Source organism: Biomphalaria glabrata, chromosome 1, assembly GCF_947242115.1.
Source record: "Biomphalaria glabrata chromosome 1, xgBioGlab47.1, whole genome shotgun sequence".
Classification (NCBI taxonomy): Eukaryota; Metazoa; Mollusca; class Gastropoda; family Planorbidae; genus Biomphalaria; species Biomphalaria glabrata.
In genome coordinates this window covers 39,098,278-39,582,893 of record NC_074711.1, presented here as the reverse complement: position 1 = coordinate 39,582,893, position 484,616 = coordinate 39,098,278, and the positions used below count along the sequence as shown (strand labels likewise).

The window sequence follows — 484,616 nt, the reverse complement described above, 5'->3', positions numbered from 1 at the left end:
AATTAATTACCAGTAGTAAATTGACTAATTTTTTTATTAATGTCTTGTCTATGCCAATGAAGAAGTGCGAAGTTTCAACTTAATCTGAGAATGGGTGTGGAAGAAATAACGTGTGCAACCTTTTTACCAGACAGTCAGAGTTGATAATAAAATCATAATAATAGTAATTCAGAACCTTTACAAACAGGCCTTTAATGCGGTGTACTTTAATAATAACATAGAGGACTGGTTTAAAACCAAACTTGGAGTGAGACAAGACTGTCTACTTTCTTTTCAATATCTTCCTTGAAAGGATAATGGAAGATGCTCTCGAAGGTTACGAAGGTACTGTAAGCAGTGGTGTAGCTAGGGTATTTGATGCCCTCTGCGGCAGTTCCTTATGATGCCCTGCAAAAAAAAGTCTTAAAACAGCGAAAATAAAGTGTAGTCATTATTTAAGCATTGCTATTTCGTAAAGAATCGATGTTACAAAAAGATAATACAAGTGAATCTCACGTGCTTTCTTGCCGGCAAATTATCCACTAGGTCTTATTCAATAGATGAAATTGCCAAATAAATGACTCGTAAATTTGTCATCGTTGATTGTATTTCTTCATTAAATTAAGTTTGAAAAAAATTCGCTTGCACGTAGCCACGTTTAACTCAACACTAAAATATATATATATATGTATGTATATATATATATATATATATATATATATATATATACGAATCAAGATGGCAATATTCGGGGAATACATTTTTTATATAAAGCTCTTAAGCTAAACAGATTCTTGTTTTAGAAGTTCGGAGACTTCTGGAGAACTTGCCCTCGGCGTTCCAGTACCACCTCATCGTGGTCGCCGGGTGAACACTCCGCTCTTTTGGAGTGGCCAAGGGTACTGGTTGCTTGCCGCTGATGAATGAGCAGCCGGCAAGTGTAAAAGGAAATCAAAGGGGTTATGTCCAGCCCCCCCCCCCTGTGGGACCCCGGGGCAACGGTTAGTAAGAGACCCACGGGTTTTCCGAAAAGCGGATAGCGCTGGACACCAACTCGAGGGTTGGTCGGGTTCTCCTGGGACTCGGCTGATTCGCGGGTCTCTCTTTGGGCAAAGACTGGACTGACTGGCGCGGCCTTAGCGGGCTGCGTCGGGCGGACAGGTTGGCGTCCACGAGCTAGGCTCTATCTAGCCCGTCCCCTGTGAGGTAGTAGAGGAACGCGCTTCCCAATAAGCAGTTTCGATACTGGGGATATCGAGAAATCCTTACACAACCACTCCTCCTGTAAGCGAGCTCTTGCCATACGGAGGTGGTGACCAGTGGTGCGGACTTCCCGCACCCTAGAATTCCGGACCCTCTTGCAGGCCCTGTGTACACTACTTTCTAATCTGCAATAACTAAGGCCGCCAACGGCCTTCGACTTCTATGCAAACATGAATAATACACATCAAACCAGAAAACCCGGGTACGAGCAGACCCGAACAGGCTCCGTCGCGCGGGTAGTGGGCGGCAGGCCCGACAACGAAAAATCCTCTACTACTCGCCCCGTGGTTCCGATCCGGCGGAACCTGTCGAACCACGACAAATTAGCGAAGGTTCCCCTTCCCAGGACAAAGCCCTCTTCCCAGGCTACACTGCATTCGTTCTTCCCTCGGAAGAACGGTAGCCAAGGTGTGCCTAGCCAATCACACCAACCTGGTGATCATGTCCCGCACCAGGCCCAACCAACTATTACCACCAAAAAGGCCCAACCGACTACGACCAACGAAGCGAGGACCATCGGTCCTCCAAATCACCAACCATTACAACGGTCTGTCGCTACCAGTCCTAAAACCTTAGGGAGCGATAGACTTAGCCAGATAAAAGTACTTCAGCTCAATATATGTGGCTTAATACCTAAGATATTAGAGCTCACAAAACTCCTCCACGAGGGGGCAATAGACATCGCGCTCTTGCAGGAGACTCTGGTAGGCAAGAAACGAATTAGCCACATCAGTGGCTATACGGCTTATAAATGTAAATGCGATGAGTGCCGTGGAATTATCACATATGTAAGAAACAGCATGACAGTTTCACAAAATCCTGGCCCTCAAAGCGGGCGTACCGACGCCATCTCGCTTGATATATTCAAAGCTGGTAGAAAACTCACGGTCATTAATTGTTACAATCCGCCAAAACACGAACTTGCCATTAACCTCGGCAATAAGAATATTCTCACTAAAACTCTATTAGCTGGGGACCTAAATGCCAAGTCTCCTGCATGGGGCTATGACGCAACCGACTCCTCGGGCCAAAAAGTCCAAGAAATCATCAACACTACGAACTTATTCTGCCTACAGAATAAACATAGCCCGCCAACCCTCCTACACACTGGCAACGGGTCTCGACATTTAACTCTTATCTCCGCAGACCTAGAGGGGAAAAACACAATTAATGTGATTGAGGATGTTGGAAGCGATCATAGACCCATAGAAATTACTATTATCCTCTCAGAGGCCAGGGGTGTAGCCACTAAACGGCCCAAAAAATGGAGCTACACTAAGGCTGACTGGCCAGCGTACGGGGCGGCTGTCGACTCCGCCCTGTCGTGTATCGCGGTGGAGGAAGGGACAGTCGACACTAAATACGGCGAAATCACTGCAGCGATTTTGGGTGCGGCTAGGAAGTATATCCCGCGGACCTATCCCGGCATACGGCATATACCCGCCTGGTCCCGAGAATTAGATCGAATAGTCAGGGCCAGGGAGCGGGCGAGGCGCAGAGCACAAAAAAAGGGGACTCCCGTATGCCGCAGGGAATTCAACGCATTATGCCGGAAGGCCAGCGAGGTGGCCCAACGTGTACGGGCGGACCACTGGAGGGATGCCTGTGCCGAGCTGGATCTTCGGGATACTTCCAAAGCCTGACGTCTTCTTAGCAATCTTGAGGCCAAAGATTTGGCGCGTACAGCCACCCCATTATTGTCACCCAGTGGGGATCGAGTGGCAAAAGATAAAAAAATGACCGACTTGCTTAATAAATATTTCGCTTCGATAAGCAAGTCCGAAAAGAAGTCAGCCACGTCTATAGCCCTCAACAAGGAGCGTAAAAGACTCGAGAGGGAGTCGGATGGGTCAACGCGCCCTTCTGCCGTGCTGAGCTGGACAGAGCGATAGCTAAGTGCAAAAACAGAAAGGCTCCGGGGACAGATAAGGTTACTCCTGAGATGGTAAAACACCTCGGGGGTATTGCGAAAGACAAGCTCCTAGAGTTTGCGAATCGGACCTGGGTAGAGTCCAGACTACCCAGGGCCTGGCGCTGTGCTACCATTGTTACAATACTAAAAAAGGGCAAAGACGCGACTAACGTGGAGTCCTACAGACCCATATCCCTGACATCCACTATCGGCAAGATAGTAGAACGGATGGTCAGCGAGCGACTCGTGTGGAGCTTTGAGAGTGCCGGTATCCTAGCTCTAGAGCAGGCTGGCTTTAGGGCAGGATTGAGCCCGATCGACCAGGTCACAGTTTTCATGCAGGAGGTGGCCGATGGGTTCCAGAGGTCCGAGAGCACATATGCAGTTTTATTGACCTAATGCAGGCTTATGACCGGGTGTGGAAGCAAGGCCTTTATCTTAAGCTTAGAGCCATGGGCGTACGCGGGCGGACCTACAACTGGATAAAACAGTTCCTAACGGAGAGGAAAATACGAACACAGTTCTAGTACTCTCTAAGTGGGGAAAACACCCCAATAAAAGGGTTACCCCAGGGATCCGCCCTCTCATGTATCCTTTTCATGGCCTATCTTAATGATTTGCCCAGCTCACGCCGGTGTCGCAAACTGCTATATGCTGACGACATTGTCCTCTGGTCAACCGGGAAGAAAGCTGACCAACTACAGGCAGCATTACAAGCCGACCTCCATACCATCTCCTCGTATTGTTCAAAATGGAAGATTCAGATAAACGTTGCCAAAACGACCTGGAGCCTGTTCAGCCTGGGAATCGACATTCTTGGGGCCCCATTCGAGCTCCAACTCGGTGGGCTGCGACTCCAACGTGAAAACACGCCAAAATATCTAGGAGTCACCCTAGATAGGAAGCTCTCAATGTACTTGCACATCCAGGATGTTGAACGAAAGGCCTCGGAGAAGTTAGGGTTACTCTGAAAGCTAGCCAGAACCAAGTGGGGCGCCTAAACTGACACGCTCCGCACACTGTACACAGGGGCTGTCAGATCCAAAATGGAGTACAGCCTGCCCGTGCAGGTGTACGCAAGCAAGACGGCTCTCGAATCACTCGACCGTGTAAAGGCCCAGGCTCTCAGATTCATTTGCGGCACCTATAGAACGAGCCCAACTTCCGCTGCAGAAATTATGTCCAACAAGGCTCCTCTCAGCCTGAGGAGAGAGCGCGCCGTGCTAACGGCCCTGGAACGCTATAAAAGGGGCGAACCAGGGCTCCCGACCCATACATTAGTCACTCAGTGGAGAGTAAAAAACAGGATAAAACGGACATCATGTATGCACTGCGCGTCAAATCTGAGTGCACAAGCTGGCCTCTCCACTGACCGGGTCCCAATCCGATGGATAAGCACGTGCCCTCCCTGGAGGAGAAAGCCCATCCCTCCCATAAACTTCACTATACACCGGTTGGAGGGGGCCACAAAAAGACACACACACCCGGATTTACTAAGGAAGATGGCATTGGACACACTAAAGACCTACCCGGCCGATGCCATTTACTGTTACACAGACGGGTCGGTCATGAAGGACCCCGTAAGAGCTGGGTATGGGGCCTATATCTTTTACCTGGTGATTTTTTCTCAGACAGCATAGATAGAAGGGTTTCAGTCTTTTGACGTGTCTGGGGGGAAATGTTCCAAGACTCTGGTGCATAGAAAATGATGGAAGGACTACAGCACTGTACATTTTCAGTTTTGTAGATGTGCCTCCTGGCCATATTTGCCACCTCGGCACTGGCACGTGCAACACGGAAGTCATCATCTAGGTTGGTAGGCCTATTTACTGGGTATCTAGGAGTTGGTTTTCCGTGCTGCCTTTAGGCGCTCAGTAAACACAACTCTGCCCGAGTCGGGTGTCGAACCTCGAGCCCCCTTCTAGGTAGCCAAGCCAAGCCAAGTTCAAGCGCACTTGGCCTCTCGACCACGCCAAGTGATGTTACTTCATTGTTCAATGCACTGGTTATGGACAAGTTTATAATGGTGTACATTTGTAATTACTAATTAGTAATGGTCCAATCTCTTTTTTTGGACCAGTTGGGAGATGGGTTCTCTGGAAGAAGGTATTTCAAACGCTCAGCAAATACAACCCTGCTAGAGTCGGGATTTGAACTCAAGCCCACTTGTGAGGTGGCCAAGCTGTAACCAAGCGGTTTTAGCCTCTCAACTACACATCACTTGCTTGGAGGGAACTTGAAGTTTTTCTGTGAATAGGCAACAATAATGACAGCAAGGCTCAAGATTTATATAAGCAAGAGGGAAAAATGTGGAAAAGATTATCCGTAGAGAATCTTGGACATCATGCGTTTTCTCTTAAAGCAGTATCTGGCAATCCGTGGGCATCGCGAACGAGTTGAAGGAGAATATCCTGGAGTGAAATACTGTCCAAGTAAGATCCATTCGTGACACCCTTTTTCTTTTACATTAGGTCAGGTCTAGGTCTCGTGCTAACCAGAATTTTAACAGTAGCCAGATGGTAACGCTACTGAGTGGGTCTATCTGTGCACCTCGCAGTCTGTGACAAAGGACTAGAGTCGCCTAAGCACCTCTAAACTAAGCTAACTAATGTAGCTAGAAGAAACCAAGAAACTAACTTTAATTGAGAACAAATACACACACACACACACAAAAACGATATTTAATTTACAAAGCTAAAATAAGTCAATAATGAAATAGGCCTATATGTACACTGACCACTGAGCCCTAACAACTAATCAAACCCTAATATATCTATACTACTACAAACACTAACAAATTAACCAAACAATTTACAGTAACTTACACTAGTCTAAACCTACACCATTAACATTCCAACCATAAACTAGTCTAGATCTACAAAAGTAGTAAATATAAATATACATAAAAATAGTTGTGGGAGTGCCAGCGCACACTTCGCATTGATTCTCTGAGTGTTGTAGTGGCGTAGCAAGGTACCCGTGGGCCCGGATTCAAGAATATGTTGATGACCCCCCCACCCCCCCGCCCATATGACAAATACTTTGTGTAACAAAGAAATTGAGCACCTTGTATGTATCGGTACATTGACTAAAAGACATTCCAATGCAAGTTCATGAACACAGCTGACAGAATCAATTAAGACCATGCTAAAGTATTGTTTATCACAGTGAACAGGCATAATGCGCTATACGCTCGTAATGAAAAACCATCATTGCCTTGCAGTGACGGACTGACTATATGGGCAACTGGGCAAATGTCCGATGGGCTGGTACCCAAATGGGCCGGCGAGGCTGCCGCGTGGGCCACTTTAAATGTGAGTACGTCTCGTAGACGTGATTGGCCTTGCCTTACCTTTTCTAAAAGATATCTACAGACTTGACTGTGTAATATTTGCCACATCTTATCCCTTTGATAGCTACACTTCCTATTTAATTTTTGTTTTGTTTGACATGCTTTGGTTGTTCCTTTAAAATAGTCCGAACATCCCCCAGGACGGCTGGGGGAGGGGCGGCGGGCAGAATTCGAGCCCAGGACTATCAAGACGACACCCCATATCGCATAACACACGAATAGGCAGCCATCAAGTGTTATGTTGTACTCTTTTAGTTATATCAAAATAATGGAATCACCTAATTCAGATTACGATTGTACTGTAAGGTACTGTAGATTTTTTTTTCTTTACAAATTGAGATTTCCTATAGCCCCGAAGTCTATTTACATATAGGAATACAACACGCTACTAAAACCCACGTTTGAATACATGCGTTCAGTTTTACGTATATCATATGCAATCAAGTTCTGGGCCGAAATGTTTAGTGATGCCCGGTCCGACACTCAGTCCCCCCCCCCTCTGTTACCTTGGCATCGTAAGTGATTGAAAGAAAGTTGGTGATATTTGCTCAGTCAATCCTGTAGACTTCTGGTTCTCACAAATATGAAAACCTACAAATGACTTGCTGATTGTAATTTCTTTGGGTAGTTCGTCATCGGAGTTTACAAAACATTTTCAGAAAATAATGCAAATGTAATAATTTTAATTCTCTTTGAGTGCTGTCAACCATGATAGAGAAAAATGGCGCAAATTGGATCTCCTTTAGTATTTTTGCTAAATTGCATTGCCCGACAGATCTGCTTTGAGTCTGTGGGTCTAGATAATGGGTTGTGTTGTTTTTTTCTCACTAACTTATGTACTGCTAAGAAATTGTCGTTGTTATTCGTGTCACCTAAACGATAATCTTCGCTATGGCCACTAACTGAAAGGTTGTTACATGCTAACATTTACTATGCGATGAATTACTTGCAGTCAGTAATTGTCAATTTCTTCAATGTGCTCCTCGTTCTGTCTTTCATGTTCTCTGTACGTTTTGGAAAGCTTGTTGCCTATCTTTTTATTTTACGATTCGGTTGGAAAACAACATTGGTGCTGTGTCAGGTATAAGCCCGAGACCATCGAAACTATCCCACGACTCTCCAGTAGGGCCTACACATACCAGACGACAAGACAGCCATTGAATTGAAAGACACTATTCCATGATAAATGTAAGTATCGCTCTCTTTAAAAAAAAATTGCTATAAACCTCCTCCCAAATTCAGTCACGATAAGTAGCTAAAGCGTCAACATTTTTAACTATTTAATTTTAAATCTAAATCTAGATTTCTGACAAAAGAAAAATGAAAAAAAATGCTTACTTCACAAAAAAAAAGTAGAAAAAAACAAAGGTAATATTATCAATAGTTTTATTAACATAGAAGGGAGAAAAAAACTAAAGAAAGAATTGGAGTATGGGACCCAAATGTCACCACCAACGTAACGTCACCACGTTACAATAAACCTGATGAAAGCAGTTCTTTACAATGGTGTAAACACATGTTGATGTTTTGAAGTTAAGGTCGTTCATGATATTTTAAGTAAACTTTTTCAATTTTTTAACCATCATTTTTTTTACTAAATTGCAGTTGTTTTTCTCCCTTTGTCGTATCCTCCAAGGGCTCTTGTAAGTGGTCACAACTGATCATTAGTCATGGGCCCAGGAGTAATGACATCCCTACGCGCCATTTAGTGTCGTATTTAGACTTGAAAAGGCCTTAAGCTATTTGAGATATGGGGCCCCATATAAGTCCTGATATTGTATGTACCTACTAAATATTTCTTGGAGGTCCTATTGCATAGAGGTAAATCCGGCCCTGGCCCCATGGTTGATACATCATTGGGTTTGGGCCCCTAAATGTTCGGGAAACCCGGGTTCATTGAACCCCTTCGCGCCATGGATGTTACGCCACTATGTTGAATAGACATGTGTGAGTGCAATATCAAATGCCTACTAAAAGGTTTCTTCACGAAATGCATCTTTGTAGCATGGCAGTGAACATAATGCCGTACAGTGTTGGACCCAACACACAGTCCTGCTTCACACCACTTTAGACAGGAAAGGCTTTAGAATATTCGCCGTTGAATGGACATTTGTTAGCTTGCCTTCAAGGAATTGACGCACCGTTGGTATGAATGGAAAAGGGCAGCAAAATTAATACATGATCTGCCAAAGACGGTTAGTTGTCCTCTGCATAGGTTTTTCGATTGCAACACTGTAAAAAATAAATAATAATAATTATTATTTATTCTGTTTATTAAACGCTGATATGTAGGCCTATATCCACTTACAGTGAGAATGCCGCCACCATAATGCTCATGAGAAACAGCGTAGCGGTTAGAACAAAGCTAAGCAATCCTTTTTTCCTTACCAACTCAGTATTTTGAAGCCCACTTGGTCCCCGAAAGGGGAAAAGACGCTATTAATTTTGTGTGGAATGTCTGTCCCGTTTAGATCTCGTAAACTAGAAAAGATAGTGAAAATCCGACATCATAATATTTTAGAACATTCAAAGTTCTGATGCAACGGCTACTTTTTTTCTTTTCTAAAAGCGAAAAATCTTTTTTTTTTTTAATCAGTTATGCAAACAGTTTTTTCATAAAAAATACACCACTTGTACAACTATTCACTATTAATAGTAACAAATACGGGAGGCTCTTTAGTAGGGGAGTTGACTATTTACCATATTTTTAACACATTTAAGCAAATGGTTTTTAGATTTTTTTGTCAATTTTTTTTTTTACTTTTGTATTGCTAAGTTAAATAAGTTCTGTCATACTAACTACTACATTTACACACTTTTTTAAAGAGAAAAAAATCTATTTAGTATGCATATAATTTAAAACAAGAATTAATAAGTAGTTTTTCATATTATCGCGTGAACTGCAGCGCTGCTGTACGACCATGGAGTGGAAATGGTTTGTTTTTTTCCTTGAGGATTTGAATAAGAGATTGACCCTTTACAAAACAATTAGATCAATTAGATATTCATTATAAGACATCAGTTAGGCCAGGTTCACATTTAACTTCACATTCACCTTCACCGATCCTTTAGTCTGTTGGACCGCTGGGGCACCACACAAGATCTGTCAACCTTCTTTCTCCATTCTTCTCTATCATTTGTCTTTGATAGAATTTCATTCTGATGTTCTTTCTGAAAATATTGAAACCTGCGTTTTAATCTGCATGGGTGGACCACTTCGGGGGCCGATTTTGAGTTTATGTTTCCACACAAACAAGTCTTTGTAACCTTGTTAAAAATATCATCATCTTAAAATTAAATTAGGCTTGCCTGTTTTTTTTTTTTTTTTTTTTATTGAGCACAGCTCAGCGGTAATAAATGTTTGAAGCCACTTATGTTGTTGGGCGTAGGCATAATCCTTCTTATGCATTGTTGTAAGCTTCTGTTCTTATATAGGAATTGTTTTATTCCCTGACCTACTAAAATTACGTAATAAGTACTTAATGTCAAGTTATCTATAGGAGGTTTTCACGATAAAATTAACAATGTCAAGGACGCTAAATTGAACTTCCTTTTTGCCAACTAAATAAAAAGAACTGAGCTATAATGATAACAATATCTCGATGCGGGGCACTTTTTTTTTTAGTTTTAAGCCAAAGGACGAAAGACCAATGTTTCCTCCATATTGAAATTATTTTGTGCTACAAACGGATGCAGCGTAGAATATTTGATTTCAACTTTGCTTTAAAAAAATGCTCAAAAATTTTCATATATACCTTTAAAAAAAAACACATAGTTTATCAGCACTTGCTTTATTTATACATCGGATACATCAAAAAGCTAGCTATTTATAGTTTTTCCGCCATGTATGAAAGTTATTATTTAGGCATACAAATCATACACATTAATATAAACTAAATTTCAAATTTAAACAGTTTAATGATTATATCAATAAAAACAAGGTTACAAAGACAGTTTGTGTGGAAACACAAACTCAAAATCGGCCTCCGAAGTGGTCCACCCAGGCAGGTTTCAATATTTTCAGAAAGAACATCCAAATGAAATTATATCAAAGACAAATGAGAGATGAGAATGGAGAAAGAAGGTTGACAGATCTTGTGTAGTGCCCCAACAGTCCAGCAGATCAAAGGATAGGTGCAAGTGAATGTAAAGTTAGATGTGAACCTGGCCTAACTAGTTCCCCTTTCAGACCTTGTGGTCTATAGGGCAGATGATGTAAAGTTCATCTGTTTTTGTGGCCTACGGTTAACGAGGGTGTCATGTAGCCAGCACAACGACCAACCGCCTTTACTTTTCCCCAACTAATGTCATTAGATTTTTCGCTTTCAGAAAAAAAAAGTAGCCGTTGCATCAGAACTTTGAATGGTCTAAAATATTGTGATGTCGGATTTTCAATATCTTTTCTAGTTTACGAGATCTAAACGGGACGGACGGACGGACAGACATTTCACACAAAACTAATAGCGTCTTTTCCCCTTTCGGGGGCCGCTAAAAATGCGCGTCATAATTATCAACGAGTCTGCCTCTAGCAAGATTCGTAGCGTACAATGTGAATGTGAAGTTGTTACGTGCGCAGCGTAGTGTGAATGTGGAATGGTGCGAATGCGTGTAAAGCAGTGATGCCCAACCTTATTCGGTCTGCGGGCCATTTTAATTTTCGGCATTCGTGTTGCGGGCCATAACACCAAAAAGAAAAAAATATATACAATAAGCTATTTTTAATAGTTTTATTTGTGGACCTACTTACATAAATTAATGTGATGCATGAAGTTTATCCAAAACCATCTTCTGAATATCTGGCTGCATAGATGAAAAACCAAGTCGGAGCACTGAATCTAGATGTTCATCCGTGAGGCGATTACGTAACATGGTTTCCGCCCGTTTCATCATTGAAAACTTTTGAAAACATTGTGATCATCCTTAACGCTTGTTTTCGAAGATTTGGAAACGCTTCTGCAGGTAACATGGAGTAGAAGTCAACAGTCTGCATCACTTGAAATTCGTCAAGCATGGATGTCTGGCTTTGTAAGTCAATGAGTTCCAGTTGCAAAACTGTCGGAGCACTTGACACATCGGCAGCAAAACGGATTTTCAAAAAGACGGATTTCATTTTTTAAATTCTGAAAATCCACAAATGTTTCACTGAAATTATTCACCAAGAGCCTCAGAAGTTGAATCATTCTTTCTTTAGGCTAAGACATATTTAGCTGCTTATCATTTTGTAGAGTGGTACAGGTTGGAAGGTGGACAAGATGCACCCTTTCCGCCTGTTGAATGAAGAGTTGCAATTTTGTTTGGAAGCACATATGTCTGCATACACATGCGAAATCAATTTGTCTTCCCTTGTAGTTTGGTGTTGAGTTCATTTAGATGTGTGCCAAATCCCACAACCATGAGGGGTCGTTCAGTTGTGGCACTTGTTTTGATTTATCGGTCACAAATATTTCAATTTCGTGTCTCAAATCTTTAAAACGTTTTAATACCTTTCCTCTGCTTAACCAGCCCCCCCCCCCGGCACTTTACTGGTAAATAGAACGTCTTCATATTCAAACTCTATTTCTGTCAGAAAATCTTTGAAAATTCTGTGATTCAAAGCTCTTGTGATTCAACGTTCTGTGATTCAACGCTTTTGTGATTTGATGAAATTTACAGTGTGAGCACAATCATCATCACATGGTCCAGATTCAAAACCTTTCCACAGAGATTTTGTTGGTGAATGATGAGGTGAAGCCGCAGGGGTTCAATTCCATTTGACTCAACAACTTTTTTAATATCACTCCAACTAATTTATTCCAAGGAAGAGCAAGGTCCTCTATGATGGTTGACACTTCTTTGAACAGGTCTTCTCCAGTTGTAGTCCTATGCATGCTCCTCATAGCTGCTAACTCTTCTGTTATATAAAAATTGCTGTTTGTACTGCGAATAAATACCAAGAGTTGCGCGGTACCTATCAGTTATGTCAGTGGACTCGTCAGCAGCAATAGAAAACATTTCGAATTCTGCTGCTCTGTCTTTTAATTGTGAATGAAGATTTACCCCCATATCTTCCACTCGCCTTGCAATTGTCATGCGAGAAAGGCTGACAGCTTCGACTGTATTCTTCTTTTCAGGACACATTTCTTCTATCACTGCTAGCAAGCACTTTTTTTACACATTTGCCATCGGAAAAAGGCTTCATTGCTCTACTTAAGATGTGAGCAACTCTGTACCTGTACTCTGGACCTTATCGCAGACTCATATTCTTGTCTCTTTTTGTTAAATATTCTTGTCAATCCCCCAATCTCTAGACGTAACTTGGCAATCTTGTCTTCGCGGCTCAAACCAAGAATGCCACCATATGTGTTTATGTGTTTGGCTTCATAATGCCTTTTAATGTTATGTTCTTTAAAAACAGCCACACTTTCTTTACAAATCAAACATGTTGGCTTACTATCATATTCCACAAAAAAAGTAAAGATCAGTCCACTTTTCGTTTCTTAGGCTCTCCCATTTCATTAAATCACAAACATTAATCAATACGGTACCAATCGCTTTGACATCAAAACCCAAAACGATGCATCAATGATGCTCTGTGTTCACACACAAGGTGTCAAGGACACGGCTAGCTCAAAACAGTAGCGGAATTTTCCAAGAATTAAAAATAGCTGTCTAGTTTTATCGCCATTGAAAAAAAAACAATACTTGTATTCTAACAATAAAAAAAAAAATTACTATGAATATTAAAATACCAAACATAAAGATGGAGTTCATCAAAGAATGAGTGAGAATCCTAACTGAAAGAGAATATTTTTTCAACATTCTAATTTTTTAAATTAAAAAAAAAAAAAAACTTTTTTTTTTTTTTTACATTTTTTTCTTTTCTTTATTTATTTTTACATTTCGTTCCAATGCTTTGGCGGGCCGGATATAAGCACGTCGCGGGCCGGATCTGCCCCGCGGGCCGTAGTTTGGGCATCGCTGGTGTAAAGGATGAAGGAGATATGAAAATGTGATGTAAACGAGGTTGATGTTGAAATCATAGACTTATATAGTTGAAATATTATTATTCATTATACAAAGATTAAATTCTCTTAATCTGCTATTTATGTTTCTGTTTGGCGTTAAGAGTCTCATCTGCTCCTAACACTGGTATAATAAGGATATAAATGGTACTTCTACTAGCGTAGTGTAGGCCTACATTTGTAATTGTTCTTTTGCCTGAAGGCCTGATAGCTACTAATACTAATCAAGAATTAGAATATATTTAATATTATACTAGTCTTCAAATGGGTTATTCGCCATCTTTTCCATGTAGATATTTATATCAAAAAGTGTGAAAGATCAGGCTAAACACCGATTCTGTTGTTGAATACTATTGTAGCCTAATTGTTGTGTTTCATGTTCGTTGCTTTGATAAAATGTGCCCACAGTGTCAAATCTCTTGTTGAAGTTATAAAAAAAAGAAAAAAAATTGGTGTTGACACATTTTTTTCCATACGGTAGCCTAGTAGCTGTTGTAGGCCCTACTTATTTTTCCTGCGACGCAGGAATTCTGAGGAATCCTGCGTTATTCTTCTGCCGAACTGTATATAGTCATAATTTTGTCAATAGCCTCCACGGTGTAGTGTACGAAATTTAAGAAGTAAGAAATTTTTTATATTTTATTAAGGGATCACAAATTTGCTTGTGCCAAATTCTAGTTTGGCAGAAATGTTATCTACACTAGCTGACTTTCAATTCTTGGTGCCTTTTTAGTGAGGTGGGGTCTTCATCCCTACTGTTGGTGGACAACTTCCATGACTACAACTCTCCTTGGAGGTCATAATAAAAGACTTCTAATTCACATCTGTGAAGTTGGAATTCCCTAGACAGGAGTGCATCATAAAAAAGGGGGAGACTACTCTTAGCATACAAGTAAACTTTGATTTCGCTCTTAAGATGTTCTTTTACTGAGATCTAGATCTAGATCGAGATCTAGAATCGGCCTTAGGTCTATAATTTAGTATAATTTTCTAATTTAGATCTATAGTATTATCTTATTATCTAGATTTTAAATTTAGATGTAAATCTATGATTATAATAATACTATACTATAATAGACAGGATAATCCATGCCATACCATATAACAATATATCATAATATTATAATTATATATCATGATATAAAATATAAATTATTATATTTTTATATCAATGAAATGAACTATCATCTTATCCATGTCATGATAATCATAATCATAATGTTACTCACTGTAAATGTATCATCATGATATGAAATAATGAACGGATTATCATTGATTATGATTGATAATCATGATTATATTATCATAAGATTCATATTCATATGTCTATTAGTATTAAGACTAGATTAGATCTAGATCTAGGTCTAGATTCTATCTAAGTCTAAGTATTATAATCTATTACTATTATGTCAAGTCAATGAAATTCATGATTCAGATGATATTCACATCATATTCATAATCATATCATAGTCATAGACTCTATTTTAGAGTCTCAGTCTAGTGACTCTAGTATAATATGATAATGATGTACTAGTAATAGAGACAATAGAGTCATAGTCATAGATAGACTCTTGAACTAGAATAAATACAATATATTGAATATATTCAATATTTTTTTTTTTTAAATAAACATTTGTGATTTGACTCATTTGTAAAAAATATTTGTTAACAATTTATTTCAAGTTTCATCTAGACTCTACTATGATCTACAAGAAGTCTAGATGTGTAACAAATAATGAATCTAGATTGCTCTAGAACTAGACTCTAGACTCTACTGGTCTCTACTAGTAACTAGTGTCTAGGTTTCAATTTCTTGACCAGCACTGGCAGCAGATAATCAGAAAATAGATCTATTTTTTTTTCTATATACTATAGGTCTAGATCTAGTCAATCTAGTCTAGATTATTCTAGATAGATCTAGAATCAACTTTAATGATACTACTGTCAGTACTGTCGTTAATATTGGGCATTTGCATTGTCATAGCCATAGGCCGCATAGGACATGATAGGGCAGTATGAGTTTTGTAGAATAAACCTCCAATAGGTGCAGTCATGGCTAGACTAAATCTAGTTACGTAGACTCTAGATCTAGAGTCTAGGTCTAGATCTGTTTCTTGTCAAAACATTGATGTTAGTCAATTTAGTGTCGTTAGTGAAAGTTGGTCGTTATTTAAACATTTGCTATTTTGTTAAGACAGCTAATGAGACGAATCTAGGTTATATAGTATTATAGTCTAATTAGTCTAATATAGTCAATATGAATATAGATTTTAGATCTAGATCTATATAGGCTAGATCTAGTTCTATAAGACTAAGTGAATTAACTTTGTGTGTCCAGTCATGGATTAATCATGAATGAATATGGAATAATTGAAATGAGTCGATCAATATGTAGACTCGATAGAGTACATCATTATAGTATGATTATAGTCTTGTCATTGACTAGCCCTCTAACTCTATTAATCTATTATATCTAGCAGTGAGAATACAGAATAATGTTTAGTTTAAATAGTTTGATAAATCATTCATATTTCACTATAATCTAGATCTATTTTTTTACATCTATAGGCTACTCAACTCAGTAAAGTAACTAAAAAATAATCTAGTGAATAGGCCTACGTATCTTAGTGAGGACATTAATAGTCATAATCTAGGATTTAATTATAATACTGTTATGACTTTGCCATGCGCACCGCCATCCAAGATAGTGCAGAAAGAAGGTGCGCACTATCAGTGACCAGACAAGTCGGATGTTGACATAAGAGACTAACGATTTCCGCCCAAGTCTAGAGCCAATATGGAGATGTTGTACTCAAGGCAGATGTCCTTTGTGTTTGTCATGTCTCCGTGTAAATAAACGTCAATGTCCTCGTTGAGTTGCCTCACTTAAGTTATTACAATTGGTTGTCAGAAGTGAGATTATAGGCAACTCAACGAGAAGAGGTAGGATTTACAATGGCAGCTTTGAAACGATTAGACCAACTCTCAGTTAGATAGCTTAGGAAGGAACTTCGTAACCGATATGAGATAATTGGTGGTACCAAGGAGGTGCTTACAACTTGTCTCCGGCAAGCCTTGATAGATGAAGACGAAGATCCAGATACCTACTTATTTGAAATTGAACCGGAGATTTATGAGCTTATTGGCAAGATAAATGAAGCAATGTGTGAACAAATTAACAGTATGGGGAACAAGGTAGATAAAATGTCTCAGCTGAAAGAAGGAGTTAACTCGTTTGTAAAGGAGCAGTTGCCTGTAGACTCGTTGGTTAAGAAGTTGCGTGGTCAAGACTGTGGTTGCACAAACAGTGGTGACGGAGACGCTGGGGATTTGAGCGCCGTCTGTGTCTGTGTTGTGGGCAAGTCTTGTGGTTGTGACTTTCAAGACGAGAAACGTGATGGCGATTGCTGTGATGATCTCAACGGGATGTACCGAGTCGAACGGAAAGAGACAAATGAAGTATTTGTTCCTGTTGTACCTGTTACCAGTACCTTAACTGAAGTCTGTTATGTGCCTGAAGCGTTTGTTCCTGTTGTACCTGTTACCAGTACCTCAATGAGCCGGACAGATCAAGACAACGTTGGGTCTGCTTTCAAGCCTGTTGCTATGGACCTTAAAGACCTCTGCCTATCTGTCGGTGCTCACGAGGGAAATTCGAAGCTTGACAACTGCATCCAGAAGTTTAGCATGAACTGTACGTGCGGCGCTTCACACATAGAATTTAGATGCCAAGAAAACCACCAACAGCGCATATGTACTTCTACCATCATCATCGACATTGGCATAGATGAATGTCAATCAAATCACTCTAAATCTGAGCTGTCAAGAGAAAGACATTTTTCACTTGAACCTGAAGAGACCTATCTTCTGGACGTAAGACTGTTGTCTGAGGATGACTTCGGTGCATTGGACTTTGCTTGCAACGTGGCTGCAAGCGAACCTGAAGCTCCCTTGAGAGGCGTCTGTCGGGAAGGTCTGCTGAGACAGCGTGTCCGATCAACGGCTGTGCTGAAGAAAACAGTGCTCGACCCTATCTCTTTGAGTGGCAAACGGCCATGTCATTATCGCAACAACAGCCTGGTCAACTGGAGAAAGAGAAAGCGGCACTGGAAGAAAACAATGCGGATGGCCTCGTGGGGAACACGCTCCCTGCCGCCTGTGGCTCCCACTGATCGACCTCCACCTGAACTTTCAAACCTCAGCTGCAGTGTTTCTTTTCGGGACGAAAAGTGCTAAGACTGGGGCAATGTTATGACTTTGCCATGCGCACCGCCATCCAAGATAGTGCAGAAAGAAGGTGCGCACTATCAGTGACCAGACAAGTCGGATGTTGACATAAGAGACTAACGATTTCTGCCCAAGTCTAGAGCCAATATGGAGATGTTGTACTCAAGGCAGATGTCCTTTGTGTTTGTCATGTCTCCGTGTAAATAAACGTCAATGTCCTCGTTGAGTTGCCTCACTTAAGTTATTACAATACATTTACTATATCTCTAGTTAATAGTCTCAATTTTGTCAATATTCAATAATATTATGAAAAATAGATGACTGCCTGTTCATGTGGTAGATCTGTCATTCTATGCACTTTGTATCATAATGGTAATGGTGCCAAGTTTTAACTTGCACTCCATCATGGGCATATGATGAAAAGACCACACTAGAATTAGCAATTTGTGGTGAATACATTAGCAGATGGCTAGATAAATTGCTTACCTTTTGAAAGCTGTGCTGGATAGTGCACCGATCCCATATGAGGGGTAACTAACTGTATGCCACAGAAAATCTTTTTTGGCAGGCTTGAAGAAAGGCATCATAAAAGAGGTGCTCCCTATAAAAGCTTTAAAGACCAGCTCTGGTACCAGCTTGCCTCAACTGGTGTAGAGGAGAATATGTAGCTCTCTCTGGAAACAGCCTTCTAATGAGACAGCTGGAGATCTTTTACAAAGGTAGCAGGATACACATTTGAGATCAAAGGGAAAGCTACTGCCAAAGAAAGGAGGAGTTAAAGAGAACTAAAAAATCAGCAACTGACAGACAACGGTTTTGTCTGCACTTGATGTTGCAAAATATGTAGGTCACAGCTAGGACTGCATCTCCATGTGAAATATTGCACATCTTCTTTTATAGTTTTTATAGTTTTATAGTTGATTCATTACATAGTGGGGACACATACATGTTACAAAGAAATAAGCACATCAAAGTAGTAGTATTGTTTTATTGTATTATAGCATTTTACAAAAAGATGGTTCACAAAATATTTCTTTCTAAAAACTCAACTTACTTTAATTACTTCTTCACTTTACTAAATGTTACTTAATAAGCCTATACAAAATAAAGATCTTTATTATATTTTTTTCTCAGTTTTTTTTTTTTTTTATGGTGAATATAATTTCAAAACATACATGAATCCTATGGATAAGGTAGACAAATCGGAAGATGATTTCTTTAACATCATCTGTGGAGATCTTGGACTAGGAGAGTCCACAAGAAGTTCAAATGTTTTAAAATTTGACAGAAAGTGTTACTGCGTTAATAATTCACATCAAAATGCTTGTCATTTTAACAAGGTGCAAAGTGTTTTTATTTCATCACCAACTTGTGCATCTAGTAACCCTTTAACTGATTGTTCTTGTGCCTTACCTGGAAATTATGCAACAAAAGGAAACTTGGAAGCAATGAATTCTGAGAGTAATAGTGATTTGGAACATTTCCCAACATTCGCAGATGTGCCATATGGTACTTCAATGAGACAACAAAAGAAGCTTTATGAAAAACAAGTAAATAACCTAAGAAAATTATTGACTATAAACCAGGCAGATGGATTTAAGACATCAGCAAACAATAATACAGGTAATCTTCCTTTTTTTTTTTTTTAATTTATAAGATTTAATTTTTTACTGTAGATATATTTTCTATTAAGTAAAGCAAATTGTAAAGTCTTTGTATTATGTATGTTATGGTAAGACTAGAAGTTTTCTTGCTTACTTATTTAGTATAAATTCACATTAAATTGATTTTTTTAGCATTGTAGATACATCTAGTTGCCTTCTCAGTACTGAATTTCAGTTTTATTGGTTAATGGCATTCTGCTAAAATTTTCTTAACAAAGTAGTGGTGACCCCTTGTGTATTATAGTAATGTGCATTTCATTTTTAAAATGTTTAAAAAAATGTTTGATATACTGCTAAATATCCAAGAACCTAATCCTATTTTAAGCTAATATTTTCTAGCAGAGCAAACTATAAACCATTCAGTTGACACTAGATTAAAAACTAGCCTAAAATACCTAGGTAGAAGGCAGGGCAAATTAAATATTTCAAAATATTTTTTTTTCCATTCCTATTTATTGCACATTTTATGACATTTGTTGTTTTTTGTTCAAAGCATCAAAGAAAGACATTGAAGAGCAGCTGTTGGTAGCACTTCAGGTAAATACTTTTATATCCATTTATTCCACACTTATGAACTGGAGTATTTCTCATCCATCGTTTCTCTTTTGTCTCAACATATTTAATATTTACATCTTTTTTTTTTTTTTTCATTTACTAGTGATACTGATTTATAAATTCTGTTTTAACTGCACTGAAAGTATTAAGTTTTTGTTCTAAAGTACCGGTACAATAGTTGGTAGCTTGGGAAAACTAGGTAACCAAAAAATATAGAAGCTTCTTTAGCAATCAGTGTCATAATGACATTATTGATACATACATATTGAATTAGACTTCATAATATATCTCTGTGTTTACTTATTATGAATCATGATTAAAAGACCTTGCCATCTATTGGACAGATTATATTAAGCTCATCTGTTTCTTTGGCTGACTGTAAATGAGGGTGTAATTTGGCCAGCTCAATAACAATCGCTTTTACTTTTGCAGTGTATGTCAGGTGCCCATTAAATTTGGGGGAACTAAGGGGCATCATAAAAATACAGAAGTTTGAAATTTCAGTCTCTACTGGGGTTTGAGTTTGAGACCCCTCAGCACTTTACCACTTAGCCACCATGCTTCCACTGGGAATACAAAATCTACATTTTGTTTATGAGGGCATGAAAAAATGTCCATCATCTATTAACTTTAATTTGTTGTGTTTGTTGCAATTTTCTCATCTATAACTCTACATGAACGTGATTTTATGTTGTTGTTTTTTTCTTAGTCTTACTAGCTATAGTCTCCATTTTAAATGATGAATTTTACACCTTGCTTTTAAATATCTCAGTGGTAGTACTCATCTTTTATTGATTAACAATATTAACCAGCATTACTATAATATAATAAAAAAAAAACATATCATTATTCAATGTCCAAAGCAGATGGCAGCTGTTGTTCATTGTATTCAGGAACTACAGTCAACTCACACATACACACTCTGACCCACACTCACAGCCTAAACATTGGTTTATCTTTTCTATGGCCAAATATCATTTAATTAATTTTTTCACTGAAAACAACTGTCTGACCTTCCTGGATAGTTTATAGCTCAATTTTTTGGTAAATTTGTTTATTTTGGTGATTTCTTTTTTATTGAATTAACAGTTTTCAATTAGAAAGATTTTTAAAGTGTTAACTATTTGTTGATTTTAATGAAACATATTAACATAGGAAAACTGTAAAACAAATAATTAGAAAATACTGCTTGTTAAATATTTTTTAGTATTTGTTGGTCCATTAATGATACGGTATTATTGAATAAACACTGCTTATATTGGTCAGTGCTAATAATTACTTAATTTTTTTAAAATCAATTTTGACTTCATGTTACAGTTTCCTATTATATAGGCCTATTGATTTTTCTTACATTATTATAATGTGTTTATCCTTTATAACCCTTTTTTTTTTTTTTTGGAACTAACCCCCAAGACAGAACTGAACTTTTTAATGACAATGTTTACAAGAGTTACTTAAAGTGTAAGCACAATGTGAAATCAGTGAACAAAAATGAAAAAATCAAAAAGATAAGAATAATTTGATTCTCTTTCCATGCTACCTTATCAATGTATGAGAAAGAACATATTGCCAGAAACCTTGTTTCAACAGTTTTAAAATTCATTTTTTTTGTTTTAATGTTGCCTAGTAAGTATATACTTTATTTTGTTGCAAAGGTAAACCATTTATCCCTCAAATTGTGTGTGTGTGTATGTGTGAGATATTTTTAGATCTTTGAATTAAACAACATTCAACAGTGTGTGTGTATCAGCAGTTTGTCATTATGGACTTGTAAAGATTCTGTGTTGTTGAGATGAGCACAATGGCACAGATGTGTTTGGTTTCACACTCAGGATAATCTGTACTCAGGTCTATTGACTTGGTAAGCTGTTACACAGCTAACGTTGGCAGCTGATATGTCAAGCTTTTAGAAGGCTAGCAGTGCAGCTCAACATTTAACTTTTTAAACTTTATTTTAAACAGTTTTATTTGTTTCTAATATCTATCATAGCATGCCCTTCTTTTGCAGGTAAAATACAAAAGTTTTGTATTGATCAGAAGTAAAGTTTTTATTGTTAACTCTTTGGCATGGTATCCATCTGCTATGTGCCAACAAATGATTTTTTAAAAAATCTAATTGCTTTCAAATCTTGTTTTAGTCTTATTTATCTTTCCATAAAATATTTTCCATAAAAATACTCACAAATTGTTATATTTGTTAATGAAGGAAATGGATGAGCTGAAAATTGAATTGGATGCATGTCGCAAGCGTTTAGAGGCTAAATACAAAGCTGTAGCAATATTAAGAAAGCAGGTATATATATATTTTTTAAAATGGAAAACATGTTAAAAGCCTTTTACTTTTAGTCTCTTGATACAGAAGACAGTTGTATATACTGTACCATTGCTGCTAGAGTCATTAACTTTATTTTGCTTTTATACAGAAGACACTAGTATGTACCTGGGTACTGTATCATTATTGCTTGACCCCTTAACTTTTAGTGTCCTGTTACAGATGACAGTTGTATGTGCTAGGCCAGCTGTAACTTTTAGTTTCTTGATACAGAAGACAGTTGTATGTACAGTATCATTGATGTTAGACCCCTTTATTTTTAGTTTCTTGATACAGAAGACTGTTGTAGGTACAATATTATTGACACAGGAGCCTTTTACTTTAGTTTATTGGTACAGAAGACAGTTTAGTTTCTTGATACAGAAGACTGCTGTAAGTACAATATCATTGACACAGGAGCCTTTTACTTTTAGTTTATTGGTACAGAAGACAGTTGTGTATATTATACCTTCATTGCTAGGGTCCTTTTAGTTTCTTGATATCATACAGAAGACAGTTATATGTACTGCATCATTGATACTAGAGCCCTTAACTTTTTATTTCTTGATACAGAAAAAAATTATATGTACTGTACCAGTGATGCTAGAGTCCCTAACTTTTAGTTAGAAGACAGTTGTGTTTTCTATACCAGTGATGCTAAAGTCCTCAGCTTTTAGTTTCTTGGTACAGAAGACAGTTGTGTTTACCATACCAGTGAAGAGTCCCTAACTTTTAGTTTCTTGATACAGAAGACAGTTGTGTTTTCTATACAAGTGATGCTAGAGTCCTTAGCTTTTAGTTTCTTGATACAGAAAAAACTTATATGTACTGTACCAGTGATGCTAGAGTCCCTAACTTTTAGTTTCTTGATACAGAAGACAGTTGTGTTTTCTATACCAGTGATGCTGGATTCCTTAACTTTTAGTTTCTTGATACAGAAGACAGTTGTGTTTTCTATACTAGTGATGCTAGAGTCCTTAGCTTTTAGTTTCTTGATACAGAAGACAGTCGTGTTTTCTATACCAGTGATGCTGGATTCCTTAACTTTTAGTTTCTTGATACAGAATAAAGTTGTGTTTTCTATACTAGTGATGCTAGAGTCCTTAGCTTTTAGTTTCTTGATACAGAAGACAGTTGTGTTTGCCATACCAGTGATGCTGGATTCTTTAACTTTTAGCTTCTTGATACAGAAGACAGTTGTGTTTTCTATACTAGTGATGCTAGAGTCCTTAGTTTTTAGTTTCTTGATACAGAAGACAGTTGTGTTTGCCATACCAGTGATGCTAGAGTCTTTAACTTATAGTTTCTTGATACAGAAGACAGTGTGTGTACCATTTATGCTAGAGCTGTTTATTTTTAGTTCTTGATACATGATACATAAAACTTACTGAAAAATGTGTGACTGTCTCATCATCCCTGCCATGAAACCAATAGCCTGCAGCTTCCTAATGTACTGTGGGAAGAGTTTTACAAGCGCCAAATTATGGGTTAGTTATGGCCAGCAGGCTGAAGTTTGGACATCACTGTAATAAAGGACTGGAAAGTAGCTAATGTCACCCCCCTATTTAAAAAAGGAGAAAAATCTGACTCAGGAAACTACAGACCAGTATCACTTACCAGCATCACATGTAAAATCCTAGAACACATAATATGTAGCAACATTATAAACCACATAGACAAACATAATGTCCTCACACCAAACCAACATGGCTTTAGGAAATATAGATCATGTGAAACACAACTAATAGGACTAATTGATGATTTTTCAAAAGGTTTAGATAATAGTGAACAAATAGATGCTATCTTACTAGATTTTTCTAAGGCTTTTGACAAAGTTCACCACCATAGTTTGCTTAAAAAATTAAAATATTTCGGCATTAATGGTCCACTGCATCAGTGGATTAAAGATTTTCTGATAGGGAGAGAACAAACTGTAATAATAAATGGCTCTAAATCAACACCGATAACAGTAAACTCAGGTGTACCTCAAGGAACAAAAATATTTCGGCATTAATGGTCCACTGCATCAATGGATTAAAGATTTTCTGATAGGGAGAGAACAAACTGTAATAATAAATGGCTCTAAATCAACACCGATAAGAGTAAACTCAGGTGTACCTCAAGGAACAGTCTTGGGTCCACTACTAATTTTAATTTACATAAATGATTTACCAAATTGCATTACTTCAGGAACAAAAGTCAGATTATTTGCAGACGATTGCATAATATATAGAACAATAAAAACAACACAAGACACAGATATTTTACAAAGAGAATTAGATGAATTACAGAAATGGGAATCAAATTGGAGCATGTCTTTCCACCCAGAAAAATGTCAGTTGTTAAGAGTAACAAAAAAACTAAAACAAATTAATTCCACTTAACTTATTCATGGCAAACCAGTAACACAGACTAAAAATGCAAAATACCTAGGTGTTATAATAAATGAAAAACTGTCATGGAATCCACATATTGATGAAACTACAAAAAAATCAAACAAAGCATTAGGATTTATTAAAAGAAATTTCTATAAATCAAATAAGAACATAAAACTAAAATGTTATTTAACCTTGGTTAGGCCAATAATAGAATATGCATCCTCCGTTTGGGACCCCTCAACTCAAGAAAACATTAAGAAACTGGAACAGACACAAAATAGAGCAGTGAGATTCATAACAAACCAATATTCATATTTAACTAGAGTAACACCTTTAGTAAAATCACTGAATTTAGAAAGCCTTCAGGACAGAAGGCTCAAAAGTAAAGTAGCAATCATACATAAAACACTGAACCATAATCTTCAAATACAAAAACAAAGTTTAATAAAATACTCTGAAAGACACAAAGATAAAGGCACATTCCTTGTCCCATATGCTAGGACAAATTTGTACAAATACTCCTTCTTCCCTAGTGCTATTAGAGCATAGAATGGGTTGCCTGAGCTAGCCAGGAAAACCAGTGACTTGGCAGAATTTAAGTCATTGGTTAATATGCATGACTAAATGCATGACGCGTAGGACGTAATCATCTTCTTTTTTGAAGTAACGTCTGTATTATATAAGATAAGATAAATATGTAATGCTGTAATGTAATATATGCTTCTGGCCACAGAAATGGGTCAAATCTGCTTCACCTGTAATAAGTACTTTACTTTACCAAATAATAATAATAATACGGCTTGTCTTGGAGTCTGAAGATTGAAGAGGAATGCAGTATTTCTCTTGGCTACACAGCCCCAGCTGTGACCTACATTTTCTTCCTGTCAAAACATAAGTTGTACTCATTTTGAAAAATCCTTTTGTAATTTATGTGTACCTCAAGCATTGAAAGTTCAAAGTAAATATTATAATATTATATGCAGTGAATATATTTATATTATGCAACAAAAAAATATGTAGCTTGACAACCTGTTATCAAGTCTGTCAGGCTTGTATTAAACATTAGCTTCCAACAGTGAATGATTATCTTTATCTTTTGGGAAATAAAACACTTTATCTTTTATCAGTTATTTACTTTACATTTCTTTGGTGTCATTCTAATTTTCTTATCATTTCCCCCATTCTAAAGGCAGAAAATGCTGATACAGAGCTGAAGAATACTGAAAAAAAGGCCAGTGAGACTAGCAGGAAACTTGAACAGGTCAGACATTGTCACATGGTTACTTTGACACACACACACACAAAATAAGGTCACAGAATAACAATGTAGTGGTTAATAATTTATCATATTTCTCAAAACATCCATTTCACGATTAGATAAGAGCAAGGCTCATGTTCTTCATGTGTCTGCCTGCTTAGTTTTGTTGTCAACTAAACCCTTTTTTTTTTATACGTTTATTAACAATCTCAAGTTGAACTTTTGACTTGAGATGGTGCGTAATAGGCATGGGAATGCTTTGCTTTGTATTAACAGATAATGAAACATTTTAGTTGATTTGAAAACCTTTTAAACTGTATTCATTCTTCAGAAGTATTTCAAATAGGTTATTTATTTCTATAATACTCTCTTAAAGTTTAAACAAATCAGCCTTTAAATTGTTTAAAAGCTGTAGACATCCCTTTGCATGGCTAGTTGTTACCCATTCCATTACATTTTTAGGGGTTGTTTTTCTTATTTAAAAATTACCTGATTCCTTTACACTTAAGGGGCTGCTTTTCTCATTTAAAAATTACATTTTTAAATACAGTTTGGTAGTTTAGGATCTTCTTTGATCAAAAGCATAGAGCTGTTTTAAGGGCTGATTTAATTAAGTACTAGAAAAGTTGACTTAAAGTTTAGAAATTGTCATGCTCAACTGTACATAGTAGCTTCTGAATGTGTAGGAACTGACCAGGTTTAGAGGTCAAGTTGTGTATATGTAAAATCATGATCAAAATATTGGGTCAATTTATTTTTGTTTTTGGTCAGGACACATCTGTAAGAAATATTTAAGTGTATAAACATGCGGCTCACAGAAAAGAGAGAAAGTTCTAACTAATGGAGGATAATGCTGTATTCATCTAGTTAAATCTTTTAGGATGACTATTAAAAAAAAACAAGGCAAGATATCATAGTTGTTATTGGTCATTGTCTTTTGATCAGTAATTATTTATTCATTGTTCACTGTGCTTTGTTTAACAGTAATATTTTTTTGTCAGTCAGGCTTTTCTACTACTTATATGATTCATACAAGTGATTTAGATTTGAATTATCTTTGCAATGTAATTATTTCATTGAATTGAGTTAGAAAATATTACATCAAAGGAAAAAATTTATTCAACACTGTGCTTCTTCAGTGTGTTACTAAAGAGGTGAGGTACCTGCGAACCTGCAAATGTTATGTTGCTTTAAGAGACAAATAATTGATAGTGTGCAACACATTTACACCATAAATCTAGCAAAAGGAAAAATAATTTTTTGTATTTAGAGATGCTGTTAATATTTTGTTGTTCTGTTTACCCATCTACACATTGTACCTAATACTTGTATGCTGCAAAACTCAATTAGAAAAGTTAATTATGACACATAAAATATGAATATCAGAGCACGAATAATGAAGTAGAGGAATAATTATTTTGTTTAGAGTTTTTCAATATTGCTTATTTGTTTAAATGACATTTTAAAAAATAAAAATCAGTATTAGCTCAGGTATACATGTCCAGGGTAACTTTTCTTCAAATTAACTGTTAATGTATTAGTTGTATAATTTGCATGTTAATCTTTTTATTCTTTTCTTTTTCTTATGGATTACATATAGATAGTATCTACAGTATACAACCATTCTCTGCTAAACTTACTTAGATGGCAATAACATTCCAAATTAAATTGAATTTAATGTATTGTTACGTATTTCTGAATTTTCTGGCTAGATGTATTAGTTGGCACACAAATAAAAACACATCAAAGAACTTGACGACTAAACTTTCAGTTTCATATAACTTTAATGACTATTAACTCTAACAATTCGTCACTGTAACATGTAGCGTAGAAGACTGTACAATATCTGTCAGTTTACAGTTAGCTATACTTCGATGTAATTCATCTCTTCACTTCGTTGCAATTCATCTCTTCTCAACTTGTTTCGAGCCGTATTCCACAGAACAGACCAACGACACACTTCCCAGTGTCGCTCCAGGTCTCCCAAAGCTGAACCAAGTCGTACTCAAGTCTACCGAATCAGAGCCGCACACGTCTTACATCGACTGTATCGACTGTAACGGCTCAAGTCCACTGTAGTACGCTGTATAGACTTTAACGACAGTAGTCCACTCCAGTTAACTCTACCCTAGTTAACTTGCATCGAGTCGTACACATTTCTCTTCCACAGAGCCGCACACGTCTTACATCGTCTGTATCGACTGTAACGGCTCACTCACGACTCCATACGACTGACTTTCACATTAACTTTCTGGCTTATATAGAGTCCCTAATCGCTTCTCCAAAGTTGCACAAACACTCCTAGTATCCTCTGGAATAACATGTCAGGAAACGTCACATCCTGTCTTTATTTATACATGTAGATTCCAGAAAACACTTGCTGCAGTGTCATCAAGTCGGGGTCACACGTAGTGACCTTTATCTGTCACTGTTCATTAGTAACTGTCCCCCTACTTAGATCTGTTCGTCCCCTGGAACAACACGTGTGGACACGTCACATCCTGTCTTTGTTTGTACATGTAGATTCCAGGGAACACTAGCTGCTGTGTCATCTCGCCGGGGTCATATGTTGACCTCTACCTATCACTGTTCATTTGTAACACTGCCCCCTTCTTAGATCTGTTCGTCCCGAACAGATTCTACTTCATCACGATACTGATGAAATCGATCGACGATCAAGTAGGAAGCTTTGGTGGTTGCCCCCTTCTCAGAGATGTTCTTTCAATCTGGCAGTTGTCCATCTTCTTTCCATAGAAGAATGGGAGCCAAATCCTCATTTTTTCAGCAGTTCCTCACAAATGTTTTCATCAATCTTGGTATGGAAACATCGACCTTCAGATGACGACATTGGGCACTCTTGTCGAGAAAATTCATCAGCATTCTAACAAGTTCGTGCTTCACTGGCTGAGTTTTACATTTTCAAGCATCTTTTTCCAGAGCTTCTTCAGAGATGACCAGGTTCATTACAGTACAGCAATATTCACATGCTCTTCTTTTAAACAACAGTAACTGACTTGGGTTTGTACGATGTTGGGTTGATCTTCTTGTACAGTTTTATTTGTACAGTTCTATCTCAGATGGTTACTCACTTCACAGTTCTGGCATCTTACACTAGTTCTGTCCTTCTTGCTTCTGACTTGATTATCGTTCTTCTAAAACCTCTGTTATACTTCATCAAACCTATTCTAATGAGGAATGTTCTTAGATTATTCTTTAGTGGCTTCACACTTTCAACTGATTCGTAAGGCTTTCTTCTTTGGTTTATGGTTTCGGACAGAATCTTTCTAAAAACATGGGCTGTGGAGTTTCATCAGTGCAGGTGGGGGTCTATCAGTGGGAGAAGTGGTGGGCTTGTTTTCTAACAACATGGGCTATGGAGTTTCATAAATGCAGGTGGGGGTCTATCAGTGGGAGAAGGGGTGGGTTTGTATCTTGATCTTGTTGGAGCCATCCACGTTGCACTCTGCATATGTCGCTTTCTCCAACTCCTCAATTTGATATTTCTTTGGTTGCGTTGATGTCGTTGTCGTTGTCTTGCTTTCCTGTCGATCAATGCTGATGGCAGCGACTTAGCACATAGGAAGGCATTGTATTTCATAGCTGTAGTCATCAAGACTGTTGATCTAACAAGTTGCTTCAGCATTATTCTTCGATGGGTGCTTTGCGAATGAGCTGCAAGTCCACTTGAAGGCAAGTTGTCAAACACGTCATCACCTTCATCCGAGTCTAGAGGACTCGGCTGTGGGGCAGGTTGATAACATTCAACGTGCAAAGGTCCATCAACTTCAGCATCAGATTCTATTGTGTTTCCTTGACTTTCACCAGGGCTTCTCGCGCTGATCTTGACAGCTGGACATGCTTCTGTTAAGTCCAGACCTTGCTGGTGTATTTCTTGGCATTCACAGTCTTCTTGTAAAGCTACGTACGTACAGTTCTTGTCAAACACGTGGGTGCAATAATCAAGCTTCGAGTTCCTCTCGTAGACACTGGCAGATAGAAGACAGAAGTCTTTAAGGCCCACAGCAACAGGCTTGGACGCAGACCCAACGTTGTCTTGATCTGTTTGGCTGGTTGAGGTACTCATATCAGGTTTATCTGTAGTTAAAGCTTCGGTCAAACTAAAGGTCTCTTCTATTGTTTCTTCAGCGGTCTCATTCTGCTTTTCGTTGAAATAGTAACAGCTACCGTCTCTTTTAATTTCTTGTGGGCCACATTCGTTTGGTTCGCTATGACAGTCACAGACAGCACAACCATCACCAGCATCCCTATCGTAATTGTCTGTATCGCCACATTCTTGGTTGGACAATTGTTCGCTGTTCATCAATGGTGTATCTCTTTCATCTGTCGACTCAATCTGATAATGTTGGGTGTTCAGCAGCTCATTAATCATGATTCTAGTTTGATCTTTTATCGTATCTGTTTGTTCTTCTGTCTTGTTGGGCGTGGTAGCTATTTGTTCATTCTCATTCATGGCTTTGATCAACTGGTTAAATGAAGAAAATCTGGTGTTGATTTCTGATTCTATCTCCTTAATGCTCTCATTCACCGAGTTCATTTTGTATTGCAAAGTTCTCATGAACTCCGTCATATTAGGTTTGATTTCAAATTGGCAAGTGTCCGGATTCTCATCTTTCTCCAACAGGGCTTGTCTGAGACATGCTGTTAGCGTTTCCTTATTTCCGTTAAGCTGTAGACCTCTTTCTCGAAGCTCTTGTCTAAGTTCTTTCATGTCAAGTTCAATAAGAAGTTTGATGGAACACATTCTAGCCAGAAAGATCCCACTTCTGACACCAATTGTTACGTATTTCTGAATTTTCTGGCTAGATGTATTAGTTGGCACACAAATAAAAACACATCAAAGAACTTGACGACTAAACTTTCAGTTTCATATAACTTTAATGACTATTAACTCTAACAATTCGTCACTGTAACATGTAGCGTAGAAGACTGTACAATATCTGTCAGTTTACAGTTAGCTATACTTCGTTGTAATTCATCTCTTCACTTCGTTGCAATTCATCTCTTCTCAACTTGCTTCGAGCCGTATTCCACAGAACAGACCAACGACACACTTCCCAGTGTCGCTCCAGGTCTCCCAAAGCTGAACCAAGTCGTACTCAAGTCTACCGAATCAGAGCCGCACACGTCTTACATCGACTGAATCGACTGTAACGGCTCAAGTCCACTGTAGTACGCTGTATAGACTTTAACGACAGTAGTCCACTCCAGTTAACTCTACCCTAGTTAACTTGCATCGAGTCGTACACATTTCTCTTCCACAGAGCCGCACACGTCTTACATCGTCTGTATCGACTGTAACGGCTCACTCACGACTCCATACGACTGACTTTCACATTAACTTTCTGGCTTATATAGAGTCCCTAATCGCTTCTCCAAAGTTGCACAAACACTCCTAGTATCCTCTGGAATAACATGTCAGGAAACGTCACATCCTGTCTTTATTTATACATGTAGATTCCAGAAAACACTTGCTGCAGTGTCATCAAGTCGGGGTCACACGTAGTGACCTTTATCTGTGACTGTTCATTAGTAACTGTCCCCCTACTTAGATCTGTTCGTCCCCTGGAACAACACGTGTGGACACGTCACATCCTGTCTTTGTTTGTACATGTAGATTCCAGGGAACACTATCTGCTGTGTCATCTCGCCGGGGTCATACGTTGACCTCTACCTATCACTGTTCATTTGTAACAGTATTAAAAATGAGTTTTTCTTAACATTGTGAAATCTAATCTATCTATCTATATTTGCAACTATATATATATATATATATATCCCACAAATTATATATAAATATATTATTCTTTTTAAATGAAATTGTAATAAAAATTCTATAGTTGCTTTATTTTCTCATTATCTTCTATGTGATTATTGGTAAAAATTGATGTTCACATTAAGAGCAAAATGTTTTGCAGCAAATTAACACATACAAAGAATATTTCATCTTTCTGTTATTTGAACATCCTCTGTTTCACCTTTTGAAATGCATTTACAAGTCATTCTAGAAAATAGAATACAAATGAGGGGGCAGTTTTTACATTTTATTTTTACATAAAATACTTGTAAACAAAAATTTAACACAGATTTTTCTGTATTAATGTGTTTACATGTTAAGTGCATGATCATAATTTTTGTGCATGCTTGTAGGAATTAAGTAAACTACAGTTTGAACTGGAGTGGCGGGAATCTTCATTTATTGATAGCCAGCAGACATGGGCTGAAAGGTTCGATAGGTAAGAAGAATATTATTTTTAAACTAGGATCAAATATATCTTCTTTTTTTTCATCTGTCTTCTAATACTTTAAAATCTGAAACCATCTTTAATCTGGCAATAGCCATAATTTCTTTAAATCTGAAGTCCTATTTAATACATTGTTACAAAACAGAAAGATTTGCAGTTGTTATATACCAAAATTCATTATATTGTTCTGGTAGTCACCTGTATTGTACCTGATTTTATTATATGGCCTACTCATGATAGCAACAGCTGTAGCCTACACATCAAGCTTAATCAATATGAAGCTTTTATGAGCCTGTGATAAAATAAAATGTGCACATACTCATTGAACCTTTTCTTGACTATGATGTTGAAATGTTTTAATTAGTCAGCTTGACATTTTATTGGGGGTGGGGGGATCACTGCTCTGGATATTCTGGCTCACACTTTTTTTTTTATTTTGGGATTTTAGGTTAATTATATATTTTTTTTTTTGTATTAGCTTTAGGCATCTTGCAAGTGAATAGTTGTGAAATACTTTAAAGACATAGTCTACAACTATTTTGTTTTGTGATACATTAACATCTTTAATGCATCTTATGTTTCTGGTAAAAATTAAATAATTTCTTAAAAGGCATGAGTTCAACAATTATTTGATTTGCATTTTAAAAATATTTTAATAATAGAATTTGTCAGTTGGTGTTTTTTTTTTTGTTTTTTTTTTGTTTTTTAGTACTAGAAGAATAATTAATTTTTTAATTCTTACAAATCTTAAATATTTTTTAGCATTGATTTTTAAAAGATTGATATTAGAGTGCAATTATTTAGCCCATATCTTTGCATTATGTCTGACTTATTTTATAAAATTTCTAGTTTTACAATGTCAAATAGCCTTAAACCAACCTTTCAAAACTATACTAATTCTCCTCTCAGCCTCTTCCTTAGCATCAATTTAAAAAATCACTTCTTTGATTCATTCCAAGTTCATTTACATTAGAGAATCTTAAAAAATAATTTTAATTTAAGGCTTTAAATTTTAAATAATCTCAATTTAATTAATAAGTACTTTTTTTTTTTGTATTTTATTGAAATAAATAATCTTCATTTTGATAGACAAACAATCCACTTTTTATCATCCTATAGATATAATATGGTAAATTTTAAAAAATGAGTCAATTAATATAAGAAATATTTAAAATTCTTTGAAATGAAAACATACTAAGTTTATATAAAAAGAAACAAAATATGCTTAAAAAATCGTTAATACAAAACATAAAAGACAGTAAAGTATTTGATGATTACATTATTATTTATTAAATTTTCTTAAATTGCAAGTATTTGAAAATCGAAGACTTTTGTTGCTAAAAAAATTAATTATTTTTATTAAGTTAAAAAAATATACGTTTGAATTTATAATTTTTAAAAAGAACATTGAAATCGGTACACTATGTAGCAATTTTGGATTTTTAATTTTATAAATAAGTTGCATTCAATACCAGATACTTCAGTTGATTTGTTCCCAGGGTATATACTGTTAACCCCACTCTTTTTTTCTTATTCATTTTCAATAAAATGGTAGGGGAACCCCACCTCCCTCCTTTTTTTTTTTAAATTGTATCCTTCCACTGAAACGGCTTGAATTTCATCACTTCGAATTTATTATACTTTTGGCCCATAAATTCTAGCATCTGTTACATTAGTTGGAACAGACCACATTATATCACCCCCTACTTTTGGCCCGGGAATTCTACTATCACTTTTTGCTCTAGACTGTCATCTTGATGGTCCCAGGCTCAAACCCAAGTTAGTGTCATGCCCCACCATCTTCTTTTCTGAAATTTGGACTAGGCTGAATTAATCTTTAATTCTGAAGAAACATCATCATCATCACCATCAAACTCCATTAGAGTGAGGGCTTGAGAGGCTCAAATCCTCTCTTGCAAAAGCCCTGGACAGAAACCCTGCTGTCTTGCGTAGTGCATAAATGTCGCCATACAGGTCGAGAATTTTGGGTTTCCCAGACCTGTCGAGACGGAGATCAGCAAGTCTGGGGCAGTCAAACAGAATATGAGGCACGGTTTCCTCTTCTTCCTCGCAGCGGGGGCACCGTGAATCAAAATTTGGCCATAGCCACGAGAAATATAATAGCTTGCTCAGGCCTGGACAGCCTCCACCGCGGGGAAGTGTGGTCAGGGTGCCTCATGCGCTCCCAGACTCCACGGGCTTTTTGGGACTTGTCCCAGCACTCAAACCACTTTTCCATTTCTGTTTTTTGTATTATACCCAGGGCTTGATGAAAGCTCAGTGGGTGGAATTTGCCCTCCCTGGTGGGCCAAAGAGTCTGCAATTGTGTTGCCAGTCACACCTATGTGACTCGGTACCCACTGCATTATTACAGGAGTGCCATAGCGTTGTTTAATGTTATGTGAAGCCATGATGACAATGTTGACATTGGGGGGCCATGGTCCGGGGCTTTGCAAAGCCTGTAGTACAGATTTTGAGTCAGTGACCACAACAATCTGTGTTGCCCTCAAATGTCCCTCGCTGAATTGAGAGTCAATGTCTTTTAAGGCTTCACAGACATCGCAAACATGTAAAACAATTTAAGGCTATGATGCGCCCATTAAACCTTCAAGGACTTTTTAAGTCCTTTGACCAGAAAAACCTAAATGGGATGCTTGACAATAACGTAGTACCGGTAATAAAAACCTGCCCACCCAAAAAAATCCTAAATACAATTTCTGATTATTAGTCAGCTTCTCAAGTCAATATTGAAATATTTGATAGATTCTATGTTGCTTTTTGGCCATAACAGATTTCAAAAAGAGATTAGTTATTCATGGTGTACATGTAAGTTAAGAAATAACTGATTGAAATTTCACTTTTTTTTTTTTTATTAAAATACCTTTAGAACAACAGTAAAAAAAATTTTACATCTAGTTTAATGGGCACTCATATATTTACAGTGAGAATTTGTTGTATTTTTAGTTTTAGATCTATAATACATGTCAATCAAGGTCTAATCTTATATTATAAATTACTGAATTCCTTCTTAACAGAAGATATTCGTAATAAAATAACTTCAGATGCTAAAGACTTCATACAGATCATAATTTGGTTTTATTAATTGCTTTTGTTTATTTCGACTGTTGTCTAGATCTACATGGTAGAAAAAAAATGTTTAGAATCAAACATTAGGCATATAAGTTGGAGCAACAAGAAAAGAATTTTCTCTATAAAAAAAAGGAAGTGCACATTTTGTCAACTTAACAAATAAAATTGGGTTGAAATTGTGAATAAAAAATTTGGTTTAAAAAATGGGCAATTTAACTCTTGCGGTTTTGATCATAAAAATGATTTAGTTGTTCTAGGCAGAAGGAAAGTTAAAAGTAGGTTACATTTTTTTTTTTCATCAACTGCAAGACAATTGGTTGATAGGTTAGTGGTGAGTCAGAGCTCTTGCGTATGTATCATAGATTAATAACAATCTCCAGTATTATTTGTATTTAAATCTTAACATTAATAAGATGAAAAATATTTAACTTAGAAATATATCTTTCTTTTGGCTAGGTCTTTTTTCTTTTTTTTTAATTTAACCTTTATTACATTTTAAAATTGTAACATCATGATACCTTTGTAAAGGTTTATTTTGTTATATATTAAGATTTTTTGCACTTCAGAAAGTTTTTTAGACTAAATTCAGCACATTATTACAATTGGTCGAGACCATCATTAGATAAGTCAATTAGATATATAAGATATATCAAAAAAATATTATAGGCAATGTATATTTCATAATTATATTTATAAAGAATAGCCATATCAAAATTCAATTTCAATTTTAAAATACAGTTCTTTGTTATGGAAAGTCAAAGAGTTGTTTAATAATGCACTATGGTATCACATTTTGTGGGTTGATTTTTATTTGAAATTTTCCTTTCTATGTTATATGTACATTATGATTTAATTTTTTTTTTAAATGTTTGGTAATATTTAGCATGGTGATGGGATGAATGCTTTGGTTCAGGCATTAGATGCTAATGATGTGGCCAGGGTCTCCAGGGAAATGTTGGAATTAGAGTTTGGCAGGTAATTCAGCTTATTGTTAAAACTGAAGCACAACATTATTAAATTGGTTTATGTAATTATTTATAATTTCATTTCATTAGTAGTTAGTAGGCCTACTGATTCATTTCTTTTAATAAAAATTTAGTATCCAATGTTATCAGTTATCTTATATAGTCCTTTTTTTGTTGTTGTTATCTAGGGTGTGCCAGGAAAATGGTAACCTGATGTCAAAACTAGAAGCCAGAAATGAAGAATTACGCAGAGCTAATGCACATAAATCAGGTTGATAAAATATCTATTCAGTAGTTAGCATTCTAATCATCATCATCATCATCATCTTTTCTTTGAGTTTTTCATGGAACATAGGGCCTCAGTAAAAACATGACACTCTCCATGGTCTCTTAACACTTTTTTTAATGGCTTCCCAGTTCTTTCCTGTCCTCTCAGCTGCATCTAGTATACTGCGTCGCCATGTTCTTTTTGGTCTTCCATTACATCTTGTTCCCTGGGGGTTCCACTCTAAGGCCTGTCTAGCTCTGTTGTTGGTATCTTTTCTAAGGGTGTAACCAATCCATCTCCACTTCCTGTCTAAGATCTGCACTTCTATAGTTTTCTGTCCACTCATCTCCCACAGTTTGGTGTTTTCTACTTTGTCATACCAGTGTATTTTTAAGATATTTCTCAGACATCTATTGATGAAGGTCTGTACTTTTTTGTTGTTGCTTCAGTAGTTCTCCATGTTTCAGAACCATACAGTAGAACCGCCTTGACATTAAAGATTCTTATTTTAGTCTTGTTTGAGTTGTGAGGAGATTTCCAGGTTGGTTTTAGCTGTGTAACTGTCTCATGTGCTAGATTTATACGATGTTTAATGTCTTCATCTGTTCCACCTGATACACTGACTACACTCCCATGGTATATAAAACTATCTACTTGGTCTGTTCTGTCTCCAATTTGTTTGTTTTTTGGTGGTTTATTTTGAGGCCTACTCTTTTTCCTACTTCACTAAAAGCTGTGACCTTTTCTTTTTTGCATATCCTGTAATCTGTGTGATAATAAGGCTAATTCCAGATCTTCCAAATTTTGTGTGAAATTCCATTGAATTCCTTTCCCTGAATAAGAGTAGGCTTCTTTTGTGACCCTATCCAATACTAAAAAGAACAGGAGTGGTGAAAGAAGACATCCCTGTTTGACTCCTGTTCTGACTGGAAATTCCTCTGACAGTTTGCCACAGTTCATTAGAATGCTACGTACCTGTCAAGTAGCTAGCATTGTAATGAACTATTTTAATTCAACCTATATGAATCTCCTAAATGTTTTAATGCTGCCATTTGTAAAATTTCAGAAAATTCATAATCTTTTAAATTAAAGAAAATATATTTTTTCCAATTAAGCACTAGCTAGGGAGAGGGATGAACTTTTGGCTCTTTTAGATGTGACTGAAAGACAGAAATATGAACATGGAAAAAGCACAACAGCCGAAGAAGACTATGGCACATTTACATCCTCAGAGGTAGGCTATAACATTTTTATCTGATAAAAACAAAAATGTATCTTGTACAAAGTCAAAGATTTAAATGTTAAATTTTGACTTATCTTTCTCTGCATATATTTTTTTACTGTTAATTAATAAATAGATTGAACAGTTGTATATGTTTTGATAAGGATACTGATTTTAAAAATAATGGGCGAATCATTATGGGATGGATGTGTACTTAGAAATTGATATAATCATATATCCCTTTAAAAACAGAAAACACATGTGAAAATTTTGACATTTAAGAGATTTAGGAGACAGTAAAGGATGATGATATAGTGAAGTCATATTTTTATATTATGAAGCATAATATTTAAAATTGTTTTAAAAAATATTAAAGTAGGTAATATACATTTGATTTAAAATTATTTACTAAAAGATATTCAGTATCTAAGAAGGAGCGATCATTATCTATCCATGGCTACATAAACAAGGACAATTTTACCAGGTTCTTTTATACACAAATGAAACAAAAAAATATACTTTAAATGTGAATAAGGGGAATTTCAAAAATAATGCTTAGAATTATTTATACTGTACATAGTAATTGTCTAGTCTAGTATTTGAGCTCTTTAATTTGAATTGTTATCTTAAATTATTTTTTGGATTTCTTGTCCCAAAGCTATTGAACCTAAATAGCTGTAAGCTTATTCTTTAGGAAATTGTCTACTATTTGCTTCAATTGTGGCTCTTCACTTATATTTGTGTAACTAACTACAGCTAATCAATATTTCTGCCTTCCAGTGTTACTTTTTCCCACATGTTGACAGTAACAAAAAATCAAACCCAATACTATAGGCCTATTTTTTTTTGTCAATAATTGTGCATCATTATTTTCTTCTTCATTTAACTGGTTTCATATTCAACTAGCTGACAGTTTCTCAATTGTTATACCCCTAAGCATCCCTTGAGTATTTTGAACTAGTGTTGGGGAAAAAAATGGAATTAACTATATGGCTTTCTTCAGTCATGAAGTGACAATGGATCATCTCATGGCCTTTTTTAACTTTGTTAATTTTTTTTTCCCTGAATTTAATGTATTTTTACATTGAAAATATGCTCAATCTACATTAGTTATGCCTTAAAATATTTAGTGTTATGCATGGTTAACTACTCAGTACAGCTTCCACTGTATTTATTTATAACATAATGTTCATATTTGATTTCTAGCTGGCTGTACTGGGGGCATGTAAATGTAGAGTCACAAGCCCAGATCCTTGTGGGTGTGCCCACGCTGCAGCAAACTTAAGAAAAGAAGTTTCCAAATTAAAAGATGAGGTAAATATTCTACACTGTTCACTAGACTCTAGTATACTTGTAGCTTAAAATGTTTAGAAGATTGGTTTATATCCTGTGCTTTTTTTGTGACGTATCATGGTGTACCAGCACCTTTTTCAATGTGGGGAAAAATTATTACTTTTCTTGTATTTTAACAATTTTTTTATTTTTAGTAGTTATAAGATAGGCAATCCATCACTGAGTACCGGCACCAATTTTTTAAAATAAAAAAAGCACTGTTTATATCTTTAATAATAAGGTTTGTCTTTGAGTCCAATGATTAAGGAAAAGTGCTCTCCTCTATTTTATCTATAATGAAAATCAAAACAGTTTTGAGCATATTTCTAAGTGTTTGTTTTCTATTGAGATGTTATCATTCATATTTAGTCCACTAGTAATAATTGTACACTTTAAATTTTTATTCTGATTTTAGACTATTACCGTATTTATGTATAAATGTATGTACAATATACAAAAAACTTCTAAAACTAGAAGCTTGAGTTAAAAACTGAAACATAGCCTTATATCGTATTCACATGTATGTTTTGACTTTTTAACAAAATATTAGTGAAACAAATGAAGGAATGTCTTTATTGTTTAGTTGCTTTATAAATAAACTTTTTTTTTCTGCTTCTCTCCTTTAAAATCACTCTCCTTGTTCAGTTTCAAAATGAAAATATATTGACCTTCTCTATATCTTTTAAGCTTTGAAATGTACTGGTGTTAAATGTTGAGCTAGATGGATCTCTGCTCATTCTTCCTTTAATTCAATAAATTTCTTAGTTCTAGAATGCTACACTGCTAAATATATTCATTTCTTTTTTACCTAATTTATGCTAACTTCCCTAATTAAACCTTTCATTTTTGTTATATATTGTTTTGATTTATATTTTACATTTAATTACATAATTGATTATGTTAGGGTCAGTCATTTTTGTAAATCAATTTTTAAAATGCTTCCAGCTTGACTGTAGTTTACAAAGACGTGAAGAGGCAAACTTGACTGTAGATGCCTATCGTGCAGCCTTTGAGGAGCAGCTCTCTAAAACTAGAAGTTTGAGTTTAAAACTCTCACAGATTGCTACTATATCATCTCGTTCTACTAAAGCTAAAGCAGCTATAAAGTGGTTAATTCAAGTTTTAAATGATGGTGAGAATTATTTTACATAAATATTACTTTTATTAACATGCTAATGAACAAGTTTATGACTTATCTACAATATTAATGTTAAAACCAATATTTCTTGACCAGATGATTACTCACCACCTAAACCAATTGAGACAGCAATAGATGCTGATAAAGGACAAACCTTAACTTCCATGAGTCTTCAAGAACTAGTCACACTACTAACTGAAATGGTAAGCACCTAGAAAATATTTAGCTTTAAAATTTTGATTTGATACCAATGCTTGCTAAGAAAGCAATGAAGCATATTTTGGATATTCCTGAATTTCAATGAGTAGACCATCAATGCCCTTTAATGTACCTCAGCTCATCACCTGCTAAGCTAGCTGGCAGAAGTGAACTGAAGCTGTGATTTTGTTAACGGAAGTAGAAGTAAGCCTAATAGCTTCAATGATATCTAAAACAATGTTTGAAATCTTTGTTCTATTTTATGGTGCTTCACAATCTTTTAAGATTAGCTTTCAGGATAGAGTTAACTTTTTATTTCATTTTACTCCAACCCAATTTTTCTAACATGATGACTTGTTGTACCTTTATTATACATGAGTTTTAAGACTTTCACAACTTGGCAAATTTGGTAAATGCAGTTATCATTGACTACATAGCTGTACTATGCATATAAAAATTGTAAAATAGTTGTTCTAAACATTTTAAATTCAATATGAAATTTGAGCACTACAAATATTTCTGTAGCTGAATTATTTTTTAAGAAAATAAAAAAAGAAAAATGTAAGTGATTTAAAAAAAACAACAACACTTTATCAGAGCGACTAAAGTGCCCTAATTCTCTTATATTTCATATACGTCTCATCTAGCTTTTGTGCTTTTGCTCTGATCTTTGTTTATATTTTCTTGACTAGGTCTTAGATAAAAATGAAGTACTAGCACACAACAAGCTGGCATCGCAAATTTTGGCTAACAAACTATTCAAATATGAACAGAAAGAAACAGAAATTCCAAAAGGTACTTATTCTAAAAGTAAAGAGGGAAAATCAAAATCTTCAAAAGTAACCCCAAACTATAAATTACACTTGTATTTCAAAGAATCTGAAGAAGCTTCCAATCTTTGTAAAGCTCCAATGGAAACAACATATCAAGGAGTCTTATCCACTGAAAAAGCTGAATGTTTTTCTCTTTATACTAGTGCTGATGGTAGTCCAGAAATTGGAGATCATATTGCACAAGCGTTAGATGATAGACTCACTTTCAGCCATTCATCTTTGGCTGGGGCTGAAAGTTACCTAATCAGTGAAAGCAGTGACTCTAACAAAATAGAATATAATGATGATTTTAACAACAATGATGCAGAAGTGGCCAAATTGAATGAAGTCTGTCACAGTAGAGACAACACTATCCAATCTGTTTCTGGTGACATTACTTTGCCTGAAAACAATTGTAATCAAAATGAATCTAATGTTCAGCAAGGTCTTCCAGATGAACTAGAGCAAAATGGTCTGGTGAACCTTGCAGCATTTAAAGAAGAATTAGAGGCTAAACAATAGATTAAAATAATGCAAATTATTTTTACTGATTCTCAACAACTTCACTAGATTTATAATAGGAAATGTGTTTATAATTACAAACTATGAAGCTCAATACCAAAGTCTATAGAAAAAGACTAGCCACATGTGAAGGCATTTGAAATGCAAAGCCAAGTCTGGAGGATATAAATGTTTCTCATGGACTACAAATGACAGCATGTACAGATATAACAATTATAAATGTTACTTAGATCACTTAACACATAAACTCCTATTGCAAAAGAAAGCAGTGTTCATGTAGATACAATATGATATGAAGTTACCTAAAACTTTTACACTTTCTCTTATTATCTTGCAAATTTTTCATTGGGTCAAAAAGCAAAAAACTAATTCTTGGAAATGAATCTTGAAAATGGCTCTAACCATTTTTCTAGAAATTAGACTGTTCATGTATATCTTTGGGAAAAGAATACTAGCTAATTGGCCACACAGGGAAAACTCAGGTTTGACTGTTATAGTTTTTTAAAATCATAATCTTTAAAATTAACTTTAGTCTGGAGGTCTAGACAATCAATATCTTGCACATACATCAGCGGGTATTCCCACATGTATTCATTTAAGAGTTAATTAAATGAAAAGATTTTCAGGACATACGCTTTTGTCTCCAAAGTCTGGATCTATATGTGTATTACCAAACTAGAATTAGTCTTTTTATGTTGACATATTAAGAGCAAAGTAATCATTCTTACAAAAAGTCATCAGCTTCGTAAAGGCTGTATTGCGAATAAAGAAAAACTTTTTTTAATGTTATTTGGTCAACTTTTGTTTAAGATCTTCATGTCTTTTCCAAAATGAAAAGAGAAAAGTAGTTAATCATTTTTAGTGAAAACCAATTCTTTTGGTGTGTTTTTTTTAATGTTTCAAATTATTGCACCAGTACTACACTGTATATGACCAATCATGGAAATTAAGTGTTGAGGGTTTTTTTGATGGCTTTTTAAAACTAGGCATATGGTTTATCTTTAAATTTGTTGTTTTTTTTTCTTTGTTTGTTAATAATTTTTTTTTGGTTTAAAAAAAAATATTTTCAGGTTTTCTCTAATTGCTTATGTATTAAAACCCACTTTTTAGAACCAGAAATGCAAAAGCTATCCAAGTAGTTAGAAGGTTTTATAGTCTATAATTTGGAATTACAAGTCTAAATTATCTGTCTTTTGTGGTGCATATTATCACCATTTATATTATAATGTCATTCATTTTTAAAAGTCAAAATAGCTTATGGAACATATATTCTATATTTATTTATAACATTAATATGCTCTTTTACGTAAATGTAATGAAAAAGTTACTAATATAATTGCTTTATGGTTATAGAAAAGAAAGTAGAATAGTACAAGTGGAATAAAAAAAAAAAAAGGGAAAGTTTTCTTTTCTATTACAAAATTGATTTACAAGCAAAACTTGTTCTTAAGCTCTCTACTCAGCACTGTGATTTTGTGTCTATATCTCTACATTTTAAAAAGTGTCATAGAAATAAAAAAATATGGGGGGGGGGGGGGGGGGGGGGGAGGGTTCTGCTGTATGCAGTATTTGAGCCATTGTTACTCTACTCTCATGCTCTCCCTTTTTTTGTCTCTCTGGACATTTTAAGATTTATTTATGAAATGCCATTCTAAGCATGCTTTCTGGCAGGAGTAAACTAAAATCTCATACAATAACAAATAGGTGTTACATTCATGCTGGAAAAAAATGAACAAAACAAAAAAAAGTACTTTCAATCTTGGTGGATTACATATTGAGTCACTATGGGTGGCCTAGCCTCCTTTTAATGTTAATAGAGCTCTTTTTATTATTTATGCATAATACAATATAAATTTAAAGTTTATAATATGTAAATATTATTGTTTATACAATATACCCATGCATTGAAATATAATCTACTGCATTGAAATATAATCTACTTGTATAATTGCATTTATATATGATTTCCAGACATACTACAGGCTACTGTTAGTTATTCATGTAATCAAGTTTGAACCTCATTCACAATGTTGAAAATACATAAATAATAAAAGTAATACATTAATAATACACTAAAGTTTGCATTATATTTTGTGTGGCATCTGATATTTTAAAATGATCATTCATAGAGGTCTTTGAACTTATTTTTTAAAAAATTGAGAATCTTAAAAAATAAATAATAAAACAAAAATGCTTATAATAAAGTGCTCTTCAAAATAGAAAATTATTTTTGTTTTTAATTTTCGTTTTAATATAAGTGTTTTATTTTATTATTTTAAACTATTTATTAGCCTATTATTTTAGCCTTTATAGTCTTTAACTTTTACCATTATTTGTACATCATTTGTGAAAAAATTGTAATTAATGTTAATTACCAAATCTTTTAAAAAATTTTCTTTATAACTGATTAATATAGATACAGTCTTTGATATAATCTTTACATTAACATTTAATTATTTTATTTTACTCTAGGTATCTTTCGATTCTAGTGAAATGATTGTAGTCATTTCATTTCCTCCAATGTTTTAAGCATGCTCAGTGCGGTAGGGTCCAATCACATTGGGGTCTTGTAATAGATCTAGACTAATAATAATAAATCTATGTAATTTTTATTATAAATATTTAATAATATTTAATAATACCAATTGTTTTGCTTAATGCTATTTCATGCTTTTAGCTTTCTCAATAGCTATGATCCTATCACTTGCCTGGACCAATGGGGGGGGGGGTGCATCTTGGGGATTGCTTTTTAAATGCTTCTATTAAAAAAATGAAAAACAAAAAAGGGGGGAGGAATGACCTGAATTCGAACTCATGACTCAAGCCAACATTCTAACCACTCCGCTAGTGAGTTTGTATGAAAATAGAAGATTGTATAGTTATCTATTGTTTGTTTCAAACTTAATTACTTTAAAGCGGTGACCCATAAACAGGACTAATTCAGCTTATGCCTTATACCACCTCATCAGTCAAGTACAATTCCTTTCCTTTGTTTGAGATACCTAACAAAATAATTAATTACCAATAGTTAACTAACTAATTTCTTTTTTTTTTTAATTTATTCTTGTGTTGTCAAGTGAAAGAAATAATTTTGCACAAATTTCATCTTAATCCTAGATTGGGTGTGGACGAAATAACGTGTACAAACCCTTTTACCAGAAAGACAGAGGGAGTTGATATAAGCCTTGTAAAAATACTAGTCAAATTTAGTATAATAAAGGAGGAGGCAGCTTCGACCAATAGCCAACTATTATTTTGTGGGTCATTCAAGCTAACTACATGATATGTGCACGTAGGCCTATGTCTATAATGAGCCGTAGGCCTATGTCTATAATGAGTGTGTTCGTCAGTAAGATCATCTTCGTGTTAAACCCCAAAGTCATCATCATAACAATGTTAGACAATCTGGAGACATTCGATCCGTTCTGAAATATTAATAAGAAAGTCGACAAGACTCGCGTTAGCGAAGAAGTTAGGTTTTTTGTATGTGCCTACTAATACATTTAGCCAGAAGATTCAGAAATACGTCACACTATTCACATATTTTACAATTTAAAAAGTATTACTATCATGGAAAACGTTGAGACAGTATTTTCAAACACGCCAAAGTTAATGCCAAGGTTGAGCTTGGTTTTATTTCACTAGATTAGGATTAGTTTATTTCTATATATAGACTTCACAACTGACAGGCAGAAAAAAAAAACTTGTTTCACAAAGATACAGTGTAGGAAATGGAGGAGGAAGTCTAGAAAAAATCTCATATAGAACAGAATGACTGCTAACTATTGATCCGAAATTGTGTAACTAACATTGAAGAGAAATAATTAGATGCATTGCTATTGTCGTTGCTAAAATATGTCGATGAATCTTACAATGTATTCTTATGGTGACTTATTCTGCACCAAACATTAACATCCAAATCTATATCCAAACTTACTTAGAACACCATCTGTGCAGACACCACAAGTATTTTTCAAGAGGTCTTTTACTTTTTCAAATTTAACCAACTTTGTCAGTTACATCACTCGCTTTAGAGGTCGTTTATAGAGGTTTGCATAGAAACTCATCTTAAACTCGCCATTGTGTATACATACAAGTATACCGCAACTAGTAATCAATCTACAATCTGCAACGCCAGTGGATTCATCAAGCTGAATGCTAAATGTTGGAAAAGAAGAAGACATCATTTCCTTAATATCAGAAGACATGTTATCTCTTGTGAATAGTGTCATCAGGTATCAGAAGACATGTTATCTCTTGTGAAGAGTGTCATCAGGTATCAGAAGACATGTTATCTCTTGTGAATAGTGTCATCAGGTATCAGAAGACATGTTATCTCTTGTGAAGAGTGTCATCAGGTATCAGAAGACATGTTATCTCTTGTGAAGAGTGTCATAAGGTATCAGAAGACATGTTATCTCTTGTGAAGAGTGTCATCAGGTATCAGAAGACATGTTATCTCTTGTGAATAGTGTCATCAGGTATCAGAAGACATGTTATCTCTTGTGAAGAGTGTCATCAGGTATCAGAAGACATGTTATCTCTTGTGAAGAGTGTCATAAGGTATCAGAAGACATGTTATCTCTTGTGAAGAGTGTCATAAGGTATCAGAAGACATGTTATCTCTTGTGAAGAGTGTCATAAGGTATCAGAAGACATGTTATCTCTTGTGAATAGTGTCATAAGGTATCAGAAGACATGTTATCTCTTGTGAATAGTGTCATAAGGTATGGAAATTACACTAAATTTATTAATAAATTTGGCTCCAATCATAACGAGCAATGTCTGTGAGCCACCAAAATAAGAAGCTTCATAAGCTGGTATGTTTTAATTATTGGACTTTCCATCTGAGTCAAGTCTGAATTTCATCTGGATGTCGTTTTCGGCCAAGCTCGGTCGTTTGTTCGGCCTCAATACATACGGCAGAGAGAACTTCATTACAAATGCTGCACATCGGGGTCTCTGAATTGCTTCTTGAACTATTGAAGTAAAACTAAACGCAAAATAATCGCCATTCTCTTTTCTTTTATTAACTTTCTTTTGTTCGAAGTCCGTTGTTCCATAATGAATTTATTTACATTAACTATATTACGATGGCGTAGCCTATTATTGAGGTGATTAGATCTTCACCGAAGAAATGTTTGATCCGGCAATGGTGTTTCGACGCATTGTTGGACAATAAATTCATTTGTTGAAAAATTTATTCTGCAACAACGAAGATGTCGTCCACAGCATCTTTCTATAAAGCAAATTTCTATAAATCAAATAAGAACATAAAACAATGCTATTTAACCTTGGTTAAGCCAATAATAGAATATGCATCCTCTGTTTGGGGCCCCTCAACTCAAGAAAACATTAAGAAACTTGAACAGACACAAAATAGAGCAGTGAGATTCATAACAAACGAATATTCACATTTGACTAGAGTAACACCTTTAGTAAAATCACTAAATTTAGAAAGTCTTCAGGATAGAAGACGTAAAAGTAAAGTAGCAATTATACATAAAACACTGAACCATAATCTTCAAATACAAAAACAAAATTTAATAAAATACTCAGAAAGACACAAAGATAAAGGCACATTCCTCATTCCATATGCTAGGACAAATTTGTACAAATACTCCTTCTTCCCTAGTACTATTAGAGCATGGAATGGGTTGCCTGATCTAGCCAGGAGAACCAGTGACTTGGCAGAATTTAAGTCATTGGTTAATATGCACGACTGAATGATGACGCGTAGGACGTAATCATCTTCTTTTTTGAAGTAACGTCTGTAGATAGATAAGATCTATTTGTCACTCCAACTTTTTATTTATTGTTTCTTTCATTGAAGCTTGACGATCGTTGCATAATTTGTTTGGTAAAAATGTACACATAATTTGAGTATTGTCTCATTCTATTACCACCACTAATGCAAAGCTATATCCACTATGGTACAAATATGCTGTTACAACACATTAGAAACAAAAAGAGAAAAACTCCGATAAAAAAAAATTGCCAAACCCCTCCCCCTCTCCCCCAATTTTCCAATGGTATTAGGCGACCCCTGGCAAATGGTCATTCGACCCCCAAGGGGGTCGCGACCACAGGTTGAGAACCCCTGACTTAGATGATGAAACGACGGCTCTAATTTAAAATATTATAATTAAATTATTTTTTTAACTTGTTTAATTGGTTAATATTTAAACACGAATTTATAGCTACTATCTTTATTATTTTTTTTGTTTGTTTGTTTTGGTTTCACTTGAAAAATAAATGGACCGACTACACCCTTCTCTCCCTCGTCAGACCGTTGCGCTCCCTTATCAGGACATCGTCCCCAACCGCACATTTCGATAAAAGCTGGTGTAAGTGGCTTTCATGTTATTTTTATACCCAATTAGGCTGCTCTACGCCCTCCCTTCGATATGCCCCTGACATCGTCTCTGATAAGTATATACTTTATGTGATGTCCTAAAATAATAATATGCTTATCCAAACATCTTTTGGTGGAAATTTAAACATTTAATTGTTCAACCATTAATTTTCATGAAATAAATATAGATCTTGACGATCGGGCTACTTCCTTTTTTAGAAAGATTATATCAACGTATCAACTAACTCTGTCTAGTAAAAAGTTATTTCTCCCATACCCATTATCGGATCAAGTTGAAACTTTGCACAATTATTCATTTGCCTAGACAATACACAAATCATTTTTAAACATTAAACAATTAGTCAATTAATTACTGGTAATTAATTATTTTGTTTGATATCAACAACCAACAAAAGAAAATATAAATAGATATCGTTAAATATGTAGGGTTTTATCCCGTTAGATAATTGTACACGTTATTTCTCCCTTACCCATTCTCGCAAATTTGTATCAAGTTGAAACTGAACAATTATTTATTCCACATGACATGTCTGAGAAAAATATTAAATGGCAAGACAAAATACCAGATACAGAAGTCCTTCGAAGAGCGTGTCTGCAAAGCATCCACACAATCCTGATGCAGTCCCAGCTGCGATGGGCAGGTCACGTCTACAGAGTGGAAGACCACCGCATCCTTAAACGACTCTTGTATGGCCAACTAAGCGAAGGAAAGCGCTCGCAAGGTGGTCAAAGAAAGCGCTTCAGGGACACCCTCAAAGCTTCTCTGAAGGCGTTCAGCATAGACCCAAGCACCTGGGAGACAGAGGCACATGACAGAGCATCATGGCGTCGCGCTGTGAAAACTGGCGCACAGGTTGCTGAGGAAAAAAGAACAACGCTGGCAGAAGAAAAACGCCAGAAAAGAAAAGCAAGACAAACGTCACTAGCTCCATCTGGAATAACCTGCCCAGTGTGCGGCCGAACATTACGGGCTCACATAGGTCTCACCAGCCACATAAGGAGGCATAAAACCCCAGTGCAAAGCCCTCAGCCCCCTGGATGACAAAGTGGTCATCATCGAACCACGATGGACGAACTATATTTATTGTACCTAATAAAACATGAATCAATTTAAAAATCAACCAATTAGTCAATTCAATATTGGCAATTATTTTGATTGATATCAAATAATGGAAATAACTTCTATGTTATAGAGATATATAGTTTTGAGTGCGTAGTTGTTTCCCTTAGATAAGCTTTGTTTTTTTTTTCTTGTTTTTTTTTTTTTTTTTAAGGATTTTGTTTTTATCTTGCTTATTGTGGTCGTGTCCTCCGCTTTGCAGTTATTGGCCTAAAGTGCGAAAATGTCCGGCTTTTATTGTGGTATTTATTGCAATTTCATTTTATTCATCAATCGAATTCTTTTTTTCATATCTTCAGGTTAAAATGTACTTAAAATGCACAAATTCAACAAATTCTCCGATAAATCACGGAAAGATGACACGTTTTGACAACCTCTTGTATGAACAGGTGTTCACTGTTTTTAAAAAAATTTCTCAGAGCAACGCTCAATCTATAACTTAGTAGACCTATAACTTTACTTGTGCATTAATTCCAGGCTTTAAAGGGGCAATTTCGTTGATAAATGTAGAGTGGACATAAGAAAGAAATAGATTCTAACTTCGCCTGAGGAATAAGCTAGGTCTACTTCAGTGATACCCAAACTACGGGTCGTGGTCTCATCCGGCCCGTCGAAACATCGGAACAAAGTGTAGGAAATTTTTTTTTAAAAGTTGAAAAATGTATGTTCCATACGTTATGGATGAAGGATTTCATTATAATCTAGTGTAGTCTAATATTCTCATTAGTAGTTTTTAAAGAAAACAGCGTTTATTTTTTGGCGACGAAAGGTGACAGTTATATTTTATTCTTGGACCATTCCGCTGCTGTCTTGAGCTGGCCTTGTCCTGGACATTTTGTGTGTAACACAGGTCATCATTACTGCATCCCTTTGGTTCGTGTTCTTTTGATATCAATGCGAGTAGAAACTTCCAGAAAAGTGGACAGATCTTTGCTTTTTTGTGTGTGTGGAACATAATAGTAAGTCAACATGTTTGATTTGTACAGAAAATGGAGTTGCTTTTAAAGAGCATAACATAAGGCATTGTAAAACAAAACATTAAAAAATATGGCGACGTTGTTGGTTTGTTGAGATGGTTTGAGCCGCAAAGAAAAACATTGCTAATTTACTCCTAGTTTAGTGAGTAAGTTGACCCATTGTCAATATACCAAAAAGAGACTAGAAAATGAGTTGGCGGTAATGGCAAACTACAGAGTTGTTCACATTAAAGTTTTGAAATGAAGTGTTACGAATTGCTTTGCTAGCAGTGATGAAAGAAATTTGTGCTGAACAAAAAAAAAATGCCTTTGAAACCGTCAGTCTTTCTCGCATGACAATTACAAAACGAGTGGAAGATATGGGTCAAAATCTCCACTCAAAACATAATGAGACAACGCATGTTCCGACAGAGAAGTAGCTAGATTTCGATTTTTTTTTTTTATTGCCGCTGAAAAGTGCACGACAGATCTGCAACTGATTGACTTACAAAGCCAGACACCCCTGCTTGAGAAATTTCGAGCGATGCAGACATATGTTTTCTACGCAGCGTTGCCTACTAAAGCCACAGGTTTGTAATAAACTATTTATATGCCTAAAAGTTCTTTCTCTGTTTTATTTTTTCATCGATGTGGCTCGCGACACGAGTGTTAACTTAAATAATCTATATATATATATAATTCTCTTCATGCCTCAATAGCTTGGACACGCAAGAAGTAAATGAAAGATCACTCTTTTATTTCTGCAGGTCGGACGGACTAGAGTGATCCTACGAAGAAAAAAAAAGAGGGACGGGGGAGAACATGGAGTATTCACCCATTACAAAATTGCAGGGCCGGACTTAACCGTTGTGACCAAGAAGTCATGGAAAGATCACTCTTTTTTATTTCTACCCCACGTAGTTTTTGTAACTAAATAGCAGGGCCGGACTCAACCGTTGTGGGGCCATATGCAAAACGGATTTCGCGGGGCCAAGATTGTGTAGGGATACGGATAATAAGTGAAATTTAAGAGTTTGTATTAGAAAATAAATTCGTCTTTGCATTTTACTACGTACAGAACTACTTTACGATCCTTGCGTGTAACGAAGTCATACAGTATATCATAAAAATTGTATTTCATACATAGATCACGCTCAATAGCAAGAATTACCAAACGTTTCAATCTATCTACGAGAATTGTTGACCTCAATTAATTCTTCATTAGTTTGAGGCGCGAGAAGCTTCTTTCACCAGACTCCACAATTACGGGTTTTGCATAATGCCGTTTTTTTTTTCATCGCGCGTAGGATTGGCGTTTTCCATTTTGAATGACAACTCAAAATGACAATTTTTGTCTATATATTTCAGGAGATTTGTTTTTAGTTTCAAAAGATTTTAATAATTTCTGGAGATTTCCAGGACTTTTTCGTATATTTTGCACTTTCAGGAGATTTCAAGGAGCTCCTGGTAAATCAGGAGGCTTTGGGAATTCTGATTTAAGTTATAAAATGATTTAATTTAAAATTTACACCTAGAATTAGCGCGGGTCCTTTGAAAGTGCGGGGCCCACTGCGGTCGCATAGGTTGCAGTGGCCTAAGGCCGGCCCTGCAAAATAACTGCGTATGCTACGCCGTGGGTCGACTATAATTACACTTATAATAAGCTTAATAATACACTAAAGAACACTAAACTGAATTAGTGACGCCAACATTATATGCTAGGTAGGGCCTACATCAGTCTCATTAATAACACACTGTCACATAACACAGATTACACACGCACACTCCAATATATGAGCTTTCATACAAAGGAGAATGAGAATAACTCTATATGCAAACCAGCCAGGAAAAGACTTGGCGGAATTTAAGTCATTGGTTAACAAGCATGACTAGATGCATGACGCGTAGGACGTGGGTATAGGCCTAATCATCTTCTAATGAAAAAAAAAAACATTTTAAAAAATACTTTTTAAAAAAAGGTGTAGGCTAATTGTATTAATTACTTTGAATCAGTCAATATGTATAACTGGCCTAAACTTAGGCCTATAAATCTATAAGCGATATAAATATTTTTACCAATTGTTTTTTGTTTAGCTTTCTCTATGCGCTATGATCCTATCACTTGTATGGGCTAAAAAAATGTTCACTCGGGGCTCAAGATTCCTCAATGGAACTAATTCAACTTATGCCACCACATCCGTTAAGTACGATTTTTTTCCCTTGCTAAGGATCATCATTGGCCTCCTTCAGTCGTAGAACGACTATGGTTCATCTCAGAGCACACTTCCTCATGTGGCTGTGGAGCCCTATTTTGGAGAGACACTCCCGTCCACAGATAGCGCAAGTTAAGGTAAGTGAGATGAAAGCCTGTGCATTGTTTATGGTCGGCATACGTCTCAAATAGCCTCTGACAACCAGTCCAACTCCTGGCCTTCACGTGTGGCTAAGTTACTGAGCCTGGCGGATCCGTTACCACGGACAGGAGAAGGGGCAAAGGCGAGCAACTGGCGCCTAAACCAGTAAGCTTCGGGCAGGAGGGGCTCGTTAGCCTTGGTTGGCTACCCATCTAGGAGAAGGAAAACTGAATCCAAACCTCCGCTGCCCTGCGGCTATACCCAAACACGGGAAAGGCTTCGGGAGACAACCCTGAGGAAAAATCAGGAGCTGGTGACCCTTAGGCAGACTGTGGCACACCGTGCTAGATCCTGAGGCGCTACTGATAAAAAAAAACTGTATTGGATATTCCGTTCCTTTGGTCACATCAGCTGCGCGGAGAGTGGGGAACTGCTGTGTGGGCGACATCGTTCCGACCATAAACAATGCTAAGGATACCATACAAAATAATTGATTACCCATCAGTAATTAACTATAATTATAATTATTTATTATTATTATTTTTGTATTGATTCTTGTGTTGTCAGGTAGAAGAAATAATTGCGCAAAATTTTAGCAAAATCCGAGATTGGATGTGGGAGAAATAAGGTGCACAAACTTTTGACCAGACAGACAGTGAGTTGATGTAAACTTAGTAAAAACAAGTAGTCGTTATTTAGTAGGCCTACTTTCAAGCCTAAATATAGGCCTACTCTATGGATCTGTATAGTTTGGTAAATCGAGCTTACGAATAAGTCATGCAGATCCAAATAGGCCAGTTCTATTTAGATCTAGAAAGGCCTACATCTTCAAACATTTAAGCGAATTGAGTTTTATAAGACTCTTAAAGTGAAAGGTAGTTAAATGTACACCATGACGTTAAAGTAAAGTTTAAACAAAAAAGCGTGTCTAAACAATAGACTGATTTCAGTTATGTAAATATGGACTGCAGTAGACGTAATTTAATTTGCTCTCGTCAATGCAATTACTGATTTGGATCTTGATCTATTTGTTCAGTCTCGTTTATTTATTTGATCTTACTTCTTTTTATTTGCTCACTCGACATTGCAAGAGGGGAAGGGTTAAAGTTGAAAAGTTGTTGGTGACATAGATTATGTCCATCTGAATTGATTTTACTTAACAGTTTAAAAATAAAGATAAGACATTTCCTGGTTCAATCTCACCTGTTGATGCCTAATAATTGTTGTTTCTTTATTACTTTTGCATCCATAATCGTTGGAATTTTCCGATTGATTGATACGAGTTATTAACTGTTTAGTAATGTGTTAAAATCAAGATCTAGTAACCCTATATAATATATAATTAAATAGGTATTATATACTTAGTACTAATACTATATTATATACTATATTACTAGATAATCTATATAAATATAATAATAATTATATATATATAGATTAATATAGAGTCTAGATCTAGACTCTTAGTAGATGGTAACATCATTTAACATGATTCTAGATCTAGACTATAATATAATAAACTATAAATCTAACTAATCAAATCAATCTAAAATCTAATGTAGAGTTTATAAACTAGACTATAAGTAGTATAAGTAAGTATAACTATAAGTCATAAATGATAGTTGTCTATCTTACTAATTACTAATCTTATCTTATATAATACAGACGTTACTTCAAAAAAGAAGATGATTACGTCCTACGCGTCATGCATTTAGTCATGCATATTAACCAATGACTTAAATTCTGCCAAGTCACTGGTTTTCCTGGCTAGCTCAGGCAACCCATTCCATGCTCTAATAGCACTAGGGAAGAAGGAGTATTTGTACAAATTTGTCCTAGCATATGGGACGAGGAATGTGCCTTTATCTTTGTGTCTTTCAGAGTATTTTATTAAATTTTGTTTTTGTATTTGAAGATTATGGTTCAGTGTTTTATGTATGATTGCTACTTTACTTTTGAGCCTTCTGTCCTGAAGGCTTTCTAAATTTAGTGATTTTACTAAAGGTGTTACTCTAGTCAAATGTGAATATTCGTTTGTTATGAATCTCACTGCTCTATTTTGTGTCTGTTCCAGTTTCTTAATGTTTTCTTGAGTTGAGGGGTCCCAAACGGAGGATGCATATTCTATTATTGGCCTAACCAAGGTTAAATAACATTTTAGTTTTATGTTCTTATTTGATTTATAGAAATTTCTTTTAATAAATCCTAATGCTTTGTTTGATTTTTTTGTAGTTTCATCAATATGTGGATTCCATGATAGTTTTTCATTTATTATAACACCTAGGTATTTTGCGTTTTTAGTCTGTGTTACTGGTTTGCCATGAATAAGATAAGTGGAATTAATTTGTTTTAGTTTTTTTGTTACTCTTAACAACTGACATTTTTCTGGGTGGAAAGACATGCTCCAATTTGATTCCCATTTCTGTAATTCATCTAATTCTCTTTGTAAAATATCTGTGTCTTGTGTTGTTTTTATTGTTCTATATATTATGCAATCGTCTGCAAATAATCTGACTTTTATTCCTGAACTAATGCAATTTGGTAAATCATTTATGTAAATTAAAAATAGTAGTGGACCCAAGACTGTTCCTTGAGGTACACCTGAGTTTACTGTTATCGGTGTTGATTTAGAGCCATTTATTATTACAGTTTGTTCTCTCCCTATCAGAAAATCTTTAATCCACTGATGCAGTGGACAATTAATGCCGAAATATTTTAATTTTTTAAGCAAACTATGGTGGTGAACTTTGTCAAAAGCCTTAGAAAAATCTAGTAAGATAGCATCTATTTGTTCACTATTATCTAAACCTTTTGAAAAATCATCAATTAGTCCTATTAGTTGTGTTTCACATGATCTATATTTCCTAAAGCCATGTTGGTATGGTGTGAGGACACTATGTTTGTCTAAGTGGTTTATGATGTTGCTACATATTATGTGTTCTAGGATTTTACATGTGATGCTGGTAAGTGATACTGGTCTGTAGTTTCCCGGGTCAGATTTTTCTCCTTTTTTAAATAGGGGGGTGACATTAGCTTCTTTCCAGTCCTTTGGTACTCTGCCCTGGTTAAGTGAAGCCTGAAAGAGTATTTTGAACACTGGGGCTAGCTCATTGCTTAGTTCTTTGAGTAATCTAGCTGGAATACCATCAGGTCCAGAAGCTTTATTTGGTTTGGTGTTGGCTAATAGTTTTTGAATTCCATTTTCTTGTACTACTATATCTTCTATGTTGTTTACTTGGTTCAAATTCAGTAATTCGGTATGTCTTTGTCTCCTGGGGCTGAGAATGCTGATGCAAAGTATTTGTTTAGGATGTTTGCTTTAGTTTCATTATCATTATGTGTTATATTATGTTCATCTTTTAATGGCGCTATGCCTGTTGTTTCCATTTTCTTAGACTTAATGTATGACCATAGGTTTTTGTTGTTATCTTTAGATATTACATTGTTTATGTATTCACTCTGCAGCCGTCTGCTTACTTTTTGGGTTAAGTGTTAATTTTTATATACTTTTTGTAAACTCTATCATCTAGATCTAGTAAATAGTACTCAGTACTGAGATCTGTGTAGTGAGTGTAGTACTGTCAGCCTGTAGACTCAGAACTGTAGTAGTGTAGTGTATCATCAGATTATCGTCACCACCATACTGTATCAGTTTTTGTATTACTATATCATATGTATCTCACCCACAACTGGCGGTAATAATAAGACATTATTAGACATTATTGCTGTTATTCAACTGTTATTGATACTATTTTTTAGATCTAGATTATTCTAGATTATATTCTAATATCTAGATTCTAGAATAGATCTAGAATCTAGAAAGTTACAAGTAGAATCTTTCTTAGTGAATCTAGAAAAATTGAGTATTTATTAATTAAATAAATATATATATATGTGTAATGTTGTATGATGATCATGTAATTATTATTTAGTACTAGCTGGATATGACCCACAGCCTGCTGGCCTATTATTAATCTACTGGATTCGATTTAGATCCATGTCAAACATGGAGAATGTTCCCTTCACATTTGCCACGAAAATAAAAAAGTAGAGTGTGAAAATGAGTTTACCCGTTCTGCCGACTTTTCATATCAAATATAAAATACTGTGAAAACAGGTGTACCTGATTTGTTAAAAAGCTTTGTTCTTTAATAGAGATACATTAGGTACTTTTTGTCTATTTTTAGAGTCCTCCGATTGTGGGAGGAACATTAAACTTACACTACAGTCATCACAACCACCAGTTAGAGCTGGGTGGACTCAGGGGTGCCATAAAGAACCCAGGAGTGGTACTCTGTTTAGAAGCCAAGAGCTTAACCACTCAGTCACCGCGCCTCATAGGCTATAGATTTACTTCTATATAGATTATATCTATCAGACTATTGTAAATCTCTGTCGTAAAGTCTCTCTCACTCTCTCTTTATCTATCTTTATCTCTCTCTCTCTCTCTCTATATATATATATATATATATATATACACAGGGAGAGAGAGCGAGAGAGTAGACTAAGGTGATTAGATCTAGAATCTAGATCATACTAGATATATAAGCATAGGACTATACTATAGGCAGTATATATATAACTCCTTCTTCATAGTTGAAGATGAGCACAATTCTCATTTCCTATAAACTCAAAGATCGCAATGGAATCCAACCTTCGCTTTGAATAGTCAGATTTAACTAACTGTTAAGAACTAGATCAATCCCTAGTCTTTAAAACTACAGTGGTACCATAATTTGTTCCAGAAACTTGCTCAAGAATTGAATTGTTCGAACACAGAAGTTATTTTTCCCACAAGAAATAATTAATATGATTTATTGGGTTCTTATGACCAGATACAGTGCAAATCTATATCTTAAAATTAAACACACGCCATACAGATAAGCCAAGGTCTAAAACATTATTCTCTTTTCAGTTCAGTAGTCGTTGTTGCTGTCTTCCTCAGGTCCTTCTGTTCACAAATAACTTTATTTGGACTTTATGATTAAAGATGGCTTGCCACAGTGTTCAGAAAATCTGTTTGAGTTCAAAGACATTTTGGTCTAACACTGATAATAGTTTTAATACTGAGGTGCCACCCTGTGTTACAAATTTTATTGGGAGGTCCAGTAGTTAGTCAGTGTAATAGTGACTGAATTTCCAGCAATGAGAGTTACATAGATTTCTTGATCCAAGAATGGGTGTGGGTGAAATATTGTGTTCAATTTTCTAAGGGGACAAAACCCTACAAATTTAGCCATATCTGTGAAGACTGAAGGTTTAATTTCCCTTGATGGTATCAAACAAAATAATTAATTACCAGTAGTTAATTGACTACTTGTTTATTTTTATTGATTCATGTCTTGTCTATACCAATAAATAATTGTGCAAATTGATCAGAGAATGGATGTGGGACTTGCACAAACTTTTTACCAGACAGACAAGACAGGTTGAGTTGATATAAGCTTTGTAAAAATTAGATGACCTTTTCAATCTTTGGTAAAAATGTATTTTTAGAAGCTTGGCAAGCCTATGCAAAGACTTTTTCCTACTATTCAAACTTAAAGTTTGCTTAACTCTCTATAGTAATATTTTGCTAACCCATTTTTTAAAAAATTGGTCTTAGAAACTGCCATTCTAAGAGACTGAAAAGAAAGTGTAAAAGACAAATTAAATATTAAAAGTAAATATGTAGAGAAGTATTTTTTTTTTATTTTAGTAATATAAATTAAATTCAGATATTTAAGGTTTCCTTTTATTATCAGTGATTATTACTAATACTATACAGTATGTGGGTACATGCCTAAGTTTAAAGTGAAAAATACTGTAAACTAGTTTTAGTAGTATTACAATTGTTCAATTAGCTTTGCATATCTAAAGATAGTATCATGTGATGGACAAAGTGAAGAAAAAGAACAATAAAGGTGCAACTTCAAATTCTGAATGGTCACGAACAGGAAGCTTCATGAATAAGCCTGAAATGGGGTGGATCCACCCCGATGTACAGCTTTTACCAGATGCTGGTATTTGCTATGGAGTTAGAGTAAGCTATACTTTGTTGAAGATTCTTTTTCTCTGTTAAACAATGTTCATTTTTTTTAATGTAAAAAAAAATTATTAAAGAGCAAATTTTTCTGTAATGATGGTGGCATATAATTGAAGCATGTTTAGGAAGCAGATTAAAAGACTATATTATGCTGATCTTAGTAATCCTGTTCCTTAAGCTTGATGTGCTGATAATGTCTGAATAAAAATGCCATACTAAATATGAATATTAAACCAATATTTAGAAACCCCTTTTTAATGATTGTAAGGTCTGTGCATCCCATTTTGAATTAGAGATTAATAAATTAGTAGAGATTGTTGATGTGAGCTAGCTTGAATATGCTTGACTGAAACAATCCCCCCCTCCCCTGAACAAAAAAACACTAAATGAAATTTACTACTCAACACGAAAAACTAGATTAATACCATTAATGCAATATTTTTTTAATGTCAGTAATTTTAAAATAATTTTCTAAACCATGACAATTATGCAAAATAAATATAGTCTACAAACAAGCTTTTTATGAAATATTCTCCAAAACTTTTTTTTTTGGTCTAAATATGGATACCCGGTATTTACATTTTAAAAGTAACTTTATCCCATTTTGTTTGTTTAGATTACTTAGATTTTAAATTTAATATTCATATTGAAGTTACTTCATTAGATAGAAAATCAAAAGCTAACATAAATTTTGTATTTCATTTTACTAACTTGCTGATTTACAAACTTGATGATCTGTGGATATGAAAGTTTAAGAAATCTTACCTTTAAAAAAAAAAATTAAAATGTATCTTTCTTCCCTACAGTATGTTGGTTGTTTAGAAATCAAAGAGTCTATGAAAAGTTTAGACTTTGAAACAAGAACAACTATTGCACGGTAAGGTTTAGTTCAGATGAGCATCCTTAAAATATATTTATTACCAGTATTTAAAATAAAAACATCTCACTTAAAATGATAAAACAAAATTTGTGTTTGTCATTCAAAATATTGTTAATTAAATATAAAAAAATTTATGTTATGAAATATTTTTAAAAGTCTCATGTTCTGTAATTTTGCTTCAGAGAGTCAATCAATAGGGTAGCTGAAGCAGCTGGGTTAAAAACTGTATCAAAAAGAAAAAAGGTTGGTACGCTACAAAACTGTAAATACATTTTAAATACTTGTTATGTTTAAGTCGGTGACCTGACTAAATAGTGCAAACAAAATAGACTAGAACAAATATTTTAAATTTTTATTGTATCATTATTTTCCCATCATTTTGCAGTAAACACTTCAGAGATTGTAAAATAAGAATATGCAAACACAATAGAATAAGCAAAAATGAATAATTTCAATATATATCATATTTATTTATATTCCAAAAATGCACTTCAAAAACATGCATACTTCCATACTTGTCAGATCTACAAAAAAGGACTTTCACAAAGTCATATTGTATGCAATGTTACATAGAAACTCCATCAGTGACACGTCTGGTAACTGGGAATACTTTGCTTACTGCTTTTTCTTACCTTCTCAAAATCTAACATCACAGTTCTTAGTTCCAACAGTTTCCTGCAGAATTGAACTAACTCTGCTTCCTGTTTAGATGGCAGTAGTGCATATAACAGAGGTACAGCACAGTGATCAATGAGTGCATGTACTGTGAAAACCTGTATTAATTACTTAGGCACAGCCTGAACCAGTGTAGATAAAGAAAGGAGAGGCCTCAACAAAAAAAAAAACCTGTACAGGAACTCACTTACTAAAATCCTGTACTTATTTTACATATTATAAATCTTCACTATTTTGTCTTGCACTATTTTGTCTGGTAACCGTTTTAGACATGATAGTTCATTGTCAACCTTTCTTATTTATTAACTTATTTATAAGAAATCATGGTAGCAAAAAACCCCCAATAAAACAACCTTTTAATTCAAACTATTATATAATTGCATAAGTTTATAGATATACTAAAAACCTAGAGATCCTTATATTTTGCTTAAAATATCCTTATTTGTAAATTCAGTGGCATTTATTAGACATTAATTTTTGCCTTGCTGTTCATTTTAGATTGACCGTAGATTGGCAAAAATGATGGGAGACTCACCCCACATGCAGTATTCTGGATCCAATGTGAACCTTACCATTACTACAGACAGTATAAATCTTATGGTGATGGAGTCTGGAGAGGTAAGATGGAAAAATAAAATCATGATAAATGAACTCTATTAAAGTGTTAGATTGTGGTTTATAGATTTTGTTTAGCAGCCAAGTATGTTTTCTATTTCAGATTATTGCTGATCATCCATTGCATGTTGTATCCTTTGCATCAGGTGGTGATGTGGTAAGTAGAAAACTAAAAGCTTAAGTTTTTGTTTCTACATATTGTGGTTGGATTTTTTTAATTCATCAGATATAACAGACAAGTGTAGTTCCAAATTCTGTACCATTTAGTAACTAAAAATCCACAAAAACTAGGGTGAACAACATTCATTCTTTCTTGTCTCTTTCTCTAACCTCATGACTCTGTACAATCACATTTCTACCAGCATTCACAGTGTGCTGTACTGTGCTCAGGAAATGTACATCTGGGGTGCATTTTAAGAAGCAATGAGAATCAAAATAATACAGTAAAGTATTGACAAGTAACAATACTTATTGTATTACAAGTTAGCCTCATATTAAAAACATTCTGAATATGTCAAAATATCCTTTATGGAAAATTTAATGTTTTCAATTTAAGCTGATTCAGTATAGCTGATATTCTGTATTTTTTATATTAAATTTTATTTTTAAAAAAGTATCTTATTCAATTTGTTACGTAAAAAAATCTATGAGTTTATAATTGTCCAGTAATGTTTTAATAATGTGACACAAACACAAGCTTCATTAAAGTGATGACTGTGTAATTTTTAACATTGATCTTATGTTTCTTTTAGGACACATTAGATTTTGTGTCGTATGTAGCCAAAGATCCACAGTATAGTAGAGCCTGTCATGTTTTAGAGTGTGGTGGCGGCTTGGCTGAAGATGTTGTTACCACAATAGGACAGGCTTTTGAATTACGCTTTAAACAGTACTTAAAGAAACAACCTAAAGCTGTGCAACTGCCAGACAGGTACCTGAATGATTAGATTGCAGTATCTAAAGAAAACACATCATATTTATTTTAAGGCATTGGGATATCAGGTAAATTTTAAAAATATTAGACACTTAAATTTTTACTTGACATCTCTAGAAGAGAAAATCCTGACTTTGAAGGTGAAAAATGGGGCAACCGGGATGACTATTATAATGATAACCCTGATGCCACTCCTCCAATAGCCCCAGATGAAGCGTCTGGTCTAGTCTCAGTGCCTCCTCGACCTGAATATAGCTTGCCTAATAATGTAAGTCAAAATCTTATTATGTTTACATTAGTCAGAATGTAAAAGGTACCTAAATAGAAATTCGTATATGCTGTATTGATGAAGTATTTTAAATACTTAAAAATATTTTGATTTTATGAATATCATTTTGATCTTTTGATTGTAGAAATATGTTTTAATTATTTTGATTTTAGAAGCCATTAAAAGAAGAGAAGGCTGAAAATTCTACTTTTGATGATGGCTGTAAGTTAAACGAAATTTTAGTGTTTTTTTTTATATTCTGTTAAATTTTAATTTTGAATTTCAGTTTCATTTTACATCTTTTCTATAGAGCCCTTAATATGTTTTACAATAGATTTATCAAGACTAAGTAGTATAGTTCCCTTTTAGACCTTGTGGTGTATAGGGCAGATGATGTATAGGTCATCTGTTTCTTGGCCCATGGTTAAGGAGGGTGTCATGTGGCCAGCACAACAACCAACCGCCTTTACTTTTCCCCAACTAATGTTGGGTACCCATTAGAACTGGATGGTAGAGATTTACAAAGATCCCGAAATTAAAAATCCCAGTCTTCACCAGGATTTGAATCTGGGACCACAGGTTCAAAAGCTAAGCCCTTTACTGTTCAGCCACTACACATCCACTAAGTTGTATACATTTATATTATACATTTATTTCTGCTAAAAATGATTATTTTTTTATAGTAGAACCTTTTTGCTAAACATAATCCAAAATTTTACCATCTAATTTTAAAATGTGATTGTTCAAAATGTTACATTCATAGTATTATTTTCTTTACAGTGGATGCAATAGATTCGTTTGATCCAATTCTAGCTGTATCTTATGATAATAATTCGGAATCTAGTCAAAAAGAAGAAAGAACAATAGATGCTTTTGATATGGGTAAGAATAGTCATTGAATAACTGTGAATCTTGTCTAAACTAATTTGAATATAAAAAGTTTTACTTGTAAATAAAGCATAAAAAAATAACTTCCAAGATGAAGATGTGTTTTTAAAAACAAATGTAGATGCATTTGTTTTGTACACCGGTATCTATATGAATATGTATCAAACAACTTAGTTGTTTATTTCTTAATACATTTTTTTTACTAAAATGAAATGGTAACATTGTTTGCTTTTGTATATAAATAATATTAAATGTTTCTTGAGTAGGTTCATATAAAAGATTTTCCTTTAAAACTCTGATTTTAGCATTGTAACTAATATCTAATGAACTCTGAAAGGCCTATAAGAGAAAGGTTTTCAGACTTTTTGTAAAAAAAAAAATAGGCTATGGCTTCAGGATAAAGACTACAAATGTATTGGGATGTGCTAATTATAAAATAATAGCCCTACAATTTCTTCAGAATGCAACACACATAAACAACAGAATCATGCTGTTAGGATACTACAGGAATAAGAAATATTGTTTAATTTAAGAAATGTAAAGATGAGGGCCCTATATCAGTCATTAGCACATTAGTATAAAGAATTGTGTTCTTTTGTTTGTCTATTAATAATGGCACTATTACTCCATGACCTTCACTAAAATTTCTCTTTTTGTGTTTTTTTTCCATATGTGTATTTTAAATATCATCTTTTCATTATTTTTATTTCTTAATGATTTTGCCCAGATCCTACTGCTATGACCTAATTAAATGTGAAATTTTATAACTTATTATTTAATTATGTGTTTTTCATGAATCTTTTTACAAATCTAAAGCTTATTGAATCTACTTAATAATACCTGTGTAATAGAACTGATCTACCATACCATACTGTGAGCTAGCTTCACATTTTTCACATCTGTTATCATCTTTTTTTCAGAACCATTTAGTGTTGAACTGCCACCTGCTCCAAACATACCAGATACACCAACACTAAAAAAACAGGAAAATTCACAAACTGAAAAAGATTTACGTGAAAGTAAGCCAGTGAATGTGGCACTTGAACCAGTATTTGAAGAATGGTATCATAAGGACATTAGTCGTAAACAGGTAAAGATGAGTAAAAAAATGTTTATCATTGGTAAATAATTATTAATTAAATAATTATTGCTTTCAATATAAATTTCTGACAAAATTGTACACCAAAGTGAACTAGATAAGACAATCCTCTTTTATATATCTTAAATTACTCTTACTTGCAGTGAAAAATAGTCTACCTTATAAAGTATGTTTAATTAGGTTAATAATTATTCACCTAACCAACCAACATCTTGATTGAATTATAAGTGTACTTTAACAATTACTAATTTAATGCTGTTTTTTTATTATCTACATAACATTACTTTTGCATGAATCATGTACAATAAATTATATATATATATATATATATATATATATATATATATATATATATATATATATATATATATATATATATATATAGTACTTAAATTTTTGGAAATAGTAATAATAAGATACAAGTGAAATAATCCCAGCAAATAATTAAGAAACTATTTTAATGGATTTAATTGTGATTAAAATCTGTCATTGGTCAAACACTTAGCTGACTCATTAAATTGTACATCAGTGCGATTTGGATACACCTGAAAAAAACAAGGGGATTCTGTGGATATTTAGTTTTGGGCTGAAAAAAGCTCTAATTTTAATGAAGGGATATTAGAGAAGCCTTAATAAAAAAAATATGTTGCACACAGTCTGTGTTTTTGCTTTTTCACATTTTGCCTCGGTTAATATAAAATATTTGAGGCCCAACATTTTAACACATATTATTAATATGATGCATGTTTGGGGTGTGGATTACAAATTTATAACTCTAGATTAGTGAACCAATGTCAAAGCATATCTAAGGATTTGTGAATTAGTATTTCAGTTGACATATCCACTTTAGAAAAATTTGAAAATTTTAATATCATAAAATTGAATCATATAATAGAAAAAACAATTTGCTTCAAGGATAAAGACACATTAAAAATCAGTTTTTAAATAATAACTCCATAGAGATAGCATTAAAATGAAGCACAGTAAACGAATGAACTCTTAATTTTCAGATAGCGTTCAAATGAAGCACAATATTGTTTTTTGTTCACATCTCTGAATACTAAAAATTATCTGGATTATTCTTACAGCAAACTCTAATTTTATTTTGAGGTCCCTTGAGCTGTTATGAGCTATTTTTTCTCTATTCAAACCTTTCAGTGATTTTGAAAATTAATGGCTACTTTGGCATGTTTAATTATTTGTAAATAATAAATGTGTACCAGTATACATTTTTTAGGCAACGCTCAGACTAAAGTAGAAGCACTAGTGGCACATCCAGACTTTAAACTGCTTCATTAAGCATAGACACATATGTTATGCCTATATTTAGTATAAATTGATGAGCTGATTACACATCAGTAACACAGTTATTATTCTGAAGTTACAATACTAACAATAATCAAGTAAATAAAAAAAAAAAAATTATATATCTACTTTTAATGCAACCAGGTGGTATTGATAGTGTAAAAGTTATCCCAAAACTGTTAGAGCATTGTTGTTTTTTTTTGTGTAATGAAAAAAAAATCTATTCTTTGTGGAATCTTTAATTAGGCAGAAACATTGCTGGAGTTTGATGGAGATTTTCTGGTACGAAAGAGCTCTAGTGGTGTTGGCCAGTATGTTCTGAGTGGTAAGCAGGCTGGAGCACCAAGGCATTTGTTGCTGGTTGATCCAGAAGGAATAGTAAGCTATCTTTTGTTTTAAAAATTCATAATGGCTCACAAAGTGGGTAAAGTTGATTTCTGGTAGTAACAAAATAAGGCACATTATAATGTTTAATAACTTGATTATATTATAATATTAAATAAATTTCAAAATTAAATGTTTGTTCTAAAGATTATATTATACTAAATAAATTTCAAAATTAAATGTTCGTTCCAAATAAATTATATTTTTTAATGTTTAGTCAGATATTAAATAATGAACTAATTACTTTTATTTTTTAATCCAAATTTTCTAAAAAACAACCTGATGTTAAAGCTGAATAATAATGTTAAATTCTTTTTACATACCTGTTCCGGGTAATCAAAATTTCATATTATTTGTCAACTCATTTAGGAAACTATAAAATTTTATACTGCTACATATACTTCTATACTTCTGTGGCCATTATCATATTTGTACAATGGTTTTTTGTTTTGGTCCATGTGAAATTGAATGATTATATCCTTTTTTTTTTAAAAAAAGTATTTATTCTTTTTACTCAGCATTTTTTTAAAATCTTGTTTGTCAGGTAAGAACAAGAGATTTCATATTTGACAGTGTGAGCCATCTCATCAATTATCACAGACAAAACAGTCTTCCCATTGTTACACAGGGTAGTGAGCTACAACTGATACGACCTGTAAAAGCTTATATTTCTTCCATTTGAAAGGGTCTCTTTCTCAAGCATTAAAATTATCACACACCCACACAGATTAAACCCAATTCATTTCCATGAACAAGTATTAATAGTCAAAGTATTATGACCTTTTGTTTATGATTAATGAAAAAAAAAAAATCCTTTAATTGGTTATCTATAATTAAAAAGTTTTGCCATATAATAGTAAAACTAAAGAGGCTTTTAGGCAGTACTTTATTTGATATATAAAGTCTATTCATTTTCAGCAAAGTGTGTCTTTGTGCTGTTCATCACACCATAGGGGATGAAACAAAACTCTTGTTTCACCATTAGACCTTTAACCCTTAAAGGAAAATTGTATTACAACAATTATATTTTAACAGAATGTTGTAAAATGTTTGTTGTTTTGTAAAATGTTTTACATATTTCGGATGTTCCTTCAGAGTTGAAGATAGTTTACTTATAGTCCAAACCTCCCGCAGGATGACGGGGGATGGGAGCGGGCAGGGTTTGAACCCTCAACCGGCGATAAATCCGAACGACAGTCCAGCGCGCAAACCGCACGGCCAGGCAGCCATCCTTGTTCAATGGAAAACATATTAGTTAAAAATTAAATGCTAGTTTACATAAAAACAGTTCATTGTCAAATTTAGAAAATGTTTAATTTTGTTAGCCTTTGATAAAACTATACATACCGGGACTTTTAAGTCAGAAAAAAACTTCTGTTTTTCTTATCTCTTGTAAATGTTTCAATGTAAAAAAACAATTGTATGAACTATTATTAACTACTTTGCTTGAGTATGGAATAAAATAATGTATATATTTATTATCTTTAAATAATTGCCATAAGTTTCTATTACAAAGAAAGGTGTCAAACAATCATTCAGCATGGATTTGGATTCTTTTTATGAGCACAGTATTTTAGCCTATCAACCCATTTAAAAAAACTGGCCACTACCGGTACTAATTACATTTTATGTACCAGAACAACAGCAGTTTTATCCTTTTTTTTTTCTTGAAACGTTAATTTCTTTTGGTTTCTTTATTTATGAATTGTTTTAAATTTAATATTGTATAATACACTCTCTAATTTATAAATAATTTTTAACAAATATTTTGCAATTGAATTTTGTAGCATAATTTTTTCACTCCCATCTTTAAAATAAAAATGTTTCAGTTATATTGAGTATTAATACTTTGACATCAGGCTGTTTCTAAACGAAACAGCTGCAGATTTCTTACAAATGCCGCTTGATACACATTTGAGCCCAAAAGAAAATCTACTACCCAGGACAGACATAAACGTCAAAAAAAGAGAACCTAAATCGACCACCAGCAGACAATAGTTATTTCTGCACTGGCTGCTGCAAAATATGTAGATTACAGCTAGGACTGCATAGCCACTGGAAATATTGCACTCTTCCTTAGTCTTTGGAATCGAAGACAAGCTTTATTATTTTGAAATGGCTCTTTCCCAGGAAAACTGGCTTCATCTGCTGCTCATATTGTAATTATTTACAACTTTTGAGCTTATAATAATTTAACTTGGTTCATTTTTTAACCAAGTAACACTCATTGCAAATGTACTCAATATTATAAAAAAAATTGTGTAGCCTGCTGGCTTAGTAATAAAACAATATTTTATCCATTTCGTTAAACTATGCTGTACAATTCTTTTTGCTTACTTATTACTTTCTGGTAAAATATGGTACAAGGTAATTAAACTAGTTAAACAAGTAGTTGAGAGCTCATGTCATGTGTGAAAACTACTTAAAGACAGATTGTTCTGTCTGCATACCTTGTAATTCTTTGGTTCATAAATTTTATTTTTATTGTACATATACTCGTCTCATTCATTGTATTTATAGATTTTTTTCTATATATTTGAGCACTTCACCTTTTGTAATTAAGTGTCATTTTGAATAATTTTGAATGTACAGATTATTTGTTTGTGTAGATTACATTGAATCATTTTAGAGGATTTTTCTCTGAAGTATTATTAAAAGCATTAAAATCTTTTTTTTACTAAGTTTTTTTTTTTCTTCTAGCTAAAAAAGTTAAGTTCTCTTTAAAGACCTTGCCATCTATGGGGCAGATTTTTCTTCTAGTTAAGTGTTAAATATAAATTTTCAATTATTTTTTTTTATATAATTATTAAATACCCAGTACTAGAAATGAATAATGATTGTACTAATACATAATTCTTTGTCTATGTTTAAGAAAATTTTTTCACATGCTGGCTAAGTTGTGATTAAATTTTGAACTATCAAAAAGGATGATTTGATTTTGCTTTTATTTGTATAGCATATCTTTTCTTGCTTAGCATGCTTAGTATGATCTAGTCTTTTATGGATGTGTTGTTGAGAGGGGCTAATTAGGAGAAGGTTTCCATACAGCACTCAGTAAATACTTCACCTTAAGTAGAATTTCATTTCCAAATTGATGGTCTGCATTAGGATTGGAACCTTTTAAGTCATTCCACTCAGCTACACATCCCACAACTTCAAACATTTTTTTGTGTCCCAGCTAATCTTATACTATGAAGAGTAATGTTACCCTTTCAGACCATGCAGTCTATAGGGCAGATGTTGAAAAGGTCATCCTGTGGCCAGCACAATGACCAACCGCCTATACTTTTCCCCAACTAATGTCAGGTATCCATCAGAGCTGGATTCAGAGGCACCCCAAAGATCCTGAAATTAAAAATCCCAGTCTTCACCAGAATTTGAACTCTAGACCACTAGTTCAGAAGCCAAGCAATTTACCACTCAGCCACCGCACCTCCTATGCTATGAATATAGATGTAGATTTATTTTCAAGTTTAGATCAAGATCTATGACCAAGCTCACCTGTTAGAGATGTGGATCCATGTCATAATTAGTTTCTTTTTTAACAAAAAACAACAAATATTGTTCAATCTTTTTAATGAAATTTGGAGTGAGTACACCGTAGACATTTGGTGTCTAGTATGTTAGAAAGCCCAACTGCCACCTTATCAGGCCTTAACTTGCTGGTTTTATCTTAATAGATCAAATGAACATTCTTAAATGTGGTCAGCAAAACCTAGTGCTAGATAAATATGTTTACCAGCTAATCAAAAGAAAGAAGCTTTACTTATTTATGTGAAAGTTTTCTTTTAATTAACTTTATATTTAAAATGAAATATTTCAAAGAATTTTTTTAAAAAATCCACCCAGCCCCAATACATGTATTATAGGTTTAATTATATAGCAGAGTATGTTAACTAAATTTGCCTCAATAAATGAATTCATTTTTAAAAATTAGATCTAGCCAATAAGCACTGCATATTGGCAGAAATCAATTTTAAAAATGTATTTATTTGAATCAGCCGTACCAAATACTAAAGTACCAAAATAAATCTATTTTACAATTGAACCTAGTTAATTGGACCAGCCAGTTATTAGTACTAAAATGGTTGCACCTCAGTGTGGTTTGATTAACAGGATTTGACTGTTTTTATATTATATTTTAAATAACACATGACAATGCTTGGGCTAAAACCTTTCGCATATTTAGGTTTAGCCACAAGGCAACAGAGATTTAGAGTCATGTCTTAGGCTAGAACAAAGACTATACAGAGAACTGCCTGATCTGGAAACCACTGTATGAATTAAGTTACAAAAAAATTAGGTTATTATTACTCAAAATAGTTTTAAAGGTGTTTAGTCAGTGTGGTTCTGTAAGCCAATGAGTACTGACTTGGTGAGGTATGTATTCAATGATTCACAATCTACATTGTATACTGTACAAAACCCAGTACTGGTACCCTGGTTGTTATTATCACAATGTTCTCACATAACATTATGGCACTGTGGTGATGCTACCATGAAGGATTTTAGTTTGATGAATGAAATTAAGATGAACATTAAAGCAGAAGGTAGTTTGATGAATGAAATAAAGATGAACATTAAAGTTTATTGTAGAAATGGTGTCATAAAAGTTTGAGACAAAAATAATAATGTCCGGTAATAATCACTGTTTATTCATTGCTGTAACATATATAAAAAATGTTACAACACAATTTTAAGACACAATCTTCCTCTTTTCAAACTATCACTCAAAATCATATGAATTCTGACATTTAATAGAGTCCTGGTTTTGGTAACCTGTTTTTTGTGAGAGGGTGTTTTTGAAATCTAAAGAGGTGTTGAGGAAGGATCCTTCCATCAACAGTATTGGGCAAGATTCTCTCATAAGCAGCAAGTACATGCTTGCCTTTTAAAGTTTTTCTCCACAAGATTTCTAAACCTCCATTGGTTGTAAGTCTTCTCTCAATATTATGTTTATTATAACGCTTCCATGCACTACCAACGTAGTATATTCTTTTCCCTGTATTTTTAGTCCTTATGCTTTGATGAACAACTTGAGGATGAGTTGCTTTGCATAGTCCTGGTTGGACACTACCAAATGAAGCTGTAAAACAATTTTTAGAAAAAACTCCAGTAATCTGACTTGTTAGTTGACAAATACTCCGTAAACTGAATTGGTTTGCCTGTGTAAACATTTGACCTCTCAAAACTCCAGATAATCCTCCTGTGCGCCACATAATTCTAAAAGAGAAATGAATAATTACATTAATAATATGTCTATTAGATGCAATTAATGAGTACAAATACATGCTCATTTACATTACATAGGCTCTACTGAATGTTGAATGTAACTTAGCAACAAACAGCTATCTCTCAAAACAGTAAAAAAAAATATGACAACAACCCTTTTAAAAACATTGAGATATACCATTTTTAAAATAAATTTCCTGGAGCAAGTTAGACGCGGATGTCAAAGTTCACATAGAATTTAATACGAAAAAAAAAAATGAATCCATATAAACATCTAAAAAAAATTGTCAATCAAATTCAACTGATGACTAACAAAACATATTTTGTGTGTACCATTGCTTACATATTTAATATCTTCGTAATACTCAGCATCTAACTAGCACTAAACAATCTAACATGCATGCAGCACAATTCATTTTAAATACTCACTGTGTCCTATGTAATAGTATTAGAAAGTCAACAACAATATAAAGTTTCCTTCAACTATCCCTTAGTCTGGACATTTGGGGCATATCAAATGTAATTTAAGAGTTTAAAGCTACAAAGATTTTTGAAATAAAAAACACCCTCTGGGTCAGGATTTTGTGTTTTACCATCATAAAGTAGTTATGTAGTACACTCTACAATGATTACAAATACAATTAGACAAAAAATCCTTTGTTCCACTGACTGCCTGGCAATCAAATCATTAAATACAATTCAACTATCTGATATATAAACATTTCACATGTGAATCTGGTTGGTGTGAATGTTTATTTTGTTTTTTATATTTATAATGTTTTGTTTGGTGTAATGCACAAATTATTGACCAATTTCTTATTATTATATTATTATCACTATTACACATGATATCACAACTTACGACCTAATTCAAATTAAACATGGATATCATGTTACCATATTTTTCATTGTTTTATCAATGGTCGTTTTAGTGAATGAGGTCCACTATCTAACATAGATATATAGGTAAAAAAAAAAAAGTTCCTCTTCCAGACCTTGTGGTCTGTAGGGCGAGTAGGGCAGATGATATAAAAAGGTCATTAGTTTCTGTGGCCTACGTTTAAAAAGGATGTCATGTAGCCTACCGTGGCCAGCAAACGACTGTCACTAACTGCCTTTTAACTTTAACTTTCCCTAACTGATGTCAGGTACCCATTAGAGCTGGGTGGACTCAAGGTGCCCAAAGATCCCAAAATTAAAATACCAGTCTTCATCAGGATTTGAACCCGGGACCCCCGGTTCAGAAGCCAAGTGCTTTACTGATCAGCCATCGCGCATCCCCAAACATAGATATAGATTCTATTTTTATTTTTAGCCTAAAGCTGTTATTAGAGAGAAAAAAAATATTAATTCTGAGATTCTCCTAGTCTAGAGTTCGAGTCTATATTGTCTATATATATATGTACTTATTTTAATATATATAATTATAGAATCTAATCATTATCTAGATCTAGAAAAAATCTAGATCATAAGTCTAAGTAAGTAGTTAGTGTAATAATTCTAGTAACTAGATCTAGATCTATAATTTTAAGTCACTATATTATATATTCTATAATAATATTTAAATAATATATAATATTAGATCTAATAATAGATCCTATACTATTGATCCTAAAGTCCTAAAGCTTAAAAGTGTAAAGGCAAAGTCTATGAGCATGACTATGATCTTTGACACTATGAATGATGGCTATATTAATTACTATAGTAGTTTATTTATTTCGGACATTACATGAATTCGGAAATTCGCTGTTTTTGTGGTCATTAAATAATTATTTTAATATTTATTATAAAACTAGCGCGCTGTATAATGTGCTTTGTCCATTTTCCAATGATTCTGACTCAATTCCATTCCATTTAGCTGTCTTTATATGTAAAAAAAAAGGAATTTCAAATTTGTTAGTCAGGTTGTTGTTTTTTACTATTTTACCCGGATGACTTTACCTCTTCCTAGGGTTAAGACTATATTTCTTGGTTGGCTAAGTCTATACTAATAAGCCCGGCAATATTTATTCTGTTTTTGAAGCTGATTTATTTGATTCATAAGCCAAGATGTCTAATTCCATACACACAAAAAATTAATAGGGTGTCCAAATAAAATTACGATTTTCTTACCAAAATTTATTTCGGTCAGTTTTGGACATCAATAAAAATGATCTTATATTATATTTGTTCGTTTGTTGTTGATTTTTTAATAGAGAATAAATGGGCTAATGTTTGGAGTGAGCTTGGTACATTGAATGAAGTTAAATGCTTAGATCTAGACCTACTAGATAGATCTAGATTTATATAGAGAGAATATAGAGGATTCAGTTAGGCAAGAATGGCTATCCTAACCTGTACTAACTACAAAAGATAATCTGTATTAGAAATTTATTAAATTAATTAAAAAAAACACAAACAGTCAACACATATCTTAATATGCAAACCCCAAACATTCAACACACATCTAATCAAGCAACATAAAATAAGTCTAAAAGTCTGTGTACAAGTCACTATCCCAGTGACCTAATTTTGGTAGAAAAAGTGTGTTCATATTTTTATTTTTTGTGTTCGTATTTACGCATAATTTGTTAACATCTTAATGATTTCATGTGAGGGGCTATGTCTGGGGATCTTAAAATTTAGTTGATATGTTAATATAGAATTAAAATCTGAGTTTATTAATGCCTAAATATAGAGACTGTCCAAAATAAATTATGGTGTCCGGAATCAAATAATGTGGGTCAAATTTGTCCGAATTAAATGAAATCACACGGCCTCTTTGACCTTAAATATAATAACAAATATAGGTTAGGGGTACAAATATAAGTAGTCATCCTTATTCTCCTTTAACTAAAGAAGATTTTGATATGTCATTTTCTTTTCTATGTCGAACCATTGTAAAATAATGCGCTGTCAAAGTCAAACTTTCAAATTTGGGCCTATAGGTGTCCGAATAGCATATATAGTAGCTTCTTATATTAGGCACAGCTCATCGAATTCTCCTTTAAGAAACACGTCGCTTTTTTTGTTTATAATTAATTTGTTTTTATGTTTGGAGCTAAAAACGACGTTTCAGGATAGTGCATGTCCAATTTTAGATAAGTTCCTGTATTTTTGTTCCGCTTTTCCAAAGCAGATGGCAGTTTTTTAGATTCTCGGTAACCAAGTATGTAAAGCTATTGTTTTAACCTCCCCCGGCAATTCATACCCATATAAGGGATGAAGGCTATATTATGAGCCTGTTTGATCGTAGGCTGGTGGATCTATCAAAATAAGCTTCCAAACATCTTTAGAAAGACATTTCAATCACATTTATTCCGTAAGCTGTTAAATAAAATTAAAAAAGGAGGTGTTTCAACATTAATAATGAATTTAACACATTCTCCTATAGTGCACAAGGCAAAATCGTAATAAGAAATATTACTGGGATTAATAAATCTATGATTTTTTCAATGAATAAAAGTGACCTAGATCGAGATATCTAGAATATATAATTTATGAATGAAAGAAAAAGTGCGGGCTGCTAATTTAAAGCCAGAGACCATGCCCACTGCAGGTGATCATACCAGGCGAGCGCTGGTGGTGAGGAGAGGTATACACTAAGCGTGTAGTGTCACAACCTATCATACAGGCAGTGGAGGGAAGGGGGAGAGAGTCATGAAAAGAATTATAAGCATCTATGGGAGGGAGGGGATGTTAAAGTGTAACAAAACGAACATCCAAAATATGAAAAGAAGAGGGTCCTTGGATGGGAATGAAAAGAAATAGAGACAGAGAATACATGTAGCCTAGTTGAAAATATCATGTTTATTAAATTATAATAATTAATTTATAGATCTATTCATCTATGATTTATAGAGATTTATTTCTGTCTGTTTCTACACATAGATTATATAGGTAGGCATATATAGAGAGACAATATATACTATAAATACATATTGCAGAAGTGAATCTACTTCTTTTAATACAATCTAAATAATTTTTAATTAACACAGATATAATTTATTAGCAATAACATAGTGGTGTTTCTTAACGGTGCTCGATGTGCGCTAAAGGAGAAAGCACAAAAACTGCGTTTATTATAGGAGCATGAATTTGAATCATGAAGGGACCTGATTTATTTTAAAATAAAATCTTGACTATGAGTGGTAATTCAAAGAAACTGAGCTATTTTTATAGTCCTTTAGTTGCAGAATAAGAATCTGCTTTCAGTTTTTTTGTAAGTTAAACCGTCACCAAATAAAAAAATAGCCTAATTTAATATAAGAATCTACTAATACTATACTACTCTGTGTCTCTATATATAATATATGGTCTATATAGTTATATTTCTAATATTAGCCTAATTACTCTAATTAGGTATGATCCGTATTTAGTGCATTTATTTATTATAGATCTATATATGTATAAATTATATTAGGTCTAGATAAATAAATTATACTTGACTAGCTTAGATCTAGTCTACTATTCACACACTTTGAAAAGGAAAACATTTTTGTCTGTTGATCTTCTCAAGTACTCAGTAGTATTCAGTATTATTATTCAATGTCACTGAACCAGATGTATAAAAACAAGAAGCCTAAAGCCTAACTGGCATTACTTTTGTGTGAGGCCAGTAAGGCCCAACTCCACAGACCTATCTAAATTTATGTCTGTGGATTTCTGTGTATTTTTCTTTTGTAACTTTGAGTAGATCTAGACTTCTATGTAGCTCTAACTAGATCTGATCTATATAAATATTGAACATGATTTCTAGTCTATATATAGGAAAGGCCCATCAGCGAAATGGCATATAAAGCGAACACCTCCCCGTAATTTTTATCCATTCTTATTTATTTCAAAAGTAACTGCAGAACTAAGAAAATAGTATTACAAAGAGTCCATTTTTATACATTTCCCACATAGTCACTTTCGTTTTCCCTCATAAAATAAAGCATAGCTGAAGGTCAAAGTTGACATGTATGGAAATTTCATTCTCAAAACGTTTCCGGATAAACGAGAATAGGTCCGAACTTAAGGCGATTTTAAAGCACCAATGGACATCGGCCGAAATAAAATTGCATATTATGCTTATAAATTGACGAGGAAGTAGTTTGCTAGAATAGCTAAGGCTATTCATTCCGTTGAAAAATAAATATTATGGGGTGTTCGCTCAAAATGACCCTTTTAACTGAAAACCTATTCAGCGAAACCCCTATTATATAAGCTTAAAAAGCCATTAATAATAATTTAGTTACTGATTTAGTCTGTTTTCTTTTTGTCTTATCTATTGTTATTGTTTGTAAACTGACATATTAAAATAATAGGCATATTTTTAACCTTAACCCAATGTCTTGGATTTCGAAGATTTAGGATGAGTGCATCACTACGTGTTTCGCATGACTACGCCCAGTTGCGACCAGCATATTTTCCCGCATTTTCTTTCCGTCTAAAATGTTTGACTCGCAGCTCTCCAACAGTTTCAGAGGTCATTTGCTGGCAGTTACTTTCCTCTATGCCAGTGAGGGTGAAATGACGCTTCAGTTGATCTTAACAGCGCTTATACGGGGGGGGGGGGGGCTCTGTTTTGCCGTCCTCCTTTTTTTTAACTGGCTGGTTAACATCTTGTTACTAATTAATGATATTAATATGTGTATAAATGTTTAAAAGAAGTGCAGAATTCATTTTCACTGGGTTCCCCCACCATTCTGAGATTAGGATTATTAGGAGATTTCCAAGAGTTTTCCAGGAGAAAATATTCGATTTCAGGATCGGAAAAACGCGAACTATATATTTAGTAATAAATATAAGAGTTACCATATAATATAATACATGTATAAACTTACAAGATCTCTCCTGAGCCTTTCGTCTCCATGCCCGAAACCCAAGCTGTTGTAGATCTGTCTCCATAACATCATCAATCCATCGCATTCGGGATCTGCCTTTGGGTCAATCAGCTTGTGTGTGTGTGTGGGGGGGGGGAGATCGAGTTGATGGTGATTAAGTGCACTAAACAAAATTTCTTTTAAAAAGAATAGTTGCAGTAACGAGAGTTTATGAAATGGAGAGTAGTACGACGTGGACTAGCCTATAGGAAGGTGGCGAGATAGAATTTTGTAGTTTCTTTCTTTCTTTAAAAAAAAAAATAGATCGCAAGTTTCGTAGGCTATATATAGACATCAGTTACAAGCAGAGAAAGGAGATGTGGAGCACGAGAAAAGTGAAAACAAATTTAGGCCTAATGCCACAAGAGGACAATAGTTATAATGCTTCATGGAAGAAGTTAGATGATAGAACTAATTGAAGCATAATTTCCTATATTTTAACATGCTATTTCGCTATTTTTTACGGCCTTTCGCTCATTATGACTCCCGCGAAAATTGCGTTCGCTGATTAGGTCTGACCCCTACCGCAAGTTGACTTGATTTATAAATTTAATAGCTGATATGGAAAAAATAATCAAATTTAGTTTTATCGCCCAATAGCTGAGGAGTCCGCAGATGTTTTCATTTTTATTATAAGTTTAACCATTGCGGAGTTATAAATTCTAAACTAAAAACTGGCACAAAAGCGTTCGCCATTGGTCCTTTCCCATATATAGATCTAGTCGCAATCTAGTGTAATAAAATGAATAAAACTAGCAGCCGGGAAAGTTAAATATAGTCTAGATCTAGAGTCAAGACTAGTACAGTAGTGTCAGTAGTACTGTTTTTAGTAGTACTAGATCTAGTACAGTAGTAGTAGTAGTAGTAGATCTATTAGATTATTTTAGATCTATTATGATTATCTAGATTATAATTATTAGGAAATTACATCATCTATCTTAAGATTTTAGATTTAGGTCTAGACTACTCTACTAGACTAGAGAGTACTCTAGTCACTCTAGACTTGACTACTCTAGATTCTAGTCTATAGTAGATTCTTATACCTGAACACCGACTTACGGGAACTAGGTCAAATTTTTATTTTATTTTTTTATTTGGTGAAGGTTTAACTTACAAAAAAACTGAAAGCAGATTCTTATTCTGCAACTAAAGGACTATAAAAATAGCTGTATTCATTTGAATTACCACTCATAGTCAAGATTTTATTTTAAAATACAGTGGGTCACTTCATGCTCCTATAAAAGCTATATTGAACGCAGTTTTTGGGCTTTCTCCTGACTTGGACAGTGACTGTGAGTGAGCACCGTCATTGTACACCACTATGTAATTGCTAATAAATTATATCTGTGTTACTTAATTTTTTTTTAGATTGTATTAAAAGAAGTAGATTCACTTTTGCAATATGTATTTATAGTCATTTTCCTCATATACTCTCTCTCTAACTCTCTATATATAGAATATATTAATATATATATATATATATCGTTTATAGTTTATTATTTATATACCTATGTAATCTATGTGTAGAAACAGACAGAAATAAATCTATATAAATTATATATCTATAAATTAATTATTATAATTTAATAAACATGATATTTTCAACTAGGGCGACTAGGCTACATTGGCTACATGTATTTCCTCTGTCTTTCTTTTAATTCCCATCCAAGGACCCTCTTCTTGTTTTCATAATTTGGATGTTAGTTTTGTGACACATTAACACCCCCTCCCTCCCATAGATGCTTATAATTCTTTTCATGACTCTATCCCACTTCCCTCCACTGCCTGTTTGATAGTTTGTGACACTAAACGCTTAAGTGTATACCTCTCCTCACTGCCAGCTCATCTGGAGTGATCACATGCAGTGGGCATGGTCTATGGCTTCAAATTAGCAGCCCGCACTTTTTCTTTCATTCATAAATTATATATTCTAGATATCTCGATCCAGGTCATGCTTATTCATTGAAAAAATCATAGATTTATTCATCCCAATAATATTTCTTATTACGATTTTGCTGTGTCCAATGAAGGAGAATGAGCTGAATTCATTATTATTCGTTGTACACCCCCTTATTAAATTATATTTAACAGCTAACGGTATAAATGTGATTGGAATGTCTTTCTAAAGATGTTTGGAAGCTTATTTTGATATGCCCATCAGCCTATGATCAAACAGGCTCATAATATAGCCTTCATCCCTTATATGGGTATGAATTGCCGGGGGAGGTTAAAACAACAGCTTTACATACATGGTTACCGAGAATCTAAAAAACTGCCATCTGCTTTGGAAAAAACGGAACAAAATTACCGGAACTTATCTAAAATTGGACATGCGCAGTCCCGAAACATTGATTTTTGCTCCAAACATAAAAACAAATGAATTACAAACAAAAAAAGCGACCCGTTCATTGAAGGAGAATTCGATGGGGTGTCCAAAATATAAGAAGCTACTATAGATCTAGTAGACAGATAATTTGAGATAAGATAGCATAGACTAGAGAGTGAGAGTGTCACTAGACACTAGAGTTTACTAGAGTCGACCTACTTCTAGATGATCTAGTAGATCTAGGCCTAGACATTTATTTTGATTGATCATTGATGATTGACTAAGACTAAGATTGACACATTGAGTTTTTGACTTATTCAGACAATGACTGTCACTATCACTATGACTATGAGTATGATTTTCATAATTCATACTGAGTAACTGAGTATGATTGAGTCACATTGAGTGACATTCATTGCATTCTACTTGATCTAATAATAATATTATTAATATCTAATAGATCTAGTCTAGATCTAAGTCATAATAAGTCTAATACACACTTGTGACTATACTCCACTATACTCTATGTGACTATACTCTATACTAGTACAGTGATACACTTATACAGTAACAGTGCTATGCTATAATTACTATAAATTATTCTATCTAAATAGTAATAGTGACTCTAGTTAAGTCTAGTTTAAAGTTAGTATAGAGTCTATCTAGATTTAATAATTATAATACAATATACATAGTCACTATTGCAGAACAGTTTGCTGCTACTTTTAGTCTTATATCATATAGATTATTGATTATATAATCTAATATAATATCTAATACTTGAACTCCTTCCTTTACAGAGTTTACTGTAATTGCATTACATTAGTCATTAGTCTTATTAGTTCAGGAACAAAAGTCATATTATTTGTAGACGATTGCATAATATATAATATAATATTTAGAACAATAAAAACAACACAAGATACAGAAATTTTACAAAGAGAATTAGATGAATTTCAGAAATGGAAACCAAATTGGAGCATGTCTTTCCACCCAAAACAATGTCAGTTATTAAGACTATTAACTCTTTCTCTCCTGATCGATGATGCCAACATTGATTTGACTCCCATTAAACTAAAAATTGATTTTTGGATTTATAAACTTTAATTTGTGTAAAAAAACATGCATTCTCCTATAATTCAATACCAAATATAACATTTTCTGATATCAAACAAAATAGAGCTGTGAGATTCATAACAAACGAATATTCACATTTGACTAGAGTAACATCTTTAGTATAATCACTAAATTTAGAAAGCCTCCAGGATAGAAGACTCAAAAGTAAAGTAGCAATTATACATAAAACACTGAACCATAATCTTCAAATACAAAAACAAAATTTAATAAAATACTCAGAAAGGCACAAAGATATAGGCACATTCCTCGTTCCATATGCTAGGACAAATTTGTACAAATGCTCCTTCTTTCCTAGTGCTATTAGAGTATGGAATGGATTGCCTGAGCTAGCCAGGAAAACCAGTGACATGGCAGAATATAGGTCATTGGTTAATATGCATGACTAAATGCATGACGTGTAGGACGTAATCATCTTTTTTTTTTAAGTAATGTCTGTATTTGATAAGATAAGAAGATGATTTTATTTTTATTAAAGCTTAAGACACCCATTGTCACTGTAAGTTCCTTACCTCTTCATTAATTGTAATTGACGTCACACTATCCTGATTTTCCTTACAAGGTTTTATTTTCCACTATTCTTTAATTCTTTTTTGTTATATTAGTATTACATGATATTTGATATTATGATTTGTATTCAACTGTTAAAAAAAAAAAAGCAATAATATTAACAATTAAATGAACAAACCAAAAGAAAAACTTACTAATTAGACCTATATATTTGTATACAGCGGATATTTACATAATTATATATACAAAAATATTTATACACAAATAATAATTTGTTTGGGTTGAAGGGATAGTTTCTCGCAGTCCTATAGCAGCTTGAAGCTATCTCAGGTGCAGCTACTTTACTCCAGACTTTCTTCAAAACTCCTTCAAAGGACTATAGATTAATCCTATTGCCGGTCATGGCAACATATATTATCCTTCTTGAGGGCGATTGTCCAATAGAGCGCGCTTTTCATATGACTTTAAATGAAAGCCTGGTCAAGAGACTGTACCGAGGTAGCTAGCGTGAGACGTGATACAGTATTATAAACTGTTTTCTGCACATAGTACAGACCTTTTGAGAAAGGAGGTATGGCTTGCATGACCGTCAACTAATAGGTTTTGGGATGAGGTTGGTAGCAGGAATAAATGTGTTTTCTATTAAGCCATGAATAGAATATATTTATGGAAGTTGTTATCCAACTCTTTTCTGAAATTTTGTAATATGGAATCAGGGAAGCCTTGCAGTATATTTTTACAGGCATTACTTTTGTAGGTATAAATTAATAAAGGGTGGGTAGACTGTACACGTCATGCTGCACTTATACACGTTAGCACCGTCACCTATTTTTACAGCATGAGGTAACCGTGTATAGGCCTACATGTTTACTGCCTATACACGCAATAACACCACCTGTCTTTTCGGGTCAAATATAAATCTGCTTTCATCAGCGAGGAAGATGCAGGTTGGATCATTTAATAGACAAGGGTCAATGCTGTTTAGTGTTGATCTAGTCTTGAAGCTCTAGGAACCATTTATCTACATCAGTGCTTTTCTCTTGCCAAGACTAAAGGGGTTCGTAAAACCAATTCTGTGTCTTTTTATAGAAACCATACAGCCATTGTTTTGTGGGTGTCTTATGATGGCTTTGAACTGTAGTATCTCTGGAAGCTATTATAAAGTCCTTTAGTGTCTCTCGAACTTCAGAGTTTGTTTTTCAAACCCATGGCAATAGACAGATAGATAATTAGCCATTAAAAAAAATAAATTCTCTTCCTCATCATCGGTCAAAAGTTTCTTTCATGAAATGATGGGATACTTCCCACAAAGCTTAAATTATTAGGGAGGGTGGTATATTGAAGTTCCTAGATGCTTGTCTAAGTGAAATTTCCTTTAAAGCAACATTTATAATTTCTGGGGTTGTGATGCTTCAATTAGATCCAACCATTTTTGTTATTGAAGATAAAGCTGAAGCAATATTAAAGCAATCTGCGTAATGTAATCTAGCTGGAAATAATTTGAGGCTAATGAAAAACATTAGTCACATCATTTGGTAATAGCTAGGATAGCTTTACAAGACATGTAAATGGCTAAAACATGATAGATAGTGAGGACAAAGCCTTTCAATCGAGGATAGTTTTAAAAAAACAACAAATAAATTTATATTAAAAAAAAAAAAGACATAGAACTTTAAAAAAAAAACTAGGCCAAAAATTTAATTGATTAAAAATATAATTAAATCATACTCTTAAAAAAAAAACACAAAAAAAAACATATTTTGTACCAATAGCTAGGGTCTATAATATCTGCAGGACTGAGGACAAGCCCTAAAAAGGAGGACATATCCTCTTTTTGCTGTAAGTCTGGTAATCATAAATTGTATATTATATGTAGTATAATTTTCTTAAATTTAGATCTATGTATAGGCCCTACTAATACAGACTCATATTAAAATTCTGATAATCTAAATCATATGTAAATTAAACTAAAAGTGCAGGTCAAATAAATAACATCTATAGTGTTTCAAAATTGTGACTATCTTTAAAAAGGTAAAAACTGGGTGAACACCTCCCATTTTTTTTTATATTAAATTCCTGGTAGATTGCTATGAAATTACTTTTTTCCACATCTATTTATAAACCGAAAAATAGGTGTCTCAAGCAGGTGATGGGTCAATATCATTTTCAAAAAACCTTAAGCCCTGACCTATGTGATTCTTCTGGAACGTAAAAAATAATGGACGATTCCACACCTGTCAACTTAAACCTAGACTCAAAATTAATGTTCTGCTGTGAAAGGAAAACCTGTATATTGGAAATGTAGAAAAATGGACCATGTGCAGTACCGTTACAGTTGTTTAGCTAAAAATATCAAAATAAAGTAGATTTTAATTAATTTCGACGAGCTGTTTCGTAAACTTGCCTGTTCCGCAATAGTGACTCAACTATAATATAAGATTTATAAAATATAAAGATCTAATATAATCTAATATATTATATCATCATCATCTTTCCTTTGCGTTCCTCATGGAACATAGGGCCTCAGTAAAAACAGCCACTCTCCACTGACTCTTGCTAGTAATTAAATGGTTTCCCAGCTCCGGTCCTCTGGGCTTCATCTAGTACACTGCATCGCCATGTTCTTCTTGGTCTACCTCTACATCTTGTCTCCTGTGGGTTCCACTTTAAGGCCTGTCTAGCTTTGTTGTTGTTATCTTTTCTAATATATAGACTATTATATAGTATCTATATATATATATATTATATTTATATATATATATATATATATATATATATATATATATATATATATATATATATATACAATCTAGCAGTCTAGATCTACTATTACTAATGATTAAAAGTCTAGAATCTAGACCTATAGATAATTATAGAGATACGAAGACTAAGTGACTTAAGTTTAAGTGTATCCTTGTTAAGCCTCCTTGTTGGGCTTGTAGAAGATAGTCTAGAACTTACCAGAAGAAAGCATATTAAATTATATGAGCCGATTCGCGGCATAGCATATGCTGCTATTTTGTGACGGGTGAACACTTCCTGAAAGAACAGTTGTCCAAATGGGGTGGGAGGCTTCACAACGTAGAGATTACTTGTCCTCCCACCCCTCTTTTTTATTTTCTCAGCTGCGCTCTCTGTCACTGCTAAAGTTACTTGGGGAAACTTGGAGTTAGCTAGTTAGTAACTAGTTAGTTATCTTTCCATGACTTTTTCATGGCGGGTTAGAGAGTCGGCCTGCGTGCGTCTTGTCGCGTGTGGTTCGGCGACGTATAGAACTTCATATATAGATGATATAATAATGTTCTATTTCTAGATCTATGTCTTTATATTTATTTATTATATAATATAGTTACATATATATAGCTAAGTATTATAGTAATATAGTATTATATATTATTCTTTTTCATAGAGTCTAGACTAGACTTGTCTTTACAAACAATGCAAAATAATAAAGATCAACCTTGTGCAGAAAATTTGCAGAGCACCTCATTCAAAAAGCTAAATGATGCTGTTGAAAAATCTATAAAAAGGATAACATCAAAAAGCAGGTAGATCTGGATCTATATCTTTTTAATCTAGAAGAATAGATCTAGATTAAGATACAATTCTAGATTACATAGTAGTCATACATTTAACCATCTAGAGCTAGTTGCATAGATTCTATCTAGACTAGTAACCACTGTAACCAGTATACTAGAGAAATTTTAAAATGACAATGCACTAATAAAAGCAGATAGTTATAAAGAACTTTAAAACAAAATTCTAACTGCACCAAAATTATCCTTGTACAAGAAAAACATAAAAATACTTTTAAAAAAAAAGACAATACCTCTTTTATACAAGTTATAGAGAAATTATTTTACTAATATTAGATATTTTTTTTAAAGAAAGGAACATTTTTACACCGCCTCACCTCTGCCAAAAAAAAATCCTGCATAAGTGAATGTATAAATCTACTATACTTTATAATATTTTAATGACAAGCCTTTAGATCTAGACTTAGAAGTGCGCAAAATGTTCCAGAACATTAATTTATCAAACTCTTGAATATTATAATTCCTACATATGGAAAGACCCGAATACATATCTATATAGTCCATTTTGTGTCCACCCAGGTTCCAGCCACTCACCCCTTTCAAAACTTGCAGTCTATAGGGCATATGATGTAAAAATCATGTTTCTATGGCAGATGGTTAACTGGGGTGTTATGTGGCTAGCACAATGACCTACTGGTTTACTTTCCTTAACTAATGTCAAGCACACATTAGAGTTGGGTGGACTCGGAGGGGGTGGGGTCCTTAAAGTTCAGGAAATTAAAAATCCCAGTCTTCAGATATATTCAAACCCAGGACCCCTCTTTATCGCTCAGTCATCATGCTCTCTTGTACAAGTGTGCTATTGAAAAAAAAAAAAAATATGTAACCTATAATTTAAGCCATTTATGCTAACAGAAATAGGATAAACTGGTTTTGACTGGTGCTTTTGTGCTTTGCGTGAGACCTGTAATGAGTGAGCTTAGTCAGTTGAGGTTGTAGGCAGTATGATTAAAATGTCAAAACAACAATACACTTAATAAAACCATTAATTATTATTAATTATATAATATAATTATTTTGGTTTAGGGGGAAGGCATACTTAGAAGAGCATTTCAAAGATGTACTTGAAAAAGACAGAAAATATTTTGTTCCAATGTTTGAATCTATGTTAGTTGAACTGGAAACCTTGCTGAAGGTAAATTGTGACTTGTATAAGAATAACAACCTGGGGTGTTCTTGATTATTTGTGTGTGTGTGTATTTTTGTGAGAAAAAAAAAGATTATTAATCTTGGAAATAGGAATATTAAAATGCTTTTGAATAAAAAAACAACTACTATACACTGGTACAGAAGTTAAATGGAGTATTTTGCCTTTATTAAATACCAACCTAAGTTTTTCCTTGTATCTGTATGTAATGATTGAAAGAATATCTTATTAGCTAGTAAAGACAGCTAGTTCAATGGAAATTCATATTCATAAATTTGAGCTGAAGCACACATAGAAAAAAAGTAATTTTAAAGCAAGAAAATATCAAAAAGATGTTTTACAAAAGATTTTCTGAAAGAAAAAAAAGTATGATTCTATATATCTATATATTTATTCTTTCTGTCTTTTATTTTGAATATACCATATAATTGGAATACAAAGAAATTAAAATTAGTTTGTTTTTGTTGTATTTATTTCAATTATTTCAACAAAATACATTGTCATTTGATAAATTAAGCAACAATCATAATCAGCTTTTGGCACACTAAGAATGGTATCATTATACTGAAAAATTGGTATGTATTAAAAAAAACATAAAACCTTGAATTAGAAAACAAAAGATGCAAACCTTAGTTATACATATTTGGTTAATGCTTTTCTTTTAATCTTTCTTAATTTCTCTAAGTGACATTTTGATGTACCGGTAATTTATACAAAGAAAAAAAAAGAAACAATTACATTATAAACTTTATCACACGTTCAGGAAGAAATTCAGATGCAACTAGAAGCCAGTAATGTTGAAAAACGACTGAAGGAAGTAGACAGAATCAAATTGGAATATGGACCATCCAGTGAAACAAAATGGTAATTTTGTTTGTATGTTGTTGTTTTTTTTGGTAAGGTAGCACATAGTGTGTTTCTTCAAATACTGGCAGTCAGTGGCATCACTAGGGTCGGTGTCACTCTGTGTGGTTAGCTAAGGGTCCCCGCCCCCCCCCCCCCCCCCATCAACTTTATCCACTTTTTCTAATAGAAATTCATTTTGTTGAACCAATATAGCAAGCTGATTACCTTTTTCATCGATTTCTGCACTAATGCAAAATTAGCCAATTCTATTTGAAAATCCTATTGTTTATGACATTTTTCAATAGTTTTGCATATTTTACAATGTATATTTATTATAATCACATAAACATGTTTCCTTTGTTAGACTTTTAGACGGAAACGGTATAACATTTAGCTGTGTTATTTAAACTTTTACTACCATCTAAAGGGGAAAATGTAAGTTTACCGTTGCCTTAGTCATCTCTTGGTCTTGAAGAGCGATTAAAGATCACCTATAGAGGTCTGGAGCAAGGCCCCGGGCACCAACCATTTTTCAGCATTTCTGAGCTTTAGAAACTCATTTTCCTTTAGTCTATCATGTACTATTTCTACTAGAAAGAAGTTTGCAGATCAAAGTAAATTCAATTAAGAAGTGGTGAGAGACATTCGAGGCAGTGTTTATCTAACTATTTCTGATTTTTCAGAAATAGTGCTATGTACATAATTTTAGACTGTTTTGTATTACCCAAAACATTCTTTCTTGAGATAGTATTAGAGAGGCATCAGCTTCCCTATTTATCCAGCAAGGTGGTCTGTTGAACTGTTGGTCTGTGAGCTTCAAGCGTTTTCCTTCGTTCTCAGCTTGTGTCGTCTTCAAAGCATTTTTCTTCCCGTTGTAAAAAGAGCTCATGTAAATGTTAAATTATAACGGAGTAGGACGTTCCGATAAAGAAATATTTTCTTAAAATCAGAGTACACTAGTACACTACTTATACTAGTTAAAAAAAAAGTTGCTAAAATTAAGTATATTAATTAAGGAGGCAGCATTGGCCAATACTATTATACGGGGGATGTTCAAGGTACACATAGCGCACGTATGTCTTAAGATCATCTTCGTGTTCAGTAAGAAGCCTTGCTGTGAAATTTTTTAGTTATTGTCACTTAAAGGTTGTCAACATAACAATGAGAATTATGACCATTCAAAAAGAATCATGTCAGTAGAGACGTTTTGAAATGTCTTCTTCAAAAATTTTTTATCGATATTATTGCAGACGCCTCACACAAAAATGGTAAACATTTTAAAAGATCTTTATTAGTAGAAGATATGAAGTCTTAATTTTTCAATATTTTAACTTTTTAAACATTGATAATGTCATTTCACTGGGTTAATATTCAAAATTTGATTGATAACTACAATGAACAGAAAACTTTTTAATAATATCCCTGTAAAATAATTTGAATTGCTTCACCTTCTCCCCATTGGTCAGGGCGTCAGGCCCTCATAAGAGAATGTCGGCCCCTTTCCTAAAGGGTGCCCCCTCCACAGCTTGAGAAAAGCTGCAGTAGTTCATGCGAGTTTGTAATGGGCATGTTGTCCTCAGATCATTCTCATCTTTAGAAAGGCGTCTTATAGCGGGCCTGTTCTGTTCACGCAAATAATGTCCGTATTATGATGGTACGTTAGTCGAGAGATATTGGTTTGTACTGCCGTAAAAACGGGGTAGACTCTATTATCACGTTGTTGAAGAGGCATTAATATGTTTTCTTTAAAAGAACCTTTTTAATCTATCTTGCTGCTAACGTAGAAAAGTTCTACTTGGACGATAAAACATAATTAATAATTTAATTTGTCTGAAAATTTAGTAATAAAGTCTCGTTTGCCTAATTAATACTAAAATATAAAATAACTACAATGCAAACATAAACAATGTTTGTTCTTAAATAAAACAACAACTGCCTTTGCTTCCCCCTTGTTATCACGTAACATTTTGAACATTTTTACCAAAGAAAAGAAAATATATACAATAGTGCCTTAAATATAATATATAGATCTAGATTAGTACAGCAGATATGCCTCAACATATTTGGGTATATATCTTGAAATTTATTAATTTTTTAATCTGCTAGTTTTTGCTAATATTCAATTTTTCAATTCTGGCTTTTATTTTCTAGTTTTTGCCAATATTCCATTTTTTTCCATTCGTTTGTCACCCCCCTAATGGGTGTCACCCGGTCCACACCGTACCCCCCCAGTGATGCCACTGCTGGCAGTTATTATATTTAAAAACAGTAAAATGACCAATCACTTTTTTTTCTTTCCTTTGTGACTAATAGGAGGCCAAGTGGTTCCCCAAAGGATGATATAAAAGCACATTTAGTTGATATTGATGATGTAGAGCTTAATAAATTGGGGAAAATTCTCAATACACTAGAATCTCAAAATAAATTTCTCAGCGAATGTGTTTTAAAAACAGATGAAAAAATTCAGCAGACAGTGCAGGTGATCAAAGAATATTGTTCTTCTTGGGAGGAGGTAGGTTCTTTTTTTTTTTTTTTTTTTTGTTAGCAAAACATAATTTAAATAAATATCAACATTTAATAGTATTAAAACCCATAATATAAAAAAAAAACCGTTATGGACAATTATCATCATGAAAAATAAAAAAAAAAGTTGAACATTAAGCTAAAGAAACAACAAAAAGAAAACATAAAGAAAAATAAAATTTTATTTTTTTCACTGGGTCCATTTGCAAAACCACAACAATGAACTATGGGTGGTGTGGCATGCACAGACTAAAGAAACTCTTCAATGAAAAGAAAACTTAAAAAAAAAAAAAATTAAGACTAAACCTTTATTATCACTGGATCTGATTGAAAGAAAAAACATCAAAAACAAAAAACTCTGAGTGATGAGGTATGCACAGACTCAAAATGTCTAGCAAGTATGGAAAAAAGACCTGGTTACAAAGAAGACTAAATTTACAAATAAAACTTCAATGATTGCTACGTGCAATGCACACAAAAATTGATGTTAGATAAATTATAAAATAATTATGATGTTGGATATGCAACAACAAGAATTAAGGTTACGTTTATGTAAAGCATAATTAATATTATATTTATTTATAAAATAGTTAAAATAGTGGCTAGGCGCTACATAATTAATTAAGGTGTTGACATTATTGAGATTTTGCTAATTACAAAATAATAATGATGTAGGCAATGCACAATAAAAATAGATATATAAGCTATGTACAAAATAATTGAAATGTTAGCAATGTACAAATAATACAAATGTTAGCTATGCACAAAATTATTATGTTTTTGTAAAAAATAATTAAGATATTGGTTATTTACAAAGTTACATAATTTATCAAATTATACATAATTTATCAAATTATCACTTTTTTGTACAATAACTAAGTGTACATTTTAAATATTAGTGCTGTAACAGAATTGTATTAAATATTTATTCTCATGTAGGCTGCTTCAGAGATTTCACAAGAGACAAGATCCAAACTTACAAAAAATGCATAAAAGTTGAACAGACCAAGTATCTATACAAGCATTCCCATTGAGTCAGTAGTTTTGTACGGGAGTGCAATTTATAGATTTTTGTTCTATAAAATGAAGTGACAGTTTGCTTGAGCACTGGGCCTTGTGAAAGTTTTGTGGTGGACCTCTTGACTGAGTTAGAGAGCCATAAACTACATGATTAACTAGAATTCTAAAATGTTATTGGTTCAAAGGCAAGACTGGCTGTAAGGTGAAGCTCAAGGCTATGTAAATGCACTCATATAATTTATAAATATGTGATACTGCTAATACATTGGGTTTACTTGTACAACATGGTAGAGTGCTGTATGGTTACATGGTAGAGCTTAAGTTAGTCTTATGAACGAAATTATCTTTTATATTTAAAACTATTCAAATGTCTGTTTTAGTGCATTTTTACTACCGGTATAAAAAAAACTTACTTTTTTTTGGCATTGTTTAACATTGTTGCAATGTGTTGATCAATTCAATCAATTTATTATACTCTTGTGTTATTTTAGAAATCTCAAAACTTATCAATGGTAACCAACTGGTTTTTAAACTTAGTTAAATTTACTGTTCCTGGCGTTCATCTTTTTCTTATTCGCTATCTGGAAGTGAATATCTTTTCCTCTTGAATCTTTTTGGCACAGTGGTTGTTAATTCATCGCCATCCTCAGAACTGTCTTCTTTTAAATATTCCCCAAAAGTTTGAGATGCACTGTCACCATTGTCATTGTCTTCATTGTTTTCCTCTGGATCCTTAAGGGGTGTGCTCAACTGGTATACATGAGATACTGGTAAGTTTGTTTGTTTCTGTTCTTCATCACTGGAATCAACTTGAGTGATTCGTGAGTAGTAATTGCGAATTCTGTGCTAAATATGTAAAAACATATAAGCATCTTTAAAGCAAAACAAAATTTAACTTTTTTTTTTTTTTTAAACAAATTTTTAGGGAAAAATATATAAAGTACTGATTATTTGTTGAAATGCTTTCAAACAAGCTGATAACAAGCAATATTAGAAAGTCTTTTTTAAAAAGAGCTTTCCCCTTTACAAAATTTATCTTCATTTTTTGTAAGAGCTATTACTTTGCTCTTAAAAAGTCAACATTAAAAGACAGTAATTAAGACTAGATTACTGAATCTAGATACATGGTTTTCGACAGTGATGGGCAAACTATGGCCTGCGGGCCAAGGCTGGTGCAAGGAGAAGTTTCATCTGACTCAAATTTTGTAAAAGCCTAATAATAAAAATACAATGAAAAAAAATACACTTTAAATACGAATTGAAACATTGAAGAGATATTGCAACAAAAAAGTATGTCTGATTTGCTATGAATCCATGTCATTTCATAAAGACTGCAATATATTCAGATACTTCAGTTCCAACTAAACAAAATAACAATCTTTATGACAGATGATGAAAGAAAACAAAAATTACTCATCAAAATTTTTTTCATAAGTTTATAGTTTTCAGAAAGCCGCAACACATGCAAGTTATATTGTGTATTGCTAAAAGTAATAAAACATGTTCTGATGTCAACTTTGTTAAGTAATGCAGGATTCAAGTTTTATGTCATTTTAAGAAAAAGAATTTTGAAACTAAGTTTATCTAGAGTTGAATTAATACATAAAAATTGTCTATCACAGTTAACCACAACATTCTGCTCCAATAATATGAACGAAAAATGAATATTATGAAAGAGCTCTAAATGTGATAGAGAAAATATCCGGGATTTTCAATCAAAACTACCTTGAGATCAATGTTGTTTCCCTAAAATGCATCATACATTTGAGACGTTTTCTTTAAAAATTGCCTTAAATATAAAAAAAAATCATTTTCAATGTAATAGTAAAGCTTGTAAATAATATTTACCCACATGGTCTTACAGACTATTACTAGAACTCCTAAATTCTATGCAATCTGAATAAACGAAAGTAGTTAGGCTTAATACAGGATGTGTTTTTGAGCGAGTAGGGGAACTAACAAAATGAAATAGTCTTTCTTCCATGAAAAAGTTGGTCTGCAGAAATATTCTGCATTTTCACAGATCTTTTGTCTCATGAACAAATCAAATATTAAGATACAGGGAAAATTAATTTATTAACAATATCTTTGGCCACCTTAAAGGGTTCAAACAACTTATTCTGTTTACAAATCAGCTAGCTAAAAACGACTTGTGAAGGAAGACAAACTTCGGTATTACGAATATAATATGATTTTTCATGGCGAATTTTAAAAAAGATGTTTTATTTTGTATTCTAAGGTAGTAAAACCAGACTTGTAACTTGATTTAATTCAACTTCAATCTTATAATCATCTCAAACATTTTTTTCTTTAAGGATCTTGCTGAAATCCTGTTTTCCAGATGTAATTTCTCATTATCTAAGAATTTATGCAATGTTTGCATCTTCATAAATTTATGAGCAGGCTACTAAAATCTGTTTCATAAATAGCTTGACGAAGAGACCTCCATTCACTTTTAAGAATAACTATCTCTATGAAACTAATTCTGATGAACTATTATCAAAACACTTGCATTTTGAATTCATAGGCCTACATAGCATTAGCTTAATTTTTATAGACTTAGATTTCCTATAAAATTTCTGTATTTTTTTTTTTTTTCATTATGGCCTGCCAAAATTTGTCTTTTAAGTTTTTGGCTCACTCCTAAAAAAGTTTGCCCGTCACTGGTATAGAAGATTCTAGATTAGTGATAGTCCTATAGATCCAGACTTAGAAGAATGTTTTAAACATCTATTTATATATCACCTCTTAAATGAATATATGCTGGAATACCTGCTAACATTTGTATTTCTAGACCTCCTAATCAAATTTTATTATTAGATTATATTTTTAAAAATTATAATGGTCAAACCAGAGTTTTCCCTTTGTGGCCACATATATAAATTGTCAAATTTCTAGGAAAATTGTTACATCCGTTTTTGAGATCCCTGTCCACACCTACCCAGGTTATTTTTTTTTTAATTAATGAAGAATTGTCAAGCTGATAAGTGGAAGAGTAAAAATATGCCCAAGATTGATATAGAACATAATAGCTGGAGTTTATTCAAGGAAATGTAATAGCCAGTGTATTCTTTTTTTATATAAAGGAAAATGTAAAGTTGTGCCATACAATTTGTGAATTATTTCTTTTTCCTTTCATTAATAACATAATCCTCCATGTGTTAGTTCTTTTATGTTTGGAGTTTTTTAAAAATTTTAATCACATAAATAGATGTTATTTTAAGTTTAAAAGAAAATTATATAAATGATTGCCTTTTTATTTGACGTTCCAGAATGTGTTTTTATATCTTCTTCTGAGAAACTTTCAGTTGATGACATGCTGTCGCTTGTATCTTCATAATCATCAAAATTATAATCACTGTATCTGAAAAATATATTATATACTTAAATATGAAAGAAATCTATACAATTTTATACATTTAATTTTTTTAGCAGATTTACAAGGCAAGTCATGTATCATATTTTTTTTACATTTTTGTTAAGTTGTTAACATTCTTTTTTGGTGTTAGGCTTTTTAAACTAGAACTTCCTTCTACAGTTGGTATTTTTTTCCAGATTTCATCTCTTGATGGAAGTTGAAACTTTGGTTTCTTTTGTTTTTGAGAAATTCTTGATGACTTTCTGTTTATCTGCAACATTAAATTAATTTTAATATTAAAAATATCTTTAAATTAAGATAACTGTGGTAAGGTAACAACTTAATAGCACATGCAAAAAAAAAAAGTGTATGTTAGTATATATATATATATATACATATATATAAAAGAGTCACTATTACAAAACAGTTTGCTGCTACTTATAGTTTTCATTTTTTCTTTTGCTTCCTAATGGTTAGACCTACAGAAAAAATAGCTATGCATTGCCCATCCATTTTCCAATAAAAATAGATGCATTGCTTTTTTTTTTTTTGCAACTCATTTAAATTTTACATTTAAATTCACTGTGATAGGGTGAGTCACAGTTACGAAATAGGATTTTTTAAGAATTCACAATTGCAGAACACTGTAAAAATGTCAGAACAAAGCTTATGTAAAACACATATTTCATTAGACTTATAATAATACTATAATAAAACTATTCTTTACAGTAGTTTTATTTTTATTAAAGCTTAAGACACATATTGTCACTGTTAGGTTCTTTACCTCTTCTTTAATTGTCATTGACATCACACTACCTTTATTTTCCTTCTTCAAAACTTCTCCAAAGAACTCTATAGATTAATCCCAGCGTCTTGAGAGAGTTTGTTTAATAGAGCCCGCTTCTTATGACTAAATGAAAGCCTGGTCAAGGTTTTGCAATAAGGATGGTAGCAGGAATAAAGGTGTCTCTAAAACATGAATAGAAATGGTAGTAGTTATATCCAACCCTTTTCTGAAATCCGTAATAAGGCATCAGGGAAGTCTTGCAGATTTTTACATGGAATCCTTTAGTAGGGATAAATTAATAAAGGTGGTTATACTGTCTTTCTGCACTTATACACGTTAGCACCATCACCTGTTTTACAGCCTGAGGTAACCATGTTTTAGGCTTACATGTTTACTGCCTTTACATGCAATAACCCTCCATCTTTTCTGGTGAAATATAAATCCGCTTTTAATCATCAATGAAGATGCGGGGTGGATCATTTAATAGACAAGACACAATCCTGTCGATCTAGTCTTGAAGCTCTAGGAGCCATTTTTCTACATCAGTACATGAAATAACGGCTCTTTTCTTGCCCAGACTCAAAGGGCTTTGTGTTTCTTTTATAGAAACCATACAGCCATTGTTTTGTTGGTGCCTTATGATGGCTTTGAGTTGTAGGATCTCTTGACCTTTAATGTCTCTTGAACTTTAGAATTTGCTTTTCCAAACCCATGGTGATAGACAAGATAGATAAGCCAATTTTTAAAAAATTTCTTGTCCTCATCCAGAGCCAAAAGTTTCTTTCGTGAAATGATGGGATGCCTCCCACAAAATTTAAATTATTAGGGAGGGTGGCTACTGGTATATTGAAGTTCCTAGATGCTTGTCTAAATGAAATTTCCTTTAAAGCAGCATTTATATTTATCTGGGTCGTGATGCCTCTTAGATCCAACTATCTTTTTTATTGACGATAAAGCTGAAGCCATATTATGGCAATTTGCATAATGGAATCTAGCTGGAAATAATTTATAGGCTAAGGAAAAACATTAGTCACATTTGGTAATAGCTAGGTTAGCTTTACAAGAAATGTCAATGACCTAAACAGGATAGAAGGAAGGACAAATCCTTTAACGGATGATAGTTTAAAAAACCAAACATATAAATATTTAAAAAAAAAAAAAAATAGACAAAGAACTTTAAAAAAAAAAACTAGACCAAAAATTTAATTAAATCATACACTGTATAAAAAAAACCCATACATTTTGGACCTATAGGGTCTAAATTATCTGCCAGATGGAGGACACTCTAAAAAAAAAGGACATTTCCTCTTTTTACTGGACGTCTGGTAATCACAAATTCTATGGTACTGGTATGTATGCCCCTTCTTCAACCAGGCAAGTCTCTCCATCTGTCCCCACGTCTTGCCCATCTGCTTGGTATCTGATTCCAAATAGAGGCGCCATGTATTCCTGGGCCGTCTCCTCTTTCCATGGTTAGGGCTTGCCTTGTTTTGCAGGATGCAGTGTCTCTGAAGGATATCTACTTCAATGGGCTGCTGCTTTGTCGTTTGCCACAGTTCCTCATTCAAGATCTTGTCTGGATGAATACTTGGATTTTTTTCTCCAGGTCTCTGATCCATAAAGTAGAATTGGCTTGACAATGATGTTAAAGAGCCTGATCTTGGTGGTGGTGCTTATTTCCCTAGATGCCCAAGTGTTCTTTACCTGTTCGAAGGCTGCTCGAGCTTTACCAATGCAGGTTCTGACATCTGCATCTGTTCCTCCATGGCGGTCTAGGATACTGCTGAGATAGGGGAAGCTTTCCACCTCTTCCAGCGCCTCACCTTGTACTGTAATGGTGTGTTGTTAGATGCCTTTATCTTGAACACTTTACTCTTCCCTCTGTTTATGGTACGACCCATTCTAGCTGAATTGTCTGCAACGACGCTTATCCATAATATCTTTTCCTGCATCTGCTGTTGTGTGTGAGAAAGAAGAGCCAAGTCATCTGCAAAGTCAAGGTCGTCTAGCTGTTTTCAGTGTCCACTGTATACCATTCCACTTCTGGTCTGTTACTGTCTTCATGACCCAATCTATGGCTAGTAGAAACAAGAAGGGAGAGATTAAACAGCCTTGTCTCACTCCTGTTTGGACTTCAAATGCATCTGTCAGTTGTCTGCCATGCACTATTCTGCAAGTCATCCCCTCATATGACTTCCTGATGAAATTTGTAATTTTTTCTGGCACTCCATAGTGTCTCAATAGTCTCCAGAGGGTCTGTCTGTCCACGCTGTCAAATGCCTTCTCAGTCTATAAAACTGGCGTAGAGAGGGGTATGTAATATTATTCTCTAAATGTTTTTAAATTTATGTTTACTAATATAGACTCAAATTTAAATTCTGATAATCTAAATCACTATCCAAATATTAAACTAAAACTGCAGGTCAAATAAATCAAATCTATGGTGTTTCATAATTGTGACTATCTTTAAAAAGGTAAGAACTGGGTGAACACCTCCCAATTTTTGTAGTTTTTATTTTTTCCTGGCAGATGGCTATGAAATGATGTTTTTCCACATCTATTTATAAACCAAAAAATAGGTGTCTTATGCAGGTGATGGTTCATCATCATTTTAAAAAAGCCTAAAGCCCTGACCTATGCGGTTTTCCTGGAATGTGAAAAATGATGGACGATTCCACACCTGTCATCTTTGTGAAAGGGAAATAGGTATATTGGACACGTAGGAAAATGGAATATGCGCAATATCATTACAGTAGTTAAGCTATAAATATAAAAATAAAGTAGTATTTAACTATTCTGTAAATATGCCTGTTCCACAATAGTGACCTTACTACATATAAATATATATTTATATAAAGTGGTCCGAAAAAAATCTAAGAAATTATTCTTTCAAGAATAAAAAAAAAAGAGGAATGAATTTTCAATGCACTGTATAATAGTGTCACTCAATATGGAAAAAAAGAAAAATAACAAATAAAACTTTTTTTTATCAAGCAAAATGTATTTTAAAATGTTTAATATAATTGGGATATTGATGATAAGATTTCTAAATTCTATTTGGAATTCAAATTTAAGAGCATTTTTAGCAGTCTATTTTTTTGTAATTCAACCTTACAAAATGTTAATTTTCTGGTGTGTTTGTGTGGAAAAATCTAGACTCTAGAACTAGAAATACTTATGCTTCCTACACTTTTTGATTCATTGTTGTCAGATTCTGAATCAGAAGAGTCAATAATGATTCTTTTATGCTTGCCAACTTTATTGACCTTCATTGTCATTGTAAACTGAAATGTAGTAGTAAATTTAATAAAAAAAAACAACATTAATATAAAATAGCAAAACATACTATACCATGTTATTCATTTAGCAAGCAAATAGAACAATCTTTGCATAAAAATGGCATTGTTTAACTTCTTATTTTCCTGCTTGTTATTAATACAAAAAAAAACAACAAATAAAATAATATACAAAATAATTTTTAAAAGTTTATCTGAAATATTTCATTATTCATGAAATATTTATTCTTCCAGATTTTAACTGTTACATTCACAGATCTAGCTAGACTTACAATGGTCTAATTTATAATGCCTGATAAAGCTTGTACTGTTATTTCTCCCACACCCAATCTCAGATCAAGTTGAAACTTTGCATAATTATTTCTAGTACTTGATTAAACAAGAATAATTTTTTTTTTAAATCAATTAGTTAATTAACTATTGGTAATTAATTATTTGGTTTGGTTATCAAACAAGGGAAAGAAGTTGTCCTTGACAGATGTGGTAGTATAGGTTGAATTAGTCCACTTGAGGAGGATTGAGCCCAGGAGTTTGAATTCAAGGTGTACAACTTTTTTTTAAAGCATTTTAAAAAGTGATCAAAACAGGTAAAAATATTTGTAATGGCAAAGATGTATTATTAGTCTCTATATATATATCTATATATTATATATAATTGACTGATCCAAAATAATTGTTACAATTACACCTGATAAAACTTCGTTTCCTATTCTTGATGACAATCTGTAAAGCCTTTCTCATAATCTAGTGTGAATGTATGTTTTCTATAGTTATAATGTTTTGTTCTGTGTAATGCAAAGATTGTAAAACAAACTTCCTTATGGATAATAAAAATTATTATTAGTTCTAAACAACTCGCAATATATTTTTTTAAAATACTGACAATCAGTATCAACTCTTGGCATATGCTTTTGTCTACAGTTTACACTCTTTAATACTGGTATTATGCACTCTGGACAGTCGACTCTCTGGTCCCGGGTTTAAACCCTGGCTATAATATTATATGGAGCCATCTTCTCCCCTATAGACTATATATGTAGATCTAAATATAGAATCTATGTATATACAACTAAACTTTGTCTTTATATTTAACATGTTGTTATCATTTTTACGCGATAAAGAAAACTATTCACGGTTATTAAAATATAAACCTTATATGACAATGTTCATTTGTAATCTCAAAACTCAAATCTAGATGTCTACAGTCCAGATCTAGATAACTCTAGTCCGTCTGACTTGCAAAAATAAAAGTTAAAGACTTTAAAAGAGTGATCTTTCCTTTACGTGGTCTAGGGATGCTTGAGCCATGAAAAGAATTATATATATATACAGATATATAAAATATATTAATATATACTATATAATCTAGATCTAGAATCTAGCTAGATTGGCTAGATCTACTTTGAGCATTTTTCACTACAGTCTACACCGTAGTACTAGATCTATAATCTATAGACATGATAGATCTATCAATGTATTACATCATCTAATAGATCTACAGTAACTTACGTTTATCGAACAAGTTAAGCTCATTCGCCGACATTTTTTATGTTTGAATTTGTGTATCTCCGTAAAAATTAGACCTAGAAAAAAACTGATTGTATCTGTGAACTCCTCATCCATTTTTCTTAAAAAGTAGAAATGTTTTATTCTATTACTACTCATAGTTAAACTTATATTTGATGTTAAAATGGGTCAGGTTGATGATTTCAAAAGCTTAAATTATCGAACACTTTTTTAGCTTTATCTTATCTTATCGAACATATTAAGAACTTATCGAACACACGAGAAGTATGGTGTTTTAAAAGTGTTATAATCTTAAAATTTTGTGAAAAGTATGGTGTTTCAAAAGTGTTATAATCTAGATCTATATTTTTTTTTATTTATATCATTTTCTTTTTACGCCATGTCAAGAAAGACAGATTTTTAGTCATTTTCAAATGGTCCACATCGAAGGAATCTATCACTGATCAGCTCTGCTTAGAAACTGACGGTGCTAAGCCCAGTAACGCATTACCGTAGTACTTATTTAGGTCTAAGCTATTTTGAGACATAAGGCCATTAATAAATTAAATCCAGATATTATTTATTTGAGGGAGAGCCTAATAAGCTTTAAATTTGGTAGCCAATAGATAATCCCGCCCTCCCCAAGTCATTGCAGGACACAACAGTTTAATTGGTTGACCTAAAAACGAAACATACGGTACGCGGCCCTACGTAACTAGCCGCCGATCTAGCACGCTCAGTGTATGTAACAGCCCAAAAGTCAGTGCTAGATATTTTTCGATCTGGGCGGGGAGGGGGGGGGGTGCTGAAAAGCTATGGTAGCTTGCAAGCTGTGTTACCTATAGATGTAGATAAATCCGCCCTCCCTAAACCACCTGGTTAACCAAAAAAAAAAACAAACGTATTTTAGAGCACGCTTAGTATTTGTCACACACACGCACAAACAACATATCTATATATACTACGTATCTATCATGCCTAGTGTTTGTGACCTAATTAGCGGCTTGACCGTAGGTTCTCGACTGATGGCTCCCCCCCCTTTCCCCTCAACATTGTTCTTACTACAACTTGAACAATGTTTTGGGGCTGTGTTGATGGCCTGGTTTACACCTGTGTGTTACGCTATCACTGACCATTTTTTTTTTTTTTTTTGTTGTGTGTTAGTCTGGTGGCTGCGTTTGGATTGAGTCTTGAAATTTACGTTGTTACTTTGCACTGAAAAAGTGTGAATGTTGGAGAGTGGAAGCGCGGGTAAGGGGGTGTAGGCAGAATAGGAGAGTGGTTAAATGCGTTATTGTTATTATTTTGTGTATTTGTGATGTTTCAAAGGAGTGTCTTTGTAGCGCATTATGAGCTTTATCATACTTTATGGCAAATATTTTATAGACTCGGCGCCACACGTCTAGATCGAGGAGCACAACTGACTCTATGTATTTGAGGCTGACGTCACATTCTAATGGTCGATCAATTATTGATGATCTCTGGATACAGTGTCTTGACTGTTTCTCTCCCCCACCCCCCGACCTTTTTTTTACCTGCCCAAGACATTTTTATTTCAAAATACCATATCTGCATTCTATACCTCCCCCTTTGCCCTTTCGTTTTATTAATATCTCTTCACATCAAGTACATGCGCTAGGTATTGTTATTTATAACACATAATTCAGAAGTTAATAGAATCGGGCAAATTCAGAAGTTAATAGAATGGGGCATCTGAAAAAGAAACAACAACTGAATACATTCCACAACTGAATACATTCCACTCTGTTTCTTCTCGTGGTCAGTCACAGATGCCATTAGCATCAAGCTATAATATATAATATATGTGTCATAAAATCAAGCTTTTAAAATGGGTACAATTAGTGCATATCGATGTAAATCTATTTACTTAAAAAAATATAGCACATTTACGGTAAACCACAAATAGCTGATACAAATTGTAACATATGATTAATTTATATCTGTACTTTGCATTACATTATTTTAAAAAATAACAATTAAAAAATATATAATTTAAATATTTTGTCTTGTTTGGGTTATATCCCTTTGATGTTTATTTTTAACATTAAAATGGCGTTCGATATCTTACGAAGCTAAGATTGCTTATATAAAAAAATGCTATTATCGAACACCCCCTTTTTAAACCTCAATTTTCATGTTTAGGTAACAAAGGACACTTTCAAATAAATAGTTGTAAATATTTCTCAGCCTAATTAGAAGCGTATTATATAGTTTTTTTGAGCTGAAGCGTCATTAGCATTAAAAAATACCCTTAACCCGAGACTCACTCCACTCTTCCCAAGAGGTCAAAAAATGTGAAATTTTTATACCAATATTACCAATGCACTTTGAATATAAGTAAAAAAATGATCCTCGGGTGAAAATGAAACTAATTATAACTTAACTATCAAGAAATGGACGATGCACAATAAGAATGGACTAGTTTCTTTATAATCATCGAAATAAAGGAGAATTTTAAAAAATACAATGGGGTGTTCGATAAGTACCTTAAAACGAAGGTGTTCGATAGATGTAAGTTACTCTAGAGTAGTTTATGCTATTCGGACACCTATAGGCAAAATAGGCCCAAATTTGAAAGTTTGACTTTGACAGCGCATTATTTGACAATGGTTTGACATAGAAAAGAAAATGACGTATCAAAATCTTCTTTAGTTAAAGGAGAATAAGGATGACTACTTATATTTGTACCCCTCACCTATATTTGTTATTATATTTAGGGTCAAAGAGGCCATGTGTTTTCATTTAATTCGGACACATTTGACCCACATTATTTGATTCCGGACACCATAATTTATTTCGGACAGTCTCTATATTTAGGCATCAATAAACTCAGATTTTAATTCTATATTAACATTATATAAATTTTAAGATCCCCAGGCATAGCCCCTCACATGAAATCATTACGGTGTTTCCGAACTATGCATAAATACGAACACAAAAAATAAAAATATGAACACACTTATTCTACCAAAATTAGGTCACTGGAATAGTGATTTCTGCACCGACTTTTAGACTTATTTTATGTTTGTTTATTTTATGTGTGTTGAATGTTTGGGGTTTGCATGATTAGATGTGTGTTGAATGTTTTTTTTGTTGTTTTTATTAATTTAATAAATTTCTAATACAGATGATCTTTTGTAGTATAGTAGGCCCCTACAGGTTACGATAGCCATTCTTGCCTAACTGAATCCTCTATATTCTCTCTATATAAATCTAGATCTATCTAGTAGGTCTAGATCTAAGCATTTAACTTCATTCAATGTACCAAGCTCACTCCAAACATTAGCCCATTTATTCTCTATTAAAAAATCAACAACAAACGAACAAATATAATATAAGATCATTTTTATTGATGTCCAAAACTGACCGAAATAAATTTTGGTAAGAAAATCGTAATTTTATTTGGACACCCTATTAATTTTTTGTGTGTATGGAATTAGACATCTTGGCTTATGAATCAAATAAATCAGCTTCAAAAACAGAATAAATATTGCCGGGCTTATTAGTATAGACTTAGCCAACCAAGAAATATAGTCTTAACCCTAGGAAGAGGTAAAGTCATCCGGGTAAAATAGTAAAAAACAACAACCTGACTAACAAATTTGAAATTCCTTTTTTTTTACATATAAAGACAGCTAAATGGAATGGAATTGAGTCAGAATCATTGGAAAATGGACAAGCACATTATACAGCGCGCTAGTTTTATAATACATATTAAAATAATTATTTAATGACCACAAAAAACAGCGAATGTCCGAATTCATGTAATGTCCGAAATAAATAAACTACTATATAATCTATTCTAGATCTAAGATTTTCTAAGTCTGCAGTTCTATTCTAAGTGTTTAGTTACGTAGACGACGTAGTAGTAGAAGTAGAACAAACTGTAGTACAGTGAGTTGGATACTAGAATTTAGACAGTCTTAGTCTATGATTATGATCTTTTGACTTCTAGATCTAAAGTCTACTTCATTTAGATCTAATCTAGATCTAGATTCTATCTATCAATAGTGACTACACTGTGACTTAACACTAGATCCAGATCTAGAATTCTAGATCTACATGATAGAGATCAATAGTAAGAAAATCTGTGGTATTACTAAGCTACCAAGGAAAGACGCAGACGGCAAAAAGAAAATCTTAATCGGTGGACATTGGTTATTCTTGTCCTGGATGTGGCAAAATATGTAGGTCACAGATGGGGCTGCGTAACCACAGGAAAAATGCATTCCTCATTAATTTTCGGACTCGAAGACAAGCCTTATTATTGTTATACTTACTAGCTACTCACTAGCTAATACTAAAAGTAGTAAAAAATGGATCTAGATCTATAATTTTAATATAATATAATAGATCTATATAAATAAATTATGGCTTTTATATAGCCCTACTTTCATGCTTATAGCATGCAATCTCAGTTGTGGACCAGTGGGGGGGATGGGGTATCTAGGAGAAGGTTTTTCCGTGCTGCCTTTAGGTGCTCAATAAACACAACTCGGCCCGAGTCTGGTGTTGAACCTCGAGCCCCCTTCATAGGTAGCCAAGCCAAGTTCAAGCGCACTTAGCCTCTCGACCACGCTTCCCATGCATATAGATTATTTATACTTATTATATTATAGATCTCTAGAAATCTTGAAAGTATCTAGACTCTAAAGATTCTATAACTATACTATTCTATCTCATATTTAGATCTACAGGTGTATAAAAATTTATAGAAATTGTTGATCTATAGAAAACTAATAGATCTAGAATCTAGACTCTGAAATGATTCGATGTGCCCATGCTGGAGTTGTATATTTTCGTGTAGTGTATGAACTTAATAAACTTTCAAACTACAAATCTGTGCAGAGATTGACACATTTTTATACAACTATTCCTTTTTTACAAACTCTGTTTAAAAACAAAAAACATTTGCTGAATTACCACATACGCCACTTTGGCCTTGGAACTAATGTGAAAAATGCATATGACACAATTTATGCACTTTCATCTGGCTCAGGTAAATGTGCTGTTGCTGTCATCCGTATTTCAGGGGCTCAAACAAGATTAGCTATGGAAAAAATGTGTGGTGGTCTAACTAAGCCTAGAATTGCAAATCTTAGAAAGCTTCAAGATCCTAACACCAAAGAAGATATAGATAAAGCTTTGGTAATATGGTTTCCAGGTAGTTACTTTTGTGCATTCATTTCTTTTTTTTAATTGTCTTTAGAGTTTAGTAGACTTACTGTACAAGTTCAATACCCGTCACTGTAATTGTCTCTCATTTAATGTAGATTTGAAACCTTCTAGGCCAAAGGTAGCTCCCTTCCGCTGACCTGAATGAAAGCAATCTTTCTGTCTGAATGGGTTCCAAGTAGATGCTAATTCGTTGCACCCATTTTTCTTGAGTGGCTCTAAACCTAAGTCTCATACTAGAGGACGAGGGGAAAGAGCTAGCTAACTTGGGAGACCCTTTTATTTTTCTTCTCTACCACATCTGCTGTGTGGGTATCCACCATTGGAATGCTGCACAGTATGGCTTGTGGCAGACGAGGCTTTCTTACAGTGCAATGAACTCCATTACACAGCCAACAGGAGGTTTGTCTCACTTCCCTATTAGCCTCTTTGTCTCCTCTAACCTCTAACACTATTTTGAGACTGAGCAACACTGTCCAGGCATTTAATGTAGAAGAAATGTGCAAAGATTTTATTTAACATTTGGATTTAAGATATTCAAATGTTCTTTAATTTTTGGGGGATATTCTCTTTTATGACCTCTTTTTTTTTTCATGAATATATTTTTCATGTAGGACCCCATAGTTTCACTGGTGAGGACATTGCAGAGTTTCATGTTCATGGTGGACCTGCAGTAATCTCTTCTGTGCTTTCAGCTTTGGGCACTCTATCTGGCTTTAGACCTGCTAAACCAGGAGAATTTACAAAACAGTATGAAATTCTTATTTATTTGATTATTAAAACTAACATACAATAGAGCATGCCTTATTTACATATTTTAAGAAAATTCAAAATTCCTGCACAATTAAAGTACCGGTATGTTAAGGGAGATGCATGCATATAAATTTTTTTTCTCTTTGTTTTGAATCATCATGGTGAAAATGTGATGTTTCTCCAAAAATTTAAATAAATGTACTTTTCTAACTTAATTATTACTACCGGTATTGTTATTAGTTGGAACTGGCTCATTGGGATTAATTTATTAGTTCACACAGTAGTTAAAAATATTTAAGGAAAGTAAGAAAGGGCTAATTACAAATATGTATTATTGTAAAAATAATTTTCCAGGGCATTTTTGAATGGTAAACTAGATCTGACTGAAATTGAGGGACTTGGAGATTTGATTCATGCAGAAACAGAAGCACAGAGGAAACAAGCACTTAGACAAATGGATGGTGTACTCAATATTTTGTACTCTAGTTGGAGAAATAGACTAACAAAGGTTGTATTGTACATTGTAATTCTGTTCTTTGGTAACACTTCAATTTGTATAGTTACTTTACATTGAGCAAAGTTATAATCTTAAGTCATCTTTCACTTGTGAAAACATCTGTCTGCCAGTGTTAAAAAAAAAGTATCTACTTTTAAAAGTATTGTTTTGAATTGTAATAAAATAATAATAATAAAGTATCTTCTACCTACGTTAAAAAAAATCTCAAATGATTGCTATTCAAAGGGCATAACATTAGGGCTAGCATTGCAAAGCATTTACTTAAGTCCCAGGTCTAAAGAGTTTGTGCATTGACACAGACCTCACTTTCTTTATAGGAAAAGAAGCTCAACATTTTTTTTTCACCTTAGATGTCTCACAAATGAAATCTTTTAAAGAACAAAATGCCAAGGTATCCGCATGTTGTCAGCTATGGGCATCATTGGTTTATCATACTATATTGTAGGTTCAGCAAGAACCATGTTGAATATTGTTTGACATAAATTTATGCAAGACTTAAAGCATTCGTGCCTGGGAGTATCCTCTACCTACGTTAAAATGGTCTTGGTTTGCATGAAGAGGACAGAAGTTTTAATAGCCTATAAGGTCCTTTAATGAACCAACAATGACCTTAGCTGTGCCATCAATTGTTTTTTTTTCAATCACATGAGGTCCTGACAAGATGCAGAACTTAATGACGAAGATGTTGTTATTGCACATATGGACACAATATCCATGTGTAAATATTCACATACAATCATGTGATTTAAGTATGTATATATGTAAACACATTAAATTAGGATTAATTGCAAGACTTTAATTTTTAATTGATTTCTTTCTTTTATATTTATAGTGTCTTGCTAATACAACAGCATTTATTGATTTCAGTGAAGAGGAAAATATTGAAGACAACATATTAGAACATGGTGAGAATAGAATTGTAATTTGTTGCATCTGACATATTTATTATTCATTTTTAAAGATGAGCATATTTTGATTCCTATGTCTAATCATGGTCTAATTAATAATCATATTTTTTTTTTCCATATAGTTTTTTCTGAGGTGTGCAATATAAAAGATGAAGTAAGTGCTCATTTAAATGACAGTAGACGAGGTGAAAGACTACGAGATGGTCTACATGTGGTAATCTTGGGAGAACCTAATGTAGGGAAAAGTAGTTTGCTGAATGCTATCAGTGAGTGATGAAAGTATTTTGATTTTTTTTTTTTTCATTCATCTATGACCAAAAAAAGGGAATAGCATAATTTTAAAGAAAAAGTAAAACAGGAAATGTGTGTGTGTTGGGGGGGGGGGGGGGGAGTATAATGGAACCTTAGGGAAAAAAAAAGAGAATGGGAAAAGTGGGAGAGATGGAATATGACACAATAAACATTGTCAAGAATGTCTCTTTTTGCCAACTAAATAATAAAAATTACCTATGCTTAAATTCAGTTATGCTTTTTAAAAGCACAATATCAATCCATCTGTACACTATACACCAGATTTATAAAAATCCTCCATATTACCCCTTCCATATTTGGACTTAAAAAAAGGCCCTTAGCTATTTGAGATTTGGGTTCCTTTTATAAGTCCAGATATTATATGTCACTGCTAAATATTTCTTTTGACTCTAAGCTATAGCCTGTTTTGTCTATAGATAAATCTGGCCCTTCCTTCCCCAAATAATATAGAGCAAATATGTTTTCTTTTAACTATATAAAATAACATACAAATTCAGATTTGTTCTCTTTTGGTACTCACTTAAATATATGAGTTTTATAAGACAAGGCTACTAGTTGATTGCCATGCTACTCATAGCGGGCATAGAAAAAAAAAATGACCTGCCCATATGAAGTATTGTGTCCTGTGAGGCTGTACTTTTGTTCCAGCATTATCAGTCTAGTTCTGGTCTTGGTAAATCCCTCAGTCCAGAACAAAGTGTGATGGAAAACCACTGCACAATTAATTATTGATATCTTTTTTTTTTCCCCAATTTAAAAGTGAAGAATGATATGTATTCATGTTTTCTTAATACATTGCTAGCTGTAAGATTTTAAATCTTTTACATTTCATGATTGGGTAGCAGAATCTTTTTTTAAAGTATTGCTAGGTTAATATAATAGTTTTGGGGATCCCTTCAGAAATAAAGATTACATCATAGCCCAAACATAATGCATTATATCAAGATATAAATGCTTAACGGAAAACAAGGCAGCATAGTGTTAAAATGTACAATAGTAAGTTATTTAAAATAGTGTCAAATATAAATTAAGTTAAATTTTACGTTTGTATAAATAAACGATACATTGTTTACCTAACTTCAATAGGACATTTAGATTTAGAACCCATACATTTTTCTTATTGATTGGAAAGTAGTAACCAATAGTAACTCCAACGAACTCTGTAAATAATAGTTAAGAAAGTAGCACATATGTTTTGTATTGATTATATGTGTTGTTTATCTTAAAATATTGGCATTTTTTCAAATGAATCTCTTGTTATAGGTCAGAGACCAGCAGCCATTGTGTCACCAATAGCAGGCACCACAAGGGATGTTGTAGAGACAGCCCTCAATATAGCGGGTTACCCAGTACTGCTAAGTGACACAGCTGGTTTAAGAGCAACAGTTGATGTGGTGGAGAAAGAAGGCATTCACAGAGCTGTGAATAGGTCTGTTTCAGTATCTAAAAAACAAAAAATCCTGGACTTTTACAAATAACAGACTTATAAAAGCTAGCCAGAAAAAAATAATTAATATTATTAGTATAATAAGTCTTTTATAGCTTTGTTACTGTTAACTTATTGATACTTTAGTTCACCTTTGTCAAAAAAAATAAATAAGTCTGGATTTTCATTCTTGGAATATTTTCCATATTTACAAAATCTCTGCATTTCAATTGGTTGGATAACAAATATTTGGAACTAGTGGATACAAACTGTATCATTTTATACAAAATGCAGTAAGAAGAATTTGTTCATACAGATAGAGCTTTTTATTATGTATACCTACTATTTTAATATAGGGTTAGATTTGTATGAGAAGCACTAGATATATAGTAAAGTCTAATATATTTTGTAATATAAAATTAAAAATTTGACAAAAATATTTTTTTTTTTTTTTATTTAAAGGGCAAAGATTGCTGACCTAAAAATCATTGTATTACATCCAGACATAATAAAGCAAACTCATTTTAGTGACCTTACCTTTGCAGACTTTGTGACCTCCTACATGAATCATTTGCTTCAGGATTCTGGTACAATGAATTCTACACAATATTCCAGCCCATCTAATTCCCACATTAATGAACACTATTTTTCTGCTGAACATAATAGTCCTTCAACAAATCAGCATATAGATATGACTAACATTCTGCTTGTGTTTAATAAAATTGACTTGGTCAATGAAAATAGGTCAGAATTGTTTCAGCACTTCAAAGACAATATGTGTTTTCTTTCTTGCACGACTGGAGAAGGATTTGACAGTTTTATGAAAGTTTTGGTAATGAAAATCCAAAATCTGTAAGTCTTATTTTTATTTTGTTCATTTCATTCTAAGTAAATAATTTTTGATAAATTATAACAAACTTTTTTTGACGTTTTGCTAGATGTGGTGATCCATCTGTAGGCAGCCCTAGCTTGACTCAAGTTCGTCACCGCCATCACCTCAATAAATGTGTACTTCACTTGACCCAGTTTAACACTTACTCACAAGAAGACATTGTATTAGCATCTGAACAATTACGATTGGCAGCCAATGAACTTGGTCAAGTTACAGGACAAATATCTACAGAAGATGTTTTAAATGTTATATTTAGAGACTTTTGTATTGGAAAATAAATTATAAAATGAAAATGTCTTTCTCTTGTTTCATTTGGGTTAAATTTTATCTGTGAAATGTGTAGAATAATAACTACAAATATCGATTGAATTTCGAATATAACCATGTAATGGATCAACAGTGTGCAATGCGCTACATTAATGTTTAATATAAGGATTTTAATGCTATGCTCAAGTTGAAAGCACCTTTGAAACCAAAACAACCAACACTCTTCTTAAGAAATATTTATTTTACAAAACTAATATTAAATGTAACAAATAGCAATTACATAGCAGTGTACATCAATGTGAATATTTCAAGTTATTAAAAAAAAAAAGTAGAAAAAGAAAAAAAAAATTACCATAAGTATTACTCCCTCTAAATATAAAATTAATACATTCAACATCAAGAGGAATGTAGCCTCGCTGTAATCAAAGACAACAATGGTAAGGAAATTTGCATTCTAAGAGGTAAAACTGGTAATATAAATAAATGTAATATAAAATAAATTCTTATAAATGGTCACTTTTGAAATTTTTTGTATCAAATTTAAACCAATTTAGTATTAAGCTGGAATGATTAATCTTGTGATTTCAATATCTAAATATCTTTGCATTCAAACTGCAAGAAAAGAATGCAAATCAATTACTAATTTTATCCCCCCCCCCTCCCCCAAGTACCACTGTTATAAAATGGTTGTGTTTGAGCACATTAATGTTCATGTAAATCAATTGTTTAAAAAAACAACAACACTGCTTTAAACAAAAAACTTAAGGCAACATTACCGTTACTGTATTTGTTATAGTCTACATATTGTAAGTGCCTCAGAGGTTTAATACTTTCAAATGTCAAAAAAAAAGATAACACAGATAAGATCAGCAGTAAAAAAAACTAAACAACAAAGGCACAATTTGATCACTTTGAGGCAAAATAAAACATTTACAAAATTTGTTATTAAAAATTGGAATGTGATTTCTTAATGATTGATCAGAATACACTTACATATATATATATATATATAAATATACTTTTATAAATATATAAGCATTTTTTTTTTGTTAGTAAAAAAAAAAAAAAAAGCAATTAAATCTGGCACAAATATGAATGATTTTTTAAAAGTAAAATGATAAATCTTCAGCAGATTCCTAATTCATATCACCACTTTAAAACAAATACTAGAACAAAGGATTTAAGAAAAATACAGTAAACATCTAAGTAATGAACTTAGGGATTGCATATCAATAGATAAACTAAAATTTTTAAGTGGTGTTAAAAGCCTTCTTAACTCTTTCAGTGCAGCGTTAGTGGTTCCTCTTTTTTAGTTAATTTCCTGGGACCAGAAAAATGTAAATACAATGTCTTAGTGCAATTGTTCATCTTTTATGAAATTTGAAGTCATTAAATGTGTTTGGTATTGTGATTTTTAAATATTTATGGATTAAATATTTAATTAAAAGGTTAAATCTTTCAGTATATTGATTTTTTAATGAAATTTAAAAATGTTTTCTTTTTCTGTGCTCAGTTTAAAATTAATGAAAAATAATTTTCTAGAATAATTCCTTTTATTTATCAAATATTTGTAGCCCATTCATTTTCCTTTAAAACAAAATCAAATGTTAGATTATTTAATAAAATAAAAAAGTTATGTTAGTTTTAGTAATTCTCCCCCCCCCCCCCCCCCATATTCCCTTGAAAATGTGTGTTCATTCATCTTGGAAAACTACATCAAAATAATTTGCACTAAAAGAGTTTAGAGACTTTTATACATGCAACAAAAACTGGATAGAAAGATGAAAAATCATGATTATATAGATATACAAATACTATATTTTCTCCTAAGAGACAGTTTTTATTTACTTTATAGTAGTAACAACTGGACTGAGACATTTTTTTTTTTACTCTAATGAAACTGATGCAAATAATGACTGCAAAAATCACAGTGGGCTATGTCTATGAGAATTAAATAAAGCTGTTTCACCCAAATGTTAGAATTACTTTTATTAAAGAACTATACATATAAAAGTATAGTATAATATGGTCACTTAATGATTGTTCATATGGACCTATCACCACTAAATGAGTCGTATTTTAAAAGAATAAAAAAAAAACAATCAATCAACATTGGAGACTTCATGGTTGCTGAGAAAGAAAATGTTGCATGTTTTTTTTTTTTTGCCAATGGTTAACAAGGTTTCATGTTACCATTAAATTTGAAATCCCATGTCACAAGGATTTGAACAAGTGACCACTACGTGTGGTAGCCACCACATTCCTATACTAGTTATAGGTTCTTAAATTATAAGAATAAATCCTAGAATCAGAGATGAGAAGAATGCAATATGAAATGCTGTCAAATCTTGCCTTTTTCAACAGATATTGTGATTTGAGTATATACCAGCTGTCAGCAATTCTTATTTCCCAAACCCTTTAGGCACTGAAGTGTATAAATGACAATTTTATTTTTGGTTCTAGAAATAAATATTTTGTAAATAGTCAAGAGTGCTTTTTAAAAAAATTACATGTAAATTCGTTAACTTTGTTCGAGAAATGAGCTTATGCATGTCATTTTCTATGACAGCTCTCTGATATTTTTTTTAAATCCCTAAAATATGTCAAGGTGCAATAGGCAATAAGACTCATTTGGAGGTAATGGATCACATATTTAAATTGTTCTTAAAACAGAATATTATGCAGCAATTGATCAATCTGAACAAGTTGAGTAAATATCAACAGTTTTTAGATTAACATTCAACAAAGAGGATACACAGGTTCTGGTATTATTAAAGGATTAACTATTTTTATTCTAATTAAATTAAGAAACCCAAGAATATTTATCTGAACAACCTTTTTATACCATTAGAGAACTACTTTACCATACTTTCTTTTGGCAACACAAAACAAAAAATTACCCTCTTTAAAAAAACAAAACCAGATAAAAAGTGTTGTAAATTAAAGGTACAAGCCCTACTCTGAGGTTCAACATTACCATCAACACATGAAAGGTTAATCAAAAGTGTATAATTTAATGTAGACACCATACATTACTCTACGCAATATCACCCAGAACATTTTTTAAAAATCAATATAGCCCTCCAGTAAGAGGACAGACTCAGAAAGAGGACAGACTCTGCATTGAATTTGTTTTATGCCCTCCAAAACCAAAGGCTATTAAGAAAAAAATAAGTTGGCTTACTAAGAATTTTTTTTTTAAATGGTGAGGACAAAGCAAGATGGGACAAATCAATATAATACTTCTGACCAGATGTTGCTATTAAGATAAATGTTTGTTCAGTTAAGAGAAGAAAAATACAGCAATGTTATCAGAAGAGTAACACAAAACATTTGTTGCTGCATCTCTGAATTTTGTCATAAGAAACAAAATGATAATACATGTGTACCGTAATGTATTGAGATTCTTCTATCAATAGTAGGCTGGTAGTTCATAGGGGATGATAGTATTTGCTTGCACCATTAATTTAGCACATTCATACATTTAAAAATGAATAAGTTATAACAAAAGTTCCATTTTTACAGTCATCTTATCCAAATAATGTTCTGAAAAAGGAGGAAAAAATTAATAGCAAGAGCACTACAAGAATGTAATTCTCATCTAATGAAACAAACCAGAAATTAACAATTCAAACAACTTAAAAGTAACACTGCAGTGACATAATTTTAAATTGAAATACTAGAAGAGAGAAGAAGCAATACAATGTCTCTAATAGGAGTTTTGCTGAGGGGTTAGTGATCCCAAACTGCATAAGATATTTGCCAGTCCTTTGGACACATCAGCAGCATGGAGAGTGGGGGGCGACATCAATCCGACTATAAATAATGCCCAGGCTTGCGTCTCGTTTCTTCTACAAGATGAACCATAGTTGTTCTAAGATTGAGGGAGGCCAGCAAGTCTCAGGTAAGCATACCTGGGACATACTTTTGACTTCAGTGTACTACAGTGCCTTCTGAGTGTTTGAGGAGCGGAGTTAGGAAAGGAGGCAAAGGCAATAAGGTGTTGTGCAGATTACATGTTAACTAGCTAACTGTTGGCCCTAAAAATATGTGAACTATTCTTCACCATCTCCTTAAGGTGTAAGGGAATACTATTCATCTCATAACTATAAATATTATTTCATCTCATAACTATAAATGTTATTTCATCTCATAACTATAAATATTATTTCATCTCATAACTATAAATATTATTTCATCTCATAACAATAAATATTATTTCATCTCATAACTATAAATTTTATTTGTGTGATGAAAATTGACAAAACTAATCACTTGGGGAAAAAAAAAAGGAAATTTTCAGCTTTTTTCATTTTCTGAATTTTTTATTTAAATTTGTGACAATTTATTTTGTCAGTCAAGGACACTTTATATTGACTGGACTTGTTAGAGCACATGTTTTTTCAAAAGAATTGAATTGAATAGTAATGCAACAATTATTTTAAAGGTGTCTTGATGACTACTTTTTGGGATACCTTTTAAGTCTAGACTTTTGGTACATAGTTAACAAATGAACAAAAACTTACCCAAGTTACCTGGAGCTCTCAGTTACCTGAAAATATATTATTGTGCATTTCAATAGGAAGCACCACAATATTTAAGTATCAGCTTCTAGAAACATTATTAAAACACCCACCAGAGCAGAATATAGATATCATACAACTTATAATCCTTAGCATATTGTAGGAGCTGATTTTACAAACTTTATCTTGAAAGATTTTCATAAATCATAAGTTTTAATACAGCTTGTAATTATAATTACTTTTAAAAGTAAAAATATAAATAGCTAAATAATTTTGTATTTAAAAGAATATTTTAAAATATATCTAATAATAGATTATAGACTAACAGAAAACAACAGCTCAGGATTAAATAGTTAACATGAAGAGAAAAACAACAACATGGAACTACACTGAAAAATACTTGGTATACAGTTACTACCTTGTTTTTACAAGTCTTTTCATCCATTGATAGAATGAAACTGTTAAATGTATTAGTTTTACCAAAGTGATAGTCATTTAGCATTAGATGACAATATGTAATTAAGTGCATTTATATAATGCACGAATTTAACAAAACACCAATCAAGAGTAGTAAAAGTTTAAACATATTAGTTTAGTATTGTTCTGAACGCACAGACATGTATATTTGAGTCTGTGGGTATAATGTAACCAAAACAAGTTGTAAATAGATAATCTGAAACACAGTACTAAACGCCAAATAAAATATGTACAAATATTCTGCTTGAGAAAAATCTATATTTTTCAAGGTACTAAATAAATCAAATAAAATGTGTACCACCTTCTAGAGGAAAATGTAATAATTTTCAATATTTTAGTGGCCTACACTCTATTGATTTCAATAGATTTTAAACACTGGTAGTGATAATTGAAATAGAAAAATGAGTCACAGAAAATCAATGAAATAACTATCTTAGATCTTACTGCAGAATAACTTGAAAACTGATCTACAGAGCTATTAAACATTTATGAGCAATAAATCTTTTGGTGAGCTTTCTTTTATGTTTCGTTTGAGATGAAGCTTAAGGAAAATCAGTTATCTGTTACTATTGTATAAATTAGAAAAGTTAAAAGATGAAAAAAGAAATTTTCTTACCAGCTTGTTGTTGTGGTGCTTGGCTGTTTCGAAAAAAAATAAAAAATTTTAAAACATGTTAATAAAACAAGGAACATTCTAATAACATCTGTTGCATGTTAAAGTATAAAACACTCAACACTCTGAAATTATTATTTTCTCTAATATCTGATTAAAAAAATATACATCTATTATTCAGTGGCATAGCAAGGTATCAGTGGGCTGGGTTCAAGAATATCTTCCCCCCCCCCCCCCCCAACAAGACAAATTTGGTGCGTGACAACAAAAATAAAAAATTAAGCCGCTGGATATATATCGGTACATTTACGTTTGATTCAGTTAGGACTGCATACAAGTAATAGTGTCTTAAAAGCCAATGTTTCTACAACTTCTTAACAGAATCAAATGACTTAAGGTGTTGCAAATGAACAAACAAATAATTGTTTTCCCCCATTATCCACATTTCCATTATGAAAATACTTCTGTGTAAAACTATTTAACCATTGATAAAAACTATTATCTAGTTTTATGTCCATTGTTTAACAGTAATAGATTTAATATTCATTTTTTATCAATTAAAACTTCAAGAATGACATGATGCCTTTATGGAATGCTTCTTTGAAGGGTTTCTTCTCTGAACAATATTCTATGGCACTATCATCAAGGGTCAGTTGAGACTACAAGAAGAGTGGCATCATATAACTCTCTAACATTTGCACTTGAAATGAAACTTTGCAACTCAAACCCATGAAATTTGTCAAGTAACTGAGAAACAATGACATCGATAATTCAATCAAATATGTTGGTTGAAAATCTTCTCTGCATCTTGAATTAGACTCATCAAGTCGCCTTTTAACTTTCTGCAATCGTGTTGAGCAAAAAATCTGGATCAACACACCTAGATGGAGCTACTTCAGCTGTCTCATTTTTACACTCTCAAAGTCATTTCTCAAATGACTTACTTCATTTTAGATCTTCTCCAGTTGAGTTTCTGTTTTGTTTACAACACAACAAGGTTGATTGCACTTACAATTTTGTACTCAAGAATAAGCAGAACTATATTAATGAATGCTGCAGCTTTCAGGCGTTCTTTTTCCTTAGGGGAACACAAAGTAATTTGAGATAACAGCTTTAGTAAATCAAAATATATGGTCTCATTGCTGTTACAGCATCATTCTTTGATGAACACCCTGTGAGGTACAATTTTTGGAGTGTCCTATAAACTATGCTCTTCCTTTTACATTCAAGAAGTGCCCATCTTGAGATGCTGTGAGTGAAAAACAAAAACATACTCACATACAGAGTAACAGGAATCAGAAACATCTTCAACCCAGCTGATGGAATCATTTAAGACCAATTGTGGTTAGCACGGTGAACATAATCAAGACCATCAAGATAATGATTGGTTTCAACATAGTGTGCGAGCAACAGCTTTTGTTGAAGCAATGCATAAAGGCAAATGTACTATCCACACATATTGGAAGCACCATCATAGCCTTGGCCTGGCAGTTTAAGATAAATGGGAGTTTTTTCATTACTTGGAGCATTAGTTCAGCCAATTCTGCAGATTTCTGGTTCTCAAAAATATGGAAAACCTAGAAATGACTATGATTGCTATTTCTTTTGGTCTATTCGGAGATTACAAAACAATATAAAACTCCTTCCCAAATTGGTCTCGCCATTAATTCCTATATTTCAAAAAAATTGAACATATTTATTGATTTTATGCTGTTTATTTTGCTTGCTTTTATTAATGTAAAGTCTAGATCTAGATCTAAATTTACCAAGAGCAGAGCTAAAATAAAATTGCTTGTTCTTTTTTTATGCACAAAAAAAAGTAACAGATTGAAATTTGAGAAAGTTAAATAACTAGCAGCTGTGAAGAAATTTTAATTCGTCACCATCATGCCTATCCCTATAGAGGTACTTGTCATGGTCTCCCCTCATTTTTCTGTGCAACACATCCATATTTCCCTTAACTCTTTCTTCCTCCATCCCCACTCCAATTCCTGTTACTTTCAATGGTTTTAATATCAACAATTGTCACCACAAACACATTATTAGGGCTAGCCACCATTAAAATAAACATATTGAAAGCAGCTCCTTAGATTTAAGCTTCTGGTACACAGGCTCCAGTAGAAAACTGGAAATTGATATTTTGAAGTTCATATACAGTTTGGTCTAATACTTAGGACATTTGATGGAGCTTTTTACATTTAAATGTTTAAATCAATTTTTTACAAAAGTGCAATTATTTTTTTCATTTTGGTGTCATCCCCAAGGGCCCATGTGGGCCCCAAATGGTCATGATTTATGGGCCTAAGCCTATGTCAGACACCCATCGCCACAGGATGTACATTTCTGTTCCTGGCCTCAAAATCTATTATTTCGCATAAAACTTCACATAATTTCTAATGAACCTGACACTTGCTATTTCTTTTGGTCTATTCAGAGATTACAAAACAATATAATATGTTAGCGGGTGCTAACACATGCTTGGTATACCTTGTCCCAAAGTGACCCTTAAGATCAGTGGCAAATTCAACTGTAACAGCTAAGGGGTGGTTTATGCAATAATATGCTCAAGGGCCAAATGATTTACATTTGAAACACCGGCAGGACCTTAAAACCATGAAATCAAGAGGACCTTAGAGACATTAGAATTTGTGAAACTAAGCCTGTTTCTACTCATTTTAATAGCACACAACTTGGGGATACCACTTATTTCCTCACCACAGTGATATTACACAGCAATAACAAAAAAAAAGCAGATTGATAAACGTATTTACATGCCCTTCAAGGCACACTTTCCTTTAAATTGAGATGGGGATAAACATTTTTCCCTTGTGCCATTTCTCTCTTTGCACCACTCTTCCTTATTCCCGCACTTTTACACCAATGGAGTTCATTTTGTCTCTGTATCGATAGACAATAACAACTTAAGACAGTTATCTGTAAGTATATTCTGTGTTAATTGTCTTTTTCATTTGTTTGTAGTTAATGAATGCCAGTGGCCCAAATGTCCTTTGATTTTACTTTGGTCCAGCAGGATTTTTTATATGTATGTTTATAGTATTGTATTCATACAAAACGAGAGGTAAAAAATATGTTCATCTATACTGCCCGATCACAAGCTGAATTGCTAAGGGTATATCTTCTTCAGACCTGATATTTTTTTTTACTGTTATTGTCAATTCAATTTGTGAGGTTAAACTATTAAATCACAAAGCAGGATGGTGTCAGGGGGAGGTATGGCGAGAGTGAATATGTTACTTTGATATTTTTGATTGATTGATTTGATTTTGATTTGAGGCACATCGGCACAATTTAGGCCATGTCGTGCCTGCAGTCCCTTAAGGATCCCTCTTTCTCTAAACAACAAGGGCCAGATTCTATACAGTCATATCTGATATTTTTGTATGATATTGATATCCCCTTGTTTAAGTACTCCCAGGTTATGAATGTGAATAGTTTTGCACGTGTTATGAACTGAATGATTTAGTCTTCTTTGAATTTGCGAGAGAGTGTGTTTGTCAGTGAGGTCTTTTTCCAGGTCCAGGAAGGTGGGATGTTTACTTCCTGGACTGGTGTTTGTGTATTATTTACTGACACTTAATATAGCTGTGTGCTTATTGAGTATATTGAGTATTAAAGTATTATTTGCATTTCCATGGATATCTGAGTTGGAGTTAAAGTGTATCTGGTAGTCATTGTTCTTATTTGTATAACCATTAATGAGCCAAGCAAGTATTAATTAATGGAATTGAGTAATTGTGTAACCCCTAACGAGACAAGCCAAAGACAAGCAAGAATAGAACCCTGACAGATGTTTTTTTTTAGTAGTTATGGGAGGGGGTTGAAAAAAATATAAGCATAGTTCCTCATTTTTTTTTAGCTGTGTCATGTCTTTGTGCCTTTGCCTGCCTGCTTGTCAGTCAGCGAATAATACCTGATAGTAATAGCTGGGCAAAGCTAATCCCTTTTCAATAATGTTTTGTAAAACAAGATGATTTTCTTTGTTGAAAAGAACATTTTGCAATAGCTAACTGCATATTTTGTTGTTTACAACTCTTTCTCTCCATAATTATTTTAAAGTTCCAAGAGAATTATTTATTTCGCTCATATGTATTTCACTACTCTGTTATGATAAAACTTTTTTTATTTTCAGAAAATGTTACTTTTTGGCATAAAATTAAAGAGGAATGCACACCCTTTAAATATAAAACAAAGTAATTTTTATACAACTAACATTTAATTTTGGATTATGGAATTTAAAAAAATGAAAACTTACAAACTGGACAAGTCTCATTGGAACTACATCTAGACTTGATCTAGGTAATATTTTATGATCCAAATTGAGCTAAAAGTATTTTTTATGATAGTTATTCTGATGAGTTTATTGGCCAATTGAAGCGCAGGATCTTTTATACATGACTGAAGGTGAAAAAAACAACACACACACAAATAACACAAGGCTAAAGTTCATCCTTATAAAGCTTTTAAATTTCTTGTTTTCTTGTGATTATTCTGCATTTGAGTATGCAGTGAATGATTACTATAATTTAGTGTTGTTTTTTTTTAAACAGTTGGTCAGTATTAATATTTTATTCTTCTATTCATCTCTAGCAATTAAAATATAATGTATTATACTGTCATTCATCTCAAGTTCTATTTATTGATAGGCATCTTCTAGTTCTGAAAAAGGATGACAAATGTTTGTGATTTTTTTTCCCCAATAGAGGGAAATATGCTACCTGGGTCAAAAGTAACAGAAATGAAGAGCTCTACTAAGTTCTTTAACAGTGGTCAAGTCCATCAATTTGCTGGAATTATGTATCTATGAAACCATTTAAAGTGAACTCAATATGTGGCAACTGGTATAAAGATGGCAAGCCTTCGAAAAAGAATATCCCTAACCAACTCCTTTTTCCAAAAACATTTTTTTATAAGTATATGATGAGATAATGAAGATATTGAAAACTTACTATTTAGGAACATTTTGCAATAATTCCTCAGCATTTAATTTAGCCTCAGTCAGGGCTTTACTAAGTTGTTCTGTGCCAGTAAGTTTAGAGGATATATCTAGTATCTGCTTTAGAGGCTCAGAACAGGATCTGACAAAAGATGAAAATCTAATTTACAATTTTTTATTGCATGCATTATATAAGTTAATTTTATAAATAGCAACAAAAGGTATGCAGCTTAACAAAACTATATATATATGTAGTTTGTCCCAACAAGGTTTGGTAAAAGAGTTAAGTTTCCAAATTTCAATGACGTGGAGTACTTAGTAAAACTGAAAGGCATCAGTTCTTGTAACCTAATAAGCAATAGCTACACACATCAAGCAGCAGCCTTCTGTTAAAAAAACAATTAGTAACCTGTATACTACATTGTGGTGTATTTTAGTGTTAGGACTGTTTAACAGAAGATTGTTATCTTTCCATCTTACCTGAGCTAAAAGGAAAAATGTAGAACCATAAAAACTATTTTAAACATTTTGCAGAGGAAAAAGGTAATAACACCTTCACAAATGCTCCAGGCTATACTATTTTATTTTAATATTATATCTAACTATAACTTTTATAAAGGACAAGTGCACAATTATTTATTATTTGCTTAAATCTTTACAAGCAAAAAAAAAATTAAAAAAAATCTTCAACTGTGATATTTTTACAGACAAAAATGTGTCAATACAATAAATGAATGACTGATTGTCTTATGAGAAAGAACTTACTTCAAATCACACACTTGGGGTTTAGTTTTTTCAGCTTCCAATTTTTTATCAAATTCAGCTTTTTCAGCTTAAAAAAAAAAAAAAAAAAGTAAAAATGTTACATACATTTATCTGTATATTTGTACATTTTCTATTATAAATTTATAACCAAAACAGACAATAATTATTTTTTTTTACTAAACCATTAGATTCTACATAGTCTGCATTCATTAATGTCATTTAATAAGTATTATTATATTTTGTACCCAATTAAAATCAATTTGTTCAAAAGCCAAAGAGTTTATCATCAAGTAAGTAAACAAACAAAACATTTGCATACATGCTACTAAAAAGCAATTTGGAAATCAAGGACATTGATAATATAATTAAATAGTTTCAAGTCAAATCTTCATGCAGTCCAAAAGTACTTTGCTTAAAAACTTTTGTTTATTAAAAAAAAAGCTTCTTTCATATGATTAACAACACAAAGATAGATCTATTATATTAAAAATGCAGTTTTCTGCAAGTGTTCTTATAATACTTTTGTCTCAGGATAACAATAAAGAAAAAGGCAACAAAATGTTTGCTACTTAAAGCTTGGGCCATAAAAGCAAGGACTAATAAAGATCAAATTAGACTTTTCTTGAAAAAAAAAAAGAAAAGGGTGTTGAAATTATACTTTTTCATGTAAAACTCGACAGTCCGAAGGAAGCAATTTTTCATAAATGATGCTGAACACTTGTATAAGCTAGACTTTATTTTGCCAAAAAAGCGGAAATGGAGAGTTGGAATGTTCCAATTATCATGCTAGTCTAATTAAATGGAAATTAAATTAAAGCCAACAACATTATTTTCATTAGAATCAGACATGACAGTGTAGGTATAATTTACAGGATTTAAAGTTGGCTTTAGACCAAATTTAATATGCAACATAAAATCTTACCTTTAAGGGCATCAACTTCTTTTTTTTGTGTTTGAAGGTTTGCATCACATTCACCCTGAAATTCAAATTTCACAACTAAGTATTTTTGAAACAATACTCTATACTAATCAAGATGTATTTGTGTGCATCATCAATCTTTGAGTAATCTTTAGATTACAAAGCAGTGAAGACATTTGAAAAAAAAAAAAGAAACTCTTTACATTAAATTATATATTTATAAAATATGATTTTCCTACAACGTTGAAAATATTTTTTTTATTGTAAATAACATGTCTCATGTTTTTTGCCCCTATATGTAAAATTTGTTTTAAAGCTACAACCTGCAGTAATGTCAAGAAATGTATTAGGTAGGTCTAGTATCCAACAACATTCATAAAAACACATGACATATGACATTTTTCATTGACTTGCTGATCGATGATTAAATACAAAAGCAAGTAGACCAAAGCAGAGTGAGTGGACAGAGAGTATATGAAAATAAAAACTGCAAATAGCTTCAAAGTAAGTACAAATGTAAACAAAATAGAATAGTAGCAGGTTTATTAAATAGCAAAAATTCACTTTTAAATTAACAAATTAACACAAAAGAATCTAAGAAAAAAAAATGTAAACACTTTAGAGACACTTAAAGTCATAAATAAAGTGGCAATATAATGATAGCTAAAATGCTCTGAGGGCAACAAAAATATACATATTATATAGTAAAAAATGTTTGGTGTTTTAAAAAACATTTTTCATTCTCACTATAAATATTGGAAAGTTTCAGAATTATCCAGTCCTATATATATCTAAGGTAAACTGTGATGTGGTTTCCAGATAAAGCAGCTCTGCATACAGTAAAATTTTTTGTTGTTTAAAGTAGGGGTGCACCGGATAGTACTTTTTGATATCCGGCCGGGGCCGGATATGACTGGATAGTAAAATTTGATATTTGGCCGGGGCCGGATACCTAAGTGTCTTGTTAATAGCTTGTGTTGCTGAACATTTTACGAAACTGTTAAATAACATACCTATATTGGTTGATTTCATTTTTTTTTCCTTTTATATACCTTATTGTTTTAAACTCTGTTACTGATTGATTTATTCAAGCTTAACAGTATTTCTAAAAATCTGTATAGCATGAGTGTGTCTGTGTGTATGTACGATGCCACCAACTGTAAAGGATGTGTGTAGGAAGGTCAATGTAAATAATGTTAGTATATATTTAACTAGTTACTAATGTAAATCTCTCATAAGTAAAGTGCAATCTGCCTTGTATAGTGGTCGGATGTATGTGTTCATGAATTTCAGACCAACACCCTGGTCAGATATACCTAGTGAGCCTACACATGTAGTCCTAGTGTAGTGTGTATAGTTGTTTGTGTTAACCATTACGCATTGTTTTTTCCTTGAGCATACCCACGCAATAGAGTTGGGTGTCAGTCAAAAAAGATAACACATTGGCATGGTCAGTCAAGCATATAAATAAATTATACCCGTCCACTAGTTAGAGGTCAAGGTTTTTTTTTTTTTTTTACACTCCAGCATATTGTTTCTTTGTTTGCTAGATCTAACTGCGGTACTATTATTCAATTTATTTTATGCGTGTGACCTGTAGAGAGTGCTTACGTCCATCGTATCTGACTTGGGGTCACCTGTCAATCAATGAACTCAATGTGATGGGCTAAACAAATAAAAGGGGGAGGGAATTGTTCATCTGGAAATATACCTGGTTACCTTAGAGGTGTGGCTCCTGTAGTCCAGCCCCCCTAATAAAGATTAACTACTAAATAAACAAACTCAGTTCCCTCGAAAGGTGTGACCTCTAGAGAGTGTCAATACGCTGACATTAAACCTACGTCCATCGTATTTAACTTGTTATCACCTGCCTATAAAAAAAACTCAATGTGATGGACTAAACAAATAAAAGGGGTGGGAGTTGTTCATTTCTACCTCTGGAGATATACCCGCACAGCTATACAGACGTCTGGTCAGCATGACGTAGTCAAGGAATGTAGCATTTTAACATGTTAACTAACCTACTCAAAGGTCAAGACAAATTTTAAAAAATGTCAGCCATTGCTGCTCTGTGTGTAAAGCGCATTTATGATGTAAAGTTTCATTTCTATTTATATAAGTTATTAACACGCCTTGTCTTTATAATAAACGATGTTTGGTGCATATTCATAATGTCTCTATTTTTAAGCACATGTATTCATTAATACATTTTACAACTGACATTAATGGAACGAGGTCCACTTTATGCATATTAAATAGGTGTATTTTTTACTATCCGGTAGTGATATCCGACCGGAGCAGAATAGCACCGGATAGTAAAAAATGCCGGATATTCGGCAGAAGCCGGAGCGACTATCCGGTGCACCCCTAGTTTAAAGGGTATCCTGAGTTTTGATTGGGTTTGAAGAACATGGTCAGCTTTTTTTTTTTTTTGAGTGTCATTCTCTTGTGGCCTATCTTGAGATGAAACATATGCTGCTCAAGGCAGAATAGATTATAATAGTCATCATTTTTAATGTAGTGGTTTAACACAGAATTTGTTGCAATGACACAAGATCTGCCAGAATGTAACAATGTATGCTGCAGTAATTTGTCCAATGATCATTGGTTCCTGATTTTTCCTCATGGTCAACCTAGGAAGCTATTCCCACTTTGGGATTTAGAGTTTTCATTCTTTGGGGTAGGGTAGCTTTTTAAAATGCCTTTGCTCCTTCTCCAGTCAGTGTTAACAGTTATGCCAGGCCCAGCTTTTGAGCTATAATACATGTGAAGGCTAGACTAGTCATTAAGATATAATAGGAGACCAGTGCATGGGCGTAGCCAGGATTTTTTTTCCCGGGGGGGGGGGGGGGGCACCCTGCGGAAAAAATTATATGTATATGTGTGTACATAATTAATCTTTACTACATTCTGACCCTTTCGGAAGACGTTTATTGTGCCCTAGAATAGGTTCTTCCTGGAATTAGTGGAAATCTTGTAGACTCCCCGCCCTTTCTAGCAAGGGGGCCTGGGAGAGCTTGCAAATCGAAGCCCCGCCGCAGAGCACTATTTCTGGTATTGAAAGCCAACAAAATGCATATTCTGAGTATCTACAGTGCATTATCTTGCTATTAAAAAGTAATGTGCTGTTCTTACTGACTTAGACCCTCTCGCGCCGTATGGCGCATTTTCCAGCAAGCTGTTTCCGCAACTCTTATTATGCGTAATTCATTTTGTCTGAGAACATGTCCCGCAAGACCTCATGTGACGCTCTGTCACATCCTTACTAAGGGTTCGACTCCCAGTTCGGCATATGATTTCTTTGACTTAGACCTGATCTCTATAACTGACTCCGAAAATCTGTCTTAGCCATCTTTGTTGAGCCACATTTAGTGTTTTTCAATTTCGACAGATGACTATTCACACTTAATTAATGGAGCCCAGCCACTGGTAGAAATTTGTAACCTCTCTTAACTATGCACTTGGAATTACATGCCGGTATTTTGCTTTACATTTTATATCGAAAAGGAAAGTTTTATCGCCAAAATCATCTGTTGAGGGGTTAATTTTTTTTTTATTCAAAACCCCATTTAGCTACGGTCATAGAATTTGGTGACTGAAGTTGCTTTAAAATAATATTGAAGAGAGAGGTTTTCAACTCAAAACGCTCTGTAGGGGAATTTTAAACTCAAAACCATCAGAAAGGGTTTTAAATTTTTAAAAAAAGCCATCTGGAGGAGGGGGATTTAAACTCAAAACCCCTCATTAGCTTAGCTACGCTCAAAGAATTTTAGTGTGTAATTTGCTTCTTTTATATTGAAGAGGTATTTTTTAGCATCAAAACCCTCTGAAGGGAGATTTAAACTCAAACCCCCCTTTGACTACGCTCAAAACTCCCTTTAGCTACGCTCATAGAATTTTGAGTGTGTAATTTGCTTTTTTTTTATATTGAGAGGGGGTTTATCGTAATTTTTGGAGGCGGTTTTAGAGTCAAAATCTTCCTCTAAAGCTGTTTTCTTGGAATTTGGGGATTGTCGTTTGCATTTTTATAAGTTTTGTTGATAGAAGAGGGGGATTTAACTGCAAAACCCCTGGTAGGGGGTTTTAAACTCTAAACACCTGTAGGGGGTTTTAAACTCAAAACCCCTGGTAGGGGGGTTTAAACTCAAAACCCCTTCGGCTGTGTTGTGGTAAGTGATGATTTAGTATTAAAATATCACATTATCACCTACAATAAACAAAATGAAAGCAAAAAATCAGTCACTGAATACTAATAAATTAATAATAAACGTTAAAATTCAGGAAAAGTAATAATTTTTTCCCCACATTGAAAAAGGTGGTGGTACGCTGTACCGGTTATACTGTCACAAAAAAAGCACTGTATGAGCCACATACATGCATTTTATAGGTAGTGGGAATAGCTGCATGGACATGTATGTTCTTTGCACTGTCAACATGACAGTATTGAGTTTGAGCCCTGTCTGCCTTTGTCCCTTGTTTATAGGCTAGGACATAAGTTTTTAATAACAGTTTCTAAAAAAACAGTAGTATCTAGGCTAGGTACTGCATAATTTTTTTATAACAGTTTCTGAAAAACAGACAGTATCTAGGCTAGGTAACTGCTTTTGGAAAGCTTATAACCACTTCCATTACCAGCAATTAGAAAACAAAACAAAAACAAATTAAACAATTTACAGAACATGGCCAGGAAAACCAGAAATACAGTTAAAACCATGATTTACAAGACTAACAATATTTTGACAATCTTGATTATTGGCAGAATTGCTAAAATGTAGAAATTTAGTCTTAGAAAGATTTAGATCTTGAAGAATATTTATAAATTAAATATCTATAGACAGTATATAATAGATCTACATCTAAATTCTAAATGATAATTTAATTACCAAGGATTTTTTCACGCCATTTAATTCTTCTTGAGCCTTTTTCAAGTCTGCTTTTAAGGTTGTCAATTCTTTATCTTTTTCCTGAACAGCTTTCTGTAATGCATCTCGACTTCCTTGAATTTGTTTGATTTCCTCTCTTGCTGTATTTAAATTTCTTTCAGACTCCAATTTTGATGAATCCGTATCTCGTGCCTGAATTCGAACTGCTTCCACCTCTGCTCGGAGTTCAGAATTGATGTTGTAAAATTTCCAATAGTTGTAAGACAAAAATCCAACAACAATAAGTAAGGCTATAATGAGAAACGGTGGTGTGCGACTTGATCGCATTGTTGTTCTGTTAGTGGGTGAGCCGGTCATTCTGTCAACGATGTTACTAAATTATAAGATGGTGATAAAGAAAAATCAATGAAGACAGGCAAGCTAGATTTAAACCTCGTTCTGAAGAGGTTAAATATGAACGTACGTATTAGAAATAGAGGTCTACGTCTTGTCTAAATCATGTAGAAGACTACTAAGGTCTAGATCTCTATTAAAAGTTGTTTTTCCGGTATTTCCGGAAGCATTTTACTGCCAACATTTATTAGAGTAAAAACTGTTTCGCGGACTATAGAGTCTACGTAAACAAAAAGTAATAATTTTTTTATTTAGATCTAAAACTAGTCTTTAAAAAAAATATGTTTTTCATATGAGTTAAAGAGCCCAGGTTAGTTTTATCTCAACCTAGCCACGAAACCACTTTAAATGACATGCTTCTTCTGCGTTATCATTTTGGAATTGGAGATAGTCTGATGAGAAAACTATAGTCAAATATGAGATGAAATGCACTGTAATTTCCAGATCGGGCAGCTCTCCATAATCCGAATACTATATTTTTTCTTTTATAGGGGTGTTTTGGGACCTATGATTAACATATATATTAATATCAAAGCCCTAGTCTACCTATGTGATGAGCTTTGCTAATTGCCTATACGGTAGCGTTTCAAAGAAGATACATCACTATTCTCAATTTAGTCCACTCTTTGTACCCACACTATTCAGATGTTCTCTGCTATGTTGACAGATGCATTTACAGATAGAGGTAATAACGTAATAAATATAACATATAGATTTGATCGTGGCATATTCAACCGAAAGGCGAAATCAAAAACAAAATCAGAAACAATCAGCGACCTGCTGAAGACTCTACACTAAATGCCTGCTCCGAAATTATCTGCAGAGCATCATCAATAGTATTTTCCGACTTCGACCTCACTATAAACACAAAAAGACTGCTCTGGGTAAAACCTAGTCGGATCCAAGCTTTAAGATAAATGGATAGGAAATAAATACAGTGTACAGATTCACCTACCTTGGCAGCACACTCTCCCGAATCGGAAACATTGATAATGAAATCGACTAGCGTATCGCCAAGGCCAGTGCATCCGATAGTAAACTGATAGTAGACTAAAACTTTTTGGAATAGACGATTGAGGTATTACCACAAGTAGGCCTACAAAGCGAGCAGGGGTCTGTCGAGCTGTCATCCTCCCCACATTGCTTTATGCCTCAGAAACCTGGACAGTATACAGAAGATATGCATAAAAATAATGAACCACTTTCAAATAATCAACAAAAAAAAAAAAAAGTCACTGAACGTCCTTGAAGACATTCACACAATCTTGATGCTATTGGTAGGCAGGTCTGCAGAATGGAAGACTCCCGCATTCTTAAACGACTTCTTTAGGCATGGCAAATGAAGAAAAGGAAGCACTCGCAAGCCCAACAAAGAAAACGCTACAGGGACACCCAGATAGCGTCTCCGAAAGCCTTCAGCATTGACCCTGCCACCTGGGAGACGGATTCCGAAGCACATATGATACACCATTATGGCTTCGCACTGTGAAAACTGGTGCACAAATTGCAGAGGACAAGAGAACATCGCTGCCGTCAGAGAAAAAAAAAAGCAAGGCCAATGACACTAACTCCAGAATAACCTGACCAGTGTTCAGCCGAAAATTCCGAGCTCACGTAGGTCTCACCAGCTACATGAGGAGGCAAAAAAAAAAAAACAGTGCAAAACCCTCAGTCACCTGTAATGATCTCTGTCACCACACAAATTGCACATTTTACCATAAACTGGGCTTCTGTTAATTTCGTTCCTGCTGTCGCATCACTTACACTCATGTTGGTCTAATTGTTCAGATTTTTTCTCTACATCACACCCTTAATTTAAAGGGCAAGCACCACATCTGGAGAAACACATTTAGAGTGTTCCTCCATCGTGTTGCTTACGCTTGTCTGCTCAGCTCGCCAGCAGTAGCCTACATATTGTAATAACTGAAGTGTGGCAACTCAACGAGGACATAGACGTTTATTTACACTGAGACATGACAAACACAAAGGACATCTGCCTTGAGCACATCATCTCCATATTGGCTCTAGACTTGGGCGGAAATCGTTAGTCTCTTATGTCAACATCCGACTTGTCTGGTCACTGATAGTGCGCACCTTCTTTCTGCACTATCTTGGATGGCGGTGCGCATGGCAAAGTCATAACATTGCCCCCGTCTTAGCACTTTTCGTCCCGAAAAGAAACACTGCAGCTGAGGTTTGACAGTTCAGGTGGAGGTTGATCAGTCGGAGCCACAGGCGGCAGGGAGCGTGTTCCCCACGAAGCCATCCGCATTGTTCTCCTCCAGTGCCGCTTTCTCTTTCTCCAGTTAACCAGGCTGTTGTTGCGACGATGACGTGGCCGTTTGCCACACAAAGAGATAGTGTCGAGCACTGTTTTCTTCAGCACAGCCGTTGATCGGACATGCTGTCTCAGCAGACCTTCCCGACAGACGCCTCTCAAGGGAGCTGCAGGTTCACATGCAGCCAAGCTGCAAACAAAGTCCAATGCACCGCAGTCATCCTCAGATAACAGTCTCACGTCCAGAATATAGGTCTCTTCAGGTTCAAGTGGAAAATTTCTTCCTCTTGACAGCTCAGATTTAGAGTGGTTTGATTGACATTCATCAATGCCAATGTCGATGATGATGGTAGAAGTACATATGCCCTGTTGGTGGTTTTCTTGGCATCTAAATTCTATGTGTGATGCACCGCACGTACAGTTCATGCTTAACCTCTGGATGCAGTTGTCAAGCTTCGAATTTCCCTCGTGAGCACCGGCAGATAGGCAGAGGTCTTTAAGGTCCATAGCAACAGGCTTGAACGCAGACCCAACGTTGTCTTGCTCCGTCCGGCTCATTGAGGTACTGGTAACAGGTACAACAGGAACAAACGCTTCAGGCACATAACAGACTTCAGTTAAGGTACTGGTAATAGGTACAACAGGAACAAACGCTTCAGGCACGTAACAGTCCCCAGTTTCTTCATTTGTCTCCTCCCGTTCGACTCGGTACATCCCGTTGAAATCATCACAGCAATCGCCATCATGTTTCTCGTCTTGAAAGTCACAACCACAAGACTTACCCACAACACAGACACAGATGGCGCTCCAATCCCCAGCATCTCCGTCACCACTGTTTGTGCAACCACAGTCTTGACCACGCAACTTCTTTACCAACGAGTCTACAGGCAACTGCTCCTTTACCAACGAGTCTACTCCTTCTTTCAGCTGAGACACCATTTTATCTACCTTGTTCCCCATACTGTTCATTTGTTCACACATTGCATCAATACCTTCATTTATCTTGCCAATAAGCTCATAAATCTCCGGTTCAATTTCAAATAGGTAGGTCTCCGGATCTTCGTCTTCATCAATCAAGGCTTGCCGGAGACGAGCTGTAAGCACCTCCTTGGTACCACCAATTATCTCATATCGGTTACGAAGTTCCTTCCTAAGCTCTCTAACCGAGAGTTGGTCTAATTGTTTCAAAGCTGCCATTGTAAATCCTACCTCCTCTCATTGAGTTGCCTATAATCCCACTTCTGACAACCAATTGTAATAACTGAAGTGTGGCAACTCAACGAGGACATAGACGTTTATTTACACTGAGACATGACAAACACAAAGGACATCTGCCTTGAGCACATCATCTCCATATTGGCTCTAGACTTGGGCGGAAATCGTTAGTCTCTTTCTCTTATGTCAACATCCGACTTGTCTGGTCACTGATAGTGCGCACCTTCTTTCTGCACTATCTTGGATGGCGGTGCGCATGGCAAAGTCATAACAATATCAACACATAAAGCTGGATTATCTTTTGCCAGCATTATTTCTCTTAATTCATTGTCTGCACGTCACAATTAATCTGTCTCTAATAAGAATGTCTTTTAAATCACCAAATTCATATGCATAGTTTTTTTTTTTTTTTTGTACTTGCATTGTAAAACAGATATCGAAGTTTCCCCCACCCTCTTATAGGATAGCTGTAAAAAATAAAGTTTTATCTTTCGTACTTTACGCTTCTCTTAGCGACAGAATATGCTTCAAATTTCTCTATAATCTTACTCATTATCCCACCCAGTGGCGTAGCTAGGGTGGTGGGAGAATTTGAAAATCCCCCGGGCCCCCAAATGAGTGTTTTTTACATAAAAAATTAAATATTACGCAAAATGCAGGGGACCCCAAAGAGGTCACCCCCCCCGGGCCCCCAAACGATGGAAAATTCCTAGCTACGCCCCCGATTCCACCCAAAATGAGTTGTGTAAATCTAGTATCTATATAGTCTACATTAGTGCATATGATGCATCATCATACAATGATACATTCTTCCCCCACCACGGTTAAAAAAAGATATAGGACCAGAAAACAAACCTTTGATTAAATCTTTGCCACTCTTCAGACAGGTTCGTGGTTCCAATCTCTGAAGAATTCTTGGGGGGGGGGGGGGGGGGGGGGAATTAATCATTCCATTTTCCTACGTCGCCCCATGTAAAGATTACAAGACGAAGTAAATACATACAAAGATAACGCTCAGACAGTAATCTTGAATTCCATCTTGATCTCCGCTTCCGTTCATATATTATTTGTGCATTATTTACATATCAGCACACAGCAATGGTCGCCTGTTTAGCCGTAACCATGTTCGAGTGCTGAAAATACCATTTTTGTCAAGCATGGAAGTTTGGAAAAGGATTCCTTAAAGTGAGCTTCTGGTAATTAAGGCGATTAGGCCAGCAAGTCCCAGTTGGAAGAATAACATAGGCTATCTACAATGCTTTATTTGTCAAATCTCAGGATAGGCAAGTAGTGAATCATACGATAACAAATTTGTAAGAACGCAAGCGTTCATTCATCAGTAAGATGCTTCTTGTCCTCACGAAAAGTTGCCACATTTGCCTCGTCATACATTAGGCTGTCAACGGTCATTCTATTAAAGTGGTAGGCCCCTACCGGTGTACCTCATTGTATTATTGAGGAGCGTAGTCATTTCGAATGACGCATTACTGTTGAGAGAAATATAAATAGATTGAGCCTACCATCTGTCTAGATCTAAAAGCGCCTTTGATTGCTATCTAATGGGAGTTTTATAATGGAAACTGTCTCTAATTAGACAAACTTATTGCCTTAGTTCATACAAACATGGCACTAGGAAATTTAGGCCATGTGAAGGCGACTAATATGTCTAATTTCTAATTGATAGATTTTCAAAGGGCTTAGGCCTAGATAATAGTGACCAACAAGCAAAATATAAACATACTTTAAAAAAAAAAAGCGTATCTAATGTTAAGAAGAACACATTTACAACTATATATATAGGCCTATAATACAGAAGCTATATCGTTTTCTTAATGTCAAACAAAATAATTGACTAACTTTTAAAATTGACTCATGTTTTGTTAGGTGCAATATATAATAGTTTAAATTTTTATCTTGATCCGAGAATGGGGGTGATTGATAAACATTTACAATTATGTAATGGAACAAAATCTCACATAGGGCCTATTTAGCCATATCTCTGGATATTCATGGATTATTGTCTCTTGTTGGTATCAAATAAAATAAAAATCAGACATTGGAAGTAACCTTTGAGGGATTATGGTCACGACATGGCCTAAATTGTGTCAAATCCCAAAATATCAAATACCGGTACCAGAAATTATTTGACTAGCCCCAGTGTTCAAAATACTCTTTCAGGCTTCACTTAACCAGGGCAGAGTACCAAAGGACTGGAAAGAAGCTAATGTCACCCCCCTATTTAAAAAAGGAGAAAAATCTGACCCAGGAAACTACAGACCAGTATCACTTACCAGCATCACATGTAAAATCCTAGAACACATAATATGTAGCAACATCATAAACCACTTAGACAAACATAATGTCCTCACACCATACCAACATGGCTTTAGGAAATATAGATCATGTGAAACACAACTAATAGGACTAATTGATGATTTTTCAAAAGGTTTAGATAATAGTGAACAAATAGATGCTATCTTACTAGATTTTTCTAAGGCTTTTGACAAAGTTCACCACCATAGTTTGCTTAAAAAATTAAAATATTTCGGCATTAATGGTCCACTGCATCAGTGGATTAAAGACTTTCTGATAGGGAGAGAACAAACTGTAATAATAAATGGCTCTAAATCAACACCGATAACAGTAAACTCAGGTGTACCTCAAGGAACAGTCTTGGGTCCACTACTATTTTTAATTTACATAAATGATTTACCAAATTGCATTACTTCAGGAACAAAAGTCAGATTATTTGCAGACGATTGCATAATATATAGAACAATAAAAACAACACAAGACACAGATATTTTACAAAGAGAATTAGATGAATTACAGAAATGGGAATCAAATTGGAGCATGTCTTTCCACCCAGAAAAATGTCAGTTGTTAAGAGTAACAAAAAAACTAAAACAAATTAATTCCACTTATCTTATTCATGGCAAACCAGTAACACAGACTAAAAACGCAAAATACCTAGGTGTTATAATAAATGAAAAACTGTCATGGAATCCACATATTGATGAAACTATAAAAAAATCAAACAAATCATTAGGATTTATTAAAAGAAATTTCTATAAATCAAATAAGAACATAAAACTAAAATGTTATTTAACCTTGGTTAGGCCAATAATAGAATATGCATCCTCTGTTTGGGACCCCTCAACTCAAGAAAACATTAAGAAACTAGAACAGACATAAAATAGAGCAGTGCGATTCATAACAAACGAATATTCACATTTGACTAGAGTAACACCTTCAGTAAAATCACTAAAATTAGAAAGCCTTCAGGACAGAAGACTCAAAAGTAAAGTAGCAATAATACATAAAACACTGAACCATAATCTTCAAATACAAAAACAAAATTTAATAAAATACTCTGAAAGACACAAAGATAAAGGCACATTCCTCGTCCCATATGCTAGGACAAATTTGTACAAATACTCCTTCTTCCCTAGTGCTATTAGAGCATGGAATGGGTTGCCTGAGCTAGCCAGGAAAACCAGTGACTTGGCAGAATTTAAGTCATTGGTTAATATGCATGACTAAATGCATGACGCGTAGGACGTAATCATCTTCTTTTTTGAAGTAACGTCTGTATTATATAAGATAAGAAGAAGACTAATTAGTTATTTTTTAGAAATTGATTCGTTTTTTTTTTTTTAGGTAGGCCTACAATAAATAATAGTGTAAAGTTTCATCTTGATCTGAGAATGGGCGTGGGAGAAATAATGGTATTAACTTTTTCAAAATTTTTTACCACACAGACTGAGTTGATATAAGCTTTATAAAAAGATGTCATTGTATTAGATTTCTCTAAAGCATTTAATTTTCACCACCAAAGCTTGCTAAACAACTTTAAATATACTGACATTACTGGTCTATTACACCTATGGATTAAGGATCTCTTAATAGCTAATAAGAAATGGCTCCCAATCAACAGGTAGGTGTACATCATGAAACTTTCTAGGATCCACTGCCCTTTCTAATTTACAAAAAATGACCAACCTAGTTCCAAAAACAAAAGTTAATTATTTGCAATGATTGCGTAATATTTAGAACCAGTTGCGTCACTAGGGGGTGCGGAAAAAAAATCTATCTTGGCAAAAGTAGACACATCAAAAAAATCTCTAAGATATATAGCCAAACATGCCTAGGCGTAGTAATGTAGTATATTTTTAAGGCTCAATTATATTTTTTGTTGTTGGTACAGATGTCCAAAATAACTTTTTCGGTTAGACAGAACACTTTAAAATTATCTACTAAACACTATTTCTGAAAAGAAAAAGACCAAACGTTTTGGCCAACGGTAAAAGTTTGAGAAACACTGCTCATTTGCCTTTGATGAAAGCTTAATTTAATTTTGTGACCAGCGATCTTTTTATTAGGAGAGATAGATCAAGCTAGAGTTAAGGAGAATGAGATACTAAAGCTAAGAAATGCTGAAAAACACTTGGCGCCCGCGGCTCTGAACCGGACACCGCAGTGGAAACTTTAAGCGCTGCTACAGACCAATAGCTAAGGGGCGACAAACGTATTTTTCTGGTCTAGATGGTAGTCAAAGTTTGAATAAACAAGGTATGATGTTATACCGTTTCAATCTAAAAGTCAAAGGAAACATGTTCATTTGATATTAAGTCTGTTTTTTTTTTTATTTTAATAAATTTGCATTGTAAAATATGCAATAATTATTGACACTCATTTACATTTGAATAACAATCAATTAAAGTAGGTAATAACTTCACTGCATTGTACTGGTTCAACAAAAAGATTTTTAAAAAAAATATTAGAAAATGACAGCCCTAAATGAAAAGGTTATAATTTGACAGTCCTAAATGAAAAGGTTATAATTTGACTGCCCTACATGAAAAGGTTATAATTTGAAAGCCCTTAATGAAAAGGTTATACTATGACAGTGTTGAGGGGGATGTGCACAACTAAAATGTTGAAGTTTTAATTTCAAAGTTTCTGTCAATTACAAATACCAGTACAAGTGGTAACTAAGTGATATAGGCTGGCATAATACATACATCAAATACACCAACTTTAGTTTTAAATTCAGTTATACAGTAATGTAATATGAAAACAATAACAATAGATTATGTAATAAAGGCAACATTTAATTGTTTTTTTTAATTTGGGAATTCACATTTTCATTTGAAAATGTGCATGATTTATTTGACTTTAGTCTTTATACCAACTAGCCAACTTTCTTACACACACACACACAAAAATTGAAAACATACAGCATACTTTATTTTGAAAGTACAATGAGACAAAACGTCATGATTAACCAAAATCTGAGCATGCAATTTAAAATCCTTATAAAAAAAAACACAAATCGCATCTTAATACTAAATGAAAACAAAATGACATAACTTATCTCATGTAATAGACTAAGAGTTTGGCAATGATATTGCTGGATTAACAATATTTTGTGGAGGCCACCCTTCTGCTATAATTATAGTGTTATCATTGGTTTGAATAATCATGGGTTGCCCAGATGAATGGGAGTCAAACAACTGGCTGTTCACTACCTGTATTGACTGACCTTCAAGACCTTGCATTTGCAATGCTTGACCCAAATTGATTATTTTCAATTCAGTTTCATGCCCTTCACTGACAACTGGCAACCTTATTTTTTTAGGCCTACCTCGCTTTTGTAAAGTTCTATTTTCATGCGACCTTAAATGCCTACCAAGATGACCTTTGTTGCTAAATGCATTACCACACAAACTGCAGAGATAGGGTCGCTCCCCTGTGTGAGTTCTTGCATGATCTTTGACCATGTACCTCATCGCAAAAGCTTTCCCACAAGTTTCACATTTATATGGCTTAACACCTGTGTGAGAGAGTTTGTGCTTTTTTAGTGCCATCTGGGTCATATAGCCTCTACCACATTCATCACAGTTAAAAGTGATACCTCCAATTTCAGTTTTATGGTGCTTCATGTGTATTTTAAAACTTTCTTTGGCTTTGCTAGAATATGTTTTGCCACAAATTAAACACTTCAAGGGCTCTGAGCATGGCCTGCCATTTTTATGTTTATTATAGCCAATAGAACTATAAAACTTTTTTCCACAGTCAAGGCATGTGTGAATGTCTTTTGGATTTTCATGGACCTTATAGCGATGCAACCTGAGATAGGCTTGTGTACTGAAGCGAGAAGGACAGAGATCACATTGAAGAGAACCAGTTTGGACATCTTCAAAGTCATCTCTTTTGAGACAAGTACCCATTCGAAAATGCTTCTCATAACCAGCATGTGTTCTGTAGGAACGATTGCAGTCAATGCACTCATAGATTCTGGGCTTTTTATCATTACAATGTGCTTCAAGGTGCTTTTCTAGCTCATTTTCACTATTATAGGGTTTGGAACATATGAAACAGAACACTGAAGATATGCAAGTACCTAGTTTCATATGCTCAGAGCATGCAGTCGTGGTATTGAAATGCTTGTTACAAAATACACAGGACCTAAGATTTGATGACATACCTAAAGCATTATCCCATTTTCTTTTACGACCCCTTTTTTTAGGAATTAATATTATTGAATTCTCATTTGTCACAGGTTTATCACAGTGATCTGTTTGGTCATTATGAGTCTGATTTTTTGATAATGATTTTTTAAGAGAATGCCCAACAGGCACATAGTCTTCACTATCGTCATTCAATTCTTCATTCCAATCCTCATGTTCACTGTCAGTAACATGCTCTTCTTTTATAGGGAGATTGCTTTCTTTTTTCATGCAAACCTCTACTTGATATTCCTCAGAAGGACTTTCATACACTTGCTCTTTCTGAGAGGCTGATTCTATTAATTTAGAAATATTCTTCAAAGATGATTCAAGAATTTTGTCTTTGATACAGTTCTTCCCTATTTTCTGCCTACTTTCAGATACTGCACTTAAAAATTTTAATCCTCCATCGAGAGATGACCATTTGGAAGCAGCAAGCTCTGCAGCATTGTCAAATGAAAGTTCTGCTGAGTCAGTTAACATGTCTTCAGTTTCAACACAATCCACATCAAGAATGACAGGTTCTTCTTCTTCCTGCAGAAATATTACAAGAAATAGTATTTTAGAGTGCATGCGAAAATTATTTGTGGATAAGGGATTGGATGCAATAAGGGATGAAAGAGAGAAAAAATGAAAAAAAAAAAGAATGCTTTTAATAACAAATTATAAACTTCTTCATTATATATTGTATTTCATTGAAGGAATTAATAACATTCTCAACTAACTTTGAATTTGTTTTATTTATATACTCGTACATCATGAAATGTTAATGTTCATAAACATTGCTTTCAAAGTAAGAAAACAGAATTCATTAGTCCCTCTACAACTGAAACATGAATTAAAAAGTAAATGCATGAAATACACTAGAGATGGGAAACAAACTGAACCTCACTTACGACCGAACCGAACGAAATGTCCTAACCTTGACCGAACTAGATCAAAGATTTTTCAATATTTGTTACTAAAAAAAAAATAAAAACTTAGTTTCATTGAGATGATTTGACAGTTATTTTTCAATTTTTGGAAAAGTCAGCTGGATCATTTTGGATCTTCTTTTGATTCACCTCAAATAGTACAGTAACATTTAATGTTTGTGTGTTAATCAAATGGGAGACTCAAAGAAACTAAAAATAGACTTTGAATGTAGAAACTACCTGGAAAAGTGGACAAATCTTTGCCTTTTATGGAGCAGAAAATAAGCCAATATTTTTTATTGGTGTAGAGATGTGTGTGGCTGTTTTTAAAGAACATAACTTTAAACATTATTATGAAATCAAAAAACAAACAAGGTTACAAAGACAGTTTGTGTGGAAACACAAACTCAAAATCGCCCCCAAAGTAGTCCACACAGGAAGGTAAAATGGCAAGCTTCAATATTTTCAGAAAGAATATCAGAATAAAATTCTATCAAAGGCAAATGACAGAGAAGAACGGAGAAAGAAGGTTGACAGATCATGCTTCTCATAACCAGCATGTGTTCTGTAGGAACGATTGCAGTCAATGCACTCACAGATTCTGGGCGAAGAACGGAGAAAGAAGGTTGACAGATCATGTGTGGTGCCCAACGATCCATCAGACCAAGGGATAGGTGAAAGTGAAGGAGATGTTCAATGTGAATCTGGCCTAACTAATGTCATAATGATTATCTAATTGATCTAATTGTTCTGTAAAGGCTTAATCTCTTAGTCAAAGCCTCAAGAACAAAAGGAAAATTCTCCCCTTCCTTTAGTTCCGTGTTCCACAGTCATAAGCTCATTCTGCAGTTTAAGCGATAATTTGAAAAACTACTTATTAATTGTTGTTTTAAATTATGTTCCACTTATATGATTATTAAATAGATTTTTTCTATTTAAAAATAAAAGTAACCATGTTTGTTTTTTTTTGTAAATGTACTAGTTAGTATGACAGAAATTACTTAACTTAGCAATACAAATGTAAAAAAAAAATTTTTTGACAAAACATCTCAAACTGTTTACATAAATGTGTCTAAAATATGGTAAATACTAAATAGCCTCCACTGTTTGTTACTATTAATAGTGAATAGTTGTAAAAATGGTGTATTTTTATGAAAAAAATGCTTGCATAGTTGATTTTTTAAAATTAAATTTTTTGCTTTCAGAATAGAAAAATAGCCGTTGTATCAGAACTTTGAATGGTCTAAAATATCATGTTAGATTTTTAATATTGTTTCTAGTTTACGAGATCTAAACAGGACGAACGGTCGGACAGACAGACCACACAAAACTAATAGCATCTAGGGGGCCACTAATATTGCGGCATCGTTTGAGCCACAAAGACAAGATTGCTAAGAAATGCCTAGAGATTACAGGATTGATGAGAGTAAATACCAAAAAGGGACAAGAAAATAAGTCGGCTGTAAGGACATGGTAGAGATTTGCTCACATTTAAAGTAGTGAAATGAAGCCTTGTTTTCAATGGCAGGGAATGCTTTAGAGCAGGCATGTCAAACTCATTAAGGTGTATGGGCCACATAAAAACTTACTATGACCTGAGGGGCCGCAGCCAAAACACAGTTGGAAAACAGCCTACTAGTTTTATATAATTAGAAACAATACAATATAATAAAATAATAAATGGTATACCTGGCTAAATTTGTAGTACAATTTGGCAATTAAAAATTACTTGATTAGCCATTATTGTGTTTGTCCTAATGCTTGACATCTTTTCTGTGATACAAGTTTATTAATGTCAGGTTGAAGTTTGTTTGCCACTGACACTTTCATCATTGATGACAAATTTTGATCAGATAATCTCGAATGGTGTGATGTTTTTGTAGCTTTCAATATAAAAAAACAACTGCTCACAGAGATCAGTGCTGGCAAACATAGCTAGAGTTCTGACTGCAAATTTCCGCAATTCAACGTACCGTTCAGATAAATAACTAAAATTATGGCGTAGCCAATTCTATATACTTCGCTTTCAACAAAGAATCTGACTGTTATTCTATCAGCTCTAGTTGCACATTACCAGCAGCAATTTCAGAAGCAAATGAAAATGGAGATACAAACAACGAAAATTCTGGCTCATATGAAACGAAGTCACGAAAACGGTCATTGAAAGCATCTTTAACAAATGTTGTAGAATTCTGGCTCATATGAAACGAAGTCAAGAAAACGGTCATTGAAAGCATCTTTAACAAATGTTGTAGCCGTATTTAATTTTTTAGTTCCTGACACGTTGAAAAGTGAACAAGATTTTCTCTTCATATTTGGTTTATCTACAGTCGAAATTTTGCTTGAAAGTACTTCACATCATCACATACAGTTGTTACAATTTTGTCTTTACTTTGAAGTTTCAAATTCAAGTCTTGCAGGTGATCAATAAGATTAAGATTAACTATAAATACCAAATCCTGAACTCATTTGTCAGTTTGGAAATGTTCAACAGGTTCACCTTTTATGTTCAGAAACAGTACGATTTCCTTACGCAGTGCAAAAAATCTCTAGAGTACTTTATGACAGGAGAGCCAGTGGACTTCTGTGTAATAAGAAATACAATCAAATTCGTGTCCAATGGCATCCAGAAACCTTGAAAATTGGCGATGATTTAAGCCACGGGCATGAATAAAATTGAGAGCGACTGAAACAGGTCTTATGACATGTTGGAACTGTAACTGCTGTGTGCAGAATCTTTCTTGGTGAATGATGAACTGAAAATGAGCAAATTTAAAATTAGCATCAGTCTCTTATTTTTGCAAGTAGCTTTGCATCAAAACTATTTCATTTCATGGTTGGTTTACCATCAGTTGTTAGACTAGCTAAACAATATCACATCCTGTTATTTCTGAAAAAAACATCCTCGCTTGTTGTGGTGTTATGCATAGAACAGAGCTCAAGTAGATCCTCATGTATCTCAAAATTCCTGCCACAGGCCCTTATAAATATAGCCTACTGTGCTACACCCGTTACATCAGTTGACTCATAGAGAGCAAATGAAAATAATTCAAAATCAAGTATTTTGTTCTTTAATTGTTCACACGTCATTTATTCTATCTGCCGGCGTTCCTAGTTATATGTCATTTCTTAGAATGCTTTCACCTTTTCTGGACAAATTACTTCGGCAGCTTTAATGACACACTTCTTCATAAAAACACATTCACTAAATGATTTGCTATGGCTTGCAATTACATTTGACAAAATGTAGCTTTCATTGCAGACTCACTCACATTGTTCAGTTTAACAAATACTATTTTAAAATTCAAATAGCTTGTCATCTCTTATTTTCAAGCGTAATAGTTTAACATTATTTTGATAATTTTTGAGGTGGCCAAGCGGGCCGCATGCCAGGTGGTCACGGGCCACATGCGGCCCCTGAACGCTGTGTTTGACATGCCTGCTTTAGAGGGGGTTACTATCATTGATGGAAAAAATGTGCCATGAAAATAAAAATGCATTGAAAGCCACCACTTTTTTTCGCATGACAATTAGAAATCTCCATTAAAAACTAAGAGATAGAGCAGCAAAGCTGGAAATGTTTACCATTAGCGCCGACATAAAATGGCCCTCCAGCCAAATAAGGGTACACATAGCTGTTTTTGTAATTAATAATTTAATTAGACATTATTATATGTAGGCCTACCTAATTTTTCCTAATTTCATAGCATAGAACCGAACCTGAACATTAGACCTGACTGAATCGAACCATACTTGTCATCGAACCGAACCCCTAACTTAAATCTGACCAAAGTGAACCCAAACTTTAAAAGTTGTGTTTGATTCCAATCTCTAAAATACACTTGAAAATTAAAATTAAATACAAAAAAAATAATTTGAGATACTCTTCCGAAAATAATAAAAGTGACTATTGTCAAACAATCTTAAGATTCTCTCTCAGAAATTGTAATTTCCATCCACCCTATTACAGTTATCAGACAGAATCCTTAAAAATAGTTCATTACAGAAACAGGTGACTTCACCTGAATAATAGACTGTTATGTCTCAAAAGTAAATATTTTATGATTACCCCAGTAACGTCATGTGTCATCTATGTTTTTGTCTAATGAGGTAGAATACATTGGGACACTTTTATTACTTTTAAAACTTTCCTGTAAGAAGAGCTTACCATGTCTTGTTTAGAAGAATTGTGTGAACACTTCTTTTTTTTTTTATAGAGAAAATCAGATATGTTTTAAGCTATTTTAGTATTTTTTTAATTAATTTTTTCAAATGAACATGACTAAAGCCACAGTATATAAGCCCCAAAACTGGAAATTTGGTATTTTAAACCTAGCTTTTTTTTTAAGGGTATTAAAAGTGTATATTTTTAGAAAATACAAATTTTTCTATTTTTTGACGTTTATTGATTATTTTTGTGTGTAATTTTTTTTTTTTGATAAAAAATACATTATTTCAGAGTTGTCTCTTTCAAGTTAGGTGAAAAACAAAGTTTTATTTCAAACTGGAAAGAGATTGCATTCTGTTACAAAAGCCATTTATTAATCTCAAAAATTTTTGAATTTTCTTAGATTTTCATAATAGAATAAACAATTATGCATGCTTGTTTGACATAATAATTCAGAGTGAACATTTTTTAAATAAAAATTGGTATCAAGATAAAACATACTTAAAATAAATAACAACTAATCTTTTTTAAATATTTTAAGTAAAAATGTTAAAAGTTTAAATGTTTTATAATACGGATAAGATATAAAATATATAATATGCTAATCTTTCACACACAAGTACTTTCAAGAAATATTAAAAAACAAAACATATTTACAGTTTTTACTTTGGTTTCCAAAACTTGTCCAGAATGAGCCAGCACTTTTTGAATAGTAATTTTTCTGCAGACAACCATTTTCACATATGCTTCTATCTTTGTTTTTTTGACAACTTTATTATTTATGTCTTTATCACATGTTGAATCAAGGGATAAATATGAGACTTGACTCTCAAGCATTTCTGGGTTATTAGACTGAATACTATTCAACAGAACTTGTGGTACTTCTGATTCTTCTAGAACACCCATTTCTGTATCATTTTTATCAAAGTTTTCCTCTGGTAAATTGGTGTCATATTGGCTGAGCAAAACCTCAACGATTTTATTATTTTTTGTTGTCTTTTGAAGATCAACATTAACTTGAGTTGTGTCATCTTTGTTTACTGCTGATTGATACTGTTGATTAGCCATAAAAGTGGGTGTTGATGAAAATTCATTATTTAATGACTCATTTTTATTTAAATCTGAAACACACTGCATTTGAAAAGACTCATTTTGATTACAACCTGCAACTGAATCTGAACTAATTTTAGGAAGCAAATTTTTCAGTCTTGTTAAATTTGAAGAGATAATGGAAGTATTAGCTTTGAGTTTGAAGAAAACAGCTTTGTTCTGGACACTGCAACTTGGTAAAATTATTGAGGATTGTGTTAATTTGTTTAAATTTGACAATTGACTGGCTTGCAGACTTTGCTCTAGCTCTGCCTTTTCATCATTCATTTTAAAAATGAAATATCTGAGAAAAATATAATAAATATATTAATAATATATAAGAAGAATCATAAATTTTCAGGAAAAACAAATATTATCTACTTCCGCTACTGGTATGTAAAGTAAAACTAGCAAAAGCAAAGCACTGACTGTTAGCATGAGGATTACTGGTAATTAAAAAAATGTAAATTGTATATAATTTTAGCAAACTATAAATACAAAGTGACCCCATCTGAAATTATATAAATATGGTTAGTTTATATAACCTTTAAAAAAAAATATTTATATGAAGAGATAGGAGTGTAAGAGTCATAAATATATATATATATATATAATTGTTCTTTAAATAAAAAGTACATATATTTTATAGATTTTAAAATTATAATATACATTTAATAAAAATAAGTAAATATCTACTTAGAATCTAGATCTAATAAAAAAAAAGAATTTATAAAGTCTGCACCTAGGTCGCCTAGGACATAGGCCTATAGCTCAGTCTATACTCTATTGTCTCTATACACATACTCTGATACTAACATAGTGACATATGCATGGAGTATCAGTCTATCAGTATAAAAGTTTGCTAGTATGACCTATAGGGAATATTATTATCTATTATAGTTAGTATGACTATCTTAACTATCTAGGTATAGTAGCTTATGCCTAAACTGCTGGCTATACTATACTAAGTTACTAGTATACTACTGTCTATAGCCACTATTATATTTATTATATACTACTGACTATTAATAGCCTAGCCTATGGACTATAGTGCGCTATAGGCTACAGTGACATACTGACAATTCATAGTTAACAATCAACATAGTTAGTCATAGTTACATACTTTACAGTAACGACTAATACTAAATTACTAAATAGTATTAAGTATTACTAATACTAGTCTAAATCTAGTAAGTCTACATTTACATAGTAACAATTAACATAGAATCTTTCTAGACCTCTTGACTGTCTTGAGTAATTCATATAAATGAATGATATTCTATAATAAATACTACTACTACTAGATTACTAGACATGATAAATGATGATTTATAATCTAGTGACAATCTAAAATCTAGCCCTAGCCTAACTAAGACTACACACTAAGACAACTAAGTCTTGGTTGCTTAGGTCTAGAGTAGTCTAGACTTCAGTTTCTAGAGTCTAGAGGTAGTTTAGTTGTAGTACTAGTAATAGTAACAAGATTTTACTAGATCTAATTCTAAATTCTACTGTTACTGTCTATAGTACTAGACAAGTAGATTCTAGATCTAGACCAGTGATGTCTAGCCCAACTCGACCTGCGGGCCATTTTTATTTCCAACAGTCGTGTCGCGGGCCACATGAACAAAAAGCCTACAAAAACGATATTGACCTTAATGGGATATTTGAAATGTATCCTTTTTCCCCGCGTCTGAAGATGGCTTCATTTCTCTACTTAAAATATCAGCAACATTGTAGGTAGCGTTACATCCAAGTCGTTTTCTTTTCTCTTTTTGGTAAATATTCCCATCAATCCTCCAATTTCTAGGCGTAGTTTAACAATCTTTTATTCGCGGCCCAAACCAAGAATGCCGTCATATTTGTTTCATAATGTCGTTTATATGTTTTTGTTGTTTATTAAATAACCACACTTTCTTTATAAAACAAAATATGTTGGCTTATTATCATGTTCCACAAAAAAGTAAAGAACCGTTCACTTTTCCTGGTAGAAAATGTACATTCTACACTCAGATACCTAATTCAGAAACGCACAAATTATGTTAAATGTCATGGAAAACATCAGGAGAAAAATTGAGGGCCCTAAGCCCCTAACGTAAGTAAAGATACATTTTTACAATACAATTTTTTTTTTTTGAAAATGGGGGGATTTTCCACACTTTTCGGCGGGCCGGATCTGGCCTACGGGCCGTACTTTGGGCATCACTGATCTAGACTTTTCTAGACCTATGCCTATACTATAGAGCAGTATTTCTCAAACTTTTTTGTCTGGCGGCACAGTAAAAGAAACTACAAAAGTTTCGCGGCACACCAGGAAGAGCGACAGTTGTTTTATAATAAAAAGAAAAAAATATATTACCTGTTTTTAAGTAATATATTTAATGTTAAGGGTGTGCCTGTTTTTGAGAGCAAATGTGATCTAATCGAGGCTCCAGAGTCGACAAACAAACTCACATTCAATCGTCTATTGTAAGAAGTCTCTCTCTTTTCTTAGACTTGATTTCAGTCAGTGCTCAAAATCCAAACTCACAAAACCATGAAGATGCAAATGGAAGAATTATTTTGATTGCTTTTAAACTGATTGCAGGATATAACTTGTTGATTGAAATCTAAAACACATCCAGGCTTTTCTCGGCAAATCTTGACTTAAGAACGGCATCGTTTCTTTAACTCAATGAGCTTCTCTGCTTCTTCAGTTGTCAAATTTGTAGCTTCATTGTTTCCAAATGGATAACTGACCCATCCATATTCATTACTTCCAACTGTTGAAAATGAATGCCACGCTTTTACAGTTTTCCCCTGGAGAGCCAACGAACGTTGGTGTGATACAGGAGACATCTCTAGTCTGAATCCATTGCTTCACAGAGCAGAGAGAAAAGTCGGGATGCAAACGGTCGAGATTTGATGAAGTTTACAACTTGAATAACTTGATCCAGAGCAGACATCAAATCTTTCGGTAAAGATTTGAAGGCAAGAGCTTTTCTGTGGATCATGCAGTGGACAACTAATACATTTGAATTTTCTTGACGCACAAGAGTGAAGAATCCCTTTCTATTTCCCTGCATGGAAGGACAGCCATCGGTGCAAACGCTGACCGTTTTCCCACTGTAGTTTGAATAGCAAAACATTTTCGTTCACCACTTTGAAAATATCTTCGCCTTTGGTCGTAGTTGGTAAGTCTTTGCAAAATAAGAATTCGTTGACACATTTTTCATCCTTTATGAATCGGATATAGGCTAGCAGCTGGGCTTTGCCACTAATGTCTGTGGATTCATCAACTTGAAGAGTCCACAGCAGAGACACGTCATCGTCAGTCCCGTCGAAGTGTTCGCAGATTTGATCTTGTAAATCTGACGATAAGTCTTCGATTCTGCGCGAGATAGTATCATTTGACAAAGGAACTTTTTTAACTTTTTCGGCGGCATCGGGTCCAAGGATAGTTTCAACAACTATTGCTAAAGCTGGTGCAATGACTGATTCAGCCTCTGTGTGTGCTTTCTTGTGTTTGGCTAATAACTGAGCAACCTTATAATTAGCAAATTAATCCCTTTTCTGGCAGCTTTAGGTAGTTCGTAATTGTCTTAGCTTGTTTATTTTGTTGAGCTCTGATGTTTTCAAAAGTATTTCTTCGGTTGCGTTTTTACAGCTGGATATTTAGTTTCCAAGTGTCTCTTCAATTTGCTTGAAACAAGCGCCTCATTCGACAGAGTTGCATTGCAGATCAGACAGAATGGCAATGGTTCAGAAGATATGAAACCATATCTGGTGTAATCTTCTTTGTACCTTCGTTTGGTTCCTTGCTTTTCATTTAACACTTTCGCAGTTTCATTCTTGCTAACGTATTTCTCCATGGATAACAATGAATAAGGCTTATTATTAATTTGTTATTATTAGCATACATCTAACCAATTTACATGAAACACATCGCTTATTATTATCATTACCAATTCGAGAACTGCTGTGCATTTTATTCATTATAATAATATATGTATAGTGGACAATTCCATAACCTGAATAGCTAACACACCTTTACGTCATAATGGAAAGATCCACTACTACTACTGGTCATTGCAAGTGGAGATGTCATCGCAACGTAAAATAAAAATTTAATATTAGGCAGACCTGTGTAACGCTGCATGTGTGGCGTTCTAAAAACTCCCGCTGCACACTAATGTGCCGCGGCACACAGTTTGAGAAACACTGCTATAGAGTATACTTTTCGTATCTAATAGAGAGACCTACTGAGCCTCAGCCCTGACTAGCAGTGGCAGCTGACCTAGCATTAGTCATTACATTAGAATAGGTCTAGATATTGGATATTCTAGATTCATAAGATTCTCTAGGTCTAGACTAGACTCTCTAGAGACTATAATGTCACTATAGAAATATATAAATTAAATAGATATATTATATATACTTAGAATACTATTACTATAGACTATTATCACTATAGACTCTTATAGTGACTTATACTTATAGTCCTATGCCTATACTGATATAGACCATGATGGCCAGATTCTCTGCAACTTTTGGTTTAGCAGGAGTCGTCCTAAAGTGGCTTGGATCCTACCTGACGGAACGCACCCAAAGTGTCGTTGTTAGCGGGACGGAATCAACAAGCTTACTTTTGAAGTACGGAGTACCCCAAGGATCAGTTCTAGGCCCAGTACTGTTCACTATGTACACATATCCACTCAGCGGTGTCATACGACCAACCGGCATCTTATACCATTTCTTTGCCGATGACTCAAGTTATACGATTCATCAGTACCCTCAGAGGTGTCGCATCTGGCAGAGAAAATCAGTAGTACCGTTGCAAGGATGAGCGATTGGATGGTTGAAAATAAACTCAAGATGAACGAAGACAAGACAGAAATAATTAAGATTGGCACTAGGAACAATGTCTCAAAAGTTGAAAGCACAGATTCTCTCTTTATCACGAACTGCCATGTTCCTTTTGTCCATGTAGTGCGGAATCTTGGAGTTTTCTTCGACTCAACACTATCTTTCGACCCACACATAAGTCAGCTCTGCAAAGGTCTTTATCTGCAGCTGCGCAGATTTGGCCAGATCCGACCATATTTAACAACAGTCAACAAAAACGCTAGCTGTGGCATTCATACTCTCCCGCCTTGACTACTGCAACGCCGTGTTAGCAGGTATACCTGATGACAAAATAGCCAAGCTGCAACGTATACAGAACAACGCTGCTCGAATAGTCCTTAAAAAAACTAGACAAGATTCTGCTACTACGCTCTTGCGCATGCTCCATTGGCTTCCCGTGAAAGCGAGAATCGATTACAAGGTCGCCACACTTTGTCATCAGTGTATATATAACAATGAGATGCCCTTGTACCTTAGCGAACTGATTACTCCATATGTCCCCCAGAGAGCCCTGCGCTCAATGGACTCAACGCTTTTAGTAGTGCCACATTTCTCCCTCAAAAGCTACGGTCTGCGTGCTTTTTGAGTTCACGGACCAAAGGTTTGGAACTCACTCCCCATTGATCTCAGACAGACAACATGCTACACCACTTTTAAGAAGAACATTAAGACCTATCTGTTTAAAACTTTTTTAGATTAACTGTCATTTTAGCTCTCGTGTTTTTGTTTGTAATGTTGTTACAGCGCCTTGAGCCTACATTTTGTTTGTTAACAGCGCTTTATAAATAAAATTATTATTATTATTATTATACTGGCTATAGTATATATAATATATTTTAATATTATATTTAATTATATATATAATATTAATATATAATAAATATTATTATTAATATTATATAACTATAGTATAGACTATAGATACATGACATCTAGAGACTATTAATATTATAGTATAGACTCTAGTCTAGATCTTCTAGAGTCTAGAATAGATCTAGAATACTAAGAGTAGAGAAGAGTGCTAGAGTCAGAGACAGTAGAGATCTATTAGACTTTTATTATTTAATTAGACCTAGATCTAGAGGAAATTTATAAGTTAGACGAATTTTACTAAATTTTAGAAACTTGGTTAGGATGTATATAGATCTAATTTAGACAAAATAAAAACACCTAATCTGGAATGTCTAGCCAGTCTAGCTAGATCTAGTAGTAGTATGAAGTAGATAATCTAGACTAGATTATTATCTAGATTGATTTGATAGATCTATAAAAAATCTAGATCTAGATCTAGCTTTTATAACATTATTTTGTTTCAGAACTAGATCTAAATTAATAAATAAAACTAGATTTTAATACAGATTTAAAAAATATAGTAGACTATTACTATATAGTATATAGATCTACAAGTCTATGGCCTAGATCTATTCAATCTATTCTATTTTCCAGGTCTCTACGGGCTACGCACATTTTTTTTTTTTTTTTACGTTGTGTTAAGAGGTAGAATCTAGATCTAGATAGATATCAGTTAGATGAGTTTGCCAGATTTTAAACAAATGGGGAAACAAAACTTCAAATATTTAGAATTTAATTATAATATCAGGATCTAGATCTAGATCTATCTATTCTAGTCTAGATTAATATTTTATAATGTAAACTAAGATTTAAAACATTCTGATCTAGAGTAGATCTGAATGTCTAGATTTTAGTTATATAGAGTCTAAATCTAGATTGAACTAGAATCTAGATCTAGAATCTAGAGTCCTAGACTATATAAGAATAACTATCAAGATGAAATCAACAAACTAATCGTCAATCATGACTTAGTGAAATCTGCAAAAACGTCTCAGATAGAATCTTGAGCTAAAAAGATTACTAATTTGTCAACACTATTTACTTTAGTTATCTTTCTCTAGATCTATTTGATATTGCCTATATATAATATATAATATCTAGATCTATATTGAGTATACTATATTCTATATGTGACAATGACAATATGTCTTAATAATAATACTATAATACTCTGTCTATGCCCTATGCTGTATTACTATTATTATTAGTGTATAGATTTAGATTTTAGATTCTAGATAGTCAGCGTCAACTGACTCAACCAGGCTGAGGAGGAGGTATTCTAGTCTAGATTACTCTAGATCTATTCTAGATCTAGATCCTAGGACTGTAAACTTAAAACTGTTGTGTGTGTGTAGTCTGTAACTGCAGTAGTAGTAATCATTAGAATTAGGTAGTAATACTAGTTACTACTATTACTACTACTACTGAGTACTAGTATACTGCTGCTAGTACTAATATAATTATAGACTATATATTGACTATATCTAATATATATTATTATTTTATAGTTTTATATAGATCTACTTTATATAGATCCACTTACTTATTAGATCTAAATATCTAATATAAATCTAATAGTATTAAGTATACTTTTAAAACTTATACACTCACTATAGTCAGTATAGATCTAGTATATATCATAATTATTCATAATATATCATCAATATATGATGTAGCAGCTCTGTAATTAGTCAATAGTCTCAATAGTCTAATTATAAATTATAAAAATTTATAAAGTGTAATACTAATAGAATAGTACTAGACCTAGATCTAACTAACAATACTAACATGTAAAAATGTAATTAGTAATCTTAAATAGACTCTATGTCTAAATTAACATTTAGATCTATATATCAATATTTTATTATGGTCCAGGGGCAGACTGGTTATCAAAATCGGCCCGGGCATTTTCCATATAACCCGGCCCACAAGTGGCAAATCATGCTATAATCTATAATGTGTATATAATATATATATATATATATATAGCCTAGATATATCTGCCGACTGTATGCCTACTGTTCGATCTTATTCTTTTAACATTGTAGAAATATTTATCCATAATAAAATCAGTTCTTCTTTGTTCTTATTCTTATGTTGGAGCGTTCAGATGACTAGACCAATATATGAAATCAGTAATAAGGAATATGTTTCTTACATAAACGTTAATGCACAATAATATATTATAAAAAAAAATGTCTAAATAAATATGTGTGCTTGTATTTTTGCCTTGAATTAAAACCTTTAGAAAAGATTGGTACTCTTTTTTAAATTATATTAACTTAATATATAACACAAAATCTTACTTATACTGGTAAAGTTTAAAATCATTGAATAACATAGATTTAGAATTTCAAATTTAGATCTAGTAACCAAAGAAATAGAAACAAATTCGTTGGAGTTTTAAGAAACATTTGACCTGTATAAATATTCTATAGTGTAAAATACATGCTTGACTAGCCATGCCGATGTGCTATTTTCTTGTCTGACCACTAAAAATACTACTAACACTATTGCATAACCGTTAAACGCGCAAGGGGAAAAAAAACAGGTGGTCTTGTCATTATGGACTGCACACTCAGTAGGCTTACACTATAGGCCTACATGTGTACTTCTATCTGGCTAGGTTGTTAAAATCAGTCGGATCACACCTTCAAATGCATTAACTTTTTCTAGGTAGAAACCATAGTGCTTCCACTGAAGTTGTAAGGATAAGATATTGAATAAGATATTGTATTATAACAATAATAATTAAAATAATGTTTATTATCAAGAAGGAAATTTTCTTAATGTGTGCATTACACCACACGTGCACCCCCCCCTCCCTAAATAGACACATTTTAGACAATATTTTGCACCTTAAAATCAATGAACTTCTTGAAAGTAGCAACTTAACCAGCAACGCGTTAACTTAAGTACAGATGGAGAGCCATCGCAATTGGATGTCAGGTGAATGGAGAGCTTGATGAGAGCTGTGATCTTACCACAGTCCCTCTGCCTGCGGGACTCCAGAACCGGATTTTTTGTTAGGGTTCCTAAAACAATGCAAGAGCTGGAACGTGAAGAAGACTCTCAGCACTGTGCACAATAAGCATTCATCGTCAGCTTCTCCTCTCTCATCCTTCTTTTTCTTTAACATTGTCAATGGAAACATTGAAAGACTGGGAGAGGGATGGAAGGATAAAAACAAATGGGAGTGCCATCAAATGTCCACGCCGACCAGCAAAATTATCCGCCAAGGACAACCTCAAATTCATCAAAGCAGTGTCCATACTACTCGTTCAAAATAAAAAAAATAAAAAAATACGGTCTAACGTTTTGCAAATGATAAGTACAGTTTGTATAGTGTAAAGATTTGGATATTCTTATTGAATTCCAAACAAAATTAATTGTCCAAAAAAAACAAACTTGTTCGGGCATCTGTTTCTTGCTGCTGTCACTTTTTTTTAGCTGTCTTAATTGAAAAAAAAAATTTTCTCTGGCCACGACCAGACTGGCCCATTTAGTACTGGCCCACCGGGCATTAGCCAGAATGTCCACATAGCCAGTCCGCCCCTGTTATGGTCTATAGTTAAGTATATAGTCAAATAGATCTAGAATAATCTAGATCTAGTCAATCCAGTCACTTTAGAGTAAAGTATAGAGTAAAGCCTGCTCAATGACCAACTGCCTTTACTTTTCCGCAACTAATTTCAGGTACCGGTACCCATTAGAGCTGGGTGGACTCAGAGGCACCCTTAAGATCCCAAAATTAAAAATCCCAGTCCTCACCAGGATTTGAGCCTGAGATCCAAGCGCTTTACCACTCAGCCACAGTGCCTCCCCTAATTGTGTATTCTTTTGAAAATACTTTTGTTAAATTCTAATAAATTTTCTTAATTGGAGATTTGAATTATGCAGTTTCTTTTTTAATTTAATTTAATTTAAATTAATTTTTTTTATTTTAGTAGTCTGAACTCTACAATCACGTCATGGTCTGTGTACCTTGCATAGTTATTCCCATACTCTTATGGGTGTTCCATAAATTTATTAATCCTTGGCTTTCAAAGTTTTGGAGCAAACCAGCTGAAATTGCCAAGAATGTTGAAAATAATTTAACATGTCCAATGCCCAAGAAGAAAAGGAAAATAGTTCAGGTAGTCTTTAAAGTAACTCAACTATGATACCTGTAGTTCATCTGATTATGTTTATACGCTATCCTATTATAATTTTTTTAAAGACATCTCTCACAAACATATATATACCGGTACATAATTTGGTTATGATGAATGATCTCTTTTTATATACTGGTAGGTCTTTTAGGTATATTAGCTTTGATGTCTTTCATCATCACTATTATTACATTGTAATCCTAAAATTTGTAATCTTAAAGTAATCTTATTTGCTTTTTAATACTTTTTAGTTAGAGAAAAACGTTGCAACTAGACATTAAAATATACATCTTTTTAAAGTTCTTTCTTGATCCTGCTTGTTGCCTTTCTTGTTCTTCTTGTAATATTCATCTTGATTAATCGGTTAAATCTTTTGAACGATAACTGGATTCTTAATTGCTAAACTATTTTTATTTTAGAATGAAGAAACTAGCAGTGAACCATTACCTAATGAAGATGAGGAGCCCTGTGTAACAAATGGTGATTCCATTCATAAAGAAGAGCGCTTGAAAGCTGAATGAATTACATAGCTGCCCTGTGATATGTATTTAAAATGCCATTCCACAAAAATATATAACTAAATTGTTAATGAGAATTAGGAAAATAGAAACCTGAACATTTTTGTACAAAAATCACCTCTCCTTTTTTTTTTTTTTTTCATTTTTAACAATTAAAAGTCAATCCTCCTTATCGAATACGAACTGTACAGTCAGTAAAATTTTAAATCTATTAACCGATACGTTAATTGTTAACATACTGTTAGCTTTAAGCACTTGTTACACAAAGCAAGACCAACATTCTGTCTGTACAAGCATAGAATATTGTTACATTTATACCAAATGATTTAAAAAAACAACAACAAGCAGGTTGGTTGATATTCTTGAGCATGAAGAATTTGCCAAGATTTGGCTTGAAATGAGTTTTATGCATTTCCCTTGTACAGAAAAGACCTTCGTGCATTTAGTTTTTAATGAAAAACTGGTAACTACCACATTAAATTAACAGAATGCAGTTTAAGAAATATATTTTAGTTAAAATGACTGCTGTATCTAAGTGGGTCTTTATATATATATATATATATATGTTGTGCCTAAGAGAAATAATCTAGCCCCCACAAAATGATAATGTCTTTTTGTAGTCTTTTTGAATTTGAGAAAGTTGATGCTAACAGGCTCCCTACTTTAGCCCCAGGAAAGTAATAAAAATTAATGTCCTATAAGCAATGAAGCCTGACTTGAATAATGTGCAATTTTAAACATTTTATTGATTTGGCAGTTTCAAAGTCATTTTGATAGTAAAATAATTAATGGAAGCCTTAGTATACAATTTGACACCATTATTTCGTTCATAAAATTATTTGATCATATAACTGAATTGTGGTTTAAATATAGGGCTGTATCACAACATTGTTAATGTCCATCTGCTATGGTACCAAAACCACCTGGTTACATTTTTGATGTCATGTGGTTAAGCTCTTCTATGCATATCACAGAAATGTCTGTACCAGTTTTTTTTTAATGATAAACATTATCTAATATGTGTGTTGTTGTCAAACATTACTTGAGAAAATGTCTTTGTCTTAAGTTTAAATTTGTATACAAATGTATTTACTTTATTTTCACAGTAATATAAACATTGAAATTTAAGATTAATTTAAAAAATTTAACTTTTGCACTGGAATTTTTTTTACATTTTCTTTATAACTCCAGTTCTAATGATTTTTAAGAATGAATAAATTAATTTTCCTACTAAGTAATAAACTTTAAGCTTGTTGCCCATGTTACACTTGAGTTAACTTACTTATTGTTGTATTTGCATGCACTATGATTATTAAAAACACTAGTGTGGCACTTCTGGCTGATTAAACAAGGAAGTAATATTGTCAACATCTGTAAAGGATTTGCAATTAGCTTTTAATATATCTTGGTAAAAATATCAAAATATTTTAAATTTATTTTTAATTTACAAGCCTGTTGTTTTTCTCTCACACATACAGACTACTGGTATACTAAAAGTTTTGTGTTTTTTCATTCATTCTGTTCTATAAATTTTATTCAGTGACTTACTAACTAGCAATGGTATATCACAGACAGGTCCTTAGAGTCTGAAGTCCAAAAATTAAACCAACTTTTCATCATCATAAATCCTTTCGTATAAATTTTTTGGTTAGTGAACAACATTAACATATTTTTATTATTAACATAATATGAACATAAATTTAGATCTAGAAGCATGAATTATTAGTTCTATTTATTTACGTTAACAAAACAAAAATATGTAGAACCAAGGTAATATCCACATAACTCATTGATCTTCATCAAAAATGTTTAGAAATGGCAAAAATTATTGAGATAAATACAGATAAAAACAATAAAGATTAATTGAAAAAAAAATGTATATCATATATACAAGTTTTTATTAACATTTTTCCAATTTTTTTAAAACCATACAGCATCTAAAGACTGTTTTATGTCATCCTGTGTGTCACGACGTAATTGAGTAAATAAAGAGGCTTCACCACTCTTTCTCACACGTCTGGCCAGTTGTGCCTGCTGCTTGCGTTTAGCTTGACTTCTTATTCGACTCCTAGCTATTTCAGGTGCTATACTAGAACAGGCAATACTATGTGTTGCTACTGATCCAGACTCCTTTTTTTTATGGCATTCATTGACATGATGCTGACTGTCTTCATTTCTGAAAGGTCTTATGTTGAGGTTAGAAAGTCTAAGATTTATCAAATCTTCATCTTCATTTTGTTCAAGTTTTTCGAGATCTTTATTTTGCGTGTCTGCCAGTGACATTGTATTCGATTGTTCACAAAGCATTGAGGTTTCTTTATTCAGTTCTTTAATTGAATCAGTAGATAGATGGTTAGTGCTATCTAGTTTCTGAGTTTCTACACATAGATCTGGATGTTCACTGAGGCCTATTTCTTCATTTCTTTCATCAGCTAAAGTATTGCAGTCTGATTGTGCCAACCATTTAAGAATTCTTGGGTCTTTGCCTGGGGGAACTGAATTTTCGTCATCATCATCATCATCACGTCTATCTTCATCAAAATTTTTCTCGCAATCTTCTTCAATGTTGTTAGGACTATCTTTATCATCTTCACAGTCATCACTATCTTCACTTGACTTATCGACTTTCACTTTTTGCATAGATTCATTAGTCTCTAGCAGGCCCATGTTTGTCATTGTCTGTAATAGAAAGCATAAGTAGAATCCCAGTAAGGATTGGTACAAAATAAATAATCTAATCCAAGACTAAGTTCAAGACTCTTGTCATTTTGGTGCAGAATTCTAATGATTACTAAATGTTCATTTCTAAGCTTCAATAACTACAAACTTTTTCAAATAATCGATGAGTAGATAAATGTTGACCTTTTAAAATATCAGGAGGACAACAAGGTTAATCATGTTATAACAGAAGGAACTCTTCAATACTGGGTGGGCACATCATGGCCTAAATTGTGCAGATGTGCCAAAAACCCAAAATATCAAAAATCCATACTAGGAAGCAATTGAAATTGGGATAATTATAACTCATTGTTACATAATGCTCATTAGCAAAATTTTCAAATACTGGGTGGGCACATCATGGCCTAAATTGTGCAGATGTGCCAAAAAAACAAAATATCAAAAATCCATACTAGGAAGCAATTGAAATTGGGATGATTAGAGCTCATCATTACATGATGCTCATTAGCCAAAATTATCCTTTGGGATACCAGCAGAAGAAAGGATCACCTAAGAAAAAAAGGTCAGATAATGCCCAAGCAACACTTAGCCTTAACATGAAATAAACAAGACCCCCATCTGGCTGTTTAAGAACTATGTTCAAAGCACTGGTGAGGCTGTAAGAAAGTTACAACAGTCCTGTTGTGATCCACAAGCTGACACCTACATGGCAGCTGTGGCCTCATCTTTAGTCCAGAGAGTCTGGTAATAGAAAAGGAACTAATTTGATCTTCTTGGATACCTTTCAAACAGCCCCACTGAAGGAAGCTACAGTTGGCCTAGAGTTTCAAGATCTTTGACTCAACTCTTACAACAATTACACATTTGGTTGGATGATATTATGAGTGGTTTGGTCTGTCTCTAGACATACTAATGAGGATGGATGGCTTGTGTTTGGTAGAAGTGGAGAACTTTTGATTACACACATTGTGATGCAAGTCCAGGGATGATAAACTGATGAATCTCACCCTCTTTTTCATTTACTGGTCTTCGTATTGTCTTTGGAAAGTATGTATTATTATGAGAGAGATCATTCCAGCATTGGACATGTGACTAAAAGATAATTCTTTTTAAACTAATGCTGTTGGTTGATACATAAAAAAAAAAAAACAAGATGTAAATAGAAGCTTATGTTCCACAAAAATTGTAGGTGTAAAACTCATCTTACTTGTAGTACATCACAGAAATTCAAAATGGGTTTACCTGGTATTAACTAATAATTAAAAGGAGAAAACTTAACAAAATATAATTAAACTAAAGCTACCATTCGTAATAAATACTTTGTGTTAGCATCCTCAGCTCCAGGAGACAAACAGCTTAATCAATAGATATACAGAAATATAAGCTTCCCTTAATCGAGGTAGAATACAGAGGAACTGGAAAGAAACTATCATTCTTCTATTTTAAAAAGATAATCTGATACAAGAAACTACAGACCAGTAAAATACTAGAACACATAATTTGTAGTAATATGCTAAACCGCTTCCACATAAACATAATGTACTTATTCATTAACCAATATGGTTTTAGTAAATGTGAAAATGTGAAAATCATCTAATTTGATGACTTTTCAAAAGGCTTCTTCTAGCCAGCTTTTTGCTGCTGAGCTGTCAGCTCTTTTGCAGACTGTGCCAAGGAAAAATAGTGTGCTGTTTTCTTCAGTTGTTCAGCACTGCCGTACAGGGTGTTGGTTTCAAAAGGCTTAGACAATAATAAGCAAATAGTACGGTAATGAGCGAAGTTCATCACCATAGCTTGCCGAAAAAAAAAATTTCGCTTTAACACCAATTGACTCAAGATTTCCTGACAGGGAACAAATTTTAAAAAGCTATAATAATTTATTGTTTTATGTTTGTCTTCAATAGCCTTCATGCTCATAAATTTAGAGGATCATTATTTAACTGTATTAAATTTCATTTAATGAAGAAATACTCATCAACAAAAAAACTTACTTCATCAAATGCATCTGACAAATCTTTAGTAAAGCCACTTGCTGCAATCTCTACATCCAATGTTCCTATTCTCCTAAAATAATGAAGAAATACACATTTTGAATAGAATAAACTAAATTTATTAAACATTAAAACATATTACCACAGTATTATTTTTTCTATATTAACTATTCATACACATGTGTTTAATTTCAAATGAAATGTATATATACTGGTGTGTTTTTATGTATATACTAGCCATATGTTACCTGCGGGTGTTAATCTGAGTATCACTTACGATGTAGTCACTGAGAGTGTTTTGTAAACAATTAAACGAAATAATAATGTTATATTGAAGAAAGTATTTTTTTTTAATTATTATGTATAAAGTGTAAGTTAATAAGTAGATCTAGACTTTCTAGACTTTCTCCATCAGAACTACGTCAGGTCGTCGTGAAGTGGGCGACTGCTGTCAATCAAAACAAGAACAGAGCGATACAAAAACAGGGAACATGAAAAGCACCAAGATGCCTGTGTGTAGTCGCTGAATGAACTCTTTATGTTGTGTTTGTTGTATTTATGTGTATTTTTCTGTTGTGTTCTCTTTATATGAGAAAAAAGTCCTTGTAATCACAACAAATTTCCTTAAGGATCAATAAAGCAGTCTTAGTCTTAATCTAGAATCTAAACAATTTGAATGCCACAGTAGTCTAGTCAATAAATAAAAACTTTGAGCCTATTATAGTTAAAGACTATAAACACTGATGTGAGCTTGTGTCGACCTAGGTGTAGTGTGTTGACCTAGATACATTAGCCGTGTTTCATTCATCATTTCGTAGCTAAGTTGCTAAGAGGTCTAAATGCGCATAAGTAAATCTTAAAGGAAAAAGTAAATTGAAAATAAAGAACTTAAAATTAAACCGAATCGGTAACTGTAGGCTTAAATGCTTAAAAAAAAACATTGGAAAGTAAATTGTATTATGTAAGTAATTTATAAGTTTAATAATATGCCTTTATAATGCGCAAAACTATGAACTCTGACGTTCATTTCATTTGTATCACTACGCTGTATAATGGTGCCGCGAGCTACAGAAAAGTATGTCAAGACGTTTAAAGCTATTTACATTTAGAGCAAATGATTTTATGTAAAAAATGTTTAGTAAACTCAAATTTGAAGGTTAATTTTCATTAAATAATGAAATGAATAGATACTTATTTGTATGTTCATGTGTAAAATTACAAAATTATGTTTTCTTGAAAGAGAGCTAATTTAGATATAGAGATTTTCATCTCTGCGCATGCGTGACCTCTTCGTCTTGTCCAGGGGTTCTCAACCTGTAGGTCACGACCCCCTTGGGGTCGATTGACCACTTGCCAGGGGTCGCCTAAGACCATTGAAAATATGGATTGTTATTGTCTACTCTTAAATTGCTGTATGTGTATGGGGGGGGGGGGGGGGGTCGCGGCAGAGTGGGGGATTGTAAAAAGGGTCGCCGAGCTTAAAAGGTTGAGAACTGCTGGTCTTGTCTCATCATTTAGACACAGCATGTAAACATGGCCTAGATTTATAAGATACTATACTTTAATAGAGTTGGTAATCTTTCCTTTTTTAGGGTTTTAAGTTTGTTTTAGGGCTACAATACATACACTACGGTCTAAGTTGGTACCCAAGGAACATTTCTGCCAAGTTTTATCAAGACTGGTGAAAGGGTTTTGATTTCTATGCGGGGACATACATACGCCTTACTTTCTGCTTTATATATATTAGATATAAATATATTGGTGTGTTTTTATGTGTATATATATATATAGATATATATATTACTATCAATAAGTGATAATTTATAAGATTGGAATGACAGAAAAAAGAATTTAAAAAGTTATTCTTTTATTCTCTGATAAAGATGATTTACTTACTTAAGTACTGTTTCAAAACTAAAGCATTATTAACACTGAAATTACACACTGCTTTATATAACCTTTATGCTATTTTTGAAGCTTACTTTAAATCTGAAAACGTGGGAAACAGTTCACTTTCATAGTTAAATCTTTTTGCAAAAAAGGTGCGTATACATTGTACATCTCTGTCAAAATACCTTGAATAAACAGAGCAGAAAAAAGAAAATATGGATAACACATAAACATTTTTTCTTAAAGTTTAGTTAGTTAAACAGTAAACATCTTAACTTAAAAATATGTAGTTGTAGATAAATAAAGAATGTTTAAAACAATCAATACTAATTCTGAAGGATTTTAACAAAAAAGATTTCTCTGATTATGATTCATGTTACCGTATATAATAAAATTTAAAACCTTGTTTTTTGCATAGTGTTGATAATCATTGTTAATCAAGCAAAAGAAATATTAATGATCAAAACACTGTGAATGTAATTTTATTTATGAATGCAATATTGACTTTAATAATGTTTAAAAATATTCAGCCAATTTTGAGGTCTAGGTATAAAATAATTAATGTGACTTGCATAGCTCTTGTTTTCCTGCAAGTCCCCCCACCCCTTTTTTTTTTTTTTGAGCTGGCTGGGATTTGTAACGAATTAGAAATAGAGATAGTTTCGGTAAAAAGAAAAATGTATGATTTTCTGACTGTTGCTTCAGTTTCAGTGATTTTTTGGGGGTTTTTTTCCTTAGCTGTGTTGGACAATTTTCACAATGATCTTTCAATTTTATACTAAATACATCTGATAATGAAGATGAAATTGATATAGACACTAATCAGGAGAATTTAGCACTACATCAAGTCTGATTCTGAGAGTTATTACATTGGATCTAGATCTAGTCTCAACTAATCTACAACTTCTTGAACTGATATTTTGACCAGTTTTGTTGACCAAAGGAAATGTAGATTTTTGATGAAATATATTTAGTTGGGGGTGTACACAACCTTGGTGAGGACATTGGATAGATTTATTTTACCTTTTCATTTATGATGCCATGATCTAGATCAGGGGTGGGCAAATTACGACCCGCGGGCCACATGCGGCCCGCCGAAGTGTTTTATGTGGCCCGCCGACACCTATAGAAATCAGGTGTGCCCACAGTATATACATATAAAAATGCAAATATTAAAAATAATATCTATATAAATGTTTGAAACTGTCTCATTATAAAAGTAAACGAAGATTATGCTTATTGGCTATACATCAACACACTCAATTCAAGACACAATCTCTGAGTGTTGGATTGGCTTGGAACAAGACGGCAAGTGTAACAACTGATGTAGCTCGATCTTTGACTAAGACAATTTTTTTTTTTTATAAAAGATATCCCAACCATAAACTCTAAACAGGAAAGTTTGCACAAAGCTGCATAAAATTTCAATTTTATGGGTCATATTCTAATAGTAATCAAACTTAGTAGAGCTGGGTGTGTTAACCACGGGTAGTTCCGATTTATGGATCCGCTAGCGGCTAGCCTAGCACGGGCAAGGCGAATGAGGTTTAAAATCTTGAGGAAGAAATTGTTATGTTACTTGAAGGGCATTCACTGTGACTTTGTTACCAATATTTCTAATGAATAGTGGAACACAGATTTCATGTGTTTTATAATTGAAATTGCAATTGTTTGCTTACATATGAAATATAATGCATGGTAAATCTTTTCAAACAAGGCTTTCCCATTTCTACAAGCAAGCAAAAGAAAATAGTTTTTGTCATTTTCCTTTGCTGAAAGACGAAACTATTTTTAGTGAAATAATTAAAAGTACAACACTTATTAACATTCCTTAACTGTGCAATTTATAAAAGCAAATTTTAAGACGTCAAGAACCAGTCTTCAATACCATCAGCTCACCATTTATTGCAGAAGCTGATTCAGCTCCAGAGGACATACAGGGTTAGTAGCACTTTTCCATGACAAAATTTTAGGAGATTTTAGGAGGTTTTTTAAGGATGAAATGTATGATGTGTGTGTGTGTGTATTTCCTATTCGTTTGTGTGATACATAGTAAAACATACACAAAACTAAGCATTTATCAAATCAATTATTGTTATTTGATTTTTAAAATAATAAATATCTTGCCAATATGACACAGAAACAATGTTATCAGCTGTGATGTGTCCACAGAAAATGTAATGAAAGTTATCTTTTAATCAAGTAACAACTTGACTGTCATCCCAAAACCTCAAACAACCATTTTTTTTTCAAAGATTTATTTAAAAACATTACAAATGGTTGCTTTTCCATTTTTTTAAAATAAGAAACATTCTTAGAGATGCCTTCATAATGTGTATTCTTTGTGATGGAAATGTACATTATTAGTTCCTATGTGTATCTTATAGATACTAGAGTCATGGTGTGCATTTGAGGTAATGTTTTATTCTTTTATTAGCTAACTTAAATCCTTCTCATAAACAGAGCCAGTAATATATAGGGCAATATAGGTCTATTTGAATGTTTAGTTGACATTTGCTTACTAAAAAATGGCTTTTGGATTGGGGGGGGGGGGGATTAGATCTATTCACGTTTTTTTTTTCCTAGCACTAGCAGAATCTTTTTCAACCATATAGTTTCCCTGGCTTTTACGAGTGAAATAATTTTTACGTCACAGCTGCATGCGAAATATTTTCGTTAAATCTACAGTGGATCTAGACTATTGATCTAAGTCACTAAAATGCGCAGATTTTCTCAAGGCTGTGAGAGAATTATCTTCACTGAATTTACAGTAGATCTAGACTCTAGATCTAAGTCACTAAAATTCGCGGACTTTTCAGGGCTGTGAGAGAAATATCTTCACTATATATATTCTAGTGATTTAGCATAAATCTAGAGTCTAGATCAAAGTCAAGAAAAGTCGCGGACTTTTCACTGCTGTGTGAATATTATCTTCACTAAATTTACAGAAGATCTAGACTCTAATGCTAATTCGCTACAATTCGCGGACTTTAACTCTAAGTCACGGCTGTGTGAGAATTATCTTCACTAGATTCTAGTGATTTCGAGTAAATCTAGAGTCTAGATCTAAGTCACTAAATTTGCGGACTTTTCGCGGCAGTATGCGAATTATCTTCACAGGATGTACCGTAGATCTAGAGTCTAGATCTAAGTCACTAAATTTGCGGACTTTTCGCGGCAGTATGCGAATTATCTTCACAGGATGTACCGTAGATCTAGGGTCTAGATCTAAGTCACTAAATTTGCGGACTTTTCGCGGCAGTATGCGAATTATCTTCACAGGATGTACCGTAGATCTAGAGTCTTTTCACTTCTTTGTGCTAATTATCTCCACTAGATTCTAAGTGATTTAGCGTAAATCTAGAATCTAGCGTATTTCTAGAGTAATCTAGACATTAGATGTATCGAGATCAATAAATTGACTAAAATTCACTGATTTTTCATGTTAGGTGCGAATTATCTTCACTAGATCTAACTTAGATCTAAATCTAGATACTATTACTAGATACTACCTAGATCTAGAAGATTTACCGACTTTCCACGCGAAGTCACTCTTACACTTACAAGAAGAAGATTTTAGGTGAGGGAGGGCCCGGAGGGGTGAAGCCTACAAATTAGTCTGGTAATTGCTCTAATAATAGACAATAGTCACTACAGACTAGATCTAGCGGGTCTTTAGTGGTAACAATAAATGGAAACAAACATTTCTACGCTGACTTCAGAAAAATACTGCCAGGTGAAATGCTTGCTTGAGCCAAGGCCATCTTCAATCACGAGGTCGCGCTTCACACGTGGGTGAAAGGCGGTGTAGACGCGTCACTGGTCAGCTCATTAACACAGCCAGCCCGTAAGGTCATGCGATCTGAATGCCTAGTTACGCTGTTGTTGTTTTTCCCCCGCATTTTTAGCAAGAAATAACCAAATTATATTTTTTTTAAATATTGGGTGAAAATTTTAGGAGAGTGGACAAAATTTTAGGAGACTTTCGGCAATTTTTAGGAGAATTTTAGGATTTTAGGAGACTTTTCATTTTTTAGGAGATTTTAGGAGTTTTTAGGAGCGCTACGAACCCTGGACATAACTCCAAGCAAAGAGAAGCTCCAGTCATTACTACCACAGGAGTCTTATGGATGCCAGAAGCTGTATTTCCACACAAAAAAACTTTGCTGCTGTTCACACTATTTGGGTACACATACATGTTCTTCTTCGTTCTCATTTTACATGTTGGAGGGTTCAGATCAGTAATTCTACATCTGAGATGAACCGTGCAGTGGTTTCCGGATCAGGCAGTTCTCCGAATAGTCTTTGGTGAGTTTTTTTCGGGTCTCTTGATTTAGTATGTACCATTGAAGGGACATGGTCAGCATTCTCTGGTGATGCTCCACAAGGGCAGGTATCGCTCGTCCCGACATTCAACTTCCGGAACATATATTATTGTCTCATTCAGTGATCAAACATTTTTGTGGAAAGTAAATAAGTATAATCACTGGTCAATGTTGACTGACTGTAATTTGACAGCAGTCACAGGGGTAACAACTAGTAAGCTAGTTCCACAGTTCCAGAACATTATGCACGAGTGTAAAAAGTTAAATACTGCTTATTAAGTACAACATTTGTGGGGATACTGTGATATAAAAAGACATCGGTAATTTAAAAAAAAATCGTAAAATTGATTTCAAAATTGCTAACTCTTGTCGTAATTTTTTTACGCGGAGTTTGAAAAAAAAACGTGAATATAATACATTGAATATAATACACTGTAAATAGGAATTAAAAGAAATTCTACACAGTTAGCGAGCATATCTTTCTAAGAAATATACATATATGCGGCCCGCCATTCCCAAACTTTTTTTAATGCGGCCCTCGATACAAAAAGGTTGCCCACCCCTGATCTAGATAAAACTAATGGTAACAGACAGATTAGCAGCACCATATCAGGCAAATAAAGGCCTCAAGGACAACCAGTGAAAGCCAGTAAATGCTCAAGACATCAAAACATTTTATACATAAATATAATATTTGGTATATAGACTTACTAAGTTCCTACTAATAAACTCTACTGGTCATTGCATAAATGTTGGAGGGTACCAGCAATAACTGATGTGAAAAGGTGTGGGGGTTTGAGGGGGAAGGGTACTTTAGAAAAAAATCAGACTATTGAACAAATTTGGTCTTTATATATTGTAGTTTTGATTTTTATTGTGCAAATCCTATTGAAATTATTTCCATTTCTCTTTTTTTAAAAGTATTTTTTTGTTATTATCAGATGTTGTTTAATTTTTTTTGTACTAACACTCTATTTGCGTTTTGAACTTTCCCCCTTAGTTTAGTATTTTAAGCAATACTGCAAGGGTAAAGGCATAGTTGCTTCTGGGTTTATACACTGACCAAAGGTTGCCCCTGACAGAAAGTCTGATGTACTCATTACGTTACATGACTCAAACACAAATCAAATTCAAAGTTGCGAATAATCTACATTCCACAAACTATTGAAACATCATAAAATTTGTTTCAAAGAAGCATTTTGAAAGAAACTACAATTTTTTTCTTTTGGTTATATTTCAGCAACATCTACTGCAATAGTAATAATTGTTACAGAATTTATCTATAAAATAATATCTTGTACATCAGACACTTACATTTCTGCATTGCAATGAGATGTGGATATCATCTGTGGGAAATCAATCATTGTTATATGGTCTTTATCATCAACCATCAAATTAAACTCATTAAAGTCTCCATGAATAAGTCCATAGTTGCCAAGTTTAACCAAAAGCTCCATGCACTCATCATATACTGAACCAGGATCTGATAACTTATGTATCTGACACCTACAGAGATAATTAAAAAACAAAAGGGATAGGAAAATATAGACTAAATTAAAAACCCAGTTTGTTTTAATTTTTAAAAAACATGATAGATGTCCTCAACATATATAGGCCACACTCAAATTAAGTGCTTGCTTGATGTAGAAACTAGATCTCTACTTTGTTTTAGTGAATTTGTTAAAACAAATGTCTTAGACGATTACCACAAAAAAAAAAAAAAAATGTTTTAAAAAATTCATCTGTACAAAATAAATAAAATAAATAAGTTTAAAAAAAAAAAGGAATCAAATAAACTGTTTTGTTCAATTTATATATAAAAATATGGCGAAATATCAATTAAAAAAATATTTATTTTTTAAATTCATGTACAATCCTAATATGTTTTATTTGATAAATAATATGTTGTGTTTAAAACACAGAGAAATTGTACGCCAAACAAGCACTCGCACACATAGCAAGGTTGTGACTAAGCCCCACATGAGGTTAGCAGAACATGTTTTTCTATGCTAAAGAAACATTACAATAAAAATCATAGCAATCTATACACAATATGTTGATCTTCTTAAATGTATGTATATATTATATAATTACTTTCACTTGAATGAAAAATATATTTTTATCAATTAAAAAAATTGTTTTCTACAGCCAAAAAATATAAAAATAAAACGTACATTGGGTATCCATTTAAAAGTTCCATAACAACAGCATGTCGATTACTTTCAAATGGCTTTGGAACTGGAAAGCCTGTGTCATACAATGCCTTTTCAAATGAAGGAAAAAAACATCAAACATTATACTCTGTAAGCATCACTTAATATCATCAATCTAGTTTTAAATAATAAAATATGTCTATTTTTTTTCAAATTTAAATTAATTTAAAGTCTTTGTCGTTCTCATTTTTATGTTGCAGGGTTAGGGTTAGGGTTAGAGTAGACGAGTAGTCCTATATCTCCCATAACTGAGATTAACTACGCAGTGGTCTCCAGATAAGAAGGCTCTCTGTATAGTTTTTATTGTAAAGGTAGGTTTTGGGGCTAGTGTCTTGTTTGGGTATCTCAATAGAGTATGCAGTTTTGAAGGACATACTACTACTTTTAATTAAAGAAAGCATCATTTTTTCAGGCCTTAAAGACTTCCCTGGCATCAGTACGGCAATCTGGCTGTTTGGTATGTTTGGGTGAAATTAATTGTTTCTCTCCTAATTGACAATACCATTGTTGATTTGACCTCATTAAATTAAATTAATGTTTGATTGTATAAACTTTACTTTGTGTTATATAAAAAGAGCATGCATTTGATTTTGATTTTAGGCACATCGGCACAATTTAGGCCATGTTGTGCCTGCAGTCTCTCTCTCTCTAAACAACAAGGGCCAAATTCTATACAGTCATATCATTAAAATCAATGTCTATTCACAGTTAAAATAGTAAAGGTAGTAAAAATGTAATTATTTGGTAAAAATCTAATGTAAATAGTACATGTTCACAAATTCATAAATCAGATCTTCGTAGATAACCCCACTTCCCGGATAAAGCCCAGTATCATAACAGGGTCGACATTATCAAATAATGTTTTTAAGTTAGTTGCTCTAAAATATTTCTCCCTGACATCCTGGTATCTGGTGCAATCAACGAGGATATGTTCCACGGTGAGGCGAGAGTCACAGTACTCACAAAGTGGGGGCTCCTCTCTCTTCAGCACAAAAGAGTGCGTGATGTAGGTGTGGCCAATCCTAAGTCTGGACATGGTCGTGCTACCACGCCTTGTCAGACCGTTAGATGTGGGCCGCCACCTGACATCCGCCACAATCTGCCTGAGTTTATTGTGAGTCTCAGCCTCCCATCGGTTCTGCCCTCTCGATAGGTGGCAGAGGCAATACTTTGTCTCAGGTCCGAGCAGGGAATTTGGGTTCCTGACACCGCATGATTTAGGGCTCTCTTTGCTTCTCTGTCTGCGGCTTCATTTCCCTCAATGCCAACATGGGAGGGGACCCAGATGAAGGTGACATCCCTACGGTCTGGTCCAACAGCTTCAGGCTCTTGTGTACCAATGGGATGTCAGTCTTCATCCACCCCAAAGCTTGCAATGCAGATTTGCAGTCGGAGCAGATTATAAATTTCCTCCTTTCTGATGCTTGAACGGCCATAAGTGCAAGCGATATTGCATGCAATTCGGCCGTAAAGATGGAGCAGCCATCGGGGAGTCTACGGGAGATTGTTTTGTTCCGAAAGGAGCAGGCACACGCGACCTTTCCATCTATTTTGGATCCGTCTGTGTAGATGGTGCCACAATCTCCGTAGCTCTCCTGCAGTTCCCTAAAGTGGACTTGTAGTATGCTTGGGTCTGTATTTTCATTTTTGAAATTAAGGAGGGATAAGTTTAATTTGGGTTTATTCATTAGCCAAGGAGTATTCTGAGGGGTTTCTATTTTAGAGATTTGGTCAATGGGTGGGGTTAAATTTTGGATGGGTTCTGTCATTCGAAGGCCCAACGGCTGTATGACGTTAGGCCTTCGATTGTATAATTCTACCTCTGTGGGGTTAAATATGGAGTCGAAAGCAGGGTTCGTGGGGTTGGATTTTAGCTTGACTATATACAGCATTGCAAGTTTTTTCATTCTTATATCCATGGGGAGTTCTCTGGCCTCCACATGGAGACTTGGGATAGGTGATGTACGAAACGCGCCGAGACAGAGACGCAAGGCAGCATTTTGTATTGGTTCCAGTATTTTTAGGTACGACTTCCTTGCTGCTCCATATATTATGGATCCATAGTCTAGCTTGGATCGAATTAGACTCTGATATAGCAGCAGCAAGGTATCTCTGTCAGCTCCCCAGTCCGTATGGCTGAGTACTCTAAGTATGTTTAATGACTTTTGGCATTTCTTCTTTAATGTGGGGGAGAAAATTAAATTTGGAATCTAAGGTGAGGCCTAAAAATTTTGTAGTTTTCACGACAGGGATCTTCTTTTTGTGTATACATAGTTCAGGGTCTGGGTGGAGTCCCCTTAAATTACAAAAATGCATACTAACTGTTTTGGAGTCCGAAAGTTTAAAACCATTATCGTTTGCCCAACCCTGAATTTTGTTTAAACATAACTGTAATTTTCTTTCTAAGGTGTTCATATTTTTCCCATAAGTAAAAATGACAAAGTAATCAACATTCAAAGAGTACTCTATGCCAGGGGACAGAGCATTTATGATGCTATTTATTTTAATGTTGAACAGGGTGACTGACAGAATGCTGCCCTGGGGTACACCCATTTCCTGGTCATGAGTGTCAGAAGCGGAGTTGCCCACTCGAACCTGAAATTTTCTGTCTTTCAGGAATTCCCCCACAAAACAGGGGAGGTGTCCCTTAAGCCCCATAAGCTCCAGGTCACGTAGAATGCCATGTTTCCAGGTTGTGTCATAGGCCTTTTCTATATCAAAGAATACAGCTACTAGATGTTCTCTTCTGAGTAATGCATTTCTAATATAAGCTTCCAGCCTTACCAGGTGGTCAGTTGTTGTCCGCCCCTGCCGGAATCCACACTGGTAGTTGGAGATCACTTTATTCCTCTCCAGGTACCAGACCAGCCTTCTGTTAATCATTCTTTCCATGGTTTTGCAGATGCAGCTTGTTAGTGCTATTGGTCGATAGTTAGCTGGGTCAGAGCCGTCTCTTCCAGTTTAGGTATCAGTATAACTGTGGCTTTCCTCCAGCTGTTTGGGAAAGCGCCTGTTTGCCACACACAGTTATAGACCCCTAGCAGGACTGCCAATGAGAGTTCGGGAAGGTACTTTAGGAACTGGTAATGGATTTCATCTTCTCCAGGCGCTGTGTCATGTGACTTGTCCAGCGATTCCCTCAGTTCCTCAAGTGACAACGGTTTGTTGTAGTCTTCATTGTTCTCTGACCTGAAATCAGTGGGGTGTCTTTCCTCCCTGGTTTTGACTTTTTGGAACTCTGGCGTGTAGTGTGCAGTGGATGACTTTTCTGCTATTGAGGATGCAAGGCAGTCAGCTATTTCTCTGGGGGACGTGACAGTTCGTCCTTGGTTTTTCAGATGCCCTATTGCATTTGATTCTTTCCCTTTGATTCGCCTTACTGCCTTCCAAACCGCTCTAGCAGAAGTTTTGGCATCCAGACTGCCGACAAAACTTCTCCAGGAATTCCTTTTGGCTGACCGTATGGTTTGTCTAGCCTTTGCTCTAGCTATCCTGAATAGCTTTAGGTTTTCCTGGGAAGGATTCTTTATAAATGCAGCCAGTCATTTTTTCCTATCGCCAATAGCACTTTTGCAAGCTGTATCAAACCATGGTTTGCTAGGCTGTTTAGGATTTGCGGAGGTTAGGGGGACAACTTTCCTGGCTATACTAAGTAGCTTGCTAGCAAAGGTATCAGCTGGGTTCTGTTCATCGAGGATATTTTCTGTGATATCCTCTGAGCATCTTTTTTGGAATTGTTCCCAATCGGCCTTATTCAGTTTCCACAGCTGAGGTCATCCCAATGAGGGAGATTGTTAGTAATGATGATTGGGAAGTGATCACTTCTCCGTAGATCATTGCTAACTGACCAGAAGTCCAGAAGTCCAGGGACGCATACGGTGAGGTCAATGCATGTGAGAGATCCAGTTCCTGGGTGCAAGTAGGTCGGTGATGCATCATTAAGTATGCATTAATCATGTTGGAGGAAGATATCCTCCAGCATACGACCTCTTGTGTCGGTATTGTTGGATCTCCACATGGTGTTATGAGCATTGAAATCCCCAAGGATTATATAAGGCCGGGGGAGTTGTTTTAATAGGTCTTCCATGTCTGTTTGGTTTAATGGAGTGCCTGGTGGTAGATACAGGCTGCAGCAAGTGATAACCTTGTGAAGGGTTATCCTAGCTGCTACGGCCTGTAGTGTGGTCTGTAGTTCTACCCTCTCATGGGGGATGCTATCCTTCACAAGGATACAGACTCCACCTGATGCTCTCTCTGCATCCTCAACATTCTTGCTGTAAGCACTGTAGCTTTGGAAGCTGATGCTATCTTTCAGAAATGTTTCCTGTAAGCAGACAGCTACAGGAGTCTCAGAGTTCATCAGTAGCTGCATTTCCTCATAATTGGCCTTGAGGCCTCTACAATTCCCCTGTACAATTCTGGAATCCATGGCTTATTCTAGAGGACCTACTTGGAGCTATTTGGCCTTGGGAGGCCCCCGGAGGGGTTTCCCTTTATTCCAGTGACCTTGGTATTTTTATTCTTGGGTTTGGATGGAGAGGAGGACAACCCCCTTTTGGGGGAAGTCTTTCTCTCTGGAGAGGGGAGATCCCTCTGGTTAGAGCGGAGGTTATTTCCTCCTCTCTCACCTCGGGCATCCCCTCCGCTTTGATTTCTCCCCTTAGGGAGTTGGTCAACCTCTAATTCGGTAGAGGTTGGGGTGTCTGGCTGGGTTCTCTGAGGAGAACCTGTGTCAGACATGATGTCTCCGGGTTCTCCCGGAGTATTGGTTTTGACATGCTGCTCAGTCTCCATGCTCTCATCAGAGAGCACAGAGAACCTGTTCTTTAGCATGACAACAGGGCTTTCTTGTTTCTTCAGAGGTGTGTTCTTTGGGGGTGTTTTCTTCTGAGTTGGAGGGGAGGAGGGGGTGGTGGGGTCAATGTGTCCGTCTGTGTGGCTATGGATCTTCCTATCTTAGCAACAGCCTGGGCGTAGGTCTTTGTCAAGCCGAATTGGCCCTTGGGTAGGGCCAATACAGCCGATTTCGCCTGGCTGAAGGTACATCCATTTCTTGCCTTGTACTCCTGCACGGCAACCTCCTGTTTCCACACAGGGCAGTCCTTGGAGTAGGCTGAGTGGCCAGCGTGACAGTTTGGGCATTGGAACTGGGCTGTGAAGCCCTTGTCCTCATGACCCTCTCCAGCACATCTGGCACACACAGTGTTCCTCTCCTCTTGCAGACTGCCGCGCCGTGTCCATAACCCTGGCACTTGAAGCACCTCATGGGGTTAGGTATGTAGGGCCTCACTGGAACTCGTAGGTATCCTGCCTTCACATACTCTGGCGGTGTCCTAGTTCCGAATGTGAGGATAATAGTGGCGGTTTTGACCTCCTCACCATCCCTGCGCCTGGTAATGCGCCGGGCATGGGTGACTCCTTCAATGCCCTCCACTATTTCCTTCTCGGAACATTCCAGTAGGTCCCTAGAGCTGATTACACCTCTGCTGGTGTTCAGACTCTTGTGTGGCATGATTTCACAGTCTTCTGCATCTTAAAAGCCCATCAGAGTGTGTCTTGCCATCTACTTCTACAAGAAGTTCCATTGATTTGTGTAGCTTAGACACACTCTTGGGCTCTCCCACTACTGACTTGAAGGTTGAAGACCTATGCCGGTAGCTCGGCATGACCAGCCGGTTGACCCAGAGCGGGCCATCTGGGCCTCAGGTCTAGGGGAACTTGGAGCCAAAGTATTGTGTTGCGGTGGTTTATCCTCAGATAGCCACCTACTCAAACACCAGGATCTCTTAATCCCCCCTTACCCGTCGCAGTCCACGGCAAACAAACTGGTCTAGGACGTAGTGAGTTTTTAAAGATAAGGAGACAGAGTGATGATCAAAGCAGACAGAGAAAAAGAGGAGGCAGACACAATGATAGAAAAGAAGTAGGGCACTTTTGAGCTCCAAAAGTGCTAAGGAAAGAGGAGCGCAGTTTAACGTCATGTCTCGGGACAAAAAGAGCATGCATTCCCCTTTAATTCTATACCAAGTAAAACACTTTCTGATAACAAATGAAAAAGTTACTTAAGCTTACTCATAACAGGGTAAAAAAATATGAATGAGCAAAATGAAGAATTCTGTTGGAATGTGGAAAAAAAATTACGGAGAGAAAGAGTTAAAGAAAAGTATGCTCTGAATGTAAAATGATATGAAAATATAGGTAACTTTATACAACAGGAAGGAAAGTGTTTTTGTCCAAGTTACCTTCATATAAGCAAACTCCTTTGTTGCTGCTAGTCTTCCAAGGTATAACCAAGATGCAGATTTGCGATACTTCATATAGTCACGTTTATTTTTTATTTGCCTAAAGCATGTGCGTCCTAGTCTTGTAGATAAACAAGAAAAACATTAAAAAATAAATTTTTTTTAAAAGACAATACCTCTATTATACAACTTAAAATAAAATTTAAAAAATATTTAACAAATTTTTTTTTTTGCTCAAGCCAGGTAATGAAGAGTCAGCTTGAGGCTAGATGTACCAATAACGCTACCCAATGGGCCATAAGATATTGTATGAATTGCCTAATTATTTTTAGCTACTTTCATTATACAGACATCTAGAACTAGATATAGATTTCTGATTTATATTTTACTTTGAAAGTTATAATGGTCAAACTTAGTTTACCCCGTGTGGGCAATGAACTACTAACTGTTTTCTCAGCTACATACATAAACTGTTAAGTTTCTAAAAAAATTCTTGAGATCCGCTTCTAGGTTTCACCTAACCAGGTATTGTAAAAACAGACCCTTTTGTTACCAAGAATAGAATAAACTTTTCAAGTATTCCTTATTTATTTATTAATACACAACTAATTGCTCAAGCAATAATTACCTGTGAAGTTTTAATGCATACTGTTTCTCTTCATCATCTGCAACTATGTAAACATCTGCAGAAGGATTGGTTTTTGTAAGAAAAGTGTGTTTTTTTTTAAAAGCTCAAATCGTTGTACAACAAATATTAATAAAACCACAAAGTTAATTTGTATTTAAATAGGTAAAAAAATTAACCAAAAATTGAAATTAAACAAAAGGAAAAGTTGAATAACTTTTATTATTTCAAAATACACAAATTTAATTTAAATTATCTGATTATCAGAGTAATTACAACTTACTCTGAAAGAACTTAAATACGTAGATAATATATCTATAGATATATATATATATATATCTCAAAGTGAAATGCATATAATCATGTTAATTGCTGCATACCTGATTCTTTACCCACACCAATTTGATTGCCAACTGAGGATATCACATTTTTGTCTGTCAAAACTTTGAGAGCCAGAAAGTCATAACCAGCATTTGTTAAACGGTAACCACTATCTACAAAACAATTATTACAAAATATACATAATTAACATGTATTTTTACTAATGAAATCAATGCAAATAGAGACTATAAAAAAAATTGTTTAATTTTAAAAATCTGAAATCAACTTATCATAAATGCTAATATTAATTTTTTTTACTACTTGTGTTGAACTTTTGCTTCATCATATCAAACACTCTCGCACTGTCTTAATATTTAAGAACTCTTATAGTTGTGATCACCCTTACCATTATCTTCCAGTCATTAGCAAAAAAAACAACAACAGGTTTTAAATAAGGAATATATTTATTATGAACTTTTTACTCCTTCAATCAGAGAAAAAAAAAAAAAAGACTTTAAAAGATTACTTATAAAAAAAAATTATGAAATAACTAAAAATTTAAGTTAATGTTAACTTTTCTTACTATTTGTTTTAAACTTTTACTCCATCCTAGCAAACACTGTCACACTATCCTTCAATTTTGGTGAAAATCTAATCACCCATTCCAATATCTTCTATTCATTCACAAAAAAAAAAGTTTGTTATCTGAGAATAGATTTATATACAAACATCTTTTGTTGCCTTGCTCATAAGCAACTAGTCCATGCTTGTGAAGCTCTCTTAGTTTTTTATGGCTTCCACCAGTTGGAAGATGAGCAATAGCTGCAACTAATGCTGGAGGAACAAGCTCATGGTTTTTCATTCCCATCTCAACCTGACAAATACACATTTTATTAAAAACATAGATAATTATTATTTTAACAATATACCCTATCCATATTTATAAACAGCAGATATTTACATCTTTATAAAGATCTACATTTAAGAGAAACAAAAGATAATTAACATATTTATATATAATCACTTTTTATATCTTTATCCGTGTGTATAAATATATATATATATATATATATAAAATAAAAAAGTACTTATTCATGGTAAACCAGTTACACAGACTAAAAACTAAAAATCTAGGTGTTTTTAATAAAAAAATTATTATCATGCAATCCCCAAATTGATAAAATTATTAAAAAATGAAACAAAGCATTAGGGTTTATTTAAAGAAATGTTTACAAATCAAACAAGAACAGAAAACTAAAATTTATGTATCTGTAACCCCTCAACTCAGAATACATTAAGAAACTAGAACAAATACAAAACAGAGCAGTGAGATTTATATTTGATTAAAATTAGAGTAACACAATTAGTAAAATCACTTAATTTAGAGACCCTTCAGGACAGGAGACAAAAAAGTAAAGTACCCGGTAGCAATAATGCATAAAACACAGAATCATAATTTACAAATACAAAAACAAACCTAATGCAATACTCAGAAAGACTCAAAGGTAAAGGCACATTTCTTATTCCATATGCTAGGACAAATTTACACAAGTGCTCATTCTTCCTTAGTGCTTTAGACATAGAATTGGTTGCTAAATCAGCCAGGAAAACCAACAACTTGGCAGATCTTTTATATTGTTACGTTCTCTCCTAATCAGGCCTTCTGTAAACATTGCCCAACAACACAACATATCTTAAAGTAACAAGGTGGTGGTTTATTTACAATTACATCAACAACAGCCAATAAACACAATTGGCTACACTAACTTCAAATGCTTTGCTACACAACAGAACTGCCTAACTAATCACTACAAGTCTCTCTAGCTCGTACAGCTGCATTTTCGAGGACTCACTTCGTAGCACACAGTCCTTACTGCTTGCTGTCCTGGACTCTACTGACTACTTTCTAATACACTGTCGCTCGTCTGTAAAGGCTTTTTGGTCACATGACCATAACATTGGTCATATTGCGTGCATTAGCAGTAATGTCCCTTGTTCAACAGCCCTTGACCTGTGTGATTGGCCTAAATCATGTGTGTCAGTAGGCCTCACACACATTAACCCTTTCAGTCCGCCACTAGGGTTATAACAATATATATATCTTTTTATAAGTAATGTACATTATAAATTAATATTATAAAGCATTATTCTAAGAAACCCTATATTCAATACTTAAATTGTTGATTGGGGCAACACAAAGTTAACATCTTCAAGTGCTTCTTTATTAAGTCTGTCTCTGTCTACGTGTAAACAGTGTACTACCAAGATTCATCTATTTTGCAAGGTACCTAGATGTTACGTTTAGGGGTGCACAGGATAGTACTTTTTGATATCTGGATGAATCCGGATTTGGCCGGAGGCTTAAGTAGCCAATAGTGTATTTTTATCTAAATCAAAATTTATTAGTTACTGGACTATGAAATATAGTTATATACTCGGGTTTGTGATACAATACATGTGAAAGTCACAAGTATAGAGGGTGTGTCCAACCAACTATGAATTGTAGGTTAACAGTTATGTCAGTTTGTCTGTGTTCTTATTATTATGTTGAAGGATTCAGACTTTTTAAGCATTATATAACTAGCCCTAAATCTCAGATGAACTGCATTGTGGTTTCCAGAACAATCAGCTCTCCATATATGTTTTGTTTCATCTAAAGAAGTGCTTCATAAGCAAAACAAAATAGAAAATTTAAATATCACTAACGCCTCTTTCTTTTTTTTGTACTATAATTCAATAGAAAGTGTATTGATTAGTTGATTAATATGTTAGAAGGCTTTCAAATAGCTCTAAATCTTGAACTAGTAGCATTCTTTCTAGAGTCAACCTAGTCCTCAAATTGAATTTTTATTCTGAAGAAAAATAAGACAATGCATGATGGAAATGTTTATGTGCACTACCAAATTTTTTAAGTTTTGCCATAACTATCAATATAAAGACATAAGAATAATACTTTTGTGAGGACTTTAATAAAAGAAAACATTTGAAGTGTTCAATAATCTTAATGGTGAGTTACTCTAGATCTAGCTAAAATGTAACTTTGAATAAATTCAAAGATTTATTATATAGATATCTGATTGACTAGATCTAGACAACTAATGATAATATTCAATTAATCTACTTGATCAACAGTATTAATAATAAAAATAACCCACTAAATTTACTGAAATACACTAGTCACTAGACATCACTAGATTAGGCTGACTAATATGGATCTTGGTCTAGAATAGATCTACTAGAGTAACTATTACTAGCCAGTGTCTACTAGTGTCTAGACAAGATTTAGATTCTAAAATTCAAAATTCTTACCGCAATAAGAACACGAAAATCTTCTCGAGTTAAATATCGCAGAGATTTCACATCCAGCTTTCCCATTCTGAAACACAGACTACTCTCTACACTGTCCACAGATCTGAAATTATATCAATAATTACCATTAATTCTTTAAAAGGACAAAATAGATGCTTATTCCATGATTTTTTAGAGGGATCTCTATATAATAATAATAACATTTTTATAGTTTTGATGTATTATTGCTATAATTAAGACTAAACTATCCTAATACTATTCACTAATATATTGGATTTTGGCCCTTGACTTGTACACAGTCATCCCACACAAAACTCACAATATTGCACACAATTCAAAACAGGACAAGAACACAATAGCTTATATTTAAACTTATTAGTTAGATCTAGCGTAGCATACATCCTCCGAACAAGTAAGGCCCAGCCGGCAACATTTTTATGTTGGAATTTTAATAGCTCTATAATGGTAAGACCAAGGAAAAAACTGATAGTATCTATGACCTCCTCATCCATTTGTCTATAAAAATAGATAAGTCTCAATGTCTTACTCCTCATAATTAAAATTAGGTTTGATATCAAAGTGAGTCAGGTCAATGTGTTCAAGTGTTCTCTAACATTTTTTTTACCCCTTCCTTAAAGAACCGAACATTTTAAGAAACTCTTGAACACATGAGAGGCATGGTATAAAAAAAAGATTTTATAATAATTTTTATAATCTTCAACTTTTGTTATTTAAATCATTTTCTTTTTATGCCATGTCAAGACAGACAGGTCATGGTCATTTTCCCACTTTTCATTGCCCATCTCTGCTTAAAAAATTACCTCACACATAAGCCCAGTCCAGTATTTGAAAGGCTCTAAGCTATTTTGAGATATAGGGCCATTTATAAGCCTATATATTATATATGTCAGTGCTAAATATTTCTTGCCCTTAGTTAAATAAGCTTGTGAAACATGTTGCCTGTAGATATATCCAGCCCTGCCCAAACCATTGTAGCACACACAACAGTATACCAGGTTAAAAAATAAAATCTGCAACCACTAAACATATCTAACATGCTCAGTGTTTATGATTAAAAAAAAGTGTATGTATATAATGTATCTAGTATACTTTTTATCAATAATTGGCTCCTACCCCTTTCCCCTAAATATTGTTCTCACTTACAAAGTCAATGTTTTTGGACTGCATTAGTGGCGGTTGGGTTGAGTCCTTAAACTTTATTACTTTGCACTGAAAATGTGTGAAAATTGTGTATGGAGAAGAGAAAGAGACTGGAAGGGGAGGGGAAAGGTATAAACAGAATAAGAGAGGGATATATTGTGCGAATCACTGCATATATAGACAAAATCAACTTGTTATAAAATGGAATAAATATAGTATACTTTAGTAATAATATAATGGTATTTTGAACAAAATCTGACTCGCTACAATAACATTTCATTTCAGTTTCATGTTCAGGAGTCGTCTGTCCTAACTAAGACAGCTGATGACAATGCTACTTATCTTGCATCATTCTTAACCAATCGCTAACCTCTTCCCATCGTCACCATAGAAATGATTCTGGAGTCATCTGTCCTAAGACAGCTAATGACAATGCTACTTATCTTACATCATCCACAACCAATCGCTAACCTCTTCCCATAGTCACCATAGAAACACAAACTCATACTCCATAAGACCCCCTACACACATTTGGATGATAACTAGACCCCTAATATTCTGTAATTGTAGCCAAGGAAGTATAGATGCTAAAATACCCTTTCTAATAAAAAAAAAAGGCAGAGCTACAGCCACTACATTCCATGAGTGTAGCCATTGACACTTGAGGTTAAAACCTCTCCAATAAAAAAAACTAAAGGAAAACTAGTCAACCAATTTCATGAGTGAGGTTGAAAACCCCCTTTCAATAAAAAAAAAAGCAAAGCTACAATAAATAAATTCCATGAGCGTAGCCAAAAGGGGTTTTGTGGTTAACCTAACCCCTTCCAATATAAAAAAGTAAAGCAATTATTACCAGTCACTGGGCTCCATTAATAAGGTGCACTTAAAAGCAATGATATTTGACCAGGGGGGGACTGGCTATATGGGCATTTGGGCAAATGCCCTACCGGGCCACCGAAATGGCCTGATCGAAGCCACTACGGCACATTTCAAATTGTTAAAGGTTTTATAATATTCTTTTTATATTATTATTATTATTTTTATAAAAGGCAATCTGAGCGTTGTGTTTAAATAAATCTTTCACACTATTATATAAATACTATTTTAATCTAACACATTTTCTGAAAATAAAATGTAGAATGTAGACAGTGCTTCATCTTTTTAGGACCTACATAATTGCTGATTTAAAAAGACGCTATATTGCTTATAAAGATATAGAGTTCACTGTATGCATATCGATACATTATCAAACTTAACAATAATCTTTAAGGACCGATACACCTAGAAATGGATGCCCATCACATGATAGAGAATTTGTGGGCTGAATTTTATAGAAATGCCCGAGCCGATTTTGACACCCAGTCCGCCCATCATGCTATCAAAGATCTAGAATCTAGTCTATTCTACGACATACATCTAGTCTAGTCTTTTAGTTAGTGACATGTTATAAGTGTTATATATGAGTGTTTCTCCAGTACTGATATAAAAAAAGTGTCACATCAGGCTAAAAATTAAAGTGGAAGTTTTTGGTTTCATTTAAGGTGTATTCACTTCTTCAGCCATTCTACTTTAAGAATTTATCAATAGAAAATGAATTGTAATACATACATTTCCTCAGCAGTGCTGATTAAGGGGGTACCCACTTTTGCATTTCAGGTGCATCACTGGGACACCATTGATGATTAAAGTACAACTAACTGTTAATTTATTTGCTTTTTTAGCATAATTTGAATGTTTCTATTGTATTAAGCAGCTAGATGGAGAAATGGAGGTTAAATGGAGGTTTTTGATCACTCAAGTTATGTTTGCGCTCAATTTAAAAAATGGGACACCGTAGCACCTGTAACACTACTGGTAAAAGTTTTTTTTAAATAAAAAAAGATTTTTTTATAAGAAAATAGAACTTATGCTATACTTGCATTATAGCTAATTTATAGGCTATTATGTGCTGCATTATCTCAACAATAATTCAAGCATTTATTATAACATGACTATTATATCACAAGATGTGATACTCTTTCAGGCTTCACTTAACCAGGGCAGAGTACCAAAGGACTGGAATGTCACCCCCCTATTTAAAAAAGGAGAAAAATCTGACCCAGGAAACTACAGACCAGTATCACTTACCAGCATCACATGTAAAATCCTAGAACACATAATATGTAGCAACATCATAAACCACTTAGACAAACATAATGTCCTCACACCATACCAACATGGCTTTAGGAAATATAGATCATGTGAAACACAACTAATAGGACTAATTGATGATTTTTCAAAAGGTTTAGATAATAGTGAACAAATAGATGCTATCTTACTAGATTTTTCTAAGGCTTTTGACAAAGTTCACCACCATAGTTTGCTTAAAAAATTAAAATATTTCGGCATTAATGGTCCACTGCATCAGTGGATTAAAGACTTTCTGATAGGGAGAGAACAAACTGTAATAATAAATGGTTCTAAATCAACACCGATAACAGTAAACTCAGGTGTACCTCAAGGAACAGTCTTGGGTCCACTACTATTTTTAATTTACATAAGGCGGAAAACAGATTGAGCTCTCAACATTCTACTTTAAGGACCATTTTTTTGACCAATTTCAAAATTACTTTTATTGACATATTATATATCAAATTTATTGCCCAAGAATAGAGGAATTCAAAAAAAATAAAATCAGAAGCAACAGACAATTATTTAACTTGAAAAAATGAGGTCAAACACACTTACCCCTAATAATGAAAAATTCATCACTCACAGAAGATATGTCCCATAATCCATGAATTTCACAAATTCACAATATTATTTATAGAAAAATATATCCCAAAGTAAAGTATATTTATAGAACATTTGAAAAACATATAAAAACAAGTTTTTTAAGTCATTTATGCAAATTAATTGAGCCACCCCAGACCCCACCCCCTCCGTAAAAAAAATTAGGTTGCAAATTATACTTTATCATTATCCTAAATAACAAAAACATAATCAGTTTAGACATATTATGTATCAATTTTAATGCCCAAGAAGAGAGGAATCCAAAAAAAGTAAATTCATTATCATCAGACAAGTATTTAACATAAAAAAATGAGGTCAAACACACTTACCCCTAATAATGAAAAATCCATAATTCACAGAAGATATGTCCAATAATCCATGAATTTCACAAATTCACAATATTATTTGCTTAAAACTATGTCACAAAGTAAAGTATATTTATATAACATTTGAAAAAAAAAACAACAACCTTAAAAAGTATTTATAATTAATAAATAAGCCCCCTCTTCGGCCCACGCTACCAATAAAAAGTCTTTTTTTTTTCTCTTATCTTCATGTTTTAACATGATACTATTTATATCAATTTTAGATAAAGGTTATAGATATGTATAATTTTAGACTAGAAAAGATCTAATATTAAATGAAATATTAACAAGATTTAGATCTATTCTAGTTCTTGATCACTTTTTAGATCTAGGTCTAGAGTACTCTACTTAGAGTTAGACCTAATAAAGCTTAACTTGCATGGTGCATGATCTATATCTATTGACTATTCTGTTTACTATCTCAAATAATCTCAATCTTTGTATCTGTAGTAACTGTTGCTGAGAAAAAAATAAAAACAACTTTTATAATTTGGTTAATATGTGTTTGTTGTTATTTTTAACTATGTCACTATGTCTATTGAATCTCTTCTACTCTTGTTTATAATTGACTAGGTCACTAGATCTATCTAGATTTTTTCCACTTTAACTTTAAGTAATTTAAGATGTAGATCTAGAGATCAGATCTAATTTAACCCTACTGAGTTTATAAGATCCTATGAATTAGATTTAGATATATAAAATCTTAGATCTAATCTACATTTAGATTCCTAGATCCAGACGTGTACATCGCTAATTGACTATCTACTAGTAGTACTAGTTACTAGATCTAGAAATGACTAGATAGTAGATTTAGATCTCATATTTTTTTCCATTTTAAAATCTAGTCCTAAGTCTTACTATGAATTATATTTAGACGTAGATATAAGGCTATATAAATTATATAGATCTAAGACCTAGAGTCTACATTTAGACTTAGACTAGATCACTACGGTCTTGATTCTTGATCCACGTGTGTACATCGCTACTTGACTATCTACTAGAAATGACTATATATAATAAATATAGATCTAAATCATCTAGTTCTAGATCTAATCTATCCTGATAAGAGAATTTAGATCTAGATCAGTAAATATTTAAATAATTTCACGCTTATTAACTCTAATGACTAGATCTAGACTAATCTAATCTCAGAATCTAAGTCCAGTGACCTAGATCTAGTCCTAGACCTAGAGATCGATCTATGTCTAACTAATCTAAAAGCATTTCGCTAGATTGATTTTAAAATATGGTTAAGATCTAGTCTTTATAGATCTAGATCTGTAGAAACTATTATAGATCTAGAGATAGATTAATTTAGATCTAAAATCTAAGTTCAAAATGTGCCCCCCCCCCCTCGCGCTGAAACATCGCATTGCCGGGCCGATTTTATGACGCATGCAATGCACCAATATTAAAGTAAAATAATTGCCGTAGTAGTCGATATTAATTTAAAAATTATAGGTTTTTAGCTTTTACAGACTAAGATCTCAATTCAGAGGTGCACCTTCAGGTTGACTAAGTCAAAACGCGTGTTTTGTTTTTTTTTTCACCGCGCGCGCCTGGCTTAAGATAGATACCCGTGTTCCCGTCCTTGAAGTTAATTATTGAAGATTACGACATCCTATTATTAAAGCAGAATAATTAACTAAGCAGTTGATATTATGAACTGAATTATCTGTAATAGATTCTGTCTATAATTACCTTTGCTAGATGCTATCGCTTCGAATTATTCTGAGCGAATGATTTTTAAAAAAAGCACATTGAAAGGGAGGTCATGAAGTTAGTTCCGGCGACCTCCATTCTCATTGGTTTAAAAAAAAACGAGATTTTATAAATATTTTTTTTTTAAATAACCAAAAATAAAAAAATAATAATAAATTATTATGATGGAAATACAAAAATAAGTGTTTTACAGCGAAAATCGGCAAAATATAAATAATATTTAAAAAAAAATGTACACATTGTTTGGCGACATCACAAATTCAAAAATTGCATCGAGGCTATTTTTTTTCAAATTTAAGACAAAAGAAGCATTTTATTTACTTTTTTTTTTCTTTATGGTGTGCAACAATCATTTTTAAATACTAAGTATGTATTTTATACATGAGTTATATTTCTAAAATATGTTTCTTACCTTTTGAAATGGGATCACATAAATCCAAAAGTAAATGTTGTCTGTCTTTTTGGCAATACTTCATGATATTCACAAACGCACAAATTCAATATAAAAACGAATTTCACAAAAATTTTGCTAATGAAGCTTCCAGAAACATAGATCTATCCATCAGTAAAAGCAAATATACCACAGATGGTCTATATTCAGAGATAATGAATATTGAACTCGAAAAATGCATTTTCAATAGAGAATCTGTTTTCCGCCATAAATGATTTACCAAATTGTATTACTTCAGGAACAAAAGTCAGATTATTTGCAGACGATTGCATAATATATAGAACAATAAAAACAACACAAGACACAGATATTTTACAAAGAGAATTAGATGAATTACAGAAATGGGAATCAAATTGGAGCATGTCTTTCCACTCAGAAAAATGTCAGTTGTTAAGAGTAACAAAAAAACTAAAACAAATTAATTCCACTTATCTTATTCATGGCAAACCAGTAACACAGACTAAAAACGCAAAATACCTAGGTGTTATAATAAATGAAAAACTGTCATGGAATCCACATATTGATGAAACTACAAAAAAATCAAACAAAGCATTAGGATTTATTAAAAGAAATTTCTATAAATCAAATAAGAACATAAAACTAAAATGTTATTTAACCTTGGTTAGGCCAATAATAGAATATGCATCCTCTGTTTGGGACCCCTCAACTCAAGAAAACATTAAGAAACTAGAACAGACACAAAATAGAGCAGTGCGATTCATAACAAACGAATATTCACATTTGACTAGAGTAACACCTTTAGTAAAATCACTAAATTTAGAAAGCCTTCAGGACAGAAGGCTCAAAAGTAAAGTAGCAATAATACATAAAACACTGAACCATAATCGACAAATACAAAAACAAAATTTAATAAAATACTCTGAAAGACAAAGATAAAGGCACATTCCTCGTCCCATATGCTAGGACAAATTTGTACAAATACTCCTTCTTCCCTAGTGCTATTAGAGCATGGAATGGGTTGCCTGAGCTAGCCAGGAAAACCAGTGACTTGGCAGAATTTAAGTCATTGGTTAATATGCATGACTAAATGCATGACGCGTAGGACGTAATCATCTTCTTTTTTGAAGTAACGTCTGTATTATATAAGATAAGATAAGATGTTGCGGGTGTTACAACGGGACACCAATATGAAATATATATAGATTTTTTTTGTTAATACATGCTGAAATGCAACTTCTTTAAAGTCTGTAAATATATATATATACATTACCAATCATTCTTTTATTAGTGATTCACAAAATAGTTTTCTATAACCAAAAATGAATGTACTAGGTCTCTGTGTGTGTGTGTTCAACCATCCTTTAAAAATATAGTTGACATAACTGCCTCAAACAGGACCTAATTATAGACTAAATGGTGCAGTTTTCTGACTTTCAATGCACCAAGAACAAAATTAATTTAAAACTAGATTTACATATAAATTGAAATATAGAGTAGATTTAAATCTACACTAGACCTATATCTAGATTAAGACTTCTTCAGTGTCCCGTTAAGCACCACAAACAATGATAAAACAATGAGGCTTACATTAACTTGGATTGAAAAATAGTATTCTGTGTATTTTAGATCAAACTTGAGAATAATAAGCTTAATTCTTATAATAATTCAAAACTTTGGTGAGAAAACTACCTATATCTACTAGATTTTCTGGTGTGATTCAACATCCGGTGTTACAGGTGCTACAGTGAAAAAATGTGGGACACCATGTCTTTTTATGTCTCCAGTTAATTACTATGTAGCCTTTTCCCAAAAAAATGGCACTAATTGTGTACTAAGAAGTATCAGAGATACCATAAAGTAATTCCCATCACATTAACAGCTTTGTTTAAAAATATATTATATCTGGATTTATTATTTGTTTAAAAATATAGTATATAATATCTGGATTTATTAAGGGCCTTACATCTCAAAATAGCTTAGACCTAAAGTACCGGTAAGGTAATGCGCTACTGGGCTTAGCACCTTACACTTATGTGTATCGTCAGTTTCTAAGCAGAGCTGATAGATTCCTTCGATGTGGAGCACAGGGGTGCCACCCATGAGACCAAGTAAACCCTGAAACCCAAATTTCCAAATTTTACAAACCCTGAAATCATAAACCCCAAACTTTACCAATCGTACCGCATATATACAATTTAAGCACCAAAATTTTACGAAAGAAGAACAGTAGTAAATTACTACCTAGATCTATATCATAATATGCCCCCCATGTTTTAAATATGTAATTAGTAAGCCTATCATTATAATAAATAAAGTTTGTGTGTATTTATTGATAAAGCTTGTAATACAAGTTAAGAGGATTTAGTACAATTTTATATTAACAATGTTTGTACACAACCCCCACACACACAAACACACAGTTATTTTAAATGATGTTTCTCTCTTAATATTTTTTCCCTCATTATTCCTTTGAAGCAGCCTACTTTAATCAACATTGATAAAACTGATTCCATCAATGTACATGCATGGACCAGTAAATCTAATGCAACAAGATAATATTGATTTGAGATTTAGTCCAGATCTACTCCAAAATGAACATTTAGATTTAGTTTCTAATATTTAAATGTAGACCTAGATGGCTAGAATGTGCTGGACTGCTTGTACATAATTATAATTTGTATAGATCTAGCTCTATTGACCAATTGATATATTTTTTCTAACCTCTAGACTCTACTAGGACTCTAGGTCTTCAGGTGAACGCAAACTTATTAATTTAATTCTACAATCATTGATTCTAGTTCTGATCTAAAAACGATGTAAATATATGGTTATTTAGTCCACCCTAAATCTAGATCCTACCTCTATAATACTCTAGAGTCTAGACCAATATAGCTCTAGACATAAACTAATTAAGGCTCTATATGGAACCTATACAAATATTAAAATATAAAACACGGATATATCTATTTCTAGATCTAGGACTAGGTACGCGAGTAGATCTAGACTAGACCTCGCCTTAATCTAGACTATATCTATACTAAAAACAAGACTTTACAGTCTAGATTACTAGATTGATCATAGAAATAGATATAGACTCTAAATCGAGCCGATTCGAGGAGCGTTCCGTAGATCTAGAAATTCTAGATCTATAGAATCTAGAATGTTTACACTTTAAAAACAAATACTGTACCGGTAAATAAAGCTTAGTGCGCATGCAAAGTGAAAGTCTTGCGAATCACGAGATATGAGACTGGTCGATTTTGTTTAAAAATGGCGGCTTGCGTGATTGGAACTAGCAAACTAAAATTAATGGGGAAAATGATAAGAAATTTCGAAAAAATCTAAATTATTTTTCTAAATCAACTAAAAATCTGGATTTTAACCAAATTGTAGAAGGCAAATTCGGAGGGAGGGGGGGAAATCGGACCCCTCAAAACCCAGATTTCCGGGTTATTCCGGAAAAATGGCACCCCTGGTGGACTAGATTTAGTAGATTAAAATTTATAGATTATTATCAATTAATCCTAGAATGTTTTATATTCGGCAATCATGTCATCATAAAGGTTGATGTCATGGCATGGATGATCATGATGATGCCAATGAAATGAATGTGATGGAGTAGTTTTCACATTTCTTGTTCAAGTTTAAGTTGTTGTACTTCACAGTCACTACTTGTAGTTGTACTCGACTCAGCCTCACTCGGATCAGACATGAGTGATGATGAGTCTCATGAGACATAATTAATATGATAATTAATCATTATTATAATATAAAAAATAATCAATGAGGTATTAGTATACGACACTAGAAACGCTAAATTAGGTTTCTCTTATATTTTCAGAATATGCAGAAAAAAATGCAGATTACAAATATGTAATTTGATTTCCTCGGAGATAAATAGTTTTTAAAATATATATTTTTTAAGTTTTATTTCTTATTACCATATATTGTCATTGGAAATACGCCATTTTGGTTTTAAGGCTTAGTACTAGACTATCTCCCTTGAATTACTTGCCAACTTTTTTCTGTTGCTGTTTTGTCTTTCTTTCTAGCAGCTATTAGATCTAATATTAAAATTCATTTAAAATGCAAACAATCTTTTGTACTTTGAAAAATAACTAAAAATCGAAATTAAAATCATGTAGTTAAAGTAATAACAACAGACAAAAAAATTAATAGAAAAATAAAAAAAATAACTCTAAGCCTAACAAAATATCTTTTATTGGCAAAATAAAAGTAATTAAATAAATAGATACCGGTACCCTGACTTTAAATACATGAAAATAATGGACATAAAAATTGTTATTTAATGATGAAATTAATGACATGCAAAAGAAAAATGTGGTATCTTTTAAAAAATGGGTATATTTCTATGTATTTTTATGTAATAAAATACAAAGGCAAGAAAAAAAATCAAATAGCCAAATAGATCTAATCTGAATATATTGTAAGATGAAATATTAATCAACACTTAAAAATTTAGGCTAAATCATCATACTCCAAGCAGTGGATTTGGCAAAAAAACGGTTACATGTGGCCTCTTGTGGTACAACCACATCAAAGTGATTACCATTTGTATGCAATAGTGTTATATTGCAGCATATATGGTTGTCTGTGTGAGATAGTATGTATGTGTTTGCATCATGAAATAAAGGTTTTAATAATAGCCATGAGTATTTTGTTTTGTTGTGGTTTGGTGAGAATGTATAGATGTCTCTTTGCAGTAGTGTAGCAGCTGCAAGCATTTCTGCAGATTTGTCCCATGTTTTTTCATCAGCTCCATATGCTGCTGTTAAAAAATATATGGTAGCTATAAGTACAAGTTCTTTATCCTTCTCTTATTATGTACGGTAACTTATAATCATATTGAATGAAAAACAATGCACAATATAAGAACAAGCAATATCTACAACAAGGTAGAGAAAGTAATGATAGGCTTGAAGAGTGGAAGGGAACTGCTTTTATAACAGATTCGGGAAATGTTACAATGGCATCACAGTTAGTAACCTTGTGATGGCTCCAAATATGGATAGGGCGATGAAAATCAAAGGCTTAATCAAATCTCTTTAATGAGATGAAAGAGCTTCAAGATAAAAATACTATGTCACTACTTCTGTGGACCAAATAGGGGAGGGGGACTAGACTCTATGACAATCAGAGTGTATTTGTCATACATAACTACTTCTTGATGTAACTACTTATAGACTGCCGGCCAACACGATATGATCCAACCACGGGAGTTTTTGTCGTACATAACTATCTGTACAAGCTGGCCGACATTATAGGATACAACCAAGAGAGTTTTGATCGTGACATGGTTTATGTTGCATCACGTTTCAGTCTTAGTCTCATCCGACTAGACCTCAGTTGAACTGCATGTCGGTGAAACGAACCGACAAAGAAAGCGAAGAAGGATAAATTTTGACCAAATAAAACACCGTACCTTGCCCTTCTCCCTTTATGAGCATACCAGCGATCCTAGCAGTAGATGACCTAATATGACCACGGCGCCGGCGAAGCTCCGAGCAGGGGAAGGTGATTACATCACACCTAGTTCTGCCGTAAAGACAAAGATCGCGTGTGTCGGCCGGCGCAGCGAAGCTCCGAACAGGGGAAGGTGATTACATCACACCTAGTTCTGCCGTAAAGACAAAGATCGCGTGTGACGGCCGGCGCAGCGAGGGTTTAAAGGTACGTAAGAATAAACGGAGACAATCGCCACCTGTACGGTACGGCGGGAGAGAAAAACTTGATTTGGACTCCGTAACGGAATGTAATACATGGGCGCTAGTGGATCCATGTGAAGAGAAGGGTTGGTAGGTGGAGTCGCTACCCCCCCCCACACACACACACAACTACACATCTTAAACAAATTTAGTGTAATAGGTGAGGAGTTTTTTTTTTAATGAACTCCGAAAGTAAAGATGCATAAATTATCTAAATAATAGTGTATATGCTTCTTACCTGTTTCTTTATACATTGGCTTTTGTTCCCCACTCTACGCAAAGTAAATTTCAGATTGTGAAACATGATAGTTTAACAGGTGCTACGTAACGTTTAACAAAGACGTTCGTGATCTAGTTACACTCGACCTATCCTCCCTCCAAGAGAGGTGGAGCCAGAGGTAGTGGTAAGAGTTATAAACACAGACATTAGTCTTATCTGATCATAAAACACACGCCAAAAAATCTCTGGTAGACAGTAGACTCCACTCAGAAGACCTTACGGCGAAAGAGAAAGGGACACTGATCTGTGTCAGCTTCATAAAATTCTTCCTCTTCGTGGTGTGATTTTACGAAAATAGAGAGCGCTCAAAATTCGTTAGAAATGTATAGATCTAACTGTAGTCTTAATCATCAACAGATAAACATAAAAGTATTATTTCTTATAGTAATAAGTTTCCCGTACTAGATCTATATCATTTATTGTCATTGCTCTAAAAAGATCACTAAGTCATAATGCATAATTTTGTTCCAAAAAAAAAAATTAAACATAACATGTATATATAGATGCGTGTTTCATTTCATTTAATTCATGCATATTTGTTTTTTTTATTTTATCATTATTTCGCTTTGCTTGGTGAGTTAATATATTAATTATAGATCTAATTGTTAACATATATTTTTTAATTAATAATTTCATAAGTAGAAAAAAAGAAGAAACAACAAGTTCATCAATTTATTAATAACATTTTATTTAGACCTTCATTTCAGTAAATACACTTAAAAAATCATAAGTTGACAGCATAAGAACAAAAACTCTCTTTAAAAAAAGTTATTGAAAGTTCAATATAGGTAAGGGAGATAAATATTGTTAACAAACAACACGGTGGTCGGCAAAGGTATCTGCGTATCTAAACTATTACCAATAAAAAAAATCCAGACCAAAAACAGTAACAGAGCCAGATTTTTTTTAAACAAATATTCTTTAAATCTAGATATTTTGTAAATACGAACCTGACTATGTTTAGAAGTTTAGATTAGTCTAGACTTAGATCTACTAAGAATTTTTTTCCCCATAAAATAACAAATAACACGATGTTAGTCACACACAATATACAATAATATAGATATAAATATAGGTCCGTGTTCTTAATCTAGATCTGGATTTTCGCATGTCACAAGTAGAATCTATAGATGAAACAAACACAGATAAACATAAACCAAGCACTTGCACACAGACCTAGATAACCTGCCAGTATAGTCTAGCAGCTAAATAATTTGTGCAACGATGTTCCAAGACTAATCACAATGTTATTGTTATATTATTGTTGTAAATTCAAAGAAGTCAACTCAACGAGGACATGTCTTTATTTATAAGATATCACTAACAAAAATCATAACAGTCTGCCATTAACCTTTAAGAGCCTCAGACGTTGCTGCACAGGTTAGGAAGTGAACAAGGCGCACCCTTTTCCCCTTCTGAATATGTTAGCAAGTGAAATCAACTTATCTTTACCTTGTAGATCTAGTTTGGTGTTGAGTTTAATCAGTTGTGGCGTGATCTTGCATAAAACTGCCAAATCTCACAATCTGATTTCTGAGTCATAAAAAATTCAATTTCATATGCTGCAAATAAACAAAATAGTTTTAGAACTTTTTAAAGCTTAATGTGTGAGAAAGGCTAACAGCTTAATTTTGACTGCATTCTTGTTTCGTAACATATTTTCTCCCTCACTTAGAGACTTAGACTAAATTAGATCCTCCCGCGCACTGATCGGCAAGCTGTCTCCAAAAAGATCTGTCACTTGCAATGTCTGAAGCCTCTTCTCCCACCTCATGGTGTTCACTGTTCTGAGGTCCTCCGTGAAAGTGTGGCGCCAAGTTATATGAGGACGTTCCTGTTTGAGCTTTCCTCGTATTGGCCTCTATGTCATCGCAACTCTTATTATGCGTAATTCATTTTGTCGGATAACATGTCCCGCAAACCTCATGTGACGATCTGTTACAACCTTACTAAGGTTCGGCATAGGATTTCCTTGATTGAGATCCGATTTATGTAACTGATTCCTAAAATCCGTCTTATAGCCATTTTTTTTTAGCCACATTTAGTCTTTTCTCAACTTGGGGCAGATGACTTCCATGTCTCACATGCATACATTGCTGCCAAGGTATTTAAACTTGTCCAACTCTTGAGGCTTTGACGCGCCAAATCTGACTGCTAGCAAGCTATTTTTTTTTATGCATTCCCATCGGAAAATGGCTTCATTTCTTTTCTTAAAATGTGAACAACTCGGTAGCTTGCCCTAACCTTCGCCATATTTTCTTTTTAGATCAAACACGTTGGATTGTTAACATGTTCCACACACACACACTGACACACACACACACAAAGTAAAGATCTGTTAACTTTTCTTGGAAGTTTTTACATTCTGAGTCAACTTTTCTTCGGCTATCCCATTTCATTAAAAGCAATGAAAAAGCAGACGAACAATTACTGTCCAAATATGGGAGAATGAACAAAAAAAATAAATAAAAAAATTCCTCTCTTCCCGGAAAAAATAAAAAAAATAATAGAGAGTAGAATAACAGAGAAATGGACCCGCTCTCACCACAATGTCAAGAAACGTGATGCCTATTACAAGTTGTCCCGACATGACCAACATACGTAGGGCCTAATTTTTCTCCTCAGATCCGGACAAAAGAGAACGAAACAACATATATGTTTCAGAAGCTAAAAATTGGGACTAGCAAAACTTGCCCTTGTGGAGCATCACCTGAGATAAACTCCGATTGGTAGCAAGGCTGGAAGGGCTAATCCTCCCGGAGAGCCTTTGCGAGAAACTCTACTGTTCTGCGTAGTGCCCCATAGCTACCATACAGATCAAGTGGCTCTGCAGACACATTCCCCCGCAGCTCTTGGAGCTGCGGACACTCTTGCAAGAAGTGCACCACTGTTTCCAAAGACTCTCCTCAGTGTCGGGCATCGGGCATCAAATTTCGGCCGGAACATGGCAAAATATGCTCCAACAGGACAGTGCTCCGTCCTAAAAGTACGGACCCATCTGTGAAGCAGTAAATGGCAAATTTTTGAGAATGTCCGTTGGGATGTGTTTTTTATTGCCCCCTCCCAGTCCAGTCCAGCTAAAGTAAGGTTTATGGGAGGGCTGGGTAGACTCTTCCATGGAGGGCATCACCAGAAAATGCCGATCATGTCCTACAAAGCTGTATACTTTACCAAGGGGCACAAAGACTGGCTCTGAAACCCTCCTATAGAGAACAAACTATATGGAGAACTACCTGATCTGGAAACCAATGCGCGGTTCATTTAGGATATAGGATTACTGATCTGAGTCCTTCATAAAAAATGAGAACGAAGAAGAAGAGTCAACTTTTCTTTGGTTTTCCCATTTCATTAACGCACAATAATATTCTCGTTGTTACCAGAAGAACTAAAGAACACTGCCCAAAATGCGAAATGATGCAATGTGCCACAAACCTATGCTGCCACCAAGGATAGCCAGCTCGACAGATGAGGAGCGGGACACATGTCGATAATGGGACGTAGAAGGAACAGGCTTAGATTTTTTTGAGGAATATCTCATTCGACAACTTAGACGTTAGTACACTCACATTGTACACACACACACACACACACACACAATTTACACATAATGTACACACACAATGATTTAAATAATTGCAGGCTTTCTGAAACGTTTTTTCCAAGATAGAGCATCTTTCTGTGCGATCCTGGTTAACTGATCGAATAGGCGGCTTCTCTCACTGAAGTACTCGGCGCAGTGTACGTAAATGTTTACTCACAATTGTCACTACTATATCACTTTTTCTAATCAACACGAGTTATCCAAAATATTAAGTCGTATGCGTACTTTTTGTGCATTTCCGAACCAATTAGTCAATGGCAAAAGATACTTCAAGAGCACTGACATTTAGTCTCTCGATAAACAGAACTTCTGCATGAAATATTGCCGCAACATTGTGTACAAAATGCAGCCGAAATTCAGCAAAGGGGATTTTAGATAAACTTTTGACTATGATGAGACATTTCACTTGAGAAAACAAATATGATTTTAAAGCAGGATATAATTTAAGTAGTCTCTACACCGCGAAGGCTTCAGATGTAACCACCTGGTCTTTCCATAGCCCGAAATTCCGCTATATTTTAAAATATAAATAGACAAATTTTGCTTTTAAATATTTCCCGCGAAGGGTGACACAAGGAATCGTATCATCAGGGGAAACTACTTCGTTTTATAGAGGATTCGAAGCATCCACGAACGCTGTCAAAAACTTATAATTCTTAACCGTCTTCTTTGCTTTGTTCATTTTTTTTAGTAACGATTCCTTCACATTTTGTTCTTGCCTTGAGCCTACATCATGTTTGTTAACATCAATCAAATTATTATTATTATGTGTACTTTGGGTAAAATGCCTACATTTGTAAGCAGTTAAAACGTACAGTCTATTGATCCAAAACTGTTATTATGGAAAACTGTATGATAGGCAAAAGTACCTTTAACGAGTTTAACTAATATGGAAATATTGTAGAAGTAACTTAATGGGGGCCTACTAGAAGCTTTTAAATGAAAAATAGGAAATGCATGTAATTTAAGTAGTCTCTACACCGCGAAGGCTTCAGATGTAACCACCTGGTCTTTCCATAGCCCGAAATTCCGCTATATTTTAAAATATAAATAGACAAATTTTGCTTTTAAATATTTCCCGCGAAGGGTGACACAAGGAATCGTATCATCAGGGGAAACTACTTCGTTTTATAGAGGATTCGAAGCATCCACGAACGCTGTCAAAAACTTATAATTCTTAACCGTCTTCTTTGCTTTGTTCATTTTTTTTAGTAACGATTCCTTCACATTTTGTTCTTGCCTTGAGCCTACATCATGTTTGTTAACATCAATCAAATTATTATTATTATGTGTACTTTGGGTAAAATGCCTACATTTGTAAGCAGTTAAAACGTAGGCCTACAGTCTATTGATCCAAAACTGTTATTATGGAAAACTGTATGATAGGCAAAAGTACCTTTAACGAGTTTAACTAATATGGAAATATTGTAGAAGTAACTTAATGGGGGCCTACTAGAAGCTTTTAAATGAAAAATAGGAAATGCATGCAGATGTTTCGTTTTATTCACAAGTGCGACAGAAAACTGTGATCGACAAATCTCATATTGCACTCCACTGTTGCCTTCTTTACAAACGAAAAACTCTGCCTGTCTGTATTTGTCTCCAATATTTCATACCCTGCCATCGACTAGAGCAGAAGGGAAAGCTAAGCCAGGGAATACAGTATGCTGGAATTGATTAACAGAATCAGCGAGAACGACAACGCACCAATTTAAGAGTCAACAGGAAACATATATAGGCCTATATGCTGACGCCAGTTTCTGTGGAGGCAGGATGCTGCAAAGTAAAAGCACTACCCATGCTTCTAACATAGGATCACGTGAAGCAGCGAATATGAAATAAGGATCAAGGAAAGAAACGCCTAAGGCGGTATTTTAAAAATAAACATTTTAAAATAAAAGCGTGACATAGATCGACTTTAAAAAAAAAAATGAAAATGGGACTGCCCCGCCTAATTTGGGGCGTCTGTCACCTTACCTAAGAAAGAGTGAAGGCCCCAACGTAGTAAATAAAAAATACTTTAATTACATTTGTCAAAATTGGAATTATTTTCACTTTGTGCCGGCATTTCAGCGGACCGGACAGCACCGCGTCGCGGACCGCCACCCTTTCCTATCTAAATCGATATTTCTCAGTGCAACCAGTGGGATCTCGAGCGACGTGATAACAATGTAGGCCTACAGTGTGTATGTATGTGTAGACATGGGTGGTTATTTATTTTCAAGAGTTAAAAAAGTCTGTTTTAGGCAGGGCCGTCCTTACAAAGTGAGGGGCTCAATTCCATTGATGCTTGCGAGCCTCATTTTCTAATTTTAATGTTTTTTTCAAGAATAACTATTATATACTCTTAAGCGAGCGATTCTTGTATGTAGGTGTATAGGCCTAATCATGGGCGTAGCCAGGAATTTTTTTCGGGGAGGGTTTTGGGAAGGGGGATTCCCCCGACCCCCCCCCTCGCAAAAAAAATTATATATATAAATGTGTGTGTGTGTGTGTGTACATAATTAATCTTTATTAGATTTTGACCCTTTCGGAAGACGTTTATTGTTTATTGTAGACTCCCCGCCCTTGATAGCAAGGGGGTCTGGGGGAGCGCGGGGCGAAGCCCCGCCGCCGAGCACTATTTCTGGTATTGAAAGCCAACAAAATGCATATTCTGAGGTATCTACAGTGCATTACTTTGCTATTAAAAAGTTTTAATTCAAAAACCTAATGTGCTATTCTTACTGACTTAAAACCCTCTCGCGCCGTTAGGCGCATTTTCCGGCAAGCTGTTTCCGCAACTCTAATTTTGCGTAATTCATTTTGTCGGAAAACATGTCCCGCAAAACATCACGCGACGCTCTGTCACAACCTTACTAAGGATTCGACTCCCAGTTCGGCATATGATTTCTTTGATTTAGACCCGATCTCTATAACTGACTCCTAAAATCTGTCTAGCCATCTTTGTTGAGACACATTTAATGATTTTCAATTTCGGCAGAAGACTATTCACACTTAATTAATGGAGCCCAAGCCACTGGTAGAAATTTGTAACCTTTCTTGACTACACTCTTGGAATTACATGCCTGTATTTCGCTTTAGATTTTATATCGAAAAACAAAGTTTTTTCGTCAAATCATCTGTTGAGGGGTTTTAAACTAAAAAATCTAAAATGTTTTTTTTTTTGTTTTGTTTTTAATTCAAAACCCCATTTAGCTACGATCATAGAATTTGGTGACTGTAGTTTGCTTTAAAATAATATTGAAGAGAGAGGTTTTCAACTCTAAACGCTCTGTAGGGGAATTTTAAACTCAAAACTATCTGGAGGGGTTTTAAACTTTAAAGAAAAAGCCATCTGGAGGAGGGGGATTTAAACTCAAAACCCCTTTGGCTACGCTCATAGATTTTATAGTGTGTAATTTGCTTTTTTTATATTGAAGAGGTACTTTTTAGCTTCAAACCCCAACTGGAAGGGGGAGGGGGGTTAAACTCAAAACTCCTTTGGCTACGCTCATAGAATTTTGAGTGTGTAATTAGCTTTTTTTATATTGAAGATGGGGTTATCGTAAATTTTGGATGGGGTTTTAAAATCAAAATCTTCCTCAACTGTGCTGTTGGAATTTGGGGATTGTTGTTTTCATTTTTTTTTGTTTTGTTTTATAGAAGAGGGGGATTTAACTGCAAAAACCTCTGGTAGGGGGTTTAAAATTCAAAACCCCCTGTAGGGGGTTTTAAACTCAAAGCCCCCTGGTAGAGGGATTTGTATCTCAAAACCCCCTGATAGGGGTTTTTAAAATCTCAAAACCCCCTGGTAGGGGGATTTAAACTCAAACCCCCCTGGTAGAGGGTTTTTAACTCAAAACTGCCTCGGCTGTGCTGTGGTAAGTGATGATTTAGTATTAAAATCTCACCTAAAATAAACAAAATGAAAGCAAAAATCAGTCACTTAATTCCGTCCCCCCCCAGGGGGGGGGAAGGATTTCATTTCGGGGGGGGGGGGGTTTGAACCCCAAGAACCCCCCCCCTGGCTACGCCCATGGGCCTAATATTATGCATGTTTTACCCTATAACGTAGAGATTTTACATCACTTGATGTTTCGTACTAAAGCCATAATGAATATACTAATTGCACTATTAAATTTCTGAAGCAACCATTTGAGAAGTTACAATGCGAATATTTTCTTCCAAGCCAATAATAGGCCAATAATTTTACGCAAAAGATGCAATGTAAATCGACAAGACCGAGCTGCGGTTTTTCTACACTGTTGGGGGACTTGAGACTTTCTATTCTAAGTCAATCGCACGATACACAAAATATGTTAACCCTTTAAGTCTTACATCTTTAAAAGCCTGTGACAAGAGCCAAGACTGCCAAATGTAGTCCTACATTGCGGTGCCCAATTTGGAACAATCAGTCAAATCAGCCTAAAGTCGACCATAGATGCATTATTGGCGTTGTTTACACAAATCTAATACATAGGCCTATATAAGTATATATATAGGCCTACTGATAATGCAAAAAACTAGATTATATATATTTATTAGGCAATCTTCCGCATCTTATAATGAAAAAAATCAAATTAATTGGCGTCGTTTAATATATTATATATTCCAAAAATACCCGACACACTCACTGCACTCACCATATAGCTATCACTTAAATTCTCCCACTTGCCATGGACGAAAAAAATAGGAAATTATAACCTGCTAATACCTTCCTTAGGTCTAGAATAAAAAAGTAATTTTTACATCCGAAACCGCAGCGTTAAATTTCCCCAAAACGATTTTCAGTTGCAATTTCGAACTTGTTTTATTTTTAAAGAGGACATATCAAATGCCATTCACTGTTTAATCATCCGTATCGGACCGTGTCCCTCGAATCCTGTACCCCTTTACTATATTTGACCTTCGCTTTTTAATTATTTTTACTAGGATGAATAGCCTATATTATAGTGTGCCGCAGATTCAATTAGAATGCATTTTGTGCATATATAATGCAAACTTTTTTGTGTCAAACTTTTTTGTCCCGGGGGGGGGGGGAGGGGGAGGGGAGGATGTCAAAAGTAAAAGGTTGACCTGTTTAAGTCCTGTTACGGGTTCAAAGATTTTCATATTACCACTAAGAATGTTAAAGTTAACCACTATAGTAGGTCTATTTTAGAGTAAAACAAAAAATTTATGACGGTGTAAAGGTCAACGCACGCATTTCATGGATTTTTTATTTATTTATTTTCTTGAACAACAATCAACAAAAGTCTCACAAATTGATAATAACGGCAGGTATTGTTAAATGATCGAAATGACACTGAATTTTGCCTTAATAAAACTTGCTATAAATTATTCGTCGAATTGGCAAAAGGAAATAAGTAGACTAGATCTATATAGAATATAGATGTCTAGATCTAATACCATCTATTGATAGATCTAGGCATCTAGATCTAGTTGAGAGGTAGATCCAGTCTTTCTCTATTAGTGGTGTAAAGAAAAGTACTTCACCGCAAATAAGAAAATAAAAGAGTCACGTGATTCAGCATGGCTGACAGCGATGAAGATCGCATCCCCTCCCCTTCAGCAAATGGAACAGAATCTAGTGGTCCCAGAATTGTCACAATTACAAAAACATCAACAGGCTTTGGATTTAATGTTAGAGGCCAGATAAGTGAAGGTGGTGTGTTAAAATCTATCAATGGAGTTTTATATGCACCTTTACAACATGTCAGTGCTGTACTGGAAGGGGGCGCTGCCCAGAAAGCTGGCATACGAAAAGGCGATCGTATTCTTGAAGTGTAAGTTGAGAATAATTCAATAAGATAAAGTATAGATCTTCTAGATCTATAAAGATTCCATTCTAAACTTGGTATAGACTAGATACTAGAGACACTAGAGTAGATGTATAGATCTAAAATGGCTACAGACTATATTCTACATATAGATCTAGAATCTAGATCTAATAAAGTTCCCAAAAATTATTAATATTCATTTCATCAACATCAGAATCAGAACTACCACTGCACACATCACATTGTCACTTGTCACATTATGATTATTAGTCACATAGTTTCATAGTTCACATAGACATAGATCTAGTCTAGATCTAGATTCTATATCTACAAGTAGACATACATTCATTCACTGATTCACATACTCAGACTCAGTGACATCTGACTATAATGTGACTATAATTATATTAATTATATTATTATTTATAATAGATTAACTAAGATTAGACTGATGATAGTGATTAAATTAGTATTCTAAATTCTAAGTATTGATAGACATATTCTAGTCATACCCTCATAGAATCTAGATCTAGTCTTCTAGTAATCTAGTCAAGGGTCTAGATTCAAGAATTCTTGATCAATATTATAATATTATTAATTATATATAGATCTTAGACGTCTAGTCTAAGTCTAGATCTAGAATCTAGAGATTAGAAAAATAATTAGATTAAATTTATTTCACTAGTTAAAAATATCTAAATCTAGTATCAAATAGCTCTAGATTAGTAGATAGCTAGACCATATTTTAGACACTTTATCAGAGGCGTAGCTAGGGTGAGGGGAGGGAAGGAAAAAATATTAAAATCTCCACCAGGTCCCCATATAAGAGTTTTAACTTTTTTACAAAATTACATTTTAAATTAGGTACTTCGATAAAAATTTCAAAATGATCACAATGCAATGGAACCTATTTAGTTAGAGCTTGAGAAATGCTTTCCAATGATACCAATTTTATATTGCTGAGTTAATTGTGAGGGAAGTTATTAAATTTTTAGTGGCCAAAAATGAGCCTTCTTTAGCCTTTGTAAATAAAAAAAAAATCTGTGACCGAAACAACTGACAGTTGAACTTAAATTAACTGTATTATAAAAAGTCTTAAAGATATGGGGTTGAAACTTCACACTCTTTTACATTAACCAGTATTCTGTTAAAATAAATTAAAAAAATAAGACCAAGCAATAAAATCTTTGAAAAAAAGTTAATTAATATATAAAAAAGCCTTCGACAAAAAATAAAAATATAAGTGATTTTGTCATCATATGAGCCCAAAAATCACAAATAAAACAAATCAGAGATCTGTATTGTGTTTTGTTTTGTTTAATTATAATTCTACTGTATTTAAATAGCTATTTATATGCATCAGATAGATAATTCTTATAAATTATAAATGAAAATAGCACTGCGCAGAAAAATATTTCCTAAAATTTAATGACTATAAGTTTCATAAACTTCATAAAAAAACAGTTTAAGGCGGAAAACAGATTGAGCTCTCAACATTCTACTTTAAGGACCATTTTTTTGACCAATTTCAAAATTACTTTTATTGACATATTATATATCAAATTTATTGCCCAAGAATTGAGGAATTCAAAAAAAATAAAATCAGAAGCAACAGACAATTATTTAACTTGAAAAAATGAGGTCAAACACACTTACCCCTAATAATGAAAAATTCATCACTCACAGAAGATATGTTTCATAATCCATGAATTTCACAAATTCACAATATTATTAATAGAAAAATATATCCCAAAGTAAAGTATATTTATAGAACATTTGAAAAAAATATAAAAACAAGTTTTTTTAAGTCATTTATGCAAATTAATTGAGCCACCACCAAATAGATAAAACACAGAGTAAAGGCATCCAGAGACTATCCCTCTTGAAAAAATTAGCTGGCACAGATTGGGGAGCTAATCACAACATCCTGAAAAAGACCTATACGTTATGTAAGACCTGTACTAGAATATGGTGCCACAGCATGGGGCTCAGCAGCCCAAACCAACCTAAGAAAAATAGACAAGGTTCAAAATATTGGTCTAAGGATAATGACAGGAGCAATCAAAACAACACCCATAAGAGCTATGGAGGAAACCGCTGCCCTGATCTCTCTGGATGAAAGAAGAGAAATAAAAATCCTTTCCCAATTCACTAAATTGGAAACCTTGGAGAGGCACCCACTCAGAACAAAAATCCACAAAACTGGCACAAAAAACCGTCTCAAAAGGACCAATTTTATACAGGAATCTCTAAACCTAAAAAAGAAACACCAACTTGAAAAAATTACTCTGGAATCCTCGATACACTATAATGAATCTCCACCCTGGGACGAAAGCCCTCTTCCTACTATAAGGGACCATATTGAAAACATAAAAAGAAAATCTGATTACAGACCAACAGAGCTCAAGGAAATAGTGAACTGTTTTCTACATACCAATTACCCTAGCAATCAGTGGATCAGAGTTTACACGGATGGCTCATCCCATAAAGCCACCACTAATGGAGGAGCTGGAATACTTATCGAATGGCCAGATGGAGAAAAACTAGAAAAATCCTTTGCAACTGGAGAGCTCTCTGACAGTCACAGAGCAGAAAGGGAAGCACTAGCACTAGCTGCTACCATGCTAGCAAATCATCCAAGTTCCCCTCACAGTCAGATTGTCTTTCTAACAGACGCAAAAACAACCCTCCAAAGCCTGCAAAACTCTGATTCACCTTATATTAAAAACCTCAGAACAGCACTCACAAAGCTCAACCACAACAGCAAAAAAACTGTTATTCAATGGATACCAGCTCACATACAACTAGCAGGAAATGAGAAGGCTGACACACTCGCCAAGAGTGGGAGAACAAACTCACAAGTAAACTCTGCACTCTATCCAGAAGAAATGAAGAAATTAATTGTAGATAAAATAAATGAGAAATGGACGAGCTCCCATCCAAATCACAAGAAAGATGATGCTTACTATAAGCTATCCCGACAAGACCAACGTCTAATTTTTCGACTCAGGACCGGACACAACAGAATGCGACAACACATGTTCCGGAAGCTCAAAATTGGAACCAGTGAAATCTGCCCATGTGGAGTATCACCAGAAAATGCCGACCACGTCCTCCAAAACTGCTCTCTCTCTACCAAGAGGCCCGTATAAGACATTGGCCCCAAATCACCCCAATAGAAAGAAAACTATATGGAGAGCTCCCTGATTTGGAAACCACTGCGCAGTTCATCTCATGTATTGGTCTAGTCATATGAACACTCCAACATAACAATGAGAACGATGAAGAAGAAAAAAATTGAGCCACCCCAGACCCCACCCCCTCCGTAAAAAAAATTAGGTTGCAAATTATACTTTATCATTATCCTAAATAACAAAAACATTATCAGTTTAGACATATTATGTATCAATTTTAATGCCAAAGAAGAGAGGAATCCAAAAAAAGTAAATTCATTATCATCAGACAAGTATTTAACATAAAAAAATGAGGTCAAACACACTTACCCCTAATAATGAAAAATCCATAATTCACAGAAGATATGTCCAATAATCCATGAATTTCACAAATTCACAATATTATTTGCTTAAAACTGTGTCACAAAGTAAAGTATATTTATATAACATTTGAAAAAAAAAAACCAACCTTAAAAAGTATTTATAATTAATAAATAAGCCCCCTCTTCGGCCCACCCTACCAATAAAAAGTCTTTTTTTTTCTCTTATCTTCATGTTTTAACATGATACTATTTATATCAATTTTAGATAAAGGTTATAGATATGTATAATTTTAGACTAGAAAAGATCTATTATTAAATGAAATATTATCAAGATTTAGATCTATTCTAGTTCTTGATCACTTTTTAGATCTAGGTCTAGAGTACTCTACTTAGACCTAATAAAGCTTAACTTGCATGGTGCATGATCTATATCTATTGACTATTCTGTTTACTATCTCAAATAATCTCAATCTTTGTATCTGTAGTAACTGTTGCTGAGAAAAGAAATAAAAACAACTTTTATAATTTGGTTAATATGTGTTTGTTGTTATTTTTAACTATGTCACTATGTCTATTGAATCTCTTCTACTCTTGTTTATAATTGACTAGATCTAGATTTTTTCCACTTTAACTTTAAGTAATTTAAGATGTAGATCTAGAGATCAGATCTAATTTAACCCTACTAGTTTATAAGATCCTATGAATTAGATTTAGATATATAAAATCTTAGATCTAATCTACATTTAGATTCCTAGATCCACACGTGTACATCGCTAATTGAAGTAATTAACTATCTACTAGTAACTAGATCTAGAAATGACTAGATAGTAGATTTAGATCTCAGATTTTTCCATGTTAAAATCTAGTCCTAAGTCTTACTATGAATTATATTTAGACGTAGATATAAGGCTATATAAATTATATAGATCTAAGACCTAGAGTCTACATTAGTCTACATTTAGACTTAGACTAGGTCACTAGACTAGGGTCTTGATCCACGTGTGTACATCGCTACTTGACTATCTACTAGAAATGACTATATATAGATCTAAATCATCTAGTTCTAGATCTAATCTATCTTGATATAAGAGAATTTAGATCTAGATCAGTAAATATTTAAAGAATTTCACGCTTATTAACTCTAATGACTAGATCTAGACTCTAGACTAATCTAATCTCGGAGTCTAAGTCCAGTGACCTAGATCTAGTCCTAGACCTAGAGATCGATCTATGTCTAACTAATCTAAAAGCATTTCGCTAGATTGATTTTAAAATATGGTTAAGATCTAGTCTTTATAGATCTAGATCTGTAGAAACTATTATAGATCTAGAGATAGATTAATTCAAGATTTAATTAACTAAAATCTAAGTTCAAAATGTGCCCCCCCCCCTCCTCGCGCTGAAACATCGCATTGCCGGGCCGATTTTATGACGCATGCAATGCACCAATATTAAAGTAAAATAATTGCCGTAATAGTCTATATTAATTAAAAAATTATAGGTTTTTAGCTTTTACAGACTAAGATCTCAATTCAGAGGTGTGCCTTCAGGTTGACTAAGTCAAAACGCGTGTTTGTTTGTTTTTATCGCGCGCGCCTGGCTAAAGATAGATACCTGTGTTCCCGACCTTGAAGTTAATTATTGAAGAAAACGACATCCTATTATTAAAGCAGAATAATTAACTAAGCAGTTGATATTATAAACTGAATTATCTGTAATAGATTCTGTCTATAATTACCTTTGCTAGAATTATCGCTTCGAATAATTCTGAGCGAATGACAAAAAAAAAAAAGCACTTTGAACGGGAGGTCATGAAGTCAATTTCGGCGACCTCCATTCTGATTGGTGTTAAAAAAACGAGATTTTATAAATATTTTTTTATTTTAAATAACCAAAAAATAACAAAAATAATTAATTATGATGATAGAAATACAAAAATAAGTGTTTTGCAAGGAAAATCGGCAAAATGTAAATTATATTTTAAAAAAAATGTACACATTGTTTGGCGACATCACAACTTCAAAAATTGCATCGAGGCTATTTTTTTTCAAATTTAAGACAAAAGAAGCATTTTATTTACTTTTTTTTTTCTTTATGGTGTGTAACAATCATTTTTAAATACTAAGTATGTATTTTATACATGAGTTATATTTCTAAAATATGTTTCTTACCTTTTGAAATGGGATCACATAAATTCATAAGTAAATGTCTGTCTTTTTGGCAATACTTCATGATATTCACAAATGCACAAATTCCATATAAAAACGAATTTCAAAAAAATTTTGCTAATGAAGCTTCCAGAAACATAGATCTATCCATCAGTAAAAGCAAATATACCACAGATGGTCTATATTCAGAGATAATGAATATTGAACTCGAAAAATGCATTTTCAATAGAGAATCTGTTTTCCGCCTTAACCTTTTTGTAGAGCACTGGCAATTAATCATTTTAAAATGCCTTAATTTAAATGCTTTAAAAATTAGATTGTAAATGAAAAATTTCTTGCTTCGGACAATAAAATAAAAAAGAAACCTTGCGATTTTTTTAGAAGTTATTAAAAGATTTTTTACTTGAATTTTTGTGCAATAATAGCTCATCATTTTAAAAATATAATGTAATGTACTCATTTATTAACTATTAATTTACATGTATATTAATAGAAAAAAACAACACACAGAAAAAAAAATTAATTATTAGTTCGCTGAGCTAAAAATATGAAAAAAAAATTGTAATATTTAATATTATTTTTTAAAGTAATTAAACTTTTACTTTAAAATTTGCAGATTACAAAGTCATTATAATAGACACATTCCCTCTCCATAATCTAGCATTCAAACACTATAAAAGTTAATCTAAATGAAAAATTCCTATGTGTGCTTCTAAAAATAGCTCGTGATAGACAGAAATTGACCATTTCCAGTAAATCACAGTGTTGGTTGTTACTAAAAATAGATTTTAACCATCAACTTTGAAAATTAATATCTAAAGAGTGCGCCAAGCTACAAAGTTCAAACTTAGCACACATATATATATTAACATGCTAAATTCAATAGAATTAGTGAGATTGTTGTAACCATAAACACTTTTATTTTATTTAAAAAAGAAAATTTTACCCTTCTTTGTCGTTGTTAATTTTAATATCAAATATCTTTAAAGTGCGCCAAGAGAATTTAATGAAATTTGAAATATACACATTTCATAATATGATAAATTATTGTAGCAAACAGCATTATTGTAACTTTTATAGGAAAAAAGTTGTAAAAATGTCAACTTTCACATAAACTTTTGTTAAGAAAAATTTAACAGATTGGCTTCAAAAGCAAATAAAAATGATCTCTGATATCTTATGTTTACAAAAAGTAATCATATTTAGTCCTCAAATCAAATACAATATGCTAAAACTTTGATGGAAATGACCACCCCTAAAAAAAGGGTAAAATGTGCTGACACACTTTTCAGCCATTTTTTGGGAGAAAAAAAAAATGGATCTAGGTCAGTTTATCGAAGTACCTATTTAAATATTACACAAAATGCAGGGGCCCCCCTGGGTCCCTAATGATGGCTAATTCCTAGCTACGCCACTGCTCTATATTGACATGGCCTATCAATATGACAATATGAACATAAAACAAATATATGCACACATCATAATACATGTGACACAAAATGTGTAGATTTCTCTAAAGCATTAAATTATCAGCTATGAAGTGAGGGTATTCAAATTCAACTTCCCAGAGCAATGTATTAAATTTATAACAGTCAATGGCAATGTACTCAATAGTTGAATAGTGTGCCAATTTCATGAAGACATTCAAGCCAGTGGTGACTCTAACATTTTTCTGTCACAAGTGGTGTGAAGCAAGGCTGGCACTAATATTATATTAAAAAATTGTTTTTAGCTTCAATTTCAAATAAGTGCTTGTGTTAAAAAAGCATTGGACATGATTGGACTAGACATCAGAATTGCACAATGTAAAAGCAAGTCTTATTTTTAAAGACTCTACAACAGCTTCCTCCATATAAGACCATATATACAATATACATAGCCATAGTGTTGGAAATACTTATTAATGGTCAGAAACTAGAAAATGTGAACAAGTTTGTCTGTTTGTTAAAAATGCTAATCTAGGTGATGAGGTAGACTGTTGCTTTTGTGCTAGTGCCACCTTTGGTTCACTCCTTGAATTGAACAAGTCTAGTCAAGGAAAGAACTGAAGCACATCAACAAAGTTAAGTCTACAGAGCTATTGTTCTTCCCTCACTATTATATGTATGCTTGAAAGTCCTTAACTTTATATTCCTGCCACATTAAATGGCTCAACCTGTGATAAAATACAACAGGAGGTGAATCAGCATGATCACATACCTAACACATTTTAAATAAGTTACAGATGGATAGTATTCATGGCTAACCAACATGTCCCAACTAGGATGAGCTGGACATGTTGTCCATGTTTAATAATAATGGACTTCCTTAACTCTAACTCTCCATAATTATTTACCAAATTCTGGTGGAATCAACATTGGTATCGTCTGTTGGGAGAGAAAGAGTTAATGTGGGAGGTGTGCTTAAGTAGGTCAGCACAAGAAATCTAAAGGTGCCTCAAGGAATGCAAAACTAACATCCGTGTGTAATAGGTTAGTCAGACTCCTGAACAATCTTCAAGTTCACAGGAAGAATTTACATTTGATATTTATTGTAAACACAAAATATTTTGATCAGATAATTGAGATTATAGATTAATAGTTTTAATGCCTGTAAAAAGTAATATTACAAAACTAGGTAAAGTTTGATATAAATACAAATTAGGTACCTTATAATTATAATAAAAAATACAGTATTATGCTCATGGTATAGATTAAGAAAGACCTATGTAAAAATTGATTTGAAAAATGTAGAAAAATATTATATTTTGGAGGTCTTATAGAACAGGAATAAAAGAATTGTCATTATGATAATGGGTCTCACTCCATTCAGTATATAAACACAAAATACGAATGCTAATATTTTCTGCCTACTCTCAGTCAGTGACAGATAAAAAAAAATTTTATGTTGTATACAGCTATACCTATATACACTATTCAAAACTGTCAAATTCAAATAAAAGCAAGAAATTGAAATTATTTCCTGCAAATCCAAAGGTCTGCAACTAATTTACAAGCAGAAAATTACATGCCTTATATTAATAATCTGAAAATTCAACACTTCAAACATTAGGATTGCACCCCTTAAATTCATTTGCTGTGTGCAGTTAGAACTACTATTTGTTTTCTTTGTATAGAAATGGTGTTAATGTTGAAGGGGCTACTCATAAACAAGTGGTGGATTATATACGTTCTGGTGGGGACTCATTAACACTTACAGGTAAACCTTTTGCTAAATTGCTCTAATTATTTGTAAATTAAGTGTTTACATATATTTTTTTTAATGAAACTTAGAATTGTATTTTTTATTAATAGTAAAACTAGCACAATAAAATTTATTTGAAATGGACATTTTAATGTTATGCAAAAAAAATAAAAAAATAAAACACAAAAATCCAATTAAATCTAGCTTAGGGTAATAGAGTCTCAAACCTTTAAACTATTTTTAAAATAAGTTTGGTAAAATACCATAATAACTGGTGCAGATCTCTATTTAAATGTATTTATGTATATATATATATATATATATATTAATTTATTGCATGTAATATAAGTATTAGCATGAAATAAATGGCTAATTGTGTTGTTATTTTTTTAAAGTAATCTCAGTGCCAGAACAAGTTGCAGAAAAGTTGGAACCGAGTGATGACTCATCCGGGCCTTCTTACATTGATTACTCAGAAAGACGATCACTTCCTATTTCGATACCAGAATGTCGTTACTTGGATCATTATGGGGACAAACATGTTGTAAGAGAATATTTGAAATTATTTTTTCTACCAGCAGACTAAATTACAATCAACTTACAAAACGTTATTTTTTAAACATAAAAATTTAAAGTATAATATGTGGCTAAAATCTGAAATAGATTTGCTGTAGAAAGATGTTTATTACATCTCTTATAGGTATTTGATGTATATATGGCTGGCAGACATTTGTGCTCTAGACGCTACAGAGAATTTGATACACTTCACAATAATTTAAAGAGGGAATTTCCAGATTTCAACTTTCCCAAACTACCTGGAAAGAAATTATTCACATTGTCAGAACAGCAACTAGATCAAAGAAGGCGAGGTTTGGAACAATATTTAGAAAAAGGTAAAAAAAAAAAAGTTCACTATTTAATTTTTTCCTTTTTATTTTTCTATTATGGTCTTGAGGTGAAGTTCTCAACTCTTGCAGCTGTTACTTACTGGCCTTAACAGAATTTTTTTCCAATGAACAGTCCATAGATTCCAACACTCTAATTTGGCTATAACCATTCCAAAACATCCTATTAAAAAAAATTCAACAGTTTATCAACCAGAAGTATTTTAAAAATAGACTTTTTAATTAAAGTATATAAAGATAAATATGTTGTCTTTTTAACTAATCATTTGACTCATTTTAAGATGTTATCAAATTATTTCTTTCAGTCTGTGCTGTAAGAGTTATAGGAGAAAGTGAAACCATGCAAGAATTTTTGGCTGCTGGTGATCTAGATGAGGTTTGTAGCTTACTTATTAGTACTTTATGTATATTACTTCAGATTTCTACTTCTAACCTTGTTGCTGTTATAATGCCACCCAACTAATGTGTATTTGAATACAGGAAGAAGGAACTAGCGAGGTAGAGTTGAAAGTCTTGTTGCCAGACAAAAATTTATGCATTGTGACTATTTGCAGATCAGACAACACAGACACAGTGTACAAGGTAAAACAACATCAGAGGCTAATTTAGATTTGATGTTAACATGAATTCAAAAATGATTTATTTAAAATCATTGTGACATTCAAATGTAGTAATTAATAATGTTAAATTTCAGGCTGTTGTGAACAAACTTCATTTTGAAGAAGTCGCAGATTATTTTTATTTGTTTGAATCAATGGAGTATGGCTTTGGTAATTTTTTTGTTTGTTTGATTTGATGTTTTTCTAATTAAAATATCAGCTCATTAATATATAAAAATTTTTTGTACGCTTTTGATAATAAAAAATTAATAGAATCATATTTTGAAATATGGTTTAATAATTGAAATGCTTTCTTTGCTTAAACTCTTTTCTTCTATGACATAATTTGGGAAACAAATAGTCTTCTTTCATAAATACAATAAATAGCAATAATGTTATATTGTTTTAAACATTCACTTTAAGAGTTCTGTTAAATTGTTACTTTCTTATTAGCAATAAACCAACTTTTTATGATCTAACCTTCAGAGCGCAAACTTTTACCTCAAGAACTTCCTCACAACATCTATATCCAGAACTACAGCACTGCCACAGCTACTTGCATTTTGCTTAAGAAATGGCTGTTCACCATACCTAAAGAGATGACTCTTATTGCAAATGCCACAGCTCTAAAATTTCTCTTTTGGCAGGTAAATGAAAGGCTCACCAGTTGTCAACAAAAAAAAAACAAATTTGATTTTTGTTTTTAGAAACATTTTTGTTACTTAATTTAAATGTTGATGATGCTTGATTATTATTTTTTAAAATTATTAGGCAGTTGACGATGTCAATAAAGGATTTATCAAGACAGGGGATAAATTGTATGACCTTAAAGCTCTAAAGGAAGCAGAAAATGCTCTGGAGGTATGATGAAAAATTTATTTAGAAAATTCTGAATGTATAAAAAAAATAACCGGTATAGAAGTATGTAATAAACTTCTCTGTAATGAAATTCTTGATTACCTTTTAGTATTTTTCTTCTTGCTTCTTTTTCTGCTTTATTATGTTGGAGGGTTCAGATGACTGGTCCGATATCTAAAATGAACTGTGCAGTAGTTTCCGGCACTCCAAATAGTTTCTTCTGTAGGGATGTTTTGGGGCCAGAGTCTTTTTGAACCTCTCAATGTATAATGCAGTTTTGAAGGACATGGTCGGCATTTTCTGGCGACACTCTACAAAGGTAAATTTCACTAGTCCAAATTTTCAGCTTCCAAAACATATTTTGTCTGCTTCTGTTGTCTGGTTCTAACGTAAAAAACTATAATTTGGTTGTATCAGGATAGTTTATAATAGAGGTTGATTTTCCTTTAATTCGGAAGAGAGCTTGCCCATTTGGTTGCTTTATTTTACTCACTGTTATTTTCGTTTCTTCTGGATAGAGTGGAAATTTAGTGTGTCAGCCTTCTCATTTCCTTCCATTTCAATTTGTCCTGGGATTCATTGGAAAACAGTTTTCTTGCTATGGTTGTTGAGCTTTACAAGAACTGTCCTGAGTTGCTTCACATAAGAGGCATCAGAGTTTTTTTAGCTTTGAAGGACTGTTTTGGCATGTCAGGAGACTGACTCTTGAGCGTACTTTGGTGGTTTACTAGTATGTTAGCTGCTAATTCTAGCGCTCCCTTTTCTAGTCTGTGGCTGTCAGAGAACTCACCAGCTGCAATGCACATTTTTAGTTTTTCTCCACTGAGCCATTCATTGAGTTTTCCAGCTCCTTCGTTTGTGGTGACTTGTTGACATGATCCATCTGTGTAGACTGACCCTTTGGTTATTTAATGGTTGTTGGGCTAATATTTTTGTAGAAAAGAGGTCATTTAATCCTTTAGTTCTGCTTGATTGTTGTCATATTTTTTTTTTTTTTATACTGTACTGTCCTTTATAGAAGGAAGAGAGCCTTGGCCCCAGTGTGGAAACTCGTATTATTTAATTAATTGCAGAATTATATTTTTCTAATTGGTGCTTTCTTTTGAGGTTGTTTGTTTTGTTTTTGTTTTACATATTTTGGATGTTCTTTCTTATTCGGGAGATATATTACATCCTAGCCTAACCCTCGTGCAGTACAACGGAAGATGGCAGCAGGCAGGACTCGAATCCGGGACCTTCGAGACCACTTATCTTATCTTATATAATACAGACGTTACTTCAAAAAAGAAGATGATTACGTCCTACCACTTAATGACAATCCTTAGCTCAGACCACACAACCAGACAGCCATTAGAGATTCCTGAAAAAAATGAGTCCTTTTGAGCCTTTTTTTGTGCCACACATTTGGATTTTGGTTTTTAGTCAGTACATTTCAATTGTTTCCATTTTGGTGAACTTGGTAAGGATTTTTATTTCTATTCTTTTGTTCAGAGAGACAGGGCAGCGATTTCCTTCATTGCTCTAATTATTAGTCCAATAGTTTGTACCTTGTCTATTTTCCTTAGGTTGTTTTGGCCTGCTGAGCTCCATGCTGTGGCATCATAATCTAGAGTGGGTCTGATGTAGTTGGTATCTATTTTAGAATGTTGTGATTTGGTCCCTGGTCTGTGCCGCTAATTTTTTCATTAAGGGATAATCTTGAAATACATTTACTCTTCTTTCTATTTGTTTTTCTTCTTTGATATGTAAGGATAAAGACAAAAGCATTTTCTAATTGTTTGATAATATATTTTGACCAAATTTATTTTCTGTTGACGGTGAAAATGAAATAAATTTACGATAGTTGAAAAATATGCATTTTTATTTCAGTATTTAAAAACTGTGAGACATCTAGAAGGATACTCAGAAATTGTATTTCCACACTGTGCTTGTGATTCAAGGCGAGATGGTCATGTTGTTGCTATAATTGGCTTAGAAGCTTTCAAACTTCAAGCATGTAAAGAAGATGGTACACCTGAGGTACCCAATACATTTTTTTTTAAAGTCGAATGTTAATTAAGGTTAATCTACCTATTTATACAAAGATCTTGTGTATTTTTTATGATGTGGACACAAAAAAACCTGAGTACGGTTTTTCATCTAAAAATTTGGATTTCCTCCTGCAAAAGCAAAAAAAAAATTAAAAGATAAAAATAAAGCACAAGTTGTTGCTAATCACATGTTGATCAGTGCGTCAATGCCTGGAAATGGACTTTAGATCTTCTACGAGATAGATCTAAATATGGACTCGTATCTTTTTTTTTTAAGCATGAACATTTAAATATTTACTAGATCTAGATCATGCTTATCTAAATAAAGCTAAGCTGAGTTCCTTCCAATGTGTCAATTTATTTGAAGTCTTCAAACTGATCAGGAATTAATTGATTGTGTTGTTCTGATTCATTAGACTTAAAACTTTTATAGAATATAGACTAGATCTAGATTTAGGTGTAGATCTATCTAGTATTGCATTTTACAATGTTTTTTTTTTTTTTTGCTAAATTAACTGTTTTAATTTTTTATAGATCTAGATCTAGTATTTCACATTAAGGACAGTACACTCTACAATGCTGTGGGATTGTTAAAAGACATGTAATGGACACATTAAAAACCAATAAATTGTTAGGAAAGCTGCCTCTAGATCTAGATTTGATTTTTTTGTAAACCACAAAATTCAGAAGAGTTATTTAGAGATGAAAGTGAGAAGGGCAGAGATTTTATTGGCAGAAATGGTGCCTTAGCTTAATCTTTCTTAGCAGTGTCAACACTATGACCAAGGGAATAAAACTGATGTTCCCTGACTCTAAAATTGCAGAAAGTATCTTCTTTGGCAGATCTAAAACTACTGCTTTAGTCACTAGTGACAGCTTTTCTTTATGCAGAAAAAAAGCATTAAATTCTTGATTCTTAGCAACCCCCTTTAACACATCAGAATCCAGAATAAATAGCTTTATCTTACAGCAGCTGTGGAGTTTATCTATATTCACTAGAAGACTGCAGAATGGCAACATCTAACATATTCCAGAAAAATCTATGATAAAGGCTAAATGTGTAAATATTCTGAAGAATGAACAGAATGTCTAATATAACTTTATGCTGTGTTAATTTTTAGAATTTTGTGTATGTTACATATGATTTTAGTCTTTTGTGAATAGGCCTATTTTTCTTTTTATATGTAGGAAAATAAATAATTGCCGCTCAAAATTCACTTATCCAGGTCTGGGAATACACATTTCTATTTTGGAATGTAGGCATCTCTTTTTATAATTTAAAAATGTAAATTTTATTTGTTTTTTAGTCTCAGGTCATTGAGTTTAACTGGAAAGAAGTTAAATCATATGAAGTGGATGAAGAGGGTATGTCTTTCAACTTTGAATACAACAGGCAAGGGAAGAAACCTAGAGTTGTCAAAATTTTTACACAATATGTAAGTATTTTAATTATCAGTAATTTGAAAAATAAAGGTTCAATAATTTTCTCATATACTTCTACTGTAAAAAAAACAAAAAACTATAAAAGTAAAGATCACCTTGCAATCTAAAGGGCAGATGATGTTAAGGTCATCTGTTTTTTTGGACAGTGATTAACAATCAGGGTGTCATGTGGCCTGAACAACAATCAACTCTCTTTTCTTTCCCTAACTAAAGTCAGGTACCCTTTAGAGTTGCGTGGACTCAGGGGTGCCCTAAATTTCCAGAAATTCAAAATCCCAGTCTTCACCAAGATCGGACCCCAGGTTCGTAAGCCAAGCGCTTAACCACTCAGCCACTGTGCCCCCATATAAAAAAAAACAAACTATAGAAACATTAGAATAGATTTTTTCTATTTTTTCCCATTAAAAAGTATAGCTTTTTTTTGTCCGCAATTTTGATTGAATGAAGTTAAAAGAATGTTTTTTTTTATTCTGTAATTCTTTATCTTTTCAGTTCTACTATATGAATGATTGTTTTGATAGAATATCAGAAGAGCTATCTTGGAAAACATAATGATCACTACTAATTGGAGAAATATGCTACCATTTCTACATCACTATTTGCAATAACAGGAAAAGAGGCTAATTTAACAACTAAATGAATTATTGGTTGCGAAATATGGTGGTCCACTTTTACCCATTTTAACACAAAAGTCTTAGATTCATGCACTGTTTTCCTGTTGTTGCTTAATCCTGTTAGTCTTTTTAAACTTTTAGTTAATTTTTAATGGCATTTTAAAAATATCTCATTTGCAGGATGTTAATTTTTTTATGCTCTTGGCACTCAATTTGTTCTGTATGGATATAGACAAATGAAAAGAGATTTGTTGTGTGCATCACACTAGTTAAACTCTTTAACACTTTTGAACTGTGTAACAACAAATAATTAGGGAGCTTCCCTATTCATTACAAGTGATCAAAGCAGCTTCCGGCATTCTTTTAAAGCCTCATTTTGTTTTCTATTTTCTTTCTTGTAAACTATTTGTAACGAGGCACAACCTGAATCTTCAGAATTTTATGTTCTCTTGATATTGATCATATTAATATAAATATTTTTTTCAATTTTTAAAAATATTTTTAAACACAAACTTTCTTTAAACAAAATATTTTATGTCAAGGGCAGTAATTGTCTTTTGTATTCCAAATTATGTATGAAAAAAAAATGCTTCAAAATTTTTTTTTAGTTACATTAAAGTCGTTTTTTTTATCTGATTTTGGAATAAATATAGCAAATTAATCTAACTTTTCTTTAAAAAATATGTTTGGACTTGATTTATTTAGAAGCATCCTAGTGACAATTTTTTTGTTATAATTTATTAAAGATGAGCGCGTAGATTACTTGAAATATTTGTTAATACTTGTTTGTTAATAAAAACATAATTAAGAGAGAATGATTCATATATTTTCTTAGTATAGGAATTTAACACTATACATTTAACACTATACATTATTCTTGATTAGTATATCAGAATTGTTTATGACTAGCCTCCTTAGTCTAGATTACCAAAAGTGTAATCCTGACTTTACAGCGTGCATGTGTCTGTCTGTTATTGAGCATTACTCAGGCTGTGAAATTCCAGATCAACATTAAGTTATTACTTGCTGTAAGTGTGCAGTGTGAACAACAAAGGGGTGCTGGGGGAGAATGGGAGCAAATGTGTGCCCAATTGTTATGTTTAGTAGTTAAAATCATTTTTTGTATTGTACTGTGTTTGATGTTAAAGAGAAGGGTCATTCAGTAAAAACTGTATCACTGAAATGAACAGAATTGTTTGCTTTTTAAAACAGGCTTTATTAACTTCAGATTGTTTATAGCTTAGGCAAAAAGTCTTTCAATTGTTGTGAGAGAACTTGTTGATCTTGTTCAAAGGTTTCATAGATTTCTTCTGGTTTTCTATAGGCCTAAAAAGAAAAAAAATATCTCGAAGAGAGGTAAAGCTTATATGACAAGCAAAAAATATTTTTTTGCTAGCACAAAACATGCCTAGAACAAGGCTACAAATTAAAGTACTGTCAATGCAAAAAAAGTTTTGTTTTTTTTATTTAGAAAGTATATTTTGCTTTTTTAAAAGCCTTGTCTTGTTCACTATTTTTTTTTTTTTGTACAAATATTTTAAGAAAAAAAAAAAAAATTTACTTTGTAGTCTTTTATCTATTTAGCACTTTTCCCCCATACTTTGTGATGATACTCAGAATATATTCACTATAGCTTTCATTATTATTTAGAACCTTTTAGAGACCATTTATTTATATTAAAAACTTCATTTCATTTATTAAAAGCTTAACAGTTTCAAATATTTCTATTATTTTAATTGCGCAGGACGCTACAAGTGTTTTAGTGTATATATTTATTTAAAAAATGTCACTGGCACTTGTTAAAACTCTATAAATTCTTAAATATAATGCAATGAACTAAAGTTACTATTATTAAAAAGTTTTATTATTGAAGGTCAGTGTGATTGATGTTATTCTATTTGCATTGCTCAATCGATAAAAGTTTTTTTTTGTTTTTTGAAAGTTGTAAATAGCAGGAAAAAAAATAGAATACTGACTGTTGTTGTTGAAAGTTTAATAATCTTTGTACATACACGAATTCGATATCGACTGTTTACATTTTTATCCACCACAATTGCTATGGACAAATTATATTCAGTTTCATTTTATTTTTTCTAACTGATGATGGCCCACAACTATGTGCAGAAAGAGCTTTATTATATTTTTGCACCAAAAAAAAGTTGAAAAGTAATATTAAAGAATATGAAGCATTTAGTTATTACATAGAATAGCTCATATTTTGCATAGAGAATAGATTTGAGTAACATCTTATAAAATACAGACATTGCTTCAAAAAAGATGCTGATTACGTCCTATTATTTGACTTTGCATTTTTTTCCTAACTTACTAAATGCATTCAACCAACTTAGCTTACATATTTTAAACAAACAATATGATTTTTAGTTGTGTATTCCATTAACAAAATTTCTATATTCAAAAACAAGTAGAACTATTTTTCTTAATGAAAAAGAATTGTGATTATAGTCAGAAATCAGCTTCATTGATTTTGTCATTTTATAAACTGTACATAAATGAACACAATATGGCTGGTTCTATTTTACAATGAAACAAAGTGTGATAACCAGTAAACAAAAAAACAGCACTAAATTTAAAAAGAATACAGACATTCAGACATATGGGCAATGTATTAAGGTGAGCTACATAGATAGTAGTGCATTACAGCTCACTAATTCTTATGTAGGGGAGCACTTGATGTTATGTTGTAAGAAGTTGTAACCAGATTTGTATCTCGGATATCGTACATTGTTTTTTTTTTTTCTACTTCTGGCAAATTTAACATTTCTTTATGAATTTCCTAGTATACCATTATTAGCCTGAAACCGTACTGATGTCATCAAAGTTAAATAGAAATGTTAAAAATAAAGTGGGAAATGGAGGGGAGGGGGTTATTGTGTGGTCCTTGAATTTTTATTGGTGCCTAACATGGAAAACCTTTTCTCATATTGAACAAGATTTTTACCAAAAAAAATCTATCAAATATGTCTCAGTGTAACTATTTAAATAACTAACCAATGGCTTTAAATTAATGGCTACCAAGAAATAAGCTGATGCATTATCCTTTCACCTGATTCCTGCGTTGTTTTCACATTTTAAAGGTAATTGAAATTTCTAAATGAAAACATGGTTTGATTTCATTTATAATTGTGTTCTGTACTGCATCATAGATTGAAGACTCTTGAGCTAAAAAATAAGTAATCATTATTTTGTGTTCTCAGAAGAAATTTGTAGACTTTGTACCTTAAAATCAATCACTTTATAAAAAATGTTCTTTTAATTATGTTTGTATATTTTTAAATTGACTTCTGTTTGTTCTGTAATAAAAGAGAAACAAACTGAGATTTTTTTTGTTATTGTTCTAAGAAAAACAAACGGCACATCAATTATAATTATTAATATAAAAAGCAGCATATTGTTTTGAACTGTGAATAAACTTTAGCCATTAGTCAAGCTAATTTAATACATTTTTTTAATAGTAGCCACTAAAAATGTATATCTTTAAAGATTCTCCTTTGATATTTTTTTAGTATCTCATTTTGACTTCAGTTAAAATGGGACAAAAAGTACTGTTTATTTCTTCATTCATCTAACCAAAAAATGTAGGTGTGTGCTTGTTTAAAAAGATATTCTTATGTGCAAGAAAACAAACATTTTGGAAAGTACTTTCTGATAGTTTTATTTACTGAAAAGTCTACATAAAAATGTCATAGCCGAGTCAGCAATATGTTTGTTTGATTATTCCTATAAAAAAAAATTGTGGGCAATGTACAAATTACTTTTAAAACTTGTGAATGGTCTACTAAGTACAATACTGGTGATTGGTTACAGTTATATTGGCTCAGTTCTTATAGCAAGAGATGTGATGTGCCAAAGTAATGCACTCCATAAACATTACTTCTTTGTCTTCATTACATTGAGAATGATTGAAAATTGTGAAATTAAAATGATAGTTTAGCTTTCTGGCTGTCCCAATAAAGATTGATATTTTACACTTATGTGACTTGTACACAAATTGGTGGTTATAAATAACTCAAAAATTAAGACAAAAGTGACAAATTTAGGTTGTACTAACATGTCGGTTATATCTCAAAATTTTATTGCATTGTTATCAGTGCTCTACAGTAACTTCAATTTAACGACTTACAATTAATGCTTTCAATTTAAAACATATTTTTGCTGCTTGTAATTTGTAAGAATACAAAAAAATAGTTCCCATTAAGTGGACCAAAAAGCTTTTGACACTTTCAGATGCATTTTTGTGTGTAGCTTTTCTTGTTTATTTTATGAAGAGAGTCACTGAATGGCAAGGAATTGTAACATTCATTAGACCATTTCATCCTATAGCTAGAAAAGCATCCACAATTTCTAGTATTCATTTTGTTGCTTTAGATTACTATTCATGTGAAATACGGAAAGACAATGTAACCTGTTTATTGTACTGCAATGCAAATATATTTGAGTGCTTTTGATATATACAACCTTATATGGTGGTATGTATATACAGTGTGGTGAACGAGACTAACCTAGATACACTATACAAAATACCAGGTGTCTGCTTCATGGGTTATAAAAAGTCTTCTTTAGTTTTAATATTTAAGTTGCAGTATTGTAATTATCTTCTTGATTTTTTTTTAGCTGGGAGTTTTATTTGACCCTCTTTTTTTCATTAAGATATAAATTGTTTTATTTTTAATAAAATATTGTTTTGTTCCTCAAATTGTCTCTAAGCTAAACTTTAAGATACTGTTATTGCTATGTAATGTATAAATAGTCATTTTAATATTGATTGTCTTTTCAAATTATAATTCTGTTGTGTTATTGTTATGGTTAAAATGTGTATATATTAACTATTGCGATTTGCAAAGTTCATAATAAATTCATGCATTTCTCACAAATATTTGTTTAATCTGTTGAAATGGATTAGTTATATGACATCTCTTCATTAGCCTGTCATACGGAGCAAAAAAAAAAAGTCCCCCTTGCGATCTTTAGGTCAGACGATGTTAAGGTCATCTGTTTCTTTGACAATTGTTAACAAGCAGGATGTCATGTGGCCAGCACAACAACAAACCGTCTTTACTTTCCTCAACGAAAGTCAGGTACCCATTAGAGTTGCATGGACTCAGGGGTGCTCTAAAATCCAGTAATTCAAAATCCCAGTCTTCACTGAGATTGGAACCCAAGACAAAGGTTCGGAAGCTAAGCGATATAACCACTCAGCCCCCCCCCCCCCAAATTACAGAGCCAATGAAAGAAAAAATACACACCATTGTCAACTTGTCTGATTTTTTATTTTAGTCAAATCTTTTATTTTATTTTTGATTTTTGTTTCTATGGCTTCAACTTAATATTTGGAAAAGGGCAGGTCTAATCCATTGGAAGAGGTGATCAGATGAAGATGATGGGTGAGATCACCTCTTTATGATTTCCCGCCCTTTTACACTGGCATATAAGCTTATTGCAGAACAGCCAACAGCATTGTAAAGATAAAGTAACTGTAAGCCTATTTTGTGTTCTTTTTTGTCTGTTGGTGGCTGACGAATGTCTCATGGCCGAAACATCCTGTGTTTTTACTTTAGTCCTGCTGGATTTCCTATTTGTCTAATAATGTCTATTGTTCACCCCTGCAGCAGTAAATCTTTATACAATTCTTTGACAATTGTTGTGCATATTTAATTTATTAATTTAAACTAATATTTATTAAACAGAAAATCAAAATAAACAATTTCGTAGTTCAGTGAAGAAACAATATTTAATCACAGAAGAATCTAATTGTTAATGTTATAGCCAATAAATAAACACCCCTTTAGATAGATTAGCATGCATGTGTCCAAATTTTTTTCGTTGTTAATTGATTCTTATTAGTACTGGTATTTCAGATCAGAGTTTTGACCCCAACAACTGTAGCATAAATGTATAACTAGAAGTGCAATTAAAAACATAGAATTCAATATAAATCTAAATTAATACTGATTTACATAATAGGAAGTTATAATAAAGTTATACTAAGTTACAATGATTTCTATAGATAAAGCTAAGAAGGTCAGGGATAGACCAGTAAGGACTGTCAGAAAGTTGGTCAATTGGAGAAGCTGCAGAAGTCCTTTGTTATAAGATGATTTAACTAGTAAATGTTTAAAAATTGTCAATATTATGATCATTAAAAGAGTTTTTAGACAAAATATTCTTGTAATGACTCTTTGAAATGAATGCTTGTCCACCAAGTTTGAATGATACAGTGTATGATGGTTTTGAGTTGTCTACACAGTAACCAAACTTCCTAGATTTTGCTAGATAAAAAGACTTCCAGCATAGGAGAATTCAGTCAGATCTCAATCTCCAATTAACATTTGAACTTGGGTCAGTAAATGTCCCATAAACATTGCTAGATTCTTATTAGTCCAAGGGGGTCAAACTATAGTTAACCATTCCCCTCCTACCTAAAGCCTATATTTGAGATGTATTGGTGCCATTATGAAGTTAGTTACTAAATGACAGGCTTGCTTTAAGTCTATCCTTTGATTATGTGACTGAATTTTTAAATTTAATTCGTTCAAAATACACATATATACTTATTTTATTTTAATTACTGGTACCCTTTTGTAAATAACAAAACAAAACTGAAATAATTAACCAGTAACACATAATATCTTGAGTAACTTCTGTTTTGTAGTTCAGAAAATAATAGACTAAAACTAAAATGATATATTTACAGGTTTTTAAAAATAACTTATACATTGAAAATGTCACTTTAAATACATGTAGATCTCTTCACATACAAAAGAATAACATCCTCTTTATAGGGAGAGAGCTACATTCAAGATTTTACTGTTTAAAAGAATAGTTTAAAGAAGTCAATCTTATTTTGAAATTGTTAAACATATTGATTTTCTCTAAACAGAAACCTAAAGATTCATAGTACCACATCAAGAAGAAATTATATAACTATCACAATAACATAAAAGAATACATTTGTATTTTCATTTGTACTTTCAGTCAATATTTGTATTGTTCTCAAGTTATAGATGAAGTTAGAAAAGTTAAAATAGATTTTGGTTTCCATACACATTTAATACAGGCGGAGTTATGCCAACATACAAAGAATGAGAAACTGTAAGATTGTATCGAAGTGTATAGTAAAACTAAGTTTAAGATCAAGCCAATTATTTCAACAATAGTTCACAATGATAATTTAATAATGCACAATGATTGATGCTCCTAACAGAAGTTAACATTTTTTAAACCTCAATGAAACATTTGTAAGTGATTTAACAGCAGACAAAAAAACAAAAAAAAACAACTGATAAAATTTACTAAAAGAATTAATAAAATGTATCTTAATGATTTCAACCATTTTTTTTTTAAATAGTGAAAATTTACCTTTATACAAAATTACTTCAATAAATCATTACCATTAAATATGTTTTAATGCCATAAAAAGTGCAAAAATAGAATGAGAGTTATATCTGAATAAGTAAGTTATCACATGAACAAGTTCAACAGGTAACTACAAGAGTCCTAGCATACAAATGATGTATCAAGTATTCACAAGCCCTCATACATGCAAACACATGCAAGCACCTCCTGTTTTATATCTAGTCTTGCAGATACTCTCTCTATATATATAGTTTACAAAACAGAAATTGGAGAGGTCCCAAATATTGGAGACAGAAAAAATATATAAAATTAAGTCCAATAAATTCAAGATTCTGCAGTTTTCTATATTCAGAAGTACACTATCAACTAACACAGGATGCTTTGGCACCACCATATGGCATGAAGGTCATTTAGATGCAGTTTGTTTAGGTTATTATTATTTTACATTTATTACAAAGAATTAGATTTTTGGTTTTTCTTGGTTCTAAATCTGCACATTCTAAGGCCTATTTCTTACTGAATGAGCTTTGGTTACTAAGTAAACCTCTGTTCAATTTTGCTATTCCATTTTTCCACTCTAATGTGTGATCTCCAACTGCTTTTCCTGTAATTTCTAATCTCATTGACGCCATGTTTCTAGCGATTTGAACCTTAGTTCAGTAAATAAACTGTTTTTGTAGATCAACCATCAGGTATTCTTGGCACACTTATTAATGCAAACTTCACAGTATATTATCTTTTCAATCTTTTGAGCATGCCCCATAGAGAACAGGTAACAAAATAAGACTTAATGAGGAGGCTCGATGAAAAGCTAGTAGACTTATATTTAATATGTATTCACAATGAGATGATTATTTCTAATTCTTGTGACTAGCTAAATGCATATCATATAGATCTAGTAGTGTTGAATCACAAGCAACTTTGTCAAGGACATAAACAATAAGATAACTAAGGATATGGTCTAATGAAATATTTTACTAAGATATACAGAGGTATGTGGTATGACATAAAACAACTTCACAATAAGGCACAGGATAGCCCACTTAGAGAGCATATAAGAAGTTCAAGGGTTAGAAAAGACAGGAAACCTGACAACTTCTGAAAGTCTAGTAAACCCATTGTAACTGTGCTTTTAGGATTTGCCTCTTCAGCCCAATGAGGTTACCGCTTATAAAGATTTCCATCTCCCAATAGTTAAAAAACAATACTAGAATAATCTCCCTTCCCATGAGGCTCACTCTTGCACCCTCTTTACCTTAGGAAAAATGTACCAGAAAGATAAAAAAAATTTTTGCGTGAGACACTTCTTATCTGACAGTTGCTAGAATGGTGACACTTCCCTCACTAATTGTTTACCCCATCTCCGTTTTTACATATGTAGGACCCACAGGTCTCCAGAGAATACTGCTAGTTGAAAAAAAAGAAGTGACATTTGAAAAGCTTCAAATTTATTGGTTTCAGCACACAGTCTAGATACTTAAGGAAATTTGTAACAGAGAAACGCAACAAACATTAATTAATGTGACCTCTTAGCAGACTCTGGAAAAAGCAATCTCTGCAGACCAAGAGAAATTTATTAGCATTTCAAGAGGGGTAAAAGGAGAAACTTCCAATGCACATTGAGCTGAAGTCAATCCCTGCAGAGAGAACACCATCAGGAAAACTTCGGATTATTTTTTCACAATCAGAAAATAATCTTTAAAAAATGAAAAAAAAAAAAAAACTGAAAATTCTCAACAAAAAAAGTTTCTTAGAAGTCAAATCAACTGATAGCAACACACTAGAAAGTAAATGTACAGCATTAATAGGTGTCACCAAGCTTGGACATCCTAGTATAGCTCATTTACTGCTTCACTTTAATGCCAACATTAATGTACAGAATTCAAAAGTTGTAGGTATCACAAAATGGGGACATAGAGTTGAGTTAATTCTAGAATCAGAAGCTGATTTTAATTGATTAACTTTAATGGCCATACAACAGGGTTTAAAAATGGCTACTTGAAAATCAAAAATGTTCTCAAGGATCAAATTGATAGAAGTTTATTAACAAAGAACAAGCAAAATCTAGCTCGAATGTATTGATAGAAGTTTATTAACAAAGAACAAGCAAAATCTAGCTCGAGACATTCAGTTTCCTGCAGAAGCAGGCGATAAAGTTAAAGAACTAAAACAAACTTCTTTCAAAGGAAATATAAATACCATCAAGACATAAATCAAATTTGGTGTACATTAATATACAAACTGACTTAGTGACTGAAGACAATTGTCAGAAGACAATACAACACATCTACAACTACAAGGAAAATCAGATAAGATGATAGGGACACTTGTGCATTCAGCCCAAAGCAATCTATGATGAAAACACTGATAAGATTGTTTATTTTTTTTATTTTACCATCCATCATTCAAATTAATTAAATAATCTTTTATAATCATTTAACCCAACTAGCTTGTTCTCCTTGTTAGCCTGCAGTGTGCCTGGATTATATTTTAACAAATGTGAACCAGAAAAACATATTCAACTTCCCCTAGGCTTCCAAACAAACAAAATAAGACCTCTCATCACATTCACAGGATTTTAAGTGCCATAGAATCTAAATGATTTCTCTATGAAACATTTTCTCTAATGCACCACATCTCCAGCAACTGAAGCTCAAGTTCATTCAAGTAAACTCCATTTTAAACTTTTGAATATTTTTTTGCCATAAATAATAAATATTTTACTTGACCATGCAAACCCAATTGTGACCAACATGTGTATACACATACGGTGCAGACAGTTAAGCTGAGTGGAAGCCAAATGACATTGCTGGGCCACCAGCCCTCCTGAGAGACTGTCAAACACCACATATTTCATAACTAAAAGTTTGATAAGCCAGGCCTAAAGATCAATCATCACTAAAATGCTAAAAATACTTTGTAAGGCAACAATTGTTATGAAAAAAAAAGTTAAATAATATTAATTTTTATTTAATATTGAAAATAAAATGTATTTATTTATTTATTTAATGAAAAATAATGAAGTATTTCTACCTATCTACTTTTGAGGAAAACAAAGAGAATTTTCATTAAAAAAAACCTTTAATAACATATTATTAGTTCCTTTTTGAGATAAATTAGAAATCCTTATTCACTGACAAAAAATTATGACCCAGGGTATTATATAGTCAACAAATAGCAAAGGAATGTTATTTTGGTTTATGAATGAATATATGCCAATTGCCTATATGTGGAAAATAACAAGCCATTCACTAGTATTTTTAACAAATAATTCTAGATTAAAGGCACATAAAAAGAGACATTGAAAATGTATGTATTAAGTTGGCTTCCTGTGAGTGATGCAGACTATTGAGATGGCCTTTTTCTAAGAAGGCAATGAAAAAGTTTGAAGCTTGAAATGACTTGAAATGAGTATAGTCCTTCAGGTTAGTCAGAATCTTCTTCATCTTCATAGCCTTCACTGTATCTTGAGGCCCTTACACCAGCTTAAGAAACATAAAATATGGAATGAAAGAATATGTTTTTACAATATAAAAATAAAACTAAGGAAGGACAGTTTTATACGAAGATAATATCATTTTTTAACGTTTTAAAGCTCTAGCACTATTTGAGTACATCACTAAAAACACCATGATAAAACATACAAGACTTTGGTGAACTTCAAAAAGAAGCTAAATATTTATATTGAATAAAATAAGTTTATCAGTTCAAGTAATCTTTTATAGTTATTTATGAATAAAGATATTGAACCAACATTAAATGTTCAACAACTAGACTGTAATAAATGTTTAATTTAAGAAAAAAAAACCCAGTATTCTACAGCTGAATTTTAAAAAATATAAACTATTAAATTTTTAGTGTTGAAATGTTGTCACTACCTGCTTCTCGAAGCAATGCTGCAACATCAGCATCTTTTGTTAAATCTATTGGTAGTTTCCCATCATTGTTTCTCAAATCAACTCTTGCTCCTACAATGAAGCAAAATGAAATTTTTATAGATTTTCAAGCCGGTTAAAAAGACAGGTTAAGAAATTGGGGGAAAGTGAAATTAAGTTGTATCCAGAGTGTTATATGATTTAAAAATATACATTTTGATACAATTTTTAAAAATATTCATATGACATCGAATCGAATCAAAGTGCCAGTGTTAGACATTGTCCATACATTTTATTTCCTTATAAAAAAATTAGAGTTGGAAGACTCGTACAAGCATTCAATATTTGGAAGTGTAGATGGTGAATTTTTTAAATAACATTTTGATGAACTTTTTATGTATAGGGTAATATTAACAATAAAATATTGCTTTTTTTTAAAAGTGCCAAATATTGTCCTGAAGCATTTTCTTCTTAAGATCATAGATAGTGTAGTATTTCATATGACCAGAGAGACCTGTTGTGACCTGCTTATTTTCCTTAAAATTTAGAATTTCCCCCAACCCTGGCCCACAAAATCCAAAATTAAAGAAATCAATGTTATTTACATAATTACCATATACTTTAGGAAGGCTATGTATGAAATTTATGGTAAAAAAAATACCTTTATCTAATAACATCTTAACAGCTTCAGCATGTCCTTTCCAGGCTGCAGAATGTAAAGGTGTGTCTCCAAGTTTATTCTAAAAAGAAATAACAAATGTAAGCAATTTAACCAGATAAACAATTATTACTATAGCTTTTATATAGCTCTACTTTCATGCTTATAGCATGCTCAGAGCGCTTTTGGTCCAATCTCAGTGGGGGGAGGGGGTATCTAGGAGTTGGTTTTCCGTGCTGCCTTTAGGTGCTCAGTAAACACAACTCTGCCCGAGTCGGGTGTCGAACCTCGAGCCCCCTTCTAGGTAGCCAAGCCAAGCCAAGTTCAAGCGCACTTAGCCTCTCGATCACTCTTTCCACAATCACTTAATAGGTCTAGGTGCCACCAATCCTGTAGACTGGTGATACTTGAGGCACCAATAAATTTTTCTTCAATACTCTCTGTTTTCTTGCATATCAGTGTAAAACCTATACTTCCTTTGATGTCGTGTGCTATCCTTTTTTACTGACTTTTTTTTTCACAAGTCCTGAAGATTTTGTGAACTAACTGTCACCCAGAAGTTAGATATTTTTTTAAACCATGGTTAGGAGATTGTCAAATATGAATATTGCTGAGCATGACCAAAAAGAATATCAGCCTGATGTTAATGTTGAGGGATAACTTATTAAACCTCTTGAACTTCTCAAATAATTCGGTGATTATTGCAAGTCTAGACAAGTATTTCAGAGCTAAGTGTCTGGCCTGACAGATGAAGACTAAGGTCTTGGTTTTTGAAATGTTGACACTTACTAGCTTCTCATCCACGATACTGATTTCAGCTGTGAGGATGTAGATCATTCAAATAAATAATATTTATTATTGATTTGCAAGCCATTTAACTTTTTTTTTGACTCAGGTTATTGAATCTTCAAGCTAATTTTTTTTTGTTACTCTTGCCTGATTCAGATGTTCTTAAGGTCAGAGAACATCCCGTTCCCTATTATGGACCTCTTGACCAAGGAAAGGTTTTTATCCATGGCCAGGATGAGGCATCGGCTCTTCACCAATCCCTCTGTCCAAAGTCCCGCCTTATCCGAAGTGATCCCCTTGAGCCACGCATGAGTTCCCTCTCCCGTCCGAGGCCGGGCCGCGTGGGGGCCCTTCTTATGCCTATAATGTCCCATCGAACCAGTGCGAGGGTCCATCACAGCGCGTATGGCCCCCATTAGGGAATGAATCGATGGGTGGGTGGGTGGGTGGGTGGGGGGGAGGGGGTTGGACGGGTTAGCGAGCCTTTGTTACACAGGGTTAGTAGCACTTTTCCATGACAAAATTTTAGGAGATTTTAGGAGGTTTTTTAAGGATGAAATGTATGATGTGTGTGTGTGTGTTTCCTATCCATTTGTGTGATACATAGTAAAACATACAGAAAACTAAGCATTTATCAAATCAATTATTAATATTTGATTTTAAAAATAATAAATATCTTGCCAATATGCTATAGAAACAATGTTATCAGCTGTGGTATGTCCACAGAAAATGTAAATGAATGTAATGAAAGTTATCTTTTAATCAAGTAACAACTTGACTGTCATCCCAAAACCTCAAACAACCATATTTTTTTTCAAAGATTTATTTAAAAACATTACAAATGGTTGCTTTTCCATTTTTTAAAATAAGAAACATTCTTAGAGATGCTTTCATAATGTGTATTCTCTGTGATGGAAATGTGCATTATTAGTTCCTATGTGTATCTTATAGATACTAGAGTAATGTAGACATTAGATGTATCGAGATCATTACATTGACTAAAATTCACCAATTTTTCATGTTAGGTGCGAATTATCTTCACTAGATCTAACTTAGATCTAAATCTAAATCTAGATACTATTACTAGATACTAGCTAGATCTAAAAGATTTACCGACTTCACACGCGAAGTCACTGTTACACTTACATCAAGAAGATTTACACTTACATCAAGAAGATTTTGGGTGAGGGAGGGCCCGGAGGGGTGTAGCCTACAAATTAGTCTGGTAATTGCTCTAATTATAGGCAATAGTCACTACAGACTACATCTAGCGAGTCTTTAGTGATAACAATAAATGGAAACAAACATTTCTACACTGACTTCAGAAAAATACTGCCAGGTGAAATACTTGCTTGAACCAAGGCCATCTTCAATCACGAGGTCGCGCTTCACAAGTGGGTGAAAGGCGGTGTAGACGCGTCACTGGTCAGCTCATTAACACAGCCAGCCCCTAAGGTCATGCGATCAGAATGCCTAGTTACTATGTTATTTTTTCTCCCTGCATTTTTAGCAAGAAATAAGCAAAATTATATTTAAAAAAAAATATTGGGTAAAAATTTTAGGAGAGTGGACAAAATTTTAGGAAACTTTCTGCAAATTTTAGGAGAATTTTAGGATTTTAGGAGACTTTTCATTTTTTAGGAGATTTTAGGAGTTTTTAGGAGCGCTACGAATCCTGGTTACATCCCTACCACGTGCAGTGTACAGTCTCTCGACCGTACGTGTGGTAGCCCACTGAGAGCTATGTGTGCTACCATACTTGGCCTATCTGTTTCCCTTGGCGGACATTTCCTTAGGAGGGCCACGCTGAGGCGACGAGAGCATTCCTCCTGTGTTACTCTTGCCAAAATGTTCAAAAATGTAGGTTGGTAGCTTTTTTGTGCCACATATACTTAAAGTGCCATTATTTTTTTTCTTCCCATCTTCTAAGAAAACTCAGCTTAGGGGAACACAAATTTGAGCAATCGTGTTATGTTGTTATGGAAGTAAACTGCATAAGTATTCTGGTTTTGAATAATTTAATTGTAAACTTTTCTCTAGCAAACACTCTCTATATTTTCATATTAGATCAATAATTCATAAATATTCCAATTAGTCTAAGACTAGATCTAGTTTTGTGCATACCTGAACATTGACTTCACAGTTCTCAATACTAAGTAATGTCTGCAAGCATGGGATATGACCTCCATGTGCTGCCCAGTGAAGAGGGGTTGATCCTGCTTTATCTAGTCCATTCACTGAAACCTGCAATTTAAACACAAGTACACTTCACTTAATCAAATAAAATTACTTTGTTTTTTTTAATGTTATATCTTTAAAAGAAATACACCTTTAGGTTAATTTATGTGAAATAGATGATTTGAATTAAAAGTTGTGAAAATAATTTGAATTACTCTATTTTGAAGACAATCTTTCATAAAATCCATATTTCCTCGTTTAGCTGCATCATGCAGGGGATGATCAATAGATTCTGTGTTTTCTTCAACTGTAAATTAATTATTGTTCAGAAAATAAAATGAAGTATTAGAATTACAATTCTACCTTATAGAATTTATGACAAAAATAAATAATTAATTAGAGTAGAACAGCCAAATATTAGATAAATAATTTTGTAGTTAACTCTTGTACTAAAGTCTGCTAACTTCTGTTCGTCTGATTTATGTTAACAGTTCACTTTTTATTTAGCCATAAGGAAACTGTACATAAAAAAAAAAGTTTCTAAAATGCCACAGTGCACTCTTTTGTAGCTTAAAAATGTATTTGGATTAGATGTTTTTAAAAGTAAAAAAAAAAATTATGAGTTTGGACACAACTGTTCTGTTTTATACTGGGGATTAAAATCTATGCTAATTAATAAACACAACAATATCTAATTCAGTCTTTTTATTACATTAATTGTTAAAAAAACAACAACAATAAAAGGTGATAAGTACAATTTTTAGATGTATGTCCTTACCATAGTTACTTGGAATGAGACCAATACTTGAGCCACATTTGGCTTTCCACCAGCTAGGATCTTTCATATCTAATATGTAAAGGGTGTCCCCTTCATCAAAGGTCAGTTCATCAGGCTGAAATTTTAATGTATCAATGTTTTGTCATATACCAACAGTAAGAAACACAAAAATTAATAAAGTTCCTTTTTCATTATCAGAATCCAATAGAAAGAGTTTAGAAATTTAGGAAATGTATAAAGGTTTGTAAGAAAACAAATTTAAGGGTAAAATTTCAACTTCAGACCATCGCAACTTTTTATAAGCAATGTAAATTTTATTCAACTCACATGCTACAGCAACTTTTTTTTTTAAACAGCAGTGATTTTTAAAAAATAAATAATTGGCAAACAAGCTATTCAATATGGAGCAACCTAAACCTGTCTTTAGGGGATTGCTTAAAGCATTAAACAATTAGTTGCAAGTAGCAAGACAAGCTTCTGTCATTTAGCATATATATATATACATATTAAAACAAAAACTGTACATAACCTGGATTGAAACATGTTAGTAAACAAAACTGTTGTTAAGCTCAATATCAATCATTTATTTCTTGAAAAAAACAAAACAACAACAACATTGGAAACAACTCACCTGTTGAGCCTCATACCTGTACATTGCTCGCACTACTTTTACCTGACCTAAAGAACATACAGTGTACACATGATAGTACATTCAAGTGATATTTGTTCATTCATTATGATTTAAAATTATCATACCATCATATAATGATGGGAGTGGTTAATTGTAACACCTCCCATTACCAGTTGATAAACAAGACTAGACTATGATAGTACAGAGAATGTGTTATCCCCTGCAGGTTTTGGCTAGGACATTATAATTTTAATGCCCGAAGGAAAGTTTGAAACTAACAACACTATAATGAATGACCTAATGCTAGATTTCATCAGTATTAGAAGTGAAAAGCTAGCAAGTGTCAGAAATTTTAAATACTCAGAACAGAGGTTCTCAAACTTTTTTGAACCTTTATATAGTCAAATCAGTGACTTTAACTCTGCTAAGTTGTTGCTATTTGTTGCTTTTGGCTGATTTAGGCAACCTATTTCATTCTCCAATGGCACTAGGGAAGAAGGATCGCTTATATTTTATGAATTTGTCCTAGCATATGGACTCAGGAATGTGCCTTTCTCTTTGTGCATTTCTGAGTATTTTAATAGGTTTTATTTTTTTATTTGCAAATTATGGTTTAGTGTTTTATGTATTATTGTCACTTTTATTTTTTATCCTTTTGTCCCGAAGTGTCTCTAAATTTAGTGACTTTACTAATGGAGTTACTCTAATCAAATGTGAATATATGTCTCACTGCTCTATTTTGCATCTGTTCTAGTTCTCTGTTTTCTTGAGATGAGAGGTCCCAAAAGAGAGGATGCATATTCTATTATTGGAGTAACCATGGTTAAATAGCAAAGTTTTATGTTCCTGTTTGATTTGTAAACATTTCTTTTAACAAACCCTAATGCTTTGTTTGATTTTTAAATAATTTCATCAATATGGGGATTACACGATAAATTTAGATAAATTTGAGTTCTTAGTCTGTGTGACTGGGCTGCCACAAATAAATTAAGTAGTTATTATTTTTTTTAGTTTCTTTGTTTTTCTTAATAACTGTCAAATGCCATAGAAAAGTCTAATAAAATGGCAGATCTATTTGCTCACTATTAACTTTATACCCTTTGAAAAATTATCAATTAGTCCTATTAGTTGATTTTCACAATGCCTATATTTTCTAAAGCCATGTTGGTATGGAGTGAGGACATTATGTTTATCTAAGTGAGATGCAAGTTGTTGATACTTATTATGTGTTTTAGTAATTTACATGTGATGATTATTGTGATGCTAGTAAGTGATACAGGTCTAAGTTTCCCAGATTAGATTTTTCTCTCTCTTTTTTTTTTTGGTTTGCTTGGTCTAGACCAGGGGTCGGCAACCTTTTGAATCGGAAGAGCCAAAAATTACAATTTACAAAATTTCAAAGTTTAAAAAGAGCCACAATTTTTTTTCTTGCCAACTAGTACTCACACAAAAAATTTTTTATTGAAAAAAAAATTCATATATAAGTAGTGTTTTTCACAACAAATCATATATATATATATATATATATATATATATATATATATACAGCTCCTCCTTCCTTATCGAAGATGAGCCCATTTCTCATTTCCTATGGACTCGAAGATGACTGTAAAGTCCAATCCTCGCTTTAAAAAGCCAGCTTTACGTGGCATGGGTAGGTTTGGTCAGTTGCAGTAGGCCTGCTTATTCTCTCAGCTTTTTCTTGGTTCGGCGCTCTTTCACTCTTGCCACTCTTCTTGCTTCAAATCTCGAGACTCTGAGACTCACAGCGATCGAGAGCTAGTGCTTCCCAGCCATGAAAGTCGATATCACATTCCTTGAAGGAGTTCTTGAGAGTGTCTTTGTAGCGCTTGTATTGACCTCCCTGGGAGCGCTTTCTTGCACACAACTCGCCGTACAGAAGTCGTTTGGGAAGGCCATTGTCTGGCATGCTGACCACATGTCTCGCCCATCGAAGTTGGAACCTTTTCACTGTCGCCATGTTGGACAGCTTTAAGATTTCTGTGTCTGGTATATGGTCGGACCAACGCACATTATGGATACTCCTTAGTCAGCGTAGGTGGAAGGAGTTTAATTTTTTGGTGTGGCGGAATATAGGGTCCAGGACTCTGATGTAAATAAGAGTGACGGGAGAACTACAGCCCTGTAGACTTTCAGTTTTGTGGATATGCTGAGTCCTCTCCGTTGCCACACTTGTCCTTGAAGTCTGCCAAAAGCAGCACTGGCACGTGCAATACGGAAGTCTACCTCATCATCCAGGTTGGCGTTTGCTGATAAAATGCTTTCCAGATAGACAAACGTTTTGACACATCAGATAATATAAATATGGCATTATTAGATAATACTTTTTTTTTCGGTAACAACTAAAGAAGTAAAAATTTACTTACAACTTTAAATAGTACTTCAATAACAAACGATTGAGCAAACCAATTCAATGGGAGCGTTTGCCTTGCATGGTTTTAGAAAGTTAGAATACATTTGGCTCATAACTTGTTTTTAGTTTCAAATACGACTCTAAATTTTCATTTGTAATTTGGCTTCTTACTTTACTGTTAATTGTAATCATACAAGAGAACGCTTGCTTGCACATATATGTCGATCCAAAGATAGTCAGCAATCCAAATGCCAACTTTATCACCTCACTGTAGCCATCTGGAATATTATTTCATGCTTCGAATCAACTCGTGGCATTCCTTTTAAATCTGTCCAATTTTGTTGCGTTACGTACATACATTTCTGGACTTCTAAATTGCTTTTCAACTCTGTAAATTTTTCACCCCACAAAGCTTCACTTTTTTAGATCCATTACCGGTAATTGAATTTCTAGAGATTCAGTATCAATTCCAAATGAGTGGATGTGAATTTCGTTACTTTTGCGTTGAGATGGTGTACTAGAAATGCTAGAAAGGTTTTGTTGGTTTTAAACTGCTCAAATCTGTCAAGAAATTCATCTTTGTTTTTTTTCATAAGTGCTGAAGTAATTCATGTCAAAAGTTGCATTGGTTTTATAACGATACTGCTTTAGACATTCAAAATGAAGTAATTGACCGCTCTGAATTTCTTCTGCAAAAAGAATTCATTTTTTTTACAAAACAAATCAATTCTTTTACCAAAACATAGGCTGGGTTTCCCTTTCCTTGCAGTTTTAGATTCAGCTCATTTCATTTCTCTGTATATCGATCATAAAGTAAAATTTTTACAACTATTTGTCGTTCTCTAATTCGGTGTGATTAATGCCTTTTTCATTTAGAAAAGTATTTATTTCATTCAAGCACAAAGCAAAACGTTTCATCAACTTAAATTTGGAAAGTCATAGCAATTTTTTTGGGGGGGAAGAAGGAGGTCGGAATAATTAGTCTCCATTTCGTTTAAGAATTCTTTAAACTGATGATGGTAGAGTGCTTTTGACAAAATGCTGTTAACAATCTTGATTACCAAAATTCGATAAAATAAATAATATTTGCTTGTTTAACTAAAGAGCCACAGCTTCACTTCCAAAGAGCCGCATGTGGCTCGCGATCCGCAGGTTGCCGACCCCGGGTCTAGACTACAGACCATGTCTAGATAAATGATATCTAACTTATCTAGTTTAGGCCTACAGTTTGATCTAATTCTTTTATCATTGTAGAAATCTTTCTCCGTATAATAATTATGAGATCTTTATATTCTATATTAAATAACACTGATTTCTTTAATTTTGTATTTTGTGGGCCAGGGTTGGAGGAAATTTCTAACATTTTAAGGAAAATTAGCAGGTCACAACTGGTCTCTCTGGTCATATGAAATACTACATTATTTGATTCCAAACACCAAAATTTATTTCAAACAGCCTCAATATTTTGGCATCAATAAACTCAGATTTTAATTCTATATTGATATTAACTAAATTTTAAGATCCCCAGGCATAGCCTCTCACATGAAATCATTTAGATGTTTTCAAATTATGCATAAATACGAACACAAAAAATAAAAATACAAACACACTTATTGTACCAAAATTAGGTCATTGGGATAGTGACTTCTACAAAGACTTTTAGACTTATTTTATATTTGCATGTGTGTTGAATGTTTGTGTTTTTTGTTTATACATTTAATAAATTTCTAATACAGATGAACTTTTGTAGTATAGTAGGCCTACAGGCTAGGATGGTCATTCTTGCCTAAATAGCTGAATCCTCTAAATTCTCTCTCTATAAATCTTGATCTATCTATAATCTAGTAGGTCTAGATATAGGCATTTAACTTCATTCAATGTATCAAGCTCACTCCAAACATTTGCCTATTTATTCTCTATAAAAAAAAAAAAAAAATAAACAAACAAATATAATATATAAGATCATTAAAATTGATGTCCTAAACTGGCTGTTTGAAATAAATTTTGGTAAAAAAATCGTAATTTAATACAAACACCCTAATAATTTTTTTTTTTTTTTTGGAATCAAACAAGTTGGTTTATGAATCAAATAAATCAGCTCCAAAAATAGAATAAATATTGCGGGCTCATTAGCATAGATTTAGCCTATCAAAATATATGGTCTAAACCCTAGGAAGAGGTAAAAGTAAAGTCATCTTGGTAACATAGGAAAAAAACAACAACCTGACTAACAAATTTGAAATTCTTTTTTCTTAAATAAAAAGACAGCTAAATGGAAGGAAATTGGGTCAGAATCATTGGGAAATGGACACGCAAATTATACAGCGTGTTAGTTCATAGTAAATATCAAAATAAAGATGTAATGACCACAAAAATAGCGAGTTGTATGGATTTATGTAATGAATTGTAATGTCTGGAATAAATAAACTACTCTGACTCTAGATCTAGATTTAAATCTAAGACCTAAGATTAGTCTAAATCAATCATCTAACTATACAGTAAAAAACAAATATTAATATTATATTTATTAAATTAAATCTAGTCTAGATCTAGATCTATCTAAATTTTTAATCTATAGATCTACTCATCTAGATGATTATGATACTGATCAGATACTGATCTATCAATCTATCTAGTAGATATTCTTCTAAGTCTATTTGACTATAGATCTATAAGTAGTATAAGTGTCTACACAATTTACTAGATTTAACTTTAAAATTAATTAAACTCTAGATCTAGATATTCTAACTCAAAGGCTCAAGTTTACAAATCATTTAAAAATTCAACTTCAACACTCACCTGGTTTGGGAACAGGAGGAGGAGGTCTGACAGGTCTGGGTGGATTTGACATTATAATTATTATTCCACTGAAATTCCACCCAATAAATATTAATGCGTAGATCTAGATCTAAATACTAATAAAATAATGTTAAACACTATTTATTTCAAAGTTAAACATTTAAATCCAGTATAAACTAACATTTAGGCCTACATTGCCGACATTGCTAACACGGAAGTGTAATACTCATTCTGATTTACTGAAAAGTAGACTAAATTAATTTTTTAAACAGAAGAAATGTAAACTTTAGTCAGCTGTACTGGTGTAGTGTAGTTTTACGTTGTTTTTTTCCTCGTCATTAAAATAATATAATAAAATAATATAGATCTAATCTAGATCTTTATTTTGAACCATAAAATGTCAAAGCCGTTAGATCTAGATCTAGTCTGAATTAACTCTATAGAATATAAGATAGTTTTGAAATGAAATTCCAAGCATAATCTCTAAATAAGAAATTATAGATCTATAGATTTCCAAGCACACGTAAACAAAATAAAAACCAAAACATAATCTAGACAACTTTTTAAAATACCGGAACTAACGGTATGAGTCTATCTTCACTTCCTTGGAGAAGATAGACGCGCGACTCGTCCAAACATGAATACAGAATAGTTTGTCAACCAATGCTTTCCTAAGCAGGATATTAAAAACCTTACAATAACTTAAACGGTACGATATTTTTAAATAGTCTAGATGTAAGTTTTAAGATACGTTTGATCTTTAATTAAACTTTAATAATAAATAATAATAATAAACTTTAATAAATTAGATCTACTCTCTCAGTCTCTGTAAATCATTTATTATAATAATCACTATAATTTTATTACATCTTCTCTTGAATCTAGATCTAGATCTAGATCTAGATCTAAATCAAAATAAATTGAAATCTTAATCTAGAATCTAGTCTTAACTTTAACTTATTAAACTACATCTATCTAGATGTCTAGAGTAGATCTACTTAAAGTTTAACTCTTAAAGTTCTAACTCTAGACTTAGTGAGTTAGTCTAGATCTACTCTAGGCCTAGGTTAGTTAGTAGACAGACGGCCTTATTTTAATAAAAATAAGTTATTATTATTAATATTAGTATTCTTAGTGAAATTACTAGACTAGATTCTATTTCTAGATCTAGATTTAGACTAGATCTAGTTAGTCGTCGTCAACAGTCTTAGTATCTCTCTTAGACTCTCTAGTCAGGACTAGGTAGGCCTATATGGCATCTAGAAAAAAAGCAAAGGCTAAAGTAGCCTATAGGCTAGTAAAGGGTTAGGATCTAGATCTAGTAACTAACTTAGTTATGGATTTTCTGATTTTGGTATGCAGACTCTTGACCTTATATCAGTAAATAAAGTATATAATTGTAATAAATATGTATAAATCTAATCTAGACTGATTAGACCTAGTCTAGTTTATGTAACTTAGTACTTACATTTACTTTTTTGTTTTTGTAACTTATCATTATGGTAAATTTATCTCAATTATATTTATTTTTTTATGTAGGTAATTTGTAGATCTTGATTTATTAATCATTAAAATAGATTAATAAATGGAAAATAAAACAGAGATAGTTAAGCCTTCCTTTCTCGTCTCTTGATAATAAAATTTAGAGCAGAGATCAACAGAAATTCAATACTAGACTCTAGATCTAAGATGTATTTTAGGAAGCTAGTCACAAGTTATTCAACACCATATCAAGTTCTAGTCTAGTTTAGTTCTAACTTTTCTGTTTTGTGCAGATGTAAATCTAGTAAATGTATATCAAATACTCAAGAATAGTATCATATGCAAGACAGTCCATTTATTGCATTTTACTCATAGTCATTTATAATTTCTATTATAAAAAAATAATAATTAGAATTTATAACTATTTTCAGTAGTTAAAGATATAAATGACAATCTAATAGAACCAAAATTTATCAGTATCGTCTATTATACTATTAACATTTTTCAGTGTGTACCATAAATATTGTACATTGTTGTAGTGAGCTTGCTTTCAAAATATTTCAGCAAGTGATGGCAGCACTTTTAATCTCATGAGTACAATGATGTGGGAAGAAAAGCCACTTAGCACTGTAACTGACAACTTTGAAATATTAGCTTCAAACAGTTTTTCAGACTGCATCTCCAACAATGAAGATGTGGAAAAACTACTTAGGTCTACGTCACCAACAAGGCAACGTTCTTTAAGTCTTAGAAGCCGTCCACCGTCGGGCAGAGCATATTTAAAATCTTTTTCTAGATCCCCTAGCCCTTCAAGGATCAAACAAATGAGTTCAACAGTGTCAATCAGAGAATCAAACAAATGGCAAGAAGACTGGAGAAATGCTCTTGAGAAAGCAGTAGATGAACCGGTAAAGTCATGTTTTTTTTTTTTTTGGTGTGTCTGAAGTGACTACTTAATGCTTCTGTTGTATGCTATGAAAATGAAGGAGAAAAAAAAATTCTCTTGTGAGCCAACAAGGAATTTGTTATGTGACCAGTACAGCAACCAGTATCCTTTGCTCTCATCAGCTAATGTATTGTCTCACTGGAGCTGCCTAGACTGTAGACACTAGGAAATCTTTACATAGTCATTTAAAGAAAGGTCCTTGATAGAAAAGAAATAATGCATTAGTAAAGCATTTTTCAACTCCTTTGGTGCTGATTTATCATAATTACCTAACTTTATACCCAATTTAAAAAACCATTGTGCTGGGAGGATCAAGAAACAGCTATTTATTGCCACTATTTAGATTAATAGCCTGAGTAAATATTTACACAATTATTGCCTATTGGTTTTTGAAAATTAATAAAAACAAATTCTAAATATAAAATCTGTATGCACCAATGGACTTCAAGGGATTGTGCATCTCTCTAAAGGTATTTAAAATGCATTGGAATGTATTAAATTGTAAGTATTAAACATTAAAGTCAATCTATGATAATTCTATCAGAGCTTTAATAACAGACCATCTGTCATTAATCAAAATGTAGACCTAATAGTGATCTAAGTCTTTAATAAAGTTCAATAGCACTCTCAATGTCACCTATCAAGATGTCTCAGTAGTACAAGTGATCTATATAGATTCCCCCCCCCCCCCCCCCCCCCCCCGTTAAAACTGGTCTCCAAATTTATGATCTACTTAACTCGTTGAAGGAGCCTTATCTTTTTTTTTTAAATATCTGGTAGCTGGAGTCTATTGGGTGACTTTATATAATATCTGTTCTATTAGAGCTATCTTTGTAAGATTGAGACTCTTAGATGACTTTATATAATATCTGTTCTATTAGAGCTATCTTTGTAAGATTGCCGTTGAATAGACAATGATGGTGCCACATGAGAATTAGGCTATGTCCATTCTTGTGATGTGGTCTCCACGGTAAATAAAGTAGAGTTTATCCATTGACTCAGACAGTGGGCTAAAAGGAAGATATGTTTAACAGTACTCCATTATTTTCGACAAGTTATCTAGTAGGCATACAAATCTTGGTTGGGTTGACTATACATGAGCACTCTTAAAATTCAGTGTGAATCAGGATCTTTGTATTGGCAGCCAAGTATTCTAGCACTTTGGCTTTACAGTCTAACACTTTGTCTTTACATCCTCTAATTCTATTCAAATAATTTGTTAAAGTGCTATCACACTGGGAATATCGATATTATCAGTCATTAACACATAGGCCTATTTTTTTCATTGAATCTTTAACATTTTTTTTCTGGCTACCGATTCTCTGCGCACCTGGCCTGGGGATGTTTCCAGGGATCTATGTTTATTTAAACTTCAACAAATATCTTTATTGAATTCCACAATTAGCTAGATTGAAACCCTGACTACACAAATTAAATGCTGTTCTTCCATGGAGTATTGAGATCTAGAGATAAACCTGCAATTTTCACTGGCACCGAGTAGCGCATTTGTTCTCGTATTCTTGACTCATTTAGCCTTTTGTGCTCTCTTTGTTTAATCTCTGTAGACAATACAAAAATTAAGTCTCGGATTAAATAATACATGGGATACATTGATTTAGCATATTTTATAATACATGTAAGCTTATTTCAGGATAGGTTATCTTAGAAATTTGAAACTAGCGGGTACATTTTATCTGTGATTATAGGCTTATTATCGTATAACTGCGATATAACATAGACTGCATATCACATTGCTTTATAAATGCCTGTGACAATGGAAGTTAATGCTTACAATTAGTGACATGTCACGAATACGGCATTGAACGTGCTTAGCAGTATCGATCTCCATGCATGCCGAACTGTAAAGGAATTATGAGGGTTAAAGGGGAACGATTAGATGTGTAATCGGATATTTCTCTTATACAGCCTAAGCCTACGCGGGATTCTCTGCCAACACTGTAAGGATCTTGTTAGGCTTTCTCGTTGACTTTTGGTTATTTTGTTGTATCGACCGTTTCCTTTTAACGTATCAAGTATTAGCTCTGAAGTCTTCAATTAGTTTGTACTGCGAGAGCGTTGAACTTGTACCTGAACCTAATAGAAGCTTGTTGATGTATATCCTCATTTCAAATGTTTGACTGTGATTGTTGGATGACTTGGCAGTGTATTTCATGTCTATGCCAACGAATGTCATTTATCGAAGTGGACTGTAGGCTCATTTCGAATTTAAATATCATAACCTTCTCCGTCTGTATTGTTGTTTTTAACTCGGTCACCATGTTCCCCACCTCTCACCCCCCACCCCCACCATTCCCAAACACACAAGCAGATCAGCATCCGTTGTGAAGTAGAAACTAGGATCTGTTCATTGTTGAATGCAGTTCATATATAAGAGCACCCCCCCCCCCCTTGTTATGTGAAGTAGTCTTGATCTAGATATCTGCTTAACACTATTGATTGTGGCGATAGGTATAAAGACTTTGATAAGCATTCATTCCTATACTATTGACTACTGTCTAACGAAAGCGATAGTTCATCGAAGCAAAGGGCCAGCACTAGAGCTGGGAGCTCAACGACACTTTCTTTTATCTCTGCTTCTCTTGCACTGGTGCCGTTTCTTGATAACAAGCGCAGGTAACCCTGTCGTGGACTGAGTATGTGTTGTCAATTCTACTAGGGAAAAAACTCTTAATGCCATAGAGCAGACACGGGCCCATCATCTAGTATACTTGAGGTCCCTTGAACACAAATACGTTCTGTTCTTTGTTTACCCGCCGTATTCTCTACCCAAGTCTATGTAATACATATTTCTAGATATATTTTTGATTAGGCCTACATTTTTCTTCTTATTATAGAATTCATTGTCTAGCACCCCCAGGGTTGAGATTTGTTAGAGTGAAACAAAAGTCACTGTAATCCCCGTCACGTCCAGGTGTCCACTGAGAGAGTTAATTATTAGAAATGAAGAAATAAACTAAATCTTTATTTCCTGGCACTGCCAGGGTCGAGCTTCATTAAAGGGAAACAAAATTCCTAGTAGTCTGCTATTATTACTGTCCATTGAACCTCACAGTGTGTTATTCATTAGTCAGTGTTGCTTCGTCAAAACTGTTGACGGCTGTCTTAGCACACCACCAAATAACGATCTCCACTCTGACATCATTGCTTGAAGTCACACCACCAAATAACGATCTCCACTCTGACATCATTGCTTGAAGTCACACCACCAAATAACGATCTCCACTCTGACATCATTGCTTGAAGTCACACCACCAAATAACGATCTCCACTCTGACATCATTGTTTGAAGTCACACCACCAAATAACGATCTCCACTCTGACATCATTGCTTGAAGTCACACCACCAAATAACGATCTCCACTCTGACATCATTGCTTGAAGTCACACCACCAAATAACGATCTCCACTCTGACATCATTGCTTGAAGTCACACCACCAAATAACGATCTCCACTCTGACATCATTGCTTGAAGTCACACCACCAAATAACGATCTCCACTCTGACATCATTGTTTGAAGTCACACCACCAAATAACGATCTCCACTCTGACATCATTGCTTGAAGTCACACCACCAAATAACGATCTCCACTCTGACATCATTGTTTGAAGTCACACCACCAAATAACGATCTCCACTCTGACATCATTGCTTGAAGTCACACCACCAAATAACGATCTCCACTCTGACATCATTGCTTGAAGTCACACCACCAAATAACGATCTCCACTCTGACATCATTGCTTGAAGTCACACCACCAAATAACGATCTCCACTCTGACATCATTGTTTGAAGTCACACCACCAAATAACGATCTCCACTCTGACATAATTGTTTGAAGTCACACCACCAAATAACGATCTCCACTCTGACATCATTGCTTGAAGTCACACCACCAAATAACGATCTCCACTCTGACATCATTGCTTGAAGTCACACCACCAAATAACGATCTCCACTCTGACATCATTGCTTGAAGTCACACCACCAAATAACGATCTCCACTCTGACATCATTGTTTGAAGTCACACCACCAAATAACGATCTCCACTCTGACATAATTGTTTGAAGTCACACCACCAAATAACGATCTCCACTCTGACATCATTGCTTGAAGTCACACCACCAAATAACGATCTCCACTCTGACATAATTGTTTGAAGTCACACCACCAAATAACGATCTCAAATATGTAGGAAATTAATATTCACATCGTGTCTAACAAATAATGACATTTGTTTAAAGCTTTTCTTCTTAACCCTATTTGATATGATTTTTAACTAGAAATTTCATTACAAATGACAGATTTGAAGGGAGTCTCTCTTTCTCTAGCTGTCTCTTTCTATTTTTGTCGTGGCATTTAACGTTTCCACTAGCCTCCAGTGGCATATTTACGTTAGTCTATTTGTTGCAAGCTGATAAGCATGCAGGTATTCTCAGGCCTACATACATTAGTTAGAAATACAACAAACAAACAGATGAACTATGTTTGTTTTGGTTTTCAGTTGATGGACGGAAATCAGCAATTTTTTTTCAATATTTTCCCCCTTTTAAAAATGTATGTCATTGTTGGCCCGGCCAAGACTTTTGGTGTCTCGTCTATTCTATGACAGTGACAGTATGTTCAATAGGAAGGAGTGACAGTATGTTCACTGTGAAGTTATTTATGACCTCTTCGAACGAGACTTTGATTCAAATTCCGGGATTTGAACAAAACGTCATGAGAATTACACCTAGATCTAGTGGGACTTCACGACACAAGCGTTCACTGTCAGCGAGTGGAACTATTCAGATCCCCTTCATTGAAATCTGATTACTAGACAGAGTCGCTGAATGAGTGCATTCAAGGTGAAGATTTACCATTCAGTTGTATTCATGAAATTTGTTATTCAAGAAAATCAGATAAAAACACCGACCCTTCATTGGGAAATAATTGACCAGTTTTATATGTAGGTACTAGGCACTCTTCCTAGCCCCGTTTTTTATGATTATATTTAAATTTTAGTTTTGTGTGTGTATATATGTGTGTGAAAGTGTAGTCACAATGGACATAAGCTTGGGTTGCATTTTCAACCTGATCATGTTAAGTTCTCGAAGAGTTTCAATTTGTTAATTAAAAAAAAAAAGGTTTGCAATGAGTTCATTATATACTCGATATTATTCAAAATGACGTCAGGTTTGAGGCCTTTGTATCTGCAAGCTGAACAGCATAGGTAGTTGTAAGCTCTCGGTTTTGGTCATTGGTATCTGTGAGACATTAGTATGGTATCTGTGAGACATTAGTATGGTATCTGCAATTTCTACAGCATTGGTAATAGTAAGCTGTAGACATTGGTATCTGTAAGCTGTAGACATTGATACCGGTATCTTTAAGACATTTGTTTCTGTAAGACATTGTTCTCTATAAGATATTGGTATCTGTAATAAATTGCATGATTGGTTTCTGTAAGACATATGTATCTGTAATAAATTGCATGATTGGTTTCTGTAAGACATATGTATCTGTAAGACATATGAGTTTGCATTATATTGTTACGAATCTCACTATCCAGGCTCTCTGCAAACTGCACCATACACCACCAACTTAAAGAACTTGACAAGTCAGGGCTCCAAAATAACGTAAAGGTTTAATGTCCATAAATAACAGCCAATACTGTACAATTGGCAGCACGTAGAACAGTACAAATAGCTCTGCGATAACAAATATCTCTCCGATAACACCGTTCCGCCGTATCAAGTCTTGCACTGGCCTCTCCGTCTCGTTCCGGGCTTGCACTCGGTTCAACAGTTCGGGACTGACTTCACACACTTGGGCTCGTTGTGTCGGACTCGATCACAGACCAAGATCAAGACGCCGTTCGTCTCAACTGTACTTGACAGTACTCCGCACTGAACCGTCGTAATGCTCCGTACAGAACCACACCGCTGAACTGTGCTGTAGTCGACCGGACTGTAGTGAACCGGGCTCTGAACCCCTGCCGTGAACCTTTTGTCGTGAACCCGCTCTCTGAACCGTCTTGACTGCGTCGCCTCCGCTCTTTATATAGGGTCCCTACTAGCCTTCTCGAACCGGACAGAACGCCGCTCGACGTTTCTAGGTGGTCAGATGACTACAACTCTCGTGACGCTCCTGAGCTCTTGTTCACGACGGCGATCCTTCCCGAACTGTCCTGTTGACACTCGACTCGGCTGACAGTCGTAACTCGTCACGGTTGACCGCTCGTCTAGCGCTGGCCTGGGGCGATTTGCGTCGTCTGACTACACACACACCACTACCCCTCTCTGTGCCACCACCAAGTTTATAACAATATTCATAGCGTGTACGGAATCTTATTGATAGCTGGATCTTTTACTTGTTGGAGAAATTAGAAGGTAGAACATGTCTGGTATTAACAATGAATTGGCATGTCAGCATGACCTATATTTTGTATAGCTATGATTAGAAAGTGTAGAATCTTAAAGCCATGTTCAAATAATAACAGCCAGTTGTTCCATTTGAAAAGAGAACTTGATCTCCTGCTTTGTCTGCCTGGAATGTGCCAAGTATATAGACCTCTAGTCCTAGCTGGGTCTGTGTAGCCAAGTGAAATACTACACTCTTCTTTATTCTCCGGCCAGGAAGACATTCGCCTTATATTTATTTTGTGTTTCCATATGAACACAGCCACGAACAGTAATTATAAACATACATTCTATGAATGTGTCAGCAAAACAACAACGACAGCAGCACACACAAACAAACAAACCATATAGCTTCTTTAGACGGAATTAAACAAGGCTGATGCGTCGTTTTTAAGGCAGGAACGTCATTGTCAGGCAAAAGCGTAGACAAAAAGTGCCCCCCGCCCCACTCCCCTCAGTTGTAGCACCTTTTCCTACTCTGTTGTATCACCTTTTTGTTTTCTCAATGGTTCATTTGTTCATTGCCCTGTTACCGCGAACATTGGCTCTCAGAACTTCACCGCGATACATGTTATGTGTATTTTGACAATAGTGTTGTTCGTGATAGGCCTAGTGCAATGGAGCCGCTAAGATCTTCTGCCATTGTATGAGAGCAGACAAATGGTCCCACCACCTGGGTTGCACAATAAATCAAACTTGTTTTGAAGTGGAACACTACGTTTCAATCTGATTTTTTTCTGTATGTTTCTGTAATGTAAACTCTTTAAAAAAATCACGTGATATCTAAACTTAATATAAGATTAAACAATGTTGTTCTTCTTAATCTGTTGTAGTGTTTGTAGATGCACGTTATATCTAGGTTATATTTCATTGGCAACTTACCAACGTTTGAGGCAATACGATTATAAGGTAATACAATTATAAAAACTAGTCGACCCACGGCGTAGCATACGCCGCTATTTTGCAGGGCAGGCCTTAGGCCACTGCAACCTATGCGACCGCAGTGGGCCCCGCACTTTCATAGGACCCGCGCTAATTCTAGGTGTAAATTATTAAATTGAACCATTTTATAACTTATAACAGATTTCCCGCGGCTTTCTGATTTACCAGGAAATCTCCTGAAATTGCAAAATATACGAAAAAGTCATGGAAATCTCCGGAAAATTATTGAAATCTTTTGAAAACTCATACAAATCTCATGAAATATATAGACCAAAATTGTCATTTTTGAGTGTCATTCAATATGGAAAACGCCAATCCTACGAGCGATAAAAAAAAAAAAACGGCATTATGCAATACCCATAATTGTGGAATCGGGTGAAAGAAGCTTCTCGCGCCTCAAACTAATGAAGAATTACTTGAAATCAACAATTCTCGAAGATAGATTTAAACATTTGGTAATTCTTGCTATTGAGCGTGATCTATGTAGGAAACAGAATTTTTATGATATGCTGTATGACTTCGCTAAACGCAGGGCTCGTAAGCTAATTTTGTACGTAGTAAAGATTGAATAAAATGCAAAGAGGAATTTATTTTCGAATACAAACGCTTAATTTTCACTTATTATCCGTATCTCTATCCAAACTGGGCCCGCGAAATCCGTTTCGCATTGGCGCCACAACGGTTGAGTCTGGCCCTGCTATTTAGTGACGGGTGAATACAGAGTAGATTACTTCTTCTCCCCCTCCCTCTTTTTTTTTCGCCTTAATCGTACTTGAAATAGGTGCAACGACTATTTATTTTGTTCATTAAGTATATGCATGTACTGGTATAGGCCAAAACTATTTTAAAAAAAAAATCGAGAGCGCCCGCAGTTCTATCAAAGCCATTTGGAACTAGGATTATCTCTGGATTTTCATTACTTATCTTTAGTTCTTAGTGAAACATCCACAGAAGTTTGTTGAGAAGCGACTTAATTACTTATGGATGCCTACAGTTAAAATACATTGGAACAAGATAATGAATGGGGGTTTGTGTTGTACAAACTCAACTCATAGGCGGACTTTAAGGCCAGTCTTACTGTAACATTTAAACACATCAAGATATCACACACACACACAAAGTTTCGAATTAAGACGAACAGGGTATTAAATGTTGTTGTAAGCAATGTTTAAATGTAAACCTTTGTGCCACCATTCTCCTTCTCTTCTCGACCCACAGGGGTCAGCGAGACGACCATAGGGGTCCGAAGAATGTTGAAAATTGTATAAAATTAGGCCTAAATATTTTTTATAAAATATATTTTATTCGATATGATAGTTTTATTAAACTTAATTGCCCCTCATTATTGTTTTGTTTGTCTATTACTTACTATTCTCTGTCGACCCAAACGAATGGTTTGAAACATTCTTCATTTCTAACATGTGTAGTCTAACAAGTAGATCTAAACATTCCTGAATGTACCATGAATTATAGTAGAGACTCGGCTAGTAGACATAGATCCATAAGAGATCTGCTATGTTTGAGGTTTGATCATGTTTCGCAATTTTTTCTCTTTAAAAAATTCTGAAACCTCTGCGAGGCCCCCAACAATCGGAGTCTCTAGGCGGATGCCTAGTTTGCCTAAGCCCAAGACCAGCCCTGGAGCTAGTGTCATTGGCCTTGCCTTGCTTTTTTTTCTCTGACGCTTTTTTTTTTCTGTCAGCGCTGTTCACTTGTCCTCTGAAATTTGTGTGCCAGTTTTCACCTGATCTATCGTGGGCTTCCGTCTCCCAGGTGGCAGGGTCAATGCTGAAGGCTTTCAGTGAAGCTTTGAGGGTTGTTTCTGTAGCGTTTTCTTTGACCACCCTGTGAGCGCTTCCCTTTCTTTCATTGACCATAAAGAAGTTTTTTTTTTTTTCATTCTGCAGATGTGGCCTGCTAAGGTGTATATTTATTTGGTCAAGTAGAGAACGCTTTTAGTTTCGTCTCAGGAACCGCGTGTAAAACTCCTCCCCCTCCCCCATAAAACACTAGCAGAACAGCGCAACAAAGGATCCCTTGTCTACCGTGATCTAATTGAACCTGTCATGCCAGCATACGTTTAATGAGTAGGTACACACGCGAGGTCTAACTTATTGTTCCCCGGAGATCATAATATACCGACCACGTTTTATTACCTGGCTCTCTATTGTAGTGGAATGTCTGACTCGACGATCGCGGGCCATTAACGCGATCGTAAAACAGTCCAACTAGAGTGATCAACAGAGAGTTGTATAAGTTAGGACAAATAAATCTGTACACTAAATGTTTGGTTTGCTTGAGAGCTGGCAGAGTTATTAAAATCATTAACTAAGGAATATTCTCGTCATAAGGCAACGGCCTTTAAATAACTTTCATTAGTAATTTCTAAATAATAGATTCACTTGCATTTGACGGCTTACTGGTATGCTTTTTTTTAAAAAATAAATAGCTGCTAATGACTTATTCACACAGAGGCATAGACATATTCAACTAAGAAGAAGAAGGTGATGTTACCACTCCACCCCGCCTCCCTTCACTTTGGAGCCGTGAATGAATACTTCACATGTTTTACTTATGAAAATCACTTCACTACAGTTCTCTTCTGTTTCACCCCCCCCCCCCCCTCTCCTTGAGGCCTGAGACGTTTGCTCATTATTCTCCACGGAGTCAAAGAAGCTGCATACATTTTTCTTTTTTTTTTTCTCTTCGTTCTGAAGTGTTTAGACACCCGGCCCTAGATCGATGTCTAAGATAAACTGCGCAGTGCTTTCCATATCAAGCATCTCTCTATACAGTTTGTCTTCTAAAAGGGGTGCTCGGGGAGGGCAGTATCTTGTTCCGTGCCTCTTGATAAAGTATGCAGCTTTGAAAGATGTGGTCAACCTTCTCAGGTGACAGCCCACAAGGGCAAGTTTTGCTAGTTTCAATTTTTAATTTTTATCTTCCTGAACATGTGTTGTCTCTTTCTGTTGTGTCTTTTACAAAACTGTACGTTGTGGCAGTGGCGTAGCTAAGGATTTGGGGGGACTTGAAAACTTTAGGGGCCCCTCCATTTTGACATTCGACATCATCACACGAGATAATGGCGTAATATTTAATGTAAAAAATTTCGGACACTCATTTGGGGACCCCTGTGGGGGCCCGGAGGGATTTTTAAATTTGGACTACGCCGCTGACGACTAGTATTTGGACTCCTGTTTATTATTATTATTTTCTTTTAATTTTCACTTAACTATAACAACCCCAATAGAATCAGTGTTATATCATACTTTAAATCATACTTTATGATGATATATATTATACTTTATATCATACTTTATTCTTGATTGCAAATCAACACTTCAGTTTCGATAGCGCTTGTTTATAGCCTGTGAAGGTAAAGCTCTAGACTGACTTATTCTTTAAACAAGATGTTTTGTTGAATTACTGACTACACTTGAACTATAATCTAACAATCTATCAAACTTGTTCAATCTCTGGTTATGACATTAGGACAAAATAATGTTATCACAGCCTAGAGCCAGAGAAACATTAAACATTCTTATCTTAGTGCTGGACTAGAGAGATCTACCTCGCGTTATTGACAAGTAATTTATTTGGAAAGTTTTCCATAGAATGAAAAGATGTGAATAATTGGGTGCGGACAGATTATGGTAGCGTTGGGGAGGGAGATTAGGCGAGCAGAATCGAACATATTTTAGGTAGTAAATACTGGGCGGGTATATTATTATAAGTAGCAGAATCGAACATATATTATTATAAGGAGCAGAATCGAATAGACTGGGTAGTAAGCACTGGGTAGATATATTATTATAAGTAGCAGAATCGAACAGATTGGGCAGTAAGCACTGGGCAGATATATTATTATAAGTAGCAGAATCGAACAGACTGGGTAGTAAGCACTGGGCAGACGAGGTTTGTAATGTATTGCAGGATGCATGCTCGATGTTGGTGATATGGTTCAAATAGATGATGGTAGCAAGGAATCAATAGATGCAAATAGAAGTCGTTGGTTTAGTTCTAGATATCCCCATTAAAAGAATTCAGTCTTATTTGGGTACTATATTTTGTTCAAATGTGTCAACAGAATGAAATGTCAGCAGTGTTGGTAGTTTGGCGGTTGTTGGTAGTTTGGTGGTTGTTGGTAGAATTGTTACAAACTGATCATGTTTAATTTGGATCTTGGTGGCAGAGTTTGTATCAATGTTGATAGCATAGTACTGACTGAAATTGGTACTAGAGTTTGAGCATATTTAGTTTTAGGCTATTATTGTAAATAATTATTTAGTCACTGGCCTGGCACTAATGTTTGTAGCTTAGTTATTGCAAAAGCATTGAAAAATAAATTACTATTTCACATTTTTTTTAGCAGACGTCTGCAGCAAAGTTTTAATTGTTGTTTAAAATGTTAATAGCAAATTTTAACTTTACTTGGTAGCAATGCTCTAGCAGATGTCAGTGGATTTGGTTTAATTGGTGTTAGTAGCATTGCTTTAAATGAGGAGTCAGGTTTTCACTGTGGTTGTGTGTTGGTGTTTACTAATTGGTGGACTGACTCACAAGAGTCTCAAGACTGAATTAAAAAAAAATGTGTTGTACTGTTTATCCAGATTCTGATAGCATAATCTGAGTAGCGTTTTATCAATGCTTCAGTTCATTGGTCTTGCCTAGTAAATATGTTCATGACCAGAGTGTATGGCTTCCATTCTCCAGGAGATACCACAGAGACTTCTCCCTACTTCCAGTGACAGTGTATTGGATAGCAATAGTGACTGGTTTCCCATGAAGGCCAACCATGAGATTACAGTTCCTACTGACAACATTGGGTAGGTTCTTTTGCAATACTTTAAATAGAAGTACATTTTTACAAAGCTTATATCAACTCACACAGTCTATCTGTCTCTATTTCTGCCTGTCCATTAGGTGAAAAATTTGAACATGTTATTTCTCCCACATCCACTCAAAGTAACAAATTAGTCAATTAATTACTGGTTATTAATTATTTTGCTTGATACCAACAAGGGAAACTAATCCTTCAGTATTCACACATATGTTTAAATATGTCAGGGTTGTCCCCTTAAATAATTGTACATGTTATTTCTCCCACACCCATTCTGCGATCAAATTGAAACTTTTAACAATTATTTATTGCACCTAACAAAACATAACTCTATTAAAAAATTAACCAATTTATCAAATAATTATTAGTAATCAATTATTTTGTTTGATATCAAAAGAGAAATAACTTCTACATTCTTTAGTGATATAGATGCAAGTGCATAGTTCCAATCCTTAGATAAACTTAAGTTGTTTTTTTTTTTAAAAGATTTTTTACCTTGTATATTTATGTATTCTATGAAAGAGCTGAATGCACATCATTTTGAGAACGCAGTAGCCTTTTCTTTCTTTTTATATATGTAAGGGACCCCAGCAAAGTCGAGCAGGCTCAACTTCCTGTGATATGAAAATTTGCTGATGTACTACATAATCAGTTGTGCCCCTTTATTGAATTATGTTGCCATAAAAAATTAAATGTTTACCTTTAAAGCTCATAGTCACTTTAAGGAACCAATCATTTCATACTATCTCAGGCATTTTATTATATCGCTGGCTCATTGTTTTATCACTGGCTCATTATTTTATCACTTTCTATCCATCCCAGTGGCACTACAGCCCATTGAGGGCCCTGGCCTGCCCTAGCACATCTTTCCATCCTTGTCTTTATGTCTTCATGCCTGGACTCTTAGCTGTTGTAGATCTACCTCTACATCATCACTGGCTCGTTATTTATTATATCAAATGCCTGCTAAAAATAGCCTGACATCCTTCAACGTGATCCCCTATTGATCTTTATCTTATTTCTTTTGACCTTTTTTTTCTTTTTCTTAATGGTGTTCAGTTGAAAGCGTCTTCATAAATGCAACTGTCAATAAGATTAAACAAAAAACTTTTTTAAACGTAATGGTTACAGATATTTCAGCAACATTAACATTTTAAATTAAAGTTTCAATTGAAGCCAAAAATATTTTAGAGTTAAATAAAAATCAATTTAAAAAAAAATGAAATTTGCATTCACTCTCAAAGATTTCTTTATAATAAAATATCTTTTTAAACATTTATTTAGTATATATAAGACCAGGAAGCCCTTTGTTTATGAAGACATGAATTTAATAGTACCTACCAAACTGAGCAGATCGCAGTCAATGTCCACTCTGAACAAGTCAATGAATGGTGATGTTTATATGAATGGCATGTCAGTAGGCAGTGGACTAACAATCACAGATAAGTCCATGCAAGATCTTCACAATACATTGGGTGTGTGCTCTTTCTCCATAATCTACATTTGTACTCTGATACATATCTGATAATTTGAAATTAATTGTATTACATTGAAACATTTTAACCTTACAATAAATATCTTGGATTCGTCATGTATTTTTAAAAATTTGTAGTTAGTATGATATTGAAGCATTACTTGAAATAAAAAACAAAACTGTGTCAATATAAGTCTTATTAATAAAAAAGACCAGTTTATCTTGTCATTTTTTGACATTAATGTGATAGGCCAGCTCAGTCACTGCTTTTACTTCCTCCATCTAGTTTTTTTTTTTTTTTTTTTTTCCAGTTAGTTTTATTGGAAATTAATTCCAGATTTATCATTCAGAATATAGCCTTAGTGTTTCCATCAGTACTTGAGCCAAAATCTTTTCAATTATCATCTTAACTTAACCACTGACAACCCCATTCTTAATAAATTAATTTATATTGATTAGAGGAAGTTACTTTTTTTTTCTTGTTAATAACTTAAAAAAACATTTATATGCTATTGATCATTTTTATAATTTCATTAAGAATATTAATATCTGCAAAGATTCTTTTCATTCTAATCATTATGTCAAATTAATAGAGAACATAATAACAACAGTTAAAATGTCAACCTGACATACAGTTTAATGTTTCTTACAGAAGACAGTGAGAACAGAAGAAATGTGCTGATTCATAAACTCAAAGAAGCTCAGTCCACCTTAGAACTGCAAAATGAGAGACTGAACAAAATTGAATCTTCTGCAAAAGAAAATAGCTTACTTGTAGAGGATCTCAAAATGAAAGAAAGGGTACACTTTGATAAATTTGCTTTTCATAATTATTTAATAGAGTGTAGCACAAGAAACTTGGAGTTTTAGACAATCACTATGATAAAAAAGTGTTAAAAATGACTCAATTATTTCTTGTTATTATAACTAGGCTTACAGAAAGAAGATTCATCTTTTGGAAGCAGGGCAGGAAGAAAAACAAAGGCTTAAGATGGACAACTTACGACTCAGGGAAGAAATGCAAGCAAGGTATTCCTTGATACAGCATGTCTATTGCTGTTTTCATTATTTTGTGACTCAACATTGAACTTTACTTGCTATACTTTATGTTCAGTTGTATGTCAGTTTTGTAACTAGTAAGAAACTATATTGAATAAATAAAAAGTATTAATGCAAATATTTGATGTTTTAAAACAGAATAAGTACACTTGACAATCAGTTGAAGCAATTAAAAACACAACATAACAGCAGTGAGAGTGAAAATGATAAAAGAGCTCACCTCCTGAATCACACCACTACAATCTTGTCTCTGCTGGAAGAAGAAAATGCCAAGCTACACCAGGTTATATTTTGTATATTTACTTTTTTAATTCATTTGCTTCATTAGTTTTTTACTTAGTATTGGTCAAGATTTTATTATAGTAATTTGTACAGTTGGCTTTGCAATAATATTCTGCAAGCACTTAATTATGGACTATCCTATCATGATTTATCCCAAACTGTTTTAGAAATTCATTTATCATGTACCAAAATTTATTATTCAAATTTTTTAGGAGTCTTTTGTCTGATATGTCAGATGGTTAACAGAAATGGCTGAGCATTATATTATTGAAATTATTCATAAATTGGCTTAACATGGTTGGATGACTTTATAGGAAAACACCAAACAGCAGCTGTAATAGTTGTCTTTATGGTGATTTCTTTCGTTTACTGGCTCCCCACAAAGCAACTCAATGAGAAAGCTAAATCATTGTTATGCAGTTAACATCAACTAGCTTTATTAATATACTACAAGTCTTTAATTAGATCCTAGGTCTACTTTACTTCTTGAAATAACAAATAGACACTAATAATCAGTATCATTATGCACCTGTAAATCTGTTACAAAAGCCAGACAATTTCAGCTTTGTGTTTCAGATATAAATAAAGATTTAGGTTAGAAATTAAATTAATAAGTATATATATGCATGGAATGTGGTTGTGAAACTTATTTATTTCCCTTTATTTTCAGGATAAAGAGAAATTACTCTCAGAGTTCACCCTGACGAAGGAAGCATTGAATATGACCAAAGCCAATTACAGTGGTCTTGAGATTGAACACAATAATCTAAAAAATGAATGTATCCGATTCAAAGAAGTATGTATAATTTAGTGTTTTAACATGTACATTTTCCAATAATTTAAGAATAAAAGATATTGTTTAATTTAGTGTTAAACATGTAAATTTTCCAATCATTTATGACAAGCTAAGAAAAAATTGGTTTATTTACCCAAATAAATGAAATGTATTTCCATTATATTGTGTTTTTTTTTTTAGAACTTTTATTGTACAAAATGTTTTACATTAACAGTTAACAAAATATATATTGGAATATCAACATACTAAAACTCTTGTGTCTACAAAAAATGACAAAGTGAAATGCATCAAAATTATATCAACTTCTCAAAAGTTGTGTCACATTTTCCTAATATTAACTTTTAAAATATTGTTTTGAAAAATTACTTAAATCTCTCTTTGCGCCCTGACAGTGGAAGTCGCCACATTATCAAGATTAGATGCAACTGTAGTATAATGGTTGGAAATTGTCTATAAGAATGTGAAATTATCAGCTTTTTTGCTGTTTTTTTTTTTTTTTCATTTCTAGGATAACACAGCATTAGCCAGAAAAGTGCAGGAGATGGCTGGTCAGATGTTGGAACTCAGAAGTTTGCTGCAGGCTGTTAGAGATGAAAATGAAAGAATTACATCAACTTGGAGGACAACTGCAGAAGTAAATTTCTTTTCATTTTAATAAAATATTAATAACATTTTATTAATAGCAGCAATGCTTATTCCTGAAAATATTTTTTTTTTGAGCATTTTAAAAACTTGAAGGAAAATATTTCAACAATGATTTTATAAAAATTATTTAGTTGTAACTCTTCTTATATAAACAAGAATATATTCTCTTCCTTATTGTTGAATTGGTTATTTTTGTATGCTGATTAAAGGAAAGTGGTCTTAAATATAAACACTGGCTGTACAAAATTTAAATTACAAAAAGCATACATTGAATTATTATAATTTCTATGGTTTATTCTGCACAGGATAAAGTGCAGGTGGCCAAGCAAGTTGAAGGTTATAAAGATATGATATCAGACCTGAAGTCAAGGCTTGCAACTACCAGCACTGACAGAGACAGATTGTTTCAAGAGAAGTTAGAGATGAACAGCAAAATACAGCAGATGGTGTTGGATAAGGAACAGTTAATGAGGGTAGACTTGGATAAGGAACAGTTAATGAGGGTAGACTTGGACAAGGAACTGTTAATGAGGGTAGACTTGGACAAGGAACAGTTAATGAGGGTAGACTTGGATAAGGAACAGTTAATAAAGGTAGACGTGGACAAGGAACAGTTAGTGAGGGTAGACTTGGACAAGGAACAGTTAATGAAGGTAGACTTGGACAAGGAACAGTTAATGAGGGTAGACTTGGACAAGGAACAGTTAATGTGGGTAGACTTGGATAAGGAACAGTTAATGAGGGTAGACTTGGACAAGGAACAGTTAATGAGGGTAGACTTGGACAAGGAACAGTTAATAAGGGTAGACTTGGATAAGGAACAGTTAATGAGGGTAGACTTGGAAAAGGAACAGTTAATGAGGGTAGACTTGGACAAGGAACAGTTAATGAGGGTAGACTTGGATAAGGAACAGTTAATAAAGGTAGACGTGGACAAGGAACAGTTAGTGAGGGTAGACTTGGACAAGGAACAGTTAATGAGGGTAGACTTGGACAAGGAACAGTTAATGAGGGTAGACTTGGATAAGGAACTGTTAATGAGGGTAGACTTGGACAAGGAACAGTTAATGAGGGTAGACTTGGACAAGGAACAGTTAATGAGGGTAGACTTGGATAAGGAACAGTTAATAAAGGTAGACGTGGACAAGGAACAGTTAGTGAGGGTAGACTTGGACAAGGAACAGTTAATGAGGGTAGACTTGGACAAGGAACAGTTAATGAGGGTAGACTTGGATAAGGAACTGTTAATGAGGGTAGACTTGGACAAGGAACAGTTAATGAGGGTAGACTAGAAACTATCTAGTTTGTCTTGAAAAGATAAAAAAAAAAAAGACACCCAAAGACTTTAGATGGATAATTATTATTAGGAATGTACAAAAAATAAATGCTGCCTTCTTAGAAATTTGTTGATGCTCATTTTAACATTTTACCTACTTAAGAATAATTTATCCCTTTACTAAGTTAATGAAATAGTGATATATGATGGCTTAAGTGCAGTATATGGCTGCAAACATGGGATAGCAGATATTTTTTGAGGTAGATTTAATATTTATTGTCAGGACTGAGTTGTGGTCAGTCTGAGTCTCCTTTTAACTTTTGAAGAGGAGGGGGCATTTGTGGTTGTTCAATTCAAGGTTGCTTTGTAATGGCAACACAACATTAGTCTCACTTTCATTTACCTTTAAAATTGGATAACCATTTTAAAAACCACCTAGCAATATAATTTAGGTGTTACCTTTTGGTTTTCAGGCCAAACTGAATCTTGAAGATCAAGTGAACAATCCTTATCCTTATAACTCAAGTCTAAAGTTTTCAGACTACAGACAAGACCTTGACAAACATGAGCTAACTAAAGAACTGGCTGCTGTGAAAAAGGTTGTTGTTTATTTGTTCAAAGGTTGTCTTTTTTAAAAGATGCTGGATTAACTCAGAAATCTAAATTATATTATTATATTAATGTTAATACTTGACATTATTTTAAAAAATTTTAAATGTCCTATATTTTGTATTTAAGTTTAACTTTTAGAATTTTAGTTCAATTCAAATTTTCTTGATGTGGCTAAATCTTCTGACATTGCTTGTTATAGAATAAGTTTATTTTTAAATATTTGATTATGTATTAAACATCTTTTAAAGGTTTGTGATGAACTAACTACAGAGCTTTCATCTGTAAAGTTATATTATGAACGAAGTTTAGAACAAGTTTCAGCATTAGAAAAAAGTAGGTTGATATTACAATCTCAGTTGGACATAGGAGATCAGGAGAAGTTGAGGCTACAGCTGGAGATTGACAGGTTGAATCAGGTGGGGATTTGTGTGTGTGTGTTATTTGTTGATTTAATTTTCCAAATTTCTTTTTTTAATTAACACATCTTTTTATTGTTAAGTAGAAAGCTTAGCTTTAAAAAAAAACGGATCTCTTAGTGAAAGAAAATATTTTATTTTATTGTGCAGCTCCAGAGGGAAAGAAATTTGGATGAGAAAAATGGCAGAGATTTTCAGGAAGAACAAATCTTTCAACTTAGGGTGAATTTTCATTAATTCATATATATATTTATTTATCTATTTATTTATATGCATGAAAAATTACTAATGCTATTATCAATAAAAAATATTTTTTTCATATTTTATTAAAATAGAATGAAATAAAGAACACAAGGTTTGAAAAAAGTGAGCTTGAAGCAAAGATTTTAGAATTGGAAGCTGTAAGTTTTAACTTCTCTGCTTAAATTGTTATGCTATTTTTGCATTAAGTCTAAATATAGGACCATATTTGCACATAAGCTTCTTCAATCAACTTTTGCATTCTGTGCAGAAATTAATGAAGGCCCATGAAGGCTTACGAGAGGAAACAGTCTTTCAGACCACTGAACTTGACATGTGGAAGAACACTTGTGAGAGAGTGACATCATCACTGGCAAATAAAGAATCGGAACTTCAGAATATTACAGACAGGGTTCATCAGCTGGAGGACATTGTGAGTACAAAAAGATTCATTTTGGTTGCTATAACTCGGTGAAGGTGTATTTTATCAGATGGAAGCTAACAAGTTTACTTCTTGATTTCAGGTTTTAGACTTGAGAAAAAAACTAAGAGATGAGAAAGATAAAAATGAAATTCTTTCAACTAAGTTTGATGACAGTGAAAGGTAAATATAAATGTCATGGTTTATTCCCCTTCCATCACCTCTACTTCCTGAGCTCTTAGATATCAGTTTGCCCATAATTTGTTCATATGAATGTTCTTTTTCCTTTATATTGTTGATAGATTGAAATCGGAGAACAAACGTCTTTTACAAGAGAAAAGTGAAAATGAACAAGTTATTAAACTTTTAGAAACACAGAAATCTGTTTTAACCAAAGCTGTAAGAAGATAAGTTGTTTTTCAAACCTAGGTTTAAGAAACTAATGCTTTAAATATGGATGTGGTAGTGATTGAGCCAGTGGCCATGTTGCAAGTTTCTCATTGTCAAATTGACAAAATGGTTTGAGAATCAGTTGAAATATCTTGTGTTAATTTAAGTTCAAAATAAAATATAAGTTTTTAGAAAACTATAATAATAGGATGGAGATAATCAAATTTATTTTGCAACTTTGATACTTTTGGTATGAAAAATATAACTTATTTTTTATTTTTCAGTCAGAAGATGGTCTATCAAGAAACAGACAAGTAGAGAATTTAAAGGAACAAGTCAATCAACTTAGAAATGAAAATGAAATGTTGAGGTTTGTCTTTTATATACACCTCCTTAAAACATGTTTAACATTATTAACTCTTTTCCATAGCTGTGTAAGTATTATGTCACATGGCAAAATATTAAAAGAAAAGAAATAGGTAATACAAAAAAAAACTAACTATATTATTAGTGTGATTTGAAGTTGTACAATATGAATAAAGCATTTAACAAAGTTAGATGAAATGATTGTGCAAGCAGAAAGATTGTTTGAAAAGTTTGTTCTGAGTTCTTGTTTTAGCATTGATAAAGTTAGTGGATTTTCTGTTGTAAGTAGAGCTCTTGTTTTTGTTCAGGGAAGGAGGACCTAGCAGTATGATACAGTACTTTGTAGAAATTTGATTCTCTAAAAGTATTACTCACTGTCATGTTTATTTGGATTATTGTAATGGTTCTTGATTTGGGTTTATTGTAATGGTTCTTGATTTTGGGTTTATTGTATAGGTTCTTGACTTGGGTTGGGTTTATTGTAATGGATTTTGGGGATTCATTATTTTAATGAAATAAATTTGTTTCTTTAAGATCTTGAGGGCACGACCTGGCCTAAAGTGTGCCGATGTGCCAAAAAACTAAAAAAATTTAAGATCTTGAATGATAGTAGGTACTGAAAGACAAACTTTACTAAACATAAACTAGCCATTTTGGTGACATCTCAGTAGAACATCAGCTCTGACTCTGTCCTCTTTTGTTCACAGTGTATTTAAGAAAAAAGCCAAATCAGTTGTAACATTAAAAAAAAAAAAATTGAATTACTAATATTTCGAAAAACTATCTGTGCAAAAAAAAAATTATTTTTTTTTGCACAGAAAGTTTTTAAATACCATTATTTCTTTCTTTTAGAATATTTCATGTACAATATTATGAAGTAAATTTTTAAAAAATAAATTATTGGTTCTTATGTTGTTTTACATAATAAGTTTTATTATAAAAAGCATATTACACATATCAATGACATGTAATTCTTTTTTTTTTTTCTAATCCACTGGAATTTTGCAAAAATTAAATCTCAACTTTTTTTTGTCTGACAATTTCAGAAAAAATAAAGCAGAATTAGAAAAGCAAAAAGAAAAAGATCCTTTGATGGTAAATAGATTTTTCTGATATGCCAGAAACAATGTATGTATATACAGTGCTATTTCTGTGAAGGTGCGGCATACCAACACCTTTTTCAATGTGGGGAAAAAATCATTACTTTTCTTGTATTTTAACATTTGTTATTAATTTATTAGTAGTTAAAAGTTAGGCGATCCATCACCAAGTACCGGCACCTATTTTTTTTTTTTTTTTTTTACAAAAAAAGCACTTTCAAAATATATATATATTTATGTGAATGTTTTTTTTGGGCTTTGAGTAAGCTTGATTTACTACCCGCTTTATTTAGCTAAATTTTAAGTTACATTTTCAGGTGAGAAGCAATATAGTAGAAGATGCAGACATCAGAATTGAGGAAGTCCAGAAGGCTAATAAAGAACTGAGACAAAAAAATGAAGATCTGATGTTAAAGTTGGATGCTGTGAACCAGGTTTAAATCTACTCATCTGTCTCATTTATAATGTTGTCTGTAATCTTTGAATTTCATTCTAAAACTAAACAACACAAAATTATTTTGATTGTATTCAAATAGAAATGATAGGAAGAGATGTCTTGGTTCATTTTTCTTGTTTTATTAAATATATTTGTTTAAAAAAAATGCAAATGAGTATTTAGTGAATTCACACAATTGTGTTTACATTTTGTATTTTGATGTAGGAAAACGCAAGAATCAGACAAGCTTTAAATGAAACAGAGTCAGACAGGTAAACAGAAGCTTACAGTTGGATTGTATGAACAAATACTTGTTAAAACGAAGCAGCAAATAGGATGTGAACACTTACATTATTGGAAGTAGAAAAATCATATAAGCAAAATTAAAAAAAGAAATATACATATTTAAAAATTCAGTTCAAGTCCACTCAAACTTCTGATTTTAAGCTATATTGGACCATGTAATAAATTTAGTTTTTAGTCTTTATTTCATCAAATCATGAAGTTTTATCTTAGTTTTCTGAGTTAGTCTTTTAATGTATACAAACTGTAAGACAAACTTGAGATATTAAACCTTTTTTATTATTATAAGCCTCAGAAATGAAAATATGAAGCTAAGGAAGGAAATTGAATCTCTGAAAAAAGAGAATCAGGTTTTGAACTCACAGCATCAAGATGGGGATGTGATCAAAGGTAAATAGTAGATATAAATCTTGTGAGAAGAAACATTTGTACACCAGTGAACATAATAGTGTTGATGTAGAACTATTAAACTATTAAGTGATGTATTACTTTGCTTACTGACTGACAGGAAGAGGGTTATTGAGCACAGATTAAGTAAGAAGAATTATTCTTGGTAATAAACACATCATAATTACAATATAATTTTCAATACAACTAATGCTGTTTTGTAGATTCTCCTGATGTCACGAAGCTTAGAAAAGAAAAAGATGCTATGCAAAAACAAGTGGCCTTGCTTCAAGGTCAGATGAACTTGGTAGAAGGCAGCAAGAAGAGAGCAGAGGATCAAGTGAGCAGACTCAATGCAGAACTGAATGAAATGCGAGCCAAAATGAATCAAGTCAACACCTCCCAGTAGGTCAATCAGCTCAGGCAAACTAACCTTATAATGAATGTCTTGCCTGGCAATTATTTTAGGGGGGGGGGGGGGGGGTAAAGAAAGTGGGGATTATTAGATGGGACATATAAGAAAATATGACATTTTATTGTACACTATTTTTATAACTAACTGTTTGAAGTGCATTGTTGCAATAGGCTTGTTTAGTAAACTAAAATAAACAAGACAAATGTATTTTATTTTAAATTGAAATTGTGTAGTTAGTGTAAAGTTGCTCATCTCACTTCAGTTATTGAGCACTAAAGCTTTCATTAAAACAAAACAAACTAATATTGCTATCTGCCTCTTTTTCAGCAATCCTCCACTAGAAGCTGAATTAAGAAAAGAAGTCGAGATACTCAAACATAAACTTGAGAAAGCTGGAGAAGATCATTTGCTTCAGGAATCTCTCATCAATAAACTTACTGAGGTCTTTCAAATAGAACAATTTTCTTGAACTAGACTTTTTAAAAAAAATGTAAAAAATTTGGATTTATGTACACCTTTAAGTCTGATAGTTTTGTAAACAACAAAAAAACTTGTTCACATTTAATCACATTTTTATTTATATGTAACAAAAAATAAAGTAAGGAAAATTATATTGGATATTTGAACTGATTGCATAAATTATATCTTTTACACAGTCTTTAAAGAAAAATTAGTTTTTTATCTGAAGTATTAAGTTCAGTCAACATAATGAAATATAAATGAACAGAGAAACTGAATAATCAATGACTATTGATTGGGCTTATTCTATTGTCATGTTTTTTAACTCTGTTTAAAATATATGAAAACCCACTGTAAAACAACTTTATAAAACAAAATGCATGTCTTTGACTATTAACTAATTACTAATTCTTTCTGACAATGCAAAAGTCAACTCCACCATCCTCCCACTGTTGCAACCCCATATTAGTCTACAAGTAGAATTATTCAGCACACCTCTTCTTTAAAGTAAAGTTTTGTCCCTAAATTCAACAGCTTCTTGTTTGAATACAACTAGCATAAAATAGGCATCAAATATTGTTGCTAATGACATAGACCTAGACCGCACTATGTGGAGAGAAAAGTTATGGACAGCAAAAAAACATGAGTGTCTCTCCAAAATAGGGCTCCACAGTCATGTAAAAAAGTGTTCTACGAGATGAACCATAGTCTGAAGGAAGGAGGCCAACTAATATAATCTCAACATTGGTTGATGGATTAAAATAATTTTACTTGTCATTTGTCAAAACTCTTTTTTTAGGTTACACTAATAAATGTATGTCTATTTAATGCAACCATTGCATTATATCTTTATAGCAGCAAAAGGGAGATAATGTAGAGCACAATAAACTGACTGACAAGATTAAGGGACTTGAGTTAGAAGTTGATCAGAAGAAGAAACTCCTTACTAGTCTAGAGAACCAGCTGAAATTGGCAGAATCCCAAGCTCATTCAAGGTAGATAATTATATTTATTCATCTTTGCTTTTGTTTTATCTGAAAATTAAATAAGACTTGCATTTTCTTTAAGTGTAATAGAAGTATTTTATACATATCTTCTAGTTATGACATAAATCTTTTTGAATCAATCAAGTAATACTCATTTTATTGAAAATATCTTCTAGAGAACAGGAGATAAAGCAACTCAATAGCACAGTGAAGGAATTGGAATCTGACAATCAAAAATTAAACCAAGAAGTGCAAGAAAAGAAAAACACACCAACAATCACACCAAAGTTTAACCTAGATAAACCAACTTAGTAAGTTACTTAGTTAGTAAGTATTGCTTTAATATATCCTTCTTGCAGTACAAATTGGAGCTCAGTTGAAATATTTCAATGTATATAAGCTTGTATTTTTATGCGATAAAAAAGTTTCTAGCCAAAGAAGTGCTTTATTTAAATACACTCATAACCATCTAGATATTAAAAAGTTTTTGAGGTCTTGGTATTTGGTTCATTACTGAGAATCTGTTCCTTAGTTTATTATAGTTATTTCTGTATGCTTGATAATTCTTTGTAGTGTTTATGCCAGACAAACTTTCTAGAATGAGAATCCAGTTGTCATTAATATTACATTAATAATAATAATTTTTTGTTTTCAGCAAAAAGCCAGAACCTAAAAGTAAGTAGCACCATATTTTATGAATTCTTTTAATTGAAATTAAAATATATAAAAAAAAAATATCATTATTAACCCTTCATCGGCTTTATTTGTTTTCTTAGTAAGCCTGCAGGAGGAATTGGCAGATGTATTAAAGTCAAAGCAGGTAGATATTGGATATTTAAAAACAAAATATGTAATGATAGCCCATGGAAAAATTTTAAAAGTTGGAAAGCGGATTTCTTACTGAAAGCAAAACTTGTAGAAAAATGTATCTTTTAACTTTTTGCCTCTTCACTTTATTTCTGATTTCTTGTCATTTTAAAGATGGTTGAAATGCCTTCAAGAAAAAATGCAATAACTCAATATCACATACCAACCCTGACTTCATTGTCATACCATGGGCCATCATTACCTAACATTTTAAAAGTTTAGAAAAAAATACTTGTTCATTTCCTTATATACTTTTGAATTTAACCTATTAATTAATGTTATTTAGAATGGTTTTGAACTTCAAAGGTCAAGTCCATTGCGCAGTAAATCATTGAGTCATGCGGATTTAAAAAGTCCATCAAGTCCATCAGAACCAGGTAAAACTCAACACAGGGGTCATTATGGAGGCATGTTTTTTGTCTGTAAGTACAAGAGTACCTAGAAAAGAGGTAGTGCATGCTTGAACCCTAGAACTGAATCAGTGTCAGTCCTCAGATTTCTGCACCTGAAGCTTGTATTGTTCTGCATCTGTTTTTTGTTTCATATTTCCCACTCTTTGCGTAGAAGTTATATCACTTAGAGTAGAGATTATTGTAGACATTAAATAACTACACAATTTGTTTTGAATGCACTGTAGGGAGTAAAACAGTGACAAGACATAGTTTTAGTTTGTTTATCCCTCTGCAAACTTCTGGGCTATTTTAGACTCAAATGGTAGGATAGTTTATCTAAAGATATCTAAAGATTTCAACCTTACTATATAAATGTCAGTATTTTGATATTCAAGACAAGGAGCTAAAACAAAGCTATAAGAGACCCAACCTTCACATGCCTAGGACTCCATAGCCATCTTCAAGTTCATGGGAAATGAGATTGTGCTTATCTTCAATTATGAAGGAGGAACTGTATACTATATTACTATTATTATTTTATGTTGCATTAATTGCATATTATTAGGAAATAAAATCCATAGTTAAGTTCATTCTTTTCCGTGGCTCTGCAAGTCGTGGTAGACTTTGTCTTTCCATCAATATTTTGTCTAGACTCAGAGCTATTTCTTCTCTAGTCATTGCCTCTCCATCTCAGACTAAGTTATTTCACTGTTTTTTTGTTTGGGGTTTAGGTTCTACAGTACATTCACTTCTCTGTGGTTGGACATTTCTTCCATATGACCTTACCATAATATGTGTACAATTATAAAATATTATAATGCTAAGATCCATGGGCGTAGCCAGGGGGGGGTTCTTGGGGTTCAAACCCCCCCCCCCCCCCCCCCCCCCGAAATGAAATCCCTCCCCTTGGGGGGGGGGGGAGTTGGAATTTAGTGACTGATTTTTTTGCCATGATTTTGTTTATTTTAGGTGAGATTTTAATACTAAACCATCACTTGCCTAGCACAACCAAAGGGGTTTTGAGTTTAAAACCCCCTACCAGGGGGGTTCGAGTTTAAAAAACCCTACCAGGGGGGGTTCGAGTTTAAAAACCCCTACCAGGGGTTTTGAGTTTTAAACCCCCTACCTGGGGTTTTTGCAGTTAACTTCCCCTCTTCTGTGACAAGTGGGGAAATGTGACGTGTGTTTGGCACGTTTTATGTCTAGGGGATGATTATTTTTGAAAGCAATCACACCCCCACTTATCAGCATATGAATCGGGAGCAGACACGCAACGAGACGAAGCAATGAAAGGTAGATACAAAAGTTAAAATAAAGAATATTTATTTACATAAATATACATATAAGGATAAAAAGGGGGAGGATTTGCATCTATCTCTAGTATATTCTATGTTTAATCATCACTCTTGCACCTAATAAGAGAGTATGTCACTTTGTCCTCTGACTTAGCTGGTATTCCTGTTGATGTCGCAGCTGGCTGTGTCCTGGCTTGAGGTTCTGCAGCTGGAGGTGGCGCTCTAGCGGATAGAGGGACGCCGGCGATATAGTTCTTGTGGAGTCTCAGTCCCAAGTTCTAGTATCTGTAGTGGGCACAGTATGGCGGGTGGCCGGATACCGTGGGCACAAGGTTACTGCGGGCAGAGCTGATCTGCCGTGGGCAGTGTAAGTAACAGGATATGTCCAGTGAGTTGCAGAGGGTTGGCGTAGCTATGACGTCTCGCACAGATCTGACTCTATAGGGACGTCGCGCCTAATAGCTTGACAGGTGGGCTGTCGAATAGGCGGGCAATGCCGATAGCGCCAAGTGGTAGAGTTGAGTAGATCTCAGTAGGCAAGTGCAGCGCTGAATAGCACTAAGCACAGATGCAGGTAAATAGAGCGTTGATCCAATAAATAAATAGGCAGGACAGTGAGCTAGTGCAGTGCTGAATAGCGCTAAGCACAAAGATAGTAGGTGATCCTTGATATCAACTAAATAGGCAGGTAAGTAATCCGATAAATAGGCAGACACCTGAGGGAGGCTGCGGATAAATAAAGACAAGTTAGGACATGTCTCTTATGCATCTTATCGATGCCCTCGACTGAGGTGCATTCGTCAGATTGGTAAAATTGCTTTAGAGCATAACGGGGAGATGATGACAAATGGGATTTGGAAAATAGATGGCAGATAGTAGCAATATAGAAATGTACATAAAAGGGGAAATAATAATGTAAGAATGTACATAGAAGGGGAAATAATAGTCTCAAATAAACAACACAGGTGGATAGAGAAAGAAAAAAGGGGGGGGGGTGAATTAGGCGGTGGTCAGCGATCCTGACGGTATGTTTACTTATGACCGTCGATCGAGAACAATGGAGCGCGCTTGAATGGAGAGTGTGTCCGTTCAAGCGGGGTAACTCTCATAAGAGTAAAATTAGTAAAGGGGAGATAATTCATAACTCTTTTCTAGACGCAGTATTAGTGCGCTAGTAAAATTATCAAGGCGGCCAACCGAGATAAAGGAGATAAAATAAGATGTACAAATATATACATGGTTGCATCAACGATCAATTGAGCAACGTAGCATTAATAAATTAATGCAATACATAAATAAATACATAGGGCATGTTTATGTTTTCTACTTACGCCAGTGAGAAATACACAATGCACTAATTAAATATAAATGAACTAGGCAAAATACACATGATAAAATCCAATGGAAATATACACAGAGTAATTAAGATGGAACTTGTGATTAAGTTCGGCTTACCACCAGGTATTCCTCTAGGAGAGAGAATAAGTGATATAGTCCAGACTCGATAGCTCAGCTCGAATGAGAAATGAAAAAGGGTCTGGCTTGAGTTGGTTTACTTTATATAAGCCTGGAAAGTGCGGGCGGACACAGGAAATGCCCTAGGCTAAGATTTATCTTACACGTGGGTGGATTTGACTCGAGGTGGGAGCCGCACCTTGGAATATCACGCGGTGTGTTGACCAGGGTAATCTCTTAGATCAAAGAGAGACGTGAGAGAAGGGGGGGGGGGGAAAGAAGGATTAGCTTGCATTCAAACCAAGGTGGTGTCAACCGCGACCGTCAGTCAGACATCCGGCGGATAAGACAAAGGAGATAGTGTGATTATCTTTCCCCGATCAAGGGCAGATAAATGAAAGGACTGGCCTAGTTTTCTCCAAGGTGGTGGACTAAGTCTAGCCTGGTATAGAGAAAAGGTGGTGCGGGTGGAGAATTTAGGGGTAGGATGGGGAAATAATTAAAATAAAATAAATAAATAATGAAAAATAATAATTAATGCTGTGATAATTTAGAGTGACTCTGACAGTGAGTTTTTGACTTGTCACATCTTCTATAAAACAAAACAAAAAAAAAATGCAAACGAAAATCCCCTAATTCCAATAGCACAGTTAAGGAAGATTTTGATTTTAAAACCCCGTCTAAAATTTACGATAAACCCCCTCTTTAATATAAAAAAAGCTAATTACGCACTCAAAATGTTATGAGCGTAGCTAAATGGGTTTTGACTCAGTTTTGAATTTAAAAATACCTCTTTTTAATAATAAAAAAAAAAGCAAATTATACACTAAAAATGTTATGAGTGTAGTCTATGGGGTTTTGAGTTTAAACTCCCCTCCAGTGGAGTTTGAAGCTAAAAAGTACCTCTTCAATATAAATAAAAGAAAATTACTCACTCTAAAATCTATGAGCGTAGTCAAAGGGGTTTTGAGTTTAAACTCCCCTCCAGTGGAGTTTGAAGCTAAAAAGTACCTCTTCAATATAAATAAAAGAAAATTACTCACTCTAAAATCTATGAGCGTTGCCGAAAGGGGTTTTGAGTTTAAACCCCCATTCAGAGGGGTTTGGTGCTAAAAATACATCTTCAATATAAAAAAAAAAGCAAATTACACACTAAAATTATTTGAGCGTAGCCAAGCCAATCGAGGGTTTTGAGTTTCTTCTACAGATGGCTTTTTTTTTAAAGTTTAAAACCCCTCCAGATGGTTTTGAGTCTAAGATCCCCCTACAGAGCATTTTGAGGTGGAAAACCCCCAACAGAAGATTTTGACGATAAAACTTCTCTTTTCTATATAAAATCTAAAGCAAACTACAGTCACTTAATTCCAAGAGCGTATTCAAGAGAGGTTACACATTTTTACCAGTGGCAGGGCTCCATTAATAAACTGCAGTGAATAGTCATCTACCGAAATCGAAAAACACTAAATGTGGCTCAACAAAGATGGCTAAGACAGATTTTAGGAGTCAGTTATAGAGATCGGATCTAAATCAAGGAAATCCTATGCCGAACTGGGAGTCGACCCCTTAGTAAGATTGTGAGAGAACGACGCATGAGGTTTGCGGGACATGTTCTCCGACAAAATGAATTACGCATAAGAAGAGTTGCAATGATATCCTAGTACAACTTGACGCCACTCATTCATGGAGGTCCTCATGGTAGGTGGGAAGAGGCTTCAGAAATTACCAGTGACACATTTTTATGGAAACTGCTTGACGTCAAATGCTCCGAACGGCGTGGGAGGGTCTAAGTCAGTAAGAATAGCACATTAGGTTTTTGAAATAAAACTTTTTAATAGCATTAAAATGGTCTGTAGATACCTCAGAATATGCATTTTGTTGGCTTTCAATACCAGAAATAATGCTTGGCGTGGGGGGGGGGGGGCTTCGCCCCGCGCTGGGGAGCTCCTGGTGCTCCCCCAGACCCCCTTGCTAGTAATGGCGGGGAGTCCACAATTTTATGGAAACAGCTTGATGGCAAATGCGCCGAACGACGAGGGAGGGTCTAAGTCAGTAAGAATAGCACATTAAGTTTTTGAAATAGAACTTTTTAATAGCAGGAAAATGCACTGTAGATACCTCAGAATATGCATTTTGTTGGTTTTCAATATCAGAAATAGTGTTTGGGAGCTCCTAGCGCTCCCCCAGACCCCTTTGCTAGTAATGTCGGGGAATCTACAATTTTTTCACTAACTCATGGAAGAACCTATTCTAGGGCACAATAAACGTCTTCCAAAAGAATGAAGGGTCAGAATGTAATAAAGATTATGTACACACACACACATAAATACATATAATTTTTTTTTCGCGGGGGGGGGGGGGGGGGGAATTCACCACCCCCCCAAACCCCCCCCGAAAAAAAATCCTGGCTACGCCCATGCTAAGATCTATGGCTAAATAGATAGGCTAGTTAGCTTCTTCCGTTGGTTCAGCCTGGAAAAAGTTTTTACTTAGTACAATATAAGAATCTAATCAACATGAATGACTATATATTGCTATAGCACATATTTAGTACAATATAAATATCTAATTAACATAAATAACTAGATATAGCACATATTTATGCATATCTTTGTTATGATAGAACATCTGCAAATTACGAGATACTTTGTAGGACAAAATATTAGGAGGTCAATTATATTGTATTAATTTAAACATTACATTCAATGTTTCTGTCATAGAAGTTACATTATGGGGCCTGTTATGTGTGTATTTTTTCATTGGTTTGCAAAAAATAAATTTTTATAATTATTTTAGAAGAATTTTAAGCCTTCTTAAAGTGCTTAAGTTTTATTAATTTAATTATATTTATTTTGTGCAATTTTTTTCTACTCCTTGATGTATTTATTTTTTTAGGCACTGATTAACAAAATAAAGAGAAATTTTATTTGTAAACTTAGAAGAATTATAGTTTAGAAACACTTAAGTCTAAAGATGGCTACAGACTAATTGCACATTTTATATTTAGTTAGATTTCATTTTGTGCACTTTTAAAATAAGAAAAAAATTCAGTAAAATTGAAGTTTTCAATAAAGAAACAAGTATAGAGTATTGAACAGCTGTCATGTTTAATTGTTTGTCATTTTTTCCCTTTAATAATTTATTATATAGTAATTCATCTTTCCATTAAATTATTATTATACTCTCTTTTCTGTAGAAATCTTTTCATATCTGTAAATGTTGGACTCTTATTTATTTTATTAACTGTATTTTTTTTTAATTAGTAAAATCAAGTCAATGTCATGTCTACAATTTATTTTTGTAAAGAAATGAATATTTAATTCCACTATCTTTAGTTATTAGTTAAACATAAAAATATTAGTATACACTGTAATATTACTACCTACATTCATTAATTTAGTAATATAATTTAATAATTAAGACAAACTTTTATTTGTCAGTGATTGTTATTAACTTCCACTTTTGAATGTCCACATATTGTCTGGCTATAACAGTACCAGAAAAGGCAGCAACTGATGGAAGTACCAAACTACAGTCTCTCATCTCCAAATATCGCAATCATAGTGACACAGAGGAGAGTAGCCAACCCCTTGCCAACAAACCTGGGACTCCCAAAATCGTATTTAAAAATAGATTTAGTTTGGGTGCTGTCAAGTCTCCGTCCAGACTTTCAAGTGAAACATCATCTACCTCAGAAGGCTCAATTCCTTCTCCAGAAGTAGCAGCTGATTCTCCCACTAGTCCAGACACTAAAAGTACCAGGCCTGTTAAAAAACTGCCTCCAGAACCTCTTCCTAAACCAGCATCCCCCTTGATGACCTGGACTAAATCAACTTTCATGAGGGCAGCAAGTGCGGAAAATGGAGGTAAAGATTCTGACCGCAAGCTGGCCACACCAGCCATTCTCCATGCCACTTTCCCAGCAGCTTCAAATTCACAGAGGAGTCTTAGCAGCTCTGGTATTGGCTTGTCGCTTGGAGACAGTGAAGACCTCAATGATAGCCAGGAACAGAAAGATATCAATGCATTGATTCAAAAGTAAGTTGAAGATTAGTAGGACGATAATGTCAGAGTCAGATTTATACAATATTCTCTCCCTTAGGTTAATAAAACAAGAAAACTGAGAGTGGCTTCAAAAGAAGTTCGATTGAATAACTAACAAATATATTACAAAAGCATTTTCTAAACATCTATGTAGCTTAGGGTTGTTAATATTGGTGCTGTAGATCTTCTAAAAATCTGACTCTGTCATATTCTCCATGAGCTTTCCCTTTAATTTGATAGCTTGGTGTCATCATATCACTGCACTGTTGTCATTAGCTCCAGTCATGCATGTCATATTTATTTAAAGTATTTATCTAATCAGTACCTCCTGTCACACAACAGACAACACGTATGACCCATAGATACTGAAGATATTTTAAGTTGAAAGCCAATTAACATGAATTTATACATAAAACATCAATTGAATCTCTATATTGTTAGGTGACCCGACAAAATAGCATGAAATTTCTACACGAAATAGCGCTGACTTACATATGATGTGTATAAAGTACCGGTATAAAGTATAAAGTAATTGAAGGTCCTTTGGCAGCATTTTTTTGTTGAGGTCTCTATATTCTTCAATATTGAAGATCTAAAAGTATGCCATATTTGCAGAGAAAGAGGTTACTTTAAAATTTTATCTCATTTTCCTTTTTCACCATTGTTTAAAATGCATAACTTGCTAAAAATATGATTTTGAAATATGGTGACCTTGTTCAAGGGTTAGGTATATGATGATTTGTGTTAAAGTATAATCAGAAATCTTGATTATCTGCGGCCTCTTTCTTTTGTCTCTTGCTGCAACATTGGCAAACTTTTAGGTGTGTCGGGAGTAGTTCAGCTGGCTATCACTTATCTTGCCAAATGTTTGTTTAATCTCCTTTGCTCTACCTGTCGATGTAAATATTGCCTTCAAAAAACTAAATGATGCTTGGACAGATGTAAGCAATTTGTATGACTATTGGGACAACAACTCTATTGGTCGCCAGAGACATGTAGATCGAGTAGGCTACAATGAAATTACCATGAACAGACAATTCAATGGAGGGGTGACACCAAGCATTTCAGCTGTCTATTGATGGTCATCACCCAAATATCTACAAGTTAATCTCTCACTTCCTGAGAGAACAGGAGAACACTGAGAACAAGATTCTGAGGTACTTAACTGGAGAATGAAGTAAAGCTGCAAGCAAGATAAAGTACCTTAACTTAATAGACGTTTTGCAGCTATAGTTCCAATGTACGGAAATAAGCCACTGATAGAGTTTCTATGTGACATTGCATAAAATTTAACTTTGTGAAAGTTTTCTGTGTGTGTGTGTAAATCTGACAAGTATGTGTCATTTTCGGAATATATATTAATGCTATATTTTGAAATCATTCATTTTAGCTAATTATAATTCTTGCATAATGTTTGCATATTTATATTTTAAGATATCTAAAGTGTTTCCTGCAAAATGACTGAAAAATAATAATAACATTTAAATAAAAAGAAATATTGGCTCTATTCATATTTTACGATATCTAAAGTATTTCTTGCAAAATGACTGAAAAATATTTTTCCGTGCTTCATTTGTGGGCGCTATTTTGTCGGGGAACCATATTGTTAGGTTGATGTATATGCTTATAACAATCGTGGTGATGGCCTGCAAATCAGTTAAGCTATTGTTAAAATTGTTTTTTTCATATAAGTCAAAGCTTGTTAAGTTTTTGATTGCTTTATGATACTATTTGCTGATACTAATCTTTAAAAAAAAAAAACTACTACCAAAAAATAAATCGTAATTTAAAAGATTGATAATTTTTCATGTATTTAAAATTTTAGATGACATTTGACATTGTAAGTATGTTGCTTTCAAGAAAAGAAAAATGTAACTCACTATAGGATCACAGGCTACAGCCTCTATGGGCCATTATTACTTTGTAACAACCTTATGGATTGAAACTCTTTAGAAAAGTGCTAAATTTATTTCTTTGACAAAAAATATATTGTCCAGGGATGCATTTTCTAAAAACTTAATGTTTAGAAAGATTTTGAGGTGTGATAGTGTTGAAAACATACAGTATATCTGTAACTGTTAGTTAGCTAGTTTCATTCATTCTTTCTTAATGTGTCAACCTTTCATTTTTATGTGTCAACCTTTTGTATGTTACCGATGTACTATTGTCCAACTGGCTATGTGACTAGAGTTTAGTCATTTATATTTATGTCTATTTAATTTACTTTCTTTTACATAGGCAGTTGACAGACAGGTAATATTTATTTGAACATTTTCACAATTTTTATTCTTGAGTAGATGGCTAGACTTTAGTTCTTTTCAACTTTAAATCACATCGCTAAAAAAAATAGAAATAGACATTATCAATGCTTCATTTTCATTAGTTTTAGTTTGATTACAAAAAGCTTGGTTTAGGGCTAGGACTAAATTTAGTGTCAGGGTAAATAGGCTGCAATAATAATAATTATTATTATAGGTAGTAATACTATATTTTTTATTGCAAAGTATACATCTGCTTTAGAGTCCTCAAAACTTGTGATAACTTGCCTCTATGCCCTTAACGTTGGACTTTGTTTAGTGAGCTAGACCTTCATTGACATGGCCAGGTCTTAGGATAAAAACTTAACCAGGTTTTTTTTTTTTTTTTTTTTTGTAAAATGCTTACTATATTATGCCTAACTAATTTATCCATCCAATCATCATTTTACATGTACAAAGTCTTAGGTAAAATTTAGATGAAGTTTGAGTTATGGCTTTTATCTCCCTTCTACAAAACATCGCTTATTTTTGTTGTGTTACTTGTAGCATGTTTGTAATGCTCTCTCTTTCAAAGGATAGGATGTGTTCACATTCGTGCATTTTGGACACATTTCATCTTTCCTTTTGCAGAAGTTAGATCAGTTTAACATTTACATAAATGAGTGCCACACCTTTGTGGTGGTCCACTTGAAGTTTCAGCGATGTTTCACTGTTTAGATGCAAAATAAGTGCCACTTACTGTGTGAGTTTTGATTATCCTAAAATGTTAAACTAACACTGTTCTACCCCCTACACAATTTATACCTAGATCAATATATATATAAATATAAATATATATATATATATATATATATATATATATAGTGGACATTGGAGACTGCGCATTTCGATGTCAGATGTGGCGGTGTTGACTTGTTGTGAACTCCAGAATATAATCTTATGATCCACGGCTTGTCAACGAATGAGAAAAACATGTCCGTCGATTGTTTGTCTCCGAAAATATTGAATGTAAAGCCGAATCTCGAGAAGCTTTTTAATCTCACGTTTAAATAAAAAATAGTTTTGGTCAAAACAAACCCTTTGCTTTTATCGAGTGACGTTATTTTCCAAATCATTGTTGTTTGGGGACGGAGGCCATTTAGACTGACTGAATGACTCAGTCTGAAGCCGTCTGATGACTTGTATTCTCAAACTGACCTCGAACCTAAGAAGCCGTTAGGATGATTAATTAGTCCTAAAATCACATAAAAATATGTACAATAAAAATGTTTCGTTTCGAATAGAAAAAAAAAAGAAACATTATACTATAGGCCTACTAGCACAGCTCAGCCAGCTCAGGTCGGGATTCAAACTCTTCAATTCTGATGAATTAATAACAATTTGTCTCAAGTAAAGTAGAGATGGTACATTATTAACTGGCCATTAGAATTCGTATTTTCTGTCCCACGTACTTTCAGGTCTCGATAAAAATTTACTTTAACCGTTGCAAGATAAGTTTTTAGATTCTAATCTTCGTCTTGCTTGAACGTTGATTCCAACCACTTTGGCTAATAGTTTATTTTTATTTTATTTACAAGACTTGACTATTGAGTCCAGATTCTTGGATCAATGAGATGTAAAGAGAAACTCACGTCTGTAACGAATGCTCAATAATTTTGCTTCAGCAAATCTACGCACGTTATATAGAGAATGACTAATTAATCATCTAGGTCACAAATAGAAATGTCCCATTCCTTTCTTCCCTCACTGTATCAGAAACTAGAGATGGCACGGAGACTAGATGGATTGTGTGTTTAATCTCACGGGAGACCTGGTCCGAATGAATTCAATAGAGCTGTACATTCTCTTGCCACTTGTTCCAATATGTCAAGAATGTCTGATCTCAGTGGAATATTCTTCTATTTGCAATGGCCGACACGACTTTGGTGTTGACCGTCCATCTCCTCTGGCTGTTAAGATGGCTAGCTACCCCCTTGCCTCTGGCTGTTTAGATGGCTAGCTAGTCTACTCGTCTCCATTAGGAATTTATTAAAGGTTTTCTTTCTTCGACTTGTCGATATACTTCACTTGTTCATTGATTTGTTAATTGACTTACAAATTGACTCGCTGATTCAGTTCAAAGATTCTAAAACTGTCTATTTAGGAAGCACAGCTTGTGTTAAGTGGGTGAATAGTTATATTGCCTCTTAACTGAGAAGTCACCTTTCGCTGACCTTCACATGACCTTCACATGACCATGAGCCCTAAGAACATTTTAAACTAACCAAGACAATGTTTTGTGGACACTAAATCTGATGGTCTCTGAAACTAAAACACAAAATGAGTTTGATTTTTATTATAAGTAAAATGTATATATTTCGTGGGAAATAACTACTGCTAAATACATGCAAATGTTTGAATCTATTTTTATATATATATATATATTGTTACGAATCTCACTATGCAGGCTCTCTGCAAACTGCACCATACACCACCAACTAAAAGAACTTGACAACTCAGGGCTCCAAAATAACGTAAAGGTTTAATGTCCATAAATAACAGCCAATACTGTACAATTGTCAACACGTAGAACAGTACAAATAGCTCTCCGATAACAAATATCTTTCCGTTTATAGCCGTACCGACGTACCAACTCTAGCACTGGCTTCTCCGTCTCGTTCCGGGCTTGCACTGGGTTCAACAGTTCAGGACTGACTTCACACACTTGGCTCGTTGTGTCGGACTCGATCACAGACCAAGATCAAGACGCCGTTCGTCTCAACTGTACTTGATAGTACTCCGTACAGAACCACACCGTTTCTAGGTGGTCAGATGACTACAACTCTCGTGACGCTCCTGAGCTCTGTTCACGACGTCGATCCTTCCCGAACCATCATGTTGACACTCGTTTCGGCCGACCGTCGTAACTCGTCACGGTTGACCGCTCGTCTAGCGCTGGCCTGGGGCGATTTGCGTCGGCTGACTACACTCACACCACTACCCCCATCTGTGCCACCACCAGGTTTATAACAATATATATATACTAGCCTGACATTACCCGCGGCCTGCGGGTCTAAGTTTGTGTTTACTAATCTAGTGGATTGGATTTAGATGTATGTTAAACGTAACTAATGATCCTTTTAAGTTTTTTCTCTTTCGCTACGAAAATAAAATTAGGTTTGCGAAAATGGGATTACCCGAAGCCGATACATTCATATCTATTAAAAACGAAAAGAGCGATAGCTTTGTTAAATGAATGGGATTATAAAGTGAACAATTAAACGAAATAATTTTTAGTACGCGATTCATGAATGAACATAGATCTAGGCCTATCTCAACTCGGCTTCGCAGCTTTCGTAAACGAATGTTGTCTCTTAAAAATGCTTTAGAAAACCAAATTTGAATGTTTATTTGATCAAAATATGAAATGAATGGACTATAATTAGTATGTTCATGTGTTAAAAGTATAAAACTATCTGTGCGAAGAGAAGTTTTATCATCTTAGTGTTGAATTAGAGTTTTAGATCTAGGGATGGGATTATAAAGTAAACAATTAAACGAATTAATTTTTAGTACGCGATTCATTACGGTATTGTCTAATGAAAGAATGTTCGCCAGGAAATCTGTAGTCACAGATATAACGAACTAATTAATGCAAAAAATGCTTTTGAAACACAAAATTGAAGGTTAATTTTATTATATAATGAAATCAATAATAGAGTCGGACAACTTTATTTTTTTTTTAGGGTCTTAAGTTTGTTTTAGGGCTACGATACATACACTAAGGTCTAAGATGGTACCCAAGAAACATTCCTGCCAAGTTTTATCAAGATTGGTCAAGCGGTTTTGATGTCTATAAGTAACATACATACACCTCACATTCTACTTTATAGTATAGATATATATGTTGAAATTCCCACGCGAAGTTGATTCAGACAACTCGTCTACTTGAATCGGATTTTTTTTTGCTACGGGACTTCAAAAATGTTTGATCCGTAACCGATTTTTCCTGACATTTTTAACCACACTGTAAGTATCTGGCCAGATGCTGGCCCTTGGGCAAATATTATATGGGTGGTGGTGGGGGGGGGGGACATTTGTTAGCAAAAATGGCCTATCCACAACCGCAGAGACCATGTGAAGATGCCCAGCCCACCACACCCACAAGGTTTGATCAAATACTTTTCACACTAAGTTTCTGACATGGTGGTTAGCATTGAGTGGCAGCAAGCATTCAATGGCAGCACAGTTCCAGTCGAATATTTTCCACGTTATATTGAATACCATTATAAAGGGTTTGGGTTATAACATTATAAAGGGCATATAAAATAGCATTTAAATCGGAGGCCTACAATTTAGGATAGCACTCCAATACCTAATCAGGCAGATTTTAAAAAATGACCAGTGGCCTGGTCCTTACAAGTTTTGCCTGCAGCTTGTTCAATGGTAGTCAAGTAAACAATTACCCAGTCAGTTAGGTTTCATTTGTGTTTATCTATCTATCTATATATCTATCTATCTATCTATCTATCTATCTATCTATCTATCTATCTATCTATCTATCTATCCGTCTATCTATCTATCTATCTATCTATCTATCTATCTATCTATCTATCTATCCGTCTATCTATCTATCTATCTATCTATCTATCTATCTATCTATCTATCTATCTATCTATCTATCTATCTATCTATCTGTCTATCTATCTATCTATCTATCTATCTATCTATCTATCTATCCATCTATCTATCTATCTATCTTTCTATCCATCTATCTATCTATCCGTCTATCTATCTATCTATCTATCTATCTATCTATCTATCTATCTATCTATCTATCTATCCGTCTATCTATCTATCGATCTATCTATCTATCTATCTATCTATCCGTCTATCTATCTATCTATCTATCTATCTATCTATCTATCTATCTATCTGTCTATCTATCTATCCATTTATCTATCTATCTTTCTATCCATCTATCTATCTATCCGTCTATCTATCTATCTATCTATCTATCTATCTATCTATCTATCCGTCTATCTATCTATCCGTCTATCTATCTATCCGTCTATCTATCTATCCATCTATCTATCTATCTATCTATCTATCTATCTATCTATCCGTCTATCTATCTATCCGTCTATCTATCTATCCGTCTATCTATCTATCCATCTATCTATCTATCTATCTATCTATCTATCTATCTATCTATCTATCTATCTATCTGTCTGTCTATCTATCTATCCATCTATCTATCTATCTATCTTTCTATCCATCTATCTATCTATCTATCTATCTATCTATCTATCTATCTATCTATCTATCTATCTATCTATCTATCTATCTGTCTATCTATCTATCCATCTATCTATCTATCTATCTATTCATCTATCTATCTATCCGTCTATCTATCTATCTATCTATCTATCTATCTATCTATCTATATATCTATATATCTATCTATCTATCTATGTCTATCTATCTATCTATCCATCCATCCATCCATCCATCCATCCATCTATCTATCTATCTATCTATCTATCTATCTATCTATCTATCTATCTATCTGTCTGTCTGTCTGTCTGTCTATCTATCTATCTATCTATCTATCCGTCTACCTACACCTATTTACCAACAATTCATCCATCTATTTATCTATCAATCTGTCTGTCGTTCTGTCTCTAACTTTCTATCTATCATTCTATTGTTTCATTGGTCTGTAAATCTTATCGTTCTATTTGTCTGTTGGTCGATCATTGAATTGATCTTTTAATCTGTCTCTGTGTTGGTCTGCATGTCTTACTTGTGTTTCACTTAGTTATTGTTTTCATTTCTATTCATCTCTCTATCTTCATTATGAGCGTCTCTTCGTTCTCTCTCTCTCACTTTATATATATATATATATATATATATATATATATATATATATATATATATATATATATATATATATATATATATATATATATATATATTACTTAATCTCTGTACGCATTCTAAAAGATTGTCTCTGATGAGCTAGTCCGTTAATTCAGAGCAGTGGTCGCCAGAGGGCACTGCGTCGCCCTTAAAAATAGTTAATATGTAAAGAAGCATCCAATGTTGATACAGGCGTGCAAGGAGCCCTCCAAAGCTTACGCAAGAAATTCTCATTCATATCTCATCGAAAGGGAGAGAACCAATTACCAAGACGATCGAATGGAGTCGGCCAAGACATAATGGGAGATAACTATAACATTACAGCAGTATTTACACACACAAAAAAGTTGGCCTCTTTTTAAAGGGGAACCATTAGAATAGTTCTTTGTGAATGCCGAACAAAAAGTATATGTGAGAATTGATAAGGTTTCCTACTCTTCACCTATTTTGCTACATAAACATTAAAAAGGGGGAATGGGTTTGTAAATGAGGAATTCTGTTCCGGTATATATCTAGTGTCATCATTTGCTGTCAAGATTTATATCCCCTTGTAACCCCTACGTAATTTGACAGGAAACCAACTCAAAAATTCTGCAGCAAGATTTGGAAATGAGAGGGACACACAGTGTAGGCTTACAATTTGTTTCGTCTATCTCCTGCAAGGCTTAGATCTATACACTCTCATATAGGCTTTTACATTTTCCAATAAAAGTTCGTTTATTTATATCCATTACAAACTGTCCACATAGAAAATCGGTTGAGATTGGAACTTGCGATGTAGAGATCTAGACAGTAACACGTACCTTATGTATACGAGTGTCAGGGTAGACCAGGGCCGGATTCACGACAATGCAAGAATGTGCGGCCTCCTAAGGGCCCATCCTTAAAAGTAGCCTCCACATTTCAAAAAAACATTTTTTTAAACAAAATATGCCTATTAAATATAAGAAAATAAGGGAAATGAGATGTACAAGTACTCTATTTCTTTCTGTACACATGTGACATACTTTTAGATTGGTTCATATTAATAAGTACACTTACACTGAAGCTTGAATCCTGTCTAGGACGTCCACTTACTAAAGTCCTACACTGATAGACAAGTGCCTGTAACAAGTAGTTGTCGAATTGTGGACATTATATGGGATAATGTTGGGTCGCGGATGTGTTTTCCTACTAAGTGACATGTTCAAGCGCTTTCACTCAGTACACAACGGAACAACTTGGTTTCAAATTAAAAAAAAAAAAAAAAAAAACTTTTCAGGTTATTTACAATGTCAACTGGGTTAAACGGGCACCTGGATACAAGAGGTGGTTAAGTTCAATTGTTAATCTCCAACGTATCGTGACCTAAAGTAGGCCCTAAAATACTGACATTCAGTATTACAGTTCGTGGTCATTATCCGACTAATGCCTTGTCCATCTAACGTGTCACTTTCCATGCTGAAGATTCGAGCCTTTTTTCTTACTAACCATAGTGAGTCCAGCAGTTTGGTCAGTTCCCGGGATAGCTCGTAAGTGCTTAAGATTTCCCCGCCATTTACGTTGTCCTTACACTCATTATACTTGATAAGATTTGGCAATCAGTCCTTACGCGCTTCTGTCGCTATTCCGTATTAAGCCTTTCTTTCAAGTGTATCTGCTATCAACGCTTTTTGATTTTCATTTTAGTCTTCACTCTTTTTAAAAAAAAATTCACGGACGTCGTGATACAATTTTTTTAAATTTTCATTTTATTCTTCACTCTTTTTTTTAAAAAGAAATCACGGATGTTGTGATACAATTTTTTTTTTACTTTTCATTCATTTTTTTTTACCTACTTCCGTTAATGTTTCATCAAATAGTATCTTCAAGCTTATTAGTCAGCCATCTTTTCTTCTTTTGTTTTTAAAATTGAAATTGATAAGCAATAACGTCTTTAACTGAACACTAATCATTACTTTAGATGGTTCCATTGGTTTGTCATTTTTTTTAGCCATTTTTCTTTCTGCACTTGTCATTTATTTAGGTAGTGTAGATGTAGCCTATATATCTAGTAGTGTCTGTAGCTATAGCCATTCTATTATCGCTTTGATAACTTCATTATGCACAGCATTTCTTGTATATGTATCTCTTCACGTCAATATTAGTTTGTTTAGGAAACCTACATTCATTCTCCATCGCTTAATTACAATAAATTATTTTATTTTTAGGCCTAAAAGGCCTCTTAGTTTCAGTGTCAATCAAAACATAAAGGTACGAAACAATTCTGTGCATTAACAATAAAGTTTAAATCTCTGGTGAAACAAACTATTTTGCATAGTGAACACACTGCCATGTGGGAGGTTGAATACTTACCTAACCATTTGCTGGTTTGGATTTGGTAGAGCTCAGCTGCCTAAAAGTTTTTTGAAGATTAAAAAAAAAAAAATTTTTTTTAAACATTGGATAAAATTGGGGGTTGATTGAAAAATGATCCTTGAGAGGATAATATATGAAACGAATGTTAAGAAATTCTGGTACTGCCTATAAACTAGTAACTTTCATAGTCACATGACTATTTTATTAGATATAAGATATCCTATACATTTACGTTTTTTCGGTCACTATACTGCATAGATGTGATATAGAGATGTCAGTTTAGGAAGTTTTTTTAAAATTTGTACTAAGAAAGCTCACTTGGCAAACATGTACTTGAAATGTTGATTTTACCTTCCTCAAGGTTCAACGAAATGGCGTCGTTCTGAAAAAAAAAGCTTCTCTTATCCGGATGTTGACTTAAATGGTGAGGTTGGACACTGTGTTTTGTTTGTTACATCCGCCACTGTGTAGTTGTAGTCCACGGCATGCATGAGTGCGTGTTTGGTTTTTCTTATGAAGTAGGCCTTGCTCGTCTATGTAGCTTTTCCTTGGTATAGCTTTGAACTAGCTCTAGAGAAAACTAGCTTTTCCACGCTTCACCCAGAAATAGCCAAACTGATTAAGTTCGTTAGGTACATATGTTTTTTTTACTTCTGTTTTCTTTGACCTTTGACCAGTTCCTCTCTATCCTTGACCTTTGACCAGTTCCTCTCCATCCTTGATCTTTGACCAGATCCAATCTATCCTTGATCTTTGACCAGTTCCTCTCTATCCTTGATCTTTGACCAGTTCCCCTCTATCCTTGATTTTTGACCAGTTCCTCTCTATCCTTGATCTTTGACCAGTTCCTCTCTACCCTTGATCTTTGACCAGTTCCCCTCTATCCTTGATCTTTGACCAGTTCCCCTCTATCCTTGATTTTTGACCAGTTCCTCTCTATTCTTCATACACTAAAATCTTCACTTTTTATGCCCTGCCAGTCAACTTCCGCTTCTCTAAGACAAAGGAAAAAAATGGTTAAAACAACAACACACTACTCAGGTGAAACATTAGATGGAAGCCATTATTTTGAAATCTTGTCATCAAAGTACTAAGGACCAAAAACTGTTGGTTTCAAATGGCGTGTTTAGAAACGTGGCGGCGAAAGATTTGGCTACTGGCTGACCAGACCGCTGTTAAAGAATAAGAAACAGAATACTTGTAATCCTTGCTTGATAGGACTCTTGTGAAAACATAGTTTGCGAATATTTCGTATTTCTATTTAGTAAAAAAGAAAATAATAATCTTTTGCTCATGTTGACTAGACATCACATTACTGAATTAAAGAGTTTTATATATATATATATATATAAAATTTGACTTTTAGTGTTTTTTGCATACGCACAGAGAGAGAGAGAGAGAGAGAGAGAAAGAGAGAGAGTAGTTGGCACTTAGATACTGTAATATTCAGTGAGATGAAATAGATGAAAGACGTTAATACAATAGATAGATATTACAAAACAACCACCACCTTTTCTCTGTATTTTTGCTTCTATCCGGGGAACGTTATCTTCACTGCTAAGTTTATGGAAACAAAAAGACTCTAGGTCTAGGTTTTTTTTAAATTCAAAATTAGCTTGTTAAGGTGAGCTTTGAGCCTTTGTGTGTCCGTTGTTTTTAATGTTAATACATTGGCAAGTTTCAAACTTCGTAAGATAAATAAAATAAACCAATCAGAATTGATAAATGCTTCAACAATGAGAACATAAGCGTACTTGTTCTCAAACTCAACATTATAATGCAACCCTAGTAACTGGGGAAATAGGGATGTAGACATGGAATAGGAAGGCTAAGGGAAAACAAAGCGCAACTGAATTGTTAGTATTAACAAAATTGGATTTTAGGACTAAAACTAAGTATGACACTGGAATATTTTGAATGTCGGTGTATCATTAAACAAAGTGAATTGAAATAGTAAGAAACAAATCTCTATGATGCTTTTTTTTTCATTTTAAAGGTCAATTAGTATTGGACCGAATTTTTCAGCTAGACAGAATACTGCCATTATCGCCTTCAGAAGCCTGAAAATTAATTACAGATTGACAGGCAACTGTCACCTGGCTACTTCCGCGCTGGGGATCTAGAATGGCTTCTTATCTCGCATAATTTTTTCTCTTCTGTTTTACACATTTTCTTTTTAACTCAAAAGAGATAATATGTTAGAATTATTACGAGAGATTTTATTTATTTATTAAAAAAAAAGTTTTTTTCACTTTTCAACAAAAATGTGCTAATGGATATGTTTTAAGGTAATTCACCGCTGCCTGGGCATAGAGGGTAAAACAACAGCTAGACTAAATCAATTTCTGTCTGGCTTACAGTGTTGATGTCAACTCTAAACCTTTCATTCCACCAGTGTTCAAATACTGAAATGAATACGGTTGTAGTATCTTTCAGTGTTTCTAGAGCTTTTTAACTTTACTTCCAGTGTTCTTCGAATATGTTCCATCTACATATACCGGTATGTGGCATAATGTAATGCCTGCACATATATGTGGCATATTGTAATATTTGGACATAGCGTATATGTGACATATCGTAATAACATTATATGTGTATGACATTTTAATATCGGTATATACATGCAAAATATTGTGATTCCTGCACATGTATGTGACATTGTAATTTCCTATGCGCATTTGGATGTAACAATGGAGTTTCTCTTAACTTCCCATTTTCTGGTCGTTCAGTAAGCGCCTCGACACAACGCTCTCCAACTGGGAGCTTCCCATCATGCTTCAGTGCAGCTCGGTTGATATTGAAAGGTGACAAGGTGATACTGTTATATCGGTTTAGTCAAAGTAAAAGGGCCAAGGAATGGACTCCTTTAGCTCATGTCGGTGTGACCCAGTTACTAGACATTTCAAAGAAAGCCACAGCAAGGCTGTCGTCATGTCAGGAATGCCTTGTAGGACTTCTGTTTGTTGACTTTCTCCACTCCCACCTGATCCATAGTTTTCAAGAATCGCTTAAAGACATTTTTTTTTCTGGTCATTAGCCGACCGCTACCAGGCCAGGATTACGTGCGTAACTTTAATTTGAAGAATCGGATTCACCCCCCCCCCCCCCCGCCCCAATATTTTTTAAACAATTACCCCGCTATCCAATATGTGTTGTCAGAAGTGGGGTATATGTTGATGATCGGTCATTGGCTTGAAGCTCCAAACAGCTAGTACAACTAAACCGTTGTAGGCGTATTATAGTTTTAATAGTAAACTTAAATACATTGAACAAACTTCTCTTGTGAACAAAAACTCATTAAAACATTTATTACAATCTACACAAATTTAACTGGAAATGAGATAGAGATCTAATAGTAATGAAATGAACTGATATTTAAACCAAATCTCTCTCACACCAAAAACACGTCTGTCACGTCACCAAATCGTCTGCTGTCCTTGACATTTACATTATGACTGTCGTGATTTCATCATTCTTCAAGGAAAAAAAAAGAATGCTCTCTTTCTTCATCCTCACATTGGACACACACACACACACTAGTTCAAACAAATTTATATAAGCAAACATTGTAAAATGAAACTTTTATTTTACACTGATGACCAAAATACATAAAACAATATTTTAGAAGGAAATAAAAACGATTTTTTTTTCAGATCCTGAAACTATGAATTCATAATTTGTTTGTCAAATTGAAGAAATAGATCTATTCGAGATTACAATTGAATATTTAGTTTTGTTTTCTAATGGTACCTAGAAAGTTAATTCTGCTTTGTAAAGGGACATTTAATATGCTAATCGTGTTTGGATGTTCGATATGTAAATGAGCGAGGTAACATCTCAAGCCATCTAGGAGAATATATGAAGTGTGTGTGAGCTGGAGGGGGGTGCTAGTTACCATCGATCTGCTTCAAGCCACGAGATGCCCTTGAATGGAATTTAATTGACTCTATCCTTAACAGGAGATTTCAGTCATTATAGAAAATGTCTCTGATAACAATCCATGGGATTACCAAAACTAAAATTAGGAACATAAACAATTTATTTTAGTGTTCTTATACACACAGACAGTAGACAGCAGTAACGTAGGAATGGAGTCAGGCTTAAAACTCAAACTTTGATAGTAGATTAAAGGAATTATTGACCTAACAATTTCCGAATACTAGCACCAGACTAGCGACCCAATAAAACTACCAGCACATGCTTGAGTAACCACATAAAAATACCAGCACAGATGGACCAAATGAAACTACCATTTCATATTGAGTGACCAAACCCATCCCTCATTGTGCTGTCTCCTCCCTAGCCAAGGCTGTCAGTATAGTGGCTTTCAAATGTAATGTCTTAAATAGATGTCACGTGACACCTGGCCACCTTAACATTGTATGACCCGAAGATTTTCTATCAGGTGCTCTCGAGTTGAGTTAAATTGAGATGGAAGAATAGCACCTGGCTAAATCCGGTCGACAATGCAAGCGTGAAATCGATTATGATCGTTGTACACTGCCTGTTATGATTGAAACCCTAAAGGACTAGAAGTTACATGTCTATTTATTCCTTAGTGGTTACTTTGATATTTAAAAAAATCCTTGTACTAGTCTATGTTTCTCACGTTGGGGGCTTGAAGTCTGCCACAGAGTTTCTGCGCTTGACAGACTTTGTCTTGGCACTCCAACAAAGAAAGACGAGAGGAGGGGCGGGTATTAATTGCTAGTCGCCACTATATACCGAGTGATCGAAGTGAGAGAGTGATCTGAAGCCCAACTTTACTTTATTGAAAAAGTTAACCCTAACCCTACTGACCTTAGGCTAGGTTTGAATGCTTTTGTCGGAAATACATTCTATCTAATAATACTTGATATAATATGGACTTAGATTTTTGCAATAAGTAATGACAGATATTCCTGATGATAATCTCTACAAATGTTTAACGTTAAGCAGCGCCAAGTTCAATCTTCACTGGTTTTGAAGTCCAAGACAAAGAGTTCAATGAAACGAAATCCACTTGTTTTGTTTCCATGTCACCTCGAAGTAGATCTAGTCAAGTTGTCCACAATCAAATATTAGGAAGGTTGCAATACAAACAAAATACGATCATTGAAACTGTAATTCCTCTGTGTGTGTGTGTGTGTGCCTAGAACATCTAAGCACCTTTCACGATCGAAACCACAGCGGTAACATTGACCACAAACAATGATGTAATCGCAATGTAGACCCAATTTGTTTTTGAAAACCATGTTTATCCAAAAGTACAAGATGAAACTTTTTAAGCATTATTTAAACTTGTGTGTGTGTGTGTGTGTACATTTCACATGAGCCGAAAACTTTCCTTTTTTTAAAAAAAATAAATAACTACGAAGCCGACATTGACTGAATAACACACTTCTTGTGTGTACTAAGTTATCAAAACAAAACGAAATGTAGATAGAACTTTATTTTGTGTGTTGAGGGTGGAGGTAAAACCCAACCAGTTCTAGGCTGAGAGAAAGTTAAGGACGCCAGAGGGAGAAGTCAAACAAAACCCAACCAGTTCTAGGCTGAGAGAAAGTTAGTTAAGGACGCCAGAGGGAGAAGTCAAACAAAACCCAACCAGTTCTAGGCTGAGAGAAAGTTAGTTAAGGACGCCAGAGGGAGAAGTCAAACAAAACCCAATCAGTTCTAGGCTGAGAGAAAGTGAAGGACGCCAGAGGGAGAAGTCAAACAAAACCCAATCAGTTCTAGGCTGAGAGAAAGTTAAGGACGCCAGAAGGAGAAGTCAAACAAAACCCAACCAGTTCTAGGCTGAGAGAAAGTGAAGGACGCTAGAGGGAGAAGTCAAACAAAACCCAACCAGTTCTAGGCTGAGAGAAAGTGAAGGACGCCAGAGGGAGAAGTCAAACAAAAGCCAACCAGTTCTAGGCTGAGAGAAAGTTAAGGACGCCAGAGGGAGAAGTCAAACAAAACCCAACCAGTTCTAGGCTAAAAGTTAAGGACGTCAGAGGGAGAAGTCAAAAGGGTCCAACCAAAAGCAACATTGAGCTTAAAAAATCAACCAAAGTGAGCAGAATGTCAAAGTAACCAGCAAAATACAAACAAATACTTAAAAAACAACACCAAAGCTTATACCGTATTCAGTGTAGTAATATTATAAGTTGGGATCAGACTTGTAATTAAATTTGTAATGCATTTTTGCGATTAGAAATATTTTTATCAATTGTTTTTGTTTAGATCAATTATATGCTTTTAGCTTTCTCAATACATTATGATCCATTCATTTGTCTGGACCAGTTATAAGCTTTGTGTTTTTTTAAAAGTATTCTAAATATTTTTCTTGTTGTTTTTTTTTTTATAGTTTATCCTTTAACTGGACACTTGTTTCAGATCAATGATCTGATCTCTGGAAGTTGAATGTATTGACCCGTAGTTCGCACACTCTTGTAAGCTCTGTCTTCACACTTGACTGGGTCCAAGTCTACAACCAGGTCATAAATGCTCGGACAATGGTAGTGTTGAAAGAAAGTTCACTCGCCCACAACTCTGTGATAAGACAAGCTGTAAACAGACAAAGGGGTAGAAATATTAGACGCAGTCAGTCGTCTTTGCCTTGAGATTTAATTGTGTCTTTTGCTCCGTTGGTTGTCCTAGTTTTGAGACTAGATTACGTCTGTGTTTGGAAACTAAATTATGTCTATTTCACAGTCAGTTGTCTGCATTGTGTCTCAGTCGTAGTCGGCTATCATAGTCATGAGGCTAATTGTGTTTATCTAACAATGGGTTGTCTTGAGACTAGATTATGTCTTGGGGCTGGGAACTTATTTTAGCATTTCTTTCCTATTGTCATGTTAGTGTAAAGTTTCTTTCCTATTGTCATGTTAGTGTAAAGTTTCTTTCCTATTGTCATGTTAGTGTAAAGTTTCTTTCCTATTGTCATGTTAGTGTAAAGTTTCTTTCCTATTGTCTTGTTTGTGTAAAGTTTCTTTCCAATTGTCATGTTAGTGTAAAGTTTCTTTCCTATTGTCTTGTTTGTTTAAAGTTTCTTTCCTATTGTCTTGTTTGTTTAAAGTTTCTTTCCTGTTGTCGTGTTAGTGTAAATTTTCTTTCCTATTGTCATGTTAGTGTAAAGTTATTTCCTATTGTCTTATTTGTGTAAAGTTTCTTTCCTATTGTCTTGTTTGTGTAAAGTTTCTTTCCTATTGTCTTGTTTGTGTAAAGTTTCTTTCCTATTGTCATGTTAGTGTAAAGTTTTTTTCCTGTTGCCGTGTTAGTGTAAAGTTTCTTTCCTATTGTCATGTTAGTGTAAAGTTTTTTTCCTGTTGTCGTGTTAGTGTAAAGTTTCTTTCCTATTGTCATGTTAGTGTAAAGTTTCTTTCCTATTGTCATGTTAGTGTAAAGTTTCTTTCCTATTGTCATGTTAGTGTAAAGTTTCTTTCCTATTGTCATGTTAGTGTAAAGTTTCTTTCCTATTGTCATGTTAGTGTAAAGTTTCTTTCCTATTGTCTTGTTTGTTTAAAGTCTCTAATCACGAGTTCCGTTCTCTGCCTCTGTGACATCGTTTCGCCCTTACATCTCACCTAGAGGTCTATCAATGTTTACACCTGAGCTTGACACGTTGAACTTGTTCACTCCAGATCATTGGAAGCATGTATTGGACTTGTCTTGATTGAATGTACACTAAATGTTTGTTTCTCCTCAGTCCGTATAGTACTTACTCCTTTATATTTGGTTGTGCTTGAATGTGTCTTTGAAAAGATTGTCCTGCTATTAATTATGTAGGGAACATCACTTGATTGAACAATAAACAAAACAGCACTTGAAGCTAGCAGCTTAATTGTCAGGAGTAATGTAGCAGTGTATACAAGAGAGCTAGTTGTTTTTGTAAGATAAGAATTTAAAGAAAGTAATTTGGCAGCATACCATCACTGTAATGACTAATGAATGTTACATTGATATATGCATGCAATTAACATGAATGCTAAATGAAAGTATGATAAATAGACTTGTTAATTATTATATAATGAAATAATTCTATTTGGTCTATGAGTGCTTAAACTATATCATCCACTGCTGAGCCATTATCAGTATCAGTTTTGTCATCAATATCAGTCTTGGCAATCCATATCAGTCTTGGCTCATTTCTAGCCAGTCAAGTGAACTGACCTGGCACAATGAAAGAACTCGTTAGACTTCTAGATGTTAAAATTAAAACTTAACATAAACTTTACATATCTTTACGTTTATCAGTCTTTAAAGTGAAGATCTACTCTCTCTCTCTCTCTCTCTCTCTCTCTCTCTCGCTGCATGACTGACTAAATGTTATGCCCGTGAACAATGCATAGTTACGTACACAGATACCTTCATATATGTATACATTTACATTATACTGACTTACCATACATACATGCATATATCGACACATACATAACACAACACCCGCACACACACACACACACACACTGTACATGCAAATAAGTCAATGGACATCTCTATTGATCTTATTTCCTAATTCTGAACAATTTTCTCTTCCCAGATACTTGAAGGTGTTGGAAGTGGAAGTCGACCTGAAAGGAATGTAAAGACTTCAAAATCTAAAGATGTCGAAAGAACAGCATTTACACTAAGACATTATCAGGAATAATTGGTTTGAAACATGTTCTAGATCTTACCATGAGTAGATAGATAGACGCCAAACACTGTTTCTTTCAATAGTATAGTAGTGTGTGCCACTATTACAAGTATTATTATAGTTAGACAACGTTGTATAGTACACAAGCTTTCAGTCTAAACATTAAAACTGAAGTCTATTTGCTCCCCAATGAGCAGGACTACAGCTGTTAGTTTGTTGTAGAGCTTCTCTAGAACTGAATGTCCTAGACTTTCAGTATTACATCACTTAATAGCATTAGTTGGAACTAATGGAATGACTTTGAGCATTCCATCTTGTGATGGGCAGTTTATTGATTGGATAACTTCCCGTAACCTTTACCCTATGAACAAAAGAGGGTTTTCTTTTGGTAGACCTCTTTTACCGTACTTTTGTAATAAGAAAGGGAGAGAATGGTAGACTGGTACAGTCCATTATGTCCCTTTGTTCTAGCCCATGTACACGAGACATGCAATTTGTCTTCATGAATGTAACCGACTTGAGGCCTGTGAAATGCATTGTTGTTAGAACAAGCCTTGGATGCAGACGTCATCCTGCATTAGGAATGTAGTTTCTCTCTATCATTTACATGTTTGTTAGTACACTTGGAGCCTTTGACCTGATCTCTGGTTATAGTATATAAATAAGAATGTGCTGATTATAACAATCATATAACAGTCATTTACATTGTGTCTTTTGTATAGTGCCTGATGGTAACTATTGATCTATTGCATGCTTTTTTAAAAATAAATTAATGCTACAAACCAATACTGATTGGGTAAGGCCATAGTGTCATTCAGGGTTAGTGCCAGGCTGTCATATGATTATAGGCTTATTAATACAAAATGCTAAAGACATTCTTTTTTTTTGTTTTGTTTTGAAGGGAACTTACTCATGAAAGGTTCAACTCATGCTAAGACATTGTGTCACTTCAAAGCAACAGAGCTGCTGGTTTAGATATAGCTTAGCATTCTTTGTTGCACAGTAGAAGGCAGAATGTGGGTCTAAAGTAGACTTCTAAACTCCCACAGACTCAATGGTGGTACAGCTTTCATAGGACTGGGGCTAAAGAAAGTGCAAAAAAGTTATGGCTTCCAAAGTTGTTCCTCAGCTTTTGGTTCCCCAAGTAGTTGTTTCCTTTAGGTTCTCTAAGCTACAGTTTCCTAGATGTTCCCGAAGCTATAGATTCTGATATGTTTCCCATGTTGTTGTTGTTTCCTCTTCTGTTTCCCAAATTTAAATTTCTTAAGTTTTAATTTAAGTTGTAGCTCCTTAAGTCTGTTCCCTAAGTTATTTGCTCCCTCAGTTATTAGTTCTTGAAGTTGTTTCCCAAGTTTTAGTTCTTCAACTTGTCTTTTAAATTTAATTCTTCCATAAGTTTTAGTTCTTCAATTTTCCCCTTAAGTTTTAGTTCTTCAAGTTGTTTTCTAAGTCTATATTTCCCAAGGTTTAGTTCTCCAAACTATATTTCCCAAGGTTTAGTTTTCCAAACTATATTTCCCAAGGTTTAGTTCTCCAAACTATATTTCCCAAGGTTTAGTTCTCCAAACTATATTTCCCAAAAGTTTAGTTCTCCAAACTATATTTCCCAAAGGTTTAGTTCTCCAAACTATATTTCCCAAGGTTTAGTTCTCCAAACTATATTTCCCAAGGTTTAGTTCTCCAAACTATATTTCCCAAGGTTTAGTTCTCCAAACTATATTTCCCAAGGTTTAGTTTTCCAAACTATATTTCCCAAGGTTTAGTTTTCCAAACTATATTTCCCAAGGTTTAGTTCTCCAAACTATATTTCCCAAGGTTTAGTTCTCCAAACTATATTTCCCAAAGGTTTAGTTCTCCAAACTATATTTCCCAAAGGTTTAGTTCTCCAAACTATATTTCCCAAAGGTTTAGTTCTTCAAACTATATTTCCCAAGGTTTATTTCTCCAAACTATATTCCCAAGGTTTGGTTCTCCAAACTATATTCCCAAGGTTTGGTTCTCCAAGGTTGAATTCCACAAGTTGAAGAGTTTCAATGGTTTTAGTGTTTTTTTAACGAAATTGTCAAGTCCGTCCATCACTTGTATGTAATGTGTATAGCATTATTTTATGTAGCCTACTTTACAGAGGCTAGTTAATATATGCAAATAATAATGTATGATAGACATACATGTCATTAATCTTTCTAATATGCTTACATGTACTAGCTGTAAATAATGACATTTGAAATCATTTATTTTTCACATGAAACTGTATCTCATAAGTTTTTTCCCTGGTGCCGGAAGTTCTGTATTATTAGCTGTGATATCATCCAACTTGGTAGTCATTTATAAGTATTGTTATGATTGAGATTGGCCCTGTACCTACTCAACATGTGAGTCGAGGGCTGTGTGTGGGTGTGTATTTCAGTTAATAGTTAAACTACTTGTTCATTGTTCTGAGTTTTTTGCCTGTGTGCCAGTATTATTTTCTCTAGAAATGTTTGAATGTTTTATGTAACTCTATTTATTAGAAGTAGATTAAACTATTTTTTTAAAATATCTTGTTGAACTCATTTGGTTTCATATAATTGTGTTTTTATCTGATTAGGAGACCTGTGATTAGATTTGAGAATTTAAAATAAAAATCTGCTATTCTATAAAATGTACTAAATTCTGCTCCGGTAACGAAAGAATCAAACATTCAAAGAAAGAATTAAACATTCAAAGAAAGATTTACACATTCAACTATCAAAGCTGTACTGATATAATAGTGTGTACACTTATCAAACGTGAATGTTTTATAGTAAAATCATTACAACAAGTACATGCTTACAAAATACATTTGTGCATATATGCTGAGCAGTACACGTTGAATCAGAAACTGATATATAGATGTGCTTGATTCGGGTAGAGATACTCGATAGTTTTCCTCCTCTGATAAAAGTGTACAACGAACCCACAACTTACTTTCTTCCTTATGGCCTGAATGCTGAGCAGTATTTATTTATTGCTGTAAATAACATCTGTTTCTAAATATTATAATGCAAAATATAATCTTTTTTTTTTTTTACAAATTGAAACCGATGTTTCATTTTTTTTTTGCTTGAATTACCTCCCGTCTCATACTTAAACTCTTTTATTAGCTAATTCCACCCGTCTTATTTCTTCCTTTATTTAGAAAAATAAAACAATCCTGGAGATAATTCTTTGAGGCCGTCGATCAGGAAACGTTTTAGGGTGCTATGTAAAACCTATTTGGGTAAACTCTACACTAGGCTAATTGTTGAGTAAGGTGTAGAACATTGAGCATTGAGACTATTATTAGAACTTGGACTTGTGTGTAAATCACATGCTCTTGGTAATAACGTGGTTCTAAACAAGCATTCTCAAATCATTTAGGAATGTTAGTCTACTGACCAGGCGTGTCATACTGCTCTGGTTCAATACTAGCTTTGCAGTGAGAGAAGCTTAGCGTTAAGTTGGATGCTATCGAGAGGATTTCAGAATCTAAATTTAACTTTCAGCGCCTCCCCTTCTTGTGGTAGGGCAATGGCAGTAATTTCTCGTAAGTCGTAAATCCCGGGATCAAGTCTGATAGAAATCAGGATTTTTCGCTAAAGTTCTAGAAAATGTATGAATATGTGCCTTCAAAGTTTCTAGGCTCAAAAAGGCTCTTTGAAGAACAACCCCCGCGCCCCACCCTCCTTTTTTTAAAAAATGTGACTTGCGCACTGACATGCTGACAGAGAAATAACAACAGCAAATATAATAGAACAGTTTTAATCAAGCGTTAAACATTAATGTTTTGACAAATAACTCCATTCTGGCATGTACAAGTGACGCTATTAGTATTGGCTCACATGGACGTCACCTACTGTACTCACCAGCATGACGTCATCCTCGTGGACTGGCACGTGATCGAATTTCCAAGTATAAATAAAATACTTTTTGGCTGTAAATACAATGCTTTTTTTTTTCCTTAGTCCGAAGGTTTTGCTCAGTCATAAGTTATATAATTATTATTATATTTCAGTTTCTAAATTTCAAAAGTAAAAAGAACACAATAAAGCCAAAAGAAACCTAGGCAAATGCTATCTTAAACTACAAGTTTAGCCTTGGAGAGCTCTGGTGCAGGAAATAAATAATCAAACATAATAGACACTTGCTAAACCAAATTTAAGCCGCGAAAGTTTCTGCAAGGATGATTCCTTGGTTTGAGTTAGATACAATACCTAGTTGTATGCTTGAAATTGATTTCCTTTTCAAAACGTATCAGTAATCGGACACTGGAATACTATTATAGAATGATACTTCGTATTTAGTTCGTACATTGTCTCGACTACCCGTGGCTGTGACGTGTTTGTTGTATTCATTGTTCACATCAGAGCGTATCATTGCATGTCTGTTTCATTACTTGCTCCATGCTTTAATACATTCAATGTATTTCTGTTTCTCTCAAAGTAAATTTTAAGAAAATAATAATGGCTATCTTATTTAAAACATCTTTCCACTCCATAGAAACTGATATAAAATTAAACTCCTTCGTTTCAATTGTAAACAATACATATCTTATAAGTGATATGTGCTACCTTATATTTAGACAGATAAACTAGAACCGCATGTACGAATCATGCCATGTTTCTATTTGAAAAAAAAAACTCATTCAAAAGTTGTTGTTTTTTTTTAGAGGAGCTGTTGTCAGTAATTGTAAGTTAGTAATGTTACTGAAATATTCAGTTTAAACCAGACAATGCTAATCTGATAACTGTACTAATATATTCGTGTAAGTTACTTCTAAACATTGTTTTAGTAAATAAATATACTGAAGTACAACTAGGAAAACGTTGAGTGATAATTTCCACACAATCTAATGCCCTTACAGCAAGCAAGACCACATTCCAATGTGAGCAAACAAAAGACAACAAAGGATTTGAAAGCTGCTTTTGTTTTCGGACTGAATAGATGCTTGACTAGATCTAAACCAACAGAAATGAAACAATTATAATTCACATTTCTTTGCCTCCATAGTAATGGTCTAGAATGGTCTGTCTCGTGTTTTCTAACTTCTAGTTTGTTTTAATGTTTCGGATGTTTTTTGTCTACATTTAAAATGATTACTTCCAAGCTCAAACCTCCAGTAGGATGGCGTTGGGCAGGGTTACAACCCGGGGACCATCGAGAGACAGAGCGCATATCACTCGACCAGGCACCAAATCCATTGCGACGTAACCTAGGCCTGACTAAGAATATTCTCTCTCTTTCTCTAGTTTGTACGTTTGAAAAGATCACTTAGTATTGTTTTTAAAACTGCAATTGGAAGCTTCCAATGGTCATTTTTATCTTGAGAACTATCAACAACTCTCTTTGCCCATACAATGTGGTAGCCATGGCAATACACAATATGGCAAAGTTATTAGCCCCAAGATGTTCACATCACAGATTTCCAACATGTCATATTGCACGTTTGAGATCCTACGTCTGCCTTAGCAGACGTCTGTATTTCAACAAAAGTACTAAGTCAACAATAACATCCGTTTGTACAGTAATATAGTAAGTATACCTTGAATGGGAATAGAAAAACATAATACAGGTTAGTTTTTTTGTGTGTTATTTTAAATATGACAACTAAATTAGAGATTAACTCTGGTTTTAATATGCTCAAACTGAATCTATGTTTTTTTTTTTCTACAATGCAACAGCGGGAATTGAATTCTGTCTTTGTGTTGTTTTCCTGACTAAAGTGGTATACTCAGTGTAGGAATGCAAAGTAATCGGCCTTTGTACATCCCTAGATCTACAGCAGCAGCAACAGCTACTGCAGCAGGCACACCTGTGAAATATTACCTTGAATTTGCTGCGGAAATTATCGCTGAAGATGCAGTACAAAACTGGGTTGGCCGCGCTGTTGATATAGGCCAAGGTGTACGTGAACACGTGGAATAGCCACGTCTTATCAAAGCTGACAGGCGAGAAGGAACTGTAGTAGAGGAGTACCTGGTGCGGGGAGTAGCTGAGGAAGTAAATGGCTACGCTGGCCATCAGCATCTTGACCACACCCCGCCTGGCCCTGATAGCCTCGCTGTAGGCCCGCGTCGGCCCCCGCCCGTTGGGCCGGGAGGCCGAGCTGATGCCTCCGCTGTTCCGGTGCAGCTTGTCGACGCCGACGAAAAGCCGCTTGCCGATGACGGCGTAGCAGATGACTTGGATGCTGAGTGGGCCCAGGTAGAAGACGACAGACTCTGTATACTTGAAGATCATGTTGTACACGTCATGCTGGCTCTTATCCCAGTGGAACGCGATGACGCAGAAGTTCTGAGGTGGTGTATGGGACAGCTGGAGCACCTTGTTAAAGACGGCCGTAGGCGTGGCGCACAGGCCAGAGATGACCCAAATGACCACCATGACCAGGAAAACTCTCCTCTTGGTGCACATGATGTGAGCCTTGATGGGGAAAACTATGGCGATGTATCTGAAATGAAAGAAGAAATATTCGAAACTAATGCGATGTTTCTGAAATGAAAGAAGAAATATTCGAAACTATGACGATGTGTATGAAATGAAAGAAAAAAATATTCGAAACTAATGCGATGTATCTGAAATTAATGAAAAAATATTCGAAACTATGACGATGTGTATGAAATGAAAGAAGAAATATTCGAAACTATGACGATGTGTATGAAATGAAAGAAAAAAATATTCGAAACTAATGCGATGTATCTGAAATTAATGAAAAAATATTCGAAACTATGGCGATGTATCTGAAATGAGTGAAAAATATTCGAAACTATGGTGATGTATTTTTGAAATGCTAGAGAAAAAATTCAGATCTATCAACGGAGAACACATCATAATCTATGAGATCAAAATCTGGCCAGAAATATTCTGCAAATGTCGACCACTATAATGTTATTTTACTGGCTTGCATGCAATTTAATTGCTATCCGACATTATATAAAGAACTACTATTTTTAACGAAACACGTAAAATCACAAATACAAGGGAATTCAACTCAGACACTTTAATTCAACAAGACACATAAGTCCACAAATACAACGTATTGAACAAGACGCTTAAGCCCATAGACAATGTAATCCGGAAGACAAAAATCCCACAAGCACAATGTAATCATACAGGACCAAAAGCCCACAAACACAATAAAATCATACAAGACCAAAAGCACAGAAACAATCTAATCCAGTAAGACCAAAAGCTTACTAACACAATATAATTCTACTAGACAAAAACCCCCAAAACACAATGTAGCCTAATTCTACTAGACGCCTACAATAAAAAAAAAAAAGTAAACCGAACTGTTAAACATAGATCTAGCTAATGATTTATTAACCAGCCCAAAGCTGTTTCCTCCTCGTCACGCGACAACTAGAACAAAAAAAGTCCCTCAAGCACCTACTTCTCTAGTACAGTACAATCTATTCTTGTTTCCGCTTCAAACACCTGGGAATTGGTGCATTTCTAGTCTGGACATCACATCACATCAGCCCCTCCCCTTCCTCCAACACCGCGCTCACAGCTAAACCAACACCATCAACACTAGATCATGCTGCGTTTCGCCCTCAACTTGTCGGACGTTTCACAGACTTGATGTCCTTGACTTAGCAGTTCTAAATGTGTGTACTTTAAAAAAAAAAACAATCTAGAGTCTACAGGTCTTGTTCTGTTCAATCCAGCTAGACAGTTCATGTACTGGATACTCGCTGTAATGTATTGTCATATCTTCTTGTGATAACAAACAGCTGATCTGTGAAGGTGAATTGTATTGTTTAATGGAGAAGAATTTGAATATTTGTGCAAGAGTCTTTATTTAATAGTATCTACTTATTGAAAGCCATCTTAACTGTTGTGCTTTTTTTTTTTTTTGCAAAGTATTATTTGCAAGTTAAATACAATATTTCTATTTAACCAGTCAGTAGCTCTGTCAGAAAGTTGAGCTCAATACTTGAAGATAATATGGTGTCGCCCTCTTAAATTACCCCAAAATAGCTTTCTTCTCTTTCTCTCTCTTTCTTTCTCCCTCTTTTTTATCTCTCTTTCCTCGTTTTTCAGTCCTACTCTTTCACTCTCCGTTCTCTCTCTCTCTCTCTCTCTGACTAAAGACAACTGTCGTGAGTTAGAATAATGTCACACACACTCCTCTCATCAGAGTTGGCTGTCTCGAAAGGAGGGGGGGTGGGTAGACTCAAGAAGCTCTGTCTTTCACAAGAAACTCTGACTTTCACCAGAACTCCTACGAAGTATGACCTGAAATGTTGTAGTTACTCATCCGTGATTAATCTTTAATTGAGGGATCAAACAGTGAGAAGCAGACGAGAGGGAGGAGTGGACTAATAATAAAATATTGTCTTTAAATCTGAAGAGCCCAATATTTCACGTGGCTAGTAGACCCAGTTATGACCCTGATATTTTGTTAATTCTCTTTTCGATGTCTGCGCCTGTCGTCGTGTGTAGGTTGTTTTTTTTTATAGAGAATTTTGGAAGAGGAGAAGTCTCACGTATTTCCTTTGTAAGAGTCCTCCAGCTGTCTGGAAGGGCTGCCAGATGTTTTCTTATTTCCAGTAACAGGATAGACTAATAGACCAATAGACTAATAGACACTGTAGTAAATCTAAGGCAAGCACTCAACGAAAGAAGGCTTTAGTAGACGATGTATTTATTTACAGTTATTAAATACACTATGAGACATGGACTTCAGCTATCAAGTCACAGGAAGTCTTAAGTTCTACAAGTCCTTTTCTACCTAAACACTAGTACAAACCACCGACACACTTCCCAGTGCCACCCCAGGTCCTCAATACAGTTCACTGGTAGCACGAAGGACAGCTGTTAGTCCCAGACAGCTCAGACTCCCACAACCTGCAGATTACTTCCGTCGGATCTAAAACAGTCCTCCCCATAGACTTATATATACTATATCTAGACTGGACATGGAGATTTTTTAACACTACAAAAAATGTCGTGAAAATTTTTTAGAAAGTTGGATCAAGGCGTTGTTTTGTAAAGTAGTCATAAGAAGTAAAGTTCAACTCTAGCCTATGTAACATATAATTTATTTTTTAGATCTAGATCTAGTAACTGAACATCAAAAATAAGAGTACTCTCGTCTCATAATTATTATTTTGCAATTTTTAGATACATAATCTAGAAAGATCTAGGTAATCAATCTATTTAAATGTTACTTCTTTATCAAAGACTGAATGCAACACTAAATTGTGACTTTGATTGTGCCTTTTTGATGTTCAATTACTAGATCTAGATCTAAAAGTTAAATTATATGTTACATAGGTTAGGGTTGAACAAATCAAACAACTTTACCTTTTAACTACTTTACAAAACAACGCCTTAATCCAACTTTCTAAAAAAATGTTCACAATCGATCAATCGCGGATAAGAATTTATGTCCGGTTTCCACTTCAAGTCTAGATATAATATAGATCTATGTCTAGGGTCCTCCCTAGTGAATCAATATGTCTTCTACTTCTCGTGTTGAACGGTGTGCTGGTGCGCACCATCTGTGTCGGGGCGGGAGCGGGGTTATAACAATATGTTTTATTTTAAATTACAATGTAATAATAACAAAATAATGATATAGAAGAGTAATAATAATAATAATAATAATAATAATAATAATCTTTATTATCCATAAGGAAATTTGTCTTACAATTTGTGCATTGTAAAACTCTGAACTTTACCTTTCTAGTTATGCAACATTTAGAAAACAATTTTTAATTCAATCCACAAAGGTTCGGGTGAACACGAGGTCAGGTCAACATCACATTAGAGGTCAGATCGACACATTAAATGTCAAGTCAATACATTAAAGGTCAAGTCAACACATTAGAGGTCAGATCGACACATTAGATGTCAAGTCAATACATTAAAGGTCAAGTCAACACATTAGAGGTCAGATCGACACATTAGACGTCAAGTCAATACATTAAATGTCATGTCAACACATTAGAAAACAGGTCAGCGCATTAGAGGTCAGGTCAACATATTACAAGTCAGTTGAACTCATTAGACGCCATGTCAACACATTAGAGAAGAGGTTAACACCTTAGAGGTCATGTCAACATATTAGAGGACAAGTCAGCACATTAGCGACCAGGTCAACACACATTGATAGTCAGGTGAACAGTCAGGTCAATTCATCAGAGGTCAGTGCATTCACTTATGCTCAAGTCTACTCATCTCACTGTCTTCAATTCAATTAACTCCCTTTCTTCAGCTTGTCCACTACCTCCAATGATGTCAAGACGCAAATCGAACCATTGAAAATCTTCCTTGCTCTTGCTATCAAAAATGTCTGAGAAGTCCGGTACTACGCGTAGTTTCAAAAACCTATTTCAATCTCGTACAGCCATAACTGATTGAATAGCGAATGGACTTGAAAAGAACTATTAGCCAGATTGGCAGTGGAATGAAATCGCTAACATGATCTATTTAAGAATAACAAGTTAATAATATTAGAAAATACCTCGGGCTAAATCCCATTACGATAATAATAATGTAATGCTCTCTACTAAATGAACTGCTCTCTTGTGTACCCGATATATCACATCACTTCACCTCTATCATTACAGAAGAACTCGTTCAGAAACACCATACGTTATGGTCCGATCATTAGTTTGGACCAGTTGGAAAAGGAGGGGGGGGGGTATCTTCATGATCACTTTTAAAATGTATTTAAAAAAAAGGTGAATGACCTGATTTAAAACTCAGGGGCTAAAACCTCCTCAGCTTCCTCAAGCCATTAGACTATCCGCTGTGCCAGGGAAGTGCTTATGAAAATAGAAGGTTTTATAGTTATCTATTGTTAGTTTCGAACTTTTCACTCTACAAAGAATAAGAGGGACTAATTAAACATATACCATCTTATCAGTGAAGTACAATTTCTTTCCCTAGTTCGGGAAAATAATTAATTACCACTAGTTAACTAATTGGTTAGTTTTTGTTTTTTTTAAATTGTCAGGTAAAAGTAAAAATCGTACCAAATTTCAGCTTGATCCGATATTGGGTGTGAGAGAAATAACGTGTACAAAGTATTTACTAGACAGACAGACAGACAGAGTGAGTTTGTAAAAACAAAGCAAAACTTAGGACATCATTGTCAAGATTCTAGTCGGAGGAAAACGTTTGGCTCTGTAGAAAGATGTCAATGAAAAAAAAAAAAGGTCCTCAGAAATAGTTAAACATTTTAACTTCTGACTGATTAAAGAAGTTGCGAGAATTTTCTTTTACTAAGGCTAAATATTAAAAGATTTGAACTCTGCAGACGTCTGCAGTAATTATTTGTTGACTCCTGCTACACGGGGACTCATGAATAACACGTGGCCACGTAATCTATTCAACTTCCTGACAGCACTTTGACTGTCTACAGTCTACACTCACCCCTGCGCCCAAACTATTTCAGCATGAAACGTGTTTTGTTTAAAAAAAAATAGAACAATGACGTCATATCATTTGATCGCCAAGGACGTAATGATAGTAGTTGATCGATTACCAATGACGTCATATTCTCATTTATTGTGAAAGACATAATCATTTTGTTGTCGTTTGATAGCTAATGACCTAATTAGACTGTTGTAGGAATATACTTTTAATTTGCTTTGCTCAATTGTTGTCATTTGCTATGTGCAATGTAGGCCTACTATTGTATACCAAATTTCCTTCAGTATAATACAGATATTATATTATGATTATTATTATTATAAATTTATTATCGTTGTAGTGGTTGTTATTGTTATTTTGTTGGCCAAGGAGTCAACTCTAGTTCAGTTGGACAAGAATATCTCATTGTTTGCTTGGACAAGGACTTTACTTCAGCATTTTCTCAAACGAGGATTTCTTTTGAACTTTTAATTTGAAGAGCTCATCATTTAATAATTAGATTGGACAAGGAAGTCACATGAGTATTTACTAGAAACAATGTTGAATTATTATTATTTGATTGGACAAAGGCGTCAGTCATCATTTCAAAGGACAAGACTGCCACTTCCATCACTTTGAAGGTGGTAAATAATTGAAGAACAAATACGCGAAACATTTTCTATTCAAATGATTTCCGGACTTAATGAAAACAAAAGCTGGCCGAGGAAAAAAAACAAAACAAAACAAAACAAAAAACATACGGATGGCATTTACGCAACAAAAATATTTTATCTTTTCAAGGCTTTTTTTTTTTTGGTCTCAACGTCTTGTCTTTTCGTGCATTAAAAAAACATCAATAATTGCATTCATTCAAATATCAGACTTTTTTTGGTTAATTTTAAGTTGCCAATTTCTGGAAGGACGTTAAACAATAAAGAAGTCGTCCAAAGATATGACAGTCTAAAAACAGGTTGGGATTTGAAAAAAAAAAGCACATGCTTCTTTGATCATTACCTTTGAACTTTATAAAAGAGAGTTTCATAACTAGAGAACCGGACACTGGAAGTTGGATGACAAGAAAACAGATGCTTGAAGTTCCAGCTAAGGACTTACACTTATTTCAATGACACGTGATGTATTTGAGTACATTTGCATGTGAAACTGTCTGTGTGTGTGAGAGACCATTCGTTATAAAAGGCCTGAACTCTGACCTGCAACGTCACAACCTGTGTGCAGTTTAGACCAATAGCTCGTTGCCACCTTGGCATATCTCTTATTATTGCAAGGCTTATCGCCCGTTAGCTTAGTAAATCTTCCATATTAAAGAGAATTAATTAATTACTACTAATTACTACTAATGAATTAATTAATTGGTTAATTTTTTTTATTGATTCATGTGTTGTCATCGACAATGAAAATTTGTGCAAAGTTTCAACTTGATCCGAATTTGGGAACTGGAAGAAATAACGTGAACAATTGTTTACCAGACAGACAGACGGAGTGAGTTGATATAGAAACCCTGTTTTAAACAATAAACAAGAAGCGATCATACAAATCATGCAAGGTAAAGAGATCAATGCTCATATATGTTTCCCTATTGAAATTTACACATTACTATTTATAAATTTTGTACGCTGAAATATAAAATGTTATCATTTTATAGCCTCGTTTTGATTCTGAGAGTATGTCAATGTATACTGAGCTTGAATAGAAACAAACAGACTTCGTCTGTTCAAAAGTTCGACAGAACTTGACCTATAAGCGAATGTTCAAAACTGCCATATAGTTCCGGGTCAGAAGAACTATGACGTTGTGCTGGACTTTTATTCGATATAATACAAGATAACGTCTGCTACCTTTATTACCTGCCCTTACCTCAAGTTCTTTTATTATTATTGTATACGATTTTATAAGGAAAACAAATCTCATTTAGTCAATAGATCTATTTATATTTTTAGCTTTCATTCAATATGTTTTGTTCCATTGGTTCCAATTATATAAACGAACCGAAAGAACTGAATATCAAATTAAATTATTTTTAGTTTTAAGCTGTTATATAACATTATTATTATTATATTTGATTTACGAATCCATGTACGCTGTACCGACGAAGGTGCTCTCACTTTTTGAGCTACATTATTGCTATTATGAGATTACATTTATTTGTGGTCAAATTGTATTTTATATGTTCCGAAATTAAGTTTTCTCCTTATAGGAAGTTACATCGAAGCATTCAAGCATTACAAGTAATTGTATATAATATTTTTTTTTATCTTAATTCTGAAATAAAATTAATTAAAAACGTAGCGTATTTAGAAACTCATGGGAAAAAAAAAGAACGAGATGATATTACAAACTCGTGGGCGTCCCCTGTTGGTGAGTGCACTCACATATTATGTTAGCCAATGTAGGTCATGCGATATAAAAATGAAGTTGCTCCAGTCTGAAATTAAACATGAGCCTCCACGATGGAAGACCGACGTATTTGTCACTGAGCTATTCAAGTGCTTCTAAAAGTAGAAGGTTTATGGCTATTGATAGTTTAAAATGTGTAGCGAACGACCTAATTCACTATACAAAACGTATCGCCCATTAGCTACTACAACATTTCTTTATAAAAACAACAACAACAAGAAAATTAACGAATTACGACTAATTGATAAAATAATTGTTTTTTTTAATTGATTCACGAGTAGTCACAGACTATGACTGATTGTGTAAGGTTTCAATTTGACCCAACAATTGAACGTGGGAGAAATGACATATACATGATTCCACCTAGACAGACGGAGTGAGTTAGTATAAGCTTTGTAATGAGCTAAATAAACAAAAAATACTTTTAAAAAGAACTTATCTACGGGGAAAAACTCTACATTTACAACTATGTCTCTCAATAATGTAGACTTTATTTCCCTTTTTCGATATCAAACAAAAAACAACTATAACCAATTATTTGTCTCTCAATAATGTAGAAGCTATTTCACTTTTTCGATTTCAAAAAAAAAATTCTTACCAATAATTAATGGACTAATTGTTTATTTTTTAAAAATGATTCGAGCTTTGTTGAGTACAATAAATAATTGTTTAAAGTTTCAACTTGATCCGAGAATGGATGTCGAAGAAATAACGTGTACAATTATCAAAGGGGACCAAACCCAAACTATTTAGCCATTTTTTTGAATGCTGAAAAATAAATGTCCCTTTTTGGTATCAAATAATAATATTAAAATCAAATAATTAATAACCCAGTAATTAATTGACTAAATGATTTTTTTATTGGTTCATGTCTTGTCTATGTCAATGAATAATTATGTAAAGTTTCAAATTGAGTCTATATAAGAAGAAAATACTTTTACATGGATTCTAGAGACACCTAGGGTCCATAAAAAGTGCCTATATTCACCTGCAATTGCCAGCGGACTTTTTGTTCTCTTGTTAATATAAGTTAATAATGCAGTGGGTACCGAGTCACATAGGTGTGACTGGCAACACTATTGCAGACTCCTTGGCCCACCAGGGAGGGCAAATTCCACCCACTGAACAGGCTGTAAGTTTTCATCAAGCCCTGGGTATAATAAAAAAAAAACAGAAATGGAAAAGTGGTTTGAGTGCTGGGACAAGTCCCAAAAAAAGCCCGTGGAGTCTGTGAGCGCATGAGGTGCCCTGACAGCACCTCCCCGTGGTGGAGGCTGTCCAGCCCTGAGAAAGCTATTATAGCACAGTTCAGGACAGGCCACTGTCCTGTTGGCTCATATTTCTCACGGCTACGGCCATATTTTGATTCACGGTGCCCCCTCTGCGGGAAAGAAGAGGAAACCGTGCCTCATATTTTGTTTGACTGCCCCAGACTTGCTGATCTCCGTCTCGACAGGTCTGGGAAACCAAAATTTCTCGACCTGTATGGCGACATTTATGCACTACGCAAGACAGCAGGGTTTCTGTCCAGGGCTTTTGCAAGAGAAGATTTGAGCCTCTCAAGCCCTTACCCAAATGGAGTTTGACGATGATGATGATGAATAAGGGATTTTCTTGGGCTCCGGATGAGAGCAGCCTTAAAGAAGATTTTGTTAACTTAAGAGACGAGCGTTGTTTTTGTTTTGTCATTCTAAAGACAACCTAATTCATTGAGGACCTTTGTTTTAGTTCGTACTTCCTACAGATCGTACAAAATGTCAATGAAATGAAACAAATTAATCTTAAGTTGCAGACTTTAAGGCGTTGGTTGAAAGAATTAAGTCAGCACTCTCACCATCTTAACATCTTTGTAATGTAAAACAACAACGACATTGTAATGTCTGCATTGAACTTTATTTTTACAAAGCTTATCAACTCACTCTATCTGCAAAAAGTTTGTAAACATTAGTTCTCCAACACCCGATCACGGATTAAGCTGCACAATTATTTCTTTTACCTAACAACACAAGAATCAATAAAACAAAATTAACCAAATAGTTAATTAACTATTTGTAATTAATTATTTTGTTTATTATCTTGAACAAGGGAAAGAAATTGTACTTGACAGATGTGCTATAAGTTGTATTAGTCCCCTTGAGGACTCTTTAACTTTTAGTAAACATTTTTATGCATTTAAAAAACAATTATGTAACCCCACCTTTTCCCTTCCCTTTTCCCAATTGGTCTAGAAAAGTAATAGGATCATAGCGCATTGAGAAAGCAGCAAGCTAAAAAACAATTGGTATACATATTTCTAATCGCACATATTTATTATGTTAAAGTCATTCCCAGCCATAATTGCAAAACTGATCCAAACTAATAGACACAATTACACTTAATATAAGATTTGTTTATGATAAATATCATGTGTTTTTCTTGTTAAAAGTTCTAGGTCAATCTTTTGACTTCCTGTTCATTCATGACATTTTAACTTTTCTTATTTCATGAGGTATTTACCTTGTCTGGCAGCACTGAACTATATTTTGTTACGTTGGAGTCAAGCTACCCAGCAGTAGATAAAGGCAGAGACAGATCAAAGTTTCCTTTAATCCTTCGGTGCGAAGAGGAATCGATGAACTGGCAATGAACTTAACTCAAGGGTGGCTACTCAAAGGGAAGCTGTCATGTCTAACGCCTTTATTGAATCCTGTCTTTAAGAGTAGGCTACTCTCCACCAGTATCTTTTTTTTTTACTAGCTATATTTCATTTCGAATATTTTTTTGTTATTATAGCAAGATACTATTGATAACAATTGGATCGATTTAAATATTCAATGTTGTCGATTGTGATTACTTATTGGAATTGTTTCTTTGTTGCAAAGTGGCGTGTTTAAGAACCCCCATGCCCAGGTTTAAAATCGTAATAATGTTCCCTCCCCCTTCTTATTCCGGAAAATAGAAAGATTGAGAGTGTAAAAAAATAAATCAATCAAGGCCTCCTTGTGTAGGTATAACTAAGGTATTGCATATGTAAAAAGCCATTCGAATGTAGACCTATGTAGCACCTTTATAGGACCAGTAATAATTTCCTACAAGAGTCAATACAGACTCATTGTTTATACTTCTTAAGCAAATAAATGACAATCTTTTAATGGCCTTAATGGACCTTTATTTATTTTGGGCCCGTGAGGAATCCTGCCCTGGTTTCTACGCCACAACTGCTTCTATTAGTTACTTTATAATAGCAAAATACACGGACCCAAGTCTCAAGAGGCGCGTTCGAGATGGCGACTCCTAGATATCTCCTCTCTAAAACAAACTTAGCCTCTAAAACAAACTTAGCTGTGAACTGTCTGATATGTAAAGCAAGATCTATCTAGAAAGGGATATTTGAAAAAAAAATCTTGTCAGTGTTACAGATGACAACTTTTATTAATAGGCCAAAAAAGTTTGTGCTTACACAGAAATAGAAAAACGAACATTTTTATTGTTAACGCCTTGTCGTGCACGATCATCAGCGTACGTTACTGTAGTACTCCTGCATTGACGAATACACACACACACACTTTATACACACACAACCCATGCGTGCTCATACACGCTCACGCAATTTCTTTGATGTGCTGATTGTTGGCCATCCGACGGCCTTCACCCTTTCATTTTATCCTCATTCTGATGTGTGTGTTTTTTTTTTTTTTTTTTTATAAAACTTTCCATGAATGAGAGAGAGAGAATCTTCTTTGCCATCATTTTTTTTTGGCCCGTAGGCTTAATGTAATAGTGACCTCTAGATGATCGAGGTCAAATGTAGTTTATTGTCCAGATTAAGAAGCTTGACAAAGTCATGAGAAATGCATGTATTCCAGTCCAACTTTCTTCGGTCTAGGGGCCAAATAAAGCGGCACACAATCTTGTCGCGGGCCGTATTATCGCAATAGGTCAAAATAGAAATGAAATAAAGCTGACACATTTTTAACAATCAAAATAACAACAACAACAACAATAAATCTTATCTAACGAGAAGAACTCCGCACTTACAACTATATCTCTTAAGAATGAAGAAGATATTTCCCATATTCGATATCAAACAAAATAATTTAATACTAATAACTAATTGACTAATTGGTTGAATTTTAAATTGAATAATGTTTTTTTTTGTACGATAAATAATTGTTTAACGTTTTAACTTGATCCGAGAATGGTTGTGGGAAAAATAACGGTGTCTGTGAATACTGAAGGATTATATTCCCTTTGTTGGTATCAAACAAAATAATTAATCACCATTAATTAATTGACTGATTTTTTGTTTTTTACTGATTCTTGTATTGTCTACGCTACGCCAATTAATAATTGTGCAAAGTTTCAACTTGATTAGAGAATGGGTGAGGGAGAGATGAGGTGTACACACTTTGTACCAGTCAGACTGACAAAGTGAGTTGATGTCAGCTTTGTAAAAACTAGAGACATGTTGTATCTAACATTAATTCTCTAGTTCAGTGCTTCCTAAACTCTCTCCTAAACGGAACACTTCGCACAATCTGAGTATTTAGCGGAACTCTTTGCTATGTTTTTTAAGTTGGATGTTTTTCAATTTGGTTGAATATAAGCCATTTTATTTATCTTTAAAAAGCCTTTTTTAAAAAGTATACAACTTTAAAAAAACTCTAGAGATAAACGTATGCATTAAACAACTAGTTTGTACGGCACCTAAAGTCTGTTTCTAGACTTTGACTTTGTTGCAGCAGAATAACAACAGATCACTGCTTCGTTTGTAGGAAACTGAAGTAGAAACAACAATAACCGATAGTTTGTTTTAAAATAGTGTGGAGCTCTTCAGAAAAACTCAACCAGAAATCATTTAATGGTTGATCTTTTATTGTATCTTTCTTTCAATTGAGATTCAGAATTTAGATCAGTGCAAAGTTCAGTGTGATGTTATAGAATTTAATTTGTTATCAAGAAGAACTAATAAAATCTTCCCCCCCCCCCACCTTTTTGCATTTACTTCGAGACACCTCGCGGTCTACTACTGAATTATTCCAGCAGCTCGTGGATCACCTCCTCAGGCCTCACGGAACACAGATTGAGAAACACTGCTCTAGTTATTACTGGGATGTTGAAAAGAAAGAAATGTCTGCATGCCTGAGATACCCCACGTCTTAGCACTGAATCAAGATGGTCATTGTGAGATCATTACGTACGACTAGCTTGCTTGTTTCATAAAATAAAAGTTCATTCCCTGACGGAAGAAGGCCTAATTGTAAACGTTTGTTTTCAGAACTTCGGTACCACAGCGCAGACATCAATCGTCTGTCAATGTACGTTCTCTCAGGTCCAACTTTCCTGCTCTCCCAACAGCGCACTAATGTTGAATAGCTATGTATCTCGCGCCAAAAATGCTGACAAGATGCCATGTGTCAAACATATATCATAGACATATATCACAGACATATATCATAGACATATATCATAGACATATATCATAGACATATATCAGACATATATCAGACATATATCATAGACATATATCATAGACATATATCATAGACATATATCATAGACATATATCATAGGCATATATCATAGACATATATCATAGACATATATCAGACATATATCAGACATATATCATAGACATATATCATAGACATATATCAGACATATATCAGACATATATCAGACATATATCATAGACATATATCATAGGCACAGCCTCAAGATGACAGCCGAAATGTCCACAAACTACAACTAACAAGAACAACATACAAAAAGACCCTCCACTATACAACAAATAGTTGGTCAAAGTAAACAAATACCTACCAACTGTTTCAACGTTCAACGAAGCATGAGTATAAATATTAACAAGAAAAAATGAAAATTCTTGTACCAGAGAAGGCAAAACTTCCTTTATTCAACTTATAGAGCGATTATTTTGCTCTTAATAACTATGTTATATTTTTTTAAAAAAAGGAAAATTTTTTACACAGCACTACCCCCGAGAAAATAAATCTTTGTTAAGCGAATGTATAGATCTACTAGACTTAACAATATTTTATAGCCATTTAGATTGCTGATTGCACCGGATTGCGGGCCGAATATGCCTCTAGGGTCGTATTTTAAGCATCCTTGAAGTATTCCTATTTTCAGAAACATCTAGTAGAATTTTTAAAAAATATCCCCCCCCCCCCCAAACAAATAGACGAATATGTCACAACTAACACCAGAACAGTGACAAAACGTGAATACAATTTGAAATAGCTCCACACCCCCCCCCCCCTCCAAATTAATCTCTGTAAGTTGTTCAGACAGTTACTGATATGAAAACAACAACAAGAAGAAACCATCCACTTTAGTCTCAGTTTCATCAGCCTGTCATTTTGTTGTTCGTTCGGCATCACAAACTAAAAAATAAAACCTCTCCGCTTGATGTGAACAAAATGAAATGTTCTTTACAAGGGCCTCCCTCAACTGGAGGACATATCATCTTCAGCTGTCAACGCCATAGTTTCGTTTACTTCTGCAAATAAATAGAAAACATTTGCTCGAGGCAAACATCTCTGCGAAATAATAATTTGACGAGCATCGAAAAGTAAACTGAGAAGTTCATAGGGGAAAAAAAAACAAGGTTAAAATGTTTTCTCTAAAAAAACAAAGAAAACAAAAAAAAAAAAAAAACAGCGATGTGATTTTTGTATTTATTTTTAAAAGTTTTTTTTGTCCTTTTTCAAATATTGAAAAAGAAATAAAATATATAAATAAATATGGAGGTTAGACACAAAAAATACTTAAAAAAAAAAACAAAGCTTATAAAAGGGAAAGAAGTATAATCAATGCCATATCTCTTAATACTGTATATCTTATTTACCTTTTTATGAAACAAAATTAATTAATTACCATTAATTTATTAACTAAGTGTTGATGTTTTTTTAAAATTTATTCTATAGTCTTCGACTAAGAATAATTTTGCCAAATTTCATCTTGATCCATGAGTGGGAAGTGGGGAAAACTTCTAACAGAATCCACCCAAACAGAAGGACAGTGTATCCACCCAAACAGAAGGACAATGTATCCACCAAAACAGAAGGACAGTGTATCCACCCAAACAGAAGGACATTGTATCCACCCAAACAGAAGGACAGTGTATCCACCCAAACAGAGGGACATTGTATCCACCCAAACAAAAGGACGGTGTATCCACCCAAACAGAAGGACCGTGTATCGACCCAAACAGAAGGACAGTGTATCCACCCAAACAGAAGGACCGTGTATCGACCCAAACAAAAGGACATTGTATCCACCCAAACAGAAGGACTGTGTTGATAGAAGATTAATAAAAAAAAATTTTTAACCGCTGTCATGAATACAGTAGGATAGTTAGAGAGAGTGAGTTTTGTCTGGTTTAGTGTTTGCGCGTGTGTATTTGATTACGCGAAGTGTGTGTGTGTGTGTAAGTGTGAGAGTGAAAGATTGAAAGAAAAAAAATAGATATTGTAGTTCAGCCAAATCATCAGTTCAACCTATTTTACTAAGCTAATTCTAATTATGGCTGTTTGTAAACAGAGAGGTCAAAACAAAGAAGCGTTTTGCTTTGTTTCAATCCTGCACTCTGTCATACACATAAATAATTGTTTGGCTTGATTTTGTAAGGATACCACTAGACACACATATATGTATGTATGCATGTGTTTGTGTGCGCGCGTGTGTGTGTGCGCTTTTGTCTGTGCAAGGAAGAGTGGAGGATTACACTTTCATACATTTAAATATTGTATTAAAACAAGTATGTTAAAAAAAATGTCCAAACAGATTTTGTTTTCAAAGCTTATTGAGCAGATGTTCTTGGCTCGTCTCCCTTTGGGCTATGCTCGGAGCTGCTCTTAGATGTGATTTTTTCTTCACACATTTTTCTTCACACGTGGACACATCCTTACACAATTCGTTCACATACACATCTATTTTTTTAGACTGCAAATATAATAAGGCCTAGAAAGCAAATTAAGTAATGGAAAAAAATATTGAAATTATCATGTGTTTTATGTCAGCCTACAAGCCGGGACCAAAGGCTACAATTTGGTTCTCCAATAAAAGTCTTTATTCATGATCAGTCACACAGACTAAACACTCGTAATATCTAGGTGTAATCATAAAGGAAAAGTTATCATGAAATCCCCGTATTGATGAGATTATAAAAAAAAATCAAGCATAACATTAGGGTTTATTAAAAGAAATTTTTACAAATCAAACAAAAACATAAAATTAAAATACTAATAAAATTTAATTAGGCAAATATTAGAATATGCATTCTCTGTTAGGGATCCCTCAACTCAAGAAAACATAAAGAAACTAGAACACATACAGAATAGAGCAGTGAGATTTATAACAAACGAATATTCATGTTTGATTAGAGTAACACCATTAGAAAATGACTAAACTTAGAGACACTACAGGACAGAAGAATAAAAAGTAAAGTAGCTATAATACAATAAACACAGACTATAATTTACAAATAGAAAAACAAAACCTTATGAAATACTCAGAAAAACACATTTCTTATTCCAGACGCTAAAACAAATACGTACAAGTGCTCCTTCTGTCCTAGTGCCATCTAAATTTCAGCATTTTATTATCTTCACCAAAAATATATTAAAAAAAAAAGTAAGCTGTTATCAATATCCAGGCCAGAGATAATTGCCAGAATTAATTGTGTCCTAAGCATTTCTTGACAGTAGTTTCCAACATTACACGTCATCATTTTGATTTGCATATTAATATTGTGAAATCTAATTATCATTTTGTAAATGAGCGAATCTAATCAATTGTGAATTTTAGCACTAATATTGATAAGCTAAATGTTGGCCAAGTTAAATTTTGGAATCGGATCTTCTTGCTGCTTAAACCTTAAAAAAATATCATCATTATTTAACTTTTCTTGATAATATCTTAATTCAATGCACGAAATCTCATAACTGGAAATACAATTATTATAGTTTTTTTCAATATGAAATAATTAGAGAATATATCGATAATTTAGAAAAATCTGGATCCAAGGATTTCCCATGCCAAATAGGACACATTACTTGAATATGCGTTTGTTGAAATTGGTTATGCAGGGTTTCATATATGAGAGAATAATGGTTGTATCAATAATCAGTATACAGGGCCGGACTTTGGCATAGGCAAAGTAGGCAGCCGCCTAGGGCCTCCAATTGGTTGGGGCCTCGCACAGGACTCAAAACAACATTTTTTTAGAAGCGAAATAGCGAAACTTGTGCCAAATGTCATTGATATAGTACACTAGGTTTTTAATCAAGTTTTTTTTTTTTACTGTTTAATGTTTTCTATTTCCTTTTGGGCCACTGAATTCACTTCGCCTTGGCCCCCAGTTATCTAAGGCCGGCTCTGCAGTATATACTATGTGAGACATGTGGACATTCACTTCGCCTTGGCCCCCAATTATCTAAGGCCGGCTCTGCTGTATATACTATGTGAGACATGCGGACATTCACTTCGCCTAGGCCCCCAATTATCTAAGGCCGGCTCTGCTGTATATACTATGTGAGACATGCGGACATTCACTTCGCCTAGGCCCCCAATTATCTAAGGCCGGCTCTGCTGTATATACTATGTGAGACATGTGGACATTCACTTCGCCTAGGCCCCCAATTATCTAAGGCCGGCTCTGCAGTATATACTATGTGAGACATGTGGAAATTATTTGTTATTCAAACAATGGCACGTTCTGGAATATCATCTTTGTTCAAACTTTAAATAGTCTACAATATAGAGTGGGAGATGAAATAGTTGACCTCAGACACAGATAATCTAACAATCTTAAAGGCAATAAAACTTAACATTTTTTATTTGACTAACTTAATATGTATATCCGGTACTTAAGCAGAAAAAAAAGGATTGACCAATATTTTAACACATAAGTGAGAAAAAAAATACATTTGATATCAAAAGTTTGTACAATTTTACTTGATACTAAGAACAATTTTAAAGCTAGAACTATTTGAGACGAGTTAAATAAAATCCCATGTGGAGCCTTAAAAAAGTCTCTAGCTTCAAGGGGTTGTACTTCAGCAGTCAACACAAGTTAGAAACACGGTTAGTGTCACCAAAAGATAAGGTCCGAAAACATCAATACAGAGACAGAGTTGGCCCTCTCACTGACCTAGAAAAGTTATAGACTTTTAATGGGAAACAACAGCCCTATCAGTACGGCATTGATTGGAAGTCTTATTAACAAGTCGTCTGCTTGAGTTCTTCTAGAAAGGAATTAATTCTGGACACTAGACATGGAGACTTGAAAACTATGGTCTGGTTTTGAAACGTTTTATTTTCTTAGTACTTCCATGGGTAGTATTCAACGTCGAAATTCATGAATAAATCAAAGAATAAACCGATTTGTTTTTCAATTAGTGGTAATTAATTAATTTTGTTTTACATAGAATGGGAGACGTATATAAGTTTTAAAAAACAGTAATTTGCATATTTTGCTTGTTACTTATTGACCTGTTTTGTAAGTGTTCATGGGGATATAAAAAAAAAGGGCCGAATGCAAGATAAGCTTTAGCTTATGAGTTATAAATGTGACCAGTTTACTTAGTTACAAAGCTTATATCAACACTGTCTATCTGTATAGTACACTGTACACTTTATTGCTTTCACACTCAATACCGAATCAAGCTGAAAATTTGCACAATTATTTCTTGTTCCCGACAAAACCAGATACAATTAAAAACAAATAGCCAAAATTTAATTAATTATTAATAATTAATTATTTTGTTTGGTATCGAACAAGGGTAAGAAATTGTACTTGACAATTTTTTTTTATATAATACATAAAAAACTATCACTGAAACCTTTGACACAGATACCCCCTTTCTCCTCCTCACCTCTTTCTTTTCCCAACTGGTCCAGACAAGTGATAGGATCACAGCACATAGAGAAAGTGATAGGATCACAGCACATAGAGAAAGTGATAGGATCACAGCACACAGATAAAGTGATAGGATCACAGCACATAGAGAAAGTGATAGGATCACAGCACATAGAGAAAGTGATAGGATCACAGCACATAGAGAAAGTGATAGGATCACAGCACATAGAGAAAGTGATAGGATCACAGCACATAGAGAAAGTGATAGGATCACAGCACACAGAGAAAGTGATAGGATCACAGCACACAGAGAAAGTGATAGGATCACAGCACGCAGAGAAAGTGATAGGATCACAGCACGCAGAGAAAGTGATAGGATCACATCACGCAGAGAAAGTGATAGGATCACAGCACATAGAGAAAGTGATAGGATCACAGCACATAGAGAAAGTGATGGGATCACAGCACGTAGAGAAAGTGATAGGATCACAGCACATAGAGAAAGTGATAGGATCACAGCACACAGAGAAAGTGATAGGATCACAGCACGCAGAGAAAGTGATAGGATCACAGCACATAGAGAAAGTGATAGGATCACAGCACATAGAGAAAGTGATAGGATCACAGCACATAGAGAAAGTGATAGGATCACAGCACGCAGAGAAAGTGATAGGATCACAGGACGCAGAGAAAGTGATAGGATCACAGGACGCAGAGAAAGTGATAGGATCACAGCACATAGAGAAAGTGATAGGATTACAGCACATAGAGAAAGTGATAGGATCACAGCACATAGAGAAAGTGATAGGATCACAGCACGCAGAGAAAGTGATAGGATCACAGCACGCAGAGAAAGTGATAGGATCACAGCACGCAGAGAAAGCTAAAAGCATGAAATTGCGTTAAACAAAAACAATAGGTAAAAAATATTTTTAATCGTACAGATGTATTACTGTTTGTCTAGATTTCTTACAAATTTAATGACATGACTGATCCAAACATTTCGCTCATTTGTTTTTTCGTTTTGAGAGTTAACTAAAAACCAGCATATGAAGAACTTGATTTATCAAGATTGAAGGCACAAACTTTGTAGGACAAAGCAAAAAAATATTTCTCAACCCAACTTCTTGTCATAGACTTAAAAAGTTTTGTTTTGTTTTGTCAGTTTTCTTTCAAAATGTAATCTTTGAAGTTGACTTTGAAGATTCTCTTGGCATCCGATGGCCATGTTAGCATCATGTTTGGTCACATCATTTGTGACTCATTGGTCATGTCAGCATACATGTATGGTGACATAATTCTTGCACATATAACACATGTATTCGCATTCTTTGAGAAAAATTTTTATGTTTTTTTGTCACCTGATTCTCATTCCCCACTCTAATTGAACAAAAATAGTTTGGGGAGTTTTTTTTTCTTGTAAGGATAAAAAAAAATACTTTTGAGAAATGTTTAATTAGCGACATGGACATTTTTTTTTCACACGATTTTTTTCTTTAAAAATAAGAAGATAAAAAGTAAAAAAAAGGGAAAGAGTTTGTTTGATATTATTTGGTCAAGAATAGAAATAAAGAAAACGAAGTTTTTTGCTTGTGCGCTGAGGGAAAAAGTGCGACGTCATTATCGTCTGAGAGATGCTGACGTCAAATAAAGGGATTTGTTTCAAAGTTCAAACGTAGCCAATATTTGTTTTGCTAAGATATAACACAAGGGATGCCATTAAAAATCTCAGAAATCTCGATCTATTCTCGTTTTTTTGTTTCAGTGTCACCACATGGTCACAAGTTGTCTGCTCTCTCGTGTTCAAAAACAATTAAACTTTTTACTCAGTCTGTCTGTCTGTCTGTCTGTCTGGAATCTTGTACACGTTATTTCTCAAACTTGCCATTCTCGGATCAAGTTGAAACTTTGCAAAATCATTCATTGTTTATTTTTTGAAAATACGGAAATAAAAAATAAATTGCCAGTTAATTAATTAGTCAATTAGTCGTAACTATTTAATTTTGTTTTATATAGAGACAGTAGGGCCTACTAAGCTAAGAGCCTAGGTCATTCGCTAAAAATAGTAAAACTAACAATAAACTATAAACCCTCTACTTTTTACAAGTAATTTGTTGGCTCAGTGGCTAACAAGTCGGTCTTGCATCGTGAAGGCTCGAATTCGAATTCAGACTCGAACAATTTTCTTTTTTTTTTTTAAATTGTTTTTGAAAAGGCAGCACAGAAACATTCTCCCAGACACCCCCTTCCACCCACTAAAATTATTGGATACAACGCACTAAGCATTCTATAGGCTTGAACATTGCGTTAAACAAAAACAATTAATAAAAATTTTCGATCGCACAAATTTAATATAGAATTCTTGATCTACTAAAAATCAATTTCTTGACACGATTGATTCAAAATAATAGATAAATTTCAAGTAATATAAGACTTATTTTTTTAAAAAGTAATTTTTATATTTTACTTCTTCTAGTTTAAGTTGAATGTCCATTGTCAGTAGATACTGTACTCAAGGATGCTGGTGACGTTAAAAAGGTTTTAATGGAATCTATATTTATTGAGTCTCGATTTTTCGATCTCTGAATATATACCGTAGACTATACAAGTTGGTCCTATGAAACCATATTAAACATAGAGTTGAAGCTAGTTGCTGAAACAAATATTACATACATATATTAAACATAAATGAATAACAGCACCAGGGACCAAGTTTTTAAGAGAGAAAGTAGTCAATTAAAATGCTACGAAAAGGGCATGCGCCGACCGAGGCTCGAACCTGCGACTCTGGATTCAACACCACCGCCTAGCGATAACGCACCAAGCGAAACTGACCTCTAGACCATCGGAATGTCCGAAAAAAAAAACATTCTTCTGATCCAGAGTCATTTCGCCCCAGTGGTCAAAGGTCACAAGCCCCAGCTAGCCCCTCCCCCACCCTCGCAGCATCCGTTCACTAACAACTTCGATAGAGCCGACACAGACAGCCGTTAGGCATGTATTAGATAGACAAACGATGGCTCTATCTAATTGTATATCTCTCACAAAGACAAGTCAAAAAATTCAAATAACTGCATTCGTAAGAGATAACGGAACAATAATTTATGTGACAATTTGCATCTTACAACACACACACACACACACAGACAAAAACACAAACGCAAAGAAAAAATTCGCAACTCAAGAAATTGCCACAAAGGATCAATCCCAGATCTCTTGAAGAAAAGAATGCCACAGATACATCACGAAGAAACCTTGAGTAGCCAAAACAAGTGCCCAAGGGGAGGCAATCTGGAATACAATCTACTATCACAATCAAGATGAAGAAAACCATTTTCCAATCAGAAATAGAAATGCACAAAATATTTTTTTTTTTTTAAATTGATACACTCTAAAAAGGTCATGGCGTCTTGACAAGAGGCCATCGTTCATTTCATCTAAGATCTTCCATCAATATTTTTATTTGACAAGGTCAATCTGTGGTTATGCTTCCATAATCCACTCTTTGCCATGTAGTGAGAAGATTAGCATCTTCTTATAGCTCATGTGTGAGATTACATGTTAATAAAGGAATTGAATACAACAAGAAAAACACATTTAAAAAATACCAAAAAAAAAAAAACAACACAGCTTATATTAAATGTAATTGTATCAATTAGCTTGGATCAGCTATGTATCTGTACAGTGCCATTACTTAAACATAATAAATCTGTGCGATTAGAAATATTTTTACCAATTGTTTTTGTTTAGCTTTTTAACTTTCTCAATGCGCTATAATGCACTTGTCTGGGCCATTTGTGAAAGGGGGAGAGAAGAAGGGGTTATCTTGGTGAATGTTCACATGATCCTTTTTTTTTTAAATGCATAAAAAATGCTCACTCAGGGCTCAAAAGTTCTCTAGGAGATTAATTCAACGTATGTCAAGTACAATTTCTTTCCCTTGTTCAAGATCCCAAACAAAATAATTAATTAACAATAGTTAATTAACAATTTGGTTAATTTTTTAAATTAAATAAATGTGCAAATTTCAGCTTAATGTGAGATTGTGTATGGGTGAAATAAGGTGTACAAACTTTTGACCAAACAGACAGAGTGCGTTGATATGTAAAAGCAACAACAAAAAAGACCGAGCAATCGCTAAGGCTGCATGCTGTAGTATTCTTGTGCCTTTGGGTACTAACACTAAACCTGATGTGTCTCGAAAGCAGGGCCAGTTCAAAGATCTTTACTCACGGCCACATCATTTCGAGTCAATGCTGTCGAGGTGAGCACTTCAGACGTGCTTTAGCTCAATTCACGTGAATTACACTCGGCTGGTGCCCCAATTTCCGGCCGGGAAGCTGGTTAGTAATATGCTCGAAGTGGTGTTAAGCTAAGAGACCTTGACCTCTAAGTGTTGCATGCTTTAGACAAAGTGACGTCATATTAGGGCCATAATGGAACTAATACACATTTACAAAAATTAGTCGTGTTTCATTTTGTAGCAAGTCCTTGTTTTAAGATGTCAATACATCAGCTGCAAAAAATATCAATGTCAAGGTCTCTATGGATTTTTTTTTTTTAAAAGTCGAGAACAAGAACAGACACGGAGAGGCTGACCAAGGATAGACAGGAGGAGAGGCTGACCAAGGATAGACAGGAGGAGAGGCTGACCAAGGATAGACAGGAGGAGAGGCTGACCAAGGATAGACAGGAGGAGAGGCTGACCAAGGATAGACAGGAGGAGAGGCTGACCAAGGATAGACAGGAGGAGAGGCTGACCAAGGATAGACAGGAGGAGAGGCTGACCAAGGATAGACAGGAGGAGAGGCTGACCAAGGATAGACAGGAGGAGAGGCTGACCAAGGATAGACAGGAGGAGAGGCTGACCAAGGATAGACAGGAGGAGAGGCTGACCAAGGATAGACAGGAGGAGAGGCTGACCAAGGATAGACAGGAGGAGAGGCTGACCAAGGATAGACAGGAGGAGAGGCTGACCAAGGATAGACAGGAGGAGAGGCTGACCAAGGATAGACAGGAGGAGAGGCTGACCAAGGATAGACAGGAGGAGAGGCTGACCAAGGATAGACAGGAGGAGAGGCTGACCAAGGATAGACAGGAGGAGAGGCTGACCAAGGATAGACAGGAGGAGAGGCTGACCAAGGATAGACAGGAGGAGAGGCTGACCAAGGATAGACAGGAGGAGAGGCTGACCAAGGATAGACAGGAGGAGAGGCTGACCAAGGATAGACAGGAGGAGAGGCTGACCAAGGATAGACAGGAGTGGTTAATAACTAATAAGTGTTGTCGTTTTTCCAGCAGCTAGAGCGCAGGACGAAAATAAAATGACAAAAAGAAAATCATAAAATATTTTCAAATATATAACGTCAAGAAATTCATAATGTATGCAGCTCATCAGTTTTGGTAAGAGTGATTATTTTCTTCTTAATATCTCATGAATAATAAAATTTAAGATTTTTTTCCCCACCGCAATTACACCCGCCTCCGGAAAAAGTTATTGGTTAAGCAAATGTATAATTCTGCTAAAGAGTATATACAATTCTTATGATCAGCTTATAGTGGTTCTAGTTCCAGACTTTGAAGACGCTCCTCAAAATGAATCTTTATTCATTTATTGAGCTCTTTAACCATGACCACATTTGGGAATACCCGCTGACGTGTGTGTGTTCAAGATACATGTCTTTAATTCCAGACCAAATTTAATTCTAAAGATTATTATATTTGAAACAATAATAAACTATCAAAGTCAAGTTTTCTCTATGGCAAGTTAGCTAATAATTCGTTTCCCTAAGATATATTAACAGGAAAATTGTCGTAGCCGTTTTTGAGATAAGTGTCCGCCCACCCTGAACCCATGAAGTTTTATGGCTTGTGTGTGTGTGTGTGGTGACGGTGGGATGAGTTTAGCTTTGCAGTATGAATGATGCAAGATGAGCGGCTTTGTTGTCAGTGGTCTTAGGTGACAGATGACTTCAGATTGCCAGAGTGAAAGTCTTGTTTTTTTTTTAGATTTTGTTCAGAATACCAGTTTATATTGTGACTCAAGTCTACTACATGTATTTCCTCTCAAGTTGACTTTGTCTATACTGTATTGTAATAAAATGTATATATACTATTGTTAAAAGAAGCTACTTAAGTATTTCAAGTTTTAAAAGTTAAACTATAAAACGGTTACAGCGGATTGAGTTGTCTACCAGCAGTTTGGTGCTACAAGTCAACGACCGTCAATATCAAAGCGGAAAAGAGGAACTGTAAAAATGTATCTCTCTATTTACATAAACTGTATATCAGCGAAGATGTTACATTAAATGTAATCAGCCCGCCACTTCCAGAGAAATGTCACTTCCTTTAGCCTCCCCCCCCCACACACACACATACACATGCACACACACACACACACATCCTTATCTCTTATCATTCTATGTCATAACACCAGGCTCTATTCCTGCACACAAATACACGAGTGATCAATTTGTCCCTTGCACTGTAAGACTGAATTCACTCGAAAATCTAAACTAAAATGACTGGGTGCTGGGATGTTTTGTTCAGAAAGTTTCTTTAGAAGTAGAACACCTGATTAGATTTTTTTTAATCACACATATTTATTGCCTCTGGTCTGGATCTATTACAAATTTAATTACATGACTGGTTCAAACTAATTGATACAATATTATTAGCTTTTTAAAAAAAAGTATTTAAGAAAAAATATTTTTCTAGTTCTTTAGGGTTAGCTAGATGAGGTTTCCGTGCTGCCTTTAGGCTCTTAACAAGCTCAACTCAGCTCCAGTTAAAAACCGAATAGAAATGTGTCTTCTTCGGAGGTGTGAACTCAAGACTCTCGGTAAGGTAGCTTCAGCCTGAAGAAGTTAAACTCGGCCATACGCCTTAGTACTCCAATACTATTGTCATTGGTATTTATTTTCACATTTTTTTGTTTTTCAATCATTGAAACGAAAATATGATTTTAATTTAACTTACAATTTGTATTGTTTAATATAAAAGTATAGACTTTGTCGTTCAGTAAGTTTTGTACCTGAAAGTTATGGGATCAAATAGCATAGGATAGTAATTTAATAATACTGAATGTCACCATTGCTAGCTACGCCTCTGGTAATGTAAGATAACGCCATCTTGTTCAGAAATCCTATACGTGTGGATATCTGAAAAGTTCATTTAGTCAATAGTGTAGAGAAAAACCTCCTCACAGATCACTGGTAGTCGATAGTGTAGAGAACAACCTCCTCACAGATCACTGGTAGTCAATAGTGTAGAGAACAACCTCCTCACAGATCACTGGTAGTCAGTAGTGTAGAGAACAACCTCCTCACAGATCACTGGTAGTCAATAGTGTAGAGAACAACCTCCTCACAGATCACTGGTAGTCAATAGTGTAGAGAACAACCTCCTCACAGATCACTGGTAGTCAGTAGTGTAGAGAACAACCTCCTCACAGATCACTGGTAGTCAGTAGTGTAGAGAACAACCTCCTCACAGATCACTGGTAGTCAGTAGTGTAGAGAACAACCTCCTCACAGATCACTGGTAGTCAGTAGTGTAGAGAACAACCTCCTCACAGATCACTGGTAGTCAGTAGTGTAGAGAACAACCTCCTCACAGATCACTGGTAGTCAGTAGTGTAGAGAACAACCTCCTCACAGATCACTGGTAGTCAATAGTGTAGAGAACAACCTCCTCACAGATCACTGGTAGTCAGTAGTGTAGAGAACAACCTCCTCACAGATCACTGGTAGTCAGTAGTGTAGAGAACAACCTCCTCACAGATCACTGGTAGTCAGTAGTGTAGAGAACAACCTCCTCACAGATCACTGGTAGTCGAGAAGATGATAGCTTTGAGCAGACAACAAAAGGGATAACATTGACACATTTGGAAAACATTCTGATCAGTCGTTAAAACACACAAAAGCTGAAACAAGCAAAATATTCGAAAAAATGCTTATAAAAAAAGTTTATTAATGGGAAGAACTCCCCATTTGAACTCATAGCTCTTAATACTTTAACATGTATTTTAACTAACACATCATTTTAAATTGATTCATGTTTTGATAGAAACAATGATTGTGCACAATTTCAATATGATCCAATAATGGGATGTGCAAAATTTGTAACAGATAGAGTCAGTTGAAATAATAACTAATTGTTTAAAGTTTCAACTCCATCCATCGGCTTATTTTAAAGGGTTATGGCAGCATTTTAACAATTTCTCTTTAGTTTACCGCATCTCTCATGCTGACAGCAAGCTCAGAGCGCTATGGTCGCATCTCTTTTGTGAACCAGTGCGGAGAGGGTGTCTCTGGGAGAAGGTTTCCATGCTGCCTTTAGTCTCTCAGCAAACACAACTCCGTTCGAGTCGGGATTCGAGCTCAAGCCCCCTTGTTAGTTAGCCAAGCTGTAGCCAAGCCGTAGCCAAGCTGTAGCCAAGCTTTATCCAAGCGGTTTCTTAACCATTATGATGTGAGATGTGGCACCGGGATATATAATATGTTCTATTTGTATCGTCCTTATAAATAAATCTTTATTTGAACATGATTAAAGAGGGACATTATTACCAATATTTGAAAAATTAATGTATGTTTTGTATGTGCATGAGTTAACACTTCCTGGAAGACACAGTTGTCCAAATGGGGTGGGTATGGGCAAACGACTGTGAGTGAATGAAAAGAAGGAACAGATTGTAAACTCGAGGAGGGTCATGCGGACGTTCTCTGAAGTGAATAATGATAGTAATGGGAAGTATTTGAGACATCGCCACAATTTCAGCCTCGCCACCATAAACGCCGGAAGTATTCCTGTAGGCAGCGTATTGTCGAGCAGAGTGTATGACTGTACTTCCGTGAGTAAGAACGACGTCACCATAGTTATCCCAATGTTCGCAAACAAAGCTTACAGCCATCTTGCGAAGCTCGAGAGCAACAGTTTCATCGACGACATTTTTCCAGAAATATGCGACTGATAGAAATAAACAGTTACCTGATGCAGGAATTTCAACTACATTGAAAGACCTGTTGACTCCACCAAATATATGTGAAGCTGGTAGCCATTGTTAGGGCACCCAAAGGGTTAGAGAGTCAGCATGCGTGCGTGCGTGGTGTCCCTCATGGTTGGTCGACGTAGAGACGTGTTCTCCCCCTCCTCTTTTTTAGCCGCAAAAGTAACGTGGGGTAACATGACTTTTTCATCTAGGGTTAGAGAGTCGGCGTGTGTGGTGTCCCGCATGGTCGGGCGACGAAGAGAATTATATATGTATGATTGTTTTTGAGAGTGAAGAATAATAATTATTAGTTCGCGAAATGGCCAGAGACGATCGGCCAGAGTAGGCAGGAAATGGTCCTATGCAGATTTTGTGTTTATTTCTTCTACACCTTAATGAATGATCATTACATGGGATACTAACAAATCAATTTCATTAGTACAGAAAATTGTCATTTTCTATCCAGTGAAATAGCAACCTTTTTTACAAAGCTTACTTGCTCTGTCTGTCTGTAGGATACACATTTTGTACATGTCCGTGATTGTAAAGGATGCGCTGGTAAAGTTGAAGTGATGAATTCAAATAGCTCCAATGACTCTCTGAGCAATGTCATACCGCAGCCAATTGTGCTGGGCGTCTTCATAGACTCTAGTGCCTTGTACTTCAACTCTAATTATTTATCTCTGTTGGACATTTCGGACTTGAAAGAAAAACAACTTTTTTTTTTTTTGAAGCCTGTGTTACACGAGGGACTTTAAGATAGAATATCTACACTGGAATGTTTTCTTCAACCTCCGGCAACGATCTGACAAAGAAACTAATGAGCCAAAGGATAACAGGGACTTGAAGTGTCCGTTTCGATTGGCCACGACCTAAGCCATGTTCTGTGTATCTTGACCAAAGTCGTCAAGGGATTATTGTGTTTGGTAACAGCTATGCTACATGCATCAAGTAAGCTTTGCTTAAGATTACATACAATCTAACTTAAAGACTCACAAGCACAATAGGGGGGAGGGAACAAAGCGACCTGGTTACACACTAATCACTTGCTGTCCACAACGGTCAGTCTAGTCAGCAGTACTAACGGAAGTAAGTCGGTAGATAACCCGATCATCACGCAACTCTCTGGAGTGATTATTTTGGTCTTTGCAGACCCTTCCCCCTTTCTCTTGTTTCTTATCACAGCTTAAAGGTCAGAGGTCAATTCACTTTGGGTGGAAGTTAGATCGAAGAAACTTGAGTCTTTTAAGCAAGGTTTCAACATTGTTCCATTTTTGATGTACAAGACGCAGTGATTAGACCTAGCGATGCCCAGCTAACTAGTGTTAAAAATGCAAACTAAAGTTCTAAAGCCATATCACAAGGTCCTCAGGGCTCGCAAACACCTTCCTTCAGGGAACAGTACCAGGAAAAAGGAAAAGAGTCAGTCAGAGAAAGCGATGAGAAGACAACAGAAAGAAATGGACGAGCCTGTCATTGAACGAGATTCTAAGGGACAGAGAGGAAAAAAGAGGGAAGGTCAACAGATCTTGAGGAATAGAGAGGGAAGGTCAACAGATCTTGAGGAATAGAGAGGGAAGGTCAACAGATCTTTTCTGCTGCCCCAACGGTCCAACAAACTATGGGATATTGAAGGTGAAGGTGAATTAAACACAGCAGACGCGACCGAGGATGAAAAAGAAGTAATATTTAGAGACTCAACTATTTTTAGAAATGTGTTCTCTTTTTTTTGAACTTCTTAACCTCTAGAAACATGAAAAGCTCCCGTTTGTTTAATATTAGGGCCACGAAGACTCACCGACTTTAGGATTTAGTTAAGCTAATTTATATAGGTAATGTAAATTAACATTGAAAGCAATTACAGATTTCATAAGCTACAAATCAAGATCTAGTAATTTACTTTACATTTCAGACGTAGAAAATCATCTGCTAATTGTAAGGCAAAAATGTTTAGAAAATGAATTTTTTTTACATGGGTTCATCTTTTACGGATCAAATAAATATCCTACAACCAGGCCGCTACATCCGCTCAAATTCATCACGTGTAATGGGACTGAGCCACTGCATCTTCACTATCGATTATAGGTAGTTCTTTCCAGGGGGCCGAATTTGAACGGTGCTGCTTATGTTTTAACACGCTTCTGCCTTTCTATCTGTAATCCTCCATGCACATAGCCTCTGTAGTAACTCTTAGTCTTTTGCAGCATGGCTCATGAATCTGATATAGTTACTCAGGGTCTCCATGGGCAAGGACAGCTAGTCCAACTAAACCATTGTAGGCGTACTAATTTCTGAATACCAAACCTGAATACAACTTCAACTAACGTCTTTTTTTTTTTAAATATGATCGAAAATTTTATTAAAAATATTTTCCCAGCTTTCAACTTCCTTGTAGATGTATGTAGAGACACATGCGGAAAAAAAAGATAATTTAAACAAAATATAATTCTTTCTGTCGCGCGTCTATCTCGCTTATCTCCCTTCCTTTCACTTTCCTATTTATAACCTCAACTACGACAGACTTCGACGAGATTACATCAGACTCTATTCAGCCTATGTAAACAGATTATACACCTAGTTGTACTCATGATTATACAAGAAACACGCAAACACAAACACACACACATCATAACACATAGTCTTTAAAAGTTTTCTTTAGCATGTTTATTTTTGTCCTCATTTTTAAGCGTCTGTCCGCCTTTCTGTCTTCCTTTCTGTCCTCCTTTGGACGTGAAGGTGTCTTGCAACCCTAGGTACATCTATACAGTACATTTATAATGTGTATCTATACTGTACATTTATACAGTGCATCTTTTAAGTATATCTATACAATACATCTATATACGAGTGTATCTGCTAATTACTTGTACTTTTTACTGAGAGCATAGTGACCTGGCCTGGTATTTATGGTAAAAAAAACAACACACACACATTAAAAACGCAAGACAGAAAACATGCCAGAACTCATTTGAATTTTCTATTAATCAAAAGATCTGAATATTAAAAAAAGGGAAAAACAAATTATAAACAATGATTTCATTCAATAGTGTAAGCAGAAGTCGATTTTCTGCTACGTACAACGTAAATGGAACTGTGAGCAGTGGGGCGTGATGACATCTTCAAGCTTTGATCAAATTATCTTCATGTTAACAGAATTTTTTCTGACATTTCTGGCGTGTCGCCACCAGTGAGGCAGTATGTGTCGCCATTAATTAGGCAAGATATATCGCCATCAATTAGGCAAGATGTATCGCCATCAATTAGGTAGGATGCATCGCAATCAATTAGACAGAATGTGTCTTCAACTACGAGGCGAGATTATCAAGTATTTGGGATGAGCTTTGTGAACTGATTAACACTTTCTAAAAGTGTTTTTGTTATCCTGTAGATTCTACCCGTCTCAACTTGCACCGTTCATTTCACTCGCCAGCCCAATACTGCATCGTGGGGCCTTTTTAAACTAAACACACACACACACACACAAAACAAAACAAGAACCATTACCCGTGAAACAAAAAACAACAACAACAACAAAACTTGTAATCTATTCAGAGTTCAACACATGGCTGTAAATCTTATTTACATAAACTTTTAAATTTACGATTTACAAGAACGTAAACGGAGCCAGCTGATAACATCGTGGACTTTCTCCATTACCTTCTCTCGTAAAATGTCAAAAAAATGTTCTTGTTTACATCATCTACTCATGCACTGTACATCCCAATACCTGGGCAGGGCACAGACTTCTGCTGGATGGTTGTTTTTGGCTGCTTTACAGGTTTTAAGTAGCTGATAGTATCATTCAGGCACGGTAGGCAGGGGTGTAGTCCCTACATATGGGGGGGGGGGGGTTAAAAGAAATCGTCAGTGAGGTCATTAGGACTAGCTGACGTTATTGGAAAGAAAACTCTTAATGTAGATTTTCATCAGTCTATTTTTTTTACCCTATTTATTCAAGGAGGGGAGTGAACTTTTATAGTATATTTATAGAAAAGATTATTAGTTTATATTTCTATTTTGGGATATTTAGTTTAAATTGTTTTTATACTTAAGATAATTAGAGAGTGTTATATGTATATTATAGATATTAGATATTTGGTTTGCATAAATGATTGTTATGTTCAACTGATGTAATAGTTTGTAACTCAAGGGGAGGCAAGCCGTAAAGGAAGATTGATGTTGAATAAGAGAAAGGAAATGTATATGAATCAATGTCAGTCAGCCAAAATGATAATCACCTAGTTCAGTTTTGAAAAACAATACGTTGCATTTTGTTTGAACTAACTTTTAATGGTTCTGTAATTATGTTTAAATGTGTAGCTGCTTAATGTGTCAGTACTTCAACAACTTGAAACATTGGCTTACAATTAATAAGTGGGTTGTCAAATCTCTAAGCAACAATGAGATTTTTTATATTTCAAACGTTTACTCTTTGTTCTGTTGCGCATGCCCAGGAAATAAGTTGTCTTGACGACTTCCTGAAGTCTACGTAAAAACAGTTGAAAAGCTTAAACACAATTCTGCTGGGTTTTTTTTTTCGGACTCAATAAAAATGAACACTTTCTTTTCTAAACTATTTCATATTATCAAAACAGTGATTGATTGGTATTGTTTCGAAACTTTTAAAACTTGAGATCACATTTTTGTTTTGACGATCGAATTCCCATAACTCTGTATGTTACATTTTCTCCTGACAAATGAAAAAAACAAACTATAATAAATTATTTGAAATAAAAAAGAGTATACATTTCGTTGAATAAACAAGTAACTTATAACAAATTGAATCTGATAACGTAACGTACGAGCGATTATTTAACTCTCAATGAATAATTGAACATTTGATCCCTCCCCATTCCCGCCCCCTCCCCACGAAATAAAAAATCCTGGTCAAGCGAGTGTATAAATCTACCCAGAGTACATACAATTCTTATCATAGGTCTATAGATCCAGACTTAAAAGACGTGTGCCCAATATTCCTGAAAGTCTATTTATTTATTAAAATCTCTGAATGAAGAGGGCCTACATGCAGGAATACATGCTAACGTATATCTTTTCAATCTATCTATTCTTTGTCTGGACCAAAGTTAATTTTAAAAGATGAAATTTTGAAATAGTACAACGATTAAACTAGAGCCTTCCCAGTGTGACTAATTAGCTAGTAATTCTTTTCCCAAAGATAAATAGCAACTGTCAAATTTCTAGGAAAATCGTTATAGCCATTTTCGAGAACCGCGTCCACCCAGGTTCCAGTTTCCATGAAGAATTGCAATCAGAGAAGAGCAATTGTAAAAAAAAGATAGAAATATTATTTACGACTAGTATATACAAAGAAATACAGCCTTTTAATGTACAGGAAACATATTTACACGCACGCAGGAACCAGAATTAGACGTAAGCACTGAGTCAGCACTAGCCTATATAACCGTTACGAACACTAATAGCTGTATTTTTTTTTAAAAGTGTATCCTGTGTACAAACAAAAATAAGTATTGATCGGCCATATTTAAAAAGAATATTGTAATAACTTAAGTGAGGCAACTCAACGAGGACATAGACGTTTATTTACATAGAGACATGACAGACACAAAGGGGCATCTGCCTTGAGTACAGCATCTCCATATTGGCTCTCTCTTGGGCGGAAATCGTTAGTCTCCTCATGTCAACATCCTGTTCTAGTTTGGTTACTAGAAGTGCGCATCTCTGCACTAGCCTGGATAGTGGTGCGCATGGCAAAGTCATAACAATATGATAATTTGTATGCACTTTAAGCACTTCAAAATCAACTTTTTTATAAGCTCTTCCGATTGTTGCACAAAATACTCCGTTACGAGCAGATGAGACTCTTAATTCTACACCAAAACAGACTCATCTATAGTAGTTTGTGAGAACTTCAATCTTGATTCAATAATAGCCTCGTTTATATGACACCTTTTTCGAATCCTTTTCTATCTTTTTTTTCGAATCCTTTTCTATCTTTTTTCTTTCAACACTCATTCGCACCATTCCACAGTCACACTATGACTTCGCTTACTGAAGAAACAAATGGGCAACTAACCAGCGGTAATAAAATACAGAAAGTTGATACGAATAACAACATCTAAGTATTGCTATCTTGTTAACATTTGAGCTCCATTCGTTTTTCTGTCGTTGGCAACAGTGAAGCTAATTTTAACTCTGTATTTATTTTATCTATCGAATCCTCAATAGTCATCAGTATGCTAGCACTAGCATATATATTTATATACCTGTTACAAACCTGTTGTAATTCATCACTAGCTGGCGCTAACCTAGTAGATAGATTCACGATAAACTAAACAAGGTCAAGGATGTTAAATTGAACTTGACTGTTGCCAACCAAAATGAAAGAAAATCGAGCTATAAGTTACACAATATCTCTAAGCATGGCAGCTGGTCTTCTTATCATCTCTCCTTCATAACTGTTTGTTTGGTGACCGGGGAGTGAGACTAGACTTTTTGGACTTCTGTTTTAAAGATACCAAGTCCGATTCATGCTCATACAATAATTGGTCATGAAATATATGAGAAAATATTATTTCGTTTCTTTTCATCATGAGTTATATTAAACGTATTTTTAAGTTATCAGGAAGTGTGGTATGAAAGACAGACCTAGATTTCAATAAGAAAATTACATCTATTCGAAATTAAAAGTATTCCACTTTAAATCAAAGACTATAAAAACCAAACAGAAAACTACTAAATAGCAAGCAAAATATTTAAACATGATTTAACAAACATACAAACAAATACGCTTATCTAATGGAAAGTACCCAACAATCACAGCTATATCTCTCTAAACTGCAAGGTTTATATCCCCGTTTTCTGAATAAAACAAAATTATTTAATTACTTCTAATGGATAAACTAATTGGTTAATTTTTTGATTGATTGATTCATGTATCCATTAGAACTAATTGGTTAATTTTTTGATTAATACATGTATTGTCTTTGACTATGAATAATTCTGCCAAATATCAACTTGATCAGAGAATAGGAAGTGGAAGAAAGACGAATCTACCCAGACAGACAGGCAAACATATAAGCTGTGTAAAAATAAAATAAAAGGCGAATATTATAAGGTTTACTGAGATGTTCAACAATTCTATTTGCGTTGCGTGTAAATCTCAGAGCAACTGAACTTGAAATTGATGATTATTAGTTTTTTTTTTATGAATGAAACAAGATTAAGCATGGCGGAAGTGAGCATGTTTTGACGAAGTGGATTCACAAGTAATGGTCACCCTGTTGGTGAAACAGTGAAAAAAAAAACCTAGACCACCTAGAACCACGTATTATCTTGAAGTAGCGTTTGTAAGTGTTTGTAGCAGGTATACAGGCTAGTGATGTAATAGAGCCACTCGTCTTGTCCAAACATCTGGATGTCAAGCAAAACACTTTCCCCTCTTGACTAACATTTAAAACAGATTATCTCGTCAACCTTTAGAGTAGAATTTTTCTAGGGAGTGGCTTATGGGATTGATGCTAAAAATAGCTTTCCCTCCACTTGAAGAACATTGTCATTGTGTTTTCGTTACTCTCGAAGCAAATGTTTTTCTTCTTCCATTGAAGCCAATTGAACAGATTCAATACATACTTAGAGCGGAAATCAAATTAACTTACAACTACTTGGCCTGCATTTATTTAGAGGGTTTTCCTTAATTACCAGAGAGCTGTAGTAAATAAAATAAAATAAAAATCCTTCATAGATTTAGAGATCTATGGGCAGATAATTTTAAGGTCCAATACCTATAGACACTCATTGTTGATATATGAGTTAATTGAAGAGAAGTGTCTTTTTAAAACATCTGTTTGTAAGTAACTTGTTTTTACATTTCTTTTTGCAATAGAAAACATTTTCAAAGAGAGATTGAGCGATTTACTTTCTTAGTACGTAGGCATAGTAATATAAGAATTCCATTTAACTGCCTCTCTCTAGGTAAATTTTAAAACTGCTTCATCCTGGGTAAGACAACAAAAAAAAAACAACAAAAAAAAAACACAGAGATTTGGAAAAGTGAATAGTTTGTTTAATTCAATGAGCTCATCATTTTGAAAAAAAAAATCTAGATACACATGAACACAAAAGGTCTATGTGTCAAACATCTCAACAAAAAGCAAGTTTAATAAGGTTATTTATCTCTTCATGTATAAGAATTACAAATTGTTATAGCACTTTTTTTTTTTGTGAATTATGGGTATAATGCTAAACCCTGTTAGAGACTCATCTTTTCTTACAATTTTAGAAGTGGGGAAAATAAACTCAGTTTGGATGGTCATTTACTATCATTGTCAAGCATTTGCCAAACAGTTGACTTGTTAAGTTTCAGAAGTTTCAACAATGAATGAAGAACACAACATCCTAGCCTTGAACCTGTTTAGAGTTAGAGAGTAAAGGCTGAATTCAATCTGTGGAAAGTCCTAACCAGATTGTGAACCGTGCACATGGTGCAGTGTTTCAACCCAGGACCATTGTGATGACTATCTAAGGCACATGACCTGGCTGTCATCCATAGCTAATTAATGGTCAACAAACAATGACGCAATATACACAAAAGTTACGATTTGTCAACAAAAAAAAAAGGGGGGGGGGGAGAGAATACAATTTTAGAAGTATGATTATTTGACAAATTATGATCGTTTAAATAAACTGCATAGTGATGTTACTATTGTGTACATTTCCTGTTATGTCTGACAGGTTGTACAATCTTGTTACTTGACTGGCACACTACCCACAATCTGATGTTGTTCTCTTTTCTTTTGTCTACAGTGTCTGACACAATGTCTAGGATTGATTAAAACTCTTTATCAATTAAAAAAAAAAGACGTTAAAGTACCTCTTCCTGGGTATGAAGTTAAACTTCTCTATCCTGGGCAAGAAGTCATCTGCCTCGTCCTGGGTATGAATTTAAACTTCTCTATCCTGGGCAAGAAGTCAACTGCCTCGTCCTGGGTAATGGCGTTAAACTGCTTCGTCTTGGGTAGGGTCGACGTTAAACTGCCTCGTCCTGTGTAAGGCGTTAAACTGCCCTATCCTGTGCAAGAAGTCAACTGCCTCGTCCTGGGCACGACGTTTAAAAATAAAAGAACAAAACGTCTTTTGAGATTTTTTTATCTTTTATTTTTACAATACCTCAAACAATTTCATGGAGGAACCTGGGTGAAACCTGGGCACGGGTCTAAAAAAACCCAGTTCTAACGATCTCAAAAATGGTTCTAACAATTTTTCTAGAAATGTAATAGTTGATGTATATCGTTTAGAAAAGAATTACTTGCTCGTTCCAAGATTAGACTTTGAACACATTTCTATTTCTTTGGCAGTTTAGCTGTAATCCTAATGAAAAAAAATTAAACTTCTTACATTTTAGCACCCATACCTTACGGGTAATTCGAGAATTCTTTATATAAAGCATAAAGGGTAATAACAAGAAAATAAGAATTCCGTCCCAATCTCTTCCCCTCCCAAACACTGAATAAATTTTACGTTACGACAATGCTAAAGGTCATCTATTTTTATGGTCCACTGTAAATGAAAGTGTCTTGTGGTCAGAACAACGAATTACCGCCTTTACATTTAGAGTTGGATAGACTCGGAGGCGCCCTAAACATCCCGAAATTCAAAATTCCTGTCTTCACTGGGATTCGAGCCCGATCCTCCCCCTACCTCCGGTTCAGATCCAATCACTTAGCCACCACGCCCCTTTAGATCTAGATGTTTCAAAATACTGCAAGAGTCACTGTCTGTGAGACTGAAAAGAAACAATCAAAACTAAACATGTGCAATGAAACAAGAGTCAGCACTAGTCAGTGCCAATGCTTTTATAACTTTTGCTGGTGGTGTAAGTTTTACTGTCCTCAAGTAGTGAAAGATTGCTGGTCGTGTAAGTTTTACTGTCTTCAAGTAGTGAAAGATTGCTGGTGGTGTAAGTTTTACTGTCTTCAAGTAGTGAAAGATTGCTGGTGGTGTAAGTTTTACTGTCCTCGAGTAGTGAAAGATTGCTGGTCGTGTAAGTTTTACTGTCTTCAAGTAGTGAAAGATTGCTGGTCGTGTAAGTTTTACTGTCCTCAAGTAGTGAAAGATTGTTGGTCGTGTAAGTTTTACTGTCCTCAAGTAGTGAAAGATTGCTGATAGTCTAAGTTTTACTGTCCTCAAGTAGTGAAAGATTGCTGGTGGTGTAAGTTTTACTGTCCTCAAGTAGTGAAAGATTGCTGGTGTTGTAAGTTTTACTGTCCTCAATTAGTGAAAGATTGCTGGTCGTGTAAGTTTTACTGTCCTCGAGTAGTGAAAGTAGTGAAAGATTGCTGTCTAGTCACCAGATAACCGTGAGTAGTCCAATAAATTAATCTAATTTATGTCAGTTTATGTCAGTTTGCCGCAATTAGTTTTGTCAATGTAGCGCATCTGAATATTTCATTATCACTACAACACAATAAATGTTAAATGTTTAAATGGTTGGACTAGAAGGATCGATGGTTGATCGATGGTCGATTCGATTGGTAGATTGTTCAATAGATTGTACGACCTTGCAGTGCGTTCTGTCATTCAGCCCGAGATTGTGCACCATGAGACTTGAGAGAGAGAGAGAGAGAGAGAGAGAGAGAGAATGAACGATATTGAGGATATAAACTATAAAGCTTTAGTTATTATTACTTTTTACTATATTTGATTATTTATTATTGAAATAGTAGAACTATCATAGTACAGCCTTTACGTTGAGGCTATTTAGTTCCGCTGTTAAGTTACAGCAATATGGTTGGCTCGATTGAAGTTTAGTTGGTTAAATAGCTAAATGCTTGGATCTTTGGATGGATGGATGGTTGGTTTAATGAATGGATGTTAGAGTGGATGGATAAATGGATGGGTGGATGAAGTGTTGGAAGGTTGGATAGGTGTTGGATATGTGTATGTTTTTTTTTATAGGTTGGATGGGTGGATGGTTAGATTGGTAGATGGATGATTGTTTTGATGAATGAATAGATGGCTGGTTGCATTATGGATGGATGGTTGGAAGGATGAATTGATGGGATGGTTAAAAAGATATAAGTTGAATAACAATTATTAAAAAGTTCATCGAAAGAAGATCGATTTACTAATAGACGGGACTTCATATCCAGCCCTTGAATAGAAAACATACAATCAACAAATTGACTCTATAGAGTTTTAAGTGTATCATATTTGACCAATCGCATTCAGACATTCCACGAAATGATCTATGTTGATCACAGACCGATTTTTGTTGAACCCAGATGAACTAACTCCCCCAGCGTACCACCAGACAGGAAGCAGTCAGAAAATGACTTTCCTCCTTGGCCTACTTGTCGAAGAAAAAAAAACAACAACGTTCGGTTACATCCGGGCAATGACTCGCGGGGTAGGAAGTGCCTCTGGCAAGCACCAAGTGGACTAACAGCGCCTTTGTTTGCACTGAGGGAAGGGCTGAGTGATAGTTATAGGACAACACCAGGGTAATTTCAATAATATTTAGATATAACTAGCTGAGAGCATTGGGCTAAAGAAAACAGAGAGAGAGAGAAAGAGAGAGTCGGAAAGACTTAACATTTGCATGAATGACAAACAGCAGATGGAGAGACGGATAGAATGAGACACAGCAATTTGATTAATAGTATGCCACTGTCCTTGGCTGGAGAAACACACATTTAGAGAGAGAAACACACATTTAGAGAGAGAAACACACATTTAGAGAGAGAGACACACATTTAGAGAGAGAAACACACATTTAGAGAGAGAGAGACACATTTAGAGAGAGAGACAAACATTTAGAGAGAGAGACAAACATTTAGAGAGAGAAACACACATTTAGAGAGAGAGAGACAAACATTTAGAGAGAGAGAGACACATTTAGAGAGAGAGACACACACATTTAGAGAGAGAGAAACACATTTAGAGAGAGAGAGAGACACATTTAGAGAGAGAGACACACATTTAGAGAGAGAGACAAACATTTAGAGAGAGAGAGACACATTTAGAGATAGAGACACACATTTAGAGAGAGAGACACACATTTAGAGAGAGAGACACACATTTAGAGAGAGAGACAAACATTTAGAGAGAGAGACAAACATTTAGAGAGAGAAACACACATTTAGAGAGAGAGAGACAAACATCTAGAGAGAGAGACACACATTTAGAGAGAGAGACACACATTTAGAGAGAGAAACACACATTTAGAGAGAGAAACACACATTTAGAGAGAGAAACACACATTTAGAGAGAGAAACACACATTTAGAGAGAGAAACAAACATTTAGAGAGAGAAACACACATTTAGAGAGAGAAACACACATTTAGAGAGAGAGACAAACATTTAGAGAGAGAAACACACATTTAGAGAGAGAGACACACATTTAGAGAGAGAAACACACATTTAGTGAGAGAAACACACATTTAGAGAGAGAGGCAAACATTTAGAGAGAGAAACACACATTTAGAGAGAGAGACACACATTTAGAGAGAGACACACATTTAGAGTGAGAAACACACATTTAGAGAGAGAGACAAACATTTAGAGAGAGAAACACACATTTAGAGAGAGAAACACATTTAGAGAGAGAGACACACATTTAGAGAGAGAGACACATTTAGAGAGAGAAACACACATTTAGAGAGAGAGACACATTTAGAGAGAGACACACATTTAGAGAGAGAAACACATTTAGAGAGAGAAACACATTTAGAGAAAGAGACACATTTAGAGAGAGAGACACATTTAGAGAGAGACACACATTTAGAGAGAGAAACACACTTTTAGAGAGAGAGACACATTTAGAGAGAAACACACATTTAGAGAGAGAAACACACATTTAGAGAGAGACACACATTTAGAGAGAGAAACACACATTTAGAGAGAGAAACACACATTTAGAGAGAGAGACAAACATTTAGAGAGAGAAACACACATTTAGAGAGAGAAACACACATTTAGAGAGAGACACACATTTAGAGAGAGAAACACACATTTAGAGAGAGAGAGACACACATTTAGAGAGAGAAACACACATTTAGAGAGAGACACACATTTAGAGAGAGAAACACACATTTAGAGAAAGAAACACACATTTAGAGAGAGAGACACACATTTAGAGAGAGAGACAAACATTTAGAGAGAAAGACAAACATTTAGAGAGAGAAACACACATTTAGAGAGAGAGAGACAAACATTTAGAGAGAGAAACACACATTTAGAGAGAGACACACATTTAGAGAGAGAAACACACATTTAGAGAGAGAGACACACATTTAGAGAGAGAAACACACATTTAGAGAGAGACACACATTTAGAGAGAGAAACACACATTTAGAGAGAGAAACACACATTTAGAGAGAGAGACACACATTTAGAGAGAGAGACAAACATTTAGAGAGAAAGACAAACATTTAGAGAGAGAAACACACATTTAGAGAGAGAGACACACATTTAGAGAGAGAGACAAACATTTAGAGAGAGAAACACACATTTAGAGAGAGAGAGAGACAAACATTTAGAGAGAGAGACACACATTTAGAGAGAGAGACACATTTAGAGAGAGACACACATTTAGAGAGAGAAACACACTTTTAGAGAGAGAGACACATTTAGAGAGAGACACACATTTAGAGAGAGAAACACACATTTAGAGAGAGAGACACATTTAGAGAGAGACACACATTTAGAGAGAGAAACACACATTTAGAGAGAGACACACATTTATAGAGAGAAACTTACATTTAGAGAGAGAAACACACATTTAGATAGAGAGACAAACATTTAGAGAGAGAAACACACATTTAGAGAGAGAAACACACATTTAGAGAGAGAGACAAACATTTAGAGAGAGAAACACACATTTAGAGAGAGACACACATTTAGAGAGAGAAACACACATTTAGAGAGAGACACACACATTTAGAGAGAGAAACACACATTTAGAGAGAGACACACATTTAGAGAGAGAAACACACATTTAGAGAGAGAAACACACATTTAGAGAGAGAGACACACATTTAGAGAGAGAGACAAACATTTAGAGAGAAAGACAAACATTTAGAGAGAGAAACACACATTTAGAGAGAGAGACACACATTTAGAGAGAGAGACAAACATTTAGAGAGAGAAACACACATTTAGAGAGAGAGAGAGACAAACATTTAGAGAGAGAGACACACATTTAGAGAGAGAGACAAACATTTAGAGAGAGAGACAAACATTTAGAGAGAGAGACAAACATTTAGAGAGAGAAACACACATTTAGAGAGAGAGACACACATTTAGAGAGAGAGACAAACATTTAGAGAGAGAAACACACATTTAGAGAGACACACATTTAGAGTGAGAAACACACATTTAGAAAGAGAGACACACACATTTAGAGAGAGAGACACACATTTAGAGAGAGACACACATTTAGAGTGAGAAACACACATTTAGAGAGAGAAACACATTTAGAGAGAGAAACACACATTTAGAGAGAGAGACAAACATTTAGAGAGAGAAACACACACATTTAGAGAGAGAGACACACATTTAGAGAGAGAGACAAACATTTAGAGAGAGAAACACACATTTAGAGAGAAAAACAGAGAGACGGAGAGAGAAATGTTACGCAAACTTGATATGGAGAAAGACGCGAACTTTGGATAGAGTGGATATATTGGTAATTCTGTGAAATTTAAATCAAGTTTAAACCAAAGGATTTCAATGCAGAGGGGTATTCAATGCAGACATATATGAATGAAAATAATGTCCGCTAACTTTTACACACATTTAAAGTCAGATAAAAGTAACTTTACCAGAAAAATATTAGAGGTAATTTTACGTTTTAACATCAGAAGTAGTGATTTTTACAAAACTGGTATGTATTAACTTACTCTGTCTGTCTGTCTGTCTGTCTGTCTGGTACATATTGTTGTAACTCTAAAGCAGACACTCAACGAAAGGTAGGAGGTCATAATAAACGATGTATTTATTATAGGCTAAGTCTTAAGTTCTAAGAGTTCTACTTAATACTAGAACAGACCACCGACACACTTCCCAGTGTCGCTCCAGGTCTTCCAAACAGTTCACTAGTATCACACAGGACAGCACTTAGCCCCAGACTGTTCAGACTCCTATAACTTCAGCCGGATCTACACCAGTCCTTCTTCATGTAGAATCAACAGGTCTCGTACTACTTGGGTTGAATGGTGCTCTGATGCGGAGTTACAACAATATTTTAAATTCCTTTTATTTTTCTCCCACATCCATTCTAAGATTAAGTTGAAACTGTACACAACTTCATTGGAATTAACATTTCAGGAATGAATAACAAGTAAAAACATTACAAAATTACTTTAAAAAAGACAATACCTCCTTAATACAATGTGTAGAGCGATTTCTTTTTATCACTAATGGATCATAGATTTTAAAAAGGACAATTCTTAACCACTCCACATCCACCTCTCCTCGAGATAAAATCCTGGTGAATGTATAGATCAAGGCCAGCTTTATCCACAGGCAAATTAGGTAGCCACCTGGGGCCTCTGATTGGTAAGGGCCTCGCACAGGACTCTACATTTTTTTTTTGAGAAGAAATTGCGAAACTTGTGACCGAGTACACTAGGTTTGAAATCAGATGCGAAATGTTTTTCCCTGTTATTATTTATCTATTTTTTTGGGGGCCACCAAATTCACTCGCCTTGGGCCTCCAATTATCGAAGTCCTGCCCTGTATAGATCTACTAGACTTTATGAGATTCCACTAATAGACCTTTAGATCTAGACTTGGAAGAAGATGCGCAAAATGTTCCTGAATATTAATTTATGAACGTTATAATGCCTACATGTGGAAATACTTAAAGACGTTTAGTCCGTTCAAGATAAATCTTTTTTCGTTCTCTAGCCAAATTTTAAATTTATTTCTTTTTACTTAGAAAAAATTATGAAGGTCAAACTAGAGTTTTACAAGTGTGGCCATCAAGCTAGTAATTCTTTTACTCATGGCGTGAAGCTGTGAGTCTCGGAGTCTCAAGATTTGAAGCAAGATGAGTGGCCAGGATGAGGGCCGAACAAATAAAAAGCTAAGAGAAGAGGCAGGCCTATCTGCAACTGACCCAACCCACCCATGACACATATGCTGCCGATTTTTAAAGTGAGAATTGGACTTTACAGTCATCTTCGAGCCCATAGGAAATGAGAAATGTGCTTATGTTCGATCACCAAGGAGAAACTATATAAATATTTTCTTAACGAAATGACAAATTTCTAGGAAAATCGTTACAGCCGTTTTCGAGGTCCATGTCCAGGTTTTTGAGAACACCCAGAAGGTTCCTGGCTCCATGAAGGTATGAGTTCAATAGAGATATTTGAAAAAGAAATAACCAATTACTCCATTAATTCATGTTTATAAAATATTTTGTTGGATACCAAAAAAAGAGAAACGAATTCTTCAGTATAAAGAGAAATGGCTTCAGCATGTGGGCTCTGTGTAAAACAAAAACTGTACACGTTATTTTCCTACAGCCATTCTCTGATTAAGCTGAAGCTATACATATTGTAATAACTTCAAGGGGGCAAGGATGTTTATTTACAGGCCATCACAAGTACATACAAAAACATCTGTCTTTAGCACTGTCTCTTCATATCGGCTCTAGACTTGGGCGGAACTTGTTTTCTTCCTTCTGATGTCGACATCCTTTTCAGCCTAGTCTCTAACAGTGCGCACCCTCTGCACTAGCTTGGATGGCGATGCGCATGGCAGGGTTATAACAATTTCTATTAATTGCACCTAAAAAAATTAATTCATTTTAAAAATTAACCAATTGATTATTGGTAGTTAATTATTTTATTTTATCTCAAAAAAGGGAAATAAATTCTAAGTTTTTCAGATATATTATTCCCCGTAAATAAGCTTTTTTTTTTAAAGTGTATTTTTATATTTTGCTTGTCCCGGAGGTTTATAATACAATGATTAAAACTAAACTAAACTCTGAAGCTGTAGACCACCAAACTAAATAACTTCGGACCATTTGATTTAGACATTTGATAAAGTTTACCAACATAACCCTTCTCTGAATATTCAATGAATACTTAGAAAAATATAGCGTGCAGAGCATATTGTTCACATGACCTGGTGCTGTCCAGCCTCTTGAAACCTTTGATCACAGTCTATACATATTGAATCAGCGAGTTCCACTATACGAAATATATGGCTCCTGGGACGAAAAGAATTCTACATCCAGTGGCGTAGCTAGGGTGGGGGGGGGGGGAAGGAGGGGGAGAATTTGAAAATCCCCCCGGGCCCACACTTGAGGAGTCCTCAAATTAGTATTTTTTACATTAAAAAAAATTAAATATTACGCAAAATGCAGGGGCCTCAAAAGAGGTAAAGCCCCCCCCCGGGCCCCCAAACGATAGGCAATTTCTAGCTACGCCTCTGTGTACATCACAGCACTGCACCATTTGGTGGTGGACAGAAAACAATTCAAATTAATTGAAATTAGAAGTTAATTCAATTTCTCATAACAAAATTACGAACAACCAAACAAGAGTCTAGGATTTTCTTCGGTACTGACCAGTTCATAATAATAAATAATAATTTAATATATCAACTATTAACAAACATAAAGTAGAGTTAAAGACGCTAGGAGAACATAACAGACATAAAAACAAGAGTTAACAAGAAAACAAACAAAAATATTTAAGAAAAAAAAAGCTTATATTGAGTGTAATTGTATCAATTAGTTTGGATTAGTAATTTAATTAGCGTCAACCTATGAATCATTATGAATCTGTGCGATTACAAATATCTTTACCAATTGTTTTTGTTTAGCTTTTAGCTTTCTCTGAAGCTATCACTTGTTTTGAAAGGGGGAGGGAAGAAGGTGGTATCTGTGAATGTTTACACGATCGTTTTATAAATGCATACAAAAATGGACTCAAGAGGGACTAATTAAACTTATACCAGCAACATCTATCCACAAGTACGATTACTTTTCCTTGTTCAAGATACTAAACAAAATAACTAATTACCAATAGTTAATTAACTAATTGGTTAATTTTTTTATTGATTCTTGTGTTGCCAGGTAAATGAAGTGTACATTTTCAGCTTAATCCGAGATAGGGAGTGGAAAAAGTAACATGTAGCATACAGACAGACAAATTGATAAATTTGTAAAAAGACTAAGAAATCTAGATCTAAATATGTTTTTAAACAGATTCTTCATGTTTTTTCTTGAGTTCTAAAAGTTCTAACATTTGGTTTTGTGTGGGAAAAACACGATACAACTAGAAGAGTCCATGGAGGGCAGTGTTCTCTGTAAGGGATATATCAGTTCAATAAGGCAGTGGTTCTCAAACCGTGGTCCGCGGACCTCGAGGGGTCCATGAGACATCTGTAGTGGGTCCGCAGAAAGCTGAAAATTGTATGTAAATAAAATAACTTTTTCACAGAAAGTCCGTTAATCCAATTGGATAATTTGAATAAAAATCCGCTTGCCCATCACAACTGTTTTAGATGTCTAGCAAGAACTATTCTATGAATGGAAGATTTGAAGACATTCTTGACTTGAATATTCCCGACTGAACATTGAACCCTAGTGCGTGCGGACAAACTCAGATACCAATCACAGATGAATCCATACAAATCCGAGGAGCGGCTTATTAAAATATCCACAAAGGATTAACCTAAGACAAGGAGACCACAGAGTCTGGTTTCAAAAACACAGAGTCCACTTTACGTCCTGCGTTATGGAGTATTAACCAGAAGTTGTTGACTGCTGTTCCTGTTGAGTAGAACGTGTATTCAGTGACGTCACGAGCCTCCTCACAAGGTCAAAGAACACGCGGCTAGAAATGTTGTGCTCGTGGAGATATACGTTTGCTACTCACAAACATTGAGCGCGAGATACATTTCTGAAACCTCATTCCATTCATTCGTTTTTAAACTTTTATTGTAAACAAAAGTTGTAATTTCAATGAACACTCCCTTCAATTAATTTTTTAAAAAAATATTTATCATTTATGTGATATACATTTAAGTAGCTTTTTTCATTTAGGGGTCCGTGAGCACATTTTGACAATATAAAAGGGTATCAGGGAGAAAAAGGTTTGAGAACCTCTGCTCTAAGGCATGAGGGCATTTCATTACTATAGAATAGTATAGATGAACTTGGGGCAAAATGTGGCCAACTTTTAATCGATTCTTGCACTCACTCGGAGCCAATCGACTGTACTTAGTAGACAGTTGCTGAACTGCCTAGTGTGCAGTGCTATTCTCGGAGCCAATCGAGTCTGTACTTAGTAGACAGTTGCTGACCTGTCTAGTGTGCAATGCTATTCTCGGAGCCAATCGAGTCTGTACTTAGTAGACAGTTGCTGAACTGTTTGGTGTGCAGTGCTATTCTCGGAGCCAATCGAGTCTGTACTTAGTAGACAGTTGCTGAACTGTTTGGTGTGCAGTGCTATTCTCGGAGCCAATCGAGTCTGTACTTAGTAGACAGTTGCTGAACTGTCTAGTGTGCAGTGCTATTCTCGGAGCCAATCGAGTCTGTACTTAGTAGACAGTTGCTGAACTGTCTAGTGTGCAGTGCTATTCTCGGAGCCAATCGAGTCTGTACTTAGTAGACAGTTGCTGACCTGTCTAGTGTGCAGTGCTATTCTCGGAGCCAATCGAGTCTGTACTTAGTAGACAGTTGCTGAACTGCCTAGTGTGCAGTGCTATTCTCGGAGCCAATCGAGTCTGTACTTAGTAGACAGTTGCTGAACTGTCTAGTGTGCAGTGCTATTCTCGGAGCCAATCGAGTCTGTACTTAGTAGACAGTTGCTGACCTGTCTAGTGTGCAGTGCTATTCTCGGAGCCAATCGAGTCTGTACTTAGTAGACAGTTGCTGAACTGCCTAGTGTGCAGTGCTATTCTCGGAGCCAACCGAGTCTGTACTTAGTGGACAGTTGCTGACCTGCCTAGTGTGCAGTGCTATTCTCGGAGCCAATCGAGTCTGTACTTAGTAGACAGTTGCTGAACTGTCTAGTGTGCAGTGCTATTCTCGGAGCCAATCGAGTCTGTACTTAGTAGACAGTTGCTGACCTGTCTAGTGTGCAGTGCTATTCTGAGTTCATCGGCTTCAAAAAAAAAAAGCTGTGCTTTTTCACAACTCAGGAATCTAGCTATTTCTTTGAGTTTGAAACAGAGAAATTGTAAACAGTGAATAGGAATAGTGAATCCATAAACTTAGATCTAGATATTGCTATGTAAATTTAGCCGACACCGCTCTCTACAAGAAAAGTTAAAAAAATAAACCATTTAGTGACTTATTCCACGGCCGTTTTCTCTGCGCGGAAGAGCTCATTTACCCACAACCCTGTTGGTCATTTATCTAACAGTCTGCATGGAAGTGATGTGGTCACGTGATTGAATGAAAACCAAGTTGGTCCAATGAATGGCGAGACTTCGATAAACACCATTTCAAGCACTTGGCGCTATCTGGAGTACCAGCAAAAAGGAAAAAAAAAATTCCCTCCCTATTGTGAAGTAAAACTGTAAAAGAAATCGGTCTGTGGGTGGGTTCTTTTCAATGAAACAAATCAGTTGATGCCTAGAGAGTCATTCAGATTCTAGAAAGATTGAGCTTCGACCTTCACTTTAACCATGATAAAAAGCAGACGTTTAGTAGAAAAAAAAGAGCAACTAAAAAATTTGTTACGCGTTCACAGAGACAAATAAATACAAACAAGAAATAGATGAATAAAAAAATGAAACAAGATTACAAAGACAGTTTGTGTGGAAACACAAACTCAAAATCGGCCCCCGAAGTGGTCCACCCAGGCAGGCTTCGATATTTTCAGAAAGAACATCCAAATGAAATTATATCAAAGACAAATGAGAGATAAGAATGGAGAAAGAAGGTTGACAGATCTTGTGTAGTGCCCCAACGGTACAGCAGATTAAAGGATAGGTGCAAGTGAATGCAAAGTTAGATGTGAACCTGGCCTAACTAGTTCCCCTTTCAGAAATTGTGGTCTATAGGGCAGATGATGTAAAGTTCCTATTCACTGTTTTTGTGGCCTACGGTTAACGAGGTTGTCATGTAGCCAGCACAACGACCAACCACCTTTACTTTTCCCCAACTAATATCAGGTACCCATTGGAGCTGGGTGGACTCAGAGGCGCCTAAGAATTCCGAAGTTGAAAATCCCAGTCTTCACCAGGATTTGAACCCGGGGCCCCCGGTTCGGAAGCTAAGCGCTTTACCGCTCAGTCTTATAATTTATATAATTGTTTTGAAAAGGCTCAAGCTCTTATTCGAATGCTAAAAAAAAACAACATATAACATTTTTGTACTTGTATAATAAAAGTGCACGAAACTGACATTTACAAGATTACTATTCGTGTTAATTTAGGTCTAACTTATAATGCATACTAATTAGCTTTTTCTCTTTAAAAACTGCTTGCATAACTGATTTTAAAAATTAGATTAATCGCTTTCAGAAAAAAAAAGTAGCCGTTGCAACAGAACTTTGAATGGTCTAAAGTCTAAAATATTGTGATGTCGGATTTTCAATATCTTTTCTAGTTTACGAGATCTAAACGGGACGGACGGACAGACGGACAGACATTTCGCACAAAACTAATAGCGTCTTTCCCCCTTTCGGTGGCCGCTAATAAATAAAAAGAGAAAATTACACAAGGACACATTGATAAGGAGCCATTAAATGACAAAAAATTAATACAGTTAAATAAATGCATTTGTCAATGAATACAAGATTTTTTCTCTTATCTCGCCTTTGTCCATTGAGGTCAGGGATTTTTTGAAAAAATTATTTCTTTTCTTGTATTTTAACGTATATTATTAATTTTTAATAGTTAAAAGTTAGGCAATCAACTACTGAGTACTGGCACCTAATCACTGAGTACCGGCAGCTATTTTTTTTCTAAAAAAGCACTGATTGAGGTTATACTAGAACAGATGCATTGCCACAAAGTGGAAATACCCCCCCCCCCCACCCCCAACAAAACTAAAGACAAAAGGAAATAAAACAAGAAAAAAAAACAACTACTTTTAAAAAACAAAGCTTATATTAAGTGTAATTGTATTAATAGTCATGTATTTATATCCCCAGCCTTGAACGCAGACAATAATAAATCTGAGCGATTAGAAATATTTTTACCAATTGTTTTTGTTTATCTTTTAGCTTTCTCAATGCGCTATGATCCTATCACTTGTCTGGTCCAGTTGGGGAATGGGGAGGGAAGATGGGGGTATTTTGGTGAATGTTTACATGAAGTTTTTTAAATGCAAAACAAATGTTCACTCTCGGTTCAAGACTAATTCAACTTATATCTCCACATTTGCCAAGAACGATTTCTTTCCCGTATTCAAGATACCAAACAAAATAATTAATTACCAATAGTTAATTAACTAATTATATTTAAAAAAAAATTGATTCTTGTGTTGTTAGGTAAAAGAAATAATCGTGCAAAATTTCAGCTTAATCCGAGATCGAGTGCGGGAGAAATAACGTGTACAAACTTTTTACCAGACAGACAGACAGGAAGACAGAGTGAGTTAATAAAAACTTTGTAAGATAGTAAAAACAAAAGGAAGTAAAAACAAAGTGAAACTAAATTCAAACTTGACTTAATCTTTGTTCCTCTCCCACTCTACTGAAACAAACTTGACTTAATCTTTGTTCCTGTCCCACTCTACTGAAACAAACTTGACTTAATCTTTGTTCCTGTCCCACTCTACTGAAACAAACTTGACTTAATCTTTGTTCCTGTCCCACTCTTCTGAAACAAACTTGATTTAATCTTTGTTCCTCTCCCACTCTACTGAAACAAACTTGACTTAATCTTTGTTCCTGTCCCACTCTACTGAAACAAACTTGATTTAATCTTTGTTCCTCTCCCACTCTACTGAAACAAACTTGACTTAATCTTTGTTCCTCTCCCACTCTACTGAAACAAACTTGATTTAATCTTTGTTCCTCTCCCACTCTACTGAAACAAACTTGACTTAATCTTTGTTCCTGTCCCACTCTACTGAAACAAACTTGACTTAATCTTTGTTCTTCTCCCACTCTACTGAAACATCAAGAAGTCCCAAACAAATCCTGATGTCAGTCAATAGAGTCCAGTTACTCTTAAAACAGTTCAACAACATTAAGATATCTGCTCAGAGGATCTCTTGGGTTCTAGTCCAGCAAACCATCAGTCAGTTAGCAGAGTCCAGCTACGTAGAAAACATTTCACTAACAGAAAGTTATCAGCTCCGAGCATCTGTTTGATTCTACTGTGAAAACCCGACAATGAACATACCCCCACACACAAATCAAGAAATTATCCTTAGACACTAGAGAGTCATCTATCTGAAGCAGAAGAAAATACCTGAGGACAATCTAGGTTTTAAAAGTGTATTTTCAAAAAGCAGTAAATAGTTAGATCAACAAGTTCAGAGTTGTTTTAATAGTAAAATTAACGAACTCGTGGGATCTGTTCAATACATGCAAGCAAGAATGAAAGCCTGTAATATACAATATACAGCTCAAGCAGTCAATACAGAAAGAGAATGAATAGCTCCAAAGGTCGAGTCAAAAAGAGAATGAATAGCTCCAATGGTCGAGTCAGAAAGAGAATTAATAATTCTCAAGACCGATGCAGATAAAGAATGAATGACTCCAAAGGTCGTGTAGAAAGGGAAAGGTCAATTTGTCCTTAGATTTTGAAATTTTTCTACTAGACTTGGAAGTACACAGTAAAATAGACACATTGCTGAAGATGTTTGTTTCTCTTCCCTTTCCTCTTCTTCTCCAGTTCTCTCTTGTATTAACTAATCCATAACTTTTCAAAAACAGGCGATAAACATAAAAACATATTAGAATATATAAGAGCAGTATTTCTCAGCATTCGGCTGAAAACAAAACTTCGTTGGTAGAACAGTTAGTAGATCCAGTCAAGCGTCTTATTGCATTCTTAGATTCCACAAACGCATTCTCCTGAAGTCTACAGCTTAATGGCTGGACAAATTAAATATATTAAAGTACAATCGGCACATGTAGTGTAAGTATGTCTTAATTTGCGTATTTTTCAAATAGATTATCTTTATTTTACCACAGTAAAACACTCTGGGGAAATTATACCGATTTAACGCGGCCGAAACAGGTAGAATTGGTTAAGCGAATACATATTAAAATTCGTAGTTAAAAAATAACCTTTTGAATACTTGTTATGTAGTGTATGATGTCAGTAGCAAGAGCTATGCAGTATGAATGATGCAGGTAAGCGGCACTGTCGTCAGACTTAGCAGTCTTAGGTGTCTATCTTACACGTATATATTGGCTGCATTTGTTCTACAAACTAATGTCTACCAAAGATCTCCTTTCAATTAAATCATTAAGAGTTCTTAATTGAGCAAGTATCCCGAAATGTACCTCATTCACCAATCGTAAACAAACAACATTTTGCCACGTGGTTCTCTATATCGTCTATACCAATTACGCAATCCATAAAGGCTGTCACGTGATACGTAATTTTCATTGTTATATCAATATTGTCACGTGGTTAAATGTTGTTTGTTTACGATTGGTGAATGGGATCCATTGAGAATTCCAGTCTTTATCAGGATTCGAACCCGCGGCCCCCCCCCCCCTTGTTAAGAAGCCAAGCACTTTGACGCTCAGTCACCATATTTATATTTATACAAATATTTTCACACCCCCCCCCCCATATACATATATATATATATATATGTCTGAAATATTGGTTTAGATATTAAACGTTTCATCCATTAAAGTCTTCATTGCAGCCTGGACATTTCCTCTTCAGATCTCTTGTATGGCCTTTGTTACAATGACATGTGGAATGAATCAAACAGTCGTCACATTGTACATTATGTGACAAAATGGATACATGATTAATATCAGAAGGAAAGAGAGAGAGAGATATAGAGAGGGGAGAGAGAGAGAGAGAGAGAGAGAGAGAGAAAGAGAGAAAGAGAAAATAAAGAGAAAGAATATGTAAATGAGATTGTAGAGGTAAAAAATACTAGAGAAAGTGAGAAAGATAAAGACACAGTGAGAAAAAACAAATAACTTTAAAGAAAAAAAATTACAGAAAGAGAGAGAGAGAGAGAGAGAGAGAGAGAGAGAGAGAGAGAGAGAGAGAGAGGTTCTTAATTGAGGTTGTGAAGGGCGATGCTAGACATGACAAAAATAATTTCTTTTTAAAATCACTACAACGACTATTCTTCAATAGCCAGCAGCTTCTTCAGAGTCCTTCAGACAAAGATTATTTTCTTTGAAATTCAAGACCTTGAATATTTGTGCAACATAAATTTTGTTTAGCACTGAGAATGAACTAGAGAGAACGAGAATGAACGAGATTGAACATTTCGAAATTAATTAAAAAACGTTCATGCATGAATGTTCGCATCTAAGCATGTAATCTTTGAATAATTTAACTCATTGACCAAATCTTTTGTCGGTTAGCTATCTCACACTCGGGGTAGATTTTAACACAGCTACTTAATCTACTTAACCTTAATACAATCGTTTTTTTTTTTGGGGGGGGGGGCACTGGCTATAATGAATAAGAAAAGAAAATTTAGATACAATAAGATCTAATTAAGGTAAAACGATTCTCAAACTTACCGGACAAGTTGCGTTTTCAAACCTATATCTTGTGAAATCAACTGACTAACAAAGGAATGACTGTCAAAATTTTAAAATATACTTTTAAACAAATTTTTTTTACAAATTGTCAAACAATAATTTAGTATGACCAAAAATGTTAACTGACAATGATAATTCAACATATATACGTGTTTAGGTCATTATATAATGTGAGTTGATGAATATGACAATGCCAACGGGCGATTAAATTTAGATGTGGTTTGATTACAAATATTAAAAGTTATACAGTTGACCCTTGATTGTCCGACACTTTTTAATCCGACACAGTAATCTATACTTCAGCTAAGTTCTGCACACGCATGTTTTGACACACAAGTCTCGCATCTTCTCGTGCACTTCTTTCTGTGTTAAGTGGCGAGACATGCTTGATTTTCTTTCTGTGTCAAGTGGCGAGACATGCTTGATTTTCTTTCTGTGATTACTATGTTATTTTTTTGTATGAAGGTTCCATAACGGTCGGACCATCCAGGATGAACTGTAATGTACATGCTATCAGAATAGTACACCAAAATAGATCAATATCAGTTACAACGAAGCACTTTTTTGTGACAGAAGCGTGACTAGGGTTGGTGTCACCCGCTGTGATTAGTTTATGGTGTCATTCTCTTATCATCTCCCCCCCCCCCTCCCCCCCCCAAAAAAATAAAAAAATCTGTCGTTAGATGCACTTTTTTCGCCAATTCATTATTAATCACATACATTCATTGACTGCTACACAACTGTAAAAAATAATGTTATCTAATTTTTTTTTAGCATTCTTGTGTTTCACACAAGTAGCACTCAATAAGAAATGTTTATTGAGTCATGTATGAAGTAAAATAAAAAAAAATACTTAAAAAAACAACCTTAATGCTGTAACATTTATTTCCCTTTTTCTATATCAAACAAAATAAAAATAACCACTCCCAATTAATTATTAATAGGTAAATGTTTGATTGTCCTTAACAAAAAAAAAATAGAATCAATTTTTTTTTGTTAGAGACACTGAATAATTGTGTTAGGGTCCAACTTGAACCAAGAATGCGAAGTGGCAGAAATAACGTGTACAAAGTTTGTACCAGACAGACAGACAGACAGACGGAGTAATCTTTGTAAAAAGTAAAGAATAGATCTCTTCAGTGGATCTTTGTTTCAGATATAATATATAATAGACATAGTAGTGTGCCATTCACAAACTGAACAGACTTAGTCATCCTATTTTAGAACACCTAAAGACCTCCTGACGATCAAGATTAGAGCATTCCTCTCATCTCACGTGAGGAGACGATAATTGGTCTATACACTAGTCAGATGGATAAAGAGGGGAAACAACAAGGGTTTCGCTACTACCCGGGAATCAAAATCGGCTCTCGAGTACCAGAAGTTTAGAAACATTATCATTTTCATTCATGAAAATAAAGGGGTTTTAAAAGGCATCAACTCCCTCTGTCTGTCTGTCTGTCTGTCTGGTCAAAAATTTGTACACGTTGTTTCTCCCACACCCTAACAATAGATAATTATGCATAATTTTAAAACCTTCTATTTAAGCCCTACGCTGGCACAGTGGTTAGTTAGTTGGTTTGAGGAAGCTAGAGCTCCCGAGCTCGAACTCAGGTCGTTCAATTTTTTTTTTATTACTGCATTTCAAAGCGATATCTGTAACATTTACCCAGAAACCCCATCCCCCCTCCTTTTCCTAACTGGCCCAGACAAGTGATACGATCATAGTGTATTGAGAAATTTAAAAGCATGGATTTGCACTAAACAAAAACATTGGTAAAAATATTTCTAATGGCACATACTTTTTATTGTTAGTCTAGATCAGTGGTCTTCAACCTTTTTTGGCTTACCGCCCCCTTTTTCGAATTATTTCTTTTAAAAAATCCGCCAGCGCCCCCCTCTAAGAAAAACACTATAAAGAAGCGTGAGAAGGCAAATTTGAACAAAATATCATCTATTTATTAATTTTTATGCTGTCACTTATCCCGCTTGAAAGACGACCGCATGCCAAAGGCGATTGTTGTGAACTCCTTGGCCTATGACTGACGAGCTTTGAGGAGGACTGAGTTACAGAGGTGCCCCCCTCCCCCATGAGCGCCATAAAGATTTATTCAGGCGCCATTTCGCTCTCACTGGCATAGAGGAAAGTACCTGGCAGCATTCTCTTGCAGCAGATAGCCTCTGAGAGAAACAGTTCGAGAGCTCTTACAAAAACTGCGGGACAAACATTTGATACACAAAGAAAAGCCAGCATACAACGGCTTTGTCTGCATAAAATTCGGGAAAATATGTAGGTCGCAGTTGGGTTTGCGTAGTTATGTGAAACACTGGACATAATCTTCGGAATTAAAGGCAAAAACAGCCAATATTATCATTATACAAAAATTATATCAAATAATTTGCAGTGATTACACACAAAAATTAATTGTAAAGACTTTCTTTCAAATCCTAAGAATAGTCTCCGTTTAGTTTTTTGAATATTAGGGCCTACTGTTTTTTTTTGTTTAATTGTAAATTTAGTTTTATTTTTTAATATAAATATTATTATTGCTGAATTCACTACAAAAAGAAATCAAGCTAATGGGAACCTTGTGCCCCATGCAGTCTGATAATATTAGAAATTTTAAGCTTTAAATTTGCCAAAGCAAGGCGAAGATCTCTTCTAGTGGCTACATCCAGTCTATTTCTTTGCTTATTCATTAACTTTGTTACGCTCTAAATCTAGGTTAACCATGTATGTTTACTGAAAAGCTAAAACATAATTCCAATTTCGACCACAGTTTTGGAATTTTACTGAAACATTTAAATGCAGCCACATCTCTGTTGTGCCTCCAGGGGCGTAGCTAGGAATATTCATCGTTTGGGGCTAGGGGGCTTGACATCTTTGGGGGCCGCTGCATTTTGCTTAATATTTTGCCCCCCTCCTTAAATGGGGGCCCGGGGGATTTTTAAATTTCCCCCACCCTAGCTACGCCAATGTGTGCCTCCTATGTTTACATTCTTTTTACTGAAGACGTGATTTTGTAAATCTATTTTTTCATGCAACTCAATTTGAACGTCAGTAACAGATGTTTAATAATTGTCATTTATATATATACATATTTTTAATTTTTAGAAGCGAATCTTAATTTCTTCATAGAGCATTGTTATGTGAATTGCATAGATATCGGTGTCATTGGGCAGTAATTCATTTGTCAACAAACAAGTTATGTGAGATTGTAAAACTCTTTAACAAGAATTAATATATCGATAAAAGAGAAAATGATATTATCAATAAAAATCAATCTCTTTCCTAGCAGTCGGAGGTTCGTTGCATTTATTTGCGTTAGATGCCTACCATGTAAAACAATTTTTTTAAGCCTGCTTTAAGTCATTGCCAACCGTTGAATCTTCCCGTTTCTCAAAAAAAAAAAAAAAAAAAAAAATTATTTAAGAGCTTAAAAAAACGAGCCATAACAATTAACAAACCCCTTTCGAAATCCAGCGAACTTCAGTTTACAACAAGAGTCTAACACCTTTTTCATCATTTGTTTCATAAAACTGTTGAAAGATGCGCTTATATTCGGCATGGGTTTGAATTTTATTTACAGTTTTATAATTAGATTCAAATAGAAATGAAATAGCGGGCTAAACTTTTCTTGTGTATCATAACTCACAATGTGAATAGTGAATAGATTTGTTCTTTATTCTATATTACCTATGAAATCATTGTAGCATCCAACCACTGATGGTTTCCTATATGTCCTCATAAGCTACATAACTAGACAATTTTGAAATAATATTTCATCTCTAACAAAAAAAAAAAGTCTATTTGTGTTACACATGTTTTAAAATAAATTTAGTTTTAATCAATTTTTCAAAAATATCATAACAATTTTTAAAAAGCTATGCATTTTTCTAAGAAGCCACTAAAACATATACTGCTTTGCCGTTTTTTTTTTTTAATATTGTTTTAATTGTAGATTTTTATAATTGTTCAGGAATATTCTTAAATTATTTTTGGATATCGCTATAAGTTCGTGAAGCCGACTTGGTTTCATAACCTCATCTGAAAATGCCATCAAAGTAGAACTTACTATTTTTCTAGTGGCAATTCACTAAATCTCAAGGAAATAGGTAGGCTATTACATGACATACCAGTGAGTTTTCGTAACAACATTTTATCAATGTTTTTTGTTTTTAAAAAGTTAAATTATTCTGTTAAATGTTACCTTTAATGTTTTTTTTTGCAATTAACACTTAAATATCAATATATTAACATATGTAGATAAAATAAACTATAATCAAAAGGCGTATTACCTACTTTGTTTCTCAAATCTTAAACGTTTATACGCGCGAAATCCCCAAGGATAATACATATGAGTAGTTTACAGCAAAAGAGTAAGAATTTAAATATAGAAAATGGGATTCCCGAACTCAATTTCTAACGCTGTTTCTGTTCTTAAATTAAAAGCAAGTTAAATATAATTTGTCTATATTTAGTTTCCCAGCTATAATGTTCAAGAATTTTTAAATTTGTTTTGTTTCAGAGCACCTTTAGATTCTTCTTTCCGCCTTTATGCCCAGCGCCCCCTTACGGCCCCATTGTGTGCCCAGCGCCCCTTTACCGCCCCTTTGGCTCTCAGCGCCCCCCAAAATCTCGAAAACGCCCCCTAGGGGGCGATATCGCCCCCGTTGAAGACCACTGGTCTACATCTATTACAAATTTAATCTCCAAAACTGATCCGAACTAATTGATACAAGTACTCTTAATATGAGCTTTGTGTTTTTTTTTTTAAGTATTTAAAAAATATTTTTCTTGTTTTGCAGGTTGTGTAAGTTAGAAATCACAGTTGCTGTATAAATAAAATAAAAAAAAACACAATAACTTGATCAATATTCTTTAACAGAAATTTTGATTTGCACACGATTTTCCGTACAGATGAAACTGGTGTCCAGCATGTACCAGCTGACTTATCGGAATCAAGACACGTCTGCTCCAAGTTGACCTCACGTAGAAGAGGTGAGATTTCTTTTATGACAGGAACCTCTTGGTGGGAAAAAACAACAACTCTCATTTCTCTCTACGACACACAGACACAGAATATAACTAAGGAGGTTATGACCTCTTTAGACGTTTTTAGCGGCCCCCGGAAAGGGGAATAGACGATATTAGTTTTGTGTGGTCTGTTCGTCCGTTCGTCCGTCCCGTTTAGATCTCGTAAACTAGAAAAGATATTGAAAATCCGAAATCTATGCAAGTAGTTTTTTTTAAAATAAAAATACATCATTTACTTTTTTTTAAAAAATAGAAATACATCATTTTTACAACTATTTACTATTAATAGTAACTAACACGAGAGGCTGTTTAGTAAGGGAGATGACTATTTACCATATTTTTAACACATTTATGCAAATGGTTTTAGATTTTTGATAAAAAATTAATTTAAAAAAATTTATTGCTCAGTTAAGTAAGCTCTATCATAATAATAACTACATTTACAAAAAAAAAAATAAAAAAAATTACTTTTTTTTAAAAAGAAAAAATCTATTTTATATGAATAATAGGGAACATAATTTAAAACAGCAATTAATAAGTAGTCTCCTATGCTATAGCGTGAACTGCAGCTCGATCAAATATAAATAGGACACTTAACTAAAGGAATTTTTTTTTCTACAGAAATGTTTTTTTTTTTCTTGAATGAAAGATTGACTCTTTACAAAAAAATTAGATCAATTAGTTAGTCATTATTTAACATCAGTTAAGCCAAGTTCACATCTAACTTCACCTTCACTTTCACTTATCCCATGTTCTGCTGGACCGTTGGGGTACCACACAAGATCTGTCAACCTTCTTTCTCCATTATTCTATGTCATTTACCTTTGATAGAATGTCATTCTGATATTCTTTCTGAAAATATTGAAACCTGCCTTTTTACCTGCCTGGGTGGACCACTTCGGGGACCGATTTTGAGTTTGTATTTCTACCTTGTTTTTTTTTTTTTAGTATACTTGCTGGAAAGAAATTCGTAACTGATTTATATTTATTTTAAACCAAAAGCATGTTTTTATACATTTATATTATAACTAGAGTCTATATGTAATTATCTAAATCTATATTTTAGTCTACAAATTGCAGAAGTTAACAGTTGTTGGTTGGTTGCTTTGTTGCTTGTCTATTTGTTTGCATCTTGATGTAGAAATTATTTAACTTAAAAACAAAAACATATTTCGTCATACAATTAGTAAAACAAACAAACCAAAAAAAAAAAAAGAACAAATATTCAGAATGATTGTGGCATTGACAGCAATAAATCAGAGAAGTGTTATTTGTTATTTTTTTAAATACGAAAATGTGATTCTCTTATTAGCTTTTGATTTAAACAAAACATTTTTGTTCTACATATTTTTTATGTGATTTAATTTCTTGTTTTTATATTTCCCTTTTTCTAAGTTTTTTTTTATTATTTCGTTCTTGTCAACATGTTAGTCAAAGTGACCTCGTCCAATAAATAGCGGATATTATGTGAACGCTTTTTGATAGAAACACGTGACATAGTAACTTATTTTTTACAATAGAAATAAAAACAAAACATTTATCGTTTCCCCCATATCGTAAGTAAAAATAAAACACCACAAACCATTCTACTGTACGTAATTTGTTCGGCGTTCGAAGTTAAGTTTAAGAAGATGATTTTTTGAATTGAATATCTAAAAGTGGATGTTATCCTAGACAACCTTAGAAAAAATATATACAAGTCTTAGAAATATTCAATGAAAAAAAAACAACAACAAAGACATTTAAATATTGAAAAAAAAAATTTGTTAAATTATATAATGTGTTTTCAAAGCTATACATATATATATATATATATATATATATATATATATATAGAAAAACGCAAAAAGTGGTCTATATTACAATTAGAGAAGTGTTTCTGATCCATTAAATATATATATATATATTATGGTCGTAGATAATCGTCGAGTAATTTTAACTCTAGCCTCCACCATGGAAGGCCGACTTGTTAGCCACTGAGCTTTGCAAGTACTTATAAAAGTAAAAGGTTTTATAGTCTATTGATAGTTTTTTTTTCTCATTGATTCATATGTTGTCATCGAATGATGAATAATTGTGCAAAGTTTCATCTTGAAGTGAGAATGGAAAGTGGGAGAAATAACGTGTACAAGATTTTGTACAGACAGACAGAGTGTACAAGATTTTGTACCGACAGACAGAGTGTACAAGATTTTGTACCGACAGACAGAGTGTACAAGATTTTGTACAGACAGACAGAGTGTACAAGATTTTGTACAGAAAGACATGTTAATCACAATAAACAAATAGATCTATAGAAGCTCTAGCCAAGATGAAGGAGATGTTACAATGAGTCGAATGATGTCCTTGAATATTTTAGGGGACTTTTCTTCTTGGCGTGTGCCAATGTCACATGATTTACGACGGACATTATCCAGGGCAAAAGGAAAAGTACGCGAGTTGTTAAAAGAATGGTTCTGGTGGTTCTTTTAGCAAAAAAAAAAAAAAAACAACCACAACAGTATTCTTTTGTTGTCAAATAAACTTCCGAAATTGGAATATTAAAAGACGTATGAAGATTTTATCTGGATTGGAACATTGGAAACCAAGTACATCCGGCTACAAATACAATTGACAAGGAAGTCGTTGCTAGGATTGCTGTAAAGAAGAAAAACAATGGAAGGAGATATTGCACAGACCGTTTCTATAAAATCAGAAAATGTGACATTTTGTGACTATATTAACAAAGAGTCTTTATTAAAATACAGATTTTCCATGAGATGACGTAAATGTAGGTAAAACCCACATCAGAAAGTACATTTGTCATGTTAAAATGTTTATAAATGTTTTAGCAAAGACGTACAAGATATTAGTGTCAGGGTGACTGTTAGCACCTTTGGTATTTTGTTTGACAGTACACACTGATCAGATTCACAAGTTATAATATTTTAAAGGAGAATAAAAACCTAATGTGATCAACTTAATAACACAAAAGTTCAGGGGTATGAAAATGTAGCTTCAGTGTCTGGAACCATGGAGGAGTACAGGGAATTATTCAGAACCAACAGAAAAGCTATTTAATAGATGTGTATAACATTCACTTAATCACTTAATGTGTTCAACATTTCTTTTTCAGAAAATGCTTTTTGCCTAGCAATTTTTTTGGTACAACTGAAATACTTTTTTCGTTCTGAAATTATAGCCACTAGAGGCATCGCTTGAGATAATTTATTTTACCTATCTTTGCTTTTTTATTTGGCGGTAAGATATTCTAGAAGGCCAAAGATACACAACTGTTGACAATGTGGTGACTAATTAAATCTGTTCTTTAACAAAACATAAAACGTTAGCAAAAAGTGTTTATATACAAATAGACTCTTCTTAAAAAAAAGCACTGTGATTCAGATGAAAAAAAAATTAGACATCAGAAGAAAATGTCAGGCGAGCAATCACAAGTTGCCGAACTATTTAAGAAGAGAAAAAGAGGTTCATTCTTATGTGCATTGATCATTTTTTAACGCTGAGCTCCAACTCCTAATGGAAGCAATCATTGATGAAGTAGACACATTTGGAGCAATCCAACCAAACATTCTTTAGTTCAAAACAACCGACGAAGTATTGTAGATGTCAAAACATTGGATTTTCCAAAAGGAGACATTCAAAAAGAAATACCATGTCTGATAAGAAATCTAAAGGCTGTAAAAGTAATTTTTGAAGAAAATCAAAAATCGACAATGCATGATTCATATGCTACTAAGACCTTAAAGAATATCTCTAAATCATTTAACAAAGCCTTCAACAGTTTCTTACCATCTGCATATACTTTACATCATGTAAAAAAGGATTTTAAATTTAAATGAAGAACTTTTTGAGACAAAGGAATATACGACACCTTCACAACGGGCAATTTGATTAAAAATAAAATCGTTCAAGAATTAAATTTAATGAAGTTAATGATAAGTTTTCTAATTTGAAATACAGAAAAAAAAAACAGTGTAATTTACTTATGGTTGCATTGTTGCAAATATGAACTATAGATTAATGGCAATGTCTGTTTGGGACCCTCAACAAAAGAAAACATTAGGAAACTGCAACAGATACAAAATAGAGCAGAGAGATTCATAACAAACGAATATTCACATTTGATTAGAGTAACACCTTTAGAAAAATCACTAAATTTAGAAAGCCTGGAATGGGTTGCCTGAGCCAGTCAGGAAAACCAATGTCTTGGCAGAATTTAAATCATTGGTTAACATGCGTGACTAGATGCATGACGCGTAGGACGTAATCATCTCTTTTTGAAGTAATGTTTGTATTATATAAGATAAAATAGGATAAGATAAGATTATGGACGAGTCGTGAGTGCAGAGTTTCACATGACTACACAAACCCTAAGAACTATAGATAAATTGAGTTTTAAAATTAAACGAATTTTAAAATTTAATAGGCTCTCATTTTAAATTAGTTTAACACTCATTTTAAATGTGTTCAATAATCAAATAACATAGGTCAGTATAAACTAGATGTATTACAGTTTAAATGTGTTCAATAATCAAATAACATAGGTCAGTATAAACTAGATGTATTACAGTTTAAATGTGTTCAATAATCTAATAACATAGGTCAGTATAAACTAGATGTATTACATTTTAAATGTGTTCAATAATCAAATAACATAGGTCAGTATAAACTAGATGTATTACAGTTTCAAAAAAACGAAAAAAAAAAAAGGAGTGCGGTGTGTGTGTGGGGGGGGGGGGATGACACCCTGAGCTGACTGCACCGGGTGACACTCATCCTGGTGACGCCACTGCACCCAGGCAGACAGAGTGAGGTGATAAAAGCTTTTGTATAAAAAAAAAAACAAATAAAAAAATTTAAGTGTATGTTACTGTGATTATTTTTTCCCTTATTATTCAAGTGCTCAATATTTTAAAGTTTACTATCCTATAAATATGTAATTTAAGTGCTCAATATTTTAAAGTGTGCTATCCTATAAATATGTATTTTAAGTGCTCAATATTTTAAAGTGGACTATCCTATAAATATGTAATTTAAGTGCTCAATATTTTAAAGTGTACTATCCTATAAATATGTAATTCAAGTGCCCAATATTTTAAAGTGTACTATCCTATAAATATGTAATTCAAGTGCTCAATATTTTAAAGTGGACTATCCTATAAATATGTAATTTAAGTGCTCAATATTTTAAAGTGTACTATCCTATAAATATGTAATTCAAGTGCCCAATATTTTAAAGTGTACTATCCTATAAATATGTAATTTAAGTGCTCAATATTTTAAAGTGGTCTATCCTATAAATATGTAATTTAAGTGCTCAATATTTTAAAGTGGACTATCCTATAAATATGTAATTTAAGTGCTCAATATTTTAAAGTGGACTATCCTATAAATATGTAATTTAAGTGCTCAATATTTTAAAGTGGACTATCCTATAAATATGTAATTTAAGTGCTCAATATTTTAAAGTGGACTAGCCTATAAATATGTAATTCAAGTGCCCAATATTTTAAAGTGTACTAGCCTATAAATATGTAATTTAAGTGCTCAATATTTTAAAGTTTACTATCCTATAAATATGTAATTTAAGTGCTCAATATTTTAAAGTGGACTATCCTATAAATATGTAATTCAAGTGCTCAATATTTTAAAGTGGACTATCCTATAAATATGTAATTTAAGTGCTCAATATTTTAAAGTGTACTAGCCTATAAATATGTAATTCAAGTTCTCAATATTTTAAAGTGTACTATCCTATAAATATGTAATTCAAGTGCTCAATATTTTAAAGTGTACTATCCTATAAATATGTAATTCAAGTGCTCAATATTTTAAAGTGTACTATCCTATAAATATGTAATTCAAGTGCTCAATATTTTAAAGTGTACTATCCTATAAATATGTAATTTAAGTGCTCAATATTTTAAAGTGTACTATCCTATAAATATGTAATTCAAGTGCTCAATATTTTAAAGTGTACTATCCTATAAATATGTAATTCAAGTGCTCAATATTTTAAAGTGGACTATCCTATAAATATGTAATTCAAGTGCTCAATATTTTAAAGTGTACTATCCTATAAATATGTAATTCAAGTGCTCAATATTTTAAAGTGGACTATCCTATAAATATGTAATTCAAGTGCTCAATATTTTAAAGTGTACTATCCTATAAATATGTAATTCAAGTGCTCAATATTTTAAAGTGTACTATCCTATAAATATGTAATTTAAGTGCTCAATATTTTAAAGTGGACTATCCTATAAATATGTAATTCAAGTGCTCAATATTTTATATTGTACTATCCTATAAATATGTAATTTAAGTGCTCAATATTTTAAAGTGTACTATCCTATAAATATTCAATGTCCTACCAGGAACATGCTTACTTTCAAAGACAAAAACTTTATTTAAAACTAAACTCTAAACAGACACTCCCTGATTCTGCTCTATACAACACTCATACGTACAACAGGTTGTTACTACAAAAATGTAGTTAGTTCCGGTTTCTTCATTTGCAAATTACTACCTTCCTGCCTCCCCCCTCCGGGTCATTTGTTTCTTTTGTCTCTTATGATATATTAGTGTGCGCGCTTGTGTGTGCAAGGAGGTCTGCGCGTCCATCTTAGTTATGCTTTTGTTGTTCGTTCTGAGATTTTTTTACAAAAATTATCTACCCTTCTTCTTTCATGTGCACTTATCTCCCCTTTCCTCCGCGTGCACTGCTTCCTGCAGTCAAAGGTTATAATTATGGGATGTATGCGTTTCAGAGGATTTACGAGAAGCCCTGACATATGATCTGGTTTCGATTTTAAAACTCAAACTGATTGAAGTCTATTTCAAGGGGAGAACATTATAAAATATCTATATTCCAGATAACGAAGCCAGAACACTGCTTTTATAGCTGAGGATAATAGAGTAATATATGGAAAGGACAAGGCGAGTAGAGAACAGATCGTTCATTTCATTATATACTAGTTTCTTACAAGATCAGATTACATGACATGCTATATAGTTCGTCCATTGTGGTTCGATGATGACCACTTTTGTCATCCGGCGGCTGAGGGCTTTGCACATAGTATAAAAACATAGTCAAGTTCAAGTTCCACTTTCGGACTTAGCGATTTATATGATGTAAAGGTCATCTGTTACTGTGGACACGGTTAACGAGAATGTCATGTGACCAGCACAACGACCAACCGCCTTTACTTTTCCCCAACTAATTAGAGGACCTCCGGTTCTGAAACCAAGAGCTTTACCGCTCAGCCACCGCGCCTTTAAAAACTTAAGCAATACACAAAGATGTAGTATTGAAAAATACTTAATTCCTTACAGTAAATCTCTATGTACACCATTCCACGGTATCATTTTTTTTAAAAAATATCTCACTCTCTCTGTTTCTACACCTCTCTCTCTCTCTCTCTCCTTCCTTTCTCCCTGTCTCATTACATTGACGTTTCTCTCGCTCCACCTATAACTCTTCTTCTTTATCTCAATCACTAATTCTCTTCCCTATCTCTCTCTTTCCTTCTCTGACTCTCTGTATCTGTAGAGTTTCATGAAGCAGCATTTTTTTAAAATTCAGACTAGTGTTAGGGTTAACTCAAATCAGAGGGATATTGACTTGATCATTAATTCACCAATAGCTTTGTTAATGTAAACAAATAATCTATATATTGAGAAGAAAATGTGTTCATCCTTCATTCCACTATTTCTAGGTGATGACCAATACTGTCCAGATAAACAAGTTATTGACTGTAATCTTCAAAGGTGCTACTTTCAATTGATCGTCATGAGAGGACGGCTTCCCTGGCAATGGTGTTTACACGTCAGTCTGTGCTGATCCGGTCTCACTCAAGGATGTGGTTCTTGTCGATGCTGTCTAATAATTTATGACCAAACCATCGTTATGTCATGTCACATAGTGTCAGATATAATCTGACTTAATCATCACTCACAAATGACAGGTAGCCAGCTCTTAAAGTTAAAGAAGCCTCGAGAATCTAAAACCCATTCTTTACCGGGTTTCGAACTTAGACTCACGGGTTCGGCAGCCAAGCATCATAACATACGACCACTTGGCCTATTATTATAGACAGTGTACAAAATATAAAGGACACTAAAAATGTCTAGGACAGTAATCTATTTTTTAACAAGAAGTTATAGTGTACTCTTTAGTGACAGAGTAGTATGGTGAAGGGAGAGAGAGAGAGAGACAGAGAGACAGAGAGAGAGAGAGAGAGAATGAGAGAGAGAGAGAGAGACAGAGAGAGATATGGAGCAAGAAAAAAAGACAGTAAAGAAGCAAAGAGAGACAGAGACAGACAGAGATAGACAGAGAGTCGAGAAAAAAAAAGATAACAAACTAATAGGCGGCCTCTAGGGGTCCGTTGTTAGGTAAGTAATGCAAGTTAAAAGGCAAGTTTCAATATTTATTCTTTCTTTCTTTTGTTGACAGATGAATATATCCATTGTGATCCAGTATAGTAGTAATAAAATGCAATTGTTATTACAAAGAAAATAAAGCGTACATATGGATAAAAAAAAGGTCGTTATACACATTATAAAAACAACGACCTATGAACTTCACACCACCACAATCACCACAATCACCACAATCCTATCGTTCATAATGTCCATTTCAAACCTAAATGTATGCGATCACACACACCAAATGCACGAGGTCCAGCCAGTCGGAATGAGGCCAGCGCGTGAACATGGCATGTTTTTTCTACATGCAGATTGTAGCTGAACATATTGAGTCAACGAACACCGGCCGTGTTCTGTTATTAAAGAACAAGAACAACTGCCTTTAAAATGTTGTAAAAATGACATTACCTACAAATATATGCTTACACCAGAAAACACAGACACACACACACAAACACAAATGCAAAACATTTTTTAGACAAAAATAGAAGCTTTATATAAAATGTGAAACTTACTCTTTTTTTTTTTTTTACTTTTGTATATAATAGTTAAGTCTGTCTCTCAGTCTGGTAAAAAAGTTTGTACAAATTTAGCACAATTATTTCATTGACCTGACTACGTACGAATAAAAAAAAAAAAACCAATGGACCTCATTCACCAATCGTAAACAAACAACATTTAGTCAAGTGATCTTATTGAGAAAACAACGAAAGAAACGGTCACGTGACAACCATCATGAATTAAACATTAGATCGTAAATTATATAGAAGAGATAGAGCATCACATGGCTAAATGTTGTTTGTTTACGATTGGTGAATGAGGTCCATTAGTGAAGTATTTAAAACAACAACCTGTTTTTCTTGTTCTTAGAACCAAAAGGTTATACAACATCAAATTTGACCATTTAAAATCCATAGCGTAACAAAGATGAAAATGTCTTTTCTTTTAATAATAATAATAATAATAATAATCTTAATTGTCCTTATAGAAATTTGTCTTACAATTTGTGCATTACACCAAACAAAAAACATTATAACTATAAGAAACCAAAGTGTACATTCACACCAGACTCACTCATAATGTACATGTGACAAAGTTTATATCAGATTGTTCTTATTTAATGATTTGATTGCCATGGGAACAAAAGAGTGTTTGTGTCTGTTTGTCTTTGCCATCGGTGTCTTGTATCTCTTTTGTGATGGTAAAATCACAAAATCCTGACACAAAGAGTGATTCTTTATTTCGAGGATCTTGTTAGCTTTTTTATAGATGTTTGTCTCAAACAACTGCCCAAATGGGGTTTGTTTTTTGCCAATGATTTTACCAGCAGCATTTAGGATTCTATAAAGTTTATTTGCCATACCAGGCAGTAATATTGAAACTTAAAATATTGCAGATGTGAGCGTGATAAAACAGCCAAGGCTTTTTCGCTAACATTAAACGAGGACAGTTTTCTTAGTAATAGTAATCTTTGCTGCCCTTTTTTGCTGATATGATCAGTATTTGCAGTATTCCCTATGATATTAAAAAGAAATGTTATTTAGAAAAGAAATTATCTGATTTTAATGAGGAACTATTAAAAACAAACGTAGGAAAAAAAAACAACATCTTGTTAATTTTCTGCTTTCTTTTACGTTGTTAGTTGGCAGCAGAATCAAGGGAGCTCTCTGCAAAATATTTCTCGAGTGAAGAGCAGAAATCTCGATGTAAACAAAGGCTTCACGAATCATAAACGTCCCTACAAGAAATGCCATTTTCTTCGCTTCTACCCTGACAGCAACCATGTGACTTTAAGTGTTGCTCTTCATTAGCGGTAAGCGAGTAGTGTTTTGAAACGTAGTGACTTCAAGCTAGTGGTTTGTAAACAATGCTTCAAAACTTATTGTTAACAATTATGCTACAATTGAAACTTTTTTTCGACCGGATTATGTTGTTAAAGAGTTGTTTGAAGAATGAAATTCGGCTGTAACTACTAACACTTGCTGCTCAGAGTGAACTAGAGATCCCTGAGTTTAATCAAGTGGTAGCAGACTGGAGGCACTAATAGCCTTTGATGACTTTACTAACTTTGTCGATGTAGGCACGCTTTTTTATTAGATGCTTTATTTTTTTACTCACTAGCTATTAGCGTAGAGAGGTTTGAACCATCATTAAATATAGTAACAGCAAAAATAAAAAAAACGCATAATCACTGTGTCATATATATCAATACTGCAAGTTTTCTATATAAAACAAAATTAAGGAATTACCACTAATTACTTAATTCTGTTATTGATTCATGTATTGTCATCGACAATGAATAATCGTGCAAAATTTCAACTTGATCTGAGAATGGGAAGTGGAAGAAATAACATCTACAAAATTTGTACTAGAAGAAAGATTTGCTATAAGCTTAGTACCAGAAGAAAGATTTGATTTAAGCTTTGTACCAGAAGAAAGATTTGATATACGCTTTGTACCAGAAGAAAGATTTGCTTTAAGCTTTGTAAAAAAGAAAAACGTTTGGGCTATTTTCTAACTATTGTAAATAAAGGTAAGTCTCCTTTTTAGACCTTGTGATCGATAGGCCAGATCTGTATCTAAGGCCGACTGTTGACGAAGGTGTCTTCTGGCCAGCACAACCAATAGCCTTTTCATCAACTCATGTCAGGTATCTATCAGAGTAGGGTGGACTCAGGGGTTCACCAACTAATGTCAGGTATCTATCAGAGTAGGGTGGACTCAGGGGTTCACCAACTAATGTCAGGTATCTGTAAGAGTAGGGTGGACTCAGGGGCTCACCAACTAATGTCAGGTATCTATCAGAGTAGGGTGGACTCTGGGGTTCACCAACTAATGTCAGGTATCTATCAGAGTAGGGTGGACTCAGGGGTTCACCAACTAATGTCAGGTATCTGTAAGAGTAGGGTGGACTCAGGGGCTCACCAACTAATGTCAGGTATCTGTAAGAGTAGGGTGGACTCTGGGGTTCACCAACTAATGTCAGGTATCTGTAAGAGTAGGCTGGACTCAGGGGTTCACCAACTAATGTCAGGTATCTATCAGAGTAGGGTGGACTCAGGGGTTCACCAACTCATGGCAGAATCCCGAATGTGTGATTCCTATTGCCCTTCTTGAAGACTATTTTCATATGAACTGTTCCCTAAATGAAACCAATAAATAGTCTACACCCGGGGAGTAGAGATGGTCCTTGAGTCTTGACTTCTTTTTGTATACGTCTTCTTTTTGTATACGTCTTCTTTTTGTATACGTCTTCTTTTTGTATACGTCTTCTTTTTGTATACGTCTTCTTTTTGTATACGTCTTCTTTTTGTATACGTCTTCTTTTTGTATACGTCTTCTTTTTGTATACGTCTTCTTTTTGTATACGTCTTCTTATTTCTTGTTTGTACTCTTGTGGTCTCGACTTTTGATGGCAATACAAAATGTTAGCATCACTATCTATGGTGTGTGTGTGTGTGTGTCTATGATGTCTGTGGTACGAACGGAAAATTGTAAGCACCAGATCGAACCAGAGAAGTTGTATCGATATTCTAGACTAAACATATTGCTGTAACTCTGCCTACAGCGAGCCCAAAGAACCTCAACGAAAGTGATAGGTAAAAACAACAATTTAATTATAGACTAATAGTCGGATAACAATTACACATTCGAATAATAACAACACTTGTTTACATCAGCCATCTTTTGACTTCCACACTTATTTCCTGTCTCTGTCCCGTGTCTCATGGTGCGCAGTCTCACACCTAATGACAACGTGCAATGTAGAGTCTTAACACTGCCCCCTCCTTAGTTATGTTCGTCCCGAACATGACCAGATTTTCGACAGGGCAGTGGAATTGTCAGTGCAGATGAAGTTCTGGCAAGAAAGTTATAGTTCCACTGGAGGCCAGGCTATAAAACACACAGTCATTTCCCGCTATCTCCAGAAGGTAGGCCTTTCTACACATGTCCATTAACCACATTATCAGTGTCCAGTTTCCGCTGAAATTGATTCATCTTTTACTCTGCTTTGTGAAGGCAGACGTACACACGTTTGTCAAGTACAGACCTGTTGATGGTTTTTCTGGTATTTGTATTGTTCATTCGAGGTGCCGCCCGTACAGTTCTTATTAAATTTCTGTCTGCAGTTAGTACTGGTAGCCAAACAGGAGTATTGGACGCAGACCCAACGTTGTCTGATTTGGTCATGCCCATTGAAGCACTCATATCACGGACATCGAAAGCAATAGTTTCACTCTGCCTATAGGTCAATCCTCTAGTTTCTCCATACAGCGTTTTCTTTTCGGGTCTGCGCTTATCGTTAAAAAGGTTGCCACTTTCTTTATCTTGAAAGCTAGACGCATCTGATTTGTCATTATGATCATCGACGGCGCTGCCACCACCAACACTTTCCTTGTAACTACCCGTATAGCCACAACAGTGATTGGTTGATGTTTCAGTCTCCGCTCTTCTAGGATGTAGCTGGCCTTCCAGTTCGATCCACGTCAGTTTGTCCCTTTTATGATACCTGTTTACTGACAGATTAGACCATTTTGGTATGGTCGTATGTTCGATTCGTTTCACCTGAATGCCTTCCACACCATCATCAAGCAATGGGAACTCTATGTGTCCATATTGTACAGTTCCACTTCCAATGTTTAGAGATAAACCGAATTCCTGCATAAAATCCAGACCAAGGATGCAGTCGTCGACAACATTGGCGATCAGAAAATCATGACTAAATGGTTGACTTCCTATTTCAAAATTAAGCCGTACCTGTCCTAGTATAGGTAACAGTTCGCCACCTGCCGTTTTAAGAGTGTAGCCATTCACTCGTATTATTTCCTGATCTCCGATCAGACTGGGTCTAACTATCGACCGCGTAGCTCCTGTGTCCAAGAGGAACCTATAAGAACCAGCGCCAATCTTTCCCTGCACTCTCAAGGTTCCGCTTTGCTCTAACACTCTGAAAGGAGTCTTCATTCTCGGAGTTCCGATTTCCTGGGCTGCCCGTTCTTGCTCCCTAAACCCGTGGAATCGTAGCGTTTGACGTTCTGATGTACGGCCTTGGCCTTGGAACAACATGTTACAATTCCTCCGTACATGACCTGGAGTGTTACAATTCCAACAACGAAAAGTCTTTCTACTACGCCTTGAGGTCTGATAATGTTCCCGTTCATTTAAAGCCTTTTCCACCATTCTTCGAATCAGCCTCGGCAGATCCTCCTCTTCCGACACATTTAACGTCCGACAATAGGGTATGTTCCTCGCTGAAACTTCGGCCGCCTCGTAGGACAGGGCATAGATGAGGGCTTCGTTAATTTTCCGTTTTCCGCTTATTCGGATGGCCTTCTTAAGTTCCGAATCTCGCATTCCATCTATGAAAGCATCTGTGATCAGAACATCCAAAAGTTCCTGTGTTGCCGATGGGTAGGCAAGACGGGCGAGACGTTCTACGTCTGCTGCTAATTCCTGTAATGTCTCTCCGCTCTTCTGTTGTCGATTCTTTAATTGCATCCTGAAAACTTCCTGCAGGTGTTCATTGCCGTATCGTAGTTCCATTGTTTTGACCATGGCATCGTAGTTCGTCCGATCCGTCATAGTCTGTAACAATACGGCTGCCTTTCCTCTGAGTGCCAACATAAGACCAGTTGCTTTCTCTGCTTGAGTATCCCATCTGTTGATTTGCGCCGCCGCCTCGAATTGTAATCGATACACCGACCAAGACACAGAGCCGTCAAACACCGGTGGTTTAATCTTCCCCGTCATTTCAGTCACAGTGGCACCCGCATCTTGTTTCTTTTGCAGCTCCGCCTTCATTTCATTTCGTAATTGTTGAATTTTAGAATCAACATCCTCTACCATCCGCGCGACCGGAGCTCAGTTACCTCATCTCTTAATTGTTGTTTGTAATCGTCCATATCCTTTTTCAATCCAAACACAACGGATTCTATAGAGCTAAGTTTATTACCTAATTCATTTTTAAGTTCATCCTTCACCAATTTCAGGTCTTCCTTTATTTGCTCTTTCATCGATTTCCAAATCTCCGCCGTATCGGGTTCTATTTCAAATAAATAGGTGTCCGGATCCTGTTCGTCATCCATGATGCTTTGCTTCAGACGCTCCATGAGCGCCTCTTTGTTGCCGCTTACCTTCAGCTCTCTGCATCTGAGTTCTCGTCTAAGTTCTATCAATGAAAGCTGACCAAGTGTTTTCGTTGACGCCATCCCGTATCGTTCTCACGTTGGCCTACCAAAACTTACGTTGGGTTATCCGAGAAAAAAAATGTTGTAACGGTCGTGTATAAAGACCTTGTTCCCACTTTCGTTGAGAATCCCACTTCTGACACCAATTGCTGTAACTCTGCCTACAGCGAGCCCAAAGAACCTCAACGAAAGTGATAGGTAAAAACAACAATTTAATTATAGACTAATAGTCGTATAACAATTACACATTCGAATAATAACAACACTTGTTTACATCAGCCATCTTTTGACTTCCACACTTATTTCCTGTCTCTGTCCCGTGTCTCATGGTGCGCAGTCTCACACCTAATGACAACGTGCAATGTAGAGTCATAACAATATTTATATATATGCAATGGTTTAACTAATTCAAGTATGGTCTGGTTTCCCAAGACCTGCAAACATCTCTGGGAAACCAGCCACTTGCCCACTTGGTTCTGCTGACAATTAAATGGTACTTAAATTTTCTGTACGGTATCCCAAAAGGGGCTTGGGGTGTGTGTGTTGGTGTGTGTACGTGGGTAATGCAAATTGAGCGTCTGAACGAGACCGAACTTGGCAGGTAGAGTCATTCCACTGTATATTGGATATAGTTCAGCCACTTTAAACTAGACAACACACTGTAAGGGTGAAGATTTATTGGCCAAAGGCGGACACGAATAAACCAATTTTGTTTCCATAATCAACAATTAAATGTAATCCACCCATAACATACAGCTATCGAAGTCTTTTAGTCACTGGTCAGTATATCCTAAGATGCTTTTATTTATTAACCCTTTAAACGCGTGTGGTAGATTAGCCTCCAAGTATCAAAATTGTAATTCCATTTTTGTATGCACTCATTGTAAAATAGCTCAGCACTTTAAGGGTTAAAGGTAATAAGTATCTGTGTATTTGATATGCATATAGTTTCTCTTCCGTTCTCCACTGCTAAATCTGGTCCAAATAAAACTGAAACTCTTCAGCATAGAATGGCCAAATTGATCCGAGAATGGGAAGTGGACGATTGTGACCAGACAGACGGAGTGAGCTGATATAAGCATGGTAAATACTAGATCTAGTTCTGGACCTCACCTCACCATGTGACACCTGTAATATAGCAAGCTCTATGGAGCGAGGCAAAGTTGGTAATTCCCGGCAAGAATAACATTTACAATAGTTTAAAAAGTTGGTTATTCCCGACAATAATAATATGAACAATAGTTGAAAAGTTGGTCATTTAATACTTGCACCAATGCTAAGTAAACCTGTGGCCGAAATAGAGGTGTTTGTTTTTTCAGCTATGGCTTTTTTCCAGAAGTGAAGATGTTCCATTAGTATGTAAGACAACACTATTTCTCTGTAACAGGTAGCGACCGTTTTTATCTGCTATAACATTTTTATATTGAACATTACTGAGACGGAAATTCCGTTTTGATACATAAAGTATTTTCGTGAGTCTCGACACTTGGTGTCCATGAGATTCTCAGTGAGCCATATGTTATCGAGGACACGGCAATCATATCATGGGGCGGAGTAAACAGCCAAAGTTGAACTTAGCACGGACATCTGTTTGGTTCGCGCTGTGATCTACCTGAACATGTACTCACCTCTCAATACAAACCGCCACTAGAGTGAGCACTGTGACCTACCTAGACATGTACTCACCTCTCAATACAAACAGCCACTAGAGTGAGCACTGAAGAGTAGAGGGAGCACACCAAGATGGTCCTGTCTATCGAGCAGGCGACCTGTCCCAGCTGCCACCCGTCGTTCAGAAGAAACAGCACGATTTCTGGCAAGCCAAACAGCATGATCAACGAGTCCGCCAGGGCAAGGTTGAGGATCAGCATGTTAGTCATGGACCTGGTAGGGAACAAAGGAGTTTGAGAAGGGGAATAAGCCAAAGAGTTGAAGAGTTTGTCAATACAAACACGAAAAACACTAAAACGTCTTTTAAAAAAGAAAGGGAAACAATTTAATATTTAAAAATTAAAAGAAGGTGTTTATTTGATAAAGAAAAACTAAATAAAAAAAAAAAATAACAATTAGCTGCTTAATATTTTTAAAAATATTTATTAATATTGTAAAACTTTTTTCCTCTCTTTCTTTTTTGAAGATGACAGTCAGAAGTAAATTTTTACTGTCTAACAGTACCAACCAATACACAAATACACAGAAAGGAAAACAAACTCCCCAACTTCAGGTTTCACAACTAGACCGCATACTAAAATTCTCCACACAGTCTATTGTATCCTTCTATATTGATTATCTCTAGATAAAGATATGTATTGAAATCTCTTGATACCTGTATGATTAAGTGTTCATAAGCATGTGAAAACTGAATGCAGAGCTTTAAACCACAACACATTAAATGCTTTTCAATCGGAAGTAACTAGTACAATGTATCAATGAGAAAACGTGCAGCAATGTCTTTTGGAGATTGCAATTCACTCCCCCCCCCCTTTCTCATCTTTTCTCAGTGCTCAACATGTGTCTCAAGCCGATCGACTCATGGCTTCAGAGCTCTTTGGTTTCCCAGGGAACCACCCACTCCCTCTAGTGCAATGAAACTGTATCAAAGGAGAATGGTGAGCGCAGTTGGTGTGTGTGTGTGTGTGTGGGGGGGGTCAAGATAAATAACTGGCGGATAGAAGAACATAGCGCTGTTGAAAAAACAAAACTCTACTTTGTAATGCTTGTGAACCACTAATACAATAGATGTACAAGATACCATTGAGATAAAGTAGTGCTGTTTTGGTTTAGTGATTCAAGTCTGTGCGTGCCATTGTTTAGGTTTGGATTTGTTGGTTTTTTAAAGGGGGAGGGGGAAGGAGGGCCGCTTTTTTGTGTAGCTCAAAAGTTATTGTTCTTGATAAATGTGCTCTAGTTTACCTCCCTTTTAAACTTTAACCTATATTTGTGTTTTCTACTTGTGTATAGCTCACTAACAAATGTTCAATGTCTACAACAAGTAGCTTGTATGTGCTTGTAAGTCTCTTAAACTAATTACAAACCTATCTGCATTGAACATTACACACTTACTAAATAGGCACGATGCTATTACAGGCCATTTATAATAAACAAACCAGTATCTAGTATATACAAGTAACTCAGTCTCGACAAATTTACCATAACCCTAACCCCAAACCCTTACCATTACACCAAACAAAAAACATTATAACTATGGTGTAATGGTGGACTTTCTACAAGTATTTATTGTTATGGTGGACTTTATACATGTATTTATTGTTATGGTGGACTTTATACATGTATTTATTGTTATGGTGGACTTTATACATTTATTTATTGTTATGGTGGACTTTATACAAGTATTTATTGTTATGGTGGACTTTATACAAGTATTTATTGTTATGGTGGACTTTATACAAGTATTTATTGTTATGGTGGACTTTATACATGTATTTATTGTTATGGTGGACTTTATACATGTATTTATTGTTATGGTGGACTTTATACATGTATTTATTGTTATGGTGGACTTTATACATGTATTTATTGTTATGGTGGACTTTATACATGTATTTATTGTTATGGTGGACTTTATACATGTATTTATTGTTATGGTGGACTTTATACATGTATTTATTGTTATGGTGGACTTTATACATGTATTTATTGTTATGGTGGACTTTATACATGTATTTATTGTTATGGTGGACTTTATACATGTATTTATTGTTTACGGATAGTTAACACATGTATTTATTGTTTAAAATAAGCTATGCATGTATTTATTCATATTTTTAAAAGCTTATATATGTATTTTTTTTTAAAAAGATTATATATGTATTTAATACTACTAATAATAATTATAATATTTATTGTCCGTAAGGAGATTTATCATACAATTTGTGCATTACACCAATAAAAACCCCTTTATAACTATAAAAAAACAAACTATACATTCACACCAGACTCACTCCTAATTGACATGTGACACGTTTAGATAAGGTTGTTTCTATTGAATGATTGGAGTGCCAGGGAAACAAAAGAGTGTTTGGTTTCAAAATACATGTATTTATTGTTTTAAAAAATAGCGTATAAATGTAGTTAATGTTAAAAAAAAAGCTTATGTATTGGTCACGGTAGGTCATGTCATCCATCTATCTCGCTAAGAGAGTTCATGTAAAAAACACCTTCAAATGATCACACACTTATAAAGAAGCTAGAGAGATATTCCAAAAGAAATATCGAGCGCTAGGGAGAAGTAAGCTGTGGGCGGCATTTATTGATTGGGCATTGAATCAGTTGTGGTCAGGCACCGATTGAAGAGAGGTCATCTTTCAGCATATAGACATAACATTTTCTTTTTAGCCCATTAGTTGGTCAGAGTAGTAACCTTATTGTGATATAGAGGCAACATAACACCTCTACAAGACAAATCCTACATCTATGATGTAGCTTTATCTAAGTCACAGCTGCATCTATGATCTAGCTATATCTAGGCATAGCTACATCAATTACTACACAATTCTATGACACAGCTATATCTATGATACAGCTTATCCCTGACACAGCTACATCTATTACTACATAAATCTATGATACAGCTCCATCTATGACATAGCTACATCTATTACTACATAAATCTATGATACAGCTCCATCTATGACATAGCTACATCTATTACTACATAAATCTATGATACAGCTCCATCTATGACATAGCTACATCAATTACTACATAAATCTATGATACAGCTCCATCTATGACATAGCTACATCTATTACTACATAAATCTATGATACAGCTCCATATATGACATAACTACATCTATTACTACATAAATCTATGATACAGCTCCATCTATGACATAGCTACATCTATACCTAAATTGAAAGCCGTGATGCTTATAACAAACACATAGACACGTTTTACTATAGTAGCACCATTAGTAAATTTAGACTAAAAAGTAAATCACTGGTAGCAATAATACATAAAATACTGAAACATAACTTACAAGTACAGAAACACAACCAAATCCAATACTTAGCACGAAGAGGCACACATTTCTTATTTCATATGCAAGGACTGATTCATGCAAGTGCTCATTTTCCATCACGCCATTAGACTGACTAGAGCATGAAACGGGTTGCCTGAATCAGCCAGGAAGACCTATGACTTAGCATAGTTTAAGTCTCTATTTAACATGCACGACTAGATTGACATTGACACAGTAGGGCGTAATTATCTTCTTTATGGAAGGACGGTCTTTATTGTATAAGATAATCTATATCAGTGCTACATCTATGACTGAGTTGCACATGTAATGTTGCATGGGCCCAAATTAATTATAATTTCGATACATTTGTGTGAAATCTAGTTAGCTTGATTTTTTTCTAGCCATGGTAATACTACTTAACAGTAGTGAAAGCCTTTAGCTCTGGTGAGATTCTAAAGACAGTGAGAACATCCCCATAGAAAACAAGGTGCTCAAATGTACGCTGAGTCCAGGCAATCACTTCTGCCCTGCAACCGCGATGTTATCTTTTAGCCAGAACGAGATTTTATTCCTAACGTGTTCTAAGCGTTTACCTGAGCGCAACAAGGTGGTCAAGCAGAGTCACATGCGATTAGAAACAGGAGCTCAACTCTATGCTTGTTTACATCTGGATTGTGGACCCCCAGCGTTTAAATGTGCCATTCACGCACTGAGTGGGAGAAGAGACACGTGTGTTACCTCTGATTGCATTGCAAGTAGCTACAGTTCTGTCGGAATAACAACCATTGTTGAAGTTTGCAATGGGACGATGCATGCAGTAAATATGACAACTCTTTATGTACCCACAAACGCTCTGTGTACATATAGTAAATGGTAACATATGGCTCTATGTTATTGGTTCAAAAACAGGAGCTGGTCAAGTGCGGCTCCATGACAATAGTAGATCTAGTTTTTTTTTTATTTTCTCAACGTATCAGATATACAATCTGGCTATAGATTTATGGGATACTATCTAGATTGAGTTGTGGATTTCTTAATACAAAAATCATCTGATAAAGGTAAAATCCTGTACCACAATACATGCAGAATCTTTACTAAATTATTATGTTCATGTGATTGATAAAGTATAGCTATCTTATCAGCCATCGGTATAACTATAAATTATTTTATTTAATTTGTGCCTTAGTTATACATATTTTCATACTCACAATACTGAGGTTTATATAATTTTTAAATTAAAAACAAAAACTATAGAGCAATTGGTTACATACAATCTATTCTTGTAGGCGTCATTACAGTTTAGGAGTAGGAATTACAGATAGAAAAAACTTTACTAAAAACAGCATTATACACCCCCCCCCCCAAATACCTAAACACACACACATACACACATAAGTTTTAATATCAACATAAGGGCCAGATTAACACAAAACTCCCCCAGTACTAGCAAGTTGCCGGATGCCATAAAATCATCAAACATGACCTCCTAACAATGACAACATAAGAGCCCCTTTAGTAAAACTAAACAATCTCAAATAGTATCGTACACACGGGTATAAATATTGGACCATGCAATTCAAAGCAGAAATATGTTGCAAAAAAACCACGCAGTCCAAAGAAAATCTTTGAATATAAAATCACGCAGTCCAAAGAAAAACTTTGTAAAACCACGCGATCTAAAACAAAACATTTATTGTAAAACCACGCGATCTAAACATGTTTTTTTTTATTGAAAGACCAGACGATCCAAAACATGGGTGTATTTCACTCTCCCCCTCCACACACACACACACACACACAACGGACATTAGCTGTTTCTTAAGTACATCCCAGTTTCTGACTTAATCATTTAACCACAAGTGGCAATCAGCTGGGACTTACCACACAGTGGCGTCAACTGCGACGGAAATATATCCACATGTGTAAATATTTTCTTGACACAAATTTTTACAACCGAAGCTGGGACGGTAGGGCCCGTTGCGCCCATTAAGTGATCATCATCCTTCATTACTGCCGGCGAGACTCTCCCCCCCCCCCACTTCCCACCACGAGCGGCAGAGCCGTGAGCAGGTGAGACTGTGCGCCAAGTCGTTAGGTACACGTGAAATGACGGATGAGTACTTAGAGACAGTAACGTCGTCTCCATCACTTGTATGGTGAGGATGTTTATGTAACACGTACGGTCATGTGACTTGTATGGTGAGGATGTTTATGTAACACGTACAGTCACGTGACTTGTATGGTGAGGATGTTTATGTAACACGTACAGTCATGTGACTTGTATGGTGAGGATGTTTATGTAACACGTACAGTCACGTGACTTGTATGGTTAGGATGTTTATGTAACACGTACAGTCATGTGACTTGTATGGTGAGGGTGTTTATGTAACACGTACAGTCATGTGACTTGTATGGTTAGGATGTTTATGTAACACGTACAGTCACGTGACTTGTATGGTGAGGATGTTTATGTAACACGTACGTTCATGTGACTTGTATGGTTAGGATGTTTATGTAACACGTACAGTCATGTGACTTGTATGGTGAGGATGTTTATGTAACACGTACCGTCACGTGACTTGTATGGTTAGGATGTTTATGTAACACGTACAGTCACGTGACTTGTATGGTTAGGATGTTTATGTAACACGTACAGTCATGTGACTTGTATAGTGAGGATGTTTATGTAACACGTACAGTCACGTGACTTGTATGGTGAGGATGTTTATGTAACACGTACGTTCATGTGACTTGTATGGTTAGGATGTTTATGTAACACGTACAGTCATGTGACTTGTATAGTGAGGATGTTTATGTAACACGTACAGTCATGTGACTTGTATGGTGAGGATGTTTATGTAACACGTACAGTCATGTGACTTGTATAGTGAGGATGTTTATGTAACACGTACAGTCATGTGACTTGTATGGTGAGGATGTTTATGTAACACGTACAGTCACGTGACTTGTATGGTGAGGATGTTTATGTAACACGTACAGTCATGTGACTTGTATGGTGAGGATGTTTATGTAACACGTACGGTCATGTGACTTGTATGGTGAGGATGTTTATGTAACACGTACGGTCATGTGACTTGTATGGTGAGGATGTTTATGTAACACGTACAGTCATGTGACTTGTATGGTGAGGATGTTTATGTAACACGTACGGTCATGTGACTTGTATGGTGAGGATGTTTATGTAACACGTACAGTCATGTGACTTGTATGGTAAGGATGTTTATGTAACACGTACGGTCATGTGACTTGTATGGTGAGGATGTTTATGTAACACGTACGGTCATGTGACTTGTATGGTAAGGATGTTTATGTAACACGTACAGTCATGTGACTTGTATGGTAAGGATGTTTATGTAACACGTACGGTCAAGTGATGTTGATACTAAGTGGGGAGTCATAAGTCAGACATTGACTCCTGTAAGTACATGCACTACTAACTGTAATCAATGTATGGAGCGAGTTACGATGTTGCCAATATTAGTAAACTGATTTTTTAAAACTTCTTAATAATATTAATAGATTCACAGGACTTGCCAAGAGCCTTCTACAGTCGAATCCGCAAAATTGGACTACCGGTTAAACAGAAAGCCGCTAATTCGGTCCGAATCTTAAAATGCCGAAACCAATCCTATAATAAAGTCGAAACAAAATGACCGCGATGTGGTTCGATTAAGCGGAACTGACGATATTCGAGTAAGAAGTATAAAGTAAGAGTGCAGTATTTTACGTGGCAGACCAAGCAGTAACCTACATATTCTGCTAACATAACTCAGACAAAGCTATTATATACAAGGAGATACGATTTTCGCAATCTGCAATTGTCTTCTGCGATGACTCGGACTACGTACTTGGAACATACACGCAATCACATACTCAATTGGAAAACGTACATTGAACGTGGTGTAGCTAGGGATTTGCAGTAGCGGCCTTAGGGGGTGGCAAGTGGGACAACCGCCCCAGGCCCCGCTCATGAGGGGGGCCCGCGAACGGAAATTCACTTTAAAAAATCAGACCAGTTCTCAAAAACTAGTACCTGTTACTCCATATTTTGGAAGCCTTTCTTTCATTTATATTCTATATGATAATAGATGATACCAATTACCACGTAAGCTTTTATCATGCCATTTTTTTGTTTTGAAATACCGTTCAGTTTCAGTAAAGACAAGTTTTAGACAACATCTTATGACCTGTCGATTCTAAGAGGCTATCATTGTTTAATAGTTCACATTGGCTTAAAAAAAAACAACAGCTAGCACAGCCAAAAGCCAGAAAAGTTCCGCAACTAAATCCGTCTGTGACCGTCTAGGCAACAGCTTAGCAACTATTCAGTGTTACTTTTATTGTAACTGTTCCGATTTTCCATCGTAATTAATAGTTACTTTCCGACTCCAGCAGGATTAGCAGAAATTATTATCTAGTTTGTTGATTTTTTTTCATGCAAAATGTTTTTGAATCATTAGTTACGTTGATTATTAACCCTTAAAGTGCTGAGCCCTTTTACAATGAGTGCATACAAAACGAAATTACAATTCTGATGTTTAGAGGCTAAACTACCACACGCGTTTTAAGGGTTAAAGGCAAAATCTAACATGCAGAACAATTACAATACAGTACGTTATGTAGTCAAACGGCCAATAGTATGGTGTCATATTTTGGAACAAAAATAAGGCCTTCAGCGTTAAAGGCGGACGAGCCCGTTAGCTTTTAGTGGTACGGTATATTACATTTCAGGGCCCCGCATATGACACTCCCCAGGGCACCGCGTCCTCTTAGATCTGAGAACGATGTTTGAATGTGCCTGATGGAAAATCAAAGTGTACACTTTGTACAGGCTTTGTTGCATAGCTTCTGTAGATGTACATGATCTGCTTATGCAATTGGGCAGTAGATGCCGATAAGCAGGATGACTGTTTTAGTAATAATAAATTCAAGTTTGTCACATGATACGCGACTAAGTAGAAAGTAGAAGATGCAGTTAAGCGCTATGCGATAGAGCGAGTTTAACTATAATACTAAAACGTTTTCTTTCCTCCAAGACAGCGGCCTAATGACGAGTTCACCCAAACACAGGTAGAAGTGAAATGATGAGACGACATAGATGAGCAACAAAAATAGATTGAAGTCTCGCGTTTAGTCTCTAAACAAATTATGTTCATACATTTTCAGTCCGCTTGTCAACAAATCGGAAAAGTATCCAATCAAAACAAATAGGTCATACCAATGCACATTGATTGGTCAGACAGAAGAATGATCTATTTCCCTCCTTTTGGATAAGGTTAAGGTCAAGGACAAAGTATAATCCAAGTCGTAAATCTCAGAAATTCTTGTGTGGATTCCTTTTATCCTTCTTTTCTCTTTCTTTTTAAAAAATGATTATTATTAGTTTCTCTGCAACAAAGGAACCTTGGGATATCATAGGTGGCACCAAACATTTCTCGTGGGAGGGAGCTACTACAAGAAACTAGCAGCCAATTTATCTTACAACCGATTGTACCAGATTTATGAGCAATCGCTTATCCCGTGCCAGAGCTGCAAAGTGTCTGGAGCGTTGTATTGACCCCGTGGTCCTGATTGATGATCCCAGCAAGGCAGAGAGCAACTTGGCGAATCTTCAGGCGACAATTCAATTCAGCTCCACAATTTAATACCTTCGGTTTGTGTTTCTATCGTTTCAACATGCTGGTTCATATTTTTATTTATTTAATCAATATCGGAAGGTTAATATTGTAGACATTACATACTAAAATAAGAAAACTATTTTTGTTTAAAGACAATACTTCTTTTGTAGAACTTATAGAGGGATTTTCTTCTCCCTTAACAACTAATGAATGTTACATTTTAAAAAAGGCAAGTCCTTGTTGTATTTGTACAAATGCTCCTTCTTCCCTAGCGCTATTAGAGCATGGAATGGGTTGCCTGAGTCAGCCAGGAAAACCAATGACTTGTCAGAGTTTAAGTCATTGATTAACATTTATGACTAGATTGACCTAGGGACACATATAGGACGTAATCATCTTCTTTTTTGAAGTAACGCCTGTATTTTATAAGATAAGAAGAAAACAACGGAACATATTTTACCGCGTTACATTCCCCTTTTCTCCCAAGAAAGAATAAAGAATCCTGGTTAAGGGAATGTCTAGATCTACTAGACCTTACAATAGTCCAATGACAGGCATTTAGATCTAGACTTAGAAGACGATGCGCACAATTTTTCTGAACATTTAATTTATTCAAGAAGAAATATAGTCCGTTCAAGATAAATATTTTATTTTTCTCTAGACACATTTTTTTTTTACTTTAAAAAAATTATAACGGTCAAACTAGAGTCTTCCCGGTGTGGTCAACGAACTAGTAATTCTTTTTTCAACCATATACACCAACAGTCCAGTGTCTAGGAAAATAGTTAAAAACGTTTTTGTTATAGGTTCCACGAGGTTGTGAGTTAAATAAAGGCATTGTAATTACGTGTTGGACCATAATCATGGACCTTGTCAGTAATCTCTGTTGATATTGTTTTATTCTAGCACAATCAGATATTGACATGGTACATTAAAAGACAGCGCTGCTGTTGATGTGTGGGCTCTTCCAAAGCCTCAATGGGCAGCGTAAATCTCGTGTACATTTGAATGTAAGGTATTTAGGCCATGTTTGCAAGTGTAAGCATTGTTCTTTTAACTAACAAGTGCTACTTTCTCACTAATTCATTGCTAATCTGAATTCTCACTGGTTTATTGTTGATCTAAGTATAGTATAAAGACACTCTCAAGAGCTACTTCAAGGAGTGGAATATTGACATTCACGGCTGGGAAGCACTAGCTCTCGATCGCTCCTCATGGCGTGAAGCTGTCACGAGATTTGAAGCAAGAAGAGTGGCCAGCGTGAAAGAGCGCCGAACCAACAAAATGCTGAGAGAAGAAGCAGGCCTATCTGCAACTGACCAGACCTACCCATGCCACGTATGCGGCCGGCAAGGATTGGACTTAACAGCCATCTCCGAGCTCATAGGAAATGAGAAATGTGCTTGTCTTCGATTACGAAACAGGAGCTATATTCACTGGATTATTGCTGTTCTAAGTTCTCACTGGCTCAAGTTCTCACTGGCTCATCCTTAGTGTAATCTTACTGATTCATTTTTTGTAGGTAATTTTCGCACTTGTTTTTTTTCTTATGCGCGTTCTCTCTGGTTCATTTCTAAAAGTGTATGATATTTCATTGACCCATCCTTTATATCAATGTGCTGCTTCCATCCTTTATATCACTGTGCTGCTTCCATCCTTTATATCACTGTGCTGCTTCCATCCTTTATATCAATGTGCTGCTTTCATCCTTTATATCAATGTGCTGCTTCCATCCTTTATATCACTGTGCTGCTTCCATCCTTTATATCAATGTGCTGCTTCCATCCTTTATATCACTGTGCTGCTTCCATCCTTTATATCAATGTGCTGCTTCCATCCTTTATATCAATGTTCTGCCTCAGATAAAACATTTCTAGAACTTTATTTTTTGCTACTTTATATGAAACGACCCTAAGATGTCTGGCCTGTGTATATATTAAGGTTGGTGATTGATTTATGTCCGTGTTTATAACAACTTTCTAAGAAACCCAGAGATGACTTCTACATAACAATTCTGGAGTTTGTATGGGGACAGACAAAAATAGTAAAAATATAAGTGGCATTAAACCCCTCTCCTCCGCACTACCCCCAGCCCCACCCCCACCCACCGCTGATGACAAAAAGGTTGGGGAGGGGATTCGTTCTACGCTCTTTTTAATATATTGACAGGTTTGAAAAACATTTTGACATTTTTTCTAAGGTGACTGTTATAGATAAACTACACGAGGCTTAACAAATGTGCATTCTGACCCAAGTCTGTCTTTGTGATCTCCTTCCAAAACTGTTAAAAACAATATTAAAGGAGATCGTGTTTTAAGAACTCATAGGCGGCCCCAATTGTTTCACTACTTTGTACAATATCAAAGTCAAAATGTAGGTTACGATATGCAATGCAGTGCGGTAAACCGTCTCTTTATCAGCCGAAGATCAGAAAAAAGCCTTTTGGTTTTCACAGCTACCCTTCAACACCAGCCCCTAACAACAACCAGTTGGAGAGTCCAGTTAAAAAGCCTTTTGGTTTTCACAGCTACCCTTCAACACCAGCCCCAAACAACAACCAGTTGGAGAGTCCAGTTAAAAAGCCTTTTGGTTTTCACAGCTACCCTTCAACACCAGCCCCAAACAACAACCAGTTGGAGAGTCCAGTTAAAAAGCCTTTTGGTTTTCACAGCTACCCTTCAACACCAGCCCCTAACAACAACCAGTTGGAGATTCCAGTTAAAAAGCCTTTTGGTTTTCACAGCTACCCTTCAACACCAGCCCCTAACAACAACCAGTTGGAGAGTCCAGTTAAAAAGCCTTTTGGTTTTCACAGCTACCCTTCAACACCAGCCCCTAACAACAACCAGTTGGAGAGTCCAGTTAAAAAGCCTTTTGGTTTTCACAGCTACCCTTCAACACCAGCCCCTAACAACAACCAGTTGGAGAGTCCAGTTAAAAAGCCTTTTGGTTTTCACAGCTACCCTTCAACACCAGCCCCAAACAACAACCAGTTGGAGAGTCCAGTTAAAAAGCCTTTTGGTTTTCACAGCTACCCTTCAACACCAGCCCCAAACAACAACCAGTTGGAGAGTCCAGTTAAAAAGCCTGTCATGCATCAATGTCCGGTAAAGTTAGTTGACGAATTTTTTTCCCAACGTAACTCTTTAACAGCCAATCAGCACGCCCTGAAGGAATCTTCTTCTCGCGTTCGGTCATGCAATGTTTGAGAGATGTGGTCACGTGATAGGTTTGGAGTCTGGTTCACTTTACTTAGCCAACTTGTACATCTCGCGCTTTCGTCTTAATTGTTGCAAGGTGGCTGTTTTTTTTCTTCCTTTATTTGACATGTTGTATAAACCTTTTTACCAGCCCCATTTGTTTTCCTAATTTAGTTAGACTTAACAAGGTGTTGATGTTGACACCAACTATTTACCAAGGAAACTTGATGATGCTCATTCTTTGAAGTAAATAAAAGTTACTTCCATCTACCCTGTAAACTTCTCAAATTGAAGTATTTTCAAGAAAAACGTTAAGATTTATTGTTCAAAACTAGTTTGATCCATTTGCTCTTTCTAGTTCTGTTTTTATATATTTTTTATACTCTTAAAGCGCATTGACCCTGTATCTCATGCAAGGTTCTATAGAAATAAAATTATTATTATCTATTTCTGATACAGTGTTTAAAATCTATCTTAACTTTGAGCTATTTTTTTTTTAGATTTAAGATCCACTAAATGTTTTTTTTTAAATTGGTGCATGTATTGTCATTGACTCTGAATAATTGTGCAAGATTTCATCTTGGCTCGAGGATGGGTGTGGGAGAAATTACGTGTACAAAACTTGTACCAGACAGATAGTCAGAATGAGTTGATATAAGCTTTGTACAAATGTAAATCTATTAATACATTCATAGTGATAAACTCTCAGCCCTGCCCTAGTGCAACCTATTTATGGATGCCTTGCCACACTTTCTCAACTGGCACTTCAAGTATCCACCATAAACGTGTAAACTCTTGACGAGGCAAAAGGAAGGAACTTAGGGAATAAAGGGATTATTAGGAAATAAAGGGAATGACTGATAGGAGGCACAAGAGGACAGAACAGTGGTCTGAAAGGATCGAATGTGTCCAGTGGCTAGACAGGTCTAGATCTGTCTCGTCACCCTACTACACATGTTTGTGCTTAGCATATAACTCTTGGATGTGCATTGAATGTGCCTGTCAATATGTCTGTTTTTGTTTAGCGCTATTTCATGGCGATTTCTCAATACGCTATGATTCTAGCATGTTTGTTTTAATTTAGAGCGGCGACCTATAAAGGGGACTAATTCAGCTTATACCGCACTTCAGTCAGGTACAATTTATTTTCCTTGATCGAGTCATCATCGAGTTACCAAACAAAATAATTAATTACAAGAGTTATTTAAATGATAGGTTTTTAAAAAGAAATTGATTCTTGTGTTGTCAGGTAAAAGAAATAATTGTGTGAGAAATTTCAGCTTGATCCGAGATTGGGTGCCGAAGAAATAACATGTACAAACTTTTCACCAAACAGACAGACAGGCAGATTGAGTTGATACACGCTTTGTTAATAAGGCTGATATATCCAAGCAGTAAACAGTGCACTTTAGTTTGAGCGCACAAAGAGTTTTCTTTGAGGAGACTATTGCTAAAATCCCGCAGGAAACAGTAAAAGCAGAGATTGACAAACAAACCAAACCAATACATCATATGAAAGTGCTGCAAACTGAAAGATAGAGCTGTTGGTGACGGCCGTTGACTTGTAGCCCCAAACTGCTGGTAGGCGTATTATAGTTTAACTTGTACAACTTGAACTAACTTGAGGAGAACTTCTTTGTGAACACTATTATCTGTAACGTTTATTACAATAAAACAAAAATCATCTTGAGATGAAATAGATATGGTAGACTTTAGCAATAATATAAAACGGTATTTGGAAAAAAGATCTAACTCACAACAAAACTCTGGCAATCTGGAGTCGTCTGTCGTACCTAAGACCGTTTACGACAATTTCACATTTCTTGTCATTCACAACCAATCGGTAACCTCTTTCCATCGTCATACAAACCAACACACATTCTCATTCTTTGAAATGTATACAACGCAATGGGAAATGTGAGCTATGCTAAACGAATAACAAATTTAAACAAGATTTTAATCCTTGAAAAAAAACAAAAACTTAAGAAGCAAAATATAAAAATACTTTTTAAAAAGTTTATTTAATGGAAAAAGTGTACAGCTACAGCCATATATATTAAAAATGTAAGATTTATTTCCCTTTTTTTTCTATGTAAAAAATTAATTGATACTAATTAATTAAACTTAGTTGTTTTTTTTATTGATTCATGTTTTGTTAGAGGCAATGAATAATTGTGCAAAGTTTCAACTCAATCCGAGAATGGGAAATGTGAGAAATAACGTGTACATAATTTGTACCAGACAGACATAGTGAGTTGATCGAAGTTTTGTAAAACAAAAAAAAAAGGAAACCCTGAGATTAAAGAATCATATAACATTGGAAGTCTTCTTCCAAGACTTTTGGTTTTATTGCAAAGTGAACAATACTCTCACCAAAACTAAACAGACAAGAACTAAACAAAACCTATACACACATACACATTTCTGTGATGAATGGACGGTGAAAAGAAAAAAAAAAGAATTCGTTTTTAACATTCTCCAAAAACTATTTCGCATTTTTCGTATTAACTTCTGCCAACAGAGTGCTTTGATATTTCTTATTATGAAAACACGTTACGACGGTACGTTGGACTAATTAGAAACATGGCTGATCCTCAAGGAATGTGCAACTGAAGAAAAGGCTGGCTTCGAACGGGGACTATGCGATGCTGTAAGCGGAGTTAATTATCTCTCTTGTGTTCCGCACCTGACCGCTTCTCAATTACTCTCTGAAGGTAGCGCTCTCACTACCACCAGTTGGCCTGGTTCTATAAAAAAGCCAAAAGTAGGTTATCGTGTTTTATTGTGAGTCCATTGATTAGTTCGTTCTGACACAAAAACATGTTTATAGTTTTGTTTTTATAATGTTTAGATTTTGATTTAACCAAACAAAACAGAAATATTCTCGCGATCTTCTTCCAACGTTGTATTATTAATGTCTTGAGTGAATTCATGTATGCTGTATCAATGTTTATAAATGGAAGCACGTAGAACTAAAGTTGGCACCTAGAGTTCACGAGTGTTTAACCTTTCCTTTTTATTTTTATATGAATTAAAGAAAGAAATATTTTTACCGGCCACCGAAAGGGAAATAGCCGATTTACTTTTTGTGTGGTGTAGGTCCGTCCTTCCCGATTAGATTTCATAAACTAGATAAGATATTTAAAATCCGATATCATGATAGCTTTAGATCTCTCAAAGTTCTGATGCAACGGCTACTTTTCTCTTTTCTGAAAGCGAAAAATTCAATTTTTAAGATTAACTTTGCAAGAAGTTTTTATAATAATACACCATTTGTACAAAATTGTACATTATTAATGGAGAATATTTAGTAAGGGAGATTACAATGTAACACATTTTAACATATTTATGCAAACGGTTTAATAATTTTTGTTAAAAAAATGTTTTTTTACTAGTTACTTATATTTTAAACAAAATTTTTACTTAAAAAAAACAGAAATAATCTATTTAGTATGTAAGTCGAATATAATTTATAACAATAATTAATAAGTAGTGTTTCATGACAACACATTGTGAAAGATGCCACTGAAGGATTGACTCTGTCCATCTGTTTCCACACAATCTGTTTTCACAATTATTATTTTTTTTTACGTATTTCGCTTACAATAAAGAAATACTCTTATCACTGATAGAGCAGGAAGTTTGGAGTGTGACTGTCGGAAGTGTCAGATGTTTCTACCTTGACTCCCTTCTTATAGTAAAATAGAACAAAGTTGTCTCCCCTTTCATACATTTAATTTGATATATAGTTTCATTTTAGTTTCAGGTGATTTTATTTTTTGAAGGCTTTTGATTAGATCCAGAAAGAAAGTGAGAGAATGAAGACAAGGGCAGGAAGTAGGAAGACAAGATCAACATAGAAAGAGAGAGAGAGTAAGTGAAGAAGAAAAACAGGGTTTGAAAACAAGAAAGAAAGAGAAACAGAGAAAGAGAAATATAAAAAGAAAACAGAAAGAGAGAAAGTCGGCACTAACCTTAGTTATAACTCTTAAGTCTACATGAAAGAGAAAGAGTGTGATGTCATTGACTCTAGTTCGTAAGAGTGTGAGAGAGGAAGAGAGAGAGAGAGAGGTTATCCCATAATCTTAATGTTTTATGCCAACAAATACCAAACAAGGAAAGGATGAATAAAGAAATGATTAACTAGGCAATAATAAACTATAAATCCTAAAACGATCAATGCTTCAGATACAAAATCTACATTTAAATGCTATATCATCTTGGATAAGACACAAGAAGTTCAACTGAGACATCTCACACAAATACTTATTGTGTGAAAAGATTATATCTCCATGTATCGTCCTTACCATAGTCTACAATACTTTACATTCAACTTGTCAATTTGAGGAGAAGAGATAAAAAGATCTGTGTAAGATTGAAGCTCCGGCTAAAGTTAATTCAACTGAACAAAATATTTGTTTTTATGTTGATACATTTCTGCTGGTGTTTTTTCTAACATAACAAGATATTGTGTTACACAAACTCGTGGTCAGCCCCTGAGAGTCAGTTACATACATACTACTTTAGGCACGAACTGACGCCCAACACGAGCCATCTGTTAAATCATGTAAGAAAATGTTCAAACGTATGTGCTATCAGAGCGTTAGGTTTAGGAAACTAAAGTGCACTATTAGAGTAGACCCCCTTTGTTTTCTTAACATATTTTGTACATTTCTTTGACAAATACTAAAACTAGATATGAATAGAATATAACGCAAAGCAAAATAAATACATAATTTTATATATGGATATATTAAAGACGACATAACAATGTCATAATCTCCCTGAACATGACACCCATATGATCACATGATGTAGTATATATCTATATTAACGTTGAAGGCAATGTTACAAAATGTTCTATGTCGTATGATACTCTAGTTTGTGTATTGAATGTTCAATTTAATGTTCAAACAAAAGTAGAAGTCATTGCTGCATTTCTTCTGAACAGCACACACACAAACATTTTCAAAAGTGTATTCATTTTGTGATCTGAATAGGACAGGTGAACGGTACTTTGTGTAACGTTGCCATTGACCGCTTTAACTACGGGGTTCGCTTTAAAAAGAAAGGAAAGTTTTTGTAACCACGTCCCAGCCCCCATTCCGAGCAAAACTCCTCGTTAAACGAATGTAAATCTACTAGAGCTAGAAGATGCACTAAAGGTTCCTAAAAATATTATTTAATAGACCCTTGAATAATAAAAGATGAATATTTAGCAGCCGAAAGAGTTGGACTGCCTGAAGTCACTCCATGAACTATTAAGCCAGCGTTAGGTCCCCTGGATTACAAAAATACAAACATTGTTACAAGTTATTTAAAAAAAACACAAAAAAACAAACAAGGGCGACCACTGTAATAATTACAGATGTATCTCACTACTAAGCATTGTTGGAAAGGCTAGGATGTGACGGAAATGGCTGCAGATCTTATCAGACCATTCATCCGATTTAGAGGGTCCTTATACGTTCTTCCAGACCTCCCTGCATGTGCTTCCGTTTTCCCAATGTCGGTGCCACTTTAATCTCATCCGTTCTTGTACAGCTGCCGGAGCGTGCTCAAAAGTCTGTGGCTCGTCCACAGGGTCCAGTATGGTGACGAGCTTGGCTAGTAAGTCAGCTCTCTAGTTACCTTCAATACCGACATGCCCCAGTAGGTACTGTAATGTCGTCCGAATTTTGTGTTTATCTTGAAGGCGTCCCGCCAATGTTTTTGCCAGTGGTTCCGGTAGTGTTCCAGCAGAGTTTTCAATAGCTTGTAGGCATGAAAATGAGTCTGTGAATAGCACAATAGGACTGGGTTGTGCAGATTTCTCGTTTAGTCGTTCCTCAATGTACTCTACTGCATTTTGAATTGCTACCAGAACTTCGTCGTTTTCAGAACCTAGATCAGAAAACATCTTTGTATGGTGTGGTGGTTCTCTCTCGTGGAACTATCTGTGAACACCTTAATGGAATCGGCTGGGTACTGGGCGATAGTTTTCCTGGCCGTGCTTTGAAGGATAGCTTTTTTGCATTTCTTGTTCACTTCCGGGTCAATCAGTGACCTCCGCACCTCAGGGAGTCCAGGAGCAATCGCAGTGGAAGAGGCCCCAGTCAGAACAAGAGCTGCTCTGTTCTGGGGTAGATCAATTTCTTTGAACAATACCTGCACAGCGTGCATGAAAGAGTTCCGTTTCAGCCCCAGTTGTCAACCAGACTTCCAGCCGTTTTCGAAAGCCATCAAAACGGCTCGCTCCCTTCGCAACTTCAGTGGCGGGAGATCCGTCATGACCTAACCCGCAGCAATTGGTATCGTACGAAATGCACCACAGATGAGTCTAATAGCTAGAGACGTTTGCGAGGCAGAGACATGTGCGAGGGCTGAGTACTCAATCCTTGCCCTTACAGATCCAGGCTTTCTGACGCTTGTTCCCGACCGCACTAGTCTCACATGATCTGAAAACCCATCTTAGGGTCCAGGGTGACTCCCAGGTATTTAGGTTTGGCTTCCATCTTCAGAGTTGTACCATCAATTGAGAGAGAAATGTGTTCTTTGTATATATCTTTGCCAAGCGTGAAGAGGGTTCAGACTGTTTTGGCACAGTTTACTTCCATGTTCCACAACCGCGTGTAGCAATAAACCATGAGCAGGTCATGTTGGATTTCTGCAGCTAGAGCTACTGCAGACCTCCCAGTTTTCCAGATTAGCAGATAATCTGCGAAGAGCAGAGAGCGACACCTTAAGCGTTTGGTCAAATCATTGGTGGATAAAACCAGGATGTGTTCTGGCCCCAGCACTATTCGGCATCTTCTTTTCGGTTTTAATCGCCAGTGCCTTTAAACCCCTGCAAAGTGAAATACATATCCACAGTAGATTCGATGGAATCATATTGTTATGACTCTACATTGCACGTTGTCATTAGGTGTGAGACTGCGCACCATGAGACACAGGACAGAGACATGAAATAAGAGAAGAAGTCAAGATGGCCGATGATTAGAGATGAAAACGACGCTTGTGCTGTGATTCTAGATCTAGTTCCCTATTTGGTTATTAAACCTTCTATTTTGTTATTTTATAATCCTTTCGTTGAGGTTATTTGGCTAAGTTATAGCAATTGGTGTCAGATAGTGGGATCCTCAACGAAAGGGGAGAGGATGGTCTAGATCTATGTATGGGACATCGAACGAGTCCATTTTCGGGTAAATCAACATAAGTTTTGTTTTTAGGTGATCAACGTTTTAATACTAGATGGCGTCTAAGAAAACACTTAGTCAACTGTCATTACAGGAACTTAGGCAGGAACTCAGAGGTAGAGAGCTGAAGGTGAGCGGCAACAAGGAGGCACTTATGGAGCGTCTTAGGCAAAGCATGATAGAGGAAGAACAGGACCCAGAGACCTATGAGTTTGAAATAGAACCGACTATGATGGAGCTTTGGAACATGATACAAGAACAAGTCAAAACAAATACTGACATAGGAGACTCAATGAAAGAAGACATGAAATCATTAAAGGATGAACTTAAAAAAGAAATGGGTAATGAACTGATCTCTATAAAATCATTTATGACTGAGTTGAAGAAGGATATAGATGACTCCAAACAACAATTAAGAAATGATGTAACTGAGCTAAGGTCCCAAATGGTAGAGGATTTCAATTCTAAAATGCAACTACTACGTAGTGAAATGAAGGCGGAGCTGGAAAAGAAACAAGATGCTGGGGCCACTGTGAATGAAATGGCTGGGAAGACTAAACCGCCGGTGTTTGACGGTTCAGTTTCTTGGTCGGTGTACCGATTGCAGTTTGAAGCGGCGGCCAAAGTAAACAGATGGAATACAAAGGCAGAGAAAGCAACTGGTCTGGTGTTGGCACTCAGAGGCAAGGCAGCCGAATTGTTACAGACCATGAAGGACCAGACGGACTTCGATGCCATGGTCAAAACAATGGAACTGCGATACGGCGACGAACACTTACAGGAAGTGTTTAGAATACAATTGAAAAGTCGACAGCAGAAGTGTGGAGAGACACTACAGGAATTAGCGGCGGACATTGAGCGTCTTGCCCGTCTGGCTTATCCATTGGCAACACCAGAATTTGTGGATGTTATAGTTACAGATGCCTTCATAGATGGAGTGCGAGATGCGGAACTAAAGAAAGCCATCCGAATCAGTGGAAAACGGAAAGTGAGTGAAGCTCTTATCTATGCTCTGTCCTACGAGGCGGCCAGAGATTCAGCGAAGGCCACTTATTACAGCCGGACGATAGATGCTCGGGAGGAGGATCCTACACAGCTGGTACGAAGACTGGTTGGGGAGGCTATAGACGAAAGACGACCCCAGGAGGAGGATGTAGCACGGCTTGTCAGAAGGGTGGTGGAAGAGACTAGAGACGAACGGCGACCCTATATCAGACATAACAGAACACCCTTTCGCTGCTGGAATTGCAACAACCCTGGTCACATGCAAAGGGATTGCACCAGAGTGTTTCGGGGCCGTGAACGCCAAACACAAGGAAGGCAGAACGGCAACCGGGAAAACTAATGTCTGCCGGTTTCAAGGAGCGGAGACAGGCAGCACGGTATACAGAGGCTCCAAAAATGGTTATTTCTGTCACAGTGTTGGGAAGAAATAGAAGTTTAAAGGTACAAGGAAAGATCGGCAGCGGGTGTCGTGCTTTTCTTTTGGATACTGGAGCATCTCGGTCGATAATTCGACCCGATTATATTGGAGATCAGGAATTGATACGAACGAACGGTTATACACTGAAAACAGCCAGCGGTGAACTAATACCAGTGTTAGGACAGGTTAGACTAAACTTCGAAATTCAAACCCAACCATTCAGTCATGATTTCCTGGTCGCTAATGTGACCGACGAGTGTATCCTTGGTTTGGATTTTATGCAAGCATTCGGGCTGTCTTTAAACATGGCAAATGGTACTATACAATATGCTAACATGGAGATTCCACTACTCGAGGAAGATACCGGAGAAGGTCTAGTGAGAAGAATTTTGTTAGTAGAAGATACGACCATACCAGCACAATCGGAATGTATAATTTGGGGAAAGATTGAAGGAAGTTGCGAAACTATCCGCACGAAACTCGTAGAAACAGCGAGAGGAATAGAGAATAGGCTGGCTGTAGGAAAGACGTTAGTGGTTAGTGTTGATGATAGAAAGGTCCCCGTGAGGGTCATGAATCTTTACTCGCAGGAAAGAAAGCTACGAGCGGGTAGTGTCATAGCGGACTGTTACTCCGTGGATCTGATCACACAATGTCTGGACGCAGAGGTATCGACAAACACGGCACCGAAGGAAAATTCACAGATACCCAAACTTCTTATCAAGACGAAAGAAAGTCTTTCGATGGAAGAATATAACAAGGCTGAGGAATTAATTTTGGAATTTATGGACATTATTCCCAATGACGAGAATGACTGCGGGATTACAAACCTTGTGCAGCACCGTATTGATACAGGAAATGCCAGACCCATTCGACAACCACCACGTCGTCTACCGCTGGCCAAACAGCAAGAAGCAATCGATATGCTGGAAAGTATGAAACAACAAGGGGTCATCGAGCCATCCAACAGCCCGTGGTGTTCACCAGTTGTGTTGGTTAAAAAGAAAGATGGGACTTTGCGGTTTTGTGTAGATTACCGGGCATTGAATAATGTCACTCAGAAAGACAGTTATCCTCTTCCCCGTATTGATGACACACTGGACACACTTGCCGGATCAAAAATCTTTTCGACTCTAGACCTCAAAAGCGGATATTGGCAGGTAGCGATGCACCCAAAGGATAAAGAAAAGACGGCCTTTTCAGCTGGAAGTGGCCTATGGCAATTTAAGGTGATGCCATTTGGCCTATGCAATGCACCGGCCACTTTTGAGAGATTGATGGAGCAAGTCTTGAGAGGTCTTAACTGGAATACTTGTCTGGTATATCTTGATGACATTATCGTACTTGGGAGTACATTTGATGAACATTTGAACAATTTGAGAGAAGTGTTTCAAAGGATTCGAAGTGCGGGCATGAAGATCAACCCCAAGAAGTGTGACCTATTCAAGAAGGAAGTGAAATATTTGGGCCATGTCGTATCAAGCGAAGGTATAAGCACGGATCCAGACAAAAGTGAAGCGATTAGGCAATGGCCTGTCCCTGAAAGTGTACAGGAACTGAAAAGTTTTCTGGGCCTTTGTACTTATTACCGACGCTTTGTTCCAGGCTTCTCTAGGATTGCAGGAGTTCTTCACCAACTGACAGAACAGAAAAAGCGGTTTACATGGTCAATAGAATGCCAGGAGGCGTTTGAAAAGTTAAAAGAGGCTCTCCTTTCGTCGCCGATGTTAGCATACCCACTGGCGGGTACACCATTCATTCTAGATACAGACGCAAGCGGTACGGGGATCGGTGCTGTGCTATCGCAGTGCATTGATGGAAACGAAAAGGTCGTAGCTTACTTTAGTAGAAGGTTGTCAAAGTCTGAAATGAATTATTGTGTTACGAGACGTGAATTGTTGGCTGTAGTTGATTCAATTAAACATTTTCATAAATATCTCTATGGACAAAGGTTTAAACTGAGAACTGACCACGCAGCCTTGAAATGGCTACTATCTTTCAAGAATCCAGAGGGACAGGTGGCGAGATGGGTTGAACGGTTGCAGAGTTATGAATTTGAGACTGAACACAGGAAGGGACTGATTCACCAGAATGCTGATGCATTGTCTCGAAGACCATGCAAAATGGAGTGCAGGTACTGCGTGAAGGCAGAAGAAAAAGACATTGAGTGTTGTCGTCTAGGAGTAGATGTTACCGGATCCTGGTCAGATGAAAAAATTAGAGAGGACCAGTTGGAAGATAATGATCTGGCTCCCATTCTGCTATGGAAGGAGAATGGACAACGGCCCGAGTGGCAGCACATCTCTGAAAAAGGGGCTGGCACGAAAGCGTACTGGGCGCAATGGGACTCAATAACCATCATTAATGGTGTCCTAAGAAGGGTCTGGGAATCCGTTGACGGCACATCGAGGCGTTTTCAGCTTATATTACCAAAAAGCAGAGTGTCTGAGGTGCTGCAGGAAATTCACAATGGTACCAGTGGGTCTCATTTGGGTGTTAATAAGACCCTCGATAAGGTTCGCCGGAAATTCTACTGGTTCAGATACAGAGAGGATATAGAGGAATGGTGCCGGGGATGCAACGTCTGTACAGCCGCAAAGGGCCCTCCACGCAAAACAAGGGGACAAATGCAACAATACATGGTTGGAGTTCCGTTTGAAAGGATTGCAATCGATGTGGCAGGGCCATTTCCTGAAACTAGACGAGGAAATAAGTACATATTGGTAACTATTGATTACTTCACTAAATGGCCGGAGGCGTATGCAATACCGAACCAAGAAGCAACAACGGTAGCAGAAACGCTTGTTGAGAACTGGATCAGTCGATTTGGTGTCCCTATGGAGCTACACTCCGATCAAGGCAGGAACTTTGAATCTAGAGTATTTCAGGAAATGTGCCGGGTGCTTGGCATCAATAAAACTCGCACTACACCACTACACCCGCAGTCAGATGGAATGGTAGAGCGGTTCAATCGTACCTTAGAACAATACTTGTCGAAGGTCACCGATGATCGACAGGACAACTGGGATGCATACATTCCAGTGTTCCTGATGTCCTACAGGAGTTCCATCCATTGCTCTACTACATATACCCCTGCAAAGATGTTGTTCGGCCGGGAACTTCGTTTACCCAGTGATCTGCTATTTGGACTTCCGAGAGACACACCAGTCCTTGCTACTGAGTATGTCAACGATCTTAGACGGCGTCTGGAGGAAACCCATTCTCTGGCTCGTGGGACAATGAAGAATAACTGCGATCTAATGAAGACTAGATACGATAGACGTGCAAATACCGCGGGGTTTCAGGAAAACGATCTGGTATGGCTATATAACCCCCAGAGAAGAAAAGGTAGATCCCCAAAACTCCAAAGAGACTGGGAAGGTCCCTTTCGTGTCGTTAAAAGGATCAACGATGTGGTCTACCGAATTCAGAAAACTCCACGGTCTAGCTTCAAGGTTGTTCACGTGGATCGGCTTCATCGTTATCATGGCGGGGCAAACTTTGTTCGAGACGAACAGTTTTAAGGAGGGGGCAGTGTTATGACTCTACATTGCACGTTGTCATTAGGTGTGAGACTGCGCACCATGAGACACAGGACAGAGACATGAAATAAGAGAAGAAGTCAAGATGGCCGATGATTAGAGATGAAAACGACGCTTGTGCTGTGATTCTAGATCTAGTTCCCTATTTGGTTATTAAACCTTCTATTTTGTTATTTTATAATCCTTTCGTTGAGGTTATTTGGCTAAGTTATAGCAATATTAAACCTGGCTCGATTTAAAGCCAAAACGAACACTTGTGTTCGCTGAAGATGCGACACTCACCTCCCATTCGCGAGAAGAATTACAAAGGGCGGTAACTGTTTTGTCTAACAATAAGTTTTATAAAGACTGAAATTCTGGCACACAATGTCACATAAGTATCCTTGGTTAGTATCGGAACATCACATCCTTACGGTGGTGCAGGAATGTACCTAACTAGGATCAACTATTGCCAGCAGCCTAAATTTAGACTTTTAGTGACAAAAAAAAAAACTGTTGCAGAAATTGCTGTCAATTTAAAGATTCAAAGTATTGTTGATAAAAAAATAAGGTGAAAAAATAAAAAAAAGAGTAGATGTTGATAAGCCGTCTAAATTTTAGAGACTTTTAAAATCTCTTTTGTGAACGCCCCTTTTGTGGAGGTAACGGGGCTGTAATCCTCCTGCCCTGCCTCAAATCCGGCCCTGAGATATTATATTATAGCGCCAAGACCTTGGAAGAGTCTATTAAGGATGTTCCCACTGTAATCTGTTCTTTGTTTACACTTGGATTATTGAACCTGAGTTTGCTTTCACTAAGCAATGAGATTCCGATCAATAGATCAAATAAACAATGTCAAGATTGAAAGATGTCTGCTGCCAACTAAATAATGTTTTTTTCACTACAAGCCAAATAGCAAAGAAACTTGATTCTCCTGTGCTCCAAAAATAGCAAAATTAAACAAGGTTACAAAAGACAGTTTGTGTGGAAACACAAACTCAAAATCGGCCCCCGAAGTGGTCCACCCAGGCAGGCTTCAATATTTTCAGAAAGAACATCCGAATGAAATTATATCAAAGACAAATGAGAGATAAGAATGGAGAAAGAAGGTTAACAGATCTTGTGTAGTGCCCTAACGGTCCCGCAGATCAAAGGATAGGTGAAAGTGAATGTAAAGTTAGATGTGAACCTGGCCTAACTAGTTCCCCTTTCAAACCTTGTGGTCTATAGGGCAGATGATGTAAAGTTCATCTGTTTTTGTGGCCTACGGTTAACTAGGGTGTCATGTAGCCAGCACAACGACCAACCGACGTTACTCTTCCCCAACTAATGTCAGGTACCCATTGGAGCTGAGTGGACTCAGAGGCGCCCAAAGATTCCAAAGTTGAAAATCCCAGAATTCACCAGGATTCGAACCCGGGACCCCCTGTTCGGAAGCAAAGCGCTTTAACGCTCAGCCACCGCGCCTCCCCAGGCCTAACTGATGTCTTAAAATTATCTAATTGTTTTGAAAAGGCTCAATCTCTTATTTGAATCCTCAAAAAAAAATAAAAAAAAAAAAATAAAAAAAAAATTCCGCATTAAAAAAATGTTCACAAAAATGAAGTTTACAAGATTACTATTCTTTTTAAATTAGGTCTAACTTGTAATGCATACTAATTAGCTTTTACTCATAAAAAAACTGCTTCCATAACTAATTTTAAAAATTAGATTTTTCGCTTTCAGAAAAAAATAAGTAGCCGTTGCATCAGAACTTTGAATGGTCTAAAATATTGTGATGTCCGATTTTCAATATCTTTTCTAGTTTACGAGATCTAAACGGGACAGACGGACAGACATTTCGCACAAAACTAATAGCGTCTTTTCCCCTTTCGGGGGCCGCTAAAAAAATGGTTTGCCAAAAGACTTAGTTCATTAATACTTCCGTTTTCCAGACACCCAATACACCTACACAGCTTGCTATTAATGGATCAAATGTATACATGTAAATAATGTACTAATATCTGAAAAAATATATATAAGGGACTTTAAGAAATAGATACAAAATAATTAAGGGCCTCTTGAAGAAACAAAATAGAACTATCCACCTTCCTGTATGAAAAGACAAGACACAACGAGTTACTAACAAGAGTTATTCGACTCACAGTATTCATTCAACGTAGTTTAAGTGACTGAACTTATTCATTACATTTATTTAGTTCTATAAACTAAGTTGAATTGCAAACATTCACTAACCAACACATTCATTCCAGAACTGAGATTAACTTATTATCTTTTATTTAATCTCTTAGTTTGAATGGCATGTCAACACGGCACTTAATCTCCTAATGATTCCAACAAGTCTTGACATCAACAGCTAACTTCACTAAAGCAGAGTCACACCAGACAGGAATGTAAAATACCAATAAAAGATATTTTTTTCTTCATCTTGACTCGGGAGATGATGTCAGCTTTGAAGTTATAGAAATCTGACCGAGATATTGACTAGTCTGTGGGACATTCTTGACAACGGTATCGGGTAGAAAGCGAGCTTCGATAAATAAAGAAATAAAACAATGAAAAAGTGGTAGCCATGTGCGATCAAGAACATTTTAGTCAGATCTAGAACATTCTAATCAGATCTAGAAATTCTAATCAGATCTAGAACATTCTAATCAAATCTAGAACATTCTAGTCAAATGTGGAACATTCTAGTCAAATGTAGAACATTCTAATCAGATCTAGAACATTCTAGTCAAATGTAGAACATCCTGGTCTAGTTAAAAATATTTCAGATTTCAGACGTTCTCTTTTGAAGATTTATAAATCTTACTGCAAAAATGTTTACTACCTCTTGTCATTTCAATTTTATAATTGAGTTCGCAATTTAAAACGACGGAAAGGTAACTCCTGGTTGGTCTGAAAATAAATCTATATTTTTTCTTGAGCATAACTATATCCGATTCTTGTCCTTTTGTTTTCTCGTTTATTTCGGAAGTCGCCCCTAAAGTTCGCGCTCGTCACGTTCTCTCATTCCAACTTGTTCACACTTTTTGACAGCTATTTATAGCCCAACTGAGTTTGTTTTTTAAACTTGTCATAGTAATAAACTTGATAAGGCCTAAAATGTGACAACTTCAATTTTATTTTACTTTCAATTAGCACTTTCTATCCGAGCTGAAAATATTCCGAAATCGCTGTTGTTAGCAATAGCTAGGTAAAGTATCAATGAAACCGGGTACTAGAACATGTTATTGGCCCTGCCTACTTACGAGAACACAAAGGTAGACTCTGATGAAAAAAAACCAAATCGAGCCATTCTGTATTTTAAAAAGTATATTTAGAAAAAGGACAATGTTTGTACCGACATTTACAAGCAATAGTGATCCTGCCAAAAGTAACAAATAAATATATTTCAATGTCCTGTGGGCCCCAAGTAATCACTGGGCCCTGATGCAATGAAACATCGGCATGTCCCACCACTGGCTGGCTGTCAGTACATTTATACAAATTAAGTTTGCCATTACAAAAGAAGAAGAACAACACCATTAACAAATCTATTTCATTGAGGACTCTACGCTCTCTGAATAAACAGAATTACGTTATTAACAAAAAATTAGCTACTTTCAACATGAAATTTAGATTTAAACTTTCATTTTGAGTTGGCAAAATGTTTGGAAGTGACGTAGATATGTTGTTTTGAGAAGGCAGATAATTGTGATTTACTTCGTATTGGGATGTTCCTACATAGTTCGCAGTTACTTTCAGATTACTAAGTATCCTTAAGAGTGCAACCAATGAGCAAATACTTTCAATTTATTGGCAAGTGAGACGAGGACCTAGATAAACACAGACCTAGACATTTCCTTGACTTCCACCAGCAGCCGGAGAACAAAACACATAAATAATACCATTAAATTTGTTATGATCTGTCGGATGTGATTTTTTTTTTTTACTGTTCACTTCTGCTCAGGTCCATCTTACCAATTTGTCGATGGCTTTTTTTTTTATACTGACGACCTTGACTGACAACTCTTTAGATCGATGCGCCAAATGTTGTTTTGACAGATACGCAGACGAGTTTCTTAAAGCTGAGACAGTCAATGGAGTGTTGAATACCTTATCTATGAAAACATAATTCCTTAACACCGAGAAGAAAATTCCCCGCCTTCTGCTTAATTGACCGTGCTCAATAAAGTGGTGTGACCCAGGATGCCGAGAAATCGATTCTATCCTGTATCGAAGAAAAGAGGTAGCCAATGCTGTTTTCAAATGTATCGACCTGGCTAAAGATTCAAAAAGATATTTAAGTATCGAAGTTTAGGCTTAACTTGGCCCGTTAGAGAAAAGTTTTACTTGACCTGTTAGAGGGGAAAATTTACTTGACGTACTAGAAAAACAAGCTATATTTAACTTCTCAAAGAAAAATATATTCTGTTTTCTTTATAATGTCGAATATAGTTTGTTAAAGTAAAAAATTCAGGTTCCGGTGACATGTTAGTAATATTTATAGTAAAGACTAGTCTCAGACTCGGAATTGGTTCTCTGAAAACTGTTCTTGAAGTCAAAGGTGACTTATTGTGCATTGGTGACGGGCCTAACAGTTGAGGAGATGCTATGGAAGAGAAATAACTAATCGGCAGGTTCATTATGCCGAACATTAAAAATACTGAAAAAAGTCTGCGCAACATTAAACCCCTTAAATCAGCCTCCCATTGGTCAGTAGACGTGCTCAAATAAGAAGAGATAGAGCTGATCGTCAGGCGGAGCCGCAGCAGAAGTCGGATCATTTGAAGGTTAAGGTGAAGAAATAATTATCAGAAATGATTTCAATCCTGCATTTGGAAATTAACCTTTAACCTTACACAGGTGTCCTTGAACCTAATCTAGCGAGAGATCTGTTCGACTTCTTCTACGTACAAGTGCATCCTTGAAACTGACTTTGATATCAACAAAGTCGGAGTATAGAGTACAAAATATTCCCAATTGGCAAGTGAAAATGAGTGGAAAGAAATGTGAAAGAAATCTGATCAATGGCATGAAACTGTTCAAGTCTTGGTAGACATAAAATAAATGAAACTGCCTCCATTGATCTGAGTCGTGGCTGTGCCTGTAGGATGGATTCCTGTCCTAGTTTTCCTGCATTGAAGAAATTTCGATTCCCGAGATGGAAAATGCTTTATATGCAAGTCTCAGGCAGAAGTCGTTCTACTGATTAGAGGAAAGAGCGCGCTTTGTCTACGAACTCTGTCAAAGGTGTGATTAACATATGTCTACTGGCGAATGATTAGTTTAAGGCAGTGGTGTCTATCCTTCAACGTCCTGAGAACCATAGTTAGACATGCGTGTAACGATTATCATAACCGTAAAAAAACCAAAAGTTGTGGAGTCCATTACCACCAAGCCTCTCATTATATATTGTGTGCAGACGTTTCAAGGGCTGAACAGCACCACGTCAAGGTCCGTATTGGGCCCGCTGGCCATAGTTCGGGCATCACTGATTTAGAAAAACAATGTTTATGTAGCTATACACGTAGCTGTGACCAGCTGTAAGTTAAACAACTTGGTTTTATTTTAAAAACTCACAATCAAGACCTTGGGGTCAACAAAGAGATTGGATGTAATGTGACAGGGCGAGGGAAGGTTTCTGAAGGAATTGAGTGTCTAGTACAACAAAAATCAATGTCTTTAGTTTTCTTGGAGTGTCTGATGTCAAGAACTCATTTTGACTGGACTGACATATATAAGAGTCACTAAATCCCATATATTAATGTCGTCTACACCACAGGATTCACAATATTTTTTGTTTGTTTTTTTTAAATGACAGCTAAGAGCGCTATAACCCAGCCGTCGTAGAGAAGAACGCGTACAATCAATGAAGCCTCGGCTTTTAGATAATGGTACGTATGAACTGTAGTGGATATTTTCATGCATGGTGGAAAAACTATAAATAGCTCGCTTTTTGGTATATCCGGCTTGAAAAAAAAATGGAAGAGCATATAAGCTCCGTATCGCACAAAGTATTTCATAATTGTTTCTGAACTTTATGATCACTTCAGAATCAAATTTTCTAAAAGCTGTTCCATTTATGCCACAGAATCCTTTTAATCTGGAGTATGTATTAGATTTTCACTTTACATTGTAAAACTTATTTTTAAAAAATGGGCAATTAATTAGCAATAAAAGAGGAGACATGATGCGAAGATCAACTGCTACGTTAAGAAATTACTAAAATTATAGCGTAATTCTTTTTTGAAATAGTTGGCATCAGTGTAGTTTGGTTCAGCGTCCTTGACATTGCTTGGTTTATGGTAAAAAATCTCCAATAAAAAATACACATCATTCTGAATTCTGATATCAACTGATATCTACATAAAAACCTGTACACTGAAGTGAACACAAAAACTTTGTATTTCTTAACGGAATCAGTACACTTTGATGACGTCACCGCATTGAAAACTCGCTCCCGAGATCACGTGCTAACTTTAAATTGAATCAAGTCCCGAGCCATCAACTGGAGGAAGAAAATGATGAAAGTGGTGATGGGGGGGGGGGGGATGGTGACCGGGGGTGTGTGTGAAGACGCTGAAATGACGTTGCAGTCAATGAGATTAAAGCTACAACGGGAACATCCTGTCAAATAGAAAGCTTGATCCCCTTTGACTCGGCGCCTCCCTAGAGGGGCCAGGTCCAAACAAGATAAAGGGGAAAACTGAACGCAGGCATTAGCTTCGATGTGGTTAGCGTGGGTGTTAAGGTAGCAGTCTCTCCCCGTCGTGCCAGAGAAACGAGTGCCCTTAACAGCTGGATCCACGTTCAGGGCCCTCTAATCTTGTTGTGGTTCCGGAAGGTTATCTACCTCTCTTAAGAAGGATTCAACCGATAAGTTGATTGTAAGATAATTAAAAGACAATTTTGAAAAAAAAAAAAAAAAAAAAAAAGAAGGAAATCCTTTGAAATAGATTTTGAAAGCTGACTTGATCTAGAGACTAGTGCTACTTGCTGTGTGATCTCCAAACAGGGGCGTAACTGATTAAAAAAAAAGAGCGTGCACAATTAAAAAGATGAAGAGCTCAATGTGTTGGCATTATATTTTTGCTGACAACCTCGCCTACATTTCCTAAGAACTGCATCACTCTGAAATAAACGTTTTGACAAAATGGTTGAAACTAGTGAGTGTGTCTGAGAGAAGAAGGGACATCTGGCAAGTCTACTGACTCTATAGACTAGATCTTTCGTCTTGGCAGGTCTATTGACTCTAGAGACTAGATCTTTCGTCTTGGCAGGTCTATTGACTCTAGAGACTAGATCTTTCGTCTTGGCAGGTCTATTGACTCTAGAGACTAGATCTTTCGTCTTGGCAGGTCTATTGACTCTAGAGACTAGATCTTTCGTGTTGGACAGTTTACTGACTACAAACTACATCTTTTGTATTGGTCAGTCTATTGAATGTTTTCGACAATAAATAATGTCTTGTTTCGAGACAGTCATATGCTCATTACATTTTCAAATGAGTTGTTTTTTCTCAGTTGCTTTATATTATTTACTGTAACATATTGTTTAACTAAGGCAAAAGATAGAGAGGAATGGAGAAAGACGGTTGACAAATCTTGCATGTTGCCCCAACGGTCCAAGTTTAAACAATCTAAGTATATGCGAGGTATGAGCAATACATATATGTAAAGTTAAAACAATATACACATATGTAAATTTGATACATTTTAGGTATATGTAAGGTTGAATAAATATATGTATATGTAAAGTTGAAACAATATATACATATGTAAGGTTGATACATTTTAAGTTTTAATATATGTGAGAGTTTTGAAGAGGCTGTTTAATTTGAACAACACTATAGCAAACAATAGTTCATTCTATCAACAATATGCAGTAATATAATGCAATACATGATATGATAATAATACAGGATAAGTCCCTGTTCACATTATTGAAGCTACGAAGGTAAAAAACAGCAACTTAGATCTAAGTTTAAATAAACCTAATGTCTAGGGCACTTGAAAAATATTGTCTTCCTTGAGACACTTAGCCCTTGGGCATTTATGTTTTAAACTTGATATTGATTGCTTCAAACTTTTATGAGGGTAGCTTATTGAGTCCTGAATTCTTGTCATAAGTGAAAGTTACAGTAAACTTACAATAGACGAATGCACCTATGATTCAAAGTATAAGATTTACATACTTTGGGATGAAACAACGGTGGACAAATCCTGAACAGTGTCCTTCTAAAATCGGTGAGTAGCTTTTTAGTTTTAACTTTCCACTCGCTCACCCACCTAATACAATAAATACATACATCACTATCTATCTATCTATCTATCTATCTATCTATCTATCTATCTATCTATCTATCTATCTGTCTGTCTGTCTGTCTGTCTGTCTGTCTGTCTGTCTGTCTGTCTGTCTGTCTGTCTGTCTGTCTGTCTGTCTATCTATCTATCTATCTATCTATCTATCTATATCTGTCCAGTCCACGACTGTCAGCTCAGAGAGATCTTTCTCAGTGATACCCTAAATACACCTTTCCGAAGGTAACTGAGTAGAAGTACTTTTAGGGTGCAGCAGGAACGAAGAACCTCTTGAAAAGAAAAAAACCTGTGCTATGTAATGCATAAGAAGAACAAGATGCAAAGGTCAAAGGGACCTCATAAACAACGGTGAACTCAGAATGTTGGAGATGCCAAAGCCATTAACACATTTTACAGCCCAACAGAAAATGTCTGACCACCTAGTAAGAATCAACATGCCCTGAGAGAGGCAACTACTGGATACCTAGAATTCAAGGCCAGAAAAAAATTCAGGAACAAAAAATAATTTGAAAGTAGTGGTGTCTCACATTTCATCAGGTCACACACCAAACAGGGAACCTAGGTTTGAGGGCATGAAATCAGATAAGTGACATTGGTACACTTATACTCGTCACACCTGACTTATTTGTTACTAATTCAATGTTAGTTATTTGTTCCTGATCCAAGGTAAGTTAGTTATTTGTTCCTGATCCAAGGTAAGTTAGTTATTTGTTCCTGATCCAAGGTAAGTTAGTTATTTGTTCCTGATCCGGAGTAAGTTATTTGTTCCTTATCCGAGGTAAGTTATTTGTTTCAGATTCAAGGTAAGTTAGTTATTTGTTAGTAATCCAAGGTAAGTTAGTTATTTGTTAGTAATCCAAGGTAAGTTAGTTATTTGTATATTTGTTCCAGATCCAAGGTAAGTTATTTGTTCCAGATCCAAGGTAAGTTAGTTATTTGTTAGTAATCCAAGGTAAGTTAGTTATTAGTTAGTAATCCAAGGTAAGTTAGTTATTTGTATATTTGTTCCTGATCCTAGGTAAGTTATTTGTTCCAGATCCAAGGTTGGTTAGTTATTTGTTAGTAATCCAAGGTAAGTTAGTTATTTGTTAGTAATCCAAGGTAAGTTAGTTATTTGTATTGTAATAACTTAAGTGAGGCAACTCAACGAGGACATAGATGTTTATTTACACGAGGACATCACAAACACTTAGTAACGTCTGCCTTTAGTACAACATCTCCATATTGGCTCTAGACTTGGGCGGAAATCGTTAGTCTCTTATGTCAACATCCGACTTGTCTGGTCACTGATAGTGCGCACCTTCTTTCTGCACTATCTTGGATGGCGGTGCGCATGGCAAAGTCATAACAGTATATTTGTTCCTGATCCAAGGTAAGTTATTTGTTCCTGATTCAAGGTAAGTTAGTTATTTGTTAGTAATCCAAGGTAAGTTAGTTATTAGTTAGTAATCCAAGGTAAGTTAGTTATTTGTATATTTGTTCCTGATCCAAGGTAAGTTATTTGTTCCTGATCCAAGGTAAGTTATTTGTTCCTGATCCAAGGTAAGTTATTTGTTCCTGATCCAAGGTAAGTTATTTGTTCCAGATCCAAGGTAAGTTAGTTATTTGTATATTTGTTCCTGATCCAAGGTAAGTTATTTGTTCCTGATCCAAGGTAAGTTAGTTATTTGTAGTAATGCAACTTAAGCTATTTATTTGATGTTATTTCAAAATACAATACAAGATTCTAGTAATACATTCAAGATAAATGGTTTGTAGCAAATACAATACAAGATTCTAGTAATACATTCAAGATAAATGGTTTGTAGCAAATACAATACAAGATTCTAGTAATACATTCAAGATAAATGGTTTGTAGCAAATACAATACAAGATACTAGTAATACATTCAAGATAAGTGGTTTGAAACCAATACAAGATACGTTAGTTATTGCTAATATAGGTAAGCCAGTCGCTGAACACATGGACAGCATTTTCTTTGGGAATAATAGTTTTATTACTTTTGACTGGCTGGAGGGATCAAAAGGAGAGGGTAATAAACCCCGCACTAAATGCCCCATGGTCAATTTCACACGACCAACTGACTAACGTTGTAAGCTGAATTTTAAAAAAATGAAAAAGCCAAAATTTACTTTTGTTCTATCAATTAACTGATTGTCATTAGGTTTCTACAAAACGTTCATTTCAGACTTGACTGTCACTCGACCATTAAGTGTAATGGACAGATTCGATTTGAGGAGGCAGACTAGAACACGAATCTAACGTTGTCCAGGGCATCAACCGAGCCTGACCCAGTCTTACTGATCTATTTCTGTATTTCATTGCTGCTAATTTCATTAGCGCCACATTTCCTCTTTCCACATTGCACGAATGAATTTGAAATGATCTCCGATAAAGAGATGGCGAGTACAACGGAACGAAACAAAGAATGGAGATAGAGACAAAGGAATTTTTAAATAAATCTGTGCATGACGCTATGAGTTGGCAGTTGCTATCAATGACAATAATGTAGCTGTAGTGATCGATAGGTAAACAGCGAGTTTTGACAGTAGACTTTGAGTTTGGGAAGTAAACTTTGAGTTTGAACCCAAGAAGATGTCCAGAATGTACCAGATACAACGACAAAAAATATTTAAAATGAAGTAACATTCTTGACTTGTATTTTTTGCGCGATCGGAAAATTTACACTGCTTTTTAGGCATGGGGTTAACTGTTTAGTTAGTAGACTTTTTTTTTATAAGGAAGTGTGGGATAACGTCTGCAATGGAGAGTATGGTGAAGTGTGTGATCGGGTGTGTGATGGGGTGTGATAGTGTGATGGAATGTGTGATTGAGTGTGTGATGGGGTGTGATAGTGTGTGTGATTGTGTGTGATGGGGTGTGATAATGTGATGGAATGTGTGATTAAGTGTGTAATTGAGTGTGTGATAGTGTGATGGAATGTGTGATTGAGTGTGTGATGGGGTGTGATAGTGTGTGTGATTGAGTGTGTGATGGGCTGTGATAGTGTGATGGAATGTGTGATGGGGTGTGATAGTGTGATGGGGTGTGTGATTGAGTATGTGATGGGGTGTGATAGTGTGATGGAATGTGTGATTAAGTGTGTGATGGGCTGTAAGAGGTCAAACGTGATTAATACTAATCCTAACACCTCTTTAGTTTCTTATTGTTATAAACTTGGTGGTGGCACAGAGAGGGGTAGTGGTGTGTGTGTAGTCAGCCGACGCAAATCGCCCCAGGCCAGCGCTAGACGAGCGGTCAACCGTGACGAGCTACTACGGTCAGCCGAGACGAGTGTCAACACGGCGGTTCGGGAAGGATCGACGGCGGTCCGGGAAGGATCGACGTCGTGAACAGAGCTCAGGAACATCACGAGAGTTGTAGTCATCTGACCACCTAGAAACGTCGAGCGGCGTTCTGTCCGGTTCGAGAAGTATGGACCCTATATAAGAGCGGAGGTGTCGCAGTCAAGTGGTTCACGGTAGGGGTTCAGAGCCCGGTTCACTACAGTCCGGTCGACTACAGCACAGTTCAGCGGTGTGGTTCTGTACGGAGCATTACGACGGTTCAGTGCGGAGTACTGTCAAGTACAGTTGAGGCGAACGGCGTCTTGATCTTGGTCTGTGATCGAGTCCGACACAACGAGCCTAGTGTGTGAAGTCAGTCCTGAACTGTTGAACCCAGTGCAAGCCCGGAACGAGACGGAGAGGCGAGTGCAAGAGTTGATACGGCGGAACGGTGTTATTGGAGAGATATTTGTTATCGCAGAGCTATTTGTACTGTTCTACGTGCTGCCAATTGTACAGTATTGGCTGTTATTTATGGACATTAAACCTTTACGTTATTTTGGAGCCCTGACTTGTCAAGTTCTTTAAGTTGGTGGTGTATGGTGCAGTTTGCAGAGAGCCTGGATAGTGAGATTCGTAACATTATGTTATATTAACTAAGCCCCAAGTAAGGGCTGTGTATTAACGCCTACCTGTTGCTGAAGTAGAAGTAATTACTTTTGAACCTGTTGATGAAATACTAGGCTGGGGGGGGGGTAATCCAGTAAGTAGCCCAATGTTATCTGTAGATATCCAATCATTAATGCAGTTAAAACTACTGCCGAGCGTGACCTGTGAATTAACATACATCTAACCTACAATAACATCATTGTATACAATCTCCCTGAGTGATGTTTTAAAACAAGTGACTACATGGTGTCCAACTTACACGTAACATTCTCTCTTTTTGCTGCCTTCCTCTCACGTTTTCTTCCATCTCCCCACGTGCTTCCTGTTTCTAAACCCCGCCTTTTAATTTTAAAAAGATAGCATCATTTCCTGAACACACACACAATACCTTTTCTTTGTGAGTCTTTTAACACATACACACAAAGAGGCTGAGTGGTAATGGTCTTGGCTTCTAAACGTCGGGTTCAAATCTCGATGAGGACTGGAATTTTGAATTTCGGAATTCCAAAAAAAATCCTTACCCCCACATCCTGAGCCCACCCCCAACTTCGTCGTTGATCTAGCATTCATTGGGTACAATAAGGACGATTGGTCTTTGTGCTGGCTATAGGACACTCTCGTTAACCGTCGGCTATAGAAACAGAGATGGCTTTCACATAAGATGACCCATAGCTCGCAAGACTTAAAGAGACACTTGACTTAGTTTAAGACAAATTTACCTATTTAAAACAAGGTTACAAAGACAGTTTGTGTGGAAACACAAACTCAAAATCGGCCCCCGAAGTGGTCCACCCAGGCAGGCTTCAATATTTTCAGAAAGAGCATCCGAATGAAATTATTTCAAAAACAAATGAGAGATAAGAATGAAGAAAGAATGTTAACAGATCTTGTGTAGTGCCCCAACGGTCCAGCAGATCAAAGGATAGGTGAAAGTGAATGTAAAGTTAGATGTGAACCTGGCCTAACTAGTTCCCCTTTCAGACCTTGTGGTCTATAGGGCAGATGATGTAAAGGTCATCTGTTTCTGTGGCCTACAGTTAACGAGGGTGTCATGTAGCCAGCACAATGACCAACCGCCTTTACTTTTCCCCAACTAATGTCAGGTACCCATTGGAGCTGGGTGGACTCAGAGGCGCCTAAGGATTCCGAAGTTGAAAATCCCAGTCTTCACCAGGATTCGAACCCGGGGCCCCCGGTTCGGAAGCCAAGCGCTTTACCGCTCAGCTACGGCGCCTCTCCTGGCCTAACTGAAGTCTTATAATTGATATAATTGTATTGAAAAGGCTCAATCTCTTTTTTTTTTTTTTTTAAAGGAAACCTCAGAATTTGCGCTATTCAGTCTTAGCTTTATCATCATAGGAATCCTTGGGCCTTAGGCCTCTTTTCTTTGCCTCTTTTTTGGGCTTTATGTGCCTCTTTAATGGGCCATCTCAATCTCTTATTCGAATGCTAAAAAAATATACAAATAAAACATAAAAAGGGCACGAAAATGATATTTACAAGATTACTATTCGTGTTAATTTAGGTCTAACTTATAATGCATACTAATTAGCTTTTTCTCTTTAAAAAACTGCTTGCATAACTGATTTTAAAAATTAGATTTTTCGCTTTCAGAAAAAAATAAGTAGCCGTTGCATCAGAACTTTGAATGGTCTAAAATATTGTGATGTCGGATTTTCAATATCTTTTCTAGTTTACGAGATCTAAACGGGACGGACGGACAGACGGACAGACATTTCGCACAAAACCAATAGCGTCTTTTCCCCTTTCGGGGGCCGCTAAAAAAACGAGTTAACTGATTTAGTCTTTAGCATTCATTGGAAGCATACTCTTTCAATACAGAAATATTGGGGCATCATTTGCCAAACTGAACAACAGAAATATCGTGGCTCGGGGCATCAAACTGAATTTAAAATAAAGTCCCGATACACACGATATATTTAAACTATTTCTGGTCAACTGCACTGCTGTCTATTTCAAGGACACGGTCAAAGTACAAAAGGAATTCCATGCAAATAAACAACTTTTACTTTCATCTTGTCGTGCCTTCAAAAAGATTCAAAACATCACGTGGAAGTAGACATAATGCACAACACGCTAGTGCTGCAATGAGCTGCCCTATAGTCAGATGTTGTACTATCATGTGTCACAGATGTGACTTGCATGTCAATCAGCCATCATGTACCAATGCACCAGACGAACATGTTGTTTTTTTAAAGGGAAGTGCGCGCGCCGGGTAGCGAGATTATGAATAATGCTACTCTCAAATAATCTTTTATACATTCAGAGACACTGTTACCAATTATAGAAACACTATGCTATTAATAAGTATTGAAAGTGCATAACTACCTTCCATCGCACACATATTTTACAAAAAATAAAACAGAGTGGCGAAAGCAAAGTACTATCTTCTGAGAGTTTCAAATCGTCCATCGGTCACTGGCACCTTCACAAGCAACAGGTTTCAAAATGGTAAGTATGTACACAACATTGCGGGATCGCAATACCTCTGATAAGGTTTATGGACGAACAAGAATGTGCATTGATGCATCAGAATGTATTGATCTAACTCTGATAAAAAAATACCCGGTACTGTTGACGACGGTTGTTGAACTGTAGCACCAAGCTGCTGGTAGACACCAAAACCACTCTAGGCGTATTATATCTAAACTAATAAAACTTGAATAATTTTTTTGTGAACAATATTACTGTTTTAAGTAAAAAAAATGAATAGAATACATGACAAGATAGACAATAAATACACTCGCAACAAACGACTGGCGTGGCTAACATTCCTATATCCATACAGAAATTGTTTTAACTTTTACTCTATCGTATCCTGTACATTCTATGCATTGTTATCTTGTATAATCAATCATGTAACCTAGTGCAGCTTTCAGTACCATCAAACCTAAAACATTTTGTTTTCAATTTGTAAAAATTTAAGTAGATTTTAAAGTGATGGGGCAATTTCATAACCTAAGGGTATTACAGTATCACCTGGTCATCAAAAAAAAAAATATATAAAATAAAAACCTAATTAATCTAACGCGCATTAATTTTAACCTGAAAATAGTTATAACAAGGGAGATAACGCAGGCGTCCCCGGTTTACTCATTAAGGAAATCAGTCATCGGCGAAAAAAAAAGTTCTTCTATGTCTTCGTTACACCCCCACCTTTTTTTAATTAGTCAAATTATTGTTGAGTTTTTTTTTATCAAATAGTTCAAACATTTTTGAAACTTTACAAACTTCTGAAAGATTTAATCAAAGCCCAGAGTACAGGAAGCAGTGCAGGGATATTGGCAGATGGCCAGAGTTATGTGGGGCTACCGGCTAACCAATAACATGGCCACGGATAGTAACAAAAGTATCTCGATTGTGTCTATATTCAAACACATCAGATTCTCAATTTGCACGAGGTCCCACTGACCAACGCATTTATGGTGAAATATATTCTTTCATATTACGATTTATCAGTGTATTATTTTTTCCTGATTATTCAGGCGTATCGTGTCATATTTTTAAGTCCAGTTTTCGAGAACCAGACAGGCTTTTTGTTTCCTCTTCCAATGAAGAATTCGCAAACTAAATAGAGGAATTGTAGAAATGGCCAATAGAGCTAAGCCTCCGTGGTTTCATTAAGCAATGCGGGCAGGAGTTTTGTAGGCCCTTTACTCTGGTTCAAGGGCCGTAGTGTATGCATCACTGATCTCGTGCTTGCTGTGAATGATACATTAAAACGGTTTCAATGTATTGGTTTCCATGGCTACCTCAGGCACAGGTCAATCGTAAATGATACACCCTATTAGTAAGAGAAGCAAGATGCGATCCCAAGTCGACTGCCGAGTGTTAGCAATTTTGTAGGCTGGATGGGACACGGGCCGTGAGCTTAGGAGACGGATGAGTAGATCAGACCAAAAGGGTGCGTGGTAAAATCTTTAGCGTGATGAACAGGCCGTACTAGCCCAGTTCCGAGTGGGCCACTGCCCAATAGTGCCTTACTTCGGGGCGGTTTAGTGAGCATGGTGTCGCCACTGCATAGAGAACGCTGAGACAGTTGACCAGATTCTTTGTGAATGTCGCCACTGCATAGAGAACGCTGAGACAGTTGACCAGATTCTTTGTGAATGTCGCCACTGCATAGAGAACGCCGAGACAGTTGACCAGATTCTTTGTGAATGTCGCCACTGCATAGAGAACGCTGAGACAGTTGACCAGATTCTTTGTGAATGTCGCAACTGCATAGAGAACGCTGAGACAGTTGACCAGATTCTTTGTGAATGTCGCCACTGCATAGAGAACGCTGAGACAGTTGACCAGATTCTTTGTGAATGTCGCCACTGCATAGAGAACGCTGAGACAGTTGACCAGATTCTTTGTGAATGTCGCCACTGCATAGAGAACGCTGAGACAGTTGACCAGATTCTTTGTGAATGTCGCCTTCTGCATGAAGGACGAAGGGGACAACAAGATAAAGAGAATGAGAGAGACAGAGACCTGGTCAATGTCCTTACACGAGCGACCCTAAGACTCACTGCCCGCCTTCTTTCACGTGCTCTAAGGGAGTAATCTCAACAAGATTTCTTACTGAAGGGGTTTCTGATACGGCACAGGTCAATGCTCGTATTACGCACACACACACGCACGCGCACACACACACACAGAGTGTAAACAAACTAGCCCTTATTTTCTGTCGCTTACCAGGCAAATGATTCTGTGGTGGAACTTTAAACAAAACCTACTTTTCTTCCAAAGATTCCTACTCGAGTAATAATCCTAATAATATGTTCAAGACCACTTTACTCATGTCCTCATCCGCGAGCCCTTTAGCGCATTTTCTCCTCGTGTTTAGAGACCTAATAAAAACCAGGAGATAGCAAGTTATGAATGCAAATACCGCCGGCGGCATGCAGATATTAAATACAAATTGTTTTGAAAGTAATCCATACAGGCTGGATATGCAAACAGACGGCAGGGACGTTTCTGTGTTGATAGAATATTTTATTTCGATCTACGGCTATTGCAATACATTGATCCCGGGATTTAAGAGAGCTCTTTAAGTTCGTCCTCTTCCGATCACAGCTTAGCGAGAGGGGAACAAAAAATAATCTTTGGTCAATTATTGTTCTAATGATTTGTTTGCCGTTGCTATGGTAAATAAAAAGAACGCGGACTGTTATTAATGTACTTTGGTGTCGTGAGTATTGACCTACTTTTTCGTGATGGTTATTAATGCGCGTGGGCGTGTCTCTGTCGTCAGTTCCGTCCCGTTACATAAGTACTTCTTTCTTTCATCTGTACATGCTTTTTGGTTTGTTATTGACAAATTAGACCCATTTAATACCTACATATGAAAATATAGATATTGTAATGTTTACATTTTTAAAATAACAAAATATGAATACAAGGTTAGGGTTAGAGCAAACCATCACGTTAAGAGGTAGAAAAGAGGACACAAAGCCTTGAAAAGGAGGACGCAATAAAAAAAAGAGGTCAATGCCTTGAAAAGGAGGACGCAATAAAAAAAAAGGACAAAGCCTTGAAAAGAAGGACGCAATTAAAAAAAAGGACAAAGCCTTGAAAAGGAGGACGCAATAAAAAAAAAGGACAAAGCCTTGAAAAGGAGGACGCAATAAAAAAAAAGGACAAAGCCTTGAAAAGGAGGACGCAATAAAAAAAAAAGGACAAAGCCTTGAAAAGGAGGACGCAATAAAAAAAAAAGGACAAACTAGCTTAAAATGTATTTGATGAAACAATTACAGTGAATCGTATGATGTAAAACTAAGACATTAAGTATCATATTTCTTGGATGAAGCGACTTTTCTATGGCAGCAAATATACGTTCTCAGCTAAGTTCTCGTTCTAATTGTCCTCTGCAATCTAAATACTTCTCACAGTCTATAAGGCCAATCAGGAGTTTATTAATCTTTGGTCCACCGAGCCTTGATAGACGAAAACGATCTTTTGGCGTTAGCATACGACTGGGTGACGTAACAACAGAAATCCAATCTTGAGGAGTTTTGAATAAACTGTTTGTAACTCTGATGCGCACTGACATCTCGTTTCTGCAGAAGTTGTGCACTGTTAGGAACTAGACTTGAATGTTGACATTAGAAGGAACGATGAAGTTCCGCCTAAGGAGCTTGAGAAGAAGCCAGCTAAAGACAATGTTATGTTCTGTGTTTGTGATGTTCTGTTAATAAAGTCTTGTCCTCGTTGAGTTGCCTCCCTTAGATTTATTACACAATAAATACTTGTTTATGCTCTGGTAATTTGAGTTTGTGTGTTTTAACTAGAGGATTTGAAGGATTGAATTCGATTGCTAGATAAAATTGTGTTACAGTATACAACAGAGTGAAAGCCGGACATTGTCAAATTATAGAGCAATGTCTGCCGGATGGTGGACGTGACCCCAATACGTCTAGTAACCCTACAGAAGGTGTCACAGTTAAATTAGTGAACTTATTGTATCTTATTGTACTTTAGTGAATTTTGTGAATACAGAGTGTGAAAATGTAAATAGTGAACAGGAGTTGACCGGAAGTAAGGTGGTAGGAGAGATCGAGAGTAAGTCGACAGCAGTTTGTTGAAATAGTGACTCGAGAGTATTTAGTTGAAGAAGTTAGTCGAGTGAAGGTAGATAGTAGACTTAGTTAAGTAGAGTATGTGATAGCAAGTTATTGTAGCAAGTTGTATAAGTGGAATTTCAGAAGTTCAAAGCCTGTAGTTGTATTGATGAAACAATTGTGTGTGAAGTCTAGTATTTGTATTGATGAAACAATTGTGTGTGAAGTCTAGTATTTGTATTGATGAAACAATTGTGTGTGAAGTCTAGTATTTGTATTGATGAAACAATTGTGTGTGAAGTCTAGTATTTGTATTGATGAAACAATTGTGTGTGAAGTCTAGTATTTGTATTGATGAAACAATTGTGTGTGAAGTCAAGTATTTGTATTGAGGAAACAAGTTTATATGAAGTCCAGTACTGGACATAGTGACATGAGCGCATTATAAGTGGAATCTACAAAGTGATTTTGTTCCTTCTAATATCATCATGGAATGTGTATTTACGACATGTCAATAACCCTCACATTTTATCTCGAGTCATTCCTAGTTCCTGTCATTGTCGATAGTCAAGTTGTCAGGACAGTAATACTACTCAAGACAGTAATACTACTTAGTACAGTAATACTACTTAGTACAGTAATACTACTCAGTACAGTAATACTACTCAGTACAGTAATACTACTAAGTACAGTAATACTACTTAGTACAGTAATACTACTCAGTACAGTAATACTACTAAGTACAGTAATAGTACAGTAATACTACTCAGTACAGTAATACTACTTAGTACAGTAATACTACACAGTACGTAATACTACTTAGTACAGTAATACTACTCAGTACGTAATACTACTCAGTACAGTAATACTACTCAGTACAGTAATACTACTCAGTACAGTAATACTACTCAGTACAGTAATACTACTCAGTACAGTAATACTACTTAGTACAGTAATACTACTTAGTACAGTAATACTACTCAGTACAGTAATACTACTTAGTACAGTAATACTACTAAGTACAGTAATACTACTTAGTACAGTAATACAACTCAGTACGTAATACTACTCAGTACAGTAATACTACTAAGTACAGTAATAGTACAGTAATACTACTCAGTACAGTAATACTACTTAGTACAGTAATACTACACAGTACGTAATACTACTTAGTACAGTAATACTACTCAGTACGTAATACTACTCAGTACAGTAATACTACTCAGTACAGTAATACTACTTAGTACAGTAATACTACTTAGTACAGTAATACTACTCAGTACAGTAATACTACTCAGTACAGTAATACTACTCAGTACAGTAATACTACTTAGTACAGTAATACTACTTAGTACAGTAATACTACTCAGTACAGTAATACTACTTAGTACAGTAATACTACTTAGTACAGTAATACTTCTTAGTACAGTAATACTACTTATCAATGACATGCTTACGAGAAATATGTCTACTAGCATCCTACAAATTAATATCATAATAATTATCATTATATCAAGGACAAAAGGGTTAGATCTTCAAGCAAAGTAAAAGTTTAATCCTACATGATAAGCAAAAAGAGTTAGGAAAAAATTTAAGGTGGCTCCTTTTTTGGTGTAATATTTGGTTTGGTGTAATATTTGGTTTGGAGTAATATTTGGTTTGGAGTAATATTTGGTTTGGTGTAATATTTGGTTTGGAGTAATATTTTGTTTGGTGTAATATTTGGTTTGGAGTACTATTTGGTTTGATGTAATATTTGGTTTGGTGTAATATTTGTTTTGGTGTAATATTTGGTTTGGTGTAATATTTGTTTTGGTGTAATACTTGGTTTGGAGTAATATTTGTTTTGGTGTAATACTTGGTTTGGTGTAATATTTGTTTTGGTGTAATATTTGGTTTGGAGTTATATTTGGTTTGGTGTAATACTTGGTTTGGTGTAATATTTGGTTTGGTGTAATATTTGTTTTGGTGTAATACTTGGTTTGGTGTAATATTTGTTTTGGAGTAATATTTGGTTTGGAGTAATATTTGTTTTGGAGTAATATTTGGTTTGGTGTAATATTTGGTTTGGAGTAATATTTAGTTTGGTGTAGTATTTGGTTTGGTGTAATATTTGGTTTGGTGTAATATTTGGTTTTGTGTAATATTTGGTTTGGTGTAATATTTGTTTTGGTCTAATATTTGGTTTGGTGTAATATTTGGTTTGGTGTAATATTTGGTTTGGTGTAATATTTGGTTTGGTGTAATACTTGGTTTGGTGTAATATTTGTTTTGGTGTAATATTTGTTTTGGAGTAATATTTGGTTTGGTGTAATATTTGGTTTGGTGTAATATTTGTTTTGGTGTAATATTTGTTTTGGTGTAATATTTGTTTTGGAGTAATATTTGGTTTGGTGTAATATTTGGTTTGGTGTAATATTTGGTTTGGTGTAATATTTGTTTTGGAGTAATATTTGGTTTGGTGTAATATTTGGTTTGGTGTAATATTTGGTTTGGTGTAATATTTGGTTTGGTGTAATATTTGTTTTGGTGTAATACTTGGTTTGGTGTAATATTTGTTTTGGTGTAATATTTGTTTTGGAGTAATATTTGGTTTGGTGTAATATTTGGTTTGGTGTAATATTTGGTTTGGTGTAATATTTGGTTTGGTGTAATATTTGTTTTGGAGTAATATTTGCTTTGGTGTAATATTTGGTTTGGTGTAATATTTGGTTTTGTGTAATATTTGGTTTGGTGTAATATTTGTTTTGGTGTAATATTTGGTTTGGTGTAATATTTGGTTTGGTGTAATATTTGTTTTGGTGTAATATTTGGTTTGGAGTAATATTTGGTTTGGTGTAATACTTGGTTTGGTGTAATATTTGTTTTGGTGTAATATTTGTTTTGGAGTAATATTTGGTTTGGTGTAATATTTGGTTTGGTGTAATATTTGGTTTGGTGTAATATTTGGTTTGGTGTAATATTTGGTTTGGTGTAATATTTGTTTTGGAGTAATATTTGGTTTGGTGTAATATTTGGTTTGGTGTAATATTTGGTTTGGTGTAATATTTGTTTTGGTGTAATACTTGGTTTGGTGTAATATTTGTTTTGGTGTAATACTTGGTTTGGTGTAATATTTGTTTTGGTGTAATATTTGGTTTGGTGTAATATTTGGTTTGGTGTAATATTTGGTTTGGTGTAATATTTGGTTTGGTGTAATATTTGGTTTGGTGTAATATTTGTTTTGTAGTAATACTTGGTTTGGTGTAATATTTGTTTTGGTGTAATATTTGTTTTGGAGTAATATTTGGTTTGGTGTAATATTTGGTTTGGTGTAATATTTGGTTTGGTGTAATATTTGGTTTGGTGTAATATTTGGTTTGGAGTAATATTTGCTTTGGTGTAATATTTGGTTTGGTGTAATATTAGGTTTTGTGTAATATTTGGTTTGGTGTAATATTTGTTTTGGTGTAATATTTGGTTTGGTGTAATATTTGGTTTGGTGTAATATTTGTTTTGGTGTAATATTTGTTTTGGTGTAATATTTGGTTTGGAGTAATATTTGGTTTGGTGTAATACTTAGTTTGGTGGAATATTTGTTTTGGTGTAATATTTGTTTTGGAGTAATATTTGGTTTGGTGTAATATTTGGTTTGGTGTAAGATTTGGTTTGGTGTAATATTTGGTTTGGTGTAATATTTGGTTTGGTGTAATATTTGTTTTGGAGTAATATTTGGTTTGGTGTAATATTTGGTTTGGTGTAATATTTGGTTTGGTGTAATATTTGTTTTGGTGTAATACTTGGTTTGGTGTAATATTTGTTTTTGTGTAATACTTGGTTTGGTGTAATATTTGTTTTGGTGTAATATTTGTTTTGGAGTAATATTTGGTTTGGTGTAATATTTGGTTTGGTGTAATATTTGGTTTGGTGTAATATTTGTTTTGGTGTAATATTTGTTTTGGTGTAATACTTGGTTTGGTGTAATATTTGTTTTGGTGTAATATTTGTTTTGGAGTAATATTTGGTTTGGTGTAATATTTGGTTTGGTGTAATATTTGGTTTGGTGTAATATTTGGTTTGGTGTAATATTTGGTTTGGTGTAATATTTGTTTTGGAGTAATATTTGGTTTGGTGTAATATTTGGTTTGGTGTAATATTTGGTTCGGTGTGATATTTGGTTTGGTATAATATTTGTTTTGGTGTAATATTTGATTTGGTGTAATATTTGGTTTGGTGTAATATTTGTTTTGGAGTAATATTTGGTTTGGTGTAATATTTGTTTTGGAGTAATATTTGGTTTGGTGTAATATTTGGTTTGGTGTAATATTTGTTTTGGAGTAATATTTGGTTTGGTGTAATACTTGGTTTCGATACTGGGACATTGTAGTACATTTGGGAGAGTAAGACATCTTTCAAAAACCTTGGATGTAGAGAAAGAGAGAGAGAAAGAGAGAGAGAAGAAATTGAAAGTGGTACACCAAAGAGAGAGAGAGAGAGAGAGAGAAAGAGTGAGAGAAGAAATTGAAAGTGGTACACCAAAGAGAGAGAGAGAGAGAGAGAAAGAGTGAGAGAAGAAATTGAAAGTGGTACACCAAAGAGAGAGAGAGAGAGAGAGAACGGGAGAGAAAGCAAAATAGAGTCCTTCAGGCGAGACAGTGATGTGTTCACATGGTAATGTAAAAGTCAGTTGAAATCAATCTATTACATTCAATCCCCTATCTCTCGTCCTGAAGTTGTTGACCAAGTGTAAAACATGTTGGTGTTAACATTTAGAAGTCGTTTCAAAAGAAAGTCTTCTCAAGGAACTTTGTGTGAGTGTGTATTGAGTGGTGACTGTGTGGTTAGAGTGTGTAGGTGGGAACATGCTGGAGTGACTGTGTGATTAGAGTGTGAGTGTGTAGGAGTGACTGTGTGGTTAGTGTGTGTAGGTGTGACTGTGTGGTTAAAGCGTGTAGGTGTGAGTGTCTGGTTAGAGGGAACTAATGAACTACGCCAAGCTCCTCTACTCCACGTTACAGGCCTCTGTTTCTTCCTCTACCTCTTTTTGTCAAACTCTCAAAAGTTTTTTTTTTGGTCCTCATCCAGATGTTATGAGTGGGTGCAAGAACGTCCACAGACATCGACACAAATAATGTGTTGCTTTGAGTGGGTGCAAGAACGTCCACAGACATCGACACAAATAATGTGTTGCTTTGAGTGGGTGCAAGAACGTCCACAGACATCGACACAAATAATGTGTTGCTTTGAGTGGGTGCAAGAACGTCCACAGACATCGACACAAATAATGTGTTGCTTTGAGTGGGTGCAAGAACGTCCACAGACATCGACACAAATAATGTGTTGCTTTGAGTGGGTGCAAGAACGTCCACAGACATCGACACAAATAATGTGTTGCTTTGAGTGGGTGCAAGAACGTCCACAGACATCGACACAAATAATGTGTTGCTTTGAGTGGGTGCAAGAACGTCCACAGACATCGACACAAATAATGTGTTGCTTTGAGTGGGTGCAAGAACGTCCACAGACATCGACACAAATAATGTGTTGCTTTGAGTGGGTGCAAGAACGTCCACAGACATCGACACAAATAATGTGTTGCTTTGAGTGGGTGCAAGAACGTCCACAGACATCGACACAAATAATGTGTTGCTTTGAGTGGGTGCAAGAACGTCCACAGACATCGACACAAATAATGTGTTGCTTTGAGTGGGTGCAAGAACGTCCACAGACATCGACACAAATAATGTGTTGCTTTGAGTGGGTGCAAGAACGTCCACAGACATCGACACAAATAATGTGTTGCTTTGAGTGGGTGCAAGAACGTCCACAGACATCGACACAAATAATGTGTTGCTTTGAGTGGGTGCAAGAACGTCCACAGACATCGACACAAATAATGTGTTGCTTTGAGTGGGTGCAAGAACGTCCACAGACATCGACACAAATAATGTGTTGCTTTGAGTGGGTGCAAGAACGTCCACAGACATCGACACAAATAATGTGTTGCTTTGAGTGGGTGCAAGAACGTCCACAGACATCGACACAAATAATGTGTTGCTTTGAGTGAAAGAAATCAAGCTAATTCCAGCATAAAGTCACGGCCCAACTGTTAATAGATAACATTGTTTTAGCAACTGATAAGTCAGTCAGTCTTTCTCATAGTGAAAGTTTACTTTCAATTAGGTCATGTTTCGTTCCTTGAGTTGGTTTGTGACAGCGGTCAATGTGGTTTCAAGGCAATCAATGTCTTTTCATCATCTGTAAAAGTAAGACTAAAGTAGCTCGGGTCAGAGACAGTACTATTCATTGGTTTATTACTTAGATAAGAGACAGTCCAGCTCATTGGTTCGTTACTTAGAGATAAGTGTACGCCTCTGAAGCTGAAGTGTCTGAGATACAACCAGAGGATTGAGCATTCAGTTCATGCGGTGAACATTCTACATTGAACCATGTGATGAACTTTGAACATTGAGTTATTGAGATGAACATTAAGCATTTCAGAAACTTGGACATTTAGTTGAAGGAGTGAATAATCAGTATGTTTCAAATGAACAACACGGCATATATATATATATATATATATATAAACTTAGAAGACGATGCGCAAAATTTTCCTGAATATTAATTTACTCTTGAATCAAGAATACCTTACATGTCAGCGACATGCAGCAACCGTTAAATTTCTAGGAAATTCGTTAGAGCCATTTTTGAGATCAGCTATGCAGATTCTGAAGGTTTTAACTTCCACAAAGTTCTGACTTGAATGGAGATATTGTATAAATCATATCACAGCTACTGTGATGATTGTATTATATATGAAATTGTGTTAGTTGGCTGATTGATACTAGGTGTTTTTAAGGGATGAAGAATTATCTTATCTTATATAATACAGATAAGTACCAATAAATGAAAAAATGGATGACCCCCCTACGCTAAAGGAAACCGATCTTGCCATTCAACAGCTCGCAAGTGGAAAAGCCCCAGGAGCTGACTCCATTCCCGCAGAGGTCTACAAAAAAGGTGGATTAGCCCTGATTGAAAGACTTCATAAGCTCTTCTTAATTATGTGAAGATCATGTCAAAGTATGGCTGTCCACAAAAATTCATAACCATGGTGAGACTATTTCATGATTTCATGAAGTCTCGTGTCCAAGAAAGTGGAGAACCATCAGAGCCCTTCGAAGTATCAAACGGGGTAAAACAAGGCTGTGTCCTAGCACCTACACTGTTCAGTATCATGTTCTCCGCTATGCTGACAGATGCATTCACAAATAGAGAAAACAACGGGATAAATATATCATACAGATTTGATGGTCGCCTATTCAACCCGAGGCGGCTTAAAGCAAAATCAAAAACAAATGCAGCAGTAATCAGAGACTTGCTATTTGCTGACGACTGTGCCCTAAATGCAGACTGTCTACAAATGTCTGGAACAGACGTGGTATCACCACAAACACAAAGCTAGGGGTCTATAGAGCCGTCATCATCCCTACATTGCTCTATGCCTCCGAAACATGGACAGTGTACAGTAAACATGCAAAGAAACTAAACCAGTTCCACATGACATGTCTGAGAAAAATACTAAATGTCAAATGGCAAGACAAAATACCAGATACAGAAGTCCTTCGAAGAGCGTGTCTGCAAAGCATCCACACAATCCTGATGCAGTCCCAGCTGCGATGGGCAGGTCACGTCTACAGAATGGAAGACCACCGCATCCCTAAACGACTCTTTCGAAGAAAAGCGCTCGCAAGGTGGTCAAAGAAAGCGCTTCAGGGACACCCTCAAAGCTTCTCTGAAGGCGTTCAGCATAGACCCAGGCACCTGAGAGACAGAGGCACATGACAGAGCATCATGGCGTCGCGCTGTGAAAACTGGCGCACAGGTTGCTGAGGAAAAAAGAACAACGCTGGCAGAAGAAAAACGTCAGAAAAGAAAAGCAAGACAAACGACACTAGCTCCAGCTGAAATAACCTGCCCAGTGTGCGGCCGAACATTCCGGGCTCACATAGGTCTCACCAGCCACACGAGGAGGCATAAAACCCCAGTGCAAAGCCCTCAACCCCCTGGATGACAAAGTGGTCATCATCGAACCACGATGGACCAACTATATATATATATATATATATATAAAATACAGACGTTACTTCAAAAAAGAATATGATTACGTCCTACACGTCATGCATTTAGTCATGCATATTATCCAATGGCCTAGATTGGTTTATTTTGCTAGACAGAGAGTGGAGTTACGGACCTTCAGATTTATTATTACATTTGTTTTTTGTTTTTTTTACTAAACTATATCCTGTATTTAAACCTTTGGTAGACCTGGAATTTTTTTCTCACTTCGCCTTGTGTCAGATGTTTACAACAGCGCCATAAAAAAGAAACTGATTCAAACATTTTCATTAAGATTTTGAAGATTGTAAAAGAAAAGGCATGTGCACGTGTAAGTTACAGAATCATGCAAGAGAATTAGCAGCAACAATTTCTGGTATCTGATGAAACTATAACTAAGAGTTATCGCAGATGAACTGATCAATAGGAGGAAACGGACGCGAAAAGAAGAGGTCACGTGTGTTGAACAAAGGCCCAATACTGAAAGCAGTAGTTTTAAATTGAGTGGAATTGTTTCAAATATTTGACATGGAGTAATTGTGTTTCTACGTACTTCAACATTGAAATAGAAAGCTGCAAGCATTTCTCATTAATAAAACAACGAAGTTTAATTTGTTTTAAAAAAATTCAAACTTTATTCAAGTTTCTATGTTAAGTTATACGCCTACCAGGGTAAGGTGGAAAAGCTGCCTGCAGCTACAGCCGAAGGCCCAACTCTATCAACAACTTCCAAATATGATCAATCAAATTTAAGATCAATACATGTGTACTCATGCTTGAAAAAGAGATAGTATTGATCACAGAGACAGAGTACCTGGGAAATGGATCTATACTTCGCCCATTCACTACAAACAATGACATGACCTTGTCGAGAAGCTTGTTCAAAGGAAAGGGAAAAAACAATCCTCAGAACTTCATCAAGAATCTATGACGCGAGAGTTTGGCAACCTTGTAATGAGGTGCGCTGGCTTCCGCTCAAGTTTTCGCCAGTTACTGTGAGATTTCTAAGAGCGAGTCGTTGTTTCTGCCACTTCTCTAGTTTATATCTAAGACGCAAAAGTTTCTTTCTGGCGTAAAATTATATTATAAAATTAAAAAGTTATTTTCTTAAAACAAGATTGGCTTTGTATGTGTGTGTGTTTATGTGTATGCATATGTTTGTGTGCATGTGTTTTTTTTTTATTTGTGTGTGTGTTTTGGAGTCATATTGTTATTATCAACGAAAACATTTTTTTCACAGTTTTCATTTATTTTTTTTAGATTCTGAGTTTTTTTGTTTTTTTTTAAAGTCTGTGGCTTTTTATTCGGCCAAAAATGAGTATATTCTTTTATCTGATGTAACATATAGATCTATAAAGGGATTTTTTTTCTCCTTTCTTTTACCTCTAGGGTGATGCAATCCAATGTCATTTGTCATTTTGATCGTTTGTGAAATCGATGCGCACGAACCTCTTAATTGCATGTCGGTCGATGGTATCAGTACAGACAAGTTGAGTACTCCCAGCTCCACCCCCCACCACTCACACATACGCAATGAGCGTCACAGCAAAACATTTAAAATTTAAAAAGTTACTAAGGAAATAAAATTAGGAAATAATTAGATGTACGTCACTGCTGATGATCTATTCCATTTCTTTTCCAGCTGATGAGCTTTTCACAAAGCTTCTATCAACTCACTCTGTCTGTCTTGTAAAAAGTGTGTACATGTTATTTCTCCCACACCCAATTTTGGATCAAGTTGAAACTTTGCACAAGTATTCATTATCATTGACAAGACACGAATCAATAAAAAAATAACTAATTAGTCAATTAACTACTGGCAATTAATTATTTTGTTTGATACCAACAAGAGAAATTAATCCTTCAGTATTCACAGATATGACTAATTTTTTAATATATGTTAACACCATTTCTCCCTTGCGCATTCTCTGATCAAGCCAATACTTTAAAAAATTATTTGTTGTACCTAAAAAGCGTGAATCAATACAAAAAATTATCCCAAGGGTTCAACAGACTAAAAAAGTAAAAAAAGTAAAGTTCCCCTTTCAGACCTTGCGATCTAAAGGGCAGATGATGTAAAGGTCATCTGTTTCTGTGGCCAACAGTTAAAGAGGGTGTCATGAGGCCAGCACAACGACCAGCCGCCTTTACTTTTCCCCAACTATCGTCAGGAACCCATTAGAGCTGGGTGGACTCAGAGGCGCCCAAAGATCCCGAAACTTAAAATCCCTGTCTTCACCAGAATTCGAACCCTGGACCTCATAGTCGGAAGCCAAGCGCTTTACCTCTCAGCCACCGCGCCTCCTCCACAGACTAAGGGATAGGGAATTGGAAGGTGATGTGTTGTCGTTTTCTTGTCAAATATGGTTGGGTCGCTGTAATTGTCATATTAAGGGCATTGTGATGTCAAACTCATAGAATAATTGTAAGATTGAAAGAGAATTGTTTAAATCAATCCCACAACAAGATTGATATAGTCTGGTCACGTCCTTTGACCAAGACCTTTCTATTCTTCTTAGTTTGATGACTGTCAATTAAAAAAAAAAGCAGTTTCTTTTCTTTGTGTCATTTCAAGAATCACGATTGGTGTTATTTTTTTGTATTTAGTGCAAAGTTATTGAAGTTTTTAGAGTCGTTAAAACTATAGAAAGCCATTTTTGTTATTGGCCACATTTATCTTATCCAATAGACGAAGAATAAAACACTGTCGGTGTGTGAGTGAGAGAGAGGAGAGAGAGGAAGAGTGATTGTGAGTAAAGAGAGCTTGAAGTAGAAGAGAGGAACGAGTTAAAGAGAGAAGACTGAGAGAGGAGGAAGAGAAAGGAGAAAAAGAGAAAAATAAAGTGACAGAGAAATAAAGGCAGGAGTAAGCATAGATAGAAAGACAGAAAGAGTGAGTGAGTAAAAGAGAGAGAGAGAGAGAGCTTAAGTGAGAGAGAGAGAGAGAGAATGAAAGAAAGACAAAGAAGGTGAGAGTAATATATACACAGTCAAGAAATATATATATAGAGAGACAGAGAGATAAATAGAGAAAGATGGACAAAAGAAAAACAGAGAGAGAGAGAGAGAGAGAGAGAGAGAGAGAGAGATGGTGATGAAGGGAGGAAGGGGAACTAAGTAGCCTAAGTAAACTAGAAACAAGATTGAGTCATCACACAAACTCAGAGGCGGCCCGCGACTGACGATACATAAGAAATATTCAGAATGACGTCTGAGGGGAAAAAAAATTACACGTCGTCACACGGCTTAGTTAGACTAAAAGATGTCTTTTTTAATACAAGGGTTGATAAAAATTTTTGCATTTTTTCCATTTAATAAAATCATTACGAATGACGTCAAAGAAAAAAAATCCACTACGACACACGGCCTAATAACAATGGAAATGTCTTCACTTCTGAAGATTAAGGATCAGCGCAGTGCTTCACATGACTGAGCAAACTTAGTTGCGACTAACTTGCGACGTATATGTTTTTCCGCATCTCGTGCAGACAAAAGTAAGCAGCTTAAGTCCTGACTGGGGCATCTGATTATTTAAAACTTTCTAAACAAATTCGCTTTCTAATGCATAGAATATTTATAATTTTTGTGAACATTTCTTGTACTTTTTACAGATATAAATGTATAAGTGTTACTGAAAATACAAAACATCTATTTTATGAAAAACTCACTTGCATAATTAATTTTAGAAAAAAACGTTTTGGTTTTTAGTAAACAAAAAGAAGCCGTTGCGCCTAAACTTTGCAAGCCACAACGCATGGCGAAATAAGATTGTTTTTATTTCTCTTCTAGTTTTTGACATCTGAGTGTGACAGACGGACAGACCGACATTTTACACAAACCTAATAGTGACATTTTCCCTTACGGAAGCCAATAAAAAGGAAAATGATTTTTAAAAAAACTACAAATAAACCTCAAAAACTATTGAGCACTTTATTCTACTCACGAAAGCAGAAACTTAAATCAAACAAGTCCACAATCGAATTCTTTCTTTCTGACCCACAGTGACATGACCTATATGATACTGTCTTCGACACAGTTAAACCAGACATCGGATAATAAGATAATCCAGATCGCATGTCTGGACTTAATATAATAAAATGAAGCCAACACGATTTGGCAATCTGTGTATTCGCGTAGCATTCAGTCACAAAACCGTTAAAATAAGTCCAAACTGGCATAACACATTCTAGAAAATTTAGTTTTTCCTATTGAAGAAACCTGTCACGCGAAAGCAGCAACTAAAAACAAAACTATTATAGTTAGAGTAGAGATGTAAAGTGTTTCCGAACTCAATCAAATACTATCACGGAACACAATTGGACTGGGGTAGATGGCGCACGCAAGAAGCACAAAGTCATAGGCCAGTGGTTCACAAACGTTTTGCGATTTACGGCACCCATAATTAGGCAACACGCAAACGTTGGACACGTGAAGACACAACTGGAACCAGGGCCGGATTTACTATTGACAACATAAGGGATAGATAAGGACCCCAAAGAAATAGTTAGCATTGACACATATATATATGTACTTGATGTACTTAAAATCTTGAATGCTGCTGTTTCATGGATAATCCAAGCCAGCATTTCATGTCTGAAGTTATCATCTATGACTTTAGGTTCCGGTTCTTTGAGCCTCTTGGCACTCGCTTCTCGTCTATCATTTAAATTTATGGTTTAAAACTTGGACAGTTCTTCATAAAATAAGATCTTGTTCCTTTTTCGGCCAGGCCTTCTAAATTGTCCGCAAACTAAGATTTTTAACAATTCTGCAGTAGAATTCCTCCAAGGTTTCTTTCTTCATCTTTTGTCAGAAAACATTCAAGATGAGAACATGGTAGACACAATAATTTCAACTTCACAAGACTTGCTTTTGTTCAAGTTGACATTTTTATCGTACTTTGATGTCCAACAAATGTTGATTGAAGCCATTAAAAGTCTTGTTTTGTTCCAGTCAGATTTTATTTCGTGTTAATACAAATTTTATTTGATGTTAATATTTACTAGTCAGATCATTTAGAAATTCACTGTTAAATTTCCAAAAACTTTGATCGATTTTTACACATAATAAAATTTGGATTCCAGCTTAACATTTGTAGCTGACAAACAGTAGTTCTATGGGACGTGGTAAAGCGCTTGGCTTCCAAACCCAGGGCCAGTGGTGTTGAGTTTGAATCTCGTTCAAGACAGGGATTTGAAGCATCGGTTTCTTTAGCACTTTCGCCCAACACTAATGGGGAAAATAATGGGGAGAATAAATATCAATCTGATTACCCCTCAACAGTTGGCCAAAGTGAATGTCAATCTATGTGATTACCCCTCAACAGTGGGCCAAAGTGAATGTCAATCTATGTGATTACCCTTACACAGTGGGCCAAAGTGAATGTCAATCTATGTGATTACCCTTACACAGTGGGCCAAAGTGAATGTCAATCTATGTGATTACCCTTACACAGTGGGTCAAAGTGAATGTCAATCTATGTGATTACCCTTACACAGTGGGTCAAAGTGAATGTCAATCTATGTCATTACCCTTACACAGTGGGCCAAAGTGAATGTCAATCTATGCGATTACCCTTACACAGTGGGTCAAAGTGAATGTCAATCTATGTGATTACCCTTACACAGTGGGTCAAAGTGAATGTCAATCTATGTCATTACCCTTACACAGTGGGCCAAAGTGAATGTCAATCTATGTGATTACCCTTACACAGTGGGCCAAAGTGAATGTCAATCTATGTGATTACCCTTACACAGTGGGCCAAAGTGAATGTCAATCTATGCGATTACCCTTACACAGTGGGTCAAAGTGAATGTCAATCTATGCGATTACCCTTACACAGTGGGTCAAAGTGAATGTCAATCTATGCGATTACCCTTACACAGTGGGTCAAAGTGAATGTCAATCTATGTGATTACCCTTACACAGTGGGTCAAAGTGAATGTCAATCTATGTGATTACCCTTACACAGTGGGTCAAAGTGAATGTCAATCTATGTGATTACCCTTACACAGTGGGTCAAAGTGAATGTCAATCTATGCGATTACCCTTACACAGTGGGCCAAAGTGAATGTCAATCTATGCGATTACCCTTACACAGTGGGTCAAAGTGAATGTCAATCTATGTGATTACCCTTACACAATGGGCCAAAGTGAATGTCAATCTATGCGATTACCCTTACACAGTGGGCCAAAGTGAATGTCAATCTATGCGATTACCCCTAAACAGTTGGCCAAAGAAAATGATTAAAACATCTACCTGATTTATTTTAGCAACTTTTTACAATCAGACTTTCGTAACATTTCATTGATACCGCTGTACACTACACTAGTTACCAAACATTTCATTGATACCGCTGTACACTACACTAGTTACCAAACATTTCATTGATACCGCTGTACACTACACTAGTTACCAAACATTTCATTGATACCGCTGTACACTACACTAGTTACCTAACATTTCATTGATACCGCTGTACACTACACTAGTTACCAAACATTTCATTGATACCGCTGTACACTGCACTAGTTACCTAACATTTCATTGATACCGCTGTACACTACACTAGTTACCAAACATTTCATTGATACCGCTGTACACTACACTAGTTACCTAACATTTCATTGATACCGCTGTACACTACACTAGTTACCTAACATTTCATTGATACCGCTGTACACTACACTAGTTACCAAACATTTCATTGATACCTCTGTACACTGCACTAGTTACCTAACATTTCATTGATACCGCTGTACACTACACTAGTTACCAAACATTTCATTGATACCGCTGTACACTACACTAGTTACCAAACATTTCATTGATACCGCTGTACACTACATTAGTTACCAAACATTTCATTGATACCGCTGTACACTACACTAGTTACCTAACATTTCATTGATACCGCTGTACACTACACTAGTTACCAAACATTTCATTGATACCGCTGTACACTACACTAGTTACCAAACATTTCATTGATACCGCTGTACACTACACTAGTTACCTAACATTTCATTGATACCGCTGTACACTACACTAGTTACCAAACATTTCATTGATACCGCTGTACACTACACTAGTTACCTAACATTTCATTGATACCGCTGTACACTACACTAGTTACCAAACATTTCATTGATACCGCTGTACACTACACTAGTTACCAAACATTTCATTGATACCGCTGTACACTACACTAGTTACCAAACATTTCATTGATACCGCTGTACACTACACTAGTTACCAAACATTTCATTGATACCGCTGTACACTACACTAGTTACCAAACATTTCATTAATACCGCTGTACACTACACTAGTTACCAAACATTTCATTGATACCGCTGTACACTACACTAGTTACCAAACATTTCATTGATACCGCTGTACACTGCACTAGTTACCAAACATTTCATTGATACCGCTGTACACTACACTAGTTACCAAACATTTCATTGATACCGCTGTACACTACACTAGTTACCAAACATTTCATTGATACCGCTGTACACTGCACTAGTTACCAAACATTTCATTGATACCGCTGTACACTACACTAGTTACCAAACATTTCATTGATACCGCTGTACACTACACTAGTTACCAAACATTTCATTGATACCGCTGTACACTACACTAGTTACCAAACATTTCATTGATACCGCTGTACACTACACTAGTTACCAAACATTTCATTGATACCGCTGTACACTACACTAGTAACCAAACATTTCATTGATACCGCTGTACACTACACTAGTTACCTAACATTTCATTGATACCGCTGTACACTACACTAGTTACCAAACATTTCATTGATACCGCTGTACACTACACTAGTTACCAAACATTTCATTGATACCGCTGTACACTGCACTAGTTACCTAACATTAGTTAATCGCGGTCTAGCATTCAATCTTTATCTGGTATTGTGGCTTTTAAAATTACTATTTCAAAGTATTTTATCTCTCTAGAACAGGTGAGCAGCTTCAGCTACCCGCCCCTCCCCGAGCCAGAGTGAATGACGCTTACGATGGAATGGTTAGACTTAAACTAGTAGTGTCGAAAGATTGCCTTTAATCAAAAGTGACACTTACCACAAAAAATTTAGTTCACCTGTGAACCTCTGGAATGAGAGATAGTTAAGAAAAAAAAATGCAGACAGCTACAAAGAGTTAATGTTCAAACGAGAATTGATTAAGTTTTCTTTTTGGAGTCCAAACAATTTGGATCAATGTTTTTGGTAATTGATTGATTTCAGAATTAATTGCTAGCAATCTTTGTGTGTAAGTCAAGATTTGAAAGCGAAGTAAAATGTATCCTTTAAAAACGTTTGCTTGAATAAACTCAACGCTGCCTCGCTGTATGTTAGCAAGCAGTATACAACCACACTTAATTCTGCAACTCTATTAATGTTGACAAGTCTTGAGGTCATCTTTATGGTCCCAGACCCAGCCAGTTGATGCGGGAGGTTTGGCCTAGGTCGAGGATTATCTTCAACTCTGAAGGAGCGTCCGAAACATGTGAAACATTTTACAAAACAAAAAGAATAGAAGCGCAGGTGTACTATCAAATTAGAAATAACAATACAACAGGATCAACATTATGTTCATAGTATTCAGTTTTAAAAACATAGAGTAGAGCTACGAGCTAATCAAACTTGATTTGAAAAACTTAAAATCTTAACTTTCTTCTGGATTTTTCTCAGACTCAGACAGAGCTATTTTGGACTGTGGAGTCAATGTCGATGCGAGAAATGAATCTATTGACAAATGTCTTGTCGGGGATCGATATAATCAAATATGGAATCGTAATCGCATGTTGCACTCGATTAAAGTTTAAGGTAGTTGATACGTGTCGAACGTTTCGAATACGAAATTATATTACAGTGCTATTGAAACTCGATTACTTGCGCTACTGAAGCCGGACAAGCTGTCAAGTATTTAAATTCGTCTCAGAGAGTGATGATAATACACATTGTAAATTCAATTTTCTGTTCTGAACTTCCTAGTCGTCTGCTAGTGACGTCTGCTAGTTCTTCTTCCTGTTTTCTCACTTTCACTTTAGCCTTTGGCGTTTCAGAAAAAAAAACTGGACTGGGTGAATTTTTTTTAAAATACTGGGTTGATTCTTGGTGTGTTTACGGAAGTCTATTAGCCCTGGGGCTAAAGCAAAGACTTAAAGAACATACTCTGGCCATTTCTTGTATAAAGCTATTAGAATGACAAGGTGGCCTTGTTTAGGGACCAGTTCAAATAAGTTTATTGAGTTGAGTCTAAACTTAAAACTAAACTTTTTCTTCTCCAATTTGAACTTCGAAGCCAGTATAAATGAAATCAAAAGTGCCTTAAAATCTTATGCCTAAAAAAGTGAGTTATCTCTATTCTAAACGTCATATCGCTGTAAGGGTTTTTATCTCAATACAATAATCTGCTCTTTATTTTTATTCATATCAAGAAACTGTTTAGATTATTATAGCAATAAAATACAGTTGCATAGAACACAAAAAAAAAAACCAGAGATAAAGCGATATAGAGAAAAATTGGGGGATGGGGAGGATTTAATGAATCGTAAAGAGAAACGCAAGACAATTTAAACAGGACGACAGTGTGGACAAAATAGATAAAATAAGCAATGTCAAGGACGCTAAACTAAAATATCTCATCTCTGCCTGTGGTCCCGTCTGGGCATAGGCCACCAACCAGCTTCCTCCAGGCATCTCGGTTCTGGGCGAGTCTCTCCAGCTGTCCCCTGTCTTGCCCATCTGCTTGGCATCTGTTGCCACATCTCGGCGCCGTGCACTCTGGCTTTCACTGATACCGGTAGGCGTCATAAATCTCACAGCTGGAGGCCCATCTTCTCCCAGGTCCGTGACTTCTGTTGATTTGCTGTTTGGTGTTTCTGTAAAAAGTAAAGTTCCCCTTTCAGACCACAGGGTCTTTAGGGTAGATGATGTCAAGGTCATCTGTTTCTTTGGCCAACAATTAACGAGTAGGGTAGCACAACGACCAACCGCCATTACTTTCCCTAACTTAAGTCAGATACCCATTAGAGTTGGGTGGACTCATGGAGCCCAAAAAATCCCGAAATTCAAAATCCTATTATTCATCGAAATTAGGACCCTAGGTTTGGCTGCCAAGGGCTAAACCACTCAGCCACTTCGCCCCATTGGTGTTTCTGTAGCTAGTAATAATTATAGCCAGCTAATCCTCGTTGCGCATTGGTTTTTAAATACATTATTAGATGCGCCACTTATGTGTGATTCAAACGAAAGATTTTAGAAATTAGACTCTGCAGTGGTACAAAGTACATACACATGATCATAAACCTTTTTTAAATTACATAGATTATCAAAACCTTATCTACACCAAAATACCAGCTCATTATAACTAGGCGCCAAAAGTGAAAATCTCCGACAGGATGGAGAGGTGGAACTGTCCTGACACAGTGGGGGAACTAATTCAGTGGTTCCCAAACTTTTTTCCTTAACGGAACACGTCGCACATTCTGGGTATTAAGTGGAACATTTTGCTTATTTTGGGTTTAGAGAGGTTAATTTACGCGGTGGCTTAATGATTAACCATTCCAGTAATTCGTGGAACACATATTCAGGCGTCACGAACACTTGGATTCCGCGGAACATAGTTTGGGAAACACTGGACTAGTTGAACTGTATTTAGGGTGTTAAATAAACTGAACGAGTTAAACCGTGCAATCAATGTCAAATAGAAGGAACTTATTGAACTATCTTATTGATGTCAAATAGAAGGAACTTATTGAACTCTCTTATTGATGTCAAATAGAAGGAACATATTGAACTCTCTTATTGATGTCAAATACACTACTGTAGTTTAAGAGACTTAACTTCGGCGTACGCTTACCATTCGGGTTACTACTCGGACCGGTTCGGTTACTTGTAAGAACTTTTGGAATGTACGAAAAATTGTTGAAAAAAAAGTTTTATTTAAGACTGGGAAAAAAATGTTTGTGGGTGGGGCAGGGAATGAGTTAGGAATAAGTTTAATTAAAGAATCCGTGCTGGACAAAGAAATGGTCGAGTAAGCCTGGACTAGTTGAACCGTCTTATCAAACACAACGGTCTGTCACTGATCAGATCTAAGTATCTGATACTTCAAGAAATAAGCACCTTTCCCGCGTCTCCCCGCCAAGTGGAACTAAGCAGACGATTTGTTGTCGTCATAGTCTCTCCGCCTCAGCTCCACCTCTCATTCTCTTCCCATAAACAACAGCCCACTTTATGATGCCAACTTTTCGTATGGTTTCTCCAAAGAAGACAATGGACTCCTGGTGGAGTTCTTTTTGTACTCGTCAAATCCGGTGGCAAACAATGCCAACATTGATTTTTTTTTCTCAATTTAAAACTAAAAGAAAGAAAAACTTGAGACAATAAAAGTCATATCAAAAGTTGTAAATATTATCTCTAGCAACTAAACAGTTAGTTGTTAAGCTGTAAATGTAAAGCAGTAAATTATATCTCTGACAAGTTAGACAGTAAACTACAAAGCTGAACACGTAAAGTAGGAAATGTTTTCTCTGACAAGTCCATTGTAAAGGGTGTAAATATGAACTGTTGACAAGCTCTACACATTGTACAAGTAGTGTATCTACCAGAAATGAGGAAATAAAAGACTTTTCAATGAGTGTAATACGTCATCACGCAGTAGTACACGAGGCGCTTGTAATAGCTACGTCATCTCGTTTAGATCACGTGATCTTGCTTACAATACGTGATCTAATTGTATTAAGTGATTTCGCTTATAATACTGGATCTAGTTGTATTATTATTAAGACTTATTCAGTGATCTCGCTTGAAACTGTTGCAGTCCTATTCCTGATAGTTTTATTTTCCAACTAATCCTTGATCTGCCTTATATTCTACTCGGGTTTAGACAGAATGTAAATCTAAGGTGTGAACAGAGTTAATAATCTTTAGGATTGTACATTCGTTTACAAAGTGACACTGCTAAGCATGCGTAAAATATTTGAGTTCTAGTGGAACGTCAATCGTCTAATTCAGTGATGCCCAAATACGGCCCGCTAGCCAAATCCGGGCCCTCACTTTTTCTCTGATGAATTCGTCCCATGCACTTTAACATTTGTACGTTTATGAAATGAGACTCTGAATTTAGGACCTACCAGGAAAAGTGAACGGACCTATACTTTTTTTTTTGTGAAACATCATAATAAGGCAACATATTTGATTTGTAAATAAAGTGTGGCTGTTAAAAAAAAACAGCAACGTATAAACGTCAGTATATAACACATATGACGTCATTCTTGGTCTGTGTCAGGTATGAAAAGTTTGTTAAACTAGATGACTAGAGATAGAAAGATCAAAAGAGAGACAATAACATGAGTTATTGTGCTACAATGTTTCTTATGTTTCGTGTGCAGAAATGACGCCATTTTCTGACGCCTAAAAGAGATCCCATTCATGAATGTAAGTTCTAAATCCAAAGGTTTCTAATAAACTTGTTGCAGGTCATTTTCATTTCACTTTTGTACCTCTTGGGTAGTGTGGCCCGCGACACGAGTGTCGGAAATTGAAATGGCCGCAAGTCGAATTAGGTTCAGGATCACTGGTCTAATTTATACGTTGTTTGGCGAGACTTTAGGGTTTACGTCAATATAAGAATGAACTGACTTATTGTCCTCTTGACGGTCCAGAGTTCAACCTCGTTCGCTCTCTTCCTTTGCCTTAAATGTCCTCAGTTATTTTTTCCCTGCAGAACGCAAAATAATCTAAAAATGAATGTAAATAATATTTGCTTTGAAATTTGGTGTACTTTATTTTAACAAATTGTCAACTTACAGAAGCACATATCTACCACTGGAATAAACTCCGAAACTTGTGCAACAAATAAACATGCTGTGGCATTTAACCACACATCTCTAGCCAATTTAGTTGTGGCTTTTAATCACACGTCTCTAAACAAACAAGTTGTGACATTTAACCACACATCTCTAGCCAATTTAGTTGTGGCATTTAACCACACATCTCTAAACAAACAAGTTGTGACATTTAACCACACATCTCTAAACGAAGAAGTTGTGGCATTTAACCACACATCTCTAAACAAACAAGTTGTGACATTTAACCACACATCTCTAGCCAATTTAGTTGTGACCTTTAACCACACATCTCTAAACAAACAAGTTGTGACATTTAACTACACATCTCTAAGCAATCAATATGTGGCATCAAACCACACATCTCTAGCCAATTTAGTTGTGACCTTTAACGACACATCTCTAAACAAACAAGTTGTGACATTTAAATACACATCTCTAAGCAATAAATATGTGGCATCAAACCACACATCTCTAAACTACACATCTCTAAAAAACACAAACAGAGAGGAGTATATCGGCTTGCAAAGGAACACAGAGAGAAACTGAGTTAGTTGTACTATTAATAAACAGTAAATTATCTACCAAGTCCTTAGTCGTCCTGGCTGATTTAGAGATTAATTGTGAAGTTAGAAGCGACCGATGTGTTGAAACTAGTATAGAGCTAATACTTCTGAATCTGCACCATCCGTAAACTACAACTAAATTACTTTATTTTTTAAATTGAGAATCTGTATGATAAGTTTTAAATAATCAATTCGTATATAATCGAATTCCTTTACGTTTTAATATTAATTAATAATAATAATAAGGCTTGTCTCTCAATGACAATATTAATTAAAACTAGTCTACTAGAAGCGGTATTATGTGGAGGGCCTAGAAATGAGCCTGCGCCTTTAGGTCCCGCCCTCTCAGTTCCTCGGTAGCCCTTTGAGATTACTTAAGACCAAGACAATGACACACTATGAAATTCATTAAGGAACAACAACACACATACTGCAAGATTTTTATTTATTTCATAGTCAATTAAAAGATATATTTTGAGTTAAATAGGAGAATGCTGTATGCTATTTAAAATACTTCTTCAAGATTCCATAGGCATCTTCTAGTGCACTATGATCTCGTGTAGGTCTCTTCTAGTGCACTATGATCTCGTGTAGGTCTCTTCTAGTGCACTATGATCTCGTGTAGGTCTCTTCTAGTGTACTATGACCTCGTGTAGGTCTCTTCTAGTGCACTATGATCTCGTGTAGCTCTCTTCTAGTGCACTATGATCTCGTGTAGGTCTCTTCTAGTGGACTATGATCTCGTGTAGGTCTCTTCTAGTGGACTATGATCTCGTGTAGGTCTCTTCTAGTGCACTATGATCTCGTGTAGGTCTCTTCTAGTGCACTATGATCTCGTGTAGGTCTCTTCTAGTGCACTATGATCTCGTGTAGGTCTCTTCTAGTGCACTATGATCTCGTGTAGGTCTCTTCTAGTGCACTATGATCTCGTGTAGGTCTCTTCTAGTGAACTATGATCTCGTGTAGGTCTCTTCTAGTGCACTATGATCTCGTGTAGGTCTCTTCTAGTGCACTATGATCTCGTGTAGGTCTCTTCTAGTGCACTATGATCTCGTGTAGGTCTCTTCTAGTGAACTATGATCTCGTGTAGGTCTCTTCTAGTGCACTATGATCTCGTGTAGGTCTCTTCTAGTGCACTATGATCTCGTGTAGGTCTCTTCTAGTGCACTATGATCTCGTGTAGGTCTCTTCTAGTGCACTATGATCTCGTGTAGGTCTCTTCTAGTGCACTATGATCTCGTGTAGGTCTCTTCTAGTGCACTATGATCTCGTGTAGGTCTCTTCTAGTGCACTATGATCTCGTGTAGGTCTCTTCTAGTGCACTATGATCTCGTGTAGGTATCTTCTAGTGCACTATGATCTCGTGTAGGTCTCTTCTAGTGCACTATGATCTCGTGTAGGTCTCTTCTAGTGCACTATGATCTCGTGTAGGTCTCTTCTAGTGCACTATGATCTCGTGTAGGTCTCTTCTAGTGCACTATGATCTCGTGTAGGTCTCTTCTAGTGTACTATGACCTCGTGTATGTCTCTTCTAGTGCACTATGATCTCGTGTAGGTCTCTTCTAGTGCACTATGATCTCGTGTAGGTCTCTTCTAGTGCACTATGATCTCGTGTAGGTCTCTTCTAGTGCACTATGATCTCGTGTAGGTCTCTTCTAGTGAACTATGATCTCGTGTAGGTCTCTTCTAGTGTACTATGATCTCGTGTAGGTCTCTTCTAGTGCACTATGATCTCGTGTAGGTCTCTTCTAGTGCACTATGATCTCGTGTAGGTCTCTTCTAGTGCACTATGATCTCGTGTAGGTCTCTTCTAGTGCACTATGATCTCGTGTAGGTCTCTTCTAGTGCACTATGATCTCGTGTAGGTCTCTTCTAGTGTACTATGATCTCGTGTAGGTCTCTTCTAGTGCACTATGATCTCGTGTAGGTCTCTTCTAGTGCACTATGATCACGTCTCCTTAAAAAGAACACCTTCGTCTCACATAGTTTATCTGTTTCACGCAAGTCCAACTCGTGTGTGCCCGAGAGTTAGAATAAGAGATTCTCGGCTCTGTCCACTTTAGGTATTTCTCATTCCGTTTCTTCTGTTGGCATTATTTGAGTAAGTGAAACTCACGTCTGCAAGAAACCAATGTCAATGTCAGACGACTAGAGTACCAACAACACGTACAGAAGACTGAAATGCCTCTCATTGCTCAGTAGAGTATTTGTATAGTAATGACTGCCTTGGAATATCTCAGCTGATCTCCGTGGGATCCATTCATTTAAATCAATCATTAAATGTTGTGCATCAGAAATGTAGGAGAGATACCAATAGAATTATTAGACCATCTGCGGATAAATTTTACACATCTCTAGTGTATATAGGTCAGTGAAATCTTTAAAGTCTATTGACCAACTTTTTCTTTATTTGACATGCATTTAGTTGTTTTTTCTTGTTTTAAAGTTGTTTTAAGTCTGTCTACTTTTATTACGCATTATTTTTGTACAAAGTGCAGGATTTAAAAGGAAAACAGTTAGCCCTCTAGATTTGTGAACAAAAGATGGTCTAAGATAAACAACAGGAGGGTTTGGTATAAACAAGGCTATTATTCTCATTTTCTTTAGCGTATCTTCAGAACAAAGAATTGGTACACTTTGTAAATAGGTGAGACAATGGAGCATCTATCTATCTATCTATCTATCTATCTATCTATCTATCTATCTATCTATCTATCTATCTATCTATCTATCTATCTATGTCCTTATGCATACCTGTTCAGACAGATACCATCATAGATGTACAATTAGTAGCACATAGTTCTGTTAGATTAACATGCTGTAGTATTTTGACAATAAAAAAATTACTGAAAACCACCGACAGTTCTAAATTGTATCTAACAATAGAGTAAAGTAAGTCTAAGTAATTTTTAATGTAGTTATATTGATATTAAAAAATATACAACACGCGATATTTTGAATAACAGCATAATATGAATACGTAGTTGATACAATTTAACTAATAGTAGAACATCAGATCCCGCAACTGCTTCCTTGGTGGTCAAGGGTTCTTGATCTTTTGGATTTGGATTTATTTAGCAATACCGAGCGAGTTGTGTAGTACATGATAGAGAGATGTACTCAGAGCCCCAATGAAACATCTTCGTAACGCTAATCGTTTTATCGATAGTGCAGATCTAGATCTTAACTAAAGCAGAAATACAAGTTTATAGAGTTTCCTACTGTAGCACACATCTCCAACGTATTGAGACTTCAACTAATGGCTGCCCCCCCGGGGCGTGTTGTACCGAGACTAATCGTTATAGAAGGCCTTAGCACTGACCTGCAACGTCACTGTGGGCAGTTAAGACGACGTGGCAACGAGCTATTTTTGTATACTGCCCACAGGTTGTGACATTGCAGGTCAGTGTTGCGGTCTTCTATAACGACTGGTCTCGGTTGTATGCGGATGATATCGAGTTCGAACCCTGCAGCTGCCAATCCTTGTCTCCCCCTCCCTCTTGCAGGAGGTTTGAACTGGGACGTAAAAAATCTTCAGTTTGGAAGTAACGTTCGAAAGTTATTAAAACCCAAAAACAAACACGTGGAGATGTGAAGAATTTATTTTACAGTTGTAACAGATCGCAGTTTACAAAGTAGATATTGAAATACTTTTAAAACTAGACTTAAAACAACTACGTGGAGGAATGAATAACTCGAGAGTTGGACTCAAAACTAAGTTTACTTCTGCCAACACATTGACATAGAGAACTTACGACAGGCTACTGACAAGTTTTGACAAGGGAAACATCATCCTACCACTTAGCAGCTCAGCTTTCTCTAGATGACAAATTAGATAATGCATCAGGCACGACTGGTGTCAGAAGAAACATGAAACTGTAAGCCAGGGGGCACCAACCCAAGACTGTGAGAGCACCCGTCAGAAAGAATTCTTATCAAGTCGGAGCTGTTGGACAGGCACCAATGTCTGGCTTGCACTAAGTAGAACAGTGTTATAAACAAGATACCTGATGGCGTTTTGAACGCACATTACAGATTAACGAGATGAAACAAGATAAGAAAAGAGGTTCTCTCCTTTGACCCATGTGTGGGGCTTATTGTGTTCATCTTGAAACGAACTACGTAGCTTCTTGGTCTACCAAGTGGGTTTCAGTATGCCACTGTATGGTGTTTATATTTTGTTTATGTGGTCTTTACTTTCTGTTTGTGAATGTGTATATTTATCTTCAAAACTATGGCGTGAGAGTTGTGTTAGGAGTGCGCGCTTTGGGCTAATTAAGAAATATCTGTTGAAAACAAGTACGACAGATGTACAGGCTAGGGAGTACCCCCAAGGCTAGTGGGATCTGTGTAGTTACTTGAGACGCCTTTAGTGCTAGCTCTGAGCTCTTTTGCTTTGCTAGACAGTCAAATTCTTAAGAGATCTCTTTCACTAATGAATGGAAAACTATTAAATCGCATGAAATAATTCCACGCCATAATTTGAGCCGGTGATGCCATTGAAGAGAAGTTACTGCGTCGTCCAAAGCCAGGAGTAAGTTTAAGAAAACTCTCTGATGGCAGAACGTCTCTTCATGCTGACATTCTCCCAATTCTTAAGGACTCACACCTGGTGACTGTTAGCTCCACCATCTCAACCTTCACCCCTTTCTTCCTATCCTCTTTCAGAGAGAGAGAGAGAGAGAGAGAGAGAGAAAAGATTTGTAGCATGCATACACATAAAATGATTAATGATCAGTGATGGAAATAAAAGAATCAGACTACTGCCTGGTGACTAAAGTCCTAGCTGAGGCTTTCATATTTGGTCACATTAAAAAATCAAGTTATTATTCACGGGTGTCGGTTTATTATTTTTACCTTTCGTCAAACGAAGCTTTTTATATATTTTTTTTTTGGTTAGATGGGAGGGGTGGTCTCAAATATACACGTACAGGTCTTTAATTTTTCCTACAAATCAATGCGTTTAAAATGAAGGAACAAATTTTTTTCACCAGCATTCTCAGAAATTGTAAGTCAAATGTCATTCTCGTATTTCTTTAAAGTAGCTCACCTTCGATTGTGTTCGTTAACAGATTCTGGCTTTATACTACTACTACAAATAATATTGCAGGTGCTATATATGTGGACTGGAATGTCTCTCCAAAAAAGGGCTCCACAGCCATATGAAAAATGTTCGAGATGAACCACAGTCGTTTCATGACTGAAATAGGCCAATACAAACAAATAATAATATGGCATTGTGGCTTGTCATCGAATAATAAAATCCAGGGAGAGTGAAGAATTTCACGTAGATACGAAGACCCAGCAGTGACCTACATGTTGCTTTAATAAAGCCATTGTCTGGAATTGATATATGTGTTCCTTCCGCGTTTGTCTTCGTTGATAGCTTTCATTTTGATCTCAAATATGTATCCATTGGCTTTATATCTAATGCTGACTGTTGCGGTAGCCTTTTCCTGACAAGTGTTCTTATCCAGGGTGCCCACCTGTACTTCTTATGTGTTTGTTACGAGCAAAATCGCCGCATAAAATTGTTGAGTCCAGAGCCTCCATTAAGCGCTGAGGACAGACGTTTCCAGGGTATGGCATCACAACTTTTATCAATGCCTGTGAGGACAGGTCTCTATCTTGCAATAAGTGATATGTAAACCTAATAATTTCTTCAATAACATGTAATAGAAATAAATAATTAATTAATTATGTACATCGAATGTACTTCAGTTTGACTCATTAATAAAATACTGGCAGGTGTGTCATTTACTGAGTGAGCAGCCATCCCGTACACACGCCGACATACACCTACACACGTATACCTGGAATAATCATTTGAATATTCATTAAAATATTCGCCACACATTTGAATAGTAATGCTAATAAAACCATTCTTTTCTCCGTGGAAGGGATTGCCTTAATCAGCCAGGAACACCGATGACGTTGTACAGTTTAAGTTTAACAAACGATTAGGCTAATTAGGTGAATACATTGGTAAGTGTAATAATAATTTTTGATGGAAAGTCTTAATTTATAAGCAAAAAATAATGGAATAAATATTTTAAGTATGCAGGAGCGGAGTGGCTATATGGGTATTTGGCTATATGGGTATTTGGCTATATGGGTATTTGGGCAAATGCCTGGGGGACAGGCTCTACGGTCTAATAGTAATTTAATTTAACACATTTTCCGAAATAATGTAATAACCTACATCCGTAGACAGTGCTACTAGTAGACTTCATTCTTTTAGGGTCCACACACTTAGCGATGAAAAAGCAACATAAGGTTTTGACACTCAGTCTGCCCCTGAAAGTATGTAACTGTTCTTCCAGTATCTCACGTATGAGATCTTGTTTGAACATACATTTCCTCCTTAGGTTTCCCCATTTCTTTAGCCTCTTGAGACCCTGGATGTGAGGGGACCCTGGATGTGAGGGGAACCTGGATGTGAGGGGACCCTGGATGTGAGGGGGACCTTGGATGTGAGGGGGACCTTGGATGTGAGGGGACTCTGGATGTGAGGGGACTCTGGATGTGAGGGGACTCTGGATGTGAGGGGACCCTGGATGTGAGGGGGACCTTGGATGTGAGGGGACTCTGGATGTGAGGGGACCCTGGATGTGAGGGGCCCTGGATGTGAGGGGACCCTGGATGTGTGGGGGACCCTGGATGTGAGGGGCGTTCTTTCAAGTTGGTGCTGGATCTGTACGTTTTCACTCTTCGCTACATTCTTCCACTTCATTTAATAATGTGTCCATTTCAAACGTAAGCCTCTAAGGTATTGGATGATTGATAGGACAGCTGGGTACTACTCACTTAAACGTCACTCCCTCTCTTACAGGAATCTCATATCAAAAAGTAGTGGAGTCTCTCGATAATTTAAAAACAATTTCTCATCATTGCTCAGAAACAGAGGACAGACTGTGGTCAGAAATCAAGCCTGGTCTAGGCTACAAGTAGTACCAGCTTCACTATAAGGCGCGGTGGCAGAGCGGTAAAATGCTTGGCTTCTGAACCGGGGGTCCTGGGTTCGAATCCTGGTGAAGACTGGCATTTTGAATTTCGGGATCTTTGGGCGCCTCTGAGTCCACACAGCTCTAATGGGTACCTCTGAGTCCACACAGCTCTAATGGGTACCTGACATTAGTTGGGGAAAAGTAAAAGTGGTAGGGCGTTGTGCTGGCCACGTGACACCTTCGTTAACAGATGACTTATACATCACCTGCCCTATAGATCACAAAGTCTGAAAAGGAGACTTTACTTTTTTTTACCAGCTTCACTTAGCCTGTTGCTGGTGGAAACGCCCCTGTCGACTTTACAGACAAATATTGTTAACCACAATTTCTCTCTCATTTTCCTTTCACTCAATGCAAGGTCCTGAATGAACTTTTGGCCTTCTATTTGGAAATTACAATATCGTTTACACCACTACCATACATATAAACAACAAGACCTGATATATAGATTTGCTTAATTCTACCACATTCAGTAGGACGACCCTTGCACGCCTTATGTATTGAGCTGAGAGTAGGACACTTTCACCCAGAACGTATCGACTCATACAGTTGGTTCTGTATAACTGGTTCTAGTGATATCTAGCGCCACATGTTCCCCTTCCCACACTTTCGCATTAAGTTTCCCGTTAAATTCTCTTCCAGATGGGCCCTTACCGTCTACGTTCTATTATCCGCTTCTCCCCCCGCCCTCCACACTACACTCTAGTCGGATCCTCTCACAATAAGTAGCCTTTAAACTTCTCCAAGCAGCCCATCAACAGCGTCTTCTCCTAGCATTGTTAGCAATCATTGAAGTGTAATCCCCCCTTCCCCATCTCATTCAAGGTTTTACAATTTTTAATGTTATGAAATCTTATCAATTTTATTAATCATTGGAGGCGGGAGATAAAAGTTTAAAGACAAAAAAAAAAGGGGGGGGGGGATGGAATGTGCTAGTTTCATTGAATAATAAGCTTTGACTAGGGTGTCTCAAGTGGCAGTAGAGTTGAAGAAGACATTTAACTGCGTGAATATGTGTGTGTGTGTGTGTCACACTATGTGTGGAGGAGCTGAGTTAATTTCAGGTACGGGAAAGGAGGGGAGGTTGGGGGGAAGCAATGCTGGTATAACCTCTCCGCCCATACACGCACATTAAATATCGTATCGGTGTTAGTTCTATTGAACCTAAGCTGAAGTCTTCAGTTCACTACAAGGATAAGGTTTGTGTGTTGAGACTAGCTTGAGACACTTTTTACATTGAGACATCCTTTCTTTGTATTATTTCTTGTTATTAATTTTTCGTGAATTAAAAAAAAACGACAACTAATAAACAAGGTTACAAAGACAGTTTGTGTGGAAACACACAAAGTCAACATCGGCCCACGAAGTGCTCCACCCCGGCAGGTAAAAAGACAGGTTTCAATATTTTCAAAAAGAACATCAGAATGAGATTCTATCAAAGACAAATGAAGAGAAGAATGGAGAAAGAAGGTTGACAGATCTTGTGTGATGCCCCAGCGGTCCAGCAGACCAAAGGATAGGTGAAAGTGAATGTTAAGTTAGATGTGAACCTGGCCTAACTGATGTCTTATAATGAATATCTAATTGATCTAATTGTTTTGTAACTCTCTTATTCAAATCCTCAAGAATTTTTTTCCCTTTAGTTAAGTGTTCTATATCTATCGCAATGAAGTAGTGCAGCACTACGGGTCACGCGATAATATGAAAAACTACTTATTAATTGTTGTTTTAGATTATGTTCCACTTATATGCATACTAAATAATTTTTTTGTCTTTAAAAACATGTAAAAAATTTTTTTTGGTGTAAATGTAGTTGTTAATATGACAGTACGATATGATAGTGTGGCGTATTAATTGTATTATTGTTATGGAATGATTTCACCATTTGGAGAGAACGGAAGTGACTTTAGCAGAAGTATTTTCGAGATAGTGGATTATCATTGTGGTTTTCAGTCAAATAATTGTAGAGTTAAATTTATTTCTATAATTCCTCGTACTGAATAAGAATAGTGGATGTATTTGTGCATTGAAAAGTTGAATTCATTGTCCAAACTCTTGGCTTCGTTCTAAAAACAATCAGGATAATACTATTGATGCTTGAATCATCGTTCAAACAAAAGAAATTAGACAGATAGGCAGACAGGCATACATACATACATACATACATACATATAGATAAATAGATAGATAGATAGATAGATAGATAGATAGATAGATAGATAGATAGATAGATAGATAGATAGATAGATAGATAGATAGATAGATAGATAGATAGATTAAACTTCATCTTTAACTCTGTCATTGAAGTTAGCACCTTTGTCATTGGTTTATCTACTAACAGACTTACCTTCGCATCTTGCTGTCGGTCAGTACAATTGAAACGACCATCACATTGCCTGCTATTCCAACTGTCCCAACCACAAAGAACAAGGTGGAGAAAATAATGATAGAAGTGGTGGTCACTGCTGATTCCTCGCTGGGCGCCGGGGACGGTATGTGCGCTGGGGACGTGGACGCTGACCAGTCCGATATCAAGTTCGAGGTGTTGGTGGAGCCAAGCTGGTGAGAGCTGAATCTGCCGGCGTCCAGCGTGTAGAACTCACTGGCGGATATGTCATAAGAGATGAAAGTTGAAAGGTTAACACTATCACTGACCATCTCCGACTCGGTCGGATCGACTTGGGGTCGATGCTTGATCCAGTGTTGTGAAAACTGTCTCGGCTGCAAGTTCAAGCTTTTGTTACTGTTGGATAAAAAATTCGTAGAAGACACTGTAGAAACATCCGGGGACAATGTAATATTCAGCATACTCAGAAATCTCTAAGATGTGCAAAGCATGCGAAGTATGTCTCCAACGCAATGAACCCTTACCTCCACAGAATCAATCTCCAGACTTCATGCAATAAAGCAAAGCCAGGATATTAGAGAACCCCTATTCCCAGAATACTGTGATAAAAGAACACATACGTTAAGCCAAGTCTATCGAAGACAGAAACAAGACGTGTGAGATAGTCCAGACGAATGTAGACAAAGCCGGACATGTATTGATTAGTTTCATATTAAATACATCCCTCTGATTAACAAGTCATTGTTAGTGCCGAACTAAAAGTGATGTTTCTAGTCAACTGTAGACTTGCAGTGAGAAGAACGACAGTAGTTTTGTGTATCAGGAGAAAGTTAAATTACTTGTAGAGATTTGTCAGAATGTCACGAAATTCTCATTAGTGACTTTAAGAAAGATTTTATTTTGCTAACCTTTTTTTTCTTATTTCTTTCAGTCTTCCGAGAGTTTTTTAAAAATCATTGATCTCTGTGAAGATAATTTGATCCCTCACAAAAAGATGTATCTCTTTTTTAAACAAACATCTCCCGCAACGTGATTCGTGCCCCGCTCTGAGAAACGTATTTATTCCTCCCCCGTCCTTGTGAAAAAGAGCGCACAAGACTCCTCCGCGTCTGGTCACTGGCTTCACTAAATTACAATTAGCGAGTTCCGTGTGACGGTGAGAAATGGCATCTTCAGAAATGAACCAGTCAATATGTCTCACTGGCCAACGACTGGGGCAGCACTTCTGACAGTGGACTTACAGCGAGTATCAGCATATTTTAGACTCGGGTGTTCCAGTTCTTTCCCTTACCGGAAGTCTGTGGAGAAAAAAAAAATGGATCATAAAGGCCAATAAGAATGCGTACTTCCAGAATGTTGTAACAAAGTGAGCAACTTTTTTTTTTTATCTGAGATAATTTGGTCACTGAACAATAAACAAGCCAATAAACTAGGTTGGGGGGGGGGGATAATTTGAAAACAAAAAGGGATTTTGTTCACAACAGTCGCAGGAGAACATATAAGGGGGGGGGGGCCTTCTTAGTCGGCCTTGTTAATGAGTCCCATTAAGTTGTACTGAGTCACATGAGTTACATTGATTCATGGTGAGTCACATTGAGACATACTGTGAAACATTCAGTCAGAGTCAGTCACATTGAGCTAAACTGAGTCACATTGAGTCCCACAGGGTCACATTTAGCCACGTTGAGTCCCACAGGGTCACATTTAGCCACGTTGAGTCCCACAGGGTCACATTTAGCCGCGTTGAGTCCCACAAGGTCACATTTAGCGCCGCGTTGAGTCCCACAGGGTCACATTTAGCCGCGTTGAGTCCCACAGAGTCACAATGTCATTCGATCTCCACGGCACATCATTTTAAGAAAGCCATTTCTTCTCACCATGGGGTGGGGGGGGGGGGTCATATAAATGTCTGACATGTCACGGGCAGCAACAAGAAATCGTTCAATGGAATTGAACCTCCGAGGCTTCATTGTGCACTGCATGTGTTTCTCGAGTCCAGATACCACTGGGTCTTCACCCGGATGTGACCTGTAAATGGGTTTGGGTATCATTGCTTCCTATATGTATTTATATATACAATGAGCAGTTCAATATACTTTTGATTTGACTAATTTCTGAAAAGAATTCCCAAAAGACAGGGGTTTATATGTTAATTACTTTAGTTTTAGATGTAAGACTGAGCAGCCAATCCTCCTGTTAGGAAAGTGATTTCTGTTTGTCTCTGTAACGTAAGGGAAGAGTTTCACCACCAAAGTTGTGCCCCTTTACGTGGGTTAATATTTGTATGAATGTCATGCGAATGTTTGTATGAATGTCATAACCTAAACTGGATAGAGACAAAAAGGGGAAGAGAGAATAAGGGAGAGAGGGCGAGAGAGATGTGAAAAGGCACGGAAGCACGAAAAGAGAGTGATACAGATGAAGAGTTAGGGTTAGGGCATCCGAGTGATACAGATGAAGAGTTAGGGTTAGGGCATCCGAGTGATACAGATGAAGAGAGAGCGGAAAGAGAATAAATGCAGACCGCTATAGTCTTTTATTTGTGAAATTTAGTCTTATAAAGTGTAATCGATAATCATTCTGAACAGCACTAATCCGAGCAGGGGCGGACTGGATGTCAAAATCAGCCAGGGCATTTCTATACAATCCGGCATACACATTTGATGGGCATTCAGTTCTAAGTTTACCTGTCTTTAAAATGGTTCCGTTAAGTTTGATAATATATCCATAACCGTACGCATGCTCTATAACTGTAGAAACACATATAGGCATTATGTTGCTTTTTAATCGCTAAGTGTTTAGGCTCTAGTAGTAGTCTGTAAAGGATTTCTTTAAACACGACGTTCATAGGGCCCCTTTTGTAAACATTTTCAACACGACATTCATAGGGCCCCTTTTGTAAACATTTTCAACACGACATTCATAGGGCCCCTTTTGTAAAAACTTTCAACACGACATTCATAGGGTCTCTTTTGTAAAAACTTTAAACACGACATTCATAGGGCCCCTTTTGTAAAAACTTTAAACACGACATTCATAGGGCCCCTTTTGTAAAAACTTTAAACACGACATTCAAAGGACCCATTTTGTAAAAACTTTCAACAATTTAATACGTGTCCTAGTGGCATCAATGCGGTCCATTCTGTGGCTCTTATCGGCCCATTTGGGTACCGGCCCACCGGGCATTTGCCGCCCCTGAATCCGAGTGACTGATATTTTGATATATAAAATAATATAAATGCACTATCCCAACTCAAACATTCAAATCAGTCCAATAACTAATCTTGTGAAACTTACATTTCAAGTCGACAACAGGCTCTTACAGAAATGTCCTTCACACACACCCTCTCCATCATTCCATATCACTCCTTCATAACTAGGGTAATATCTTGAAAATTTATCAGTGGCGTTGCAACTAGGATGCAAAAGGCTTCATGAGCCCGGGCCCTCAACTAATGGGAGGCCCACCATTCATAGATAAGTCGCATATTACTTCAAAGAAGACATAAAAGCATTAGTTGTCATGGTACTATCACTTGTATGAAGTCGTTACTGAGTTTGAGTGGCATGGCTGAAATGAGACTATTACTTGTAAAAATGTAATTTTACTGATACATGCAGGACGACTTTGTTTTTAGTAACACCTACTCGTTTATTGGAAAGGGGTTGGTGTGTGTGTGTGGGGGTGGGGCGACCCACATATTCTTGAACCCAGGCTTGCTGGTATTTTATTGAGACACTACATTTCATATTTTTTTGTATAGTAAAGTAAAATAAAAAGGACAATAGTTGTAAAAATGGTGTATTTTTATGAGAAACTGCTTGCATAGTTAATTTTTAAAATTAAACTTTTCGCTTTCAGAAAAATGAAAGTAACCGTTGCACCAGAACTTTGAAAGATCTAAAATCTCATGAGATCTGATAATCTTTTTTAACATTTTGTTTTTTGCAATCTAAAAGGAACGGACGGACGGACCACACAAAACTAAGTGCAACTAATAAAAGAAATGGTACTCCTTTCAGTTTTGGGTGCCACTAAGAAAGGTAATGGTACTCCTTTCACTTTTGGGTGCCACTAATAAAAGTAAGGGTACTCCTTTCACTCTCGGGAGCCACTAATAAAAGTAACGGTACTCCTTTCACTCTTGGGAGCCACTAATAAAAGTAATGGTACTCCTTTCACTCTCGGGAGCCACTAATAAAAGTAATAGTACTCCTTTCACTCTTGGGAGCCACTAATAAAAGTAACGGTACTCCTTTCACTCTCGGGAGCCACTAATAAAAGTAATGGTACTCCTTTCACTCTTGGGAGCCACTAATAAAAGTAATAGTACTCCTTTCACTCTTGGGAGCCACTAATAAAAGTAATAGTACTCCTTTCACTCTTGGGAGCCACTAATAAAAGTAACGGTACTCCTTTCACTCTTGGGAGCCACTAATAAAAGTAATGGTACTCCTTTCACTCTTGGGAGCCACTAATAAAAGTAATAGTACTCCTTTCACTCTTGGGAGCCACTAATAAAAGTAACGATACTCCTTTCACTCTTGGGAGCCACTAATAAAACTAATGGTACTCCTTTCACTCTTGGGAGCCACTAATAAAAGTAACGGTACTCCTTTCACTCTTGGGAGCCACTAATAAAAGTAATGGTACTCCTTTCATTCTTGGGAGCCACTAATAAAAGTAAGGGCACTCCTTTCAAACCTTGCGAACTAGGGGGTAGATGATGGAAAGCTCATCCATTTTCTGTGGCTGGTTTACGATGGTATGATGTGTCCAGCACACACACACAAGTCAGTCGCCCATTTACTTCCTCAACGTATGTCAGGTACCTTTTAGAATTAAACGACCTTAAAGCGAGTTCTCAAAATTCCCGAAGTTCAAAATCCCAGTATTCACCGAGATTTGAACTCGCGACCCTCGGTTTGAGGGTTTTTGTGTACATTAGAAACGTGTATTTATTTCCAGATATTTGTTATCGTGTTGTCAGGCTGTCGTAGGATCGCGTGCTTAATATTGGCAACTAGAGAACTTGTATTCTTTTAAATCCATTGCATTAGGAATTCTCGAGAAAAATAGACCGGGAGAGATCGTGCAATTGTTTAATTCAAGACTCTGACTATTGATATTTATACAAACATTATCGATAAAGTTAAAATTTGAAATATCAAATTTTAATGTGTAAGCCTCAGCTGTGTCGTCACTAGGGTCTGTGTAACTCGGTGCGGTCCACACTTCCCCCGCACCACCTGGTAACGCCAATGGGCCTCTACATTGAAAATAGGCCCATAAGGAAACCTCTCCCCTTTTTTTTTTAGTTTACCTTCATTATGAAACATAACAAGGAGGCCTTGTGGATGAGTGGTAAGGGGCTTGGCTCCCGAACCGTAGTGTCCAGGTTTGAGTTCTGGTGACTGGGATTTTTAATTACGGGAAGTGAGTCCACCCAGCTCTAATGAGTTACTGAAATTAATAGAAAAGGCGGTTGGTCGTTGTGATGGCCACAAGACATCCTCGTTGGCCCTAGGCCACAGAAACATGTGACTTTTACATCGTCTGCCCTATAGACCGCATGGTCTGAAAAGGGGGGGGGGGCAGTTAACTTCTAAGATACGTAAACAGAGACTTACTTTGGTTATCTAGGACACAACTTGTTTGATTTCTTCAACAAGTGACCGCTGTAAGTTTAGCATGATATACAAATATCACGCATAACACACATACATTAGTTTAAAATAGATTACTTTTCAATTTTTTTTAAAAAAATTGAAAGTCATGGTGTTCAGCAGTAATTAAAATCTTAGGGCCTATAAAAAATCAATTTGTACTGGCATCCATTTTTTTGTATTTTACAAAAGTCATTTTAACAGATACATTTTAGAGTTTGTACACGATAGGCCGCCGGCGTGGAAAGAATTGGATCTACATACACAAAAAAAATGTATAAATAAAAAAAAACGATGTACACGGGCGGCAACCGTTAATGGCCAGAAAATCCGGAAATGATCGCCGTATCTGGAAATAAGCTCCCCTTGTATTGATCTTCATTCTGACAACGATAAGCAAGTAAAGAGAGGAAAGAAAACATTGGAAACTGTAGGCAAAGCATGAGGACACTTCTACAAACAGGCAAAGCATGAGGACACTTCTACAAACAGGCAAAGCATGAGGACACTTCTACAAACAGGCAAAGCATGAGGACACTTCTACAAACAGGCAAAGCATGAGGACACTTCTACAAACAGGCAAAGCATGAGGACACTTCTACAAACAGGCAAAGCATGAGGACACTTCTACAAACAGGCAAAGCATGAGGACACTTCTACAAACAGGCAAAGCATGAGGACACTTCTACAAACAGGCAAAGCATGAGGACACTTCTACAAACAGGCAAAGCATGAGGACACTTCTACAAACAGGCAAAGCATGAGGACACTTCTACAAACAGGCAAAGCATGAGGACACTTCTACAAACAGGCAAAGCATGAGGACACTTCTACAAACAGGCAAAGCATGAGGACACTTCTTCAAACTTGTAGCTCTAAATAGAGACTGAGGTAATGAGGTGAAACAAAACTTTGGTTTTCTCGCTTGGTGTTATGAAAGTGTGTGTACACAACTCAAGGGAAACCAGTAGCCGCTGGTGCCACTTACAAAACATTGGATAACCAATGTGGTTATAAATAGTTATACATTTAATGGAAGCAACTCAACGAAGGGAGTCTGGTAAGATGAAGGATGTTTATGTACAAGTGATTGATGTGTAGATGATTTTTCAGACAACAAAAACAAACATGAGTTGTTAGTTCTTGGACTCTTCTCCCCCTAACAGTTGACCCACGCACAGAGTCTAAGTTCCTTCTGCCAGTCTCTGCCAGTCTCTCTCAGTCTCTGCCAATCTCTTTCAGTCTCTGCCAGTCCACGTTTCAGGCACACCGCCCAGCAGCACCACAACCTCCCAATGTTGCTCCAGCAGCACCAACAACTTCCCAATGTTGCTCCAGCAGCACCAACAACTTTCCAATGTTGCTCCAGCAGCACCAACAACGATATCTCTGTCCGGTTCCAAACGTGCGCTAGTGAGCACTTTGAACACCGGCTCTTGGGTAGAGTTACAAGAATATGATAAGCTATTAATATATATATATATACTAATATATATATATATTAATATATATATATATATATACTATATCAAATCAAATCATGTTTACTATATCTGTACTATAAAGTAGAATGTAAGGTGTATGCATGTGCCGAATAGAAATCAAAACCGTTTGACCAATCTTAATAAAACTTGGCACAAATGTTCCTTCAAATATTTTGTGTTTCTGAAGCATTTTTCATGCATTCGTTCGCTATAACTTCCATGTTGACATGCGTTTTAATAGTCCCATTCATGTGTCGTGCACACCGCTATGTAAACACGCCATGATTTGACAGGCTACATGAGGCTCTATATGGGGGGTATTAAATATACTAACATACAATAATTAATAAGCTTCTTGAGCCATTGAATTCAATCTTATATTAAAAGTTCACCTTTCAGACCTTGTGGTCTCTAAGGCAGATGAGGTAAAGGTCTTCTGATTCTGTGGCCTACGGTTAACAAGGGTGTCATGTGGCCAGCACAACGACCAACCGCCTTTACTTTTCCCCAACTACTGTCAGGTACCCATTAGAGCTGGGTGGACTCAGAGGCGCCCAAAGAACCGGAAGTTAAAAATCCCAGTCTTCCCCAGGATTCGAACCCGGGATCCCCGATTCAGAAGCTAAGCGCTTTACCGCTCATAGTATCTAGACTCTAGATCTAGATCTAAATATAAATAGACCTACAAGCAAATGTTTTTATTTTAAAAAAAATGGATTTAGGTCGATTAACTAGCTTGCCAGTTTTTCCAAGTCTACACTTCTTGACACTTTCATGCCATAGCAATTAAAACATCTTGAGATAACTCATTCTGCATATTCATCTTCGATCAGGGTTCAGAAGACCAGTCCTTGATCTACATCTAAATTGCACAGTGGTTTCCAGATCAGTCAGCCCTCCATACGAAAAGTGTGGGGCCAGTATCTCGTAAATGTAAAGTATTTAGATTAGAAGGACCTGGTCATTCTCATGTTACACCACAAAAGAGCATGTTTCGCTACATACATTTTCTATTTCCGGAAAATGTCACATCCGGTTGTGTCTTGTATGGAGGCGAAAATTTATGCTTAGAATTCTGCAATAAAAAAAGAGGTCTGTATGGGCTATCTTGGTGTATAGCTGAAGGTTGATTCTATTCTACATATCGGTATAACTTCTTGTCTTATATATTACAAATGTTACTTCATTTCATGTGTTAATCTAGTCATGCATGTTAATCAATGACTTAAACTCGTTGGTTTTCGTGGCTGATTCAGGCAACCCATTCCATTCTCTAATGGCACTAGGGAAGAAGGATCACTTGTACGAATTTGTTCTAGCGTATGGAATAGGAAATGTGCCTTTATATTTGTGTCTTTCTGAGTGACCTATTTCATTAGGTTTTGTTTTTCTATTTGTAAATTATTGTTTAGTGTTTTCTGTATTATTGCTACTTTACTTGTTATTCTTCTGTCCTGAAGTGTTTCTAAGTTTAGTGATTTACTTATGGCGTTACTCTAATCAAATTTGAATATTTATTTGTTATAAATCTCACTGCTCTATTTTATATTTGTTCCAGTTTCTTTAAGTTTTCTTGAGTTGAGGGGTCCTAACAATAATATTGGCCTAACTAAAGTTAAATAGCATTTTATTTTTATGTTCTTGTTTGATTGTGTACAAATTTCTTTTAATAAACCCGAATGTTTTGCTTGATTCTTTTACAACAATTTCATCAATATGAGAATTTTAAGATAACTTTTCATTTCATTTATTGTTACAGCTAGATCATAGACTGTATAGTATACATAGGTCTGTGACCTAGATATTTTGAGTTTTTAGACTGTGTGACTGGTTTACCATGAATGAACGAAATAGTTTTATTTAAGTTTTGTTTGTTAATCTTAATAAATGGCATTTTTCTGGGTGGAAAACATACTGTAAAGGTTAAACGAAAGAACTAACAAATGCTTAACAAATATGCTCCCATAAGGTTTGCGTTTCCACATTTCATTGTCTTAATCTATACCTTATCTAAAAGACCGACCATCAATTTTCATTACTAAAACAGCGATGTCTATAAAAGGATAAAATTATCTCACCCAAATGAGATTTAAAAGTACGAGGTTTAACTGTGTTTAACTTCTCAATGTTCTAAACTAATCTTGTCTGTACACAAAAAATAAAGTATTCAGACTACATTGTTAAAGATTTGATATGGGCGTGGGGAAAAACAAACAAAAAAACTTGCCAATGGTATAGGAAGCAAAGAGCAGTCTTCTCGCTGTCGTGATTACGTCACAGGTCTTAGATATAGACTTAGTCTGCTTCCTTCGTCTGCTATTTGACAATCTCTGATGTAGACTTCATTACTTCCATCTTTTGCTATTGCCAAATTTGAGAGAGTTTCGTAACTTTGATTGGAAACTTTACCTCCCTTTTCCCAACATGGTGGACACCCAGAAAATAGATCAAAGTTCAAAAGTTAACAGTACTTCTTTCCTGGTCTAATGTATAGTTTATTATCTATGAAAGATAAACAACTATAGTAAGTCAAAATGTTTGACTAAATAATGACTCTTAAGAGATTTTTATTTTAAAAAGAGATGGGGGGGGGGGTGAATCATTATAACATTCAGGATTCAAACAGATCTAAGTGTGCGGTGACTTGGTCGCATTACGAGTTGATGACTTAAAGTTGCAATCAATCGATGTAAGCAAACTCTTTTTATCATTGAGCCCTAAAATGAGATTAGTTGTGTATCTTAATTTAAGGGGGGGGGGCATTGCGGAATTAATAAACATTCAAAAACTATTCATAGTTACAAAGTTATTGATTTTAGATTTTTGTGTACAAGTGTATTTCATGTACTCACTATAGGGGTCTCTGACTTTTTCACTCTCACACTCTGGCACTCTCCCTCTCTCTCTCTCACACACACACTCACACTTGATCTATCTTTGCCAAAAACACAAATATAATTAATCAACAGTGCTGACGTCATCTAAACATGTGTAAATATTTCTCCTTTCTGCTTTCCAGCTTCATCTACACATCTTCTTTCCACACATCTCTCTGCCTACTCGGTACTTTACGTATATCGTCATCAAAATACGACACATCTCTAAGACATCTTGTCTTTTCAATCACTTCTGGCGTGGTTTCTATGTTTAAACATTTCGGGAGATTAATTCTTTTGATTCTTCATTGTATTTTCCCTTTATTCCCCCTTGTAAAATGTTCGACAAATTTTGTCCAAACCACATCCTGGCTTCAATTCAATGGAAACTCCCAACGTTTTTCTAGATTTGCTAATGATGTTGTCATTGGAATTATTAGTTCTGATAAGACTGTCATGGGGAGGTATGGCGAGAGTGAATATGTTACTTTAATATTTTGGTATGATAGTTATATCCCCTTGTTTAAGTACTCCCAGGTTATGAATGTGAATAGTCTTGCACGTGTTATGAACTGAATGGTTTAGTCTTCGATGAATGTGCGAGAGTCAGTGAGATCTTGTCCCCGGTCCAGAAAGGTTGGACAGTTGCTTCCTGTACTGGTGATTTTGTATTAATATTTATTGAGTTGATGTCATTGTGTGCTTATTCAATATTAAAGTATTATTTATATTTCCATGGATATCTACAGTTGGAGTTGAAAAGTGTTTAGTAATAATTGTTCTTGATTGTAATTATTAAGTAACCCCTAATGAGCCAAGTAAAGCAATAAAAGGAACTCGACAAAGACTAATGAGCTAACCTTTAACAAGAACAATAAAAATACTTTTTTTTTAAAGACAGTACCTCATACTTTAGATTTAGACTAAGAAGATGTGCAAAATTTTCATGAACATTATCTTATTGAACTCTCGAATGCGATATTCCTTTCAAAACCGTTGTTTGATCTAGACCTACATCTAGTTTTCTAGCCAAATTTAAATTTATTTATTTTTTTTTTTTTTAAATATAACTGTCAAGCTAGAGTTTTGCCCGTGTGGCCAACGAGCAATTTTTTCTTCAGCGATATACATCAAATGTTAAATTTATATGAAAATCGTTTGAGCCTTTTTTGAGGTCAGGATCCAGATTCCATCCTCCACCCACCACAAACTTCTGACTTGAACAGAGGTATTGTACAAATAAATATTTAATTCAAAACAACAATAGTTTCGTTGAATAAATTGAGAGAAATAATATTAAAAAGAAGAAGCAGTCAATAATGAAACAATTTATTCCATTGTATCTATCTAGAGTACATGGCTCATTAAATATTTGCTAACCAAAGCAAATACACTTGATATTTCCATATTGACTTAACTGAATTGTGATTTGAAGTGAATAATAACTAGCACATCATTTGTGTGGACTTCTTTATCCACAAGTAGTACAAGGAGAAATAATAATAGAATATATATATTTAAAACATAAGCCACTTTTCTTTCTCTTTCTTTCTCTCTATCGCTCTCTTTTCCTCACGTTGCCTCTTTTGTTTTCTTCCTTTCTTTTTTTTTCCTTTTCCTTTCTTTCTCTATTTCTTTTCTTTCTTATTGTGTCTTCCTCTAACCCAGGGGCTATATGGGCAAACGGGCAAATGCCCGGTGGGCCGGTACCAAATGGGCCGGTCTGGTCGCGACCAAAGAAAAAAAAAATTAAATTTCCATTCAGACATCTTAAAAAAAAAAGAAGTGACAGCAGCAAGACACAAAGGCCCGAACACGTTTTCTTGTTGTTGTTTTTTAAATTCTTATTACAATTAATTTTGTTTGAAATTCAACAAGAATATAAAAAAAAATACACTATAGGCCTACACTGTATGTATTATCATTTGCAAAACGTTAGACCGTACTTTCTGCTATGCACGAGCGGCATGGACTGCTTTGATGTCTTCGAGGTTGTGTTTGGCCTAATCATTTTGCTGGTCGGCATGGGCCTTTGATGGCACTCCCATTTTTTTTGCTCCTTCCCTCCCCCGTCTTTTAATGGTTCCAATGAAATTTAACCAAAAAGAGCGATAATATGAGAGAGGTTAAGTTAGAAAACATTTATATAACGCAGAAAAAAAGAAGATAGGCGCGACAATTAGCTTTTTAACAATACTTAATAGAAATTAACTTTAACACATACACATTACACACAGCCGCGAAATTGCAAGCCATCCAACTTATTCACAGCTCGATATGGGTATAGATTTCTACTTTCTGCGATTTGAAAAGAAAAGTAAGTTTCTTTTTGTTTATTTTTAATTACATAGATCTAAGAATACTACACTTAAGGCTTACAAAAAAAAATTATTTAATTAAAAAATAAATCTAGATCTAAATCAATTTGTATACTATTATAATTAATGGCAAACTTATGATTAGTATGAAGTCATTAATGATGAAAATTATTACAATAATTAGAATAATTTATATAGTGCTGTCACATCCGATGTTTAATGAAAGGAGATTTATATTTTAATGTGAAAAGCTCTTTCTTCCTTCTAGTACATTCTCAAAAAACGCGAATTGTATATGAATATACCATGACCCATTATTTAAGTAAATGCCTCACTAACCGCTCTGCTTTCTCTTATCTTTGAATGGAATGGGTTGCCTGAGTCAGTGAGGAAAACCAATGATTTAGCATATTTTTAAGTCACAGATCAACATGCATGACTAGATTGACACATGAAATGTGTAAGACTTAATAATCTTTTTTTTTTGAAGAAACGCCTGTAATCTATAAGTAACTCATTAGGCTGCTATTGTATTGTTTATAGTTTTCAGACTATATACATGTATAAATAGAATACATTGTGTAATCCTACAAATGCATACATCCAGTTTTCGATGCGTTATCAAACTTTATATATTTTATAGAGAATTAGGCTTACACCTATAATATAACACATGGGCGTAGCGGCAGGGGAGGGTCTTCAAACCATCACTTGTCTCAGACCTCATTGTCTGAAAGGGAAACTTTACTTATTGCTCAGTGCAGCCAACTTAAGCAAACTACAGTCACCAAATTTACTGAGTGTAGCGAAAAGGGGTTTTGTGGTTTCCCTTTCCCCTCTAATACACAAACTAAAGCATTTTACCATTTTCTGCCAGTCGCTGAACTCATTTGAATAGCAGATTTGGTTTTTGAATTATTTTAGCGCAAGAGTAGCAGGCTAATTGCACTGTAGATACCTCAGAATATGCATTTTTAAAGCTTAAAATAACGGAAATAAAGCTTGGTTCCGGGGCTTCGCCTCGGACCCCACTGGGGGGAGCTCACAGCGCCCCCCCCCCACCCCGGACTCCCTAGTAGCCCTAATTATAAAAAGAGAGTATTCTAGGCTAGAAAAAAACGTTTGAAAGAATGAAAGATCAGAATGTAATGAAGATTAATTACATACACACACACACACGCGAATATATATATATATTATATATTATATTATATTATATATATATATAAATTGCGGAGTGGGGTAAAAATCCTCCCTCCCCACACCAAAAATATTTGACATGCCATTTGTGGGCCGGTTTTTATGGTAATGCCCGGGCCGATTTTGATACCCAGTCCCCCCTGCTCTAACCTTATCTATTTGTCTTCGCTCTCTTTATTTATCTTTTTCTCTCTTGCTCTCTGACCATATCTTTATGTCTCTCTATTCATATCATGGTATGGGAGTTCACAGACCAGAAGTGAGAGTGTTTGGAAGGGCGGTGGGCCATTCCAGTTGAACATAACATATAGTAGAATTCACAGGCCAAACGGGGGTCGTTGAAATGCGGGCAATTTTATTGAAAGCGCAAAAAAAAATAAATAAGGATTGGGGGTATTATGTGAATGTTTGCAGCCTTGCACGATGTATTAAGAGAATAAACCAATCAACTGGCGACGGGTAATGCTAGTATCTAATAAATAAATAAAAGCTAAGTTTTGAATTGAAAAGTGTTTCAACAGAATTTGAATAGATACATGTAAATCTTGATCTTTTTGGCTTTTTAAACCTTTGTGACAAGTCAAAAGCTTGCTGTCAGAGTCACTCAAATTTATCACAGCATTAATTATTATTTATTATTATTCATTTATTTTATTTTAATTATTTCCCCATCCGATCCCCAATTTCTTCACCCGCCCCACCTTTCCCTCTTCAGGTTAGACTTAGCCAACACCTTGGAGATAGCTAGGCCGCGTCCTTTCACTTATCTCCCCTTGATCGGGGAAAGATAAACACACAGTTTCTTTGATCTTACCCGCCGGATGTCTGAAGGTCGCAGTTGACACCATCTTGGGTGGAATTGCAAGTCAATCTTTCCCACGTCTCTCTTCGATCAAAGAGATTACTCGGGTCAACACGCCTCTCGACACTCCAAGGTGCGACTCCCATCTCGAGTCAAATTCACCCACGTGAGAGATAATCTTAAGCCTAGGACATTTCCTATTTCCGCCCGTCTCACCCAGGCCTTTAAAAGGTAGACTAATTCAGACCAGACCCGCTCATTTGTCTTTCGCTGGCAATTGAGTCTGGACTATTTCATACATTCTTACTCTTAGAGGAATACCTGGTGGTAAGCCGAACTTAATCACAGTTCCATCTTAATTACTTTCCTCCCTCATGTGTCTGCGTACGTATTTGGCATTGTCTGCCTAGTCAATTGCCTATTTGATATTGAGTATCATCTCCTGCCTACTGGGATCTACTCAACTATTTGTTCGGATCATCTGCCTATTGCCCTCGTACTTAGTGCTATTCAGCACTGCACTACTGCCTACTCGTTATTGAGTATCATCTCCTGCTTACTGGGATCTACTCACCTATTTATCGGATCACTTGCCTATTTGCTATTGAGTATCATCTACTGCCTACGTGGATCTACTCAACTCTACTATTTGGCGCTATCGGCTTTACTTGCCTGCCTATTCGACAGCCCACCTGTCAACTTATTAGGTACGACGTCCCTATAGACCCAGAGTCTGTGCGAGACGTCATAGCTACGCCAAACCCTCCGCAACTCACTGGACTTATCCTATTAACTACGCTGCCCACGGCAGATCAGCTCTGCCCGCAGTACACGTGTGCCCACGGTAGCCAGCCATCCGCCCTACTGTGCCCACTACAGATATCAGAACTTTGGATTGAGACTCCACAAGAACTGTATCACCGGCGTCCCTCTACCCGCTAGAGTGCCACCTCCAGCTGCAGAACCTCAAGCCAGGACACAGCCAGCTGCGACATCAACAAGACAACCAGCTAAGTTTAGAAGACAAAGTGACATACTCTCTTATTAAGTGCAAGAGTGATGATTAAATATAGTATTGATTAGAGATAGATGCAAATCCTCCCCCCTTTTTATTTTTTTATGTAAATATTTATGTAAATAAGTATTCTTCAATTTTAACTTTTGTATCTCTCTTTCATTGCTTGTCTCGTTGCGTGCCTGCTTCCGATTTATATGCAGACGGGTTGGTGTGTGATAGCTTCAAAAATAATCATCCCCTAGACATTAAACACGCCAAACACACGTCACTTTCGCTAACCTGTCACAACCTTATGAACCGAAATTCTTGATTAATTAATTTCATGAAAGGTAGACCTTAACACTTGTTTCCCTAGATTTATTTTCTAATGTTCATTTAAATATTGATTTTATTATACTTTTTATTATTATTGTCATTATTTTCGTTATTATTATATTAAATCTGTGGATATTTAGTTAACCATTTAAGATTATTATTTTACATTTTAAATATATTTTATGCTAGATTTTTCAATCTTATAACTAATAATAATTTTTATTATTATATTTAAAAACGTAGATCTAAAATTCGTAAATACATGTGTTAGTTAGTATATATTCTAAGAATGACGACAAATGAATAATACTATTTAAGAACATTCAGAATTATTTGAACTATTGTTTGATTCACACTGATATAATAAGAATGATTAAAGTGCTACTCCAACATGTTGCAGAAAAAAGAGTCAATTGCTAATGACAACATTTCAAGTCAAGAACTAATCTGGAATTGCATTGATATTTGTTCAAATGGTTCAGAAGTTGCTTGGGGTGCAATCATCATTGTTTCTTACCCAAGCTACTTATATAGATTGTTGTTTAAACTGTATATTTGTTTAGTTAGTTGTCACCCGAGAAAAAGAAGAAAACATGATTCAACATAAAGCTATGTCAGGATTTTGACGTTGCACTCTCTGATACGTGTTGATAACATTTATATCCACACTACAATTTCAAATGAATAAATTAGTAAAACAAGGAAAAAAAAGATGAATAGGGGCGGGGGGGGGGAGGGGTAGCAAACTCGTTTGCTGAACCTGCGGGCAAGTTTAAAGTTGCTCTGATTGGTTGAGAAAACAAAACAAGAGATATCGTTTGCGCATTGTCGATACAACATATAGGAAACATACAAATCTTTTAACCATAAAGAAAAGGATTTCAAAATGTTGATACAAAAGAGTACACTATCAATGGACCATGACCACTTCAAACCGTTATACCGCTTTCAATGTGTAATAAAGCCTGTGCTATACACCAAGAGACCGCACCAAACAGGACATCATATACACTACCTTGTTTTAAACATTGTTTATATAAATACAGTCAAGAGTTCTCACCCCGTGGACTGCACTCTCCCTATGGATAAGCTCAAAAACTTTTAGTGTACAAATAATTTCCATAATCTTCATAAAATATATTCAATTTTTTTTTTTTTTTACAAAGCTTATATTAACTCACTCCGTCTGTGTTAATGTCTGTCTGGTAAAAATTTTGTACATTTGATTTCTTCCACTTCCCATTCTTGGATCAAGTTGAAACTTTGCACAATTATTCATTGTCCCTAATAAAATGTGAATCTATAAAAAAAAAACTATTATATTAATCAATTAACTAGTGGTAATAAATTATTTTTTCATTCTATGTAAGGGAAATAGATCTAAAACATTGAGAGATATGTCCGTAGGAGCTTAGCCCTTTCCCTTATATAATCTTTTTTTTTTTAAAGTATTTTATATATAGTTTAGAACAAGTGTTCAGATGGGTGTTTAAATTCCTTATCCTGATTTCCAATACATGTACCGTAACATTCCTGTCCCAAACATGACCGTGTCCTGAACACATTTTTTTCCCCGTAATTTACTTTGGTTTTGATGTTTCCTACGAACCCATGATGTGAACACTGAACTAGATCTAGGTCACACAGTTACGCTTTACCTGATGGCACAAAAACGTCGACGTGATTCTACCCGCCTTTCTTATTCCAGCACGGGCTGACTATCTCCTGTAAGACTTTCATTTCTGTTGACGTCTTCTGGGTGATCAAAAAATATATATGCCAGTTTCAGAGACAATGGCAAGACCATTATGCCCAACAGGAATGTCTCTCACATGTCAGTATCAGCCCGTGATTACAAATGTTTATCAAATAATTAGAATATTGCGCTGTGTTTACTATAATTAAGCATGTGCTTAAGACTCCAGGACAATGCATGTTTGTTGTTCTGGCTGCACATGTCGCACTCTTTACGAAATTTCTTTTTACTCCCACTCTGACTAACTAGGTCAAGGTCATGACGCTTCGAGCTTGGGAAGTTAAAGAAGCAAAATCAAATTGTCAATAAATTGTCAAGTCATCCAACATCACAAGACAAGCCTGCATCCAACATCACAAGACAAGCCTGCATCCAACATCACAAGACAAGCCTGCATCCAACATCACAAGACAAGCCTGCATCCAACATCACAAGACAAGCCTGCATCCAACATCACAAGACAAGCCTGCATCCAACATCACAAGACAAGCCTGCATCCAACATCACAAGACAAGCCTGCATCCAACATCACAAGACAAGCCTGCATCCAACATCACAAGACAAGCCTGCATCCAACATCACAAGACAAGCCTGCATCCAACATCACAAGACAAGCCTGCATCCAACATCACAAGACAAGCCTGCATCCAACATCACAAGACAAGCCTGCATCCAACATCACAAGACTAGCCTGCATCCAACATCACAAGACAAGCCTGCATCCAACATCACAAGACAAGCCTGCATCCAACATCACAAGACAAGCCTGCATCCAACATTACAAGACTAGCCTGCATCCAACATCACAAGACAAGCCTGCATCCAACATCACAAGACAAGCCTGCATCCAACATCACAAGACAAGCCTGCATCCAGCATCACAAGACAAGCCTGCATCCAACATCACAAGACTAGCCTGCATCCAACATCACAAGACTAGCCTGCATCCAGCATCACAAGACTAGCCTGCATCCAACATCACAAGACTAGCCCTCACCTGGAACCTCAAAGAAAGTGGAATAGGGAAAGGCTTAGAAAAACGTGGCTTGAGATTTGGAAGCAGATGCAAAGCAGATGGGTAAGACGTATGAAAGAAGCGTCTTGCCCAGAGGTGAGATGCCTGAAGGAAGCTGGTTGGAGGCCTATGCCCCAGACGGGACCAAAGGCAGAGATTAGATGATTGTATTCAAGCAACTATTACTGTTAAATACGTATTTTTTCATGTTTTTAAAACTTTCTAAGCCACATAGTGCCGTATTTCAGCTGAAGCTATCAAACTGAAGTGTCCATGTAAATGGGAAAATAACTCCAAATTCATACAGAGTCACATAATACACCTTACTGTTAACGTGGCATTACCAGCAAAAGTTTGAGAAACGCTGACGTACAATATGCATACTTAATTTTAAATACAAAAGAGTTCGTAAACGAAGAACCATAACCGCGAAAAGTCTTTGGATTGAACACTTGGTTTATTTTTGTCCCGATGAATGAGATAGTCAAATGGAATCTTCAATAACGTGCGTGGAGTTATACAAAGAAAACGTCCAAAACAGGAAGTATCACTTACTACTTGGTTCTAATAGAATTCGTTAACTTGTAGGAGTATGTGTGTATGAATTATGCATTTTTATTTTAAAATAAATAAATAAATAAATAAAAGGGTACGCATTTATAAGACAAAAAGTAGACTTCTCCCTTATTATTACAACAATGACGAAGGGTTTGCTGAAATTTGAGTTTATATAGCACTTTTAATGTTGGAGCTCTACACATGATAAACAGACAGACCGACGAACAGACAAATAGCAAAAAAAAAAAAAGCGTTCATTACGAGGTCCACTAAAACGCATCATTATTTGCACAGTTTGAAATGCCGAATGTGAGAATCAATGTTACACTTGAATGTAACGGTTAAAATCAAAATCGTCTAGACGACCAGACTGCCGAATCTGACCAGACCTAATTTGATACATTAAACACGTATACAAAAGATACAAGTAACGGCAGCAAAAAATAATCAATATTACTTTAACAACGGCCCATTCAACGAGAGAATTCGCTGACCGGAAGTCGGGACATTTCCCAGACACCATCTCGCTCTCTCTGATTAAAAAGCATACTCAACACCGAATTTACAGGACAACGGGTCAACTTTGAATCTGTAATTCAGATACTCTTGATTGGCTGGACTTCGTCTTTTAGAATATGTCACATGTTGCAACATGTCAAACAGCAATGTCTTAACATTTCAAACAGCAATGTCTTAACATGTCAAACAGCAATGTCTTAACATGTCAAACAGCAATTTAGTAAAATGTCACACAGCCAAGTGGTAACATTTCATACAACAATGTCGTAGCATGTCACAAAGCAATGTCAGCACATGTCACACCACAATGTCAGCACATGTCACACCACAATGTCAGAACATGTCACACAACAATGCCTTAACATGTCACACAACAATGTCAGCACATGTCACACCACAATGTCAGAACATGTCACACAACAATGTCAGCACATGTCACACCACAATGTCAGAACATGTCACACAACAATGTCAGCACATGTCACACCACAATGTCAGCACATGTCACACAACAATGCCTTAACATGTCACACCACAATGTCAGCACATGTCATACAACAATGCCTTAACATGTCACACCACAATGTCAGCACATGTCACACAACAATGCCTTAACATGTCACACCATAATGTCAGCACATGTCACACCACAATGTCAGCACATGTCACACCACAATGTCGTAGCATGTCACAAAGCAATGTCGTTACATGTCACACCACAATGTCATAACATATCACACAACAATGTCAGAACATGTCACACAACAATGCCTTAACATGTAACACCACAATGTCAGAACATGTCACACAACAATGCCTTAACATGTAACACCACAATGTCAGCACATGTCACACAACAATGCCTTAACATGTCACACCACAATGTCAGCACATGTCACACAACAATGCCTTAACATGTCACACCATAATGTCAGCACATGTCACACCACAATGTCAGCACATGTCACACAACAATGTCGTAGCATGCCACAAAGCAATGTCGTTACATGTCACACCACAATGTCATAACATATCACACAACAATGTCAGAACATGTCACACAACAATGCCTTAACATGTAACACCACAATGTCAGAACATGTCACACAACAATGCCTTAACATGTAACACCACAATGTCAGCACATGTCACACAACAATGCCTTAACATGTCACACCACAATGTCAGCACATGTCACACCACAATGTCAGCACATGTCACACAACAATGTCAGCACATGTCACACAACAATGCCTTAGCATGTCACACCACAATGTCATTACATGTCACACAACAATGCCTTAGCATGTCACACCACAATGTCAGCACATGTCACACAACATGTCGTGTCAAATGTTAATCTCTGTGTCTCCTTCAAAGTGCCCTCTCTCTCTGTCCCTGCTATTATTGTGTTCTTGCTCTATAATAGAACTGTATTTTTTTTATCTAAATAACATTAAGCACTGTTAGTTTTACTAACATTATAAACAGTAAAGTGTTTCATTTTAATCAGATGAATTTTATTTTATTTTCTATTCAGCTAAGAGAAAACTTAGGCTAAATTTAAACTGTAAAAACGTAAAATAAATTGGGAATCATTGTCTCCTTTAATCCCCCAATCACATGCATTGTTGAACTGAACCGGTGAAGCTAAAGATAGAACTATTTCTTTTTATTCTTCAGAAATTTGCTAACAAGGGAAGTAATACGACAGCGTGAGTTATCTTAGCAACGAAAATTATCTTGAAACATTCAGAATGACGTGTGGCTTAAAATGTTTTGTTTTCTTTTAAAAGACACTATTAAAATGTTGAATCCTCTTTGCTTTGCTGATCTTTTACAGCGGAAACTTCATTAGTTAGATTAACTCTTGGTAATAATTACAAGCTCACCACGATTGTGTCTTATAGGTAAACAATTCAAATCCGAGTCTTAGTTACCTTTTGCATTCGGGTAATTAGGGTTAGAGCAGTGATGCCCAACCTAATTCGACCCGCGTGCCATTTTAATTTCCAACACTTGTCTCGAGGGCCACATGAGCGAAAAGTTACAAAAATAAAATGAAATCTTTATGACACTATTTTGGTAGAAACCTGTGGATTTGATGCATAACTAATTGGTTATTGGACAATTATATTTTTTTACGCGTCAGAAAACAACTTCGTTTCTCTACTTAATGTGAACAACAGTGTCGGCACCTTTACCGCCGACTCATTTTGTGGTTTCTTTTTGGTTAATATTCCCATAGATCCTCCAACCTCTAGGCGTAGTTTAACAATCTTTTATTTGCGACTCAAACCAAGAATGCCGCCAATGCCGTTTTTATGTTGTTGTTTTAGAAGACAGCCACACTTTCTTTATGCAATAAATATATGCCCATGTTCAACAACAAAAAAAAAAAGTAAAGATATGTTCACTTTCCCCGGTAGATTCTACATTTAGAGTCCAATTTTATAAACACACAAATGTTAAAATCATGATACCAATCCATCATAGAAAAAGTGAGGGCCCAAACGTAGGTAAAGATACATTTTTTCAACCTTGTTTTTTTGTTTAGGAGGATTTCTACACTTTGTGTCGACGTTTCGGCGGGCCGGATGGAGCCACGTCGCGGGCCGGATCTGGCCCACGGGCCGTATTTTGGGCATCACTGGGTTAGAGAAAGAGAAAGAGAAAAGAAACAGAGGAAATAACTTTATTAAAAAATTTGCTTAAAACTCAGCCTTACAAATGATAGCTACAACCAGTGCCTCTTTTGTGACGGTACGCACCGGTACGGCGTACCGGCACCTTTTTCAATGTGGGGAAAATTATTTTTCTCGTATTTTAACCTTTATTATTAATTTATTAGTAGTTAAAAGTTAGGCAAGCCATCGCTGTCTACACTGGCTAATGTAAAACAACAACTGAGAACACTAATGCATATAACTAGACAAGTGATGAAATCAAGTCTATTTTAAAATTTTAGTCAAACTCTAACCTGAAACTTTTAATTTTACTTAAACTCATTGATGACATTGACCTACATTTTTTAAAGACACCCCAGACGTGAAAAAAAAAAACAAAAAAACTCCATATATGCAATTGTAAATATTCATACTTTGTTTATTTATAGATCTGTGTAAAGTCTAGATTATTTTTTTTTTCATGTACCACGTTCTGGTGCACTCGGTGACGTGCAGACGATAGATGAACTCTTCATAAAAATAGCGTCGAAATCGTCTGCTCCTGTGACGTCAGCGATCTATTCTCCTTGTAGATGGACATATAAATTCCATGCAAGGGAGCAGACACAATGTCACTTGAAGAGATTTTTAAACTGAAATAAATTGGATTTACATGTGATGTTCAACAAGTATCGATGTAGAGTGAAAGTCGGGTACAGGAAAAAGAAGTTTGCGGAGAAGGTGTAATATTGGAAGTATGATTGAATTCGATACCACCCGTATCATAGAAAAGAAGTGCGGATAGGTGCAATATTGGAAGTATGATTGAATTCTATACCACCCGTATCATAGAAAAGACGTGCGGATGATGTAATATTGCAAGTATCATTTGATTCGATACCGCCCGAGAACTAACTAGAGGCTGAAGACTTAAGACGTGAACCGTAATGTCCTAGTGACAAGTTTTATCAGAACTAATTTCATTGTAAGAATTCATGTTAAAAAGCAGTGACTTTTGGCTGCATACGTCAGCATTCTTTCTCAATTGAAAAAAAAAAAAAAGAATTGTTTAAAATGTAGGTCAAGGTTTACTAAGAGGAAACTAGAATTAATGAATAGTGCCACCAAAAAAACCTATAAAATATAAAAGTAATATATTCATTCGTTTTGCTAAATTTTTATAAACAGATTTAACTTCAGAATTGTGTGCCTCATTCCACGGACAATCGTCATCCGATGTACTCATAATATTCTTTTACAGATATAATCTGTCAATCATCATAAATGGACATTGGTCATCCAATGCAATCACAGCATTCTTTTACAGATAGAGGTTTGGACTAGGATGTATATTATCTTGAATATCTTCATCTCTGGGGGAACATCTAAAACATGTCAAACAAAGATTTTAAAAAAGATATTTGTCAACAATAAAAACAACAAGAACACGTCTTGATTACGTACATCATTGTAACCAATCTACACTATCAATCTTGATCTAGATTTAACCAAAGAATCCTTTACTCTCAGATCCGCAATAACGTTCTCACTGACCAACACACAGTAGAAGAAAAAGAGAGATGTACTGTCCAGTCAGTGGCAAGTTTCTCACAAGACTGAAGAAAATGTCGCGCATGGAGTTCCACGCGTCTGTTTTGTTCCAATGATGAATGTGAAAAGTCGCTACGTCTGTACTCTGTGATGAAGTCGTTTTACAGCCTTTCATTTACTGATAGAAGAAACAACGTAAGCCTGGTTTTCACAAAGCTTTGATCAACTCATTCTGTCCGAGTGAAATCTTGTACATGTTCTTTCTTTCACTTCCCATTTTCGGATCAAGTCAAATTTTGCACAATTATTTATTGTCAATGACAACATAAGAATCAATCAAAAAATTAACCAATTAATTAATAAATTAGTCGTAATTATTACATAGAAATGCACTAAGCTAAGGGGAGATAAGCATGGTGTAAAGAATTAAGTTGTAAAACTATAAACGTTTTAAGACTATAAAATCATCTAATTTTATAATTACTATTATAAAAAGTAAAAGTAATGTTCCCCTTTCAGACCTTGTGGTCTATAGGGCAGATGATGTAAAGGTCATCTGTTTCTGTGGCCTACGGTTAACAAGGGTGTCATGTGGCCAGCACAACGGCCAACCGCCTTTACCTTTCCCTAACTAATGCCATGTACCCATTACAGCTGGGTGGACTCAGAGGCGCCCGAAGATCTCGAAATTAAAAATCCCAGTCTTCACCAGGATTCGAACCCCGGTCCTTGGTTCCGAAGCCAAGCGCTTTACCACTCAGCCACCGCGCCTCCAATTACTATTATAGCTCAGTGGCTAAACACTACGGCCTTAGACCTCGAGTTTCAATTTAGACTTTAAAACAAAAAAAGCTTTAAATATGCAGCACTGAAACCTACTAGGTAACGTCCCCCACGCCCAACGTGCCCTCACAATAATTGGACCTTAGCACTGAGTATTCTATAAGCATGAAAGGACGTAATCATCTTCTTTTTTGAAGTTACGTCTGTATTATATAAAAAGAAAGTGTGCCGCTAAACACGATTTAACGATTTTTTTTCCAAACCCTAACCCTAACGCCCAGTAAACCCTAACCCTATGCATAAACGTGCGCACAGCATAAATAAATATATATATATATGGGAATTTGAAAAAGCAGTGTTGCACAACATTCGGCGGAAAAAAACAACAACAGTGAGGCCTTTCTCTTGCAAGATCGAGTGTCTGGGGGAGCGCCAAAAGCATTTTATTGCATTCTTCACTGCAGAAACGCATTCTCCTAACATCTACACACCAGTGGGGTTCGGTGCGAAGCCCCGGCGCCAATAGCTCTTTCTTGCATTCTTCACTAATGAAAGGCATTCTCCTGACCTAAAGTTCATTATTAATCCTATTAAAAAAGGACCTTTTGTTTTACTTAAAAAATATTCTATTATGAATTTATAGGCTCTTAATACATTGCAAACATAACCGATTTGTTCCTTGAAAAGATAAGATACTCCACATATTTAGATTTTGGATTTGAGGATTGCCGCCGAATAAAAAAATTATTCCATTAATAATATTTTTAAAAAATGCTCATTTGTAAGTGATAGATTTTGTTCAAAAGGCATGTTTGTAAATTCAAAGCGCTAAACAAAAAATTTCGGAAGTGGGATGAGAAATTAAGTGGACCAATTAGATTCTACTCCATGTTTATCATTCAAGCATAAATTGTGAGTTATTGTCCCAAATTTATTTAATTAAAAAAATATCAGATTAAGTTGGAAAAAGGCGACTAGGAACTGATTATTTTGGTTTAGAACTCATCTCAATCGTTACTCTTATACTGAAAAATTTCGTATGAATTCTAAATTTTCCAAAGCAAAGTCTTTCTTTAAATAATTATGATAAGCTAATGTGAAATTACATAAACACTGTCGCCATATTTAACTATTCTGTTTCAAAACGTTATGTTTTCGTCTGGAAAGAGGAGGGGACGGTAGAGTGAAAATGATTAATCCTCGCTCCTTTTTCTAATTTCTGCTAATGATTGCATTTGGCATTAAACAATAGGGTTGGGGCGACTCGGTATAAAAATTTAATTTATAGCATATATAAATTATATTAGTGACAGATTTTTTTTTATTTTATAATTTCATAACTTTAATACAAAAAGAAAAAATATTGGTTTGTCGATGGAGGGAAGGCGATTGCATGTATCGCATCTCCCACCTGGTACAACCCTTTTTTATTTTATATTTACTAATCATAAAATTTGAGATTAGAGCGTGATGCGACATAATATACAAATGGGTTCACATATCAATACGTAGCTTATATTTTAGATATTCAACTAATTTTGTTCACAAACTATGATTTCTCCACAAAAATAAGACCGCCCCCACTCAGAGGGCTAGAGTGGGGAGGGCAGTACATGCGATCGCCCCCCCCCCTTACCCCACTGAATCACCCAAGATACCAGAAATGGAGTGAGATAATATAAAATGTATATATTAATTAAACTAATTTTGTTCACAAACTATGATTTCTCCATAAAAGTAGGACCGCCCCCCCCCTCAAAGTGTTAAGGTGGGAAGGGCAGTAGAGGTATTCGCCCCCCCCCCCCAAATCGGCCAACAGGGGAACGACATAATATAAAGATCGGTTAAAATATCAATAACAAGTTTTAATCATATAGATATGTAATTGATACTGTTAGCAAACTGTGATTTCTACAAATAAATTGGACCGCCCCCCACTCAAAATTTTATGGGGGGGGGGGGGGCGGAATCGATGCCATTCTCCCCTCCTAAAATTCGCCCGCCCCAACCTCTCTGGAGGGGTGGGGGTCGGTCGAGTGGGGGGGGCGATCGCTCCTACCGCCCCTTCCTCTGGATCCGCCAGTGGTTCTGTCATTGAACATACAAAAGAGGGACATAGCCACGACGTTCACCTTCACGTTCCTCTTAGTCTGTTGGACATTTGGTGCACCACGCAAGATCTGTTGACAGTCCTTCTCCATTCCTCTCTTTCTCCCGCCCAGGATAGTATCTCTCTCAACGCCAGGCCCGTCCATTCCTCTGTCTTCCCCTCCCTTTCTCTGCCTGCCTCCTGCCACCAAGTTATGTTACTATTAAAACTGCAACCCTGCAACCCCGCAACCACTAGTAAAAGAAACCCGGCTGTACGCTGCGAATTTCGTGTGCCCGTCAGAATCTACTGCCCGTGCTTCATGGCACGAACCGATAATAAGCCGGCATTAATCATTGTTCAAGGACCCCCGGAACATGTTTTTTTACTTACGAAGAGGGGAGATGAATGTGTCTGCTAATTTTTATTGGCAAGAGGAGAGAAACATAGACATTCTTTCCCTTTTTTTTTCTGCTGCAACAAAATATTTTTAAAAGCTAAATAATGTCTTCTCTTTGTAAAAAGTCATGTTTTCTTTAACTTGCGGCGCTATGTCCAATTATGCATTGGGGAATCGATATTGATACTCGTTTTCTAATGCTTTCTATGGTAAGAACACAGGCTATAATTGTTCGCAAAATCACAGCATTTTTGTTCTATCTTTAAAAATTTATAGAAAAGACAATTACATTCTACGCACTTCAGGTATCGATCTATCCATGCATGTTAATCAGTGACTTAAATCTACTAAGTCGTTGGTTTACCTGATCTGGCTGATTACGTCAACCCATTTTATGTTCTAATGTGCCTTATTTTTGTGCCGCTCTGACTATTATATTAGGTTTTCTTTTTCTATTTGTAACTTATGGTTCAGTCATGTTTGTATTATTGCTACTTTACTTTTTATTCTTCTGTCCAGAAAGTGTCTCTAAATTTAGTGATTACACTAATAAAAGACTTCTTAGTGTTATTGACCTCTTCATTTGTTAAAGGAAATAGTTTCTGTGAACTTTTGTACACTCCAGTACACTAGTTCTGGGAAGGCTTCATTGGACTATCGGTGTGTTGCATACTTTAAACTAATATTGTTTAGGTTTCATTAGACTATCGGTGTATTGCATACTTTAAACTAATATTGTGCAGGGTTCATTGGACTATTGGTGTACAAGATTTCCTAGAAATTCGAAGAAAGTGATTTTAACAGAAGCAATGAATCCGCTTGAAATCAAACTTTGTTTTGTATCTAGAACACGCATTACAAATATTCACTACTTTGTGTAGCGGCATGAGTGGTTATAATCCTCCCTGGGAATCGTTTTTAAACCTCTTTTTCTATTGTAACCCTAATTGCCGATAGAAAAAGTAAAAAAAAGAATGTTATTTTAATTACAGTAATTGAGAGTAAACATTTATTGTGTGGTTTTGTTGGTGAAAAAGAAAACAACTATTGTGAAAACAAACATACTCATTAGACTCGTCCAGTCGTGCAATTAAAACCAGTGAATGGACAATGGCATCCATTAGTGAGGAGGACAAGACTAGCTGCTTTGTTGGACAATGTTTCCTTTCAGGCAAGACTCTAAGACAGTGGATCCCCAGTTGTTTGCTCTAAGGTGACGCTGCCTCTGTACCTAGGAGTATGCAGGAGTCGTGTAAGTTTGAATATGAACTAGTGTCAAATGGAAATATTTAAGATTGACTTGAAAACGAATGTGTGAAATATGTGTGAAACAAATAATGACGTGAATTGATAAGATTAATGAACCCCTGTTCTTGCAGATACAAGAAAACTCATAGATAACCACTGCTATCTAGATATGACGGAATCCCCTAGGTAGCCATTGATAACTCATAGAGAACCAATGCCCTAATAGATAAGAAAGTATTTATAGTGAACAGTGCACACTGCTCTAATATCAGATACGAGAGACCACAATCTGTTTTTATTACAAAGCTTATATTCTGTCCGTCGGTCTGGTACAAAAAAAAAGTTTGTACATTTTATGTCTTCCACACCCATTCTCAAATTATGTTGTTCATTGGCATTGGCAAGAAATGTATGAATAAAAGAATTAACCAAGTAGTCAATTAATTACTGTTAATTAATTCTTTTGTTTGATACCAGCTACGGAAATGAATCCTTCAGTATTCACATATAGGGCTAATATAGGGCTAATATAGGGCTAATATAGGGCTAATATAGGGCTAAAGATGTAGGGTTTCGTCCCCTTAGATAATTGAACACGTTATTTCTCGCACACCCATTCACGGATCACGCTGAAACTTTAAAAAATATTTTTGTTGTACCTAACAAAACATGAATCATTAAAAAATTGTCAATTAATTATTAGTAATTGATCATTTCGTTTGATAACAAATGAGGGAAATAACTACATTATAGAGAGATACAGATACGTGCGGAGTTCTTTCCCTTAGATAAACTTTTTTTTTTTTTTTTAAGGATGTTTTATATTTGGTTTGTATAGAGATGCTCTCACTTAGGCATAAAGACTTACATTAAACGTCTGTTTCGTCTCCTTCGGCTGCAGAGAGGCTAATACATTGCAACACGTGACTAGGTTTATAGACCTTTAGAATTTAAGGAGCTTCAATAATGCCAACAATTCGCAATAAAGCGCGCTATACTTTTAGGATGTGCACGAGTCAAATATTGTCACAACAATGGGAAACAATTAATGAATTACTGGGCTCAATATCAAGCCATTGATCACTGTAAGAAACTTTAGAACCGCTGGAAAAAAAGTCGCCAACAATTTGAAATACATTTTTGAAGTGAATATTACTTTTTGAAGCAATTTGTTATCCAGCGGTGTACAAATGTGAGCAATACAAACAAGCAATCTGTTCTAATAAAAACACAAGCCTCGCGGCCTTACAAGAGGCGACTAGCCATGTAGAGGAGCGTTGATCAGTATTTTACCCGCTAACCATCTCTATACATACACACACAGTCTCAAAGCGATAGGCCAAAGCCTCGTTTTCTATCTACTTCATATTCAACAAACTCCAGCAAACGAATCAAACTTGATGTCGCTTTCAATCTACACTCTCACCACTAAACACAACCAAACGAAACGGTTTTATCGCTCACTTGCTTCTACTCTCTACTCGAGTGGCCAAGAAAAATAACAATAAAACAAAACGTAATTATTTCCCTTAGATCACCAGGCTTAGTGACCTTGACAATGGCGGAATTTCTGCTTTGGCTTGCAAGTCAGAACATTAGTTTCTACTAAGACTTTGATATTTCCTCGCCCTCTGTAATGTGGGAATCAGGAAAACCTTAGGTGGATGGTCATTATACTTATGACTTAATGCTCTAGTACCTTGTGTAAGTAGAAAATCGGTGAGCTTCTGAGGACATCGCGTTCTGATAATGTTTAACACTTCCGTTTCTTATCTGACAGTTCCAAATACATTTCGCCCAGCTGAACTTCTGGACATCAATAGTTCAAGGTGGTCACCATGGGCAAAGTACTTTATATTCCATTTACATAATAAGAAATAACACAGGTCTCGGAATGACCTTAGATACAAGTGTACAAATGAATTAATTATTTATTTATCTATCTATCTATCTATCTATCTATCTATCTATCTATCTATCTATCTATCTATCTATCTATCTATCTATCTATCTATCTATCTATCTCTATCTATCTATCTATCTATCTATCTATCTATCTATCTATCTATCTATCTATCTATCTATCTATCTATCTATCTATCTATCTATCTAGCTAACTATCTATCTATCTATCTATTTATCTATCTATCTATCTATCTATCTATCTATCTATCTATCTATCTATCTATCTATCTATCTAGCTATCTAGCTATCTATCTATCTATATATCTATCTATATATCTGTCACTCTGTGTAAATAAATAAATATATACCTTTAAACTTATCTTTTAAATTTTTAGAAATTGATCACGATTACCGAAGCCATTCGAGTATATAAGAAAAAAGATTAAAATGGGGGTTTCTATATTACACAAACTCGTAGGTAACCCCTGCTTATGTATTTACTAAGTAGCTGTGGCACCTACAACGCCATGTCTCTAATGTCTGGACTACTGTCCCAAGGACGAAAGTAAGAAACACATAAATCATGTTTTAAAAATGGTGTACATTGGAGCAGAAAAAGTTTGTATATTTAAAAAAAAAAGGGCCCACATTCACAGCACTAAAAATAGCTGCAGCAAAATAAAAGCGATGGTTAAATCAGATTTTCATTAGCGTTTTTTTTTAAGTTTTGAAGTCTAAACGTGACAGACAGATGGACAGCAAAAAATACTAATAATAATAATAGCACAATTTCCTTATGACCGCGCTGAAAATCTAATACGAGCGCAAGGATATCGGCGGAAATAGCTCTTATTTTCTTCTCGGCAGGAGTTGAAGTCATCGTCTACAAGCACAGATCTAGTTCCATTAAGGTAATAGTCTAGATATCTATATCAGTTGGGGGAAAAAAGATAAAATAAAAATTGCTTCATGAACTAGAAGACAAAATAAAAGTAAATAAACAAAGAATTAAACAAAGTTACAAGGCCCCCGAAGTGGTCCACCCAGGAAGGTAAAAAGGCAGGTATCAATATTTTCAGAAAGAACATCATAATTAAATACAAATGTAAAAAACATTTTAACAAAAAGTCTTAAAACCATTGCATAAATGTGTTAATATATGGCAAGTGGCGGTTGCCTATAGTAAAGAGCCCTCCGTGTTTGTTACTATTAATAGTGAATAGTTGTAAAAGTGGTGCATTTTTATGAAAAAACTGCTTGCATAGGTGATTTAAAAATTAGATTTTTCGCTTTTAGAAAAGAAAAAAGTAGCCGTTGCATCAGAACTTTGAATGCACTAAAATATTATGATGTCGATTTTCACTATCTTTTCTAGTTTACGATATCTAAACGGGACAGACGGACGGACAGACATTTAACACATAACGAATAGCGTCTTTTCCCCTTTCGGGGGCCGCTAAAAAATACAACTAAACTTCTACTTCAACTTGTGTCAAAATAACATTTACATTAATATTATATAATATAATAATATACCTTGTGGTCTATAGGGCAGATGATGTAAAGGTCATCTGTTTCTGTGGCCTACAGTTAACGAGGGTGTCATGTAGCCAGCACAACGACCAACCGCCTTTACTTTTCCCCAACTGATGTCAGGTACCCATTAGAGCTGGTTGGACTCACAGGTGCCCAAAGATCCCGAAATTAAAAATCCCAGTCTTCACCAGGATTCGAACCCGGACCCCCATTTCGGAAGCCAAGCGCTTTACCACTCAGCCACCGCGCCTCCAATATACAAATATATATAGATATTTTTACGTTCAAAATTACTCATTAAGCACTCTTGTACTGATTTCTGCACCTCACAGGTAATATATAAATAAATAGATAATCTAATGTAAGGTTTAAGACACTACCGACCGTTGCTTAGTGGTTAATCCAATTAAGATAGGTCACCAATTTTTTTTTCTCGTGTGTATCCGTTAGCAAGAAAACGAAATTAAACACGCCATTAATTTCGTCACAAAAAATGAAATGGTTCAGCTCATCCAACTCTTGTATCCATTGATGTAGATAAATATTCATTGACAAATCCTCAAAGGAGGGCAAACCAATGAGGGGGCAGCAGACGATACGCGATTGTTCTAGTGTAGGCGTCGGTTGTTTCCCCGTATCTCCCGCAACTCTACTGAGCGCAAAGCGTCGCGCGATTCTTGTGTAAAGTTGTGAAGGGTTGGGAGATGTGACTCCACAGAGTCCTGACAATTTCATTCTTACAATCTAAGAGTCAAAGGGACACTACCGGCTAAATTCTGTTCAGCTCTAGGTCACTTAAATAATAAGTATATATTTAGAAAGAAAAGCAGTTTTAATGGTTCTTCGATATAGCAGAAATATGATAGGTGTAAAGATGGTTGGTTAATACACAGAGGCGGCCTTAGCAGAGCGCGGGGCCTGGGGCAGTATCATATGCGGGCCCTGAGCATATATATACAGCACCACATCACGCTAAAGGGCTTGTCCGCCTCTAACGCTGTAAGCCTTATTTCTGATTTAAACATAGTACTTCACGCCAGTGGCGTATCTAGCAATGTGCGGGTGGTGCGGGCCGTACGGGGCATCAAGTGGTGGGGAAAACATCAAACTGAGGACAAACTTTCTCAGTAAAACTACACATTGTAATGACATAAATAAAAACAGACAGAAAGTTTTTGTTTTGGTAATTTGCTATGTCCTATATTCTTTCTGAAATTAAATGTAAGCTGTAGACCAGCTGGAATTAAATTTGACCAGATTTGTTTAAATCTCTGAAGGCAACTTTTACACTTTTTTTTTTTGAAGCCTTACATGGATGTTACTTCATTGTTCAATGCACTGTTTATGGACAAGTTTATAATGGTGTAGGCCTACATTTGTAATTACTAATTAGTAATGGTCCAATCTCTTTTTGTGGACCAATGGGGGGGGGGGGGGGGGAGGGGAGGAGGGGGAATCTGGGAGAAAGTTTTCCTATCGCTCAGCAAACAAAACCCTTCTAGAGTCGGGATTCGAACTGAAGCTTCCTTGTAAGGTGGCCAAGCCGTTACCAAGCGGTTTTAGCCTCTCAACTACACATCACTTGCTTGGAGGGAACTTGAAGTTTGTCTGTGACTTGGCAACAATAATGACAGCAAGGCTCAAGATTTAAATAAGCAACAGGAAAAAATGTGGAGAGATTATCTGTAGAGACTCATGCGTTTTCACTTTAAGAAGAATCTGGAACTCCGTGGGCCTCGCGAACGAGTTGAAGAAGGATTGACAGAACAAAATCAAAGAAATATCTTGGTGTGAAATTACTATCCAAGTACGATACATTCCTGAGACACCGAATACGTACATGTCCCAACAAAATAAAAACTAATTTATTGTTATATAAGTGCTCGCGTTCTCTGAGAAGAACAAGCAGGTTTCCGAAGAGGCAGATCATGTACAGAGCAGATTTTCGTTTTACGAAATATCATAGAACAAAGTCTTGAGTACCAACAACGGCTAACGATCAGTTTCGTAGACTTCAAAAAAGCGTTTGATAGTGTCCACCGAGAATCACAATGGAAAATAGTTAGAGAATACGGTATCCCAGAAAAATTCGTCCAGATCCTACGACACCTTTACAGTCAGTCTAGTTGCTGCATTAAAACAGAAGAGGGAACAACAGAGTTTTTTACAATCGAGACAGGTGTGAGACAGGGGTGCATCTTATCTCTCTTCCTTTTCCTCCTAGCCATCGACTACATAATGAGGAGAGCAATGAACCAGACTGCCTTTGGGATTCCATGGCATGAACAACTCCGATTGACGGACTTGGACTTTGCTGATGATGTTGCACTACTCGGGGCTACAAATAAATGCATTCAAGAAATGACGGAGAGCTTAGACAGAGAGGCACCCAAAATTGGCCTCCGCATAAACTTGGATAAGACTAAAATTATGCGAGTGGGATATAAGGCAAAGGGTGTCCCCGTCAGACTTGGCGAGTCAAAGCTTGAAGAGCTGGACAAGTTCACGTACCTTGGCAGCATCGTAACAAATGATGGAGATGCTTACCATGATGTAGCGTGCCGAATAGGAAAGGCAGGGAGCATTTTCCAAAGGCTGCAGCCTATTTGGACTAGCCAAGCCATTGGACTCGAGACAAAAATACACCTTCTCAACACAATCGTCATTCCAACTGCTACATATGCATGTGAGACGTGGAAGTCATCTGTCAAAATTGAGAAAAGACTAAATGTGGCTCAACAGAGATGGCTGAGACGGATTTTGGGAGTCAGTTACACAGACCGGATCTCAAACAAGGAAATCCTATGCCGAACTGGGATTCGAACACTTAGTGAGGTTGTGACTGAGCGTCGTATGAGGTTTGCTGGACATGTTCTACGTCAAAATGAATTACGCACACCTAGAGTTGCGATAACATGGAAGCCAAAACGAGGAAAACGCAAACAGGGACGTCCTCGTATTACTTGGCGACACACCTTCATGGAGGACCTCAGAACAGTGGACACCAGTTGGGAGGAGGCTTCAGACATTGCCAGTGACAGATCATTATGGAGACAGCTTGTCGCCCAATGCGCCGAACGGCGCGGGAGGACCTAAGTCAGTAAGTAAGTGCTCACGAAAAAAAAAATCATACAGAAAGTTTTAAGAGCTAATATTTCTCGATTATTTTCCACAGTACACCTAACATCTGAAATCTGAATCAAACTTTATGGCACATTGTAACGCAGAGCTTCAAAGAGGTATTGACCACAAGAAAAAAATTGTTATCGAAAAAAGATAGATTTTCTATGAACACACAAGAAAGAGTTACTGATGGAAATACTTTCCTTGGACCGTATTGTTCATGAAATAATAACCCCATAATAAAAAAATCAAAAAACGACATGATAAATATGAATTTTAGTCGCCTTTATTGAATACTCAGATGGAAATCAATCTCGATGGTTCTCCTATCGACATAGACAAAAACGAATTTTGTCTGGGGGCTTCAAGTCATTGTCGCAGCTTCTTTAGAAGTCTCCGAACTTCCAAAACAAGATTCTATTGAGCTTTAGAGTTTTATGCGAAAAAAGTCAGTCTCCGAATATTGCCATATTGATTCGCATATTTTTTTTTACTATTGTGGTAAGCGTGACTACATGCAAGCGAAGTTTTTCCAAACTTACTTTTATGAAGATACTAGACATATGTTACCCGCGACCCGCGGGTCTTTATTTGCGCAATACTTTCGATATAGTCACTGAGAGTGTTTTGTAAACAATTAAACGAAATAATAATGTAATAAGTAAAGCGAATGTGTCAATGTAAAAATAGTGTGAATGAAGCTATGAAATCAAAATAGCTAATAGGCTTAAATCCATTTTTTCAAATTAAAACATTTGCTTTTAGGCCTACATATATTTGATTAAAATTTGAGATGGATATACTTAATTTTGTATGTTCATGTGTATAAAGTAGATCTTGAGGTAGATATAGATCTAGATCTAGACTAATCTAGAGTTAAACATTGGCTTTTATAGAGTTCATTCTGTGCTACGCATGCGTGAACTTTTTTGCATGAATGAATATAGGCCTATCTCAACACCGCTACGCAGCTTTAGCGAACAGCGAACGAATGTATTAAAAATGCGTTAGAAAAACAAATTTGAATGTTAATTTGATTAAAATATGAAATGAATGGACAGTAATTAGAATGTTTATGTGTTAAAGAATAAAACTATATTTGCGAAAAGAAGTTTTATCATCTTAGAGTTCAATAAGAGTTTTAGACCTAGGCCTAGGAATAGACTCAATAGAGAGATGTGTTAATGTGTAACCATTTGGTAATAGTAATGTCTAATGAAAGAATGTTCGCCAGGAAATCTGTAGTCACAGATATCAGGTACTAATTTATGTAAAAAATGCTTCTGAATAATCTAGTGGATTGGATTTAGATGTATGTTAAACGTAGCTAATGATCCTTTCACGTTATTTCTCTTTCGCTACGAAAATAAAATTAGTTTTGCGAAAATGGGTTTACCCGAAGTCAATACATTCTTATCTATTAAAAACGAAAAGAGCGATAGCTTTGTTATATGAATGGGATTATAAAGTGAACAATTAAACGAAATAATATTTAGTACGCGATTCATGAATGAATATAGATCTAGGCCTATCTCAACTCGGCTTCGCAGCTTACGCAAATGAATGTAGCTTTAGAAAACCAAATTTGAATGTTTATTTGATCAAAATATGAAGTGAATTATTATGTTTATGTGTTAAAGTATAAAACTATTTGTGCGAAGAGAAGTTTTATCATCTTAGTGTTGAATTAGAGTTTTAGATCTAGGGATGGGATTATAAAGTAACAATTAAACGAAATAATTTTTAGTACGTGATTCATGAATGAATATAGATCTAGGCCTTTAATTCGGCTTCGCAGCTTGCGTAAATGAATGTAGCTTTAGAAAACAGAATTTGAATGTTTATTTGATCAAAATATGAAATGAATGGACTTTAATTAATATGTTTATGTGTTAAAGTATAAAACTACCTGTGCGAAGAGAAGTTTTATCATCTTAGAGTTGAATTAGAGTTTTAGATCTAGGGATGGGATTATAAAGTAAACAATTAAACGAATTAATATTTAGTACGCGATTCATTACGGTATTGTCTAATGAAAGAATGTTCGTCAGGAAATCTGTAGTCACAGATATAAGGAACTAATTTATGTAAAAAATGCTTTTGAAACACAAAATTGAAGGTTAATTTTATTATATAATGAAATCAATGGATCTTCTTTTGTATTTTCATGTGTCAAAGTAAAAAACTATCTGAGCAAAGCGTATTTCTTAAAATTAGATCTAGGTCTAAATCTTTTCGATCTTTTCTCTTGTCAACATTGTAGACATGGCCTAGATCCATAAAATACTAAAGCTTTGATAGAGTCGGACAACTTTATTTTTTTTCAGGGTCTTAAGTTTGTTTTAGGGCTACAATACATACACTACGGTCTAAGTTAGTACCCAAGGAACATTCCTGCCTAGCTTTATCAAGATTGGTCAAGCGGTTTTGATATCTATAAGTAACATACATCCATCCATCCATCCATCCATACATACATACATACATACATACACCTCACATTCTACTTTATAATATAGATAGGGCCTATTTACAATCAACGATGACGCATTTACGACTCTTTATTTTAGCAATGTCGTCTATTGAAAAAGTCCAAGTGGAAAAAACTGATTTCGATAAAATTATCGATAGTTTGCCGGCGAGAAAGCACGGAGATTCACTTGTATTATCTTTTTGTAAAATCGATTCTTTGCGAAATAGCAATGCTTAAATAATGACTACACTTTATTTCGAAATTAGAAACTTTTCGCTGTTTTAAAACTTTGTTGCTTTTTTTTTTGGAGGGCATCATAAGGAACTGCCACACAGGGCATCAAATACACTAGCTACACCACTGCTTCACGTAGGTACTGTACTATTGGCCTTTCGCTAATTACATACTGTAATGTAAATGTTCTGCATGAAAGATTTCGCCTTTTAAGATTAATAAAAGTAACTAATAATTCAGAAACATTTCTTATGAATAATCCACAAACTAGATAATAATTATTTCTGCTAAGCTGGAGTCAGAAAGTAACTATTAATGACGGTGTAGAACCAAAGCACGTACACACTAACCAAATAGTTGCTTGATATTTGTTAACTCTTCGAATGTAGTGATCAAAGCAAACGCTGCATAAGATTTTCAGAGACTAAACGGTGTCGATGAATGGTACAATATACTGAATATACATTCGGTGCAGCTTTTTTTAAATATGCGAGAAAGCCGCTAAATTTTCAAAGTTAACAGCTTTTACATCGACAAATCTTTTTAATTCAGTAAATAACGTTTCGCCTTTAGAAAATAACAATTCTCAACAAAATTTCTCTCCTTACACAAATCTGACATAGGCCTATGCTAAATGTAAAGCTTCGTTTCCTAGTAAAGTAAAGCCTTCAGTTGTATGGCAAATTCAGATGTTTTGAAGTTGGCCTACTCACATAAAGAATTTCGTATGAACTGTTATTTCTTCAATCTTTCTTTGTACCTTATTATTGTTCACTTAAATTCTCTTATAAAGCCTGAAGCTAGTTTATGCAACACTGTGGAATTACCTCACATGCAACTGGTAAAGTATTGTAGTCTGGGCTTAACAATCAATAATTAATGCTATAATAATTGCTATAAGAGGCAGGCAGTCCATCGATATCTCGCTTCAACACTAGACCTTAAGTTCTAAAACACAGAATGGTATTAATCACCGAAAACCACTGTCACAGATCACAATTTTATTATCTTATAATAGGTTTTGCGCAGACCCCCAGACGTTACTTAGGAACCCCAAATCAATTTAAATTTTCCACCCCCGGGGGAGTGGGCGTACGGACAACTTTGATAACCATTGGTCTAGAGAAATAGACAACCGTCTCGCTAAGGTCAACAGCGCCTTGGTCGCCTGCAATTGATAGTATGGTCTCATCACCTAACAACGAAAATCAATGTTTGTAGAGCAGTGGCTTACACAATTTTCGTTCTTTAATAGAGAAATAATTAGGTACTTTTTGTCTATTTTTAGCCCCACCCCTCCGGTTCTGGGAGAGACATTAGACATACACTACGGTCTTCTTTTGATTTTTATTCTGGACACACATACATACATATATACATACATAAATACAAGCATACTTACATACATATATACATACATACTGTTGTAACTCCGCTCCGCGCCACACCGATGGTGCGCATCAAAGCACCATTCAACACAAGTTGTACGAGACATCTTCATTCTACATGATTCTACTTGAAGAAGGATTAATGTAGATCCGGCCGAAATTATGGGAGTCACCAGTCTGGGGCTAAGTGCTGTCCTGTGTGATACTAGTGAACTGCTCTAGTATTAAGTAGGACTCTTTGAACTTAAGACATTACTCAATGTGACTTGATAGCTTTGGGAGACCTGGAGCGACACTGGGAAGTGTGTCGGTGGTTTGTCCTAGTATTAAGTAGGACTCTTTGATCTTAAACATTACTCCCTGTGACTTTTGATATCTTTGGGAGACCTGGAGCGACACTGGGAAGTGTGTCGGTGGTTTGTTCTTGTATTATGTAGGACTCTTTGAACTTAAACATTACTCCCTGTGACTTAATAGCTTTGGGAGACCTGGAGCGACACAGGGAAGTGTGTCGGTGGTCTGTTCTAGTATTAAGTAATAATAATAATAATAATAATTTTATTTATAAAGCGCTGTTAACAAACAAAATGTAGGCTCAAGGCGCTGTAACAACATTACAAACAAAAACACAACTGCTAGAATAACAGTTAATCTAAAAAAGTTTTAAACAAGTAGGTCTTAATGTTCTTCTTAAAAGTGGTATAGCATGTTGTCTGTCTGAGATCAATGGGGAGTGAGTTCCAAACCTTTGGTCCGTGAACTGAAAAAGCACGCAGACCGTAGCTTTTGAGGGAGAAACGTGGCACTACTAAAATCGTTGAGTCCATTGAGCGCAGGGCTCTCTGGGGGACATATGGAGTAATCAGTTCGCTAAGGTACAAGGGCATCTCATTGTTATATATACACTGATGACAAAGTGTGGCGACCTTGTAATCGATTCTCGCTTTCACGGGAAGCCAATGGAGCGTGCGCAAGAGCGTAGTAGCAGAATCTTGTCTAGTTTTTTTAAGGACTATTCGAGCGGCGTTGTTCTGTATACGTTGCAGCTTGGCTATTTTGTCATCAGGTATACCTGCTAGCACGGCGTTGCAGTAGTCAAGGCGGGAGAGTATGAATGCCACAGCTAGCGTTTTTGTTGACTCCGTTGTTAAATATGGTCGGATCTGGCCTAATCTGCGCAGCTGCAGATAAAGACCTTTGCAGAGCTGATTTATGTGTGGGTCGAAAGATAGTGTTGAGTCGAAGAAAACTCCAAGATTCCGCACTACATGGACAAAAGGAACATGGCAGTTCGTGATAAAGAGAAAATCTGTGCTTTCAACTTTTGAGACATTGTTCCTAGTGCCAATCTTAATTATTTCTGTCTTGTCTTCGTTCATCTTGAGTTTATTTTCAACCATCCATTCGCTCACCCTTGCAACGGTACTACTGATTTTCTCTGCCAGATGCGACACCTCTGAGGGTACTGATGAATCATATAACTGTGAGTCATCGGCAAAGAAATGGTATAAGATGCCGGTTGGCCGTATGACACCGCTGAGTGGATATGTGTACATAGTGAACAGTACTGGGCCTAGAACTCTTTGAACTTAAGACATTACTCCCTGTGACTTGATAGCTTTGGGAGACCTGGAGCGACACTGGGAAGTGTGTCGGTGGTCTGTTCTAGTATTAAGTAGGACTCTTAGAACTTAAGACATTACTCCCTGTGACTTGATAGCGGAAGTCCAAGTCTAACTAGTTGTTGATAGCTGTCACAGATCACATTATAGAATTGTGTGTACATTTCTCATTTGAAAGAAATATAAGCCCTCGACATGAGCCTCGGGATTTACCCCTCAAATTTTAGACACTTGACAGCACGTCAGGATTTACCCAAGGGACGTGATTATGAAGTTTGAAATCTATTGGTTGTTTTGAAATTAAACAAAGACATTTTTTAAAAAGAGTTAGCGCCAGAGAATTGGCGGGTGTAAGAAAGTAACGCCAGTCGATAAAAT

The 484,616-nt window shown here is 35.1% G+C and overlaps 14 protein-coding genes across 66 annotated transcripts; 6 read left to right on the top strand and 8 right to left on the bottom strand.

The window, feature by feature from the left end:
- The first annotated feature begins 14,381 nt into the window (after nt 1-14,381).
- Nucleotides 14,382-44,433, top strand: LOC106071540 (coiled-coil domain-containing protein 125-like). Of its 9 annotated transcripts, XM_056035804.1 has the most exons (12): nt 14,382-14,475; nt 19,075-19,357; nt 19,892-19,935; nt 22,160-22,246; nt 25,832-25,903; nt 36,137-36,228; nt 36,407-36,489; nt 37,602-37,720; nt 38,915-39,022; nt 39,986-40,172; nt 40,275-40,381; nt 41,069-44,432. In XM_056035804.1, the coding sequence occupies exons 2-12, from the start codon at nt 19,183-19,185 to the stop codon at nt 41,708-41,710; spliced, it is 1,716 nt and encodes a 571-aa protein (XP_055891779.1). In that variant the 5' UTR covers nt 14,382-14,475; nt 19,075-19,182; the 3' UTR covers nt 41,711-44,432. The 9 variants fall into 9 exon arrangements, with proteins under 9 accessions (XP_055891779.1, XP_013087128.2, XP_013087127.2 ...); XM_013231674.2 differs by lacking the exons at nt 14,382-14,475; nt 36,137-36,228 and adding an exon at nt 32,069-32,154 and having other exon boundaries at nt 18,861-19,357; nt 41,069-44,433; XM_013231673.2 differs by lacking the exon at nt 14,382-14,475 and having other exon boundaries at nt 18,861-19,357.
- A 9,184-nt stretch (nt 44,434-53,617) lies between these two features.
- LOC106071539 (SHC-transforming protein 1-like) lies at nt 53,618-68,517 on the top strand. 5 transcript variants are annotated; one of them, XM_056036014.1, is made up of 13 exons: nt 53,618-53,738; nt 58,376-58,538; nt 59,348-59,418; nt 59,604-59,664; nt 60,595-60,714; nt 60,815-60,868; nt 61,464-61,642; nt 61,763-61,913; nt 62,087-62,135; nt 62,694-62,795; nt 63,722-63,891; nt 65,452-65,583; nt 66,134-68,517. In XM_056036014.1, exons 2-13 carry the CDS (start codon nt 58,389-58,391, stop codon nt 66,269-66,271), a joined length of 1,377 nt encoding a protein of 458 aa, XP_055891989.1. In that variant the 5' UTR covers nt 53,618-53,738; nt 58,376-58,388; the 3' UTR covers nt 66,272-68,517. The 5 variants fall into 5 exon arrangements, with proteins under 5 accessions (XP_055891989.1, XP_013087123.1, XP_055891970.1 ...); XM_013231669.2 differs by having other exon boundaries at nt 53,657-53,866; XM_056035995.1 differs by having other exon boundaries at nt 53,666-53,813.
- Nucleotides 68,518-70,223: 1,706 nt separating this feature from the next.
- LOC106071538 (uncharacterized) lies at nt 70,224-75,443 on the bottom strand. The gene is made up of 2 exons (XM_056036171.1): nt 75,280-75,443; nt 70,224-70,812 (listed from the first exon to the last, which is right to left on the bottom strand). Exons 1-2 carry the CDS (start codon nt 75,294-75,296, stop codon nt 70,344-70,346), a joined length of 486 nt encoding a protein of 161 aa, XP_055892146.1. The 5' UTR covers nt 75,297-75,443; the 3' UTR covers nt 70,224-70,343.
- A 1,593-nt stretch (nt 75,444-77,036) lies between these two features.
- LOC106071537 (uncharacterized) lies at nt 77,037-95,085 on the top strand. 8 transcript variants are annotated; one of them, XM_056036074.1, is made up of 7 exons: nt 77,037-77,477; nt 82,432-82,476; nt 84,047-84,185; nt 85,260-85,368; nt 86,144-86,244; nt 88,540-88,738; nt 89,689-95,085. In XM_056036074.1, exons 3-7 carry the CDS (start codon nt 84,076-84,078, stop codon nt 89,740-89,742), a joined length of 573 nt encoding a protein of 190 aa, XP_055892049.1. In that variant the 5' UTR covers nt 77,037-77,477; nt 82,432-82,476; nt 84,047-84,075; the 3' UTR covers nt 89,743-95,085. The 8 variants fall into 8 exon arrangements, with proteins under 8 accessions (XP_055892049.1, XP_055892021.1, XP_055892063.1 ...); XM_056036036.1 differs by lacking the exon at nt 77,037-77,477 and adding an exon at nt 79,690-79,996 and having other exon boundaries at nt 82,410-82,485; XM_056036046.1 differs by lacking the exon at nt 82,432-82,476 and having other exon boundaries at nt 77,038-77,477.
- Nucleotides 88,914-101,381, bottom strand: LOC106071536 (uncharacterized). Of its 5 annotated transcripts, none has more exons than XM_056036131.1 (5): nt 101,286-101,381; nt 97,103-97,198; nt 93,241-93,398; nt 93,022-93,133; nt 88,914-90,615 (listed from the first exon to the last, which is right to left on the bottom strand). In XM_056036131.1, the coding sequence occupies exons 2-5, from the start codon at nt 97,190-97,192 to the stop codon at nt 90,340-90,342; spliced, it is 636 nt and encodes a 211-aa protein (XP_055892106.1). In that variant the 5' UTR covers nt 97,193-97,198; nt 101,286-101,381; the 3' UTR covers nt 88,914-90,339. The 5 variants fall into 5 exon arrangements, with proteins under 5 accessions (XP_055892106.1, XP_055892090.1, XP_055892121.1 ...); XM_056036115.1 differs by lacking the exon at nt 101,286-101,381 and adding an exon at nt 98,612-98,657; XM_056036146.1 differs by lacking the exon at nt 101,286-101,381 and adding an exon at nt 98,568-98,590.
- Nucleotides 98,497-109,842, top strand: LOC106071535 (tRNA modification GTPase GTPBP3, mitochondrial-like). Of its 12 annotated transcripts, none has more exons than XM_056035961.1 (9): nt 98,497-98,640; nt 103,427-103,736; nt 104,527-104,662; nt 105,020-105,173; nt 106,015-106,087; nt 106,213-106,356; nt 107,666-107,831; nt 108,291-108,680; nt 108,767-109,842. In XM_056035961.1, exons 2-9 carry the CDS (start codon nt 103,502-103,504, stop codon nt 108,996-108,998), a joined length of 1,530 nt encoding a protein of 509 aa, XP_055891936.1. In that variant the 5' UTR covers nt 98,497-98,640; nt 103,427-103,501; the 3' UTR covers nt 108,999-109,842. The 12 variants fall into 12 exon arrangements, with proteins under 12 accessions (XP_055891936.1, XP_055891881.1, XP_055891887.1 ...); XM_056035906.1 differs by having other exon boundaries at nt 103,427-103,901; XM_056035912.1 differs by having other exon boundaries at nt 98,504-98,643; nt 103,427-103,901.
- A 462-nt stretch (nt 109,843-110,304) lies between these two features.
- Nucleotides 110,305-126,676, bottom strand: LOC106071534 (protein GOLM2-like). 2 transcript variants are annotated; one of them, XM_056036156.1, is made up of 7 exons: nt 126,122-126,675; nt 121,242-121,296; nt 120,320-120,386; nt 119,568-119,696; nt 114,604-114,626; nt 113,514-113,539; nt 110,305-112,533 (listed from the first exon to the last, which is right to left on the bottom strand). In XM_056036156.1, the coding sequence occupies exons 1-6, from the start codon at nt 126,476-126,478 to the stop codon at nt 113,532-113,534; spliced, it is 639 nt and encodes a 212-aa protein (XP_055892131.1). In that variant the 5' UTR covers nt 126,479-126,675; the 3' UTR covers nt 110,305-112,533; nt 113,514-113,531. The 2 variants fall into 2 exon arrangements, with proteins under 2 accessions (XP_055892131.1, XP_055892139.1); XM_056036164.1 differs by lacking the exon at nt 110,305-112,533 and having other exon boundaries at nt 113,510-113,539; nt 126,122-126,676.
- A 799-nt stretch (nt 126,677-127,475) lies between these two features.
- Nucleotides 127,476-130,264, bottom strand: LOC129927363 (uncharacterized). The gene is made up of 2 exons (XM_056036024.1): nt 128,279-130,264; nt 127,476-127,674 (listed from the first exon to the last, which is right to left on the bottom strand). The coding sequence occupies exon 1, from the start codon at nt 129,987-129,989 to the stop codon at nt 128,670-128,672; it is 1,320 nt and encodes a 439-aa protein (XP_055891999.1). The 5' UTR covers nt 129,990-130,264; the 3' UTR covers nt 127,476-127,674; nt 128,279-128,669.
- A 4,359-nt stretch (nt 130,265-134,623) lies between these two features.
- On the bottom strand, nt 134,624-143,450 carry LOC106062017 (zinc finger protein 718-like). Its single transcript, XM_013220275.2, has 3 exons — nt 143,433-143,450; nt 142,259-142,994; nt 134,624-137,053 (listed from the first exon to the last, which is right to left on the bottom strand). Exons 2-3 carry the CDS (start codon nt 142,976-142,978, stop codon nt 135,398-135,400), a joined length of 2,376 nt encoding a protein of 791 aa, XP_013075729.1. The 5' UTR covers nt 142,979-142,994; nt 143,433-143,450; the 3' UTR covers nt 134,624-135,397.
- Nucleotides 143,451-154,471: 11,021 nt separating this feature from the next.
- Nucleotides 154,472-198,479, bottom strand: LOC106074356 (uncharacterized). 7 transcript variants are annotated; one of them, XM_056035846.1, is made up of 11 exons: nt 198,208-198,479; nt 176,691-176,793; nt 174,111-174,255; nt 173,441-173,554; nt 173,064-173,118; nt 172,436-172,556; nt 166,155-166,243; nt 165,295-165,486; nt 159,748-159,840; nt 157,766-157,838; nt 154,472-155,774 (listed from the first exon to the last, which is right to left on the bottom strand). In XM_056035846.1, exons 1-11 carry the CDS (start codon nt 198,468-198,470, stop codon nt 155,016-155,018), a joined length of 2,007 nt encoding a protein of 668 aa, XP_055891821.1. In that variant the 5' UTR covers nt 198,471-198,479; the 3' UTR covers nt 154,472-155,015. The 7 variants fall into 7 exon arrangements, with proteins under 7 accessions (XP_055891821.1, XP_055891868.1, XP_055891862.1 ...); XM_056035893.1 differs by lacking the exon at nt 198,208-198,479 and adding an exon at nt 197,355-197,378 and having other exon boundaries at nt 154,955-155,774; XM_056035887.1 differs by lacking the exon at nt 198,208-198,479 and adding an exon at nt 190,581-190,687 and having other exon boundaries at nt 154,955-155,774.
- Nucleotides 198,480-206,300: 7,821 nt separating this feature from the next.
- LOC106071533 (sorting nexin-27-like) lies at nt 206,301-213,725 on the top strand. The gene is made up of 12 exons (XM_056019237.1): nt 206,301-206,332; nt 207,271-207,353; nt 207,734-207,882; nt 208,039-208,231; nt 208,549-208,619; nt 208,724-208,825; nt 208,938-209,013; nt 209,329-209,489; nt 209,614-209,703; nt 211,570-211,719; nt 213,038-213,166; nt 213,666-213,725. The coding sequence occupies exons 1-12, from the start codon at nt 206,301-206,303 to the stop codon at nt 213,723-213,725; spliced, it is 1,296 nt and encodes a 431-aa protein (XP_055875212.1).
- Nucleotides 213,726-219,517: 5,792 nt separating this feature from the next.
- LOC106071531 (osteoclast-stimulating factor 1-like) lies at nt 219,518-235,582 on the bottom strand. Its single transcript, XM_056036101.1, has 8 exons — nt 235,244-235,582; nt 230,071-230,117; nt 229,440-229,554; nt 228,877-228,968; nt 228,608-228,727; nt 225,698-225,776; nt 225,040-225,129; nt 219,518-224,646 (listed from the first exon to the last, which is right to left on the bottom strand). Exons 1-8 carry the CDS (start codon nt 235,293-235,295, stop codon nt 224,588-224,590), a joined length of 654 nt encoding a protein of 217 aa, XP_055892076.1. The 5' UTR covers nt 235,296-235,582; the 3' UTR covers nt 219,518-224,587.
- Nucleotides 235,583-235,808: 226 nt separating this feature from the next.
- LOC106071530 (paramyosin-like) lies at nt 235,809-291,620 on the top strand. Of its 12 annotated transcripts, none has more exons than XM_056035720.1 (33): nt 235,810-235,952; nt 237,290-237,633; nt 249,750-249,862; nt 251,161-251,351; nt 252,003-252,151; nt 252,282-252,379; nt 252,548-252,692; nt 253,362-253,487; nt 253,996-254,121; nt 254,438-254,605; nt 255,882-256,007; nt 256,269-256,436; nt 256,587-256,658; nt 256,772-256,837; nt 256,948-257,109; nt 257,201-257,280; nt 257,400-257,496; nt 257,772-257,857; nt 258,900-258,948; nt 259,271-259,387; nt 259,615-259,661; nt 259,982-260,082; nt 260,304-260,484; nt 260,822-260,936; nt 261,809-261,948; nt 262,116-262,250; nt 262,595-262,614; nt 262,716-262,759; nt 263,093-263,228; nt 269,440-269,983; nt 272,228-272,242; nt 280,847-280,909; nt 288,989-291,620. In XM_056035720.1, the coding sequence occupies exons 2-32, from the start codon at nt 237,316-237,318 to the stop codon at nt 280,869-280,871; spliced, it is 3,960 nt and encodes a 1,319-aa protein (XP_055891695.1). In that variant the 5' UTR covers nt 235,810-235,952; nt 237,290-237,315; the 3' UTR covers nt 280,872-280,909; nt 288,989-291,620. The 12 variants fall into 12 exon arrangements, with proteins under 12 accessions (XP_055891672.1, XP_055891695.1, XP_055891704.1 ...); XM_056035729.1 differs by lacking the exon at nt 288,989-291,620 and adding an exon at nt 281,466-281,810; XM_056035697.1 differs by lacking the exon at nt 280,847-280,909 and having other exon boundaries at nt 235,809-235,952; nt 261,812-261,948.
- Nucleotides 291,621-292,827: 1,207 nt separating this feature from the next.
- LOC106063119 (neuropeptide receptor 15-like) lies at nt 292,828-476,001 on the bottom strand. The gene is made up of 4 exons (XM_056035671.1): nt 475,783-476,001; nt 443,693-444,990; nt 369,706-369,903; nt 292,828-295,532 (listed from the first exon to the last, which is right to left on the bottom strand). Exons 2-4 carry the CDS (start codon nt 444,151-444,153, stop codon nt 294,749-294,751), a joined length of 1,443 nt encoding a protein of 480 aa, XP_055891646.1. The 5' UTR covers nt 444,154-444,990; nt 475,783-476,001; the 3' UTR covers nt 292,828-294,748.
- Between the last annotated feature and the right edge of the window lie 8,615 nt (nt 476,002-484,616).

Bases quoted from the DNA above. Each gene is read 5' to 3' on its own strand.
- LOC106071540 (XM_013231673.2), top strand. From the start codon at position 18,910: ATGAATCCTATGGATAAGGTAGACAAATCGGAAGATGATTTCTTTAAC. The intron at 19,358-19,891 runs GTAATCTTCCTT...TTTTGTTCAAAG, and splicing joins ATCAGCAAACAATAATACAG to CATCAAAGAAAGACATTGAA. The intron at 19,936-22,159 runs GTAAATACTTTT...TTGTTAATGAAG, and splicing joins AGCTGTTGGTAGCACTTCAG to GAAATGGATGAGCTGAAAAT.
- LOC106071539 (XM_056036014.1), top strand. From the start codon at position 58,389: ATGGACAAAGTGAAGAAAAAGAACAATAAAGGTGCAACTTCAAATTCT. The intron at 60,715-60,814 runs GTAAGATGGAAA...TTTCTATTTCAG, and splicing joins TGGTGATGGAGTCTGGAGAG to ATTATTGCTGATCATCCATT. The intron at 63,892-65,451 runs GTAAAGATGAGT...ATCTTTAATTAG, and splicing joins AGGACATTAGTCGTAAACAG to GCAGAAACATTGCTGGAGTT.
- LOC106071537 (XM_056036036.1), top strand. From the start codon at position 79,943: ATGAATTTCAGAAATGGAAACCAAATTGGAGCATGTCTTTCCACCCAA. The intron at 84,186-85,259 runs GTAGATCTGGAT...ATTTTGGTTTAG, and splicing joins AGGATAACATCAAAAAGCAG to GGGGAAGGCATACTTAGAAG. The intron at 85,369-86,143 runs GTAAATTGTGAC...TCACACGTTCAG, and splicing joins AACTGGAAACCTTGCTGAAG to GAAGAAATTCAGATGCAACT.
- LOC106071536 (XM_056036115.1), bottom strand. The intron at 93,134-93,240 runs GTAAAAAAAATA...TATATTTTTCAG, and splicing joins GTTAACAACTTAACAAAAAT to ATACAGTGATTATAATTTTG. The intron at 90,616-93,021 runs GCAATCATTTAT...TTACATATTTAG, and splicing joins CTGGAACGTCAAATAAAAAG to CACAGAATTCGCAATTACTA.
- LOC106071535 (XM_056035906.1), top strand. From the start codon at position 103,502: ATGATTCGATGTGCCCATGCTGGAGTTGTATATTTTCGTGTAGTGTAT. The intron at 103,902-104,526 runs GTAGTTACTTTT...TTTTTCATGTAG, and splicing joins TTTGGTAATATGGTTTCCAG to GACCCCATAGTTTCACTGGT. The intron at 105,174-106,014 runs GTTGTATTGTAC...TTATATTTATAG, and splicing joins GGAGAAATAGACTAACAAAG to TGTCTTGCTAATACAACAGC.
- LOC106071534 (XM_056036164.1), bottom strand. From the start codon at position 126,478: ATGACCGGCTCACCCACTAACAGAACAACAATGCGATCAAGTCGCACA. The intron at 121,297-126,121 runs GTAATTAAATTA...TTTGAATTTCAG, and splicing joins ATGGCGTGAAAAAATCCTTG to GGTGAATGTGATGCAAACCT. The intron at 120,387-121,241 runs GTAAGATTTTAT...TTTTTTTTTAAG, and splicing joins AGAAGTTGATGCCCTTAAAG to CTGAAAAAGCTGAATTTGAT.
- LOC129927363 (XM_056036024.1), bottom strand. From the start codon at position 129,989: ATGGCAGCTTTGAAACAATTAGACCAACTCTCGGTTAGAGAGCTTAGG.
- LOC106062017 (XM_013220275.2), bottom strand. From the start codon at position 142,978: ATGAATGATGAAAAGGCAGAGCTAGAGCAAAGTCTGCAAGCCAGTCAA. The intron at 137,054-142,258 runs GTAAATATGTTT...ATATTTCTGCAG, and splicing joins TGGAAACCAAAGTAAAAACT to GAAGAAGAAGAACCTGTCAT.
- LOC106074356 (XM_056035846.1), bottom strand. From the start codon at position 198,470: ATGCCAGCTTTCTGGGCAGCGCCCCCTTCCAGTACAGCACTGACATGT. The intron at 165,487-166,154 runs GTACGTTTTATT...TTATCTCTGTAG, and splicing joins CTTTTAAATGGATACCCAAT to GTGTCAGATACATAAGTTAT. The intron at 159,841-165,294 runs GTAAGTGTCTGA...TGTTTATTCAAG, and splicing joins TCTCATTGCAATGCAGAAAT to GTATTTTGACAGAGATGTAC.
- LOC106071533 (XM_056019237.1), top strand. From the start codon at position 206,301: ATGGCTCAACCTGTGATAAAATACAACAGGAG. The intron at 206,333-207,270 runs GTGAATCAGCAT...TTCTTTGTATAG, and splicing joins GTGATAAAATACAACAGGAG to AAATGGTGTTAATGTTGAAG. The intron at 213,167-213,665 runs GTAAGTATTTTA...TTATCTTTTCAG, and splicing joins TCAAAATTTTTACACAATAT to TTCTACTATATGAATGATTG.
- LOC106071531 (XM_056036101.1), bottom strand. From the start codon at position 235,295: ATGTCAAATCCACCCAGACCTGTCAGACCTCCTCCTCCTGTTCCCAAA. The intron at 230,118-235,243 runs GTGAGTGTTGAA...TATGTTCTTTAG, and splicing joins TCCTCCTGTTCCCAAACCAG to GTCAGGTAAAAGTAGTGCGA. The intron at 228,728-228,876 runs GTAATTCAAATT...TTTAAATTGCAG, and splicing joins AAGATTGTCTTCAAAATAGA to GTTTCAGTGAATGGACTAGA.
- LOC106071530 (XM_056035681.1), top strand. From the start codon at position 237,316: ATGAGTACAATGATGTGGGAAGAAAAGCCACTTAGCACTGTAACTGAC. The intron at 252,380-252,547 runs GTATTCCTTGAT...GTTTTAAAACAG, and splicing joins AGGGAAGAAATGCAAGCAAG to AATAAGTACACTTGACAATC. The intron at 252,693-253,361 runs GTTATATTTTGT...CTTTATTTTCAG, and splicing joins AAAATGCCAAGCTACACCAG to GATAAAGAGAAATTACTCTC.
- LOC106063119 (XM_056035671.1), bottom strand. From the start codon at position 444,153: ATGCTGAATATTACATTGTCCCCGGATGTTTCTACAGTGTCTTCTACG. The intron at 369,904-443,692 runs GTAAGTCTGTTA...GTTCCCTACCAG, and splicing joins ACCGACAGCAAGATGCGAAG to GTCCATGACTAACATGCTGA. The intron at 295,533-369,705 runs GTGAGTACATGT...CTTTCATTTCAG, and splicing joins GTGGCTGTTTGTATTGAGAG to ATACATCGCCATAGTTTTCC.